The sequence below is a fragment of the Cyprinodon tularosa genome, unplaced genomic scaffold (assembly GCF_016077235.1).
Source record: "Cyprinodon tularosa strain WSP-4 unplaced genomic scaffold, ASM1607723v1 ctg177, whole genome shotgun sequence".
Taxonomy (NCBI): Eukaryota; Metazoa; Chordata; class Actinopteri; order Cyprinodontiformes; family Cyprinodontidae; genus Cyprinodon; species Cyprinodon tularosa.
Window position 1 is genome coordinate 159,014 of NW_024038589.1, and position 576,716 is coordinate 735,729.

A 576,716-nucleotide genomic window follows, 5' to 3' on the forward strand; every position below is an offset into this window, starting at 1 on the left:
AATGTTTGGCCTTGAGGCACATATTGACCAGTGCAATGTTGTTACTAACATTCCTGCAGACCGACAGAAATCTTCACTCCTCTCTCCAATGAAGAGCCCCCAAGAAGTGAAGAGAGTGAATTCTGCAAAATGCTATTCGAAAACAATGGAACTAATAAAACTCGAAAATATAAAATATTTAAAAAAAACAGACAAACTCGTGAACATAACAAACATTAAAAGAAATGAAAAGAATTTGAATTCTAAACTCTGTTACATACAATTAAAAATATAAAAAACACATTCTAAGAAAAGAGAATCTTTACTCTCAAAATCTTTTTTTAATAAAACAGTTTTTCAAAATGCTTTTTCTAGATTTTTTTTTTATTATTGACCAAATTAGGTCATTTTTTTGTGGTTTTGTTAAAAGATGTAGCATGGATATTTGTCATTTGGCAGATAGAAGAAAAAGAAGCTGTGACTTTATTATTAATAGTTGCATCCTTGCAACATAAAATACTATATACTTTGATCTCTATGAAACTATTTTAGACAATAAAGCAAACTGTGCCCTTGCGATGATGCTTGCTAGTTTAAGCTCACACTTGGTCCATTATATAATGTACATAGTATTAACTTATTTTTCCCTACACAATTAATAAAGGAACTCTAATCTTCTTCCATAGATGTTTGGTTCTTAAAAAAAGTAACTGATGATGAGTTATGAATGAATATAAACCCTTTTTTCTTCATTCTGCTTTGAGGAACACAGAGAGAACACAGCCTGGCTCCCTTGCATTGATTAGATGTTGCATCTTGACAACAAATGTGATCACACTGCCTAATCAAGACAAGTGGTTCACTGTGATGATGACAAACAGTGTTAAAAGACCTCGGGGGTCTGAATTGAAATGGAGGCATGTCCATGGTGGCAGTTGAAAGCGACAAAATCGATGTGATTTTCCCAGCTAAAGCCTTAGCTGCTGCACAGATGCATATTTACTGAATAATACAGAGCAATTTTTTGGTAAGCAGTAATATCAGCATCCTTGCCAGGGAAGCTTTAATGTTTGCAGACAAGTACTTTAAAATATGGTTTTAAACTCAAATCTATATCTATAATCTAATCTCTATCAAATGCATCCCCAAAGAGTTTTTTTTTCCACTGATATAAACTTATCCAAACACATAGTGAAGAACTATTTTAGTCATACTTAAGATTTTTGATATGCAGGCATGGATGGTTACCATGGCGGCAGACGCACATGAGTAGCCATTGAAATAAAATAGAAAATATAGACTAAGTTTTCTATTTTCCATTTGCTGTTATGGAAAAAGCCATGTCCGTAATTAATAAAAATGCTGTAGTACTACTTTCTTTCATCCGAAAGGTATTTACAGTGAGGTGTCTCTTAATATTCATCATCTTCTATATATGTAGCTTTTATTTTCTTCTCTTATTTATTCAAAAATTTATTAAAATACTTTTTTTTTTTTTTTATTATTCTCATTTTATTTTTTGTGCCATTATTTTGAATTTAATTTGACACCAAGCTAATTAATGAGCATTTTAATCAACTCAGGATTATTTTTACGTCAATTGACATAATAATCTACATTCGTCTCGCCTTCATTCTCTTGCACTCAGCAGAGTAACCGCATATGTAACGCAGCTTAGCTTTCATTATCAGTTAACTGTAAAGACTGCCTCTTCAACGCACAGGCAGTTCCCTATTTTCAACTTCATTAACTATAGGGAGTGCATAATTTGGCTTGTAATTTAACGCTTCTGCTAAGGTTTTAGATTATTGTCAAAGGAATTAAAACTACTGCATTAGTGTTGATCGGAAGTCTTATTTTCTCTGCCGATCAGTGAAAGATGCCTGAATAGCACACAATTATTTATTTAATGGCTTGAACTGTTGTGGAACAAACATCCTGGAGGTTTTTAGGTAGGCGAAGGGCTGAGATGCATCCTGAGGAGTTATTCAACAATTTAATATTTTCTTCCTGGATTTATAGTCACTAAGTATCCGTCTTAACATGAAATATCCTGTACGTCCTCGATTAGGTTACTGCTTTCAGCACACTCTCAATACTCCAATTCTTTGCTTTGTCTTCATTGTTTATTTGATTTTTTTAATCAAAATATGCCTTAATTTATATATTTAATCTGGATTAAAGCTCATTTTCTTGGTGTCCTCAGAATCACTCTCTAAGCTCATTAACGGGCACCTTGGCAATGTGTAAAAAGCTTAAAACTATATTGATGTTTTATTGCGGTAGCAAGTTTTGCATAAAAAGTAAAAAAAAAAAAAACAGCTTACAATTTTAGTATATATCTGCAAAGGGAAATGGTATTTAAATGGTATTTGTTCAAACTAACATTAAAGAAAATATTAACACACCTCCAAAGCTCACCTTTACAGAACAGCATTAGTAGGCATCTTGGGGACAAATGATTCCATTACAACCAGTTCGATGAATATGCTATCAGAGAAAAGACACTTTGTTGTGTTAAATACAAGGCAAATATGCTGATGAGAAGTTAGCCCTAAATGATATATACACACCACTGTTTTGTTCAGGAGTAATGCCAGAAACAAAAATTTTCTGAATGGAGCTAGATCGTTCTCAGTTTTCACAAGTACACACATGTGATTCATGCATGCAGGGGACAAGATCACACAAGAACAGTAGATCCAGACATGCACAGAACAAGATTCACCAAAGTATTTCAGGTCCATAAACAATTATAAATTAAATTACAAAGTACCAGTAGTCTTTAAACTTCACTGCATTTGTGTGTGGAGTTTTGAGACTTTCCTGATTATCTTTGATACACAAATGCATTTTTTTAAGCAGAGAATGGTTTGCCACCAATCACAAAGCTCTCTTGTATGAGCCAATCACAAGAAAGTACTCCACGTGGTGAGGACTAACTCCCAGATTCCACATACTCCGCTCCGACCCTCTCCGTTCCAGACCGCTTGCGCAAAGCTAAGCCTAAACAGTGTCCACGGTTCCTCCCATTTTGCTCCGCTCCGAATTCCTTGGAGCTCGAGGAGAGCATACGCTAAATTAGTATTTATTTCATAGTAGAAATACATGTGATTGTCATGGTGGGCTTTAAGGAACTCACCCACATGCGGAGAAACACTCAAAGAACCAAGGATAAAAGTGAACTGGTTTATTTGAAGGTGTACAAAAACAGAGAGTGTGATTATACTGCTGGGTAAAATCAGTTGGACCTCAACGGATTGGTGAACCGGAACCTGAAACTCTGAAGGGGAGACCACAATGATCAGTTCAGGGCCCGTAGGAAATATGGCTGAAACTTGAGATTTGTGCGAATGGGACTCACGTTTGGGGGGGTTCTTGGTTCTCCCTTGGATCCAGTTTGTGGTGTTTAATCCAGAGATGGGAGGGGTAGAAGGTCCAGGCTTATCCAGTGGATCAGGAAGGCTTCCTACTGGAGAACAAAGACAAAGGCAAAGCTCAGACTGAGAGAGACAAGGCATAAATTAGACTCAGCTAATCTCAGTTTCCAATACTGGCAAACACTCTGGCATCAAGGTAGTGACAGCCCGCTGCTCAAATACTTCTCTGGGGATGACCCAACCAGCCACAGGTGTGAGAGGAGGCCCAGACGAGGAGAGGCACCATCTAGTGGTGGAAAGGGAGAACAAAAGAAAACACAAAAGAACCCACACAAACTAGAATCCTAACAGCGATAATGAACACTTTTTAGAAACTTGAAAAAAGAGTTTGCAGTAAACCTACTTTGTGAAACAGAACTCACAGTGGCTTCAGCTCATTCTGCATTCACAAGCAGCCATAAACAAAGGTCTCAGGGCAATCATTTTGCTCTTAGGCACAGCTGTAATGCACATTAAGGGGCCTGTATTTTGCACTTTGTTGTTTTGTCCATTTCCATAAGATTGAAACATGAATATAAGCTAGAATCGGCTAACAATTTCCATAGTTAAAGCTGAAGTGGGACAGTTTTTCGGTGAAAGAGAAGCAGGTTAAATGGTCTGAGGCATGATACTCTGGATAGATCAGTTTCACTTATTTGTTTGTAGGGAGCTCAGGGTATGCTGTGTTTTAGTTCTGAACTTAAACTTTGAAAGCAGTTCTACTTAAGAAATCATTGAGGTAAAGGTTAGTCGCTACATCACCTTGGATAAACCTGAATCTCCCTTCTGAAGAAAGGCATCCCCAAAACCTGATGCCACCATCCCCATGCTTCACTGTCAGGATAGTGTGTACATTTCAATGTCAAGTTTTTTTTTATTTATTTTAGCCATACAATTCACATTTTTTCTTAAAAAGGACCCCAACAGCATTCCTTTAGTAATCACTTTGCTTTTTTCTTATTTTTCATAAAGTCCAGATATAGGACAGCTAAAGAATCTCAGCAGATCCTTTAGAATCCTGTTGGGAAGATTTGCTTATTTTAGGATGAATCCTCTTATTGCAAATAACTTTCCACTTCTTTATTTTACTTTTACTCATTATGAGATTTAATGAAAACAAGTGGTTGCCCTGGATCTGATTAATGGGTGGAAGAGAAAAGGGGTAAAAACACAAATGCACACTGTTTCTGTAGATGATACACATTCTAAGCTAATCATCGTGAGTTGCCCTATGGAAGAGGACCCTGTCAAACTCTCAGAGCTGTTTTAGTAATAAAACATGATCAGGCTTTGGAGGTATTAATACTTTTGTGTGTGTCTTCATCAGTATTCCATCAGGGGAGTAGTGTGGATCAAACAGATGAGGTTTTATAAGTGTTTATTACTTTTTATAAGTATTTATTGGACTAATAAAAATATGACCTCATGCATGGGTTTGAAATGTTTACAACTCTTCAAATGGTTAAAAACGTGTCCAAACCAAGAACTAAAGCAAATGTATATGTATTTATGCAGCAAATAGGTGGAAACAATTACCCATCTCCACTACTGAGTGATGGGGCTATTCATAGAGGATCTTATTTAATACATTATGTGCTATATAAACAAATCAACAGTCTTGATTTATTTAATGGGATCAGCCATTATGTGAGCAAATAACCCGCATCCAGTCCTCAGGTGGCTGGTGGCTGTGAGCAGAGTAATCCATCGTCCCCAAGACGCTAATTCCATCAAGCGGCCCTGACCCCAACCTGAATGTATGCTCACCGGTGTCACTAAGATTGATCGGGAGAAAATGAGATGTAACAGCACAATGGGGAGGGAAGGGAGGTGTAAGCGTAGGGGGATGGTGGGGTGGGGGGTCTCTGCGTGGTTTGAGCTCAGGTTGTTGGTCCCCTCCCTCCGAGCAGGCTGCTCATGTCTGCTCATTATCAAGGGTGGCTGGCTTTCATCATTCAACCTATCTCTACATGATGGGGTTATTAATCTGCATGGTTAAACTGGCACCCTACTTTTCTGTTGTCTGTCCTCATTATAAAAGCAAAGGTGTGACACTGTAGCCATGTTTGAATTTTTGGTTTCAAAATAATGTCAATGAACATATAAAATCAATAAAGGCATTCCCTGATAAAGATTGTGGAGCACCTTAAAATTTATATTTCTCCCTTTTTTCATTACTATAAGCTCCTATTAGAGGTGAGAGAAAAATCCAAATTTAATTTGGACTAAAATAATTTGGGATGCACAGTGGTGTAGTTTGTAGAACTGTTGCCTTTCAGCAAAAAGTTTTGGGGTTCGATTCCGTGAATCGCGGCTTCCTCCTGCAGTCCAAAAGCTTGACTGTTAGGTTAATTAGCTTCTCGAAATTAAGTGTGTGCATCGTTATGTGTCTCATTATGACACAAAACTGATTCACTTGTTATGCGAATTGCGACCTGTCGAGGGTGTACCTCGCCTTATGCTTCTAGACTGCTGGAGATAGGCACCTCACTGTGACCCTGATGGTAGACTTCATGGCACAATACATAATAAGTTTCCCAAGACCTTTGGGGTTCTTCTTCATTAGATACTTTTCCCATATTTTAATGAACAATTTCTCTGAATCAGATTTCTCTTAATTGTAATGTATCCATAAAACAGAACAGAATTGATATACAGTTACAAAATCATTGGTACCCCTTGTTTAATGAAAGTAAAAACCTGCTATAAAATCTGGATGAGTTTTAAAACTTTTTAAAAATTACATACTGGAGATGCTAAGAGATAAATAAATATTCATCTCTCTGTGTAGACAGAGGACATCCAGTTAATCTGCCATTATGTCCTGGCAAGCTGCTACTTTTATCTAAGGTGTCCCCAGAGAGCCGCTTTGCTAGATGATTGATGTTGTCCTAAAACAGCTCTGGCCATGGTGGAGCATTAAAACGATGGTTGATTTACAGCATTACCTGCTAGACATGCCCATCTTAAGTTCTTAAACCTAATTTTCAAAATTGGATCCATCCTCTGAGTTTTTTTTTTGCTGTAAATACTTTTGTAGTAAGCTGTTCTAAAGAGTTTGACTGGGCTTAAGCGATGCTGTGGCCGACAGAAACACGGTTACTGCTAAGGAAAGAAATCTGTCTTTAGCATTCCAAAAAAAAGAGAAAATTAAAAACAATCCTCTGCACTTTGTTTCCACTGGACGTTTTGCTTCCCAGTAGACTATCATCGCAGCCCTAGCTCCTGTACAGGAGAGCGGAGGACCTCGCCTATTCAGCTAGGCCAACACAGTTATTTTGTTTTTTGTCTGCACCAACAAAACCAAGTCAAATTCCTTGTAAGTGCAAACCTATTTATCAATACACTTGATTCTGATTCTGATTCCCTTAATGACCCCCCTTTGAGACATTTAGACGGGTATGGGGCATTGCAGTCTAACAAAAGAAACCAAAGCCATTCCAAATGGGTGGACCCCTCCCTCCGTTTCAGTTTGCATGTTTTCAAAACAAAAACAAGGATTTGATGGGTTACTGTATTAAATCTCGAACTGAACGCTATTCTTGACACTTGAATTGAAAAAGCTGGATGGGAAGCAAAACGTCTTCAAACTTGGAAAAAAAAAACCAGTGGATTGCTTTTAATTTCTCTTTTTATTTTGGGAATGACTATGACCTGGCTGACTAGGAATCTTCACCATCATCTGTCTTTGGCAGTTTTCCAGTCAGATGAGAGCTAATGGCGGGCTGTAAAGATGCCGGTGCCTGTCGTTTTCCAGGCGGTATACTGTACTCTGTTTATCTACAATGCTGTGTTAAATTGCCCATAGTAATGGAGGTACCTTTTATGTGCGACACAGAGCTGGCGTCCTCACAAGGCCGGCTCCATATGTAAATACTCTCTGTATGTATAGTTTTAAAGCTTGAGGCATTTCTCATCCTACACAGAGAATATTATTTTACTGATTTTAGGTTTATAAAGAAAAATAGAAAACAATTTAAACTAGACAGGTTGATGTTCTTTGATAGGGCAGAAGACTTTCTAAATGGCTAATTGGTTTCCCTGAGGAGACGCACTTAAACAGAAAACATGGAGTCTAGCTCAATTAACAATTAGAGAAACATATATTTCTTTCCTTCCTACCTACCTTCTGTACTTTTATTCAATTTAAAGGCCTTTTCCACATTATGAAAAGTTTTTGTAAACATTTAAATTCTATTATACTAAAAATTTAATCACATTGCTTTCTTTACAGACAAAATAACATCAGGCATTTCTCTTTAGAGAGTTTAGAAATACAACTTTAGGCTCTATTATTGGAAATCTGCCCAGGAGGCCTTTTCATTTAATTTGCTTCCTGTTTGTTCTGAGCTGTGCTCCACAGACACGATCCTTTATAAAAGCTGATGATATAAATTCAAACTGCACCTCAGCATCTGCAGAGAGAGAAAGAGGATGATAAGATGGACCCCGGGAATCATGTCATTAATCATCTTGCAGGTTGCATCTTAAATAAAGCATTTCTCCTAAAGTGCGAGAAGCTGATATCTAATTTTGTGATGCTTCATATATCATCTAATGTGGCCACGCTGTAAGAAAGCTAGAGGATAGCCAAGGCAATAATGACTGAGACATGGCTTGGTGCTTATTTGTTCATTTTTTTCTAAAGTATGGTTGGATTTCTTCTAATTTGGGAAAGAATGTACTTGTCAAATCAATAGTCTTATTTTAAGAGTCGTATTGTAAAATGGTGACCTTTAAAATAAATGCCTACAATTGGTCATCTCAACCAAATGATAAGGACTTGATTCTTCTTTAATAAAATTACAGGCAACCAATTCGTCACTGCGGTCTGCCGGTTAATGTAGTCTCAGTATGAATGCTCCTCTCTTGATTTATTGAAGAGCATAATGAAAAACAAGGACCAGAATAAAGCTGCTGATCATTCTGAAACCCTATTAAGACATGGCTGTCCTCAAAACAAGCATTTTGTCAGAATTGGCTGATAGGTGGTAACAGTGATAGTTGGGAGGTTTCGATGACACCATGAACTTTCTGATTATAGACTTTTCAAATTGAATCTCCTACTGTAGCTCCTGTTCCTAGCTCCCAATTCTTCATATTTTAAAGGGGGCAACAGTAAGAGCACTATTGCACTAGGAGAGGAACTCCGGAATACTGTACTGAAGCTGAACACCCTTTGCCCTTCTAGACTTCATTGTGGGACAGAATGCAGATCGATGATTCTTGTCAAATTAGGACTAGATTCTGAAAATACAAAAAAGAATTACAAAGCTACTGAAAGATAGTGAACAGCAAGAGCTATCAAGTTTAAAAACCCAAAACATATGAGGCCCTGACCCCAAGTACTCATTTGTCTGAGTATTTGGGAAGAAATAATGTACTTTTTTTTTTTTTTTTTTTTTTTTTAAATGTGCAGATTTTGGAGATTGTAGGCAAACTTAAACGGCTGAGATGGTGGACAAGAATATTGTAAGCTCCCTTTGCTAAATAATGTATTGAGAGAAAGCATCCTGCTTCCACTTTTTCTCTATTCAAACACCTATTTTCATGGTGACTGATGATGCACTTCTGCTTTGGCTTAAAAGTCCTGACCCTGATTTGGGCCTTGCTGCAAGTACGTCAATGTTGTGCCAGTTCAAACCCCAAGGTTGAATAAAAAGTGAACTAGCTCACGTTCATGGTTCACTTAAAAATAAATGAACTAAGTTCTCAGATCTATAAATGAACTACTTCAAGTTCATTTGGTAAATTAAGCCACAATACTACACAGAACCTCATATTTCACCTTTTGAATGTGTGATCATAATATATGGAATGAAATGGAAAATACTTGATGCGTTTCAGTTATACAGGATGTGCAGTGAAGCCTTTATTTAGCCAGATTACACAGAGCTTCAGAACCATACAGGAACATTCAGGTTCTGCTGAAAAGATCTGTATCAGAAATGATTTCTTACATTCCTTATTCAGTAACAGATATTTCCCTAGATAGCTCGGATGCTTTAACTCGATGTGTCGCTTTGAATTTGAAGTGGACGTGGCAGACATACGGACTGGTTTGCTAAGTCCCGGTGGGCACAGTTTGCACAAATATATGAGTTTTTTTTCTATCCAAGTTAGTGTATAAAACTCTGCTAAGTGCTCTGCAAAACTGGCATCAGAAATACCAGCAGATGAGTCTGAATCATGCATACCAGCACTAGCAGTAGACATGCTAGTCTTATATTCTGTTTCTATGAGTGCCGTAAAAACTGACATTATCCAGTGAAGTGTCGTTATCAATTGAATGCGAATGTGAGCTTTGTGTGTTGCTGATTGTTCTCAGAGTGAACGTCGATCTTGTTCATGTTCATTACTTCAAAACTGGTCAGTTCAGTTTACTGTTAACTACAAATATTAATATATTTTGTAAAAAGCATTAATTGAACGCATTCATGCACAACACTGAGGAAGGTGATAGAGCGTAACAATGCTTTTCACCAGTCAAGGTTGGTGGGGAAGCTGCTAACCAACCTGAAACTTTTGTGGAGGTTTGTACTCCAGCAGAAAAAGTACCTCAAAAGTAGTGCAACCATGTTATCGTATTGCATCTGTAAACTTGTCTCTCCTTTAGTCTTTGATTCTCGTTCCTGCAGGTAATCCTTAGCTTTTGAAGATACTCCTGTATTCTCCATGATGAACACAAGCTCATCTCATATGTTCCCTGAATCCCTTCTTAAATCCATAAGACCTTGTTTAGATTGCCATGCTTTGCAGAACCAATAGAAATGTTTTTTTAAATCCAGTTTTCAAATAGAGAGAGGGACATTGTATTTCCAGGTCATTTTAACCTTGTGAGCTACACTGAGTTTTTGTTTGCCAGGATAATCACCGACTCACATGTCACACAATACAGCTACGGCTAAACCCCTGTTTGGCTCTTAAGTGCTCTCCTTGCTGTCTCCCACTGGCATTTCTGTCATTATTGACAGACCTCAATCGTCTTCCATAAAAACTCACCAGGCTTGTTGTCTTTCCAGTGTTGTTTTGTTTCAAAGACAGAGACAACTGAGACACTTAAAAGTGGCTCTGCGTGCCAGAAAGACCAAGCTGCTTGTTCTGAACAATTTGTCCTCTTGACTTTATTTTCAAACTTAGTTGTGGTCTGTTGGGAATTCATGTGTCAGAAGCGAGTAACTATGCAGTTAGTCTCAGAAGCCTGAAGAATATTTTCTTCCCTCTGGCTTTGCTTGTAGATGGGTAGTATCCTCACAGGTGGATTTTCTAGGAACTTTAGGTACGCCGCACCGTTTGATTGAGAAATATGGGGGCTGGGAGTCATTTTTACATCCAGAGAGAGTTCACTTGGAGTTTATTGGCTGTTTTCATAAACTATCTAAGAACTGCTGTCATGGCCACATTTATTTTAATGTCCCTGTTATGCGTTTGATGCTACAACTCTGCTGTTGGTTAATGAGAAGGGGACCCATTTGAACAGTAGGAGGTGGCTGCTAAATTAAAGCTTTTGAGTCTTTACAAAACGCTGAAGCACCAGATAGCTTTATCAGTCCTTGTTTGGTGAATATGAACAGATATTCCCTAGTTTTCTCACTATTGTTCATATCTTAACCAGACTGAAGACATTAAATACGACATAAGGGGTTTGAACATGCACAGGAAAGAAAGCTGCACACAGTCACAGACTGGCAGCGTTTCTGTATATCTAGTGGAGCGTGCTAACCTACTGTTTTTACTCCTTTTTTTCTGTTTCATTGCACAAAATAGCTGCTGCTATCATCAAGGTCCTTAGGTTTTGTTTTGAAACTCCTTAGAGTAGGGTCCCCATAATCCCTTGATGATTTTGTATCACATGGTCTGGGAAATGCTTTTTTTTACGTGAATAAAATGAACTCATATACTATCCAGACAACCCATCAATCAATGCAATATATAGACTGAAAATGTAGATAAAGCTAAACAAAAAACAAAGATAATAGACATTTTAAGATACATTTTACTAGATAGGAAAGTATTAAACCTTCCAGTGTTTTTCAATGTATGTTTTAGCATTTTGAAACATTAATTTATTATTTAACTAATGGAATAAACATAATATATTTTGAGCTTGAAAGTTTTGCAGACTGGAAACTAAACATCACTTCTTCAACAACTTGTGAGCTTTTTTTAAAGCACTTTTTTTTTAAAGCAGTCTTGTTTTTCTGCATCTGCATCAGATTTATCCTCCGATCTTCATGTTCCTACTGGTGTCTCTACACGCTGCCATTGCGCTCTTTGTTCCTCTTCCTTTGGGTGTGTGCCGGTGTGTGAGTGTGTGTGTGTGTGGATGGGAATGCATTCCAAGAGAGCATTTTGAGGATGGGTTGGATCTCTCGGTCTACTCCCCCACCCCATCTTCCTTTTTGTGATGAGAGCTTTTCGTGTGTATCTGTCAGAAGCAATGTTTGATATTCTTTAGTGTAGAGCTGGTATTGCGCGAGGATGTATATATCTGTGTGTGTATTTTTGTAAATGTTATGCAAATGAAGAGAGAATGACAGGAGTGTGAGAGTTTGGTGTGTGAGGGAGTACAGAGTACAGCGTCTTTTGCATGTTTGTTGCATACCTCTGTAGGTGTATGCTGTGCAGAACCTCCCCTCTTATGAGCAACTCCAGGGACTCACATGTTCATTATTCTTCCTAAAAGAACCATTAAAATTTCATCAGTGCAATGCAATCTGTAGCAGGGCGGGGGGTAGGAGTGTGCTCGCCACTGTATCTGTGCAGGAGAAAGGGAGAGAGGGAGAGAGAGAGACACTCAGCAGTGTGAGGGGAGGGCAATTGCATCCTCCACTCATTCACCGCTGCCTGCCTTCATGCCTCTCTCCTCCTCCGCCTTTCCTTCTTCTTCATATTCCTCTGTGGTGGCTCGATCCCCTCGCTGAGCACTCGCCGATTCCTCAGATTATGACTTTTTTTAACGATGTGAGCCACTAGCATCCCTCCCTTCCCTAAACTCGTTCTGCTCCTGCCTCTCCTTGTTTTGCTTCTCACACATCGCTGGAGGAGACTCTCCTCACCATCCACGATGATGTGGAGCTAACTACCAGGTGGAAAGTGTTAACAAGGAGCTTTTTTTTCTGATTCCTGTCGGGAACTGAAAGGTTGGAACGTACTGACATTGAGTTGGATTCAGAGTGGAATATTGTTTTAACATAAATTATCCTTTTAAAGACGTCTATGGGAGTTGAAGGTGAGGACCATCGTTTTTAAGCTTCTAACTTGTTGCTGACCCCAAATTGTGCAACATTTTTTAAACTTTTATCTGCTGATTTTGCTTTATTATTGTTTGTGTTTATTTGATCTTGCAAGTTTAAAACCTCATTAAATCTGCTCTTTTTGCTGAAATTATCAGAAAGTTAGAAAAAAGCATACGGTAGGTAAACTGGGGCTTTCCTCCACACCCGCTCCACTCTCCCATTCCTGTCTGTTGGGTTCAGGATAAAATATAATACTAGATTTAAAGAATTAGGTAATTTGAAAAAAAAAAACAGGAAAAGTCTTTTCTCCCTTTTTTCTGTTTTACTGATTCATATAAACAGTTTTATGTTGAAAATTTCCATCTAGATATAAGCTGTGTTCACATAGGAAATTGCATCCATCCATCCATCCAACCATCTGTCCGTCCATCCATCTATCCATCCATCCGTCCATCCATCCATCCATCCATCCATCCATCCAACCATCCGTCCAACCGTCAGTCCATCCATCCAACCATCCGTCCGTCCAACCATCAGTCCGTCCATCCATCCATCCATACGTCCATCCATCCATTCATCCATCCAACCATCTATCCATCCAACCGTCCGTCCGTTCATCCCTCCATCCATCCAACCATCAATCCAACCATTCATCCATCCGTCCATTCATCCATCCAACCATCTATCCATCCAACCGTCCATCCATCCATCCAACTGTCCGTCCGTCCGTCCGTCCATCCATCCATCCATCCATCCATCCATCCATCCATCCATCCATCCATCCATCCATCCATCCATCCATCCATCCATCCATCCATCCATCCCATTGTATCTAGTTTTTGACTTTCCTTAATCTAACCTGGTCCATATTTCCAAAAGCCATGTGTTTATTTAGTAAAGTAAAGTTTTTCAGTCCAGGTTGGATTATTTAAAGCACTTCCTGCTTTTATCCAAAGATGACCTGTCACTCGGATGCATTCAAAAACCTCTAAAACAAACCCTTTATTTCACCACCCGAAAAAGTCCTTCGAAGCGGAAGCTAACTTTAGCATCACCAGTAGTTAACTCTAGGAAAATCACTGTATTCTTAAAGCGTCCCTGTTTCCTCACTCTGTTTAGGTTTCTACTTGGTATCCCAAACAACCTGCCAGATTTATTTAGGCCTTTTTTATATTGTCTTTCATTTTCCCCACAATCTGGAAGTACGGGTAAGGTAAACTCTGAGGGGATAGCTTTCTACTTTCCTACTTGTGCACAATTTAATGCTTCATTTTTTTCAATCACCACTGTGGCCCCTGTTACAACAATAACAGCAGAGCACTGATCTTTGCTGTATTTTGTGCATAAAGAGAGCGCTGATGCATTAAATGCTAGGTTTACTATTGACTAAAGTTGCATATTAATGACAATGAACTGCAACAAAATCTTTCAAGATAGAAATATTTAACCATCATGGATGTGAGTTTCAGCCATATTTAATTCCTATGACAGGTGTGGTCCTGTAGCTCTACATCTTGATTTGTAATTCCAACTTACCGTTAAATTTCTTAGAAGTCAAAATTTTTTTTCGAGTATAAATAAAATGCACCTGTTGGCTGACTAAGTCTAGCATGGATACGTTTTCCTCCTTTACTGTCACTACTTGTGGGTAGTAACACTGTTTTTGGTTCCTATTTTAAATTATGTTAGAGGATATGTGGTAATGATAAAATAGGCTAAAGATTTGGGAGAATATAAGGCCTGAAAAATGCTAAACATACTCCTAAACATTTGTAGCAATTTTTTTTTCCTACTGTTGAACTTTTCCTCTCAGTCACTAACTTATTCAGCATCTATTTGAAGTTTATTCGAAACTGAACAAAAAAGACATAGAAACCCATATTTAAAGATATTACTTTTGTTGAGGTTTTAGCACAAAACAGCGTGTAAGCCTTTGAAAAGTAGGACCTCTCTATAATTTTCCTTAACAATCTTACAAAAATGGTCCGTAAATGGGGGAATGGCTGAACTTACTGTAGTATGAATCGCTTTCGAGTGTCCTGACTGGAAAAGACGCTATAAATAAAAAGGCCAAAAACCTGAAAGAGTGGCAGAGGAGCACTTTCTTCAAAATAACAGGACGATTGAATTCTACTTCATTTTTTTTAACTTCAAATTAAGTTTGAAACACTGTCTGATATAATTACAAGTATGTACAGAATAATATGGATTAAATTTGCTTACAAATTCACATGCATACAGCAAAGCTTCAAAGGACACATCTCCAATAACAATATGTATTCTGCCATTTTAATAAACGGCGAATTGTCTCATTAGACTTCGACTATCTGTCTGTTGCTTTATATTGCCAGCGTAGGCTTCCTCTCTCAGGTAGATCTGATGGTGCTAATTGGGTTTCCCAGTCAGCCGTTGTTTTCTGAGCCACAGATGAAATACTTGAGGACGAAATTAGAGTGTGGGGTTTAAGCTGAAAGCTGTTAGCGTGTGTGTCTGGACTTGAGTGCAAGGACTTGTGTCTAGAACCTCTTTGCATGTGTGTGAGTGTATGTGTTAGTAGCAGGCCCATCTGTGGAGGTCTTGTGATGGGTGGTGAGTGATGGAGGGTGTGAGGTGTGTGTGAAGGAGAGGGAGGGAGGGTGGCGGGTGGAGGCAGAGTAACTGGTCCCCCATCTTCCCCCCTAACTGAGTGTGCAAAGGGGAGAGAAGAGAGGTGGTACGGCAGTACATCACTGGCTCTGCTAATGGAATGCCGCGGACTTGAAGGGTCCTCACTAGTAATTCTTTCAGCTCTCCCACCACATCTTCTTCAAGGGATAGTGTTTTTATACAGGCAGGGCACTGGAGTTATACGTCGAGATAAAAATAAAAACCAATAGTGCGTTTTTTTTTAGCCCTTCCTTCTTGCAGCTATAGTCAGATTCCTGTTACTTGTATGAACACATGCCAAGATTCTATAAAGTTCCCAGAAATTTCTCCTAGATATGAGTGTTTGGATGCATCGTTGTTTATCCAGGGTGTCTCTATGTAAGTTTGTGATAGAATAGCAAACTGTCCAGGGTGTAACCCCATATGTTGCCTTACCTTGCAAATAAGATAAATTGTTGTGACAGTTGTGAATGCATAAACTCCCAAAGATACTTCTTATCAGAAATGCAGTGATGTGTAACAAAAGACATCACCAGAAGTGGCCGGCTGGAGCAAAACAATGATGGCTATATGCCGGTTCTGGCTCCATTTCCCTCTAAATAAGCAAACGGAGGCAATTTGAGCTTTTTTGGATGGGAGAGATACTTGCACCACCCTCCTGACGACATTTGGTAAGTGTTTAATTCATCAGTTAATGTGATATGGCAAGCTGCTACTGCTGCTGTGATTGGCTAAAGGCACACCATGGAGACAGGTGCCAATTGGTGCGTTACTGTCACTACCTGTGGGTAGTTACACTGTTTATGGTATCTATTTTAAATTATGTGAGAAGATATGTGGTAATGAAAAAATAGGCTCAAAATTTGGGAGAAAGTAAGGCCTGAAAAATGCTAAACATACTCCTAAACATTTGTAGCAATTTTTTGTGTCCTACTGTTGAACTTTTCCTCTCAGTCACTAACTTATTCTGCCTCTATTTGAAGTTTATTCGAAACTGAACAAAAAAGACATAGAAACCCATATTTAAAGATATTACTTTTGTTGAGGTTTTAGCACAAAACAGCGTGTAAGCCTTTGAAAAGTAGGACCTCTCTATAATTTTCCTTAACAATCTTACAAAAATGGTCCGTAAATGGGGGAATGGCTGAACTTACTGTAGTATGAATCGCTTTCGAGTGTCCTGACTGGAAAAGACGCTATAAATAAAAAGGCCAAAAACCTGAAAGAGTGGCAGAGGAGCACTTTCTTCAAAATAACAGGACGATTGAATTCTACTTCATTTTTTTTAACTTCAAATTAAGTTTGAAACACTGTCTGATATAATTACAAGTATGTACAGAATAATATGGATTAAATTTGCTTACAAATTCACATGCATACAGCAAAGCTTCAAAGGACACATCTCCAATAACAATATGTATTCTGCCATTTTAATAAACGGCGAATTGTCTCATTAGACTTCGACTATCTGTCTGTTGCTTTATATTGCCAGCGTAGGCTTCCTCTCTCAGGTAGATCTGATGGTGCTAATTGGGTTTCCCAGTCAGCCGTTGTTTTCTGAGCCACAGATGAAATACTTGAGGACGAAATTAGAGTGTGGGGTTTAAGCTGAAAGCTGTTAGCGTGTGTGTCTGGACTTGAGTGCAAGGACTTGTGTCTAGAACCTCTTTGCATGTGTGTGAGTGTATGTGTTAGTAGCAGGCCCATCTGTGGAGGTCTTGTGATGGGTGGTGAGTGATGGAGGGTGTGAGGTGTGTGTGAAGGAGAGGGAGGGAGGGTGGCGGGTGGAGGCAGAGTAACTGGTCCCCCATCTTCCCCCCTAACTGAGTGTGCAAAGGGGAGAGAAGAGAGGTGGTACGGCAGTACATCACTGGCTCTGCTAATGGAATGCCGCGGACTTGAAGGGTCCTCACTAGTAATTCTTTCAGCTCTCCCACCACATCTTCTTCAAGGGATAGTGTTTTTATACAGGCAGGGCACTGGAGTTATACGTCGAGATAAAAATAAAAACCAATAGTGCGTTTTTTTTTAGCCCTTCCTTCTTGCAGCTATAGTCAGATTCCTGTTACTTGTATGAACACATGCCAAGATTCTATAAAGTTCCCAGAAATTTCTCCTAGATATGAGTGTTTGGATGCATCGTTGTTTATCCAGGGTGTCTCTATGTAAGTTTGTGATAGAATAGCAAACTGTCCAGGGTGTAACCCCATATGTTGCCTTACCTTGCAAATAAGATAAATTGTTGTGACAGTTGTGAATGCATAAACTCCCAAAGATACTTCTTATCAGAAATGCAGTGATGTGTAACAAAAGACATCACCAGAAGTGGCCGGCTGGAGCAAAACAATGATGGCTATATGCCGGTTCTGGCTCCATTTCCCTCTAAATAAGCAAACGGAGGCAATTTGAGCTTTTTTGGATGGGAGAGATACTTGCACCACCCTCCTGACGACATTTGGTAAGTGTTTAATTCATCAGTTAATGTGATATGGCAAGCTGCTACTGCTGCTGTGATTGGCTAAAGGCACACCATGGAGACAGGTGCCAATTGGTGCGTTACTGTCACTACCTGTGGGTAGTTACACTGTTTATGGTATCTATTTTAAATTATGTGAGAAGATATGTGGTAATGAAAAAATAGGCTCAAAATTTGGGAGAAAGTAAGGCCTGAAAAATGCTAAACATACTCCTAAACATTTGTAGCAATTTTTTGTGTCCTACTGTTGAACTTTTCCTCTCAGTCACTAACTTATTCTGCCTCTATTTGAAGTTTATTCGAAACTGAACAAAAAAGACATAGAAACCCATATTTAAAGATATTACTTTTGTTGAGGTTTTAGCACAAAACAGCGTGTAAGCCTTTGAAAAGTAGGACCTCTCTATAATTTTCTTTAACAATCTTACAAAAATGGTCCGTAAATGGGGGAATGGCTGAACTTACTGTAGTGAAGGATGCCATTTGTGCTTTTGTGGATGGGAAAGATACTTGCACCATCCTCCCGATGATATTTGGTAAGTGTTTAATTCATCAGTTAATGTGATTATGGCAAGCTGCTACTGCTGCTGTGATTGGCTAAAGGCACACCATGGAGGCGGGTGCCAATTGGTGCGTTATCCAATCAGCTCCAACAGTTGTACTGAATGTGCCCTCCCTTTTTGCAAACACTTTCCACATGAGCCTTTCTAGATGGATACTGTGAGTATTTCAAATTGAACTACGCCCATCAATCTGGCTTATTCCTGCTTACCTCTCGCCCAATGACAATGTGGATGGAGGGTCTGTACTACATTTTTCATAAGATTCCTACAGTATAAATTCCTTTTAGTGAGATGCAAGGTAAAGTGCCAGAGTGAGTTTTAGTGCCGGAGTTCTTTTAAGCTATATATGAAGAATAATACCCTCCTTCTGTACAATTTTTTGATATAAAAATGTTTGGCTGTACTTGTAGAGGACAAAATGATTCGGCTGATGGTTTGTCGATTAGATATTTTCCATACCTTCTAGCGCAGGAATGCCCAAGGTCGGTCCTCAAGGTCCGCTATGCTGCAGGTTTTAAAGGTTTCCCTGCTCTAGCACAGCTGGTTTACATGGATAGCTGATTAACAGGCTTTTTCTGAACTGCATTAATCAGAATCAGGTGTGCAAAGGCAGGGAAACCTATAAAAACCTGCAGGATAGCAGCCCTTGAGAACCGACTTTGGGTATGCCTGTTCTAGAGTATCCTTTAATGCTATTCTGACATGCTTCAAAGAAGAAAAAAAAAACTTTTTGCATTCCATTTTTTATACAAATAAAATGTGAGTTGTCTTTTGTAGTATAGAAATGTATACTCATTGCAGATAGATTCATGCCTAGCATAGCAAAAGATCCAATTTGGTGTATATATATAGATATATATATATATATATCTATATATATATATATATATATATATATATATATAGAGAGAGAGAGAGAGAGAGAGAGAGAGAGAGAGAGAGAGAGAGAGAGAGAGAGAGAGAGAGAGAGAGAGAGAGAGAGAGAGAGAGAGAGAGAGAGAGAGAGAGAGAGAGAGAGAGAGAGAGAGAGAGAGAGAGAGAGAGAGAGAGAGAGAGAGAGAGAGAGAGAGAGAGAGAGAGAGAGAGAGAGAGAGAGAGAGAGAGAGAGAGAGATATGCCTGCAGGAGCCATAAGGTACTTCTGAGGATGGACTTAATCTCGTTCATCAGTTGTTGGGTTTGGAGTTCATGATTAACATGACCAGCATCATTATGATATCCACTCATGTGGTTGATTAAGTTGAAATATATAAGTAAACAAACTTGACTGTTCTCTCATTTAGACAAACTCCATTTCAATTTGTACAAAATAATGTATTTTCTTTTTCTTCTAGAATGCTCCCAAATATCTGATGTATCTCGTTATTTTCTGCATCTCTCTTGGTGCCATCAGCAGACCCCTCTACTGATAGCCGTGTTTGATGAGCTTTATTTTTCTAAACCGTTCTCTCCACTTACAGCGAGTTCACACTGTGCAGCTGCTGATGAGCTGTCGACTTCAACACCCTCCACCCTGGCGTGAATTTAAAAAAAGAGCATGCGTTCGGCAATCAGTGGTTGTAGTGTTGCTGTGCTGATATTTCTTCCATCTAATGGGGCCTCTATATGTGTTTTAGTAGGTCTCTGGTGGCTCACTTAGAAGCATGGTGTTCTGCTGGGAGGAGGGGGAGGGGTATATATATCTGAGTTTGCATGTTTGCTCTCTTCCAATGCTAAGTGTGTCTTAAAAATGTTGAACAAAGGGATTTGAATTACATCAGTTTGCTGAAAAATGTTGAAATGTGTTTATTCTGGTTAGCTTTGCGATCTTGGTGTGAGATTTAATCTGGTTCACTTGTAGTTTTCTTAATAGAGGATAAGGCAAACAGTGAATTGGGTCTGATTGCCTTACAGTCTAAATTAAATTACTCCAGAAAAAGGATCAAACACTTGTTTTCTATTCCAGCTTAATAAATGTAAGTTCAGCCAGTCCATATCCGGTTCAGGGAACAAGTACGACAGGTCGGTGCAATTAATGGAACTTATTGATGAAGTCGTTTATTACAAGTATTCATTGAACTCCACATGATATATTTTAGGTTCAAATCGCTGTTCATTTTTATAACAATGGTTTCCTGAACAGCTACCAGACAGAAGGATATAATTACAGAGATAATCTAACTTCTTAAAATCTTACATCCTCCAACAAACATGAAAATAATACGTATTTAAATTATTGTTGGAAAGTACTCAACAAACTTAAGTTTTAAAGTAAACTAATGTCCAAACATGAGATTGTTTTGGAAAAGGCTCACACTGGTTTTATTAAAAAAGGTATGAGTTAGAAGAAGGGCGGTGAACATCAATAGGTTCTCATTATGTGGATGTGTAGATATGTTTAGATTTACATAAACATATTTCATTGCTAACTTTTTGCAGCAGTAAAGAATCAGGAATATTACTAGTGTTATGGACTATAAAAGTGAAATAAGTGTAAAGGGGTATAAATAAGTTTTACTTCCTTAGAACGCTTTTCAGACACAAGCAATAATTATACATTTAACAGTTATATATATGATTCTATATAATATCTGCATTTAGAATTTTTTGTTATATAAATAAAATGTAAAATTCTCAGAATTTTAATAGATTAAGACAGTATGTTTTGTGTTAATGTGTGGAGATTTTAGTCTATTGTCAGTGAGCCTCAGGTCAGCTGTGGCTACGATTTAGCTTACCACCATTAGGGTGTGTGAATGGGTTAACGACTGAATGTAGCATTAAGCATTCTGATCAAGCACAGGCCATTTCCATTTTACTGAAGAGTGTGTCGATTTACCATGCAGTCAGTGACCATCAGACTAAGGCTACGTTCACACCGCAGCCTGAAGTGACCCAAATCAAATTTTTTTTTGCCCATATGCGACCTGGATCTGATCTTTTCATGACAGTCTGAACAACAGAGATCCGTTTTTTTTCCAATCCAACCCAGGCCATTTGGCTATGTGGTCCTGAATCCAATACGAATCTGATCTTTTCAAATGTGACCTGTGTGTGAATGGCCAGGTCGGATTCATCTGACCTGAACATTATTAATACCCGACAAAGGTCACTATTATGTGTCTTGCTACGCAGAAGCGGCAAGAAAAACAAGAACCATGGCAGATGATGATGCGGAGAGCAGTATTTTTGTTTAACCTTATTGAAAAGATTGTGTTTTTATGGTTGGAAAAGACCGCTACATACGCGCCGGCACTACCATCCATGTTTACTTCCGGAAAAAAAGAGCACGCTGGCCTGTGACGTCATTGCGTCCTCTACTGTGCAAGCGGGAGACTTGCGTTGTATGACTGCTGTTCAAACAGGAGATCACATAGAAGTCACATATATTTGGAAATATGAACCGCAACATAAAAAAAATAGGATTTCGCAATAAAAATGGGAATTGAGCATCAAGGCCTGCAATGTGAACATAGCCTATGGTTCTGTTGAGGTCTAATGAAAGTCCAGTTTGCTTTGAAAAACAGCTTGAAGTCTTCTACATTTTTGTGTCTGATGACTTTCATTGTATTCTTGACAAAAGTCTATAGATTCTTAATGGGGTTTGTGGTTAGTCTGCTGGCCAATCAAGAACAACATCGTCATTTAATCAGCTCCTCACTGACTGTAGAAACTTCCCCCTTGACTTTAAGCCAAATGTAAACTGTGCCTCTAGTCCTCTTCTCATGGCTGCTAAAATGTTTTTTTATTCTTGTGTTCCTGTTTCTCCTGTACATTTTCCTTTCACACAACTTTCCTTTAATTTACCTCTCTGTGAACAGCTTCTTTAGCTGTGACCTTTTATAGATTACTCTCTACTGGATGCAAGGCAGCAGTCTTCCTATTTATTGCACATGCTAAAAGATAACTATAGCATTTATTTTACCCTTATTTTACCCAGATTTTCAGAGTAACTGGATTTCAGGAGTGTATATATATAATTGCCAACTGATTTCATTTCTTGTGCTTTAGGTTGTAATATCTAAATGTTCTTCTGTCTGAGATTAATCTGTTAGAGGGCAAATTCCCTTTGCCAGAGCTCTATATACATACACATGTAGTGTGCAAACATAGCGGTATGTTTTATTGAGCAGGTTGAGGCGTGTCCCTCTGCCTCACAACGCCGTGGACCTCTTTAAAAGTGTGGAGAATCTGAGGCTGTTTCCCACCGCGGGTTGTATATCACTCAGGCAATTACAACCCTCACGGATCTATTGGTAATAAAAGCGAGGTTTATGAAGCGTGAGCATGCCAGGCTGGGGGGAAAAAAACTCTAACTGATGAGTGGTATTTGGGTTTGCAAGGCGAGGTGACGGTGGAGAGCTCAGTTGTTTCGTTTGTGGCGTATTTCACCTTGCTGTCCTCCGACACATCTAGCTCTGACCCCCTGACCTCTGTTTGGTCCGTCCCTGCTGAATGTGACTTTTAGCCGTGCGCATTTACCAACCTCCCTTTGAGACTCGTTGGATGACGTATATAATTGAGATTTCAAACCCTCGTATCTTCATCTGCCCTTTCTTTTTTTACGTTCAGCTTTTAAAACCTAATGAAAAATAAAGATAACCTTCTCCCCCTCCAACCCTCCGATCCTCAATCCTGCCCCTCCAGTGATCCGCCATAGCTTTAATGAGATTTGATGTTAATCCCGACACAATAACACAAGATTACAGCGTGTGCTCTGCTACAATACTCCATGAAAGCATAGCAAATGATGTAGAATGGATTTGGCTCATACAGAGCAGACTTGGCTGGGCGAAAGCACATTAATGTAATCCATGTGTAATTGTGCAGAAATGCAACATGTATGTAGATGAGTAGAGCCCTTGGAAGGCTGTTTCTTCCCTAACGTTGTTGTCACGCAAGCTCAGTTTAAAGAAACTCCAATCGAATTCCATGAATAGTTCATATACTGTTACCTTTCTCTCTTTTCTTGTCATAAATTGATTCTTAAGGGAAAAAAGCGAATAAAAACAACTGTCTTTAGGTAAAATCATGGTTCATTGGATCTAAGACTGTGTTTAAAGGAATCTCTGCTCAGTGTAAAATGTTATGTTTCTGATTTAGATAAAATATGAACATTTTAGCTTTTGACTTTGAAAAGTTGCACCTACATTTACCATTCTTTAATAATCTTAAATTACTTTCATTTCTTTTTTTTTACCAAATTACATGTTTTTATCATGTCTACCTCTCTGTCACCTTATCTTCTCTCCTGCGGTTCAGCCTAAATGCTTCCAAAATAAGTGGTTTAAAAGTGATGTGATCCGTCAAATAGAAGCACAGTCAGCATTGGTTAAATTTGGCAATAAATGAAAATATATGGTAATAAACAAATTATAGTATACAGTAAGTCAGTTTCCGTCAGAGAATTTTCTATATCCAGAACCACATGGTATTCTTAGGGGAATAGGCACAGAATAGCCTCTCAACTTATCACAGCTTAACTAAGAAAAGTTGGTAGTGGTGTTAACCTCTTTGAAGGTTAAAGTTTATGTTTAATAAAGTACAGCTAGATTTACCATCTGTCTCCTAGTCCTTATTTCAAATTGGTAAAAATATACTGATCAATAATTATCGACATTGACTGATATCAAAGGCTTATAATGTGATAAATGTTTAGCCATATTGCACCCCATTTGCTTAGATTGTATCTCCTACCTCCTATTCCTAGCTCTTAATTATTTTCCTTTCAGAGGTCAATGGTAAGGACAGTATCCAGGAAAGGTAAAGAGGTCAAGTTCTTTGCCTTCAGAAAATGAATATAAAAAATGCTTTCCATTTTAAAACTGAAAAGATCTGAAGGCGTGTACATGTCCTTATGTCTTGCGAACAAATTACCTATATCTTGCTCTTTTTAAGCCTTTAACAGTTACTAATAGGAAAATCTATGATTGTATAACATCCCTATAACCACATGGGTATTTATTGGTTAGGAAATATAGTCATTTTGGCTCAGTCAAGAAGTCTGCCTCACATATGCCTGCCTGACATCTTCAAAAAACACTTCTAAAAACTGAGCAAAGTCAGAGACCTCTCATGGCCCAAAAAATAATTTTCAGGACTTTGATATTAGCAGTTAAAGAGGTCGCAGCTCTGCGCAGATCACAGGGAAGTTAAGGTATGCTGCTTCCTGGAGATAACTTTCTGATTTCGATATTCTCTGACTTCTTGTTTTAACAGGTAAAGGAAGGGCTGTGGCTCAGACAGCAGAACTCTTATGGATTATTTAAAGATGCATAAATACCATGATGTGCCTGATTATGATGAATTATTAGCAGTAAGAACTAAAAGAGTTGATTTTACATGGTATGAGCCCTTTAAACTCTTTGAGGTGGAGATGTCTTTATGTCGATGTCACGCAAAGGATTGTGGGAAACTGCTTAAGCCCTATTCAGCTGATGAGAACATCATGAGGTCCCTATGCTAAATGAACAATTAATTAAATTTTCTTCCTTATTTGCCCGATTCAGATTTAGATGATGCTATCAACTCAGTGAACAGAAAACTACTTCCTGTATACATCAAAATAAAGGTCTAAAACATTATTACAACACCTTCAGAGTTGGAGGATCATTAAAAGCCACATTGACGCATTTGGATGTCAAAATCAGTGTTAACCAACAATTTTGCTTTACATCCAAAAGCAACCGTTTGTCCAATGGAGACATTTGTCAAGACATTTCATACCAAAATGAGGCCTTCCAAATTTTTTAAACTTTTGTTTTTTGATGTTCTCTGCTCAGAACCAGCAAAGGAATGATATTAAAATGCTGCCCAGTTATTTGTTTGCGCACAGTGAATGTGATTCAGAGAAGCAAAAAGAACCAGATGGTACCACCAGGCAATCATTGGCCCAGGTTTAGCACCTTGGAGAGGGGGAGGGGGGGATTCTCTAATGACAAATGGAAATCATGGTCATGTTTTGCAAATATCAAACCTTGAATTCATCCTTGCACATATTTACACCATCAGTCTTTTGTTGCAAAACAGTTTCATACAGATTGTATTACAGTAATTTGGTCTTGATTCATTTTGACGGACCGTATGGTGGAGATTATTAGGCAACCATTGTTTTCTATTTTTTGTTCATAGTTTTCTTCAGGTAATAAACAGCTAAGAAGGCTAATTAAAGAAAATAAAGGTATAGTATATGACTGTATTTGGCACAATATGGTTTAGCTGTAAAAAAAAAAAGCAAAAAAAAGTCCCATTTTATTGCATTTACGTGTAGCTATTTTTAACTCTCTCCAAGAGCTAATGCATCAAAAATAAAGGCAGGTTGCACGGTTTAACTACCATTTCGGTATTTTTCTAAGGGTATTACTGTGATACACAGGATCAATTTTCTATGCAGGAAACAAGCTACTTGAATAAGAGTCTTGAGTAAACCTTTGTAAAAATCAGTTGCAGACTTTAGATGAATTTAACTGTAGATTCCTTTAGTTCGTATATAATTTGTTGGTATTTTCTTATAGATATTTCTTCATATGTTTCTGCATTTTGCAGATGTGTTTATTTAAAGTGATTTATGAAGTAGACACAATGTTACAGTTCTCATCAACATGACAATAAGTTCGCTAGAGGAAAATCCCCAGTCAGAATCAGTGGTGACAGCAAAGAGAGATAGAGGGAAGTACAGAAAGACTAGTAGAGGGGTAGAGAACCATGGGTAAGAGTAAGAATAGGAGATGCTCTTTGAAGAGGTGGGTCTTTAAAGGTTTTCCTGAAGATAGACAGGGACGCTGCTGTTCTTGTATTCCACCATCATGGAATAACCCATGAAACATGGATTGTCTTAAGCGTGGTGTAGGCACTGCTAAAGGAGAATCCATTGATGATCAGAGTGACCAAATTGTGACATAAACCTTTGAAAGAGGGTTCAAGTAGACGTGAGCCTTACCCTTAAGCACTTTGTTGGCTAGAATCAGGGACTTGAATTTGATGCACGCAGCCAGGGTTAATAAGTGAAGCCGCCCCATTCTGGATCATTTGTAACGGTTTTATCGTACAGGCTGGGAGACCAGTCAGGACTGCGTTACATAAGTCAAGGAAGGAGATAACCATAGACTGCACCAGGAGCTGGGTAGCATGTTGGGCTAGTTATGGCCAAATCTTTATTATATTTAGTTGTATAAAGCGAAAATAGACGGAGGTAACATGATCTTTAAAGGTCAGCTGGTCAAAAATCATGACACCTAAGTTTCATGCTGCTTTTGATGGAGTCAGAGACAGAGATCCAGTTTGGATCTTAGTAGCCTAATTATAAATATGTATTCTGGGATTTTTATTTAGAACCCAAGTATTTCATTCATTAGTCTTTGTAATCACTTTGTAATACTTTGATGGACTGGCGACCTGTCCAGGTTGTACACCGCCTCTAGCCCGTAGACAGTTGGAGATAGGCACCAGCAACCCTCGCAACCCCACTTAGGATTAAGCATGTGAGAAGATGGAAGGATGGAAGGATGGATGGATGGATGGATGGATGGATGGATGGATAGTCTTTGTAATAACAATCACATAAAGTGAGAGACCATACTGACTGCTGCAGCTAACTGTTGGTCATTGCCTTGTGACCTGCTCTGTGGGTGTGGATTTATAGTTGCTCCTTGGCTTGTTTAAACTGAGGGCTGTTTTTTCCCCCCAATACTAAGTAGTAAATACTCAGTACCTCAGTCAGGTGGTCTCCAGAGTCCTTAGTCAGATGTAAACAGTTTGTTTCAGCCTTTATTTGTTGAAGTTTAAACTCTTTAAAGAGGAGACTCTTTCAAGAATGAAACAACAAAATTAAAATATTTATCAAACTGGCAATGTATTACTGATTAAATCTGGTGTTGTTTCATTCTCATTTGGGTTTTCCTATATTGAAAGAGATTTGAAACTGTTTTCTAATTGCATGTCAAAGTCCAGTCGACAATGAATTGCTTTCTCTAACTTCGTATTCACAATTAATTTTTCTTTGTATTTTCTTCTGCTTTTCGTCTCCTCTCTACATAACTTTGAACAATAGAACAGAATAGAAAATCCCTTTATCGTCCCACAATGTGTAATTTGTGGTGTTACAGCAGCAAAAAGATTATAGTAGTTACACAAATTTGGACCTTAAAAAAGTGAATAGAAATAACAGAATAAGTGACAGAGTTAAGAAAATCAATAAAATACTGTAATGTATAGTGTTTTTACGATATAAGTACAGCGTTATTACAAAAGATTTATGCTTACGTCTCCTAAAAGCATTTTCCTCTCCACTCCTAATTAGTTTAGGTATTAGTTTGTCCTGTTGTCTGTGGTTCATTGATCTGATTGGTTTGTATTGGTTGATGTTCTTCCATTATAGACATGGGACATCTCAGTTGGCTGTGTGGGACAAACCATCTGTCCAGTCAGCTATTCAGATATCTCTCTTGACTCTTTTTCTATCATTCTCTCATGCACACACACCATGTTATCTCTGAAAACAATAAACAGCAAAATGCCAGGAATATGTCAAACGCGGGCAAGTGTGTTGAACAAAACAAGTGTCGCAAAGCTGACACCACAACATGCATTCCTCAGGCTAATGAGCTGCTGCTTCTCATGTCAGTTTTCACTTTCACTATAGTGATTACCCCGTTGTGACAAGTCAGGATACCTTCAACCACACACACACACATTAACACATGAACATACTTTCCTTCCGCTGCTCTCAGTCTCCAGTTACAGCGACAATGGCAAAAGAAGGCACTTCTAATTTCGGTGCAGATTGTAACCTAAATGCCAATTAAAGATTTTACAGGCTGCAGGTTGTAAAACAGTCCCAACACAGTCAGTCTGCAGGATGTAAAATCTGGGGGAAAAGAAAACATTTTTTAGGAGCTTTTGTTGTCTGCCTGCTGTCGTCTCTTGGCAGTTTAGCTCCTGGGTCTCTCACAGTTTCTCATCTACTTTCTCTGTCTTCCAATTTTCTCCCTCTGTTCTTCTTTCATTTCACAGCTTTAGTATCGAACAGAAACCAGTAACAAGATTAAAGCTCAAGTCTCTGTATGATAAATATGCAGAACGTTGATAAGAGTAGAATTACTGCTGTTTGGCTGCAAACCATAACACCATATAGATTGTTGGTTGAAAAAGAAACTTCAATATACAATAAGCAACAGTGCAAAGATTCTAAATATAATACTTATTCAGAGCGGGGATGTGCAGAATACTTGAAATCCTCGAATTCCTCACATCTATCATGCATTTATCCTCCTTGAGGACTGCACACACACCCACATGCATGCCATACATACATATGGCCTCTGCAGGCTTGTTTATGTTAATACAACACTGCACATTTTGCACATCATTAATATTTACTGTAGCATCTGGTTTCTTTGTTCCTCCACATGTTTTTGATATTTCTGCTATACAGCAAATATGCCTTAGTAGACTTTTTGCATTATTTTACAGTGATTCTTCTTTCCTATCAGAATTAGTTGCTTATTTTAGGACTAAAACAATTAATCGGATTAATAGATTATTTAAATAATCGACGACTAATTTAGTAATCGATAAATCATTGATTGGAGTATAGAGACTCCAAAATATACCTTTACCTGACAGAGCAACCCACTTGGCAGTAACTATGTAAAAGAGTATACATTAATATTTTGCATTTAAGTAAAAAAAAAAAAACATTTTCGCCTGTCAGACTGCTCTATCCAGAAAACTTTTAGCTTCGCCTTGTTTCATTTCCTTGAAAGTCTTCTTTATAGAACCTTTTCCTATCTTACCATTCATCGATTAATTGAAAAAATGATCAACTTATAAATCCAGAGCAAAATAATCGTTAGTTGAAGCCCTTCTTTTTTACCTTATCCAATCCTCATCATTTCTTTCAACGGAAATGTATTGACCTTTATTTCATTAAAACATCTTTGCACTATGACGTATATGATTAATTTATCTATAGTTCATTCCAACACTAGAAAAGTTGGTCTAGAACAGTACTCATGAATCAAGGTTCTGTATCCAATTAATTCAATGGTCACTGTTTTATTTAAAGCCACAAAAACAGCAAGTAGTACCTACATTTTAGGTGCACTGGTGTGACACAGACTGAACACCAGGTGGTGCTAGATAAACACCAAAATGTTTATTTAGTAAGTTGTTGGAGCTATTAAAAATTGAGTGTTTTCCTCTTATGGCAAACCATTTTGTCCAATAATTACTTGCTTTCTGGGACTCATTGAAGTCTGACAAAAATGTTTTTAGCACCACCTGGTGTTAATGCTGGTGCCTATTATACCATTTCCGTTTTTTGCGTTGATATGCATGACTGTGTGCATTAATGCATTCTGTGTTGGATATAGCCTTAGCAACATTAGCGCTTTGCCATTGTTAGCTTGCCATCATTTCCCTTATCTTACACAAGGGATCTTCAACGTTTTCCAGGCCAAGGACCCCCGAACCGATGGCGAGATGGAGTGGGGACCCCCTAATTATATATATTGTATGAAACTGTGTTATATCAACCTGGTCCTATAGTCCTATTTCATATGGAGTAATGTAAGATAACAAAAGTAATTTCTCCCTGGGATTATTAAAGTATTTCTGATTCTGATTCCTCGTAAATGGGACAGGTGATGTAAATGAAAAGGTGCCCAGCTTGAAGGGGCAAGACATCTTAAAGACATCTTCTGTCTCCATTTATCTGTTAACTACAGTGTGTTGAATTCATTTTAATGTGTGTATAAAGACATTTCAATTAGTGGAAAAAAAATTGCAGAGGGAATATTAAAAAAAAGTCTAATGACCAAAACTTTCGCGACCCACATGCAGTACCTCTGTGGACCCCCTAGGGGTCACTGACTCCCTGTTGAAGACTTCCATCTAGCACAATCGATACAAAGTAGAAAATGTGATTTCATGTTTGCACCATTTCATCAGGAGTAGAACAACCAAATTGTTTCATTTCCGCTCGCCGTATGAAATTCAGGAGCTTGATGCAGAGACATGTGTAAACTTTGATTTTAATGATTTGAATTTCTTGCAACACTTTTTAATATTAGTGCAGCCACTAATATCAAAAAGTCAGATTGTAAAACACTAGAAACCACTTAAATTTGTATTGGTTTAAGCTCATGACTAAATATTTGTGTTAATGTTCAGATATGAATATGCAATTTAAACTTTGCCACATTCTCTCAAGCAATGTTAGAAGCCATTTATAAATCTATTGCAGAGGTATTTAGAGTTGTTAATAATCTAAATAGAGTGTTATTTTTGGTTTGATTTGCTTTAAGGCTGAAAAAAATACCAACTGAAGACCAATAAGACATTATTGTGTTTTAATTGGAGTGCAGGCCATTCTTAATGTTTGACCTCTGGCTCGCTGAGGTGATAATTTACGATGTATGTTCTCCCACCCTCTTCAGCTCTCCCAGAGGAAATCAGCCTGGATCTATAGCTATCATTTACATCTCCTCGAATTAAAGCAACACTGTGTAGTTATGGCCCCAGGCCTCATGAATCAAACTTTATTGACCATTCGAAGAGTTACGGACACCCGTTGAATGCAAAGTGGCGGTGAAAAGGCTACAGGGTGGGGGGGAAATGTGTTCAAGCCGTAGAGATTGAAGGCGGGATAACCGAGCAGCCTGTGATGAAACTGCTGCAGCTGTTACTCATAAATATTTACGTTCTGCTCCCAGTGAGATTCTTTACAACCAAGGGGGATTGGAGCACACATTGATATTCCCTTAAACAATAAATATAGGAATCCATTTGCCAAAGAAACCAAGCTTTATGCCTTTTATGATGAATTCAGGAGGTGTTTTGTAGCTTCGGGTTCTTTTCATTCACAGCAAATACCTGATGTAAATCCGCTTTTTTTCTTTTGCATCTCCTTAAGCATCGATGCTGCCCTTCGATAAGGGAGAGCGAAATAAATTAAGATGTTCCGAGGTTTAAAAACGTGCAATTTACCCTTAATGTGATGCCAAATAGAGTGATTAGAGTTTTTTTTTGGAGTGAAAGAGGCTACATACTGCTAACCTGTTTGAATTCACTGCTCGTCAACAGGCTGAAACAGTGCTACATAATTTTTCCCATGCTAGAAAGGGACAATTTGGATGGTCTGATGTATTTTAGGTAAAAAAAGACTTATATTATTATATTATATAAATATCCAATCTAATAAATGGAATAAAATGAGCTATTAGAAATTTCTACTCCATACTTTCACATAACACAACGTATCCCCAAATAGGACAGGTGTCTACATTTTTGCAGCCCCCTTTGTAGAATAATTAATAAACGCGAGTGATGTAAATAAAAATATAGGGTGACCAGACGTCCTCTTTTTCCCTGACATGTTCTACTTTTCATAACTCAAAAAATGTCCGGGGGTAATTTCAAAATCGTCTGGGATTTTGGTTGGCTGCAGCTCAGCAGAACCGAGGCATCAGCACCGCGGTGAAGTTGGTTCGAAGTTGGATTTTGGATATTTAAGCTACGCGGAGTCAGCGGGATCTAGCAAACAGTTGACCTGACTGGGGGACTGCGATGTCGGCTAACGTCTCTCAGCTCCCACACGCAGTGGTGCAGTTAAGGCCCGTCAACAAATCTTTGAACCTAGCACTCTTGAGAAAGAAAAATTGTTAAATTCCTTATCTTATGACCAGCTAAGCCGAAAATAATATAAAATCATGCCAATAAATAACATATATAAGGCACATTTGCTTTTATGCAATTTTAAGCTATTTTCAATTTTTAGGATATTTTTAATGACAAAAGTTGGGAATTTTCTTCAATAGCTTCATGGTCATGTGACCCTACGACTCAAATTCTTTGTGAAATTGATTTACTACATTAGCCTGATGAGGCACACTCATTTTTATTCAATTTTAAGACTTTATTCATTTAAAAAGATTTTTTATAATGAAAAAATGTGATATTTGTTCAATACCTTCCTGGTCATGTGACCCACCAACTCAAATTCTTTGTGAAATTGTTTTACTACATTAGCCTGATGAGACACACTCATTTTTAGTCAATTTTACAAATAAAAAAAAATAATTGATATTTCCCCATAAAAAAAAAACATGTCCTCCTTTTCAGAAACCCAAATCTGGTCACCCTAATGAATATGAATACTACATTTTAGCAACTGAAGAATTGATGTTGCTTTCAAGACTAAAAACACATTTGTTTAATATTGCCTTTGACTGTTCTAGTTAAACAGTTCAACTGAAACATCATTAGTTCATCATCATTAGTTGCTTTTCTTTTCTTTAGTCCAACTGTTTTTAATGTTTTTTGTTTCTGCATTTTTTTATTTCTCAATTTTTTCCTACTTGCTTTGATTCTGTTTTATTTTCCTATATTTTAATCATGTAAAGCACTTTGCATTGTCTTTGTACTGAATTGTGCTATACAAATTTGCCTTGCCTTGCCTTGCCTTCCACCAAAAAGGAGCATAGTGATTACTAATTTTGTTTAAATTAAGTAAAATGTATAAAAAACGTCATTATTCATAACTAAGTTTCCCGTATTTAATTTTATTTACAATAGAAAAGAGGGAAAAAAAATTATCACGCTAACAGGAGCTTACTGCTAATTAGCCCTGTCCGTCAGGTGTGTCACCTGCAAATTCACAGCTGTGGTTGCTACCATAGTTTGTTGGCATTTAGCTAATGATAGTGTTTATTTAACTGCGGTTTAACTGTATTTGATAATTAGTTAGATAAGATGTGTAATATTTACTTTTTTGATAAAGTGACAAACCGAGTGGCGAGTGTTTAGCTGTTGTTTAATAGCAAATGGATAGCTGAATTAGCTAGCTGCCATGTTGGTTGGTTTAAAGTACTTTAAAGTGGCAATATTTTGGGAGGATATTTTAAGATTTGACTTGACTTGAAATAAGCAACTATTTTAAATTGTGGGCAAAAATATACACATATATGTAGATTATTTTACTCTTTTTTTGGATACAAGATGTTGACTGAGGTGTTACTACCTTTGAGGGTTATGTGTCTGGAAAGCATGAAGACAAACCTTACAATTAAACATGCCTCATTTAGAGATAATAATTAATACAACAGATTTGTTAACAAATGATAATGAAGTAAAAAAAAAAACTATTTAGTGTCAATTTAGAGACTGCAGTATTGAAATGTGATCCATTGCTTGTTGGTTTGATTATTGTCCTAATCTCCTGATCTATTGGCTAAAATGATGATCAGAACCACTGGGAGTAAAAGATTGTGATTAAAAAAGGAAAAAAAGGATAACAGGCTTTCTGTTGAATAAAATGCTCTTATTAGCATTTAATGTATCATAATATTCATCTCCATTTTTTATTACAATGAACACCAAGGAACAATGCTTCTGCACAGGGAATAAATTAAAGCTGCAACAAATAGAATGCAACATAACCAGCAATAAACTGCTTATAATCATAATACATTTGGTTGCATGAGAATAACTGGTAATAATCTTTGTTTTTATGAATATTTTGCAAGTTAACCTTAGAAATGTCAAATATATGTATACATGTACACATATTTTATAACTCTCTCTGCATGCCTGTTTTTAATATGTCAGCCTGCTGACCCTCTGGCCTGCATACGAGGTATTCTTCTCCTGACTTAATAGCCAATACCCGCCAGCCGTTTCTCGTGCTGCAAGCAGAATTGTGCCAAGCTTCCCCCCCACACGAGATGCCATTGTTTTCTTGTAATATTCAGCAGCAAAAAAGGGAAAATTAGAGCTCATACATTATGCATGAGTTTAGAAAGCCCCCCCATGCAATTCTTCAGCTGAGGGAAAAAGAGGAAGACTAAAAGGAACACAGCTGTGCTTTTAGGCAAGTTTAAAATTTCCAAGATTAATGCTTATACCAGATTTTTTTGCTGTTAGAAGTTGCTTTTATTTCCTTCATCACCTATGGTAACACATATTCCCTGTGCATTGCGTGATGTTGTTAATGGCTTTAATGTAATCGCATGGAGCTGCTTGAAAGGAGACTGCTTCTACAACCTAGCGCCATCTGAAAGATCTCTGGCCCTAACTCTTTTCCAGACCAAACAGTTGTGAATTTGCAGCACTTGACGTAAGTGGCCTTCAGTCAGTGACAGGGTTACTGTGATTTAAGACATGCTGGAGTAGTGGGGGGATGTAGTGGTTCAGAAAACACGGAGAGATCAGGTTGGTGTTGCTGGTGGTGAAACGAATCAAAGACTGCTTGTTTCCAAGACGTTATTCTAATGGAGTATTTGGGCATTTGACTCGCCAACCTAATGAATAGAGGCCCTTCATTGGAGCTAAAAAAAAGGCAGATTTTGGTGACAGCACAACCATTTACCTTGACACAGGGCACCGGTCTCTTATTTATTCAACAGATAGATAACTCGACATTTCATAGGCTTTCATTGCTATGACTTTTCATTGAGTTACATATATGACTTTGTAATCATTTTCATATATGATCATGTCAGTAATTGTTTCGTTCTCAGTTTGGTTTTTAAATTGTTACAGGAAGCGTTGATTTTTGAGTTTTGAATGACTACTTCATGTTGTTAGATAGGTTCTATCCCACACAGAAAAATATTGGTTGAATAGACATAGAAAAAGCGACATGATCTACGTCCAAATGACGTCTACATTTGGTTGAAAAGTGAAAATTGATAAGCTGTATTTTCAGATTGTTGAAAATACATTGAAAAATGGGTTTTCAAGGTCTATTTTATCGTCTTTTATTGGACTAAAGTGGGAGAAAATCAGACCGACCAAACACAGCCTAATTTTCATAAGTATTTCTGGACTAAATTAAGACCAGATTCAGCCTAAAAACGAATGTCTAACTGACGTCTGCTGTTTGACCTCCATGATTTCTATTGCTATCAATAATCAGGCTTGGTTCAGTTAGTTAAATTGACCTCAGATTTCTAAAAAAAATGGTTTTAATTAAAGGATCAGATTTTTTCTCTTCTACAAACAAATAAAACCTACTTAAATACTTTCAAACCTATTTGTCTGCATGTGATTTGTTTGAAATCTGTCTTTCTGACCTTCTTTGTCTTAAAAAAATTATGCATTTTTTTCTACTCAACTCTATATTGCATATGATTCCATGTTTGCCCAGATCGTTTCATGTAAAGCCTCTTCCTGGTAAATAATCCCTCGGTGTGGCCTTTACAGAGGAGCAATCCACCCATCTTGCTGTAATCCTTCAGTACCCCAACCCGCTCTGACCCAACTATGATTCAGTTTTCTTGTTAACATAGATATTTAGAGAAAGAGACGATATGAATCCAAAACTGCAAAAAAAAAAGAAAACTAAAAGCATCCTGTTGAAGCGTCTTCCTTCTCTCTCTGAGCTCCATGGCAACATTCGCTTTGATATGCAGATCCTCTTGCCATTTGTACAGTGCAGCTTCAAGGGGGAATATTGACTTTTTGGAGAGGCAGATATTTTTGCCTTAATTGGGAGCCTAAAAACTGTGCCGCTTTTTTATTTTTATTTTGTGTGTGTGTGTTGCATCTAATTGTGGTCTCACCTCTTCATTTTACAGATGTAGGGGGGGTACTGCTCTTGGAGGATGGACGCTGTACTATGAGACAAGGAGCTGCAGAGAGTATCTACACAACTGCTGTTCAGAATAACCATGGCACCGTGTCGGTAATCTTCACCTGCTCAGTTTTAGTCCAGCTCCTCCAGTGTTTTTAGCAGAGACATTTCTTCTTCTCCCGTCATAAACAACCCCCAGCAATGGATCGCCTGTGTCCAGGTGAAGGCGTGAGCTGGACACAGGCCCTGGTCGGCAAACTGTAGCCCTCCTGGATTTTATTCAGCAACTGTCCCCGTAATCTTACTGTGGAGTTATTCTGCATTTTGGACCAGGAATGGATGTACCAGAGTCCAACAAGCATGGCAAGAAGTCCACATGTCAAAAACTCGAAGACCAGAAAAAGGTAGGAGAGCACTAAGCTGGTCATTCTTTATGCTTATTCAGTTTGTACGTTTGTGGAGCTAAGAGAGGGGATCTTTCTGCTGGGTGATTTTGATCCCATCTCTCATCTTCTCAGCTCCCAGGAGCTTCTATGTACTTCATCTCCAATGATAGCTATTTCTAGAGATAAGACAAGAAGAGTTGGAGTTTCTGCTCCCCCCTCCAGAGCCTCCAGTCTTTCATCTGAGCCTATGTGGCTTGGTGGGCAGATCTAGCTCTAACTCTTCTCCTGGGTTTAAACATTTATCTCTCTTTGAGATGCTTTTTACGGTTTCACTTCTGCTGTTTGTAGTAATGTTTGCTAGTGATACGCTGCTGAGTTTGGAGGAGCAATGGTTTAGCGAGGCGTACTTTGAATATTGTTTGGTTTTCTGTGGTGTTGATGGGTAAATGAATGGGGAGGAGTCGCCCATCCTGTTTAATTCACTCCTTTTAAAGCTGCCTTAAGGAGAGCCTCAGTCTGCTGAGTATTAAGGAAGGGTTTGGCCATATTAGGGCTCAAACATCCAGACACTAACTGTTTGAAACACTTAAAGGCTTTCAGACGTTTTAAATCTTATTGTGCAAATCAGATGAATTTTAACCAAATATGTTTCCTAAAGGTAACGCTTTTCTGATCTGTGTCAGCAAGTTGCTGTTGTCCTTAGAATAAGGAAGCTGGCTGATTTAGTCGATGTTTCATTTACTTATTAGATTAGACATTTGTTTCAGATGCCAACTTCTGTGAGAGAGTAGTAAACTTCTTTTAGGTCAGCGCTTTAGGTATTTACCAGATGAATGGTTGGGAGGACTGGTGATGTGTTCAGATCTAGCTTCTCCCGTCTGGAGATGTGCTGCAGGAGGCTGTGGAGGGATTTATTTATTTATTTATTATCCACTCTTGATATTATTTGCATTAAATGTTTATTTAATCTAATTTCTGCTGAAAAGTAGTCAATCGAGCTGTTGTACACCTGCAAGAATACACAGTGGTTAGTAGGGCTGGGCAATTCATTGCTTTTTCTATATAATCACAATAAAAAATGCAATTTCTTTAACCACAGAGGCACTCAATTTTAGTCACAATGGAGTGGTGGTAATACGATTAAAGTGGGCCTGCTGTCACACTGAAGGGAATAGGGGTTGCAGCTAGCACATAGATCTATGCATTTTAGAGTTTTTCTTGCAAATGTTATAGCAAAGACCTGCAACTCTGGATTCTGGATAACAGGCTTTCAAGGTCAAGAAAAAACTGAAAACCTGGAGTAAAACATCGACATGCTTGTGCTGGGTGTAAAGGAAAATCACAGTAAAATCGCAATAGCGATATTGGTTGAAAATAATCTAAATTTTGATTTTTGTTAAAATCGTTTAGCCCTATTGTTATGGCACGAAGAGTCCTTTTTTCAGTGTATTTTTGGGAATGGAGCCTTTAGGCTCAAGGTTGTTTCAAATTGCCTGTAACTGGTTTCGATGTATTTAGCTGTATATCAATCCCTCCCTGCTCTTAATTTAAGTTTTAAGTAGTTATTGAAAACCTTTGAGAAGACATAAATTGGCAAATATTGTATCTGTACTCCCTTGCAAAACATAAAAAATGCTGTTTGAATAAAAACCAACAAGCTCCTCCTTGTTGATAAAGACTTAATTTCATTTAAAAAGGGTCTTTTGCTTTATAAACAAAACAGAAACTCTTCCATATAATTTCAAATGAATTGAACCATTTAAACCAGGGGTCTTCAATGTTTTCCAGGCCAAGGACCCAAAACTGAAGGCGAGATGGAGCGGGGACCCCCTAATTGTATATATTGTAAGAAATTGTGTTCTATCAAACTGGTCCTATAGTCACTCTATTACAGATGGAGTCATGTAACTAAAGTAATTTCTCCCTGGGATTATTAAAGTATTTCTGATTCTAATTCCTGGTTGATGGTACAGGTGTTGTGAATGAAACGGTGCCCAGCTTGAAAGAGCTCTTGTGTGTCGCTGAATGTGTGCATTGATGACTGAAAGACATCTTCTGCCTCTATTTATCTGTTTACTGCAGTGTGTTGAATTCATGTTAATGTGGATTTAAAGACATTTCAATTAGTAGAAAAAAATTGCAGGGGGGATTATAAAAAAGTATAGTCAACCAAGACTTTAGTGACCCCCATGCACTTTCTCTGTGGACCCCTACGGATCACGGACCTCCGCTTTAAAAAAGAGTGATTCGATAAAGATGATGTTGATAAAGGAGCAAAGCATAATTTCTAGTTTTTGTGGACGCTTGCCGCCTCTGGCGACAAGTTGAAATGACAGCAGTGTTTTGCTCCAGCATGGGAAATAGCAAGGGATTTATTTGTTCATGTGGGGTAAGAAAGTTGTACATAATCAATTTGAACAAAGTATCTTATCTTTTCAACAAAGAGAGCAGATCTGAGTTCCCTCCCTGTTAAAAGCCTCCCCTATACTTTCTCTCATCTTATTCCGCTCCAGTTGGGACCTTTTCGTAGCACTCAACAGAAGTTTCATTTTATCTGTCTGTGATGGGATTTAATAGGAACTTGTGACTAATCTCCCGTAGTAGTAGAGACTGAACAGTGTAACCAGGTGAATGAGAGCGCAGCGAGACTCACCTCGAATCACTGGAATGAGCTGAATAGCAGAGCCTATAGAGAAAAGCTCATTTTATGTGTCTGGTGATTGTAAGAGCATGAATGGAAAAGAAAAAAAAAGTCAGCGTAAAAATTATGCACTGCACCTTTAGGTAATGACTGAGCTTTCGCTTTAGATTAGTTGGTGGGTCTCTTCTGATTGTATATTAATTGCACTGTGAGCCCCTGTACTACTGAAATGGATATTATATAGATAGAAGGTAGATTTCATGGCTTAAATAAGAAAACCACTGGAAGATTAATGTCAGCTTTCTGAAGGACACACCTCCATTGCAAACTTCGGTTTAGGCATTCTGGGAAAAAATAAGTCAGGTAATTCGCAGTCTGTCATACAGCTGAATCTAAAACAGATGTAATGATTTGTTCTAGTTTGTCTGCCTAAACTACAGAGAGTCAATCCAGTGCAAAATGGGTAATTTGCCATAAATTTCCTCAATGCCGGACTGTTTTTACTGAAGTGTGGGTGTTGTGTGTGTGTGTGTGTGCTCTTTATCAGTAAAACCTTTCTGATTTACTGCTTCGTGCAGCACAGAGCAGAGCCTGTTTTCCATTTGTTTCCCTCTGAGCCAGGACCAGAACAAGCAGCCAAATTGAAATCCTACGTTTGTAAGGATTTACCAAAATGGAAGCTTTTGATGTATTCGGCCTGTTTTCATAATGCATGTATGTTATTGGAGTGCTGCTTTTATTATGTTTCTATCAGATGAGTATAACCTTAAACAACACACTGAGGTTTCCAATAAACTTTAGTCTGGACTATATGTTTGCATGATTTAAGTTCACTTAGGGCAAACATATTTCCAAAGAGTATTATAACAAAGGTGTTTCTGTGTATTCATGCTTAGCTTGATACATACTGAAATCAATGCACACATATCTGAATACCCACAGGACAAGCAACACATAAACCTAAAGAGAAACTTCCCCTTCCTCCACATCTGACCTGATTCCTCTAATAAGGTGCTTTTGATAAGCGTAATGACTTTCGTTGAGAGGCCCAGGAAACGTCTAAGCCCAGCAAATGTGCAGTAATACATCAGCTCTGACATTTGTAGCACTATTAGGATCTCATAAAACACATGATGGTCCTTTAGTGTTCTTTTCTCCTGTTAGACCTCACTGCCTTATGGGATTTTTCATTTATTCTTTAAAGCGACACAGAAACGTCTTGTTGCCTGTGATGACCAGTGGTATTTCCTACTCTGGTGCTTAAAATCGGATTTCTGTTTAATTTTTCTCCATTTTGAATCACTTTTTAGCTTTTATTTACCCCGTGGAAAGATACATTTCAAAATATATTTACTGATATCAAGTCTGTTCAATAAAATTACTTTTTTATGTGTCTGAATAAACATCAGTGTCAGTTGCATTGATAAAATGTGCTAATATTAATCCCCTCAATACATTTTTTTTATTTAGCCTATCAGAATCCTTATTGTCAGAGATTAATATCAACTGAGCTTTTATATTCTGCTTCTTTTAAAGACGAAAACAGCAAACTGCTTTTAATTAGTTTTCGTCTATATTTTTCTTGCACTGTTAACTCACCTGTCAAAGCTGCAGTTTTTTTTTCAGAGGCAGATATTTAGTCCCAACAGGAGCTCCAAATTGTATCACTTTTTTATGAGTTGTTTAAGAAAAGCAATCCGCCCCCTTTAGATAATTCTGTAACTATTATGAAATAATGCATTTAGGCATGCAGCTTGTGCAGTGGTTAGCGCACACAACCTTTATACGGAGGCCTTATGACCAATTTATGCTTCTAACACATAGCCGCTGCAACCGTCAAATCTGTCTCGAGGCAAAACTGATTCACAACCACAACCGAGCGACATTTGATGTGTGCGGTTGCAGTCTAATCTGCCCTTTAGTCCTGGAAGCGGTCAACCTGGGTTCAAATCTGACCTGTGGTCCTTTGCCGCATGTTTCTCCCCCTGTCTCATACCCCCTTTCCTGTCAGTCTACTTTAAAAAAACACAAGCCACTATTGCTGTAGAAAACAAAAAACTAAAAGAAATAATGCATGCATTAAATTGTTCATTTGTTATGAAATATAATTATTTTTTCCCAACTCTGCAGAAAAACAATTACCTTCTAAGCGAAGCCACCTCTACTGGTCTAGGTGCTCCCCATATCATAACATCACAGTTTCACGCTACAGGTGAAGGCTGAACAAAATGTGAGACCTCTCACTTCCAAAAAACAGATTATCTAAAAAAAAAGAACCGCTGCTATCCCTGTGCAGATTAGCAGCTAACTCACATTCACCATCCCTGATCTGAGAAGGTTGGTATCATTAAAGTGCAGGCGCAGCACAGTCAAGGTAGGTGCTTCCTAGAGGGTTATAAATGTCCTACATAAGACGGTGATGGCTGCTGGTTTTAACAGGACAGGGAGGGGCTGCTGCTCAGAGAGCAGAAGGAATTAAGCCGTAACTAAGCGGCCTATGACTTTGTGCTTGATTTTCATAAATAACATTTTAACACTCAAAGTTGAATTTGGATTATCTTTAAAATGTCATGATCTAGATACTTGGAATTGGAATAGAATGTCTTTTATATCTAGGGCAGAAACAATTAATCGGATTAACCGCCAATAATCGATTACTGAAATAATCGTCAACTAATTTAATAACTGATTAATCATTTACTGGAGTATAGAGACTGTAAGACATGCCTTTAGCTGACAGAGCAACCCCTTAGAGAAGCAATTATATCAAAATTGTAAAAAAATAAATAAATATTTAGCATTTAAAATAAAAAAATAACAACTTTTTTGTCTGTCAATATGCTCTATCCAGGACTCCTCAAGTGTAAAAGTTTTAGTTTCACCTGGTTTAAGTTCATATAATATCTTCTTTAAGGGACCTTTTACTATCCAATTATCAATCAATTACTCAAAAAAGTTATTGAAAGATTAATCGATTTAAGAAATAATCATTAGTTGCTGCCCTACTTATATCAAAACTCAAACTGACTCCTAACAAGTGATATAAGAAGAAAAGGAGAATTCTACTAGTGCTTACTTAGGAAGAGATGCATAGGAAGACTATTTATCTTCTTATTTTTTATTATTCAAGCTAATGAACAAATCAGCGCTATTTAAAGCCAGATAAAATTATCTATCTTTCTAATTCCAAATCAATAAATATGCTATTTTGACCGTATTTTAACAATAAATACTATATTTATACTTTAAGAATAAACTGGAGCAAAAAGGCATTAATGTTAAAGTTTTTTTGTTGTCATTTTTGACATTGCTGCCATTATACATTAGTAGTGTAATATTGACGTACCATCTGTGTTGCCAGTGTCATACTTTGTTTTGCTTATTACAGGAATTTGTTTTCACCAAGAATTTCAAGGACACAAACACATAGATGTGAACCGAAGTGCTGGGTGGTGTGGATAGGACGGACAATCAGGAATTACTGAGTTGTTTTCAGCCTATTACTACGACTCCCAACTGTAAACACTGCAGATTACAACTTGATTATTATGACTATAAAATCATTTCACAGCTGGACCGGAACGTTTAAGGGGCAGCTGGTGCTAGTAAAAAAAGCATCTGTCAATAAAACTGAGAGGGCTACTCCAGCATCTGATGGAGTCTGTTTTCTTTTTCTATACAGGTGCTGGTCATAAAATTAGAATATCATGAAAAAGTAGATTGATTTCAGTAATTCCATTTAAAAAGTGAAACTTGTATATTATATTCATACATTACATACAAACTCATATATTTCAGATGTTTATTTTGTTTAATTTTGATGATTACAAATGACAACAAATGAAAATCTCAAATTCATCATATCAGAAAATTAGAATATTACTGAAGACCAATAAAAACAAAGGATTTATAGAAATGTTGGCCAACTGAAAAGTATGAACATGAAAAGTATGAGCATGTACAGCACTCAGTATTTAGTTGGGCCTCCTTTGGCCTGTATTACTGCAGCAATGCGGCGTGGCATGGAGTCGATCAGTCTGTGGCACTGCTCAGGTGTTATGATAGCCCAGGTTGCTCTAATAGTGGCTTTTAGCACTTCTGAATTGTTGGGTCTGGTGTATTGCATCTTCTTCTTCACAATACCCCATAGATTCTCTATGGGGTTAAGGTCAGGAGAGTTTGCTGGCCAATTAAGAACAGGGATACCATGGCCCTTCAACCAGGTACTGGTAGCTTTGGCACTGTGTGCAGGTGCCAAGTCCTGTTGGAAAATGAAATCTGTATCTCCAAAAAGTTGGTCAGCTGCAGGAAGCATGAAGTGCTCTAAAACTTCCTGGTATGTGGCTGCGTTGACCCTGGACCTCAGAAAACACAATGGACCAACACCAGCAGATGACATGGCACCCCAAACCATCACTGACTGTGGAAACTTTACACTGGACTTCAAGCAACGTGGATGAAGTGCCTCTCTTCTTTTCCTCCAGACTCTGGGACCTTGATTTCCAAAGGAAATGCAAAATTTACTTTCATCAGAGAACATGACTTTGGACCACTCACCAGCAGTCCAGTCCTGTTTCTCTTTAGACGCTTCTGACGCTGTCTGTGGTTCAAAAGTGGCTTGACACAAGGAATGCGACAGCAGAAACCCATGTCTTTCATACGTCTGTGTGTGGTGGTTCTTGAAGCACTCACTCCAGCTGCAGTCCACTCTTTGTGAATCTCCCCCACATTTTTGAATGGGTTTTGTTTCACAATCCTCTCCAGGGTGCGGTTATCTCTCTTGCTTGTACACTTTTTTCGACCACATCTTTTCCTTCCCTTCGCCTCTCTATTAATGTGCTTGGACACTGAGCTCTGTGAACTGCCAGCCTCTTTAACGATGACCTTTTGTGTCTTGCCCTCCTTGTGCAAGGTGTCGATGGTCGTCTTTTGGACAACTGTCAAGTCAGCAGTCTTCCCCATGATTGTGTAGCCTATAGAACTAGACTGAAAGACCATTTAAAGGCTTTTGCAGGTGGTTTGAGTTAATTAGCTGATTAGAGTGTGGCACCAGGGGCCATCAATTTTGAACCTTTTCACAATATTCAAATTTTCTGATATGATGAATTTGAGATTTTCATTTGTTGTCATTTGTAATCATCAAAATTAAACAAAATAAACATCTGAAATATATGAGTTTGTATGTAATGTATGAATATAATATACAAGTTTCACTTTTTAAATGGAATTACTGAAATCAATCTACTTTTTCATGATATTCTAATTTTATGACCAGCACCTGTAATTTGTTGCTCAGATTTTATTTTAAACACATTTATCTTTTGTCAATGCAAAAACAAAACATGGGATTCGTGTAAATGTGTCTGTTGGTGATTTATACATTAACCCGTTAACTATCCTTGGGATGTTTCTGGTGTCTTAAAATTTGCAGGCAACTTTCCACTATTACAACCATTTAATGGGCTGGTTAGATTCTCCCAAGGGTCCAAGAACAAGAAAAGAATAAATGATACATTCATTTATTCTTTTTTGGGTGTTTCAAATTAATTTTTGGGGATTTTGTTGTGGCTTGTTAGCAGGTTAAATGAATTAAACAGGAAAAACCAATAATCAAGTGTAAATCTATATGAAATGGAAACATGCTAGTGGATTCCTGTGGCTAACAGATCCCCTGTAGTAGCACTGTAAAAAATGGTCAGTCACAATTTAGCATAAATTACGTATATCAGCCTAAAGCAGCAGAAAGGCTTTGTACCCCCACTGCTTTCTCTCTCACCCCAGGTAACTTTTCATCACTCTTTAATACAGTTCTTTCATTTTCCCTTGCCTGCTTTCCTTCTTTATTATTCTCAGCTGTGCTCATAATTTCCTAGTTTTTCAACAAAAACTAAATGTGAGTGCAATGAAGACTAATAATATACAAAGGGCAAATATTATCTTTGTTTATTAACTCTGTTTCTTTTATATTTAATCTTTCATTATGTGATTGGAGACTTGGTTTACATGTTAAAGTCGTAGGGAAATCATTTTTAAATGTCAAATCATTCTGGCTTAAACATGTATATAAATGTACTCTTTATCAGACGATATTGTCCCAAAGGTTTGAAAATTTCTATTTAAAAAATATCCTGTCTTAAAATCTGTGGGGAGTTTTTTTTTTTCTTCGTTATCTTATGCAGGCCAGTTAGTTATGCGTCAGCTTGTACATCTAAATTCAGCCAATCATATATAAACGGTCATCTGTCAATCAAGTTTTTTCAGTCATAGCATCTTGATTCATATGTTGCAACTAATATACGCAACGGATGAAATAAGAAATAAGAATAATTTACTTTCCCATTGAGTTCCTTCCCAGAGTTCACGGGGCCTTCTACACCAAACCAAGCTTCTGCCGCCCTGGCGTCCTCTTCCACAACATCTTTGTCCCCGCTTTCCTCCTCTAAATAAAAATGTATGATGGAGGAGACTCATCCATGACCTCTGACACAAAACTCTCCTCCTCTTGCATGTTTCCTTTGTCCATAGCGTTCCTTGACAGTGTCGTTTCTATGTTACCAATTTAGTGCTACTTGGTCCCAATGTAATATCTCACTTGCGCTAAATAGCTAAGTGGTTAGTAGGATGCTTCCGAGAAACCGGCTCAATTAAACTTGCTTGTGAACCTTCCGCCACAACAATCCCGCACCTTGATGAGCGACCAATCACATTCCCTTTATTCACTGGTGTAAAATCGGCCACCACTCGGGAGAATTCGGAACTGCAATGGTTGGAACGGCTGTTTCCCTACGACTTTAAAAGCTGATAGATATGGAAAAAAGCAGAAACAGAAATTTACATGGAAATTGCCTAACATGCATGCAATATTCACCCTTAAAGAAGCTATGATTCTAGCTGAAATATTATTCTCAGGTAAGGACTGATGACCCAGTTTATCCTGTTGGTGAACTTGGCTAGGTGACTAGCACACTGCCGAGGAAAATAAGGGCTTTTTACTTTATCCTAACTGGCTAGGTATTTACCACAATCAGCAATACTAGTTCTAACAAAAAACATATAATATCAAATCAATTCTAACAGTTAGATTTCATGACTTCTACTTCAATTCAGACCAATACTGTTGGAGTTGTCGTCAACATATGACCTTGTCAGCTTCCTTCTCAATCTTGAGGTGTAACTTTTTGCCGCATAATCTGTCTGTGTTATACTAATGAGGGTTTATATTCTGTGCCTTGGAAGTGAGAATGTTTTTGTTAGGACACAATTTATGAAACAACTTAATTAAAGTTAGTTTGATCACAACAAGATGTGCTTTGGCTCTTTAAAAGTCTCTTCGAGCTAATGCTGCACATAGAGTGAGTCCGAATGTCTGTCCTGATTACTAGAGAGTTCTCCTCACAATGCATCATGGGATATGTTGGCCTCCTGTCGCCTACTGTCTCTACCCGACAGCGGCAACAAATAACAAAGATGGTGCAGGCAACGTGCAGGGAGGCGGAGTCACGTGACCAACGAGGAGCAAAAACAGTGATTATTTGTCCAAACGTTCAGTTAACTGAGTTCACTTTAAAGTTCACTATATAGTCTCTCTCTATATAGTGATTAAGGGATTTAGAGGTTAGGGTGGATGTTTACACACAGCCTAATAGTAGAAATATCATCTCATCAGAAAGGAGCTTCCATTAAACACTTTGACTCTGTAATCGGATGAAATTAGACCCCTAACCTAGTTGAAAATAAATAATATTTGAAAAGAGCAGCTGTTGATTAATTAGAAAGCAACAGATATTTTATCTTAATAGAGAAAAGAAAAAAAAATTAAAAAGAAGTAAGATTAACATGATAAAAATGTTGTATTTGAGTAACACCTCCTGCTCCACCTTTCTGTTGTTTTAAACTGCGTTATGTCCTCATTACTCAGCTTTGGGTTCTTCTGTCCATTTAAACCAAGAATCCAATTATTTCAAAATACTGGAACTAAAACTCATCCTGTTTTAATGATGAGGAGAGTGAGAGACCTCATTCCATCCTTTTTCTGCATTACCAACAAGTAGCTGCATATCTATCCAATGGATTCCTGCTAAAACCTTTATATTATATTCATTTTTGTAGCCAGACAGTGGTTTTCTGTCATTATCCATAAATATAGAAGCACATCTCTTTTTAGAGGGGATAAAAGTAAAAGCTTTTGTCAGTTTAATAAAAAAAGAATAACTTTTTTTCTTTGCAGACTAATGGGGAAAAAATTATTTCAATTTATTTAGCCAGACCTTTAAAAAATCCTTTTATTTTCTGCCTCTAAAATGTGATGACATGTGTCTTTTAAGACGAGCTTCCCAGTCACTTCTGTCTTTCCATTTGCTTCATCTGGCTGTGCGCTTTAGAATGACTCACCTTCTTATGTCCCAATCATAGCTGAGTAAAGAATTCAACACCCCACAGGTTTTAGAAATGGAGTTTGTTGCATATGATTGTAGCATAATAAAAGGTGATATGGCAGCTGCTGAAACTTTGTCCTATTCAATGTGTCTTGGAGTGTTTTATTCAAATGGGCTACATACTGAGAGAACATTTTTAAAAGCATAGGATTTATATAAAATTTTAGGAATGCATTTAGCTTTAAAAATGGTTCCAAATATGCCTCTTTGTGTTTTTTATTTTTTTAACACAGTGGTTGGAAAATGTTTTATACGTCTGCAGGCTAATTAAGTAATAATTACCCCCAAAAGCCTCATCTGATTGCAGATGACAGCGTGCTGCCATTTGTAGCTTTCTAAAAGCTCTGTGAATATTGATGTTAGTTCAACTGGTTGTGGTTGTTCCTGACGTATGATTTTTATTCTCTATTTGCAGCACCTGTCCTTTTGTTACCGAGTCAAACGGGTTTAGCGAAACATTAGTAATTTAATTTTATGCGTGAGAAATGAATGGATTTGCAAGCACACAACATTTTTTCTTGTCCTGCCAGTTTCCTTTTTTTATGGTTATCAGACCAGCCAGTTTGTAAAGTAATGAATTATTTCAGGATGCCTGGAAGGAGATTTTCTTAAATTATTCTCATAAATATGGCCTGTTTTGGGGTATTTTAGAATAGGATTGAAATATAGAAAAAAGAAATAGAAAAACAGAGAAACAGCAGCTGTAGTTGGTTTCTTAGCCATTATGATGTTGTTTTACAATCCAACATGTATAAGGATTACGGATGTTGCTCCTCTAGCCTGTCGGTAAAATTAACTTTTTCAGAACGACAAAATATTATTTTCTAAGCAAGAAACAAATATAGTAGGCATCATTCAGCAACAGATGGGGGATGGGGAGCGCTTTAATACTCTATGCACCCTGAGAAAACTTGGCTCACTGTTACACCTCATTAAAAATAAAACCTGTTACGGTTTCCTTTTCAAGTTTCAAGCTCTTTTGCAAAACGGGAACTCTCTAAAAAGATTAAGTAAGGAAAACATCAGTAAAAATCACATCGTTTCACTGAATGCTATGAACTAGTTAGGTTTAAAATGTGGTGTTCATACATGATTTTGCAACATATTGTCACTCATGGTCAAATACTGATGCGTCACATAGGGGGAACCCTCTCTTCATATATTGATGCCCAGGGTGTGGATAGTGTATCATGTGACCTGTGACTAATGTTAAAAACTATTTCATCCTAGAGAGTTATTGTTTGGGGCTTTGGAAGTGTTTTATAACATTTATCCTAGTGCTTCTTTCATGGATATATTTCACAGCTGACGAGATCAGCTGTAAGATCTAAACAGGAGCTGACTAAGCATCCACATTTGAGGAGGTAGAAGTGAGACAGTGTTGGATGCTGATTTGATCTAATCATCTAATACAGATTTTTATTTTATTTTATTAAAATAATCCCTCAAATATTGCATAAAGTTTGGAGTTGAGTTCACTGTGATCCTGTCCTGAATGTGGCAGATAGAACTTTTATTAAAATGAAATCAGTGCTGCACCTGATTAAAGATCTCTTTGACTGATGAAATTAGAGTCAGGTCAGAGTTTTTGTACAAAGTCAACCTCAATTTACCTTCCATTGCATCTGGATTCTTGTTCCTTCAGAACATTTGTTCTCACACTATGACGCCAACATGTCTGTGTTGAAGACAGTTTAAGATTGAAGAGAACAATGTAAAAGCTGACAGGCTTACAGTAAGTGCATTCTTTTATATTACCACTAGCTGACTTTTGACTCGCATCCTCTCTGTTTTTACCTTTCACATGTGGTAATAGGATTATCTTAACAGGACTCTGGGTACAATAGATGTGACTGACATGGATGCTATTATGTGAATTAACGAGGCATCCTGCAAATCATGCAGCATCGCTTGAAAGGTGCATTAAACTGCAAAAACAGGTTCCTCAGTCATGCATGTGAAAAAATGATTAGCTCACTGCTGACCATGTTGACTTGTTACCAGTGTTGCTGTCAACATTGTTTCATATTTTTCATGTCTAATATTTGGACTATGGGGAAATGTCTCTGTTGCTGTTGAATCTAAGCTAGTGCAGAAATATTAACACCAAAAGATGTCAGTCAGTTTCATTTGAATCCTGCCCAAATTAGTTGGATTTCCTGATAAAACTGCAGAGAAAAATTTGTCCATCTTTTAATTGGCAGAAGGCAAGGCAAGGCAAGGCAAATGTATTTGTATAGCACATTTCACTACAAAGACAATACAAAGTGCTTTACATGATTAAAATATAGGAAAATAAAACAGAATCAAAGCAGGTAGGAAAAAAAATAAAATACCGTATTTTCACGACCTCAGTTATGTGTCACATTTCTGTATTTAACACACACATAAGGTGCACCGGACTATAGGGCGCGTTTTTTATATACAAGTAAATGTCCTCTACTAGCCTACCTTTAAATACCTCTACTGCGTATTTAAAAATACAGCGGGGGCAAAACTGAGTATGATTGTGCTTTATTCATGTATTTATTACAAAGTATTAATCAAACCTGGGAGCTGGCCGTGAGACAGACACATCGCAGATGACACAGCGCTGTGATCACTCCTAAATTAACTTAAAATCCTGAAACCTGCCGACGGAATTTGTTCGCTTTTTTTACCGGTATCCTGGTGCCTGCAGTTAAAATTATTTAGATGAAAAACACCTGCCAGCAGCCGCGGTGAACCTGGAGGCTGCCCAGCCTAGAGGCTGCTGATGAAGGGATTTCTAATGTCGGTGCACCGCTGGTATGTGGGGGTCTGAGCGCCTCCGACAGAAATAGATAATCTGGATGAACTGACTGCAATTATTAAGTTTTCAGGTGGACTTTCTCACTTAAAAACATATTAAAACTACTTTATTCCCACTGATCACAGCAAATATAGCTGCAAGATTTAGATTATTTAGATGAAAAAACACCTGCCAGCCACCGCGCTGAAGAGGAGGAGACCCGCCCAGAGGCTGCTGTTGAATTAAGTTTTCAGGTAGAAAAATAGAGCGGGAGCAAAACTGAGTATGATTGTGCTTTATTAATGTATTTATTACAAAGTATTAATCAAACCCATCAAAGTCATCATCCTCTGTTTCTGAATTAAACAGCTGCGCTAAATCAGACATGACAGTTTCCCATTCTTCGCTGTCAGAGTCACTTTCCGTGCAGCGCAGCTCCTCAGAAATAATGCCTGCTTTTGCGAAAGCTTGAACAACAGAGCCAGCAGACATGTTAGTCCAAGCATCTACAATCCATCCGCAAACGGTGGCGTAACTTGCCCGGCGCTGCCTTCCACTTATCCTGAAACTGTGGTCTCCGTCTGTCATCCATCGCTCTGCAGCTCGCAGCCTTACTTTGAACGGCCGGTTCACACCGATGTCGAGCGGTTGAAGTTCCTTTGTCAGACCCCCCAGGATAACGGCGAGCACAGCATCCATTTGATTCACCTTTTTTTTTCACATCAGCTGTGAGATGGGCACGCAGCGATGGTGATGCGTGGAAAAAAACACCTGTTCTCCTCACATACACCTGCCTCAGCCACGCTTTCATCATCTCCTCATCCATCCAGCCCTTTTCATTTGCGTTAATATCATATGTCATCAGAGCGCTGTGTCTGTCTCGCTGTCAGCTCCCAGATCTGCTTCTCTGATTGGTTGATGCGGCACGTCCAGCAGCAAAACTTCAATTTTTCCATCTCGAGCAGCAGCAGCGCGTTGGCAGATGCTTAAACGCTCCTGCTGCTCAAAACGCGCTGCGGGACCTTTTGCTGCGCCTATACGCGCGTCAACCATTGACGTTGCATGTAAACTCGCTGCTTCTGCTGCACCTGCTGGGTCCGGTTCACACCGATGTCGAGCGGTTGAACAGCGAGCACAGCAAATTTGTTTCCCCATGTTTTTGACATCAGCTGTGAGATGGGCACGCATGGAGTTACATATTAACAGCGATGGTGATGAGTGGAAAAAAAACAGCTGGTCTCCTTACATTCAGCCACTCTTTCATCATCTCCTCAATGAGGTGGTCTCAAAAGTAGCAGTTACAACACACATAGGGCGCACCGCACCATAGGGCGCACCGCACATTTTGAGGGAAAAAAAAGACGTTTAAGTGCGCCTTATAGTCGTGAAAATACGGTAAAAGGAAAAAATGCAGAAACAAAAAACAGTTGGACTAAATAAAATAAAATAAAAGAAGTATAATTTTACTTTAAGCAATATATTTAATGGTGGGGGAAAAAACTCTTAACTGCAAACATTGTTATAATTCATTATTGTTATGTATAATCCACTGGCATTGCCTAATCAGCAATAGTTAATTAGATACAAACATGACATTTTTCTCCTAGTCCACAGACTAAACATAAATAGGAGACTGGTTTGGTTACACAGGAGAACATAGGAGATGACCAAAGATTGGTGATGATCTATAGAAGAAAAATACATTTCCAACTATAAATAATAATTAATTGACAGAAGTAGTCGACAGGGCACCTGTAAATTGTTTAAAAACAGATAGTGCTACTTGTTTAATAAACGTATGTTTAAATGAGAGAATATGGCAGGTTTAAGCCTAAAATGGAGGACAAATTAGGGCCATCAACAAAATTTAAAGAAGTCTGATGACTGAAGACACAGAAAATGTTTATATTTTTTTCTTATTTCAACGATGCACTCTCCTATTTTTACTTACCTGTTTGGATATAATAGAAACCAAACAGAGACACTGTAATGTGTTAGAATTCAGTGACAGTTAGATGGAAAATGTGGATGTTTGGTTTTTACTTTCCCAAGATGGTTCCTGTGGTCAGTCCTTCCTATTTTTTTTTACATCTCAGTTGTGCCATAGCAAGAGCCTCCAAGGTCATAACAAACAAGACCCACTGACGACCACATAATAAGCATATCCTCCGCAACATGGCCGACCGATCACAGAGACCAGACTTTGGCCTTGGATAAAAACATCCTCTGAGCCTCTTCAGATAAACATACAGTTTGGAAGAAAACTGTTTTTTTCATCTCATTCTGGTTGTATTTAAAAGACCATTAGCGGTCATCCTTTTTATACAAAACTGTGGACTGAGTGTTTGTGTTGGTTTGTAGAAAAGCACCAAAGCAAACATTCAGTCAAAACATATTTATTTTACATCAAACATTAAAAAACAAATGAAAACGATTCTCAAATTTAAAAACAGATTCAGGCTAAAGTAATCCATCTTACTCCAGTTATTTTCTGTAGAGTTGTATGTAGTCTGCAAAGATGCAAAATCTGCTCCCATTTGTTGTATTTTTATTTAAGGCAGCAATAAAACCTGAGAGACTCATTATATTTTTATTAATTTAAAGGATTGTGGCCTAAAGCTGATAAAAAAAAAAACATAGTTCATTCATTTTAGACAATTGAAATAAAAGGTTGTTACAAAAAACTACCTGCACAGCCAGAAACCTTCTTAATCTGAGCTTTAACTGTTGTTTTGTATTGACAAATAACAAAAAACTTGGACCTTAATCCAAGCATGTGGAATATCTGATAGCATTTATTTTGTGGCGATCAGATAAGCAGAATATTTTTCTCACAAGCTGCATGATATCTATGGAATTGAATGTCAGCTTGTTTAAATGAGTTTTGGTTGGAACGGTTTGGGTCATTTTGTGTTTTTAGGTTCATCTCAGCGGGTAATAAGGAAACAAAGATCTGAGGTGATGTAAAATTAGCTTAGAATGTAATGGAAAACCTCTTCCAGTGTGCAATTTTCTGGCCCCGTCAAGGTTTTTCAACCTGCTTATTTAGAAAGCAGAAAGCAGTTACCGATGGACAATTTGAAACCCTCCTGCTTTAGCTTGTGGTTTTTGTACATGCCATAGTTTTTCTGACCTATGCTATAGATGAATCCCTGCATTTGAGTTGAACATATCCAATACTTTGAGAAAAGTCATATATCAGCTTTTGTTCCTACTTGAAATGTGAAAAAAACAATTTTGCTAAATATTTTAAAATTGCCTTGAGATCTTTATTTTGAAAAAAAAAAGCAAAATAATAGTCGATAACAACAGCTGCAAAGTATTGCTTTTCCACGCCGCTTCTCAATGATTTATTTACACTTTGTCACATTCAGCTTGCTGTTGAAGCTGCGTTAAATATCCAAGGGGTCCGGATAAAAGTGTAGGCCTTTAGGAATGCAATATATTATATAATCCACACAATAGATTGTTTAATCATCCACCAGAAGGCAAGACAAATTTATTTGAATAGCACAATTCAGTACAAAGACAATTCTAAGTGTTTTACATAAATCAAACAATAAGGAGGAGAAAAAATACAGAATAAGGAGAATTAAAGCACGATAAAAGCAAGTAAAAATGAAAAAAATGGCAAAAGCAGGTAGTGAAAAAAAATAAGAAGAAACAGAATCAAAGTTTACATGATTTTAAAACTGATAGATTAGCTTGGTAGACGATTGTTACAATGATTTAAAATTTTAATACTCGTATACGGCTTGTTTTAGCTTAAGTAACTCTGATTTACTGACCAAGTAAACCAATCTCAAACCGATCCATCAGTCCTTTGTTCCTAGATCTAACCAACCATAGAGGAAACCACGCAATATAAACCAATCAGAAGCAACATGAGGCAGTTTTTGGCGTCTATAACTATCTTTCAAACACAACAGCGCTGACATTTAAAACAATACTTAATACAGTACCAGATGTTCTCCTGCATCCTGGAAGACGGATGGGAGGTAACTATGTTCACTGCTGATTTTCTGTTTCTCATTGATTTTCCTAGTTAATATACACTCACCGGCCACTTTATTAGGTACACCTGTCTAACTGCTCGTTAACACTTAATTTCTAAGCAGCTAATCACCTGGCGGCAACTCAGTGCATTTAGGCATATAGACATGGCCAAGACAATCTCCTGCAGTTCAAACTGAGCATCAGTATGGGGAAGAAAGGTGATTTGAGTGACTTTGAACGTGACATGATTGTTGGTGCCAGAAGGGCTGGTCTGAGTATTTCAGAAACTGCTGATCGACTGGGATTTTCACGCACAACCATCTCTAGGGTTTACAGAGAATGGTCCAAAAAAGAAAAAACATCCAGTGAGCGGCAGTTCTGTGGGCGGAAATGCCTTGTTGATGCCAGAGGCCAGAGGAGAATGGCCAGACTGGTTCGAGCTGGTAGATGGGCAACAGTGACTCAAATAACCACCCGTTACAACCAAGGTGGGCAGAAGAGCATCTCTGAACGCACAGTACGTCGAACTTTGAGGCAGATGGGCTACAGCAGCGCAAGACCACACCGGGTGCCACTCCTTTCAGCTAAGAACAGGAAACTGAGGCTACAATTTGCACAAATCATCGAAATTGGACAATAGAAGATTGGAAAAACGTTGCCTGGTCTGATGAGTCTCGATTTCCACTGCAACATTCGGATGGTAGGGTCAGAATTTGGCGTCTACAACATGAAAGCACGGATCCATCCTGCCTTGTATCAACGGTTCAGGCTGGTGGTGGTGGTGTCATGGTGTGGGGAATATTTTCTTGGCACTCTTTGGGCCCCTTGGTACCAATTGAGCATCGTTGCAACGCCACAGCCTACCTGAGTATTGTTGCTGACCATGTCCATCCCTTTATGACCACAATGTACCCAACTTCTGATGGCTACTTTCAGCAGGATAATGCGCCATGTCATAAAGCTGGAATCATCTCAGACTGGTTTCTTGAACATGACAATGAGTTCACTGTAGTCAAATGGCCTCCACAGTCGCCAGATCTCAATCCAATAGAGTATCTTTGGGATGTGGTGGAACGGGAGATTCGCATCATGGATGTGCAGCCGACAAATCTGCTGCAACTGTGTGATGCCATCATGTCAATATGGACCAAACTCCCTGAGGAATGCTTCCAGCACCTTGTTGAATCTATGCCACGAAGAATTGAGGCAGTTCTGTAGGCAAAAGGGGGTCCAACCCGTTGCTAGCAGGGGGTACCTAATAAAGTGGCCGGTGAGTGTATATACTTTAAGGCAGCTATAAGTCTACCATTGTCCTGCATTTGTTTTGCAGAGCTGTGTCACATCTTCTCTCGCCCAGGTCACACTTGAGACTCTAGCCGTAGTCTCACTGTGTGTCATTTACAGACATACTAATATCAATTCAGACCCCCCCAAGCAATGTTTTTTTTTTTTTTACAGTGTACAAGCTATCAACATGCCTTCAAAATGACCTGGCTTTTTTTTTTTTTTTTTTTAGCATGGCTTTTATTTAGCACGGGCAAAAACTGAAATTGACTGGTTAGAAATAAAAAGAGGAAAATCACAGAATACAGAAAATGTCCAGGACACTCAGGACGTGAATGAGGAAGGATCAGATTGTGGCTCGGGTAGAGATGAGGAAACTGTCACTGTAAGCTGCACATCTATTAGCTGCACAGCTTTCAGCAGGTGTGCTCCAACCTGACATAATGTAAACTCTAAATTGTAGGCTAACAGACTAGATAGCCTAACCTATGAAATATTTTGGCTGCTGTCCAGTCCTGTAATAACGGCTCCCTGTGGGTACAGTGAGCTGCAGGTAGTGCTGCCTGCTGGACAACAGGAATAAGGAAGATCTGAACCCACCAAACTGATCCAAAACCTGCACTGTGCTGTTTTCCACAGTTGGATATAAATGTTCATGATTGGATATCTATTTTTTTAAATATGAGAAGATATAGCCTGCTGCCTCTGTCATTACGGCATCAACATGGGCAACAAACAAAACATTAGAGATGTCCCCACCTAAAATATGTTAATGTGTTGTAATTTGACATGAAATCTCTAATCTCTCGTTAAAAGGGAGTTTTTCCTCTCCACTGTCGCTACAAGCGACTTTGAGTCATTAAGTCGATGCAATCAACTGGTTTTCCTCTGATAGAAAACTCTGAATCAGTTTGACTGTATGATCTGGTTGAATTGCCTATGGAAAGTACAATGAGATGACATGTTAACTGGTGCTATATAAATAAACTGAATTGAATTGAAATAAATGTGTTTTGTATTTATGCTGACAGATCATGGCATTAAAGTTTCACTCTTGTCATTTTGTTATACGTAACAGCTTTGTAAAACATAATTCAAATCTTATTGTTTTAGAAGAAAAGTATGCTTTTAAATTGTAAAATGCACAATAAAGTAATTACAATGCATTAAAAAACTAATTGAATTTAAAAAAAAGTTATACCTTTACTTTATATGGATGAATAAATATAGAATGAACCAAATCAGTGCATTTTCAGGGGGTTTCCAGTCTTGCAGAGTTCGTTTTTTGGGGTCACTGGCTGAAATCGTTATGGACGCTTGTTTTAGCAACCTTCACTGTGTTTAATAAGCACCTGTTCAAAATCTAAAACACTTAAGTTGCTCAAGCTGAAGTAGATTTATACTGAACAGAAAACTATTAAAAACACCCAGATTTATGATTTCTTTTTATATCTCATTGAAAAAACAAAACAAAACAAAAAATAGCAAAATGATTAAAAGGATTTTAATACAGGCTAATAAAAGCTGCTGTTTTTTGTTTATTCTAAGCTGTGATCTGGTCCCTTTGATATCATGGCCATGATGCCAAAGGAAAACTAATGAGTAAGTCGGAAGTGTTAATTAGAGGAGATTTTTTAATTTAGCCTTTGCACTGTGTTGGCTAAGTCTCATCATTATTACTTCCTTGTTTGGAGACAGCCGGTAAAATGGGCCCACAGGCTCGACTTTAAAAGCACTTAATCAGGCTGACCTCTGTCACTTTCACTATCCTTCACATGATGAACTCCTGCTGGTAACTTTTCTGACCTTGTTTTGTTTGCATGTGCTCCATGTTTGTTTTAATTCCTTCACTATTTACTCAGTAACACGCAATAAGGATTGGAAGCACTTTTTATGCTATAACTAGACAATCTGCTTCCTGTTTGAGCTGAAATTTATGTATATATGTATATATATATATATATATATATATATGTGTGTGTGTCTGTGTGTTTTCTGCAGAAGAAGAAAAAGAAGCTCATGCATTTGCATTTTGCGTTCTGTCTTTCTTTCTGGAGAGGTGGTATAGGTTAGAATATACTAGAACAGCCATGTCTGATTAAAATCCATAATATTGCACTTCCCTGTTGTGTCCTTGTCACCTTTTCCTGTCTCAGTTGGTTTTATTTTTTTAAGACAATAGCCTCATAATTTCTCCTACAAAAAATCTATTAGTCACAGATCTAGCGTTTTGGAAAGAGTAGAAAAGAGAAGCTCCTTGTTGCAGAAGAGGTGGCTCTAGTTAGATGGACACACTGTCCCCACAGTAAATCATCATGGTGGCAGTTTTACACTTTTTTGAGTAGGGGGGGATGATTTAGAGATATATTGGGCTAAATAAAAGAACATTTAGGAAGAAAACCTGTTGATGTGGAGAACTTTAGATTAAGACGCAGACAAGTCATTGGCGTCTGGTGTAGTTTTCCACATTGGGGGGGTGTGCTATAACTTTTTAGAAAAACAAAACAAATGTATACGAAGGTATCACACCAGTATATTTATATGAATGCAGACAACAAAAAAAGAAAAATTTTGCTTTAAATCAGTCATACCTGTCTTAATCTAAGCTGGATCACACAACGCCTTTTATAAAAGGAGGCACGGAAAGCAGAATAAAGCTAAATAAATTATAAGCTAAATAATTATATAAACTGGTCAATCAGCAGTACTGTATAACAGACAACTGTGATGTCAGCGCTGTGGTGGGGAGATGGTGTTGCTTTCAGCTCTGGGCACAGGAGAGCTGAAAGATATTTTAGATCAGCTACCTAATTGGCTTTCCATTGCTCTCTCACCTATTATAATATCCTCATTCCTGAGCCTATAATAAAATTTTCAATAGAATTTTATTTTTACTTTTATTACAACTAATTGCTTGTATATTAATGTACATCTGACGTGTAAAAGACTCCTAATTCTGTTTACCAGAGGGAGTAAAAATGACCAGGACGTAATAAAATAAGCAGGTGTAGAACTTGGTTCCTCCTAATAATCAGATGTAATGATGAGAGGTAAGACAGCAGCTGTTCTACTGTACAACAGGGTGTGCTATTTAGCTGCTTTTGAATCCGCTCTTCTAATTGTGAGAGTTTAGTGAAAGTGTGAAATGAGCTAGGTGTTGCTGGCCTTCTGCGCAGTAGTACCAAACTGTCACTTTAATTTGACCCCTTTGCTCTGACCTTGTTGGTAAATCAGGTACTCCTGCACAGCAAGGTTGTTTTTTTTTTCCACTTGAAAACTGGCCTGATTGTTTCCATTACAGCGCCCCTGTCTCATTTTATCATATCAGTACTGGCTTTACTGCAGAGCTATGATCTGACTGGCTGTGCTCCACAGCTTATAGGTCATCCAAAGTGTTTCCACTCAGTTTTAACGTGAGCTTTTATAAAATATAGAACAAAATTAGAATCACATATGATGTCAGTAAATCCCACCTGTGCAAAACGGCGGCAATGATTCTGTCATCGGGTTTGCACTATGACAATGTCGTAGTTCTTTGTCACACATTCCCTGGGGTTAGATGTTTGCTTCTAGAGCATATGTGCAGGAGACAGAATATGACCCACTTAGCAGTATGCACTCCTGCGGTGTATTGCAAACCTGCATCAGCCTCCAGAGTGAGTATTTCTCACCTGCTGTCAGAAAGGTGACAGACACATGCCATCACAGATGTTATTGCCAAACAACCTGTGGCGCCACATTTATTGTGTGTATTTTTTCAACAGAAGAACATTGTTGTTCAAATTATAGTAGTCATAATCATAATTAAATCAGAATGCCATTACAGATCAGTGCAATCAGAAAATACAACAATAGATAATAGTCAAGTTAATGAACAGAGCATGTGTAATCAGTTGGCTTTCTGTTGTAATTAAAGATTTAAGTACTTATTATATTCATTTAGAGCTCCTTGTTTATACTGTTGATCTAAGCTAAAATCAAGGCTGTTGATTTAGTCTGTTTTTCTAATATTGGCTTTTGAACATGTTCACAGGTGGAATTTCACATAAAGTTTGTCTTTATGCTGACGATTAGTGCTTTTATTTTGAAACCTCATATTTGCTCTCTGTAGTCAAAGGCTTCAGTTATTTTACAGCTTATGGACATTTACATCGATTGAATAGTTTTTAAGTTAAAAAATGTAAAAACACCACAAAATTAGTTCCGAACTAGTTTTCTTTCCATCTTTTCATAGTGATTTATAATTTTGTTTAATTAATCTTTTATCCTTAAAGCCATGAGCATTATATCTCCATTCCTACATTTTACGCCTTAATACTGGGAATTATATAGATAATAGTTGTTCTTGCATGACATTAAACATGTAGAAGCTGTATTAGTTTGCAAGCATGCTGGTGATTTCAGATCTCAAATGAATCGTTACTGCAGATTCAAAAAACTTCAAGCTGGTTATTTAGGAGTTAATTCTCAAAAGAAGACCCTTTTCATTCCAGTTTCTTTTTGATATCCTTTAGAAATCAACCATGGGAAGTTCTCGATAGCTTACACTGTAGACCAGTAGCAGGAAAAGATTTATTTTACAGTTGGTTTCACCAGCTAAATTCTGAATGAATTATTTACTAGAAAAACATGATTTTCTCCTCTTCACCATTGACTTGTTCAATCGTTTCAGGGTTTTTTTCCCACTAGTCTTCAGATATTAATACATTTCAGCACATAAGCAGAATAATGGCATGTTAGTTGGTCAGCTGAGCCTCTGGAGAAATGCATACAGATTATTTGCAATATAGCCACCATTGTCAGGACTGTTTATGAGGAAAAGGAATTGGCAGTTTTCAGATGAGAGATTTGAAAAAAGAAAAAAACACAAAGAGAAACTCTTTGAGTCCTGATAAAGTGGAGGGGTTGGAGTCTATAGAAGAATCTGTGAGCTTGAGTCTGTCACACCTCGGAGAACAATTGCAGCTAAACATCGATGAAGCAAACTAAAACAACTTGCCGTAGATGGAAGAGTTGAAGCTGAGCGGCTTCACTACGCCAAATACCGTCAGTGTGATAACCAGAGGAAATACTGAGAGCAGATCAATTATGATCTGAGTCAATTATTCATCTATGCAGAAGTGACTAAAGAATTCATGCTTATTACTCAAGAAGAAGTAGAAATCCTACAGCTTTAAAATACTTTTATAGAAGTTAGAGTATCAACTTAAGCTTTATATTTAAGTAAAAGTGCAAAAGTATAATTTTTAAAAGTACTTAAAGTATATAAGTAAAAGAAATACACAAAAAATGTTAAGGACAGATATTTTTTTAAACCTTATAATGGTTACTTCATTAGTAAATGAACAATTTTCTACAATTCAGAATGATAACTTCCTTACACTTAATTTTCTTAGTTTTTTTAACTAATGGCAACAGTGTCAGATGTAACTTTGCATCATCTTGAAACACTATTATTTTGGTATGTGGTGAACAACAAGTTGGTGCAGTTTGTGTCCAACCACACACACAAAAAAATGCCTGGATAAAACAAATTGTTTTGATGTTTATTTTTTTATTTATTTATTTTATTTTAATACCAACAGTCCATAATGAAAATGAGCTTAAATTAAACAAAACTGGCAAGTTTTAAAATGTAAGGAGCAGAAATGAGACATAATTGCAACAACAGAAGTAAAAATTGGCTAAAAAAAAATTACATCAGTAAAGTATTAATAGCCGAAATTTCTACTAAAGTGTTTGTACCTTGTTTCTTCACACCTCTGCATCCAATCAAGGCAAGCAAAGGAAAGCAGCAGAGATTGATGCCAGTTAGTAAATCAAAAGTTATGAAAATAAATAAAATCAGCATCAGTTTAAAATAGTTTGAAACTTAAGGCTTTATTTTGGTTTTATTCTTTAATTGCAGATGCCTTGTACTTAAAGCTAAATGTTGCTTAACTTATGTAAATATAGAAGTTTCCGCATTCTGTAATATATTCAAATGGGCATATGTGTGAAGGCCCTTTATCATCTTCGCAGTGTCCTGCAGGAGAGGCCAGATGAGGGGCCAGGCTGTGAACTGGCAGGGTACCTCATTACTGTTCTCCTCCAGGTGTCCGCTATGTCATCTGGGTGTTGGCAGAAACAGAGAGAGCCCCTTGACATCTGTAAGGACAAACACGAGAAAGAGAAAGTTATTTAACACCTGGAAATAGTTTGATTTAGTCTAAAGTTTGTAAGTTTCTACTCTGGTGATCTACGGTCAATAGTTTGTTATTGAGGCATAAGATTTAGTAATATTTCCAGTCAATGTAAAATACTTTTTATTTGTGGTCATCTCTGGATTTTTTCCAAGCTAATTATTATCACAATCTAAAATATTTACACTAATTCATCCTTAGGCTGGCATATTAGTAAATAGTAGAATAGGAGGTGCAAAGAAACTGTTATATATATTGATTATTTCAAATCTGGAGTGGCTTATACTTCTTGTTACTTTTTGTTGCCAAAAACGATCCCATTCTTGGTCTCATAAACCAATCACTGTGTATTATCTAGTCTGAGCTGTGAGTATCATTACACAGCAAACATGCTGCCAAAGCCTTGTCAGTTCAAAAGTCTTTCTTACCAATGAAATACAGTGACAGGGCATATTTACCATGAAATGATGGTATAACTGATGATATAATTCCTGAAAGCTGTGGTGGACCAAGATTTCTTCTAAAAAGACTTTCTGAGAAAATTAGCTTGTTTTATTAAAGGGATATTGTGTGGGAACTCTGTGGGTATTTCACTCAGTCGAACACCAAACCCTATCGAATCACTGCCGTAACATCTACAAGGCAGATATAAACTTGTCATCCGAAGTGCTGGCATTTACTGTTACAACAAGCGGTGTTCACCGTGGCTCTGAAATTTATACCCCAACACATGCAGGATTTCAACAGGATGGTAGGCCGTTTAAACACGACACCAATAGCAAAGCAGACAGTGGTACTTACTCATTAGACAGTTGGTAAAAAATACACTCATATAATATGTTTCAAAGCGCAATAAAGATCTTAGAAGAACAATGTATTTGAGTATTTTATTTTTTACAATATGACTTGGAATTATGGGTAACTCAGAGTGTAGATTAAACCATAATCGTTACGTAGAACGTGTTAGCGACCAAAAAGAGCTTACAGGCGTATTGCTGTGTCGTTATGCCATTGGCTGGATCTACTGTCTTCTTATGGTAACAAGCAACATTGTCTAATCACACCGAAGTTAGCTTTACTCTTATGAAGGCGCTATGGTTCAATCACTTGCTGAGCAGAAACATGTACCTTCTGCTTTCCTTTTAAAATCTCTCTCCTTCAACCTGGATGAGGCTTGTTGGATGTTCACCCTCTTTTTTTCTCTGGTTTTGTTGTCTTTTAAGTCTTTTTCGCTTTATTAGGGATGTTGAAACCATTTCCTGTGCTGCTGCCTATGCATGGTCCTGCATTTTGCTGCAGTAGTGCAAACCTTTAGGTGTTGTGATTGCATCTCCAAATGATCTTCACCAATGCCTCTAAATCGCACTGAACTGCCAGCAAGGGGGAACATGTTATTCTGCATGTTAGTACTATTTATCCCTAGCCAGCTTCTGTATTCTCAAGATGGCAGACTGTCATGGAGCTTGGCAAACAAGGGACCAGCCTTATGTATAAACTAATATAAAAAAAAATCTCTTATGAAAATTTATCTAAGGTAATAATACACCAATAATAACACATTATGTAAATGTAGTAATTGATTTCAGGCAGCAGAAAAGAGAAATTATTATACAAAGTCCTTTTTAGATTATAAAAATGTCACTTTCTCCAATTCTAACGGATTTTTTTAGGCATCATCTTTTTTTCTATTCCATCCCTAAAAGAATATATTTATAACATCCATCTTACAAGAAGTAAAAACCAATCACAATCAGGTCTGACTGGATGAAGGGAAGAGCCAATTATTTAAGGAGATTAAACCTTCTAGAGGTTTTGAAAAAGAAACCAGCAAAGTGATTTCTTATTTCCTAATCTTGTTCTGGAAGTATATTGCCTGAGTACAAGTCCTGTTTTGAACAGGAAAAGATTAGGCAATAATATCTTTCCTAACATTCTTGAAGGTCAGCGCTCTCGACTGAGAAGATCATGGAGTAAACTGAACCAATCGGCCGGTCACAGAAGAAAAGAGGGCTGGAAATTCAGTGGACACAGGTTAAAAGCAGGGAAAATGATCACATTATAATAACAGTACTTCCTTCTGATCCCTTAATGGTAAAGAGGTTCTAATCCCCGCTCCAGAAGATCCAAGTGTTTCCACCTCAGATGTCTTGACCACACACACCTACAGTACACACATTCTGTTTCAATCACATGTACCTGCAGAAAATGATCCTCCATCTGTGCTCTTTCTTTTCTTCCCCGTTCAACCGTTTTATGTCCTTTGAATTTCTGCACATCACAGATAATTGAGGAAATCTGGAGCTTAATTACATGTAAAGGAAACAGAGATGTGCTGTGGAACAGCGTGTTCAGCCAATTAAAACAGACACTATTATTCAGATTCATCTTCCTTTATTGAACTTAGAACCAATGGAGCGTTCTGGATCATGAGAATTTACTCTGAGTTAACATTTAAAGTACCTTTCACATACTTTGGTGAATATAGTTAATGTGTTAGGGTTCTGCCATGGTGACCCAGCAGTGAAGTTTAAAGAAGAAACAGATCTTTGGCTGCCGTGAGTTTCTTGAACTTGTGCTGCTTGTGAAGCGACCTGCTTGCTGTACTGTGGAGAATCATGAATATTTTAGAAAACGCAAGATGGAATAATTTTTCCTTGAATTGGAATTGAGGTTTTTCAGAGTTGAATTTTTTTTGACTGTGTGTGGGATTTTGTATTTTTCTTTTTTTTTTATAAAAAAACCCAAAAATTTGAAAAGCAGCAAATGGTGATACACTGACCAATGTATGGACACAAATGGGAATAAGAAGCCCCCATTCAAAGAGAATATTGAAGTTTGACGAGTAATCTCCCCCCCCCAAAAAAAAAAAAAAAAATATATATATATATATATATATATATATATATATATATATATATATGGAATTTTTCTTGACAAAATAAAAATGTAAGAAGGTAAAAGCCCCAGAATGTTAATTTTGAATGGTACAGCCCCTTTAGGGAATCATATCACTTTGAGATTGTTTCATTATGATGTAAAAACAGCCAGGCCTTATGTGAGCAGCAGATGCAGGAGGCTGAAAACAGTCTGGGCTGTTTTTTTTTTTATTTCTATTGATCACAGGCTTTCCCAAATCTGCACACATCCTTTTTTTGCTTCTGTTTACTTCTTTTATCCCTCTTGTATTACTCAGCCTTTATACATAAACAGTATTGCAAACATAATAAACACGTTTTGTGCAGATTTTTTGTTTTCACGTTTTCTTACATAGTTATTTTTTTTTTTTTTGTTAACACATATATTAAAAAAGAAAACAATGAGAGCATTGGGGTGGCTCAGAGGTACAGTAGAGCATGCTACTCAGCCTTTGACCTTTTCAGGTTAGAATCCTGACCTTTGCTACATGTCTTTGCAATTTGTCTTCACTCTACAGTACTTCTTGTCCGTCAAAAAGGTCCATATTGCCAAAAACAGTATAAAAAATAGATATAACTAATGTTGCGCCAATGCCATTTTTTGGCCCCGATACTGACACCCAATACCTGGCTGTGCAGTTTTGGTAAATACTGATACACACCTGTTTGAAATTGATGTGTGTGTATATATATGAAGAACTGCATACTACTTGGATGTAAAATAATTACCATCATGGCTTTGTCAAACTGCTGTCTACCTCTATGAAGCAGGAAAAAGACTAATACAAAGTGAATCCAGTAGAACTATTTATTGCCTACCTGGAATGGATGACAATAGTTTAATTAACTTTTTGCTCTCAAAATGGAATCGATGCCTTATTTGTTTGTACTTGCTGATACTGATACCACCATTTTAGTGCTGGATCGGGGCCCCTCCAAATATTCGGTGCAGCACTAGATATAACATGCATTAATTTTTACATACTTTGTATACTTAGCAGCATTTGCAGCCTCAAGTAACAAGTTTTGCACCCCTATCTTTACAAAATTAGGGTCAGAGTTAACGTTCTTCTGCAGGTAGGGCTGCTTTCCTCTTTCTCTCTATTCTGACTTGTCTCTTGGTTCCTTCCAGTGAAAATCATCCCCACAGCACGACGCTACCACTACCATGTGGAGGGGTTTTAACTCCATAATAAGGAATGAATGGTTTCCTTTAAACATGACCCCTAACATTCATGCAATGTATTTAATAAAGCAGTGGCTTTCATCAACAAGAATATCAACAAAAGCATCTTTATTTATTTTAAATAAATCAGCAAATTTATTGGATGGACTAAATTTTCCTAAAACAATTGTTATTGTACAGTATATACACATATAAATATATGTGTCTTCTGATGTAAGACATATCAATGCTTTTTAAATTAAAGGCATAGTGAATGGTCTTTCCATTTAAAGTTGTGTCAGAAATTCCCCTACCTTTGTAAGGGGTTTAGCCAACGCTGGTGTGCATAAATCAGAATATGCATATTCTGATTTCTGGTGTCTGTATCCAGGTAGCTTCGATTTCTGTCCTTCATTGTAGCTCCACTGATCTCACGATATTAGAGTTTATAAGAAGAAGAGGAAGGCCTCAGAAGAAAGATAAAATCAGAATGTAATTGGGAGATTCTTTCAAATATTGGTGGAGGAGCAGTGAGATGGTCTTGCTTATGCTAGACTTTCATTTAAGCGAGTCTCTTCTGCTCTACCTTTGTTCAGTTATGATTCTGCATCATATTGATATGGAATTAAGGTCAGAGTTAATATTCTTCTGCAGGTATTGATATGGACATACATTGATGCATATTAATAGTATATTAGTTTTTTTTTATCATGAATTATATATGAGACCTCTAGATGACTTGCAAAGATACTTAAGAGCATTATTTCATATTTTTGATCTTTAATGTCTACCCTACTGGCCTGCCTGCTGCAGAGATGATTTTCCCTCTGTGTGGTTCTCCTCTCTCTACAGAAGAACACTGATAGACTGACAGTTGAGTTTTTGACCACCTTCTAGACTTAGGCTTGCTTTTTTCACCACTTTTTGAGAGGTATAGTCCCGGTCGTGCCAATCTTCTTTGAATTCATGAATGATTGAGGTTATTAGGACCTTCCAATCAGTTTTTTTCCTGTAAACATCTTTGTGTCTAAAGACAATTTCTTTAAATGTATGTTTTCTAGGGCTGCAACTAATTATTATTTTGCAAATTGATTAATCTATCTATTATTTTCTCGATTAATCGATAAATAATCAGATAGCAAAAGGTTCCTTGAAGAACACTTTTTGCGAAGTAAAACCAGGTGAAACAAAAGCTTTTCCACTTGAGGAGTCTGAATAGATCATATCGAGTGACGAAAAAATATTTTTATCTTAAATGCTAAATATTTACATATTTTTTTTTTACCATCTTGGTAATAATTACTCCTCTAAGGTGGTTTCTCTGTCATCAAAAGATATGTTTTAGTCTCTCTATACTCCAGTCAATTAAGGATTATTCAATTAGGATACTAAATTAGTTGACAATTATTTCAGTAATGGATTAATAACAATAAAATTGTTTCAGCACTGATGCTTTCCAAACTGAATTTACCACAGATGGAAACAGAATGCACTCATTTTGAAATGTATTGCAAAAACTTGTGTGAGGGATTATTTAAAAAAAAAGTATGTTTTACTCTGACATGGATTCTTTTATAAATAATATTGAAATTGTAGTCATTTTACTAACAAACATGGTACAGAGTTAGATTTTTCTCTAAAACTTTAAATAAATACTGTTCTTTTTTTCAGTGCTTCTGCGATTATTTAAATGGCATCTTCTTTATAAGAAGGAAACACCTTCCAACAAGTTAGACAAGGAAAAATAAATAAATATCAGACAGTCTGTTGATAGCTGCAGGGTTTGGTTGCCAACAGAATTATTTTTATGACAAGTTCTGGCATGCAACAGTTTTGTCTTTCTGTGAGAGACTGATGTGGGGAGGGAGGAAAGTTGACATTTGTCAACACGAGGATATGGCTCTGTGATTTGGCACCTTGTCAACAGCCTGGAAGGCTCAGGAGAAGAGAACTGGTGAGAGACACCATGTTACCCGAGCAGTAGGGGCTCTGAGTATTTTTCCCCAAGCGGAAGCAAAATGTTCTTTTTTCCATTGATTTCTAATTCAACTATCCATCATTTTGTGTTTGGTGTATCTTTTCTAACTTTTCCTAGGGGGAAGGCTTGCCTTCCAGCAGGACAACTAACCCAGTCATTGTGCACAAGTTTATGGAGGTAATGTCACAAAATGCCAATAAACAAAAGTTGTAGGAATACCTGACAGGGTGCTGTACAGGTTGATCAAAGAAATAAATTCCTAAATATTCAATAAAAGATTCAAATATTTGTAAAACTTTCAGGGGAAACCATATTTTCATATCAACATATCTACTGGTACTAAAGCAGAAATCACTCAGAGTAGGGTTATTGATTGCTAAATCATGAGAGGGGGAAATAGATCTTTGTTGAACAAACCATGTCAAACATCTTTTATTTAACATATGAGACACAACATGTCCAATAGGTTAGACTTAACCAACTGTCCTTTGTCAAACCTTAACCCAAGAACAAGCTTTAAGGCACCTTTCTAAGCTATAAATCCTACTTTACTAAAGTACATGAGCTCATTATGTCAGAATCTGAAGTGTTCTATAGGATATCCTGAAATAAGATACTGTTTCGGCTACATTTATCTGGGGTAAAGGAGAGAAGTTGAAACGGTTGCTTGTTTAATGAGCTGTAAAACCAATAGTTAATATAGAGTTTGGTTGTTTGTGCTGAGATTATTGAGAATGCCAATACGGAAAAGACATCAAAGTTGTCACTGTCTTTAGTCTGCCAAAGGAATTTCATCTTTTTCATGTGACTTCATATTATTCTCCAATGTAAGGCAGTGTCTTCATTTATCCATCTATAACGGCTGTTCTGTCCACTAAAATCCACCTTCTAGTCTTCCACCTACCGTCTGCTGTCTAATTGGACGCCTTCAGTGATTCCTGTATAGTTTCCCTCCATAACTCCTAAATGTCATTTTATATAACGGAGGGATACCTGCCTTACTATGGTGTCAATCAAAACCACAGTGAAGCTTAAAGGGCATGAAAAGCTCTTTCTAGTTCACATCTGAATAACTGTTTGGTGCTATCACAGATTTTTTCAGTGGTGGCAGCATGACATAGATAGGGATTCACGTCTAATATAGGTCATAAAAACATATATTTGACTCAGACCACAGCTATAAAGAAGACTTGGACACTAGTTCTGGAGCCTGTTATCCACAGCTCACAGCTACGGTCTGTAGGAATACATGTGTTCTCCTCTTTAAAGTGTGTGTTTAGCTTATTAGCTAGAAACGTTGGCAGACCATGAGCTATTAATGGTCCTTAACAGCCACATCATTAGCTGTAATATCATAGCTTTCAGTGACTTTAGGACAAGAACAAAATAATGTATTAATTATGTTCTCATTTAAACGAGCATCATTGTAAAGACTCTTATTTTAAAGTGGTAGCACTTTTTTATTGTACTGTATCTATTACGTCTTATTTAAAATCACTGATTTGATGTATTATTTAAGTATTTTTAAAGAGAGCAGGTGCATATTTAATTTTACAACAGGTAAGAACAGTTTTTACTTGCAATCAGTAAAAGTGACTCATTCAAATTTGCCCAAAGGATTCAACAGTTTTTAATGTTGAATTCACAGCAGTGGTCCTAAAATCCAGTCCCTGAGGTTCAGTAACCTTCAAATGTAGATGCATCTCCACCTTAGAACTCCTGACTCACACATTAGCTCATCATCACAGTCCTGTAGAGCTTGACTGCAGGCTTGTGAGACATAGCCAATTAATTGAAGTGTGTAGAGCAAGGGATCTAGGAAGATCCAGGACTCCCACCCTTGAGGATTTGAGTTTTAAAGGAACTTTTGTTTACTATTTCTGTCATTAAAAACTCAACATTTGACTACAGTATAGCCCCATTTACACTACCCTTCTGAAACCATGCTGAGAATGGTCTGAGCATGATAACTGAGATAACTGTTGAATGTAAATGGCGCGAAGCTGAACAGGACTGTGCCAGACAGAACCGAAAATCTGGTACTAGTTCAACAGTAGGGCTCGGCACGGTTCAGTTGTGGCTCAGTTCTCTGATAACAGCGCATGAGCAGACCACGTCATCTCCTATTCACAGTCAGCTGACTCATTTTGCAGGTTTTCTGCCCTGTCAGGCTTTGCAATTCACAGATCTCTTCACCTGTTCACAACACAAACCCCTTCTCAGCCTATTAACAATAAATTGCTTCAAAAGAGCGTGGTGCGACCTGGGATGGTGGTAAAACCAAGGCTCTCATTGAATTTTGGGCCGAGGACGCTATCCAGGCACTTAACTTCCTGAACATTATGGGCGCCACCATTTTTGTTTGCGTAAATCCTGCCTTGAGAGCTGAAGTATCATAAACCGCCACTAGGAGGTGACGAACCGTACTAGCGCGATGTGCAAATGGTCGTAAGAACCAAGCTTGGCACGGTTAGCTTATCCGAGCTCGGTCCAAACTCTGCATGGATCGGTGTCAGATGTATAGTGTAAATGGGGCATAGAATAATAAAAAAAAACAAATGTGTACATTTTTTCTTATGTTCTGACATGGAATGACTGGAATAGCCTATGAAGAAGCTAAATAGGAAGCAGCTGGTTTCACCTTCAGCCACTTGGTTTATGAATATGGGTATCTGGGTATACGTGTGTTTGAGTAGGAATGTTAGAAAATCTGTCACCTTGAGGTGGGAAGCTGTTAGGATAGTGAGAAGGTTAAAAACTTTAAAACACTTGGAACCTAAGGGCAGCACAGGGTAAGTAGCCTTGGCAACAACAGGCTGCAGCAACCCCAGGCAGTCAGACACAACACAGTCAGTCCAACACATCAGTAAAGACCAACAACCAGAAACCCTTCCACATATTGTTGTACCAACACATCTCTACATCATAAAATATCCATGATTGAATGCTTAGATCTATGAATATCTAAAGATTGTGAAAACTACTTTCAGCTTTTTTTTTAGTTTTGTTGGAGGTAAACAGGAGTGAAAGTAAACCCTGAAATGTACCCAGTCCTGAAAAAAACTGCTGCATTAAAAAATCGCTCAGGTCTCTGCGTTCAAGGTTCAACCCTGGTGGTGCTTTCCGCCTGCTCCTGGATCACTCCGCATCATCAGTGTGCTCAGCTTTTCTGGGCTCATTAGGCTACATGTTTTTTGCTTGTAATAACTGTACAGTATGTAACTGTATGTAACCAGTCAACTTTTATCTCATGTTCAGGATTTTACTCCTTCTTTCTCAACAGAGGTGATGAAGAAACCTTTAATTTCTTTCCAAGCCAATCTCTTTACTACATCCAGAATGAATTTTTTTATTTCACGGTATATTTTTTTGATAAATACTCGCATAGACCTTCTTCAACTAGTTGTCTCTCATAGTTCCCACATTTCTATAGAAACTGGATGCCATTTTCATCTTTTTTGTTTGAATATTTTTTTCTGAATTTTTCAGAATTGTCATCTTAATGTCTTTGAAATGTAATTCAGTTTATTAATTTTGCACCAATTCACAAAACAAGCCATCTCAAGGCATTTTATAGAGACAATTAACCAGATACAGTCAGATTGGCTCAAATATTTCTAAGGAGAACCAGCTGATTGCATCAACTCATTGACTTGAAAGCAATCCTCACACCAAGCAGGCTTGTAGCAACAATGTGAGAGGAACTGGTATTTTTTCATATCTTTCTCTCTGTGCTTTTTTGTTTTGAATTAATCATCAAAATGTAGAAGCTAAAGGCTTAAAATCAAGATTACAGAAGTTGAACCCAGCTGTTGTATGTAAATGTGTCTATATCCACATATCTAATATTTTCAAATGTTTGCAAAGCTTGAGAAATCAATATATATTTAAATTTTCATATTAGGGCGATGGTGGCTTTGGATTTAGTGGTTAATTCTCGCCTCTCAGTCCTTTTAGCCTTGAACAAAACACTTCGCCCGCCTCGTCAGCTGCCAAAGGTAGCTGTGGCCATGAAGTAGCTCCACCTAAGAAAACTCTGGCTAAACCGTTGGGTTTCTTAAGACCCTCATTTCTGTGTGAGCCAGATGTTTATCCAGTGTTGAAGGATTGTAGACGTTCATAGTCATTAAAGGGGAATTCAGCCTGCAATTAGCGCAAATTTGAATCCATTTGTCATAGTGACACTTTTAAAGACTGCTGTTCCACTGTCGTTTGGCACTATCTCACAGATAAAGTTACCCCCCAGATGGAGGGATAATTAATTTTACAGTATCTCAGCTCTGCTCCCTCCAGCCTATAAATCTATATATTGACTTCTCTCAAAATGAGTTTTTCCTTTTCAGCTTTCTCACACCCGGAAAAGAATATTAGATAAGAGTTATAATTATTATTCAAATTTGACTTCATTATTTTCCATCTGTAATCAATTTTAGAGTAGCTTTCTTTCTTCTCTCCCTTGAGCTCTGAAGGATGAGTAGGTGGAACCAAGCAAACAGTGAAATACAAGATGACTCGTTTTTTTTGTTTTGGTTATCTGGCTGGAGAGAAAATGAACTATCGCCTGCTTATTCAATCATTACATAAGTATTTATTAATATGCATAACATATAGAGGCAAAGTTGTTTGCAACAGTTTTTTTCTGTATTTTTATTGAAAAAAGGCTTTTAATTACTCATAGTAATTACCCAAAGATTTGCATCACTGCGGTAAAACTGACGTCCAGCAAAAAAAATAAGGAAAAAATGTCTACTTTTCTTCAAATTAGTTAATTCATCTCCATCTCCAGTAATAATGATTATATATAGAGTAACTCTGGATTTTAGCATGCGGCTCTCTGTCATAGAACTCTATGGCATCTTTCTTCTCTACCTCTAGGAAACTTTTCTCTTGCTTTCCTGTATGATCCTTCTCCAGTGCACTACATTCTGTTGTACTGTCCATCCTTACGCAATCTTAAAATCTTCCACTTTCAATACATTTTCAACTCAGTTTCACCGTGCTGCTTATACTCTGCAGGAACTCAGCATTGCTTTTCTTACTACAGTGATGGTTCACCCGCATCCCTCATTCCCTCCTTTTACTGATAATGATGCATAACACTGGAAACTAAGTAGTTTATTAAAAAGTTTTGCATTCCCCTGATGATTGCTTTGTTGAGTTAAATAGCGAAGAAGAACAATTCTGTCATACTCAAATACGATTATGCACTGCTAATATCTTTACAACTTTTCTCTAGTATATTTCAGTGTTGATACTCCCAGAGGTTTGCTGTCAGTCCCATGAGAATTAAGAAAAATCCCACTTCTCACTCAGTCTTCCACTTGTTCCTCATGATGAATTATTTCTTGGATTTCTGTAACATGTTGGACAAGTTGGAGAGTTGCCGGGGGGGTTTGAAGAGAATTGATCAACTGCGCTGGATTAAAAATGCATGATGATGCCGGCTCACTCAGTTTCAAACTCATCCATTAGATGATACGCCTACTGTGCTCCCTGAGGATTACTGACCTTGCAGAGCGACAATAGTGATGAGTTTTCTGGTGTAGCATATAAAAGAGCTGCTAACTTTCTGTCTGGACTATTATCAGCTGCAGTGCTTGAATAGGCCTTCTATAGGATGAGAAGCTTTACATACATGCATCAATTTGTTTATTAGGCTTTAACGGTGTTGTTCTGCATATAATTGGTTGCAGGTGTATTTTTGTATGTGAAATATCAAGTTAACATACCCAGCAGTAGGGGTTTTAAAGCTCAATGTTTTCTTTTTTTCATGAGTTTGTTTTTAAATCGTTTTGTTGAAAAGCAATGCCTGACTTTCCTTTGTCGTTGTCATAGAATTTTTATTTATCACTTCTGTCAGATTGAAGTTACAGTATTTCTTTTCCTGTTCAATAAAAAAATTTTCATTTCTGTTTTTTTTTAATGCTTTTAGTGAATCAGAGTATCTAGAACAGTGATAGAGCAGATAAAAGTAATAATAGATGCCTGTTTTTATTTAAATGTTTCTGACAGACAGAAATGTATCTCTAAAGAAAATATTGAGCAAGAATGAAGATCAGCTGCACCAGATGGTCACACAGTTTGTGATCCATATTCAGTCTTTGCTCACAGTGTATCCATTATCAGGATGAGGAAGCACAGACATGAAAAAAACAGATAAAAAAACATAAAACATAAGTTTAGTGTCGGAAGGTCTGACAAACCATGTATGTTTCTGCTGTCGCTATTAGCATTGTGTTTGTGGCCCATTTTTACCGGAACATTTGAAGCCTACATGGCTGATGTTACTAGGACAAAAAGCTGTTTAGTGGCCCTGCTCTACTTTATCCCAAATCACTAGATGTGAACCAAACATCCCGTCCTTCGTCTTGTTGTTTTACCTCGACACCAGCTACTGGGGAATTTCTCCCAGGTACCCCAAATTAACTACCAGCGTGAAAGATCACAGGTCACACATGAGAGGATGTGACGGCTGCTTGTTGGAAGGAAAGGTTAATGTCACGCCTGTAAGGCGATTAAAATTCATGATGGAGAGGAATGCAATGATAAAGCAGGTGGGTGGAGAATGTGTTTGATCGCAGGGGACGTGGGTGATTTCAGGTGTATTATAGTTCCATTGCTGTCTCAAAATTTCAACTATTTCAAGGGCTTTTGACGGTGCAGCTGTGGCATAGTAGTTGTCTTGCAATCCTAAAGCTGTGGCTTTAATTCCAGCTCTTCTCTTTCAAAGTTTAATATACCCTTGGGCAAGGCACTTGATCCATTGCCTAAACATCTGTTCATGACAGTGCATGGGGGAGTGTTGGCTTAGTAGTTACAGCAGTGCGCTTGTGCTCTGAGAAGGTTGCAAGTACCCAGTTTGATCCCCACAGCCTGCACTCTGGGTTCCTGAGCAAGACCCTTAACCCCACACTGCTCCCCGGGCGCCACACAATAGCAGCCCACTGCTCCCCAGGGGAATGGGTTAAATGCATGAATTTTAATTTAACGCCAACCTTTAAATTTTGCTAGACATGAAAATAATAAATCTAATAGGTATTGACCCCTTAGGTAGAATAAACAAAACCGAACTAATAAAAACTGAGACTTTATTTTATTTGATCAGAGTCCGTTTTTTTTAGGACCGCCTATTAAAAGAGAAATTTTCCTTTGTAAAAAAAAAAAGCTAGAGCTGAGTCAGCTTGGATAAAAGTTGTTTGGACTTTGACTGTGGCATTCTGACAATTGGTAATACTTTAATTTCAATGATCCTATGTAAGCTCTACATTTATGGTCATTGTCCGACTGTAAGGTGTATTTCTGCTGCAATCACAAAACATTTGCATCTTTAAATAGTTTCCCGAGCACAAGCTTCGTTCTTTTTTTTTTTTTACAAATGCGATTTTGCAAATGTTCATAAAGGCCGCATTATAGGGAGACTAAATTTCACCCTAAAGAACCTCTAAAGGCAAGGATTGCACTGCATTAAGTTAGGTATATAAGATAAACATTTTTATAATTAAAAATACGGTTTTATTTTCTCTTTCATTTCTGAAAAATGTTTACATTGCAACAGTTGGAAAGGGAAAAGCCATTGGGAAGAATTTATATGGTGTTAATATGGATGGATGGAAAATGATCATGGAAAGAGCAAGAAAAATCGAGTGGGACGTCATTATTAGCCTTCTTCAGGTCAAATTGATATTGTTTTAAGTGAGAATTGAAATAAATGTTAGACGCTTTAATATGAAAAACCAATAATAAGCAGATTCTCAGAGATCTGTAAAACAGGAACTTATGGACTAATGGCTGTGGCTCATTTTACCTTTTGCTAATTTGCAGGACTCCTTTCTACCCAACGAGCCTTTTCTTCTATCTTTTTCTTTTCAAATAGCTTTGCTGTAAAACAAGCTTGGTACTAAAGTACTTGCATTTTTTCATACCACACAACATTTTGGTTTAATTGAACCTCTTCACTCATTAAGCAAAGCAAAAGATCTATGTTAACCTCAAAATGTAAAACATTAGACCCGTTACTCACTCTAGCATCTGTATCCTGAATTACAAAAGACAGGTTTTATTTTTATTTTATCCAGAGACACAATTATGTTCCCCTATTTCCTGAAGTCAAGGCAATAATAACTGGGGATACATTTTTTTTCATGTGTAGCAATTTTATCATGTGTAGGTTCGAATGCAACCTCATTGGACATTTTTTAACCATGAAAGACCTGTTTAAGGTTATATCACAGCATCTTAAAATTTATGTTAGGATACCTTGACTGGGCATCTTTAAAGCCTTCATTTAGCTTTGTTTCAGTAGGTTTCATGCTTCCAATGATAATGGCGTTTTTTGCGTAATGACATTCTTACGTAATTTACATTATTATGCTGTTTAAGGTACTTGTATACACTAAATGATAATATTCACCAAATTGTATTCCTGTTATATGAATATCTTGCTATTTCATTTGTTTTGACTGCGACCAGGCTAAAGTGTTGCTCTTAAAAAGACATTATCTCAGTTCATTCATTAACAAGTCAGAAACCGTATTTTGAAATTGGTCAAGGTTAGTCTGGATATAAATTCACTCAAATCATTAAAATAAAACTGCTTTTAGTGTACTGTATAATTATGTTTCTTTTTCTGATATTGTTTCTTGTTTACCTTGAACTGTCAATTATGACAAATAGAGTAAAAATCTGTAAGCTGTCAAATCATTCTTCAACAAAGAAAAACGCAGCTGCAATATCTCAGACTGAAGCTATAGTTATGCATAAAAATGACATTTAAATTAAATTGCTGGAATCCTGTGTTCATTAGACACATAATTAGATCTCAGATATGTATAAAAATCAATAGGTACATATACATCTGATCTAGAGTACCTGTCTGTGACGCTAGCAAGCAACAGAAAACTGGGAAGTGATTCAGTGCAGTGATGTGACTGTTGAAGGCTGTCATTTTGACAAAAAGCCATGTGCATCACCTTTAAGCAGCATAAAGGTGAACTGCTCTGACATTCAGGTTTGTGTATTTATCATTCAGGCTCTACAGATATTTATATATATCCAAAAACAAAGCAAGTCAGGATCTAGATGCTGCCTGTAGGTTTGTGTAATCATGTGATGAATGCATCACTTTCATACAGAACAAAAATGTGTTTTTACTGCATATTAATTTCACACCAACCATGCAATACTGGTTGATAATAATAAAAAACATGCGACCCAACTCTGTTTTTCTTTTGTTCTTTCGGTCATCTGTTTGTTTCTGGTGTTGCAGAAACAGTTTACAGGCTTTGCAGGCTATTATCTATGTAATACATGTCCTTCTTTTTTGATGGGTCATTTCTTTAAACCCACAACCAGAAACACTTTGAAAAACAAAATGAAAAGCACTTAGTTCATAATTAGTGCCATCCGGTGTTCATTTTTATTACAGGTGATGTATTTGATATCATTATCGGTTATTTTTTTACCTGTAAATGGTTTAAACATTAACATCTGTAGCAAAAAAACACAATAGAAGAGAGATTATTTATCTTTTAAAGCACACATTTAATTACTGTTTTCTTTATTTTTTTTTATCAACAATTACATGATTTGTTTGAATCCTTCTCCCCCCCAATGTTTACTTTCCATCCACATTATTTTCTGTTTATTTCTTGCATCTGTCCCTTCCTCTCCATCTAATGGGAAAGTATCAAGGGTCCCCTTTGGGTCTCTGCTCTTTGATCAGATATGAGTCCTTGAAAGCCTCTCTGCATGGTTATATTTGTCCGGAGTTGAGACACTGAAATGACGAGTTGCATATTTTTATTCTTTCTCTCCCTGCTGTAAGTGTCTCATCACAACAGCAACAAACACTCCTGTGGATTCAGCTCTTCTTTTCTGCACACTTCATCTTTCATTCTCTCCGCTCCTTCATTTAAAACTCCATGAAGTTGGTTCTTTTTCTCTTTAAAACCCACTGAATGGTGCTTTCTGTGCCACTGGTAGAAGTCTGATCCGCCGAGGTTTTACACATGTTTTCAATGTTCACTCTTCTGATATTTTAGAATGCTTCATGTTTTCCTTTTTAAACATTCAGATGTCAGTCCAAACCAGACATGTGTTATAAGATAGTGCATGTTTGTACGCCTTGTAATTTTTATTTCAATCACTCTGAGGCTCTCAGTCTATGGATTCCTTCCAAGGTTAGAGAAGTGAAACGATCATCAAAGGTTCTGCCAAAGGTCTCAGCACATGTGGACATAACTCACACATGAAGATATAAATAACAAGGGCAATATGATTTCAGTGGTGATTCTGATGTTATTGAGAAGCATGAAAAGTGCATATATAAAAAATATATAAAAAAGTACATTAATTCACAGGTAATCTAATACGAAAGAAATATAGTATAAATAAAATGACTTTTAAAAAAATGAATTTATAACATCAAATTCTTATGCTGGACAATCATATGTTATTTTTATATAAAAATATATAAAATAATCAGTATTGAGTCAAGTGGCTGTGAGCCAATCAAATTAGGCTGCATTGATCAGGTGACATGTCAGTGCATTTGGCATAGCTGTGTCTTAAAGTTCAAATAGAAAGGAGTGCGTCTAGAGCAGTTTTATTTCATGTGTGATGGTAGATTATTCTTTCTTTTCTCTATGTGGCTGGTCTAAATCGCGCTAAAATGCTCCAACTAATAAAAATCAAGAGAATTTTACAGTATGCTGGGCGCCTCTAGAGCAGTCACGTGACGAAACACAGCTGTGACGTCATTGTACTGGCTTTTGATCAGGAAAAAGAATGTTTAATTATCTGAAGGACACGGTTTTGTGTCAAATTTCCATCGGGAAAGTAAGTAGATTAGACAAAAATCAACCTGACAATCTGTGGCTTCCAAGCCGATGCAGCAAACTACTGTATGTTCGTATCACATCATGGCAGATTCTTTTATCATCAATCCTGCTCTCACAGCATTATTTGGATTCAATACACCAAAGTTGCAAGGGCTTGTTTTCTCTGATGTATACCTTTAAAGCATTGTTTATAATTTTTAGGTTTTAATAAAACAACAAACCCTATCTCCAGATGGATTTCCATGTCGTTATGGTCCTGGCTCCAGAACAACAAGGACCTCGATGGATGAACAGTCAGTTACCGCAAGCGGAGACCCAGAGTTCACCACCGGCCCGGAGCCATGAGCCGAACTAAGTATAAAACCACTTTCAAAGGGCAATGTTTTCCAACCGACAGCAGAAAGGATCCGAAGCTTAGACCACTAGCGGCGGTTTGGATTGCCAATGGACCGCCTTCCATGTCCAGGGACAGCAGCAGAGCACAGCCTGCTATCCAGAACCACCAGCACCGCACACAGACCTCCAACACTAACCGCCAGCCTTCACACCCGGCCATAGCAGCACGGTGCCTACCGAACCCAACCCAGCCACCATAGAACCAATCCAAATCCTGTGATCCCCTCTTCAAATAAAAAGTTAGACTCTGGTTTCAACTAATGAAAACACTGGAGCATCTGACTAATGTTCTGAAAGATAATGAACTTCCACCGGCTCTGCGTAAGATCAGAGAACATTTAGCAGCAGAGATTAAACCGGCAAGCATTAACAAAACCACCAAGACTTTGATTGCTTTGTTTTCCTCCTCGTTAAACGATAAAAACTCCATCACAAAGGTGAATAAATATTGACTTGCTATGTAAAATGACTTCCTGACTAAACCTACGTCACGGCACCCTACAGCTCCTCATTGGGTCACGTGACCGAATGAGGAATTTAGGGTCGTCTGCCATCTTAGTGAATTATTTTATGCTATAAACAACAAAATGCTGGACATTTGATCACTTGTGATGTATTTAATTTTGTACATACTGTCAAATGATAAACTGTTAGTATGTGAACTTTAAGCCTCTTTCCCACTGAAAATATTAACAATTGGCAAAAATGTACCTCATTTATGGCTGAATTGCAGAGTTTTGTCTTTGTGTGTTCTGACTAAAAGATATTTTTCTCTGTAATGCAATGCTTTTTCAGAAATTGAATTGCTTTAAATTGTAGGTATGTGCTGCACTTTGGACTTTTAAGCAGAAAATATAAAAGCTTAGAAGTTACAGTTCAGAAAGTTTTCTGATCTGTGAAATTAATTGGTGTCGGAAGTCGATACTAATAAGAGACTAGGATGGGCCACTTCCCTAACCTCCCCTAACCACAACATAGGTTCTTTTATATTTAATTTTAAGAGGACCAAGCAATGTAAAAATGTCATACAGTTAATGTGATTAGCAAATTTGTCAATGAAGGAAAGACTTCAGGTTTTACATAAAATGCAATTTACAGGTTGTAATTTTAAAGTGACAAAATGTTTCGAAGGTTCAAGGAGCAGGTATTGATCTTTACTTTCTGCTAGCCACTTTAAATCAGCTCTCACTTTTGTTTAAAGGGAAAACCGAGATGCTGCAGCTGAATTTAAATTTCACTTTGATTTATTATTAACTCAACCCCTTTACAGAAATGCTTTTCTGTGCCATTCAACACAAGATACCAATTAAAGCCCATTTTTCTATAATGTTTGAAAAGTATTTGCAGATGTTTGGTCGTTGTAAAGAGGTTTGGCACTGCTGGATAACTCTAACCATACTGACAGGATTTTAATTCTTCTTTTATTTATTAGCACTCATCAAATGATTTAAGCAATTGTTTCATGTTTAGTGTAATCAGATCCCATGCTTTGGGTTTTCAGAATTCCTAATTTATTGTTTACTAAGCAATAAAAGCTTTTTCCAAACTTCAGTTTCCTGTAACTGAAATAGCAGTGTGATCTAATTTTGCTGAAGCAGAGCACCATTGTTTCATTTGTATTCAGGCTCGTATTATGTGAAACATTTGTGTCCTGAAATGACCTAATCTTTTTGATCTTAAATTACACACTGTTACATCTGTTTGGCATTAATCTAATGGCACAACCACAGTAATTGTCAGCTTTATTACTAATTTGTTCTCCCTGTGTGGGGTGTAGAGGGAGGAACTGACACCCCTATTTTCTTTTCATTTCACATGCATGAGTTGTTCTAGTTTAATGCCTCTTTTTTTTGGTAAAAAGATATTACTAGGTCAGTTTGAATCAATGAACCAGAGGAGCGTTCCAGCTCAGTGGTATCCCATCTGTGTCACACCGTGGGTGACTTCTTTCTCAAGGTGGGTCCTGTGACAGCTCCCAGATTGGCCGTGCCAGCCGCCAAATGGCGCTCCTTGCGTCATGTGAGGTGGCGGTCTGTCACTTCGCCCAAGGAAAATGTTTTCAAGGCGTGAAAGTGGAAAAAGAGCAGGTTGGTGTTCAGTGAAACCCTGATGTTCTGTTTAAACATTAGGTTCATATGGAGCATGTTTAGTGTTTGTCAGTCTTTTAATTATTTGAAGCTCATATGATTTACTATAGTTTTGATACTTCTGTAAAACACAACTAAAGAAAAAAGTTTGAGTCTTTTGATATAGGGAAATACCTTCATGTCCTCGTATGGGAGGAGAATTATTGCCTCCTTTAATAGGCCATTAATTGCACTTTCTTTGGCCACACCTTCAATCAAGACAACACTTAACTAGAACCTGTCTGTCAGGATGAAGAACACCAAAAGGTCCCCAAAATCTAATCTAATCATCATTCCTAGATCCACAGAAACGCAGTAAACATGTCTAAATCTTTGGAACCCCAGCAAACTACAGTTAAAGATTTATTTTTAAATGGTGAAACATTGGAAAAAAGATTAACTTTAGAGTGGCCAGCTGACCAAAACTATCCCAAGAGTTTAGCAACAATTTCAACGGATCCTGAGAACTGCACCTCACCTGCCTCAGTTAAGGTCAACGTCTATGCCTCTACTTTTAGAAACCGATTAGACAAAAATAGCCTCCATGGCAAAGGTTCACTTCACATTTAGGTGCAAAGCCTCACTATTGGTGATGCTTGACGATTGATTGACACTTGTTGCATAGCTATGGTCAGGCAGAAGAATGCAAGTCCACCTCGGCTCTTTACACATGCTCATTAGAAGATGTATAAGCAAACTGCTGCTTCCACACACCCAGAAACATAAACAAACAGTCCAAGAAGGAAGATGGCAGCATGCAATGTAAGCTGAGATGTCACTGGTCACGAAGACCAAAGGAGTGGAATCTTCGGGCATTGGGCCTAATGTGGACATCCAGGCCAAACCACAACAGGCAACCCTGCAACCCCCCCAATCCCAAATAATTACCAGCCATCCAAAAACCAGAGAAAATAACTTAATTGGTATGCTGTTTGATTTTTTCCCCAGTGGCATGGAGCTGCTATAAATTACACATACTGAATGGCTTCTTCATACCAGGCAGCTCCTAATAAAATGGCTCTTTTCACAATTTTCTGCCTTTTTTTTCTTCAAAGTTGCAGTGAAAGTCTCTCAGCTTTGACATATTAAGTATGGGTTGTTTTCCATTGTAATAAAAGTGCTGAAACAACAAGAGAACAAAGAAAAATCTAAGTAGAGCCAAAGCGGAGTGGGGAAACCTTAGGTCTGGCAAATTAGATGTAACACAAGGACCCGATCGTTGACGAGGAGAGGGAGGTCATGAACCAGAGCTTTGGCAAAACCTCCACCCACTGTATGTAACCCCTCCGCTACTCCTTCCTAAAACACTAAGAAGTTAAAGAAACCCAGATAAATATGCTCTGGTCTTTCTTCAGCCTGTCAGCAGCCATCCGTCTCTCTTATGGCTCCTTAATAGCATCTGACCGCAGCACCCAGAGGAGGAGCAGCAGCGGTGCAACCACAGGATCACAGAGGGTGGATTGGAAAACTCCTTTTTTTCCCTCCTTCTCTTTTTTTTTAAACTAACATAGAAAAATATTCTTAGGAAGAATTCAGCTTTCAGTCTGAAGATGGTCTAAAACCATCATCGTTGCACCCTCTGACCTTAGACAGAGCCTCAGAATTATTACAGTACCTTGCCATAGTATTCTCACCCATTATATTATTTTACATTTGAGGAACAGCAGCCTCAGCAGAAACACCAAGACTTCCCTCTCCCTAGATCCTCCTATTTCCACTGGCCTGAGGAGTCCCGAGACCAGCCCGGAGTCATAGTACTGTACCTCCAGCATTTCTTTGGCCTTCCTTACAGTGGGATGTGCACTCAAAAAAGATGCCTGGGCCTCAACTGACTCCTGTTAATGCAGAGGAGCAGAGGCTCTACTTGGAGGCCCAAGTTTCTCAAACCTCTCTCTGATGGAGGACCAGACCACTCCCCCTCATTTAATCTGCTTGTAGCTGGTTAAAACCGAATAGAGTTTGCAAGGTTCATTAAAAGAAAGAAAAATGGAATCAATCATGCCACATCTTTTACTCTAGTACCAATAAAATCCATCCATCCACCCATTTTCAGTCACGCTTATCCTGACTGGGCTCACGAGGGTTGCTGGTGCCTATCTCCAATTGTCAATGGGAGAGAGGCAGGGTAAACCCTGGAAAGGCCATTCACGCACACACTCACACCTAAGGAGAATTTAGAGAAGCCAATTAACCTAACAGTCATGTTTTTGGACTGTGGAAGGAAGCCGGAGTACCTGGAGAGAACCCACACATGCAGAGGGAGAAAATGCAAACTCCATGCAGAAAGACTCCAGGGCGGGAATCAAACCCGGAACCTTCTTGCTCCAAGGCAGCAGCAGTACCCACTGCTCCAGTTTGCAGCCCCGACTGCAGGAAAAATGAATCCAAATACTCCTCGTTCATACATCCAAGTCCTCTATGCTGTTCATGTTTGATTCACTACTTATGTTGGATCTTAGATTTTTAGAGGTAAAAAGGGCAGCTTGCTTATTTTAGCTATAGTTCGAGGAGATGTAAAGTATTAGGAGGCTGAAACTTGTCAGCTCTGCAGTCTTTGACAAACATGTAGCTCTGCATCAGAAGCTTGTATCGTACAGCCATCCTCTGAAGGGTGTGCTGGCCATCTACAGTTCAAGCTCATTGTTTCTGCACCACTGGAGCCCATTTAGAGACCGAGTGATAAAATGCTCCATGTCTTGGTAAATAAAGACAAAGGAGGATTTATCCAGGTCGCAGTTTCCCTCACTTCGTCAAAGGAGGAGTGCTGAACAGGCAGGTGACCTTTTCTCTCTGTAGCCCTGTCTGCAGCTCCACATCCCTTCCTTTATGATTTCTTTTTTTTTTTTGGTTCCTTTTTTCTTCTCATGACCCTTCATTTTTTCCTCATCGCCCCAGCCTACTCATCCTCCTACCTCTTCCTCTAACAATCCTCCTACTACCTTTCTTTTAAGATGCCCTTCATCTAACAAAAGCATGCAGAAATGTTAACAAAATTAAGCCACCCGTGATCAAAAGACTTAGAAATCTTCAGCTAAATGTTCACCACAGCATATTTTTCCCACTTTTAAGCCAGCTGGTTAACAAGCAGAGAGGGGTTGTTGTGTCATACTTGTCACTGTGGATGAAAGCAGCTGCTTATGGTCCTGTAATCTAAATGTAAAATGATGGTAATCTTTAGTTCTTCAGGAAAAAGGCTTCTCTCCGCCCAGTATCTGTCTGGCCGCACTACCGGCAGCCCTGCAGTCTTCTATCAAGGTTAGAGTAATCATTACAGGAGCATCCTCCTGCCTGTCCTCCCCTCACCATTACAGACAGAACACTGCCATCTGTTGATGGGTGTGTTGATTACACTCCAGGGGTGTTAGCAGGTAAACCTCAGCTGGTGCTGAGGCTCAGAAAGGATAATAAACTGTGTTCAGGGGAGTTTATTTCTACAATACCTGTATGCATCTAAAAGAAGGCAAGACAAATAACAGCAATCTTTAAATACATATAAAAGTTTCTACCAAAAAACTTTACTTCAAATCTATCAAGGTTTTTTTTATCATTTAAAAAGATTAAAATTTTTATTTCTTTCACCTGGATTTGTCATGGAGCAAAAAAGTAAATAAATGTACAGTTTCTTTAAATACTAACCTTTTAAGAGTTATTTATTTATTTTGATCATTTTCAAAATAATTAAATCAACAGTTTGGGATGAGATAGTTGAAACCAGAGTCACCTAAAATATAACCACAACTTTATTAATTTAATTTAAATTTTCACATCAGAAAAACATGGACTTTATAATTTAGGTTATTTATGAGGAAGAAAAACTTAAGTTAAGTATTTTTCCCATCTGTGGTTCTAACACTGTAAACAGTGGTAGAATGGACTAATCTTCCAAACCAATAAATTAACCAAGATGGGAACTTTGATGGAGATCCTATAACACCTAAAAGTAGCTGCGTTTCCAATAACCGTCAAACTGCACAAATTTTTAATCACGAAAATAAACTAACTAAATGGAAACACTGCTATTTGGGGGAAAAAAATCCAGTTTTTCAACAAAACATTTTTACAGTCCAATGACGTAGTGGAGCCTTTCGACCACTACAGATGCACACGTAAAGGTATAATGGAGGATTATCGCAAATTTTTGAAAAGACCCGCCCCCTCCACTTTAGAAAACAACCCTGTACCCTCTCCAGAGAGGGTTAAACGTGTGCGAGAGCATGCATGAGCTCATTTCTACTTCTGCAAGCTCTGTTTTAAAGTTGCTGTTTGCATCACTCATACAAGCTTACTTTCCAAAAGATCACCACAATGACTGACAATTACGAGAACCACTTATTTTGATGATCCTCTCGGAAAAAGAACATCCTCCACTATACCTTCAACTGGGGATTTTATTGCAGTTTTTGATGTTAACTAACCGTAACACTTCCATTCATTGCATGGACAACACATCTTTTAGTTTTTATCCCCCGTTCTTTCACTTTGATCTCAACTTCCTCCCTTTGCCAGTCAATTGACCATGTTCCATAATCATAGTTGTTTTATTACAAAAATGGCAATTTTGCTGATTTCTAAGATTTCAAAGCCATAGATATTAGGACTTTTTGAGAGAGTCCTATCATGCTTTGCTCTGGCAATAGTTTGATCTGCCGCCGTATTGTTAGAACCCATGGAGACACATTTTGAAGATTTCTAACAGCTCTGCATCTTATCTCCTGAAAATGAATAAATACGAATAAAAATAAAAAAATAAAACCTTTCCTTTGGCTCTACAGTGGTCTCTGCTGCTCCTCAACCGTAATCTAGCAGTTAAATGAAATCTAGCTGTAAACTGTTAATAACTGTCTTAATTAGAAGTAACTGGCAGAACGGATTGATCTGTGGATCTCTGATAAAAGGAGTTGTTCCACTGAACTACAAATTCAGCGTCACACACCGGGGGTTTATTAATGGTTCACAGCACCGCTGCCTCATGAGCTGATAGATGTGCGCTTCATATCACGCGTTCATCAAACAGAAAGCTCTGCTCCTTTCATCTTATTGGATTTTTTTTTATTTCCAGTGTCCTGGGTGCAAATGATGTTGTGATGGAGGGTTCGCTCAATATTTTTCCATAATTGGTCCTTTATTTCAGCCTAAAAGCAGATGTTTTCCATTCTGTAGAAATAGGATTTAGTTGAAGGGGGAACAGGAGGGGATATAGCTTCACGTTTGACCAGTTTGTTACAGTTCTGCTTTACCTCTAGTATCTTCAGAATCACTAGCATGATAGCTTCAATTCATTGCTTTATCTTTGTTGTGGTGTGATCTTGTATCAAAATACAGCTAGAAGTTGAAAGCCCATTCAAATAGTGAAAGAGAAGGTAAACTAGAAACCAGAGAAGTCCCTCAGCTTTGTATTGTCATTACAATGCCACAAGTACAGAGCAACGAAATAAACTGTGCTTTCAACCCATCCCGTTTTGGGAGCAGTGGACTGGCATTGTGCAGCACCCGGGGAGCAGTATGGTGTTAAGGGTCTTTGCTCAGGGAGCCAGAGTGAAGGTTATGGGAGTGGGGTTCGAACTCAGAACCTCATACCCGGTTTACAAGAAGGGAAAACGCAGATATTTCCCTGTAGTTTGGCCTCTCGCTTACACCAAAAGCCTGTTTTTATCACAGAAAACGATTATTTCTAAAACCTCCAGCCAAAGTGGAGATTTCTGATAACACCGGTTATGTGCTGCCGTGTCAACAGGGATAAGTGACATTTTAGCTTCTTAAACGTCACATTATGCGCCAGAAAATCCTTAATGTCATGTGAGCGCCTGATGTTTACAGTTTCTTTGGGTTAAGAATGGGGTCAACATATTTAGATTGGTGAGATTCCCAGTTGACATTGTCTTGGGCTTTACTTGCTTTGTAGTCTAACGCTACACGAGGGAGTAACTCTTCTTCGCTGTCTGTCCATACAAACGAACCTCACGCCATGTTGCTCATGTTAGTCATTGGTGTTGATTCTGAGGATTTTGTTTTGCTTGCGTGGCTTTATTCCTTTCCCTACACAGCCACCCATAGGTTTGGCATAGTTTTTATGGCTATGTGTAAATATGGCCTCAGGATTTCCAGCTCTTTGCTCTAACCACTATGCTGCCACTCCCCAAAGCAGGCATTAGCATGACGGGTCTTGCCACACTGGCAGCTCATTGGGATACAGTACGAACTCAGGCTTCCTGTTTGCTGGACGGGTGACTTACCACCTGAACTAGCCAAAAGGTTGGTTGTATCCAGATAGCGGTTCGGCTCATGCTAGCATCCACAGATGTTGTTCGGTCCATCTCTGCCTATAAGGCTTAGTCTGATTTCTTTTTGTGTCCGACGGTGAAATATCCTCATTCTGTCTAGAAACCTACCTCCCTCTAACAGAAACAGTCGAAGTGCTTTAGTCAAAGTACCTGACTCATTACTTTTTGATCTTAGAAAGTTTCTGGGAAGGAGCTTTGGTGAAATCGTTTTTCATTCACGGGTAACTAACATTAAAGAGCTCTGACATCAGACAAATGTTCTGATTCTGGGCTGATAATGGCCTGTGAGCAGCTTCCTCCAGTTCAACGTCCCTTGTGGTTTGTTCTGGACGGCGCTCAGGCCACATTGAGGTCGGCCTACTGGGTGTATCAGTTTGGTCAGCGCTGAGTCGATCAGTCTCACACCTCGTTATGGAGCGGTCCTCCGAACACACACATCGCTCCCCGCTGAGCTGCCCATCCGGTTGCACTCCCGACTCCACCGCAGTGCAGAGAGTCAGGACATTTTTTCCTGCCAGGGTTGGAGCAATAATGCTCTGGAGGGCCTGACTTTTATTATTCTACTCATGTTCTTAAAAGTCGTCGGTCTTCAGCAGTGTCAGCAGAAGGATACAACTCTGCCTTTGAATCCAGTAGCCATTCGTGTGAAGCCATCAGTGGATTTTAGGCCCCTTACTGCCCATGGATATCAGTGTGATGTGTTTATACAAACCCAGGATACTCCTTCCTTCCCTGGCTTCTGACCTACAGTTGCTCACTTCATTCCCATCTATTTTCAGCCAATTCCAGCTTTGTCTAACCTTAAAGTAGGTGAAGCAGAAAGTACTTGTACTTTGGTTTTTATACCTCAGAAGTTGGATATAAGAATAAGATCCAACCCAGCTGATCCATCTACCACCAAGTATTGCTCTAGATTTCATGTATTCAAAGAGTAAAACATGTTCTTAAATTAAGTATAGCATATTGTAGCCATATAGACAATTTTTTTTCTTTTTTTATTGAATTTCTTCTCTGATTTATTAAGTACAGGATAGATCATTTTTGATCAAAAGACTTCTTATCTTTACCTGATTTTAAAGATTGTCTTTGTCAAATATAAACAACACTTATACCCCGAGGCAGGGGTTTGCAACCTTTACCATCTAACAAGTCCAACAAACTAAAAATCTTTTAGACCTGAAAATGTTACCTAATCATATTTTATTTAGACTTCAAGGAATGATGGATACAAATTCCCATAAGGGGTCACAAACTTAGCATCCCATGGACCTAAGAAAAAAAAAAACTCTTCTACAGACTGCTGACCCCCTAAAAACTCACTCAGATTTATAGTGACACTTCATTATAGTGTGTGGATTTTTCTTATTGGACATTTAATTGTTTTATTGTACATTTTATTATTTAATGTCACATTTAATTTAATATTTGAATCAATATGAATAAATATACACAAAATTAATGGTATATTTTTTTGCAGGGGACATTCATATATATAACTAAATGAATGAATAAATAAAAAGGAATTTATTTCAGACAATTTGAAAAAAATTATGTACCGTGTAACATTAACCAAATCAAACATCAATTTCCAAACTAACTAAAAATGTATAATAATAATAATTAAATAATTGTATTTAAAGCACTTTTTAAAACACCATACTAAGGACACCATACTAACCAAATAACTAAGAAAGGGGAACAACACAAATAATCAGAATTAAAAAGAGAGCAGAATACAGCAGGAGAACAGGTGGACTGAATGATGACATTTATTGGCAGGTTTGAACAGGTGAGTTTTGAGATGTGAGTTTAAAGATACATTTTTGTCCCTCCATAAACTTTAGGTCATCATCTAGCTAGCCACCCCAGGGGTCCGGCCCTGGGAGATGTTATATTTGTAGAATTAGTCATAGTTATCAACCATAAGGTGTTAAATGTTTGATATAGAAATAAATGTAATGATATTAATCCATAAAACAGTCACACTTATAATCATTATCTATTGATAATCAAAGAGCCTCTTGCTGTTTTAGAGAAACTACACCTAAATTCTTACAGATTTGTAAATATAATGCATTGCATTCTAGTTTCTTGGTGTTAAACTTGTGCTGCAGGAGCTTTGTGGACCGAAAGTTTGCACCTTTTTTAAAACCGTAACTAACAGCTCAACCAAACCAAAGCCTTTTAGCTTTTTACTTAATTATAAATCACTTTAGTAGTTCATTTATTATTTAAACCTTAAGGCCCTTATAGCCAACACCCTTCAGGAAGATGATACCTGCCAAACTATCTGTTCATCTCCATGTTTTTTTTTTTCTCTTCTTTTGTTTTTCTTTCCCAAATGTGGCCCAACGTTCTCTGCAGGAAAACATGTCTGACCCTCAGGGTGTTTCTTGTCCTCACAAGTTACCCTCCCTGCTGCTTTCTAAGGCAGTTAAGCCTCCTACAAAAACATTCTGCCTTGAAGACCCTTTTGTCCCCTCATCCCTGGTCCTTCAGTCCTCACCTCTGTTCCACTCTATCTACTAATTTATGATCTAATCTTAACCTGAGGCGCACATTCAGGTGTGTGAAAGACTCTTTGTTCGCACTCTATGGAGCCATTGTCCTCCTATAAGTGCACATAGTTCACCCGTTCTCTTCCCCGGCTCAGTCTTCGATCTGTATTCCAATCTCAGAGCTGCTTAAAGGAAGGAGGACCTGAGATTCACCTCTCACAAATCTCCACAAATCTTCTGCTCATTTCACCAGCAGATGGTTTGGCTCTTATTCCACAGAACCATTCTGCTTCTGTTCGCGCCAGCAGCTCGGAAGGAAATCCTGTCCTGAGGTTTGCTTCACAGTAGACGTTCACCCATCAATTACACACCATTGTAAATCCGATCAGCGCAGAGCGGTGCCAAACAAGAACGCCATTAATCAAGAGGGGAGTTGGAAGCAAAGCTCCTGCTACTGTGGGTTTTTTTTTTCTTCTCCTTGCATAATTGCTACCTTTTTGGTATTGTGAATCAAGGTCAATCTGTCATTTTGCTGAACACATGCATTAGACGGCTGAAACATGGAATTAGGAGGCATGGCCCGCTGTCACGGCTCTGCGGAGATGAAAAACACAAATAATTGATGGTGTTTTTGTTGTTTCGATCCTGACAGTGACTCATTTCGGTCACGTTCTCTGATAAAAGCAGCTGCCTTTAGGCGTGTGTCTGCAGTGCCTCGCAAAGGTACTCATATCCCGTGAATTTTTTCACATTTCGTCACATTCTAGACCACAAAACCACATGTGTTTTATGGGATTTTAGATGATAGCAACATAAGGGGAGCAAGAAGTGTGTTAAACAAAGAGGCAGCCAGGTTGTACATTTATGCAGAAATCTAAAACTGAGGTGGGAGAATCTGTGAACCAGACAGCAATCCGTCATACTCTCTGCTAGAGATAAACCCATCCATCGATTGGCCATTATTTTTGGCAGATTTTAGTTGCTTTTTTTTTGTGCTTTTTTCTTGCATTGGTGTCGTTTCCATTATTTTTTTTCTATGATTTGTTGATTAATTTTATTTTTCTTTTAACTGAGACTTGTCTAGCATAATTTATCTTTCTGTTAGTTTTAATTTTGTAAATAGAGGAAGAAAATATAAGGAGATCAGTTAGACTGATGTAAAGATAATCAGTATTAGCATCGGCCTTAAGAAACCTGTATTGGTTGATCTGTACTCTGCAGTATGGCCTCGATAGTGGAGTATAAATGAGATGTTGTTGTTAAAAGATATAATAAGAAGGCTTGTTTCCTCTAGTTAGATGTGATCAACTAGATGTTACCATGAACGTCCCGTTTAATAATTACACAGATGCGGCTGCCTAAGTATATGGAGTTAAAGGCAGGTCATTTCTGAGGAAAACCAGTCAGGGGCTGCAAAAGACTTGCATCTGGGTGGATGTAAAAGTTCATCTTATGATGGGTCACCAGCCTTGAACATCCAGAGTTACAACGTAATCTTCTAAACCAGAGGTCTGCTACCTGTACCTCTGGAGCCACAAGTGCACAAACCTTCAGCAGAGGCTCTTATTAACTTCAGAATCAAACACTGAAGGTTTTAAATATTGTTTATTTATATAACTGTTCTTAATTTGTTAATTAGAATACATTTAAAGGTATCTGTAATGTTTTTATTAGTGGAGGTGCACCGATGCAGTTTTTTGGCCGATCATCAATCTTTAAAAAGCTTGAAATGCCGAATTAAATTTTGACCGATTCTGATTTTTATCATCAAGGTTTTTATATGACAATACACCTTCAATATTTTGATCTTATTTTGTTGGAAAAATGAATGCTGGACCATTTCTAACTGCATGATATACAGCGCTCTCCTGTTAAAACAAAAAATGTTTATAACATGGACAGTTGCCTTTGTAGAGGTAGATGAGAATAGTGAATTAGTTTGGTTTCACATTTAAGAATCTGCCAATCAGCGATCTGCAAGGCAATCAAACCTTTTTTTTTTTATTAAATCTCTTTTTCTGGTCATTAGTTTGAAAAGGATAACCTTTCCTTGACCACTTTCTGCAAATATGAACAACCTGTAAAACTAAATGAGAACAAAATGTATCCATCGTTACATTTGCAAAAAAATATTTTTGTCTTCAAAGCTAAAAACAGTATGAAACAGTAGCTCTTTAAATATAGAGACAATTTTTCTTGTATAACTTTAAAACAAAAATAATGGCTATTCATTTGCCAAACTTACGGCTCTATCTAAGATTTATTTAGCTTGACTGAATAAAAATGGCTCTTTGGATTTACAGTTTCACACCCCAGCTTTAGACAAAAGCATTTGTAAGAGCGGCCAAGTCAAAGTCCAGATCTAAAACCAAATTAAAAAATTTTCAAAGGTTTTAGAAATATTAGTCACAACAAAGAAACCACAAAATCATGTTTTTTTTTTTCAAGTTTACAATCATATTTTACTTTGTTTTTCTATCAGTTAAAAATGCCATTAAAATACATGTATAGATGTTTCTCTAAGATGATAAAAAGAAGGAAAGCCGTTTAGGGTTTCTATAGTTGGACCAGCCACAGTATGCTTGCCTGGTTGCCCTCCGGCTGCTTGTGGCTCATGTTTGCACGTTCAGCCTGTGCGGTCGAAGCTTTGAGAAGCTACATGCCACCAACGTGCTGATCTTTATCAGCTCCATGTCGAAATGAGAAACGAGCAGCGCTCAGCCTGTTTGAACTGATGAGATAACATAGTGACTACACCACAAACACACGTCGCCCCAGTCTGGTTTGCTTGGAATGAACATAGTGAAAAATGATGAGCTTGGCTCCATCGAAAAGCCTGTTTGTGTTTGATCACAATCACGTTTGTTTTTTTTGTGCCATTTAGCACTATTCAGTGCTTGAACTTTGGGATAGCTAATTGGATTGGCAGCAGAATGAGAGGAAAGAATCGCATGGGGGAGCACAGAACAAAAGACAAAGATAGCTGGAAAATTAAACCGGAGAATCAGAGTTAATAATCTCCAGAGTGAAGGGATGAGCGCTCTGAACTGCAAGTCAATTAAGGGAGGAGTGTAGGAATAATGCCATCGGTAGATAAACCTTATACTATTTACACATTGTGTTTGTGTGCTTTAGGGAAGGGGCTGGCATTGGTCAAAGCCGCCTGTTAGATCAACTCTCTCACCTCAAACAAAACGCTCATAAAGCAGCGATCCATGTTGGTGAAACCCAGAGCCCTGCAGAACAGCCGATTATCTCCGCACCCACACTTGTTACTCACTGATAAGTAAGCAGGATGTCGTTATTGGCATCCTGAAACGCATTTCTAGGATCCTTTGATTAATTTAGTAATATAAGAGACAATAGGTCTTATCTATGACTGCGGGAATCAAAGTTTTCTGTAGGAGAACTAACTGATGAATGCATAGCAGCAATCATGAGCTACGTGTATTCAACCTGCGGCTCTTTGGAAACTCTGCAAATCCTCTTAATAGAGGTTTTGAATATAGTATATTAAAATGTAGCATTCTTACAAACTTTAGCAGATATTTAAAGAACATTTAACCTACATTTTTACTACCAATTCACTTTAAAGAATCAGAAATGTGGGTTTAAATCTATATTTCTTGTTATTAGCTTGGAAACTGTTTAATTTTATTTACATAAAATGATATCCTATAGAACAAAGTTCTAAACTTTCTAAAAAAAAAATTATTTTAAAAACTAAACATGCAAATTAAATGTTTGCTGTTTAAAATGGTAACAGATTTCCTACTGCAGATATTTAAAAACGAGAAAAAGTTGTGTCTTATTTAAAGCTCTAAACAATGTTTTATTTATCTGTGCTCGGGGTAAAATTGCTCTTTGAATTACAAATATTACAGACCTTCAGTGCAGCTTTATCCTCCTCCTGTCTGAGGGTTCTGCTGAACCAGTCAGTTTTCACTGTGTAAGTAAACATCAACAACAAAATTAGTTTATTGTTGTTAGAATATGGATTTCAGCAGTATAGTAGAGAGAATAAAGATTTCTTTATTTGGAATTTATAGATGACATTTTTGTGGATCAGTTTGTATTTGGAATGATTCAAACATTCATCTTTAAGAAAATAAAACAATATTTCTATGGATTTTTACGCTGCGATATCTGCATTACTTTCCCAGTAGGACATCAATAACACTTTTGATCAAAATATGTCTTTTATCATCAAATGGAGCCCATATTCCTTCACAAAAGCCCTTTATCAAAGCCATGAAATACATAGAAAAATCTTCCTTTCTTATCCAAAATTCTTGAGAAAGTAGTTGCCAAACAAGTTTGCGATCACTTCCACCATAATGAACTTTTTGAAGAGTTTCAGTCTGGCTTTAGAGCTCATCATAGCACTGAAACAGCTCTGGTGAAAGTCACTAATGATATTCTCATGGCCTCAGATAATGGACTTGTATCTGTGCTCGTCCTGTTGGATCTTAGTGCTGCATTTGATACAGTTGACCATAATATTCTTTTAGAAAGACTTGAATATTTTGTTGGAATTAAAGGAACAGCACTAGACTGGTTTAAATCTTATCTATCTGATCGAATTCAGTTTGTTCATGTTAATGATAGATCTTCAACACGCTCAAAGGTTACCTGTGGAGTACCACAAGGATCAGTGCTAGGACCAATTCTCTTTACTTTATACATGCTCCCAATTGGTAGAATTATTAGACAGCATGGGATTAATTTCCACTGTTATGCTGATGATACCCAGCTATATCTGTCTATAAATCCAGATGAAGCTAACCCATTACATAGATTACAGACATGTCTTGAAGACATAAAAACCTGGATGACTCTCAACTTTCTGCTTCTGAATGCAGACAAAACAGAAGTTATAGTCTTTGGACCAGAGTCTCTGAAAAAGAAACTGATTAGCCAGTCACTTCATTTGGATGGGATTAAACTGATTTCAGATAATAAAGTAAAAAATCTTGGTGTTATTTTTGATCAGGACCTGTCATTTAAATCCCATATCAAAGAGGTTTCTAGAATTTCCTTCTTTCATCTGAGGAACATTGCAAAAATTAGAAATATCCTGTCCAGGGGTGATGCTGAGAAACTAGTCCATGCATTTGTTACTTCAAGGCTGGACTATTGTAATTCTTTACTATCAGGAAGTCCACAAACTGTAGTTAAAAGCCTTCAGCTGATCCAAAATGCTGCAGCCAGAGTTCTAATGAAAATAAAAAAGAGAGATCATATCTCTCCTATCCTGGCTTCTCTTCATTGGCTTCCTGTTAAATCAAGAATAGAATTTAAAATCCTCCTTCTCACATATAAAGCCTTAAATGGCCAAGCTCCATCTTATATCAGAGATCTGATTGTTCCTTATGTTCCTAACAGAGCACTTCGCTCTCAATCTGCAGGTTTACTAGTGGTTCCTAGAATTTCTAAAAGTAGAATGGGAGGCAGATCTTTTAGTTATCAGGCTCCTCTCCTGTGGAACCAACTACCAGTTTTAGTCCGTGAGGCAGACACCCTGTCTACTTTTAAGGCTAGGCTTAAAACTTTCATTTTTGATAAAGCTTATAGTTAGGGTGGCTCAGGTTATCCTGAGCTATCTCTATAGTTATGCTGCTATAGGCTTAGACTTTTGGAGGACATAGGGACCCCCATTTCATCATTCTGCTTCATTCTCTCTCTGTTCTCCTATTCTGCAGAATCTGTTAGTTCAATCTCTAACCTTCTGCTCTCTCTGCTTTTCCTCAGAGTAGCTTTGCCTCGTCTGTTCCTGTTTGGCTGTGACGTCATCCTGGAAAAAAAACATCAGCTGTGCTGCTTCTATCAACACCCTTGTTAATAGATGTTGGAGATCGGCCTGTTTTCCAGTGTGGTCCTGTTTCTCTGACCGTGACTGAGTGGATGTGCTCTCTTCGTCCTCTGGCATGGGAGCTGCCTTGGAGCTCGTCTGCCTGGCTGTGTGTTTCCTGGACGGGGCCGCCTTTTACAGCTGCTTTTTGTATCTCTGCTTCTGTCTCCTTGAACCCCAGTCGGCCTCGGCAGATGGCCGCTCACACTGAGCCTGGTTCTGCTGGAGGTTTCTTCCTGTTAAAAGGGAGTTTTTCCTCTCCACTGTCGCTACAAGCATGCTTAGTGTGAGGGATTGTATTTGAGTCAATGAGTCAATGCAATCAACTGGTTTTCCTTAGATAGAAAACTTTGTATCAATTTGACTGTATGATCTGGTTGAACTGTAAAGTGCCTTGAGATGACATGTGTTGTGAATTTGGCGCTATATAAATAAACTGAATTGAATTGAATTGAATTGAATTGAAAAGAGTAACAGGAAACTTCTATCGTGTAAAACGGTTTTTAGATTGTAGCACTCTGATTTAATTGGACAATAGGTTGACAAATAAACCAGATCATCATTGATATAAAAATGATTTGATATTTTATCTTGTAACGCAAGCAATAATCTAAAAAATTGATGTTAATGTTGTTACCACAAAATAAAATGGTACTTAAAGCCAAAATCCAACTAAATCTTGCAAATGCTTAAAAACAAAAACAAAATGTTGCATGAATGCTTACAACTTTAAAGTTCCCAACAGTCCTGAGGACATTAAACCTAACTTCTACCATGAAATTCCTTCTCCTGTTTGAAACCAAAGGTCCAGCTCCAGTCCTGCTCCTTTTAATCTCACCTTTAAGTTTTGGCCTGTAACATAAATTCAGTTTTGACACATTTTCTTCACCTGCCTGAAGTCAATTTGCTTGGCCGTTCCTCCTCACCAATCAAAGTTATTGAATTGTTCTGGTGCCATGAACGCAACTCTGGCAGCAGGAGAGGAGAGGAAAGTCAGGGGTGAAGCAATCTGAAAGCCATTCTCTGAGAGGCAGACCCGCTAATTGAAGCAGCACACCAGGTGCTACTTGTAATTAGTGAAATCAATAGTGATAGCAAAGGTCAGAATAAAAAAAGGTTTTAGAATCATGTCACTATGTGGCTCCAGGGGAGATTAAAGGCTCAACCTTGATGGCAGAAGTGTCACAAGCTTCATGTGAAGTGCTGGTCCAGACTTACTGTAGAACAGTTCATCTGCACTGTAATCGTTTCAGTGGAGTCATTTTATCAACCAATGAGAACCGACTATCGGACCATAACCGTATAGGTTGGGGAAATAATTGGAGATTGAAGGACTGTGGGTGCGACAGATACTGAGCTCAGTTCAGCTTCTCCTGCAGAGTGGGACCTGGGATAAGGAGACAGTCCAGCTAAGCTGCTTTTGACCTCGTTTAGTGAGATTTCTTTAAAGAAATTCAGAATTTTTACAGAGAAATGCATTAGTTATGTTAGTGTTATCAATCAGCCTCCCTCTGTTTTTTTTTCCATTAGTGCACAAAGCTTCATCGTTTCTTTATTTAATGTTAAATCTTTGTTTCTTTGTTGGCGATAAAAGTTAAATTACAGGTTTTTAAGCTTGTGAGTTTTTCTTCTTTATAATTTCACCACATATCTCAGTCACAACATCTAGTTTTAACTGTTAGAATAGGAAAACAAAGAACCATTAAAGTAAGAGGCCATCATTTATCACAGCAGGTTAAATGGGTGGATTTTAATTCATATCTCTTCAAAGCAACGATGATGTGAAAAAGCTAAAAAAAAAAACATGTTAATTAGTTCATAATCATGGAATGCATAAAATTATTGAAATAGAATCTAGTCATGATGGTATTTTTTTAATATATCAATGAAATGGAAGAACACAAATCCCAGACATCAGCAAGTCATAACAGGACTAGTTTCTACTGCAGTCAGTTTCTACTGCATCAATTTAATGAAATAGTTTCACTGCAGCAGTCAATAGTGCACAGATTAAAGTATTAAACACTGAAAGGATCTGCTTTATCTAACAGATCCTCTGCAGGGTTCAGAGTGCATATTGCCAACAGGAATCTTTACTTTTATTTATCCACCTTGATAAAAACTAAACACGAATGAAGACATGATTTTTGAATAAGCATAAAACATAATCTAAAAGATGATCTGTTGTTTTTAAAAGCATAATTTCCAGTTAGCTTCTGCTTCCACTTTACCCTCTGACTCTGTACATGAACTGCTAGATAACCACATTTCAGACATAATTCATTAATTTTTTTCCAATTAAAGTGATGTTTGAATTTCTTTTCCTTTTTTTAATGAAATTGTCTGATTAAAATTGATTTAAGTTGTATCTGTCTTATAATTAATGATCCAGAATGTGCCTTTATTTTGAAGTTAAGAAAGTCTTGTTTGAGCTCTGGTGGAAGACGCAATCAAGCGGTTATGGAGGATTTCTGCTAGCTCAAGGATAAGGACATTTACGTTTATGGAAAAATCATTTTAAAGACTTTTTGGATAATTCCCGTTTTTCTTGCAATATGCAGCCAATGAGGTATTTTATTTATTTGTGTATATTGTAACTATTATTTCATATGCACTGCAAGTTATTTGTAACATTATTGTGTATGTTTGTCAACATTATTTAGTTTTCACTGTGGATTTGGAGAAACCAAGAGTGTCATGATCAGTTTTATGAATCTGACCCACATGCAGAGAAACCACTCAGAGAACATGGGAAAATGTTAACAGTTTTATTGAGGTGGCATACAGGTGTTGGATCTGGTGCTCAGTGAGCTGGTGAACTGGACCTGGAAGTTCAGAGGTCAGTTCAGGGACTAGTAGGAATCTTGGATGTTATTAGATAATGCTGAAATGGGACTCATGTTTGAGGGGGCCTTGTAAGTCCTTGAATCCAGTCTATGTGGGGAAATCCAGAGAATAGTGCATACGTTGGAGGACGGATAGGCAAACAAGCATTGAACCCGGAGGAGTAATGGAGCGGACTGTCCCTCGGATTTCCGGTGGGAACTTGAACGGATCATGTGGAGGTTTTCCCCTGCTCAGTATGAACTCGGTATTTCCTTCCAGGAGGAGAAGGTCCAGGTATCCAGTAAAATAGGAAGTCTTCCCAAAACTGGCAAACACTCTGGCGTTGAGGTAGTGACAGTCCACTGCTCAAATACTCCTCCAGATAATGGTCCAATGAGCCGCAGGTGTGGAGGGAGGGCCAACGAAGACAGGGCACCTCCTGGTGGTGGAGAAAAGAAAACACAAAAACAGACCACACAAAATATATTCCTAACAAAGAGCAACTCCGAATAAACTCGTAAAGCCACTTGAGCCACTTGAGTCTGCTTGTTCTTGAAGGGAATTATAGGCAGTTTCTGCATCATATTAAGTCCTGTCCCAACTGTCTACAGTCGGAACTGATTTTGGCAAAATTTCCCAATATCCTCCGATAAAAAACTATAAAAACTTACACTTGCTTATTTCTGTATCCATGCAGTAGAGAAAAAAGGGCAATTTGGGCAAGCTGCTCCTGAGGAACTACAGGCCCCTTTTAGACATCCCTTTCATCAGTAAGATTACCGTATTTCTCAGATAATAAGCTGCAACTTTTTTCCTGTGCTTTGAACCATGTGTCTTATAAGAAGGTGCAACTTTTCTATGGATTTTTACTAACCATCATAGGGGGAAGTCAAGGTTGTAAATTAAAGAATGAGGAGCTATTTTTTATTTAACGCAAAAACGTGCTAGCAGCCGGCATGATGGAGAAATAAATGTCCCGAATTCACACATTTTGATAATTATTTGCCCCATTAAAGCTGCCGAAACAATCACAAGACTGGGTTCAACTCCTGCAGAGCTGAAATAAACAGACGATGAAGCCCCATCTTTCAGTTGGAGCTCTTACTGCTGCGAGCCAACATGCTAACAGGAGTTAGCATTTTTCTTTGTCCCTACTTCAGGGGCTATATGTACAGCTCCCCCTACAGGTTAGGTGAGAGACAGTTCAGTAGATATCAGCGGCTTATAGCCTGGTGCGGCTTATATATGTACATTTCCAGTTTTTTATTTAAACTTAGTGGGGTCTGCTTATAGCGGGGTGCATTCTACAGTTCAGTTATGTCAATAGATAACTTTACATCAGAGGTAAAATAAAAAATCACTCGTGGCGTTCCCCTTGGTTTAAGCTTAGGGCCCCTCCCATTCAGTATCTACGTCCTCTCTCTAACTGATTATTCCCTCTAACTGATATGATAATAAACAACAAGTTACTGTAACTATACAGATCAAAAATGCCAGTTGAGTGTGTGGTCTGTATAGCCAGTTGCATCAATTCCCTTGTGTATATTTTTTCTGAAATCGTCCCATGCCTTCTGTAACATTAGATGGAGAAAAACCAAACACCACACTGCTTTTTACCTGACTAACTTATGGGTACCTGTATCTTTATTTTGCATCATTCCAAAGTCCGGCCCATAATAAAACATATAAACAGGCAAACATTTTCTCACTTTTGGAAATGTTAAGATTCCTCCCCAAGCGCAAGCTAAGTGTACGTCAAGTGTGAACAATATTTTAGACATAAGGACCTAAACTTTGGTACTTGTTTTAGGTTTCAGCCAGACCAATTTCTTGCTTTATATCCACCGATGATCAAGCCACGGGGTTGCAGCCATACAGCCCTACCACGAACGCCCATATAGAGCCTTTAAAATTACCACAACCTCTCTGCTTGCCCCACATAGGATTTAAATTTAGTGCAAATGGGGAAGTTTTTAAGTGTGAGAAAGATTAAGACAAACCCAAACAAGAGCATTCTAGGGAAACTGCCAACTGTATTTTTTAGTTGGATTTTCCCACTGCATACTGCCAAAAATGTTCTTTCACTTATTCTGCATATTTACTCTTTATTTTTCTGTGAATCAAAGAATTTAACTGTTATTTAAATAGAGTTTTGCTGTTTTATTTAATAAAAAGGCAGAACCCCTCTGTGCCCATCAGTCTTAATACACTATTAAAAATAATTACTCAGAAGATTGCTGTTACATAACTGTGAGAAAACTGCAGTAGTCATGCGGTGACATGTTTCAAAAAGTAGGACGCTCCAGTGTGGAGTTGGCAGCTTTGAACATTATTCCCACACTTGTTAAAATTTATTCCAACTCTAGTAGAGTGTTCTCTTGCATAAGCCAAACAACAATCTGCTTTCACACAAATAGGAGGAAAGAAGTAGTTTTGATTCATTTTTTAAAAGGCAGTTTTTCTCTGTTCATATTTACTGAAGGAGTCTCGTCATGATTTTGTCGACTGATTTTCGTCCTTTTATTTTAGATGATAACAATCCAAGCAGTTGATGCTGGAAGTGGGCAAGCACAGCTGTAATGTAACACGAGCTATTGACAGTCTACAATATGTACATATAAAGCTGCCCTAGATTAGAAAAATCTGGTGAAATAAGCTTGGCAAGAAAATCCAATAATCTGAAATGTGCATCAATAACATTGCATCTCATTACCTTTAAAAGTAACCAACTGTTATTTAATTTTGACCTTAACCCAGCTGCTCTTTGAGGCCCCAGAGGTTTAGCAGAGAAAATGCATGAAGACCAAGGAGCCCAGCAGGTGTGTAAGGAATAAAGTTGTGGGGAATTTAAAGTAGGGAAAGGCTGTAAAACTTAGAACCCCTCACATCAGGGCTCTTTTTCTGAAAATAGCTCAACTCTAAACCTACCACAGCATGACCATCAACCTAAATGGCCAAGCTGAGGATAAAGTGTCATGTAGAGAAGCAGTAAAGAAGCCCATGGTGTTTCTAGAGGAGCTCTACAAATATCTGCAATGTTCTTTCCTGATCTGGGTTGTTAAACATAACAACAAAAAGAAATAAGCAGGAGTTTGCAGCATTGGGAATGCTGTAAACTTTCAACTCTTTGGCGAACATGCATAATGGGGAGTGTTGACCTAGTGATTAGAGCAGTGCGCTTGTGCTTTTAGAAGCTTGCAAGTACCTGGTTTGATCTCCACAGCCTTCATTCTGGGTCCCTGAGCAAGACCCTTAACCCCACGCTGCTCCCCAGGTGCCGCACAATGGCAGCCCACTGCTTCCTCAAGGGGATGGGTTAAATGCAAAGGTAAATTTCTCCAATGTGAGATCAATAAAGTTCATCTAAAGTCCATCGCTAATATTAGCTGACATTATAAAGTCAGCACATCTTTCCCAATTCCAACACATATCACTGATACGTGGTCCGCATTAGCTTGCTATCTCTACTTCCTGTTTAGTACAACCTAGCGTAATGTAAATGTATGACTACATTGTGTTTTGCATGGCCTCATTATTTTACACAAATGAATTCATATTTGGTTCTTTTTCATGTTACATTTTCAAATTTTGCTCAAAATTTGCACCACATTTGAATGGAAACATGGCTTGTGTTAGCATGAAACATGGTAGAGGCAAAATTAAGCTGCCAGAAACCTTCTATTCGTGAGGGAAAGCTGCTCAGACTTAAGGAAAAAGTGGATGACGATAACCAAAGTCAAGCTGAATTCAGATTAAGTGTAGAACTTCACTAAATTTACATCCATTGCTAGAATAGAAACGGTTTTGATTAAAGCATATTAATCTGTTACAACAGCCTCCTCAAAATCCAGCCCTAAATACAAATGATGTGATGACACCTGTCGATCAATCCAGGAAGCTTGTCAGCAACTGACATTTAAGCAATAGCAATTTAACTCAAAGAGAAACACTCCTTCTGTAAAGAAGCAGCAATTTTTTTTTTACCTCCTGTGGCATTGTCGGGGCTTAGCATCCTTAACACATTGCAAGGGTATAAGGATTTCATCAAAAACAAATTTACCAGATGTAAGAAATTCAGACACAAGTTACGCCAAATGTTTATTTTATTTCCAAAGCAAAGAAGGAGTCAATGAAAATCTAAACAATAGTCAACAACACTGATCGGCTGGAACTATGGGTGTCCTTTATTGTTACAGTTATATTGTAAGCTTATGTTTATTTTGGAAAAAGCAGGCCTAAATTAATTAGTTATGAACACACTTGGTATAAACTGCACACATTACAATATACTGGCATGGGCATTTGGAACTGTATAATGCATGAGACTCAACCTCGATACACTAAAGCATTGGTTCCTAAACTTTATTTAACTGAACGCCCCTTTGGTTCACAAGAACCATCCATCAGATCTGCCAACAATGCAAAATGCCTCAGGTAAAGTTATGCTTCACTTTGTGGAAGTTAGTTGTATTGGTTGGTTCTTTGCTTACACTGGCTTGCATTTTGTCGTAAGTGGAGCTTGCTACATTAAGGCTCATGTAATTTCAGAACCTGTGACTGTCTGTTGTGGTGTGTTTTCTCACTTAAAAAGTATTTTTACTACTAGTAAAAGTGAATAAAGCCAAGCTGCTCTCAATCTAGCAAATGCAGAACAGAGCAGATAAAAAACCAGAGTATCCAGAGTGTTGAATCATTAAAGCATCTTGACTAGTGTTTACCTAGCATCCAAGTTTCAGCGGTTAAGCGGTTTTGACACCCAGAACGCACTTGGTGTGAACGCCTCTATAAGCTGTACTTTACACATAAAATGAAATCAGTCCACGCAACCAAACAATAAAAAGGGATGAATGCTAGCAATGTTGCCAAATTAGTGGTTTTGTCACTAAATTTAGTGACTTTTCAAACCCCTCTAGTGCCTTTATTGCAGAAAAGTGGCTAGCACCATATCTACCGACTTTTTCAGTGTTTATGGAGACTATGTCGATAATACATTACAGCACAGAACTCTGTCCTCCCGAGCGAGGAGCGCGTGGATCTGCCAGCCTGCCTCCTGCTCTCTCCCTCTCACTCTCCGCTGTTGTCATGCAGGGCAGGCATACACTGCAGCAGATTGTAAATTAAATGCATATGAGCAAAGCTGATGATAATTACACCCTACATTGCAAATTGGAACCATAAAGATATTTTTTAACTGACCCAGTTGTCTTTTTAAAAATACAATGACTGGCTTTTCACTCCACATTCACAAATTTTCACTTTCTGCTCCTCATATCTCTGTGTGTCTCTGCAATTCTTTCTTCTTCATTGTGAGGGGGGGGTTTGCAGTTAATGTTAATTGTGCATTACCGCCACCAACTGGTATGTAGTGTGGAATTAAAAGGCCGAATTTCATGTATTTTTTTTTACTTGTTTTTATAAAAGTCTGCAAACTCTTAAAATCCTCACAAGTTTATCTTTGAAGCCATCCTTAAATATATTTGACAGACAGCCCCAAAAAACAAAACAAAACAACAACAGAAAATACAAGCAATCAGAGGGATTGAAAATCACCTGCTGGAGAGTTTCATAAGGCAGCAGAAAGACTCACAGCCAACAATTTGAAGAATGATTGAGCCGAAGCTGTGAAAACAAGGTATTGAATGGATTTGTTGTGTGACAGTGTGGGAAAATGGAAGGGTCAGGATATGACAGCTTGAATTGCCCAAATACCCTTAAGTGATACTTTCTACCATCCTTCTGTAGGTGCTGTGCTGAAGAGGCTGACCTCACACATGGCATACAGCAGGATAACCTTGTGTTAGTGACACCATACAACACCAAAGACTCGGCCATGTGCAGCATTACCATGTCATCCTGCTAGGGAATGGACTAAGCAGCAGAGATGGCAAAAGTACTCACTTTCCGTACTTGAGTAAAAGTACAGATACTTGTGTTAAAAAATACTCTGGTAAAAGTGGAAGTACTGATTAAACTTCTTTACTTAAGTAAAAGTAACAAAGTACAGGCTTGTAAATTTACTTAAAGTATAAAAGTAAAAGTAGAAACCACTTTTTTCATGCCGTTGCCTACATTTTAAATGGATGTCTGCCAATAGGACTAGATCTCCTTTGTGTTCATTTTCAATCATCTCGTCGTCCATGCTACTATGCTAACGCCACCGCCACCAAGCTGCAATGATTTGCCGTGAATGAATACCGCCGAATCTGTCGATTCATCTTGTAGTGGTGCGTCAAATGCAACGTAGATTCCCATTCAATTAGATTGAATTTGGAATTTGTGAGAAAACGGCTCGCCACCTCCCGTCTCACGTCAGAGGAGGTGTAAGCAGATGACTTGCAAAAAGGTGGTAAGAACCAGCGGACAACAAAATTCCAGTTAAAAAGCGTGTAGCGGTTTATTTACTGGTGCAACGGTGAAGACAAAAAAAAAACAAAACAAACAAAATACTTTCAAATAAAGAAAACAAAACCGGCCATTGCAGGCAATACAAAACACTGACAGCCTCACAGCAAGCTGACTTTAAATATAGTCTCTCTAAGCAGACCTTCAAAAGCAGTTTCTCCAACCAGTCTCTCCAAGCAGCCCTCCCAAGCCATTGTGAGTGTGCCCGTTAAATAGACCCACCAATAACCAGCTAATTGAGACAGCCCAACTAAACAGGCAAATCGCCAATAAAGCACAGTTAGCATTGTAGAAAAATAAATACAGGCAAATATCATTCATACAAAAACATACATATTTATGAAATAATTTAACCATACTAACATTACCATTTCACCTACTTGTTACCATGCAAGTAGGTGAAATTAACACCCCTGCCCCCTCTTTTCCAATGCCCTGGGACAATGGATAAGAGACTGGCTCCGATGCGGTACGTGTTTTCACACGGACCAGTATGGTGACGGACTAAGGGAAGAGAATGTGTAATTTGACTGGAAAGTTTTATTGCAGACTACGGAATGTATATTAAAGCTGTCGCAGTGGGTACCTTCAGAGTTTGCTACGCTGGTGAGTAAGTAAAGTGTTGAATGAAAGGCGACGTTGTAATTTCGGAACTAGTGTAAATTACCGGGTGAATTGTTTGGAACTGCCGCCGCCATGACGGCCGGTCTGTGGTGCATGCTGGGAAATGTAGTGAAGGATGTGAGGCTGTGTGTGATAGACGGGGGCTACACTTTGGGAACAGAGGGGGAAACTGCTCCGTTTTCACAGTATTGATGACGTGAAAAATAATAACGGTAACTCCATTGAAATGATTCAAAACTAAAGTAACGAGCCAATTTTTTATAATGTAAGGAGTAGAAAGTACAGATATTTGTGTAAAAATGTAAGGAGAAGTAAAAAGTCGCCATAAAAATAAGTAGTAAAGTAAAGTAAAAATATCAGAAAAATCTACTTGAGTACAGTAACGAAGTATTTGTACTTCGTTACTTCCCATCTCTGCTAAGCAGGGATGAGAAATGGAGACACGGGCCTGCTCTGGGATAAGATTTACTGCTAGAGGCCCCTTGTTCCCCTAATGCAGCATGAGGTTGGAGGCAGCAGCGTGCCGGGATCCATTTCTGCTCTCCAACTCTCAACTTTGTCTGCTGCGCTGCCAAACCAAAGCCTTTTAACTCATGCCCTGTCCTAACAACAAGGCCTGTTTAGCTGGTGGTGGTTTTCCCAGTAAGGCTCCATGCTTCTTCTAGCTGCCAAAAATGGTTGCTTGGCAAATCCCTAAGGCCTAATTTTATATGACACAGCAAATTATTTGATCACCCTTATTTGCTTGAGTGTATTTGTTTTCTACATCAATTATTTCCAACTAACCGATCTCGTTCCAAATGTTTTGGTAATTTCCTAGAAGATGAAGTAGTTTTGCCTTTTTTCTTGTGTGCAAAACCTTTGGAAACATTACATTTGGCTGAAAGTTTCTACAAAATCCTATTAATACCATTTAATCTCAATTCTATATGGTATATGTTGCCTGACTCTCTGGGTTTGCCAAGCTAATAATGTATATTGCAAATATTAAATCTACCGGAAAGCTTAAAGGGTATAGCACAGCTATTAACATAAGAATCTTTATTAGGGTTTGTTTAATCAAATGGTTTTGTTCCCCAGGCAACATCTATAAGTTGTCCACATAATTTGTACAAACAACAATATGGTATAAATGTGGTTTAGTTTGGGTTTAGTTTGGGTTTTCCTCTGATGACAGTTCCCCAGAGAAAACACACTAAGCAGCTAGTATGTTGAAGTCTGGTTAGCACTTCCGTATCGTATATGCCCTGTATTTGAGCAACTCTTCCTTTCTTATCACATGTCTCGTCAAAAAGATAAGACAATAAAGCAATATTCATACGCACCATATGCCATAATGCGCTCTTTTTGTTAGTCAATTTAATGATGACTTCCAAGTCATACATTTTAATAGTAATACTCATTAAAGTAGGAGTTATGAGTCAGAAAGTTGGATGGTACCTGACTTGCACATTCAGACTGATAGTACCTGCGTGAACAGTGGTTACAGTTTCCTAATTTGACTGGTTGTAGCAATACTTCATTATGTGTGCAGCATTGAGTCCACTGTTAGGTACTGCTTGCGTTTAGCAGGTAATATTTTCAATGCTATGGCTGTAACAGTGGGCATCGTGGCCAAAGAGAATACTAGAGATTAGAAGCTGAAAACACATTAACCTCACTGATTATGTCACTCTATCGTATACCATCCTTCTTTCCATCCATCCATCCATCCATCCATCCATCCATCCATCCATCCATCCATCCATCCTCTCCTGCCTAATCCATCAGGGTCGCAGTGGGGCTGGTGCCTATCTCCAGCAGTCGATAAGCGAAAGGCAGGGTATACCCTGGTCAGGTCACCAATCCATTGCACAATTTAGGGATGTCAGTTAACCTAACAGTCATATTTTTGGACTGTGTTAGGAAGCAAAAGCACCAAGAGAGAACATGCAAGCATGAGGTAAACAGGCATACTTCATGCAGAAAGACCCTATGGAAAAGTGCTACAACGTGCGCCACTGTACAGCCCATAATCAAACCCCAGCTTTTTCCAGCAAATTTCAGTATAATGATAATGTAACACTCCATTTTTAGATAGTTTCTCGTTCTTTGCCATAAATGAGCTTAGTTAACAGTTTAGTTTTGCCAGCCAGTTGTACCTTAATGAGACAACAGACTGTCCAGCTGATGCCACCCGATCTATCATTTTTTTTGGTTTCCGTCTTTAATGTCGCTCTACATCGTTGCTCTCCTGTGAACTGGCTCATCCTTTCCCCATTGACATTCTGGTACTTTTGTCAGTGCCAAGACCTTTTGGTCGTTTGCATGTTTTTCTCCTTTCAAGAGCGGCAGATATAATAATAGTGTTCGGTTTCCTCTTTCAGATAAATCAGCTGTGGATTAGTTCTTCTGATGGATGTCCTCTTTTTTCCTTCTGAGCACTCAAACCTTTATTTGAGCATATTTCTGTACAGCCAGCAAATTTTGTTTACCCATATCATTATTATGATGTTTTCCCTCTTATTTTTCCTCCCAGGCCCGAGCACACTCTTTTTATGGTTACTATAAAAGGTCGAAGTTTGCTTTGAAGATTTCTTGGTGCTTCTTAACCAAAGCCACAGCAGATGTGCTGCTTTTGTTCTTCATTACCAATTGGTAGCTCCCAGGGACTGCAAGCTGCTCGGACATTTCAGAAACACGATGCATGAGCGAAAGCTTACTCTACTGATAACATAAATGGAGAAGATTCTGTTTCTAGCAAAACTTTCTTTTAGCTGCAATTTTTGAACAAAGACATCATTAATTTGTTAGTTTTATTACAGATAATACAAACATTGAAATATTGAGTCTTACATGCAGATCCAAATATATGTCTCCATTATGTGCTTGACAAAGTTCAGGTTTAGGCTTAGGGTTCTGAGCCCTTTCACTTGTTTACCACATAATAACCAGCACCGCTTAGAAACCCATTCAGTGCCGCAGAATCCTGCTTTTCCTCAACCAACAAAGGAAGTTCTCCTCAGACCACACAAGCCTGTGTCAGGGAGTTCTATCAGTGCCTGTTTTCATGCATCTCCTGGAAAAAAACAATTCGCCCTGCACGTATGAGAAGCGTGGGCCTCTGTGGTATGATTTCACCAAAGACAGCACATTTAATCAGACATCATTGGTAAACCATAAAAGCTGGCTGGAATGAAAGTCTGAGAATGTCTTTATGTCATTAAGCTGTTCGGGTGGCGAGTGGGTGAAGAAATGTACATCAAATCTGTCTGAACTGACTGGGAAAAAACAAGCTAAAACCTACAGGATCTATGGCTGGAGAATGAAAAAGGTTTGATCTCTGTCTAGGGAACTATGTTTTATTGGTTTGGTTCTATATTTTGAATCATCACCCTTTAGAACATCCAATATTCCACCGGTTTTAAGTCGATTTTTGTTTAGAATACTATTTCATTGAGTTGATCATCTAACCACGGCATCCTCCATCATTCTACAGAGGGGCAATGTGGTGATTTTATTATGTTTCTCACTAAAAATAATAAATTGATCCAAATCTACTGTTTTATTTATACATTTTTTAGAGTAAAATACTAAAAGTTGAAATTTAATTTAAAGAAGATAAAGCTGAAATGGAAGGTATTTGTAGTGATGAAAGTAAAACGGTTAAAAACAAGAAACGTTAGAGTGCTGTGTTCTGTTCATAATAAGGTTAGCGTATCTTAAAACGGGCGCAGACACCAAGTAGATTCTCTAAGAAGGTGCAAAGGGATATTGTCTTTTTGCAATCCAGCAGACAGTGTCTGCAAAATAGTTTCTTCATGTGGGCCTTCATCAATATGCAGACCATTTTCTAACGACTAATTTGCGCAATTCATGGTTGATGATGAGCTGAAGGGTGAATTTTACCACATGCAAAGCTTTTTTTCCAAATCCGAAACTATGACTACAGCAATTTTTGCTTCTTTTTTAGTAGTTCTTAAAATCAGGTGCAAACCAACATGCAGGCCATCGTTGCCACATGAGTAATGGCGATGGAGAGATTTTATGTGCATGTGAACATATTTGGGCCTTCAGATATAATGTATAATAAGGATAAACGGAGGAAATAAATTATTGCGACAGGATGGCAGGCATATAAAATTTATAAAATTAAACCAAAAAGAAAAAGTATGACTGAACTAAAATGTTGAAGCGTGTTTATAAAAGAAATTCAATATCAAAAGAGCTTGCAAAGAGATAAAAGTTTGCATCCCGTCGCAACTGGGATTTTTCTCTACCTCGATTTAATAAAAGATAGCTTTCTTCTTTCATATTTGATTTTTTTTATATGTAATGTTATTTCCATTTTTTTTATCACCTTCGTAACACAAGTGCTCTAGAAATATTATCCATTATTATATTTTGAAATCATATTTCATCATTATCTCCAACTTCATGTCTTAGAACCTCTTTCTTTCTTTTACAAACATTTTCAAATCGTTATTTTCTCATTTGGATGGGAGGAGACAAAATAGTTTACATGTTTTAACATTTTGGCAGTGATCTTTGTAGATCACCTGCAATACGCCCACTGTAGGGATAGAAAAAAAAATTGGATCTGTAATTTAGTGCCACTTATTTTGTATCTTTAAGATCAGACCTAACAGGTGTCCAGCAAAAAGTTACACAAGACTTTGCTGCTTTCCATTGAGATTTTTTTAACTTCACTGATGACAGTTTTTTTCCTAGTCGTTCTCTTAATTTTGACTTTTATCCTAAAATTGGAAATAAACATAACATATCCTCTGCTCAGTCTGTTTTTCACCAAGTTTTTATATTATTTAGAATTTTTTTAGTATTGTATGATCAAAAGGTCTTTGTCTTCTACTCATCCTAAACATTTTATGGTTGCTATGAAGACTCAGGATGCTAGGCTTAGTCTGACTTTCTCCGATTGGGGAGTCTTAAAGTTCCTAAATTAAAAAAGGTATTTGGCTTGTTGTACTGGATGGTAAGTGAGTTGATTATTGATTTTTTTATTCTTGCTTTCTAATGTAAAAATGAAAAAGTTTTTTTTTTTTTTTTTTTTTTTTTTTACATTATAATCCTAACTTAAAAGAGATATTTTCCTGCTTTATCTTCACTAGTTTGTGCACAAAATACTTTGTTTTCAGCAGTTTATGGTCTGCTCCATGTAGTACGTAATCTCATGCTGTATTGATTAGATTTTAACAGGAAAAACTCCATAGTAAAGGTAACATGTTTTAAAGCTGCTGAGACATGTTGGATTTATTTATCAGGTTTAGTTATTGTTAGTTAGTTCCCTGAAATAAACTCTACTCTGGGGTGGTCCATCTGGTCAGTTTTATCCTTCAGTATATGTTAAGTTTTCCTGCTGCCACTTGATAATTGAAAGCAGCCCTAAAACAATTCTTTACTAATCTTTTTTCTAATGGCTGGTTTAAAAACATTATTTAATTACAAGTATAATGATCAATATCATATCATTCTCGTTAAAAAGGTGAAATTTACTAGATTAAACTTGAAACAAATTAAAAAGTGAAAGACCCTGAGTTTAGAGTATCTAAAATGCATGCAGAGGATTCTTTCACCTTTGGCTTACATTGCTAACTCTAGTTAGGCTGTTTGCTGAGTATATTCATAGAAAGAAAGACAGATCCAACAGCTGATATCAGCAATCAGGATTTGCACCTCTGGGCGTCATTTTGATGTGTTTATAGGCAGTTGATAGAACACATTTACACCTGAAATCTTAAGCCAAATAAAGCCCGTTTCTCTGGGTGTTTTGACGTTACTATAGCAATCCTTTTACTGTCTTTAAAAAAAATAAATAATAAAAAAAACTTGTGGGGCCTGACTCAGAGGTTAGAGGTTGAGGAGAAGCAGTCGGAACCTACCTTCCGCAGGTGCTCTTGATCCACCTTTGCTCCAGGAAGCACAGGAAGAATCTATCATATGGAAACAAAACGAATCTCAAAATGTCGGAGATGTAATTCTGATAAACCATTTATTGCCCAGCATTTTGTCTGATGTCCTCCTCTCTAGCATCCTGAGAGTCAGGCGTCGTTCACAAATCAAATCAACACATGAAAATGTATGAAGTCAGAATTCTATCAAAAGGATAAATACTTAAGAAATACTCATACGAGCCATTTAATTTAAAACACACGCATGCCAACTACACACTGTGCGCATTTTGAACATTTTATAAAGGCAGATACAATACAATGTACGGCCTCCAGTATAGCACCAGCATGAGTGCATGATCTCTGTCTGTTTGGTATCCATCATTGCTAACACATTGTACATATCGGTTATACAGTAGTTTAATCTACGCTCTGGATTACCCCTATTTCCAAGTCGTAGTGTAAAGCATAAAATACTCAAATACATTGTTCTTTTAAGATCTTTATTGCTGTTTGAAACATATATGAGTGTATTTTTACCAACCGTCTAATGAACTACACACAGTTATTAACATCGTAATTAAAGAACCACTGTCTGCTTTGCCATTGGTGTCGTTTTTAAACGGCTCACCATCATGTTGAAATCTGCCATGTGTTGGGGTATAAATAAGGTCCGGTCAGTCAACATCAGGTGTGTTTAAGAGGAATTTTTCACACCATTACATCTGCAAAGAGACATCCTAATCCACAATTGCATAGGGAGCCTATCAGGTGTCAGTGATGGGGCCCCTAAGAGGTTGGAGGCCCCTAAGCAACTGCTGTCTCTGCTTACAGATATTTACGCCATTGGTGTGGACACATTTCTGTATGTGCCAACCTTTGACTCGTAGAGGTTGGAATTATCAACCTAAAGAAAAGTAGGCCATCTTTGATTGGTTACTTTACAGGAAATCCCGCCACTTCAAACAGTACAGTACAAATGCATTTGTCTAGGATTGCCTTCAATTGTTCTAGTTAAACAGTTAAACTAAAACATCATTAGTACAACTTTTTTATTTTCTTTAGTCCAACTGTTTGTAATATTCTATTTTGTTTCTGCATTTTTTTTTCATACTTTCTTTGATTCTGTTTTATTTTCCTATATTTTAATCATGTAAAGCACTTTGCATTGTCTTTGTACTGAATTGTGCTATACAAATAAATTTGCCTTGCCTTCTTCCTTGCTGCAGCTGGTAAAGTTAGCAAAGTATCTTCAGGATAATAGGTTCTCTCTTCGTTAAAACTGGTTTAATTCATTATTTAAGTCATTATTTAATAACTTAATTTAACCCTGTCGTAAATGTGTTCTGACAGGAGTGGCCATATGCTCTAAAATTAAACATAATCTTAAATTTAGAAAGTCGTATGAGCTAAACTAACATTAGCCTCACTGCTTATATTGAGGAAAGTGAGGGTTGAATGAACCTCAGTTTATATTTCTAATCATGTTGCAGCTATTAAGCTTTTTTCTCTGTTATGTCAAACATTGTGTTAATAAAGTTGTCAGTTAATGACAGACGGCTGCTGGATTTGAAGTCAGAATTAAACTCTTCAGAAGATTATTATCTTGATGATGCTTTGCTAACACTACTACCCACAACCAGGAAGGAAACAATATTGTTTTAAGTGATGGGATTTACTCACAAGTAGCCAAATACACTTTGATTCCACCCTCAAAGTGGCACAAAATGTCAAAATTGTGCAAAAGCAGATCTACATGCAAGTAGGAGTAAATCTACAGGCACCTAAAAAGCAAGAGAGCATGGAGAAGGAAGAATCTGCAACCTTTAAATCAGGGGTGTCAAACTGGTTCCAGAAAGGGACGTGTGGCTGCAGGTTTTCTTTCCAACAAAGCAATAGCACACCAGACTCCAGTCATTTCATCAAGTCATCATGTTCAGATTGGACTCACTTGATGAGATGACTAGAGTCTGGTGTGCTATTGCTTGGTTGGAAAGAAAACCTGCAGCCACACGGCCCTTTCTGGAACCAGTTTGACACCCCTGCTTTAAATGATCAAAATGTGCATGCAGGGGAGTTTATGTGCATATGCTTTAAAAAAATTGCTTGTTTGGATAATTATTATGTTTGTTTACTTTTGTCCGAGTTCTTACAAATAGAAATGATGGCCCAAAATCCGTCACTTTACCTCTTAGCTGTGTTTCATTATCAGTGTGCATTCTGATTCTTGCAGACTGAACTGCAAGATTCACGTTCCTGACATCAGAAAGGAGCGCAGCATGATTAGCCCTCACTTTCCTTCTCTCCATTAAAAGTTGAGAGTTCTTGACATGTTCTCCAGATTAGACAGCCAATATTTTCCGATCATCACATAATTCAATTCATTTATATTTACAATGTGAATTCTGATCTGACTTCCAGTGGTATTTGAGCCAAACCTTGAAACAATAGATTTAGACTAACCAAACAACATACCTCGAGTTGTTTACACCTTTAAACCTGAAACTTGGCTGAGCTCCTGCTCTTATCTTAAAGGAAATAGTTAAACCCTGATTGTTGTGTCAAATTGCAGTAAGAGTTCACAAGACAAGGTTGGTTGCAAACTCCAGAGGTTATATAAGATGCAAGACTCGTCTAACAAGGTTTTGGTAAAGCTGTCAAGGTTTACTGTCGAATCATTGTGAAACAAAGCTGCAGTCTTCTCCATCTTTTGTTCTGACGCAGCAGCTCTTCCTGTCGATACTCCCAGTTTCTGTGGCTCCACCTGGGTGTTTTTCAGGTTTTGTTTTATGTCGGTTCAAACAGATTGCCCTCGGAAAGCTTCATTTCTGAAGCACATTTCCAATGTCTGCTGCCCGCCAGTGCACCATTTGACTTTTTTTCCTTGCATAAACCAGACTTGAGGCTGCCAAAATGCCAGGAAACATTTATACTCCATAAAGCACCCTGATTTCACATTTCTTTAAATATGCACATATGAAAGACTTTGTGTTTACTAGAGATTGTATTCTTAGCAGACACTTGCCAGCCTGCTGCTGAGGAAACTAGGAATGAATTATTCAGGCAGTGTGTGCAGTAGTTACCCAAAATCTATTCTCGGAGCATGTTGCGCTCAGCAGCCAGTTAAGGGGATGAAAGAAATCTCTTTTTTTAGAGTTTTATAACTTTAATCTATTTAAGGAATGTTGAATAAGCGTGTAGAACTCAAAAAAAGGCAGTTTGTTAGTTTCACAGCTTTTAAAGCAGCTGGCATCAAGCCTCTTTAACAGTGGCGGTTCTATAAGAAATTTAGAAGGGAGCCAGGGGGGACCAGTGTCCCACATAAAATAAGATAAACACGGCAAGAGGGCATAATTTAGTATCTTAACTGAGCCACAGAGCCCTGATCTAATAGATTAAAATGGTGATCCTTTTGCTGCGACTGAAGCTTAAAGCTAACTGAAACTTCAAAATAATAGTAAAAGGAAAATATTAAATGATTCCAATATGGTCTCTTCTGTTATCATAGGAAATTGATTTAGTGTTACACTCCAATGAATGATCCGAAAACAAATGAAACATTTCTTTAATTAAGTTTATTTGCGCCTAAATTAAACAGGTAATTATAATTAACTCCCAAAGAAAAAAGTATTTTTGCTCTTGAAAATAAGATAATTTAATATTATTCGCTTGAAAGAGTTTTTTCCTATGTATATTTGAATTTTTGCAGCGTAATTTTTTTTTATATTTGGGACAGAACCACTTCTATGGGGGCCCTGTATAGAACCACCCATCCTCCTTCAACTGTTCATCTCTGAAAATATAAGAAACCAGCTCTATATGTTGTCTTTATGTGAAGGTGGTTTATGAGAGGAAGTTTCTAGCCTGACGTAGTCCGACTCAATTCTAGTCAGAATGAGTCTGATACTGCTCCATAGAGCTGTGATTATGGGGCATGTTTTGAACGAACCAGGGAAAAAAATGCCTCTGCACTCAATTGGATAGACCTACAACCAATAAGAGCAACGGAGTGCGTGACGTATGTTAAGCGACGCATAGATGTTGTCAACAAAAATCAAAGCGTGCAGTTGCACGCCTAGAATAAGAAGATGAGCCTTGATCGCGTTTCTCTGTTCCTCTTTTTAAATTAATTTGCTGTTGATATCTTCTAGAACAGACCTAATAGCAGAATCTACTCACCTCAACTCTCCGGCGGCAGCCATTGTTGTTGTCACCCAAGCGCGCTTTGGTCACATGGTTGATTACGTTACTGTTGATCATCTGTCCATCATCGTATAAAGCCCGCCCTGACAATTGATTGGCCCGCCAGATACTGTGCTAGCATACTCGCGCTACTATTGAGCAATGCCAGACCGAACTTCCCGACCTCAAACGTTGTGGGCGGGACTAAGTTCGGAATGAAGTTTTCTCATCTCTTCACCTTGTTTTACCTTTTATCACTTTACAAACAAGAACCTCTGCATGTTTTATAGGATTTATATATTGAACAAAAATAAAGAAATCCCAATGGAGTGAGTTTTTAAAACATACTGTACATAGAGTTTAAAAAAATGTAAATAAATAAAAAATATACACCCTCCAAGAATTAAACTTTCACTTTTAACACCTTTTATTTTCAATGGTATTTTTTTTTTATTTTTGCTTTTCTTTTTTACAGATGTTATATTATCCAAAACAAGTAAAGAGAATGTGATCTGTAAAATAAAAATTTTATTAAAACATAAAATTAGTTTCAAAAAAAAAAAAAAAAAAAAAAAAGGCATGAAAGAAATCTAAGGAAAACAGCAGATTTACCCTCCAAACATTTTTGGGGTTAAAAAAAATTTTGGATTGGATTATTATTATTTTAGTTTTTTTCAAATTTCCATTGACAAAATATATTCTTCTCTGGTAAAAAATAAAAATAAAAAATTGCACCAAATTCAGTCCACAGCGCCGAAATATAAGTAAAAAGGAATCAAGAGCTTTGTAAATACTGCAAATACAGCAGAAACTCCTTTGCAAACATAAACATCTAAAGACGGAGGTTTTTTAGTGTTTGTTAAGGGTAAAATGCAACAGACGCATTACAGCGTGTAAAGGCAGTAAAGCCTCACAGTGCTTTCTACATGTAGTTTACACATGTAACAACGTTCCATTTTAAACAGTGACAAGTGTACATACAGTACCCTTCACCTAATTTAGGCTGAGATTAGAGTTTATATGCTCCTGTTTGGCAAGATAGGAACATGAAAAAATCTGGTGTCAAAGTTCCTCTCACAACGCATCATCACCAGAAGTAAAACCCAGGTGCACCTTCTATTTGGTTCTTCTACAGAATATTATGAAAAACCTAAAGTTCTTCATTTTTGCACATTCAAATAGGAAATATACTTTTAAATCAGATAGCTAAGACACTGACTTTTAGCTCATCATAACATAGGATGTTACTGGTAATTGCATAAGTTTACCGTATATTATCTTTATGATGACGCAAAAGTTCTTCTCTGCTCAGAAAGCCGTTGCTGTGGAGCATGTTGCATTGTCTGGTACAAATTTCTGTTTTCATAAATTTGTGCCGTAAACGCATCTGGTGTTTTTACATCTTTGAATTAAGTCTGAACATTTCACTCAGTTTGGATGCACAGATTTTAATGATTCTCAGTGAATCTGGGTTTTGACTAGGCCTTTCAAACACAGAATGTGTTTTGATCTAAACCTTGCAGCTGTAGCTCTGGATTTGTATATTTATAAACTACTTGCTTATTTTCCTTATATATGTTAAGAACCTGACAAAGTCTGAAAGAAGTACAATAGATATACATATAGAGTAACACTGACTGTTAGAAAACGAAAGTTTCTCATTTTCTTTTGTACCTCGATTTCTGTTCTCTTTTCAGCCTCTCTTTTCTAGTTTCGATCAGAAGCTGAAATGTGTTTTGTCAAATGATCCTTGTGATAGAGCTTTGCAGTAAGGTCAGCTTTTTCCAACCATGATATTTGAAACGCAATGACAGAAAAAGCAACAAAAGAAACACTCAGACTTTGCTGCCATATAGAGTCAAAGAGGGGGAGCAACAGCAATCATTCCCCTCTTAAGAAAGTTCTTACGCAAAACAAAGCACGTCTGCTTTACTCCGTGTCGGTTTCTTCCAAAACATGGGAGCTGAAATCAGCTAATCCGCCTCTCTTTTTTCCTTTCCATCATGAGTGTTTTGCTCAGTAATTGTTTACATCTGCAACTTTCCAAAAAAGCTGTTGCTGAGGGGGGAAAAGTCCTCCAAAACTGTCTCGAGTCCCCTCTGGCCTCTGGATCCGCTGGCAGTGGATAAGAGAGGCTGTCCAAGCTGGAGCCAAGCTGTTCTGCAGCTACACCACTTCTCTTGCTGGAAATGAAATGGATTCATCAAGGTCACTTTTCATTTCTATTTTTTACACTATTAATATTTATATGCTGCAAAGCAGGGACCTGATCTGACCCTGCTTTATGCCCTCCCCCATTAAATCCTACCTGTGCTACTTTTATGTCAGCCGGTAATGCTGTTGGTTGTTTATCAGCCCGTTTCAGCTGTAAATATCCAGAAAGCATGCTTGCTGGAACATGTAGAAGGTGGGAGCTTTTGCTTTTGACTTAGGATGACATGGGTGATTTATTAGCCGCTGATGAAAGTGGGAAAAAGAGCTCTGTTAGAGCCAGATACAGAATGTTCCTCTGAAAATGACAAAACATCACATATGATTGCATCTGAGTAGAAGTTATCTTCTCTGATACTTTGCTCATAGCAGCTTTTTCTTAACTCAAACTTGATTCAGCCTGTAATTTTTTTTCTGTTGTGTTTTTTTCCATGTCAGATTTCAATAGTAGAAGGAAACCTTTACCTGCTTTTATAAGGTTTTACAAATCTTTAAATAATGATGTGTATCTAATAGAGTCCCCTTTAGCTGGATACCCCAAAATGAAATCCAGTGCAACCAACTCCCTTTAAAATTCATGTGAATATTAGCATCATGAAGAACAAGTCGGATAGATCAGGGAGATGTGGGGAAATAAAGCAGGGTTAGGTTTTAAGTAGGGCTGTGAGATTAAATAGTTTTAATGATTAATCAAATTTTCTGTTTATGCATTATACATATATTTCTGGACTAAATATGACTCAGTTTATCCTTCCAGGGGGGTAGAAGGTCCAGGCTTATCCAGTGAATCAGGAAGGCTTCCTGCCAGAGAACAAAAGACAAAGCAAGCTTAGACTCAGAGAGACAAGACTAAGGTTAGACTCTACTAATCTCAGTTTGGCTAGAGTACCCAATACTGGCAAACACTCTGGCATTGAGGTAGTGACAGCCCGCTGCTCAAATACTCCTCTGTTGATTAACCAACAAGCCGCAGGTGTGCAAGGAGGCCTAAACGAGGACAGGGCACCATCTAGTGGTGGAAAAAGAAAACACAAAAAACAACCCACACAAACTTGAATCCTAACAGTGCAGATAGGTGATTATTTGTAACTGTTATTTGCACACTTTGACCTTAATCTGATAGATCCCAGTGTGTAGAGCCTTATTTAAGGATGAAAAGAATGACTTTGATACAATGACATCATGAGCAGAAACAGAACAAAAGAAAGTACACAAGGTGCCTCCTGACAAAAACAGAAAGTGGGCATTTATCCAAGTCACAAGTTCAACTACAAAACACCCTGTGGGATGGCCCTACCTTATGGAAATGACTGTTGTTTTTCTTTGTCTGACAGTAACTAGTGGAAGCAGACAGCTTTTGTTCTGGCCTCAGCCATTATCGGCATGTTAGCTGAGAAACTACTAGGCTATTGCTGAGTTCAGTTTTAGTTTTGATCAATCATTTTGATGCTATCTGGGTTTAAATCTGTCTGTATTGCCTTTAGTTACTCATTTTGTCACATTTGCCCGGTAGGACTTAGAATCAGACATTTGAATGATTGACATTGCTCAGAACATTTTTCTTCAAACTGACAGCTGTCACTTTCTACAGGACTCTCTGTACCAGGGTTCAGGATGGATCTGTCTCTGTCCTGTTATCTCTATCTGTCCTCAGGGAATACATTTTATGCCATCCTGATTCCAGGATATTTAAAGCTTTTTTTCCCTGTTTTTTTTTTTTTTTTTTTTTAAAGAGAACAAAAGTAGTCTGCTCACTGCAGCCAGTTAAAAACATAGGAGTAATTTAGGGGGGGAAAGAAATATGGAGGACTGCCAGTTCTATCTGTTTCAGTCAAAATCACCCTTTTCCCGCCAATTTTATTTTTTTCTTTTAGATTAGGTTTGCTTTATTGGTAATACATTACACATAAATGGACTGGAAAAGCATTTAAATGAGGGATAGTTTAGCAAAACCACAGGAGAGTTTGCTTTTCTTCACCTCAGCCTGTTTCCTCTGCTGTCATCTGTTTGACCTCCGTTTGTGACAAAGTGAAACTGCAGCCTTTGGTCTGATATAGACAGGATTTAGCTTAAAGCTGGGGTTTTAAGCAGTGTCTTTGACATAAGGGGGGAAAAAAAATGAGGTGTCACTTCTTAGGATAAGTCAAATACTACTTTTGAACTGTTCACCCTGAACTTTTTACCTGTTTCCAAAGTACATGACCCTGACTTTAACCAGGACAAAAGAATTCTTGCTGCTTTTCTCATCTTTACATTTTAGGTTCAACTTACTCCCTGAAATCTCTTTCACAAGTGTCTTGTCAGAAGTCCTGCTCCTGTAATCCAAACAAGAGAGATCGATAAGGCGGTTAAAGCCTTTCATCTGCACTTGGATTCCCTTAAGTTCATGAACTTGGGAAGCAGAGAGTTAATGGGTTCAAAAGCAGAGTGAATCCTCTAGCACCCCCTCTTTACAGAGTTTGATAGGTATTTAGGATTGTTTCATGCAGCCTAGTGGATGAATAACTAACTTGTAACATCCTCATGCATATTGGTATTGCACACAAATGCAATAGGATCTTTTATTATTAAATGCTACAATACTTTGCATTAAAGTAAATACTTATAAATATCAGCATTTTATTTGCGTGTAACTTTCTTTGTAAACTAAGTGCAGGTATGGAGTGAATTTTGTCCCATAATTGTTGCAAGCAAAGAGCACATTTTGTAAATGGAAATAAAAACAATAAAACTATCCAAAAATTACATTTGAAGAGTATTTCTGTTTTCTTTTTTCTACATATGCTTTCGATATATTTTTTTTTAGATATCTCTTTTTTAGATTGAGTTTTAAAAATTGCATTCTTTTCAAATTGAGTTTTAGTGATAACATTGTCTTCACTGCAAGCCCAATAAAAATCGTTTTTAAAATGCAGAAGACCAATAAAAAAGGTTGTTGTAAAAGTCCATTTAGACATGAGAAATAGGCCTGTGAGAATCAATTTGAAAAGAATGCAATTTTTAAAACTCAATCTCTTAAATAGACTTTTGACAAATTAACAAATATTAAAATAAAAAAAATCAGTAAAATAAAATCTGAAAAAAAAATGTGAAAAACAACAAAAGATAAATTCCAAAAAAAAAAGAAAATGAAAAACAATCCATTGGTGTTTCTATTTTTATAAAAGCTCAAACTCAACACTATTCCTGATATTTTGAATTGAAAAAGCTTCCTGGATGGGAAGCGAAATGCCTTCAAACTGGGAAACAAAGTCCAGTGGATTGTTTTTAATTTTCTTTTTGTGGCATGACTATGAGCTGGATGACTGAGAATCTTCACCAACAAAAGAGAAAAAAAAAAAATTAACAAATATATCCTAGAAAAAAAGCAAAGTCACTCTCAAGACTTTTTTAAGATTGCATGTCTCTATTAATAAAATTTCCTTATACATAACACGTTTTTTGCTTGCAACAGTAATGGATCAATATTTACTCCATATGCATTGGTACTCCAGCAATATTTGACCTTCTTATTTGAAGAAGTAAAGTAAACAAATCATTAGCAATATTGGATATGAAATCATTTTATGAGCTCTGATTATGTTACACTCTTGAGACACTGGCCAACATTCTGGCAACTGCCTGCAACACAGCTGGTCCACTCTTTTAGGGATGTACAGATCCACATTTCTTTACTTCTTATTACATTCTGATTCGGATACCTTCAGATCCCGATACCTTTCCAGTACCAGAGTACTGTTTGCTTTAATGTTATCATCTTTACTATCTTTTCTATTTCAAGAGGTTATCATAAACTCATCTCTACAACCAATTATGATATGTATAAATTCATACATGCATATCCCAAAAAGTGACTTGAGATTAGCATAAGTGAATGAAATGATAAAAACTGTATGATAAAAACAGCATTAAAACAGTAGGGCTGAAACAATGAATCAGATTAATCATGATTAATCTATTATTGAAACAATCGTCAACTAATTTAGAAATCAATAAATGGTTAACTGGAGTATAGAGACTATAAAACAGGCCTTTAGCTGACAGAGCGACTCACTTAGAGGCGAAATTATTTCAAAATTGTAAAGAAAATGTATAGATATTTTTCATTAAACGTAAAAAAAAAATGCTTTCGTCTGTCAGTGTGCTATATCTAGAATTCTATAAGTGGAAGACTTTTAGTTTTACCTGGTTTGATTTTGCAAAACATCTTTGTTACTGTAAGGAACCTTTGGCTATCTGATTATTAATTGATTAACCGAAAAAATAATCAAGGGATTTATGAATTTGCAAAATAATCCTTACTTGCAGCCCTAAACATTAAACTGAACAAGTTCAACCCTAAAAACACAACCGAAAGATAGATATATACATACTTACTTACCAAATCTCCCATTTTCTTCCATATCAGGATGCATAACACTGTGTTGGTCCTCAACACATCCAAAACACAAGACATCATTACTGATATTAGAACTCAGGCAGCAAAGCATGCTCCCACAGTTTACTAAGGACCAATCTATTAAAAAGATGGACAGCTGCAAGTATCTTGGCACCATCATTGATGCAAACTGAAATTTTTTTAACAAGAACTGTGAGGCAGTAGGTTAGAGGGGAGATCAGATGCGCTTGTATCTCCTCAACCGTTCTGTCGGATGGCACTATTGAGTCATTGTTATCCTTTTCTTTGGTTTCTTGGTTTGGTTATCCGTCACTATAGGAAGAAAACTAATTTGACCAAATCATCAATTAGCCTGGAAGAATATGCTGGTGAAGATTCTCAGTCATCCAGGTCATAGTCATTCGGAAAAAGTAAAAAAAAACAATCCCCTGAACTTTGTTTCCAAGGTTTAAAGATGTTTCGCTTCCCATCCAGGAAGCTTTCTCAATTCAAAATGTCTGGATTCACATTGAGTTTGAGGCTTTATATAGTGGACCAAAACAAGGCCTTGTATTGCTTGGAAACATTCAAATTGACCTTATGAGGGTTGGTCGTTAAAGGGGGGATTGTTCACCTGGCTAAAGTGTGGAGGTACTCTGTTCCCCTGTGATTGGGTGGGGGTTGTGATGATACCTGGAAGGAATCAACTCAATAACTGAATTGTAAGTTTTCTGAAGCTGGAATCAGCTTCCATGATCTCAGAGGTGGTGGACTCCTGTTTTGTCTTGATCCATCTTACATTTAAGATATTTTTGTGCTTGGATTGCTAAATTCTTATCGTCTGTGAAATACATTTACTGTTCACATTTAAAATAAAAGCAAACTTGAACCTTGATATCTGTACTCTTGGTGCCACTGCTTATGTCTTTGGTAGCATTCTCGACAAGAATGTCTACTTGCATAACAAATTATTCATGTACCCAATGATCCTTTTAACTTGTACCAGGGGCCAATTATGAAAAATACACCAAATGTAAGAACCTTCTCTTTAGATCAACCGTAAATCATATCAACAGAGTGTATAGAAGTCACAGCTGGGGCAGGTTGGTCTCTATTCACAATTGAAAGAGAATAAACAGAAGGGAAAGCAGTGAAGACTGAAGCCTGAAGGGACATTCTTTGTAGTCTTGTTCTCCTTCACTATGGTCTTAATTAATTCTTGTAACATCCTCATAAACAAACTGCAACTGGCATTAGTTGTATTTCCCCTCCTGCCAACCACTTGTTGCCTTTCACCGTGCCTCCGGCTGTGTTCATGTCAGAGCTGTTGGGTCTTTACTTAGTCTGAAGCCTAACTGCATCCTTCCCAGTGTAATATTGAGCTCATTACAGTGAAAGGGGAACTTTCTCTCTCAATCAAAGCATGAAAGCACGGTGCGTTGCAGATGAGCCTGCCTGTACCCTGGCTCAGTGACATGTTTTGCGTGATTCAATGTTTGTTACAGACACTCGGAGATTAGACAGAGCTGATGTCTCCCCAAAGGCCTGCTCCTTGTTTGGAGATAGACACTCTTACATGCATTCACACATCCAGACACGCATCCTTTATCCTTTGTCATGTTTCACAATCCTGCAAAAGTAGGTTATGCTTGTCACTTTGCTTCTCACTGCCTGCTTAGATGGATTAATTCAGCTTCCTCCCTTTCAATTGTGGTTTTTGTCTGTGTGACGGTTAAGAATAAAGGTGCAGTCGTTTTTCAGAGCCACCCGTAACACCCAGCCACACAGTGCCATATGTACTGGCATGCTGGGACAGGGGATTAAGAGATGAATTAAGCCGAGGTACGGCCATATCCTCTCCAGTATCACACAGGCACTCACTGCGACGGAGCCTGGCCTCCACATATGGCCATGTCTCTCCTAGCCAGGCCACACACATACACACTTAGTCCCACAAAGGCACACACTTTTCCACTCTGCGTTTTGTCCGTGGGGTGTCTTCTGGCCATAATATTAAGAGCCATCTCCTTGTAAAGCTCTGCAGGGGATTATCTTTCTGAAATGTACAGCACTGACATTTGTTACCATGTGTTGCTGTTTTTGATCAGTACAGCTGGGATTTTGCAAACACAGGCCAGTTGGATAAGAATGTGGGTTTAATAAAAGGCAAGTCATATGGACTCAAAGTACGACCAAAAGAGTTGAATCAATTTGCAAAGCATCAAGTCTATTTCTTCTTACTTTCCCTCTGATTCCTGCACTGTGCATGGAATCCAGGGCGCAAGCTTTTCACATTTCCTTCTTACTGCTGCTCCGAAAATCTTTTATTCATGCAGAGTTTGAAATTGTTGCTCAATTGTATATTAATCAAAGATCTCAACGAGAACGATGGAATAATAGCAATCTCCACACGAGCCAATCTCTGCTGCTTAGCTGGTAACTTATTTTATTTTCTTTAATTTTCACACTCTTTATCATCCCAAATCATCGTAAGATGCAGAAAAAATGTCCGTATATCTAAAGATGTATATCTGGAGCTGCCGCTGAGATCCAGAGTAGAAACAACAGAGCCATGTTTGCCTTGTAGGGGAAACTGCGAGCATGTGGAAGAGAGTGGTTCTATGTAGTTTTTATGTCTGGAAACCACAATGTTTACTAAAATATTACCACTACGTATTGCAGCATCTTGATGTGGTGATGCTTGCTTCTTTCAGAGACAGGGATGCTTACCAGAGTTGATGAGTCGCTACATAGGGCTAAATAAAGAGAAATGGCTCAGAACTTGGTTAAAACAGGTTTAGTTGAAGTCTTACGGAAGTCATATTTAAATTTTAAATCATTCTGGCTTAAACATGTATATAAATCTACTCTTTATCAGACCATATTGTCCCAAAAGTTAGAAAATTAAAAAAATAATATTTTTTTTCCTTTATTTTATGCAGGCCAGTTAGTTATACGTCAACTTGTACACATAAATACGGCCAATCATATATCAACGGTCATCTGTCAATTTTTTTCAGTCATAGCATCTTATTCATTGTCGCAGCTAATATACGCAACGGTTGAAATAAGAAATAAGAATCATTTTCTTTCCCATTGAGTTCCGTCCCAGTGTTCACGGGGATGGACGTCTGTGTCTTCAGCAGGCGTAGAGCTAACAGAACTGGCAGCGTTGCGAGGCAAGGGCTCAAACATGTACGGCTGTAAGCCTTCTACACCAAACCAAGCTTTTGCCGCCCTGGCGTCCTCTTCCACAACATCTTAGTCCCCGCTTTCCTCCTCTAAATAAGAAATGTATGATGGAGGAGACTCATCCACGACCTCCGACACAAAACTATCCTCCTCTTGCATGTTTCCGCTGTCCATAGCATTTCTTGACAGTGTTGTTTCTAAGTCACCAATTTAGTGCTACTTGGTCCCAATGGAATTTCCCATTGGCAACCTACTAGCACTAAGTTGCTAACTGGTTAGCAAGATGCTTCCGAGAAACCGGCCACAATCAAATTTGTTTGTAAACCTTCCGCCACAACTCTGGTTGGAGTTGATTCAAACTTTGAATCAAGTCAATTACAGGGCTCATTATTTTTTACTGAATAGATAAAACATTCTATAACAGCAACAGTAATATTCATTGTTTTTAATTAGTTATTTAAGCTATTCAAACAAACATTAAAACGTATATGTCACCACTGCTTCTTCTCCTTGAGCTGGTTACTAAAACAAACAAACAAACAAACAAACAAACTCATTTTGCAATCCATTTTACCAGGCATGCTTTTCAAACATGGACTTACCATGTTGGCTCTAATGCTCATCGTCTGGTTCAATGTGGTACGGCTGCAGAATTTAGGCTACAACTAGACACTGACATAAGCATCGCTAATTTATGTGCTGCCTCAACATTAGTTGGATTTAAATAAGTTAAGGCTCAGGACTTTAGAGTGAATAAAAAATGCTATTAATTGCATTAGTTTTTGTAACACATTAAAATCTATTTAATAATTGATTGAAATCAACCCATTAAACTCCCCTCTCTAGTGGAAACATATTTAAAGATTCTTTCCATCCCATCAAATTGTTTGTGAACTTGATTAAAGGAAAGGAAGAAATCAATTCTAGAGAGCAATGCTTGTGGCAAAGTACTCTAAGAGGAATTGCAGCTGAATTAAAAATGCATGCGACATTGCTTTAGGTTTTTGGACAAATGGTAAACCAGGGATTACTGGTTTTTATTCTGGGCCACATGGCTCACTGTTAATGCAGAAAATGCATATGGGGCATCAAGTGTACTTGACATTGTTTGCATATCAAGTCAAATGACTTTGGGTACCTGAGGGGGTTAAACTTGATTTTACTGAGTGTTTTAGCTCAGAAGGTGCCCTTCAAGTCAGAACCACCAACTTAAATCTTATATTGTTTTCTTCCTACTTTAATATCGAGCATGTGTCTGGCTAACACATGGAACCCTAAGAAAAACACTAAAGATTGTGTTTGTAAAGTGACAAATGTTGAACACTCAGGGGTGTGAATACTTCTGCGAGGTACTCTATGTCCTTTTCTAAGATTTACCTTTTATCCTCCCATTGATTAATCATAACTTTGGATAGCTGGGAATCTTTAAATTCACTCCTTCAATCAGAATTACCTCGATGAGTTGGAAATAGTAAGAACCTTGTGTTTATTTAAATATTTATATGTAAATGTGTTTCCCTCCACATATAAATTGTTTCCATTAAATCCATATCTGTAAGTTGATATTCTTTTGGAACAATTGTCAGACTTTGAGTGTTCATACCATCACATGTTGACCCACATTATATCACAGTGTTAGATCTGTGTGTGAACATGTGTAGCAGGTGGGTAGTACTCTAAGCTAAAGTAATATGCCTGCAGGAGAGGGGATATAGAGAAAGTGACAGATGGTGATACGTTGATGGGGGAAGGATTGTGTGTCACTAGGGTAGTGGGGGATGCATGTATCTGTGTTGTTCAGTTGCATGAAATGTAAGTTTTTTTTTTTTTTTTTTTTTTATCTGGCGGATCTGTGTCATATTGTATGTGCATCTAAAGGCTCATGTAGAGTGGATGAGCAGAAAGGAATGGCAACCCTCAAGTAAGTCTGACGCCGCTGGGTTAATCCAAACCTGTGAGTTTCTCCTGTTTACCAGGAGGAAGTTCTTTTTTCGTCCATTTTTGCTCCTTTTTTTGGTGTCTGGGACTTAAGTGAAAAACTTTGAAATAAAGATCATGAAGTGGTTTTCATCTGTGCGGACGAGGCTGGCGGGGGGAAGCCGCAGTGCCCCTGTAAGCCCTGCTGCCAGCCCTAACCTCCCCTCCAAGGCAGACCAGCATGCCAAACAGGTAAACCTGCAGCATATACATTGTTTTATTCCTACTGCTGATTTGTTGATTACTTTCTGACAATCTTGGGGAAGTTTATATTTTCTGTCAGGGATTGTTTGTAGTTAGGAGCCGTGTCTGCACATGATATTCAAATCATTTTTATGTGCACCGTTCAGATACAGCCTGCAATAAATTACTGTCATATAGAATTCATGAGAGAATGCATGAATGTGTTTGTTTTTGTTGGATTTTCTGCCTCCTTTTTTTTTGTTTAAAGTTGGTGTCATTTGGTTCCCATACATGACTTTTTTGTTTTCATACATTATACATCTTATTGAATTAAACTGTACATAAAGTAAAAAAATAAAAACCAATAGGAAGTGATAATAAATAATAAAATGACCTCCATGTTTTTAGATCAGCTGAAATATTTTTTAGAAAATGCGCTTTAACTTGATCGAAAAGCTGATCCGTTACTGTGTAAGACCGCAGAAGTAGCATTAATCCATCGCAGCGGCCCCATGCTGAACTGATCCTGCAAATACCGCTGGATTATGCAGTTGATCCTCTTCTAATACCAAGGCTATTAATTTTATTTGTTGTGGAATAATGACGAGTTTAATTTGGGGGGAAAAAAGGTGCAGAGGTGAATAGGTTTTCAAAACTTTTATGAAATATTTTAAAACAGTTTTGTTGTACCTTCATCTCTAATGTACTGCATAATTCAAACAAATATATTAAAGTCAAAACAGTACAGTTAAAAACATTAGCTACCTGACTGTAGTCATTCATATCCTAAAACTAAACACTTTAAAGCACCTTTTGACTCCATGCTGTTAATCAGTCTTAATCAGTTCACTTATACCATCAATCATATTGAATAGGATTTAACTGAAGCCTGTTCTTTCATGTTTTTTTCTATCTCTAAATCACACACAGCTGAGAGCTTTATTCAGACAGGCATGAAGAATTAAAAGTGTTTTCTGGACAAAAAACAATGACAGTGGATCAGTTTGGGTCCATTGCTGTACAGTGGTGTCAAAAGTACACATTTGTTACTTAAGTAGAAGTATAGATACTGAAGTTTAAAAGTTGAAGTATCAACTTGACATCTTTACTCAAGTAAAAGTGAAAAAGTTTGTGCTACTTAAAACTACTTAAAGTATAAAAGTATAAAGTAACCTTTAAAAAAGAACAACCAGATCCCACTATATGAATTGAAAGCTCAATTATTTTGAAAAATTCTTTGAGATAGGGCCAAGGATGCGGGAGGTCTTGTTGGTCTCCGTCTCCCGATACGCTCTCGCCTGTGTCCGACCTTTCAGACATTTCAACATCTTTTTCTGAATCCCACATTGTAGCATGGCATAGACAATTCACGTTTGCAGTTTGAAGAACACCTGCCTGTTTCTAATGATTTTCTTTAGCTAACCAATGAGTGTTTGCGTTATATGACTCATCAAATTACACTAGTTTTCACTAGATGTGGATCGAGCCAATGATCTGCATTGGATGGAGCACATGACGTGAAATAAATATTTATAAACATTCAAACAAAGCCAAGAGTAACAAGTGTAAACAAATGCCATATGTTGCCACCCCTAAAAAATTCCTGCCCCCCTCTTGCCACCCCATAAATATTTTTCTAGATCCGCCCTGCTTAGCTGGTTGTCCGTAGTGTACAACGCCATTGCATCACTTCTTTTATCAGCGAAGCCATCTCTCCTTCCTGACAGCTGAGGCTGAGTTAGGGGTGTGGCGGAGGAGGGCTGACTTCAACCCTTCTGGTCCTTTTGCAAAACACGAGATGGAAAATAGGCACCTTAATCCCCCCTTGAATGGTTTTCTGAAAGCTGCTCCTGTTAGCAGAGAGGTTACAAAAGCTTTGTAAATGTTTTCACAGCAGGTATCTTTGGCTGAAAATCAAAACTCTTATTAGAAACCAAAAAAAACATTAAGTTAAGATCCTATAGACCAAACCCTTTTGATAAAATATCAGTAACAAACATTAAAACCATTCTTAGTATATTTACACTTTCAATAACTAAACATTGACAATGCATGTTGTTATTATTGGTAACAGAACCATATATGCTTTGAGAGTGTTGCTCAGTCTCAGCATCAACTCCAGAGTAGTTGATAGGTACTGATGTTGACGCTTATTGAAGGATGTTTTTTTTTTAGGAACAGAAGAATGTCACCTCGTCTGTTTTGGTTTCACCATCTGTGGCTCCAAAGAGAACATAACAGCTGAAAATACCAATTGGACTTTAATAACTTTAACTGCTACATGTGCCTTTTCATCACAATGTGGGTTTTGTGGTCAGCTGCCCTCACATGCTCTACAAATGTTCAGACAATGTACTAGAATCATTACTTTCTCATCTTATATTCAGACAAAATTTCAGGCTCCTGAGTCAGAATCTGTTCCAGCCTAATAACAGATAATAGTTGCAGAGTAAGGCTGAATCACACAGTATGTACAGCAGGAATGTCTTAGACCAAGTCTCGTTGATTGATGAGAAGGTCTCCCCCCAATCATCCTGTCTCTGACTTTAGTTTTTTTTTTAATACAGATGGTGAAAGATAAAACAAATAGAGGAGCACTACACGAAACACTGTAATTGCCAATTCCCTAAAGAGCGCTGCACTGAGATTATACAGGATGTGGTTAGGCAGGAAAAAGGTAAAACAGATCAACTATAATATGAAAGACAATATGAGAAAAAATTGTTTTCGTTAGGCTCAAAGAAAGGTAATAAGATATCACAGAGTTATTTGTTGAAAGGCACAGAGAACATATGGAAGACACCCACAGAGAAAAAGAACTGCTGCTTTGCAGTTAAAAATTAAACCCAACTTAAACAGTCAAAGAGATCCCCAGCAAAGAGAGGGAAGAGAGAAACAAACACTCGACCTTGACTTCCCCTTTGATTTCTCTATCAGGTCACTGGCAGATAAGAAAGGAAGTGTTCCTAACAGCTGGGAGCTGTGGGAGGGGGAGGCTTTTGTTTTATCAGTGCATGAAGCTCTCAGCATTTTCCAGTCGTAGGACTACATCAATCTTCCTCGCTTCAAAAATTTTATCCATCACCTTATAATTTCTTAAAGATGAATTGGGAAAGGCTGATAAAGTGAAATGAAGATGATAAACGCTTCCTTGATTGTCCAAATATGTGTTAATTGAGTGATTTAAAAGCACTTTCCAAGAGTCTAGAGAATGCTTTGTAGGATAAACCAGAAACACAAAGTTGACAGGATTTTAGTTTAACAACAATTATGGAAGCTAATTAGACATTCAATACAAATTTAAAAGGAAACATCATTAGCATATATCCAATCTTTAGCTCATCTGATCTCATATTATCCATTTAATGTACTTTAAAATTACTTAAATCATATTTAGATGTAGGTTAAAGACAGGCACCTGCTATAGGAATTATATTGAACCAAAACAATAATGGACCAAGAATTAAGCCTTAGGGGAACTATGAGATTAGAAAAAGGTTTTGCAGTAAACTACTTCATAGTTTTAAGAGGGAAACCTTGATTGTGTAAACCGAAAGAAAAAACAGTCAAACACAGAGCCAGAAACACTAGGCTGGTGTAAAAGCATGTTGGGTAAAGAATCTCTGGTCTGAGGTATAATCTGCCACATCAACTTTAAGAGGCAGAAAACTTTTCCTAGTTTGGTAGCTACAAATAAATGTATATATATCTATCATAGGAAGTGGGGAAAGGTAGTGTGTGTTTGCTTATTTCTCCCAATCCCATAGAGTATCAGACATTCCCAAGACTATTCCGTGCGGCTGGTGTTACCATTCCCCACTTTGACGAAATGGAGTTGAATAAGAGTTTCCAACATCGTTTCAACTATCTGAAAATTACGGCTTTTCACCTTTCACTTTTCAATCAAATTTAGATGTCTTTGGCATGTGAAAAGTGTCTTTTCAACCAAATTTTGCTCAGTGGGAAAGGTTTTCTCCATCATCTTGTCATTTTAAGGTTTCCCTCCAATGAGGTACTGTATCTTATTTTGTCTGGTGCATCAGACTTGAATTTAAAAGATTTTCAGATTTTCTGTGACTAACTCCACCTTTTTTTTTATAAGGATGTAACATTCGTGTCCGTCGGCGTTTATGATGTATGTGAAACGTTGCTCTTGCAAATATGTGATGTCGAATTTAAGATTAAGGGTGGAACTAACCAAGAATGTGTCCGTTGAACCTTCATACACTGGAGTTTGTTGTGTATTGATGTTAGTTACAGTTGCTCAGACTGGAACTATTCATACTGCTTTTAAGTCTCTACAGACTTTTGTAGCTAAGCCAGGAAGTACCCCTATTGACATCTATCTAATGTGTGGACCCTCAACAAGGCTGATATACTTTATGTAGCCAAATCTTGCACTTTATGGACAATCTTATGTTTAATCGTGACATTTCTTAAAGCACATCTAAACTCAGTTGTTTCAATTAGAATGATACAGTTTTTCCCTAAAGCCTCATTGGGCCAATGTTTTGCTGTTTTTTAACCACATAAGGAGAAGAAGAAAAGGAATTAAAAAGTAGGAGTGATGGGATTTTTCATTAGAACATCACTGCAGGTTTTGAATCTATGTTATAAAGGTCTTGGCTATCTGCACAAACCCCTACTGGACCTCAGAGATGAAGCTATTTACATTACATGGGTTCTGGAGTCAAGTGAACAGTAGAGTGCACTTGGAGATATAAAACAAACATTACCCTTCATCCTATTTCTTACTAATAACATTTTTCATTAAAAGCTCTATTCATGAGTTCCCTCAAGTGGTCAAACATCCATTCAAAGGACATGCCCAAGACCCCCTGCTGAATCGACTGTCTCTATACTGCAGCCCGGGGGAGGTAAATCGTTATCAGTGCAGACAGTGTTTGCACAGCATGGCCTCTGATCTTATGACATTGTTGATGGTATCTCCGCTATGTAACTTTCACAGTGATGCTAAGTGCTTAGAGTGTAGACGAGGGAGTCACAGCAGCCCCTGGAAAAGAAACTGTAGAGGCCTTGGCTCCACCATATAACATAGTCCATACTTTCTTTCTTACAGTCTTCATACAACATAGTAACATGAAGCCATGACACATCTTAGCCATTTCAGACCCATTAGGTTTTTTTTTGTTAATGCATCTAGCAACTTTTTAGACAGTATAACAATGGAGCAAGCTTTTAGCCTCACAAGAGTAGCTGCTCTCTCTTTTTTAAGTGACAAGAAGAATGGTGTGAGTAGGCCCCTTAATTTGTTATCTTGGAAGGTGTTGTAAAGATATCTGTCATTGCTTTGGATGAGCCATTCAACATTTCACTCTTTGTCTCACTCGTAGCAGTATCTTTTCCCATACAGTGCCACACACGCCTTTTTCTCTTGGATAGATTGTGTTTATTTCACATAGCATATCTATAGTTATTCTCTGCTTTATCATTATTCACTTTTAGCATGGCTTTTTGACAAGATTGGAAGCCAAAGGGTGAAGAAATATCTTTAGAAAGAGTCAGAGAAAAGAATACCAAGCCTTGTCTGGGTTGAGCTTTCTCATTTATTCATTTACAGCGGACATTATCTAAACTGGCGCTCCAGTACCTTGGCTAGAAAGAGCAGCTGAACGCAGCAACGTCTAAGCAAAATCATATACGACTTTGACAGCCCATCATTATAAGATACTTAAAGCTGAGCATCCCAATTGTGGCCATAAAAATAAAACACATCAAAGAAAGCATAATCCGCTTGTCTGACATATTTGCTGAGGTAAACAGAAGTGCGTTGTCTATCGTTGTGGAATATTTAAAGTTGTTTCTATGCAATATGCACTTTTTGATCACTGGTACTGTATTTAAAGGCTGGTCAAAGATTTTGGATGTAAATGTATTTGATACTCAAAACAGGAGTTTTTTCTTATCCAAATGGAATTTCATGTCTGCCCTAACTTTACCCTTTCAGATAAAATTTAACATAACCAAAAAAAAAAAAAACATGTAATCTTAGAGTGATCCATGTTTAACATGTTGGTTTTGATGTGTTTTTATTCTCTATTAACTTAACAAAATTGTAGTTTCTTATACATAAAAACTCCTACTTCCAAAATTATAGATATTTTTCACGTATGAAGGCTGCCATTTTTTTTCTACCATTACAATGCTTGCTAGGTTGATGGGATGGTAATGGTCTACCTATACCCCATTCACACCAGCCTTTTGAAACCCATGTCGACAATTGTCCGAGCACGGTAACCGAGACAACACTTTGAGTTTAAATGGAACGAAACTGAACTGGACCGTGCCAGACACAACTAAACTGCGCTAAACTAGTACTAGTTTAACAGTAGGGCTTAGCACGGTTCATCTGAGGCTTGGTTCTCTGATAAGAAGGAGCGAGTGAGCAGACCGCGTCATCTCCTCTTTATAGTCAGCTGACTGATTTCGCAGGTTTGGCAAGCGCGATGAATCTCAGCATCTGGCGTTGCTTCCTGCATTGGTAAGCTCTGATTAGACTGTTGTTTGTCTCATCCACTTCCCAAAACCCAACTTTGTCGGGTAAAGGATCCCTTCTTTGCTCGACAATCCACAAACAATGAAATATTACTAATATAAACAGACATAAGTTCCTGAATGTTATGGGTATTGCCATTTTTGCTTGCGTAATTGGCTCCTTAATAGCTGTAGCATCTTGGACTGCCAATAGGAGGCCAGAAACCGTGCTAGGGTGATGTGAAAATCATAACAACCAAGCTCGGCACTCTTAACTGATTCAAGCTTGGTTGGGACTCGGCACGGATCGGTTTCAGAGGACTAGTTTAGATGGGGCAAAAGGAATACCCTAAATTTAGTATGGTTTGGGTTTTTTTATTTGTATTTTATTAGTGAATCTAGACGATGCCTCTGTTGCACCCTTAAAAAGAACTAAGAAAAGCACATAGTTTTTCCCTTTTGTGCAACTTTATTAAACTAAATCCACGGTTCAAGCATACAGCATATATAGTTTTTTTCCTCCTTTTTAACATATACACAGATCATGAACTTTCTTCTTCCCATCATGCATCGTGTCCTCTTAAAGGGGTATTATAATCACAGAAATGTATGAAATACAAATAAAAAAATAAAAGAAAGTAGTTTGAGCACATATTTTGTCATAAACCAAATGAATTTAACTAACTCAATAATGAATCAAATAAATGCTTGCCCAATATGATAATTTTAACTAATTTTAACTTTATTATGTTCTACACTATTCTATTTCTAGGGCTCTACACCCTCCCCTACTAAAATAATAAAATGTTTTCAAAACATTTTTACACTTTAGAACTTAAAGTATATATCCTTACCACTAGCTTCTAACATTGAACTCATCCAGGTACCATTTAGTTACATGTCGCTCCTCAAAAAACAATAACAAATACTACACATTAAATGACTACAAATGCATGTATACAAGATAAGCACATTTACTTATATTCCTTTTTCGGTGTATTAACTTAAATAATTGGTACATTGGTAGGCCTCCCAAGTCCATTAAGTCATATATGGCTAAATCTACCATTCCACCTTATTAAATGTATCCACATTAAACATACACTGACTGTAGTACGACTTCTTACAGACTGCTTTTGTGTTGTCTTCAGAAACACTTTCTTCCTTCTGTTCATACATCTTAACGTTTAAGTGTAGCTGTAGTCACTAGAAATACACTTCTGCAAACTGACTCTTACTTGTAACTGAATGTTTTGTACCAAACAAATAACAGAATTTTTTTTTTAATTAACTTTAGTTGTAACTGGAACTATATAGGGTTAAAAATACAACTCCTATTTCTTCAAAGATATGAAAGTAGGTTTCCCTAACTCATCATAAAGATGGATTTTGGTTGACGTGTTCTTGAGGAACGTCGCTCCTGTTCCACCTCCTGATTATCCTCAGGAGAGGCACTGAGTTCAAACGCTTGATCTTCAGTATCCCTGTCCGGATTTTGACTTGGGTCTTGGTTCTGCATGTCTCCTTCCTCATCTCTCTCGTCCACTTGATTCCTAACGTCAGCAGAATCGTTCTCTTCCTGAAACTGGCTTTGTCTTTGTACAAGGCTCCTAGTTTGGGTTTCTTCTACAGGTTGGCTTGATCTGGACTGAAAGACTGGGGCTTTTGGGTTGAGACTAGTAGTCCGGCTTTGATCGGCAATCCACACAGAATACTCATCCTCACTACAACTTTCAGAATCCTCGTGAACTTGGTCTCTGGTTTGGCGTGTTTGTCTGTTTACTTGTCTCTTTTGGTTGTGTTTTTCCTTTGGTTCTTTAATGTCTTGTCCGTCAATAAGATAAGGACAGGGTAGTAAGACATTCCTATGAAGGATTCTCTCCCTCCCTTCACCATCCAATGGTGTCACCACATAAACTGGACTGTCTTGCCCTCTTCTTTCTTTTATAACATGCGTTTTGTTTTCCCAGTAAGCACGTATTTTTCCAGGTCCTCCTCTTTCAGATAGGTTTTGGACAAGAACGTGGTCTCCAGGTTGAAGTTCTGAGCTCCAGGCTTTTCTATTGTAATACTTTTGTCCTCTCTTACTTGCTTTTCTCATGTTTGCTTGTGCAATGCTGTAAGCTTCTTGCATTGACCTTTGCCATTTGTCTGCATAGTCTTGATGAGACTGTGACTGATTTTGCTCTTTTGGAAACAATAAGTCTATAGGTAGGATTGGTTCTTTCCCAAATAACAGAAAGAAAGGTGAAAAACCAGTTGATTCATGCACTGTAGAGTTATATGCATGTACTACTTTGTTCAAGTAGTCTTTCCAGTTAGGTTTCTGTGTTTCTTCCAGTGTTCTGAGCATGCTTAACAAAGTTCTGTTAAAACGTTCAGCTGGGTTAGACTGAGGATGATAAGGTGTTGTCCTTGAATGTTGTATCCCACTGTAACTTTGCAACTTTCTGAACAACTCATTCTCGAATTCCCTTCCCTGATCATGATGGATTCGAGCAGGGTATCCGAATCGTAGAATAAAGTCGTCAAAGATTTTGCGTGCAGCTGTCTTTCCAGATTTGTTAGGTGTTGCATAAGCCTGTGCAAACTTAGTAAAATGATCTACTATTACAAGAATATACTCTACTCCACCCTTACTTCTCTCTAGATGCAGATAATCGATTGAAATTAGTTCAAAAGGTGCAGAGGTTGTAATAGTTTGTAGTGGGGTTTTAGTTTTTCGGTTGGGTTTCTTTTGTTTTAAACAGCGGCAGACTCTTGTTACATAATGTTCAACTTCTTCTCGCATTTTTGGCCAAAAGAACCTTTCTCTGGCCAATGAGATCATTCTGTCCGCACCCAAATGACCCATTTCTTCATGGAGTTGCTGATAAATCAGTGCTTTGAGTTTAGCAGGAACTACAAGTTGATTTCTGGTTTTTGTCTTTCGTCGTAAAACTCCATCTTTGTCCAAGTAAAGATGAGGCCATTCTCTCAAAAGTCGTTTTACTTCAGTTGGCTCTTTCACTTTGTCCCTGTATTTAACTTTCTCATTTTTCTGCTTTAATTTGATTACTCTTTGAATTACTTGATCTTCTTGTTGAGCAATTTGAATGTCTCTGATTGCTATTGGCTCAACTGGAGATGTACATGGAACAGTTAGTTGTGACAGTACATCCACATTGCATGTAACAGCTGAAATCCAGTCAGTATCACCACCTTGATCTGCTCTGAGTCCTTGTTGCAGTGCTGTTATGTCATCAGCTTTACATTCCTCTGTGCATGCTGACATTATTTTGTCCATTTCCGCAGGTTTGCGAGATAGAAAATCAGCATCTCGGTTGACTTTACCAGGTCTGTACTTCAGAGTAAAACGGAAATCAGCTAATTCTGAGACCCAGCGATGTCCTACGGCATTCAGTTTAGCACTTTTCATCACATATGTCAAGGGGTTGTTGTCACTGTACACTGTGAAGTGTGGAGCATGGAAAAGGTAATCTCGAAACCGCTCAGTGACAGCCCACTTCAGAGCTAAAAACTCAAGCTTCCCTGAATGAAGTTTGTAGTTTTTCTCAGCTGGAGTGAGTGTACGTGAACCATAGCCTATTACTCTTAATGCTCCATCCTGCCTTTGATAAAGGACAGCCCCAAGACCTTCCTCTGACGCATCCACCTGCAACACAAACGGTTTTTCAAGGTCTGGATAGGCCATTACTGGTGGATCTGATAAAGCGTCTACAAGTCTTTCAAGTGCCTCCTGCTGTAATGTTGTCCATTCCACTGACTGGGATGGTGGCAACTGTGAAGAACCTTTCTTTGAGGATTTGTTCTTCATCTTTGGATATGACAACAGATCATACAGTGGTTTTGCTATCCTTGAGAAGTCGGCTATGAATAATCTATAGTAGCCTAAAAAACCTAGAAGGGATCTTACTTCCCTGACTGTTTTAGGACATGACTTTTTCAAAGATTGTACAGCTTCTACTTCTTTTGGATTCATCCGGTATCCATCTTTTGAAACGACACGGCCAACATAACACACCTCTCTTTTAAAAAAATCACATTTGTTTGCTCTGAGTTTGATTCCACATTCTTTTTGTCTTTGTAAAACTTTTCTCACATTTTCCACATGCTGGTCAAAATCTTTGCTAAAAACTAAAACATCATCGAGGTAGGGCACACATATCTCATCCCTGAGATCTCCAAGACAACCCTCCATATACCTCTGAAAGGCAGCTGGGGCATTTTATAGACCGAAGGGTATCCTCAGCCATTCATAAAGTCCCCATGGTGAGATGAAGGCAGTGCATGCTCGGCTCTCTGGACTAACAAAGCCTTGGTGGTAAGCTTTTCCTTGGTCTAGTACTGTAAACCAGGAATTTCCACCCAGATTTTCCAAAATTTCCTGAACTCTTGGAATGGGGTGTCTGTCGGGGTGTGTCTTTTCATTTAATTGTCTATAGTCCACACAAAGTCGGATGGTAGAGTCTTTTTTCCTCACAATTACGATTGGTGATGAGTAAGATGAAGTTGACTCCTGTATCCACCCCTTACTGAGTAGATCTTGAATGTGCTTTTTCACTTCCTGATACAAATGACGAGGGATTGAATTATATGTTTTTGTCACTGGAATGCTGTCTTTGAGATGTATTTTCATCTGCAGATCAGGTATGCATCCTGTATCCCACTCATTTTGTGCAAAAACCTCACTTTCCTCTCTTAGCATTTTTCTCACTATTTCTTGCTGTTCTGCTGTTAAGTGTGAAACATCCACTGGTGGATCCCATGTTTGTTTCTCAGTTTTTCCTTCATTTTCTGGTGTCATTTTCATGTCTTTGGTGTGCACATGTCCAATTTCATTTTGTGGCCTTTTTGTGATTTCTTTTACATCTTGTATGTTATCCACTGGAAATAGTGAACCAATTATTGTCCTGTTTTGTAGTCTGATATTGTTGTCTGTGTTGTTTTCGACTACAACTGAAATTGTGGCTCCCTCATTAGCTGGTATGTGCATTAGCTGCTGCTGTATTTGTAATCCTTCTGGCCATGGTGTGCTTTCATTTGGTTCCAAAACTGCATATTGTCCCTTTAGCACATTTTTCTTGAATTTTCCACAGATTACTTTGAACATTTGACGTTTTGGGATAATAACATCTTGTCTCCCTAGCCTTACTGTTTGATTCTCCGACATAGATTTCTCTTTACTTAACACTGAGAACACTGCTTTTGCTTTTTTGTGTCCTACATCTAATGCTGACCCAAGGCTGTGCAAAAACTTGTTGGGGAGAGTCCTATCTGTTGATATGTTGGACTTTGCAAGTTCTTCTATGACATTGAAACCCACTATTGGCTTGGCGATTGGCTGAGAGCTTACAAGAAATGGTACTAACAGTTCACTGTCTCTGTTTTCTGTAAGGCTAAACTCAACTCCTACCCAACCCTCATAAGGTATCTCAGTCCCATTTGCTGCAGAAAGATCTAACATACCTTCCTCAAGAAGTTCACTCACTGATCGAACGTCGGCGTCTGGTAGATGGTCTTTTTTCCAATTTAGATCCACAATTGACACTTGTGATCCGGTGTCCCAAAGAGCTGTGACTGGAACTCCTCCAATGTTGCACTGGACAAGGTTTCTGCGTCCTATTAGTTTTGCTGTCTTCTCCTGTTTTTTTGACAAAGACACGTCATTTTGTGGAACAACACTGTCAATAACATTTGCAATGTGTACCTCAATTTTATTGACATTAACTGTTGAGTCTTTCTTTTTCCGACAACCAACAGCCCAATGTTCACTGCTTCCCCATTTAAAACAGTGTGTACATTTCCCTTCTGGGTTTGACTGTTCACATTGACGACATTTTCTGGGGCTCTTTCTGGTAGCACTTGAGTAATATGGTTTACTTCTTATGTTTTTGTCTTCAGTTTTCACTTTTGCCTGAGTCAAATTAGCAACTTGTGTTGAAAGATTTTGGATAGCCTCACAAATAACCTTGTTATTAGCTTCCAGCTTTTCCACAATTGGGTTTGGCTTTTCTGTCTGGTTTTTGCTTTTCTTTGAGCTTCCAGTATTTTCATTTTTGCAGTTATCCTCTTCCTGAACTGAAGCCACTTTGATGCTCTTTTGTCTGGTTGAAAGTTTATTCCTTCTTTCGAGTTCAACACTGTAGGCAGCGCTCATTTTCTCAAGCAGCACTTCATCACTAACAGTAGCGTCCTGCAGGTACTGTTTAATGTCCACTCTTACAGCATCATCTTGTAATCCAGTCAGAATAGTTTGCAAAAACTGTGTCTGCACGAGCTCAGGATTGTATTTAAGTCCAGCTTTGGCTCTATTAGAAGCAGTCAACACTTTTTGTCTAAGGTCCATGGTGCGTATAAGAAACTGAACAGGAGTTTCTCTGGGATCTTGTACTGCACGTGTCAAAGCATGATAGAGTTCTGTTGCATCTTTCTCTATGAAGTGTGTCCTAAGCACTTGCCTAAGAGAGCTCAAGGATAATTCTGACCTACTCTCTAGATAACTTTTTAATTTCACATCAGGTGCAATGGCTTGGATCACTGCTTCAACAATCTCTCCCTCATCGTATCCTTTTTTTAGTCCTCTTTCCATTTGTCTTTCAAGACTAGTGAAGTTTAGTTTATCTTTTTGTCCCACATCACCAATTTGTCCAATAATCCGAAAATCCTTTCTGTATATTGGATGCAAATTTACTTGGTCTTTGACTTGTGATGACTCTCTTTCAGAACTTGGAGAGCTGCTTGATATATGCGGTGGTAGAACTAAAGGTGTAGTACCGATTTCTACCAGCAGAGGTTGCTCAGCGACCACTTGTTGCTCAGCAGTGGTGCGCTCCGCCGCAGCAGCCGGCACGGCACTCATAGCAGCTTTCTTACTGATGTCTTCTATCAAATCATTAGTGGTCAATAACACGGAGAATCCATTGTCCTCTAAAGACGTGACATCCTCACTTTCCAAGTGAATAAGTATTTTTCTTCTTATTAACCGACATGATTTCACCTCTTCACTCAGCTGCAAGCCTAGCGCTTCACCTAGGGCATTTAGCTCATCCAGTGACAGAGTAACCAGCTTTGTCTCAATATCGGCAAAAAGAGATTCCCACTCACTGTCCATGATAATCCGTGTATCATTCGTTCTTTCTATTTTCAATTGCCAATCAAAAAACAAAAAATAAAAAATTGACTGGTTATTTTGTTATTTGTTTTTTATGGTTAAACCAAAAACGAAAAAAGGATTTGTTTTTCATATATCAATTCTAAGCTCAGATCAAGAATACGAAATGGAAAAACGGACAGCAACGCAGAATTTGTTTTTAATATTTAATCGGTACAGTTTACGTGACCCGGAAATAGCTCTTTGCGCAGCAGTTGGGGTAATGAAGTGGCTACCATGGCGACGCTAGAACCATACACTATGTTGATCGAGAAGCTGTTTGTTGTTGCTAGTTAAAAGTACAGTGCACAGAAAAGTTTCAAGAAAAAAGTTATACCTGGAAAATCCTGCAAATTTTCTCCGTTGTCATGTCCTCCTCAAGAGTCACACGCTTGGATCCTCGAAATAAAACGTAACTGTCCATGGCTGATGGGTCCGACTGCCTTATCTGGTGCAGTTTGATCGAACGTGGTGGGAGTAAGCCAATTGTTTTTTTAGCTAACGCTCCACCAAACTTCCGGGTCATGTAAACTGTACCGATTAAATATTAAAATCAAATTCTGCGTTGCTGTCCGTTTTTCCATTTCGTATTCTTGATCTGAGCTTAGAATTGAAATATGAAAAACCAATCCTTTTTTCGTTTTTGGTTTAACGATAAAAAACAAAAAACAAAATAACCAGTCAATTTTTGATTTTTTGTTTTTTGATTGACAATTGAAAATAGAAAGAACGAATGATACACGGATTCATGATGCCTTGTTTTTTTCTTTTAAGGATTCACAGCTTGGAAACACTCATGTCCGTTTCTTCATTGGTTGTTGTCTTTATTTTTAGCTGTAGATGTTGTCGGGCTAGCTACATAGCCACTTAGCATAGCCACTAGCACGTCCGTGTTGCTCCGCCAAAAAGTAGTTCCTCTTCAAACAAAAAAATTACTTCTCATTTGTTTCAGAAGAAAAAATGATGCTGAACCGGGCGGAAACACCAAAATTTATGTTGCACCCTTAAAAAGAACTAAGAAAAGCACATAGTTTTTCCCTTTTGTGCAACTTTATTAAACTAAATCCACGGTTCAAGCATACAGCATATATAGTTTTTTTCCTCCTTTTTAACATATACACAGATCATGAACTTTCTTCTTCCCATCATGCATCGTGTCCTCTTAAAGGGGTATTATAATCACAGAAATGTATGAAATACAAATAAAAATAATAAAAGAAAGTAGTTTGAGCACATATTTTGTCATAAACCAAATGAATTTAACTAACTCAATAATGAATCAAATAAATGCTTGCCCAATATGATAATTTTAACTAATTTTAACTTTATTATGTTCTACACTATTCTATTTCTAGGGCTCTACACCTCACTGTATTGATGACTCTCCGTTATACATGAGATATCTGAAGAAAACAAATGTGATCAAATTATGATCTACTGTTTACCCTGTAGATAGAACTAGCACCACTAGCGGAAGCTAACATGTCACCGAAATCACATTGAAATGCAATGAACAATGGTTTAAAGTGACAGTGACGCATCTTGCTGTCGTAACACATCAGCTGCTTGTAGCATCCCAAGTAGCAAAAACTATTTTCAGGGAGATTATCATTGAACCCCCCTTCACGAATGAGCACCTTGATATGCACCATTCAAACCTTGGTTTAAAGCATCGCAGGGCAGTCTAAAGCCCACTGTTCTCATTAAGAAAGAAAAAAACTAAAAAAACAAACGGTCAGTTCAGGTGTTTTATAAAATATGTGAATCAGGAAATTGTCTATATACCAAACTGAACGATTATTGTTCTCTACTTCAAAAAACCCTTTCGATTTTAAAATGGAACATTTTTCTTATTTAAAAAGTCAATGTATAACATGGATGCATATAAACCTCATTTTATTTCAGTGCTAAATGCTGTTTAAAGTAACACATCATTATTAAAAATGTCTCCGCACCTTTACTGGTTGTTGATTTTCTTTTTTTGGACCCCGCTGATTTTACCCCTGATATAGAGGAAGGTCATTTGGTCATATTTAGCCCAAAAAGTTAGTAATTGAAGTTTTCTATCCAAAACTATAATGCTCCCTCCACCATACACAACTGTGGGTGCAGTTTAATCGGTTAGGAATAATTTTTTTATACCTAAGAGTTGAAGAAGTTCATGCAACCCTGTTTTTTTCTCTTTGTTTCATTCAGACATGGCAATTAATTTTTCCCATCAAAGAGCATTTTCCAATGTTTGGGAGAATTCCAACTTCAGGACCAAACCACGATAACACACATTTACTTTAAGCCCACGTTTACACGCTTTGCGATCATGCAGGAGGTAATGAGATTTATGGCTGAGTGAGTTCTCCTTTGAAATTGTTGCCACGTTGTCCTTTAACTGCCCGCAATACGATAACAGACGGAGAACATCAGCTGCCTGTCAGAGAGGGTGAAACGCAGCCAAACTTTGCTCAAATGACGAGAGGAGATTTGCCTCGACTCCTTCCAGTTATTCATGATTCCTCTTCTTAGAAAGGAAGAAAATAAGCATTCTTTGTAATATATTGGAAATGAAAAATGAGTGTGGATAAAATTGCTGTAGAATTATTAATATTATTTTTTATTTATTGCAGCTGATTCTGCTCAAGAGACACAAACACTAGAATACAAAAGAAATATGTGTGTGTCCAGTGAAGCATGTTAGGTTTTATTTCCATCAGTTAAAAAAACTGTAGCATAAATGAATTGAAGTCTGTCTTTTTCCCTTCATAAGAAATTTCCATTATGATAAGATGCACACTGATTCTAAATCATCCAGCTGAGACTAATCCATTTACTCTGTCCTCATCACTAAGACAGACTATTACTACAGCGGGCCCCAATCTTGGCTAATAAGGAGAAGAAGAGTTGTTTTGATATTTTTACAAATGTAATAAGCTGCATTATTTTCCTGAAAGATTGAGTTAAAGTATCTTTCTTTGGCAATTTAAACCCTGATCAACATCAGGCACAATGTCTAAATTTTCCCTTGTATGGTTCGGATTCCATGTCTGCCTCTTCAACAATAGAGAGGAGAGTTTCTTATTTCTGAAATAAGAAAAACAACTTTAATTTTCAGGGTTCTGCATGGTGTATCTTCACCCTACAATACTGAATTGATAAAGACAGGCATACCAGATCTACTGGTTTAGTTCTGCAAGCAGAGGTGTCTAAAGTAATCACATTCTTTAGTGAAGTAGAAGTACAGTTACCAGGGTAAAAAACAAAAGGTACAGTAAAAGTCAAATGAAGTCTTGAATTAAAATAACTTGAAAACCTTCCTTAAAAGACAATTTTGTGCACAGAAAATAGGTTAATATTCCTCTTTTGCTTCATAGTCCTTCATAAACATCTGAATAACTTGCGAGCTTTGATATACACAACATAAACTTAATCAACATATTAATTAACAACAAAATAAAGGGGGAACATCTTCTATCACAGAATCTGATCCGTAATCTGAAACATATAAAACTGCAAAACTCTGTCAGAGTTTTTCTATAAACATTAACTCTCCAATAGGACGGACTTTCTTCACACTCTTGATTTTCCCTGTGTTGTTGCAGCTGCTAAATCATGCCATTTTCAATTTGTATTAAAGCATCAAGCCAGTTTGGAGAGTAAGTAATGAGTAGAAAATATAGATATGGAGTATGTGAAAGTAAAAACTCCTCTTTTGCTGAGTTTTACTGCATAAGGATCAATGGTCTATTTTTATCTTAGAAAATTATTGTCAGTTACTACAATGAGAGTATATTGTATTTCATCATAGGGGTATTGTTAAAAAGCCTGGATTTATGTTGTGACTGGATAATGATCTTTTAAACTATAACATAAAGCAGCAGTATTTTAGTTAGGAGTCTCAAGACAACAATACATAGCCCCAGTGACATTGAAGATCCACAAAACTTTTAAGTAGATGGCTGATACTGTATCCCCCCCTACCACCCGCTATTTTCTCCTTTCTCGCTCGAAGGCTATTATTTTCACTCCCTTCTTTCTTGTATTACTAGTTAGTTGAAAACTAACCCCAGCAGAAGGACCCTCCTGGCAGGTCGGCGTTGATTTAAAGTACATTATGACAACATAACTTGGATGTGCAGATTTGTCTTCGGCCCCACAGGATTGGCCCCTGCCTTTAAGCCCCAGAGCATCAACTATCGCTTTTCTGCTCCACCTCTGTCAGCTGCTAACAGAGACCCAGGAGAGTTGTCTATTGTTTTTTTTGTTTTTTTAAAACGTTCCTCCCGAACTGCTGCAGCACTGACAGTTATGTTTTATCATCGGGGCTTGTGCCTCGCCTGTAACTTCTGGAAGAGTCCCAGGTGGTGTACATTTTCAGCTTATGTCTGGGAATTTCTTCTTCAGCCCACAGTTCCAGAGAGACACATTATTCTGTAATACAGCTTTAACTACATGTGGGATTAAACGGACATGACTGTCAGCTATTGTTCCTATAGCTTATATTTCCTTTTAAAACCTTATCAGGATACAACCACCATATTTAATTGATTTTAATAGGATTTTTGCTTGCTGACCAACAGGAAGTTGTCAAGACTCAGAACAGAGGACCCAGAATTCAGGAAAGAAAGACAAGGGAATAACTTAAAGCGTTTATTTAAACAAGGGGAGTCTGCAGAAGCAGGAATGTCTAAAGAAGAGAAACACGGGTTAGTGACCAAGACACGCGAGAGTCACTAACCTGGTTTTACAGTTCAGGCTGTACCCAGAGAACAAGGATGATTACAGCCGGGCGGTTGACAAGACGCAGAGGACCCTACCAGAGGGTTCCAGATATGGAAGCCTAGAAGGCAGCAGAACTGGCAAGATTTGAGATCCTAGCAGACAAAAAAAGGCAGGATAATCCATAAGTTTTTTTTTTTTTAGTAAAATGTGAAAAGGTGTAGAGGAGTACTTTCTTGAAAGATACTTTAAAATTTTCCAACCAACTTACCAAAATAAAATTAGTGGAAAGGGTGTAATCCGTGCTAATTGGATGGCTTGCAAAATTGGTACTGGATTAGCCAAACAGAGGAAAATGAGAGGAAAACCAGAAAAAATCTTAAGAGCAAATTCCCGCTAGGACAAAGAGAAGATTCTTTGATATTGTGAATGTACTCTGTGACCTTCATCCCTCCCACTGCCGTTTAACCACAGCCATTTGTCCGTACGTCAGACTTAAAGAGATTATTATTACCATAATGACTAGGTGTACACAGACTCATTCTTGCAAATATTCAGGAGCCTATCAGTTGATGCTGGAGGCCAAGACCATCCCTTATTCTCCCCCCTACCTCCTCCCTCATCAGGGATGTTAGGTCCATTCTGCCGTGGCTGTGTTTAGAGGCTCCAGAGGGTATTAGTTCTAAGTGGAGAGATGGTTTCCCACTATCCCCACAGCGAACACTCAGTCAAACACCGCATGACCAAAAGCTAAAGTGGGCATGGAAGGAGTAAGTCTAAGAGCTGGAAGAAACAACAACTAGCTGAAAACCCCAGAAGAGGAATAAATATACTTTCTTTTATTTAATTACAGCTGGTTTGTCAGTTTGAAACATCCACTGGTCCACAGTTTGCTCCACAAATCTGAACTTAATGACAAACTGGATTATGCAGTGTGTAATTATTTATTCCCCACTGTTTAATACTGACTGACAGGTACTGAGTTTATCCAGTATTCTCATACCGTCGCAGCTCGTTTTTCATTAAGACCCTGTTGTTTGGTAATTGCTCTAAATTCTTAGCATATTTTTTTTCAACTCTTTTCATCCTTTTCTTAAGGGGACCAATATTACTCTCTGAATAAAGGCAGCAAAATGTTTTCTTTTTCCTCAGATTATCATGTTTGTTCAGCATTTTTACCCATGCCCAATTTTGTGACCTGCATACTAAATAAGTAATAAAGTTTTATTACCGTTTGCTCTAATCCTGTTTAAAGGAGAAATACGCAATGATCCGACATTTTTTATTCCTCAATAGGTCTGTGAGAGACAGTTTAGATGCGTTTAATTTCTGTTTTTTAGCATTAGCAGCTAGCCGGTCACAGAGTTCTTACCTAGAAATCTTTCAACTCTTTCTTTAACAAAGAAAACTTGTTCAAATAAGCTCTCCTCATGCCAGAATGATCCATTTAAGTTGAAAACTTTTAAATAGACTTTTCGTTTAGCACCAGTGACTCTTAAATTATCTCTTAAACATACTCTTAAATTTATCGTCATTACATTGTCACAAGTACAAAGCAACGGAATTAACTCTCTGCATTTAACCCATCTCTTTAGGGAGAAATGGGCTGCCATTGTGCGGCACCAGGGGAGCAGTGTGGGGTTGAGGCTGATTTCTATTTCAAAACTAGGTCGTCTGCGTAGGTGTCGCAGTAAACGCAGAGATGTCCCCGCCCCCTGCTGCACCTCTCCAAAATTGTAGGTGAATGCAGACAGTCCTGCAGACAGTAGGCCTCTGATTGGTCAAATCTACATCCGCTCATGCATATTTCCTGTTTGGTACCTCGCCGGCTTGTTTTGTTTGTATGACCGCCATTGCGGAAAATGACTCGTGAAGTTGCACCAGCTAGAACAGCGAGCTCCGCGAGAACACTGGGACTCTTTTCCCACCTGGATCCCAGCTGTTTCTCCCTCATTTCCCTCCGTTGTTGGACAATATAACCAGCCCTTTAAAGATCTTTGCTAAGAGACCCAGAGTGGCAGTCTGTGGGAGTGGGGCTTGAACACAGAACCTCAGGAATCCAAGCTCTATGCCCCGACAACTAGGCCGCCACTCCTTGGTCATGGCATTCCCACAATCATTAGTGAAACTAATATATTTACTCACTTTTTTTTTTCTTCTTCCATGTACATTAAATGCTGTCATAAAGTCCCTTTAAAAGAGGATAGGCAGTTCTTTCTTTTTTATCTTATAATTCTAGCAAGTCAAACCTTTAGCTTTTTCTACACTTCTTTGTTGACAAAGCTAATTCTTTTCTTAATACACAATACGGATCTAGAATGAATAAATTGTTTTAGATCAAACCTTTAACTTTTTCTACACGTCTTTGTTGACAAAGCTAATTCTTTTCTTAATACACAATACGGATCTAGAATGAATAAATTGTTTTAGATCAGATACCTTTATATAAGGGGCTCTTTTTTCATCAGTATTTATGGAGAGAAACAGTATTGCCCTGTGTTCATTCACCTTTCAATGAGCTTCATTTTTCTTCGACAACGTTAAAATTCCAGGCTGCTATTTATGCCGAAGACAGATTGCATTGATTTTGACAAGGATCGGTGGCACAATGTTTACTCTGCGTTTACTCTGGTCTATAACACGTACTGAATAAAACATGGAGAGATAGGAGCTCTACACTTCTATAAGAGCTTTTCCCTTGCAGCAATCATTTCAATCTTTCCAAACACCTTTTTACAAATCACTGAAAAATAAACCCCGACCTTATCATGACTCAGCACCAAAGTACTTTAGTATTTGCTAAGAAATGCAGTTTTTTTTCCCTCCAAAAAATAAGAGAACTTCCTCATCTGATGTGCTTCACTTTTCGGTTATTTATTGCTCCTTTTTTATTATTTTGTCCCTTTGTTTTCAAGCCTTTCTGTACTTATAAGTGAAGCTTAGAGTTTATTCTTTTATTTATCTCTTAAATAATGTCATGGCCATACTTCACTAGGCTATACTAGGGATGGTTTGATTTGGTTGTGTTTTCTGTCAATGTGACACAGAAGTTGTCTCTCTTAAATCAAGGAGAAAAACGTTATTCTTTGCTTTTTAAAACATTATATCTTTGTGGTGTAGTTAGTTCATTTCATCAGTAAATGTAACTCTTTTACCAATGCATATGATGCAGTCTTAAGCACTATTTTACTGAATTCAAAGAAAAGATATTAACTTAAACTTCCTTCCCTAATCATGTATATTTAAATGTATACTGTATCTTAAACCCAATTTACACTACCCTTTTGAAACCGAATCGAGGTCGGTCCGAGCACAGTAACCAAGATAACTGTTGAGTGACTATAGCATGCAAAACTGAACTGGACCATGCCAGACACAACCGAACTGCTCTAACTTGGTACTAGCTCATCAGTAGGGCTCGGCGCGGTTCAGTTCTGTTTCGGTTCTCAGATAACAAAGAGCGCATTAGCAGATCGCGTCATCTCCTTACAGTCAGCCTCCGTAATCATGATATTTAAGACATTAATAAAAATACTAGCTTCTCTAACGTGCCGCACGATTTCCAGTGATGATTCTGCTTAGCAGTGTGATAAGCCTCAACGTCTGTCGTTGTTTCTTGTGTCTGTAAGCCCTGGTTAGACTATCGTCTGTTGTATCCACTTTCCAAAAGCCGATTCACAAGAGACTGCCTTCTTCTCCTGACTCTCTGCAAACAATGAAATATGCCAATTATAACCAAGCTTCCTGAATGTTACGGGTGCCGCCATGTTGATTCGCTTGTTTACCTCTATAGAGCAGTAGTACTGTAGATCGTCACTAGGAGGCGAGGAACCATGGTAGCGTGGTATGTAAATGGTCGTAAGGAACCGAGCTTGGCACCGTAACTGATCCAAGCTCAGTCCGAAACTCGGTACGATTGGTTTTCAGAGGGTAGTGTAAATGTGTCCTTAATCAACAAAGGCAGGTAGGGAAATGAATAGACCCACTACCCGATTCGTCCCGGAAGCACAATCAGTCCTGTGCATGCGTGAACAGATATACATCCGGGTGTCCATAAATAAAGTAATTATGGTACTAAAACTACTTATTTCTATCCTTAACTCACTAAAGAATGCTAATACACATCTTTAAAAATGTTTTACATTTTCTTCGTTAAACTGCTTCTCTGACGTCATCATCGGACATGCTCAGAGCAGTCCGGCAAAATATGATTAAACCATGTTTATCTGCATATTAGTTGTTTCTTTCTTTAGATTAAGCACTATATAGCATAAGGTTAAAACGAAATGAAAACATAAAAGACTAGAATTATGTTTAAATCCAAGGCTAAAAAAGTTAGCCACCGGAAGTGTTGTAGGATCCTATTTCTGGTGTAGATCGGGCAGAGATGAGTGATGAAACTGAAGTGATTTTAAGGCATTTATTGTCTCAAGAAATACATTACACATTTTATTTTAGTACGTTTACCATTTTTGGGGAGGGAAAATATCATTTAGGTCTTTTTAACAAAATAAAATCGAGGATGACCTGAATGTATATCTGGATGTGCATGCACAAATAAGCTGATGGCGCATGCGCAGAACTGATCGTGCTTCCAGGACGGATCGGGTAGTGACAGACTTGTCTTGTTCCTCCTGAAACTGTTCAAGCATAGAGCTGAAATGTTAAACCAATGCTAAATACAGGTGCTGGTCATAAAATTAGAATATCATGAAAAAGTAGATTGATTTCAGTAATTCCATTTAAAAAGTGAAACTTGTATATTATATTCATACATTACATACAAACTCATATATTTCAGATGTTTATTTTGTTTAATTTTGATAATTACAAATGACAACAAATGAAAATCTCAAATTCATCATATCAGAAAATTAGAATATTACTGAAGACCAATAAAAACAAAGGATTTATAGAAATGTTGGCCAACTGAAAAGTATGAACATGAAAAGTATGAGCATGTACAGCACTCAGTATTTAGTTGGGCCTCCTTTGGCCTGTATTACTGCAGCAATGCGGCGTGGCATGAAGTCGATCAGTCTGTGGCACTGCTCAGGTGTTATGATAGCCCAGGTTGCTCTAATAGTGGCTTTTAGCTCTTCTGAATTGTTGGGTCTGGTGTATTGCATCTTCTTCTTCACAATACCCCATAGATTTTCTATGGGGTTAAGGTCAGGAGAGTTTGCTGGCCAATTAAGAACAGGGATACCATGGTCCTTCAACCAGGTACTGGTAGCTTTGGCACTGTGTGCAGGTGCCAAGTCCTGTTGGAAAATGAAATCTGCATCTCCAAAAAGTTGGTCAGCTGCAGGAAGCATGAAGTGCTCTAAAACTTCCTGGTATGTGGCTGCGTTGACCCTGGACCTCAGAAAACACAATGGACCAACACCAGCAGATGACATGGCACCCCAAACCATCACTGACTGTGGAAACTTTACACTGGACTTCAAGCAACGTGGATGAAGTGCCTCTCTTCTTTTCCTCCAGACTCTGGGACCTTGATTTCCAAAGGAAATGCAAAATTTACTTTCATCAGAGAACATGACTTTGGACCACTCACCAGCAGTCCAGTCCTGTTTCTCTTTAGCCCAGGCAAGACGCTTCTGACGCTGTCTGTGGTTCAAGAGTGGCTTGACACAAGGAATGCGACAGCAGAAACCCATGTCTTTCATACGTCTGTGTGTGGTGGTTCTTGAAGCACTCACTCCAGCTGCAGTCCACTCTTTGTGAATCTCCCCCACATTTTTGAATGGGTTTTGTTTCACAATCCTCTCCAGGGTGCGGTTATCTCTCTTGCTTGTACACTTTTTTCGACCACATCTTTTCCTTCCCTTCGCCTCTCTATTAATGTGCTTGGACACTGAGCTCTGTGAACAGCCAGCCTCTTTAGCGATGACCTTTTGTGTCTTGCCCTCCTTGTGCAAGGTGTCGATGGTCGTCTTTTGGACAACTGTCAAGTCAGCAGTCTTCCCCATGATTGTGTAGCCTATAGAACTAGACTGAAAGACCATTTAAAGGCTTTTGCAGGTGGTTTGAGTTAATTTGCTGATTAGAGTGTGGCACCAGGGGCCATCAATTTTGAACCTTTTCACAATATTCTAATTTTCTGATATGATGAATTTGAGATTTTCATTTGTTGTCATTTGTAATCATCAAAATTAAACAAAATAAACATCTGAAATATATGAGTTTGTATGTAATGTATGAATATAATATACAAGTTTCACTTTTTAAATGGAATTACTGAAATCAATCTACTTTTTCATGATATTCTAATTTTATGACCAGCACCTGTAGTTTACTTTCTCTTTTGATGTGACTTAGTTCAGCTTGTAAAATATTTCAAATGATATTTAGGGATGACATTTCGATAAAACACAGAAAACACACCCTTTATAAAAGCCTTAATCTGTGTAATAAAACAGATCTTTTTCACAGATGAAACCCCTTCCTTCTACACTACTGACTTCCTCCATTTCTCCTTCATTGAGTCCCTGTGCCACACTTGTACAGTGCTGAACTTCATTTGGACACACTGCTCTCTCTCAGCTCTGACATTGTTTGTTTGGGTGGAAAAATGAACCTCAGCACCAAAGCACTGGATCATCAGGCGCTAGCAGACACCAATTAGTTCCACTAGTGTTTCACTAGTGTTTGTCACAAGGTAAAGTTTGACTTTTCCTCACTGACAACCATAATAACTCAACATGGCTACTAAAAGTAGAAGTTTACAGCTTCCTGATTGATTATTGATTTACTTACTTATTTATAGTTTTAATGCAGTGAAGCAGTGACTCAGCAGTAACCGTCACATGTGGAAATTCCTGTCCTTCAGTGTCCTGCCTTTACCTAATAAGTATAAAAAGACAGGTCTGAGTGGAAAGTAAGAGCTGCAGGGATCTGGCTGCCTTTCATCCCCAGTTTCTGCTTCAGGCCACTCTCACACGTCCAAACTGCTCTACTTTTTGCTTTCTAAGAACATTTTAGGAAATTCTCCAGAAATGTGGAGATCAAAGTTATACCCAACACCCTCCCTGGGATTTCCTGCAACTTGAAAACAAAGAAAAAACAGAGATGTCTGGTGTGCTTGCTTGGTTTATTGCAGGTTTCATTCTTTATCCCAACAAACATCTGAGAAGAGGGTAAACCTCAGTGCTGACCTCTTTCTATGTAGTCTGTAACAAATGACTGAGGGTCATAAACCAGCAATGTTGGAAGACAGACTGGTCACTAGATTCTAAGCATTCCCAGACTAATGGGACTCATTTTACTTTTTTGATCAAATTATATCACCTTTTTTATTTGATTTCTAAAAGGTTAGTTGGAAGTTGTGAACTTTAACTCCGTGACAACCATTGCTGTCAAAATAAATTGTACATCATCTTATCAAAGTAGCCTTGCCTATTAAACATTTTCCTATCCTGTCACATCACCATCAAACTCTGAGGAAAAAAGTTGTTTCTTTTAATTCTGTTAGATTTTTGGGTCCATTTTAAGTCATGATTATGATTTCAATTGTCTTGCAATTTGTTCTGTATCCTTACTTTTGTCCAGAGAGTTTAACCTCTGTCCTTTCTTTAATGTCTTTTACATATTTACCTTTTGACCTATAGTAGCTGCAAAAAAACAACAACAATGTCTTAGGCATGATTCTGCCACCAACGTGTTTCACTTTGGTTATATTCATATAGAGTATTCTATACATTAGCTAGAATGTATATGAATTTAGGCTCATGCATTGCATAATTTCTTCTTACTACTTCATATCATTTCTGCATAGGTCTATCCAATAGAATCGCAATTTTCCACGTTACAGGATATGAATATTTTTGGACAAATATATAAGAAGAGAAAATAGAAGATCTGTTCTCTTAATCTTTGCTTGCAAAACTATTCATTCATGTAAACAAAAGCCATCCGTGCTGCTGCAGTGCTGTTCCACCCACTAAAAGTAAGATAGCAAGCAAACCTGTAGAGCCTGAAAGTCCTGAACATTCAGCATAGTCATTGCCTTGCTGCTTATGTATCATTCCGTTTAATGAGTCCTTTTTACTAATAAAAATAGACAGTCTAGTTAAAAAACAGTCTTGATCTGCCCAGAACTTCATTACCTAGAATTATTGATAAGTACCGTAACTTGTACAGGGTTTCCGCGGGTCATTAAAAATCATTAAATGTCATAAAATTCTTTTTGTTAATTAAGTCCTTAATTGGCATTAAATTCATAAAATGTGTTTATTGTGGCATTTAAAATTCTTTCTTTAAAAAAAAAAAATTGTTGATAAAAACAATTTTGCCAAACATATTATATCACGATATATTTGTGTGGAACTGCTTTCGGTTGATCGCAAAGCCGTACGTTCAGAAAAAGCTAGAGAATGGGGGGAAAATGTCAATTTCAACTAAAGTGGCTGGAAAACGAGGAATTTGAGACATGGCTGCAGCCTGTCGACGGGTTACCTGTTGGTGACATTAAAACAGCATTAAAAAGCATTAAGTTAGAGTTATTCATTCCTATATAAACCCTGTTGTAATTCATTTGAAAACGACTTATTTGCTAAATGTTATGTAAATCTAATTTGATATAAAATAACCATTGCTAAGATACATTATGTAAGGGTGAAATTATAACCCTGTTAGCTCTAACAGGCATTTTCATGCCAGAGCTACATTCCATTACCAGGAACTTGTAGGTCAGTGCTATGGTTCACTGGTAAGAGGCTGCTGTGTTATAACAGAACTGCAAGTGTGATGTCGAGACTCTCTACTCTGCTACACACACACTCCTTCAAACACTCTCTTCTAACTTCCAGTTAGACCAAATGCAGTGTTAAAGGAGTAGAGGGCATATATCTGTCCACTCTGCCTTTTATAGCTCTGTGCTCTTGTGCCCACACACTGATGATGAAGTGACACCCAAAGAGAAGCATTTCCTTCTCTGACTGTTCTTTGGAGGCCTTGGCAGACATGATCTGTCTCCTCAGACATGAAGCAGAGAGATGAAAAAACTTAATTGGCAAATGTGCTTGTGGTGGTGAGGGGGAGCCGTAGAAGGTGTCTGACTGGATGGCCATTAGCCTCTCCTGTAGCCTTAGTTTGGCTTTTTTCAGAGCATTTTAACTTATTTTCAGAATCTGGAAAATTCCAGAGTTTGTTAACTTGTTCATTACTTTAGACACGCTGTGTTTTCCTAGATGTAGGTATTATGTTTATAATGATGACTGTGTAGTTGTACAATCACTAAGAAACATAAGCTAATTAAATATCTTTGCTGTTTAGGTACCAGGCACATCTAAAGTGGCTTTTTTTATTTGCTAAGCCTCACTTAAGGTGACATTCTGCATTGATATCCCAACTTAAAATCATGTTGGTTTGGTTCATGGCATGTATGGCCTGGCATAGGTGCCAAAATCAAGAGTATAAAGGATGTGCATGTCATGTGACTGCTGGGTATTTACGCTGCCCTGCTTTTTTACGGTATAAAACCAACTCCAACTCTTTTCATCATTCCCGTAAACATTTAGATCGGTCAGAAAACAGCCCTATATTGCAGAAATTTATTTTGTTGGAGTGCTGGTTTCCGGCTATCTTGTTTTCACTGATTTAAAACTGCCATCCGTCTGACATCTCCGACTTCATTTGTACAATTTGGGCAATTGCCAATATTACCTTTCAAAAAAGCACTGCAAATTCTGCTTCTTGTACTTTGTCGCTTGCTCTGTGTCTTCATGGCAGCTGCCCATCATCATAGTATAGTGTAATTCAGGTTTAAAGGGTCTAAGTACTGTTATTTTTTAACTAAAGCAGAATAAAGACAGAATAAAGGACATTTTGGAGGGACCATGTCTCTTGGCTAGCCATGCAATCCCCCATATTTGCTTGAGAAGTAGTTTAGAACTCTGAGACTGTGAACCCAGCCCCAGATAAAAAGAAGATGATGAATACATGTACAATTTAATGTTAATGAGTATAAAATGTCTTGTTTACAGGTATGTCACTGAAATGTCAATGTGTTTTGATCCACAAAATGACAAAATCACATGGCTACATCTGGTTTGTCTTACACTTGTTTGTTTAATTCACCCTTTCTGATGTAGTAGCAGTTTACCAGAATCCATGCTTGCTGTAAGTTGAGTTGCCATACTTTATTGTAGCTTCCTGTGAATCATTACTTATATTTGTTTTCCTTCAGGTGGGTTACGAGGCTGTGCATGTGCTTGTGTGTGTGTGTGTTTTTTTGATAAAGAATGAAAACTGGACTAGAATCTGTTAACGTCCGTAGAGCTGCCTTTGCTAATCACAACCTGACGATAGATTTCCGCGAGTTCACTGAACAATCTGATAGGTCACTCCTTGAAAGAAGAAAAAAAATTACCCCAACAACATAAAAACACAAACAAGCTCTAAAGTCTGAGCCAAACCAAAAGATCTGGCAACTTCTGTTTCTACAGTTTCTGTGTGTCCTGAGGCATGGAGCCAATAAGGGAAGTAGGAAGGAATTAGAAGTTGTTGGCAGCTCTGCAACTTACTCTTTGCTTCTCATTTCTCCCACTGCCACAAGAAAAGGAAAGTATGGGGGCAAAGGATGTTTGATTTACAATGTTGTACCAGTGAGAGAGCTTGACCTTCACAAAAAAGAGGCCCTGCAATTCCATAAAGATAAACAAAGAAATTGATTTAAGGATAAAACTGTAAGAAATTGAATACCAATTAGTTTTGCTGCTGCATACCTCATTTTTTGCCCCCATTGCCTCCTCACTGCTGCCGCTTCATTGCAACCCCACCGCAGAGTTCAGACAACGATTTAATGCCACTAAAATTGCTTGCTTGAGACTAATTACTGGCCTCCAGTAGCTAATTTAAGAGAAACATTGTCATTTTGGGTTTTCCTACACAAGCAACAAAGTCATTATTGTGAGGCATGTAGAAGACATTCAGAAGCGTGCTTGGACAGTCTGAGAGCAAACAGCAGCTGTGTTTTTGGAATAGAGCTGAATGCAAAGAAAATGACTTGCTTTTATAAACCAAAGCTACGCATGACTTAATCAAGCTAATAAGCTATTTCCAAGACCTTCTGGGAATACATCTAAGACATGTTTGAGATTATTTTATTCTTTTTTAAGCAGCGGAATATGAGTTCTGATTATAGTGCAACTCATCAAAGTGTCCCGTGAATCAAGGAAATGTTAGAATTAACAATTAGTAACGGTCTATCTTATCCAAACCAAAAATCTGGATAGCATCGTTGGCCCAATGTGGAACAACGTTTTTCGGTCTTTGATGGGGTTGTGAGTGAAACCACTTAAAACTCACTTTTCCAATCAGAACTGCTTTTATTCCTGCTGGTTAGGATTTAAAAATGTTGTAAATATTCCTCACAGATATTACTATTAAATGAGTTGTTCTAACAAATCAATCATGTGACTGAACTGAGAGTAAATAACTTTGATAACTGGTTTGTTCCCTGCTCTGTTTAGATCGGGTGTTTGCAACCTGCTCATTCTGTGACTCAAAGAGAGGAGATTGTCAGTCCATCTTTCCTGGTTAGTCATTCACCTGCCTTTTCACTTGAGGGAAACTTCGACATTCATGCAGTTCAAATGAGGATCGGTTTCCTTCTTGCTAACACTGGTTAAAGATTTGCAAACCATGCATGGCCACTGCCAACACTGTGCTAGCTGATAGATCATTCTGCAGTTGCAGTCCTCTGATTCAAGTTCTGATTGGGGACACAAAGTAGTTTACCTATAAAATCAAACATTGAATCTCCAAAATAAGATTAACGCAATTTATTTATGTTTGAGCCAAAGATCTGAAACAAGTTGAATCAGGTAATAACTCAGATGGCCCATTTTGTGTTTGAAGTTATACAGCTTTGTGAAAAAAGAGGCTAATTAACCTGCAGACATATACAGCTGAGTGAAACCAGTTCCATGAAAAGCATAAATCTAAAAGCTGACAGTAAATCTCTGAGACTGTCAGCAGCTGCCTATTAACAACACAACAAACTCTCTGAAAGACTTATTAAGCATCTAGATGGAGCTTTCAAACAGTTGCTGTAACAAGCCATAAATCTATCCTTACTCAACAGTGAACAGTACACCAGAACACAAGCAGAACCACTGAATGTTGGACGGTACAAAGACAAATCCTCTGCAATTAGGACTGACAGCAAAAACAACTGCAGTTAAGTAAAATTAAATGTTATCTACTTAGAACTAAGACTACTGATACAAGACATTTGGCTTTAGGTTGTAATTCTTCACATTGCTTAGCGCAGTTCAAATATTTAGATGTTTTCTTCAGAAGTGATGTAAGGATGGGGCAGGTGTGGTAGCACAGGGAGTCTTATCTTTTACCGAAAGAATGAGATCTCAGATACAAGCTTTTGAGAGGAGCTTACATTGAAAGTAGTCGAGAGACGTGATTCAAGGATCTCTTTGGTACCTCCATGTTCAGATTTTTTTCTGTGTCCACTCAGAAGATCAGAGAAGTTATTGAAAGATTTATCTCTCATGACACTTGAACAACTTTGGATCATCCACAATAACTGAGACCTGTACTTTCTGAGAAAAACAATGAAGTTTTCCTCCTGCAATAGATTTTTTAATTCCTTAGGTTTATCATTCAACCATCCAACCTCTCTTTTTCTGTCATTATTGTGATAGAAATGACCTGCACTTCATGCTTACACTTTTTACACACCAATTGCTTTGTGCCATGTTGTTGTTCTGCAACCTTGCTCACATTGTGTATTTCTATTTTTACACTTGTGTTCCTTGAATATAGTGATATAATTTGACTAAGTGGAAGTTAGAGGTAATAGAGATATATACTCCATTCCCTCTGACCAAAAAAACCATTTAAACTTAGAAACAATCCACTTTTAGTGTGTCTACTTTGGTCAAAAGACTCGGCAAGTGACCCATGTTAAAATCTCCTCGGACCTGGTCGGCATGCTGTGGGAACACCAGAGCAGGGTTGACCCGCTAAATTACGTGATACCATTTAACGCAACGTCTGGACGTCAACAAACTGCATCAGTCGCCGAAACTACTCTGTTTACATTCAATAAACATGGCATAGCACTGATTTGGACAGCTAAAAGAGCAAAACAATAAAGCACACTTACTATGCCCTGGCTTCCTTAAATATTGCTCCCCATTGTTTACTTTCCTGATTTCTGTCGCACTGGTAACATTATCAAACCAGCGTGATGGTGTCACGAGACAAAAAAGATCTGGTGAGACTGAGACCATGCAGCTTGCCAGCAAGGGGTTAAACACAGCTTTTTTGCCAATGGGAAGGGAGCCAAATGCTGATTATTAGCGGATCGACCCATGTTTGAAAAACATGTGTTAACCCGATATTGTAATTGGGAAAGAGGCTGTCTGCCAATGACAAGCAAACATTTAAGGTCTTATACATTTTTTTTATCTAGTCACATAGTAAAGGTCATAAACTGCCAACTAATGCTGCTGTTTTCACAAAACCCAGATTCAATGGACGAAAAGAGAAGCAGTCATGAATTTTGAGGCATCTGGCTGTTTCAACCTGCAACAAGTCAAAAAACATGCTAGGTCAACAGGTTTGTGTCCGAGGAGAGCAACTCCTTCTGCCAACACCTGCCTATCACGCACAAACAAGGTCATGGGCCTGGAGTTCATCCCCACCTCTGCCATGATAGAGCAGTATTAGGGGTCACATTATGACCCTGCGTCTTCTTCCTCTCACTTGTGTTCTTTGATAGTGTGTTGACAAGTTCATACTGTTGAATGGGAATTAAAATAGTGAGACGTTCAGTGAGTTCAGTCAGCTCCACCTGATGTTTACAATGTGCATGTTATAGTACAGTTTAGTGGCCCTTTTCACGTTAGCTTACACATTTTTGTGTTTACTGTATATATATACAAGCTAACAGTCTCATATTTATAGTAGCAGATTCCCATCTGGTTCTGCTGGCAGGATGCCACCTTCCGGAGGTATGGCTGAAGGCAGAATGTCAGCTTTTTTACTCTCCTCTTCTTTAATCAGGCGCTGTTCTCAGACGACATAAAAGCAACCATTATATGAGCCTCAATGCTGAGGGCCAGACAACACAACCTCAGGCCAGCCACAGATGATACCAGTGTGTGTTAGTCAGATGAGAAAACAACACGCTTTCTTGATTTACAGCTGGTTTAAGACTAAAAATGCCAACACTCTATATTGATATTAACAAGGATTTAGCTATTTAGTCAAAATAGATTCTCAATCATTTGGCTAGAGTTAAAAATGTAGAAACACTGTTGTAGTTTACTCTATGAACTGTGGTTTATGTAAAGCTTAGGTGTCTTTATTGCATTAGATCCACTCTGAGGTTCTACTTGTATGTCTGGTAAAAAATAGCATCAAATCAAAATGGAACCTGAATGTCATGATTCTGCCCTTTGTGGACATCGTTTAAGGTCCTTTTTGAGTTTTCATATTCAATTTGATTTATGTCATTCTGTGTTTTGTTGATCGTTGGTTTCTTTTTCTATTTGTGTTATATTTAAACAGTGTTTTAATTTTAACAGTTACCATCTATTGCCCCCTGTTTCTCCTTTCCTCTATCTCCCTTCTAGTTGCTGCTATCCACACCTGCTCCCTATCAGCTGATTAGCCCATTCTTTGTTCTGTCTCCCATATATACATCTCCTCTGTAGTTCATCATTTCTGGATCTGCTTCATTACTTTGCTCCTCATATGTGTTTAATCACTAGCCTCTCCTGGTTTTGGTTTCTGTTTTATTGTTCCCGAATTTGTTCTTCTATTGCCAACTGCAATTAAGTTTAATCTGCAAGAACACATCTCTGTCTCCTCATCTCCGCATTTAGGTCCTCAACTAACTTCCAGCAGACCTGACACTGGAACTACACAGATGATGAGATCCTTGAACTATATTGAATAGGAATGATGTTACAAAAATAAACATGTTTTCTCTTGGTTACCTCTGGTAGCTATGTAACACTGCCGGCAAAAAAGGATGTCAAGATCAGCTTCCTCCATATTTTGATTTTACTTGTACTATATACTGTCCCAACTCAGCTTGTCCTGAGAAACAACTCATAAATTACTTCAGATAGTCTGGTCCTGTAATCAGGACAAATCCTTACCTTGCATCTTTAGATATTTTCTGTCAAGGTAAGAGACCAAGAACTAGCTTTAGGTACAATACCCATCTTTTCTAGATTGGGAACTTGTTGGCATCACCCAGAACAAGCTCCAACAACTTCCTGTGCAGAGGCATCAGCAGGTTTCCCTTTTTGTCTTGAAAGGAGTGCGACTCAAACTCAGATGAGACTGGATAGATTGTTGGATTACATGTGGATTGAAGTTGCAAAGGGAGCTGAGGATTTAACAGTATTTTATCCACAGTTTTCTTCTTGATCATCCCTATGATCTATGATGATGTAAGTGTAGAATAATTTTTGAGAAAAGTACTGTTGGGTTGGTCTTGATTGGTTCTGATTGTTTTAGATGTTTCGCTGCTTCAACACACCTGATTCACATAACTGCAGTTCAGAAATCCTTTTAATCTCCTATTAATTAATATCATGAGTGTGGAAGCTTAGGGAGGACATGCAGAACAATGTGCCTCAAATTATTATCTAACTGATTCGTTACTCTATCAGTTCAGTTAAGATCAGCCTAAAACAGTCGGTGTTTTGTTACTCACAGCATCTGTTGCTCCATTCAAACTGCTGCTGCTGCTTGACATTATCTTGTTTTTATGTTTTTAACCACTAATTTCAATCATTTATGTATTTGAAGAAAATGTTTACGTATTCTGTTGAGATCTTGCTTTCGGCTTTGATAGAGACACTTTTTCCTCTCTTGGTTTGTCTGGTTTTATTTAATTTTTCCTGGTTTTCTATTTGTTATGGAAAGCCTGCTGTTATGATGCAGTTGAGTTTGTGGTTGGTATCTCTTGTCTTTCATAATTCTGAAAAAGGATGGGGCCATCACTCTGGAATAGGAAACACCTTCATTGGTTTTGGAGACTACCGCAGCTTTGACGTAACGTGACCGAAAGCAATTGGTGTAGAACGTAGTCTGACTCCTACTTGCCTTGTTGCTGAAATGTTGCAGTGCTGTCAGTCAAACACAGTCCCAGTATGTTCACATGTGCAACATAATAGAGGAACTGAACTGTTCTTCTACGTCTCTCCCACACACCCTTGGTCTCACTCCGAATTTAGTGCGTCTCTACGACCCCCCTGCTGTTTGTTTTAAGAGGGAAAAGACATATGCAGCATTTTTTTATCATTTCCAGCTGTGAAATCCAAGCCTCTGAGAGGACTCAGGCTTTCACGGGTGGATGAAACTTTGAATTTCAGCTTAGCTGTTGGATGACTGGAGCAAATCACAGGGGGAACGGATGTCATGGTTATAGACAGATATGATTTATACCTACGAACTCAGATACATAGTCATTTTGGGTTTGTTGTCTTCTTTCTCACATGTATAGAATAGGTCCTATATTTCCAATAAAAAGTAATAAATACTATAAATACCAGGCATCAGGTATTGTACAGAGGTAAACACCCATTAGTTTTTGATTGGTAGAATTCATTTCTTTACATTACTGGTGTTTTCGCAGTGGAGCAGATGCTAGATAAAGTTTTTTGTTTTTTTTTTATTTACCTCCTATGCAGGTTTAAATTTTTGTATTTAGTTGCTAAATTAGGCAGATTTGTATGTTAAACTAGTTGCTAGAGAGCATTAAAGTGTGTTTGATTAGGTTTTTTAAAATTAGAATCAATATTTGATTTCCCTCCAACTTCATGAGAAATGACTAAAGAGTCCTTATAAAACAAGACGTTACTCATTTAAAAAATAACCAGATTTTTTTAGAGTTGACTTTTTAAACTGATTATGGTACTCAGAATAAAATATAATGTTTACTCACTTTGGGTTTGTGCAGTATCTATGTGATTTGTATAATGTTCACTCCTCTAACAAGAGGAGGGAAATTAAAAACTACGCTAATGATCTCTGCGCAACTTGACTTAAATTTAAGTGTAAACTCAGACCCAGGCGATGGTGATGATGATATTACAGGAACGGTTCACTAAACTGTAATAATAATATAGCTGGAGAGAAAAAGCAAAAGTATGAGGGAGCTGGAAAGTAAAGTCTTCAAGTGTGCAAGTTCAAAAAGCTGAATGGGATGAATGGGTTTCCACCTTTGGGGGGCACGGAGGATAAAATGAGCCACTTGCAGTAAAAAGTTGAGAAGAAAGAAGAGGAAATTTACACAGGCCACGCTGGAGTTCAAATGTATTAGAGCCGGAGGAACAGGAAGAGCTTGAATTGTCCTAGTCGGCGTGCTGGGGAAATCCTGCTGCTAGGGTCCATCCACATACCTCCTTTGATTCATTGTAAGAGCTTTTAGCTGGCTGCAGTCAGGCAAAGTTCCACTTAATGTCTTGTTTATTACTACAGTCATGAAGCGGGGCATTTTTTAAATTCCACCTTCCCACAAAAGTGCTGACTCCCTCGTCTGAAGCCTCAAAGACTTTGTTCATTGAAACATTTTAAAAAGACATAAAAACGGACAGAAAAGAGCAGGCTTGGTTGCTGCAATAGGAGTCAGTGAGCATTATTGACATGTTTTAAATTAAAAGTTGCTTTATATATAGGCTAAGTAGCAGTTTTATCATGCTGATGTTTCAAATGAGATTATACATATTTTAATTGATTGCATTAAAAGTAATAAGGCAATAATTAATCATACTTTTAATAAAAGTTGCAACACACCTAATTTAAGATAAATCAGGCAGTGGGGCCCTTCTAGGGTCCACACCATGACTGCCTGGGTTCTTTCTTTGAGTTGAAATATTTTCAAACACCTCTGAGTAGAACCAGTTTCCTTGTCTCTGCTAAATGTAAACAACCAACAGCATAATACCGCTACCATCGTGTTTCACTCTGGAAATCTAGACGTCTTATTCTGCTGGTTGATTGTGAGTGCAGCAATATGTGGTGGAGGGGCAACAGTGAGATATTTTATGCTCTTCAGAGGAGGAAAAAAATATATCCAGTAACTTTGCTGCTTTCTTAGATAATATATATTTTTTTATTTATTTATTATTTCTTCACTTGTGGCTTCCAGGTGGAGTGAGGAGTGAAATCATATTTCTATTGGTCTCTATGACCATTAGCACCAACATTTTCCTGGTCAGGAGTGAAATGAAGAGAATATCATCTGTAAAATGCAATAAAAAAAGGAATGCAATTTGTAAAACTCAATATAAAAAAATATTAAAAAAATATATAAAATCTGTCAATAAAATAAAGTTGGCAAATAATCTTGAGAATTCTTTTTTTATTTAATTCTTAATCAGTTTAATTTCTTTTTTTCCCCCTTTACAAAACATGTTATTTGCTTGCAACTATAATGAAATAAAATTAATTCCACTCTTTAATTGAAGGACTTTAAATTGTTGGAATGGAATTAAAAAATGTGGTTGTAAAAATCAAAAAGTTGATGATTATTACTTCAATACATGGTGCTTAGCTTAGAACTGAAGTCATTTAAGAAATGAACATTTAAATCTTTTAAGTGAGCAGAATTTTTCCACAATTCTTGAGTGTTTTCCGTTGTTTGTTTTTCGCCTGCATGGATGTGTGGCCCCTGAAAGTGAGTACACACTCCTAAGCACTAAACTGCAGCTTGATGTAGTCTAATGATGCATGGCTTCGATCTCCATGTGTTCGTTCTTTATGTTGAGGCACATTTCTGTTGTGCGTGTGGCTGCTTGTTTAGTTTTCCACACCGCCTGATGTGTGGCTGGCTGATAACATTATAGCAGAACCAGGTGCTTCGCCCCCTGGGAGACAGCAGAGTGTTGGTGAGAGTGTTTGTACGCATGGCTGGGATGGTATTTAGGGTTCGACCCTCCTTATCTTAGGCACCCCAACGTGTTTGTTTTCACAGTCAGCGTACAGCGTCGGGGCTGACGTCATATGACCCCCGGGTCCTATCTTTTATATGAACACATCCATCAGTCAGAGCTGCTTTCCAAACAACACACCCTTTTAACTGCAACAGATAATAAACACATGGCAGGACAAACACTACTGCTGCTATTCCAGCTGAATTTACATCAAACAACACGTCTGAATAAAAAAGCCATTGGATTTACTAACAGGTTTTTCAGTAAACCACACAAAAAAACATACATGAATAAATATAATTGATAAATTCAAACTTAGGAAATTTTTTATGAAGAAATGAAACATGTAATTGTAATTCTTGTAATTCTGATCAAAATTGTTTTTATTATGTTTCGAAAAGCAAGCATCAGGTTTCTTGTACCTGATACATCACATTGCAAAAGTTTTTACACCTCTAGAACTGTTTCTAAATGTGTCCATCGAAAGTGCAAAATTTTATACAAAACATAAAATTTTATTTTAAATTGAAAAAGCTTCCTGGATGGGAAGCGAAACATTTTCAAACTTGGAAATAAAGTCCAGCGGATTGTTTTTTAACTTTTTTGGAATAAATATAGATTACCTATTAGATTATTCCAAAACATTATGTTTTTTTAAATAATGTGGCAAGCATTTCTCTTTAGAGCCATTTATTTTTGAAATTCAGCGCAAACATTTTTCTGAAGAGCTCAACGACTTCAATGGTTTAAGTTGTTTGTATTTGGTAGACAATATTAGGATCTGTCCAGGGACAGCAGATGAAAAATAGCCTTTTGGCTAATTCTGGTGCATTTGCAGGAATGCTTAGTAATGCACAATGTCCCTGTCAATTAAATAAATAAATCTAAATTGCAGTGATCATGAATACCAAGGCTGAATCTGAATGTCCGCTTTACCACTTACTGTAGTGGTCCGCGAGTTCATTGCAAGGTGTACATGAAAATATTAGTTATATAGGTAAATAGTAAAATAGGGCTCTGATCAGTTTTGCTTTGTGAGGTCCAAATTGAAAAATTGAATAAGCTTTTATCAACCAAAAAGTAAGTTTTTCTTATATGTTTGAGTTCACCAAAACAAGGCAGAGGAACATCCAGGAAGTAAAGAAGAGCCCTGTATCTGCTGTTTTTCATACTGAGCTGTTGAAGCTCATCAAAGCAGCTCAGGTGTCTTGATGAAAACAAAGTAAAGATCATTAAGTCAGTCAGACTATAATTTTTGTCCCATATTTTGTTCCCAATTCATCAAGTTTAAATGTATTTATAAGGGGGTTATTCAGAGGAGCTCCAGTTTTATAAATACAGGTTTTTATACTGTATTTATTTCGTATTTATTTCGATTCCTCAATAACTTCCAGGCAACATACTTACCGTATGTTGTTTTTTTAGTGGAGATGGAAAGAATAAAATACATAAAAATTAAATGCTCAGGTTAAGAGATTTAGTAAAATAGTTTTTGTTTTATAATCAGTTATTGTACATTCTTTTGGACAATTATCAATACTTTTGACTGAGAAGGGTACTGATGGTAAGACATACACAAGTCTAAAAAGGTTGGGAAACACTGGCCTATGGCGAAAACGGGCCACTATGACAACAAATCCCAATGATGCTTTACGAGGAGAGCTCTGGGGGAGCTGCAGAGAACCAAAGCTCAGGCAGGAGAATCTGCTAAAAGTTTAATGAATGATGGCCTTTATAGATATATCTAACATATACAAGAAAAGGGTTTGCTCAGATAAGAACATTAGTGAACCTTTTAGCTCAGAAAGAAAACTATTAGACAGCCATCATTCATCATTGACAGTAGGGTATGCTTTATTTTCAGCAGAGGAAATTGGGCAGAGATGATTGGTAGCTGGATGAAGTAAAATACAGGCAGGAATCTATGAATAGATGCAATTTGGATGGAAGTTCATCTTCCAGGATCTTAAATGTCCAACCAGAACCACAATGATATTAAGTTCTAACCACTCTCATTTGTTAGTATAACCCAATCAAAGCCCTGACTTAGATCTAATTGAGTTCAAAGATAGTCTATCCAGTCAGATAGTGCTTTGCATACCCTGTAATGCTTGCAGCTGTAATAGTTCTGAATGTTATTTTGCTTAGTATTACCATTGCCTAATGTAGAAAACACTCATGTGTAATTAGTGAGCAATAATTATCCACCCAGAAGCTCATAAGCAATAATGTGATGCAAGAAGACAGAAGAAAATTATTTGAACTATGGCGATAAATGATACTCTCATACTTCTGTAAGGAGTGCATCCATATGGTTTTGATTAATTCTTCTATTTTCTCTTCAGTTTAATTCAGTTTTTAATTTGCATTGTGCTAGTTTACAACAAATGTCTCCTAAAGGCAGTTTGTAGCATTCATTCCAGTCTAAATATACACAAGTTAAATCCTTTCGCTTTTTCCAGTTCAGTTCATTCAAGCGGAAATCTATCCAATGTAGACAACACTTTAAACATACACATAAATCATATAGATAAAAATGACAGTAAATGAAATGTCAATGTATGTAAATCACTCATCTTGAACAAGCACATGGGCAGTGGAGAGAGTTGATTCCAGCTCAATCTGAAAAACATACACAGAAAAAGACAAAGGAACTTTATTAGTACAACTACTTTATTCTTTGGCACTCAGCGCTGGGCAGGAAACATTAACGCTGAATTTTGCATAATTTTAAGAACAGGGATGTTTCCCCCCAGGCCTGAAACTGGTGGTGAAGTGGAGATAGATGAAGTATGTTCAGTCCATAGACTGCTGGTTGGAGAGACGATGTGCTTGAGCTCTATTGGTCTATATGTTTTCTAGTTTTATTGGTTTGATTCCTATTTTGTTGTGTTTTCTGGATATATTTGAGTTGTTATGCTTTTCTTTGTTGCCCCCTGTTGCCCTCTTGTGTTGGTCTCCTTTTCCCTTGCTCCTTTCTAGAAGCCTCTGTTCACACCTGCTCCCAATCAGCTCGTTAGTCCTGTCTTTGTTCAGTCAGCCATAAATACTCTCCCTGTGCAGTTCCTCAGTGTTGGTTACTTGTCCATGTTTTCACTGATGACTCCATGGTTCTGGTTTGTTTGGATTTTTGTGTTTGGTTTTTTTGGATTCCTGCCTCTATTACCTGTTGAGAACTCCATTAAAACTAAAAGAACTCCCCTCTGCCTAACCGCCTCTGCATTTGGGTGCTAAAAAACCTCAACCAAACCCTAACAGTGTGAGCTGATACTAGTGCTTCCCTCAGCGACCTGGAAAGATGGAAGTCCTGCTCGGATAAACGCAGGTTGCGTGAACCTGTCCATGTTGAGCAAGCATGAAGCGAAAGTGGAGAGGAAAAACTCCCCTTTGAGAAGAAACAGGCTCAACATGGCTGTCTTCTAGCAGGGGAACGCAGTAAGAGTAAGAGTCCAGGAGGAATGACACTCTGATAGGGACGAGGTTGAAGAAGCACCATGGAAAAGCTTTAGCTTCAATGGTGGAGAAGGGGATGGAGGTGGGTTTAATCAGGCTCATCTGAATCAAGTCAGAAATAGCGCAACCACTCCCTGCACTTTGGCTGAGTAGCAGACTGAGTTGGGGATTTAAAGACCTTTTAAGATGAAATGTGGATGCTGATTGGGCTTGGAGGTGTGTTTCAAAGCTGATTGGCCTGTCAGAGGCGGATGATGGTGAGTAATTCAGTTACTTCAGTTGAACTTCCGCCTAGGCTTCTTTTAACAGGGAGAAATGTTTTAGCAAAACCAGCCAGATGACTGGAGGCTTTAGTGGGTAGGAAATAAACAATGATAAGATTAGTAACAAATTGGTGTTAAGCGGAAGATACAAAGAAAATATTTCCTGACATTGTAATCATTGTCGGAAACGTTTTACATGAGTCAGAAACCTGTTGAGTGACATGTTTTGTACATTCACTAACAGTATCTCCTGCATGCCTGTTTTTTTTTTTTTTTCCACCAATCTTCAAATCAGTTTTAAAGATTTCTTTAATTTGAGGATATCAGTTATTCTTAGAGTTGAGTTGAGAGGGTCTACCTGGTCTGGGTGCCATGCTGATGAAGACAAAAATCTGGTTTGTGCTAAAAAGTAGGATAGAGCATCAGTGCTTTAATAGTTGCATCATTGTTTAACTTTAGCAGCTGAAACTCACTCTGCAGCAGCGTCCCCAGAGAGATGGAAAATCTGAGTGACACCAAATGCCACTGCTAGTTCTTAGGACAGCTTTTCTCCCTGCTTAGTAGGACAAAGAGCTTCAGTGTTAGACAGTTTTGTTTTTTATCAGGGTAAAACTTATAAGCAATTATTGCACTCAACAGCATCTTTATTAGGTACACCTGCTCATTCTTTATAAATATAGAGAGGAAACCAGGAAGTGACCATTAGTCAGTGCATTTAAGCATCTCCTCCCACCCATGGACATGGACAATACACGCACCTTAGTTTAGTTTTGTCTTCAATTTAATGTTTCACTTTCAGTGCCATATTCAATAACTCAGTGCAATATATATTTAATGATGTTACTTCTTCAATAACCCAGTGCAATATATATGTATATATATGCTCTTACCCTGTATATAGATAGCTCTTACTTATAGAAAACATATTTATTGTGCATGAATAAGGTCTTAGCTCTGTTACACTGGTAGCCAAGTAATCGACATTTCGTTGTCAAGACTCGCCTTGTGTTTTTTGTGCAATGACAATAAAGGAAGTCTAAGTCTCTAGATGTAAGGAAGTCTTTATGCTGAATTTCAAGCATCAGAAGGGAGAAGAAACAAGCTGTTATCTGGTTTTAATTTCCTCAAATCCAGCATTTTATTTTGGTGGTTTAAAGAATAATACCCATATGAGGACCAAGATAAAACCTATTCTGTCACTGAATTTGCCTTAAATTGGCTAAACATAAGTGTAGTTACATTTATTATTTGATGGAAATATTTGAAAGACCTAAAAGTGCTGAGTAGTTAAGCCTAAAATAGGTTTTGTTTCCTTTTAACAACATTATTTCCTTGTTTTTCTCCAAATATTTTAACCATGACATAGTTGACACTGGAACTATTTTTAGAGAGGTCCTTTTCCCTAATAGTCAAACATTAATTCACTGACCTCCTTGGTTTGGTTTGCAGGAATAAAGGGTATTTACTTTGGAACCTTTGCTACTGTTAAATGAGGATCTTGCACAAATGTATTACAGCAGAAGTTCTGTTACCTGCAGGTTTTCTCTGAGTTCTGTCCAGCACAAAGACATTTCCTCTTAAACCATGTAAAGTATAAGGTTTTCTTAGCAAGCTTTCTTTGCTGGATTGCTTCAGTTCAGCTCACCAGAACCTTATAAGACACAGGTGTCCTAATGGGTCCAGGGTGTCAGGGGAAGCAGGCTTCTGTTGCTGCAGCTTAGCCCTCAGCAGGAGCTGGAGCCCAGGCTGGATCGGTGCCAGTCTTTCACATGGTGTTCTGTTGTTTTAGACCTGTCATGATAGCCCCTGGTGCCTGATTAAAAACATGTTGAACTTGCTGGTTCTATTCTGGGTGGAGGAGGGCAAAGCCCAGCAAAAACATTCAACCTGTATGAAGCAGAAGAGGCAGCCAGATTGAATATAATGAGTCCATTCTTAACAGGTTCCCTGGAGGAACTTTACATCCTAAACTTTGATGGTGCTGTTTGTATAGGTAAAATTATGTAGACTTTCTGCAGTAAGCGAATGATCTAAAGCCCGGGTTTGTTAAAGAATAGTTCCAGTGTTGCAATGTTTGAGGAAACATTGAGAGCCTGTGTATTGTTTTCCTTTATTTTCCTACTGATTTTATTGGACAATCCCGCCTCTAAAAGTTCCGGTTTGCCCTGACTCCACACTGCGCCCCTCTGATTCCAGAACTTCCCTCATCCTCTCTAACCTGAACCAGATGCAAACTTTTCTACATAAATCTTTACTTACAAGGAATTTATTTAAAAACAAGACCCATTTCCTATTTATATGACACCCACTGCAATATGAACAGTACAGTATATGGTCCATATGTCCCAATGCTGCCTACTGCTGTATGCCTGATTCTTGTTCTCTAAGCTACAATAACCTTCCTACTGTAAATGTTGCACCCTTTTGATAAAAACACCTCTCCTAAACTGTGAATTTATCAAAAACGTAGCCAGATAAAAACAAAACAAAAAACAGAACAAGAACTGGAACCAACAAATCTTTATTAAATATAATGCTAATTATCCAGGTGTTCAATGAATTTGTCTAGTTGTCCATTCGTTCATCCATCCCTGTTAGATCCAAGGTATCCTATCTCCTAGGGAAACCAGGTGGCGGGGGCCTAAAGTGTAAACCAACACATCTAACTGATTTTATTCCGACTCATGTCACATCTACTCTCCTTATTCAGATGATAACCAATATTTTAGGGCCAGCTAAGCAATCTATAGGCTGCTTATTTCAATTGATTGCTTTGTGGATCTCGTTCTCTCCATCAGGAACTCATGAGAATACATGAGAATCATAAAGGTTTTCCTGTATACTTTGCAATCAAACAAGTGAATAGCATGTTGAACATGACTTTTGTAGAAAGTGTGTCTGCAGGATCGTGTCCCAAGTGAAGAACTCTACTTTATTCTCTAGTAGCATTTACAGTGAAAGTTATGTAACATCAGCTGGAAACTAGGAATTTTCTCCACCTCTGCAAAGTTATTGAGTGTCTATCATCAATTTCTTCTGCCTCACCTCCTTCAGAACCTGTAGAGAGGCCAGGGCCGGCATTGGTCCCAATAGACATGTACTCCCATAGCGAAGTGCTGTAACAATCGCAGTTCGGTTCTTGAGTTCAGCCTTTTCCATCCTAAAGAAAAAAATATTTTTCAATTAGAGCTGCTTTAAAGGCACACTATGCAACATTTTTCAGTTAATTAATGTGTTCCATAACGTTATGGATGACTAAATGAGTCATTTCAGGTTGAACAAAGGTATTCTCGGCCGCCCTGGTGGTCTGTGGGGGAAATACTGCACTTGCAACTGCAGGAGCACCGACCCGCACCCACAGGCTCAGAAGTCTCGTGAGAGTCAGTCTTGCTTTACGGCGAGAACTGCTACACGCCCCCAGTTAAAAGCATTCTCGTTGCTAGCACAGTGGCAATCTTTGTGCAGTTATGCTACGTTCACGCAGCGGAAGCAGCAAAATCGCGTCTGCTGCTTCATTTTTGCTGCTTGTACCAGTTAGTTCTGATGCACGGCTGAAGCAGCTTTGCTGCTCTGGCTGCGCGGTGCAAAAGTGTGTCTGACGCGCGTTGGGAGGAGCTTCACTATCCTTTCTCTGCCTTGCAGCTATATTTGCTGTGATCAGTGGGAATAAAGTAGTTTTAATATGTGTTTAAGTGAGAAAATACACCTGAAAACCTAATCAGTGCAGTCAGTTCATTCAGATTATTATCCTGCCTTCAATATTTTTTCTGTCGGAGCCGCTCAGACCCCCACATACCAGCGGGGCGCCGACAGTATGGATCCCTTCATCAGCAGCGGTTCACCGCGGCAGCTGGTAGGTGTTTTTCATCTAAATAATCCAAACTGCATATTCTGCCGGCAGATTTCTGCATTTTAAGTTAATTTAGGCGTCAATAAACTGTTTAAGAGGAGTGATCATCAGCGCTGTGTCTCTCTCCCTGCGTTAAACGCACCCGACGCGCTGCTTCAGCTGCTCAGACGCGCTGCGCCTGGTGCTCAAAACGCGCCGCGGGACCTTTTGCTGCGCCTTGACGCGCGTCAACCATTGACTTTGCATGTAAACTCGCTGCTTCTGTCGCGCCAGCTACGTCCAGTGTAAACGCAGCGTTAGTCATTCACTGCTAAGCTCAAAACAACCGCGCCTGGCTTGACGGAGAAACCAGGAGAACAGCTGTGCATATTTACGACAGTGCACTTTTACTTTCGCCCTCTGGAGGGAGCCTCACTGGAAAATCAACACCGGTTGCATAGTGTACCTTTAAGCAGCCCTGTATTTGCTTCAAGCACGCCTGCACCCAGCTAAACAAAGACCAACCCGAGTGGTTGCCACTCCCCGACAGACAGGTGTTAAACAACATTCTGCGACCCATCATATGTTGTGATTCAAGTGTGTGCTTTTACGGATTGTCCTTGTACTATAATGACTGACAAAATAACATGGTCACAGAATGTTTGGCTTAGGTTTACACTGAAGAAAGGAAGAGCTTAAACAAGAAGTTTACATTATTTTAAACTTCGGAAACTGTTTTTAAAGCACTGAGTGGTTTTTTTACATCTGAAATTTGCAAATTTTCTATGAAACAAAAATAATTTTCGGAATCAAATTTTTTTTAACCTATTTTTCTCCAATTACGTTCTGCCAACCTGTACAGACTTCGCTCATGACGCATCACAGGTGTTTCACCCAGGTTATCTAGGTGACTTCTGTGGCTAGAATTTAGTTTGGAGGGATTTTAATGCATGCAACATTTTTTTTGTTTTTTCTGTACATGGAACTTAAAACTTTGTATGCATTTTCTCGCACTAATACAACAATCCTGCAGTGATGGGCAGTAGCGCCGCTACATGTAGCGAAGCTATTAGTTTAACTACATTTTTCAGTAGCTTGACCGTAGCGTCGCTGCTTTATTTATGAAGTAACTTTCCTGTAGCGACGTTATTGTTTTGATCAAGTAGCGACGCAGCGTCCACAAACGCTACAAAGTCCAGGGCATAACTAAGAAATGAAACCAGGTTTTCTATTCTGAAACAACAATCAGCCACAAGCTACTGTAAATAGCAGTTTCAGCTGGTGTAGTAGCACAGGCACACTCAGTAGGGTTAAACAAGCGCACCCTTTCCGAGCCTGTGATTCTATTGGCTGGAATGGTTGCTAGGCGACGATCCAACTGCAATCTGAGAGAGCAAAAAAAAAATCCGCAAGCAGAGCCTACGGGTTTGCGAGTGTATGAGACTCGTGCAGAGCGCGGATTGTGCGTGAAGAGAAGGAGGCAAGCGAGAGGAGAAAATATCTGTGCAAGAAGCATTAAATCTGAGAGAAGAAACAAAGAGAGAAGAGAAAATATTTGAGAGAGAGCCCATGTTTTGAGTGTGAGCATTATAAGTTTTGAGTGCAAGAAGATGAAATTCTTTTCTCAAATTGAAATGATGTGCTCTTGCATTATGGCAGGATAATTCTCCCATATGTGCCACTAAGATAGTCTAATTAGAGAGCAGTAGTGAAACTTCGATATTGTATTTTCATGGCCTACTTTACCTGACAGGATGTTTACATAAATCTGTTTTTAGGCTTTGCACAGATAAGATTTTTTTATTTATGGAGGAACAGCTCTACCGTATATAAAATAAATACATAAATAAATAAATGCTCAATAAATAAATAAATAAGCATTCAATTAATTGCCCCCAAAAACACAATGAATAAATATGTAGGTAGAAATAAAATTATATGGTGAGACATAAATATATCACTTAATTAGCTTCTTTATTTTTTCACCTTTTTTGTAAACAGTTTCAGTTTGTTACTTGAATCGACTGTTTAATTGAGGTCTGAAGAAGTTTTCTCTAAGGGAGACCCTAAAGAAATAAGATGCCTTTTGTAGGGTTTTGTTTTCCCTAGAGATGTCCATTGAATGCAAACTCATACCCATGTCTCGATGTGTAGAACACTACACAGTACCTTTAATTTGGTTCTAATAACATCAGATTGTTTACTAGTTTGTCTATTAGTAATTACTTCAGTTTTTATTTTAATGTGCTGATCATAAAGCAATGTTTACACTGTGATATGTTATTGGCTGATCTTTAATAAATGTTTTAACTAGTGTGTCAGACTCATTTTGAATTGATATTAGGTTGGTACAACGTTAAGTAGCTTCTGATGTAGTTAAGCTACTTTTAACACATTAGTGTAACTTAGCTTGCTATAATTCTTTAGGTGGTAGCTTTGGTGTAGTGAAGCTTAATTTATTGTTGAGTAGCTGATAGCTTAGCTCACTACAATGGACAAGTAGCTTGCCCAACACTGCAATCCTGTACATAGATGGTTGTGGTTGTAGAATGAAAAATTAAAAGAAAAAATCAGAAAGCATTAATATTTCTGCAAAGTAGGCCTACTCAAGAAACTCTTGACAAATTCTTCTTAATATTAGTATTATTTGATTTATTCCTTAATCATATTTTTAGACTAAAGTTTGTACAAACACTTACAGCTGAGTCTCCGTAATCAGTTTTTCCGGATGGTGGCTGTTGTACCTTCCAGAGGAGTTCACGCCCCTTCGCTCTGCTCTCTCGTGGTGCATTTCTGACAGGAGGGAAGGGGAGGGAGCCGTGGCTGCATGTGGGAGGAGAAGGAGGAGGGAGTGAGCAGGAGGAAGGAGAAGCCCTCTCAGTTTCTGGGAGTTCTCCTTACTGAAGGCCACAGAATGAGCGCAGTTGCTTTCCTCTCAGTCTGAGAGGCAGCTGCAGGTTCTCTTTTGCTTTGGCTCAGATTTTTCTGCCAGGCTTTAGAGGAGGACCCAGCAGATTTGCCTTCCTTTTTTTTGGAGTTTTCTTTGAACTTTTTCTCCCACCACACTGCTGTTGCCTGGGAAGTACAATGCCTGTAGTTGGAGTGGCTTCCAAGTTAAGGCAACCCTCCACAGTGGGCACCAAGTCGGTGCACACTGCCCTCCCTATCCCCAGTGCTGTCAGAGCAGCCGCCTCGCAGGGCTTCATGGCCCGGCAGCAGGAACTCAGGGCAAAAGACGGAGCCCCGGCGCTCAACTGCCAGCTTTCAGTCAGGTCGGACTACCAGCAGGAAAAGATGCCGGCAGGAAAGTCCAAAGCAGAAACCGAGGAGAGCAAGATCTGCAAGGTTAGTGAAGATGAACACTTGTTGCACATCAGTTTGATGTCAAGGCAGCGCAGGTGTCAGACTTGTAGGACAAACCGTCTGTGATCTTGTCAGGCTGTCTGCTCCCTCTGGACTGGAGCAGGTGTCTGTCCTCCTCTGAAGCAAACCTCTACACAGCAATGAGTCATTTCTGCTGTGCTGGGATGTTTGTCGTATCATCAACTAAGAGGGGAAAGTATATGACTAATGGATAACTGGCTGTGTCTGTGACTCATCTATTTGCCCATTTTGCTTTGTTTTAGGGATAGAGTGGAATTAAAAGATTTTAATATCCAGGAACCTTTTCAGATGTAGAGAACATCTCTCTCTGTTTTTTATCGAACATGCCTGTATATGTTTCAAATACAGTTCACTGCAGATCTATCATTCCTGAAGCATGTTTTGACTCCATTGAATCTGTTCTTAAAATGGCCCAAGCCTTCCCTTTTCCAGTTTTTTTCTGGTTCACTTTCTAAGGCTGCAGCAGAGGAGTGGAGGGAGGAGATTTCAAACCTCCGCGCCAAATGCTTTCATCAGCTCAGCAGCCATCCCACTTTCAGAGCTGTCAGAGCGCAAGCTGATACTTTCCTGTTTGGTTAGCTAATCTCTGCTCCTTCCTCCACCTGTCCACAGCCGTCAGCTCTTTGTGTTTATACCAAAATAAACCGGAAAGAAAAAAAACATTTTGTTTTTCAAATCTGGATTGTGTTTTGGGCATTGGAACAAAGGTGCAGATTTTTCTCCTGGCCCGAGGGAAACACAACTACGAGTCCATGCTACCGCTGTTAAATCCTCCCAGCATGTCTGTGACCGAGTCCACCTCGCCTGCAGGGTTACTGCAGCCTGAGCTTAGAGGTCATGGGAGTCCATCATTAACATGTCGCTAAACCAACAGTATGATCACGACTTTTAATTTAAAACTCAATTTTGTGAAATAAATTTAAATATTTTTGTTTTTAACTGGTCCCACTAGATGCTCCTATTTACCAGACGAAGAGTTAAAGATTGAGCAAATACTCAGAGCGCTTTAAGGCTAACAGCTAGTCATATTAGTGTGCCGATTGAAAAGAATTGTAATAACAAACATCTTTAACCAGATACTATATTAATCTGAATATTGAAAATTCAAAAGGCTGCTAAGCTTGTAAAGTCATCTCAGCCTAACAGTTTTGCGTATTAAACTAATAATAATCAGTTTAGCATTTCCTGGCATTATTGATTGATTAAGTTCTTTTTCTTTTTAGGCCCATGATTTTTTATTTATTGCACATTTTTCATTTATTGCACATTTAACTGCATAAAAATATTTGAAAAACAAAATGTGACTTATTGATTCATTGATTGAAAGAAATTGGTCTATATTTTCAAATATAGCATCAAATTCAAATCTCTCTCATCGAATTTAATGAATACAGGAAAGAACTTATGTTATGTTCTTATATACTCTATCGTTAGCCCATCATCCTCATTAACGCAGTTTTAAACAGTGTGCAAACCTATCATTTGTTTGTTTTGTTTTTTTCCCAATACCGGTACCTAATATTCCTTGCTGTTTAAATTTCCATTGAATGAGCATTGGCTTAATTACCTTTGAAATGAAATCAGTTACCGTGGGCAGGAGAAAATCTCCAACCTGCCCCAGCCTGTCAGTGTGGTTAAGGAATGGGTGGTATGGAGGAGTAATTAGTCTGTCTAATTGTGTTCTGTATCCTTTAAGAACCTATGAACTCTCCTGTCTTTCAGAGGATGGACTGAATGTATTTCATCACTTGTTGAAATTCACCAACCCTCCTTGTTTGGTTTAAATATCACTCAGGATCAAGTGTAGGACTGTCTTTGTGTGTGTGTGTGTGTATAGGGGTGCAAAATCTGAGTCCCTGCTTGTTTGTTCACATGCAACCCCCACCTCTGCATATACAATAGTGCCAGCAAGTGGTGGCTTGTTTGCCAAAGGTTCAGTTCATCCTTACTTTAGTCGTATTTTCCAGGGTTGAAGCTCCCCACCAACATTTCTGAATGCTGCGCTGGAAATTTCCACCTTTTTGCTGAGTAAATATGGGATTTGACCCGTAGCAGAGACGTGCCTTAGAATGACTTAAGACTAGAGTTCTTTAATCGGTTTTATTATAACCGGGGATAAACGATTCACCAGCAGAGTCACGTGGCAACACATGCAACTCTGAAGCAGGATGACAAAATATGACTGCTGAAATTTTTAAACTTTCCCTGGAGAAGAACAGTTTATTTTTGTATGTGTAAAGACGAAAGTTGTAGGGAATCTTTTCAGGGGAGTGGCGGCCTAACGGTAAGGGCATAGAGCTTGGAATCCTCAGGTTCTTAGTTTGAGGCCCACTCCCACAGACTGCCACTCTGGATCCCTGAGCAAGACCCTTAACCCCACTCTCCTCCCTGGGCACCACATGATGGCAACCCAAGGGGATGGGTTAAATGCAGAGAGTGATTTTCATTGCTCTGTACTTGTGACAGTGTAATGACAATAAAAGCTGGAGGAAAAGTCTTTTGAACAGTGTTTAATAGCGACTTGCAACCACAAGGAGACTTGGAGAAATATCTGACAATGTCTAATGTCACAGTTCATTGTTAATGACATAAACAATGAACAGAACCGCCCTTGTCATCTTAAATAGTAATACCTCCTCAACGACCGACCCTTAACAATCATAGACAGGTTTCAGGTATTACAGGAGACAATCCCCCCTTTAACGACCGACCTTCAGAATCATAGACAGGTTTCAGATATTACGGGCTAACAATGGAACCAAACGACCCACTAATCGGTTCCCATTTGCATGTTTCCAAGCAATGCCAAGCCTTGTCTATATATAGACTCAAACTCACTGCGAATCCAGACATTTGAAAGCTTCCTGGAGGTGGTGAAATGTCTTCAAATCTTGGAAACCAAGTCCAGTGGATTTTTTTGAACTTTTACAGAAAAAATAGTAATTTTGTATGCAAAATTTGACTGATAAATGATCTGAGAACACAGAAATTAGTAAGGTGAGCTAGCATCAAGGATGCTACATACCCTAAGAGAACCAGTTGTTATCAAGGTTGAAAGAATAAGAAAATTGTTGCAGTTTTTGCATTGCTTTTAGATTCCAGGTAAGTATTGATCATAATTAAGCCACTAAACAAGCCTTCCGTGTCTTTGATGGTACTGTGCAACAGCTTCTTTCATCAAAGGCTTACAGTACTCTTAATCTCCTCATGATTTAAAACTGTCAAATTTTCTCGTTTGCTATCCTTGATGCAAATGAGGAAAAAGGTGAGACATTGGATTCCTGCTGTTGTTGCTTACGCTGACAATTCACATCATTCACTGCTAGTGGCACAGAAGGATAACAGGCAATGAAGAAGCTTTCATGGGTCTAGACACTTTGATGGTATTGGATTGTATATCATGAGTTTTGAGGTTTTCTCCAAATTAAGGTCTCTTATCAAATATTTGATGTGTAGATTAACTAAATGAAGTTATTTGGAAGTCATATTTTAACTTTTCTCATTCACAACCCATTATATTTGTTTACTTTTACTTCAAATAGTCAGCTTTCTGCTGTTAATCCATTTTCTTCCCCAAGTGAACAAAATTATACTCCATAGGGTAAACATGGCCCTTATCTAAAAGCATTTTCAAGCAAGTCATGACTGTTGTAGCGGCTACTTTTGTGGCTCTTTGATGTTTAAGAAATGTTTTCCTGCAAAGGACGCAAGTATTCACCAAAGAGGGAGACGGGTGCCAGACACACTCGCTCACTTGATGAACAAAAAACATCCTGTTGATCCTGTGTGTACAGGTGCTGGTCATAAAATTAGAATATCATGAAAAAGTAGATTGATTTCAGTAATTCCATTTAAAAAGTGAAACTTGTATATTATATTCATACATTACATACAAACTCATATATTTCAGATGTTTATTTTGTTTAATTTTGATGATTACAAATGACAACAAATGAAAATCTCAAATTCATCATATCAGAAAATTAGAATATTGTGAAAAGGTTCAAAATTGATGGCCCCTGGTGCCACACTCTAATCAGCTAATTAACTCAAACCACCTGCAAAAGCCTTTAAATGGTCTTTCAGTCTAGTTCTATAGGCTACACAATCATGGGGAAGACTGCTGACTTGACAGTTGTCCAAAAGACGACCATCGACACCTTGCACAAGGAGGGCAAGACACAAAAGGTCATCGCTAAAGAGGCTGGCTGTTCACAGAGCTCAGTGTCCAAGCACATTAATAGAGAGGCGAAGGGAAGGAAAAGATGTGGTCGAAAAAAGTGTACAAGCAAGAGAGATAACCGCACCCTGGAGAGGATTGTGAAACAAAACCCCTTCAAAAATGTGGTGGAGATTCACAAAGAGTGGACTGCAGCTGGAGTGAGTGCTTCAAGAACCACCACACACAGACGTATGAAAGACATGGGTTTCTGCTGTCGCATTCCTTGTGTCAAGCCACTCTTGAACCACAGACAGCGTCAGAAGCCTCTTGCCTGGGCTAAAGAGAAACAGGACTGGACTGCTGGTGAGTGGTCCAAAGTCATGTTCTCTGATGAAAGTAAATTTTGCATTTCCTTTGGAAATCAAGGTCCCAGAGTCTGGAGGAAAAGAAGAGAGGCACTTCATCCATGTTGCTTGAAGTCCAGTGTAAAGTTTCCACAGTCAGTGATGGTTTGGGGTGCCATGTCATCTGCTGGTGTTGGTCCATTGTGTTTTCTGAGGTCCAGGGTCAACGCAGCCACATACCAGGAAGTTTTAGAGCACTTCATGCTTCCTGCAGCTGACCAACTTTTTGGAGATGCAGATTTCATTTTCCAACAGGACTTGGCACCTGCACACAGTGCCAAAGCTACCAGTACCTGGTTGAAGGACCATGGTATCCCTGTTCTTAATTGGCCAGCAAACTCTCCTGACCTTAACCCCATAGAAAATCTATGGGGTATTGTGAAGAAGAAGATGCAATACACCAGACCCAACAATTCAGAAGAGCTAAAAGCCACTATTAGAGCAACCTGGGCTATCATAACACCTGAGCAGTGCCACAGACTGATCGACTCCATGCCACGCCGCATTGCTGCAGTAATACAGGCCAAAGGAGGCCCAACTAAATACTGAGTGCTGTACATGCTCATACTTTTCATGTTCATACTTTTCAGTTGGCCAACATTTCTATAAATCCTTTGTTTTTATTGGTCTTCAGTAATATTCTAATTTTCTGATATGATGAATTTGAGATTTTCATTTGTTGTCATTTGTAATCATCAAAATTAAACAAAATAAACATCTGAAATATATGAGTTTGTATGTAATGTATGAATATAATATACAAGTTTCACTTTTTAAATGGAATTACTGAAATCAATCTACTTTTTCATGATATTCTAATTTTATGACCAGCACCTGTATGTTTGTGTTTGTGCAGAGGATGCTCTAATTACTGCAGAAAACAATCCGGACCTCTTGTTGTGTATTTTCTCATTTGGTGCATTTCCTGCTCCTGTCCAGATAGACCTCTGCACTACTAAATGAGCATGTTTAAACTAAGTGCAGTTGGGTGAAGTGTCACTGGTCCAGTGACTTGAATGGGTAGAATGTAAACAATAGTGGTTCTTTTTCTGGGTGGCCCTTACTGTGTGTGCTTACTCTCTTCATATTTCTGTCTCTCTGTTTGCACGGTTTTCACCTCTATATCTACTGTTTTATGGGTTCCAACATTCTTTTGATATCTTTAAATGCAAACTTTCCCATGCACATACGCCAGTATCACAGTGTTTACCCCGATGTTCCATTTCCAAACATGCAATTTTCACTCCAGCTTAACAGGTGGTCTTATTTTGCCTGTGTCTTCTTGAAAGTTATGAAAAAGGCAAGTTTGAGGGCAGATATGGGTACTGACAGTGAGTCTGACCTGCAAATTGAACCAAATTGTGCTGATTGGACTCTCCTGGTTTAGTGGCTGGGCAGAACAAATACAAGGCATGACTTGGTGACTCCACACTGACTATCTCTGTTTGAGGTGATTTCATACCAATAACTGGAAGCAACCTGTTATCCATCTTGATTCTGAGAAACAAATTGGCCACTATTAGCATTCTATGAGAGAATTGTTCATTTAATGGTGTCAAGGCATGGATCAGTAGATGATTTTCACAAAATCATGGTAAAACATGGTGGTGGGACCATCAGGCTGTGGAGATACTTAATGTTGGGGATTCATCATCCTTTTGCTGTCATAAATCTGTTTGCGTTAAGTTAAGTGAGAAGCAACAAGTTGGGGAGGGGCAGCACTGCATTTGACTCCATGCCGCCAAATGTTAAGTGGTGGGAACACAATGATGGAAACGTATGACACTGGTGAAACAACAGAGAGGTCAGATGGAGTCAAGGATGGCCAGCTTGTTGCAGCAGGAGGAAATGGATTAATCCAGATCAGTTTAAGAGGATGTCTGAGCACGTTCTGGCCATGGGGGGTGGGGGGGGGGTGCTTACTTCCATATCTGGAAGGAAAGCTGTCACTAGAGGAAAGTGTGAATTCTAATAAGCTAATGGATATATTTACAGCTGAACCATTCACAAAGCCTTGAGCCATTGGTTTTTCTTTACTCTATGCTGAAATTAAAATATCTACAAGTACATGAATTGTATTGATCCATTCTATTGTATTCAAAGTACATTGTAGTTTACAAAAACACTTTCCAGGCACAAAACAACCCCAGAAAGCTACACACAGATGCTGCAAGACAAACCTCTTTCCCAACCACAATGTGTGTAGCATTAGCTTGTGTCTATTAAAGGCCAAATAACTTGGTTCGACTACCTCAAAATGAGTTGGATAAGAGAGGATGCTGTCGGAAGAGAAAGGTACATTTACGTAGTTTAGTTAAACCCTAAAGATAAAAAACGGACTAGTAGGGCATCAATAGTAAGCTTTGTTCATTGACTTCTGTCAGGATAATCCTATTCTTGAGACAATGCTGTCAGAGTTGACTAACCTTTGGAAGTTAATGCTGTGATAAATTTGTACATGATACCGGCCTGGATTTTTGTTTTAAAGACTACAAATATTGTCTGAAGTGATTGCTAACACCTTGGCAATGGAGTGCACCTCGTATCCTTCTCTAGGATGCTTGTTTGTTAGTTCTCAGACATCTGCTCTGATTTTCCAGATCCTCTCTGGACAACAGTTTATTCCTGCAGCTGTGACATTATTGCAGTTGTAGGTCAACAAGTCTATGGTATGTTCAGCCAATCAGAGCAAATTTGATAACAGAATACCCCCTGGCTCACTTCCTCTGACCCATCATGGAATGAGTTTTGTTCTAAAACATCATTTTAAGCATAAGATTATCAAATTAAACCAAGAAACCCAACAAAAAATATCTAAATACCTTAACATAAGCCCTAGCCACCACAGATTTGATTTACTTAGATTTGTTTGCATTAGTTCCTCTCTAGTGAGATTTCCTAATGACCAGTGGGCAAAAATTGGGAAAGTATCTGAGACAGAATAAGCTGTTCCATTGTTTCCTTTCCCTACATCTTTCAGGCTTCTTGTCTGACACACACTATATCATTGCCTCGTGTCCCACAGGGAGTCTGCAGTTGGCCGCAGTGTTTAAATCTTAGAGTAAGAACACACAGAGGGGCCGGTGTTTACAGTACAGCCACCCGGGTTAAAAATACTCTACTCTGGAAGTTCAGGCACACTTCAAGACAAATTAGACTCATTGTAAAATGAGTTCCAATACAGCTTTTCAGCAGCAAGAAAACTACAATGAATTGTATTTTTCTGGTTGAATGAAATTCTAAGTAAAATACCCTTCACTGGTGGAAGCATGTAGGAACAAAACCAGAGCTTTACTAATTAACTGGTTATGTTTTTATAACATTTCAGTTTTGCACTAAAGCTGAAAAATGGAATGCATCAGTCAAGTGGAGGTATTTCAATGGGAATTAATCACTTCCTCACATCTTTGTTGTTACAGATGTTGGAGAAATCATCCTCCAAATGAAAAAAAGCTATTCAAATGTTAAAACTATTTAGGCGTTTTAGGAGTCTGACCTAATAAAAGATACCTTCCAGATCTGATGCTTAAATAGTAAAGGAAGACGCATGCTAAACAAACATGTATTATGCGTTTAGAAAATGGGATGTACAGCAACAACACCGAGGTGGTTTCTTAACAAATTGGCATTCTCTGGACAGAAGAGTGTGTTGTGGTAAATACTAAGGCTGCAACTAACAATTATTTTGCAAATACATTCATCTGACGATTTAATTTTTTGATAAATCGATCAATAATCAGATAATCAAAGGTTCCTTTAAGGAGGCTTTTTATTAAATTAAACCAGGTGAAATTAAAACGTTTTCACTTGAGGACTTCTGGATAGAGCATGTTGACAGACGAAAAAGATATTTTTTTTTTACCTTAAATGCAAAATATTTACATATATTTTTGGTATAATTGCTACTCAAGGTGTGTTGCTCTGTCAGCTAAAGGCATGTTTTAGAGGCTCTGCACTCCCGTTAATGATTAATTGTTTACTATAGTAATCGATTATTTCAATAATCGACTAATCATGACTAATCCAATAACTTGTCTCAGCCCTAGTAACCTCAGGTAAGTTCTGACTTTCCCCATGAGTCTAAATTCTTCTGAATTATACCTAAAGCCGGGCATACACTGTGCGATTTTCGGGGCGATTTTCCAGTCGTGCGAGAATCTTTAGAACGGGCCGACTTTCAGTCTGATCGTACGTCATGAGTCGTGTAGTGTACAGGGGGTTACGAGGGGGGATCAGCCTCTCACAACCACCTACTGATCAGGAATCGTGACCGTCATGGGCAAATCGCTCAGTGCGTAAACAAGCATTCTTCTGTAAACACAGCAGCATGGCAGGGGTGCAATGCGTAAAATTGAGTTCTTTCTTTAAAATTGACAGACCATAGTAGCCACATTAGCTCAGCCATGTCCTTTTTCCAAATATGTTGTCACCTTTCATTTTTAGGGCCTTTAGCACAAAATTGCGCAAATTGCCAAGGCAGCGCGTTTCACTACACTGAGCTTCATAATCCCCTTCTATTTGTTTGGCTTTAGGATAGACGAGTCATAGCAGCTCTATCTCACTGCGGAGCTGAGTCCCACGTGGTTTTTAGTCGTACAGTGTGAGCAGGTAGATCGCATGAGACCGTTGTGCTGCACATACATCGTGCAGTGTGAACTCACTGTACAGTGCGAGCCGTAGCTGCGTGCAACGACTGAAAAAATCCGGTCTGTGAAAATATTGTCTGACATATAGCGGTCTGTTGTGTTGGGGACCGCTGCTCTAGAAGAGCAGCAGTTCTTCTTTAAAATCCACTGCTGATTAGAGAGCTACTTATCTGATCTGTAAGCATAGTCCATCCACTTATCAGGCAAAGCTTATTCAAGGATATGAAAGGCAAATTGATGTTCTAACTCACATTCAATTTGCCTGTATAAAAGTTTCCTCTCGCACCTCCATCACTGAATGGAGCAGTGTATAATGTCTGATCAGCCGTACATCCAATCTCCATTACTTTGGATATCCTAGAATTGCTCTCTTGTTTGACACGAAGCTTCTGACTTGACCTGGACAGAGTTGTCCGTTTTTCTGCTTTATATCTGTGAGTTCAGAGGTGCTAATGCCAATTATGACCTCGTCAGACTTGACTTAGAACCACTCCATGCAGATTCCTCTGAGGTAATAAAATGAGCAGAATCCCAACTGAACAAAAACTGACTAGATCTAGACGCTTACATTGAGCTTTTGCACCTTAAACTTCCATATCGTCACAAGCAAAATGTCTCTGTGAAGTTAGCCAAAACTGGTCAATCTATCTCCCATTAACCCTTTAACAACTCATGGAGGGTCAGGATCTGGTCCATTTCACATTCCACAGTCAACAGTCATTTGTTGAGATTTTGTTTCTTGAACTTTTTAAACATTATTTTGCTGTAATCCAATCAATCTCATCTTTAAGAAACTTCTGTTGCAAGTGTTTGACTCAGCAAATATTGCATCTGAAGTACGGATCATCAATCAAAAGAAACAGAAATAATCAGCAACAGTAGGCTAGATTTATTGCAATGATTTCTTTAATCCTTTTAAGAGTCATGCCTGGTTCTTCTTCCCAGTAACCAGATGCTGACTCTACAGTGGATCTTTACCAGTACTGACTTAAAATGTAAAGTGTTTATTTTCGTCTTGTTTTTTTTGGAACCATAACTTATATACTAAGAACTCTAAGCTCCACCGTACTTGATGCCTACAGGTTGTTACCTTGCAGTGAGTCAGTAAAGACATGCACACACACCCACAGAGGCTGTTTGGAGTGTGGGGTGATTGTGATCCATCTTTTCCTCCAGCTCAGTTTTTTTCCCATTTGTCTCTGTTCAGGTGTCAGTTTGTCAGTGGGTTCTGTTTTCTTTTGATTCTCCTTCTGTGACTTCTTTTCCAGCAGTTCTGTTTTCCACTCAGTTTTCTGTCACTGTCTCTTTGCTCTTACCCATTCCCAGCATTCCTCTGTTAGTCTCCTTTTTTTTTTTTTTTCCTTTGACTGGAACTTTTTTCTTATTCCGTCCACCTTTCAATACACTTACTGGTATTTTCCTTTGACCTTTTAACTTCTTTCCTCTCCTCGTATTCCTCTCTTTTTTTCCTGCTCACCTTTTTTTCCATTCATCTTTTTTTTTGTCTGAAGAAATATTTAACGACAAAGGCTGATGGGAAGATTTGGAACACACCTGGTGCTGTCCTGTTTTTTCCAGCTGTCGCAGATAACCTTTTCTTTTCAAAAGAATGGATCACTTTCCCATCTTTCCTACTGATCAGTCGACCCCCTTTTTCCAAACCGCACAGTGTCTCTGCTGCACATCAAACGAGGAGTAACGCAGCTGTAAGTGAAGCATCCAGCCATGTATGGAGTGGGAACAAACATGTTAATACATCACGCAACACACGCTAACGACAGCCAGACCTGTGTCTGGGTCGCCGTTAGGAATGTAGAGACTGATGTTTTGGGTCGGCTGAGTTGTCTCTGTTGTATTGACTCATGACTTACTCAGGAGCAAGTTGCTTCAATGTCCTATTGGAAGCAAGAGGTAACCTGTGGGTCAACAATGACTAAAGACTGTCCCCCCTTAATACTGTAAAATTATTATTATCAAAAACCAAAGGTCTTTTTAACTAAATGGCATCCCTACCTGGATTTAAAGTAAAGGAATTACTATTTGATTTTTAGAATACTTTTTTTCCGGGGGTGTCAGAAAGTGAGATGTTTTCTGAGTTTGAGCTGTAAAAGACGGTGGTGCAAGCAAGATGTAAAGTAGAGAGCTCATCTGAAGAGCCCAAATGGAACAGAATTATGAGTTAATACAGCGAACCAATAGCTAAGGTAGAGCAATCTAGAGAGAAAGTTAGAGAGACAAGATTGGGATGGTGTGCAGAAGAGGAATGGTGGATACAGTGGATAAAGGGTGATGAAAATGCATCTTTCAGGTAGGAGGAAATGAAGATACCACCAAGAAAGTTTGTTTATGACTTGAATGAGAATCTACAGATGGTTAAAGTGAGAGGGGAGCATTATGGGGTAAATGGTAAAAGGTCTGTACTTATATACACTCTACATTCAGTCATTCACCCATTCACGCACACACTGATGGTGGCAAGCTACATTGTAGCCACAGCTGCCCTGGGTCTCACTGACAGAAGGGCTGCCATACACTGGCGCCACCGGGCCCTCTGACCACCATCAGTAGACAATGCAGGTAAAGTGTCTTGCCCAAGGACACAACGACAGTGAATGTCCGAGCCAATCCTTCGATTTCAGGGCAAACTCCTACATCCAACGCAACTGTCGCCAGGTAGGGCAGTGGTTCCCAACGCTAGTCATCAGGGACCCCAGCCCTGCTAGTTTTAGATATGTCTCTGTTCCAGCACACCTGATTGAAATTACTGCTCTTCTTCTGCAATCAGGTGATGCAGAAACCTTTAATAATTCATTATTTTGTTAATAATCGATTTTTTTCTGGTGTGATGCAACAAAGAAACAGCTGAAACATGCAGGACAGGAGTCCCTGAGGAACAGGGTTGGGTGAGCTCAGGTGTTTACCGTAACAGTTAGATGATTGATGAGTATTCTACGACTTGTTAGCTGTCTTTCAATCCAAATGTTGTGTAAATTTTAGCACAGCTGTTGAAAAATTAAGACAGTATTAACCTAGCTTGGGTGTTTTGCTTGGCTGTAATAAACAGGAAGTACAGGCAGCACAGACTACAGATTAGTATTGGAGCAAGGTTTTACTGGATGTTCTGCACACAGGAAAATTGTAATTTTTATCATGTCAGCTAGGACATGCCATGTGAAAACAATATGACAGAAGTGAGATTCTGATGCTTGCATTCAGGTAACTCATACATTTGTTTCCGTCTCCTCTATAGCCCGTTTATTCACAAAATCCCCTCAAGAGAGCATGAAAACTTTTCCATTAAGCCCTTATGTTATACTCCAAAGGCATGTCAGAAAACATTGCTGGAAAATGTCTATTCAAAATAATCTCTACCTCTCTCTAAAATCTCTCACATCTCACTTTAACTGTACAAAAATACAAATCTGGCCAACTTCTTATTTCTACCAAATCTGTTGCTCATATTGTTTTACTTTTGAATCCAAATATACAGAGGAATGGTGCCAAGGCACTGATTGTGGCTACCTCCATGCTTAGCTGTTGGTATGAGGTGGTTGATTGCTGATTGGCCAAAGAGTGCTGTGTGTGTTATGGGCAAAAGTCTATGCTTTGGTCTCATCTGTCTAGAGAAAGGCCTTTCTAATGACTTTCCACCTAATTAGTCAGTGTACATTAAGTAAAGTGTACATTATACCAACATTTATCTGCCCCCAGTGTAGTCCGGGGCTAATGGTCTGGCTCAAGGCCACAGAGATGCAGTCTGTGGGGTTTAAACTGGCTATTTCCAGCTTTCTCAGGTGGAATTTGTCTACGTTAGGGATTGCCAAATTTTGTGGTGCTGAAAAATGTAATTGGTTACCATTGGTTGAATGTGGACAGTGTAAGGCCACACATAGCAAGCTGTGAACTTTTGAACTCTGTGAATTGGGCCTGCGAACAACAATGGAAAATATTGCACACTGAACCCTTGTGTCCTTCTATAAGATCATAGCTGATGTGTTTTCATCTATTTATTGTTGTGGCGCACATCTGGAACCACAAAGAGCTATAGACCTCTTCTTACAGGTGTGCACACCCATAATGAATGCACGGCTAAGTAAATTAAGCCCATAAGTAGATAAAAATGACATTGCTGTTAACACCAATAACATTTTATACAAATTATCATTAATAATTGACAAAACTACTTTTTTTTTTTTTTACATCTTAAAAAATAACCTCATTAGCGTGCAAGGAAAGAGAAAACTTTGCCTCTTTAAATGCATTTGTAAGGTATTAAAAAGGACAGCATGAGAAGCTTGTTAATTGCTTATTTTTAACGTCTCACTGTTGTTTATTTCTATTAATAAATTGGGAACACCAACCAGCCCCCAGGCTAAAATTGATGGACAAAAAAAAATTTTTTGTGTTTGGACTTGGTATTGGCTTATACTAGACCAGTTACTCAGACAAGGATACATGTTTCTTAGATTGGTTAAACCTCCAGTTTAGATTCATCACTACCCTCAGCCAACATCTGTCTTTGTAGTTCTTTCTACTTTTACTTAAAAAAACTCTTTCTCTTATGTGTTTTTTTGTTTTGAAGCAATTTACGTGGAGTCAGCAGCTAACAGTTAGCTTGTGGCATTATTTTCACAGTTTAGACTTAGAGGGTTACTGTATTACATGCAGTGGCAGCTTGTCAATACAAGACGCTCAGATCCACTCTCCATCAAAACAACTAAGGCAAAAAGTACAGGCAGTAAACATAAATAACAAAATGTGATTATCTCATTTGTTCACTAATAAAATGGTTCTTTTATTTGATTTTACAGTATTCACATTGCATTTGGGGTTTTGTGATTAGCCTCAAATTCCACATTTTAATGGTGAGTTCCGCAGGCTAAAATACTTTATATGTATGTTGTGAAATTTTTGGCGTCTGGCCTAATGTTGGTCTCTTAGAGAGTGTCCTTGGGATGCGGTGAGCTGCGCCAGAGGCCATCAGTGCTATCTGAGTCATTTTTCATCCTTTAGGCTGATACCTGAAAGTTTTCTAAGTCACATTCTGGGCAGTACTGTACAATACAATACAAGTGAATATGAAGCGATTCCCTTAACTAATCAGTTATGAGTTTACATTTACCTTCAATAAGCATATGATTTAAATATCTAATAACTCTTCTTATTGTTGATTATTTGGTAAAGTAATGTGTCAATAAATGTATAATGGGCAAATATCAGCCTGATGAATCCTGCAAACAGCCTTGGCTTATAGTTGTCCATATATGCGGATCATTGATGTCAGTTGGTGTATTTGTGAATAAATGGTCTGCGCTTCTCTATCCTCTCTTCAGTGGTCTCTCATCTTCAACTAGAGGGACATTTCACAAAGAATCTGACTCCTCATGTACACTGGAGTTTAGTTTCTTTACTGGCTAGTGTTGTTAATCCCACATAAATAATAATAATAATTGATAATAATAACAGAACTTTATTGAACTCACATTGGAAAACAGAGTCCCAGAGTGCAGAATGTGGGGATCAAAGGCCAACACTCCCACTTTTAAAAAAAAAATTCCTGAAGGCTTGAATTGGACTTTAACAGCTTTGTTTTTTGTTGTTGTTTCTTTTTAGAGGGTTTTCCTTTAAAGAATGTTTGATTTTCCAGCTGTTTGGTCTTAGTTGTTGTGACAGTGAGCTGAAATTGATTTGCAACAAAACAAGAAAATCATCACCAATTTGAGTCATCCATGAAACACAGTATAGGGCAAAAAAGTTAATTGGAAAGAAAAAAACATAACCTGTGGTTTATTTTTTTTTAACAGTTAGGATGATGCAATTAGCCTTTAGGGGGATTTTTTTATTCCACCCTAAATCTTACCCTAAATGAGTAAGCATTGGTTTTAAAAAGTTGTGATCTGAAGTGCTGATAGTGCTACCATTTTATGTTCCACTTCTCTTTAATGTCAGACTCAACAGCAGGCTGGAAATGACATGACAATAAGTTGTGACTTATAACATGATCCATGTGTTGACAGGCCAATGCCAGAACCTTTTCTACTAAAATGAACTAAACATTTTATAAAGCTTATTACAAAAAAATAAATAGGGTTTAAAAAATTTATCTAATGCTTTAGATAGAATCTTTGTTAAAAAAAAAAAGAACATAGATGCATATGTTTTTGTTTCTTTATTTGAAATGACATCCTTATAAAAAAGAGTAGTTTTCAATAATAAGTCTAATAGGGTTCAGTATTTATATTTGCATTATGAAGCGTTTCCTTTTAGGTTGGTCAATAATCTGAAATCAGTCAGAGATGTGCATGAACGCATTCACTAAATACTTTCATATTTTTGTGAACGGTGAATTAAACAGATCAGTTTTGAAGTGATGAACGTGATCATGTTTGATAACGACACTTGTCACTGGATAAAGTCAGGTTTTATGATACTTATTATGGCAAACGGCATGATAGACCAGCATGTCTACTGCTAGTACTAGTCTGTAGGATTCAGACTCATCTACTTGTATTTCTGACGGCAGTTTTGCAGAGCGCTTGGCAGATTTTTATAAAGTAACAAAGGAAGACTCTGAAAGAATGAAATGTTCTTGTGCAAACTTACCAGGACTTGACAAAGAAGTCTGTCAGCCACGTCCACTTAGAATTAGCATCCAAGCTATCTTGGGGAATATTGTAAGAAATATTTATTTATACATATCTTTTGAGCAGAACCTGAATGTACCTGTATGTTTCTGAAGTTCTGTCTAATTTGGCTAAATAAAGGCTTTACTGCACATCCAGTATGCCTTGACTAAATCTGGTACTTTTCATTTCTTTCTATACATTATAATTACACATTTAAAGGGTGAAATTTGAGGTTTTATTGTGTAGGATTGTGGTTTAATTTACCAAATGTAGTTAAGTTAAACATAATTTATAGGTTTTTGATCTTAGTTGAGCTGAACTGTGAGGTAGTTATTTTAACTAAACTTGCACAACATTAGTAAAAGTTGCCTACTGTGTTGTAATACCGATGTAGCTGTTCATATAATTTTAAGGTATATAAAATCTCTTGAATGGTTTTTCGTCCTGCCTGACTCTAAATCATATTCCTGAACCCATTGATCTGACTGCTTGTTATGGAAGAGCTCTGTTTTGAGCTCCTGATTGGTTTTACCTCTTACCTCATCTCCTACCCCAGCTTCACTGACTGCCTTTCGTGTCTGCTCCATCCCTCATTTTGAAACCATGCTCTGTTATAGTGTTTGGGATCCATTAATCCATCCAGACAGCCTCTGTCTTATTTTCAAACGCTGCACCTCAGTTCAACCCTACCATGTTTGACTTCCTGTCTGCTGCATTGTGTAATCAAAACTGACGTTTTGCTGCATTGTCCCTTAAAAAAGTAGACTCTTTCTTCTTTCTGGGAAACAGAGGAAGACTCCTTGTCTTGCTACAGCGCCACAAAGCCAACGGGAATTCCCACATGGCTTTTAACTGGAGGAGGGAGTAAAATGCCCAGATGACAGAGTCTGTGTTAATCCTGGGTTCTGCCAAGCCCAGCCAAGCTAAGGAGGAAGCAGGTATTAGCAAATAGTGTTTGAGATGAAGTTGCTTAGATTATCTCATGACAAAAAGAGAGTGTTGCAACAAAGGCTTATTGGAAAATCTTCCACTTTTATCTCCACAACCACTCCTTGAAATCCTGTCCATAAATAAATAGAAGAAATGGGATAGACAGGTTTCCCCCTGCACAGAGAGCAAGTCCCTTTCAAATAGTCTTTAAGATTATATCTAAATGCAGTATTAGGACCTCTTTTCATACCTATTTTTTGCTCAAGGGTACACTCTAGAAATTGACTTGCAAGTATGTGTGTTTATATGAATGTAGCGTTAGCAAAATAACAGTTTGCCATGGTTTGTTTACCATTGTTTTCCTGTCAGGTAAATAGTTACACAAGCATTAACACTGTCAGAATTCATGCAGCTGAATCCTTGATTGCTTGAGGGGGCCAAAATCAGGCTGTGTAGAGGGTGCAAACTTGTGTTCTGGTTTTACCAAAGAGCCGTATCACTAAAAGAAAAGACATTTTCAACACTCCAGAACTTTTCAGATGGTTTTTAATAAAGCCAACCACCAACGTACACGTTGTGACATTAAAAAGTCTGATTTTTGGATGACGACTCCTATTAAATTTTGTGCCACGGAAGCAGTCTGAGTTCTTGCTTTAGTATACTAGGACATCTATTAATTAATTTTTGGATCCAACAAAGAAACTCTGTAATTGTGACGGGCTAAAAAGGCTAAAATGGTTAAAAGTTCTTAGATCCCAGACTTCAGACCTTCAAAAGTCTGGGATGTTAACATAAAGTTATGATGGTTGAATGGAAATGTGTGTGCCTGTGGAAGCGGAAGAATAGCAGCTCTTACAGCAGAAACCTGCAGTATAAGATTAACATTACCTTGTAGTTTCAGTCTGGCTTTAGGCCATATCTTATGCAAAATAATCAAAGCTGGAGAGGAAGTGGAAATGGGGTGGGGGTCTGAAAATATATAGCTTGATTAGGAGCTTTTTGTTCTGTAGACAAGGTTCTTTATGCCGAGAGCAATGAACTTAAACAAGGAACCTATAGTTTTATCTAAAGAAAAAAAGACATTGTGGAAATAATTCAATATTATTTGCATGGTTTTTAATTTCAGAGTAAATATTTTTTTGTAATTCAGATCATTATATCCCAAATTTAGTGTGTTTCAATATATCATAACACCATTAAAAAAGGTATATTCATTTCTGCGCTTTCAACCCCTAGTTGGGCCTCATTTAGCCTTTATTACTGCATCAGTGAAGTGTGGCACGGACCCCATCGTCTGTGGTTCCCCAAAGCTGTGATTGAAGTCAAGATTGCTCTAATATCAGCTTTCAGTTCATCTGCATTGTTGGTTCTGGTGTCTGATCCTTTCCTGACAATTCTCCATAGGTTCTCAATGGGTAAGGCTGGATTGCCGGCCAGTTATTATCACTGACACTATGGTCATTGAATCAACTTTTGGTACATGTAGCAGTATGGAATTGTAACAGGGACATTTAATCAGCATCCCCATAAATCTCTGCAGCAGAAGGAAGCAGGAAGTATTGTTTCCAGGGAGAGGGCTACTTTGACTGTAGATCTAGGAAAATTCAGCGGACCAGAACCAGCACACCAAATTACCACTGACTGAAAACTTTCCAAAAGACGTCTAGCATCACTTCTATGCCTCTTTAGTCTTCCTCCAGACTTGTGAATACAATCTGCAAAAGAAATGGGAGCTTAACATTTTGGAGTTTATTACATGGATTGATGTTCCAGCATTACTAAAATCATCTTAAGAACTGGATTTGGATAAATTATCACTATATAAATTGCAGTGAAACCTTCTGTTGTCTGTAGCAAGGTTTTATATTCAATCTTGACCAAATATTTGACCAATCTTCTCATTAAAACTATTCTGTTTCATTCCATAAAATGGCCAAATCATCATGAACTTCCTTTTGCAATAACTATGGTCAATGTCCATCAGTTTGCCTAATCAAATTCTTGTCTCTCTGGACTTGGATGCTGGAAGAGCATCTACTAGTTTCTGATCAGCTTAAGCCATGGTGGCTAATAGGCTGTCCTTAACCTTTTAACTGGCCTAAAATCTCAAATTAAATGTTCTGTAACACTTTGGAGGGTCTAGCCTACCCTGTAAAACTGTTAACGGCCACCTAGTCTTTCTTGTGTTAATAGGAGAAAAACCCTAAAAACTGCATTTTCCATGAGAGTGAGTTTGAGTCCAATAGTTTAAAAGTAGGCAAGATTTGAAATTAAAGGAAAAAGATGCTTTAAACTAGTTTCAATGTGTCAGAGATATTTTTGTGAAGGGTCACAGCTAGTGAGACAGTAAGACTTTGCTTTAAAGCTAAAACCAAACAAATGTAACTAAGCATCATAATGATACTACAGTATTTACGCATTTATAATTTTGCATCGTGTGTATTAATACAGCCTTTAAATGAGTTTGTTTATGATGATAGATTGTAACTTTGTACCATGTATTTTTATGGAGATTAATTTTAAGATTCACATAGATCTGCTTTTTCAGAGTGGGCATAATTATAAGAAAAGGAAGAACTGTAACCTGCCCAGATTTAAAGTTTTACTTAATCTGTGACAGAACCTTCCCAGATTTCCCCCAAAATGTAATATCTGAAAATGTCGTATCTCTGCAGTTATGTGTGACATTTTTTTATACCAATATCTTTGTCTTCGCCATGACTTCTTTATAGTTAGTTAAAAAGTGAGGTAGGGTGGTCTCAGATCTCCTGAGGTTGGGAGTGATGTGCACTAATATGTCCAGAAATCTAAAATTACCCAGCATATTTGTTTAAAACTGTCATTCATTAAAGCCTCTTTATGCAAAAGCAAAGACTGTATTTGTTTCATAAGGAGCTAGATAAACTAAACGCTGTGGTTACCGAATATTTTCAACCAATTACTATCAACATATCCACTGTGTTTACATCTGTGCGAAAATTATATTTGCATTTGCAAAGTAAATAATTTTAGGTGTATTTTACGTCTGTAGGAATATGGAACATGTGCAGAGTTACGTGTGAGGAGCCTTATTTTCCCAGGTCTCCGTTTGAGAGTAGCACTTGGCGCTGGGATCTCAGGCTGTAACTCTTTAATCGTGGAGTTGTTTACTCTTTAAATCAGCACAATTCAGGCTGTTTTGGGAGGACTCCTCGGGCCTCGGCTGAGCAGCATGTGGACGTTTTTATAGCTCGCTCTGCTCAACACCATCTTGATAACAGATTTTATGGCCAAATACTTCAAATGTGTTTGTTTTTATATTATCTTCGGATTATGTAATCAAATGTCAACAAAAGCACAACTGGTAAAATCCAAGAGGTGAGAAGTTGGATTTTTCTGGTAAAGTTGGAATGGTAAAAGTGTGTGTGACACTTTTGTGTTAGATATTTTACGTGGGTAATAAACTTCAGGTGGTTTTGTTTTTTTTTGGCACTTTAGTGGAAGTATAAGAAGTCCTACACTCATGCTCATCGTAGAGCAGCCTTGTTTACATGCTGCCTAGCACAAGTTTTTCTAATATAAATATGAAAAAAATTGCAATCAAACCCTGAAAAAGTCTGGTGTGTATACATGTTCAGCCTTCTGATTCAGTAACTTATAACACAACTTTCCGCATCTCAAGGCCAACATTTTAACTCTAGATCATCCAGAATGGATATAGAGTGTTTGCAATCATAATTCCCCAAATTATTACACTTTTCCAAATATAGTTTAGGTTCTAGACTTGGACTGGGTCAATCTCTATCATCAGTATGCCTTGATCACTCATTCGCATCATTCATTGGAGCTCTGGGTGTTTTGCTGCTTCAAACTAAATCTCTGCCACATCTTTAGTTTTTCAAACAAGATTTCCCTTTCTTTCCAGCAGAAAACCTTTGTAGAATGATGCAACAACTATACCCATGGGGATATAGTGTGTGCACAGCAGATGGATACTGATAGACTTCCACAAATGCAGTTGTTCTTTCAGTGGGACCAAAAGTCTCCCATAAAAATCTCTGCCCCAAACCTTTCTCTCGCAACCTTGCATGTAACACCAACAGTTATGTTGACAGAATATCTTACCTGAGCCGTGCATTTCTGCAGGTCCTGCAGAGCTTATGAACTTTTTGGGTAAACACTCTCCAGTCTGGGTGATCTCTGTAGATTAGCAGTTGTCCCTCAATCTGTCTGCACTGACATGATGGACTGAATAGTGCTCTGGTGAGATATGTGATGCTGGTAACACTGATATATTACCTAACCCTGCTATCCCCTGTGCCATTTTGGTAAACTGGAAGCGTTCCTTTGGTTGATGGAAGGAAATTTGATCATTTTCTTAGAAATACAGCTTCTTCTGTTAAGCTTTGTATGCCATTTGTTATGATTTCATCATCCATCAGTGATTCTTGACATTTTAATGATTCAAACAGAGAAGGACACTTTATCCTTTATATTGTGTCACTTTGTCAACATGGAGTCAGTGTATTAGGAGGTAGGGGGAACATTAGGAGGTGATTATGGGTACATTTTCCACCACTGTCCTTCTAGCTGCCAAGCCCGACCAACCAAGCTAAGACAAGGTTTGGCTTATTTAGTGGCTGAACTCAGTCTGTCTTCAGCATTAAACACTTCACCTAATAGTTTGGGGTGGAGAATTAGCCGCACTGGGCACAAATATGTTTGCCTTGGAAGTGGGTGCTGAGCTCTAATGCACTGCCATTCACGTCAAGTGGTACCAGCATGTTATAATCACTGGAGAACTTGGACTCTTTGCTTGAGGAATTATATCTGTGGCTTTTTCAACACGAGGCAGAAGTGGTCGGCCTTGGAGCGTTGTACCAACTAGAGGTCAGGAGGGGTGTAATTAAGGAAATCTGTGTAAATATTTGAACATATTTATTGGTGCTTGGTGACATAAGTAATTATGCACTTCTTGCCTTTAAGACTGAACAGGCTTCCCAGTAAGACCTAACTGGAAAAAATTAATGCAGGCTCCAACAGCAAAGCTAAATGCAAATTTCCTTGTATCAATCGAGGCGCTGATAAGACCCACTTTAAAAGTAGAAATCCATTCTTTGGACATGAACCTCTAGTCAACTCTGATGATTTGTTTTCCCCATTTATTGTGTTTTTGATTGCTCTGTTGCTGACTGCATGATATTCCACTCTGAAATGACTTCATTCCCCAGTAACATTGATCAGACTCTACAGAAAGTTATTTTTTACGGGACATCTGTAAGTCCCTGTGCTTCCCTTCAATAATAAAATCCTCTGCCATGTAAACCAGAAATGATTTATTGACACAAAACCTTCTCTAAGATGGTTTAAAAAAAAGCTGATTTATATCAGTAAGTCTACTAAGAAAACTGACCAGCTTTGGACTCCATAAAACACAGAGCACCAGAACCAGAAGACATGGCTTCAAATTTATAAAAATTAACTGAGGAACTTTACACTGGAGCTTAAGCAATATGGATTCACTGCATATCCAATCCTCTATCACAGCGGTCCCCAACCACCGGGCCGCGGACCGGTACCGGTCCGTGGGTCATTTGATACCGGGCCGCACAGAAAAAAAAAAAAATATATATATATATATATATATATATGTATACTGTATATATATATATATACATATATATGTATACTGTATATATATATATATATATAATTTATCGACGATCAGAGTCTGAGTGATGTTTTATTTTGAAAAATATAAAAAATTGCGGTGTTCACTCCCAATTACATCAGGTGCATCTGTGCCTCTTGACACAGGTTAAGGCTCATCCTATCTATAACATCCTATCTTTGTGAAGCGGGATTTTCTGCGGTTACAGCGACCAAAACAAAGCAACGGAGCATACTAAACATCAGGAGCGCACTTCATATGTCATTTTCTCCGATTACGCCTAGATGGGACCGGCTTGTTGTTTTATTTTTAGCTCAAAATATGCTATTTATATTGTCAGTATACATCTGTTATTGGTTGCTTTTGAATCAGCTCAATCGATTCCCAATCTATCCAAATTTGCTTTAATTCACTATCATATCAAGGCTATTTTCAGTAAGGATACTTACCTTTTCAGTAATATCCTCAGAGTAAAGGTTCTAAGATCGTTTAGCTTATTTAGCCCTGCCTTTTTTTTTTTCTTTGTGGATGGTTCCAGTGTCACTGAATGATCGCATAAGCCCTAATATACCCATAACATGGCATTTTTGTTACAAACATATTTTTATTATTCTTATATACTTATTTTTTTTTTCATGAGAACCTGAAATATGAGTTTTCATTGGCTACAAGCTATAACTATTTAAGCCATTGAGTTGACTTACTGTAAAAAATAAAAAATGCATTTCTCACTTATGTATAAATGAATTGAGATGCACCTGTAAATACTACTTATATCATAAGTTATTTTGAAAGCTATGTTATTTTTTATTTCTTGTATTGTGAATTGGTAAAGAACATTTCTATCCTATGTTTTTATTCACCACTCCATTATCTTTACTCTTAAATCCTTGCCGGGTTGTAGGGGGGCTGGTCAACAAGGGATGGGATTGTAAAGGTTACAGTTTGTCAAAGGTCAACAAAGAATTGCCAAATAATCAAGCATGCATGTAGCAGGAAGCCATTGTACCCGGAGAGAACCCCGTTTGAACCATGTTTACTAAAACTCCATCTTGCCAGAGATGTAAAAACCGAACTCTCGATTTCTCTAAACATCTGAAGCTGAGAATACTCAGAGGGCCGGATCTATCAAAGGTTTGCGTGTATTAAAACGTGAGCTATTTCACTGCGCACGCTAAAAAATGTACAAACTGATCTATCAACAGCGTGCTAAAAGCATTTGGTCTTTAAAACATGCTAAATAGCGCCTCTGATCCATTTAGTACTTTTTCTGCAATGAATATGCAATATGGGGCGTTTACACGCTAAAGTGCGTCTTGTGGGAGGAGAACATGTAAATATATTAATTTAGCACTCGCAAAGTGATTTATCAAACTTGAATGCAATTTTGCTAACGGTATCTGACTCTATATTTAACACGTTTCAAAAGAAGGTGCAAATGGTCTGTATGCGTAATTGCGCACACATGGCAGCGGTTATTGTCGCAAGAAGGAGACATGGAAATAAAACAAGGAGACGCAGAGAACGCATTTTTTCACTCCGTGTGAATATTTTTGCAATGAACGAGGAAACGATCATCAAAACATATCGTTTATCCAGCATTGCCATTTTGGAGCTGTTGGGGGAACTCCGAATGGATTTGGAGCCAGCCACAAGGAGGACCCACGCAATACCAGATATCACAAAACTCCTTGCAACATTGCACTTTTTTGCATCTGGGTCATTCCAGCGTACGGTTGCAGCGTGAGCTGGGATCTCCCAATCTCGTTTTTTCAGAAGTGCTGTCCGACGGGGTCGGGGTTCTCCGCCTGTGGAGCAACGTGCCAAATGCTGCGGGGATCTCATCCACAGTCACAGGCCAATACAAAACACCTGTTTTTTTTTTTGTTTTTTTTTTACTGCAGCACATACCACCTTAGGGAATAAAGGTTGCCAATTTATAAATATATATATATATATATATATATATATATATATACTTATTTATTTTTTTTGTTGGGGGTCACTGTAAGATTTAAATTTCTTAATGCACTAGTTTGTACAGACTACAAACTACTTTGCCGCAAACCACAAAACGCGCAAAACCATCATTTAAATAGGGCGTCTCCAACAGTTTTGCACCTTCCACCAGTTACGCAATCACTCTTGTTAAATCACCCGCAAACCATGGTTCAGCCCCTCGCGCAAAATTCCAGTTTGCGAGCGCAAATTACTGCACGCAAAATTGGATCTTGATAAATCCGGCCCAGAGTATTATAAAAAAAAAAGCTCAGAGGTGGTCGCCAGGGTCAGCTGACAGGGGACCGTTTACAGCGGTCAGCTGCTGAGTGCCTGGGGCCCATGTGTTCTGCCCCCTATAAACACTGCTTATCTTGCTGGTTTTCCACAACACTGACTGCTGCTCCCTCATCCTTAGCATTCTTCAGTTAATGAAGAAGCATCGCTCCAAGTCTTGTTGCCTCCAACTTTGAAAGACAGAACATAACTTTTCCCCTGCAACCGCCTGCAACTAAAACCTTTATTTGTGTTTTTATTAGATTAGGAAATAAAGGGAGGGAGCTAGTATCTTTGGAATCCATAACTACTTGAACCTGTTGGCCTCAATATCAGAGGCGTAGCCAGAAAATTTTAATAAGGGTGGCCAGGCAATAACCAATGTACACTGGGGGGTGTCCGAAAGTGGATAGGCCCCAGAATCTCAGGGACAAAATACACTGTTCCAACAGGAAAATGAACAACCACAACATCCCTTTTTTCTAAATAAACTATAACTATACTTTCCTACAACTTTCGCTAACAAATAGACACACATTTTTAACTTTCTAGATAAAAGGTATAGTGGATAAAATTCTTTCAGGTTTGAGTTTGAGCTTTTATCAATTATCATTCTAAATAAAATTTATATTTACAAGTACTAAAATCTACATGAATTGACTATTTAATTAGTTTTTATTAAAATAGTTATTTATCTATGATTTCACTGAAGGCCCCTGGATTTGCAAAAATACATCATTTTCTCCTTACCAAACAACCCAAGTTCTGAAAAGAGCAGGAATTCTGTATTTATCATCTTTAATGATAGTATATTGAGCTGCATAATTAACCACAGATTTTTTTGTTACCAAGTAACATAACATATGGAAAAATTAAATGTTAATTAAATTTAAATGTTTTGAATATTCCACCTAAGAGTATTTCTGCTCCCACCATATGTATTAGAGGGGAAAAAATAGTAAGGGTGGCCACATAGGTAAACAATGATTGGCTAAGGGTGGCCATGGCCACCCCTGGCCACCAATCTAGCTCCGCCCCTGCTCAACATGTTGTCATTTTCCAAAATGCCATTTTTGAAACATTAAAACTTATAATTAATTTTAAAAAATTACCCATCTTTTGTTATTTTTTCACACATGGAGGTCAGCTTTTTTTTCACCCGTGCAATGCCTGATGAGTCGATGAATCACTTACTGTAGGTCACACCGGACCGGAACCTACAGGCTAAAGACAGAAAGGCTGACATTGTTTTTTATGGTATTAAGTCTCATTGGATGATGTCACACTGCATCACTGCCTCAGCGTTTTCATTAGCTGTTATGCTTGAGATATCTGTCGAAGGAAACAACTGATCAGGGTTATTGCACAGGGTGTTTAGATGGGTATTTATATAGATGGATATGCATATTTATATATATATGGTTATTGCACTGGGTGTCAAATATAGAGAAACAGGTTATTGCACAGGGTATTACATATAGAGAAACAGTTTATTGCACAGGGTATTACATATAGAGAAACAGGTTATTGCACAGGGTATTACATATAGAGAAACAGGTTATTGCACAGGGTATTACTTATAGAGAAACAGGTTATTGCACAGGGTATTACTTATAGAGAAACAGGTTATTGCACAGGGTATTAAATATAGAGAAACAGTTTATTGCACAGGGTATTACATATAGAGAAAAAGGTTATTGCACAGGGTATTAAATGGTAATTGCACATTATACATTATAGGTAGTTCTACAGTAATATGTTGAATAAGTTTAAGAATGAACTCTATTCATAAGCCTTATCATTTTTAGAGCAGAATGGAAAGAATAATTTTATTTGAACTTGAAATATTGATTTCACAATGGAGAATTTGACCCATCCCTTTGGGGAGCAGTGGGCTGCCATTGTGTGGCACTCAGGGAGCATTGTTGGGTTAAAGGTCTTGCTCAGGAACCCAGAGTGCAGGTTGTGGGGATTGAACCTGGCCAACACAAATACCCACAGAAGAGATTAGAAATTGCTTTTTATTGCTTCCCAATGTTTTTGTTTTGGTTTGTTTTTCTTTTCTTAAAAAAAATGATTGTATGACATGTTTAAATGCTTTCCAAACTGACTGTCAGCAGGTCTGCAGGAAGCGTTTATTAGCTAAATCTGTCCACGAGACCATTTAACTCCAAAACCGCTTCCTTTCTTCTTTCCTTCAAAACAAGATTCTCACACATAGATACAACATAGCGTCAATCTAATGACCCTAACGTTCATTCCTTAGGATCATTATGTCACCAGATACAGGCACCTGACAAAACACACTTTGTTCTAACTTGAAACACATCACTTTATAACATTAAATAAGAGCTGTCTATACCCGTATAACAGACCTGCGTTGAATTATAATGAGAAGACATCTGTTCCTGAACACAAAAAGTGAATAACTGGGAAAAACAATCTATAGTTTGGTGTTTCTTTTATTTTCTTTGAGTAGCTGGAGCTGTTTAAAACTGTAGCATCAAGCAGTAACTAAATGCAGACCACAGCTCTGCAGTGCAGTGGAGTTAATTTAGCCGCAGTCATAATTTCTTTAGTGGTCAGTCTTTATAGTGGGAATGTGGAGAGGACTGAACTTTATGCTTGGATTGCAAAGCAATCCAATCAGTTTTAGCTCTACTCAAGTATGGACTGATTTTATACAGTTTCTTTTTTTTTTGCAGTTGATCCAGTTATTTTTTATGATTAGGCTTCTTGGAGAGTTTTGTGTTCTAATTTTGGTGTAACAACAATTTAGACAAAAGTCAGAAATGTGTTCTTCGAAACCATTTTAACATATATAACACAACCTTTGTTTTGGACATCATACAATCTCATGTCACTCATTGACGAATGCTTTTCTGCACAGCTCTCTACTTCCTTGATTGCTGTTTGGAGATATTTGAACGCAGAGGGAGGTCACATGGTACAGAAATAGGAAGATGTTGTCAATTTTTGTAGTTAAATCTGAAAGCTGCCTTAGATTTCCTGGTAACACTCCAAAACCCCCATGTTTAAGAGCTCATTTTGCAGTTTTTCATGTAAATTGATACTTATTGCTAAAGGATTACAAAAATAAACACTTTTTTTTTAAACAGCTCCATCTCATTGGAGAGTAATACCGTCCTATTCCAAACCAACACGCTTTCTCTGGCAAAATCAGTCCAGTGTTGAGAAGCCTCAGAAATTCTCATGTCCTGCTGCTGAAAGCAAATTAGCAAGACTTCAGTTGCCTTCATCTGCTACCAACTCCACTAAACAATAAAAATCTGTTGGCAATGCAGAGGTAATAATGTGCACACATCAATATCACCCTGTAGCTAAACTTTACTGTGCATATGTGTGTCTAGAAGTTGATGATTTGCTTCACTGGCTTTTTTCCACCCCGATATAAGAGTTTGAATCTGCTTTGTTGCTTTGAATAGGAGGCCCATCCCAGCAGGAAGCAAAAGAAACAACTTGTTATGATGACCCTGTCTAGCCAGTCAGTATCTGTCTTGTGTAACAAACTCTCAACTCGCTCAATGATGCACCGTTTTATATAACCATTTGCTTTATATTTGGGGTTATATCTTTTCTGGAAGGCAAACCTGCGTCTCAGGCTCATGTGGTTTGCAATCTCTTAACAGACTGTTGACGAACTGCTATTTATTTCTCAGCAGTTCAGCCAAATAGTTGAATTTGGGTCTCATCTGAATCAGGAGACCTTCGTTCACCTTCTTATGGTTTTATTTCAACAATACTGCCACTCTTGCGTAAAGTTCAGATTTCTGCTGCTCCAGAGATACGATGGACCTCTTGGCTGATCCTCTGACTTATGTTTCCTTTAGTTTAGACCGATGGAAATGTTTCGGATGGTTTCCAGTTGTCATAATTCTTCCAGTTTTAGATGATGGATTGAACAGAGCTCTTTGAGATATTAGAGACTTGAGATCCTAGAAGCTAACCCCCACTTAAAAATGAGATTATACATTCATATATTTAGCAATTATTGCTATTTTCTAAAGCATATTTTGCTTCATTTCCCTTACATCTTATATCCAGACAACAAAGGACAATCTAAGCTGAAGTTTAGTGGAAGATCTATGAGCATTGTGCTGTCACTAGTTGTGCATCCTATTGTGAACACTGTTTGTTCTATTTGACAGTGAGACGTCTAGTGTTTGCTTGAAGTCGCACTGCTTTGCCACCTGGGTTTACAAGCTGCCAGTCTCAACCCAAAAGTCAAAGAAAATACTTTTTTTGTTGCTTTTCCAACAAAATCTAGAAATGTAGATGACAAACTTGCACAACTCATGCACAATTTGGATGTGTCTGCAGGTAAAATACTGCCATATACCTTTGCTGTGCTCGTTCAGGGGCACAAGAGATGAAAAAAGATACCCTACAAGGACAAGCAGAACGTTTGGAGGTATGCAGGCGCTAACAGGTGAAATAAGACATTCCACAAAGACAACCACGTTGCTTGGATTTATTGCAGGTGCGTCTGTGTGAGCAAGCAGAAAAGAATAAGATCTACCTCAGAGAGAGGTTGAAGTTAGTGTTAGCTGAGCATACTGGCAGCAAAGGAGACGCATGAAACCTTAAAAGGCAAGCATCAAATTTGAGGTTTTCATGTGTTTGAATGTGTGATGGTGAGCATGTATGAAAGTGTGGGTTCCTGATGTTGAAATATACCTCAAAGGTTGTTTGTCTGAGGTCTCCCAACAGTGATCAGCTCTGGTTGCTCAGAATCTAGACAACAACTGAGCCATCTGTATCTGTCAGGGGTCTGCCGCCCTGCATCACCACACAACTGTGGATTTGCTGTCATGCTTTCTAATGGACTGTATTTAAAGACCTTCCATTCTGTTATTTTCAAAACAAAACATCAGAAAATAAAACTCAGGAATTAGATTTAATGCTTCCTACGTCATAAAGAAATTCGAATCCCCATTGAGAACCTTTTAAAAACTGGGAAACGCAAAACAACAGATAGGAACTTCAAAAATTAAGTAACATTTATAGATCACTCAAGCTTTTAAATCAGTCAGAAAACTCTTTATTCTTGACTTCTTTTGTTTGAATAAAACAGACTTAATGCTCACCTGTCACTGAAAAAGACTGGATATAAGGTGTTAAATGTTTCTGTTGATGGAGCAGACCATCGAAATCCACTTTAACATGACAAAAATGAGGAGCAAAGAAAGCAGCGGTGGTTTTGACCTAACGATGATGTTGTCTGCAGACGTAGGCTAGGTAAACATATTCATTTATAATAAATTTTGAAACTTTAGAGTCTTGGAATTAAAAATATGGGTGAAAAAATCCCTAAACTGTTTTTTATGTTTTTTTTTTTTACATGGAGTAACAGCATGATGTCCCTCCCCCACCTGTTGATATGCACTGCTAAAAAAACAGTACATGTTGCTGTGTGGAAACATTTATATTAAAAAGCAACAGAAAATAAATGCATATTTCAGATACATTTTAGAACTGTAACAGGAACCATTTTACTACTAATTTTTTAAAGTAAACCATTTAAACTAGGTTTAGCATTTCTGATACTAATCTTTTCTCTTTGAGGCCGTGTTGTTTTTTTGTATCATAGTTTTAACATCTTTGGTGTCTGATACAATTAATATTAATAATAAATGACCCTCCATCATATTGCAGTTCACCTTCACAGCTGATATTTTTGATAACGATCAAAATAAACATTCACTTAGGTGACCGAATCAGAAAGAAAGAAACAGGTGAGACAACTAGAATGCTTTTAAAGGACAATGCAGGACAAATGCACTGGAAAATAACCTCTGAGAATCACCTCTAGCTGGGAATCACCTCCCAGTTATAATAATATCCACACTCTTTGTTGCTGCTTTTTCCTTAAACATTTCTTTAAACATCGTTCCATCATATTTAGTATTAAAATCCTTTTCCTGTCCTGTTTTAGGAGATTTTTGCTCAGGTTAGTCATGGTATGATTCTTCGTGATTAGGAAAAGCGCCTATGAATATTTTTTAAACCTTTTTTGTTCTAATTTTACCCAGTTAAATGTTAGACATTGTTTTAATTTGTGGAACAGCTTGACAAATTAAAATACAGCACTTTCCTGCATAAATCAGGACATCTGATCATCCTATATCAGGGGCCATTTTGCCCGGAGTCCAGCAAAGTAAAAGCATTTAGAGCCACAAAATTTTTACATGGACTTTTTTTTTTAGATATCTGACATGGAAGATGTGTTTCAATGTGAAACAACTATAAGTTTATTTTTTATTTTTAGCTCTAAACCCCATTGAATATCCCTTCTCCCATTGAATAATTGGGGGAAAAAAGATTTTTTCAAATTGAAAGTTCTTAATAAACTCTCATAAATGTTATATGCATAAAGTTTGATAATTGACTTGCATCATTTTCAATACATTAGTGATTTGTGTATAATCTTTTATAGATTCTCTGCTCATTATGAGAGTCTGTGTAAGTCAGGGTTTTCAAGAACTGAAATATCAGACTGAAGATGCAGGGGTCTCAAAAACTCATGTATGAAATCGTATACATCTGGCTTTAAAGGGTTAAAATAATAAAAACATGAAAGTTTCATATAGCACTGGCACTGATTTTAGTGTCTTTTTTTGTTGCATAGAATATATATATATTTTTTTTAATTCTAATTTACATCCGGCTCTGGAGCTGCAGGTTGCAGACCCTTCCTTACATGCAGTAGAATTAAATGCGCTTGCTTAGGCTTACTTACGGAAGCCTAAAAGGATCCTAATCAGGTATTTTTAACTGTTAAAGTCAATATTTCTGACAACACATCAGTTCAGAACTTCTTTTCTTCTGATTGTATACAAACAAATAAAAGACTTCTGGCTACCGTTCCACCCAGCTTCCACACGGTAGCAGTTTCACGCTTTTTAGGCCCTCATATCGGCTTAATCTCTGTTCCCAGTTTATCCCTGTTAATGCTGGAAGCTCTCCCACCTGGTGAATTAACACAGCATTCAAGTCTCCCAAATCCTTTTGGATTTCCTTTCCAAATGTTTTCAACTTACTTTGATGTCATCAGTCCATACAATTGACTTTGGCATTAGAAAGTTTTAAGGCGAAAAAAAAAAAACATAACCCTCTATCTCTGATTTTAAGAGGATGTTTTCATTCTAAATAGTGTGGAAAGGATTAAAGACATATTTAATAAGTCCTCTGACCATGTTTGCTGCAAATTACCATCCGTCATCTCACAATACCCTTCTGGGCCTCCAATTCAAGGCTTAACCACATTCCCAGTATGCACTTTCACAGTTAAGCGCTCGATAGCACTTAGATCAAACCCAGGAGGGATTGCCTTGGCCAGCAGGACTTCCTGTGTTGCAACTTTGGAGTATGCAGAAGCTTATTTCTCACAAAACAAAAGAGGAGGAGGAGGAGGAAGAAGGAGAGGCCCCAAGGAGAAGAAAGAGTAGACACTGGGAAAGTTCATGAGAATAGAAATTATTTTAATAGAGAGAGAAAATAGCATTAGAACAAGAAACAGTCACGAATCAAAAGAAGTCTGAATGTTGACATAATTTTGAAATTATGTGGACTAAATAAATATTATTATTGTGGTTGTTTGATGTAAAGCCTTTCACACAGGATAGCTGGAAACTCTTAGCAGCACAACAGGCCAGATAGTCATATTTTCAGTTCGTTTGAAGCCTTGATTTGCCGTTACCATTGTAGTCTGGACGGTCATAATATGAGATAAACGAGCAATGTTAAAGTAATCTTACCTCGAATGAGCAAGACATCGATTTTTATACTTAATTAGAGATTTGCGACCGTAAGACAAAGAAATAATGATTTTAAATTTTGCAAGACTTCAGATTTTTACTCTAGGGGGTAAGGGGCCACCTCTAACCAATCACTGGCCGCTCCTATGGCCATCCCTATCAGGACATTTGTTTTTCCATGTGGATGTTGTTCACCAGCTCTGGAAAAAGCAGTCCTTTAAACCACAGGATGGCAGCAGTGATACCATTATGTAGAACGTTCTACTTTGATATTTGATATATTAACAGAAATGCCACTAATATATATTAACACTATTAAAAACATTATTTACTGGCACTGATTTTAGTGTCTGTTAGTTTTTGACCACCCTTCAGTTCACAGTGTCATGATGGGTTGCAAAAGTTAGCCCACATGCAGAAACAACTCAGAGACCAAGGGCAAAAGATAAAGGGGAGATCACAATGATCAGTTCAGGGACCGTAGGAAAAAACAGACTGAAGCTTGTAATTTGCAGGAGGGGCACTGACATTTAGGGGGTTCTTGGTTACTCTTTGGATCCAGTTTGTGGGGGTTATATCCAGAGATGAAAGAACTCGTTGGCGGGCACACAGGCAGACTAACGTTGGACCCAGAGGAGCAATGGAGCGGACTGTCACCGGGTTTTCCTGAAGTGAACTTGAACGGATCATGTGGATCAGTGTGACTCAGTCTATCCCTCCAGGGGGGTAGAAAGTCCGGGCTTATCCAGTGAATCAGGAAGGCTTCCCAATGATGGCAAACACTTTGGCGTCGAGGTGGTGACAGCCCGCTGCTTAAGTACTCCTCTGGTAATGACCCAACGAGCCGCAGGTGTGCAGAGAGGCCAAACGAGGACAGGGTCTTACTGTTTATTAACTATTAGCATCATTAGTTTGCACAAGATTACCGGCAAACTAACTTTGTGAGCATACCCGAGTGACAGTAGATCCTTTCCATAATATGTTCAAACTATCAAGATCCAAAAGTTCAAAAATACCATTTTGACTGTAATTAATTTAGCTTTCCTGTTGCCCCCTTTATATCCCGATCCCTTAGGGATTTAAAAGCAGGTTCCAACTTTTTTAGATAATCACACTTTGATCATTTTATGTATTTAGTATTAGGACACCACCTTTTTAAAGGTGATGTTGCACTAACTCTTCATAAAAATCATGGAAGTTTGACTGGTTACTGCTGGTTACTGCTCAGCGGCCATCAAACTATTTTTTTTTATAGCATCTCCCAGCACATCTCTGCACCTTCATCACTTTGTTTTTATATTTTAAATTTACTTTACTACAGCTGTCTCTCTGGTAAACAGAGGAAGAATCGATTTCTAAATAAGTGATCTGCTTTGCAATTGGAATCTATGAGGCAACTGATGACAATTTCACCAAAGTTTTAAGTGAAAATGATAATTAATAATTGCGTTTTGTGAAGTTAAGTTCCACAAATAACTAAAGATGCTTAAGTTTGTGATCCTCTATGTTTTACATCTCATCTAATTTCCTGTTTGGCTCGGATTGAAATAGGGAATCACAGCACAGACTGATTTGCCTCAGGAAGGAAATCTTATCAGACGGATATCAAGTGAGGATGTTCTGTAGAATCATTTGGACACAACAAACCCCAGGAAGAGACTTCAGTTCTTCTCCTGGGCTACTTTGTTGATAGGCCTTACTAATCCACTGACACACTTACAAGATTGCTATCTAGCTCTGGATTCAATTAGCCGGGTTTGGCTGGGAGGAGATAAACAGCCTTTGTTCAAACTTTGATATCCTAATGAAAGCGGATCGAAGGCATATGTTCGACTTTGCTTTAGTCTAAAGACAAGAGATAGGGGGTGCTTGTAAGTGACATGGGAGGGGGGATTTGTCTCAGAGCATTTGGGGTAATGTAACATGATGTAGCCGTTAATGATGGTTAACAAACCGACTTACCCTTGTTTTTGTTTGGTTCAATATGCACAGAGAAAAAGAAAAGGAGATTAGAGCTGTCATGTCATGTTGTACTTTCTTTTACTGGACTGGTTTTGTAAATTTGTAGAGCAGAGTTTATTTGCTCAAAGATGTCCAGACCTCGTTCTTTTATTATCTGAATCCTTTAGCAATAATAACAAACCCAAAGAGCTCTGATGCATTTCTTGATAGATAACTGAAAATCTAATAAAATAAGTCGATGGAGGAACCAGAAGTACACATTAAAGATGTAAAGAGTATAATTAAGAACTTTTGTGAATAATATTGTATATATATATTTTTTAATAATATTTGTAATTTTTTAAAGCTTTCATCTCAAATTTGGAGGGATGAGTTTCAGCGTTTTCTCTTCTGTCAGATGTTTGCTTAAACAAAATGGTATCAAATTGGTTTTAAAAAGATAAAATATGACAAAGAAACGAAGCCTTTATATTTATGTTCTGCCTTCAATTGGTTTATTTAGTAAAAACAAACACGCCTTTTATTTTTCTATTTCTACCCTTTAGGTATCACATGAATATTGATAGATATTGTTTATTTATTGCTTTCAACACATCTCTTTTGGAAAGAAAACCAATATCTAATATCTAGGCTAAAAAATCGAGAGTTTTTTTTTGTCATAGCTTTTCTCTTCAAGTCTGAAACTTTAACCGTTTGGTTAGGTTATAGTTTATTTTTGACCAGGATCCAACTCCCTGCCTGAACTCAACTCAGTCCGCCACATGTCCAATATTCTTTCTATTTTACTGCTTTTTAAAACCAGAATGAAATTGGCGTTTCTCCAACAGTACAATGGTTTTTATATCTTCAGAAAGAGCCTCGTAGTAAAACCAAGAGGGATCGGATGCTGCGGTTTATTGTCCATCTGTTTCATGCAGTCTGCTAGCTGTCACTGAAGGGTATAGCTTAGGGCCGCTAACTTTCACATGGAAAATAAGCAGTGGTATGTTTTATAGTACCGTATATTATAAGTTGGATGATCAAGAAAGAAATCTGTCACACGCATCAATTTAAACATCTTCATTGGAGATAAACAGTTTATTGTAAAACATTATCATTAGCTATGTTTATTTGCACAACATTTCACTATAGGTTTGAAATCTGCTTAAAAAAACAGTTGGATTGGACATTAAGTAATCAGAATAAAACGGCAAAGTGGACTACATCTGTGTCATCTGATTACAGTTAAAGCAATTAGACACTCGAGACAAAAAATAATTCCCGTTCACACAGCGTGCAGATACGAATTCAAGCCAGCATCCTTGCAACCGTTTGCATCTTGGTTAACAGATGTTTATTGGCATTAACTACCATTCTTAGTCAGAGTTTAGTATAATTTTTATCCACTTCTTCAGAATATCGCAACAGACACATTTTTATTCCAAACGGCTGTTTATTCTCATTGCTTATGTCCATATGAATATAGCTTATGAGAAATGTACTTTCCCAAAAAATATCTCAATATTTGATAGAACCTGTTTATTTTAAAACACCTACTGACTTTAGCATCTACAGTAGAACACCATTATTGAATTGATCAATTGGTAGATCAAGTAATACTGATGGAATTCAATACGTATTAATTTTCCAAGCAGTAAGGTAAGATTTAGTTCTGTCAACAATATGAGGAACAAAAATAAAATTTCTAACAAAATTTCTAACTCAAATTTTCAAATGTTTTCTTGTGGAAAATGGGTTATTTTATATGTATATATATATATATATATAGATAGATAGATAGATAGATAGATAGATAGATAGATATATATATATATAAAATTATATTAGAACTGTAAATATACAGTCATATATTTATATATATTTTTTATGTATTTTATTGTTTTTCAAGGTTGCACTTTAAAAATGAAATTGTCTAGAGCTGTTTTAAATGAAATTTCTTTTTGTTTACATTCGTGTATAAAAAAAATGACAAGATAAATCTGTCTAAGTCTAAATGGGGCATGGCATAAATGTTAGAATGTAGAATTTTTATTAAAGACAATAAAGTCCTGGATAATTTTTTTTTTTTTTTTTTTGCACCAATAATCTTCCCTCTAAATATCCTATATCCTAAATCCAGCTAACTGAAAAGTACAGGGCGGCGGGGTTTACTTCAATGGAAGATATGAAAAAGTCACACTGTACTAAATAAAACGCTGTTCAGCAGCGTTCATAATTACAAAGTTAAGAAACTCCATTTTAATTAGCTTTTACCTAACAGAACTGGAAGACTATTCGTCTAAATTTAAATTTCAGCAAAGGAGAAACGGATTATGGCCCTTATGAGTGCAGAAGAGGAAATGATCAAGAAAGTGTGCAAGAGAGGAAGCAATGAATTCTTTATCCTGCCTCTTATCTCCTACCAGAGGCAAGGAGAGATGTGAGAAAGCGAGGAAAGCTCAGCTACCTACTGAGAATAACAAGCAGGTGAGGTATCCTCATCTGCAGGGAAATGGAGAAGGGATGATGTTGAATCAACTATTAAGTGTCTGTGTCCCGTAAAGTAGATCCCGTTACAGTGTTTTACTCAGAGGTCCTTCAGTTGCAAGGAAATTGATTTTTCTTCTCCATTATTTAGCAAAGTGGTAAATTAATGTGAAATCTTGGTCTTCTACGTATGAAGAGAAGATGCTCATTGTTGTTTGGGGTGATGAAGAGGGATTGATTCATTCATCAAACTGTCAGTTCAATGACTTTGCATCGTGCTGTAGGGAAGATGGACATATGCAGAGATCTAAATACAGGCTAATCCTGGTAGAAACCTGGTGGAGGCTGTAAAACCTCCACTCAGATGGATGTTCACTGTCTGGACAGACGATGTCATCAACAAAAGAATAATAGGCTTCAAATTTATAGCAGTTGTATATTTTGTGTGCAAGAAGCTGTCGACTCTTATCACAGAGGAGTACACCCCTCCCATCTCCACTTCCTCTCTCCTTCCTTATCTCCCCCTCAGTTTTAGCATTACTTGATCATTTTCCCCGACCCCTTCAAATTTCACCCCCCATTCATCTTCTGCTTGGATTACATCTGTATTTCCCCCCCACTTTTATTCCCTCGTTTTACTGCTCCTACTCATCTTTCCACGGCCCAGTCAGCTCTTCCCAAGTGTCCCCATCCATAAGCCACAGATATACCTCAGGAGGAGAAGTTTAGGCTGGTCTATGAGATGGATAAAAATGATGAGATAATCAGGTTCCTTCCCTGGATGATAGCACATTCTGTCCTTAAGTGTTTTTATTAAAAACTCCGGCACACCTTAATTATCGCTTTAAATTCATCAACCTGTTCCACATCCACCTTTCTTCCTGTGTGAATAAATTCTGTCCAACTGGAATGAAAAGCACATTATTATGGTTAAGTTTGACCCCCAGCAGCATAAAGCCAAATAGCTGAATAAGAAGTAACACAAGATATCCCAGGGTGTGTTTCTGATTTACCTCTTCAATATAATATGGCCACCCTGGAGACCAGGCAAGCATGTTTTCTAGAAGAAGTCAGAAAATAATTTCACTCATGAACAGATTCTCAATGAGACCCTGGACTCTCTCTGACGCAGCTGTAGAATTGTCACATACACATACAGAATGGTGTATGCCATTTCCTACAGGCTATATTCCAAAATGCTTTTCAGTATGGAGCCCGGGGATCTGAAGGGAGTCAAACTGCTGGCCCTGTATATCAGCGAGCAGTTCAGATTTCGAAAAACGAGAAGCTTCTTTCCCACAAGACTCGGCCTCTTCAGTTTGTTTTAGTGGCCGAGATTAAACGGCAGCCCTGATAAAAGGCGTAGATATCACCCAACACTTGTTATAATGGGGTCACGCAGAGCAAGGTTGTTCCTACATCAATGTAAGAAGGAGGAACAATTCAGTGATTAGACTCTGAAGAATGATTAGTTGATATTTTCTTCTCTTCTGGTGATTAAAGTCACTTTGTGTCATATTGTACAAATATTTAGTGTCTCTAAGACATCCTATATATGCATCTATGAACATAAAGGTTTGTATCTAGGCTATATTGGTTTACCTCTGGACTTTGACTGGACCATTCTAGCATGAGAATGTAAATTAATCTTTCTGTTTCAATTCTGGATTTGTGTTTTGAGCCACTCATTGAGCTGGAGGTGCAAATTCAGTCCATAATTTAACTCAATCTATCGTCCCACCAGTTCTGTCCAGCTTCTCTGTCAGATCCATCTTTTACCAAGGGGGTTGTGTGTTCAGGATGATGTGTAGGGGTTGTTTTTGTGGAAAGTATTACTAAAACCACACATTGTCCTAAACATCTCAATGCAACATGGTGGAGGTGGTATCATTGAGAGTATATTAGGAATAGAATGGGAATTGGATTTAAATGAAAGGAAAATGCAGCAATAAAGGCTTGGGACGGTTTATATGTTGGCTGAAGAACAGGGATCTGTGAAATTTGTTGAAGTTTTGTTTTTCCTTTTTCCATAAAGCAGGGAGAGAGATAAGCTGTGCTTACCTGGGCCATCTGCCCCTCATTGTTTTTTTTTCCTCAAAGATCAGTTTTTTGTCCTCCTGAACTCTTATTATCAGTAAGGTATTTTTAAATGTTTTATTGATTGTTTTTGCACAAGTGTACCCCGCCTACTATATACACGATTTGCGACTCTAAATTTGACTTTGTCCCTATGAGATTACAGATTTTATTTAGTATTTTACCCCAAAGCGGATGCGTTTTACTTTATAACCGTGTCTCTCTTCCTGTCAGACCTATTAAATTGCTACTAAATTGCGGCGTAGTCTGACTAAAATAGACCGGAAGTCTATCTCAGTCTGAGCCACGCAATCCGCCTTACAATGATGTCGGGCATGTTCATCCCCATTGCCTTTCAGTAAGCGCTGAACGCCATGACCTTATATCTTAAACTAGAACACTAGAACACGTCCTTGTACGACAGGATTTTCTGTCGGATTGGGAGCAAAATCGGATTTCGGTGTGTTAAGGTATTTATTGACATTAGCAAAAAAATATATTTTTCAGAGGGACTTATTCAACATCTTATTTCTAATAAAGTGAAATTAAAGTTTGAAATAAACCTAATTAAAATTTCGGCCATTTAAGTGAAGGAATGTTCAAGCAGATACAAATTCTAACTAAAAACTTGTACAAGCTGCATTACATACAGAAAAGTTTTCTATAACTAACCTCAGATGTTACTGTAATGGTTTTCTTGAAAAGTGTAGCTAGAGAGGAACATCTTATGAAAGCATAACAGAGCTTCTAAGGCACTTAACCCTAACAGCCATAATGTGTGTGTCCTGTCACTTATAATTCAGTGGAAGAGGCTTCAGGAAGTTTAGGAGCAGAGCCCCTAATTGAATCATTTCTTTGGTAAAAACAGTCAAAGATATCAGAATCTTATATAAACACATAATGGTGTTTACTGCAACCAGTCTGACAAAACAAAAGAAGCATTACAACTGGATCCAAAGCTTTCTTCATTACTTATAAAGAGACTAAGTTTTTTAAAAAGAACTATTTCCCCCTGTTCCTTGTCTCCATCTGCCTTTCAGTGCCATCCATCATCCATAAAAGCTGCTCTTTTAACTAAAATATTCTTGGCAACGGTATATAAAAAGAACTTGCTCCAATGGGCACATAATGGAGATGAAAACCTGCTTAAATGAAAGTGCATGGATTTTTCCTCTTCTTCTAAAAAGGGTGGACAAACCCCCTAATTATCACTACAACCCACAATGTTCCACAAGGCTTTGAGGCTGTATGACACTGAGACAACTTTCCTTGCAATGAGACCAAATAATAGAAAAAAAACAGTGAGTCACTTTCACCAATAAAAACTGCTATCCTGAAGAAAGCTTTGTAAACGATATGATCCTCTCAAATAGAGGGTTTTCAATGAGCAGGCCCGCTGAAACATTAGACCGCTAGCCACTTGGTTTTTGTGTTATGTGTCAGTAATTCCTCTCTCCCCCACAGGGAGAAAGTGATATTTTGCTGCCACTGGGGGAATTGCCCCCATCACCGGCAACCTCAGCTCACCCTAATATCTCGAGGGTTTTCCAGGGAGGGATGCGGTGGGGGGTAGGGCAGGGCACTGGGGGATTATACAGATAGATTATGAAGTGAATTATATTAAACCTGACAGAGTTTTCTCCAAAATCTGTCTTGGGGACAAAGACAGCACATGCAATATGGTGTGAGAAAGTGGTTCTTTTGTAATTTCCAGAATGGCAGTTCAGATTGAAGTAAGATCGGATTCACACTAGAAGTGTTAAGATTGGTTTTACCCTCAGGCCCCCATTGTCCAGGTGTCTGCTCACTGAGACAAACGCCAGACCCCAACCCATGTAATTGGATGGGGTTAGGCTATGAATGGAGTCTCCCATAGGAATTGAAATTAGGATGATAAATACTAACACTTACGCTGATGATACTCAGCTCTCTGTCTACAATGGCTAAAATGTAGTCTGCTAAGAAGAAAAAAAATCATCCTTGGATGACTGCCAACTATTTATTGCTAAAGCAATGAAAAAAAAAAGAAAAAACTCATGATTTTGGCTTTAAAAGCCTTTATTTTTTCCAGCGTTTTTAATTGTTATTACACTGTCACAAGTACAGCGCAAACGAAATTCACTCTCCTTCTTAGGGAGCAGTGGGCCGCCATTGTGCTGTACCTGGGGAGCAGTGTGGGGTTAAGGGTCTTTTGGTCAGGGACCCAGAGTGGCAGTCTGTTGGAGTGGGTTTCAGACTCACAACCTCCAGATTCCAAGCCCTATGCCCTAACCACTGGGCCACCACTCCACTTTAGCACTCACTACCTAACTTATGCCATAAACCCAATAGGCAGGCTTTTGTACTCTACTTCTAGAGTGAATTATTTTAATGTTACAAAAAAGATTTCCTACTAACTAAAATATCCTTTAAAGGAACATTTTCATTGTAAAAACTAAATCAGGGGAAAAAATGGGCAAAACATATATAGTCAAATTGCTTTTTGAAGTTTTGTTTCTCTGTCAAAAGGCCAAACAGTCTTCAACCATTGTTAATATTACATCTGTCATTGCTTAATCTGAATGAATTAAAGCTGCATGGATACTGCAGTTGTTTGCACTGTTGACATTCAGGTGCTCCTTCTAGTTAGCATGTTCTCCCTATGGGTGTGAGGGTTCCCCTCAGTATTCTAGCTTCGTCAAGACATGGTTGTTTGGTTAACTATCGTATAAATTTTCTACTTGGAGTGTGGGGGATTGATAACCTGTCCAGTGACATTAGCTGTCAGTGAAGTGTGTTACATTTGGTTTCTTCCACTCCTGAATAGTTGACCCCAATGACCTCTGAGTCTCCATGTACACATTAACTGTCAATCAACTAAAAGTGCCATCGCTTTGGAAGTAAAGGTGCAGATTTACAGACACTAACATAAGTAGAAGGAACCAAGACTCTATTATGAAAATCTTTTACTTTGTTTAAAAGAAGTGTTTTTGTCTTGTTGGATAAATAAATGGCCTCTCCAATGCAGTCATAAATAACTGCAACACCCATGCAAACACTGACAGAGTGCAAAAGGCAGCAAATGGATTATTTGGCCTGAGACTTGCTCAAACAAACTTAACGACAGAAGGATCAATCAAAGCATTCTGCAAATTAATCTCCAGGAAATATTTTACCCCACCATTTCCTTTTAGCAAAACAAAAGAAACAATTGCATGTAGGCCGCGATCAATAATTGTCACCCATGAAAAGAGATGACAAGCACTGACAGTAGTTTTAATGGCAGAATCAGACTGAAGAAATAACATTTGATTGTGGCGTTTGTTGACCAAGCATATGAGCATTTAAATAGGCATAAAAAGAAATTGTTTTTTGTCGTTTCGTTCATTTTTACTCAATTTTTTACAGTACAACAACTATCTTGTTCCACGGGAGGTCAGCTTATACCTGCCAAACTGACAAAATAGGTTACATCAAACTGACATTTTAGTAAATTGGTAAAAGAGCAAAACAGCTCACAACAGAAAGGCTAAAATAAAATATTTTCAACTCTTCTTACCATGAAGGAGATGAGAAATCATCCTTAATCCTTCTAATGGGCACATATCCAAAGACTAAAGCATTTCAAATGTTTTAGTGCTTCAATGCAGACAAGAGAGGCAGCTGTCAGTTTTCTAAGGATTAAACTTCCTGACCATCATTCTGACACTGTGAAGGTCTGGGTTAGAGGTTTGACAGAAAACCTGTCAAAGAAAGCTCCCTTGAACTGCCCAAGCATGCAGTTTTTAGGGGTTAACCTTTGCTCCAGGCCATTTGTCAAACAAACTAGAGGTGGATCGTTTCTGGGAATGAACCGGTGCCTCAGAGGGCTTTGAAAGAATGCGTCAACCAGCATGTTGGAAGGTTGCGCAACACCGAAGCACATCAAAAGATTATATGGTCAATTACTCCTCCAAAGCTCTAAAGACAGATGTAAAATGAGAACACTGGTCAATGCAATAGGGGTTCTGCAAAGAGTTTAAAAGTTACAGTCAGCCAGCATCCCTCTGTGTCGGATACAAGATCAGACAGACACATTAATAAAACAAGACGCAGTGAGAACAGGAGATGCAGAGATTCTTATATCTCTCTGGTGTCTGAGAGCAAAAATGATCTAAAAACATCTAAGGAAAGAGCTGAATAAACCCTTGAATCAATTATTTGCAGAGCAGGGATAGACTGAAGAGGCTCAGTGGTGGTTTTAATTATAACTAACTGAAAACTGTTTTAACAGAAAGTAAAAGGCTCTCTGTTATACTTAATGTATAATTTACCGTGATCTTGTTGACTATTACTGAAACGTTTTTAAATATCTCGAAAAAGCTGACTTTAGGTTGGAACATGGTGTTTTTGAGTAAGAGCTGTGTCAGCAAAGGATTAAAACTCTTAATTTGCATAATTTTAAAATGCTTATATCACTCTTCTGGATTTGAAATAAATCCTTAAATGATCTTTGTTTAAGAGGTAGAACCTCTACACATGTCAGCACCTGTGTTCTCCTCAGCGCCTGAAATGATAGATATTTTCTGAACATTTCAGGTTCTTAGTGCTTTAGCATTTCTTTCCAGCTGAATAAAGAGATGCCGCCTCAGGGATGTGCTGCTCATTTCCTTCTGCATTACATTTGTTTGCTTACCCAAACCCTTTTAATTACCTCTTTTTTTTTAGGTTTAACCACTGAAAGCAGGTATATTTCCTCAAGCAGAAAAGTTTTGCTCTACAAAATTCCTTTTTTTTACCCACATGGGATTTAAAACTGCCTAGTCTCCTTACAGGACCTGAGGCCATGTGATAACCCTCTTCGTCGGGGCAAAAAAAACAGCAGCTTTTGATCTAATTATTAAAATTTAGTCAAAGTTTCACATACATTAATCAGTGTCAGAATACACATTAACACAATCCAATCATATACTTTGATCATGAGATTCCTGTTCGATGTTTGATTTATGTTAGTCCATTGGAAAGGATTCAGGAAAGTAGTGCACCTTTTCTGTACAGCCTGAGAGTTTTTGTGTTTAATGGAGGCTATTTAAGAAATGTTTTTTTATAGAACCGGGTCGCACTTTTGTTTAAGGCTCTAATTAAGATTTCTATATCACCTTATGACCGAGCTGGTCCAACCTTTACCTTGAAGAAAATCCTTTGTTTCTGTTCCAAATACTGTTAACATATTCTGCTCAAATATATAGTCATGAAATAGAAAGAGGACGCATTAGTTTCCAAAATGGCTCTTGCTCGATTTCATTGTCCTGTGCTGATCCACTCTCCATCCTCCCATCAGTGATTTTCAACTCACTATGACCCAGCCATTTTATTAGGCCGGTCCCAGTGACTCCAGGTCTAGACGCAGGGCAAACAGACTGGAAAAACGCTCGCTGTCTCGTCCCAGACACATCTCCCCACATCAATCTCCATCCTGAAAAAGCAGAAAAGTTTCCCCCGTCGGCTTTTTCTGACCCGTTTTCCCTTCTTTTCCCCTTCCTTTGAGCACCTATCGTCCTTCCCTGCTTTAAAAGGAGAGAAGGGTCAATTGCAGAGCTGTCCGTCACTCTCGTTGACTTTAGCGGTTTGTTGTCTCTACCTTTGACCCTGTTGGTGAACTGAAACTGGTGTCATTCTAAATCTATTAAGACTAGGACATTAATAAAGTTGTCAGGCGCTGGGTTAGTGTAATTTGATCACACGGTCTCTTGCCTCTAGGTCTGCAGATCTCTTTTTCTCCCCGTTTGAAAATCTTGAATGAAAAGAGACGCTGATAGGCGTCTAACTTAAACGGAGCAGCAGCAAAGGGGACGGGTGCTGTTAACACTCACATTAAAAGCAGCTTTCAGATATGCTCTGATGAAGCCTCTAAAGTTTTCAAGCGAGATGTAATCTTTAAAAAGGGCTCCTTCGCCACACTTTGAACGCAAAGTCTAAAAAAAAATTCCCCTCCCGACAGGAGAGGGCTGTGAAAGTGGGGAGATCAAACACGCCTCTGTCCCTTCACTGATCTTGACAAGTCTGTGTTGAGACAGCCCTTTTTCTTCCAGGGTACAAAACCCAGTCTCACACGCTTAGCTGCATGCGCTTAAAGTTGCATGGGAACAGAGCGGCCGGGCTTGTCTCTGCTTCACTTTGACTGGTGAGCGCGAAATGTCCTGACATGATGAGCTGCATCAAGTTGCTGCTAATGCTCAGTCAAAATATAGAACATGTTCCTTTAGATCCTACAGGTTTATGTCCTCTAAGTTAACTTTTAGAAGCATATTCTCTTGCGTCTCAAATCCTGTTCCCACTGAGGTTTGGTTAACTTTGCTTTTAAATGTGGTGAAATTTAATAAAGCTATTAGTCATCACAGCTAGCTTGTATTATAGTCAAAGAATCCTAAATTGTGATCGGCTGACGGCTGCCACAAACAGAAAATGGTAGCCATTACAAAAGCTACTGGCAATCACATAAAAACGATTCATTTTCTATTCCATCTCTTGCAGAGGCTAAATTAAGGAGACCTTTGAGCAATATACAGTACTTACAAAAGATCCAAAATAGACAAATTTCTCATAACTGGCTATAATTCCAACCGCAAGATGGCAGTATAATAATTCCTCACTATACCTTTGTAAAATCTCAGACATCTAGATAATGGTTACCATAAAACAGGCTTAAAACAAAGTATTTTGTTATGTATTGGCTAAACCCATAACCCATACACAAAAAATACACACAACTCAGGGGGGAAATTAGTGCATCTTTGAAGGATGGATCTCTGCTCTGCTTAAAATCAGTGCTCCAGTGCTACAGATTACTTTTGCGTGAGCAGACAGAATTGACAAAGACTGCTGGATGGATGTCGAAATGTCTTCAAAAAAACTGAGCAAAATTCCAGCGCCTCCCTAAATTTGTAATCCATCACTAGCGATCAAAAGGTCATGTATATATTGGCAAAAGAACTTTCCGCCCACATTGTCGCAGAGTGTACGTTTTTATAAAAAGGACTTTAATAGACTGTGTTAAAGTAATGCGCAGACGAATGCAACAGCGTTGCTGAAAGGAGAAAAGTAGATTACTTCTCTACCTCTGCTTTTATGACACACTGTTACTGCCAACACAATCCCTATTTTCATCCAACTTAAACTGGAATTTTAAGCGACCTTTTAAAAATGGAATAAAAGGAATTGCGAATTTAAGAGGTTTCCATTTTGGCTTATCCAAGCAACGCAAAGCGTAATGCCATACGTCTTTGTCGACATTATGTTGTCACGCATGGCTGTAATAAAGAGGAAGTTAAGGCTTCATGTAGTGCATACCGATGACTATATATCGTTAGTGGAGGAAGGTTTTAATGCATGCATTGCTCTCAGGCAAGTTGTTCTAACAATAACGATCAGCTAGTTACGGTGATGATGATTTCGGCCATGTTTACGCGCACTATAGAAACATCCGGGAAGACGCCGACTACAGAAACAGCTGATCAGTCATGTGAGGCAAAAGTTTGCTACATAAGAATAAAACTGAAAAAAAAAGTGTTTCTATCTACCGTTTTGCGCATTAACCCCTTTTTCGTAAAAGAAAAACGTCAGGCGAGCTTAAAAACCTTTTTGCAGATTTGAGGGAAGTTTTATTTTCTTCCAATTTTGCTGTTTCCATCAAGCATTTCTAAATACACATTAGAGAAAGCTCAGGTAAAAGCTTAAAAGCACCGACCAAATTTCTTTGGCGTAAATCCTTACGTCTGAGTACTAGTTCAAATCATCCATTTTCGTGAAGCACAACTAAAATAAACAAACATTGATTTAAATATTTTCCATTTAAAGATCATTATTTTCCTGATATTCCTGTTTTGGTCTTAAAGACACATTCAAACTCCTCTTTATCCTAGCCCTTTTCCCTCCTAGCTATTGAGATGATAGGGAAAGAAGAAAACTGCGTCTTAAAGCCACAAAGGAGGGAACCCCTCCTATTGCTTCATGCCACCAGCTATTAATGGATAAAACCTGTCAGCAAAACCGGATAGGAAATCCTAAGTTCAGCGCGGGTGGAAGTGTGTTCTCTGGCTTTGTCCAGTCTCCATGTGTCTGTCAAGAAAAGGGCTATTTCCCACTTGGCAGAGGTTGTTTCTTTGAGAAAAATTAAAAGAAGGAAATCCTGACAGGCACAGACCCTGGATGAAGCAGCTGGATAAAGAAAGGGAGGGGGTTTAGGAAAAAAAGCTTAACCATGGGTTAAAAAAAACATATATTCAGTTTTATTGGGGGGGAAAAAATTCTTTCATTACAAACATAAGGTGCTTTTATACTTTTCAATCCAATAGTTTAGGCCTAATAGTTAAGAAAAGCTTATTATTGTCCATTTAAAGTCTCTTCATGTCAAAGCATTCTCTAAAAGGAAACAAAACAAAGGTCAATGGTGAAACACTGAGCAGCAATAAAATCTCTTTATCTCTGAAAGACGAAGACCATTCCTGCAGCGATGGCTGAGAACTCCTCCGTGACTCAGCAGCAGTAACCTGTGATTCAGGGCACGGTCACAGAGCGCTGGCCCCAGATGTTTTACACATCAACTCTTCCCTTCCAGTAAATTTCAGAGCTGGTAGATGCAACCTGCTAAGCTGACGACACCCATTATTTATCCTGTGTCCTTTCGCTGTGACCCTAGAGATTGTACAAAATGCTTTGGTTCTTTATCATCAGGCTTTTTAAGGAGAGGATGATTAGTTATTGCATTAGAAGAGCACCATTCATTGTAAGAAATCCTAAAATTGTAGAAATGAGGTGATTACGGTATCTTATCAGGATGATTTGATACATGGAGAGACCAGAACTTTCAAAAGAGACTTTATTTTCTCTCCGGACTAGAAGCAGCTTGGATCTGTTAACCCTGAAACCCAATCAGATGAATGTGCTAATGGAACTCAAACTACTAACGTTCTCATTGACAGTACCATACAGGAAAAAGTAAATGATGATGTGAATAATGCTTCTGATGACTCCATTAATGAGTCATTTCGGGTTGGATCTGCTGCTGTACTGCTCCGTGGTTTATGACTAATGTTCCTGAACATGGATTGTCCAGGTTCAGCTTGAAGTAGTGGAGCCATGCTGACCGCTCTGAGATTAATGACTCGATTACAACATTCAGTCAATTAATGATCAAGATAGTTTTTCTTTTCCGACCCGCAGATGCTTTTACATTAAGGTTGCGTTCTGTCTCAGAAGTCACAATCTCTCTAGTTTGTCTTAAATCATCCCACTACTGATTACTTTCTCTGGTTACACCTGGTTAGAAACTCTTGAGTTAAGTTTTAATTTCCATTTGGATGGTTTCAGATTACTAATAGTAACCTCAATGGGATCTAAAAGATCATGCTGGACCATAATTTAGAAATCTTAATCTGTAAAAAGTTTGAAGTAGGTGACAGTATAAATTGGAATTTTTATAAATCAAGAAAATACGTTCTTTAAATATAAAGTCAGATTATGCCATGAGTGCACATGTGTCACAAATACTCATTGAAAACATGTACATTTAAAATACTCTCCACTTCCATTTTTCATGTTTTATGCTTACAGATTTAATGCCATAAAGCTCCTAATACATTGCACACATGATTTCATGCTTCTTATATGTGCCTGTAGATTCTCTTCTACAGAAATGTAAAAAAATTTATGCAAGCCCATGTCAGCTTTTATGGACTGAGTGATTGGCTGCTTTCCAGAAAATCCCGCTTCTTGGGACAGTACTGTTTTCCTCCTGGATGCGGCAACTAAAGTTAGCGAAGCATCTTGAAACTAATTGATTAAATGTAGTTATAAATAGTTATGTGAAGTCAGTATTAAATTACTTTGTTTAACACAGACATGAATCTGTTCTTACAGCAATAATAAGTTTAGAATTATGATTAATCTAAAAGTTAGAACTGTCTATGAGCTAAGCTACTTTAGCTTCTGTGTTTAATAGGGGAATGAACTTGAAGAACAACATTACAAGACCTTTGGGGGGTTCATTTTAGGTATCATTGACCTTTATTTTTTACAGTAGACAGACTCGATATGATTGGAGAGAGAAGGGAGACATGTAGCATGGGTCGACAGGCTGGGACCCGAACCGGGGTTGAGCAACCCCTGCGGCACCGCAACGTCAAAAAAAAAAAAAAAACGGTACGTTCTCATATAGCTGGATGTCCTGAAAATTAACTAATCACACACAGTTGGTTCCAACCTCAAAGTGACAAACATTGACACAAGCAAAAAGGAACAGGTCTACGCTTGAGTAGGAGAGAATTAACAGGCTAACAAAAAGAAGCCATCGGCAAAGAGAGCATAACCTCATGGTTTTAATCTGCATCCACAGAACGTTCACAATTCACTCAGAGCATAGTTTAGTTAGTCTATTAAAAAATAAAGCTCATATTAGCATCACACGTTAGCCATTTTGGCAAACTTCTGACTTGATATTGACTAGATGTAACACATACTAGAATATCCATCAATATAGTTAGTACATCATGCTATGACTAAAAGAAAACCAGCCAACTAAACCAGTCAGTCTGAGGGTAAATGACCCCACCGAACAGAAAAGACATTGAAAAGACGACATGATTTACATCCAAACTACATTTGGTTGAAAAGTGAAAAGCTTTAATTTTTTGTCTTTTCAATGTCCATTACCAGAATAAAGTGGGACAAAATCAGACCGTCCGAACAATTATTTCTGAAGCAATTCAACACTATGACAGACTGATGAATTTGGCCTAAAAACCGTCTGATTGATGTTTGGGGGTACCATTTAGTATTTAATGGGATATTATTTGAATATAGATCCTGTACAGTAAAGTTGCTACAATAACCTTTTTTAGCTCCCCTCACTATCCTGTGCAGGGCATTATGTCAGCCGTATTGCTGCTGGAGTATCAATAATACACTATATTGCCAAAAGTATTTGCTCACCTGCCTTGACTCACATATGAGCTTAAGTGACATCCCGTTCCTAATCCATAGGGTTCAATATGACGTCGGTCCACCCTTTGCAGCTAGAACAGCTTCAACTCTTCTGGGAAGGCTGTCCACAAGGTTTAGGAGTGTGTTTATGGGAATTTTTGACCATTCTTCCAGAAGCGCATTTGTGAGGTCGCACACTGATGTTGGACGAGAAGGCCTGGCTCTCAGTCTCCGCTCTAATTCATCCCAAAGGTGTTCTATCGGGTTGAGGTCAGGACTCTGTGCAGGCCAGTCAAGTTCATCCACACCAGACTCTGTCATCCATGTCTTTATGGACCTTGCTTTGTGCACTGGTGCACAGTCATGTTGGAAGAGGAAGGGGCCAGCTCCAAACTGTTCCCACAAAGTTGGGAGCATGGAATTGTCCAAAATGTCTTGGTATGCTGAAGCATTCAGAGTTCCTTTCACTGGAACTAAGGGGCCAAGCCCAGCTCCTGAAAAACAACCTCACACCATAATCCCCCCTCCACCAAACTTTACACTTGGCACAATGCAGTCAGACAAGTACCGTTCTCCTGGCAACCGCCAAACCCAGACCCGTCCATCAGATTGCCAGATGGAGAAGCGCGATTCGTCACTCCAGAGAACGCGTCTCCACTGCTCTAGAGTCCAGTGGCGGCGTGCTTTACACCACCGCATCCGACGCTTTGCATTGCACTTGGTGATGTATGGCTTGGATGCAGCTGCTCGACCATGGAAACCCATTCCATGAAGCTCTCTGCGCACTGTTCTTGAGCTAATCTGAAGGCCACATGAAGTTTGGAGGTCTGTAGTGATTGACTCTGCAGAAAGTTGGCGACCTCTTCGCACTATGCGCGTCAGCATCCGCTGACCCCGCTCCGTCAGTTTACGTGGCCTACCACTTCGTGGCTGAGTTGCTGTCGTTCCCAAACACTTCCATTTTCTTATAATACAGCTGACAGTTGACTGTGGAATATTTAGGAGCGAGGAAATTTCACGACTGGATTTGTTGCACAGGTGGCATCCTATCACAGTTCCACGCTGGAATTCACTGAGCTCCTGAGAGCGACCCATTCTTTCACAAATGTTTGTAAAAACAGTCTGCATGCCTAGGTGCTTGAATTTATACACCTGTGGCCATGGAAGTGATTGGAACACCTGATTCCAATAATTTGGATGGGTGAGCAAATACTTTTGGCAATATAGTGTACTTCCTGATGCCGATCATGCCCTTCTTTTAATTATTGCTGAGCACCATGAGTTGTTTGCCCCTCACACAGACATCATTCCCATGAATGAATCCAACTCAGTGGTGTTACCCTCAAACTTAATTAGAAGCTTTTTTTCTCTTTCCTAACTTGCTTGAAATAAATGCCACATGTTGGGTAGAACTCGCATGAAAAACCCTCTGTGCGTGTTTTTCTGTCAGCCCTCATACACCAGTTGTAACTAATCCGAGAGAAAATGAAGCTCCAGGAAATCATTGATCCCTTTGCTCAGCAGCACATGATTAAGACATTTGAAAATGAATTGACTAACCTGTACGGGAATTTATATTCCATGGTTGCCTCTCTGCTTTCATTACGTTTCACAAACTGAATCACAGCCCCCAGGAGAACACAGAGATGTTGAATTAGTTCTGTTTTTGTTGCTCTTCACCGTTTCCTCCTTTGACTTGTGACTTAATGGATATTAAATCTAATCTTATATGGCAGCCTCATCAAGCATAGATAATGTGGAATCCTGCACACCTTACATGTCCCATTTGATCCAACAGATATGTTCCCTTTAAGGATAGGCTGGAGAATCAGGTTTATACCCTCTGGCTTTTGGGAACCCTAGGAAATATGCCTCATTACTAACCAAAGAGTCAAAGCCAGTGGGCTTTTAAAGTGGCCAGCAGTTCTGTTTTTTTACTCCAAACCATAATTCACAGATGATTCTTGAGTGACTCATTAAGTTCAGTCGTGCGACCCTCAGCTTCTTCACAGCATCCAGCAACTCCACAGGAGAGGGGATGTTTGGACTCTGCTGCTGGATGAGGAAGGTGTCAGTTGGTGTTTTGGGGCCCTCTGCTGGACAGTCCTTAAAACAAACTAAGTGTGACGAGATGGAGAAAGTGACTTTAGGGAGATGAAGCTTTAATAGGCTTTGTTTAACCATAGCAACACATAAAGAAATAAATGCACCTTATTTTCCCTGTTTTCCTTACCTCACAGCCAAATTACCTCATTTATATTTAGGATGACAGACCAAAACAAGTGGACCTTTCTATCCACAGAGATAAGCTGAACGTTAGTGGGAATAACAACCAAGGTGGTAATAATAACTGGAAACAAAAAGGTGCTCTGATTAAATGATATCAAAGCTTAACTCTGGGACCTTAGATTAAAGGTTATTCAAGGGTAAGAAGGGTCCAGTCAAAGTCTCGACCTAAATCCACAGAGGAATTTTTGGCAAGTTGATGCTCAACTTTCAATCTGATTGAGGTTCAGCTAGTTTTACAGATAAGAGTGGGCACAGATGTCCCTTTCTGGATGTGCAAACCTAGTAAAGAATAGTAAAAGAGGCTTAAAGACAACACCAAACTACTTTAAGTAAGAATATAAGTCAAAAGTTCCTTCTATTTCAGATCTTTCTGCCACAGTTAAAATACAGTTTCTACTAAACAATCCTGCATTACCTCTGTTGTCGCTTGCTCATATTTTCATGCAGCAGACCTTCATGTGTTTCGCGCTTAGGATGGTTTGCTAAATGTCCAGCCGTAGTGGCTCTATCTCGGCCTCATCCTCTGAAGGCTAGTTAATAAAAGCGAGGCCGGGTTCTGGCAGCCTGATTGTCCCCAAATCATAAAGCCATTTATCCTGCAATCTACATTCATTTGTTTCTTAACAAACAGATGGCTGTCAGGACTCAAACCAAACAGATGCGTGTTGTGTGCTGCATCTAAATTAACTCATAAATGGGGCTCTGTACTGAAATGAGCCCCCTGATTTGTTCAGGACGAGCTTAATGCCCTTGATGAACCGCATGTTGGTGGAGAGTTACTATCATGACCTTTCTGCAGAACATGGTACCAAGTCTCTCGTTTCACTATCTGAAAACAGGGAGAAATCCCTTTTTATTACCCTTCAAGATTCGCTGTGGATCAAAACTCTGCTTGGTCAGATCTCATTAAATCCTTTTCAATGTTTTCTACCCTACTCCCCTAATCTTACTCATCTTGGTTTAATGAACAGTAATCCAGTCAGATGTATTGAGGAAGTGTGACTAATCTTTGTGGACCAGCGGTGAGTCACGCAGGCGAACATCATGCCCAGATGAGTTAGCCGTCGTCCAATTCTGTTCAGAGCAGAAACCCTCCGGGGGTGGAAACCATTTGACAGATATAATACCCTGCCTGTCATCGGCTTCTGTGCATCCATAACCAGTCATTCATTCTAGACGCCACGCTGCAGCAGAGATACAAAATGACAATTCAGCTTGTTTTACTCTGATTTATTTGTGTACCTTTTGAGTGGGCGGCTTTAGAGAGGTCTCAGGTGTTTGCCGGAAGCCTCCCAGTGCTCGCTGGGGCCTTCTGGATGCCTCCAAATCGGAACATTTGACACAAACCCCTCAATTATAGCTGTAAAACACCAGAGTGAGGTTGGCCAGTGATCTAAGCTGCTCATCTCGCGATCTAGTATCCAAACAGGTAATTAACAAAGGCCTCTCTGCATGCTTCCTTTCTGTGGTAACACAACGTCTGTGGAGTACCTGCTGCCTGCTTATAATAGCCGGCTGGAGCTGCATGTTATCTTCTCAGCTGGTCAGAGCCAAATTGGATCAGGGATGATAAGCTGAGGCCCTTGACTCTTGTTTGCATAAGGATGAAGGGGCACTGAATCAAAGGGAGGAAGCGGATAAAACATCAGCACTGATCAGGCGTAAGATTATGACCACTGACAGCCAAAGTGAAAATCTAGGCAAAATCTCCTGCTGCTGATTAAAGTAGCTTATTATTCGTTTAAAAGCATTTTCTGAGAAAGTTTTGGTGTCCATAAACTCAGTGCCAGGCTGGAGAGACATAAGAAATGTCATCAGAAAAGCATTTTTTGCTGCCAATCAATCTGGGGAGGGTAACTGTACAATGACGTCTTTAAGGAATTTGAAACCTATCATCAACAGCAAAAACTATTATTTGTTGATGTTTAAGGCAGCTGCCAATCTTCTCAGGAGTGGATTTGCCAGCACATTTCATTAAAGTATACTAATGAAATGATTACCAAGTATAGCTTATTTTAATACGTTTACCCTGAAGAAAACCTCTTCTCTCCAACGGTGACAGTATGGCTTATGTATGTTAATACGACTAGAGATGATTAGTTGAAGTTTGCTGTTCAAAAACCAACTAGATCGCATCAGTTGTCAAGCGTGGTGGAGAAGAAGTGATGATCTGGGCCAAATTTAAAGCTACAGGAACTGGAGAATATCCATGATTGAGCCATAAACTCTATACTAAACTGTAAATAATAAAAAAAAACTGTAAGGTTGGCAGTGTGTTGATGAAGGTTTGGCCCAAACTGGTTGCAAAAAAATCCTCTTAAAATCACACAGAGATCAATACCAAGACGCAGAGTAAGGGGACTTAGAAATGTATTATGATTCAAACTTAGTTTGTATATTGTCAAGATTACATTGTGGGTTGGTGAACCATGTGCAGATAACTTCTAGGCAATGCAGCAGGGTCCAAGGCAGGACATCGGGGAATAAATGCAGGGAACAAAAGCAAGGAATTCACACAGACCAAACACAACTGATTCACACAGACTGTTACAAATGCTGGGTGACTGCAGGCTTAAAGGGAACTAAACCAGGTGCAGATAATAGGGGATAATGAGTGCTAACAGGGTAAGGGGTTACTAATTAACTTAAGTCAAGGCAGGGGACAAAATAATAAGGGAGAAACACAGAATTGACTCTACAGAGGAATAACTAATGTGAAACATGAAAACATAAAATAATCAAGAACTAAATTAGAACTATATTAGATATCTTGGAACTAAAAAAAAAAACTTCACAGAATGTGACAGTGTGAACAGACAACTGAAAAAATCAACAAAATAACATTAATAAATAAACTGCTGAGAGTTAATATAAAATAGGAAACCTAATGTAATGCACAAATACCAAATAAATGAACAAGATAGGACTAAAATATATGAAAGGCTACAAGTGACAAACCTATAACAAATATATACGATATTAGAACACAATTAAAACCTGCAGAAACCCCCCAAACCGTATTCTTCTCAGGGTATCACACACTTTCATCCCAATGCTGCGTGTCTCGTCATCACGAGGCCACCAGCAGGTTCTGTAACAGCTTTTCCCCCGCTGCCATCAGACAGCTTAACTATTGGAATAAAAAAAATACTAAATCAAGCCACAAATGGAGAACGCATCACACATAACATCATTCCAAATAGAACTCAACTCAAAAATGTTATTCTACTGTATTTTTGCCCAATTTGTTTTTGTACTGCTCGGAACTTCCACATCAGTGCATTTTGCACCATGTTTTTCTCCCACACCATTTATATTTGATCATTCCTGCACTTTACGAAATGGAAATGTTCCTTTGCACAGCTAACCTGCTGCTTATTTATTATCTGACAGCTTTGTATGCTTTTGTATACACTCTGTGATTACAAAATGACAATAACGTTGTCAAAGTCTAACTTAATGATGAATATTTCCTTTTAAATGCTGCAATTTAAAACCACACCCACTGTGCTACTAGCTCTAGTATTGTTCCATGAACCGACTGTCAAAGGGCAATAGTCAAACTAAAGTGTGTAACTGCGCTTTTATCACAAATGTGTGCAAACTAGGTCGATATTCTACTTGATAATGCAAAATTTTGCAATTGCAGTAGAAATAACAAATACAATACAACTTACTTTTTTCACACGATAACTTTGAAAACAACATGACAGCAGCAAATGTAAACACATGTGATATATCCATATTTCAGCCACGCCTCTAGTGGGCGTTGTCATCTTCCAACTACTTCCTGTATTCTTCTTCGTCATTTTGCAAGGCAGTACGGCCCAGCTGCAGATCACATGACTCATGTGATGTGTAAAATGTATTTCCATTGCCGTTTTGCGGAAAATATATAATATTTTCGATACAACCGAAAAACCACCCCACTGAAGCCTTAAAGGGGAACTCTGTTTTTTTTTTTACATTGGCCCCTTGATTTTACGTTATTACATCATGTTTGTGCCTTCAGGTCATTGGCCATAGGAAGACATTACTTGGATATAACTGGAATAATAATAACGAAATATCTTCAGAACAGCTCCAAATGACGCAAAACTTATATAGGTGAGTAGAACATGATGTAATAACGTAAAATCAAGGGCCAAATGTAAAAAAAAAACCAACGTTCCCCTTTAAGGACTTTTTTTTTCAAAAAAACTTTAGTTTTATCGAAATTGCAGTGTTTCCATTTCGCTATTTTTTCTCGTAATTACAATTTGGCAATTTTGATGGTTAATGGAACATAGCTACTTTCTTAACATCCATTATTTTATTTCTTAATCAAACTGACAAAAATACAGAATAATGAGACCTCCTACAGTGTTCTTCCTGGCAGGGTAGATAGAAACTAATAAGTTTAATGGTTAAAAGTGACCTGTTTGAGAAAAGGGTGCTGCTGTTTGTACTTTTACCCATTGACAAATTCTTCATCTGTATTCCCATCTGCCTCCAACTGTCTGTTCCTAAATTGTGTTTGTACTCATCTGTCTGCGACATGTTTACGTCCTGTCATTTCAGTTCATTTTCTTTGTTTTGTTAAAGTGTTCTCAACCTCTGCGCTCTCTGTCCACACGGTGCGGCAGCAGATCAGTGCAGAGTGACGCACAAGCTCTCATCCAACATGGATTGTGTGTTTAAACCTCTCCCACTGAAGCAATTATGTGATTTTGTTCTTAAGCTTTCTTCCGATTGGACAGCGCATGTTGGCAGATCCTGGTATGAGAAATCAATCTATCAGCTTTTAGGAGCGTGTCCTTCCCTCCTGTTATCTCTTAACTGTATGTTATTGTCATTTGGTCAGCAACAGCCTGACAGAAAAGAAAAATTAGTCTCCGCTTCAGCATCAGCTGCTCTTGTGGTCATAGGGAAACATAATGGATGAACACATTCTGGCAAGGAGGGGCTGAATGAATGTGTAAGTGGTTTGTGTGGAAGCTTTTGCTTAAAAATGCAGTTGGATCTCGAAACAGACATGCATGGCAAATCAAGTTTTCATGGAAAAGGCTTGCTGACATTCAGTGAAGCCTAAGGAAATGTTGCATCTGTCTCGGTTCAGTCATTTCATATTTTCTGGAGCTGCATCTTTTATTTTATCTCTACAGTACAAACCAATCATTTACCTTCTTTGCAGGCTGAAAAGTTTAGTATTTATTTCATTTAATTGTTGATTTATAAAGTTTTTTCGATTGTTCTATCGGTCTGTAAAATACAAGCGGTCTGCTCCGTCAGCCCCAGATCTCCTTTAACAACACTCAAGCATAGCTTTGACTGACAGCTGGCACAACAACAAAGAACCTCCTTTCTAACACCATATGTGCCGTTCCTGCCTCCCTATAGTTCTGGAAAATTTTACCACTGAATTTAAACATAAGTAGTTTTCAAATCTGCTGCCATTAGGGAGTTGGAACTCCCTCATACAGTTGGTAAATCGCAACAAAAAAAGTGTTTTTTCGTAAAAAAAAGTGTTTTTGAGTTACGGTCTCCAGGTGAACTAATAGATATCTAACAGACAAGATGCCATCTATGAATGGTTTCTATTCTGTAGCCAAAAACTAAGACTTTTGTTCAATTTGAAAATTTCTGTTTTAACTTTTTTTTGTTTAAGCTTTCGTACCATAAACCTTGTTTTTCAAGCAATGTCGATTTGGAAGTGTTAAAGTAACCAAATCAGTGAAGCAGAAATGTTTATCAGCCTCCCATCACAAGCTCTATACCAAAAGTTCTGGGTTATTTTATGGTCATTTTATGGTGTTACTTTCATGAACTTTTGCTTTAGTTCGGCAGACAAAAGAGGCAAGTGAGGAAAAGCAACCATAAAAAGATCCTGGTCATATCATTTTGATAATAAAGTCTTTTAAGGAGGTGAAACTTTTCTTTCTTTGTCTTTTTCTGTGTCCAATTTGCAATTATAGCAATGAGAATCCCAGTGAGTCCTGGTGCTAGCCCAACAGATTTGCTTTAGCAAGTGGATAATCATGGCTGTTGGTTCCACTTGCTAATTGGACGTGTTCTCAACATTTTCCGCTTTATCCGGGACTGGATCGCAGGGGCAGCAGTCTCATCAGAGACTCCCAGACTTCCCTCTCCCCAGACACCTCCTTCAGCTCTGCTACGGGAATCCCAAGACACTGCAGGCCTCTGTCCAGGGTCCTTACCCTGGGTCTCCTCCCAGTGGGATGTTTCTGGGTCGGAGTGAGCCATCCAGTTAGCATCCGGAAAAGATGTCCGAGCTACATCAGCTGACCTCGTGATATGGGGAAGAAGCAGGTCCATTCCAGGGCTCTCCCAATTGCCCGGGCTTTTCACGATATCTTTAACCAACCTGTGGAAAAAGCTCATTTTAGCTGCTTATGAAGGGTAATTGTGTATGAAATATCTTTAAAAGTGGCTTTGTAAAAAAAAAATACACCATATGCAATAGACATGGATTGGCAGAAAGGGAGAAGAGATCCTGGATACAAGCAGCTGACAACTTACAAGAGTGGGTTTGAGGGTTTCAAAGGTGTCTAGATGTGGCCATTGGAAAATGCACTTCTAGGGCGGACCTAAAATCAAAGTATAGGGAGCAGTTTGACTAGTGTCGCTGTTAAGAGGGATGTCTCTTCTGAACTCAAATCTCTGAATCCGTAAAGTTGCAAAAACAGAAAGTTTAACAAATTAAAACATGTATAGAAATGTTCTTCTCTAACAACTTTGCACCCATGTTGGCTTTTATGCTCACATCCACACACCTCTATGAGTCAAATTAACCTTTGTGGCCTTCCTGTTTGCTGCCGGCCTCAATAAGACAGAAACATGGCCATCGGCTCCACACTTTTTCCATCCTTCCAGTACTTCTGCTTTCGTGTAGCAGGCAAAGAGGTAAAAGCTCCGCAGGGAAAGCTCCATCACGTTGTGGTCCCATTGATTCTCCTGGCTCGTCGCTCATTTGGTTAATGCAGCTCTGTGTTGTCTTTAATTACATTTAGTACCCATATGGGAGCAGCCCTGTTGCCAAGTTAACGTTTTCAAGCCAGCTCAACCACTGAAGCCTCGTCTCTCCTGGCTGTTCTCATTCAAACAGCATCAAACAGCTAAATGTCATCTCAGCCATCATATTAATGCTCCAACTCTTTAAACAGAGTTAAACTCCTAATGTATCAGCCCGCATTGGAAGGGTGCCCTGATTAAAGAGCCCATGCATTAGCAATCATTCACCAGAAGCCCATTGGTGAGTACAGCTGCCTGAATTGACTCCTGCATCTCTTTTCTGCCTGTTCTCCCCTTACTCAAGCATCTCTTCCCCTTTTTACCTGGCTCCCTCAAGAGGCCGAGCAGTGCCACTGCAGACTTCTGCCAATAATACCTGCGTAGCTGTAGTCACTGCATTGTGATCAGAACGGTTGGAAGCAGTTTATTTGCTCTGAGGAAAGAGCCGGCTGTCTGTCAGCGTTTGGGATCCCTGGCACTGAGGGGACAGTTCTGCAGAGCAGGTAGAGTCAAAGAGGAGAGGTACTACATGCTGCATCAGTGAGGATAACACCAGCAGAGAGAGGGAATGGACTTCTGCTGATTGATTCTGGCTGCCGAAGGGAAGAAAAGAAGGATGGAAGAGGAGCGAGACTGGCAAAGGAGAGGGAGAGTCAGAATTTCTACTTGTGTATGACCAGCTGCTGGTGATATCTTTACAGATTGTGTTTGTGAGTATGTTTGTGCGCGATGTTAGTATTCCCAGTCAGCATCTCTGAAAGGTGCTGCAACTGCTGATGTTTCGCCTGAGTCACAGTGCCAGCTTCTGCTTCCCAAAGCGATCTGGATCCTGACAGGATAGGTTAATGAGTGCAGAGGGAGGCTGACACACTCAACTCTCAGTGCCCGTCGGAGGGGGGCATGACGCGGGTGCCTCAGTAAGGAAAGTGAAGGGGACAGGCAGCAGGAGGTGACAGGTTGTAAAGGTCTCAGCTCAGGTTTGATCTGCAGGCTTGTGCTTGTTTCAAAGGTTGGGAAAAGGAGGCATCTCTACCTCTTTTGATTTCTGCTAAACTTAAGCTTTTTTTTTTTCTTTTGTTGCTTGTGGAGAAGTGGGTGAAAATGATAAGAACTACTGTAGAACTGAAAAAGTTGCAGAAGAATTGTTTGTTGTCTGGTATCTTGCCCTTCTATCCTTTAAGGTTTGATAGAACAGAACCTTTCCAACCATCAGAGTTTAAGAGAAACAGCATATTTGAAGTAAAAGCTGTTTCAGGGTGAGACGACAATAAGGCTATAAGGCATTGCTCAGCACTGCAGAGGGAGCTGTCGCAAACTTCTCGCTCTCACAAGGCACTGCTGCAAAGGAAAGGTGAACAGGAGCCGTATTATTGACTAAAGTTCGCAGCAAGTTAGTTATAACCTAACATGTTAGACATGCAGTTCATTGAGTCCTTTTTCCAATGGCTGTAGTTATAGTTCCATTTAACATCATTTTTAATTATAGTAAGAAAATGATATAGAGCATTCAATGTCATTCTTAGTCATTCAATATTTGCCTGAGAAGTGGAGGTGATGTCACACTGTGTGAGAGGGAGGAGGGTAGGAAATAGAGTTTAATGTTTTATTTCAACTCATCCAGCACAGGATATATTGAACATAAAGCATTAAAACTTCAATATGTTACAGAAAAGTAAAGCGTTACTTGATTACTCTCACTTTTCCATTTAAGCTTATTTTCTTAGAATTTAACTCTCCAGAAACTGCTCAGAGCTGGCCTAACGATCGCTGCATCCCTAGTTTGTATGATTCTTCAAACAAATCTCCCAGTTTATTTCCCGGCTTGTGAATAAAAACATGACTCCCACCTGTTAATTCTTTCTTTTTCACGCCTACACTTTACTACTTCTAATCATTAAGGAATTCCCTAAAAGAAACCACATCAGGTTAAAACCCCTGCAAGAGGGCGAATTTCGGAATAAGTCAACTTCCTGCCTCCAAGAAAACAAAAAGAGCAGGATAGGGGTGTTTTCAATTGAGAACAGCGTGTGTGGTTTATGAGGGGGAAAAGATTATTGCATCATGAGAAGTGGTTAGTTTTTATGTGGTATTTTCTCTTAAAATCTCAACCATTTGGGATGGTGTGGCTGCAAAAATGTCTAATTTCTCACGAGGCATAGAAGACATTTATCCTCAGATTTCTTGTAAAATACATATTTTTTGGCCACCCAATCAAATATAGGTAAAAAGAGAAAATGTTAAAGAAATATATATTGAAATATGTGCATTAACTACTACGACTAAAGAGACTCATGCATAGTAGAATAAAGGTTGGTGCAATTGGACCAAAAGTCAACTTATAATCCAAAAGTTGCAGTTTCCTTTTTAGTTTTCTTCTATCAATAAGCCTCAGAGGAATTCACTTAAGTTTAATTCATCTTCCAATCTGCCAATCAGTTTATTAATGTTTGCAAGAAAGACAGGGTAAATGTGGCTATAATAGATGGTGACCAGATCTCTGAAATCAAATCTGGGGACATTTCCAGCTCATACATAAAAACATACATCTCTACAAGATGAAATTAGGAAACTGGGACAGTAATACTTTGATTTATTTTTACATAATTATTTATATAAAAACAACAAAAATCAAATTTAAAATTCAGGAATGCCCCTCCACACTGTTGATATATCCTAAAACTAATAAAATTAGTAAATCGATATTGTTATTGATAGAAAACTAGAACTGTGTCTCTGGGATTGGGGAATAAGGTGAGGGGTGGGAGTGGAGGGATCAAAGGTGGTTGCCAGGGCTTTCCAGTTTTGTGGGACCTAAAGAGATCTGCCGCCCCCTAAGGGGAGACTGACAGGATTAAAAACAAAACCAGCAAAGTAAATACAAACATTTATCCAACGTTTAGCCTATGCCTGAGGCTGTCTGTGGAGGCAAAGTCCCCGACATCTTCAATAAAGTGCAACAAATCCTCATTCTGTTCACATCTACATACCTATGAGAATTAGGCTTTTCTGGATTAACATGGATCAATAACAAGCAGCGGTCGAGCCTGCAGGTAAAGGATGATATACGTTTAATGCTATCAACTGACGGCCTCTTCATCCCAAAGAAGCAGATTCATTTCTCCCACTAATGAGCTCTATGTAGGGCTTCACTACTTCCTGAACCTTAGCATTATTATTATTATTATTGGTATTATTATTAATATTATCTCACCTGATTAAATGCAAAAAATGCAACTTACCACAATAGTTGGAGTTACAGTCAAAAACAATGTAAATGAAGATTAAACAGGTGGTTATCTCTTACTCATTCTCAGATCATGCAGATCTTGTCTCATTCAGTTTTCCTGTTACTGCCTCCTATTTTTCATCAGGATCTTTCATATATCTGAGTAGTAGAAAAGCAGACCTAAGCTGGGAGCTCTGTGCTCATAGTACACAACCATGAATCAGCAAAACAACTGAGATAGACTGAAACCTTATGATGCAACAGCTGTTAAACGTTTCCCCCCAAAGAGTGTTTGGGAGAAAAATAGACCCAAAGCATCTCAGGTCATATTGATCACAGATCATGTTTATCTTTGTCTAACAGGACTGAATTCTCTAATGTTTCTAATAGTTTTCATGGAGTTGTAGTTTTAGTTCAGTTTCCTGACAATGAAAGTTGGAGAATAATATTCAAGTTTTTGTTTTAAACTCCCTATCTATCTATGGCTGGTAGCCAAATAGTGACCTCATCCAGTCTAATAGTCGGTGGTTTAATGAACTTAATATCTGCCTCACATCATTGGAACCCCAAGGAAACAGAAAGTTATAATTTTCTAACAGCCCCTATGAATTAAGAAAAAAAAAAGCTTTATTAAATAAACTTAAACCTAAGTACATCTCATCGAAATGGTTAAGTTTGGATTATTTTTTCTCTTACAAATAATTAAACAAATTAAAGGCTTCGTCTCTCCTTTTAAGTTCTATTTCGCTGCTATGAAAAATGACTTTATTTAGGGCTTTATACATCTTTTCCATGAAATGCGAATGTCTTAAAGGCTGTGCTTGCTCAGTCATGTCTGAACTAAATTTGCAGTCTGGACAGGTTATCCTATCAACATGTATATAACATCTGAGTGTTTAGAGGAATCATTTCCTCATCCCCTGCAAGACGGATCAGAAACGACACGGCTCTCTGTGCCGTCTGGAGAATCAAAGCTTGATCAAATATTTGTGTTTGAGTTGTAAGGAGGTACAGGATGCCTGTTTGGACAGCATTGCCTGGCGAAGCATTAAAAACGTCTGAGTTAGAGAGAGAAAGCAGGATGCAGCTGGTGCCCAGATCGGGATAAAATGTGGTGCATTGATACCTGTAAGGATAATGGAGGATTGAGTACTAAATCCAAAAAACTGTTGATATTTCCTTTTATTGTAGGTCGTAGCTTTATGTTGGAGTAAAATAATTTATGACTCAAGGATATTTGCTCACATCAAGCTCTTTCTAGAAGTTTATCTGCACTGCGAGGACATTTAGAGATGCATTTTAACAGTTTTCTTTGCAAGAGGACATACAATGCAAAAAAAGAAACTGCTATTTAAAATAAAAGCTGATTTAAATAAATGTTTAAATTTATTTGGGATAGCATGTACACCTGGGATTATTTGGTTTATTGTGAGTTACAGATTTTTTTTGGCACCATCAACAAGCTTCTGACATAATTCTGGTTGGATTATCCTTATCAGCATGAGCAGCGGTTTCAGATGCTTAATGATAACCTCTTTATTCATTCTAAAACCAGCTTTGAGCTTTGCTTTGGCATCACCGTCCTCCTGGAACATGCATTTGGAGCCTACAATCTATCCATTGCAGATGAAATTTATTTGGTTAGAATTTTTTTTTCAAAATGAGCACGAATGAGTTAGATTAAACCTTACAGCTGCTCACATTGACAAACCAGATGAGCAGAGAACAGGTTTTACTGTTTGATTACACAAAGATTGAGCTTTTTTCACCAAATTGTAAAAAAAAGAATGTTTGGAGGAGGCAAGCTGAGGCTTTGAAGCTCAAGAACAGTGTTTTAACCCTCAGGCATGGAGGTGTTAACATCATACTAAGGGCTTCGGGCTTTGCCTAAACGGGACAACACTTATTATCACCTAGACAGTCAATAATTGAGCACAATTGAATGTTTTATCAGACAAAAATAAGAACAAAACACATTTAAATTTGTTTAGTGTTTATAATTTTAACCCAATTTTGATTGATTGATTGATTCCTAAGAGAATCTTGAAGCGGATAGTAGATGTATGTACACTTCTGATTTCCTTACATTTCACCTCTACTAATAATTATACACTAGGATTTACTGATTGGCTGTAAATGATTAAAGTGGCCTCTATGGTCTAACTTATGTCCTGAACTTCCTTTGAGTGTTTTATTATCCCTACCATACTGATGTCATGTTGTGTCTTGTTGTTGCAGATCTACACTGACTGGGCCAATCACTACCTGGCCAAGTCTGGGTGTCCACGCCTCATCAAAGACCTGAGCCAGGATGTCACCGATGGAGTCTTGCTGGCTCAGATCATCCAGATCATAGGTAGGCGAATGTTGATAATAAACATGTAACATAACCACTATGTTATTTTTTACCTTTTGTATAAAGCACTTTAAAGTGTACCAATGATATACTGTCTGGTAGAACAGTTATGTCTTTGATAAAATTATTTCAAAACTCCACTGGTTAAGAAATGATGATGTAAATTAACATGCTGGGTTATTTTGGTGTGGAAACATTTTTGAATAAAAAGGGGCGTGTGCATCGGCGCGCGCGGCTCGACAGGTGAGGAAGACGCTCACTGACAGGACTGTGCGGCAGGAGTTTTTGTCTGGAAGTCCGTTAAAAACACTTTGAAAAATAAAGGAATAAAGATGAAATACAGACAGAGTTTGTCCCAGCGCCACAGAAACCCGTAGATCTTGTAGAGAGCAGATCAGAGTTTGCACCCAGAGGACGCCGCCCGGTGCAAGGAGACGCCGCCCAGGGGAAAGAAAGACGCACCGGTGAGATCTGGACCTTATTTTTTTCTTTTGGGGGATTTTTGGTGGTACCACTCTTTTTCTAATCTTTTTTTGGGGGGGGTTTACCGTTTGGATTTTTCGTTTTGGAAAGGACTTTGGACTGAAACGGTTCCAGGATTTTACTTTGAGTTCGGAGCGTATGGAACTCCTGTTTGGACATTATTATAAGAAATAAAAAGAGACGGACAGTTTTGGACTTTTAGTTATTAGGGATGATTTTGTTTGGTTTTTGCGGATATAAATTGAGACTTTGAGTTTACTTATAAATTGTTTGTGAAGGTTTTTTGGGTTATTTATCATTTATACTGAAATAGTATTGAATTAAACATTGGATTCTTGGTAAAAGTGCGATTTATTATTATTATTATTATTATTTTAAATAAATTTTTGTTTGCTAAAAATTTTAATACTTTGCCTGATTTTCCTGTGACAAAAACCCCCTTGAGTTTTTGTGAGTTCTGCTTTAATCTAGCTGAATTTTACAAACAGCTGATTCAAATGAGGTCACAATATCTGGTTTTACTGTCTGAGGATGGAGCGACCACCCACTCTCTGTTTCACATGCAGTTTGGTCTCCACTGTAGCTGGCTGGTGCAACAGTCTGATATCAGGGCCAAAACGCAGCAGTTGTCCTTTGTTTTTGGGTGCTCTAGGGGCTGCAGCAGCAGAGATCTATGTCCCTGACAGCCCTCCTATTAATGCATGTTTCCCCGGTTGCAGCTCCTGCTTGCCTTTTTCCTTCTGCTTCTCTTCTCCCCCCTCCTTTCCTTTGTCTGGAACTTGTCTGCATCTCTTATTCTTTTGCCTACTCTCAGTTTTTATTCTCTGTCCCCATTTTTTTTGTTTAACTTACTCACAAAGCCTTTTTTATTCTGTTCTCTGGAACAACTTACTGCAAAGTCTCACTGTGATGGTATTACCACTAGAAAAGAAGAGTTAAAGAGATTACAGTTACAGAGCTGTAATCTTATTACTGTTATTTGTCTTAGTGAAACCCTGTTACAGCCTTTTTTATCTGATCTCTCATTAAAGGGACTACACTGGTAAAGCCTTCAGCCTATGGATAGAAAGGGAAGACCTGTACAGTTAGTTGTTACAGCAGCGCTGTGGGAGGTAGTAAAACTTCATGGTTTCTCATAAATGTGTCGCTATTCTCATCAAAAACAAATTTGCATGATTGAGATGAGCATGAAAGGCATTACAGATAAAGTTTGTGGTATACAGACGTTTGTTCATCATGGTTACACACTGTATCCGTCCACCGTTTCTGGGTTTCCCAATAACTAAAGGCCAATTTATGCTTCTGACATATAGCCTCTGCTACAGTCAAATCCCCTCTCTGTGCGTGACCACGGCCCCCGCGCATAGATTCTGCAACCGTCTTTGCACACCTCAAAAAAATCCTGATTATGTGTCGGACGGTCGCAAACCTGCGACAAAAAGCAGCTGTGATTGGTCCTTGGTATGCCTTTCCGGCTGTCTGTGGGGTCGTCCTGCTCGATTCGATGCAGGGGGTGCGACGAAAGGTTAATTGAGGAGGTTCTCTCCCTTAACAAAACCAGTTCCTTTTCGATGTCTATCAACTCTAGATCCATCTCCGTGACCGTGATATCTTGCAGGCCGCGCCATTGTTGTTTTGTAAGATAAACACTCCCGCCAGCGCCGCCAAAGTTCTCGGGACCATCCGCCAAAGTTCTTGTGGGTTCTGGAATGGGCTCCCCTTAACGCTTTGGTGGGAAACTGCTGTGCATCCCTAGAAATTCCAGACCGACGGTACAGAAGCATACCCGCAAAACTGTTTTCGCAACCACAAGCGACATTTGATGCGTGCGGTCACAGAAGTATGATCTGCCCTTTAGCCCTAAAGGCCTTGTTCTCTAGTTTACAGCTTCTATCACGGCAGTAGAGAGTCCTGGTTCTAGTTCACACACTTAACTCCTTTTGGTTTCACACACTCACGAGATTGAACTCGGTAGTGAAAGGCTATAGTTGCTAACAAACTACAGGTGCTAATAAAATATTAGCTTTATCTTTGTGTTAAAGATATACCATGTCTTCCAAAATAACAATGGTGACCTAATGACGAACTTGGTACTGATAGCTAAAGTTGCTAATTATCTACAGGTCCTAATACAGTCTTAGCATCATCTTTGTGTTGAAGACAATGGTGGCCTAATGGTTAACAGTAAACTTCTTACTATAGCTAATGTTGGTAATAAGCTACAGGCACTAATACAAAATTTGCTTAATTTTTTTGTTGGAGACATAATTCCGACACAATGACAATTAGGCTAAGGGCTAATAGTGGAACCAAGTTTCGTTTAGCAGTTTCGCAAACGTAAGTTGTAGCATTTAGTTTTACGCAAAATGAGAGGTTGATATTTAGGCAAGATTTTTTCATAGTGGGCTGCTTACACGGTTTTTTGGACTAAAAGAAACAAAAAAAGCCACATTTCCTTCCAAATGTCATGCAAATTTCGACTTTAAATATGTCAAAAATAAGAAAATGCAAATTAACAGTGTTTTAATTCACTGGAGCAAAGTAACCAGGCGATGCAAATAGGAAACAGAGTTGGATGGATGGATGTCAGCGAGTATTATTGATGTCACATGCCAATTGAATATATAGAGAGAGATTTGTGAGTCAAAGGGCAGGACTGCAGAGGAAACAGCGGATCAGTGAGGTAAACATTCGCTACATCAGGACTTATTGACAAATTTGCTTCCATCTCTTCTTATGACCATTTAGTTTTTTTCAAAAAAGTGAAAAACCACCTCGAGCTGCGTAAAAACTATTAACAAGTTGATTAGAAATTTTCTGTTCCAAGCTCTTCTAATGTGATACTTCAAAATGTTTATAAAAACCATTGACGAAAATACAATCTGTTTGTTGGATATTAATCAGAATATATATCTTGTTGGCATTATTTAATTTAAGACAAATTTCTAACCCCATTTTTTTTCCTGTTTTACATTGTATCTCTGAGGCGTGTTGGGATAGAATGGAAAGAATCGAAATCTAGAAAAGTAATTTTTCCTTAACATAAGTGTATTTGTTCTTGGATTGAGGAGGTAAAAGACACATTTTGCCAAAGAAAAAGACAATTTACATTTAAAATAGGAAAACATTGTCTTATTTCAAGTGCATATTATCTAATTATCATATTTTAAGAGTAAAAATACTCATGCCATTGGCAAACTCATTTGCCCACTCAAATTAAGGGTAAATAGGCTTAATTTAAGACATTTTTACTTATCTGTAGATCGTTTTTCCAGTATAACGCCCTCGCCTGGCAAGTAGCTTACTCTTAAGATCTATTTTATTCAACGAAAAGCCTTCTTGGGCTTCTGGAACACAAGGGCCATGTGACATAATGATTGAATGAATGGGAATGTGTGAATTCCCCCATCAGGTTGTTTTTTGGGGTTTTATTTGGTAAGTTTAACCCACAAGCTGACTATTGGTTTGGTTTAGATGAAACAACTTTGTCATACGTGGAGTGTGCCTGTGGCTGCATCATAGACAGTCACAAAAACTTTGTGTTTTCCAGTTTGAATGAGCTGCGAAAGTCCACAAAGTGATAAATAACGTGTAACTAGACTGTCCTCACAGCGGTGGCTCTTACATAATCTTTTTCTCAGCATCTTTTGGGAGACTTTCTCCCACTCATTGTTTTTTTTTTTTTTATGCTCCAGATTTTTTCCTTTTCTATTTGTCACTCTCACCTTTGAAACTTTTCTTTTTTAGGACTTCCTTCTTCATTGTTTATCAGACCCACAAGCATATTTTCCTGTCTATTATGCATGAGGCTTTTCTTTCTCATGTCGCCTGTCTCACTTTTTCTCAAATTCTCTCTCTCTCTCTCTAATGCTGGATTGAAACTTTACCCTCCCTGCTCACCCGACACAGACAATGAGGCCAAGCAGGCCTGTCAGTAACTCTGTGCAGCAGCTGAAGAATTAGGCAGCTTTTTCTCTGCTCCACACCTCAGCACGCACACCTCCACACACGCTCTGTTTTGTAAACCTCACTAGCGGTTCTCGCTGGACTTGTTGGTCTGAACTCAGAAGGTAACGGATGTGAGAATGCGGCGCCTCAGGATGAACTCTCACGTCTCCGTTCTGTTTCTCTCGCAGCCAATGAGAAGGTGGAGGACATCAATGGCAGCCCCAGGAGCCAGTCGCAAATGGTGAGTCTCAAACTTCTTAATCTTTAAGCAGACCTTTATGTTGAGGAAATTTGTTGATGAGGATCATATCACAGATATTGTTGGCCAAAGCAGACAGCATACAGGTGAGGGATGCTGCCTTTAACAGCATCCCTCCATTCAACATCAGCAAATGTTTTACTTTTCTATTATTTATCATTTTAACAATAAAATATAATTTTCCTTATTTTTAATTATTGTAATTCAAGTCATGATCAATTTATATGATATGCTTAGATCCAAACCCATTGTAGTTCTCTCTAGATGTTCCGGGTCGTCGTCTAGCAGGAAGATGAACCTCTTCCAGGATTTATTCATTCATCTTCTATTAAACTCTGACCAACTATCCCAAACATGTTGAAAAAAAAGGAAGCTCTCTATAGGAAGTTGCCACTTTTGCTGCGAGTCGAGGGAAAAGATAAATTCTGGTCTTATCTGAGCCTTCCACATTTTCGAGTCTACATATGGAATATCTTTTTCTTCTTGCTGTGTTCTTGGGTCTTGATGAAGCTCACAATTCTCTAATTTTCTTCATAGAACAGCTGCATTTATACTCAGATTAAATTACAGAGATGGAATCTATTTAATGTCAGGATTCTGACGGCAGCTGGCTGTACTGGACTTATCGACGAATTTGAGTGAATGTGAGCTAAATATGTATGAAGGAAGACTATTATGGTGAATATTAGCAACAACAAAAAATAACAGACATCAACCACATCTATTAATGATGCTCTTATCTGTGTTTGCATTTTTCTCACTATCACAATCTAATGCATGAAAGATTGTTTGTGCTTTTGCTTAACAATGTAAAGCCAGTAATTAAACATTACCATATAAGAAATTATTACACAAATAACTTTTCTTTTACTCGGTCAAGATACAGTGAAAAATTGTGAATTTTCTCATCAACATTTAGCCATAAAAGAAAGACACTAAGGTGGTGAACCAAGGCAAAGGGTCAACAAAAGGATTTCAAATAAAACATTTAAAAAAATATTTATTCATACGGAGCATCGATTCATAACACATCTTATCTCAAGGCACTTTACAGAGACAATACAGTCAGATTGGTTAAAAATGTATATCAAAGAAAATCAGTTGATTGCATCCAGACATTGATTTTCAGGGAAATTTTCCTCCTCGATGTGACAATTTTCACTTTCTGAAGTGCAAGCCCCAATATCTATAAACATTGATATTAATGGCAGCAGCGCAGCTGATATTTCATTCCATAATGAAGTTGCAGTGAAACAGAAATCAACCAGATGAAGCTGCTTTGACAAGATAAAGCAGGAAGAACAAAAAGTTAGGCGTGAAGCTAAACAAAAACTGTTGAATGCGAGAATAGAGGTACACTGAAGCAGAATAATGAAAAATGGTCACTATGTCCTCCAGCAGCCGAAGCATATAGCAGCATAAATATAGAAAATGGCTCAGAATAACCTAAATGTTTTGGAGGAAATTTCATGAAAGGCTGTTTGCCAATGAGAAAACACTCAGGTCAAGAGATTCATCTGTGTAGGTTTTAACCTTCAGGTAATTAGCATAACCTTGCAATCAAACAGTTCAGTGTGCAATTAACATCTGAGTCCTGCTAATGATCTGTCTACTGAGTGTAAAGCAGAGACACATGTAAAAGCTAGAGGACACTGCTCTGATGCCCTGTCTAAAATGTTCAATTGTAGATCTATTGTATTTTGCTTTTTAGCTTTTCCTGCTGAAAGATTAACCTCATCCCCAGTTTGCAGCCTCTAATAGGCTTTCTAGCTGTATTACTTAAACATGTAGCTCCATCCGGCTTCCTTGTCCCTGAAAGGAAAGCAATCCTACTGTATGATGTTGCCACCATGTTTTTTGCTTCCAATTTTACTTCAGTAATTAAAAGCCTTAATCCGTTGATGTACAAACCTGGAGAGGGCAATAGAAAAGGTGAAAAATATGAATCTGATCAAAGCACCGGAGCCCATGTTGCACTGCTCAGCGAATTGGTGGTGAGAGGTTTAACCGCATCCTTTAAAGTCAACAACCCAATTCCTGAGAGTCTTTACACCACTTTATAAAAGGAATGTCTTCCATGCATATGGCTGAGTGACGGTGTCTCATTTCTTCTCTTTTACTGAGGCGACGAGCTTCGTAACCACCGGCTGTCGTCATTGTGAGATAATTACCCCACACTTTAACTAGAGTTGAGTAATTGTTTATACAGAGTTGGTTTGCTCTGGCATCGGCCCTCCTTCCATTAAAGTGACTAAAGCTCTTTTAACTACTTCCGCTGGCTCCCTCAACAGGACAGCGTGGCAGCGTGTGTCTCCCAGGCGTCAGGTCCTGGTTGGTATTCAAGTATTCACTTTTAAATAAGGTAGCATGAAAAGCTGGGAAAAAATGAGCATCTCTCCATATTGTCCCGTCACTGGAATGTTTCTGAATGTATTTTACGACTGATTTCACACGGTTAGCAGTTTTCAGCTGTTTCCTTTTTTTTTTTTCCTTCAGCTGTAGCAACTTTGCACTCTGGTAGAGTTTCCCTTACTTGTTTGGGTCCTTTACATTCACATTGAGGTGGTGCTGATTGGAAACAAGCTGAATCCAGAGGAGGCGAACTGCTGCAGCTCTGTTACGCCAGCGCCCTGAGTATGCGATTGTGTGCATCTGTGTGCAGTGTGGTCTTTGTCTCATTCACTTGCTAAGCCTATTGATCCAGCACCTGCTCTGAGCTTGAAGGGTCCAGCCAGCTTGGGATAATAAACTTTGGGCAAGCATGGTTGCTTTTAGTGTGGGAGCAGAGAAAAGGAAACACCTGATATAGCCTCATCTATTCACATATGTATGTAATTATTGTGGCATGATATTTTAGCATCGTGATGCAGAAACAAATAGTTGACCAAACACAGAAATTACATTTTTTTTTGGGATAAGCATGTTAACAAGTAGTTATTTTTTTTAACTTAAATTAAGGCTCACTTTCCTCACTATAAATGATCCATTCCAGAGTGAACAGCTGAGAAAATGAAAAATGCAGAGCTGTGGTGTTAAAAGCTTACATGCAACCATTTCACAAAAACACAAAGCTGGATGAATTTTATTGATACTTTATGATATACAGACACAAAGTGGAACATAAGTGGGATGAAAAAGTTTTAAATACGGAAACCCATCACAACCAACTGCCTTTAGAAATTTTAACACGACCCCACTTGAGTGTAATTTAATATCTATATGAATCCAGCTGTTCTGTGGACCCAAATTTTTGTCTAAAGCTGGATCCTCTTCAAGCACACTGCAAAAGAAGTACAGCAATGACAAAAATATGTAAAAAAAAAAATGGAAAGAGTTTCTGTTTTTGTCAGGAAATATTTGAATGGTATTAAAGCAACACTTTAGCAGAGAAAAGTAAGGAGAACACCAAACTAATTTCATCAGGTTGAGGTATCTAGCTTTTCATTGAATGTTGATTGAGGCACGTAAAGAGCCTTATTTCCCTTTGGCATAGTGACTGTTGTTTCAGTAGGCCAATGCTAGCCATGATACGTGCTAGCATTAGATGCTAAAGACTGTTTTAAATGTTATGTAGGATTAGTTTGTCAAGTTTTGGTTGTGGTTTGAGGACCCAACTGCAGAGGCAGAGAGGCTGAGGAGATTTTTTACAGTTTAATTGATGAAAACAGTTAACGAAGGCAGGAATCCAAAAATCCAACTTCATTGAGACATCAGGGGAAACCGAACTCGAGGAGCCAGAGAGACAAGTTAGGAAGAAAACAGCATTGAGAAACCAGCAACGACAAGAAACCAACAAGGAGTGACAGCAGAGGGAGAGTATATATATATATATATATATATATATATATATATATATATATATATATATATATATATATATATATATATATATATATATATATGACTGAGACAAAGGCAGGGCTAACGAGCAGATAAGGAACAGGTGTAAGAGGAGACAATGATGGAGCCAAGGGGAAAGGAACACACACACACAAACACGAGGGCAACAGCGGACAACAAAGAAATAACCTGAGAACTAAAATATATCGAGAAAGTACAACAAAATAGAAATTAAACCAATAAAACTAGAAAATATGGAGCAAAGTAAAGCATAACAGAACCAAAACTATGACAGTTTGTCATTGTAATGAAGTTACAATAAATATTTGTTTCTTTTTTCAGTGATAACTTTCTAATACAGTTAGCATAAATGATTAGTGCACATGTTAGTACTAATCCTAATCTGTAAAATCTTTACATTACTAGAAATCAGATTATCTATAATTTTGGGATTATTAGACTTCCACACATGCACATGTAGTGGGAAAAAGTATTCAACTATTGGCCCCAGTTAAATAAACGGAGATCGATGGATTTCACTCATTCGGCACTTTATTTTATCTTTGCATAGAGAAAACAGTTCATCATATGGCCCTTATGGCACGGTAATCTGCCCTGTTCTGATCTAGACAGAGTTTTTCTCCCTTACTTTTACTGAGGAAAAAGCTGTGAAGGTTGTGTCAGAGTCTAAACAAATTACACACACTTGGGTTAAACAATAGCAATTCTTGAGAAAGAATTTGGCTTGTTTTGGAATAAGTATTCCTTGTATGCAAAACACTTCTCAGACATTTTGTGGCCTTGCAGGTGAGTATTTTTCACTGGATAAATAGCATAACTAAATATATGAAACAAGAGAAATCTAAATTTTCCGACCACACATCTCTTGTTTCCGGCACTAAAAAGCATTGCAAACTGATCCAGACTAGTTTATAACATTGAAAAAAAACAAAAGGGAAAAAAGACACCAACATAAGAGGTACAAATGCTGAGTATTTACTGACAGTCCTGTGTTGAAGGGGAAAAAAACATAGCTTCAGTACATTATAAACTTCTCACATAAAAAAACAAACAAGTAGGGAGTTCTGGAAAGCTGCCATTAGTAACCTAGCACCATGAGTCCTACGGCTGCGGTATCACAGTAGCAACAGCTGGGATTGGGAGCTTTTCTGTAGTTGGGGTCTTGAGGTTGGTCTGCATGTACAAGCATATAACGGGTCACTGGGGGTGTTCTACATGATTTGGAGCCAACTTGAACAGCTGCTGGAAGCTGTTGAGCTTAAACCAACACAGTGTCAACAGTCTCTCCAAGTCTTTTAAATAATCAACCTTAGAATGCGCCGTTTGTGGCTGATAGGATTAAGATAACCCATGATAGCCCATGAGAGGGAAAACTAGTAAAACTTTACCCCCTTATACAGTTTGCAGCTGGCTTAACAATGGCTCTCTTATTACTCTTACTCTGCTGAATGAATAAAATCTATCAATAAAATCGTACAAAGTAACAATAACTAAATACATTCTTGTGTACATTCATGCTATTTAATTAACCAAAAAGTAAAAAATAAGCATAGATATATACACTGATAAACATAAGCACTGATTTTAGACTGAAGAGTGTAGCTGAAGTAAACATTCATACAAGATGATGTAACTATAGAAGCATCACCTGAAAAATGCACTTTTTCTCTCTTGTGTCAGGAAAACAACCGGGGAATTAGAAATAAAGTACCTGAGGAATTAGTTAAGACTGTTTCTTAAAGGTGCTACATTCTATAATCCCTGAAAATATGCTGTTGTTTGCATTTTTAGGTTTCCTCTAAAAATGGCAGTTGTTCATATTTCTATATAAGTGTTTTTAATGTATGTTTGTATACTATGTGTGTTTCTGATATTAATGTGGAGGCATGAAGACAAGAAAGACGGAATTCAGTCGAAGGAGCACAAGGATAAAAGTAAAGGGTAAAGCCTTTTCTCTGCAAGTAACCCAAGTAGTTGTTAAATATTCTACAATACGGGGATGCGTTTTTGTCGTCAAAGCTTCTTATTTACATGTTAAGTCTATGAGGGAAGGCGTCGAGAGGTTCAGTGGAGCCTCCGAGCATCTGAAGATATGCATCCGGGCATTCTGGTGTCCGGGCGTCGGATCATCCGAGCATTCTACACGAGTTCAGAAATCTGAGCTTTGGCAGCTGAATGCCAGAGCATCAACCAATCACAGAAGCTGATGTCGCTTCTGCAGAATAAATGGGTTGAACTCCAAAGGTTAAAAAAAAACTCTTAAAACCCACCCTAAACCCTCAAACCCTTAACCCTTAATACCCACCGGGTCGCCGGCGACCTGGCGGGTTTTAAGAGGTTAAAATAAAACCTGCCTTTTCTCAAGAATGTCTTTATTACTGCTGTTCAAAAAAGACTTATCATTTCTGAGGATAAAAAAAAGATCATAATCCTGACGAACTGACTGAGTAGAGGATGTTTTGAGGTTGACTTTCTCGCTTAAAAAACGTGTTAACACTACTTTTTCAACCCATCAAATGAAATAAAGCGGAGCTGCTCTCTAGCTTGAAGCTATAGAACAGAGCAGATAAACAATCAGAGCATTGAGGCGTCAAAGCATTTTGACCTGCTTTTGTTTTTGAGTTTTTGACGCCCAGATCACGTTCAGTGTGAACGCACCATTATAGGTACTTGTAGGGACCACTCAACTGTAGCGACCGAGGAAAAGTTATTTTATTTTTTGGGATTGGTGTTAGGTTCAAGTCTAATGTGTGAACTTAGTCATGGTATATTTTGGTAACGGTAAGGGTCTGGGTTTAACCAGACGAATGGAAGTCAGTGAAAAGCTCCCATAAAACTTGAGAGAAACACAACTGGAGAGAGAGGTTTGCTATTTACTATGAACTTTGTTGTTGTTGGTTGTGGTAACTGTGATTTTGCCACTCAAATTTCTTTCATTTGGTTAAGTTACACTGCTTAGTGATGCTCTTTAGGCTCCCTCACTACTATAGCTAACTCTCCAAGCATGAATAACTCCAGTGTTTTCAGACCTCAGCTTAATCACATTGCTTTCTGCTCACTATAGTCCAGATATTCATGCCACCGTTTGTTGGATTGGTTGATCTGTAGGGCTGACAAACCAAAGATAGAAATGATAGAAAGTTAGCAACTCCAAAGTAAAAAAGAAAACAAAAAGAAACCTTATAAAATAAACACTTTTACATCTCTATTTCTTTTTTTTTTATATATATATATATATATATATATATATATATATATATATATATATATATATATATATATATATATATATATATATATATATATATATATAAATTAGCAGTGGTATATAAAGATAATTAAATATGCAACAGCATAGATCCTGTCTGTTTTCTTTTAGCTTGCTTTTTTTATGCTTTTGCATTAGTTCTCATGGCTGTTGGCCAGAAAACAGGGTAAACCATGGACAGTTTGCCTGTCCATCACAGCATGACATACAGTTACACAGGACAAAATCCTCTCTAAATGTCTAATCCTGAGGAAAATATAGAATAATAGATGCATTTTTGGATCTGTAGTCAATTTCTCCTTTTAAGTCTCATTCTTCTGACACTGTAGTTTCATGGACAACAGACAGAATTACAATAGATGCACATTCTGAGTTTTGAACAGGCAAAATAGCCCTTTTTTCTTCCCCTTTACAAGTATTGTGCTTAAACACAAGCACACTCAAATCATAGACAGAAACATCTCAAGAGGCTCACTCAGCAGAAAATATTAAGCCTCACAAGACTAAATCTCCTCATTATAGACAGACATCATTAGCAAGCCACAGAGCTTTTCCTCGCTGTACAGATGACGGTGCAGTTTCACGTTCTGGGTTTATGTATGCGTGTCTCTTTTTAGCTATCTCAGCAAAGAATGACAGGAAAATAACACTTAGGTATTTTCTACAGAGTAGAAATGTTACGGCTGTCAGCAGACGGTGGTGCAGCAGGGAAATCAACTCTGTCTTATTGGTGATAATAGTAACAATTGCCTGTTTAAAAGAAAAAAAAAGGTACATCACATCCTTTTAATCGTCTTATTTCAGGACTCTATATGTTTGACATGTTATATTTGACCCAGGATAAAGTATTTTATATTAATTTATAGTTCTTGTCGAAAGGCATATTCTTATACTGCCTTAAAATCCCCCCATACGCAGTAAACACTTAATAAATCTATGTAAATGTTAAAATATGTGTGGTAATTTATGCAGAGAAGGATAAACTGCACATGCATGGTTTATCACACACACATTTAGTTGACAGTGTTGCATGGTATGCACCAGGGTTTCCTGGTCCCAGTTTGTATCATACCTTAGTTTCAGAGTCCTCGTCTGTTGATAACCTTGGTTCTTAGATTTTGAACAAATTGTGGTTTTGCGTATCAGTTTGGTACATACATTGGTTTGAGTATCCTTATGTTATGATTTGGTACATGCCTTGGTTTTAGCGGCTTGTTTTTTTTTATGCAAGTTTGTGGGATCCAATTTTTTTATTGTTTTGTATAATATTTTATCTTCCTTGCTTTTGGTATCCTGTTTTCATTTTCTTTATTCACTGTGGGGGTTCGTGATTCTTATATACTTTGGTTTTAAGGTTTGGCCCAAACATTGGGTAAACCAGGTAAATGCCTGGTTTACGACAAACCTTGGTTTTTGCATCAAGATTTAGTACATACCTTGGTTCTTTAGTGCTGGTTTGTACATACCTTGGTTTTTTAGGGGGATCTTGAATTGGTGCATATCTTGGTTTTTTTGAGTACTTGTTTTTTCGTCCAAGTTTAGTACATACCCTGGTTTTTATGTACCCATTGTCTGTTGATTTCTGGTTTGGTTCATACCTTGTTTGTTTTTTTAGTCCTGGTTTGTTACATAGCTTATTTTTCCGGGTTTCGTACATACCCTGGTCTTTATATACCCATTGTCTGTTGAGTTCTGGTTTGGTAGTTACCTTGTTTGTTTTTTTTTAGTCCTGGTTTGGTAATACCTTATTTTGTTATTTTAGTCCTGGTTTGGTAATACCTTGTTTTGATTTTTTAAAGTCGTGGTTTGGTAATACCTTGTTTTTTTATTTAAGTCCACCTTTAGTACATACCCTGGTCTTTATATACCCTTGGTCTGTTGAGTTCTGGTTTGGTACGTACCTTGTTTCTTTTTTATAGTCCTGGTTTGGTAATAACTTATTTTGTTATTTTAGTACTGGCTTGGTAATACCTTGTTTTGTTTTTTAGTCCTGGTTTGGTAAAAGCTTGTTTTGTTATTTAATTCCACATTTAGTACATACCCTGGTTTTTTGTATATAACCTTGGTCTGTTGAATTCTGGTTTGTACGTACCTTGTTTTGTTATTTTTTTGTTCACTTTTGGTACATACCTTGTTTGTTTTTTAAGTCCTGGTTTGGTAGTACCTTGTTTTTTTTTTAGCCCAGGTTTAGTGCATACCCTTGGTCTTTTGTATTCTGGTTCGGTACATACCTTGTTTTTTTGTTGCGTTTTTTTTTTGTCCTGGTTTGATACGTATGTTGTTATTTATTTGTTTTTTTTAAGAGGGGGGGGTTTAAGTCTAGGTTTATACGCTGTTTTTTAGTATATACCCTTGCTCTTTTGAGATGCGGTTTGGTACATACATTTGTTTGTGTTTTGGTGCTTTAGTGTGGAATGCTATACTGAATTTGTCTTTTAACAGCAGCTCTCAATAAATATGAATAAAACCACGAACGCATTATTTTTTGATGAGAATGATCACCACCTTTCAATTAAAGGTACATTATCTAATTCCATGCATCACATCACAAAATCTGTACTGTAAGGCTTCACTACAAACAGAACATCCTATATAAGAGCAATCTAACAAAGGATGTAGGTTTGTTTACATTTTGTTAATTTTGTTCTGTATTCTATGCAAAAAAACAACAAAAAGGAAATCAAGCCTGGAGAGTTCAAAGACTGCCAACATAATGTATTCAATCTTCATTTATTCTAAGGAATAACACTAAAGTACCAAACAGTAAGAGTGATGAGTCTGCCAAATAGCTGGTATCTAAATCTTTCACTTACAGTGAATGTGAACTCATGACCTCATCCAGTCAGCAAAACGGATTCCTACAACATTATTTAAGGCAAAATGTTCTGGATTTCTGGCCTCCAAATCCACATTGGAATGGATGTGCTCTCATTTGAGACCCATCTGAGTTTAAGGGTTTTTTGGAAAGCATTAAAGGCCACCAGCCTCATCTGGGCGCCATATGTAAATGGCCTTTACAGCAGCCAGATGAGAGACAGAAGCAGCAGGAGCCAAGCCTCTTCTCATGCACCATCAGCATGCAGCTTACTGTTGATTCTGCTTTTAATTGATCACGTTCCTGATTAGAAGCCTCCTCCCTCTGCTTCCTGTCAGGCTAAAGCAGCTGACTATTCCTTGGGTTGCTGGATTGATTGCCTTGTTTGACTTTAGGCATAACCTTTTGGAATGGTTCCATTTTATAGGTTTATGTAGTTGAAACAAAAAAGACAGATAATCAGTTTTAACTGGTCTAACTTCTTTAGCTCTTATGGTTTTCTTTTTGCAGGTCTTCTTTCCTCCACTTTGGGCACATTTGCTTCTTGGACACATGTTGACGGTTCTCAAATGTTTCCTGCCTGGACTTAGTGCCCAGGGACTCATTACAGGCTCACTTGTTGCCCAAGTGGAAGCTTTTAATCGCTTATTCTAAGAGAATGACAAGGACAGATGCTGAGTTAAGAGAGATAAACGTTGGCTTGTTAAATGGGCACAGTGACAGACTGTTAACCCTTCAACCTGCCTTGTTTATATAGCCAGTAAATCCAGCTGCAGTAGCTTCAACAAGGACACACTGAGAGTTGGACCCCAGCAAACCCAGCCTGCATGGCATCGTTTTTAGCTACCCGCAGCACAACATGAATTTAATTTATCTCCAAGTTTTACGGTTATTCCTCTTTTTGGAAGGATGTAGTCTTAAAAAAGTAACATTTATTTCTAAATCCTTCTATCATCTGGGATTAGGTCTTTATGAGGCCATTTGTTGTCTAATCGAACAAAGCTCTGAGGTCGGAAATGGAACAGCTGCTTTACACTCAGATTAAATTACGCACAGGTGGACTCTGTTTATTAATTGATTAAAGGCAACTGGTTGCACAGGGTTTTATTTGAGGGTTTCCGGATTTCAATTATTATATTATTATTACATACCATGCATCTTGTTTCTGTTACAAATAACAATAATAGAGGACAGGAATTAAAGGTACAGTAGCTCCAGTTTCTGCGTACTGCTGCAGAGAAGGCTGCATCTGATGCACAAGTAAAGGAATATCTGGAATGTTCTGCAGCTCTGTTTGATCCTGACACTGAAGGCCATGGAGGGCTTAAACTGAGGAGGCAACTGAGGTAATGTCCCATTCTGCTGTGGCTTAGAAACCTGCATGGGCAAATGTTTGTTTTGAAAAACGTCTACACATTGTAATCAGACATTGGTTGCAAGCCAAACAAATACTAAAACTAGTCTTTTCATTTCTTACTGTCCCCCTGAAGACCTCCCTGTATTTACTCTAGATCAGGGGTCTCAAACCGGTTCCAGAAAGGGCTGTGTGACTGCAGGTTTTCTTTCCAACCAAGCAATGGCACACCATGTAATGATCTTGGTTCTGTTCAGTTTTCAGTTTCAAGTTCATCCTGGTTTTTCATTGTTTTCTAGCTTTATTGGTGTGTTCTCGATTCATTTAAGTTTCTTAGGTTTTTCTTTGTCTGTCCTCTGCCCCCTTGTGTTTTCTTTTCCCTTGGCTTCCTCATCAGCTCTAGTCACACCTGCTCCTTATCAGCTCATTAGTCCTACCTTTGTTCAGTCAACCATAAATACACTCCCTCTGCATTCCCTATTGGCTGGTTCCTTCTGTCAGGATTTGTTTGGAGGTTTTTATGAGGAACCAAATGCAGAGGCTGACAGGCAGGGGTGAGTTCTTTAAATGTTTAACGAAATATCAGGCAGCAAAAACAGGTACCCAAAAATCCAACATAAAAATAAAACACAAACCAGAACCATGGAGACATCAGGGGAAAACCATCAAGGAGCCAGGGTGCGAAAAAGTAAGATGAGGAACCAGCAAAGAGGAAATGCAGAGGGAGTGCATTTCCTCTTTTTAAGATCTGATTTCAAAGAATGATTTGAGCAGGTAGAATCACAAAAACAAGGTTAATGTTATTTTCTGTAATTGAAATCTGTGCTGTTTGCTAACGTGCGTAGCATTAACTGAGATTGAGTTTGACTGGAACAGGTTTTTAGGGATTCTGAGAAGCTTTCTTGTCAGTTTTTACATAAAGGTATACTAGAGGATTTTTGCAAATTTTTTAAAAGCCACCCTCTCCACTTAAAAAAAAAAAATGCACATGCACAACCCTGTACCCGCTCCCGAGAGGGAACGTTTATTAAACGCGTGCAAGAGCATGCACAAGGTAATTTCTCCTCGTGCACACTCAGTTTAAAAGTTGCTGTTTGTATAACTCATAGAAGCTTACTTTCCCAAAAGAAGACTTCCACTATGCCAGACTCCGTAAGCACATAATCATATGACCAGAATGATTAAAAATTAGGAGGACCACTTATTTTGAAGATCCACCCACAAAAAGAACATCCTTCACTATACTGTTAAAGGGGCTGTACCTGATTCTGCACAGTTTTAAACAATGAGTGAGGAGAACAATTTAGTTTGAACTTAAAGCCCCGCCCCTAACCGCCTCTCCTGGTAAAACTTTTCTTCCAGTCTGCGTGCAGGTGACAACGCACCCATCTCGTAGTCATGCACAGCTTTTCAGGGGAAACCCTGTTTTTTTACTGTTTTGGTAAAAGCAAATGGGTGTTTTACTGTGTGCGCCCTTTTTCCACCATGCTTCTCTGTTTACAAGATGTGCCGGGCATGAGCTGTGAGAAAACACCCATGTTTGTGGCTGTTTGGAGACTTTAAGCTCTACAGAATGAGCTCCATTGGCAGAAAAAAAAAAAAATATTTGCCTACAACTTGTTTGCCTTCAGTGAATCGCTGGGTTTTTAAAGTTAGAAAAGCCTTCTGGCGGAAAATTTTCTCTTCCTGTTATAGAAATCAGGGCTATAAAGGTATTTTAGTCAGCTGACTGGCAGTGCTCAATAGCCAAAACATTGTGCACAATGATTTAATAAGCATATGAGTGAGAAATGGAATAGCCTTGAACCCTTTACTGTGTGAAGCTTCATTTGCAATCACAACCCAAGACTTTTATTGCCTTTTTTTTTTGACTTTTTCATTGTAAACGCTTATGATGGATTAATTAAAAGTGTAACTGAAGAGCGACATGGATATCATGAAGTCATAATGGAGAAATAGGGAATAAACATCAGTTTTTACAGTTCATTGCATCACGCAGCCTTTTTTTCTTACTGCATCGTCTTTATCATCAGAAGTGATTACGAGTTCTGACTCAGACTGTGGAAAGTCCGTTAAAGAGATAAAACCCTTCGATGGCTGAGGTGCTACGCATGAAGCGTCTCTGTTTGCCACTTTTCCACGCTCAGTTTTACGTCCACACCCAGCCGGTCTGTGCAGCAGATGTCACACTGAGAGCAGTCAACATACAAGGGCCTCGTTCTGTATATACAATGACTGCTACTGGAGTTAAATCATTTTAGTTTAAAAATTCTTGCATGAAATGTAAGTTTTATGGTATATACAGTCATCTCATGTATGCAGCTACAAACACAAGCAATGTCTTTATTAGGAAAGAATCACTTTGAGGAAATCAGATGTAGAATCTAGCAGCTATGAGGGATTAGACACAGGAGAGGCTGTTATGGACTGTCATCGTGATCGATAATATATGACACAAGACCAGAAGGAAAAGAAAAGGATCTTTGGGCTAAACGTTGACGTGATGAGCGATGACGCCCGGATTATGAGACGGAATCTGTTAGCCGACCTCACCCTCTGCCCATCAGTCGCTTTAAACCCCCGTGCCATTCGATCCGCTTTGATTCAGCGGCTGTCAGAATCTGTCTGCTTTTGGAGGCATCGGCTGCGGTGCGGGGTGAAAGAGGAATCGGTGGACTGTTTAGGACAAGCACACGCGTCAGCTCTGCACCCGAGGAGAGTTGATGGCGAGGTCATGGAGGATGAGAGAGGGGTGCTGTCAGAGAGGAAGAAGGAAAACTAAATAGCTTTAAATGGTTTCTGAGTAGAAATCACTGAAAGTTCCCTTCAGGGGTAAAAAAAAATATGATTACTATGTGGTATTTTTTTATATTATTATTATTTAAGCTGTTCCTGGCGTCAGACATCAGATTCCTTTTCTTTTGTTTTTACATTTTAACCCTTTAAAACCAAGTTTGATACGTTTCTTAAAGCCTCTATATCATCAGTGTGATGTTTTTTTCTTAATTCTGACTTATACAATCCCATAATAAACAGAACATTTATAAGAAAGTGAATGAAAATACCTATTGTATCACAAATGATAAGATAATGTACCTTACATTAATCTCTTTTTTTATTATTCAAAATGTTGATTGACCACTATAATTTCAGAAAATTAGGAAATCTTTCTGATATTTATTTCTAAGTTTAGGCTTTAAAGAATAACATTATTATATATGTGGTGTTAAGTCCACCAACTTTGCATCTGTGGAAACATCATATGAATCTGCACGTTGCTCAGCTGTAGATTAGAGGTTATTTGGGACATGAAGAGATGATTCATTGACTTTCACAAGCTGTTGGTTATATTGGTATATATGTGTACCAATATGGTGTATATTGGTCAACCTTGAAGTGTATTTTATTTTAATAGTAAAGCACATGTATTCTAGTAAGAAGTTGTTTTACCCGTAATCCTGGGCTCATTCTTCACCCCTTATTCCCCAGAATGTTAGCAATGAAGCCAGCCCTGTAATCTGAGAAACTATCTGCTTAAAATCTAATTGCTGTTAATTCTGAACACCTGTTTTATTGTCATTTACTATACTGAGAAGTTAATTAATGTCATGTAAAACCAGGGATTGCTCCAGGCAAAGAACTGGGAATGAACGCTCCTTCTGGAGGTCGCTTTCTTAACCAGACTGAATGGTTTTACCCGTTCTTCCTCCCTAAACACCTCAACAGAAGGCAGATTAGGGGAGAACAGATAGAAGTCTTTGAGTATGCTTTGATATACACCAATTTATTGAGGGGTTTTATGTTTGTATCACTGTGAATCTCCATTCGAAACTAATGAAGTCCACTGTTTAAACTATGGGAATCAAAGGAAACGAGGCTAAATACAACAAAACATACAAAACAAGTTTCCTTTTCTTTCACTTTCATGGTTATGCGCTGCATTTTATTTGTATCGTCTTTGCCATAAATTCCAATGAAATTCAGTATAGATCATAACTTGATTTAATTCCAGCTTTGTGTCTTATGATGTGCTCTCTACATGTTTAAAATGTGATCCTGTTTGACAGAAAGGATGGATCGTCCCTTACATCCTTCCATGCACTTACTAAAAGGCAGAATTTCATTTTAAGGTAGAGATTTCTGCAGGAAAAGCTCATATTTTGTATTTGTGGTTGGTATTGATTTTTATTTGCTAAGGGGGGCTGCTTCAGATGGTTCAGCGGTTTGTCAGTGCAGGATTTACTTTACCTGACTCATCGCTAGCCTTTGATTTCTACCTCAAGCTAAATAAAAGTTGACAAAAGTTGCTGTACAAAGGCAATAAGCTCTTTGCTGTTATACTTTCCACATGAAAAAAAGCTCTTTTATGATAGTCCTAGGATTCACTGATGACTCAGGCTCCAGTCGTCAGGAAAAGATTTATGCTCCACTGGCATTTTTAAAAACTGATTCATGAATGCTGACAGTAAATATGAAAATAATCTCTTAATTCAGAATAAAACACCCCAGGACTTTCTCACTCAATAGTTGCACTCATAAAACATCGAGTCAGACGTGATCTTGAAAGGGTGAATTATGGATTTAAGGTGGCACGTATTTTCCAGCGACTATGTAGCATTTTTGAGAACAACCCTTCAATTATTCAGGACCATTCTGTGGTTTTCCAGTCCTGTCTTCCAGAAGCTTGTTTTCCCCTCCATATTTAGCGGTAATTTAGGTGTTGGCCCATTTGTTTTTGACAGCTGCATCTTAGGGATAACCCACTGCAGTTCCATTTATCTTACATATGTCACTCGATATCTTTAGGGAGGCCCGACAGACCGCAGCCCTGTTTTTTTCTTCTAACACAAGGATGGACGAGATGGTATTTAGCACTAAGCACGCAGATGGATCTGGTGCCTCATTTTGTAGTTCGGCGAATTTTACTGAAGTGGAAAGAGAGAGCAAAGGGTTGAAATACCATTTGAACACAAATCCATATTTATGAGAAGGTTATATGATATGATAATGATTGGTATAGACCAATATTTATCCATATGATTTAAAGTTGGCTAAATCACACATCTCCAGAAGCCTTTTTTATGATAGGAAACATGCCCCCAAGCACAGAAGTATGTCCAATTATACCCTAAAGGCACTCTGAGAGCAGTTTCCCTGGATATTGAAAGCAATCATTAGACATAAATAGGTTACCTGAGCAGGCTATTACTGCATTTGCACATCCAACTGTTAGCCGTTATTCAAATGCATAAATTTATTGACCATGTGATGTATAAAACATCATATAATTTTATTTTTATCTATATATTTGAAGGAAATTGTGGAAGCTTGCAGGCCTGAGAACACCAGGATGTACAAGAGGGACTGCATCGGCATCTGCCATTGTTATGATGCTATTGTTTGTATTTTCTTCACAGTAGAGTTCAGTGTCAGCAGATTTTGATCCACAGCATTTAAGCCAGTGTTTTTTTTGTATTCTCAATTCTTTTTTTTTTTCTTCACATGTCTCAATCCTGCCTTGCCCTTACTTGGGATGTAACTTCAAATCTAACTCACAAGGAAAATGCTTGTTTCATGAGAATATGGCGGGATAAATTAAAAGGGTATTCTGGGAAAATGAAAAATAACATTTGCTGATTAAAGTAGGAAGTTCCCTGTCGTTGGAGGATCTCTACAACAAGCACAAAGACAAAGGCGGATTTAGAGTACATCCAATTATAGCTTCAGGTTCGTTATTTAAAAGAAAAAACTGCTTTGCCTTCACTTTTTCAACAGTTCAACAGTACGAACACTATCCAGCGTATTAAAGGAGATCCAGACTCAATTTGCTCTTCATTTCCTGGATATATAAATACATAATGAAAGAAAATTTGGACTACAGTCTTTTAAAATGAACTACAAAAAAATAAAATGATTTCCTCCTGGAAACCACTGGTGAACTTCTGCTTTGATTTTGCGTATTATCTGACCTGGGATCAAGTCATTGGGAGTGTTTAAGTTCAGAGTCTGCATGGATGCGGTTGAAGGATGTCGAAGAATGTCTCACTTTGACTCTATTGTCCGTAATGTATCCTTTCACAGGTTTTTGATGAACCATTTAGTTTACAGGTGCTGGTCATAAAATTAGAATATCATGAAAAAGTAGATTGATTTCAGTAATTCCATTTAAAAAGTGAAACTTGTATATTATATTCATACATTACATACAAACTCATATATTTCAGATGTTTATTTTGTTTAAATTTGATGATTACAAATGACAACAAATGAAAATCTCAAATTCATCATATCAGAAAATTAGAATATTGTGAAAAGGTTCAAAATTGATGGCCCCTGGTGCCACACTCTAATCAGCTAATTAACTCAAACCACCTGCAAAAGCCTTTAAATGGTCTTTCAGTCTAGTTCTATAGGCTACACAATCATGGGAAAGACTGCTGACTTGACAGTTGTCCAAAAGACGACCATCGACACCTTGCACAAGGAGGGCAAGACACAAAAGGTCATCGCTAAAGAGGCTGGCTGTTCACAGAGCTCAGTGTCCAAGCAGATTAATAGAGAGGCGAAGGGAAGGAAAAGATGTGGTCGAAAAAAGTGTACAAGCAAGAGAGATAACCGCACCCTGGAGAGGATTGTGAAACAAAACCCCTTCAAAAATGTGGGGGAGATTCACAAAGAGTGGACTGCAGCTGGAGTGAGTGCTTCAAGAACCACCACACACAGACGTATGAAAGACATGGGTTTCTGCTGTCGCATTCCTTGTGTCAAGCCACTCTTGAACCACAGACAGCGTCAGAAGCGTCTTGCCTGGGCTAAAGAGAAACAGGACTGGACTGCTGGTGAGTGGTCCAAAGTCATGTTCTCTGATGAAAGTAAATTTTGCATTTCCTTTGGAAATCAAGGTCCCAGAGTCTGGAGGAAAAGAAGAGAGGCACTTCATCCACGTTGCTTGAAGTCCAGTGTAAAGTTTCCACAGTCAGTGATGGTTTGGGGTGCCATGTCATCTGCTGGTGTTGGTCCATTGTGTTTTCTGAGGTCCAGGGTCAACGCAGCCACATACCAGGAAGTTTTAGAGCACTTCATGCTTCCTGCAGCTGACCAACTTTTTGGAGATGCAGATTTCATTTTCCAACAGGACTTGGCACCTGCACACAGTGCCAAAGCTACCAGTACCTGGTTGAAGGACCATGGTATCCCTGTTCTTAATTGGCCAGCAAACTCTCCTGACCTTAACCCCATAGAAAATCTATGGGGTATTGTGAAGAAGAAGATGCAATACACCAGACCCAACAATTCAGAAGAGCTAAAAGCCACTATTAGAGCAACCTGGGCTATCATAACACCTGAGCAGTGCCACAGACTGTTCGACTCCATGCCACGCCGCATTGCTGCAGTAATACAGGCCAAAGGAGGCCCAACTAAATACTGAGTGCTGTACATGCTCATACTTTTCATGTTCATACTTTTCAGTTGGCCAACATTTCTATAAATCCTTTGTTTTTATTGGTCTTCAGTAATATTCTAATTTTCTGATATGATGAATTTGAGATTTTCATTTGTTGTCATTTGTAATCATCAAAATTAAACAAAATAAACATCTGAAATATATGAGTTTGTATGTAATGTATGAATATAATATACAAGTTTCACTTTTTAAATGGAATTACTGAAATCAATCTACTTTTTCATGATATTCTAATTTTATGACCAGCACCTGTATTTCTTTTCGTAGGAACCGCCTCCGTCACCTATAAGGTAGAGTGATAGCGGCTAAAAAGATGCTAATTGATATTATGGTCTAACGTGCAGTAGCTCCAGGATGTTTTAAAATTGTTTAACAAGTCTACCAAAACACATGCATAGTTTTTCTAGCTTAAAAACCTTGGATTATTTGCTCCCCCGTATCGTACCGGAACTACTTGTGCTCCATTACGTTACCGACCGCTTCATGGCAGGAGGCTTGGTGACAGTAGGGACACTGTTCCATCTCAGCTGTAGAGCGGTTCGTGTCCAAAAACCTTAACTGTCCCTTTACTTTTGAGGATTAATTAAATATTAAGGTTAGATCTTGACTTGTTTTTATTTTTATTTTTATTTAAAAAGATGAGCTGCAGTTGTTGTTAATCTCCTTATTTATCTCCAGTAGAATTTATTAAAATGAACTTGTTTTGAAGCTCAGGAGATTTACAGAATAACAATAAGGGAACGCCGAGGCGAATTGGTGCTGAGAACCACCAAACTTTTTTTTTCAAATTAATTAGAATATTAATAAACAAGTGGATATTTGAGCATGTTGCACTCCATTTTGGGACAACCTTGGGATAATGTGTGAGTATTCGAAACTGCTTAGGATATAAAGCAACTCAACACTATTTCTGACACTTGAATTGAAAAAGCTTCCTGGATGGGGAGCGGAACGTCTGCAAACTTAAAAACAAAGTCAAGTGGTTTGTTTTTTTTACTTTTTTGGAATAGATATTTGAGCCTAACAAACCTATATTCTCACCTAAAACATCTTAAACATTTCCTAGAAAGCATACTATTTAAGTTTTTATTAACAATTTTTCCACCATCGTCAGCTTGACCTATCACACTGAATTATGGGAAATATTGGGCCAGGAAGGATACTCCTGATAGGCCTATATATCCTTCAGATCGTTCAAATAGAGAATGTTTTTGTACACTATGACATAATCAGTCTCCAAATATGAATATAACCCTTGAATTGGGACATTTTTCACAGCAAGCACAAAAACTACTTCCTGTTTTTCTTCAAAATAAGACACTCAAATGTAGACTCAAGCTATCAAACTTGATACACTCACCTTTATATAAGGGCTTCATAATTATATCCGATATTTACGCCACCAGATTACAAATGCTAAAAGGAAAAACTTCTTTCTGATGAGAAAAATCATTTATTAAAAGTTTTTATCCCTCAGCAACCTCATTTTAAAAATGTCACTGCACTTAATAAAGTTTTTCCAAAACCTCCTTAATTGAGCCAAAAGTGATGAGAGGGTTTCTTTATACATCTAGCATCTCTCCGAAATTTTCCAAGACAAATTCTGTTCCTCAGACCCTGACATGTGCGCTCTCCCCAGGTTCCAGTTACTGACATGCGTGGATCTGTTTGATGCCAGCCGGCGTTGGAAAACTAAACGATGTTGGTTTCTGCTGGAGCTGTAACAGGAGGCCACAAAGCCCACCCGCCCACTGAACTAAGCAGTTAAACACCAGCAGAACATTCATGACCTAACCGTTAATCGACGCCTTCAAACGATATTTCATCATTATAGCGTTAATGCTGCTTGAAAACAAACAGCGGTTTTCTGTAGAGACCTCAGAATTTTCCCGTTGACGTCTCTATAGACCTCGGTGGGAGAAGATGCATGTTTGTTCGGTGATGTAGGTTGTCATTAAGTGCCTGACAGCTTTGGCTAAAGCGGTTTATTGTGTGTTTATGAGTTCAGCCCTTCATGTTTGTCCTAATCTGCTATTAAATCAACCTTTAAACACTCACACATAGCTGCGGAGGAGACATGAAGTGCTTCCGCTCTTTGTGCTTAGTTAAATAAGCATTAATTGAGTTGTCTCTTTATAAAAAAGGCCTATTATCACGTATCATAGGGTCACTATTTAATTTCGCCCACAGATTTAGCATCAGACTCCATGCTCTTCCTGAATCTAATTAAACCTGGAGTAACGAGCGGCCCTGAACGCTGCTCAGCACATGTCTTTCCACATACAAACTTCAGAGCGAGTGTGTGGGATAATCAAACAAGAAAACACCAGGACACACATGTGTCAGGCTGGGCGAGCGGCATGCGGGCAGAGACTGAGGAAGCCCACATTTAAAGATATTTGGTGCCTGACGGGAGGAGAAAATGTGTGCTGGGTGATTTGAAGTGGAAAGAGGTGATTCTGGAAGGCAGATGGAGAAAGTCTGTTTGAATTGATTCGTCATTGTTTGCTTGTCAAAGCCAGCAGTTTAAGTTGTAAAAAATTTGTTTTTTTCATTAAGTCGCTTTGTTGTTTTTATTATTCTCACTTTATCGGTATTAAGTTTTGTACCCAGGTGGCTAGCTTTTCCCTAAAATTATCATTAGAAATCAGATTTTTATTCTACAGTTCAGGTAACAATGAGGCCTGGATCTATTTTACAAAATGTAACTAAAAAACTTTTAGCTCTTTTAGCTAGCTGACAAAATAAAGCTGTAATAACTAATTAAGTCAGTTAGCATGGCGGCGCTCCAAGGCAGCGGCAAAGAACAGCTCTCAAAATTTCACGAAATATGCCGCTTAAAACGATACAAACTAGACATCAAACTCACATCTATGATCGCCAACGTCTGCTGGAGCTACGGTCCCGAAATTTTTAAAATTCAGACATTTTAAAAAGCTGCGGAGTGCTACAGACGGATGTAAACAAAACAGCGGAACAAAACAGCCTGAGGAAGAGATGTGCGAGACAGATAAAGCAAGGCTGCAGAGGCTAACGGCAAAACCAAGGAGAAATCCCCACAGACTGCTGCTTCCATCAATCCTGCTCTCCAACGTTCCTTCATTGGAAAACAAAATGGATAATCTCAGACTCGAACTCTCTTCAAAAAAGGAGATATGTGACTGCTGCGCCATCATTCTGATGGAGTCTTGCTGCATCCAGAAATGGCGGACAATGCACACCTGGAGGAGAAGAACACTCGCATGCGGATGCTGTTCCGTGGCTCATCCCACAGCACCTGATGGGCAATCTGAAAAAAAACTGGGCTTCTATACACACCTCAGCAATTGGATGCTAGACTTTTCACCAACAGACCTCAGTCAGGTCGGGTCGGACAGAACACCTCTGATGTCATCATCCTAAGCACAGGCTCCCCTGCTGTTCACCCTGAAAACACATGACCAAGTCCCTATGAAGTTTACAGACGACACCACGGTGATGCGTCTCATCAGTGATGACAACGACCAGGACTACAGAGAAGAGTTGGAGCAGCTGGTGCAAAGATAACAGCCTGATCCTGAACGTAGAGAAGACAAAGGAGATCATCTTGGACTTCAGGAAGAAACGGCCTAACCACGCTCCACTGCTCATCAACAGCTCAGCTGTAGAGGTGGTCTACACCAAATTCCTGGCGGTGCACATCACAGACACCCTCACCTGGACTGTAAACACCACCTCGCTGGTCAAAAGGGCACAAAAGCGCATGTACTTCTTGCAGAGGATGAGGAGAGCCCACCTGCCCCCACCCATCCTCACCACCTTCTACAGAAGCACCATAGAGAGCGTTCTGACTACTGTCTCACTGTGGGATGTGGAGGCTGCAGCGCCTCAGACTGGAAGAAGAGTGGTGAGAACAGCAGATAAGATCATCGGGGCTCCTCTTTCCTCCATTAAAGACATCTCATCCCAGCGCTGAGTGTCCTGAGCCCGTAACATCATAAATGACCCCTCAACCCCCCACCATGGACTGTTCTCCCTGCTGCCCTCTGGGAAGAGGCTTCGAAGCATCCGATGCAGGTCCAGCTGGTTCCAGAACAGCTTCTTCCCCACTGCCATTAGACTGCTGAATGTTGTGTAAAATCGGTTAAAAAAAACCTGAATGTTGGAACTGTAACTATACAGTCATGTGTTTACATCCCTTTTTTCACCACTGTGTTTTATTTCATCACAATGTTTTTTTTTATCACTGCTTGGCTGCTTAGGATGCACTTTAAAAAATTAAAGTCTAGAGAGCTGTACTTAATAAAATTTCTTTTTGTATACACTTGTGTACAAAATGAAAAAATAAAATCTGTCTAAGTCTAAATCACTTTTAGTTTGCTCCAACTGTTTTACAATTTGTTGTCATTACTTTTTGGCAGCTCTTAATCCATTGCTTGTCTTTATCTTTTTTTTATATATATGTCCTTTTTATAACTGACAGATCGTTAGGACAATATGTGAGAGGCAGGCGGTTAGCGAGCAGTTATGATTCATTGTCTTGCTTTAACTGGACTCAATGTAATTATTAAAGATAGATTTGGGCATCAAGCAAGTAACACAAAGCAGTGAAGGAGTGAGTGGGAGATTTGAATAGAGGAGTTGAAGATCATGATTCATCATTGCCTTGTGGGCGCCTCGCTGAGCTGCCCAGCCTGCTCCGTGTTGTGTCTCTGACGCCGTGACCTTCAACCTCGTCATAAAAGACCTCCTGTGGGTTGATGCTCGCTGCTGGTCGCAATGCTAATGAAGCCGCCTGCTAGTCGCTGTCAGCCCAGGCAAAAAGAAAAGACCCAAATATCAGTGACGCTATAGAACTGATTGTAGGCCACAGAAAGCAGACTGACTCTCACTTTGTGTAGATATCTGTGTGCATTTCTACCACTACCTGGTATCATGCGTTGCTGATCAGCACGTGGTTGTGTAGGTGGTAACACACTGCGGTCACTGTGTCATGCCGTCGGGTCCCAAGGTCATGCGGGGGTCTGCAGTAAGCATACAATGATGTTCTTTATGGGTAATATTGCTGATCTGCCCCTTCCTCTGAGCCCCGTGCCTCAAAACATTTCGTCTCAATGAATGTTAAGTGTCATCAGATTCTCACTGCGTCCGTCCTTCGTGCTGACTGTCTGCCATCTTCTCTCCAGATCGAAAATGTGGACGCTTGTCTCAGTTTCCTGGACGCCAGAGGAGTGAATGTCCAAGGGCTCTCAGCAGAAGGTAAGAAACTATTGAAGATTTAAAGCTGGGGAGGCAACGGGTGTTTTTAGTTGTATTCAATTCCTTCATCCACTCCTTTGTTTTTATTTAGTTGGCCATGCCTTCCACACATGTTCACTGCAGAAGTAAATTTCCTGTTATACATACAACATATTAAACATAATGACTACAATACATGTGTTTATGGTGTCAATTAGATAAGGTATATTTAAGATCGCAAAAGGAAATTTGGGCCTATTTACACGTGATGGATTAAGTGAAAGTTATTAAGACTGTCATAAGATGGTGAAGAGTAGGGCTACAACAACAGAGACACCAGCTTCATCAAGTTGAAAAACAGACTTTTCAGACCAGTGCTTAAAAGAAATCTCACTTGATATCTTGATGTCTTGATAATAACTGCTTAAGGATTTCTGTAAAAAAAATTATAAAATGATTAACAAACTGAAATAGACTTATCGGTTGATGCCTGAAAAGAAGCTCGTAATCTGATGCCGTTGTTTCGCAGCTAATGATTAGCAAGGTGAGGGATTCCCAACATTTTTATTGTTTACTTCAAATGCCGCCATCTCTTTGTCTACAAAGTAGCCAAAAAGCACCAACACACTTAATTTTAAAGTATTAAAAACTTTTTTTGATGCTTCTGAAAGCAGATTTTATGAGCTGGCCCATGGGTGGGCAGCAGGGACCAAGACCCTGTAGGACCGCCCCTGTTATCCCCCATCTACTGAAGACATAATATTAAATCTGTTTTGTATGATTGCAATCTCACTAATTTATTTTCATTTTTCTTTTTCTTTGTGCCCTCATGAAAAAAAAAAAACTGACCCCATCCTGGTTCCCCTGGTCAAATTGGAACTGCCACTGAGCTCGTCCGTCAAAAATCTTTTAATAGTAAACAATCGGGCTCCTAAAGAAAATCTTGTCCTTTTTTATCCTAAATAAGGTGGCAGATTTACAGCACTCACCTTCCCTTTTAAAGCCCACTATTATAGCTCAGATTTCTATCAGGAAATCACACTTTAACAGCAAATGTAATTCATTTTTAATTGTTTTAATGTCATGGGACCTCATGTTACACTATTCTTTTTCACACCAATATATATCAGCATCGTAGCTGAATTTTTGTTCTGCTTTATCCTCTCATTGGCAGTTGTTGCAACCTTACCTTAGACTTAAACAACTAAAGCCATCAGATGCGTGTTCTACACACTCCTTCAATTGGATTTGAATCACTTTGCTGTCATCTAGTGAGCAGAGTTGTGCCCAATTATGCCTAATTTGACCAATTTCCTCATAAGTTAAAATTAAAAATCTCTTTTCAGCTGTGAGCATACTCAAACAATAAAGGGTTTGAAGTTATCATGACAGATATTAGGGTACTTTATCTAAATTAGCTAATGTTAGTCCAAGCCTTGCCTTGCCCAATCAGAGTTGGGTAATAAACAGCTACATTTATACACGTAAATTTTGAAAAGAATTTTACTTTTAGAAGTACTTTACTTTTATTGTTAATTTCATTTGAGTACAAAGAGAATAAATATCACTACTCTTACTTTGGCAAAATTTCTTGCTACTCCATCTATTATGAGTAACTTCAATTCATGAAACAAGTGTCTAAAGCGAATAAGCACCATGGAGAGACACACTTTCTTTTTTTGTACTCTAGCTTATTTTTTATTATTTTTTTAGGCTTATTGGCTTAATGTTATTTCCATCTGCTGAGTCTGCCTTGTCATTTGGAGGCTGACCTAATCTACAGTAAAATATATAATATAATTTACCCCATTCTAATACACTGTAACTATTGATTTTATAGATTTTTGAACTCAAAAGAGTTTCCATTACGACTACATTTATCATTGTAATTCTTATTACCTTTATTTTTCTTTAAGTTAATATAATTTTGTAAAACATAACATCAGTTGTTATGATCATAAGGAATAAGTACGGGTCCTTCTTGAAATATTAGCATATAAAGTTCAATATTTTCCATAATTTAATGATAAAACTTGAACATTCATATATTTTAGATTCATCGCATACTAACTGAAATATTTCAGGTCTTTTATTGTCTTAATACGGATGATTTTTGCATACAGCTGATGAATAGTTGTTGCAGTATTCTTACATCAGCAACCATTTAATGCAAAGGTATATTTTTCCAATATAATTACATATTTATGATATTTTACGGTATTAGTTCCAGCTTGTCAAACTTGAACTCAACTTGAATGTCTTCTTATGCCTCTCGGGTCTACCAGTAGACAATGCAAAGTTAAGGAGTTAACATCCTTTAGTAAATGCAAAACTATTCAGGTACCCAAGGGGATGTTTTCAGCTTTTAAAAAAGACCTGTGTCCATTTTCTTCTTTATACAACAAGGCATGAATGTAGTGACCTCTTAAACAGTGGAAATAGTCTGACACACTGACCAGCAGCTCTACATTCTTTGACCCCCACCCCCACCAGCTCTAAAAACAGCAAAGTGACTCGCTAAATCTGGAATTTCAAAGTGGGTCTCTAGATATATGGGCTATTGGGTTACGCTGCTCATTGCTGCTGCTAATGCATTTCATTAGTGCCTTCACTCCCTCGTTCTCTCTTACCGACTCTGCTCTGTTTGTGGTATATCCCTGCCCGTACTCACATGTCTAATTGAATCTGCTGGGGCTTTCCAGGCATATGCATCCTTTATGGCTGGTGTTTTTTTTGTTTTTTGTTTTTTTACAAGGCGCAGGAATTAAATAAAGCAGAGCGTTTGATGTGCAGACAGGAACCCAGAACCTACTTATAGCTATAACTTCTTTGGAAAGCCTGGCTGCGCTTCTCCCGTGGGAGGCTGTAAAGCAAGGTTCCGGCAAAAAGTCGTCCGCTGAAGCATGTTTTGGTTCCCCAACAGCCGTTTCCACTAAGGGAGCTTAAAGGCTATAATAAAAATCAAATCAAAGCAGCGTAAGATTCTTTGTCGTTTGGTTTACTGAGCTTGTGACTAAAGAGGGCAAGACATTAGAGCCTATGCAAGGCACTTATAAAACTACCTAAAATTAATCTGTGCAGCTCAAGGTGACATGAATACTTTTGACATTTTGACCCTGTTTTTTATTTCCATTTTTATTATTCTGCACTTTTACCATATATCGGATGACTTGACATGAAATTTTCCAGCTTTATTGCCGTTCTACCCGCGCATAAGGAATACCTTACCAACTCACTCTGACACATTGCACACATAATAATAATAAAAAAGAAAAATCAAAGTAAGGTAATAAAATGTTTTTACTACCTGAATGTGATAATTATGTGCAGGAGTCATCCACTCCTAGCCTTCAACACAGGTGTAACCCCCGCCCAAATTCCAGTTATTGCTCTTCATAATGAGGAAATTCAAGGATCTTAACTGTGGGTCGTTAATCTTTTTGAGTGCGTGTCGTCTCGGCAGCTAAGATCTTAACAGAACAGGCTCTTAACAGTTTGTTAACTTGTGGACAGCCTATAGTTTGACCTGCTCACCACTGTGAAATCTCCGCTGCTTGATCTCACTGGGTGTGTCGGATTTCATTTGCAACCTTAAACACATTTTTACGTCTTTGTAACCATCATCCAGTTCCAAAGATGTAAGAGTAAAGGGAAGAATCAACTATACAGTCACTTAATAGCTTTACCTTGTTAGAACTGCCTTATAGTCACCAAAATGTCAGAACATTTATCTAAAGGTTATTGATGTCATAAAATCTTCCATTTGCTGCGACTTTTTTTAGATGCAAATCTTTAACGATAATATTTTGTTCCACCACAACCCAAAAATAGCTTATTAGGTTAAACTATGGTTAACATAAAGAATACTAGCATATAGTGAACTCTCTGTTAACAAATAACCATCCCCTGCAGCATTAAGCAGTCATACCAATTAGGTATGTCCTCTATGCTTTTATGTTGTTTTATGCTATATTCTTGCTAAATTGCTTCCATCTGGATATTGCAGCTAGAATAAAGCAGCATCAGAGCAGGATAAGGTTTTTCAATTTTACACTGAGTGTGCACATTTTAATCTCAGTTGCCCAAATCTTACTAACTGCAGTTTTTCCGTTTGTGATTTTTCAGTGCCTGAAATTTATTTGCTTAAAATTTTGATTTGTTGTCCATTTATAAATGATGTTAGACATCCAATGGTTGCTGCTTTCCTATTATCTCAAACCAATATCCTTTTTCTCTTTTTGTTTGTTTGTTGGTTTTGTTTTATAGAAATAGCTCTTATTTGGTATTTTGTTCTTTCGCATCTTCCTTGTTTGAGATCGAATTTAAAAATCCTTGTTTCTAAAACATCAGCCCTTCTTGTACCACCTTATCTTCCCCGTTCTCAGTAAGTAATCTTTACCACTTCTAGAGGTCTTATGGTGAATTCCCACCATTGTGAATTTTTCAACAGAGTGAAAGATTTACATGCTATCCCTGTGTCAATCAAGATTTGTGTAATTCTGCTGAGGTAAACGGTGCTTTTGGGGCGAACACAGCAATGTAAGAGTCCTGCGTCCCCTACGATGTACGAAAGACGAAATTCGAGAAAACCAATCAGGGACTAGGTGTGGCTGAGAAGTACTGTGAAGGAATGCAGCAGGTATAAGGTTATTTCAACCGAAATATGAAAAATTAGATTTTAAGAAGTTTGTGGCTTTTACAAAAGATGTTTTAAAAACCAGGTTAGCCATGGTGAGGGAAACAAGCAAGCAGAAGATTCTGGCCTTTATTTGAATTGCTGTGGCTGGCCAACCAATTGCTGAAAAATTGTGAATCGAGCAAAGCCTTCTAGGGTGGTTGATCAGTGGCATTCATATGGGGTTGGTGGATTGGAGGGGCAGGGGCAGGTGGTCTCCCTATTTTTTGGCCCAGTTGTTTAAAAAAAACGCATGCTACAGCTCGCCATTGGGAGCCAAAACGTGTGCAAAGTGCCCCTATGGGAGCTTATTATAGATAACCAATAATAAAAGGTACATATACTGTGTCCTCACCACTGTAGAGGGCACTTTAGCACTAAAGTCAAATGCTTAAGTGCCCTCTACAGTAGAGGTGTCAAGTAACGAAGTACAAATACTTCATTACTGTACTTAAGTACACTTTTTAGGTATCTATACTTTACTCCATTACTTATTTTTCTTCCTACTTCTACTCATTACATTTTCCCACAAGTATCTGTACTCGGACACAGGCGAGAGCGTATCAGGAGACGGAGACCAACAAGACCTCCCTCATCCTTGGCCCTATCTCAAAGAATTTTTCAAAATAGTCGAAAAATTGAGCTTTCAATTCTTATAGTGGAATTTGGCTGTTTTTTTTTTTTAAAGGTTACTTTATACTTTTATTCTTCAGTAGTTTTTTGGAGCACATACTTTTTACTTTTACTTGAATAAAGAGGTCAAGTTGATATTTCAACTTTTACCCGAATGTTTTAAACTGCAGTTTCTATACTTCTACATACGTAACAAAAGTGTTTACTTTTGACACCACTGCTCTACAATGGTGAGGAAACACTACATGTGTCCTTTCTTTTTTCTTTTAAGAAACTTCAGTTACACAGCATTTTCTATTACTAATGAAACGACCACCAATAAACTTTCTTGTTTTCATAAAATTTCCCCCAATCAGTTATACTGTGCCACACATTAAAAAGCAACAATTTTTTTAATAAACTAGCTGGTTCTGTTTACCCCCCTTATATTGATATTCCATGCAGTAACTTAATAGTCTAACTATTTTACAATGGTATAAAGAAAAACGCTAATGAAATCTAGGCTGTATGAGAGTTTTCTTCAGTATTTTCTCTTGTTAATGGTTATTTACTGAATATTCACATAGACATATTTGGGCTAAAGAAGAGATAAATGTTGGTATAATTTATAGTCTTATTTCAACCCAAGTGTTTTACACATCGAGGCTGACACTGCAGTTTGGTCAAATTAAGAAATCCCCTCCTGCCAACTTTCACTGAGTAAAAATATCACATGTACTGCAGAGCATGAGCACATGAGCAGCGTCTCTCTGCTTGCACATTTTTTTTTTTCAACACTTATCAAAGAGAGTTATTTATCAGTTTCCAAAAGTTTCTATCACCAGCAGCTCAGATCTGTAACAGTGTCTTTCTCTATTGCACAGGGAAAAAAAGCCTCTGTTTAGTGTCTCTTAAAGCCCCAATAGGAATTATGGCCTCTGGCTGTTATAAAAGGGAAAACAATCGCAAGAGATTAATCTAACTTTCACGGTCCCAAGCCAGAGATGGATTAGTATGTGTCCCACATGCAGTTTAAACAAGAAACTAAAGGCCCTGCGTCAGAAGTTGACATTTTTGCCCAGCCTCTCTTACTGTGGACTAGATCTACTGTAAAAAGGGCAGTTTTTAAATGAGTGCTTCGGCCAAAGTTTTGCTTAAAAAGATAGATTTTTCAATTCAGTATGAAGTCTTATATGAATATCGATTCATTTAAATAAAAATTTATTTTTAAAAATGCAAGCTCCACTTCCGTTTAGCTGCTATTACTTTAGACATTTGCTATATGATGTAAATACGATAACAATATCAGTATGCTGCAAATACAGTTAGGTAAATTCATTTAAAAGGGTTTCTATTACCAGCAGACCAAATCAGACACAAGTGCCCACTTAAAATGCATTTAAAATCTTGAGCAACAAATTTTTATCTATTCTTCAAATTTAATCAATGGCCACAGTTGTTATTTTTCAAATATGGTATATTTGTGAGTGTATAAAATACAAAAATAAGAGTTACACCAGGAGAAGCCACAAAAATTGAAATTTCTCAATTTATTTTCAACACACCTATTTCTTCACTGAATATCATTGGCTACAGAGTGGCATGTGGCTCTTTGGATCCACTACAAAGGCTAAAAATGATGTAAAAGTAATAACAGTAAAAGTCATAGAAGCTTTAGTGGTTTTTATAAAAAAAAAAAATCTGATTTGGATTTTAACAACAAAATTAGATTAAAAGAACCAGAAATATGTTTTTAGAGCTATTTTTTCCTTGCAATTAGCTTGGAAATTATGTTTTATAAATTGTTCTTTTTTGTCATTTTAAAATATTCTATAGAAGAAAAATAATACACTTCATATTTTGCAATCATTTTATGTTTTTCCTTATTTCCAAAGCTATAAAGTGCAGATAAACTCTTGGTTGTTTAAGACGGCAGCAGATTTTTCTATTGCAGATGTTGGAGAAAAATAATAGATTGTGTTTTATTAAAATGTCAAATAAAATTTTGCGGCTGGAAACAACTTTTACTTTGCCGGACTCATAGTAAAGTGGCTCTTAGGAAAGCAGAGAATGCAGACCCCTGCGCTAGCGTAACATTAAGTAATGCCCAACGGGAAAAATGATACATGGTTTTCAAAAAAAGTTTTAAAGAATAAAAACATAGAGGACATTAAAAAAAATTCTTTGAATATATTTTGCTACAGATGATGTGTTGGATTAAGGTTTTGTCAGCAATAGTTTTCTTCTGTCTACCTTTTAAAAACAAACAATATTTTTGGAATGAAAAGCATAACTGCACATATGATTTTTGCTCTACCAGAATAAAAGGCAGCTAAACACAAATGCTTGCCAGTTTGCAGATATTTTTCTTTTAAACAATTTTCCAATTGGATCTTGGCAGCTACGTCTTGGTCTTTCACATATAGCACGCCGGAAAAAATACCCGCTCAACAATAATTTACTGAATAATGAAAATAATTTTTCCTGAGTAGTGGAGTCATCTTCAGCAGATAATGCTTGTGGGTAATGGTTCATTTACAGTTCATCCCTATGTTAGCTGCACAACAGCTGCTCTCTAGCTCTCCGTCCCCAAGAGGCCTTTTTTAAAAAATCAGCACATGCTGATTCCATGCTGTTTGAAAGACACAATACAGAGGACGGAAAATATTTATCCTAACTGTCACAAGACACCACTTCAGTCGTGGAATAATGAAAAACAAACTCCTGCACTGCTTTCACTTGCAGATTGGGCTTAATTTAATGAACGTGCTTTGACTCTACTCAGCTGTAAACCTCTTTGCCCCGCAGCAGTACATAGATGCAAGGCCAGCTTGTTAAATGTCACAGCTACTCACCCCTTCTATCCACTTTGTTCTTCCAGAGATCAGAAATGGCAACCTAAAGAGCATCCTTGGCCTCTTCTTCATCCTTTCACGCTACAAGCAGCAGCAGCAGCAACAGCAGCAGTACTATCAGTCATTGGTGGAGCTCAGCCAGCAGCCCAGCAGTACCGCACCATCCACCAGCAGCCTCAAAACACAAGATATGCAGTCCAGGTTGGTTCTTCTCTTCATTCTCCAGGTGATACCAAAGAGGTTTGAATTGGAAATTGCTTGTTCACTTCCATCCCAGGCCTAACTGTAGAGGAAAATCACAGTTAGTGAGGATTTAAATAGATGGAAGACCTTTTTTCACACAAATTACTGCAGATTAAAAATCATACGAATGGCATAAAGTAAAATCCTGGACCTATAATAACAAAACGAGACAAGCTTTTAGCAAAAAACATGAAAAATCCCAAGAATTTCCATTTTCTCAGTGAGCTGTTTTTAGAGTTGAACAAAAATGTTCTTAATTCAGCAATTCATTCAGGTTTACACAACGATGCACACTATGGCTAAAAAACTCACTACTCTGCAGGATACTGCCCATGAGAAAACTTAATATGTATTCTTGTATGTACTAGTGTAAATTTGCTTGGAAACTGCATTTGTCTTAGCACGGTGTAGGTTGGGTAATAAGGTTTTGAATTTTATTCATTGCCTTTCATTGCATCTTTGTTCAGTATCTGTCTGCATGTATAAGGAAAGAACTGTGTCTGGAAATAAAGGTAATTTCTCTACAGACATACATTAAGGTTTTGAATGTCTTTCTGGTTTTTTAAGAGTTCTCCCCACAGCTTGTAGCTCAACAAGCTTAGAAAGCTGATATGAACATTTACTGCTCAAGAGCTGCAACACTTTAAAAAGAAAAAAACAAACTTATGTATAATGAACCCTTAAAGTCCCTCCCTCACTTATAGCTGCACATTGCTGATCACCTTGTTGAAAGAAAGCTCCTACTCTACACTTCCTCCAAGTATTTCTTATCACAAATCATGGCCATTAATGGGCTGGAGACCAATGGTGAGGCTGATTCAAAATAGCAGCTGGGAAGCTTCAAAACACGTAGGCATGTCTGTCATCCAGCTCCACCCTAATATCTCGCCTGTCTATACTTACATTCTATTTCTATTCAAGTTTATTTTGCATTTAGATAAGAAATTTTAAAGACATAAATGTATCTATCTTTGATTGATGATATGACACCACAAATGGCTTACAACATACTTGCTGATGCCTTGAGCATATTTCTTGTCTAATACCATCTGAACTAACAGATGACGGGGGGGAATTTGTTGGAAAGATCTAAACATAAATTCTAGCTTTACCCTTGAGGGAAAAAAACAAAACATGCCTTTTTTTAGTCACCAATGTGTTTTCATTTAGAATATAGTACCTCGCATTGTTTGGTTAGTCATACATAAAAGAGTCTGATAGAAGTAGTCATACCATTAATGCATTTATAGAATGGTTTGTTTTATTTTCTTTTAAAAAACATTTAAAATTTCTCACATTGGGAAAATACCCACCAAGCAAAAATTGGTTGAAAAGATTAAATGATTTAGGTCCAAATAACCTCTACATTTAATTATTGTTATGATTTTCTTAAGAGATCTGACCCACATGCAGTAAACCACTTAAAGAACCAGGGTAAAATGAATGGGGGTTGGATTCAGGAAACTCTGTGTACTGGTGAACCGGAACTTGTGGAGGTTGATCCCCTGCTCAGTGTGAGACTCAAACAATCCTTCCAGGGGTAGAAGGCCAAAACATCCAGCTCATAGGACTTCCTGCCGAAAGGCAAAGACAAAAAACTCAGTTAGGCTCAGTGAAACAAAGACTCAATTAGACTAAGCTAATCTCAGCTTGGCTAGAGTACCCAAAACTGGCAAACACTCTGGCGTCGAGGTAGTGACAGTCCATCGCTCAAATAGTTGTCAGTAATGAGCCAACCAGCCGCAGGTGTGCGGGAAGACCAACGAGAACAGGGCACCACCTGTTGGTGGAGGGAGAGAAAAACACAAAAATACAACCCACACAAACTGGATTCAAATGGACCTACTAGATTTAGCTTAAAAAACAACTTCTTAATGTTTGGTGTTTGCGGGATAAGCTTTAGTTACTAAAATTAGGGCTACAGATTTCTGATTTCTTCCAATGTGTTCTGCCCATTTACACATTTTTATAAAATGTTAGAGAATGGAAAACAACCCAATCCTTTCAAACCACCTCCTCCTTTCAGTCTCTGTTTGGTCCAAACCCACATATTCAGATTGTGATATTGTGTTTTAGAATGCAAAAGCTTTTGGTATAAACTCTACTCTTGAGCTTTCAAGGTAATTTAGAACCAGCGAGATTTTAATCTGAACATTGCAATGTTTATTTCAAACATGTTAACTGCTTTGCCTCTTCAGAAATGAGCAAAATTCAGCTTTATTTCAGCCTTTTTAGATTCTCCTATAAGTATATTTTAAATGTAAAGCAAAATAAAATTATTAGTTCTCGTGACATATTGCCGACTGTTACCGAGCCTACTTTTAATTTTTATGCAGGTGTCTGCAACCTGCGGCTCCAAAGCTGGGTGTGGCTTTTTAGACCCTGTATAATGGCTTTTAATAGAAGTAAAAAAAAAAAAATATATATATATATATATATATATATATATATATATATGAAGAACTAATATACTTTAATTGCAAACACCAGTTTTAGGAGCTTTAGTGTTTTTTATAAAGAATATTTGAACTGAATCTTTAAAATAGAATGACATGAAAGGAATCTGAAATACGTTTTTAGAGCCATTTTTCTTTTAAATAGCTTTGAAATTACGTGTTTTATCATTATTTTAAAAGCTAAAAATACCAATAAACTTTCAGCTGTTTAAGATGGGGAAAGATTGCCTACGACACATATTTGATAATATGTTTTCTTTGATTAAAAAGTCATGTTATATTTTGCGGCTCTAAATGACTTGTACATAGTCTGACTCAGTGGAAAATCGCTCTTTGGATATGAAAGGTTGCACACACCCAGTCTAGTAGATACATTATAACAAAAACACTAGATATCTTTTCTATGTTAAGCTGTCTTCTTTGCATGCATACAGCCCCCCCCCCCGATTTAGCCAATCAATAACTCTGTGTGTGATGTAGACACCATTTCCTGTCTATTAGCTACTAGTGAAGTGTCATGAAATACAAGAAAATAAAAATTGGAACAATTAATCCGTGAACATTGAAGGTTTTAAAGATCATGTTACCCGCTAACATGCTCTTTCAGTTGAAAGGTCAAAGAGCCATTTGCTCCTAAAGATTCACAGATTATCAGCTGAGTTGATAGCAGACAGACACGATTGTCCGCTTGACATTTGCTTCGACCTCCAGAACGATTAGTCCGGGGGGGCTGGAGAGACAAAGAAGGGAAAGAGAATATGTGGAAACGAAGCAGCGTGCTGCACAAACACCTCGACTGAATCAATCTATTCCACTTTATTCAGCAAATACATCATTTCGAAACAACGCTAATGAGGCATCCGCTCAACTTTCCCACCATCTAAACTGTGCACCATGTGCATGTGTGTGAAAAGCGTCTCCAGCTGTTCCCCTGATAACCTCTGACACTAAAACGCATGCCACTGACCCCAGCTTTCCAACCCCTCTACCCTAAACAGATGGAAGCTGACGAGATCCTATTGCTGACCCACCTCTGCTTATAAACAGAGGGCAACTGAACTTATGGAGAGGATTTTACGCATGCAGAGAGCATGGTCCTGCCAAAGGAACAGCGGAGGAACAGAATCTGCTCAGGGGAATGCTGCTTATGTGTGGCATGGCAGACCTTCCTTTAGATGCTCCGCTCTGTCTATTTACATCACACAAGGCCAAACCTCTTTCCTTTTACTGCCTCCGTACTGCTGAGCTGACTTTCTGCCAAAAAGCTCTACTGTAAGGTTGAACTGTTGAACCAACAAAAACAGCTGCAAAGATCTCTGATTCAGACTATCGAGCGCAGAAGCCTCAGACACTGCTGATAGAGCAGTGAAGGGTATGAATAATATTTGACTGGAACTAATCTGAGACTCTAAAACAACCCCACAGAGTATTAGTGTGGCTTTATGGGCTTGAAAGGGTTTTGTAGGAAAATACAAATGTTTCTGAAAGTCAAAACAACGAACAAAGCCCAATGGGCATCGCTTGGATTAAAATGGGTGGTTGGGTTATGCAGGCATATGAGGTGTTCTAGTCTTACCTCGGAACCCGAATAGATATTCCTGTATCACTATATATATAATTTTTTTTTTTTTTAGGAAAACGTGTAGCTCTAAATGTGTATTCCAACAGGAAGGAGTGCAACCTCATAGTGATCTACTTTAAAGCACTTTGGAGTCCCCTGACTAAATTTATTAGTAATTCAAGTACAAGCCATTTACCAATTTTACCATATTTTCCTTTAAATTAAAGTATGGTGTCCAGCTCCCATTGTTTGGCAACATACGATTTGTAGAGAAAAACATCTCCTCCAGACCAGTGGCGGAGAGGTGGCTAAGGGATTTTCAGAGGTGGCCACATTAGCATGGTACCTGACCAGTGGCGGTTCCAAATAATTCAGTACCAAAACCATTTTATGTTGATTCTATACTGATGGAAATAAAAGGATAGGAAAATTAAATCTATATTTTCCAGACAGACCAGATTTTCATTAGGTTCCCTGCAGATAAAGCTTTGCGCATATTTATGCATTAGTGCCATTTTGAATTAATTTATGGTTCTAGATCATATATGGTAGGTAGCAGGTGACTGCAGAGGCATACTCTCCCCTTGTCATGATGCTTTTAAGTGATCTGACCCACATGCAGAAAACCACTCAGAGAACCAAGGGAAAGTTAAACAGGTTTATTGAGGAGAATCACAGGAAGTTGAATCTGGAACTCAGAGAGCTGATGAACCGGAACTAGAAGTGAGAAGAGAAGGCTTAAAATATCAAAGTAGGAAATTCCACATTATGGAATAACTGTTGCCACTATGAGGCTTAACGGAGAACTGCTTTAGAGGTGGCCAGGGGGCCATGACCTCCCCTCTAGATCCACCCCAGCTCCAGACCCAGTATCCTGTTCCACACCTGGATCGAACGTATCGTTGGCAGGAATCTCGAGAAAATGTCTGAGCAAGGAATTCAGCCATACACTGCAAGAATTAAATATTAAACATTTCTTTAAATAAGTGTATTTACCCTTAATTTGAGAAACTAAATGAAATGATTTCCCAATGGTTCTAGAGTATTTTTACTCATAATTAGATATTGTGCAATTGAAATAAGAAAATGCAATTGTTTTTTCTTACTTTAAGTGTAAATTTTCTTGTTCCATTGGCACTATCACCCGTACCTGCTTAATTCAAGAAAAAAATCCCCCTTATTTCAAGAAAAACACGACTTTGATTTCAATCATTTGAAATATATGGTTCCAGTATGTTTGACCAAGGATACATATAAATGTTGAAGGACAACAAGGACTAAAACTGAAAATCGTTGGTTCATGAAAAGGCTTTTTAATCTTGAGTCTATGTTTAAGACCCCAATTTTAAATCTGGAAAGGAAATTAATTCTTGGTTTGATGTCTTGACAGAGATGAAAATTATAATATCAGACTGAATTTCTGCAATAATTACAGATTCTTTTAAACACTGCATGTATTTTAACTATTATTTTAAACTCTAATCAGCTCCTTGAATAATTTATTGTTTAGATCAAACTTATTTTAAGAATTTCATCTTATCAAATGATCACTTCTGCAGATTCATAGATCCAGATATGGAGTCACATTTGCCATACTTATCATGTACAGTTGTAGTATGGCAAGCTTTCTATAGACAGCACCTGCTGGCCTCAGTGGTGTCTCCGGGGCAGAGGATGAGATATTTGTGTATTTAAGTGTGTGTCAAAGGGGAACACCCTATTGGACAGCCTGGAGCCACAGGAAGCTTCAGAGCTTTAGAGGACTGGGGGGACCAGGCCTAGCAGCGCACAGCACACCCTCCGTCGTTAATTCATTATGTCTCGGGGTGAACGGGTTGACCCCCTGGTACGGCGATCCTCACGCCTACCAACTGCTGTTTCTCGTGACAAGAAGAAGAGTTTGGCACATGGGAGGGCTAACATCTTGGTGAAGACTGAGCCTTCTCATAGGTAGTTACGGCTTGAGCTGTTTGCATGTGTGTCAGAGCATCCAGAGTTTGGATTTTTGGAAATCACTGAGCAAAATTTGGACACTGGATTAATCATTGGCATCATGAACTGGTAAATGGTTGTTTTGTTGTTTTATCTAACTGTTATTTCTTCCTACATTAAACTTGCATTAAACTTTTTCATGCTCAACTTTCAGAGCTTTAATCAAAATTGTTACATATTGCCCACACCATTAAAGACAAATATAAAAAAAATACTCAAAACAAAAAGTCTTGTGTCTTTTCAACTCCTTTAATGACATTATGTGCAAATTAAACTCTAAATTCGGTGTAAATTGTTGTTACTCCTTCAACCCAGAACTAATGTCCTTTTTATTGTCTTCTACCTGGTATATCCCAGATAAGCCCTCATTCTAATAGTTTAGATCTAGAAGATGCTATTTGATTAAGAAAATGCCAATAGGGTAACTTTGCCTTGATTAGCATAATAATGATTTCATGTGCTTGGCCAGCATTCATTTGGTTGCCATAACATTAACAGTAAGATAGAACATAATTATCCTCTTACTCATTTATTCATTAAAGCATTTCTTGCTACTCCATGCCATCTTGCAGGTTGCAAAGATTTCCTGTAACTCTTTAGTTCCAGTATCATGTGAGCTGTGATATGTCAGTCTAGAACGGAGGTTTTCAACAGGAGGGGGTTGCAGACCCCATTTTTAACACAGCTGAATCAAATGAATGGCTCGTTACGATGCCTCTAATGGGCTGAATGAGGGGATTGAGCCTTTCAATTCAGGTGTGTTAGAGAAGAGATGCATTTAAAAGTTACAGGATGGTAGCTCTTGAGGGCTGGACTTGAGCACCCCTGCCCTTGGGGGTTCATAGAGATACTGCATGGGGATTGCAAAAGTTTTGGTTGATTAGACTTTTGTTTTATATTCCCCCCTGCAATTTTTTCCACTAATTAAAATGTCTTTAAATACACATTAACATGAATTTAACACTGTAGTAAACAGATAAATGGAGGCAGAAGATGTCTTTCAGTCAACAATGCACACATTCAGCTACAGACAGGAGCTCTTTCAAGCTGGGCACCGTTTCATTCACAACACCTGTCCCATCAATGAGGAATCAGAATCAGAAATACTTTTATAATCCCAGGGAGAAATTACTGTTGTTACATGACTCCATCTGTAATAGATTGACTATAGGACCAGTTTGATATAACACAATTTCATACAATATGTATAATTAGGGATCCCTGCTCCATCTCGCCATCAGTTTGGGGGTCCTTGGCTCAGAAAACTTTGAAGACCTCTGGTCTAAAGGGAAGTTCCAGTCTGAAAGAGTTTTGCCAAATTTAAGTGCAAGGGGTTGGTTGTAGAAGAGCGGTGGAAGCTTGCAGCCATTGAAGCACCAGACATGTCTTAGTTTGCTTAGTTGAAAAGGCAAAAGCGTAGGTTAGTGAAGAGTTCTTCAAGTCCAGGAGAATGGGACTTGCTTGCATACACATAAAACAGGACCCGTAACCTGGATACATAATTTCCCAATGTACCAAATTTTTTTTTTTCCAACTTCATACCTCACACTCCAACACATCTATGCCTGTTTCAGTCAAACTGCAATTTTTATGTATTTAGCAGATGCCTTTACCTAAAGCGACTTACAAAGTAGGCATTAGCATGAAGGGTATTGCCTTTAGTCCCATACTGGCAGCTTGCCACCCCGGGATTTGAACCCAGGGCCTCCTGTATTTAAAAATGAAATACCATTAATCAGCCAGCATATTTAATAGACAATGACTTTCAGGACCATTTCTGGTTGAATTTGGGTGTGTAGACCTTTTGGAGGTACGTAGATTTTTAGTAAAAATCCTACGCAATCCTTTATAAGTTAGAATCTAGAATTTTTTGTTGAACGCAAAGCATGTCAGGTGCCCTAACTGAGAGGAAGTACTTCTGACAAATACTGTCTTAGACACTCTGCTCTTCTATTGACCTTAAAACCAGATATAGATCAGTGGTGGAGGGAGCACTTTGAGGTTCTGCTCATCATACGTGACATATATTTCATCAGGGAAGCAGAGGTCAAGGAGTCATGGGGGCAGCTATCATTGCCACTAAGGTCATTTGGGATAGTAAAACAACTACCCTTAAAACATTTGCCTCATTTCGTAAAGGTTCTAAGATTTGTAGATGTGTCAAAGTTGGCATACTCAGAACTTTTTATAAGTGTGGGGCAAATTTCTTGAGATATTTCAGAGTGGGATGGAGAATTTTGTCTTTAACAAAACTGCCCAAAATCCGTTTTCCAACTATTGGACAATACAGCGTATTCTTCTTTGATGCACTCAATGAAAGACGGCATGAGGCTCATTTTCAAAAGAATTTAGTTCAGCTTGCCGCTTTTCACTCACTTTGTTGTTTACAGGATGTCATTAACGTTACTCAAAAAAACAGTTCTGCATGTTGCCAAAGTGATTCCTGTCAAACACGAAGAAGGCGGCCTGCCTAAAACATGCAGAATTACAGTAATTCCCATCTCTCTGAGTGACTAACTGTGACTGGCGCTCTGGGCATTTCCTTCACCCCTTCCTTCTGTGCTGTGTGTTTTGGGGTTTTCTTCAAAGGATGCCACCGCAAAGCTGTTTGTGAAAGTTTTTCTGGCTCTTTTATAAATGGATTTAGGGATGTTATTGGCTTAGTCATACGCTTGCAGTTAACCAACATGTGTGAGCTATCATGTGAAAAATCAAAGAAATATTCCCTGGCATGCTAACAGTATTCACCACGTGCTTCATGTTTTCCTTTCACCTGGCTCTGCTTCTCTCTCTGCCTCTATCCAAAGGGTTGCACTAGTTCAGGTTATTACATTTAGATAGGGATTAAGAGAACTCCTGCTTTCACTCCTCATCTGACCGTGCTTAACAGTATATTTATCTTTTTCTCTGGTCTATTCACAGTCTTACAGCACGATATGCAAGTCCTCCAGGCCACAGTGGAATAGGATCACCACAGAAGAAAAACACAAGGTAAAACTCTTCTCTCTACTTACTCGAACATCATTTCTCTCTCGCTGAAAAGGTGTTTTTTCTAGTTTGCACCTGTGCTCTTCATGTTTTCATGATACTCCTTATTATAACCAGCTAGAGGTCAAAGGTTGTTAGGGTCAGATATGCAACACCTGACAGAGATTAAGCGTTTTGCCAGAAGATTCTTCAGCAGGAAGTTTCAGCTTTGATTTATTCCTCCCTCCCTACATACATCCAAAAGCTAGCAGCAAATAAACAACATTTAATTGAAAATTAAGTCATATTAAAAAAGATAAAAGATTTACAGAAAAATATGCCTGTTATGTTTTCCAGTTGGCTGAATTCATGAATGAATTTCATTTTCTTTTGAACCAGGCAAGTCCAACGCTTGCTTAAGGTTGCCCCCTATTGGCTGACATGAATACAGTCTTTTATGGGGCAGCTGAGCCTCAGTAAGGCAAACACGTTGAATGTTCACCACAAATCTAAAACTCTGGACCCCAAGCTGCACATTTAGCAGATGGATTGGTTTATGGATCTGTCTGCCAGATAAGGGAATCAGATTTGGTTTAATTCACTAATATTGAAAAGGGAAAAGCTCATAAAAATTCAGTTAGGCTGCACATTTCCAATCAAATGTTTTTTCTTCTTCATTGGATCTTTGTGGCTAAACTGATCACAAAAAGTAACAACATTTTACCAGAACGAAGACCAGAATATACATTTTAGCTTTACAATGCAACATGATGTTGAGAGATTCGTTATGGGTTATCAAAAAACATCCAAAGAAACACTGTGGAGATGTTAAAAGTTGATCAAATATAAACATTTAACATATAAATTGGCACTGCATGAATGTGAAAGGACTTTTTAGGACTTTGTCTAGTCACCTCTGAGCCATCATGGAGGACTTGGATCAACAAATCTGACAGGTTCTCATTCACAAAAGGACATTAACAGATTCAGTATTTTTAATTTGTAATATTCTCATTTAATATTAACTTTTTTTTTTTTACTTTTTTGTGTCACCTTTTTTCAAAATTTTGCTTTCAAATTCTTTTTAAGGATTTCAAAATGTTCTTTTTAATTTTTGTTTTACATATTTTAGGTTTTCTATTTTTGATTTCCGTTTTATAGATCGAGTTTGACGACTTGCATGCTTTTAAAATTGCGTTTCCCAGATTACATTCTCTTCAATTTGACACACTTCTATTGGTCCAAAAACTCTCAAAATCTCTTTTTATTAAAACCTTTTTTTTTAAGTTTAATTTTTGGATTCCCCTCTTTTGAGATACCCATTTATAATTGTGTTTTTTTTTTTTTTTTTTTTTTTTTTTTGCTTGCAACAACAATGGATTCATATTTACTTCTTATCACTGTACGTAAGAAAAGGTTAGTTCATGCCGTAGGTTTGCCTCCATCGCATGGATTCCCAGATGGGGTTTATTGATACTTTGATATCAGTAAAAAAAAAAGCAGTCAAAGATGATGCTGCTGTTTGTCCTGCAGCTTTAATCCTTTCTTTGATCGTCACTTGTCACACTATAGTCCTGCTCACCGTTACCTGCTGTAATCCATCCCCCATAATCCAGCCTTTGCTTTGCGGTAAATGATTTCTGTCATATGATAGTTTTGTTTGGGCCGTAAAGTTTATCATGAAAGCAACAGGGGGTGATGTTTGACAGTTTGTTGGTCATCTGCAGGCATCAATCCGGCGCCATTGCAGCTGTGTGGCCAACACATGTTCCAGTCTTAAAGACAAAATGATTTTATTTTTTTTTTTGTCAGATAATCTGGTTTGTGTCTTGGACTCACTACCAAATCTTCTGTATGTAACTGATGACTGACAGGCTTCAGTCTTTCCACCCACTGAGCTGAAATTCTATTAGCGTTTTCCCTCCAGGCCTTTTTTTGCTGATGCTTCATCAGGCCTGTAGTTTGGAAGATGAAAGCGTCTTCTGATGAAAGGAGTTTTCTTTGCCTTCCATCTGAATTGCCTCGCTTTGTCTCTCCTATATTCCAATTTTATTTCTTTTTTTTCCCCCTTCGTCTCTGTAAAACAAATTATCCTCCATCATTGCATTTGTTTTCTCCTTTCCTCTGTTGCTTCTTTTTGTCTATTTTCTTTTGATTTCATCATCGTCTAGCCTTTCTCTTTTTCATAGATTGAAAGATTTCCAACAGCTGACAAAGTTGCTGACATTCAGTGATCTTAAACGCTTTAGCTGTTCAGAACTTGTCCATATGTTTCATGCTCTTCTGGCTGCAGCCCTCTGCATTTAGGTAGGCTTAGCACATGACCCAAGGGTTGCTAATTCATACAGCTAAACGGTTGATTGACTTGTCTTCTGCATGTTGGTGGCATTCTTTTCCTGCATCTAAGGAATATTGTAGTTTTGTGCTCAGCATGTTAATTATATCTGGGATAGAAAGTAGCAAACCTACCACCATCCATAATAACTTTTGCTTTAGGGTGATACAGGAATAATTGTTACACCTCACAAAACATTGTAGATATTTGCCTAAAAGTTGAAACATTTGGTCTCATCTGACCAGTGCGCCTCCATCCTCATGCTTGTTTAATATTTCAGTGATCCAACAACTTAACGATTTTGATAACAGCTTATTAATAGTTTGATAGCTTATTAATGCTTTAATAAACGCTTATAAACCGTTTAGTAATAGCTTATAAAAAGCTTAATAGCGGCTAATTTGTCAGAATTTGTAGAGTTGGTAGACAGAGCCAGTATGCAGAGGTGAGGGCAGAGATTGGTTCTCCCTGATTTATTGAAGGTGGTGGCAACAGACACATAAATCAAATAGCAATAAAGCAGGAAACACAGGAACTAGAATAGAGAATAACTAAGGAGGTTTTTACAGGATGAAATGGAGACAAACCAGCAATGAGCAACTGCAGAGAAAAAGTACATATACTAGGGGAGAAAAAATGGAGTAGTTCACTAACTGGGAGCAGGTGTGGACAGAAGGAGCTAGAAGGGAACTGAGGGGAAAGAAGAGTGGAACCAGGAAGCAATGCAGAGTAAGCAGCAAATACAACAGGGCTTCAATATAATCAGAAAGAACTGGGATGGCACAAAAAGGAAATGAGACTACTGACTAAGAAACAAAGAGCAACCAAGTTAAAACTAGACAACAGGGAAAAGACGGGACAAGATTAGATACCCATAAAGCCAGGGAGTAACTTAATATAAAAATAACCACATTAATAAATGACACAAAACTAGAAAGAAAAGACTAAACATAACCAACAAACACCAAATATGAGTAAAACTAGGAAGCAAAAAAAAAAAAAAAACAAGTGAAATCTAATTGAAAACCAGGAACTAACTGAATTTTAAGAGTCACACAAAATAAAACCCTAAACAAAAACAAAAACAAAAAAATTTCCAAAACCATGCAGACCGCCTCAAAGCAATAGTCAACAAAGGATAAAAATTGAAAAGACAGAATAACGTAAACCAACAAAAGGCAAAATTATAAATGACACAAAAGAAAAATTTGTAGAATTACTTCTATAAATATAAAGCAATTATATTAATGTTTAAATTTATTTTAATGACATTTACGTTTTTAATTCACCAATTATTGCATTTTACAATTTAATTGCATTTTTAAGATTTGAATGATGTATTAGATAAATAATAGATTAATATTGCATCTATGTATTATAGATAATTTACCTTAGGGATCACATCATAATTATTGCATTTAAGTAGCATATATAAACCTTTGGCTGCAGTGTATTTTATTCATGTGTAACAGAGTAAAGGGGGCCTGGATTGTTTACAGTAACCTGACAAACTGGGGGATCTTTCTGGTAAATGGGAAGCTGCAAATTAAAGTAAAAAGAGCAGGTGGTTACAACTCCAATCAGCAAGGATTTTAAATTTAGATATGAAATAATAATTTCCTCATTTCCTGGTCAGAACAGACAAGGACATGTCTGATTGTGGGAAATACACGAAATTTGAAAAACAAAACGTCTTTTTCACAAAAAAGCCAATCATGCATGTCGTAGAGCAAACCAACTACAGCTGCTAAATCGGTCAAAAAGCAGTGAAGACATTTATCTTCTGCTGTTGTGATGGTTGGTTAGCTGTGTCCTAACGTGAAAAAATTAGAGTGCATCATATCGGTTTTCTGTTCAGGGGTCTGCAGCGTTCTCCACCTACATCTCCTCCCCAGCTGCGATACAGACGCGGGTGACATTTGCAGCATAATGAATCGATTATCTCACAGAGCCATCAGCACATCTTTCCAACATAAACTCACCAGGAATGGAAAATGTTTTTTTCAGTTTTCTAGAGAATGTTATGAAAAAATCAGGCCGTGAAAAAGGAAGAATAGCCGAGTCCATCTTCTCTGTGCTGCATAATTACCTGACCTGTCATAGAATAACCTTTGGTGGTCCCTGGTGAGGCTGCCAATTCATTAAATTAATGCAGTAAAGCATCTGATGAAGTCTATATGCTGAATCAAGCTGTCATACAACACCGGCAGCTTTTTAATTTGATTATTTGTGAAATTCTCCCCTGGGAGGAATAAAGTTCTCCAGCTGCAGTGAGGCAAACCAAGGTGGGAGGCTGCTAGATTTAAATCTAGTTCAAATTAAATGGATTTTAGGCAGTGAAGTTAACCCATAGTATGTTTACTTTTTCTTTTTGGTCACAACAATTTTATGTAGTTTCTGTATCTTATTTTTGTTTTCTCTAATCTTTCTTTATCTGAAGCCCAACATAATTCAGGTGGAGGAATCTGTCTAAAGACAGTTATTAGTCCTGTACTCCTAAAACATGTCCTTTTTGTAAAAAGGACATGTTTTAAACATGTTTTAATGAAAGCTTTAATAGAGCCAGCAGGCATCATGAAGAAAAGGCTGTGTTCGCATTAAGGTTTCCTGAAGTTAAGTGAATTCTCAACTTTTTGTTTCTTTACACAAGAGAAAAACAAACACTTTAGCTTAGCAGTGGCAGCATCATGATGTGGGGGATTCTCAGCCTGCTGATTTTTCCATCCCAACATTCCCAGATTTAGTTTGAAATAATTTTCATTCAAGCCATAACTTTATTCCCAATGGGATTTTTTTCAAAAATGTTTTTTGTTTTACTTTTCCAAATGTTATGATTTAAATCATTTATAGCCTTTTCAATAATCAGAGAAAAAACGACTTTAGAGTTATAGCAGTCAGTTCCTTCTTATCATAAAAGAACATATATTTTTTTTATGTTTCCATATGTGTTTTGATTGTTTAAACGTCGATAAATCACAGAAGGTTTTGTGTCTCTGCAATGTTCATTGTAGAAGCTATGTAAATGTAAATTTTTGGGTGTTTTTTGATATAACGTAATATTTCGAGGCCTAGCTTCACTCTCTCTGCAATAACAAAAACTTGCTATTTTAATAACTTAAATTCAGCATGCCTTTTGAACAAAAGTACCAAATTTCAAGGCAATGGGTCAAAGCTATTGGAGGAGTTCGATCAAATTTAGAGGCTTTAAATGAGTTACATTTATAGGCCTCTTTTCCATTACCCTAATCTTAAGCCGATTAGATTCTAATCTGAATTCCAGCTGGACTAATAGAAAAGAGCTAAAACACATCTGACAAGGGATTTCAATACATTTGTAGGCAGAAGCTGTACTGTGCTTGTTTATAGATGTTTGAGATCAGCCTGTTTTCCAGTGTATTCCTGTTTCTCTGACTGTGACTGGCTGGATGTGCTCTCTTCACCCTCTGACATGTGAGCTGGCTCGGAGCTCGTCTGCCTGGCTGTGTGTTTCCTGGACGGGGCCGCCTTTTACAGCTGCTTTTTGTATCTCTGCTTCTGTCTCCTTGAACCCCAGTCGGCCTCAGCAGATGGCCGCTCACACTGAGCCTGGTTCTGCTGGAGGTTTCTTCCTGGTAAAAGGGAGTTTTTTCTCTCCACTGTTGTTACAAGCATGCTTATTGTGAGGGATTGTATTTGAGTCAATGCAATCAACTGGTTTTCCTTAGATAGAAAACTTTGAATCAATTTGACTGTATGATCTGGTGAACTGTAAATTACCTTGAAATGATGTGTTGGGAATTGGCGCTATATAAATAAAATTAATTGAATTGAATATTAGTATTTTTTTTGTAAAACACCAAACCTTGTGCAAATCAGTGATTATATTTCTTTTACCACAACAGACTGGAGCGGCTCTCCCTCAAGCTCCGCTGTTGTATTGAGCACATCCTGTTATCTAAACTCTGTGTTTTAACGCCTCTTTCTCCCCGACTAAAAAAACAACCCTTCCTCTGATACATCGATCTGTGATTTCTCTTTATCATCTTTGGTTGTTATGTCTCTTCCTCCTTAAACCTTTGCATATTTTTTCATATTTTAAACACAAACCTCATCGTGTTTTATGGGGAATCTTTTTTTATGAGACAAAATGAGGAGAATAACTTTGAAGCAGAAGAACATTTACGTGGGGCTTCCTGTTCAGTGAGTTGCTTATAATATTATGGTCCAATAAAGGGAAACCAGATTTCGTTTCCTGGTGTTAGATGTTACTTAAGCTTTGGTTTCCATGGTTTCTTCTTTACTTTAACAGTGAACCGCTTCTTTCTTCTGTGGTTGTCCAGGTTACCAGGGCCGTCCAGAGTACCCGCTGCAGGCGGCGGGGCATCCAGAAGCCCAGGCTCATCCAACCTCAACCGCCGGAGTCAGAGCTTCAACAGCATCGACAAGAGCAAGCCTCTCCAGTATGCAAGCGGCAACGATAGAGGTGAGGAATGTTGGAGACGACGCTTCAACAAACACAAAGAGAAAATAAAGAAAAAGATTTTCTTTTCAGATTTTAAAATGTGTGGTCTTTATAGTTTGGATCAATGTTACAAACAAATTCTACTGGACTTGGCAATTTTATTTTATTTTTTTATAAAGCATATCCTGATTGAACGGTTTGTCAGAGAAAGCCTCAAATTTCAGTTTTCCATATACATAATAGTAAAAATAAATAACTAAATAGATTTTTAAAAAGCCTCTATGTTTCTTTTTTATATATATAAAAATTAAACAAATAAATAGATAAAAGATATTAAGAGTAAATAATAGTAAATAATAATTAACTTAATAGATAGAAAAATAAAACATCTTCTCTGTGTCCCTTTTTATTGAATAATAATAAAAATGCATGACTAAATAGAAGAAAAAATAAACCTCTGTCTTTTTTTGATGAATAATAATTAAAATGAATAATAAAATACATGCTAAAAAAGATAAGAAATAAAGTCTTCTCTCTGCGTCTTTTTATATATTATAAAAATAATAATATAAAAATAATAAAAAATGAATAAACTAAATAACAAATTTGAAATTTGGATCTTTATATCACATTACCTCAGTAGACCTCTAAACAGCTTTAAGCATGGTGAAGGAGGGGTGATAATATGGGCTTGCTTCGTAGTTCTATGATCTTGGTACATTGTAGGCAATAATTCTGTAACATCTGACACCAACCATTCAGCATGGTGGTGGAGGGGTCATGATGTGGGCTTTTATCTATTTATTTATTTATTTATATAGATCCACTGGACCAGGCTGTTAGAACCATGAACCTCTGTATGCCAAAGTATTCCTCTATGTGGAAATGTTAAATATTAAATGTTGAAAAAGTCAGCATTGAATCCAGGGGAAAAGTACTGATGAAGAAAAAATAGGTTGTTCTTTGACTGGAGCTCAGCCTCACAATGTGTTAGAAACGAAAAAAGAACGAAGTGCGAAAAAATTAAAAATATACCTGAGGCAATATCCTAAGGTGAGTTGGTAAAATTCCAAACATTTAAATGTGATACCGGTGATCAGACAGAATTTCTTTATCGTTATTATTTTTGTAATAATAGGTATAAATATAATGGAATTGAATGCCATTTTATATGCTTTAATAAATAACTTCAAACAAATCATGATTTAATATCCCTTAGATCTTATAGCTGGTCTAATTTCCTTCTTCCCATAACTGCATCTTAGAGACACATCATTTGCATTTTCCATCTTCACCACATGAGGGCACTGCTGCCACAAGTCAGCCCCGATCCCAGGTATTCCTCATCTACAGATTTAACAAATCTGCTGAATTCTCTCCAGTTCTGATTATGACATTAGAATAATGCGGCAGAAACACCTCAGAGACCAGTGTCTCACTAAAGCACCCGCCCTGTCAAAAATAAGTCACCTTATGAAGAGGGGTGTCACTCTTTTTGGAAAAGCTCTTTCCACCTGTGAGAGTTAATATTAGTATGTAATAAAAAAAAGTATTTATTCTTATATTTTGCCCTCTTTTAAAAGTTTTACCATATAAAAGGGTGAAAGACGTGATGAAAAGCAGCAGATTGATATTTCTACTGCTTTCTCAGAGAACAGTGGTGTCAACCTGTAACACTAACTTTCCGATTGTAAGGAAAAAGACTGAAGAGGAAAAGCTTCACTCTGGGGAGATGAAACTAGCTTGGTTGAAAAGAAAAAGAGAAAAGTACCAACAAAGGAAAGGAAAGGAAATCAATTGCTGGAAAATGTCAGCAACACAGCTCTGAGCTTCAGGGCAAAACGGTCCACAGAGGAGCAGATACAGGAAGCCTGAGCTAAGAGCTGTTTCACTCACATCCCTCAGAAGATTTCACTCTGTTCAGTTCTTTGTTTTTTGGTTTTACATATTTCTCCCCATCAAATCAGACATCCATGTGGTTTTGCATCATTGTTTTTTTTTTGTTGTTATTTCCTCCCTTCCCTTCTAATTCCTTTATTTTTAACCAATATTCCTCCTTTAGATCCTCCTTCAACGTGATCCACATTCTAAAAAACGTTGTTTTTATCTCTGTTTAAATGTTTCTTTGCTACTTTGACCCATTCAGTTTAAAGGTAAAGGGAATAAGATTTTTTTTATTGCTCTAACAGCAGATTTCTCTAAGCCGTTTCCCTGGCCCACAGCATCACAGATGTTGCGTCCTTTGTGTTGCAACCAGTCCAGCTAGTGTTTGTTGCTGAAACATTCGATCTTTGCTCCAGCAGACATCAGCTTGTGGTTCCAGATAAGTTTCAAAGTAGCATGTTTTTATTTTAAGGTCTCTTTAATGTCTTATTGTAATTATGTTTAAAGAATTGATATTTATGAATCTAATAAACCACTATATCATGTTTGAATTGATTGATATTTGCCTTTAGACACACAAATAAACAATAAATGACAGTATATGTCCTTGTAACATAAATTAAAGTCTGAAAAAGGGTCTATTTGCCCACCCTCCAAAACCAACTTAAATTGGACAAGAAATCAGTGCAATATTGGATTATTAAACAAGGGGAAACTGTTGGATCCTTCTAACAGAAACATTATTTACCATCTGGCTGCCTAATGTCTATATAATGTGGAGACAGAACCCCAGATGGCAGTCGATCAGTTGTTGCTTTTTAACTGGGTCTATGGACGGTTTCTCTCAATGATGTTTAGAAAGTCTAACATCAAGAAAAAGAGGCATTTTATTTATCAGCTGGGGCAAAAAAAAAAGAAGAAAAACATCACCAAGGGATGCGGTTGCTATGACAACTTTAAATGGAAGTTAAAGTGAGGTGGTCCTGTGTGGTAGCCTCCAGGGTGGGGATGGAGGATCTCTAAAGGTGGGGTTAATTGAGTGGACTCAGACACTTCATCTCCTTAATGCTTCTAATCTCCTTCATTAACATGTAGAAACCACCTGAAGGGAATAATAAAAATATAGACGCCTTGTTTGTTTACTTCTCACATGTTGCTGCTTAAAGTAGGCTAGTTGTAGAGATCTTTATATTGCATTTATTTTAAACGATTTACTAAACCCATTTTTGCCAAACTTTGTAAAAAGATAAGGAAAAGACCCTTGAAATTCCCCCATCTTATGTTTCAGAAGCTGTTAAAAAGCAGATTTTTATTCTGTTTTGATAAAACAGCAGGACCCTCGCCATACAAGCTCTCAGGTGTGTGCACTAAAGCAGAAGGAGACACAGCCGGCGTTTAAGCCTCGGTTATTTTAATCCCTAACAGTCTGAGCGCTGCGTGACGCTCAGGCTTTTTAAGTTCCGCTTTCAGGATTCAGAAAACAGTTTGTGTCTCAGGCCCAACAAGCTGAATCAAAGCCTTCTCCTCCCATTCCTGTCTGCCTGAAGTGGCATTACAGAGCAGACTGGTGGTGACTCAGAACTAGCTGAGCCCTGCTCACTGGGCTGACTGACAGCCAGACAGACACTCAGCCTATTGGTGCATAACTTCATGGTGTCACCCTGTCGTCTCTCTCCTCCACTCTTCCTCTCCCTCAGTATGTTTAGACAACCTTATTTCCTAGGCTGTGGATGCTGATTGTCTATTGGCTTCATCAGGAAAGGTTATTTTTCTTCAACCGAAACAAAATAATTTAGCTCATGTGTGTTTCTTAAATCCTGTGTTGTTATGTTTTTAGATTAGTTTTTGAGTCCCTCTGTGTTTGATTGGAGGGTTTGCTGCTTTTCTATTATCCTGATAGGGAGCAACAGGTGTTTTCTGACACGAAATGTAGTCTAATAGGTCTGGTTAGAGATTTATGAGCTGATTTCATTAAAAAAAATACCACCTAGTGTTTAATTTTAGTTTAAAGTTTAGCTGTGTATAAAGATACAACCCTCTTGTTAATCCATCCATACATCCATCCCTTATATAAAGCAGGGATCATGTATTGTGGGATTTCTTTCTAAGATACATTTAAGGAACTTTCATAACATTTGGAATATTTTATAATCGCAAAATCTGTTTTTCGTCTTGCCAAACTTTGTCTTCCTTAAGGTATATATGTTCTGGATCTTTCCACATTTCTTTGCAAATTTAGCCACAAACTTATGTTCATTTGATTTATACACGGTACATCAAAGTTACACATATTCCACAACCTTTGACACTAAATATGTATCATAAATATTTCTTTCTCTGCACTATAAAGCTGAGGAATAGCTTTTTGAACAGGAGGATAAAAGGATGCTGACTTTAATCCCCTTTGAAGAAATTAACGCAACCTTTCTCCTTTGGAATTACTTTCTGTAGGGTATTTTTTTACTCTTTGAATGCTTTCATTTTTAGCTGAATTTGTATAAAACCAGAAAGTGAAAGAATATTCTGAAGTAAGCTTTGCTTCCCCATCTTAAGAAGAGATGACTTTCTTCAGTACTAAAGTATTGATAATGTAGGTAAATGCAGTAGTCATCTGCAAACCTGATATTATCTCTATCTTTAATCTATACATGAGTTTTATTTAGCACAACTTTCAATGCATCTTTAATGATAAACAATTGATTTCAAGCAACAAATAATTTTCCTTGCAGACATTGGGCATTGTCCCTACACGATCCGTCCCGGAAGCACAACCCGTCCTGCACATGCGCAAACGGATATACATCCGGGTGTCCATAAATAATGTTGCTTACTTATTTCTATCCTTAACTCACTAAAAGATGATAATACACATCGTTAGAAAATGTTTTATGACATTTGTGACACAATTTGATGCTTTTTACATTTTCTTTATTAAACTGCTTCTCTGACATCATCGGACATGTTCAGAGCAGTCTGGCAAAATATGATTAAACCACGTTTATCTGCATTTTAGTTGTTTCTTTCTTTAGATTACTCACTATATACCATAAGGTTGAAACGAAACGAAAACATAAAACTCAAAAAGACTAGATTTATTTTTAAATCCAAAGCCGAAAAAAAGTAGCCACCGGAAGAAGCGAAGTTGCCCATTTCTGGTGCAAATTATAAAGGATTTTAAGGCATTTATTTTCTCAGGAAATAAATTATTTACCTTTAACACATTATATTTTAGTACGTTTACTATTTTTGGGGAGGAAAAAACATTATGTAGGTCTTTTTAACAAAATAAAATTGAGAGCGAGCCGGATGTCTTGCACAATCAGCTCATTTGCGCATGTGCAGAACAGATTGTGCAATGATACTGCCACCTGTGGCCAACGCACAGAACTGCAGTACTCTACTGCTCTTCACTTGACGTGGAGTGTCCGAGTTGAGCTGGTTACCATCTTGAATAAAACGCTTACATTGTTTGCAAGGTCCGACCCGTTCAAAATGGATTTCCACATCCGCTGAAAATCGCTGGAACTTCCGACCTTAAGAAAATTTTGGAAAATAGGCTACAGCCTTATAGATGCATCGGTGCTGAAAAATTAAGGCATCAATCTGCTCATCATATAAATTTTGATTTGTAAAATAAAATAAAATGTCTTTTTAAGTTGTAATCTAAAATTATATTTCTCTTTTTATTCAGAATCGGTGAGGGGCCTCCCTGTACCCAGTGGGATGAATGGGAGTGGGATGGGTGGAATGGTTCCCACCAGTCTCAGTGGGCAGCAGCTGGCCTCTGCCATCCCCTCACCCACCTCTGGGAAGTCCTGGCGCAGCAAGTCAATGAACCTCAAGCACAGCGCCACTTCCTCCATGCTGGCAAGCCCCACCCATTCACCTTCCACCACCCCTTCACCCCAGGCCCTGGAAGGTTTTCACGAGGCCTCCAAAGTTGGGTTAGGAGCTGCACCTCCACAGAGGTCAATGTTGGAGAAGTTCCGACTCATTAACCCTCGATCAGCCTCAAGAGCGTCACCATCCATGGCGGAAATGACGCTGCAGGAGGAGGATGACCTTTCGGAGTACGGGGACGATGGACAGACCCCGACAGGGTCATTGTGCAGCAGTGGCAGTAGCAGTGCTACCGCCAAACAGAGCTCAACAAAGACGCCAGCGTCATCCGTTTCTGCACCTAGCAAAACCTCTTCTTCATCCTCATCAAAAACCTCTGCCAGTGGCAGCAGGTCCTTGGCCCCATGCAAAGACAAGGAGGATAAAAACAAGTCTGTGAAATCTTCAAAAGACAGCTCTCCACCAAAAGAGGAGCGTGAGAATTCAGCCGACTCCACTAAGAAATCCTCCAAAATAGCCAGCCTCATCCCAAAGGGAGGAAAGTCATCGTCAGGAAAGAAAGATGGCGGCACTTCCTCTGCTGCCAGCGGCATCCCAAAACCAGGGCTTAAAGCTCCGTCCACAACATCAGGCAAACCTCAGAGTCAGTCCCAGAACCAAGCTGCCTTAAACAGCAGCGGCAACATGAGGACAGGTGAAGGAGAGCGAGCCAAGCTGACCAAAGGAGGACAAGGTGGGAGTTTTTACATACAGCGCTCCTCTGGCGGTACGGAGGGGAAACGGACTAGTATGACCTCGTCTACCAGTACCTCAGCCCTATCTGGAACCAGTGGGATGCTTGTAGGAGGAGGAGGTGGGGCACCGGGAGGAAACGGAGTGGTTCTACTTCCACAGCAGCAGCAACACAACCACCCCAATACGGCCACGGTGGCGCCCTTCATGTACAGGTGAGCTGTGAAAAGGTTCAAAACCGATGCCTCTTTGAAATCTATAGGCCTACAGACCTTTACACTCAAATACACACACCCTGTGAAGTCTTGGAGTTTTCCCAGAGATCAGCTGCCTCTCCCCACCATGCATCATGCTCTCGCCTCCACATCTCTTCACAGTCATTACAGAACAAATTAGCATCCTCTGCTCTCTGCTTGCCAAAGCCTATTATTTGGCTGTCTGTTTTTCATCCTTAATGTGAAATTCAAGACATCGGCAGTGTTTAGAAATCCTTTCAGTGTCTCTTTATTCCGACAAGGTTGATTTGACATGTTCAGTTTGGATTTGTCACCCTGATGGTACAGTGATCAGGAACAGAAAACTATTAATGCAAGGGCAACACTATGCATTCCCTTTGAATTATAGATATTTTCACTCACCATCATTGATTTAGTTAAAACTCAAGCCCTAAACTTAGTTAGAAACAATTAAGTGGATAAACCTCTAAAGTCTTCTCCAGTCTACTAAAAACTAAAAAGAGATTTTTAGTTTTTAGTAGTGCACAGAAAAACAGAGCTAACAGATGAGCACGTAGGACGGCCTTACCTACACGTATTCCCAGAATGATGGACAATTAGGAGGACCACTTATTTAGATGATCCACCCGGAAATAAAAGATCTTCCCCCCTACTTTTAATGTTCTTCATCATTAAAGGTAGGATACAAAGTGGGTTAATAACAGAAATAGAGCTTTCATTGTTTTACAGCAAAGACTGGATGGTTAATATTGACAAAAGGCACAAAAAAAAAAATTTATTAGAATGTTCTGCCAAATCTGAGAACGTGTCATAGCAACTGTCTCAGCAAGCACAAAACCAAAATTCTCTGAGAGGAGCTTAAAAAATCGTGTTTTGGTTTTGATCGACAAACCTTCACTGTTTTAAGCAATGACACTTAGATATGTAGCCATGCATTGCTTTAGAGGGGCTCTCTGAGTGGGCTAAACATTTTCCACCTCCAATAAGTTATAAAAAAGTAACATGAATAAGCACCTTTAAAGGTATTGTAGAGGATTATTTAAAAGACCCGCCCTCTCCACTTGAAAAAAAGGGTGTGAGAGCATACAGCCTCAAACGCTTAGGGAAGCAGTTGCAGGATCTGTTCTTTGACTGGGTGCTGTTCGTCAACCACTGAAATGCGCTCACTTGACAAAGATTCTTCATTTTCGTCGCTATGGCAATCCGTTTCCGTGTGTATGTCTGCCATCCAATCTCCTGGAGTGACATCTAGAACTGACAAAGGAATGCTTATCTTTTAAAAAAGCTTTATTTTCAATCATTAGTATCTGATTGTCTCAAGACTCTAGGAGGTAATGACAGGAGATCGCTTGCAATTAAGCCTTCCGTCCTGTCTTTAAACACAGTGATGTATATAATGGGGAAATTGGTCACGTTGTCTAGTCTCTATATCAGTGTCCACCTGCAGGCCTCAACAGAGGCTCCCAGCATGCTTTCGGGTGGTGGGAGGGTTCTCCCTGCTCAACTTTTCCATCATTTTCCTCTCTATTAATCTTGTAAGGGTTTTAGCATATTATCATCCAAGTGTAATAAACACTTTAGCACATCATAAATCCTGTTTAATCAGATGAAAACAATCTGCATCATAGTCTTTCCACTCATATAGATCTTAGTATTTTTTTAAATCGGTGATTGACTTTTAGCTTGAGCTGTGGGTGTGGCTACATTATGTATTTGGTATTCATTTTTATTATACATCAGCATTGTTCAAATAAGCTTTGGTAGAGGATATCTATGCAGCTAAAGGTGGAAGCTGGCAGTGAGGGGAAATAATTCACATGAGCTGAAGTCAGTCTCACAAATGGAAGCCTGCTGTTATCTGCGGTTCTGCAGGTGGTGGCGGGCAGCCGTGTGTATGTGAGGGAGGGACGCTGTTGGCCTTTGCTTAGATCTGTGCGTCTGCTTGTTTCAGCTTTCCTCTTCCCATATTTGCCCCTGTTGCTCTGCATATACTTTAGATTTCTAGTGTAAAGGAGGGAAATCTTTAAAAGCATTCTATGCATGTGTTTCCACAAAGCCATTTTCACCAATTAAAACCCAACATGGTGTTAAAAAAAGTTTATTTTTATATAATAGACAAGCTTACAGGGTGTCTTCTCTTTTCCTTGCAGATTTTAATGTTAGCAAGAGTGCTGCCACATGATTATAAATCCAATAGTTTGGGTCAGCAGATACCCGACTGTTTAAAAACTGAACTGGGTCTGATGACAGACACTGGTAGAACTCTATAAGAAAAATCTCAATGAAGTTATTTAAATTTTACTGGGGAAAATAGCCTATGACTGCATAATGAAATCAAAGTGGAGCAGGTAACAGTTATTTCTGCTCATGTAAGTAAATGCCTGGATTTTCCTTCTTATTATTCTTCCCGCCTGCAGGACGTTCTCAGAAAACGATTGCACCACGGTGGCCCCAGCCGACCCCTGTCTCAGCCCCACCAAGGGAGAGCTGGTCTACAGCAAGACAGCCAAACAGTGCCTGGAGGAGATATCAGGTACGACACACACACAGGCGCGCTGCAGGCTCTGTGTAGCTCATCGCCTTCTCTCCGCTGTGTGGGTGTGTAAATGAACACTTATATATGGGTTGTATTAGGAATTTTACCCCTGCTGATATGCATCTATATTGATTCCAAATTGACCATAAAACTGCTACAGTTCTGATCTGCATGTTTATGGGCTGAATTATTTAACAAGAAATAAAACTGTGTAATATGTATAATATTGTTTCGTTTAAAAGCTGTTTTTATCTTTCAAAGCAAAGCTTTGGTAGCACCAGATGTGTTATTATGGAGCAGATTTTGTTCCATAATTGATGAAAAAGGTTTTGAGAATAACTGTTTTCTCTGATTTTTACAATTGTTTCAAACTTGTTTTTTCTAATGTAATTTTCATTTTTTTTAATTTTCTTTTTTGCAGGTTTTATTGTTTTTATTTCTGTTTTTCTTTCACATTTATTTTTGCAGGTTTAATATTTTCAAAATCATTAAAAACAGTCAAATATAAAATGAAATTATTTGAAAAAAATGGAAAATCGATTTGAAAAAATGTTATTAAAAAAATAACAAATATTTTTTATTTTGCAATAAATCTAAGAGAACAGCACAGTTGCTCTCAAAACCTTTTTATTTTATCTATTAAAGCATTTATCAGTGTTTTATTTTTATTTTTTTATATCTTTTACAAGACATGTTCCTTTTTTGCTGCAATAATGGAACAAAATTGACTTTATATTTCAGCTTATCAGTGTTTACATTCTACAACATGCTGGTGGTGTTTACCTGAGGGATTTGAATGTTTTTTCCCGTTTAATGAACGGAAGGGAAAAGGTCAGGATATATATTGCCACGGCAACAAACAGCATCACCAGAAGTAGATTGCTAGCTTCCTTTCTAAGCCTCTGTGGAATGATTAAGATTGGATATGATGTTATAACTAGTAAAACATACAATATTAGAACTTTTGATTATATGTTAATGAAATGTCAGAGATAAAAGAGTGAAAATGAAGCGATATACTCAACAGGGCGTCACCGTTTTATCCTTCTGATCACATTTTCTAGGCTAGATCATGCAGTGTTTATGATTCTGATGTGTTGTAAGGCATTTTGAAGTGTCTTGAGAGAAAGGTGAGCAGCTCATCCAGAGACTGACGTCATCTTCTCTCTGTCCAAAACAGGCCATCTGATTCTGGCCTGATTGCTTTGCATGATTTGGTTGCGTTAAAATAATTGGTTATGTTTGCTCCTTTACCGTTTCAGTTCAAACAAAGTTCTCTACTATTACATCATATAAGAAGGGATGCTACTGATTGAAAGAGTCTGTCTCTGTTGAGTTTTTGCAACCTAATTGTGGAGCTGTTGTTCTAAGGAGTTTTCCTTCCAGTGAACTGGAGGATGGGCATGAGAGACGTTCTGTTTAAGGAGAAGTCATTTGCCTAAATTCTTAATAAAGACACAAATGGAGCAAAGTGGGCCCAACAGAGAAATAGTAATATTCCATTTTTAAACAGAATAAACTGTCATGAATGAAAATAGAAACATACATTTAGATTGGATAGTTGTTTTTTGTTGTTGTTGTTTTTTTACTGAAATTGGTTTTGTTGCAAAGCAGATGAAATATTGAAGACAAAAGGCTGCTTCTAAATTCTTTAGGTTCACCTTAAATCTTTGGGGTAATTTGGTTTCACTTTAGGAAAGGATTCCCAAACATGTTAGAACTGGGTTTAAAATGGCTGTGCTGCCAGGTGTAGCGGTGTGTCCACAGAGATGATAGTGATGATAGCGATGTTTATAGAGAATATTATTCTAGGACATTCTACTGACGCATTGTGTCTATAAAAGGCGTTCTGATGTCATGTGTTGCTACATGTATTAACCTAAATTAAAAAAAATCAAATACACAATCAAACTGGTTTTGGTGACGGGAATCACTTTTACATCAGAGGTATGGAAAGCCCAAGTAAAAAAATAATAGATTATATTCAGAAACAGATGACAACGTGAGAGAAAAACAGTCAGTTTAAAGAAACACTACCCGTGTTTTGGCAATACTATATATTTTTTTTTTCTTTTCATAAAAAACCCAAATGGGGTATAATTTATGGAGAGCTGTTTTATTCAAAATGAATGAAATAAAGAGAATACAGTTATAAATAAAGTATTAATTATTCCAAATAATCAATACATTTACTGATTAAACAAAACAACATATTTAAAATACATTTTTAGCTTATTTTTCCATTTCTTTATTAACTTAAATACATATTCTTTTTGTAATTTAAGCTGTTAAGACCTCTCTGTGTCTGTGCCAAAAAAACATATGAAATAAAAAAATACATAAAATTAAAAAGGATACATTTCTAAATAAATACATTTTAAAATAACCAAGTATGATTATATATATATATATATATATATATATATATATATATATATATATATAGTATTAAAAATAAAATATCTTGAAAGTAACTTTTTAGAAAAACAAATAACAACTTAAAAATAAGCTAAGAAATATATTTTTATTATATAATTTGTGTATTTCATATATACATTTTATTCATTTGATGGAATATTTATTAAATTATTTAAATTCCAATGAAATGGCTCTTTATACAGATTTGCTTTAGGTAATATGGGTATACAGTAAGTTTACAGGAATATCTGCAAATTTTTAACATAATAGAACCAGCCAACAAACCAGCACTGAAAAACAAAAGGGTTGCTCAGAGGATGTCTATTGTTTATCTTTCTTTTTTCTCAGGTTCAAATGAGCTGCAGCTGCTTTCCTTTAGTATTATTTACATCTTAAGTTGACTTTGCTCCTGTAACGTGCTCATAGTAAAGGTGGCTTATCACATCTTTGAGGAAAATTGGGGTTTTACATTTTAGAGCAGCAGCTTGTTTGATTTCAGTCAGAAATGCTTTCATTGGAACCAAATTCCAAACTCATCATAGAAGAGGAACTAGAGCTCAGCCTGGATGAAAAATCAAAGAAACCAGTCCAAGATTGGAAAGGAAGATTGTCAAGCTGAAAAACAGGAGAAGTCTACAAAGCAAAGTTTTGCAAAAACAACAGCGTGTGATTATAGGTTAAGGGATGTCGAGTGGGCAGCAACATTCCAGCCTTTTTGCTTCGATCGTGGCTTTTCCAAAGCCCGTCATTTGCAGGATAAAATTAGACAAAACGGTGCTGACCATCCTCTTTGTTTCAGCGCCATTATATACACTTGCTTTTTGTAGTCACAGGTTTCAGAGTCGATTCTCATCCTTCGCTTTCTGGCTCTTCCTCTGTGGAGGAGCGGGAACACGTCTCTGACAGGGCAGTTTAAGATTCGGCATACCACAGATACCACATGACAAGCCTGCTCATCCTGCAGACACATGTGGAGGCCACGGCAGGGGTGTCAACCCTTCAGACAACGAAGCATCACCACTTTATAAAACATGTTATTTGTTCTCAGATCAGGACACAGAGCTCTAAATATTAATATTGCTTGAAATGTATCTCATTTGACTCATCAAACCACTGTGTTTTACTTTGTCAATGACCGAGGTAACATTTTATTCTATATATCAAATAAATCAAGTCAAATCAATCACTTATAAAGCCTACAAAATCTAGCTAGAAAAAAATAAATCTATCTATTCAAACCCCCCATCCCCCCCAAACACACCTTTTTATTCCTAAACATGGTGGTGGCAGCATCATGCTGTTGGATGTTTATATGGTTTATGGTTTCTTTTATAGACCAGATAGGATATTTGATGAAAAACTGAGGAAAAACTTTTTAGGATGCTAAACAAACAGCCAGAGCTTTGATTAAAAGGTTTGTATCAGATATATCAAGCTAAGGTTTCTTGGGACACATCTATCCTCAAATTGTAGAGATGTGTATAAGTAATGGCCTACAAATTGATTAGAAGGTGCTGCTGATGTGCCACAAAACTCTGTGGCACAACTTTTTTTCTCTTACCTGATTGATTTTACCTGAATTGAAGTTGACAAATTGAAAGGGAGCGGCAGCCTAGTGGTTAAAGCACATACTCCCAAAGAATGCCACTCTGGTTCCCTGAGCAAGACCCTTAACTCAACTCTGCTCCTTGGGTGCCACACAATGGCAGCCCACTGCTTCCTCAAGGGGATGGGTTAAAGGCAGAGAGTTAATTTCCCTATTGTATGACAATAAATGAGCTTAGATCTTTGCGGCTTGAATGCATACATCTATTGTCCATCTATGCATTTCCTACAGATATCATTGATTGTACTAAACCTTCTCACGTTGAGTCTTTGGGAAGAAGGGTGTAGCTGTACGTCTGGTAATGTATGTGTTCCTACTAGAAGTATGTTGGTACGGCCCTTACAGTTCATATCAAACACATCTACCAAACAAATATACCTTTTCTTTTATTACCTAAACATGTGCAAAATGTTTATGTTTGTATATGGAATCTAATCTGCAATTCCATGTTTTGTAGCTTTTGAAAGTTAAACCAAAAATTGAACCCATACAAGTCCCAGTGCTCACTAATAACTGTATAAATGCAGAGTTAATCTTTTTCTTTATTATGAAAAAAGTGATTCGTATTCATTATGTGGTAGAAGAAAACAAAAATTAGATTTACTTGTTCTTACTTTTAATAAATAGCAGCCAACTTTAGCTTATAGTCAACAAACTGTGGCAGACTTCAGATGTTGCAAGTCCAAACCAATGAAATCCTTAGAGCTCCCATTGGTTAGAATCTACTTATATTTGGTATTGTTGACCTTACTCATAAAATGTTAATCAAATTCGACTCAATAAATTAAAGCTGATACTATTTATACAAAACAAGTAAAGAGCAACTGATGAATAGCTAAAAGTTGATAAAATAACCTTAATAGTATAAAAAAGGACGTAGTTATTTTTTATTTATTTGCTACTGGTATTTATTTTAATATTCACTAAGCCCAGTCATACTTCATAAAGTCTACTTAAACCTCAACTAATTCCTCTGATTGTCATAATTTCTGTTATTATTTTTCATGTTTTGTGATTAACAGTCTTTGCTAGTGGCCTTCAGTCAAAAGCAATAAAAGATTGCGTTGAAATTGGCTTTAAAAGGAAAGGATGGGGCTGATATGCAGTGATTGATGAGAATATGTTGGCTCATTGTTGGTCGGTGATAAGCTGCAGGGCTCACTTTTTCTACGCCCCCAAGATGGGGTTTAATTAAGTCAGCTGGGTAGATTGGTGCAGCAGGAGCTGCAAGCTTACAGGTGCACTGTTCAAATAGCTGGCTGAGGAAGCGAGGGAGGATAGCTGAGGGAAAGAAGTGAGCAGAAGAAGAGAATGAAAAGGGGATTAAGAGAAAGAATGCTGATAAACACTGAGTGGGGCTGAGCGGGAGAGGAGGAGGGAAAGCTGCGGGCTGCATGCTGGAATGTGCGTGAGTCTGACTTCACCAGCCATTTATTCTCCGCTGTGGAGAGAGAACAGTCAGTGTGTCAGGGAGGAAGCGGCAGAGCTGTGGAAGTGAGCTGCTGATTAAAGGAGAGACAGAAGGTGGACGGGGGGGAAGATAAGAGTGCATGACGAGAGACTGTCATTAAACAGAGGGAGAGATAAAGAGAGAGAAGACACAGGAGGAGCAGAGAGACTGAGCCACGGGAGATGTAGCGGCTTGTGCGTCCACGCCCCTGACCGTGGTGAGGCAGGAGAGTGAAGGCAGAGAGACGGCGTGCGGATGGAGTGGAAGGATGGAGGGATTTGGTCTGAATCATAGTCTGACCATGAGGATGGGCTGCTTCAGGGATGGATCAGGATTTCACCTGCACGCCTCAGAGAGTGGCTTTCTCTCCACTCTTTGCCCTATGCTCGCTTTCCCTCCTGCCCACTGAATCCTGGACCTCAGTGGGGAGGCGTGGGACCTATCCGTTTGCCTCCTCTGTTCTCCGGTTCCTCCCTCCCTCCATCTGCTTTCTCAGTGAAGGTGCAGCCAAGATGTGAAGTAGAGAGGGACACACAGGTGGACCCACTTGCACGTACCATACCTATTCCAGAGCCACCGGCGGTGAAGGCGTAGGCTGCAGTGAGGATGAAGAGAGGGGCAGAGTTCTCTGTGTATCAGGGGGGCAGCCCAGCCCGGCGGCCTCCCCAGCCTCTCCCCGACAACCTCAACCTGCGGATCAAGCAGCGCTCGCTCACCAACTTGACCCTGCTGAGCGACGGCGAGCAGCGGGTCTACTCCTTTGAACTTACAGAGACACCGTCTCGTCTCTCGCAACCTCTGAGCTCTTCACCTTACTCGTCATCTTCCCAGCGGGCAGGAGGCAGTCTGCAGGGCAGCCCCAGGAAGGAGGGGAGCAGCAGGAGCGCAGGTGTCCGGGGCATCAGAGCTCGTTCCCTGTCACTCTCCCTCACGAAGGTCCTCTCACAGTCAGAACATTCCCTCATCCCGGTCCCTTGGCGTTGCACAGGGGCAGGTGGGCGTCCTCAACGGGCGTCGTACAGTGGCCACCCGAGGTTTGAGCCACGGAGGAGGTCTAGGGAGGGGTCAGGAGCAGATGGAGAAAGCAGGAACGGATGTTCCAGCACTGAAACGGCATCAGGAAGGGGAGGCGGGAAGCAGGTTGGCAAGGAGAAAGACGGTGGGTACTGGGCAGAGGAGGAGGCTTCAGAGGGAGGTCCTCGAGAGGGAACGGCTCAGTTGGATAAGGAGGTGATCCTCACCATGCTGGGGGACTTGGAGCAGGTCCTGCACACCTCACCCCAGCCTCACCCGCGTAAGTTCCCCCCTCATCTCCTCAGGAATTCATCCTTAAACCAAATGCAGGAGGTTTGAAATATGTTCATGGTAACTCAAAGTTCTTAAAGACGCCTCCTTCAGAACATCAGATCAGAAAAGACTGTTTTAATCTTCGTGGAAGAAACAGACTTTCTCAGAGGAGGCTGGTTGTATTTTAAGATACTATTTAAACCTTTTTTTAAAGAGGCTTTAGAATAGGACACCATCCAGTTACTAAATCACCATCAAAAATGGATGATAAACAATCCAATCTATTTTAAAACCTGCAATCACCAACAGATTAACCATAACCTCACTGTAACCCTGTTTTATTTAAGTCCCTTTATTGCCCTTTTGCTGTGTTTTTATTGACAAGGTAGATAAATATGAGCTTCATCTGTAGGATCGAGATGATTGTTGCCGACTTTTTTTTTGGCAGGATGAGGAATGATGCAGCATTAAAACCAAAAATACCCCCAGGTCAAAATAGTGGGAACCTGATGCCTCCTCTCCAGAAAAAGCTCAGCCTCACCCTCACAGCCTGTGAATCACACACAGCCACTGCGATCAATACCTCATTATTACTTTGCATGTGCACCCACTTCCATGCATGTCTGCCTAACAGTTTATTTTGATGCATACAGACTTAAATATAGGAGATAGCTGCATGACTTCTGGACGTCTGGAAAAGCTTATTGCATTTTATCACATTGGCTTATTGGAGAACTCAGTCATTCACACTATACAGTTTCTGCTTATAGCAGGTTGATAATAGTTCCAGTATTATTTTTTATTGTAAATGTATGTAATGTAATTTGAAAAAAACGTGCATACTTTGTTTTCCACATTTTATCACATGAAAACTACATAGTTTCTGTTTTTTAATTGGGAAATTGTAGATCTTTTCAACACAGAACATAAAAAACTGGAATGGAAGAAAGTTAATATGTTTTATTTAGTTTTTTCCCCGCTGGTTGATTATTTTAAAAAACAGAAATCTGGAAAGTGTGAAAAATGTGTTTGTCACGATTCCCTTGGATGATTTAAATCATGAAAAGTTGTGAATAACAGGAAATCTCTGTGCAGTTTTCTCTTCAGTGATTTGCTGAATTATCAATCATATTTGATTGGTCATCAAGTAATGCCATGTCTGATAAATGCAAATTTAAAGATGCATGGATTACCAAGCGTGGTAATCAAAAGGATATGGAAAAAAAAAATTACATTTCTTTTTTTTGTCATTATAGATTATTTTTAAGCCTTCATGATGCTATTAGAAATAAACCATTTTGCAAAACATTTGCTGAAGACCTTTAAAGCCATAGCAAAGCCAACACATCCACGAATTATGGATATGAATGTCAACTTTGGGTATTATTGATAAGAATATAGGCTATATATTCATTACTATTTTGTTTATTGATTTTAATCAAACAACTCCTGCGTTCTTTAGTCTTATTGGATTTGCAGGTACGGTTCCATGCACAAAGTTTCACAATCGGTTTAAAATGCTTTTGGACTCAAAAACAAAAAAAATCAGATGTTAATCGTTACAGGGACATTTATAGATTGAATAAACAGCTGATCGCCTAAACATGCCGGTTCATTCATTTAGGGTGCACAACTGCACTAGCTTAGCCTGCATCATTCAGAATAACTGGATACTGATGAGCATTTACAGCTGATCCTCTTGATAAAAGAAAAAAACTTTAAGAAAAATGGAGGCTTATCAATTAATTGTTAGTCGGACGATAAGATCAAACAACTCTAGATTACTTCATTAATTGATAGCAAGTGTTTCTGGTTAGAATGGCTCAGTCAAAGTCTAGAGATAAATCTATTAGAGGATCTGTACTGATTTTCATTGATTGAATATCATATCTGACTAACATTGAGTTGTTTTCCACAGAAAACGATGTAAAAAAAAAATCGATATGAAGATGTGCAAAAGACACATCTCGAAAGGTAGTAATTCAGTAGGGTATTCACAGAATGGGATTCTTTAAATGCACACCACACTCCCCAGATTTTTTTTTCTTTTTAACGCCCAAAAATATTCTACAATTTTTTTTAAATCATGTTTTTTTTGTGTGTGTGTGTGTGTGTTTGTTAGGAACAGCGTTGTCCAAGTCCAGGCCTTAAGAGCTACTTATCTCCATTTTTAGACTCCATCACACCTGAATCAAATGAAAGTATCACCACCGAGCCTCTGCAGAGCTGAACAACAAGCTGGAGGGAAAATTTGACCATTTGTTTAAGTGCATTGGGGTAGCGTTACCGCTAAGAGTTGCAGAGTAGTCGCTCTTCAGGAATGGACTCAGGCAACGTGGTCTGGAACAAACAGTCCCGATGAAATGCAGCACAACAAGCCTGATATTTAGGAGAAATATTTCTCTTTCTTAAGCATGCATCCTCTAGTCTGTGCATTTTTTAAGAGATTTTCCTAAGGAAGAGATTTAGACAATCCAGCTGTCGTATAATCCAGGTGAGACCCCTGCTGCTGTGCAAATAATTGCTCATAAATGCACAGGCACGCCTTTGGCTGCTCTCCAATACTGCATGAAGTGTCCACTCATGGCGGAGAATCCTGGGTCTGATCTCTTCGTGTCACTTTGTAATGGGATTGTAATTGGATATTTCTCAGAGGTGCCTCAGCGAGTTCAGGGATGGGTTGATGGATAGACATAAGGATGAGGAAGCAGAGAAATGACAAAGGAAGAGTAGTTCCGCTTCAGGTGTGGTGCCAGTGGACATTTTTTTAAATCTTCTATTGTGTTTGATTCTAAAAGGACTAAATTCAGGACACAAAAGTCTGCCCACTCTGTATTATATGCCTTTTTATGCACTGATTCTTGTTAGGCAGCCTTAGAATAGACATAAGCTTTGGAGTCAGAGATGAGAACAATAAAGATAAACTATGACCTCAATTACTTAAAATGGCTCTGCACTTTGTTGGAGCAAAATTGAGGTCAGTGTCTGGGTTGAAGGTAGTTGATCCTTTACTAGAGACTGCTGTATGTCTTGAGGTCCTGTACAGTCATGACAGACCATAATAATCCTTTAATTGCCTGCATTGTAGCTGTATATCTAATCCTTAAGGCACCCATATTTAAGTTATTTGCTGTTTAAAGAATTTGTATTCTTCCTTTAAGCTGGCAGGAATTTTAAAATCAATGCATCCGGACAAGCAAACAAAGCGCTGTCACAGAGAATACCTCAAAGCTTGGAGGGTTTTTTTCAGTGTTTTGGCAGAATGACTGAATTTGTGGAATAGGAAAGAAAGTTCTATCCTCCTCAATTTATTCACATTGATCGTGTGCTGCATTGTTATTATAAGGTCCATATCTTAAGGGCCACTATTGCAAGAAAGACATTAATTTATCCAAGTTGCTTGAAAGATTGCAGATTTGAAAGCAAGTAAACCCTGCAGTAAACCCAAGACAGATAGGTTCTCCACACAGCTCGCAGAATATTTATCAGTTTAAGTGCCCAAAGTAAGCAGTCAAAATTAAATGAAGCTGCAAGTGTTGAAAGGCCCTGGTAGAGGCTTGCAGTGGTTTTGGTCATGGGTTTCAGTTATTGTGATATCTGTACAGTCTACAGGCATCATAACTGAATGATAAGGCTGCTTAGCCCAGGGCAAACCAATATCAGGTTAGGTATGTGATTCTTTCAAGAATATACTGCAGATTAAGGAGTGTTACCTTAAAGGATGGGTAAATTGTTATCCTCTTTTAGCTGAATTCGGGCATTTTATGAGTGCTGCAAAAAGAGAATTATCTCATACAAGATTGGGCATGTTTCAAGACAAACAGATGCTCAAAGCTGAAAATGAGAGAAGTATTCCTGTTGCTGTGCTTAATTCAGCGTCCCTGTTTTTTCCTTAAGGTCTCATTCTCTTCCTATCACAACCTAAATGGACCACAGGCCTATCTTGACATGTCTAGAAAATACAGTAGCTGACAACGAGTCCACCAGTCATGTGGAAAATTGTCTCACACTTTTGCATCACTATTTGCATGAGTTGATGGTCTAACAACAGTGGTGGATGAAGTACTCAACTGTAGTACTTGCGAAAAAGTATTGATATTCATAGTCAAATTTTACTCAACCACAAGTAAAAGTTACTGGGTCAAAAATCTAAAGTTAAAGTACCGAAGTACTCGCTTTTGAAAATACCTAAGTATTCAAAAATATTTGCATCTAAATGTGCTTAACTATCGAAAAATACATGTAATTTGTTTTGTATCAGTGTAAGAGTAATTTTAAAGAGCCTTGTAACTTTTAGAAACCAGCTGATATACACTACATGTAACAAACCTCAGTATAAAAGCACCACAAAAAAGGACAGCTATTTTGATTGATATTTTTTTTTGGTTTGAAAAAACGAACCAAAAAATGAAACAGGAGTGTCTTTATTCTCCTCCTAACACTTTAACTGTAGGATGGAGGTTTAAGGTTGAATCTGTCACCACAATGAAACTGCAACTCTGGCTACGTTCACACTGCAGGCCTTGATGCTCAATTCCGATTTTTTTGTGAAATCCGATTTTTTTTTTTTGCTGTGTGCTCTATGTTTACGGAAGTAAACATTGATGGTAATACCGGTGTGCATCTAGAGGTCTTTTCCAACGATAAAAACTCAATCTTTTCACATGGTTAAACATAAATACTGCTCTCTGCATCATCATCTGCCATGGTTGTTGTTTTTGTTGCAGTGCATTCATAAAAATACTAGCTTCCCTACCTTGCCACACAATTTCCAGTAATGATTCTGCTTAATTAGACTATCGTTTGTCTTATCTAATTCCCAAAAGCCGTCTCTCTGAAGTAAATTCACAAAAGGCTGCCTTCTTCTCTCTGACTCTCCGCAAACTTCCTGATTGTTACGATCGCCTCCATGTTGATTTGCTTGTTTACCTCTAGAGAGCAGTAGTACCGTAGATCGTCAGTAGGAGGCGAGGAACTGTGCTAGCATGGTGTGTAAACGTTCATAAGGAACCAAGCTTTGCACGGTTAACTGATCCAAGCACGGCACGGATCAGTTTTCAGAGGGTAGTGTAAATGGGGCTATTGTCTAATTGAACCTGACACTTTTTTGTCTCTGCCACATGACTCTCCTTTGATTTTAGTAACAGGAAGTGAATCCAAAAAGCCAGATTTGCAAGTGGTTTCATAACCAGTGAAAAGTGATCCACTGACAATGGGCAATAAGTGGGGGAGGGGGGAACCTAAAGAGAAAACTCTGTTTAGCCAACACTCTCATTCATAAGAAGGGATATTAAAATCGCTTGTACAGCTTGGAGGATACCAATAAGGCCATTATAGCTTAGAAGTACATTTAACCTCGAAAGCAGAGTGACTGCCATCCGCTCCGTGTCTCATCCCTCTTGTTAATTACCCGTTCTGTTTCAGCAGCCTGCAGACACAGTCTATCTTAACAAGTTAACAGGGAGGCTTAATTGGATGAGACAAGCAGATATTTTGGTGTGCCCCCTCTGCTTTCTGTTCTGAAATATGGCCTAAAGGGTGTTATTAGCATCTCTCCGTCAGAACGCTTCTAATAACTCTGTTCAACAAGTGGTTTTTATGTAGATTAGTGCAAACTGGGCAATGTGATGTGCAGTTTTAGTTGGGAAGTCAGAGGGTTTCCCAACCCTCAACATTGAGACTCTGGGAGAGGTTACCTTTACAATCCAGAGTGTCCTGAACTGATTGACAGATTTATGGTGACATTTCTGCTTCAGCCTGGAGGGAAACCCAAAGATAAAATAGAAAAAGTTAAAGTGCAGGTAGTGCATCCTGACAGGATGTTTACCATATAGATTCAGAGCTGTCAGCAAGAGACTTGCTGCCACAGCAATTGGTCACTCCCCCCTTCTGAGATGAGTGGTGACAAAACGTCATCACCGCCGTTCGTATTGCCATCCTAGAATACGAAGGAGAGCTGTATCTTTGAGTGTGTGGGTGCTGATCTAAGCATCTGAGTAAATCAAACAAAAATCATGTCTCAGCAGGAGAGGATCCTGAGACGAGGCGTATGAGGACGGTAAAGAACATCGCTGACCTGCGGCAGAACCTGGAGGAGACCATGTCCAGTCTGCGGGGGACACAGATCAGCCACAGGTAGGCAGACAGATGGCATTGCCTAAATGAAGTTCCATCAAAGTAAAATTTTGAAGAACTGGGTGACAATCTGCCTCTACAAGCAATCTGAGCTAGTATTTACCTCTTTAAGTGAATCCTTAACTCTACTGTACCTCTACTGTACCTTTACTATACCCTCACCAAGATTTAACTCTAACTTCCTTTATTCATATTTTAGATTCTTTCGTAAATAAACATTTCTTGACTCGGGAGAGATTTGTAAACAGCGACTAATAACTGCTGCTAAATGTTTCTCTGTACTGTGATATTTACACACCTCTCCTTTGGTTAAAAGCTGAGTTTTTAGGATTTTTTAACAAATGCATCTAGTAGCTGCAGCTGGCTACTTAAACACATTGATCTTTTTGTAAATGGAAAGTTTCAGAGAAAACTGCCTCAAAATGAAGGAAGTGATCATTTGTATCAGAGATAATCAAACAAAGGAACTAATATAGGTCCTTAATGACAAAATAGATGTTTAGGTCGTTATAACATCAGGCTTGTCTTCAGTCATGACCGACAAGAGATTTTCAAGTTGCACTTGGGCAAAAAGAAAACAAAAGGCTATCTTTTCATCACTCTGTGATTTCTATCTTAGTTCCAACAGGCATCCATGTCTTTGGGCTTCATGTTTGATAAAACTTGGATTCTCCTTTCTCGCCACTTGATACTCTGCCTCTCAACACCTGATATAATCTAACTAGCTCTCTAGAAACCTGTGAGCCATTGGCCCAATGGAGAATCTAAGAACACAAGGTGAATAGAAAATGATAACCATCAGTATTTGTCAGCTCCTGGAGCAATGGTTCACTCCCCCGTCTCGCTCCTCTCCTCCCTCAGTCTATTATTTTATGTGTTTTGCCCCATTTAGAGAGGAAGATGGTGGCCAGGCTGCCGACAGCCATGACAGATGGTAGTCTGTGGCTGTGTGTGTGCATGAATCTGTGTTTGCTTTCCACTCGGAGTCTCGGCCAGGGAAAGATCAATATAGCGCCATTGTATTACCACTGTTTCAAAAGACATGAGGATTGGAGTGTGAGGTGTATGAGGGGGAGAGACTTCTCATTTATGAGCATTGATGGCACCGGGACAGTTAGTATGAAGTATTTGATGCACACATCATCAGAACTTATTATTAGCAGTTTGAGCCTCCATGATCCGAGATTTAATTTAAAAAGTAATCCAGTGCACCCCTATCTTGGACATGTTTATTTGCTCAGCGTAAAGTGAGCTTCAGACTCTGCATGCCAATTTGGCCCTGTGAAGAGGCTGGTCAGGCCATGATAATCTCTGCTCTGGATAAAAGAGTGCTGTCATCAGCATGATGGTTTGGGTAATGAACCTTTGTCATTATCCCTTGTCCAGTATTTTCCCTTAATACCATTTCATATCCCAGTAAACCAGCTGCAAGGAGTGTAGTCTTCTTAGTTTTGATTAAAGACACTAGACAAAAAAGACATAAATGACTGATGACTATGTCAACATTTTCTCCATTGTTTCATTGTTTCATTTATCCATCTATCTGCAAATATAACCTTTATTTAACCAAGTAGATCTCATTGAGTTTACAAATGTATTGATCTTAGGAAAATTCCTTTATCCATCCATTCATCTGCCCATGAAATGGTCCATCCATATATTTACATCTTGTTTAGTGCTGCATATGCTACTGCGTATATCTAGCAGCACTATTGGCCGAAATAGGGTTCATCCTATAATGGTCCGCTAATACTTTTAGAGTTCCAAGAGCATACAACAGATGCAATAGCAAAACAGAAGAAAGCGCCAGCATTAGACTCTGGCATATCACATCAATAAGGTGAAGACCTCACACATGGCTGCTTGGTTAGCAGAGCAACAGCAAAAATATGGCATATGAAATCCTCCTGCACCGAAGGTCTGTTGCCTTGCGGCTAAACAGTTCAATATGTGGGATGCAGAAATGTCTGCTCACTGCTATATGACCATGCTGACACCAAGTGTTGTTAGTAAAAGCCTCCTTCATTGTCTCAGTTTTCTAAATGTCATCACTAAGAAGAATTGAAGCAGGTTTTCTACTAATTTCTATGAAAGAAACAAAGTCATCCTCAGAGTATTCTGAGTGGCAGGTCAAAATAATTAGCCATGAGTTACTTCTTTTTTTCCGATGTTATTTTATATCTGTTGCTGTTTAATAGAACATGGTTCTGTTCTGCATTCTACAATCCCAACTCTTTGACCTAGGTTTTATTTGCACCCGATGTCATATTTAGCCATCAAACTGATACTGAACTACAAAACTCGATGATTTTATTGTTGACTCTACGAATAAGAGAATCCCTTTTAATTTACCAAGGTCTAAATGCAGAGAATACTATGCCAAAGAGATAGCTGATTTAAGGGCTTTATATGCATGGGCATTCTGCACTCTTTGGTGGTCGTCGCATACTAAAGGCACAAGCGAGGCAGGTTTAAAACTGACATCCATGCAAAGATCCATGTTTACGACCGCATACACTTAGTTGATGTCACACAATAAACTGCCTGGCGAGAAACGGTGTTCACAATAGACGGTTTTGTATCTGACACCAAGCAGATAGGTTGAGAATTGGCGCCACCTTGTGGACAAAATGGAGATAAAATTTGAAGAGTGTCTTCCGGAGGAAGTTAGAAACGCAATGCCTGAAACACTCGTGTTTAGTCTCCATCCCGTCATAGCTAAAGCTCCTTTAAATGTGATCAATCTTGGAGGACTCAAATTGTATATCTGTTTCAAATTGCAGTTTCTCAGAGCTGTTCATCTTTTAAAAAGTTTGTGCATTCCTCAGAGGCTCACTATATTGAAGGATACACATTAGTTAAAGCACTCCAGTCGAGGTTGTATGAACTACATGGAAAGGGCAAGTGGCAGACATGAAGTCATTTTTAGTTAAGGATTTCTGGCGGTTAAGTCTAAAAAATCTTTCTCAAAGATTATTTAGGATGTAGTTAGTTTTGAATTCACATTACATTAAGGGTCTGATCTTATAAGATTTCAAATATAGGTTAAATTGCACTAGTTATTTGTTTTGCGAGTTGACGAAGTCAACGTTTTGCAGGGGATTTCTGTACAAATGTTAAGATGTAAATTGGTTTGCTTCCAACCTTTAAAAGAAGCAAACATTTTGAGAGTTGCTGTAAAGAAAGATGAGGTTATAAGCCATGTAGTAGGAGATCTATTTGTACTTGTTTTCTGGGACCAAGTTACAGGGCCAACAGTCCCTGCAGAAACTCCAGACTTTTCTCTCACAAGATATCTACCCCAGCTCTCCTCTGAGGGAAACCAAGAGGTATAGTCCCCCCATTGGGTCTCGGGTCAGCCCCTGGGCCTCCTCCATGTTGGTGTCGAGGAGAAGCGACTCTGCTTTTAGCCTCTCCTAGATCACAAAATTCCTCACCGTATCTCTTAGGGAATTCCCAACCACCTTGCAGAGGAGGCAAATTTCAGCCATGTGTGGATCTTGACTGGTAATCTGAGAGCTTTGTCTTTTGGTTGAGCTCTCTATTCACCTGAAATGACCGGTGAAGCCTCTGCACAATAGCAGCAGCCACTCCAATCCATCTGTCGATTTCCTGCTCCATTCTCCCCTCACTGGTTAACAGGATCCCAAGATACCTGAACTCCTCCACTTGAAGCAGGAACTCTTTTCAAACCTTAAGGAGAAAAGCCACCGTTTTACAGTCTAGAACCATGGCGTCAGACTTGAAGGAGCTGATCTTCATCCTACCATGAACTACACCAGCTAATGCTGTCTGTCTTAGCACAAGGGAAGCAGCAGGACGAACAGTTCCCCAAACCAGACTCCCTCCAGCCCTTTGGCTGCACCTAGAAATCCTCTCTATAGAAGTTATGAACAGGACTGGTTATAGAGGCCATAGTATGGTGATTAGAATATAAGGCACACATGGATAAAGTGGTTTGCCTATAAGCTGTAGTGCTGTAGATAAGTAGATATATTCTTTGGATAGACTGTTGTTTATTTTTTTCAATAGACATCTTTTCATATTCTACACTTTTAGATAGATTTCAAAGGATAAAAACTGAGGTGTAGCATTTTTTTTTTAACTGGGAGTGTAGCTTTATTACAATAAGTGATGCAGACAATAAAAAATATGGATGAACAAGAAGCTGTGTTTCAGTAGTTCTGCTGCATGATATTCTGAGCATATTAGCTTTACTTGGGTGGGTTTGTTTATTTTGTATTTACATTTGTGTGAGGCAGGTATATATTTTAAATTGAAGAGATGGCTGTCTGTCCACTGTGAATACACGTATGAAATTTATTCATCTGAATATTGCCTTCCACACAAAACGACGTCCAATAACTGTATCCCTGAAATGCAGGTTAGCTTGAAACGATCGAATTACACGTGCTTGGTGGTAATAATGGGTCAGAGCCAGAGGCGCTTTTCAACACTTCACAATGTTCTTGTCAGAATTGGCATTCTGAGAGGTAAAGTGGTATGATTCAATGTGATGAAGGTAATCAGAACCACCTCTGGAGAAGATGGGTTTTCAGCCTGTAATGGAAGATGGAATGTGACTCGACTGTTCTGACAGCTGCATGGGTGCATATATGGGAACTAGACTTTTTGGCCTCTTGCAAAAGCTGACCATTTAACCTGATGTGTTCATATGCTCTGCAGAGCAGCGCATTGCACTAAAGACTATTCCTAATGTTGGAGTTTAGAGGTGCCACCGTGGCTAATATTTAACTAGAAATTTGCTCAAACAATGCATACGAATTGAATTAACCTGTCCGAGACCCGGCTGTTCAATTGGGAGCTCATTAGCAGCAGTAGGAGACAGTGTACTTATATTTAGCATTGCTCAGGAATAAGCTGCACCCCTGCTGTCGAGAGGAGTTCTTCTCCAACTGAGCTCATTGCAAAGCACAAAATAATCCCCCCTGAGTTTATCTTTTTACTTATAGCTCTGTGTTATACCTACTACTTCACTGAAACCGAGATAGGCAGCGAGGTAGCAGCTCCCTGGAAAATATGTTTTTTTATTTGGAGAGAGTTAAAGTTCTATACCAATATTTATCAGTAATTTGATGAAAGTTTAAATAATTTTCATTCATACAGAAATATTTCAATGTCCAATCATAAGACATTGAAGAGGTAGAGACATCTGTTAGATTTTGGGAGAACAAACAAACCTTAGGGAGAAAGCAGCACTTGTCAAATGAGACCAATGACCTCTTGATTTTATTGAATCTCTATTGCAACCAACTGGCCCACCTTCCGCATGATGGTAGTATTTCTATACTTTCAATATTAGAATTGTTGTTTTAACTTATAACGTTTTTCAGCAGAATAAACTCATTTGAGTGGAGGAAACTATGTTACCTACCTGAACCCATCTAACTGGGCCTGGAAGGGATCCAGTGGACATGCATGAAGCATTTGCATCCCAAATGGAGGCAGGCAAAAACAAAACCATAGCAGAACTTCGTCAGTTCTTGTTCTCAGTTGCAAATAATCCATCTTTTCCAACAAATGAACATAAGCAGTTTAGTTACGCCATTGTGCTTTCTGCTTATACTACCTAACCTGCTTATACTATACTACCTAACATCCATTTCTTGTAGATCCCCTATAGGTTGGTCTGGCAGTTGGTTATTATAGATTTTTCCCACCCATGTTAAAAATGTCCCTTTTCTGCCCATTTGGTTGCACGTGATTGGCTTAAACAAACATTTTGAATATGTGTTGGCATCTCCAGAATTTACTGGAACAAAAATGTTTGACCATCTTTGTAATTAAAAACAATGGCTATGTCAGCAAGCACTAATGCCTGGTTCTATCAAGTGACTAAAACAGACAAAAAAGTAACATAGATTGCCTAAAAACTGATTTTGTCAGTATAACGCCATAGCTACTGATAATTATTACATAGATATGAGCTCTATGGAGTCCCTTTGCACCAAAACTGCTCCTGTCTGCTCTTTATCTCCTCTATTTCACATTGCTTAGACAGATATAGTAATTTTCCCACATTTCCAACAAAACTCCTGTCTTTTTGTGCTTTTCCTCATCTAATTTATCATTCTGATCTTTCTCTTGGTTGCTACTGATTTAGATGCTTCATTCTCAACAGTAAACTGGCAAATTGATTGCTAGAACTCTGCAGTCACCTCAAATTGATTGTTAGACACAATATCAAGGTTTTGCCTGGGTCATCAGTCTCAGAAGGTGTTGATAGAGATTAGTCATGAACATGGCTGGCATTACTGCCCTTCTCATGTTGGCACCTGGCTTTAGAGTGTGGGGTGCAGCGTCCTGTCCTTTCCACACACACTCTCACACACAGAGCAGTTCTCACACCTCTATCTGCAAACTGTGAGACATTGCTTTAGGATAGCATTCGTTTTGCCACATAATGATGACCAGTCTGCAGAAACAGGCATTCAAAAGGCTTCTCCTCCCACTCATGAAGATAAATCTGCTTCTAAAATGTTTTCTCCTCAAACGCTACTCAAGAAATGACAATAAATGTACAAATGCAAAGTCACTATGAAAGAATGTTGTTAGTTTGCAGCCACTTAGTTCTCCTATAGGTGGTTTTTCAAAGAGAAAGATCCAAAATCCCAATCTGAGCCCCAAACCTTTTCTGTTTCTCCAAGCACATCTTTTGTGTAGTCCAACAGGCTGCAGTTTGAATCAATGTTTGTGACTGGATTAGAAAATAGGAGGGTTTTTTTCATAAAAATGCAAATTAGTGCAGCTGTATGGGTTCGTATCGGGTCTTTTTGTGTGACAGCATGTAGTTCACTCTTTTTCCCAGCAGAGTGAGCTCCAGCAAGGTACCACAACTGACAGGCTTGACTTTCTATGTAGAGACTCATGGACATAGGAAAAGGTTGCCTCAGTGTTTATAATAGATACATTTCGGGGGGGTTTTTGGATCCTGTGTAGAGAAATGATGCAATAAAAAAATATATATAATTTTTTAAACAAATTATCAGCTCTACTGAGTGTAATAATCACATTGAATATATGAAATTCTTCATTTTTATCCTTTTTTTCTTAGTATTTATATCAGCTGTACATGTCTTACTATAAAACAAGTATTTTTTTAAGCACAATTAAATGTAATTTTTAAAATAAATATCTTTAATCATGTTAATTCCTTTGAAATTTGTCATAAGTTTATGTATTGTTTTATTCGTATCATCATCTCTTTGCAGTACATTGGAAACAACCTTTGACACGACGGTGACGACTGAGGTGAACGGGCGGAGTCTCCCCGCCCTTGCTGCTCGTTCCTCCCCCATGGCCTGGCGCCTTGGCCAAACCCAGACCCCACGTCTCCAGGCAGGAGAAGCCCCCTCAATGCCAAGCGGGTATTCTGCGCCCAGATCCAGCACAGCGGGCGCTACCGCCAACACAGGCCGTTACAGCGGGCACTCTGACCCCTCCAGGTTTGTAACGTTGATACGAAAAAACTCAATTTACATAAAAGCCCCTTTTATAAAAAGTACTTTATTAAAACATTTTATTAACCTTTAAACAAAGACTAACCATTAAATTTAAACATTTCAGATATTAATGCTAGGTAGCTAGTTATCTTCATATCCGCCATGTTGGATTGGTACCAATGTTTTCCACTTGTTTTAGGATGCTGTCAATCACTCACCAAGTTTTAACACTAAAGAATAATGAGAAAAACTAAATATACTCATAATAGCGTAAGCTTAAAATCAATGGTCCTACATCTCTACTTGGGCACATCTGTCCCATGGATACTCTTCCATAAGTCCGGCTCATTTCGATAAAACTCATGCTGCTATGATCTTTTGGAAGCCCCTTCCAGGCTACAACTGGTCTCCTGAGATCTTTTGCCATAGATGTGTTAGCCTGATGCTATGAGTTTGCTTTTCCTCAAATGGAGAAGAAAAAGGGAACAAAATCCAATTGGGAATCTGTGACAAAACTTCAAAAACTGATACTGTGCTCCCTAAATTAAGGGATCTGGTGGTCGGAGCATCATGCTGTAGAAAGACCTTTCTTGGGCAAAATCTGAAAGTCTGATCAGATTTCAATGATGTACGGACTTCAATACAGGACGGCCATTAAACAAAGCTTATCAAGGACCTCAAAAGAACTGAGACCGTAGGAGAGATCTTCTCTTTCAGGAGAAAAACAGGACAAAAATTACAAGGTTTGAATACAGTCTGATCATATGGTTTTTGCCTTTATCTTTTTTTTTTTTTTTTTTTTTTTTTTAAGAAAGTTTATGTTCAGAATTATTTTTAACCCGTTTGGCAAAGCATGAACAGTTTTTTAAACAACAGGGAAGAAACCTTTCAATCTGTAGACTCGGAACGCTGTTAGCTACGCATTTTAGAGCTAAAAATGTTGGTTTTTAAAGAAGTATTTTCAGAAATTCATCATTTAAGAGCTAAAAATGTTGGTTTTAAAGAAGTACTTTCTGAAATTCATCATATAAGAGCCAGAGATGGGGACTCGAGTTTGTGACTCGTACTCGAGTCGCACTTAAGTCGCATATTTAATTACTTCAGACTCGACTTAGACTTGCATTTAAAGGACTTCAGACTCGACTGAGACTCGTGATTTCCGACTTGTGAACAATATTTTATTCCAGTGTAAAAACACTTATTCAAGTGTTTTTTGTTTTACTAACTTGACTGATCGCCGCTCGCCTTACCCGCACACAGAAGAAAACTCAAAGACCCAAACCGTGAAGCACTCAAGTTCAAGCGTTTTATTTATACAAAAAGCCACAGCAAAAGTGGCATAATAAAACAGTCATTTTCTTTTCCTGATAAAACCTAAAATTCAAGAGTTTTCCTTAAAAATCAGAGGCTGGAAGTTTGGCTCCGCTTGTTATGCTGCTTCTGGTGCGAGTGATCGGCCTGGAGCACCCACTGGCTGATCCACAGACTCTAGGGCGCTCCAGCACTGTTCCACTCCCTGGCGTGCCAAACCCCTTACCAGACCGATCCAGCTAAAAAGAGAAGCAAGGAGAACGCCAGCATCCACGCGCCAAAACCCCGTCGGAATATATATTCCTGTTTATGCTTTAAGCGAGGGGGAGCGCTACTTACAGGCGAGGTTCCTCCTCTGCCCTAATACTTCTTACTGGGCCATCAGTGCGCCCTCCTGGCGCACGGATCCCACCTGCATCTCCCCTGGCAGCGCGTCCGTCTCTTTCACCTGCAGATTCCGTTCTCCTTCTCCTTTCCTTCAGACTCCTTTTATGTCGGCTTTAATCAGCCCTTGCTCACACCTGAGCGCAGCAATTACGCAGCGTAATTAATGCACTCCGCCTCCTCAGACAACTACTTCAGTCCAGTGCGCATGGATTGTCACAAGGGAAAAACAAACCAAAACAAGCAACCCAACATGCAGGAAAAATTCAAAAGTCTAAAATAAAGGAAAACAATCGTATAAAAAAGAAACATCAAAACATGCAAAGCTCAAGAAGAAAATACAAAGAAAAACAAATCATATCTTCCTCTCCAAACATGCAAAGCATAAAACTAACATTTAAATGAAAGAAAACCATAAATCATATTTTTCCCTGTGCAACACACTGACGCAACAGTACGTGGACGGCAGGATTGTGATTGTTTTTTTTCCCACAGTCCTCATTTTCAATAAAAGAGCAGACATTTACTGCTAAAACTAGAAAAAGTTGTAACCACAAATGTCAGGAAATACTGTAAGAAAATGCAAAATTTATCTGGAAAAAAATTTTGCGTGTGCTTTTTTTAATTGTATTTTTCATTTAGCAGTTCAAGATAATGATAATTCCATAGATATAATAGCGACCTTTAAGCTATACCGCCTCAGTGACGGAGATGAAAACACAAGGAGAAACAAGCAAGCACGAAAATTATTGCACTTTTTTAAATGAATCAAGTGATTAGAATTTTTTGTGCGATTAATTGATTATTGCGACAGGCCTTCTCAAGACTTGAGACTTGACTTGGACTTGAGCTCTCAAGACTTGAGACTTGACTTGGACTTGCAAAAAATGACTTGTGAACATGTCTGATAAGAGCTAAAAATGTTGGTTTTAAAGAAGTACTTTCTGAAATTCATCATATAAGAGCTAAAAATGTTGGTTTTAAAGAATTATTTTCTGAAATTCATCATATAAGAGCTAAAATGTTGATTTTAAAGAAGTACTTTCTGAAATACATCATTACTTTTCTCATTATAGATCCTTCTACTTCCTCTTAAACTACTTCCAAGGTCTATTTGACGAGTGACATGAGTCATTTCCATTCAGAGTTTGTTCAAAAGTGCTCAGAAATGAATGTTTCGCTGGCTTTTCACGCAGCAAACCAAGGCCTCATTCTTCTCTCTCTACATCAGGACAAATAGGCTGCTGTCATCCACCAAGGCTGTCTTTGGCTTTTCTTGCCTTGAATAGGAAGAGTTAGATAATGCATTTACGCAGACTGTTGGCTCTTAATAAAATAATAGATTACCTCAATAAGAAAGGAGAGAAGCTTCGTCAAAAGCATCAAAATGCCTCTCTGGCTGGTGACCTTCATTAATTACTATGGTAACGAATGATGTAAAAACCTCTTCCTCACTTCCATATCAGTACAAACTCACATATTTCTACCATATGCTTAAAAGTTACCAAACATTAAATATAAGCTGGAGAAATCTGAGCAATTTTACACATTTTACAAATTACTTAATCCAATTTTGAACAGAATAGTGATTAATATCCAGGTAGAATTATGCCTCTGCGTAGTTGATGGGCGTTAAATTTACATTTACTGAATTATTATTGAGGTTTCCTGTACATTTTAAAGTTGAAACTGCAGTTTGATGCTGTGTTTATTGGAGAAAAACAAATTAAAATCAAATAAAAAAATTAATGTATGAAAGACAAAAGCAATTGTTTTAGATATACATTTTCAGTTTTTAACTTCTTTTTCCGTTCTCAGATACCTAACCGACAGTGGCCTCCACCTGTATGCTAGGAATACAGGTCGATCCTCAGATGTGGCTTCACCCCGAGAGAACACGCAAAGAGGAAGCAAAGAGATGCAGGGAGACATTGACAGGTAAGGACAGAATCAATCAGCGTTGCTGTGATGGATGGTGTCTGTTTCGAAAGCAAAATTATTTGATCCACTAAACACAAAACAGAAGTGTGATGATTAAAATGTGTCCTAATAATCATGATATGCATTCATATTCCTCACATGTGTTTCTGAGAAACTGAATCAAAGTTTATTCCTTGTTAAGACTGCGCTGTGATGTGCTCTTAATGATGTTTGAACATTACAAAATAACAAATAAAGGAATTACACAGAAGGGGATCAAACTAGTTTGGTGATCATTGGCCATGATCAGAGGTTTCAGGAAAATTTAGAGAGATATATATGAGTTTGCAGTTAAAATAAGTGAGCATACATCCAGGAGAAAACGACTGGGAAGGACTACTGTATTAATGTTAAAATACTGGAGTAAAAAAACTGAGAAGGAGTCATGCTTTAATTCTGTGATGCCTTTCCTTTCACTGCAGGCTGTTTTTATGCAAAGCATTGAGGAGTAACGAGATGGCGAAGTAGCTTAATAAAGACAGATATTTCCTCTGGTATTAAAAGCGGAACCAAAAGGGAAACCTAAGCTGCTGTAGCACTGTTTCCCCTGTTGCCATGAAAACGCTTTACTGAGCTCTAAACATGAGGGAATTAAAATGTGAAATAATCATGGTACTTAATGTTTCTGTGTTTTGTACAGTGCATCTGTATAAGGATAAATTAAGTTGTATTATATGGCTTTTGCTACCATGGCTGAAGTTTATTTGCCACACTTATGGATCACCTGACCAACTGAGGATGAAAGCTCAAAACTTCCGGGGACTCAGTCAATTTGATGGTGTAAAAACTAGAAAATCAAGCTTTCTGCTGGGTAAAGTCATGTGAAATCATGACAGTAAATCTTCATCAGCGCAGACAGAGCATCTGCATAGGTTAGAATGTGATTAGAAGATTCTCAATTCACAAGAACGTGAGTATGGACTCATGTTCTCACCGATTATGTTATTAAGAAGAACACAGGAAGTATGGACTTGGTGAGAACGGGAGCACGCAAAGCAAAGCTGTGTCAAGTGGAACAGAAACGTACTCATGACATCAACATTCAAAGCAAGTCTGGAGCAGCATTTCACCTCCTGATATTAATAGTCTCTAAATAATAATAAATTATTACTTTTTTTCATTTAGAGGGGAAATAATGATTAACACAGTCGAATAAACACAAATAAACGTTTCGCCAAATGAAACAACAAATCGCCATCAGAGCCAGCAGTACTTTCCACACGGCTATGCCGAGGGACGGCTGCTGCAGACGGGCTGACGTTAGCCCTTGCTGCAGTTAGCATCAGAGCTCGCTGGTTGCCACAGTCCTCTCAGCATCTGAACTTTTTTTTAAATTACGCACTAAACCAGTAAATGGGCAATATAGAATAATGTTATCGCCTTAAATGTTGTTAAAATGTACTTTTACAGAGTAACAGCAACAGAAAAGAGAACTTTTACTACTCTGAGCTCTGTGAGCGCTGCACTAGAAATTGCTTTTGTTCAAGCGGCATTTTGTTCAATCTCAGTGTTCTTGTGAATTAGAACAGTACTGGGACTGAGTCTGATGACATTTATATTTTAAATATATATCATGACCACTACATTATTTAAATCATGGCTTTCCAAACCATCTTTTATTACATTAATACATAATCGTTTTTCTATTTATTTCATGGTACAGAAGGTGATGCCGCTGAAGAAGTGTTGGTTTAAAGCTGTCAAGAAAGATTGTAGTGACTGACATTAACAGAGGCTGTAAGAAATCGACTGACGTTGTGGTATTTCCCACTGTCACAGCTCCTAGCTGAACCAAGGCAGAGCAGGAGGTGGAAATAGAGACTAGTGTCAAAATCAGATTACATCAGAAAACATTTAGACGGCTTTTATTCTTTTGCCTTCAATTAGAGCAGATTTGTTAGAACCCTTCAGCAAACCTGACAGCATGTTTCTGCTGCATGACGATGTAATTAAAACGGACTGGTGATTGATGCCTGTGACTTTATATTTACCAACCCGCTATAATCCTGTTGTTGGAGCTTCTGGTCGTTTCTATAAAGTGTGCATCATTTATATAAAAAAAAGGTTTTAAATCTTTATGCATTATTTTGTTATACTGCATGGGTTAACTGTCACAAAAACAGGAAGATTTAAGATTTGAGTTTTACAAGCGCTGCATGCTTTTAAGCTCTTGTGACAAAAAAAGCTCAGAACTCATAAGAAGAAGAAAAGGCAAACAGAGTGAAGTCAAAAGGTATCACACTGTGGAATAAACTTAGATTTTAAAGCAAAATGTTTTTCCTCTTCCATGTAAGTCGCTGAGAATAAGCAATGAGTTTCTCTGAATATGCTGACTTTTAGATTGATAACCACATCTTTTCAAATAAGATCCTATTTTACTGTATATGTGAAATACTTTCAAATACTTTCTAGAATGGTTAGGCAATCATTTTACTTTTTACTTGGGGACAGCCAAACAAAAGCGTCCCGAATAGGGGTATCAAATTTGAATTTTTTTCACTCTTTTATTTATCTCTCCCCTCAGACGTTACAAAAGGAGTTCTCTAACAGTTCAGTCTCTGTCTGACTCTGGGAAAAAAAAAATTTAAAATCCCCCAAAAAATGTAATTCCTTTAGTCAGATCATTGGAAATTTATGTTTGGGTTATGTTGAATCTAAAAGTGATAAATAAGATTGTCCATACGGTGGTATGTGGATGTGCATATAAATGTGTGTAATCCAAAACTCTGTGTGAGTCTGTGTTTGTGAGTGTAGATCAAGTCTTACAGCATATGGGAGGCTAATAATAAACAGGCTGCACCTGCAAACTCCAGCCTCTGCCAAACTGAGTGAGAAAATTCACGAACGAGGATTGAATCTCACTTTCCTGTGACTGTATGAAAACTTAACATATCGTTTTTCTTTTTTTTTATCGCTACTCTTTAAATTGCTCCTAATTTCCCTTCAAAATTGCTTTCTTCACTGCATCCTTTTACCATTTTTAATACACTAAAGCAGGGCGTATTATTAAGACTTATTCATTCTGCAAAGGTTGCTGTTAAATCATGTTTTTCTGTGTAATAGTTATGGAGTGAATTTTGTTCTATTGTTGCAAACAAATGCATTTTCTAAATGGAATATTTGGAGAAAAAAAAAACAGTCCGGAAATTAATCTTTGAAAAACAGAATTTCTTATGCATTTTCTATATTTCCCAATTTTCTTTTTCATTTCTCTTTTTTGGATTGACTTTAGCAAATTGCATTCTTTTTAAATAGTGATTTACGGATCACCTTCTCTTCACTTTCAGAGCTTTCTTCTCTCAAAGAGAATTCAAAAAATGAAAAAATCTATCAAATCTTTCTAAACATTAAATCAAAATGTTTTGATTCTTTTTTATAAAATCTAATAACACAGCAAAGTTATTCTGTCAATAAAAATCTTTTTTTGATAAAACATATTTCAAAGTTTAATTTCTGGATGTTTTTTTTTTTTATTATTTCCATTTACAGAACATATTCTCTGTTTGTATCCTCAGCATGTGTATCTGAATAGTTTGTTAAACCTTTTCACTTCTCTCTACTTTAAAAAAAGTACTTTGCATTTCCTTACCTGTCTCTGTGTTATTGCAAATATTGATTACTGGCTTCCCTTTGGTTTCCTAGGCAGCAGTATCCCCATAAGCTCAGAGTTTGAACTATGAAAACCTTGTTTTTCTTTGTTGCTTCCTTTCCCTTTTTCTCAGAAAACTATAAATGGAGATAAAAATACCCAATGCTTCCCCCAGCATTGCTGTGACGAGTGATTGTCAGAGGCTGAGCTGACACGTCTCACTGACATACACCAGAGCTCAGGGGGGAAATTCATAAGCAATTGCTCGGCAGATTTCACACCTCAGCCTGGCTATACCTCTGCAGGACAAGACCTGCCTCTCATGACTATTTTATTTGATGAAAAAAAGCCTGATTTTCCCAAAGCCTCTAGCTGGAGGTGAAATGAGAATCGGATAAGTCCCAAGTTCAAACAATCTGTTTACCCCCTTACCTTCTGACAATTTTTACTACCATAAAGAAGGAAGCTGGAAATCCAGTTTAAAAAAGTACAAGAGAAGCATTTAGTTTCATTTTTAGAGAGAAATCCTGACTGACAGTCATATTTTCTTCAATTTTACTGTTTTAATTATAAATGAGGTGGGACAAAATATGTAAAACAATCTAAAACATACACTCTGATCATATCAGATGCAAATGATTTAGTATATCTGTCTAGTTTGCGGTAAAAAAAAAGTAATTTATTTTAATTTATGTAGGAAATACTTGTATTGTTTGCACTTGTAAGTACTGAACAATTGGAGAAGTGTAGCTAGATGCAGAATAGATATACAGTTTGGAACAAATCGTTTTTCCACCAAGCATAAAGTGACTCTTTGCTCAACAGAAATGACTAAATACTGGTTTTTAAAATTAAATTGTTTAAAAATTAAAGCTCTCATTAAATGATCTCAGTGTGATATTGTAGCAGCATAGAATTCATTTTCCTCCCTTTCCAATTCTTCAGGCCCACTTGGACTGAGCTTTTCAGAAGCATAAAGTATGAGCTGATCTGTGTACATAAACCAACCCCCAGGAGGCTCATTATGCTTCATGCTTTTTCACAGTCTGTACTCTAACAGCTTCATTCTAAACCAACTAAAAATCCCAGCAGAATTGGATCTAAATGACTCATCATGTCACAACAGAAATGCACAAATCAACAGTTTTACAGCTCTGACATTTTAGTGCAGGGATCACTCGTGAGAGGCAGGGATTTAATCGGTAACTTTCTGTTTAGTCACAAATTCTTTGGGATTTGCAACAAGTCAAGCTTTGCCATAACGGGAAGTAAAAATGTCAAGCTGGAATATAAATATCAAATAATTTCTATTTCCATTTCAGGTCATATCCTTTCAAGAGACTCATTCTGGTTTATTGCCTTCAGCTCATAAGATCACATGATGGATTTACAGACAGGATTTAATCTTTGCATTATTTTCTGGGGACAATAAAAAAAATCTGTCCTATATTTTTGTCTAATGGGATGAAATTAAAATGTTGAAGTGATATTACATTTTTATCTTATCAGACTCAATAAAATCTAAGAAAATATTTTAATTGTGCCTAGATTATATTGCAAAAATTCTGCCTTTTCTTATATTCACGAACTGAACTTAGTAAGTTATACCTATGATTTTCTTTTTTCAAATAACTTCAATAAATGTTTGCAATTAACTATTTCTAAGATTTTTAAAGGGAACAAAATAATTGAAATCCTAATTTTTTGAGGGATTTCACAAATGGGTTTAATAAATCTGAAGCTATATTTCACAACATCCTTTAAATTTTTTTTATTTAATTTTATTTAAATTTCAGTCAGTCATTTAATAAGATTTCTTTTAAGCAAGTGATTTTAAATAATTAATTCAGACAAAATACTAAATAGTGAGATACCCTTTAGATTAGCACTGATGAATAGTTCAAATACAGATGCTATTTTCAGCTGTAGGTAACTAATAGCAGATTTTCTATAACAGATTAACTACATTATTAGCTTAGCTTGTTTTTTGTGGTTGTTAACTTGACACTATATCCGAAGCTTGTACATACACTATATTGCCAAAAGTATTTGCTCACCCATACAAATTATTGGAATCAGGTGTTCCAATCACTTCCATGGCCACAGGTGTATAAATTCAAGCACCTAGGCATGCAGACTGTTTTTACAAACATTTGTGAAAGAATGGGTCGCTCTCAGGAGCTCAGTGAATTTCAGCGTGGAACTGTGATAGGATGCCACCTGTGCAACAAATCCAGTCGTGAAATTTCCTCGCTCCTAAATATTCCACAGTCAACTGTCAGCTGTATTATAAGAAAATGGAAGTGTTTGGGAACGACAGCAACTCAGCCACGAAGTGGTAGGCCACGTAAACTGACGGAGCGGGGTCAGCGGATGCTGACGCGCATAGTGCGAAGAGGTCGCCAACTTTCTGCAGAGTCAATCACTACAGACCTCCAAACTTCATGTGGCCTTCAGATTAGCTCAAGAACAGTGCGCAGAGGGCTTCATGGAATGGGTTTCCATGGTCGAGCAGCTGCATCCAAGCCATACATCACCAAGTGCAATGCAAAGCGTCGGATGCGGTGGTGTAAAGCACGCCGCCACTGGACTCTAGAGCAGTGGAGACGCGTTCTCTGGAGTGACGAATCGCGCTTCTCCATCTGGCAATCTGATGGACGGGTCTGGGTTTGGCGGTTGCCAGGAGAACGGTACTTGTCTGACTGCATTGTGCCAAGTGTAAAGTTTGGTGGAGGGGGGATTATGGTGTGGGGTTGCTTTTCAGGAGCTGGGCTTGGCCCCTTAGTTCCAGTGAAAGGAACTCTGAATGCTTCAGCATACCAAGACATTTTGGACAATTCCATGCTCCCAACTTTGTGGGAACAGTTTGGAGCTGGCCCCTTCCTCTTCCAACATGACTGTGCACCAGTGCACAAAGCAAGGTCCATAAAGACATGGATGACAGAGTCTGGTGTGGATGAACTTGACTGGCCTGCACAGAGTCCTGACCTCAACCCGATAGAACACCTTTGGGATGAATTAGAGCGGAGACTGAGAGCCAGGCCTTCTCGTCCAACATCAGTGTGCGACCTCACAAATGCGCTTCTGGAAGAATGGTCAAAAATTCCCATAAACACACTCCTAAACCTTGTGGACAGCCTTCCCAGAAGAGTTGAAGCTGTTCTAGCTGCAAAGGGTGGACCGACGTCATATTGAACCCTATGGATTAGGAACGGGATGTCACTTAAGCTCATATGTGAGTCAAGGCAGGTGAGCAAATACTTTTGGCAATATAGTGTATTTGTGATGATTGTGCCTATGTTGGCTTAAACTTATACAGAAAAAAAACATGTAAGACCAAGATTAAAGATTAAAACTGTTTGCAGCTTCTTGAATGCTGCAGGACAAATCTGAGTTCAACCCACAATCTGGGCCTCAAAAATAATAACTTAAGATTTGTAATTTGGCACTTTTGAATAAAATGATTTCCATTCTTATCTAAAACTGGCTAACATTAGATCACCCTTTACATTTCTTGAGAAATATCATTGCCTTAAATCTTGTTCCTCCCCTGTTCGACTGTGTCGACAAGTACAAATAACCACCCTGACTGAGCAAACATCAGCTCTGAGAACACCCTATCTGGTGATGGTCAGGTCCCTCAGAAGGTTAGCAAGTTTGAAAACAATAGAGATCTAAGCTTTGAGCTAAAAGCCCTTTGCATCTCTAAAAATATCTCCTGCCATGCAACATAGATGAGCATGTGCCCCTGGCTTCGCTGTCAAGAAAAGCAGCCTATGGAGAATGTTCTGACACCAACAGGCTCTCATTTCTCAGCAGAGACATGAATAAGTAACAGGCCTTTGCTTTTAGCATCACACTGTCTCGAGAGTGTGCCACCATCTCTCCGCCTCTGTTGACTGGACTGTGGCAGCTGCCTCTGCACTCTTTTTTTTTTATTGTTTGTGATATAAGGCTTTGGGGGATTGGGGGCGGCTGTGTTGAAATGTGTGCTACGGTTGCGTTGTCCGTTCTCAACAAAAGGAGTGTTCTTGGCGCGCTAGAAGCAGGACTCAGGCTGTCACTCTGCGGCGCAGTGACAGTGGCGGTGACGCTGCACTGCTTGTCAAGTGCTGCTGTAAGCGGTGAGGAGATTTGGAGGGAAAGAGGGTCTCACTGTTACCGACAAAGCCAGTCATTATCAAAGTTTGTGTGTCATTCATCTCTGCCGTCGGCGCCGCTCAGGAAGGATATATCTTCTAAAGCGCTGCACCTGAAAGTACAGCAACTCCACGCTTCTGCTATCTACACTTTCTGAAGTTTTCTTTCGCAGTCGCTCTACATTCCTCAGACTTTTGTCTTTTTCTAGCTCTCAAACTTTTTAAAATCCACTCAGGCATACGAACTAAACTCGGCAAACTTCTGCTAATTTGAAGATGTTCAATCACCGTCTCAGTTTCTGTGTGTTTCCATGCAAATATGCAAGTGTTCAAGGTGCATGAATTGAGTTGACTGCAGTCTGCTTTACAGGTCTATTCAAAAACTGAGACTTAAAAGGAAACCTTTAGCAAATGTATTCTGGATTTTGCTTAATTTTACATGAATTTATGTTCCTTTTTATTTCATAAAGAGAAACTTTTGTTTACGTAACATCAATGTAGCATTTCTTCCTACAGGGTTTCCGCGGGTCATTAAAAATCATTAAAAGTCATTAAATTATTATTATTATTTTTAATTAAGGCCTTAATTGGGATTAAAATTCATTAAATGTGATAATCGTGGTATTAAAAAGAAGCTTGAGGTGGAGAAAGGGGGTAGAGAATGGGGGAAAATGCAAATTTGAACCAAAGTGGCGGCAAAACGAGGAACTCGGGACATGGCTGCAGCCTGTCCATGGTGAAGATGAAGGATTTTGCTGTGTATGTGTATATATATATATATATATATATATAAGTCATGGGTACTTGTTGATGGCATTTAGATTATTTCTAAGAGCATTAAAAGAGCATTAAATAAGAGTTACTCATTCATGTTTACAACTAGCTAACAGCTAGTTGTAAACAGAAGCAAGGCTGCCAATGCTGCGGCGTGGTATAGATGTGCCCCCCGCATAGCCAAAGACATGGGCTGTCCGAATGTCCACCCTAATTTCTATATGGGGCACTATATAGTGCTCTATTGTAAATGAGTGTCCAAAAGTCTACTGGATGAAAAAGTAGTGAACTTGAAATTTCCCACAATGCACCTTAAAAAGAAATGATCATCCATGGTCACTAGACGAGCAAATATATATCACTGAATGCTTTGCGTGGAGAGCTCTCTGCCAAAGCATGGGATTTGCTGTCACAGCGGCCCGCTGTCATGACTAATAACAAAGATGCCATTCACCATGCAGTGGAGGTGGAGTTACATGAATAACGTGTTGCGAAAGGTAGTGATCATCTCTCTGAAGGGTCAGTTAACCGAGTTCACTATATAGTCCCCGTTCTATATAGTGATTCAGGGATCTATGGGTTGGGGCAGATGTTCGGACACAGCCAAGGTGACCCGTTTGTACTTATTGTTTTCCTTAATACATAGGGGAGAAAAATCTGAAAAAAATCGGAACTCAAACAAAAAATTTGATATTTTACATTTATGCCATATCGCCCCTACCTGGAATATAATCTCATAAACCTGTCAGAAAACTGTTCGCATGTGGAATACCTCTTACGTCGACCGGCATGCTGTCAATAGTTCCAGTTTAGAGACCTAAACAGCCTGAATACTTTGACATGGATTAGTTCTTGATGTGCTTAACTGAACCCACAAGGACGGGTCCCAAGGTGACGAAGCAAAAGGAATACCATTGATGGAGATGACACGTACTGTATATGGCCAAGTTTTCAGCATACAGCTCCTTTAAGCCTGAGAAGCCTGACATGTTTTGCATAAAAAACAGATTAAGATAAATTGATCCAGTGCTAGACTCCCTTTTATGACAAGACATTTATTTTTCTGTCTTTCAAGACTACAAACCTTTATAATCTTTCACATTAACATGTGCTCAGATTGGCAATTGGTATTTCTTGCATGTTTTATACATTTTGTTCATCCAAATTGCCTGGCTCTATGTGTTAAATGTGGACTGATTCTATGCCAGACCTTAAACATCTACATTCAAGTAAAGCACTAATTAAATTTTTTATCTCTCTACCAGACTAAATTAGATATTAGAATACTTATTGTGTAATGCTGAGCTAATATAATGTTTGCTATAATAGTTTTAAAGATATTGTGCAAATAACTCCAAGGTGACTTTGCAAGGTTTTTGTTAAAAGTGCCAGTAGGCAAGTCTCAAGACGTACTAACCTTGCATAGTTTATTGTGCAATTAACCACAGAATCTAAAACAATAATGGCTTTCTAAGGTGTATTTAAAACTTAGCTACCTTAATCAGAATGATATCTTGAGCACTTATATTTTCAGCAACTCAGGTGTCTGTCCTATTTTAGTGACCAGAAATATTCCAAAAAAAAAAAAAGCCAAATCTGTGTTTTGTGGAAGTGTTGAAATTATCTTGCTAACTTGTTTCTGGAATCTGATTGTGGTGCTTGCAGCAACAGGTGGGGAAGGGGTAGCATTTAGTCATTCTATGCTACATCGAGCTTTTGGAGAAAACTGAGTTAGTCAGTCTCGGTCCAATGCCTCTGTTTAAAACAAAAGACCTAGAAAAGGTACCAGGAAAGGTATGAAGAATTTTTTTTTTTTTTTTTTTATTATTTTTTGTTCTTCCTCCATTTGGTAAAGACTTTGCTTCCTTAGTTTTTGATTTGTAAAATGTCTCATAAACAAAGCACAAAGCACTTCAGTTAATTCTTCATCCACATGTAATTCCAATTATTGCTGCTATACCACCTTTAGCTTAACACAGGGATTAAAGTATTTCAGCCCCTGGCCGGATTTCTAACTCGCAGCGCCCGTGTGTAAAAGAAAATCAATCGAAAATAAATTGACGGTAAATAAATTTAAAAAAGACAATCGAAATCCCTCTTGCGTTTGTCAGCCAATCATAGCAAAGGAGCGCTCTTAAACGAATAGCATTAGCCAATCAGAAGAAGAAGGGGCGGACCTTAGGAATGCATGTACCTCCCCCTCTCGTTTCTTGCTCAAGTAGCCAGATAGATTGTGCTATAGTACTGAAGTTCTACATGGAAAGTCACCTAAATAAATAAATGAAACTTTGTGTTTGGAGAGAAGGACGACAGAGAGAACGGAAAATAAATTGCGCTGGGCATGGCTGAGGGAGACAGGGCAAGATGGCAAGCCATATAAAACTTCAATGATCACTAACCTTTAATATACTTTTTTTTTTATTCATAAGAGCACAATATATATAAATTCTTTAATTAATGAAAAAATATTCAGTAGTCCTTTGCTTTTTTTGGCCAACGTCATCCATCCGTTCATTTCCTTCCATTTAATCCTTGTCAGGGTCGCAGTGGGGCCGGTGTCTATCTCCGGCAGGCTACAGGCGTAAGACGGGTAACACCCTGGACAGATGGACAGTCTGTCGCAGGGCAACACAGAGACACACAACTATGTACACACATACACTCACACCTAAGGACAATTTAGAAAAGCTAATTAAACTAACAGTAATGTTTTTGGACTGTGGGAGGAAGCCGGAGTACCCAGAGAGAACCCACGCATGCCTAGGAAGAACATTCAAATTCCATGCAGAGATACTCCGGGCCAGGAATCAAACCCAGAATCTTCATGTTGGAAGATAACAACCACCTTGCAGCCTCTTTCCAACATCAAAATATCAAAAACTCAGTTTGTAAAATATATATAATATATGCAGCAAAAGTTATTGGTATTTGAGCGAAGATCCTTTTAACTGAGATTGTCATTTCACGGTCTTAACTGCATTTCCAACCAATTTATTTCACCACTTTTGTTGGCAAAAACATAATTGCTGACTAACTTTTCATGTTAGTGTTTGCTGAAAAACATTTTACCATGAGCCTCTTCAATCAGGGACAGTCTTGGTTGTATTTTTCTCTCTGGCTTGTGAGCTCTGATATGAGCTGTTTCCTTGTCCGTTTGCCAGCGGTATGACGTAGAACTGAACACACTCTACTGGGACACATCAAGCCTTCTGCAAACCTCAACACTGCCAAGCAACTTTTGTCATTTTTGACTGCATTGCAGCAGGGAGCCTGGACATCTTGACCGGCTCAGTCGGGCATTGCTGACATCTCACTGTCTGTCAATGCTTGACGACAGACACATTTCCAGCTTTTCCCTCCAAGGTCACTTTCTTTTCTTTAATCGACTTGGATTGAAATGAGTTGACTTACACAGTCTTTAATGTACATGTCTAATTGTCCTTGAGAACGTGAGCTTTTTAGAGACAGGATGGAATAGTCAGTCCTAGGTCTTTTCTATCCTCGATATATGACAATTTGGGCTGCTCAACGAGTAAATGAACTTACTTTCTAACATGCTTATAAAGCGTGATTTAGAAAAGTTCAACAAAAACTTTGTTTATGTAGCTATTTCATGTATATATAAACATGTACTTATGTTCGTCAAAAAATGCATCAAACAGCAGCACAAATGCTATAAACAATAGAGAGTTTGTGGTTTTTAACATGGCAGAGCTCTGTAATCAATTTAGCCTTGCCTTAACTGGTTGCTAGCACTGGAACTAGCAGAGATTTTGTTTATAAGCAGTTTCTTATCATGTGATGACCCAATCTACTATTGGCAACAAAATTAATTGTAGATAAAACCCAAAAGATATTGACATACTGTGCTAACATTCTCAACTGGCATCTTAAAGCTTTCACTCGTTTGGTTTCCTTCCCATTTCTTATCTTTACAGTTAAGATGGCTTGAACACTACTTTTTCAGATATATAAATTTATTCAGGATAATTAAATTTTTTTTTGTGTCTTTCTGAAATCTGAGTCATTCAGCAGAGAAATCAAACTCAGATTCACTGATTTAAGTTTCAAATCAGGTCAACCTTCTTTTATGGCAGCTTTAGCTAAACAAGCGTAGCGTACATGAGCATAGTGTTAAATGACTGTTTATAATATTTAGAAATTTCAGTAAAAAAAAAAAAACACAGGCTAATGTGGCATAGTTTGCAGCCAGTGCTCTGTTTCACATTAACATGTTTTGCATAGTGAATTAAGTGGTTAAATCATCAACAAAATGCTAATTAGTGAATCTGTGGATGCCTGCCACAAAAAACAAAAAAAAATTACTAAACTGAAAATTGATACATTTTCTAAGAAAATTATCTCCAATTTAAAATCATGATGTTATGTTTAGATTTTTTGAAATACATTTTTAAATCAATTTATGTGAATTTTAAATTTCATGAATACAGATGCAGTCTAGACATTCAAAGTCAGTTTACTTTAGTTTACCTTAACAAACATATATACGTTTTTACAGGTTGGAGATATATATCTATATCCACAGCCAGTGGTTTATAGTAATTTTCTATAATCTAATCATATAGGCTACAGTAGAAAATGTGAATTTTGACTTAAGATTTGAGACGTGAGACAAAAATAAACAGCTACCTCTTAGCAGGAAGTTGTTTTTTATATTTAACATCTTTTTTTTGTATGTTAATGAGTATTTCTTTCAGAAAATATAAAACTAAGGGTTTAGATTCTGTTTCTTTTAATAGATTATTGGCTTTCACAACCAAAAGTTATGTTTTGTTACATTGATCTATGTGAGTTATCTGCAGAACCAGGAGAAATAAGCTGCCATATAGAAATAAACCAAGACGAACAAATGAATATGCAACAACACATGGACTGACATCTCTTAGCATCTCATAACTCTTGATTATGTATGAGATGTGTTTCATTTTAAGCCATTTTCCATTTTCTTACTGAGTCCTTACTCCTCTTTCATTTGGCTTCCTTCTGCATTGTCATCCTCCTTTAATTAACCCTGTGTAACCTGCTGCTGACAACATGTCTGATCGGCTCTCCAAGGACTTCTTAGGCCCATCCTGGTCAGGAGGGGAGGGGACGGGGAAGCGAACAGAAGGGAGGGAGAGCTGGCAGTCGCAGAAGGTAGAAGTGGAACACTGAGGAGTCCTTTCTTCCTTTCTTTCGCGTTTCCATCTCCTCTTTCGACATCCAGTCGAGCCGCAGCAGCTTCTAGGTTCTCTGTGAAGTGAAGCTCTGCCTTAAACCTGATGAAAGCTCAATTTTTCAATGAAAATACAACAGGAAGCAACCATTCTTTAAGAGGTAAGTTGAGAGAAAACTTGAACCTTCCTATGAGATCTTTCAGACAATATTAAGTCAGATTGTGGGAATTTGTTCCCGTCGTGAGGCTCTTTGTGTCTCACTTGGGGAATAGGAACTTTTGATCGATTTCAAATCAAAGGGAATTTAATGTTATGTTGTTTCTTCCAAACTATTGCAGTAATGTAGTTACTTTAACTTTTCTAGTGGACATCTATGTGTTCATATAAATGTTTTAGACTACCAGCTATGAGCTACACTGCTTGTTCTTTAGGATAGATGGACAGAGAGGATTGAATAGATTGTTCACTTGTTGGTTGATTATCTGTTTGGATCAGTGGAAACTGGTTAGTTGGATCCTCAGCTGGATGTTCAGTTGTCTCTTAGTTGTTTGGAAAAGGGAATACATTTAGTAAACGAGGCAGATATTGAGTAAAACATTGTATTTGGTCTTATAATGCCAAAGAGGATTTTTTTACATTATGAAATTTACATAAGTATTTTTTTTGTTTGTTCTTCTTGACAATCTTACACTTCTAAACTTTTGTTAATTTCCCTGAGTACCTGCTTATTGAGGAAATAATTAATATTTTTATAAGGTAATTCCAGGTATTATCCTTTCTTATATAATTTCATTTTTAGCGCTGTTTAAAGATGGCGTTGAATATTGCATGAGTTCATTCCTGCATGGCTGAGCAGAACCACAGCACCATGTTCATATGTAGCTGGTCAAAACCAATAGGAAAATATTGAGAAATAACAAAGAAACCCTTTCCTTTAGAAAGCTGTTATAAAGCATCCTTTGTGTTTAAAAATGTGCTGCAGCGTGGATGCAAAGAAGTATTTATAATTTTTCACATAGAGATTTCTGTAACCTGAATTAGGAGTTTTTAATGACATCAACTAGTATTGTGCTTTAACACAGCTCATAAGTGCATAAAGCAATGTACTTAAGGATATTAGAATTTAAGACATCACAGCAGGGTGTTAGTTTACTGAGTAATCATGAAGGAACCTCATCAACAACATGACTTGTTTCCACTAATTTGTGCATTTCCTCTCCTTCAGAATGAAAAATAAAATCCAATTTATTGCCATCCTGAGGGATTTTTGCCCTCATGGTTAATTGAGGAAGTTATGACAGAAATGCCAGAACTGCCTACGTCATCCGTAGGGTTACAGAGTTTATGTGCCATTTTGCGAACGCCATCCAATCACCAACCCTAGCCCCCTATTCCCTTACAGGACATGCAGTGACGTGAAAGCGTAAAGGTCTCAAAGGAGAGGCTTGTTTAGCCTTTATTTGTTAGAAAAATAATAGCGGATCCTGGGAGGCTGCCTGATGATTTTTTTACATTTTACAGTTAGGACGGTCTTTTTATAGACTGAGGTTGTTTAGTATCCCCGTCGTCTATGGCTTACAAGGCAAAACTACTGGAGAAACAGAATCACTAACGATGCAAAATTACCTTAAGGAGTCTGGTAAGCTGTTGCACACCTTAAGAACACCTTGTTATTTTATTCCTGTTGCATGACTGCATATCTGGTGTTTGCATAGGAGGACGTGATACCATAAAAGAAGAACTTTGCATTTAACTCACTTTCATCAGCCTAAGACCTACTGCCATACATTTCTTGTTTTTCTTCAGCGATTTCTTTTTTTTCACCTGTCCAAACATAACAATGCACACATGACACTACTACCAAAGTGGTACACTATTCCTTCCAGCTGCTTCACTCACCATGTAATGGTGAAAGCTCGGAAGCATAACTAGCAGCTTGACTTTCACCTGCTATATGATTAATTTGGATTATTATTATTTGACTCATGCAGACTGAAATCGGATTTCCAGATGATGATCCTTCAGAAAGATTGATGTGCTGGTCTTAGTGTACATCTATACCATATATTTTTTAGTATCAGCACACCAAACAAGATAGGAAACACAATAATATTGTATAATAGCTAGTGATAATTAAATGATGTATACTGTTCTACCCTAGCAACACAATAAAACATTAGACAATAAAACTGTCATGGTTGGGTGGAGCTTTTTGAGGACCTAAATGCAGAGACCAGGAGGCAGAGGTGAGTCTTGCAGGTTTAATGAAGCAGAAACCCAAAAATCCAAAATAACAAATAGAGAAAGTCAGGATTAAGGGGACATCAGGGAAAAGACACATGTGGAGCCAGGGCAAGACGAGGAACCAGCACTGAGGAACTTCACAGGGAGAGTAAATATGGGAACAAGACAAGGAACAGGTGTGGATGGAAGCATCTAGAAGGAAGCCGAGGAGAAAGGAAACAAACACAAGGGGGCAACAGAGAGTAACTCAAAAATATAACCAAAAACAACTAGAATAACACAAAATGGAAATTAACCCAATAAACTAGAAAACACAGAAAGACAAGAATAAAAAATTATAACTGAAAACTCAAAAAGAAAACTTAAACAGAACCAAAAAGTTCAGAGTCATGAGTTCACTTGTTCAAAGCTACAGAATCACAAACGATGTTACAGGTCAAGTTTGTACACAGAAAAAAATGACTTTTTGATTGTCACATGGCAGACAACAATCCAAACAACAAACTAGAGTTTTTAAATGTATCACCTTTTATTGATTAATAAGGTAAAATGAGTGGAATGTAAATCTAATATGCCGTAAGTCAAAACGCTCCACACCAAAGCAATGCAGGGTGTTTCCCCTATAATCTGATGTTTTTTGTTTTTGCAAAAAAAGTCCAAAAACAAATAGCACCAGTTTCATCCATCCATCCATCCATCCATCCATCCATCCATCCATCCATCCATCCATCCATCCATCCATCCATCCATCCATCCATCCATCCATCCATCCATCCGTTTTATTACCATTACCAATCTGGTCTTGGATTTGTTTGTTGATCCATTTTGGTACCAGCATAAATTATTGCAGTATTTAAAAAAGGAACTTTAGCATTCAGCTTAACTTAGTGTGTTAATTAAGCAATAGATCACACAGAAGCTGCTCTAATCATCTCCTCTACATTTCAAACTGATTCACTAGATGGAAGATTTCCGCATTTCTTTTCATTACAAGCCACAGTCGGAAAAAAGAGCTAACTTCAGCTGCCAGGGACAATATTCTCATGTATAGATGGGAAGTGGAAGTCATTGAGCTACTCCAGAGCCATCTGCCTCTACATCACATAATGTAATATGGTGATAGACCTCAGAGCAGCCCTTGTTTCAGAGCTATTTCACTATTCCCCTTTTTGTGGTACCCAAATGAATATACTGCACTTCAATGGATCCGGATCAATTTGCATCAAATTGAAGGGAAATACGTAGTTATGTGTTAAAAGCCTGATCTATTCCTGTGCGAGATCAGCTGAAATGAAACCTAATGTCTGCATTTAGTTCTGAAGTAATATGTGTTCCTCAAAACATCTGATTCTGATGGATTTCATCTATGAATTAAAAACTTTCAAGCTTTCTACACCAACACTTTACACTCCATGATGCATACAGAGGGATTTTATATGCCTCTGCAAAGCACTTGTCTTAGAGGGCAGCCAAGTCTCTTTGTTTAGAGCATTACAACTGACTCTGACTCACTCGTTGTCACGCAAAGGAGGGAGTGTCCCAGTGGATGCAACAGAGTGCTCCGACACTCCCCTGTCGCTACAGAGGTTTCTGATGTAAGCACCTCTGAGCAAAGGAAATGACTTTAAATCAGATCAAAGAAGTGACACCACTTCAAGAAAAGAGACATCCACACAGCATCAACCGCTGATGCAAAACTAGACACTAGCATAATTAAAGCATCTGCATACAGATACATGCGTAAGAACTGCTTTTTTAACATGATGAGGAGCTCTTTAAAACTGTAGTTATGCCATTTTTTTATATAAAGGCTTTGAATTGAAAGGAAAGGAAATTGTTAATGGAAAAAAAAAAGCTGAAACAGCTTATTCTGTGCCTCGTTTAGCTGTAAAGTAAAAAATGAATTTTCCCTGCAACAGTGGACATCTTGGTTGCTAGGTGGCTCTAGGTGTCAGATGCATATAAATGTTGTCTGTGATTGGCTTTCTTATTGCTTATCTTCAAGCAACTCTTTCCTAATTTTTCTGCATTTATCTCAAGCGTATCTTCATACCTCTTTTTATGACCTATTTGGAAATAACTCTTTTGTCTTTATCTCATTTTTAACTTTCCTTTCTCTTTGATTCGTAGAATGAAATTATATTTGAATTATAAAAATCATGAGATGACCACTTTGTCAAAACGTAGAACTGCTAATCAGCCATAAAAACAAATTTTAATCAAAGTTAGAACAGAGAGAACTGCTGGCCCAGCGTGAGAATATTGTGCCATCCGAGTGATGTTTTAATTTTGTCTCCATATAGTCCTCTGACAGGGCAGAGTTGATTCCATCACTATGGAAGAAGTCGCAGAGGAAGGGTTTTGTTGGTAAATGCGATTCATCCAAATGCAATGAAGGCTTTCTAGTTGTTGCATTGACATACAGTACCTCTGTAAAGGTATATGGAGGACTGGAAACATGCCTCACAGAGTGGCAGACTTGCGTTGTTGGTCATATTTTTTCCAAAGTGGACGACGGAGTGTTTCATCTATTGAGGGATGAGACTTCTCAGTATCTCTAAGAAAGCTTATACTTTGGGGTTGGCTCTCATCCAGGTCATTGGAGCCTGCTTCCCTCCATGTTGTTTAGACTAATTTCTACTCCAGTACACCTGATGTAAATAACTGCATTACCTTATTTAAGATGTGTGATAGCAGGGTAACATGAGGAGCAAGAGACACTGAGGACGAGAACTGAGAAGGACTTCTTCAAGTTGTTGCAAAGATCTTAGATTCCGGAGATTCCAGAGCAGTTTGGCCTCCATCCTGGCCATAGAGCAGTGGACCAAATCTTCGGCCTCGCAGAATCACTGAGGTGGTCAATAGACTTTGGTTATCTGTTCAGCATGTGAATTATGTGTTTGGGAAACACTTACCACCATGAAGCATGATGGGGGGATTCATACATTGAATAAGCAAAAGCATAGGCTTTGCAGAAATGTGGGTGTGACCCAAAAGGTGATTGGAGGTAACTATCTCAATTTGTGGTATTGAGTAACCTCATTTTATATATAATCATAGAGAAGAGAGTGTCTGACTTGTCTTGGAAACCCCCCAGGTTTAATCTTTGTTTGAATTATGTGGCTCTATTTGTAGTTGACAAATGGTTTGAGAATCAAAGTTGGGCTATTATTCTACATCAGAAAATTAAAGACTGACCCTAATAGGTGAAAGGAAAGTTGTTCTTTTGTTGTCTTGCTTTAGGATAAATGGTATGACGGAAATGGACAGAGTGAGTTGGGGTCTCATCCGTAACCTGTAGAAAAATTAGACCTATAAATCTCTGTGTTTCTTGATAAAAACCGCCAAAGACTTTAATTTTTATGATTATCTGACCCAACTGTGAGGAGACCCCGGGATAGACTGAGAACCCCTCAGAGGAACTGCAACCATTTCATCCTAGAGACGCTTCAGAGGTCATTTTTTCCAGGGTTGTCTAGGTTTCCCTCACAGACCTTTGAAAAACTGCTGTTAGCTTTTCTAAGCACTGGTGATAAAATAGAACATTATTTCAAAAATAACCCTCTAGCTCTATTCTGGCTTTGTGCTTAGCTACAAGTGCGATCAGATTTATCATGCATATTTAAGAGGGTCTCTTGCAGTCAAAAGTAGTCACACAAAGGCAAAACCAGATGCAGAAGAGACATGAGTGCTTGGCATGGAAACCGAGTCCTTCCTACAAAGACTGCATTTTGTGGATGTCTTAAAGGCGCTTGTTTGTCACTCTGTGTAAAAGAGAGCACAAAATGAGCAGAGAAAACCCAGTAAGCTTCTCTATGAGCTTGTTCATCAAAGCCGATGAGAGAAAATCTTTTTGAAGTTTAAAAACCATATTGTATGAGTTTTAAGAGCACAAATTAAACGGCATAATAAGGATCTGCTTGTTTGATCCATCTGCTCCTCGTTTAGGAGTCTTTTATTTGTCTGCCTTCCCAACCAAATAAATTATTGCAATAATAATACAAATCTACTTAGTCAGGAAAAAGACTTTTTCACTGCATTCAAAGCAAATATTAGTTATTATAGAGATATGGGGGAAGCAGATGGCTTCCATGCTGGAATGCTTGTAAAGCAAAGTTCACTAATTTGTGTAGTGAGTCGGGTGTTTCTGCTGTTCAGCTTAAATAATAACGTTACAGCTTAGTAAACCTTGTTTCTCCTCTTCATGTCTTGTAGTTGGGATGACAGCAGCTCAGTGAGCAGCGGCCTCAGCGACACATTGGACAACTTCAGCACCGATGATCTGAACACCCCGACGTACTCCGCTGCCAGCTCGTCGCGCAAAAGCAAGGGAGCACAGGTGGGAAAGGAAAAAAAGTCAGGAACAAAACCGAGCTTTAAAGCTGCAGTTTCTCTCAGAAACCCTTGGACATTTTCACATTTTGTCACATTATTCATTTAAACATACTTGAATAGGATTTATTGGGTTAGATTAACACAATGGCATATAATTGCAATGTGAAATAAAAAGATATATCTTTTCTTTAAAAAGCAACTCCCACATCATGATGCTGCCTCAAACAGCTTATATGGTAGGAATGGTGGGTTTGGAGTGTTAACCTTAAAACATTCTTATAAATCACATGCACATGCATACTATTTTAATTTAGTTGGAGCACTGATGTTTTAAGTGGCATGGATGTCCATTCTCCTGAGCACATTTCAAGGCAAATGCAAATCAAAGACCCACCCGTCATTCTCCTGTGTTTTTGTATTCTTTTGTTCGTGTATGGCAAGGGTAACCAATTAAAAATACGAATAAAGAAAATCAACAACCAGGTAAAGGTCTGGAGACATTTTATAATTATAATCCGTAACTTTATACTGCATTTAACACTGAAATAAAATTCAGGTGATTATAAATCCATGTTATATATTGAACTTTTAAATAAAAGATATAAAAAATAGAACTTTTTTCCATTTTAAAATCTAAATTGTTTTTGAAGTAGAGGACAGCAATCTTTCAGTTTGTTATAAAGACAATTTCCTGACTCACTTTTTTTTATAAAACACCTGAAGTGACCGTCTTTGTTTTCTTTCTTTTTTATGGCTTAATGAGAGAATTGTGATTTAGGCTGCCCTGCAAGGCTTTAAATCTGAGTTTGATTGGCGACAAAGCTATTCTATCAAGGTGCTCATTTTGAGCCTGGATCAATATTTATTTTTGATTATGGCCGTGGTGGAGAATCCTGCTTCACAGCAGCAGGTTGAGCCAAACATACTGAAAATGTGCAAGGTCATCTTTTAGCACACCATTTCTCTTTTCTTTCTCTAGTTCACTGAGCTTTTTCCAGCAATCCACACTGTTTCTGCTCTTTTTCTACTAGTCTTCTACTTCTTTCCCATTGATCCTGACTGACACAGCTCATTGGCTAATTTGTATCCCGTGCAGCCTGGTGGCAGATGCTCCGTATGGCTTTAGACACTGTCGTCGGACAACATGCAGTAATTAATAAATGTTTTAAACCAGGTTGGGTCCGAATTAGCCAGCAGGTGGGTCCGGATCCGGACCCTGGTCCGCTAATCTCTGACCTCTTGTGTATGGGTTATGTGACTGCCCATCTGAATCACAATGATGTTCTAGTGTGATTAAAAAAGCCAAACATATAATCCATACACAATAAAAAATGATGGGTAGGTCTTTGATCTGTATCAGATTTGACAGATCTGACTGACTGTGATCAGGAGGACGAGCCTCCATGTTGCTGAAAACTCAGCTTTCCAACTACAGTTTTAGTTACGTCTTCAGTAAAGGGGCCTTACTAGTTACGTCCTGAGAAAGTGTTTAGAGAAACTGATCATGTTGCTTCTGAATCCTGGTTTGGTGTTCCATGACCTGGATAACTGAGAATTTACAAAGGCATGTTTAGAATGTAGGTTTTTCCACACAAACCACATTGGACAATCCTCCACCTGACCCGTGAATTGCTGCAGCTCCTCTAGAGGTGCCATGATGATCTTGGCTGCTCCTCACATGAATTGTCTATCAATACTATTGTAGCAGGTCACTGGATGGTATATGGGAATATAGAGGCTAAAAAGAGATGCATACTATATGTTTTATAAACAAACAAAAATAAAAAAAGTGCAGAAGGTATGAAGGCCTTTGGAAGGCCAAAAGAAAATAAACAGCCTCTCTAACATCTTTGTTTCGGCCTGAAGTGAAGGCCGACCGTTGCGTCAGCTTTGGAGTCACAGCTGACAATAGGAGCTGTAAGAGCTGCATTCAGCTCTCCTCTGAGGGCCTTGGCTATATTCTGCCAAGCATCCTTTGCTCCTTATGAAATACTCAACAGACTGGCTTCTTAAGAGACGCTGGCGTTGCTAGGGATACTGACCATCTGTTAAGGTATGGGTTGCTTGTCACTGCTCTGTGTGTTTGTGTGGAGGCGTTTGTAAGCGTCCCAAAAGTGGAGAGCTGTACGTAGGAGATTCCAAAGAAAGCTGCGACTTCACACGCACACCCTGTTGCTAGAAAAGGCGCTCGCCTGTCCTCCTGATGACTCAGATTGTGTTTAAATGTGATTAATATTTATTTAAAAAAAAAACAGATTTAGGTTTCCAAGATAACTTTACATGTATCTCCTGCATAGTGCAAAGATGAGCATCTTGCTAAAAAGATGAATTAATCTGTGATTTATTTAATCCCTACCCCTAAACCCTTCCTCCATAGTCCCAGAAAGAAAGCAGGTCCAAGCATGCCCAGCCGGAGGTGAGCAGCAGTTGGGTTGGCGCCGAAGACTTGAAAAAAGTGGACGAGGAGTTGGACCCGAGCATGGACCCTAACGGTAGCCCCTCCCGCTGGAAGCCTTCCTCATCCGCCTGTTCCCCCCAAAGCCAGGGTCAGTATGAGGACACCGGCCAGAAGGCAGCTGGGCTTGCCCAGATGTCCCAGACGGGCTCATGGCGGAGGGGCATGACAGCCCAGGTGGGGATCACACCACCCAGGACCAAGGGGAGTTCTGCTGCACTCAAATCACCAGGTGGGAGATGCAACCGTGACTGCATTTATAAACAAACTCTGCACATAAAGCAAAATTCTTTCTTGGTTGAAACCATTTGAACCATTTTTTACAATTTCTAACAGTGCAAGTCCATCTTTCTGAAATCAGAAGAAGCATATATCTGTTTTTTATGTGTTTTATATTCAACCTGCCCAACTCTGATACCTCTAAAAAAAATGCAGGAATGTTAAATCTGTAGTTTTGATTGTCTATTTTGCAGGTAAAACTGACGATGCCAAGGCCTCAGAAAAGGGCAAGGTCCCTTCCAAAAGCCCCACAGGGATACAGCGCTCACCATCAGATGCTGGGAGAAGTAGTGGGGATGAAGGCAAGAAACCTCCCTCTGGTATTGCTCGCCCACCTGCCACCAGTTCATTTGGATACAAAAAGATCCCTGGTCCTGCTGGCACGCTAATTACCTCTAGCGGCGCAGCCCTCACGGGTGGCTCAGCCACCCTGGGCAAGGCCCCAAAGTCTTCATCTGGCCTCGGCAAAGGCACAAGCATCGGCGGGGGCCGTAAAACCAGCCTAGACGGCTCGCAGCCCCAGGATGACGGGGTCCTCCTCAGCTGCAGCAGCTCCAAAGTCACCCTGCAGTACCGCTCCCTCCCAAGGCCGGCCAAATCCTCTAGTGGGGCGGCAGCAGGGCGCTGCGGGCACCGCTCCAGCTCCAGCAGCATTGAATCAAATGTCAGCGGGAAGTCCGCAGGCGGAGCAGCAACACAAGCGGGTGCCAAACGGAGGGAGGGAAAGGTTAGCTCGGACCGCTCCAGTCCCATCACCATCAACCAGACGGATAAAGAAAAAGTGGGGGTGTCTGAACAAGACCAGGCAGGCCTGTCCACCTCTCCCAAATCCAGCCCTACCTCTGGTTCAGCAGGCCAGACAGGCCTCAGGCAGCCAGGATCTAAATACCCAGACATCGCTTCGCCTACCTTCCGCAGGTCAGACACAGAATACATCCCTTCTGCTCTTATTTGTATTGATCTATTGGCTTGTTGGGTTTTGCGTGAATCAACCATTTCACCTCACTGCTTTTTATACATACTTTTTTTCTAGCTTTATAGAGCTATAGGTATCCATCATCATGCTCAGGTGTCTTTAAGATTCCATCAGATGTTTTAAGAACTTCCATTTTAGAGCTTTACTATATAGTCATTTCGATGACAGAAACATGATTTGAAGCCTATTTTCCCAGGGTTGTCAGAGACAACCGCCAAGATGCTCCTGCTTAACCATGATTTGAAATCCTTCTGTCATCTCTATTTTATCTGCATGCACAAACCATATCAACCACCCAATAAATCCTTTTTAAGGGTTTCAAAGAACATTAGATCAAATTGACAACTTAGGCATGTTGTCACATAGATTGCTCCCTAGTGTAGTTCCTAGGACTGAAGGTCCCTACAGCCTACCGTCATATGGGTGAACAAGCCAAAGCTACAGTGTGGAAGGAGTGAGTTTGGACGTGTCTTGTCTGTGTGGATGCGTTTTAGAAGCTGCTTTGTTGCTTTGAATACATTTTTACTAGATCATGTGGGATTTTATGCCATTGATCAACACAATGAAAATGTATGTTGTAATGTTGAAAAAATGTTATCTGTGCTGTAGCTTTAGATGCAGAATGTTGGGAGACTTACCCAAGAAGTTTATAATGTAACGGGTGTGGGGAAAGGAATGCACAGCAGACCTTTTTTAGATTCTCATAATCAAATGTTTCATAATGTCATCCATCTTTTTTCTTCCACTTCATAATCATGTACTTTGTGCTGATTGTCTGCATAAAATCTTAAGTATTTTGTAGTTGAATCAAATGTAAAAAGAATTCTCTCTGGTCAGGTCCTTTCAATGTCCTTAGTGTCGTTCTACTTTTCTACTCCACCTATAACAATCCTTTACATTCCAGTGCGGACTTGCAGTCGCTCCTTCTTGATCTCTGGGCCGTTCTAAACACTCCACCCACTCTTTACCCCCAGATTGTTTGGCACAAAAGCCAGCAGCAAGGCAAGTTCTCCGGGTACGCCCGACTCTGGCAAGTGCCCGTCAATCCTGGGCAGCCCCCACGGCACGCTGGCCAGACAGCCCAGCTTGGACTCGCCTTCTTCTGGCACTGGAAGCTTGTGCAGCACTGGTGGCCTAAGCGGTGGCAGCAGCCCGCTGTATGGTAAAACCCCTGACCTTTGCACTGACTCCCTGGCTTCAAGCCCGGCCTCTGGCCTTTCCCTTCCCTCCAACGCTCGTCCCTGGCCTGCCTGTAGCTCATCAGCTGGCAGCAAGGACACCCTGAGTTGCCAGAGTATGACAAGTCTGCACACCAGCTCTGAGTCCATTGACATGCCGCTGGGCCATCATGGGCCAAAGGTTACCCGTACTGGCAGTATCAAGTCCACCCTGTCCGAGGGGTGAGTAAGAAGGAATACGATTGGGAAGAATCGTATTTATTGTTTCATTTGACAACTGAGACAAACAGGCAAAGCCTTCTTACCTTAAAATGAACTTAGTTAAATATTATAATGAGGAATATTAGGGACAACAAAACAAGGTCATCCAGTACTTACATTTTCTGCTCTAGTTTTGCAAAATGCAACAATAATTCAATATATTAAGTACTTACTTTAAAACTATTGCTTAGAAAATAAATCCCAGATAATTTAGCTAATTTCAGACATACTCATTAGAAGTCTGTATCAGTGTGTTCATCGTTTTGTCTACATAGTGCATGGACTACATTGCAGAACACAGTCTCAGAGCACACATTTATATTACCTCACTAGAACAGATGGATGTCTCACAAATGAAACAATCAATTCAACACCTTACGTGTTTTTGGTTATGTAGTTCTACATAAATGCATAATATCTTGACGTTCTCTTACGTCAAGTACGTCTGTCTAAACATTCGGCTTCTCTTTCGTGTGTCGCGAAAACCAAATTATTTCAGTGTTCATCTGATCGGCCCTCCTCTGTTTCAACAGCATGCCCCTTGACAGAAACACGCTCCCCAAAAAGGGACTGAGGTACAGCGCATCCGCGTTCGTAGCTTTATTTGTTGTCTGTCTGCACTTGCATGCACCAGTGCATGTCTATATTTTACATGCTATTGTATGTTTTTCATGCTTCAGTGTTGAGCAGTTACTTCTAATTGGTGTTTAATTGCTTAAAAGAATATTGGCCTGTATGATTTGGGAAGTTTACATTTCATATACAGACCCCTCTATGCTTACAAGTCAATGTTATGAAACGTCACCTTGGATTGTGTATTCATCTTCCATTACGTCCTACTGTCACTTATGAATTCCATACCAAGAAAGATAGGCCACAACCAGGTAGTATCAGTCCACTATTTTTCGGTTAAGAACTATGGCTATGGATTTAAAGCCAGTAGCTTTACCTGCTCCAGTGAGCCCTGAATGTCAAGGCCAGAAGAATCCAACAGAACAACATCATCTGCAAATAGCTGACACCCCGAACTTCCAAACCAGACATCTCCCTCTCCAAATCTATACAGTACTTTAAAGACCCTGTCCAATGATTAGAGACAATGGGCTGCCCTAGTAGAGTCCAGATACTCAGGAGACCTCATGTAGTCCAACGAACAAACTCCCATAAAACCCCTCATCAACTCTGCCAGGATGAAGATGTAGCCCAATGTCTCAAAGTCAATTTGAAAGCCAAACTTCTTTCTTCAGAGTCTAAGGTTGAATAATCGTTTGGTGTTTCCGTTCAACACCTTTGTGTACATATTTTAAATGTTTTTATGGCTTTTTAATGTTGATCGGTTCTTATCTTATATTCGCTTGTAAATTTTGGGGGAAAATTGCCTTTTTTTTGTTACCCAATATATGTGGATAAAATTTGGGCGACACAAAAGCACTGATAATCAGGTTTGGATCGGATCAACTCAGGTGACATATCAACCAGATTTAATCATCGATAGATGTTCTTTCGGATTGCCTTATCTTTTTAACACTTTTTAACCACTGCTAAGTTTTGCTTGGCAAAGGCAAACATCTTTTTTATACCCACTTATTCATAGCCTATGTCATTTTACTCCAAAAAGGGTTCAATGTCCTTTCCTCTTATGGCAAAATTTCCCTAGTTTGTCAGTTTATTGGGTGCTTTGTTATGCACTCTGCCCTTTACCTCGCCCCAAAGGCCTTCAACGATAGAGCCATAGAAGAAAGTGGACTTTGTTTGTGATGATCCAAGCTTTTTTTAATGACATAGCTCCCAAACAATTGCTTGGGTTAGGGTTTGGTGCATTTCTACCATCCACATCAATGTGGAAAAAGGTGAAGTTGCCAATTAGGAAAATGTCTAAAGGGGGATTCCACCTGTTGCTTAAAGACTATAGTATTTAAACAGTTTAAACCTGGACTACACCATTTGAAACTCATTGTAAAAGCTTTATAACGATGTTTGGGATTGGTGAAAGCTTTATTTGATTTGTAAAAGTACAAAAAAAGACATAAACATGTCTTTTTTTCCCGGTTTTTGGACACCTTAAAACTGCTCCAAAACAAAAGTATATAGGTCCATCAAACCTGGATTAGATTATTCTGCAAAAATAGTATAATCTTTAACATACAATTTTGGATTTGTGAAACGTTTGTCTGATTGCCCTTTTAGCCATTTTCAGAATCGGATATGGAATTGGAATCCTTCAGCTCTTTTTTTTTTTTTTTACTACAGATGGTTGTTTAGTCCTTTTTCAGCTTTTTTTGAAACCAGTCCATCTGCTTTACTCTTAAATGATAGCTTGGATGGTTAATATGAACTGGACTTGGGGGGCAGCTGCTGTGATGCTATTTATTGAAGAATGAAGATTAGTCAACACCTACTGTGGTAGAAAAGTATTTTACAAGTTCCTGAGAGAAATCGGGCTAAAAAGATGGTTCTGGATCATTCATCTAAAGTTATCATCAATGTATAAATATAGTAAAAATCTTTGGTAAAATGTATTTTAAAAGAAATGTTTTAGGGGTGCTAATAAATGGGGTACCTTTTTATGGATTTACTCAAATTAAAGGTATTTTATAAAATAACTGGTTAAAATATATCAGTTTATTTCATGTTTTTTATAGCTAGCTTTAGTATTTAAACAAGTGTTTTTAAAATCACCCTAATCTAAAAATGGCTCTCATTTGCGGCTGTTTGAAGTTTTTTTAAGTTATTCTTCAGAGCAGATTAATTAAATTACAATTTTAAAACTATTTTCTTGTTTACGCTGTCAGTGGTATATTTGCCCATTTAGAGCCTGAAAGGATCTCATATACTACACCTCTATCTGCCTTCTTATTTATGCTCTTCAGCTCAAAAAGTGGTGACTTTTCCTCCTTTTCTGTTCCAATGAAAATATCCAGTCATATTTCAGACACTGCGAAAAGCTCTTATATTCCCCAGCTTTTGTTAAGCTTCCCTGTTTCACCTAGATTATAGAACAAAACACACTGGTCCTGTTAATGTGCATTTTCTTTATATTAAGAGCCAAATAGCTGGAACACCTCCGTCTCTGAGAATTTAAGGGCAAATAATGCAGTCGCACTTGACCAAGCACAGCATATAGCATGAATATTAAAGGATGTACAGCTAAATGATGAAAACAGGGGTCAGATGTGACAAGCGTGTTAATAGTGCTGAGGAGGAATGAGTGCAAACACAATTATCATTCCCACTGGATTAAATATGGCCGATTGTCATGTGTGCAATAAGGAGGCTTTCTGTTGGGTGATGGAGATGGAGAAAGAGAGGTTGGATAGTTGCGTGTGTGTTTTATTCATTAGCATACCAAGCCTTGGACAACTGGAGTAAGTTTTCCTGTTAATCCGTAAATGATTGAATGAACTGATGGAGCAAAGGTTTGCAGCGAAAATGGATTTGCTCTTTTTTATCGGCGAGTGATGCAAATTTGAATACTTTTTGAGAAATGTTGTATATATTTAGAGCTTTAAAGCCCCAGCAGAAAGCTTGATACTTCTGCGTTCGTTTTAAACCCTGGCTCCCGCATCAATTGTCTCCATCTAGTAAAAGTTATGCCGATATTGACTCTTGTTTTATCCCGGGTGGAACTTCTTTTTCTTTCCTTCTTTTGCTTTCTCTCTCCCACTGGGCAAACATCATGGATGGTCCGCCATTTCATTCGAAAACACCACAGTGAATGATCCCCTATCATCCTTGCTGATTTATGCTCCATTTTCAGCGACAACAATTCTTTACTTGGACGTAGAGATGAGCAAACATGCGCCCTTTGGTGTGTGCACAGAGGCTAGTGCATCCTAAAGATAAAACCGCCAGACAGAATATGAGCAGAGTGGTATATGCTGTTCAGTGTATATTGGAGAAACCAAACAACCTCTCCACAGGCTCATGGCCCAACACAGAAGAGCAGCCTCCTCTGGACAAGACTCGGCAGTACATCTACACCTTGTGGACAAAGGACATTCTTTTGAGGGCCAGAATGTTCACATTTTGGATAAAGAAAATATGTGGTTTGAGAGGGGCGTGATGGAAGCCATCTATGTTAAGAGAGAAAAAACAACTTTAAACAGAGGTGGTGGACTCAGATTTTAGCTTCCAAAAACTTACAATTCAGTCATAGAGAGGATCCCTTCCAGATATCACCACAACCCCCACCCCATCACAGAGGAACAAAGTACCTCCTCGCCTTTAACGACCGACCCTTCACAATCATAGACTGGTTCCAGGTATTACAGGAGACAATCCCCCCTTTAACGACAATCCCTCCTTAAACGACCGACCTTCAGAATCATAGACAGGTTTCAGATATTACAGGCTAACAATGGAACCAAACGACCCACTTATCGGTTTTCATTTGCATGTTTCCAAGCAATACAAGGCCTTGTCTATATAAAGCCTCAAACTCACTGTGAATTTGAATTGAGAAACTTTCTGGACGGGAAGCGAAATGTCTTCAAACCTTGGAAACCAAGTCCAGTGGATTGTTTTTTAAACTTTTACGGAATAATTATGAACTCCTAATTCAAAGCTACCAAAACACTTTCATTTAAAATGGGATTTTATTAAACTTTGGAAGAACACCTATTTATAAAAGCCAAATAAGTTATACATAGCCCCTTCAATGTTACACAGAAATCATGGTTTGGTATTTACCTTGTCTTTAAAGTCCAAGCTGGTTCCTTGCCACAGTTTTAAAAGAAAATCATTGTGTCATGGTTTGGTCCTTACCCTGGTCTTTTGGTTACAGCTTTAAAATTAATTTCATTCCTTTTCTCTATCATCCTTTAGTTCCGCCCTCGATCTCATCCTCTCATCCTTTCATGGACTTTGAATCCCCTACTCATGTTAAAAGTCACCATTTCACAGATTTTCCTTTAACATTTTGGACAATTTGATCCTTACTTTGCTCCTTTAACTGAATTCAGGTTCATTTTTATTATGTTCACAAGAATTTGTGTAGCAAGTGGCAATCTGTACTTACAAATGATGATACAAGGGGCAATTTGACCCCAAGATATTGCATGTCTGCTTCTATAAAGAATGCTTGGATGCTATGGTTAAGCCTCGGTCTGAATTGTGGTGAGGGTGTTGCTTCGCTTGTTTTGTTTTCTTTGCATTTGGGGATTAACATTTTAAAGCAAATAGCTTTAACATAGAGACTGCTGGCAACTGCTAATGCAGTGTTGGTTTAAACATCTTGGATTCTTTATCACAGCTGTCCTTGAGACCTAACTTTGATTTAAGTAGAGAAAAAAACATGTCAGACTTGAGAAAGATGACAACAGTCTATAGTGATATATACTTTGTTTTGTTTTTTTAAGTTTCTCCCATATCTGGTGAGTGAAAAAAAAAGATTCAACTTTATTTTTTGTGCATGTTGCTAACACTCATATAGATGATTACAAATCTTATTGCTGCATGTTTTTTTTTGTTTTTTTTAACCATCTGCCCTTATGCATCTGCTTTCTAGCTGCACTGCTGCCAGAATTAACTGCTTAAGCCTCTGGAAATCCCTTCCTGCCTAAAGATCCTGGTATTTTCTCTTTTTGGTTTTCAGGTACCCACCTTCATCTAGGCAAACATCCCATGAAGACGGAAAGGAGTGGCTGAGGTCGCATTCAACAGGAGGCCTTCAGGACAACGGGAGCCAGTCAGCGCTTTCTCCTCCAGGAGCTGCTTGCGTCAACACTGGAAAATACCACTACTCCAACCTCCGTTAGTCTTCAAAATTACCTAATTACAATCTTAAACTGAGAATATATTTTTTTGGTTAACCTAGCACATAGATTCTCATTTAGGGTCATGACCCCTCGATCAACCAGTGTGGAGCCTTGAATCCACAACAGAAATTAGACTAAACAATAAAAACTTAAACTGATGCTGTTTGTAATATTATTACATCCATGGTTAGTTTATTTTTTTAGTAAAGTTTGTATTCAGTTTGGGTCATGAGTTGATACTGCTACCATTTTGTGGGTAAGAACTTGAAAAGTTTGGGAACATTTCACCTAGAAGACTAACTTTGTTTTCCACTGTAAAACTATTTAAAGCGCTTTCTTTTATGTTTCTACAAATATAAGGAAGGTCCTATGGACTTCAAACTATATTTTTGATTCCATATTACACCCAAAATAATCCAGTGTAGACTTTATCATTATTTCCACTCATATTTAAAGCATGATAGTTGAAAACAGTCTGGATTCACTTAGAAACAACAAAAAGAATCTTATTTTGATGGAAAGCAGTTTTAACCATTATTAGCAGCAGTGTGTCATTATTTCCTTTTTTTAGACCAAAAAAGTGTTTCGAGCCAGCGTTAATGTAGCGAACTCACCCAGGACCCGTCTTTATATGTACTGGGTGGTTCATCATAAAATATTCGCTATTTTATATGTACAGAACCCTTAAAAATGAATATTAAAGCAATAAAAAAGGTTTTTTTTTTTTTTTTTGCATCTAATTCCTTTGCAGTGAGCCCAACCAACATCAACCAGTATAACCTGCCACCAGGCAACAGCAACAGCAGTAGCATGAGCCGCTCAAACAGCATCCCTGCTCAGGACTCCTTTGACCTGTACGGTGAGGGTCACCCACTAGGGGGCAGCGCCATCTCCCTGGAGGATCGACCCCGGGCCATCAGCCGCTCCGGCTCCTTCCGAGACAGCACTGATGAAGGTAATTAGAAATACTTACTGCAGCTGATTAAAAGTTATCTGACTAAATGAAGTGAAGAAGGTCTTATCAGTCCTTAAAATATGTCTGAAATTAAATCAGGATGATTTTTCTTTGTAAGTTTAGCTTCATTGCTTGAATGATGAGAATTATCTACCCTGTGTGTCTTGCAGTTCACGGCTCATCCTTGTCTCTGGTCTCCAGCACATCATCACTTTATTCTGCGGTGAGTCGACGCATTGGATTGGTTTGGTATCGATCTTTTATAAATCACATAAAACATTTATAAAATACAATTCGATGGCTGTAATGTTTGCTTATTGTAAAGCAAAACGATATTCAGCTGATATCATATCTCTATGCCCTTATAGGTCATTTTTTTTATTTCTTAATTTTAAATTGGAAAATTCTTGAGCCCCAGCTGCCAAAGTAGCCTCAGTACATAAGACTGGAATACTGCTATGGTTTTTAAAAGCACTGATCTCGCCTCAGTCGCCCCAATCAGACTGCAGATTAGTCATGAGCAGAACTGATTACCATATTCTTCTGCCTCATTACTGCAGCTTTAAAGTAGCAAGGTCTTAGTTTGCTAAGGTTTTTTTGAAATGGTCAAACGAATTGATTCGTTTCATAATAAACAGAATGCATTTCCCATTTAGTTTTCTGAGAGATTTTCTCTCCTTCACGGTCTGGGATGGTATTTTCTTCCCTAGATATCTTGATTCCAATTAGTTTTTAAAGTTATCTTCCATTCTTACCATTTAATAGCTTCTTCTGATGCTTATTCTAATTTGTCACATGGAATGTGAAACACATTTCTGGGAGGCGGTAAATAAATGCGTCTCTGCGACTGTCTTGCAGACTGAGGAGAAAGCTCACTCTGAGGTAAGACTGAGGGACGGCATAAGCATTTCTCTGTCTGCATGCTTCCTTTATGCCACCTAGTCCTTGAAATCACTTGTGTTGCTTTGCATTTGTCATCAGAGCTCCACCTTAGAAAACTCTATTACACCCCTGTATAAGTTCTGATAATGAAAAACCTTGCAGATGTGATGTTGTTGGTTTGAATTGCTGATAATAACCTCACCAATGAACAGAGAAGTTGGTAAATCCTGACGGGTTTCCAACTTGTGAACGGATTTCCAACAGAAGGCAGCAGTGTAAAGATTTTACCCAACTACAGATTTTCTCTGGTTTTATTTTTTCTTTAAATGTTTCAGCGTAATATATTGAGTATAAAAGGGAGAAAAAGATGAAATTTCTTTTAAAATGAATTCATTCATTGAAGGGAAAAAGGTTGAAAAAAAAACTCCAAGCCAACCTAAATCTGTAGGAGGGCAGATACCTTTTAACTGCACTGGAATGAGCTTATTTTAGCTGCATGCTAGTTTCATATAAAGCCCAAACCCAGCATGTTGATCCCTCTTTCAGGTCTGCAGTGGCTGTTTGCTCGTGTTTGAATGTCTTGCATGTTCTACCGTCCCGATCTTGTAGGCAAATATTGCCGAATGCAAAAGACCTTGGGCTGAACCGCCCCACAAAAGCTCATTTGAGCTCCAGCTTTTTTAAGCTTGACAACACAACAGTTTAACTCTATGTTGCATTGCTTTTTATGGTCTTTAAGTGAGTTCTTTAAAAGTATATAACGTTTTCTTCTTTATTATTACAAAAATAACACAACTTGCATCCACCACACTCTGATTTTCAGTCTTTCTATTTTCTATTTTTATTTATTTGTTTTAAGTTTGGGTCCAAGAGTAGCAGCAAATGCAGTCTGAGATAAAGGGGGTTTAGATAGTAGGAAATCAGTAGAAACGACAAAGTTGTTATTTCCACTAAAACTACCAAAACAATTCTGATTAATTTAAAAATGCATTTTGAATTTAGAAAGAAAAAAGATCCAGATGAGTAAAAGTCAGAAAAGCTACCTAAAAAGCAACAACACCATGAAAAGTATTCAAACCTCCTGAGTTACGCATGTTTTTGCTTCTACTTAAAATCCAAATTAAACATAAAGGATGCTTTTAATGTGAAAAAAATAAAAATATATAAATATAACTCAAGGGGCTTATATCTTCCTTTTTCATGAAATAACATGACAAAAAAAGTCAGATCTTTGCTTTGCATTAAAGCAAATTGAGTTACACTTGTATCTTTTGACTGATCATCCTTTACATGCTTTACAGTGGAAACCAGATACGTACATAATTGTATTTAGTCTAAAGATACATTTTCCTTTTTTTTCTCACTGCCTGATCAGACTGACCTTTATTTGTTCAGATCTGCTAGGATTACCAAAGCTGGTTCTGTCTCATAAATGGCAGAATAATGAGGTAGAATTAGCTAATATTTCCTTTTAGTTTCTAGACAACTTTAAGCAGTTCCATAAATCCACGGGTTTAATCATTACTCCAAAGAAAATAAAAAGTCAGATTACAGTTTGTAAATGCATTCACTTACACAGACCTTCATCTTCCTGATAAATCTGAACTTAAAGCATTTTGGTATGATTGCCATCATTACATAAAAGTTGATGCTACCGAGCTTCAGGAGACCAACTCTGAGGCACGGCGGTGGCTGCATCATTTGGTGGGAATATTTACACCAGATTAGACTGGTGCACTTCACAACATAGAGGAAATCATAAAGAATTAAAAAAGATTGTGGAATTATTGAAGCAAGATCTAAACATGCGCCATGAAGAGATTATTTTTAAATTGTTTTAATCGCTGTTGAGGTTTAGTTTCATATACTTTGGTAAACTATATTTATCTATATTTTAGAAAGCAGCAAACTGAAATAGCTGAACTTTTTTTTTTATGTAGCAACACTTTAAATACTTAACTTATTATTAGGATCACAAATGAGTTTTCAACTGTTATCATAAAGCCAAATTGCTAAGAAAGCATAAACCTGTTTTATTTAAAGGGGCATAGTCGTGTTTTATTCGATTTTTTAAAATTGATTTTTAAATGCCAGTGGCTCATTTGGGTTACATACAACGTTTTTCTAAGAGATTCCTGCCATATTATTAGTAATTTTTATGTTTTATGCTTTTTTTGTGGAGGATTTTAGTTGTGGTGGCTAAGTTAAAGGTATAGTGGAGGATATTATTTGTTTACATAAGGCCGTCCTACGTGCTTGCCCCCATTTTCACTTACCGGTGGTGACTCTGACATAGAGGAAGAATTGCTAATCGTCTTTTGGAAAGTAAGCTTGTATGAGCGATGCAAGCACCAAGTTTTAAACAGAGCGTGCACGAGGAAAAATGGGCTCGTGCACGCTCTCACACCTTTAATAGGCATTCCCTCTCAGTACCGGGTACAGAGTTATGCATGTGCATTTCAAATATTCACAAAAATCCTCCACTATACCTTTAATTGAAGTTGATTAGTGATAGCAATGCTGTTCTTAGTCTCTACAGTCTAAGTACAAACAATATTATAGATTGATTAAATGATTGATTCTAAATCCTGCATCTCTGTTTTTGTTTTGTATGTTTGGAAGAGGAATCTTCTTTCTCCTTGGTGGGGGAGGATTCACTAGAACTTAGATTTGCTGTAGATTGATTTATTTAGTTCATATTGCTTGGTCTATATGACCTTATTTTAACACGATCTATTTTTGTGTAGGTATATAACCTGACTATGCCCCTCTAAAAAAGTTCAGTTCTAATTATAGCAAATTATAGTAAAAAGCTAGTTAAAGAAAACCACAGTTATTTGAAGCTAATTTGATCAGATAATAAAAAAATGTTTATGAAAATGTTTTCTTATTATTCTGACTTTTTTCCAGAGGGAATCCTTTAAGTCATCCTAAGTGAGCTAAAACATAAAAGGTTTGGTTGTTTTGTGTCACACAGTGAGAATAAAAAAAGGTATTTACCTTTTCATGCAGTGTATGTAAATATCTGGTTAGAACTGTACGTGATACTTTCTGGAAACATTCTCAGGTATTTGCAGGTGCTATTGAAATCTGAAATCCATGCCTCTTTTGCTTCGCTGCTCGTTCTGCTTACGCCTACCTGGGTGTGATTTGTTTAGTGGCGTCTCTTCGCCCAATCCATTTCTGTTTGATGTAAGCAAGCAACATAGTGTTAATTTTGACTCTTTTCTTTTCAATCAAGGGCCAAACAGTCCAAAATTCCACGGTAATCCCCCCTCACTTTACGTTTCTACATTGTTTTTGACACACTTTATTGTGTAGCTGCTGTTTTTTCTTCCCCCATTGATGTTATCAACATGAGCATTGCAAGTTTGATCTGTTTACACGGGATGATATTCACCTCTGCCATCTTTTCCCAAACCAGCAAATCAGGAAGCTGCGGCGGGAGCTGGACGCCTCTCAGGAGAAGGTGGCGACCCTCACGTCTCAGCTGACTGCCAACGTGAGTTTTTTTTTAAAGGATGCCGTTAAACAGGCGGCTCATTTCCATAAGAACCTCCTGCTGGAGCACAGCTAGTGTCAAATGTGGATGCATTAGAAATCTGGCCTGTGTCTGTTTTTGTTCCTAAAATGGGATATGTATTTGTTTTAAACCTTCTGTGCAGATTAACTCAGAACACACATTTTTTTTTTCATTAAAAAGACTCATAGAAATACCTGAGGGTGGAAATGGAAATAAAACATTTATTTTGTTTTGAAATCGTGGCAACAAGATCCCTGATCCACCAAACAAACTAAGCTGCAGCCAAAATACAGAGGTGGCATATTATTTAAGTATAATATTTGTGGAAATATTATACTTAAATGGAGTAATTATTTGGTAGACAACTTTTTACTTCTATGCCTTACATCGTTTTGGAACTATCTCTACTTTCTACTACTGAAATAAAAAAAATAGAATCAGCTATTTTTGTTTCATTTAAGCTTAATTTCGTAATGGCCTCTTGGTGTATATATATATATATATATATATATATATATATATATATATATATATATATATATATATATATATATATATATATATATATATATATATATATATATATATATATATATATATATATATATATATATATATATATATATATAGTTTTTCAATATGGTAGACATTAAGAAAATTAAGGACGTTATGATCCAGAATTGTATTACTTTTATACTTTTATCAGTTTTAAAACTGGTAGTTTTAGACTTTTACTTGAGTAAAAAGCTTAAGTTGATATTCTAACTTCTATCAAAGTGTTTTTAAATCAGGATTTTACTTCTACTTGATAATAAATATTAATACTTTTGACACCTCTGAATATTTATGATTCTCCTGTAGCATCAGCTGTGTGTTTAGGCGCTGAAACAGATTTTTCAGTCTGAAGCAATTCTGGAAACATAACAGTGAAGGACACTAAACGCTTTTCTCTACACTGATAATATCTTTGCCATTTGATTTTATGCATTTTTAACCATTGCTGTTGGGTTTTTTTTTTTTTAGAAGAAAGTGCTTCATTATAAAAGGAAAGATGCCTAACGATGAAATTAACATGAAAGTAATGAAGGCTTCGATTAGCTGATGTATAAGTTAAGAAGTTTTCTAGGGGAGATTGGTTAAACAGTAAGAATGGCTGCAAAGTGTGGGTTAAAAATTATAAATATGATCAGGAGAGTGGCAGCCTAGTGATTAGGGCATAGGGCTTGAAATCCTGAGGTTGTGAGTTTGAAACCCACTCCCACAGACTGCCACTCTGGCTCTCTGAGCAAGACCCTTAACCTTAACGGCAGCCCACTGCTCCCCTAAAGGATGGTGGCATAAATATTTAATCTAATTCAAACTGGTTGGTTTCTGGGCAAATACGAGGCTTTTATGTTTACCATGAAAATGTTCAATAATGTTCTATAAGCTTAATGTTAGTCTGTTTTGTTTTGACCAACGCTGTTTAAATATGTGCCTTTGATTGATGTGCAGCTGTGGCACTTCAAAAGCTCACACAAGACCTGCTGCTGCCCTCGATGAAAAGCCAAACGTCTTTTGGTGAAACGTTTCCTCTTTTAACGATAGGTTCAAGAGAGGCAGAGATTTTTTTTTTCATCGTGTTTGAGCTTAAAACTGCCAGTTAGATGTAGGAACCCTGACCTTAAACCTTTTCACTAATGTGTGGACTGCTCCCTACAGCTGGATCTCTCAGAAACCTTTTAGTTTTGTTTAGGTTCTTTAATTCTTATATGAGGTGTGGCTTAATATTCTAATAATATTTTCCCAGAATTCAGCCTATTTATTCGCCATCATTTGAACAGACATGTGCAAAGGGTGTTATTTGCATAGACACCTTATAAATGTTTCCTCTCTTATGCAAATATTTCACACAAACAAATGTGGTATTTTCAGAGCTGTCTGGGTCTCCAACAGAGCATCTAGTGTCTCATGTAAAGTATTTTCATCTTCAAACTGGTGTCTGCTGTACAATATGAAATTTAAATGTCATCTCAGTTTGAGTGTGATTTGTTCTTAAAGCCTTTTTGACATTATCAGATAGATTTAAAGATCATCTTCTGGCATTAAAACGTTGAAGGATTTTCCCAGTCTTGGTGAGGTTGGATCTTCCTTTAACTGCAGTTGAACAAAAATAACCTGGATCTACTTTTGTAAGGAAAGGGAGATGTTCACCTCTATATTTCCGAAGGTTTTTTTTTTAAACCTCTCCAAATGAGGTTGGTCCTTGAGGTAGGCCAAAAGGAAGTTAGCTCCGGGAATTGTTGTACCATGACAAGTTGCCACCAGTTCAGTAGGTTCAGCTGACACATTTCCAGGCTCTTAACTATTTCTGTTATCTGTTCGTAGCATCGTATCAAAGTTGAAACAATAAGGGGGAAAAAAGGGACTTAGGAGTTCGAGGCCATGGAAGATCACAGAATAGAGCGTAAAGAGAAAGAAATGGTACAAAAGTGAGAGCTGGTATTTAAAGGCCTTCATACATTTTTTTCGGGCTACAGATTATTCTGCAATTCTGTGGGTAGAGAGCTTCATGGTAAAGATTTCCCATAGCCAAGTAGCTGCATCCAAAACTTTGATCACCAGATCCAACGCAAAACCTAGAATGGTGATTGGTATGCCATTGCTAGACCTTAGGGCACTCAAGAATTGGCCATTTCCTCTGTTTTTGTTAGTTGGCAGTACTTGCCTAACAGCAATGTGCCATGTGTTTTGTTTCTTGGAGGAAGGATTATAATGTGGGGATACTTACTAGTCAAGCTTCGACATCTGAAGACAATTAGACGATCAAATGCTCTTTATTTTGTAGGGACAGTTGAGGGATGGCCTCATCATGAATATTGTAGATTTTGGTGTGAACTGACCTGACTGGACAGCACAGAACCCTGACCTCAACATTAAAGAGGACCTTTGGGAGTGTGATCTCTCCCTATGTTGTCTTCTGGCCCCGCAAAGGCTGTTCTAAACCTTAGTAACAGCAAATGCAGAGAAGTTGGGAAAACCATTGTGCTGGCAGAAAATGACACAGAAGTAATGTTTAAGCCTTGTCTTACGATAAAGTAGACTGTAATTAGTCCTTTAGATATTTCTCGGCACTTAACTGTTTATTGCTTTGTTAAGAGTAGGTTTTGATTTCTTTATTTTAAAAGTTGATTCTTAATTAGTGACATAATCACACCCTTAAATGGTGCATCTAAGGCACCTCTTTATCTCAATACTTCACTAGAACACGTTAGAGCAGGGGTACTCGTCAGTCCTCTAGTGCCACTGTGCTGCAGCTCTTGCTTGCATTCCTGCTCCAACACACCTGAAACCAAAGGTCAAATTACAGTCTTGGCATGTTGTTAAGTTTAGCAGTGGCTTGGCCATTAACAATTATTTTATTTCAGGTGTGTCAAAGAAGGGATGCATGCAAAACTGCAGGACAGTGGGACTTGAGGCCTGACATTGCCTACCTGTGCCCTAGAGTTTAGTATATCTTCCTCTTGTCTTCATCAAAGGCATTGACTTTAACTTCAAGAAGTGCAGAGATCAGTTCAGGTTTAGGCTGGAGGAGTAGGCAGGGGCGTTGCTAGGCACAAAGCTTTACTGGGGCACTGGCCCCCTAGTGCATATGCCCCTCCTTCCATACATAAATACAGACAAGCACACTGCCCAACCCTGATACATTCCTACCAAAATTACCAGTTGAGATATTAATGAGTATAAGAGCATATTTGTTTTAACAAACATGAACATTTTCAACATTGCAGCTATAAAAAATAAGACATCAACAACTTTGACAAATAAAAAGTTTCCTTCTACACATTCTAAAGTAATCATTAATTCCTAGGTTACAGAGTTTTAGTTCGGGGGAAAGTTTAACTCATCCTGAACTAAGTTTACTTTTATTTTTTGAGCATTAAAGTGTACCTCCTATTTATCATTTTTGCAAAGTGGTCAATCACTTCACTGTGACTCAGCTTAGAAAGTTCTTCCTTTTCAACTGATAAAATAGCAAGATGATGGAGCCTGTCTTGTCCCATTGTGCACCTCGGCCAAGTGTGGAGCCTTCTCAACACACTGAATGACCTTTCACAACTCCAGCTGTAGACTGGGATGGTGAGGAAGATCTGGATGACCTACGTTAGTGTGGGGAATACCATGGGCGTAGGTTTGCATAGGGACCATAGGGACATGTCCCTACCAAAGTTTTGAACCGGCCTAATTGTCCCTACCAATAATTGGATGTGAGGAACATGTTTATAATTTACAGCAGTAGTTATTGCAGCAGTGGCTTCTGTTCCTCTCGCAGCTCCTCTGCCTGGTCTCTCCTGTCCCTTTCATGTAGCAGCGCATGGAACTGTGCTGCGCTGTTTAACGCCCCTCTCATTGGTTGTTCTGCCTTAAGTTCCGCCTTCTCTCTCTCTGATTGGCTGTTTTCTAGTCCGCGTGTGCTTGGAGCACAACATTGAAAATGTATTCACACTAGAATGCCGCGGTTACTACAATTAATATTAGGCTACAAAACTAGTCCCAAAAAAAAAAAAAAAAAAAAAATGAATATCATGTACACTAAAAAACAAAAATCTTTTTTTTCTTTTATAAAACGAAATATTCTGAGTCAGCCAGGAGTTCTGAAGACTGCTGGAAAAATGGGCAAATTAAGGCTGTAAGCCATGGCAGGATAATTCTCCCATACACAGCCAACTAAAAAAGAAAATGTGAGGGTTTCCATTTTACCGATATTAAGTTGATATTACTGTTTTCATTTTTTTGTTTTTATTTTTACAATTTTGATATAATAACTGATCTAAGTGGGTTGCTCTGTGGGGAAAGGCACATTTTACATTTATATTACTGTATGTTTTAAAGTCTCTATACTCCAGTTAATGATGAATCACTTACTAAATTAGTTGACGATTATTGAAATAATCAATTAATATGATTCATTTTTTTCAGCCCCAGATAAAATACATGAAATGGGCTACACAGAGTAACTACAGTCCAGATGTTCAACTTTTATAGTGAAGTTAATATTTTAATGAATGTATTATTTTGCTTGATACAGAGAGAGAAAAGTAGGTACAAATATTAGAGTGGGGTTTAACTCTGCACAATTCTATATCTTCAAAAGAAAATACTGTATTTACCTTCTCTCTTAGGCGTTCAAATGAAACCGTTTTCAAAGTGGAAAACAGTCCTAATTCCACATTCATCAGAGCCGGTGATACTTCAAACATTGATAAACAGCATCTAATGAGTCTAGAGCTTATAACATTTTTATTAATGGAGCAAAATGTTGCTTTTCTCTTTTAACAATGAATTCCTCTTATAAGTACAGATACTCACATCAAGCATAAAAAAGGGCATGCATATTGCATAGCACCGATTACACCAGACCAATAGTGTCCCCACCAAAGTTCAAATCAAACCTACGCCCTTGGGGAATACAGTATGATGTTATCAAGCAAGTTGAAAACACACTGCATATCCTTGATAACAAGGCTTTCTTTTTTAACCAGGAAAAGCTCAAACCATTTTGAATTAAATGAACGTTTTTTTACTCCAAATTTGTGCTGGGGTTAGTGGGACAACTTCACTTGTTTAGGACCATCATGCTTTCCCCCTAAGTCACTAATGTCCCCTTCTTGTTTGTGGAAGCTGGTTGTTGCATCCTCATCTCCTTCATGGTCCTGTGTCTCTCCTGTCCTTCACCTGTCTCTCCTGTCTCTCTCCTGTCTCTTGCCTGTCAGTCTCGCCTCCTCCCCCCTTTCCTACTCCAGCACCTGCATTCTCATTCTCTACAGCAAACATAAAAAAACGAAAATTTATAATTATGTAAATATCTATCATATTACTTATAACGTTCCTAATGTAACTTGTTACATTAAATCACTAATTCATTACGGGACCTTACCTCCCTCTCTCTCATCTTGTTTTACTGCTTCCCTGTCTCTGCTTCGTGTGAGGAATTTCCTGATATCCATCTACAAACCAATGCAGTAATTTTCAGTTAGTAGCCTATAAATCATGTGGTTTCACTGGGAAAATAATACAATTGACAGGTAAGAAACATTACCAGAACTAAAAATGCGTCGCGGCCGCACAGTGTCCCATCCAAAACAGCTGAGAGCAGCGTGTTAATTTACCTGCAGTTCATGCAGTGACATGCGCTGACGTGGGGGAAGCTAATTCATCCTCAATTTGGAGTTACCAACACACTTGCTGCGCATTTGAGTAGAAATATACGTCTCCTCCCGTTGGAATTATCTAAATTGATGCATTAAAAAAAATTTAATACTGTTGCAAATATTCATGAGATTTATACTGGGGCACAGCTCATTTATACTGGGGCACGTGCCCCAGTAAATGGGGTCTGGCGACGCCGATGGGAGTAGGGTAAGCTGCGCGTTTCTGCAAGGCTGATTAGTACCTCCTTCAGTGGAGACAGGTGGTCTGTAAGGGTGAGGAGTCAGAGCTCACAGGTGGATTTGGAAGAGGAAGCAATTGGTAATAGGAGGAATGAGAGGAGTTGGCATTTCGAAAGGTCGAGACCCTCACGGATTCAGTGCTGGAAGCTGAGTCGACTTGGCATTGTTGGGTTTTCCTCTTCGCTTGTTTATTTTTAGACTTACAGTACTTTAGAGCCATAGATGGGGGTGTTCTTGTTTTCCTTTGACAGTTCATGCAGACAGAAGCGATACTGATCAAATGTGTGCAAGCGAGTGAATTTCTGTGATAGTCTGACATCCTCTGATCTGTCCAGGCATGCAGCCCATCTTTCTGTGACAAACACCGGGCTTGACAGGTGTCTCAGGGTGTCTGGCTAAGGATGACAGGAAGAGCAGGCATTGCATACGTACAACCTCTCACAGACACACAAATCATGGCAGGATAAATGTTCCTGTCATACACATACAGCTGTACCAGGTTGCATCCTTAAACACAGCTCATCAAATTATGAGGCATGACGAATCCCTGAGCGACGCGGTCCTGACAGACAGATTCAGCAGGACAGATGGTCCGATTTTCCCTAACCTGCTGCCAACCTTAACATGTTGCTGCTGCATCCTCTGGTGACTGATTGAGTCATGGAGAAAAGCCCTTCTTTGATTGGTTTGTAGAGTACAGCCTTCATACTATCATAGAGATCTATTTTTCCAAAATCTTGAGCTCATGGGCAGATTTTTATTATTTCTTTTTTTTTGACACATCGTGTTTCAGAGTATTCGCACAATTGTCACATTAGATTTACAAATATTAATAAAATAGTCAATTATTTGTCCTTTTTAAGGTGAGGTTTGATTACAATTACACTTTGACTATACCATGGCCATTTCTCGATTCACAAGAACGCGAGTATGGACTCTCATCAAGTATGTTCTTGAGAAGAACACTGCAGGGTATGGACTTGGGGAGAACGGGAGCATAAGGCAAAAATATGGGTCAACTGGAACAGAAGGGTACTAGTGACGTCACCACAGGCTCATGTTAACCTTGTGTTATTTTCATTTAGTGGGGGAATAATAATTAACAGTCAGATAAACACAAATCAAATAAAAATTTGACATATAGTGACGCTTTAAAGTATACTATTCTCGTCTCAAATGATCTTAAAATGTACTTGTATTAAACAACAGCAACAGAGAAGAGACCTTTTAACTTAATACTTTGAGCTCTGTGAGCGCTCCATTGAAAGCTGCCGCAGTGCATGCTGGGACAGCCTTCAGTCTTTAGAACGGACAAGTCTGCTCTGATGCATACTCGGTAAAGAGGAAGGGGTGAGAACAACATCCGGGGACTTTGTCCATTCTCGGTCTTGTGTTGTTGTGAATTGGAACAGTGCTAGGACTGAGGCTGATGATGTTTCACAAGCACATTAGAACGAACAAGTACACATATTGAGAAATGGCCCATTGTAACAGTTTTAGGCTTTGATTTAAAGAGTTCAATTGTAGCTATGGCTTCATCCAAATGATTCTTGTAATGTTTTAATGAGCTAATTTCTAAAAGCAAAATAGTTTCATTTGATTTTAGTAAAATGTATTATTTTCTTTCCAATAGGCACAAACCTGTATTTGATTAAACTCTTGACAAAATATGTTTATGAAGGAGATGATGTGATATGATTAGGCAGAGATGTTACCCTTTTCATCATTAGTTTCCTTTTTTAAATTTAATTTATTTTGAAACAAAGTCAAAGCATTTTGATGCAGATGGCGTGTCTTTGTGTTTGCAGGCTCACCTTGTGGCAGCCTTTGAGAAGAGCCTCAGCAACATGACCTGCCGCCTACAGAGCCTCACCATGACTGCCGAGCAAAAGGTACGAGAAGCACAACAAACTGCCTTAGAGGAAGCAGAAACTGGTAGGAAATACAGGCTACAAGAGCTAAACAATAATTTCACTATATCAGCATCAATGCCTTTAGCTCACAGGGCTAACAGGACCTCCTTTTAATCCTCTGGATGTTAAAGCAGACTGATGGGAGGCCTTTGACAAATAACGCTGTTCTAACTTTTAATTAAACAGCATCGCTATCTGCAGCTCTCAGTCGGCTGTGGTGGAAGACAAAGGAGGAGGTTCCTTCTCCCATTCAATGTTAACTTATTTTATCCCTCAGAGCGAGGCGCTGGTCCAAGATCTAATGGGAAAACTTTTCCAGCTCCCTTTTCGTTTCATTAAAAGTATGGTCAAAGCCAAACTTAGAAAACTTCATCACAACAGAGTAGCTTATGTTTTATGTGATGATTTACAAAAAAAAAAGTCTGGTTATTGTCTTGCCATTTTTTGTTTTTTTTTCTCTTCAGGTTACAAAGATGCATAGTTAGTGTTTCTTTGATGCTAAAATGAGAACCTCCTGTTCTTGTCCTCTTTTTTCCTGTTCCAGGAGTCCGAGTTAGCAGAGTTGAGAGAAACCATAGAGATGCTGAAGACCCAGAACACAGACGCTCAAACTGCGATCCAGGTGGCGCTGAACGGACCGGACCACCTGCATAAAGGTAATGAAGCCAACAGCTTCCTGAACCATGACTGTTGTAGGTGTTCTTCTGCTGCATGAAGCTTTAAGCATGACTGTGAAAAGTGTTTTCCTTCCTGCTGAATGTTTCTTATTTGAACAGTTTAAGATAATTTATCATGTGATAAGTTTAGACAAAAATAATAGTGTTCATACAAACAGGGTTTTCTGTAAAAGAAAACAATTTCTCCCTTGGTGAGTAATGAGTGGATTTTTTCCTACCACACAAAAGACCATTAGACCTGTAAAGAAAGAAATACAACATGTAGAGCCTGTGTGGCAGAATCAATAACCTAAAAGAACTCAAAAGATAACTAATCACTACCCAAACTTAAAAAACATAAGAGCAAATCAGGAGATCTGCAGTCAGTCTATGGAGTGAATTGTGTTCCATTATTATTACAAGAAAAGAACACTTTTTGTAAATAGAAATTTTACAAAAATATTATCCAGAAATGAAATTCTGAAAAAGTTCTTAATAAAAAAAGGTTTTAAAAATACATTCTCTGCTTTCATTTTTTAACGTTTTCTCAGATGTTATCTTTTCAAATAATTGGGATATTTTTTTTCTTTCAAAGATCATATTCCAATTTTTAAAAACCTTTTTTCATATTTTATTTTATTCTGTTTTAAATTGAGTTTTGTAACTTGCATTATTTTCATACTGCATTTTAAAGATCACCTTGTTTTTCCTTCTACGAGTGGGCTTTCCCCTAAAGAACTAAGCAAATGCTAGCAAATGCTAGCATCAACATTTTTATTGGTCGATGTGTGCATCAAAATCAAGTATTTGTATTAAGAATGTGATCTTTTAACAAAATCAGAAAAGAATAAAATGCGGAAAACTCGATCTGAAAAGGAGAAATAAAAAGATAACCTAAAAATATAAAAATCTGTTTTAAAAAATATGAGAAAATCAAAAAGGGTTAGAAGAAAACATAAATATATATATATTTGAGGAAAAAAGCAAAGTTTTTCCTGATTACAAATTTTTAAACGTGTTATTTCAGAATTATTATTATTATTATTATTTTTTTTTTTTTTTTTAATTTTTTATTTACAATAGATGTTATTTTGCTTACAATAATGATGAAGCAAAATTCACTCCATGTATGTCCATATCTGAATGGTTTTTAAAAATAAAAGCATGGAATAGCCTTTATTTTTTGTGGGACATTATGACGTCACCTTAAACTGACCCTTAATGCTGGAAAACCTGCATGTATGATTTAAACTGTTGAGTAAATAAGCTTCATTAATTATCTTTTCACATTGAAGCAGGATTGTGTGGGATTCTTTTCCCTCAGATTCAAAAACCTTCTGTTATCTTGATTGAATATTAACAATTAGTTTGATCTGAAACATTTAGGTGAAACAAAGAAACTTTAAGTAATCCTCTTTACACTGGAAAAAGATAAGTAATTAGATAAGTAATTTTTTCTTAAAATAAGTGCATTTGTTCTTGGATTGAGGAAGTAAAACAGACATTTTGCCAATAGAACAAGACAATTTACATTTGAAATAAGAAAACACAATTGCATTGCCTTTATTCAAGTGCATATTATCCAGTTATCTTATTTTAAGAGTAAAAATACTCATTCCATTGGCAAACTATCTCATTTACACAAAATAAGGGTAAATAAACTTAATTAAGAGAGACATTTTTTACTCATTTCTAGATTGTTTTTCCAGTGTAAGAGGAGAAATACTTTTCCCAACCATGGTATATTCTGCAGCCTCAGTCAGCAGCAACAGTAACGCTGCCTGATGACCTTTATATGCACCAGTCTGACTGTATATCGCTACAGACTCTTAAAAACGGCAGAAGCTGTCACGTCAGCTCATCGGCTTAGCCTTTTTCCGTACTGAGGAACATTTTGTCTGTCTCCATCAGACCTTCGGATTAGACGGCAGCACTCGTCAGAAAGCATGTCCAGCATCAACAGCGCTGCCAGTCATGCCAGCATGGGCAGCTTGGGCAAGGATGCCGAGGATAAAAAGAAAAAGAAGAAGAGCTGGGTAAGTGGAGAAAAGAAAGACATTACCATGAGAATTACAGTCGGGGTTTAGGACGGCTTCTTCTACTGGAAGTACAGTCACAGAAAGTACTCAGAGTTCCAGGAGCTTGAAGAATCAACTTATTTTCCATATGATGTCATAAATCGTTCCGGTCTTTATGGTCAGATTTAGGATTAAAGCAGTTTATTAATGCCGCCTCAGCACTTCCTGTCTTAGGTCTTGCCTTTGACGTAGCCGTCGCAAAGATTTTCTCTCTTTGGTTGCAGTTTATACGTTATGCAGTTTTTCTAAACTACTGAAAGTTTGCAACCTACCCAGGCTCTCTGGCTGCAGAACAGGCCCATGTCATCACACCTCCACCACCATGCTTGTGTTTTCCACCTTTTGATAATCTTTTTTGGAATGACCTTTTAACCTTTGTGGTTTAATGGACCACAATTCCTTCTTTCTTTTTATTGCTGATGTCTTTCCCTCTTGCAGTTACAGTAGCAGCCATTCAAAATGACCCTTCCCAGTCAAACGACAGCCGAATGGCAGCCAACTTCCCTCTAACTTCCAGCCACTGGAGTGACCCCCTCTTGCATAATTTTTTACTCTTTCACTGAATTACAGGGTCTGACCAGGATATGGCGCTTCTCTTTAGATCTTAATGTCCACAAATCATGACAGAAAGAATAGTTTAGTAAAAAGATTGATGTTTAAAAAGGAATTAAGTGGGAGCAGCCAAGGAGCAGCCAAGGGCCCATCAAGGAAAGTGGGGAAGTTTTGAATTGCTACTACTATAAGTTTTTGCACCCAGATCTCCCTTTTGTATAAAGATCACTTAATAATTAAATACTATTAAGATATGATAAAATATCATTTAGATATCCAGCATTTGGCTGATAACTTTGCTCTCACATTCCATAGGAGAGTCAATGTTGTACAGTATTTTCCAGAAGCATAACAATGGCTGTTGAAATGTCATTCTTATATATCTACGGCTGCAAAAGGATGAATGCAAATCCCCTTAATGGCAGGAGGCATATGTAGTGAATTTTATTGCATTTTTTTAAATTGAAAATTGAAAAAAAAAAGAAGGAAATTCAGAAATTAAACTTGAAATAAGTTTTTAATGTTGTTAATGTCTTGATTTTTTCAAATTTATTTTTGCAAATATCTTCTTCAATGTTTTGAAACCTTATAAGTACAAAGTTTATATTTTAAAAATTTTTGTTTTTCAATTTTTTTTTTCAAGATTAAGTTTAACACATTGCATTCATTCAATTTGCATTTTAAAGATCCTATTCTCTCTACTTCAAGCCCAAAAATAAACACTTAAAGACGTTGCAGACCAATAGAAATGGGTATTTGCTCTTCACTTCAGCGGAAAGCCCGCCCCCAGAAGTGAAGAGAATGTGATCTGTACAACCCAAATTGAAAAGAATGCAATTTTTAAACCTCGCACTGAAAGAGAAATTTGAAAAATGAAATAAAATTTGAAAGACACAACTATTAAAAAAATAAATAATTTTCAAAAGTAAAATCTGTGAGAACAGCTGGTTTTCTCAAAACTTGTTTTTGATTAAGAATTTTTTTCAATATTTAATTTCTGGACTACATTTTTTCTTAATTTTTATTTACAAAACATGTTCTTCCTTTGCAACAATAATGGAACAAAATTCACTCCATACAGGTAACACCAAAATATCCTTTGGGACTAAAACCTGAGCTTTGAATCAAACGTCTCTTTTTCATAATTTTCACCCAGTCCTTGCTGGAATACTGACTGTGGTTTGTCCTCTGCTCTGCTCCTTCATTATCTTAAAACCTCTGATGATTCCAGAGATAATTGACATTGTCTGTTCTCAGTGGCTGTTTTCAGTCTGGCCTCAGTTTTCCACTTCAATAAACTCTTTCAGATTATTCCTTTAAATCTGTGTTGAGAAGAACCTGCTGAAGCTCTGGTGAGGACTTTAAGGGCTTTATATACATTTCTCCTTAGGGTTCCTGTAAGTTATGCAGCACAAAGATTTTCATCGCTGCAGACATCAGGAACCACATTTTCCTTCTGCTTGAAAATGTGTTTTAAAAGTCAGTAGTTTTCATTGGTTTCTGGGTAAGGTCCTTACTAGGAGCAGGAGGTTTTTAGATCAAGTCCATCACCAAGACCAGGAAGAATTTAACAAGTTTAAGGTCATGACTTTCCCCCCCATATTGTCAAGGACTGAAGGATCTGCTTGTATTTCCTGATCAGATATTGTTGCACAACATATGGTCTAGTGAGGTCCATGTCTTTGGGGGTCAGGGATCCTGTAGGATTAGATAAGTGGCCATAAATTTTTGTACATATTTAATTTTTCTGATCTGAATTTGTCCTCTAGATTGATTCCTCCATCTAAACAGAGCCGGTTCCGGTTGGTTTGCTCTTCTGTAGCAGATCTGTTTGCATACCAGTCAAATATAACTTTATTAATCGTAGTTTCTGTCATTTCTCCTCGCTCCTCCATTTGTAATAACTCTACTTTCTCAGCCACACTGTGTAGAACAGAGATCTGAGCTGTTGTCGGTGTGAACATGTGTGTGTGTCTACGTTCCTTAACATTGGGTGTGTTCTGCATCTTCAGGTGGCTGATTCCATCCCAGCTCAGGTCAGTGGTCTCCAGAGTGTCTTGTGTTTCTTCGCCCCGCCTTCTTCCATACTCTTCTGTTTTTTTTTTAAACGTCAGCATGGATTCAATAAACTTCCTCCCTTTGACCATTCATTTTTTTATTTTTTTAATACCTCGTTTGTTTTGATTGCCTGTTCTGCCCTAATTTCTAGCCCCCCCCCCCATTCTCATTTCTACTTACAGTCTTGTTTTCTGCCTCTTTGCCTCAAAAAGAGCCTGGCCATTGCTTGGAAACAGCACGGAGTGACCCCCTGACCCTCCTAAGTAATGATGCTGTCTGAAACCTGGAGAGAAATAACATGCACTCTCTGTTTCATGCATTGCAGTTGCGCAGCTCCTTCAAGCAGGCGTTCAGCAAGAAGAAAACCAAATCCCAGTCGGCCCACGACGAGATGGAGGAGATGACCGACTCAGTACCTTCCTCGCCCAAACTGCAGCATGACAACAGACAGGGTAGCGTTGCCACGCTGCGCTCCTCCCCCTCCACCACCGAGTGAGTTTGACATCATCAACAACACAAAGATACACTCTTGGGTTTTTGTTTTTTCTCTTTGTGAATTTTTTATTTTTTTTTCCTTTTCTTTTTTTTAACATACATCCTTAAATTAACACCTCACTCATTCCCTCAACAATGTTCTCTCTCTCTCTATCTATCTCCTATCACTTGCTCTGAAATGTTCTCTGTCCGCTGTAGCGATTGCAATTGCGACAGCAAGTCCTCCACACTATGGACGGCAAAGAAAAAGCATAACGGTCATGTGGTCTACAAACACAGATCTCGGTAACAGGCTCTGAGGGGCATGCTCCATGGGAGTGTGTGTGCACTGGATTGTATTGGTGTGACTTTCTCTTTTCATGTCAGCGCCTTTAAATCCAAAGTGTCTGGGCACATTTTCACAATTTGTGATTTAAAAGCAACACTTGTTGTGTGTTTTATGTGATAGACAACACAAAGCAGTGCATAGTTATGAAATGGAAGATTAATTAGACAATTTATGGGGAAACATCACCTCCGTCATCAAAGAACAGATCTAATGAATTCAGTTTCACTCAATACAAATATACTTTATTAATACAAAAGGGAAATATGGATATTTCAAGTTGCGAATAAGTTTATTATTAAATTATTTTTTGTAAAAAAAAAAAAAAATCCCATGCTTTCGACATCTCATTGTCCCATCTTCTGTGTTGGAAATGCATTAATCAAAGAAGCAGCCATGATGCCCATTGTAACTCTGGAGGAACTGCAGACATCTTCTGCTCAGGTGGTCTGGTTAGAGGAGGCCATATTGAAACTTTTAGGCCATAATTCAAATATATAACCGAGCAATTCTCTCTGAATTAACAAAAACTCATAAGGTGGAGGTTTTTATTTCTTTAAAGCAATCCACAACAGGTTTAACGTGTTGACCTAAATATGTTGTAATTACTTCAAAAACTAGAAAAGCTCTCAGAGAGTGCAGCGCTCCGCAAAGAAGCTAATTTGGCCCCCTGTTGTGATTTGCGCCTATAGCTAAAACTTGCACAGAATCTGGATCATTAATTAATTTTAATAAATTGTTCTTCTGAGTGAAGAACCTCTGGTACAAAATGTCCATAAAATCAGTTCATAAGTTTTCAGTTCCTACAACAACATTTTTGTGTTCAGTAAAATACCTCTGGACTTTTTCAGCTTTGGAATCAGTTTTTGAAGGATTAGACATGTGATTTTCATTGAAACGTGAGCAGGAAGAGGCTCTACTATCATTCATTTTTAAGAAGGATGTATTCGCCGTTTTACCAACAGGCTGTTTGTTTCCACTCTCCCACCAGCTTTCTGTCGCTCTTACTACGTCACAGTCAGTAGCGCTCATTGGTCAGAACGTTGGCAGGTTGATGAGAACAACGGGTTGTTCTCATCAACAATCTTCCGATGTCTCATTCATTGGGGCCAGACTAAATTACACATTTAATCTCACATTTAGTCTGGTTTATCAGGTAAACAAAAATGTGCTTTATTTTCTTTTGCACTCGTGGGAAATTATCCATTTTATTTTTAAATACTGAAAAATCTTTTCTGTAAAGATTTTAAAAAATAGGTTAGTTTTCCTGCTAAAATACAATAACTTTTTAAATTTCATCTGCTAAAAACTTGATTCCATCTCATATTATTATGTTCTAATATGTGGTTGTCTATCACAGTAAATTCCCCTGAATTTAGAACATTTCAAGGAGTATAAATACTTTTAAAAAGCAATGTAGGTTGAATAAAGGGAAAAAGATATGGCCGGTCAGCATGCAGCTGCTGCTGTGAGGCAGCTGGTGGGTTTACTTCAGTTTAACACGTCGGGCGTAGTTTTCCTCTGTCGTGCAGGAGGTTTGGAGACATGAATGCATGTTTTTGACTTAAGAAGGAAAAAAGACAGCTTTCTTTCAATCCAACCAGTTTTGTAGGGAGAAGATTCACTGGAGTGATTCTCTGTTTCAAATCCTCCACTTCCTCACTGACGATCATTATCACGCATCTCCCTTCTAAAGTGAAGCTTCCCTGTTTCCTTTCAGCATATTCTCTCCAGGCTGTGTGTGCTGTGTGCGTGTTTAGTTCAACCCTAGAGGTGACACAACCCCCCCCCCCCACTCCTCTTCCCTGTGTGTAATCACTGTTCCAGGCTGTGCGAATGCACCGAAGCCGAGGCTGAAATCATCCTGCAGCTGAAGAACGAGCTCAGAGAGAAGGAGCTCAAGCTGACAGACATCCGCCTGGAGGCGCTCAGCTCTGCTCACCACCTGGACCAGATCCGAGAGGCCATGAACCGCATGCAGGTGAGACTGGAACCAGCCAATCTAACCAGGGTTGACAAATATGTCAGTCACAGCTGCTGTTTGTTTCCTTCATTCATGAAAAAAAAGACATTTATTTATCAAATATTAAAAAGTAGACCTATGGGAAAAAAATCTGTTATAGGAACAACATATGTAATAATTGGTAGTGAGTGTTTTGACCTTAATGTGGAGGAATTGTGAAGATTTTTGGAGCAGGAATAGCCACATTAGCACTATCATGCTTGACGTCAGGAAGGTTGTTATCTTGCAGAAATTTTTCATCACCTTTAATGCCAGATGTTAGCTGGTAAAAATGGGCCCAACACATCAAATACACACAGTTAATTAAGGATGTTCCTATTTGGTATATTCCTATTGGAAATACCTTCTACAGTACTCATAATGATGCCAAACAATACAAAAATATTTTAGATGTTTTTATCACATAAAATAAACCAAGTAAACATAATGAAGTCATTTTTTAAAAATATTGTTTTTTTTAGGTATTTTTGTTGACTTTGATTTATCATTTGGCAACACTGTACGGTAGTGGAGATGATTATAAACAAGGGATTTTGGTTAATTTTTGTAAAGACCTTTATTTAACAACCCAGGTTATTTTGTAAACAGTCCAGAGTAACAAGAAGTGTTGACAATGGAGTTTATTTAAAACTTAAAAATAAAAGATATTTTTCAACATTTTGAGTATCTTCATGATGCTCTGTATATCTTACTGCATCTGTGAACTGATGTTCCAGTGTAGACATATGTAGTATGAAAAGGACTCACATAATGCCTTATTATAACAGACCCTAGTGGGTCAGTGCATGCGATCAATACTATACAATGGTAATCTCAATGGTACAGTGTTAACATATGGCAAATATAGCACATTACACCTTAGCAGAGTGAACTTATTTCATTTATTGATGAGTATTTATTTTTTCCCATCCAAAAACACCATAAAATTACTTGTTTTCATGATTTTTGAGATCTCAAAATATGACTACACCCTGTAAATACATCTGCATAAAAGGACATTGACATTCCATCAAATGGTACAAATATAAACCGTGCTATTAGTTCTCTTATGGTTGTCTTTCAGTGCACTAGATCTTAAAAGTGGACGTATTTTGTTATCAAATGGCAGCATTGTACCATACATGGATAAAACATAGAAACTCCTCCATCTCGTCGTGGGCAGACTGGGATTTGGTTTTCTCCGTGCTGAACGCCTGCTTAAAGGAGCTGTCCAACTGCAATGTATGAAACAGAGAGCGTGTGTTACTTTTCCCCATGTTTTAGACAGCATCATTATCGGAGGGGGGGTCAGGAGGTCACTCCTTGCTGTTTCCAAGCAATGGCCAGGCTCTGTTTGAGGCAAAGAAGCACAAAGCAAGACTGTAAATTAAATCTGTACCTGCTAGAAATTAGGGCACAACAGACAATCGAAACAAACAAGGCAAAGTATTTATTTGATTTTTTTCCCCCTCACTATAAAATATTCATTTAAGATTTTCCATCACTCAAATAACCAGTAATGCCTCACTTTGTAGATCCTGATTATCTAGTTTCTAGCACCTCTAGTCTGCTCTTAGATCTGGGGATCATCTGATATTCTTTATCTGAGGTTTAACTTCAGTACAAAAGAGGGTTTTTAGAGAACAAAGACCCTCCGGGTTTATAATCTCTTAGCTGCTAGCTGTTGGAGCTGCTGTCACACAAGGCTTTGGTTTAATGCTGCTTCCCTTTGATATTTAATTTTTATGTATTATTTCTACATCTTCACAGAATGAGATCGAGGCGCTGAAAGCAGAGAACGATCGCCTCAAGTCGAGCGGGAACGCCACACCCACGATGACTCCTGTCAAGATGGCCCGGCCGCCCTCAGAGGCCTCCAGCACCTCCTCATCCTCGTCACGGCAGTCGCTCGGACTGTCGCTCAATAACCTCAACATCACCGACTCCATCATGTCTGGTGAGTTGATTGTCAGACCCATCAGTCCAGGGTGCCAAACAGCATCAAAGCTCAAATTAAAGGGTTGTCAGCTTTAGACTGGAGACTGTTTGAATTTGCTCTCCTCAAATCCTCTCGAACCTTTTATTTTGTCACGTTTCAACTAACAGACTGAATCTTTTGCGCTTGCTAATGAAACAATGATCAAGAGAAAACCAAAACTGGACTACATGCAACACTCTGAACACAACATCATCACAGGAAAGCATGGTGGGGGCAGCATCATGATCTGGGGCACTTTCTTTTAAAAGATGGACGGGGCTAAACAGAAGATATAAGGATGAAGCACACCTTGAATTATGAAGATTAAACACAAATGGACGCCACTTTTTCAACTCACAATAATGTGCTACTTCATGTTTGTCGTTCCATACAAATAACATATATTAATGGCACACAGTTGACTTATATACCTGTCCAAAAACATTCGATCTTGATCAAATTAGGTTATATAAACAAAGCATCCGTCCTGATATTGTTTAAATAGCCCTTCTCATGCCTAAGTAGAATTCCAGCTCAGGGTGCAATGTGCAGACATAAATGTGGCGCCATCTGTTGGCAGTAATGTGGATTCTGTCAGAAAGCCTGATGTTAAAAAGAGAGGCAGCTACCTTACAGATCCTAACTGTCCTGCTATAGCTTTAGCTTTGGCTTCCACTTATGTTCACACTGTAATGTGTAATGTACACGTAATGTGTAATGTGCAATCAAATGCTTTTTTCTATTTCTTACACAGCTTTGCCTGGAGGTGCTGCTACTTCTGTGTTTACCTACGTAATAATTGCAAAAACAATGGGAGGACCTTAATGTAGTAAAAAACTGATCAAAGAAAAGGCATAATATCACAAATTATACGCCAGCAGGAGGCAGTAAGATTATAGAAAAAGCTTTTCGTTCAACTAGATTGAGTTTTAGGCGTATAAATAAATAAAAAGTCATTTAACATGACTTTCCACCTTTAAAGTCTACGGTTGTGAATTTGACATAATGGAAAAACACTGTAAATACATACCAGAAAACTGTAGGGATCAGTAGATCAGGACCCTTTCACATAAATATACCAACACTGTGTAAGAAAAAGTAATTAGGTCTGTCTAACTTGTTCTGTAATTAACAGAAATAGCCACTGTTAACTGTTTCTTAAACAAGCAAACAGCAATGAAATAAAAGGAGCACCCAGGCAGTACGCCCTTTGAATACCAAGTACTGCTTTTATTCCACCAACAGAGGGAAATAAATTAAGTTAGTTGCAGTTGTTGGCGTATAAAGATGGAGGCAAACTGAAAAATGTGTTCAAAAAAAGCATAAAATGTAGTCCTTGTTGCCCAAAAGGTCTACTACCTTCCATACAAGCCTCACGCTGGAAGAAAATAGAATAGGACAATAGAGGGACATTTAGTACGCTAACAGTCAGAACCTGAAGAAGATATTTAGAAATGACTAACTTACAGTACACTTGCAGTACATTTTTTAAATTATTTTATAAACCTGAGAGACAAACATCAGTCAAAGGTATTTTTATATGATCACCAAAACGTTTCAGCAGCTTTAATGGGTTCAGCTCTTTTCAACAGGTTTTCTACAAGAAGGGGATCTTTAACCGTTTTTCTGAGGCACATTTGTAAGGTCAGACATGATGTTGGACATGAAGGCCCCACTTGGCTCATCCTGAAAATATTCTATCAAGTTGGAGTCAGAGATCTCTGCAGATCCTCCATTTCATAGTGTAGTTTCTGATGTGAATGCTTAAACATGCTGGAACAGGAAGGAACATGAACTTGTCCAAAAGGATTTTGTATAATGAAAACCGTGTTTGTGTCTGCAAAATTAGAAGGCTGGTTTAAAGTGCATAACATTAGACTTGATAATGTCACGACTCAGAACAGAGGACCCAGTATTCAGGAAATTAATTGAAAAAGTGGAATTGTAATGGAATGGAATGGAATAAAAAAAAAAAGTTTCTTTAAAACCGGCAGATCAGAGTAGAAGTTGCTAGGGCATCTGAAGCAGGAAACTTTGGAGAGAGGAAACAATGTGACCACGTAAAACTCACGGAGGAAGATTATGAACATGAGTCACTAAACTGGTTTAAAAGTTCAGTCCGTAGCCAGACAATGTGGTAGGATCCAGCCTATGGGCTGCACGCAAGATGCGGCGGGTGCCGCCCAGAGTGTCCCAAAGAAGTCAGAAGCAAAGTCAGGTAAACAGATCAAAACAGGACTAGGGAGGCTCAGAGGTTCAGAAATCAGAAACCAGGTTAGGCAACCAGATCAGAACAGGAACAGACAGGCTGAGGTGACCAGGTGTCCGGAGCCAGGTAAGGCAAAAAGATAAAAACAGGAATAGGCAGGCTCAGAGATCCAGGAGTCTGAGGCCAGGTCAGGCAAACAGACCAGAACAGAAACAGGTAGGCTCAGAGGTCCCGGAATCCAAAGGCAGGTTAGGGCAAAGAGATCAGAACAGGAACAGGCATAACCAGAGGTACAGGAGTCCGAAGCCAGGTCTGGCAAACAGATCAGAACAGAAACAGGCAGGCTCAGAGGTCCAGGAGTACAAAGACAGGTCAGGCAAACGGATCAGGACAGGAACAGGCAGGCTCAGTGGTTAAGACGCAGACCGGGAAATCAGAAACCCTAAGATACGCTAAAAACACTCTCACCACAGGCTGGAGAGAAATAAACTTGCCCTGATGGCTGGTAGCAGGCAGCTTAAATAGAGGCAGGAGCAGGCGGATGAGTTGAGCTTTAATGAGAAACCAGGCAAAGTTAGACAGGTGAATGAAATGAATAATGTAGCTGCTCTGCATTCTAAAGAGCATGAACACTAAAACTACAGGAACTTTAGCAAAAATGACTGAAGATATCTAATGTAACATTTTGAGTCTATCTGACTGTAGGTGCCAATAACCTACCTTTGTTTCAGACTTGGCCAATATGGCATCCACACCTCCGCTTTCTCTGTAAGTTGTCGATGTGTTATTTGTTAATGGAAGGTCTCCCTTTCAGATATCCTACTGGACGATGGCTACGAGGGAAACCTCCGCAAGGAAAGTCGCAGTGTGAGGATCATGGTTAGCATCAGCAATGCACCAAAAAGCACCAAGGTTTGACCAGCTGGGATCCCAGTAATATATTCTTACACCTCCTGACTCTTACAGTAACAGTTCTGCTTATTCTTCAGGGTCCACAAAGCCATGAGTACCTGATTGGCTCTATAGGCGTCAGCGGTAAGACCAAGTGGGATGTCCTGGATGGGGTCATTCGACGTCTCTTTAAGGTGAGCAGATCCTCACCTTGAGGCAATGAAACATTGCTTTCAAGCACAGTTGTTTTTTTTGTTTTTTAAATACTCCAGTTGTGTGTAAGGTTCTGCCCAGTTTGCAGTAACATTTAATAAAGTACAGTTATGCCTCCTTGGCTGCCGCCCTCCTGTAGGAGTATGTGTTCCGGGTCGATCCTGGGATCAGCCTGGGTCTTAGCTCTGACAGCATTGTGGGCTACAGGATGGGGGATGTGATTCGCTGCCACGCGTCTGAAGTGCCTGAGCTGTTGCCCTGTGGATACCTGGTGGGCGACAACAACCTAATCAAGGTCAACCTCAAAGGTATGCTGCATATTTTACTCATTAGCATTTGGCTTTCTTGCTAAAAGTCAGCTTTTATCATGATGTTTTCCAGAAACAAAACAGAAAGAAATGTAAAACACATTTCTGATGTGGGTAATTTGTTTTTTTCCCTCTGTTCTCATCCTAGGTGTGAAGGAGAACAGCATAGACAGCCTTGTGTTTGACACTCTCATTCCAAAGCCTATAATCCAGAGGTACCTCAACCTGTTGATGGAGCATCGGCGGATCATCCTCTCAGGACCCAGCGGCACAGGAAAATCCTTCCTGGCTGCCAAGCTGGCTGAGTACATCATTACGCAGATGGGCCAGGAGGTGACAGAGCACAACGTGGCCAGCTTTAATGTGGACCAGAACTCAAGCAAGGTAAAGAGCTTTACTCTTTCATCGAACATATTTTCATTGTAAAATGGCTGCTGCACATACTGGCCAACTACTGGAATTAAAGGAGAATGAATGAAGTATTTTCTCTTTCTTTCTTTGTATCCACTTTTAAATGTTCCCTTTTACTTGCTTTTGTATTTTTTCCATATTTTTTTCTTTCACCTTCCTTCCTTCCTTCCTTCCTTCCTTCCTTCCTTCCTTCCTTCCTTCCTTCCTTCCTTCCTTCCTTCCTTCCTTCCTTCCTTCCTTCCTTCCTTCCTTCCTTCCTTCCTTCCTTCCTTCCTTCCTTCCTATTTACTTATATATCTAAAGTTACCATATGTTATTGAGTTTGGAAGTTCTGTGGACTGAATAAAACAAACCTTTTGTCCACTTTCAGAGGTTTTAGTTTTTCCTTTCACTTCCACCTCACACTTCTTTGCTATTTGGTGCTGCTCACATAAAATCCCTCCAGAAATATTTTTTCAGAGTTTTTAGTGTATCTCATAGAAACTTTATTGATCAAAAGTTGGACTTCCTCTTCCACAGGACCTCCGTCGGTACCTGTCCAACCTAGCAGAGCGGTGTAACTCTGAGCGGACAGACGCAGAGCTGCCCACTGTGGTCATCCTGGACAACCTCCACCACATCGGCTCTCTCAGCGACATATTCAACGGCTTCCTCAACTGCAAGTACCATAAATGGTGAGGAAGAAAGTGAAACACCTTGAAGGGACAAGCTGGACTGGTGGCAACAGCCTCAGCCAAGTCGACTCAGATCAGATCAGTTTCCTTTATACCGCCTGATGTGAGAAATCCACCTCTAAGGGCAGCAGCCCAGTATAAGTCTGACAAGCTAAATGTGAATAAAATAAGAGCATAAGAAAATGTGAATGTGTATATTTGTATCAGTGAAGCTCTAGCTTGAAATAGCCATGTTTTTTTCCTCCCCCTGTTCAGCCCTTATGTCATCGGGACCATGAGCCAAGGGGTCTCCTCCTCTCCAAACCTGGAGCTTCATCACAACTTCAGGTTTGAAGCCTTCATGTGTTTAATCCAGCTTGTCTGACTCCTTTCTCTGCGAACACAATAGTAAATGACAGAACAAGCTGCAAAAGAGTGTGTGATCCAAACTCCAAAATCAACAGAAGCAACAGAAAATTTCTAATATCACAAAAATAAGATAATTAAAATATTAGAAACAGCAGCAAACTCTCTACTAGAGGGAGCCAAACAAACGACAAACCATATTGAAACAGATTTTCCATACAAACAGGAAATATTTGCCTGATAAACCAGACTAAATGTAAGATTAAATGTATAATTTAGCCTGGCCCCGATGAATGAGACATTGGAAGATTATTGATGGGAACAAACCGTTGTTTTTCAAACCATGTCTGTGCCTATTGGCCAACGCTCTGACCAATGAGCGCAACTGACTGTGACGTACTGTAAGCACGAAACAGCAAATACGTCCTTCTTAAAAATGAATGAGCGTAGAGCCTCTTCCTGCTCAGGTTTCAATGAAAACCCTAAGTGTCATCCTTCCAAAACTGATTCCAAAGCCGAGTCAAACGAGAACTGTTCAATAGTTGTTGCCATCTTCCTTGTGCTTTCTGCAGTGTCGCGCAGCTTTGTCATCACGCCCTCAAAACCCTGCCCGCTTTGCATCAAAAAATTCAAAACCCATCTCTGCATTGTGATTGGTTCGCCAGTTCTAGGGCCTGGGGCATCAATCGAGGCTAGACCAATCGCAGGCAAAAATAATTTTGGCCACTGGCGGGTGGGGCTGGTTTACTAGGCTAAGGAAATCCAGCATTTCAATAAGCTTTTTTTAAATGTTTTTTGACGTATTGCATCAGAAAAACTTGAAGGAAACAATAAATATGAACAAAATGTTTTTGCCCTCTATTGAGGTGGTTGTTCCTATTGTGTGCTTAAACACAGCTGGAAGCAACATCCTCATTACTAACTGACATTTTAATGTAATAATAACTTACTAAATAGCAGTACATCCATTAAGACGTTCCTGCGGGATGACCTTATGTGGACGACGATGTATTATGAGGCTTTGCAGTCGCTCAGTGAATTCCCTTCAAACCAAATGGAAAAACCAAGTCATTTAATCTGTAGTCATTGTCTTATCTAAAGAAGTAGATAAAAGAAACGTGATGGCATTTGAACTATTAAAATGAAAAACTGTAAATGATAAAAAAATGAGCAGATATTAATAAGGGTGCGTCTGTCGTTCTGTAGGTGGGTTCTGTGCACCAACCACACGGAGCCAGTCAAAGGTTTCCTGGGTCGCTTCCTGCGACGGAAGCTCATTGAGACGGAGCTAGATAAGAACACGCGCAGCAACGACCTGATCAAAATCATCGACTGGATCCCCAAAACCTGGCAGCACCTCAACGGCTTCCTGGAGGCGCACAGCTCCTCTGATGTCACCATAGGTCAGTCCAGATAAAACAAGAACACGCCGTTTGGGTTTATGGTTTCTTCTCTGTTTGATGGGTGCTGCTCTGCACACCGCAGGGCCTCGTCTCTTCCTGTCTTGTCCCATGGATGTAGAAGGTTCTCGGGTTTGGTTCACTGACTTGTGGAACTACTCCCTGGTACCATACCTGCTAGAGGCTGTCAGAGAAGGATTACAGGTACACAATGATACTTTGAATATGCTGGATCAATCACAACATGTTCAGCTCCATTTATTACAAATGTACCGACCCTTAACAATCTACAAAAAGGACTCTTTGCCTTTTATGTAGTCTTATTTGCACGTTTCTAAGGAAGGCATTCAGTGTTAAATAATTTCATGCGTGCATCTCTTTTCCACTCTGGGCCTTTAGCTGTATGGGAAGCGAGCAGTGTGGGAGGATCCGTCCAAGTGGGTGAATGACACATATCCGTGGAACGCCGCTGCTCTGCAACAGGAAGGCCAGTCGCTGCTCCAGCTGAGGCCAGAGGATGTGGGATATGACGGCTACAGCTCGTCCAAGGAGGGGACGTCGTCCAAGCAGGTGTCTCAGAGCGACACAGAGGGAGACCCGCTGGTGAGGACCGTTCTCACCTCATGTATTAACAACAGTAGCAAATCTAGTAGGAAGACGAGAGTATTAACAGCCAGCGCTTTAAGTAAATTAAAACATGGCTAAAAGAAGGCAAGTAAGTGGAAAGAGAATTCATGATTACTGCAGCCCAAGAGGAATTAAAGGGTAGCCATACAAAACCGGCTGGCTTGATTTAACAAGAGAGCCTGGGTGTGTATGTGCTCGCAGTTATTATGCGGTGGAGCCAAAACCCATTTCAGGAACACTGGAAGCAATTCACCAGATGCGGCAGTGCTTCTGCATTATTTAGATCATTAGCTCTGCAGCAGGGAGGAAAAGTTTGGCTGGTTTATAGAGGTAATTGATTGCAGAGTTCACAAAGTGCACAACAAACAGTGATGGAGTTTATGAGGTGGCGAATTTTTGCCCTCATATGTGAGGAAAAATCTAATTAGTAGCAGTATTTTTTAATGTAAATACTGTAAAGCATAGTTTTTAATTTAGAAAATCTGTTTTCATTGGTTTATATTACTTTATTTAACACAAAACGAGTACAAGTGAAACTTGACGACTTATTAGGGCATAATATAAGTGACAGCCATGTTGGATTTTGAAGATCAGGTTTGGTGACTTTAAAAATGTCTCCATTTATTGGTTTCTAAGCTTGAAAACAAATTAGAAAACTAGCAAATACAGTCACCATCTGTACAGTCTGTCATCGGCGCCCTGATGGCGCTAATAAACGTAGCAGTTTCTGTCAGGGATCACTCTGACAGGTATTGTTAAGAGGCTGCGCTGTTTCTAAATTTTCTCTGGTGGACGTGAATAAATAGACAAGGCTACTGTAGAAGCTCCACTGCTTAAAGGAAGATTTGACCAAAACATTTCGTACTCAAATTGAAACATATCACAGAATGAAAAGGATCAGTTGCAGCTGCATCAGTTTGGTCTATGGAAGGCCAAAAGTGCCACAATCTCGATGTATTAAAAAGTGGAAACATTTATATATTTATATTTTACAATGTGATAGTATAAATGTTTCATGTGATATATGCATTAAACAAATAAAAATTGTTTTATCTGAAAATTTATAAATAATTATTGTTTTCTATTTGAAATAATACATAAAATACTATTCATTGCCATATACCAAAGGTATCAGGAATTTATTGTATCCCTTACTTTAATAATTCTGGCTACTGAGAAGACATTTATAGTGATTTAAATTCTTAAAGGTGATCTGCAGCTGACTTTTATTCTGTCCTTTGATAAAGAAAGTCAAAGTGGTTCAATAAATGTGTATATTTTAAGGCACAATTTATTTAAAGATTGATCAATAGAGATTTTAGTTAACACGCTTTCATAAATATTAGAGATGCACCGATCGGATACTTGGATCTGATATTGACTAACAGAACAGATATTGGTTACTTAATATCTGATATCGGAGATCCAATCCTCTGCACTTTGCATGGAACTGTTATTTCTTTCTTTTTGCTGCTTATTTGTAAGTAAATATTATAAAGCACATTTATATCTTTGTTAAGTTGCTACCTTTTTTAACAGTTGTTTAAAGTCTTCACACACGGAAAGATGTAATTAATTAATTTAACAGTTGAATCATTTCGTTATCAGATAGTGGCCAATATTCTCAGTCCAGATATCCAGGTATAGGATTGGATCAGAAAAAAGGGATCGGTGCATCTCTAATATATTATATGCTGTAAACTGGCAATTGGGCATCCTGGTTAATTAACTATTCATGTATTTATTTACTGATTGATATCCACAGATGAACATGCTGCTGCGGCTGCAGGAAGCGGCAAACTACTCCAGCACCCAGAGCTGTGACAGCGACAGCACCAGTCACCATGACGACCAGCTGGACTCCTCCTTGGAGTCGGCTCTATGAGCCCATGACACATGATGGCAGACCTGGATCCCTCTCCACCTCTAAACCCTGGAGAACCTTTGAACCCCAAAGACTAACAAACCCCGACCACCTTCTCACCCCTCCCCCACAATACGTCAACCTTCCCTTCCTGCGAGAGCAAGTGTGCAACCTGTTCAGATTGCTAGTCCATCACAGAACCCGCACTCTAGAGATATATAATATATGGAAAGTTTTAATACCCAAAATGTTCGCTCAAATTGAAAGAAAAGGCCTATATTTTGATGGTGCAATATAAACCAGAATGTTTTTTTTTATGTTTTCAGAACCTTACTTTAATCCAAAAGCACTGTCCTCCTCTTTTTTTTGGACATTTTATAAAACAGTTCTTATGCGTTCCTGAAGTGAAATATCAGTAGCTCTGGTGTGTTTTTTTTCTAAGACACATTTCCTTTGGTTTACTTATAGAGGAAAATGTCCAAAGTGTTACGAAAATAACTAAAAAAACTGGATTTTTCTTTTTACCCAGTTAAATCCACGTATGTTTACATTATTAGGGCTGTTTCTTTGTTACAGAGGTGCTTCTTACAGACACGCACATACATACACACAGAGGAAGCAGAGAGGAAATCATCTTTTGATCAAAGCATTGTTTCCATTCAGTCTCTTGGTTGATCACTGTCAAACATGCCAGAGTCTCTTTTTCTTTAATGTTTAAGGAGATCTTTGGTTTAAAAGGGAGGCATAAAGGGCAGGTGCAGTGATTCCTGGGACTTCAAACACCTGATAACGTCTGGTGATTTGCACAAAAATACTTTATATATTTTATTCTCCTATTATTTTTGGCACCATATGGGAGAATTCTGGGGCTTTACAATTCAAATAGGATCAGAATTTGCCTACATTATATATAATAATAATAATAATTAATATTTATTAAAGACCAGGAGCTGGCCCAGGGATGTATGGAGAATAATTTTATTTTATTTTTTGGGGTCCACTTCCTGTTAAACTCAGTTCCCAGTAGCCACCACAGCAGATCTAATGTCTATTTTATATTTTCAACCTTTAAATCCTTTTTAGTTCCCTATTGCATAGAATATATTCATTACCAGGAGGCTAACTAGGTGATATTAGTAGGACGGTTACTGCCTGCAAATCCTATCTTATAAAATATATTTTTAAAACAGCATAACATGAACAAAAGGGATGATGGATCCTCGGTTAGTTTTTCCACACTGTGAAGTTCCAAGTTCTAAGCAGCCACATTTCTTTTTTTTTCTTATCCAAGGCATAGGGTATTAGCCTTGTTTCAGTCAGCTGACTGTCCGTGTGCAGGAGTAGCTTGGGCAGGGTGCAGCACCAGCTCATTAAAAAGACATTAACTCATAAGAACAGGTTTTTATTTTAACATTTTAGAGGATTTAGGACCATTAACATTTATTAACAGCTCATCATTCAGCTCTGGGTTAGAGGCAAAGTTGACTTTGGTTACTTTTTTAAATGTTATCAATTCAATTCAATTCAGTTTATTTATATAGCGCCAAATTCACAACACATGTCATCTCAAGGCACTTTACAGTTCAACCAGATCAAATTGATACAAAGTTTTCTATCTAAGGAAAACCAGTTGATTGCATTGACTCATTGACTCAAATACAATCCCCCAAACTAAGCATGCTTGTAGCGACAGTGGAGAGGAAAAACTCCCTTTTAACAGGAAGAAACCTCCAGCAGAACCAGGCTCAGTGTGAGCGGCCATCTGCCGAGGCCGACTGGGGTTCAAGGAGACAGAAGCAGAGATACAAAAAGCAGCTGTAAAAGGCGGCCCCGTCCAGGAAACACACAGCCAGGCAGACGAGCTCCGAGGCAGCTCCCATGCCAGAGGACGAAGAGAGCACATCCACTCAGTCACGGTCAGAGAAACAGGACCACACTGGAAAACAGGCCGATCTCCAACATCTATTAACAAGGGTGTTGATAGAAGCAGCACAGCTGATATTTTTTTCCAGGATGACGTCACAGCCAAACAGGAACAGACGAGGCAAAGCTACTCTGAGGAAAAGCAGAGAGAGCAGAAGGTTAGAGATTGAACTAACAGATTCTGCAGAATAGGAGAACAGAGAGAGAATGAAGCAGAATGATGAAATGGGGGTCCCTATGTCCTCCAAAAGTCTAAGCCTATAGCAGCATAACTATAGAGATAGCTCAGGATAACCTGAGCCACCCTAACTATAAGCTTTATCAAAAATGAAAGTTTTAAGCCTAGACTTAAAAGTAGACAGGGTGTCTGCCTCACGGACTAAAACTGGTAGTTGGTTCCACAGGAGAGGAGCCTGATAACTAAAAGATCTGCCTCCCATTCTACTTTTAGAAATTCTAGGAACCACTAGTAAACCTGCAGATTGAGAGCGAAGTGCTCTGTTAGGAACATAAGGAACAATCAGATCTCTGATATAAGATGGAGCTTGGCCATTTAAGGCTTTATATGTGAGAAGGAGGATTTTAAATTCTATTCTTGATTTAACAGGAAGCCAATGAAGAGAAGCCAGGATAGGCGAGATATGATCTCTCTTTTTAATTTTCATTAGAACTCTGGCTGCAGCATTTTGGATCAGCTGAAGGCTTTTAACTACAGTTTGTGGACTTCCTGATAGTAAAGAATTACAATAGTCCAGCCTTGAAGTAACAAATGCATGGACTAGTTTCTCAGCATCACCCCTGGACAGGATATTTCTAATTTTTGCAATGTTCCTCAGATGAAAGAAGGAAATTCTAGAAACCTCTTTGATGTGGGATTTAAATGACAGGTCCTGATCAAAAACAACACCAAGATTTTTTACTTTATTATCTGAAATCAGTTTAATCCCATCCAAATGAAGTGACTGGCTAATCAGTTTCTTTTTCAGAGACTCTGGTCCAAAGACTATAACTTCTGTTTTGTCTGCATTCAGAAGCAGAAAGTTAAGAGTCATCCAGGTTTTTATGTCTTCAAGACATGCCTGTAATCTATGTAATGGGTTAGCTTCATCTGGATTTATAGACAGATATAGCTGGGTATCATCAGCATAACAGTGGAAATTAATCCCATGCTGTCTAATAATTCTACCAATTGGGAGCATGTATAAAGTAAAGAGAATTGGTCCTAGCACTGATCCCTGTGGTACTCCACAGGTAACCTTTGAGCGTGTTGAAGATCTATCATTAACATGAACAAACTGAATTCGATCAGATAGATAAGATTTAAACCAGTCTAGTGCTGTTCCTTTAATTCCAACAAAATATTCAAGTCTTTCTAAAAGAATATTATGGTCAACTGTATCAAATGCAGCACTAAGATCCAACAGGACGAGCACAGATACAAGTCCATTATCTGAGGCCATGAGAATATCATTAGTGACTTTCACCAGAGCTGTTTCAGTGCTATGATGAGCTCTAAAGCCAGACTGAAACTCTTCAAAAAGTTCATTATGGTGGAAGTGATCGCAAACTTGTTTGGCAACTACTTTCTCAAGAATTTTGGATAAGAAAGGAAGATTGGATATAGGTCTATAATTGACCAAGTCATCTGGGTCAAGAGACGGTTTCTTAAGCAGAGGTTTAATTACAGCAACCTTAAAAGCTTTAGGTACATATCCCTGTAACAGAGATAGATTAATCACATCTAAAATGGAGGAGGAGATCAAAGGGAATACCTCCTTAAATAACCTGGTTGGAACTGGATCTAACATACAAGTTGAAGGCTTAGATGAAGACAATAATTTTGCTAATTCAGAGAGTTCAACTGGATCAAAGCAGTCTAAACCCAGTTCAGATTCCATGACTACCTCAGGTACAATCGCGGATAGAGGAGTGCTTATGATCTTATTTTTAATAAGATCAATCTTATTTATAAAGAATCCCATAAAGTCATTGCTGCTAAGAGCAGGTGGAATGGACGGTTCAACAGAGCTATGGCTCTGGGTGAGTTTGGCAACTGTATTAAAAAGAAATCTAGGATTATTCTTATTCTCCTCTATTAATGAGGAGAAGTATGCTGCTCTTGCTTTACAAAGGGTCCTCTTATACAGCAGTAAACCATTTTTCCAGACTAGGAAGGACTCTCGCAGGCCTGTGGAGCGATATTTTCTCTCCAGTTTCCTAGCATTTTGCTTCAAAGTACGCAGCTCTGCATTAAACCAAGGAGCAAGCTTTCTATTTTTAACGGTTTTCATTTTCAAAGGAGCTGCGTTGTCTAAGGCAATACGCAGAGAACTAGCAACCCCATCAACAAAATCATCAACCTGTGAAGGCGAATAAGCTAAACTTTTGCACTCTGCAGCACTGCTCAGTGACACAGAGGAGAGAGAAAGTGAAGCAGATTCTTTAAAATTTATAACTGCACTATCTGATAAAGATCTACTAAAATTGAACCTTCTTTTGGGGGAGGAGAACTCTGTTAAAGTAATCCTGAAGGTTATTAGAAAGTGGTCAGAGAGGACAGGGTTGTGAGGAAATACTGTTATTTCTTCACATTCTATGCCGTATGTCAGCACAAGATCCAAAGTATGAAGATGAGAATGCGTGGGACTATTCACATTTTGAACAAAGCCAATAGTGTCTAAGATAGCATTAAAGGCTGCTCTTAAGCTATCGCCTTCAATGTCAGCATGGATGTTAAAATCTCCCACTATGATGACCCTGTCAGTATTTAATACCAAATCAGAAAGGAACTCTGAAAACTCATCTAAAAATTCAGAGTAAGGACCTGGTGGACGATACAAAGTTACAAAAAGAAGAGGTTTTCTTGCCTTGAAATTTGGATCAGGGAAATTAAGGGTTAAATGTTCAAAAGAGTTGTAGGTATTAACTGTTTTGGGAGTAATCAGTAAGTCAGACTGGAAGATTGTTGCTACTCCTCCTCCTCGCCCAGAACTTCTGGGGATGTGAAAATTTAAATAGCTTGAAGGAGTTGCCTCATTTATGCTCACATAATCCTCTTGCTGCAGCCAGGTTTCTGTAAGGCAAAACAAGTCAATGTGATTATCACAAATCAAGTCATTAACTAGTAGACTTTTAGAGGAAAGCGATCTTATGTTAAACAGACCGCATTTAATTGTTTTAACTTTTTCCCCAATTTGAGTTATTTTGATTTTAATTAGATTATCATGATTTACTCCTTTGGGAATCTTTGCTAATTTATTAGATTTTGGTCGTGGGCAAGACACTGTCTGGATGGAGTAAAGAGTGGGTAACAGTAGAGAAGCTGCAGAGATGTGTGTTAAACTACAACTCTGCTTCCTGGTCTGCACCCTGGGTGGTCAGGGTTTTGGAGGACTAATAAATGTGGCCAGATTCCTAGAAAGAAGAGCTGCACCATCCAAAGTGGGATGGATGCCGTCTCTCCGAATCAGACCAGGCTTTCCCCAAAAGGATTGCCAATTATTAATGTAGCCCACGTTGTTTTCAGGGCACCACCTAGACAACCAGCGGTTGAATGACGACATGCGGCTAAACATGTCATCACTGGTCAGATCAGGGAGGGGACCAGAGAAAATTACGGAGTCCGACATTTTTTTGGCAAACTTACACACCGAAGCAACACTAATTTTAGTGACCTCCGATCGGCGTAACCGGGTGTCATTACCACCAGCGTGAATAACAATCTTACTGTATTTAACCTTATCCTTAGCCAGTAGTTTCAGGTAGGATTTGATGTCGCCCGTTCTGGCCCCCGGCAAACATTTGACTATGGTCCCTGGTGTCTCTAATGCCACGTTTCTGACTATGGAGCTGCCAATCACCAGAGTGGGCTTCTCAGTGGGTGTGTCACTGAGTGGGGAAAACCGGTTAGAAACGTGAACGGGTTGGTGGTGACCAGTGGGCAGAGATCCACGACTACGCTTTCTGCGTACAGTTACCCAATCGCCTGGCTGCTCAGGCACTTTTGGAGGACAGCTACGTGGGGGGCCTACTTCAACAGCCTGAAGCCTGGATTCTAACTCTGACACCCTCGCCTCCAAAGCTACAAAAATACTACACTTATTACACATCCCATTATCACTAAAGGAGGCAGAGGAATAACTGAACATCTGACACAGAGAGCAGGAGAGAGGAGAGGAAGAAGGAAGAGTTGGAAAAGAGTCAAGGGAGGGAGAGAGAGAAGCCATAGCAATGCTAAGCTAGCGCTAGCCTAGGCTAGCTACTCCTTGCTATCAGAAATAAAACCGTGTGAAACTGACAAGTGCTCAGTAGAAAAGTGCAGCAGAAGGTGCTATGTTTTAAAGTAGTCAGTTAGAGTTACTTAGATACAGAGATATCACAGAGAAAATAACTTAACTTCAGATGGAGATCCTCTGAACAGCTGCACACTCAGTTAATCCAAACAGGAAGTGAACAGGTCCAAACAGGAAGCAGGAAGCAAAAACCAACCAAATTATCAATGTTTTATTAAAAACTATTGATCTCAATTTTGAATACAATATTTGCACCTAGCAGTTTTCGGTACTCCAGGCCAGTAGGGGGACCCTACAGAGCCCCATTCCCTCTTTATACCTCGGACCAGCTCTAAACTTAATCAGCCAACATTTCTTTAAACCTCGTGGTGCTGGGTCCGCTGGCCTGAAACCTTTCAGTGTCAGCCACTGCCAAGCTGTTCCAAATGCCAACAACAAGCACAATGAAAGTGTTTTAGCTGCATGTCCCCCGGCCATCCTGCTGGAAGAGTGCCAATAGTTTCCCTTTGATCCGACTGCCAAGTGTCCACACCTCAAAACAAAGCCCACCATGGTTGTCCACTCAAAGTCCCTCACCTTCCAAACACAACCTGAGTGGGTCTTCAGCTTTAATCAACAGCGGTGAATGTCTACTGACTCTAGAAAACAAAATGAAGAGTACTTAATGGAATAACCCAACCTCTCCATTAAGATAATTCTGCCTGTGAAATACCTGCTTTCATCTTTGTCTGAAAACCAATTAGAACTGTTGTCTTATTACAGTTTAATTAGATCAGCCAAGAGCAGTAAAAGGGAACAATAATATTGGTGCTTTCGAACTGCCTTAAATGTTCAAAGTTTCTTAAAGCATCTTTTACTCCATCTGAGAAAACGGTATATTTAATGTCACCTCATGCTACCCTGCTTCCCCCTTTCGTCAAAGATGCTGCTTGAACAAGAAGCAGCTATTACTGCTTGCGGCTCCATCTTCTTCCTCTGAAGCACCATTGCTTCTATCTGATAGTAAGAAACGAAGAGACGCTGTATTCTAGTTCAAAATCAGAACTATATTGAATAAAGAAACAAAAAAAAGGGGGGGGGGGTATGTTTTAGTTGTTTTGCACCCAGTTGAGCTGGGTTAACTTGAATTAAAAGGAGCACAACCAAACTGTTTTTGTTTGTTTGTTTTTTAGCTTGATGAGCATGTTTTTGAAGCTTTAAAAAAAAAAAAAAGTGGGTGAGGGGCGCTTTGAGGAGGGATCTTCACCTTGATGAACGCGCGTACTGGATGGAAGAAGCCATTTTGAATTTTGATTGTCCTCTTTTCGTTTAACTGGGTCGGTTTTGCACACTTTAAGGATCGGGTGGGCTGTAAATACTTATAAAATTCTTGCACATTGAATCAAAGACGCATTTTGGCCGGTTGGTGTTACAAAATGCAAAACCCGCTGACGATATTGCCGTACTATGAAAAACAGAGATAAAAAGATGCAAAAACTCAACCCGCTGTCAGAAACACGTCTGTGTCTTGTGGTGATTTGATGTTTTGCCTATGCAGGAGGCATTAGCTGTATAGTAATAAAACTGTTTGAACTCACTAAACTGAAAAAAATGTAGGCACCTGTCCAATACTCCTTATTCTACCATGAAATACTCTTAATCCCCGCTGTCTTTAGAAATGCACGCAGTTTCTTAAAGGGATTGTTTGGGATTTTTAAAGTGAGGTTCTGTTAAAGAATTACAAGCGGTTAATTATTACCTCCAGTAGATAACTCTCTTGTCATCTTTATTTGGTGTAAATCCAGACTAGTTGGTCCAAGTGGCTAAAGTTAATGGCTAGTCTGAGAAAAGCAAAGGCCAAAAAAAAAGTCTTACCTTCTCAAAACAACTCCAGTCTCACGGAACGTCATTGTGTCACTTTGTATCTTTTGGGTTTAAGCTGTTTTTCTCCCAAGATGTCTCGTCTATGCCATACTAGCGAACTTTGATGCCTTATTTGACGACAAGAATCTGTAAGTCTAATACATTACAAAGAATTTTGTGAGAAAACAGAATTGGCGAAAAGGCAAAAGGTCCCGCAGCCGTTTTGGGAACGATGGGAAGGTAATTTACCTGGAGACACCCACAGGGATCGTTGTGTGTAAAAACTTAGTGTAGGCAAAGTGAATTTGTTGTTTTTTTGTCAAAGGGACTAATTGAGAGTGTAAAAACCCAATAAGCAGCTTCCACATTGACCAAAAGCAGTAGTTTTACTTCCAGAGACCTGGTTTGGGAGTTGTCACATTTTGGAGACTAAGAACGTCATTCTCTTGCCATTTTTAGTATACAGACAAAGTCCTTTGGTCTTGCTGTGTTTTTAAACCCCTAAAGTGGAAATTTTTCTTCCATTCTTAGCACTTGTTTCACACAGGAAGATTGTTGGTTGCGCACTGCTGCCAACCTGCGATTCCATTATAAAGAGTCAGATTCTTGGGCAAATAACCACCCACTGCTAACATGACGATGGTTTCAAGTTTAAAACACAACAGTCATTTAAACTTCAGTTTATTTCAGTTAAGATTGTACAGATCATTGGCCATTAGCTTCAGCTAGTGGAAACCATTGACCTGGGTGTATACCAAATAAAGTTAACCAGCGCGGCTAAGATATTAAGTACCTAGAACTTCTCTTTGAATCCTGTACAATCCCTTTAAAAACCACTTCCTCTCTGGTGACTTTAGCCCTAACTCACCACAACCTTAGGTTGCATAGCTGTCTGAGGCACAGAAGTTGACCCGACACCGTACTGTACATCTAACAGGTGCTAATGGTCAGTAAGAAGCCCACCAGAGACCAACAAGTCTTGTTGTCATAACCTCAGGCAAACCTCTACAATCCTACCTGTACTCAGCTTCACACGTGTCTCTGCAGCCCAGCCTGTGATGGTTGCTAACCAGATGGTGTAGTTGCATGCCAAGGGTGAAATGACTGTGTTTACAGGTTGCTGTCTACCTAGACCTACACCCATGTATCAGAACCTATGTATGCTCCTGTTATAGGCCATTAGCTCCCAAGATAACAGCACTTTGACACCATTAACACCATTGTGTTGACAAGCAACTGGTCATTTTTTTCCACTTTACACTTTAGAGTTGCATCTCAGCTGGAGACCATAGCATTTACTCTGGTTTGACAGAATGTTTTGTTTCTTTCCGGGTGAAGCATTTGTCCTTAAATGTTTTATATTTTGTACATTTGTATGTAACATATCATGTAAATATGCAGAGACGGTGATTTAACTCATCTGGAGGATTTTGTAGTCTTTGTAAAGCCCTAATAAATGGTATTTGGTGTCACTCAAGCAATTTGTTTGAGTTATCTGTTTTTTTTATTTTAGATGAATCTGAACTAGAGTTAAAAGCAAAACTAGTATTTGCACACAAAAAAAACTCTTCTTATAGAGTTAACATGTTACACACAGCCTTAAGTCTATACATGCATACCCTCCAATACATGGTTACATTTCCATCGGTGAGTTACACTCAGCTTTACCTCTCGGTTTCCGTCAACAAGATCCTTGTGTGATTCTAGTTGGATATTTTGTCAATTTTTTATTTGGTGTGTAATCCAATAGCTGGGTTATACTGTAGGAAGCTTGATGTTCTCCATATCCATGCCAGTTCTGGTCAGTCTAAATGATTCATTGGATTAATACAGCTAAACCAGTGGCAGAGATTAAATCCTCAGCATAATGCTGCCACCACCATACTTGACAGTTGGTGTACTGCTTTATATTTTGAAACCACTATATCAGCCTCAATGAATATTCTGTATTATTTTTGTTAAAAGCTCCTTTTTTAGGGGGTTTATAACCTCTTTCTCCAGAAAGCATTTTATTGTGCAAGACAATAAGGATTTCAAATAAATCCATAAATGACATTTATACCCATGATAAATGTACATAAACTATTTGATATGGAGAATTATAGATTGGGATATCAGGGAATATAAAAAAAAAACTGACTTTTAGGTAAGATGCATTCAGTGATTTCTGTCTGCCATCTAGTGTTCAAATTTTACAGACACATCCCTGAGAGGAAATAAATATGTTCTTTAGAAGAGACGACAAATTCAGGGAGTGTTATCACAGATCCTTCCTCCCAGCAGCTGGAAGACCTTATAACCACGTGTTCCCAATAACCTCTAAGTTGTTCCATTCATACTGATTTTGCACAGTTTCTATCTTATCCATTATCTATCCATTACTTTAAAAATGTCCATAGCTGTATATTGGTTATTTATTGTCCAGGTGCACAGTTTTATATTGATAAAACATTTTACAGTGCAGTATTTTATTGTTTATCTTTTAACTCTTCACTAGTATGTTATTCATATATTATTCTATTCTATTATAATAATATATTATAATTGTATATATAAGATCAATTGGATTTCATTAAACATCAAATACACGCTTGGAAATTGGATTACAGTCTATACCAGTTGGTGGCGGTAGAGGGAACATTGTTTATGTCAACCTCCAACGAATCCATAAGAAGAAGAAGAAGAAGAAGAAGCTCCTAGAAACCGTCCATTGCAAAGATGGGTCCCAGCGCGACTCCTGTCAGTCCGTCAGCTGACAACATGTTTAGATCCAACGGGCTTCCCGTCAACCTACCGAAACACTCCTACTGGATGGATTTCTGGGCCTTTGTGCTTTTCGACGTCGCTTTATTCCTCTTTGTATATTTCATCGTCCCTTAAAGGGGTAAGTAGGAGGGAGCGCAGAAGTTTCTAGCTAACTGGGTGGCTACGGAAGTTAAAATGTTGATTTGGATTTAATGTGAAGCAGTTACTGGTAATAGAAAAAAAAGTTTTGTTTTATCACGCTGGTGTGTTTTTGCTTTAAAATCCTCTTTTCCAGTTAAATCCGTCTCCGGTTTTGACGTAGAGCAACAAACGGCCATTAGTTACAAGCAGCAAGTCACGGATCACTATGATGCGTTTCAGTGTTTTCTGGAAATCAGCGATACATCCGCCATCAGTTCATTATTAAACCATCTATCAGGCTATAAAGAGATTTAATCTGATTTAAACTGTATAAAGATACACGATATATTCCAAAGCTGGGACGTTATCACAGCTTCCTGGACGCTGCCTCTGCATTTTCATCAGTTTTAGATTCGGACTTTTACTATTTTGATAGTGTTATTTATCAATGTTTGGGATCATTGTTTTATTTAACACCTAATTTGTTCAAAGCTTCATATCATACAGATGGCGTCCCACTTAACCCAAAGAACAGAGCTAATGGTGCCCTCGCCAGACATATTGTTTGTCTACTACAGTGTCATTATAGCACTGAACTGCTTTCATTGCATTACATAGTATCTAATTGTATTGTTTTTTTTCCTACAAAAGTAATGCCCTAACCTTCAAAAAAAAAAAAAAAAAAACAGATAATAATTTCTCCCCCACCCTGCTTGGACAGTGGATCTATGTTTTTTACTGATAGGATCTGTCTTGTTTTTCCCAAACACTACCTGCCTTTGCTGTTGTCTCAAATATGAAGCAGACATTTCAGATAATTAGATAAAACTTTGCAAACCTCAGCTGTTCCACCATGTTCTTAAAAAAAAAAATGCTTTCCTGACTAACAGAGGTCATATTTGATTCAGTCCTGGACCATCACTGATAAACCAATCACAATGAGAAGATTTCATCAGTGCCAAACATAATGTTTTTTTTTTCGTTCTTTATACAGTGCTGCCTAACAACGAATATAATCTCAAAGCTTTTTTGTATGAAACAAAAGATCAAGTTTTTGTACAGGAATATTTTTGAATTTTAGTAGATTTTATATCTAATATAGATCAAATCACTCTAATCTGTTGTATCCAATGGTTTAATCAGTCTGAGGAAGCAGAACCGGTTGTTTCAAAGTCATATAAATGCTGAAAGTGCTGATGGAATTCTTTATTATTTTGTTTCTCCTGATCATAGAAGACTGAAGGTTCTCTGTTTAGGTATCGGCGACGTATTAAAATGATTTCAGTTAAAGTACAAAAGCTGTAAGATGCTTCTGTGATGGAAACTGTATTTTCTACAGAGGCTGAGCAAAGGAACGTAGTAAAGAAAAGTTTCTCTTTTTTATCCTTGTCAAAAATACGAAAGTTTCTAATGTGTTACAGTATCAATTTTGCATCTTTTGCTTTTATTTTGACTTTATCTTGAAGTTTAAAAAAGATCCTGCCAAAGGGTCACATTACATTTTTAAAGTAGATGTTTTTAAAAAGCACCAGAATGATCAATAATCAGCTTAAAGAAAACATGAACTTATTACTCCCCATATTTATTGGGCAGTAACTAGAAATGCAAGTTATTGATTAATGAATTATCTAAAGCAAATTGATCTCATGATCAACTAATGATTAATTACCAAGCTGCCATTTTCTTAAAAATGTTGTATCTAGCATACAGGGCTTTTAGTAGAAGGGGTTTAGCTACTTTATGAAAAATCAGAACTTGTGTCCATAAGGTGCTGGAAATGGCAAAAGCCTTTTCTTTCTACTTGCTAATTGCTAGCATGTCTTTTTCAATCATCTCATCCTGTCTTTCCAAGCAGCATAGAAGTTATGCTGCTCCTCCATTCAGCACATTTAACGGACTATATTTAGATGATAACTGAAGGATTCTATCCTATTTTTTTATATTTACAATTAGAACCACTTTAATTTCATTCTGTATCCTTGTCACTATTAAGTAATCCCAAACTGGACTCCTGATCGATTCATGTTTCTGCACTAGCATTACTTATCTTGCAACCTCTGACACTATAATGGCAATAACTTGTGCAATGTATATTGTGCAATTAATATTTGATACCCTGTGATATACTGTCTATACTGTATATATCCCATGCACCTTTTTCTCCCTTTGGCACCTTCTTCTTCTCCTTTGACTATTAGAGCTGATGCAATCAGTACATTTCTCCACTGTGAGATCAATAAATTCAATCAATCATCAATACTATTAAGGTTCCACTTAAGAATCCTCAGTGCTGCCCTCTACTGGACAGTCGTAACTTGACACTGAAAGAAATTCCGTCTAAAGGCTGATTTATACTCAGAAACCAGGCCGTCTGCGTGTGTCGCAGTGAACGCAAATGTTCCCCCGCCCCTTCCGCAGACACTCTGGTGCACCTCCCTGAAATTGTAGGTGACCGTAGACAGGCGGACTCTGATTGGTCAAATCTACATCCGCTCTACACTATGCTGTCTGGTACCTTACCAACTTGTTTTGTTTGTATGACCCCCAGTGTGCAAAATGACCATTTTCCACCTGGATCACCGCTCTTCCCCCCCCTCATGTCCCTCCGTTGACGCACATATTTGCTCCCACTTTCACATTTCTAATTCTAATTCTAATCTGATAAATTATTAACAGTTAACTGTAAATCGATTATATGTTTCCATCTTAAGCAGTAGCATCCTTTTCCCAAATCAGTGATGGAATCTTAACTCCCTAATATTAATATATACCATATGCTCCACATTCATGGAAAGATCTGCTCATATAGATGTGATGAAGTAATACAAAAAATTTTTTAAACGTTCCAATTTGTCTTTGCTGATGCCAAACAGCTTTTAATGGAGGTGGGACACTAAACACATCATTGACTGACTTTCTTGTTCCAGGATGGACCCCTTGGACTGGCTGCTAAGGATGTGGAGTGCTGCTCTTACCACGCTGTGAGAAGGCTAACCCAGCTTTGACTGAATTGAACCATGCGGCAGCTGCCCACAGCTCGCTCCAAAGGTGCTAACATTTCATGGGAAATGCATCCTGACTTCATATCAGACTTCAGCCAGAAGCTGCACACTAACTATTCAAGCGGATTCCTTTTGTCGAAGCCATGGAGAGGAAAATTGAAGTATTTATGTGCTACTGGGAACTAAAAACCCCTTGAATGACTACAATCTCCAAGACTCTGAAAAAACATGTTTGCAAATGATTTTTAGATGTCTCTGTCATCTCTATAAATGTTAACTAATAATGTCTTTTTTTTATCTGGGAAGAACAGATGAGCTACAGGAAGTATGTGGTTTGTCGCAGTAAGCCATAAGCTAAACTGTTGTTGAGACCAATGTCAACAGGAGCAAAGAAACACGAAACATTAGAAACAGTGTGTTGATGTGGGGGAAACTCCATGCTTATACTCCATACTTTACTTCTTCTATCCAAGACTTTTAATCCAAAATATGTTAAAATGGAATAAAATCTATAAAATAAATGTATTTGCAGTATTTGTAATGAAACACCTGATAAATGTTGCTTTTTACTTTTCTTTAATAGCATTATGAACCAATTAGGTAGTTAAATAGCCAGGTCTGATAGTGTACATGTAATATTTAGCTCAATAGGGATGTACTTTTATTTACACAAAAGAGTGTTGCCTAGTAGTGATAGTTGCTAACCAGCTTGCTTCCAGCAGAGCCTAAAAATAAAGGAAATAATTTTTTTTTTTTTTTACTGTAATCATTTTTTTTTTAGTCCTTTGTTCGCTTTAAAGTCGATAACAGCTCAAAATTTGATTTTGATCGCTAAAATTTTACTCACTAAAATGGGGCTTTTATTTTGAAGTACAGTGGCTTACTGTTTCCGGTGCGGAGAGCCGTTTAATGGAATGCTAAGCTACTGAGGTTTGCCGAGTTTTCTAGAGTGAAACTATGGAAAAGCCTTTCCAGATAGAAAACAGCGGTTTGTAAAATATTTTCCTTTGCTGTGTTGACATCGAACTTACAGAAAGAGCTAAAAGTTAGCCATTTCACTCCGGTCTTTGGACCACAATATAGATTTAAATAGTACATTATCAACAGTTTGCTGATTAAGCACATATTTTAAAAGCAAAACTCTGTTATTTTAATTTAGCTAATGTTGATCTGTTTTCACCCGGGCTGAAAGGAAACTAGAATGTGAGAAAAAGGAAGAGCTACAGTTTATGGCAAGCCATTTTAACAAAAATTCGCATGTACCGCCTTTATATTCAAGATATCTAAAATTGTTATATGACTAGACGTTTTAGCGATTTTAGATATCTCTAATTATATTTTGACTAGTCAAAATGTGGCATGATCTTTTTAATGGGCTTCCAGGAGGATGATTCCTAAAAAGTTTCTTACTGTCAGTTTAATCCAAGGGAGGAAAAGTGACACTTAAATGACAAATCCGGTGTTGTAATTTGAGATATCTTGAAAGGAATTTTGGCTAGGCAAAATGTAATTCAAGATATCTTGAATCATTATTCTTCCTAATCAGAATGTAAATACAGATATCTTAAATTACCATTCCGGATAGTCAAAATGTGGTTTTGTCTAGTCAAAATGTATCTTAAGATATTTGGAACGTAATTGTGGACGGTCAGGGGAAACCGAATTAATGTTAAAAAGGCTTGCCATAAACCATAGAAGTCCTGTATTTACTTTATACGTCTTGACGTCATAAATCCCTCTGCTCTTACCAGGGTGGTGTGACATCAATCTGAAAGCAGGTGGAGGAAAGAGGAAAATGAAGCAGAAAAGCTGCCTGTGGCTGAAACAAGTCAAAATTCCTACACTATTTGCTTAATTTCACTGTTTTTCACCTCTGGATAATTATGAGGGAATCAAAGTAGGGAGATATAGATTTATTTCCATATAAAATTAAAATCCATTGGACCAGGCCAAGTTTCTTTGTGCTTTTGTCCTTTGCTGTAGATCATCTCCTTTAAGATTTTTTGGTGTGTTTTTTGTTTTTCTTTTGAATGGTCTTATTTTCTTTCCATGATTATCCGGAAGCCATATCTGTCTCTTCTCTCTCTTTCCAAAGGATCCTCTTTAGACTAGACCAAGGGTTACCTAAGGTTTTAGGCATCCATGTTATACATTTAATTTTTAAATAATAAAAAATAAATAAATAAATAGAAAATTTTTCCATTTTAAAATCTAAAGTGTAGACAATTTCCTGATTGACATATTTTACATAACACAACTGATTGTTTTTTATGTCTTAATGAGAACAGTGGGCTTTAGGCTGCCCTGCAAGGTTTTTAAACCTGGGTTTAAATGGTGACAAAGCCATTCTAAAGCACATATCAAGGTGCTCATTTGTGCGTCATATTAACAGGCAAAGCGGCGCAAGTGAATTTAGACAATGTTGTCATGCGGTAATTTATAAATGTTTTAAATCAGGTTGGATCCGGATTAGCAGCAGGTGGGTCCGGATCTGGACCGCAGTCCGCTTATCCGTGACCTCTGGACTAGAGTAATGGTTGTTAATAAAACTCCTAGCAAATTGATATATTCTGAAATATTTATCCACGCTAATTAGGCCCTAGAAACCATGCAACATTGAAGGCCAATTAACTCCACTTTCTTTCCTTGTCTTTTCGATGCATTAACTTTCTTGCCTGATCAACGTGTTTCTTGGTTAATTTCACCCTGGATTTACACTTCAGCTTTGATCTTTTCTAGATAACCACCTTATTTTCACGATACTCTCTTAAAGGTATAGTGGAGGATGTTCTTTTTCCGGGTAGTTCATCTAAATAAGTGCTCCTCCTAATTGTCAATCATTCTGGTGATATGTTTTTGTGTAAGGCCACCCTACGTGCTCGTCCCCATTTCCACTTACCAGTGGTGAGTTCGACATAGTGGAAAAATTGTAAATCCTGGAAAGTAAGCTTGTATGAGCGATGCAGAAAGCAACCTTTAAATAGAGGATGCACGAGGAGAAATGGACTTGCACATAAACTCAAATATGTGAGGCTTGAACTCAAAACCTCAGGATTCCAAGCTCTATACCCTTACCACTAGGCCACCACTCCCCTATATATCTATAGATTTATATTATATATTGTATGTTTTATATTGTAAAATGCTGTAGATTCTGTATATATGTCTAATTTGTCTGCAGCATCAAGACCAAGTCAAATTCCTTGTAAGTGCAAACATCCTTGGCAATAAACTCGATTCTGATAAATGTTTGGACTTTAGACAAAGTTCAATTCTAGGTCTTCTCTTTGTACCTTAACCTTGCATATAAATTCTTAACTATCATGACTGGCGATCATTTCTCTGCTTTGGAACAGATGTTTTTCTGCCGCTGTCATCCCTCCGGCTGCTGATCCCTCCCCTCAGGCTGCTCTCTGCAGCCATGTGGCAAGTGGCGCAGCGCAGAGACGTCCTCGGCTACGGAGTGCTCTGCGACTTTGTGACGCTGGTGACGGACACGGTCCCAGATCTGCTCGATGCAAAGCAACGAGGCAAATTACTGCTTCGACTGCGAGCCAAAGTGAGTCAGTGGATGCAAATGTGTAGAAATCTGAGCCAGATTGGAAGGAGTCATGGACGTGCTTCTGTGTTCCCTCAGGTTATTCTGGAGTTGTGTAGAAATGCGGAAACAGCCGACGCATTGCACGTCCAACCTCAGCTTGAACGAATTCGACCACAGGGATCCTCAGGAGTAAGTCACTGGGGGAAGTAAACCCTGATAAGATTAGCTAATTTACTCGTCCTTGTGTTCTTTTCTGCAGAGTGGAGATGCAGAGGTGGATGCAGAGGAGGCTATATTTGTCGAACTTATCCAAACACTATTAAACGATCCAGCAGAGAGGGAGCACTTCTACCAGGCGAGGAACACTTCATGATTTAACATGCCGGCTGGTTTTTAGTGCATCTAAGAGCTGATTGGATCAAAACAAAAAGAAACTCATCGATTGATATGCAGGGATACAAGAAGAGTTGGTTTCTTGGTTCAGAACATTGACGGCCAAGCAGAGAGGAACTGGAGCAGGATAAGAGGGATAACAGTAACTAACTCTGCCTGCCCAGAGGAACTTTCTACAGAAACAAGGAGAACAAAAAACAAATAAAGAAATTCTACAAATCAAACAAAAGCTAAAACTCCACCAATGGCTCCTTCCAGAAAGACACAAAGCAAACAATTTAATCATGGGGGCACTTTCTGATAAAGCTAAAAGAGTTTTATCAGAAATCGCAATCTAATCGATTACAATAAAAAAAAAGGATTCTGAGTCAATTTGAACTACATAGCAGAAATATCTATGTTTGTAACTCTATTCAAAAAAGAGACACGGCTAAACTAAAATCACTGGACTCAGAGGACTTTCTATTGACAGAGAAGCAAAAAGAGTAAAAAAAAAAGCTAATGGCAGCTATCAGAAACATAAAGCTAAACACAAGACATTGGCTCTGTTGGAAGTCCTGGGCTGCATCCTCCAAGGACGCGGTCTACCTAGACTGGATCCTTCGAAGTCCTTGAAAATTAGGAGACCAGAAGTGTTTTGGCTGTGAATTCGAACGGTCTACCCTTTGGCAGATTTTCCCGCCATAGGCTATGTTGCCTGGCAACCGCGATAGTTGACGCACAATGCAGGAAAAAAATGAAAACCGAAGTTTTAAAAACTGTTTGTTTATTTCTTTCTTTTTTATTCAGTGGAATAAAGATTCCAACCAGCGGTAGCAGGAACAAATCAAATCAAATGTAATGATAGAAACCTTAGTCAGTTAAATAACCTGCTGCTGTCATTCTGCACATCTCTGGTGTTGCTGCTATTTTCAAATATCCATTACTGTAAAAATGTCCATAGCTGCATATTGGTTATTTATTCTCCAGTTTTATATTGTCAAAACACTTTCTATTATTTTATTGTTTATATTTTAACTCTTCCCTATTATGTTATTCTTATACATTTTTCTAAGGTCCACATTTGTGTGACCTTTTTCAATAATCTTTCTGCTGCTGTAAATTTGCCCATTGTGGGACAATAAAGGGATTTTCTATTCTATAAAAGAGGTAGAAAGATAAGTAAATCTAAACAATGTATGTATAAAAATATATCTGCAAAATCTCTAATATTCCACAAAAAAAAAGTTCTTTGTTAAGCATATTGTGCAAAACAGCAATAAAAAAATTAAACTATCAGATTTATAGTCCCCACCCTGCAGATCTATTAGAATCTGTCCTTAAATTCCAGCCAAACCCATTTACACAGTAACAGATTAAAACCTTTAGATAAACTAAACATTACCGCCACATATCTGACTCAATAACTATTAAACAACCATTTTTCCTTCATTTCAGACGGAACTATTCACATACTTGTACTATATAAAACTGAACTTCCAATTTTCACCACTGTTCGGCGCCAAGTAACCTTTCCTCTGATCACGGAGCAAATCACGGCTTGCTTCGTCTCGCAATGAATCCTGGGATATCCAAGGATACCGAGGATACATCAGACCCGTCCTTCAAATCGGGCAAAAAGAAGGACGCATTTTAAGGCCGCATAATGAGGACTCTTGGAATCCGACCAGACCTCGGCGCCGCGCTATGACGTAATCCTCCTTTTAATCTGGCCTTCTAAGGATGCGTCCCAGGATTTCAAACAGAGCCATTGTGTCAGTGGTACTTTCTTTGAGACATACTAATGTTTGAACTAGAGACATGGCTAAACAGAGGCTCTGATCTAGAAGTTTACTGAATGTCGCAGAAACACTCAGCTGAATCCATTCATTTCTGTCCTTCCAGGAGGTTTTTCCAGCAGAATTTGATCTCAGCTATGATGCAGACATGCAGCTTCTGGTGTGGGAATTTCTTTCTAAATTAGAAAGACTCCTAGCAGTACCAGACCTGGGTCAGGTAAGGGCCGCCCTCACAGCAGCTGATGATTTATTTTTATTTATAAGATTAAAAAAAAGGAATCCATTTAGTTAAAACATAAAAAAAGAAACAACCATCAGGCTGCTGCCACCTCGTTCTGAAAGGGAAGGACACTTTCTCTACTAAACAGGCCGCCTCCTGGCTGACGTCCGGACCCTCTATACTGAAGGACTGCATGCAGACACTCTCCAACCCAGATGACCTGAGGGTTCTCCTGCAGCACCACAGAAGCCTCCAGGCGCTCGGCATCCCAGGTAGACATGTTATTTTTTCAATAGGTGTCAACATAGGTTCTTAAATCTTATTTCTTTCTGGTGAACTTATTGGTTAGAAATCAACTGAATCTTCCTCTCTAGGCCACATTATTGGTTTTACTGTAAATACTATAAATCTTTTTATAATAGTTGCATTCAAAGTCACAATTTGACCTTTAACCCTCTAAATATGAACACAGGATTTAAACTTACAGAATTTGATATGGCAGATTTTTAAATTAAAAACAATCATTAATTTGTTATTATTTATATCAAGAGTTTTAGTCTCTACTTTCTTTTACAGTTTTATACTCCAAAATGTATCATTTTATAGTTTTTTAAGGGGTGAAAATATGGAGTTTATTTGGCCGGTGTGATATCTTGTCATGCTTGATCAAATCTTGAATAAAAAATGGTCCAGATTTGATCCCATGTCGTCAGCTTTTTTTATCGGTTTTTAACAAACTGATGCTGTTCAGATCTGGGGAGTTCCTTTCTCTTTCTTCTACCAACTGGAAAATATACTTAAACTCACTTCCTTCTGATATAGAGGAAGCTCTGCACTTATAAGATCCAGGAAAAAAACTGCTCTTTCATCTCTGAATAGGTGTCTAATGGCTGAAGGCTTTTCTTTGGTGCTAATGCAGCGCCACCTCTCTTTCAAAGAAATCATTCTGCTAATTTAATTGATTTTAGCCATAAAAATATTTTATTTGAGTTGAATCTAATACATGATGTTAAATTGTTATGCATTTGATCATCTTGGTGTTAAATTAATTCAATATAATTATGCTTTTGGAAAGAAAACTGCTACTTTCATGAGTGCATACCATCATGTTTATGTTTTTAGATCCTTGTTAGGCCATAAAGTAAATAAAAAGAGCACTGGATGATCGATGTATGATATAAATGTTTGTCTTAGTGCCAAATCAGCAGTTTTTCTGTGCTCTGTGCAGGTTCAACGGTTGAGATATCCACCCAGGTCTTTGCCTGCTCCGTGTGTCCGTTTTCCCACATGCAGGAGGCGTATTTGCTGCAGCACATGGAGCGCAGTCACCCTGAGCAGAAAGACAAACTTCATTCGGCTGCAAAGAAGCCCCCGTCTCCCAAATTCCCTCAACCCTTCCCCATCCACGACAGACCGGACCCCCATACATGCCCGGACTGCGGCAAGACATTCACAAGAACGTCGGATGTGACCCGTCATCGGCGCACCCACACAGGTGAGCGGCCGTACGCCTGTGAGGAATGCACTAAGGCCTTTAAGAACTCCTGGGATCTGGTGAGACATCAACGCATCCACATCGGAGAGCGTCCCTTCCTCTGCTCCCAGTGCGGCAAACGCTTCACCCAGATGGGGTTACTCAAATTACATTTCGAACGGACCGCATGGAGCCAGACGTGCAGCCCTCCTCTGGACTTAACAACAGAGGTGGTGGTTGCCGACGAGACCGTGGACAAAGAAGGCGGGGAGTACAAGTGCCAGATATGTGGCGAGATGTTCGGCAGCATCCTGAAGCGAATGAAGCACAGGCAGAGACACGTGGCGAGGCGCCAGTACCGATGCCCCCACTGCGAGAAGACCTACACCCGAGCGTCGGACCTGAAGAGGCACCAGATGAAACACGAGGGTGCGCGCCCGTTCGCCTGCGAGTGCGGGAAGAGCTTCACCCACATGTGGCTTTTGAACAAGCACCGACGGATTCACGGCAGGGAGCGGCCGTTCCTCTGCGGAGAATGCGGCAAGACTTTCAGAGACCTCCAGATCATCAAAAGACACCAACTCACTCATGGCGGTAGGCGGCCGTTCCGCTGCTCGGCCTGCGAAAAGACCTTTACCCAGCTGGCTAGCCTTATACGCCACGAGAGAAACCACTCAGGTGAGAGGCCGTTTATCTGCACCACCTGTGAGAAAACGTTCCTCACCAATGGAGAGCTGGCGAGACACCAGCGAAGCCACAGCAGCCTTCGACCCTTCAGCTGCCATCAGTGCCCGAAGAGCTTTAAATCAAAGCGCGCCCAAATAGAGCACCTCCACAGCCACACAGGCGAGCGGCCATTTTCATGCCTCCGCTGTGGGAAGAGGTTCTCCAAGTCAAACTCGCTCCTACGCCACAATCTTATTCACACCGGCGAGCGACCTCATCGGTGTCAGCATTGTAGCAAAGCCTTCATCACCTCTGGTGAGCTGCTCCTCCACCAGCGTACCCACACGGGAGAAAGGCCGTACCCATGCTCCCACTGTGAGAAGAGGTTCAGGTGCTCCTCCGACCTCAACATGCACATCCGAACACACACCGGAGACAAGCCACATCGCTGCCTCGTCTGTGAGAGACGCTTCTCCACGCCGTCAAAGCTGAAGAAACACATGCAGACGCATGCGGAAAAGTCCGCGGACGTTCAGTCTCTCAGTCCTTGACTGAATTTTTTTAACTTTGTGAAGCCAAATTTGATTAAATCAACGGTTCTGTTCATTCTGTATTGATTAAAAATATTTAAAACCTTGTTTTGGGTCAAATTTAATTATATTTATGGACTACAGATGTAGCATAGGACAAGTGAATTATTTATTAAATAAATAATTTTAAGAAACGTCTTCCATTTATTTTTCTTAGCAGTTCTGCTAAACAATCATTTGATTTACCTTTACAGTTAAGTTATTTAGAAACTGAGCTGTGTTACTTTAAGCTTCAGACGGATTGTATAGGATCCCAGTTTTCATCTGTTGGATCCAGTCTGTAAATATAGCTTTGTAGCTTACAGCATAAACTAAATTATGCTTTATGGTAGTGTTGTTTTTTTTCTTTGCCCCAACAAAACAAACATGGGTCCTTTTACTAAATCTGTTATAGAACCACTGATTGTTTGCTAAAATCCATTAATTTCCAAAGTGTCCAAACCTTTTAGATCTGCTGGTTCTTGTTGATTGTATGGAGAGCCAGTGGAAAAGTCTGAATTAGTATAGGGTTCCCTGACTTTATACACCACCCACTATCTAAATGATGTATCCTGCTTATTTGGTGTTCGGTCACCAATTTAGACCTATTTGTTAAAATATTTGTAAAGCAGAAGGTGGGAGATATTTCAGGAAAATTCCACTTAAAAGTTAGCATTTGTTTTATGCTGCTAATTTCACAAACATCTGCAAAAACAGAAAGTTCTGTCTCACTTTTATACCACCAATTTAGGAACATATGAGTGGAGAAAATATAGAAGCTATTAAAGACAGCTCTGTTAATTTGATTGTTTACTAGAATGGAATATAATAGAATAAAGCATCGCTTTATTGTCCCACAATGAAGAAATTCTGGTGTTTAAAGCAGCAAAAAGATTATAGAAAAAATTCTCCACAAATGTGGACCTTAGAATAATGCATAAGAATAACATACTAATGAAGAGTTGAAAGATAATAAAACACCGTAAAGGATTTAATCAATATAAAACTGTGCCCCTGGAGAATAAATAACCAATATAAAGCTATGGACATTTTTACAGTAATGGATATTTGAAAATAGTGGAAACATCAGAGATGTGCAAAATGATCCAGCCTGTTATTTAACTGACTAAGATAGAAACTGTGACAACCAGCATGAATGGAACAACTTGTTGAAGTTGTTGGGAACAGTGGTGGTTTTAAAGTCTTGCAGCTGCTGGGAGGAAGGATCTGTGCTAACGCTCCTTGGTGCATTTAGGGTGCAGCAGTCTGTCACTGAAGGAGCTCTCCAGTTCTGAACAGCTTCATGCATAGGGTTGGAGACATTATCCAACAGAGAAGTTAATTGAGTTAGGGTCCTTTTGTTTCCCACCTCCTGCCCGGACTCCAGAGGGCATCCAATCACAGATCCTGCTCAGCTTATCCAGCTGCTTTCTCTCAGCCACAGATACAAAGCCACTGCTCCAACAGACAGCTCAATAGAAGATGGATGCTGCCACAACAGAGTCATAGGTCTTTAGTAGTGCCCCCTGCACTCCAACAGAGCCCAGTCCCCTCAGCAGGAAGAGTCTGATCTGACCTTTCTTAAACAGATCCACGTCATGGAGCGCCAGCGAGGAGCAGACGGCCTGTATCACCAGCTCCCTTTATCGTTTACTATTGTAAACAATAAAATTGCCTAGACAGATAAAATGCTCAGATGCAAAAGTATTTTTTTAAGTGACAATTTGAAGTTAAGTTACAAAATATATTTAAAAAGAATATAAAATATAAGCAGGAATGCAGTAATCTATAGTGTTTTATTTATCAAGTAAATGTTTTTTGTAGAATTTGGGTTTTCTTATATATTTATTACACAAGACATAAATTACTCCATTTTCGGTGTCACGTTATTTTCTTATTTTCTAGTGTTCAGTATGCTGTTCACTTCCACCACGTGTTTATTACACTTTTTTTTTACACCAGGGGGAGCGTTTAGCATTTTGAAAATTTTAAATTTCCCTCCAAGTTTCCCGCCGGACCGCTTCACTTGGAGGGACTTCCGGCCTCAGTTCGTATATCCCGTGTCGGTTTCCGGGTGGTGGTTACACTTTCAGCCGAGCCAGCCGTCGTTATAATCAACCTTGTAAACAAAAAGTTGCCTAACGGGTTGACTTCAACGACACGTGAACGAAAAAGACATGCATATCAAAACCGGTGAGTTTGTACAACAGTTTAATACACGACGTCGTGTGCGTTAACTTTCAGAAGTGTTTTTTTTTAAGTTATCTTGCCGCGGAGTTAGCATCAGAGGCTAGCGATACCGAAGGCAGCCTGGTCACCGCTTTGAATGGAGGCTGGAGGAGGGGAGGGGGTTACGAAACTTTGACTTCGCTTAGCGCGGCTACTAGCCCTTAAACCCTAAATTAGGTCATTAAATATTGTAACATCTGTATGTGTTTCTGTATCGCAATATATAGCCAACATTTCTTAAGTTTAATTTCAACACTAGCTTATTAACCGAGGTTAGACTTTACTAATGAGTTAGCTAACGCCGGTGCTAGCTAACAGCGTTAGCTAAAGTTAGCTTAGCAGCTTATGGCTCACAACGTGTCGCTGTTTATCGAGCTTAATCCTCTAAAGGAAGCAAGTTGTGACTGTTTCTAGAAGAAACTAGAACTTGGGTTTCGTTTTTCTCGAAATTTCTATTACGTGTCGGACGGGAGGAGGAGGGAGGGGGGGTGAGTTGTATAAACTGTGGCGCCGGTTGGTGTGGTTCACCTAGCAGGCTTTCATAATAGTACTTCTCAGTTAATTAACCACGTTTTCAAGTTAAGCTAATAACTGTTTGTGTCTCATTTACAACGAAAATCACTACCAAATGACGTCAGCGTATTTTTGAGTCACGTGGGATGAACGTGGCTGTTAAGCAGTTAAGATGTTTCTCTCCTAGTAAACATTTTATACAACGATTCATCTTTTTCCCCCTACATTAGTTTAGATGGAGATGGACAATTTGGGACTTAAATAACGGGTTAAATTTTCCAAAGCTTAATTTTATGTGAGGTTTGTTGCCTTATGACTTATAAAAGGTAGTTTTACTTAAGATTAAGGACTGTAGGTTGACATTATAACTAGTTAAAGTCAGTTTAATCAACCCACTCTTTATGTAACCAGGTTACCACCTCCCCCAACTTACATTAAAAACGTTGGTCGTTACCACTGTTGACATGATACAAAAGTTTCATGTTAATTCCTTTATTTTCCCACAATGGGGAATTTCAATCTGAGGGAGCAATGGGCTCTCATTGTGTGGCGCCCAGGGAGCAGTGTGGGATTAAGGGGCTTCTCAGAGCACAAATGCACTGCTCTAACCAAGTCTGAAGTTTGCATAAAAAAAAAACAGTTTCATAGAACAGCTAAAATAAGAGATAACTGCATAGGCTACAGAAAATGTGATCTATAGCCTACGTCTGTTTTGGTTGCGGATCTGCTGTGCTGCATTAAGAAATCACTTGGCATATTTATCCATGGTTCCTTGGATCAGAGTGTTGTCCAACACAGAGTTCACTTCTTTTGAATGATGTCAAAGTTTTTGAAACAAACGTGCAGGAGACCGGTCTTTAAAATGGAAACTGCATTCCTCATCTCAGCTCTGGGAGGAACAACAGGCACTACATCTTCATCCTCCTCGCTGCGTGCAGCACTGGTACCCGCACCAAAGCGCTCTTGTACCTCTGAGATGATGTCCTCGTCCGTTACGGGCTCTGACACCAGAGTGCTGTCACTTTCGATCCACTTATTAATTATTTTTGCACATGTTTCCATTCATAAAATGGCTAAAAATGAACACTAAGTGGGTTTCTTGACTACCATAAACAAATTATTTAAACAGCATTTCTTTATAGGAATGGTTGGGTCCCAAGCCTTTTGCTCGCTATAAGCGGTTGATTAATATATCCGTGACGACTATAAGATGATTCCACTGTAATGGCAAAAATATGCAAAAAAATCCTTGGTTTTTAGTGATGATAGTAATGATAGCATATGAAATTAGGATTGTATCCAGATACAGTGTTTGATTATTGATACAACATTAATCCTATCTGAATTGCATGGTGTTTGAGAGTGCGACTGAATAATCAATTAATTATTGAAATAATTATCAATTAATTAATGAATGAAACTTTTGGAAGACCAAACGATAGGATGCTGTTTGACCATTTTCAAGTTTTATAAGCAACTAAAGTGCTTTTTTCTTCTTTCTTTCCTTTTTTCATCACCAGAAAACCTTCTGTAATTTCTGTGTAGCACCCAAAGAAAAGCAAATACTTCTTTTAGTTTTCCTTACCTTTAAACATCAAGTGATACCTTGAAACATAAAGTGTTTTTAATTCCTTTGGTATGCTAACTTTTAAGTTTTTTTATTTTTATTTTATTTATTGCTATAAGTGGTTCAGTTTAATTCTTCTCCGGGGAAGGTGTTTCTTCTGCATAAGGTAAACAGGCAGAAAATGGAGCTCTGCGAGTTTCAACTAGACTTTTACTGTAAAGTTTCTTGAAAACATTTAACCCCCGCCACCCACAGGCATTTGCGTTTTTTTTCTCCTCTGGATTTCCATTTCCACATAGAAATGGCCTCCGGTCTATTTTTCTTTGCTGCACATTTTTAGCCAATTGATAACTAAAATCATTTTATTAAACAGTGTTGAATTACTTGTAGATAAAAATGTGTTTTGTATTTCCTTGATCAGATTTGAGAAGCTTTGTGATGTTTGGCAGGTGCTTAAATAATTTTATTGAATGCCTTTAGATCTGAATGGTGAATCCTATGGGCTTTGTTTAAAGACCTTAAAGTGTAAATTTTTTTGGTGAATTCAATTGGCTTTTATCTGAAGTTATTGAATCAATTCAACCTTGTTTGATTTCAGGTACATGGGAAGCAAGCAACACTGTGTGTGAGTCAGAAACTCTGTGTGAGCAAGCAGTCCTCGTGTCAGCCACCAAGTCCGAACCCCAGATCCGTAACCGTCGCCTGTCTCCTGGTTCTGGCAACTGCGGTGGAGGCGGAGGGGGCTGCATCTCGGGAAGCGCCCAGAATCCACGACAGCGTCCGCCTCAGGAGGACGCCAACGGCCACCGTCACAGCCCCAGCTTCCGCAGGGAGAAGGAGCGTAAAAACCAGCCGCACAAAGGCCGCCCCATCAGGAGGGAGAGTCAGAAGGGTACTGCTCGACCCGGCGAGAGGCCACAAAGGGTTAACCAGAAGGAGAAGTGGGTGGAGGACAGTTTGTCGCTGCTCAAGCCCCCACCTGCTTTCCCTGTGCAGGACAGCCCTGCCAAGCTGCAGCCTGCTGTCAGCTACGCTTCCAAGGTGAAGTCGGGAGCAACAGGCGGAACGCTGGAGGAGGACCGGCCCGCCATCGGCGACCTGCTGCAGAACCAGTGGGGTTTAAGTTTTCTAAGTGAAGTTAAGGCAATCACAGAGAGCCCCCTCCCTCTTCCTGCTACTAACCCTCTAATAGGCACAGATGACAAACACCTACAGCATGACGGCGCCCTCACAGTTCAGCCGCCAAAGGAAAACCCTGTCCCAGTCTTTGATGCAATCAGATGTGCAGAGGTAGAGGAGGCCAGCGGGGACCTCCTGCTTAGCTGTCGCCACCTAGTGGAGGCTTTGAACTATCACAATAGAGGTGGGTGGTGTAAGAACTATGTGAATGGTGGAGTTGCAAAACAGGAATGGTTCGGTAACTTTTCTTTTTTTTCTTCCCTTTTCTCTAGAATGGAATACTATCTGTAACAGACAGAAGAAAGGTGAGCAGTACGATTTTATTTCTGTATTTTTAAACGGGCAAATTGATTTAATGAGCCCAGCACTGGTCTTTATTCTTTGTGAGAGCTAATCACACAATTTGTAGAGAAAAAAGTTTGTTATTCAAGTTTTTTCGACTTATTTAGGTCTTTTTATTTAAAAAACTTAATTTAAAGATTGATCTCTTTTGGGTTTGGTATAAGAGCGTTGTTTTTCCTTATTTATTTACAGTTAAAATCAACCTGTAAAATCAATGAAAACACATTCACATGTCATAAACTGGTCAGAATGGATTTAGATGGATTCCATTTCTGCTGTTTTCCCTTTTATTACATCTAAAGCTCTGCAGATTTCTTTCCAAAATTAATCTTTTTTTTTTCCATCCAGATCCAAAAAGAGTGGTTTGGTATAAGGAGACCCAGGAGCGCCCGGCTTAGCAGCGCGACTGACGTGGAGCATCAAAAGCAAACAGAAAAACACACCTTCACGCGTTTATTACTGACGAAACATGGACGAATTTGAGTCCCGTTCACAAGCTGCACTCAGGATGATGCCTTGTTGATGTCTTCACACAAAGCCACACTGAGACACTTTGGACTAACTCCTTTGAGATCTTACCGCAATGAACTGTTTTTTTTTTTTTTTTTTTTTACGCCTTACAGACAGCCTGCCTTAAATAATCAACTCATTCCCATTTTAGCTTCTTCCTGTAAAGCTGGTCTTTCTCTCCACTTTTCCTTTTAATAATCTCTAAGGAGTCTAATTTAAAAAAGTTTTTTTTTTTTTCTTTACTGAAAGCTGCGGTTTTATTAAACGTCGTCCTCTGCAGAGCGAGTGGTCAATCAAGCACTTTGTTTAAAACTGACCAGTCGTCGTGCACGAGAAGCCCTCGGTGAATTTTGTATTTCCCTGTTTTCAATTCTAAACCAGAAGAATGTCCTGTACCTACTTGAGTTTTATTGTTGATGAATGCAGGGCGCTATCAGTATCCTGTCTTCAGTTTACAGAGGGGTGTAGTCAAAGGCACGGTAGAGTTCACCTTTGACCCTACGGATCTTAATGCTGTTTTGTTTTTTTTGGGTGAATGTTTGAATCCATAAGGGATGTCGCCATGTTACGTGTGGCAAGTTTTTGAAAATTATTTGAATTAAAGCAAAAATTACACTGGAGATAAAGGAGGGATAGAAGAAAGTATTGCTTAATAAAAAGAAATAAACTTTGAAAGTTGGAGTTTTTTTATTTAAGCAGATTTTCAGGATTCAATTTAAGGTTTACAAAAATATAGAACATTTGTCCTTTTGAAGCAGAGTAAACAAAATAGTTCTTCCAGAATCATCCACTCAGTCTCTCCAGGTCACCTCCACCTCATCGGTTCTGTACCTGCAGCAGCCATCAACACAAACATCAGGTGGATATTTGGCCAACAGAAATAAAGTCTGACCATCAACCGCTGAGGTTACCTCTGAGTGATCCAGGAGTCCTCCAGCTCCGTGACCTGACCCGTCCGGAACATCTCCCAGCCCGCCTGAGCGATCATCGCTCCGTTGTCTATGCAGAACCTGGGAAACAGGAGGATGTTTAAAGGAGGAGACTTTCCCGCTTCTATATGCTTATGCTGGAATATAAGCCAACAGCTCCAGACAGTGTGGTTCATATCTGCTTTTGGTTACATATAAGCAAGCTAACTGAAACCATGTTGGGAATATGATGAAGGAAATGACGAATGCCATGTCTGTGTTAAATTTACCGCTCATCTGTGGCAAACAGCTTGGCTCCTCTCTCCTTGCACATCACCCCCATCATCTCCTGCAGACGTAGGTTACCTGTGGAGTTATGATGGAAATTTGAATAAGGCATTCAGAAAAATCTCAATACAAACCTGTCCAGTAGGAACAAGTATAGCAATCAAATGTATTAAATAAAAAAAGGAACATGGTGTTTAAATTGACTATCAACAGAATATTTTCTTTCAATAACTCTTGATTTACTGATAAATGTGACAAGCATTTTAAAATGAAAATGTTGGCGGCCTACATAGTAAACTAGGCACTTAACTAGGCTTTAACCCTGAAATCCCACATCCTCCATCGCTGCCCTGCTGTGCTCTATGCCAGTGTTCCTAACTCTGGTCCTCAAGGCACACTGCATGTTTTGGATGTTTCTGAGGTTCAGCAAACCTGATTCAGATGATTGCAGTTCAGCAAAGCCTGATAATCTGCTATCAATTGATAACAGGTGTGTGAAAGCTGGGAAACATCTCAAACATACAGAGCAGTGTGCCTTGAGGACCAGGATTTAAAAACTAATCTAGGCTGCCTGCACAAAGCAAAGCCTACAGCAGTGGTCTCCAACCCTGGTCCTCAAGATCTACTGTCCCACAGATTTTAGATGCATCCCTGCTTAAACACAGCTGAATCAAATGATTACCTTTTCAAGCCATTCATTTGATTCAGCTGTGTTGAAGCAGGGATGCATCTAAAATCTGTGGGGCAGTAGATCTTGAGGACCAGGGTTGGAGACCACTGGCCTACAGCCTCCACTGTTCCTCCCATCATGCTTTCCTCTGAGCATGTGCTAGATTATTAAATTTATAGCAGCAAAACATGCAGAAATAAACGTTTAATTTAATTTGACATATTAAAAATATCCCCACCAGCATATGTGCAGTTTCTGCCCAAATATTTTCTTTTTGTAACAGGGATAAGTAGGATTGTACATTGTTTATATGAGCTATGTTTGTTCTCATCCATCCACCTGCAATAAGAAGTGCTTTTTAAAGTTGTCAGAGGCGCTTTTGGGCGTTTTGACTGGATTGGATGAAACTTTTAAGCCTCTTGGTATAAAATAAATATTTTGATGGAGATGAGAAATCTGCTTCCTGGTATGTTGAAATACTGGTAGCTTCCATCCAATAATGTAATTAAACAGCCTTAGTTTTGGAGAATTTCTAAGAATTATGCTCTAATTTGTAGTTACCAATCCATTGTTACTGACGGAGTCTGTGAAATCTGGGGGTAAGACCTCAGTCTAACTCTAATTCTGTTCGCTTTTAGTCAAACTTCAAAGAAATTAAAGTGGAATATATAGATGTTTAGCAGAAAACTGTGTACTTACAGCCAACCCCCCCAACAATGAGGACCTCCTGGGAGCCACAGTGCGCCATGGCCCTCTCTGTGGTCTCCACCAGCATGGCGAACACAGTCTCCTGCAGAGTTAGAGGGAGGTGCTGCAGGTCACCGTCTGATATAAAAGGAAATATCCTCATATTTGATCACTAACAGACTGAGTAAGGAGCGACACCAGCCGGTCAGAATACCTGCAGGGAGAAGCACAGGTCCTCTGCTGTGCACTGACCGGAGGCCAGCATTTTATGAGCAGCTTCCTGTCAGCAGAAAACAGATATTAGACTCGTGAGACCAAACAGCTGCAAACAGGCTTCCTGCTATCAACTTAATTAAGAAATATGGAGCAGCCGTAAGGCGAAAGAAAGGTTTCAGGGACAAAATTTGTTTTAATTTTCATGTAATTTTGTTCTTCTCGATTATCACTCAGCTTATCCGACTCTTAGTTTGCTGTTCTTACAGTAGTTAGTTTCAATAAATTAATGCATTTATCAGGTCTGGATAGCTGGAAGAACTTCTTTCCTTCCTTCTACCCTTCATTCCTTTCCTCACATCCTCCTTCCTATCTCTGAAAGCTGTATTTTATGGGACAGAGCAACACAAAGTTGAGCCTCATACCGAGCTGTGCTGAGCAATAGAAAAACAAAAGCTCCGTAGAAGCTTGAATTTCCACAAGCTTTCCTCGTCCAAAACTCTATCCGCCAGCATTCATATTAACACATCTAGATAAGTCTGTAATCATTATCAACCTTGTTTATTCTAATCAACCCTCAACAGCTTCTTATTTTGTGCTGAAAAACAGCATGACCACAGCATGATACTGCCACCATCATGCTCCATTATTGGGAAGTTGCGTTTCCATTGTTGATTTTCCAATTTAATGTCGTCTCAAATGATCAGAGGATCTGTTTCCATGGTTTCTGTGGGAAAATGTTAACAGGATTGTTTTTCTTTGGGCATTTTTTCTTTCAGACAATCTTGATTAAATACATAATAAATAATATTCTTTTCTAATAGTCTTTTAAACAGTTTACTTTAGTCACTATTAGCCCGTTGGTTCCTTCTTTGATCGGATCACTTTGTTCAGGCATTCAGATCAGATTGGCTGATTGATTAGTATGGAGTTAATTTGTTCCATTATTGTTGCAAATAAGACATTTTGTAAATTGAAATTAGAAAAATAAATAAATATTAAGCAATCCAAAAATGACACACAAAAAAAAAAACTTTCCTTTTTTTTCCCTAAACAATTGTTTCAAATAATCTGTTTTTCCAAATCATTTTATTTTACATTTGAATCTTTTCAAATTTGTTTTCCAAAACATTTTGTTTTACAGATTGTTTCATTTCAAAGTTGTTTTAGTTCATTCTTTTCAAAATGTCATTTAAGATTTTATCATTTCAAATCATTTTTATTCTTTTACTGTACTGATATATTTTCTAATTTTTAGTTTTTCAAATTAAGTTTTATGGATTGCGTTTCCACAGATCCTGATCTCTTCACTTCTGTTCTAGAATGTTGTTGCTTACATTTATGCAGACTAATAAAAATATGTTTCCACTGTGGAGGAAAGCTCACAAACTGCATTTGCAATACAATCACAATTTAACAAAACACTATTTTTAAATCACAGAGACACACATTTTTAATAACACTGTGTTTAACAACAGTGTGGCACTAAATTTCATGCTCCAGCTCTTTTGGTTGGTGGTAAAATGCTTGAAGTAGCATACATAAAGGTGGAGAGAGTTGCAGCCAGCATGCAGATTCATGCATGGGAGTAAAAGTAAAGACTTTTTCAGGTAAACATTACAGTAAAGTCCTGCAACAATGAAGTCTGGGTGAGCAAGCTCTCAAAAACTGAAAGCCTGGAGGTGAAACATCCGCAAGCTTAAAGGTTAGTGAAGTAAAAATCTCCATTTTAGTTCAAAATAATCGCAATTGTGATTTTTTGGCAAAATTTATCAGCCCCAATTTGATCAATAAGATAAATTTAGAAAAGAACACAATTCGTAAATAAATCAATCTGAAAAAATAAGAGAAAATGTAAACATTTAAAAACATAAAATCTGTATGAAAATGTTTAAAAACCAAATTTTAACATATATATAATTTTTTTAAACTTTAATCTGTACAAAATATTTAAAAAATATATGGAATAAATTAACTAATAAAATGTAAAACGTATAAAAAAAAATGAAGAAAAAAAAGTTCAAAAAATTATCTTGGACAAATAATTTTTTCTTCAAAGTTTTTTTGAACTGGATTGTTCTTTGCTTTAAACAAGAATTTCTATTGATATAAAAACCTCCATATTCATCTTTCATCTTTTCATTTTTATTTTCCATATTCATACATTGGTCTGGTCTGAGCCTTCAAAGGTTTGGATCCTGTTTTTTTTCTCTTCATTATTAATTTAATTGGTTTTTCTGAAGCCAATCAACTTGATTTAAGCTACCATAGTAAAGCCAGAGAAACTTAAAAAGAAAAAAAGAAAAAGGGGAGACACCTGATGTGAGAAAATGTGAGAACCATCTGAAATGCCCCAGAGACGAGCAACTAACCTCAATAAAGGACAGAATCCCTGAAAAAGAAACATCCATTCCCTTTACTGTGTACGGCAGCTGCACATATCGAGTTCCTCTGGAAGAAAAATTACAGAATCGTTTCCAGGCGGTTCACGGTGTGACAAACCGTCTAGATGCGTTTCTACTCACTTTTTGGCCATCTGCTCGATGTTGTACCCTGGGCTGGGATCATTGGAAATCTACAAGGGGATCCACCGTGGAGCGTTAGCATGAATGACTAGGAAAATCAGCCCAGCTGATGTCAACCAAAACCAACCTTGATAACTCTGGCAAACCGGTCCAAACAGTTGCCCACTGCGATGTCAATTGTCTCCCCGAATATCCTGTACTGCCGCTCCAAGTAGGCGATAACCTGCAACCAAAAAGCGAATCCTTCGAGACTCTCCAGGTCTATAAAAGCACTGAAATAAAATTCCAGACGTGCAGCTAGGAACCAGCAAAGAGAGACACTCACCTGGGTGTTCCCGCCGCTGACATACAGCACGGTGGGGTTGTTGGCTTTGGTGATGAGCCGGCCCATCTCGATGTGGCCGATGCAGTGGTTGACTCCCAGGAGGGGCTTCCCCCACAGCTGAGCGACTGTCCGAGCTACGAGGGCCACCGTTACCAAAGGGGCTCCCATACCTGGGCCTGAGGAATAGGGAAAGGAGGGGGAGGGGCTTATCAATAGGCTGATTTACCATTCAGATGCTGAGTACAAATTCAGGGGCTGCGTCCTCCGAAGGCCGATTACGTCATAGAGAGCCGCCAAGGTCTGTTCGGATTGCGAGACTCCTCGTCATGCAGCCGACACATGCAGCCTTCTTTTTCAAAGGACGGGTCCGGTGTATCCTAAGTAGCTTTTGGTATCCCATGATTCACTGCGAGTCAAGCAAGCCGGCTGATCCGTGCTCAGAGGAAAAAGGAAAATGGCGCCAAACAGTGGTGAATATTGTAAGTGCAGGTTAATATAATACAACTATGTGAATAGTTCCGTCTGAAATGAATGAAAATAGTTGTTTTAATGGTTACTGAGTCAGATATGTGGCGGTAATGTTTGGTTTATCTAAGGGTTTTATCTGTTACTGTGCAAATGTGTTTGGTTTTCATTTAAGCTCAGATTCCAACATAGCAGTGTGGGGACTATAAATCTGATACAGTACTGCTGCTGTAGCTCCTTTAAAATGTTTAATAAATAAGTAAATAAAAAGAAACAGCAGTGAGAAGTTTGGTATTCATTCTTTTCCTGCTTTGTGTGTCAACTCTCAAGGTTGCTAGGCGACAGAACGTGCAGGCGGCGAAAGCTGCGGAAGGCTAGACCTGTTTGATTCCACAGATGAAGCTCTTCCAGTCTCCTCATTTTCACAGACCTAAAAGGATCCGGTCGCGGTAAACCGGGTTGTTGAGGATGCAGCCTCTATAAAACTTTCACCAGTTTTTTTCATCCCCTCCTTAAATTGTTGCATAAATATCCATCAAAATCAAAACGACGACAAATGTTTAACGTTTCTAAATCACCATCTTCTTTGAGTGACTCTCTGGTTTTTATGACCTTTAGTGTACGCCACGCAGTCGATGTCTGCAGGCTTCAGGCCAGCTTGCTCCAGCGCCTCCTTCAGGACAGTCAGTATTACTGCACGATGATGCCTGGCTGTGTCACTCGGCATGAAACCTGGAAAGAATTAAGTACTGTCTGATTTTCTTTTTTTAACCTCCAAATGTGGACAAGGGAAGGAAAGGAGATTAAGTCGGCTCACCTTGGCCTGGCGGTGTAATGTAGGTCCGCCTCGGGTTGGACAGCACTTCACCATCCCTTATGATGCCGATGCCAATTTTGTTGGCACTTCCTTCAAATCCAATAACAACAGTCATGGCAGCTAAAGACAGAGAACAGGGACTAAAACAGCTGTAACTGGAAAATATTGCACTGTAAGCATAAACCCCATGGATGCCTTTTAATGCAAAGTCTCTGTTTTATTGTTGAACAATAAACAGTGTTTTTTTAAACGCATGTAAGACCTTCAATGTTTTCTGTGTTCTCCTATGACCTCCTGGATGAATTATGGGTGCAGAGTAAGGGCTCTTAGGGCTAATAACTAATAAAACCATTTATAAGAATTGGAAGGAAAAGTAGGGATATTAGGTTTTTAAGCCCTACAGCCTCCATTGATTCATTTAATTGCTTTTAATTGAGATTAAACTGAATTATTCAGTAATTTTATTTAATTTTCCTTCCCCTTTGTTTGCATAATCTTTTAATTCTCCTTGATAAAAAGTAATTTAAACTCTGCAATTTCATATTTCACGTTATTTATTTTTTTCTTTTGTCTGAAACATTTTGTGTCAGTAAATGTTAAGCAGTTAAAAAACAAAACAAAAAAAACGGATGAGGGTATACATATTATCACGAGAACCCAATTTTGACACGTTTAACTTGTTAAAATTAAACAAAGAATAGGGAAAAACTAACATATATTGACACCATGATGGAAACAATATAAATCAAAATAAAGTTAAATCTATCCAATTTATGCTAGCTGTAGACTTCACAGAAACACACCGACTTCCTTGGTCAAAGCGGCAGCACCTCGTCTGTCTTCTGAAAATTATTTTCTCATTAAAAGTAAAAGAAGAAAAGATTTTCCGAGTTATTCGGTTTCTTTTCGTCTCCCTTAGACCACATTTATCCTCACTAGAGCTCCATCCTGGCTTCTGCAGCCGAGCTGCTCCACAGACAGCTGGAAGGACCCAAACATTAGGAGCCGGGAAATTTGCCTTATCAAAAAAAACCCTCACATCGCAGAGGCATCTTCTTCTTTTCTATTATGGCGGATCGCAAGCAAGTTTAAGCTGCATAGCGCCACCTACTGTACATGAGTGTACAGTACATTACTTTACATCAAATTCTATTTTTTTATTTTCCTTCTCTCATGAATGATTCAATCTAATACGGATTTTTGTACCTTATACAATCCTCTTCTATGGAAAAGGATTAGGGCCACTGAAAAAATAAAAAAGGTTAACTGATTTTTACATTTTTATTTCAGTATAATATGCCAAAAGTCAGAATTCTGACTGAATTCTGACAGCTAGCAAACATGTTAGCATCAATATGTAGCCATGTCTTTTTTTAAGACTAAACCAGCTCTCTTGTTTTTTTCACCTTCAACTCTTCCATTAATGAAATGACATCACTAGGGACCCCTCGAGCACGTAAAAAGTCACCTAAATCCTTTATTTTCCACCAATGTGTTACTGGCCCTCCCAAACAACTCACATCTTTGTTCTTTAAGGAGACTGCTCCCAGATCTCCTCCTTCATGGTGCCCATCTACATTAAAGGAATAGTACACCCAAAACATGATTAGCCTTCATTTTCTACTCACCCCCATGCTGAACAACACTCTGGAGTACTTTTTTGATATCTCAAATGCATCTGGAGATCTGGGAGGCTTCTTGCTGTCTGCTGACATTCAAATAATGGAGGTCTACGGTGCCCACTCAGCACATTTGGAATACATTGGACGAGCAGTATGGAGGAATATTGACACGTTTTTTGTGGACTTTTATGGACCTTTCTGTCTCGGGCACCATAGACCTCCATTATTTGAATGTCAGCAGACAGCAAGAAGCTTCCCAGATCTCCAGATGCATTTGAGATATCAAAAAAAAGTACTCCAGAGTGTTGTTCAGCATGGGGGTGAGTAGAAAATGAAGGCTAATCATGTTTTGGGTGTACTATTCCTTTAAGATCCAAAATTCAGAGATTAAAGTCAGAATTCTGAGGAAAAAAAGTCAGAATAATGTTTTAAAAAATCTGAATTATGAGAAAAAAGTCAAATTTCTGAGAAAAAAAGTCAGAATTCTGAAATTAAAGTCAGAATTCTGAGAAAACAGTCAGAATTTTGAGAAAAAATAAAATCAGAATTATGAGGAAAAAAAGTCAGAATTCTGAGATTGAAGTCAGAATTCTAAGGAAACAAAAAAAGAAGTCTGTGAAAAAAAGTCAGAAGTCTGACTCAAACTTAAACTGAAATAATATTTAAAAAAATAGTTAACTTGTTTTATTTTTTTTCAGTGGCCCAAATCCTCTTCCCTGCTCTTCGTTTCTTCTTTCCACCTCTTTTAACATTCGGAGCTGGGAAATTTGCCTCATCAAAAATCCTGTCAGATCATGGAGTCATTTTAGAAAATAAATTTAAATACTATGAATCAGTAGGTTAAATGTATTGGTTGTATTTAATTGTGTGGGGTGAACGTGTTTAATTTTTGTGTAGATTTTCAGGCATATGTGAAGGCAGCTATGAAGTGCAGGCAGCACATGTTCATATTTTTTTGTTTCCGGTTCTCTCTCGTTTGGGGGGAGTGACTGAAGTCTGCTGCTCGTCCGGGCTCTGCATCCTGTGAAGAAAGTACGAGTAAGATTATATTTGCATATCCTTTACCCAAAACGCGCCAAAGTGAGAAGATTTCTTTGATATATTTGCATTTGTTTAGCTCGATGAGAAGCTTGTTTTGCTCGCTGATCGACATGTTGTCATTCATTAGCACAGGCCGCCTTTGTTAGATCCTCAGCACATGTTGGTACTCGCAGAAACCTGCCTAGCGGATCACTTTTCGTTTTGTTTATTACAGCCTTACCTTTAATAGAGGATATTTGATGTTGGTTTGCAGCAGAGTGAAAATACAGATTACTATGACTGTTTATGGTATCCGTGTTTTTTCAATCTGCAGAATAGTGCAGCAGGTTCATTAGAGAAATGAGCATGCGCACACAGTTCATAACTATTAGAAACATCTACTGTAGGAACATCCCATCATCATGGTGCTGTTTCCTAATTGGTTTCTGAATTTATTGCCACATTTTAGTAAAACAGCAAATTTGTATTTTTCTTTGTATTTAATGAAATTTAATATAGTTGTAATTTGAGGTCAGATTTAAGGAATTAAAAGTGCAGATTCCATTATCAGTTTCCCATTTACCAACATTGCTCAACATGTAAATCTTTTAGTTAAATGCACATCCAAGTCTTTTTGATGCTTTTGTGTGCTGCATTCACTGATTGGAAAATTAATTGATTGACTTTATTGATCTCACAGTGGAGAAATTTACTTGTTGCATCAAAGAAGGAGAAGGTGACAAAGGAAGAAAAAGGAGCAGGGGCTTCTGGATAGTGGTGGTTCTAAAGAACAAAATAAAAAATAAGAAACAGGAAAATAATGCATTGTTTAGTTTATTGAGAAAGCTGCAAAGCCAAGATTGCAAATATCTGATCTAACAGACAAATGTGATCCTATCCTAGTAGTTAATTGGATTAATGGATTATTGAAATTACCATCAAGTAATTTAGTAAATTTTAACTTAAGTATAGAGAGCTTAAAATGTCTTTAGCAAACCTCTTAGAGCAGTGATTGTACCAACATTGTAAAATATATATATAAAAGTTAGCATTTCAGATGAAAAAAATGTTTTTGTCTCAGTATTTTCTATCCAGAACTCCTCAAGTGGATGAATTTTAGTTTCAGCTGGTTTAATGTAATAAAAAAATCTTCTTTAAGGAACCTTTGGCTATCTGATTGTTAATCGAAAAAAAATAATCGACAGATTATTCGATTTGCAAAATAATCATTTGTTGCAGCCCTACTGTCATTTCTAAATGTTACATTACACTCTGCAAAAAATTAAAATCTAAATTAATTTGAAAATCAATTATTTTTCTTTAATTGAGCAGGTGAGACACTTTGCCAATGGAATAAGACAATTTACAATTAAAAATAGAAAAAATAACAGTTCTCTTATTCAAAGTACATAATTTCTAATTATATTATTTAAGATTAAAAATACTACTTACTCAAATTAAGGGTAAATAACTTCATTTTAACAAATGTTTTTACTCATTTTTGATTTTTTTTTTTAAACTGATATGGTATTACACTGTAAAAAAACAATCTAAAAGGATGGCCGATTTTGGTCCTTAATATAAGATAATGAAATAAGTTTATTGTTTTAAACATAAATCAACTTATTCCATCTGCAAATGTCTTGCCTTCATGCACAAATCAAGGTAACTTAGTTATTTAAAAAAATATTAAAAATGGACCCTTGTCTAAAACCCCCATTTGGAAGTTGGACAAATCTGAAGATTGAAATGTAGTAATTGCCACCTAATGCAGTGATTTCACTCTGATGGAAACAGAGCATCATTACTTTAGTGGTGAAACATATTCTTGCTTTTTTTAAAGCTACAGTGTGTAATAATTACAGGCATATAAATTCAGAAATTTAATATATTATACATAACTATGTTATTTATCATCACCTATGAGCTCAGCCTTTTAACCATAACATTTGCGTTGCCTTAGAATTCGTTATTTATAATTACATAGGAGCGGGTCTCGCAGCCATGGAGGCTGACATCTTTGCGCTACGGCAGCGCAGAGGCAACAAACTAGCGATTGCGAGATCTCCCATGACGCTCGAAAATAACTACGGCAAGTTGAGAGAGATGAACTGAGACGGTACTGAACAGTAGATGGCAGTATTATGCCTGAGAAGCGTTTAGTCTACCTGAAACCAAAGAAGAAGAAGAAGCAGGTATACTGCGCCTCGGTAACAAGAAAGGTAAACAAGGCGGCAGGCGTGAGTGACTTTGCAAACTGTTTGGCACTGTGTGGCCAAACATCAGACGAATGGAGGATCATGTCTACTCTGTATCACAACGAAAAGCGGCGGACACCGAACCCCCGTCATCTAAGAAGCGGAAACACGACGAGAATAAACGCAAGAGTGACAAGAAATGACAAAAAACACGGATCAACATTGGCACGGCATTTACACAATGGAAGTCACTGATGGAGGAAAAAGGTTTTCAAAGTGACGCTCAAGTTGCCAGTTTTCTCTTGGACAGGTAATTAATCCTACACACACAATTGTCTAATATCACTGCAGTTTTTGGAGTACAGGATGCTCAGACCTGTCTAAAACAATAACATGCTGCGTGATGATGCTGTTACTCTCCAGTATACTTATTCAGCAACGTCCCTGACGTTTCACAGGTAATGATTCAGTAATTTTCTGTAAAATGATTTTCTGGATATATACCTCGGTTACTTCTCTCCGGCTCCTTTGGAGATCTTCAAGCCTTTCCTCCTCTGCTCTCACCCCGCTGGCTCCCCTCTCTCGCCTGGCCCCAGCTGCACGCTCACCCCGGCCTCTCTGCCCTCTTCCTTTCCCTCTTCCTTGCCTTGTAACCCCCGTGCCACAAACAAGACTTGGACTCTGTAAACGGGGAATATATATTCTTCCAGCGAACACAATCTCGCTGTTAAACTAATGACTACAATTACTTCGTCTGTTTATATCACCATGCAAAGCAGCTCACCAAAACGTCACAACGACGTAGAAAAAATAACGGGTATATTTATTATCTTAAGTCTACATGAAATCTATACCCTACACAGACTAATGAAATACTATCTGTAAAATTATCTATGTAAACAAACCTCATCACTTGAGAAGGTAGGTGATGCGGACGTCGTGGAAGACATTTTGTCCCGTAACGCTCGCCGTACTGTTGGGGGGGAGAAGCGGTGGGGGGGAGACGTTCATGTTGCTGCAGTCTGACCGCTAGATGTCGCTGAAAATTACACACTGTAGCTTTAAAGCTGCTTTTAAATGCCTCTAATATTGTCTTTTTTTTTTCCCAGCGGCGAGGGTGCTGCTGTGTGTGCGTGCTGTGTGTGTGCGAGGCGTGCTTGCTTACAGAGCCAGCTCCAATATGAAGAGAGGAAAGAACACAGAGGAGGCGGCTGCAGAGGGGGAGAATGATACCGGATCAGGTATGAAAACACTAGAATATTTTTTTCCTGTAAAGATTTCTTTAAAACAGCAAAAAAAAAAAAAGTGAACCAACATCTTTTTCATTTGGTGATCTCCCTTCAGCTTCTACAAAGAAGGCCAAGAAAACAAAGGAACCCGAGGCTCCAATTTTGTACGATGACCCCCCTGATAAAACGACAAGCAAAGACGGACGCAGCGCCAACATGAAGATCACCTCCTGGAACGTGGATGGACTCAGGGCGTGGGTGAAAAAGAATGGCCTGAATGTGAGTCTCCGGTAAAAATCAGCCGCTCGATTGGCGCCTCGGTTCCAAACTAAAAAGCTGTTTGTGTTTCCCAGTGGGTGCGTGAGGAGAACCCAGACGTCCTGTGCCTCCAGGAAACCAAGTGCTCAGAGAAAGCCCTTCCTGCTGAGATCACGTCTATGCCAGAGTACCCCCACAAGTACTGGGCTGTGTCCGATGACAAGGAGGGATACAGTGGGGTAGCCATGCTGTGCAAGACTGAACCTCTGAAAGTGACCTATGGAATTGGTGAGAGATGAAATAATGCACAATTTAAAATTCTGGTTTTTACTGGCAATTCAGATTTCTAAAGGTTTCCATTAGACTAAAAAAAAGTCTCTAATTCTCCAGGCAAAGAGGAGCATGGCAGGGAGGGGCGTGTCATTACTGCTGAGTTCCCAAACTTCTATTTGGTGACGGCCTACGTCCCCAACGCCAGCAGAGGCCTCGTCCGCTTAGATTACCGCAAAACCTGGGATGTCGACTTCAGAGCTTACCTCAGCGAGCTAGACATCCAGAAGCCCCTGGTTCTGTGCGGAGATCTCAACGTGGCACACCAGGAGATCGACCTGAAGAACCCGAAGGGCAACAAGAAGAACGCGGGATTCACCCCGGAGGAGCGCGAAGGCTTCAGCCAGCTGCTGGAGGCGGGCTTCGTGGACAGCTTCCGTGAGCTGTACCCCGAGCAGGCCAACGCCTACACCTTCTGGACCTACATGATGAACGCACGATCTAAGAATGTCGGCTGGAGGCTGGACTATTTCCTGCTGTCATCTTCTCTGCTCCCCGGCTTGTGCGACAGCAAGATTCGCAACAAGGTGATGGGCAGCGACCACTGCCCAATCACGCTCCTCGTAGCTGTGTGAATCAGCTGTTACTCTGTCCTCTTAGCCCCGCCCATATCAGCCAGAGTGAGGAAGTCGCTCATTAGTAGAGTTACTTATAGCTTAGTTGATTTCTTTGAAGGTTTCCACAATATAACTACACTGATTTGATTACATTTGCAATATAAATCCAGGTTCTGCACACATGCAACACTAAAACACTCAATTAAGCTAATGTTCATGTTTCTGTAAAAGAAAACTCAACGGTTAAAGCCCATTCTTGTACCCCGTTTTATTTTTTTATGTGAAACTTGCTTACACTCAAATAAAAACTCTTATTTCCAGATTTTTTACTTTAAGTTTTACATTACTGAGCTATTTTTTGTAATAAAGAACTTGTAATAAATAACTGATTAGCATTACTTGCTAGCGTAAGCTAGTAGTAATGAGGAGCATTAGTAGCAATATAAGAAAGAGCTTTTTGTTGGATAGAAAGCAAAATAAGCCATCTTTGGGAAGAATCTCAACTGGGCAGCATTTTACAAATTTTAATTTAGAAATTTAAAGAGTTTAGTAAATTTAAATGCAGTTTTAGATATTAAAGAGTGAGATCTTCAGCAACAAACATTACGACATCATCGGCATGGAGTGTAACATAGATCTTTCATTGCAAAACGACCCAAGTTCTACCTGAAACCAGAGGGAATGAACTGAACATTATCTCAAACATTTCTTAAATATCCCTCTGTAAATACAGAGGTTTGTTTGGAAAACAAAGCAAAAAAATTTCCGTTCTATAAATCAAAAATGGCCGCCATGTCGAAAACAAGAAGAGATCTGCAGCAAGAACCTGTTCATGTTCTGAGTCTGATTAAATTTGGTACACACTGCTTTGACATTTAATTAGTAAACAGGTTTGTTTTGTTTTGATAAAATGATAAGAAAAATGGGACCACAGGTTGTCTTTCTAGAAAAGTATTTAAATTTAGAGCCTCCTGTTATTGGTTAGGTCTTATCAGATGAAGTTTAAACTTGTATTTCTTTGAAAATTTACCACTAATATCCTTTAAATTATATTAATTCTGCCTGAAGTATTGTTGCCTAAATAACTTAAATTTTTACTGCGGATGTATATAGCTTTGCATCATTATCTGTATTTAACTTTTAAACTGCTACCAACGTAGGTACTCAGACCAGAAGTTGGAGTGTAAATGGTAAAGAGTTTCCTCTGCTTTGGGGTACCAAGACCTGGCACTGGTTTGTATCTTTAAATATCTCAGTAAGGTGTAACACATTTGAATATATTTACCATCAATACCAGTAAGTTGTTTTGTATGTTTATAATTTGCAGTCTTAATCACCAATGTTCATGACAGATGTGTCCGCAGATGTGTTTTAAGGTGATAGGACTGCCTGAATCCCTTCCCACATTCTATACACAGATAGGGCTTTTCCCCTGTATGTGTCCGCTGGTGTCTCTTCAGCCGGTTGGCACTCAGGAAGCTCTTGTCGCACTCGGAGCAGGAATATGGCCGTGCCCCCGTGTGGTAGCGGAGATGGATGGTCAGGTAACAGGACTGGGTGAACTTCTTCCCACAGTGAGGACACTGGAATGGCTTGTGTCCCGTGTGGAAACGCTCGTGCTTTAAGAGCTCCGCATGCGAGAAGAAACCCTTGCCGCAGTCGGAGCAAAGGTACGGTCTCTCGCCCGAGTGCGTCAGCTCGTGTCGGATCAAGGTGGCCTTGTACACAAAGCTTTTGTCGCACTGTGAGCAGCGGAAGACGTTTTCCCGCGTGTGGCATCGCTCGTGTTTCTTCATGTTGCGCTCCCTCTTGAAGCTCTTGCCACAGAAGGAGCACATGAAGGGCATTTCCTCGGAGTGGATCTTCATGTGGCTCAGTAAGCCGCCCTTATAGAGGAAGCCCTTACTGCACTGAGCGCACGTGTGCGGCCGTTCTCTTTGATGTGTCCGTTGGTGAGCAGTGAGAGCGGCCCGGTGAGGAAAGCTCTTCCCACAGTTGCACCTGTGATGTTTTTCCTCCCTGTGGGTAAGGAAGTGCCGGTTCAGGTGTCGTTCAGACTCCTCCACCTCCCCAAGATCCATTCCATGGTTCTTAAGATGCTTCACGAATGCCGTCTTCCCGCTGAAGGTCTGACTACACTCTGAGCAGCGGTAGTCCCCATCCTCTAAGTGGACACTCTGGTGTCTGCTTTGCTCTGCTGCCGACTTGAAAAGCTCCCCGCAGATCAGACACGACTTACTTTCAGACGAATGCGTCTGCTTGTGCCTCTCCAGCGACTGTTTAAAGGAGAACTGCCGCCCACACTGAGGGCATGAAAACGGCTGCTCTCCTGTGTGAACGCGCTGGTGGGCTTTGAGTAAGGAGAGGAACCTGAAGACCTTCCCACATTCTGCACAGCTCAAGTGTTCCTGTGGGTCTGCGGCTTCAGTGGTGTGAACCTTGTCAACATGCTGCAGGACCTGCTCTTCCTCTGAGTGCTGGAAGGGGCACTGAGCGCAGGAGAAAGTGACGACTGGGGCGTCTGCTGGACAACCTGCTGGTTTAAAAAACATCCAGTTTAAATATGAAGCTAATTCTAAATGTAAACATAGATCTTAGCATTTAAAATTATTGTCTTAGAATATGAGATTTTCTGAACTATATAAGCTTTTTAATAAACATGCGAAAACAAAACCTAATTTCTATTTTTTGTATTTATATACATTTAAATAGGTTTACTAAATCTCTAAGACTGAATAGAAATAACGTTGGAAGTTAATTAGGCACCAGCTGCTAACTTTAGCATTGTTGGCGGCTAACAGTAACTTGTTGGAAGTCACTCTTCGTATTCCCAATTTTTCATCTTTTCCATACTTAATTGTTGTTGTTTCTTTATATATTTTAATTGATTATTATCGTTGCTTCAATAAAATCAGCAGCGGTATTTTAAACAGACAAGGACTGATTTAGTTTTTCTTGTTAGTTTATGGGCTAAACCAGGAAACTGCAACCTGTGGCTCTTTGGACCTTCTTAACTTTGGCTAAAAATAATTAAAACATTAAGTAGTAGTAATAGTAAGTAACTCCTTTTTAAAAGATATATTAATGCAGTTTTTATGCAAATTATTTCTTTTTTTGTTGATTAACTGCTTTGACTTTGTGCAAGAGAATAATCCTAAAAGTACCGATTTTTGTAAACATTAAAATCCCATGGGAAAAAAATGTATCTTTCCTTTCTTAATTACAAAAAAATTATTGTTTTTCTGTCTTAAAAATAAATAGAATGTTTTTTTTTTTTTTAATGAAAAATTTTCTGGAGGTCTTCTGCAGCTCTAAATGTTTTATTTAGCTGGACTGACGGCATAATAACTCTTTGGATCGTAAAGGTTTCAGTCAACCATTAAGGACGAGTGTCAATAAAAGATAAAAGTTAATTTCTAAAGCATAAATCCCAGTAGAGTAAAACAATAACTGCATAAAAAAAAAAACCAAATACTCTGTATACATTGTTTAAACCTTTTGCTGATGACAAACAAAAACTGCATATTTTAAGTACAAATTACATGAAGAGGTTGTTTTTTAAAAGATTAGTCTCAAAAACAGAGATATATATATTGAGATATAGCAGGAAAAACATGAAACCAATCTTAATTCTTTAAAGTGTTAGTAGGTCCTTGAAGTGACGTCTTACTAAGCAACATGGCAACTCAAAGCTACTTCCACCTCATCCAGGCTAATAAGAAAAATTGCCACTGAAATTTGTTTTACAGAAACATTTCATATTTGTTCTGTTTCAGTTTCATCAGATCTTGTCTTAAACCTCTACTGATTATCTGTTAGTGATAAAAAAAAAAAATCCTTACTTCCATCCCCTTGCTTTGTGACCAATGGCGACCCGTAGGAGTGCTCCGAACTGTAACAAAGAAAACAATGATCACTAGTGATCACTGACCGTTTCCTAAAAACGTGACAGAAAATTGAAGGGTGCCACAGACTGAGGAGAGTCTTGTTACCTAATGACAGGTGAAGGCCTCGGTGCTGAGGGCTTCTCCATGCTCATCTCCTTCCTTTCATTAGTGATCAGGTGCTTCTGTAAGTTCATCTCCTGGACCTTCATGGTGGGTCTACGCTTGCGAACGCTTGTGCGGACCTTCGATGGGTTGATGCAGTTTTCTTCTTCAGAGGAGGAGGGGTCACCACTCTCCTCCAATCTCACAGCGTCCGGATCTGTCGCACTTTTAGTGTCTTGTCTCTCCTCTTGGAGTTTGCCATCAACAGAGGGAGTCTCTAACTGCTTCCTGAGGGCTAGCTTGGAGCTAAATTTCAAGTTGCAGTAGTCGTCATGTTCTGTGTGTGTCTGCCTGTGCTTCACGCCGCCTGTTAGGGACGGTAAAGTCTCTCCCCGGACGGGACGGATAGAAGCACTGCCCTTTCTGTGCGTCCGTCTGTGCCGGTCCAAGGACTGCCTAAAGGAGAAGCAGCGGCCGCAGTCATCGCAGCGGTGGGGGCGTTCCCCCGTGTGGATGACGCTGTGAGCCAGCAGCGAAGAGGCAAATTTAAATTTCTTCTCACAGTGGGGGCAGTCGTGTGGTCCTGTAGCAGCTTTACGTTGAGAGGAGGACGGAAGTTCTGCTGCATCTCTTTCAGACGCCTCTTCGCTCGATTTCTCCTCCAAAAGCACAACCGCGCAAAGTCCGACCGAGTCTTCATTTTCTTCAAAGCAGTTTTCTTCCATCAGCACCTCGACGTTGGAGCTCGTGTCTATTTCAACCACCGAGTAATCAGAAACTGTTACCACCTCTGGGTCCACAATGAGGTCACCTCGCCCAGCAGTTTCTGCCGATCTCCGTGCAGGAAGGGCAGAAAGAGAGGAACAGATGCCGTCACCTATACCAGCAGGTGGAACTACACAGAAAAGAAAAAAAAAACTTACATTTGGCTGCTAGATTTTACAAAAATGTGCTTTAAAGAAGAGACCTACCATGCTGGTCTAAATGTCCAATGTTCTTCTGGTGTTGTAGCAGGTTTTTTAGGTCTTTGGGCTCAGAAACAAACTGCAAACATTCTTCCAACAGAGAACAATCAGCTCCGAGCCAGGAAACAGTCTGAGGAAAATAGATGAGAAAAATTAGACATTTTTTCTATATAAAACAAAACACCCCCCCCAAAAAAAAAAAAAAAAAAAACTGTGTGTAGACAGCTGCATGAATTATTTAAATTGTAAAGGTTCTCTATTGTTAAATAGTCTAATAGTTTGTATATCATGTGGAAAATAAAACACCCCCAGGAAATTTGCTGACAATTAATTTGGACTTTGAAAAGCAAAGTTTAATATTATGTCATTTCAAAACTATTTGTAGCATAAGCGTCTATAATGATACACATTATGATGTATCTTTCACCTGCTCAAGGTCAGGAACCGGCAACAGCTGAGAAAGTCGGCAGAGAAACTCTGCAAACAGTGTCTGCAAGTCACTGTCGTACTGAGGACCGTAGTTCTCAGGGAAGATCCCCTTTAAAAAAAAACAAACCTTAAAATGCTTTTCCTGAGTTCAGGCTTTTTTTTTTCAATCATTTGCTTTAGTAACTAAATCAATCTTCAATTGATGCATCGTCTTTCTTGCACACATATACATCGTCTGCAAGGAAACGCTAATAATAAAGGGTCAAGGGGTTTGTTACATTACAGTAACAAAAAAGTGATTTTAGAATAGATTCTCACCATGAAAAAGTCCTTTCTTTCTTCAGGATCCTCAAGAAGAACCTGAATCAACTCGACAAAGTTGGTTTTTACCAAGTCATCTGGTTCGCTTACCTGCATTGTGAGGAATAGAAGTTTTTAACTACAGCAATCCTGAATTACAGAGAAATAGAAACATTAATATTTACCTCAGTGGGATGATTTGATGTCATCTTGTCCAAGTAAGACAGGATCATCTCATTTGGCTGCTCATTTCGACACAACTCAATTATAAACTGTTGTGGAGAAAATAATAAATCCTTTCTTTTATAACAACAAAGCTCACCTACATTGTAGCATCAAAGGTTTAAGCTACCTACTCACCCGAACTCTTAATCCTAAAGTCAGATGAGTCCTATGTCTGCACATCAGCAGCTCAGGGACCATGTCCACTACAAGCGACACAAAGTCTGACACCTTCCAGTAGTTCATAACTTCCTGTTTCCTCAACACTTGCCACATGGAGGCCGCCATGAGCTGCAGAGGAGGCACCAGGAGGCGTAGCGACGCCAGAGGCAACGAATCATCTAAAAAAGAAAAAGGATTATAGTTTTAACAAGAAGCAAAACAAGATAAATATTTCAGGTAATGTCAGAGAAAGATTACGGTTAAAAAGAGAGGTAGAACGATCCACCTTCAATCAATATTATTGGCCCATATCTGTGTTTTTATTTTTTCGGCCCTTCCTTCACTTGTTTTGGTAATAAAGGTTTCTCTTTAGAATAAACGGTGAATTGTGTAACATTAGTCATTTTATTCTGTAAATGAAGGAAGAAAAAAAAAAAAAATCAGCAACGGATATCTGGGATCGGTTAGAGTGATATCAAAATATATTATGCCAGCGGAAAACCCCCCCCCCGCATCAGTCGATCTCTGGTTATTATGACTTTATTTTCGTAATGTTGCAACTTTATTCTTGTAATTTTATGACTTTATTCTCGTGATTTTATGACATTATTCTCTTAATGTTGTGGCTATATTCTCGTTATTCTCGTAATTTTATGATTTTCGTAATGTTGCAACTTTATTCTTGTATTCTTTGTATTCTTTATTCTTGTATTTTTATGACTTTATTCTTGTAATGTGACTTTATTCTCATAAATTTACGACTTTATTCTCTTAATTTTATGACTTTATTCTCTTAATGTTGCAACTTTGTTCTCATAATTTTATGACTTTATTCTTTTAATGTTGTGACTTTATTTTCATAATTTTATTACTTTATTGTCATAATTTTATGACATTATTCTCATAATATTATGACTTTATTCTTGAAATAAAAAATATTTAAAAATCTCTAGCTTGTGTCCAATACTCCGTCGTACCTCAACACATTTCTTCATAATGGTCTTCAATTATGAGCCTAAAATGTATTTGCATTCGTTTTTTTCATTATGGTATTGTCACATTTATTATGCATGTATTATTTATTCAAGTACATATTTATTTCACATTGTCTGATTTATTTTTTTAAATGTTATTTTATTTTAAGCACTCTAGAATTCCATATTATGGAAATATGGGTACACCTTGCAATATAAGCATTATCTGTGTTATGAAGCTTCTGCAATATCAAGAATATAATAATGTATTTGCTGTCAGTAGAAGTAACTGATAAACACAAAGGCCCAGAAAACAGATAATGATCTACTGACAAATTATTAACAATCTTTAGAAATGTTTCATTCCAACAGATAAATAATGCACTATAACTATGGTTAACTACTACAAAAACATATCAAGAATGTAGACAATCCTTCATGTTTGGACAGGGATGTTAAAAACGTTTACTTGTAGCAAACAGTTTTGAACGTCCCCCATTGGTGCGTGTTCAAGAGCAGCAGTGTTAATAAACGTGGCTTGCAGCAACCACGCCGTGTTTATAAGCAACTCTTTGCACAATTAAAGAAACAAAACTCTGCATTTATTAATTGGCCCCATAATAACGTTTCAATCACGTTATGACCCCAACAAAGCACCATATCAAAATGATAACAACAAGCTAATGAAATAAGCTAACGTTTACCCTTTCTGTAACTGACTGAAAGTTTTCCATCAAATATGTTTCATTCACATTCGTCTCGTCCTCTAAAGAACTAACCTTTTGCGGCGTCCGTGAAAACGTCCGAGTCCATTTATTTTCTTCGGGGGTTGAAAACTTTCAGTAGCGTTGATAACCCTTCCAGCTAGCTGGCTAACTGATACTTATAATGTTTTTCACAGCTGCAAGTAAAACAGCTCTTAATGTGACGTCCTGCTGTTAAAGACCACAACATAGAGTCACACGAAAACAATTAATAAAAATGTATACAAAAAAACAGACATATTATCATCTTAGTAATTTGTTTATCTTCTCGTTGTTTAATTGTGGTTAGCAAATAACGTCAAAGTGCATTACCGCCACCTACTGGAAGGAGGCAAGAACCGAGAATTCTCTGGTTGTTGGTTCGCTCTGATATTTTTGCTGCCACCTGCTGGACATTTATTGAACAAAAAAAACCTCAACTCAATTAAATATTTTTCTTACAATGATGAAATGAAAGAGTTTGGATTTTATTAATTTTCTTTCATAGCATCATGTCCTTTAAAATAATCAACATTTATACCAGTAAAGTTTAAAGTCCAGAAGATCAATTATGAGATCTAACTTGTATTTATCTGATTTTTGCAATTTATCCTTAACAATATTAGAGTTTACATTTTTATAAAGTTAGAAAATACCATAACTATTGTTATGAATGCCATAAGAAAAAACAACATGTGCAATTATTCATTTTTAGAATTAATAATATTACGCAAAAAAACAGTGATATTTCCAGCTTTTAAATGTAAAAGTATGAACTATCGAATTTAAAATAATATTATTAGAATCAAAGCAAATTGCAAAGTTCCAGTCATGACTTTGAAATAGAAAATTATACTGTACATGTCCAAGTCCTGATTTTAAAATAGAAACTTATAATTAGCCTAGATAAGTGAAAGTCAGCATTTTAAATGTGAAAGCGATACCAAATTTTAAAACCACGTACATTTTAAAACCAAGCTGTAAGGTTGAAAGTTTTAGTGTTAAGTAAAGTGGCAAAAATCAATTAATAAAGCAAACACGGCCCATCACTAAACAATATATCACATATTTTATTATGTACATTAAAAATCCCTATTTAAAGAATAAGTCATAAAATGAATCATAAATGCATCCTTATGAAGTTAAAAACTGCAATTTCATCATGTTATGTTTATTTAATAATTGCATAAGTTTTACTTTGACTGTGTGACTGTTTTGATCATAACTTATCATCAATCAAAATGTTAAAGCTGGTAGCCATCTACACTTGTGTAAATGTTACATAAGTGTAGATGGCTAATAATTATAACATTGATAAAATAAACTATTAGTTTCAAAATTGAATAATTGATCAGTTTAGAACCCTGAACTGCACTAATCACTATCATTCTCCTCCACCGCTTTCATCTTTCAGGGTATTGGAACAGCTTTTTTCCCTAAAGAATTGCCTTATATCAATCTAAGATTAAAATGAAAGATATACCACAGCAACGACTCATTTAGAGTGGGAGTAATAAAGACTATTTTCTCAAACATGTTATTTTATTATGTCAATTTAAAACTGTAGTATTTTAGGCTCAGAATTTCGACATTTCTAACATATTTCAAACATTTAGTTTTTATGTCGTAACTTTGTTTGTGGTGAGTTAAATTACACAGTCTGGTTTTAGTATTACATCTATTGTGACTAATATGTCTAACTATGGAGACAGATTATTGTTTAGTGAAACACTAAGACTCTCTAAGAGTCACTGGATCTCAGTTTTCCCAGAAAAGAAAACCCAGGGAGCTGCAAAATTTCTTTCTAACATCTAAAATGACGATAACAGTGTATATATTGTTTTTCTTTTCTTCACTTCTATGATTTGTATATAAACAATTGTGCTATATTGCTTATGAAATCATTGAAGTGCAGAGAAAATTATTGTTTTGTTTATTGGCAAAGATGATAAAACAACGTTGATATGCAGCACGAAAAAGAATAATAATTTTGCAAGCTGAAAGTAATATTAAAGTTACAACAAATTCCCACATGTCAGTAGCCCACTTAGGTCTGTCCAGCCCAGTCTTTGTACAGACCGTACCCACTGCCACCAGCAGAGGTAAGAGCTGATGGACAATGTTGAAGTTAGTTGATTTGAGGGGGGCTTCGAAGGGGCTTCTGCTTCAGCCACCCCAAAATAGAAGAACAGAATTCACACTAAGTTAAAAAAAGTCAATGAATCTGATCATTTTAAACAAAAAAGTTCATAAAAATAATAAAAAAAAGTCGACTAAACAGGTTTGTTTTACAGTGAAATTCAGACCCATATTTAGTTTATGATAATATACCTTAATCTTGAGTATAAAACTCTTTAATTACAGTTAAAGTCCAAAACATGTCTTATTTTAAATGATAGTTTTCTGCTTTTCTAGCAGGGAGCTGATTTGCTGGTAGTAAGACCTAATGAGGCCCCATGTCTGCTCTCAGCCCGGATTATCTCTGCCTGCTTGGGTCAGATTATTATCACCAGCTCTACTTAATGGAGTCCCCTCAGAGCAGCTCTGCTCTGGATCGACTTATTTTTAACAACACTGTGCTGAGAAGGCTTCCAGTAGATGTCTCAGACCAGCCGGGCTCCAGGACCGTCCCAGGAGCATGTTACTCCCAGATCGCCTCCCTTCAGCCCCTCCTCCGGCCCAGATTGGTGGCTCTGTCTCAGCCGGCTTTGTCTCTGCTGGGCCTGAATGTGCAAGACGTCCTGGATGACCCTCTGGCCCCGGAGTATTTGAGCGGCTCCAGGCTGCTGCTGGGCTCCCAGGCAGCTGCACACTGCTACTGCGGGCACCAGTTTGGGTTCTTCGCGGGTCAGCTGGGCGATGGGGCGGTCATGTACCTAGGGGAGGTGGAGTCGGATACCTGCGGACGTTGGGAGATACAAGTGAAAGGTGCAGGGGTCACACCTTACTCCAGGTATTTTCTTCTGTTGTTTCATAAAAGGGAGAGAAATAAAAAAATGGGGTTAAAGGTCACCCTAGAGAAATGTCTAAGTCTTACATAAATATGAGCTGATTAAGAGCTTATGGTACACCCAGGTGCTGGCTTCACCTCCGGTTACTATTAATTTATTTTCCATAAAAATCTTTTCCTGATTAGGCGTCATACAAGTTAAACAACTTACACAAATGTTTAAGTTTAGGACTTAATAATTTAAAATTTGCCAAACTTTGAATTCTAGCTCATTGTAACTAGAAATAATTAATTTCCCAACTTATGCACAAGTAGTGGTGATTTGGAAAAGGCAGTGAAAACTTACATTTCTTACTTAAAAATCATATTTTTATAGCTAATTTCCTGTAGCGGGGGAGTTTGTCATCTAGATTTTTTCCTAACTTTTTTTGTTTTGTTTGTTTTTTGTTTAAGGGAAAATAATTGTCAAAGTTTCAAACGTCCAAGAAGTAATTGTTCTGTTCTCTCACCACTAGGCCACAGCATGGCGGCTCCAGTCCCTGATCACTGCTGCCTTAACTATAGGTCTGCTTCAGACTTAAAAATCATTTAATAAAAGGCTTTATTGTCATTGTAAAGAACATACAATGTTATTTCATTAACACCATTTATTTAGCCTTAATTATATTGATAAAATAAAAAATCAATAAGATAAAGTGAACTGAACGTTCACCTCTTTAAGCAACCAAAAAAGTTAAAGGTATAAATACTCACCAGATAAAGTTAAAGATTACAAATATCTTTGTTTACTAATCTGACTTAGATTATTATCTCTATATTTGCCTCTTAGTTTTCCAGGTTTACACAACTGAAAATATTTTTTAAACTCAAGAAAGGGAAGCCACCTTTTTTTTTTTACTGTGTATAGGGTTGCCATCTAGTAGTATCCTTTATTTTATGCCACTACTTTAAGTAAAGAAGCATCCAAGTTTGTCCAAACTAAGCTTAAAATCCTTGATTAGCAATGGACAGTTTATTGTAAAACATTGCTGCATATCAGCAATATTGAGCTGGATTGTTGCAAGATCTGAATTTTCAGTCTCACAACAAATAAAGCACAGATAACGTAGAAAACTAGTAAACTACACAAATAAATCGGACTACTGCCAGTTTAGAGTAATATAGCAAATGACGAGAATTATGTGATAAAGTGCCCTATATTGCACTGTATAATCTACCAGATGGCACTAACACCTAATAGTTGTCAGTTTATGAGAACTGTGTAATAAAGGACTATTATATTCAAAAAAGGCCCTTATTTTAGAAATGTGTGTTTGTTTTTTGTTTTCCTCTTAGCTTGGTTTACTCTTAAAATAGCCACTTATATTTACTGATATACAGAATATTGAAAGAATTATCATTAAATCCACATGTCATGATATTATGTATCATATTGATCTCAGAGGATGGTCAGGCTATAAAGGAAATCCAGAGCCATGGATGGTACAATCTGCATCATTGTGAACATTTGCTGAGAGTCACAATTTTGCAATTTTCCTCATCCCCACTCACACTGTTCAGGGATTTGCTTTTTTCCAATCACGTCTGTATTTTTTAAAGTGTTTTTTTTTTCATAAGTGGTGTATCGGGTGTAAACATGGGTGACAGGAAGCAGTGTGGGTGAGGGGAGTCCATCACTAGGCAACAGTGACGGCAGCTGATGTGCAGCTGAGGAGGTCCTTCTTAGAAGCACAAGGAGAGTTTAGCTGGCTAATAGTTCCCGCAATTAATGTTGTTAATTTACTGTTAGATTCAGTGTTGATGTGAGTATGACAGACATTTGTATTGGACATTCACGAAAATATGGGACAAAACGCGTCCCCTATCCTTCAATATGAGACGCAATGTTTTCCTGCCAAACAAAGGATGATTCCGTATTTTAAGGGATGGGTTATAGCATGACTATGTCTCTGAACTGGCATGGTGTAGCCTCAGGGTCCCCCATAGCAGCTGACATAATTCTATTTGTGAAGCAGTGTTGGAAAAAACAATGCTTGTTTCTTTTAAAACTAATCTGAAAAATGTTAAATGCCTCTGTGCCCAGCTCTCTGAAGGCACACTTTGTGGAACCATCTTTTGCTGCAAGTATTTTGAGTCGTGACCTAATCTGCTCATCGACACACTGATGTTTTTGCTCATTGCTCTGTGGAAATGAGCTCAGCCTCACAGAACTGATGGAGCCCATTGGTCAATGTCAAAGGTTTAACTGTATTATCTCTACTCATCTTTTAGATTTGTGCTAAAATCTGATGGTTCTCCCTTTGCATATTTTAGGACTCCCCCAGTAATGAGTCATCTAGGAAAAAAAGTTTCTCAGTCTACATGTAAAAACTTATTAGGTCTTACCAACAAAGACTTAGTTAAAATTACAGGCAGATATTTGAGTTTCACAAAGCTACGTCACCTAAAAACAACTTCAAACATAGAAAGCAAAATATATTGATTTCTCTGAGCTTTACCAATTCACTTTGACCCACAATAAATCATGGGAAATGGAGGACCACAAACTTTAAATTTTCCATTAGGATGCAGCCTGTTGGGATGTCTACCCAGTAATATCACACTTTCTGTTGGCCAAAACAAAGTTGAAGATGTTTTTAACTTAAATATATAACTTAAATATCTTTTTAACTTAAATATCTGTCTCATTAATAAACAGTTCACTGAATTTAAAAGATGAGTTCAATACTGAGACCTAAGTTCTGATAAATGTATTCCTGAGAACTGAGGATGTACATCGCACCATCCACAGCTAGTCTCATCTAATCTGTGGATTTCAGTCTCTTTGGCTACTTATCTGATTAATGCTCTGCTTCCCGTTTGCACAGCTTATATAGATGAACTTATCTTGGTAGGTTTGCCGTTGTGTCATACTCTGCCTATTAGTAGTTAATAGACTTCTGCTTCATTTTTTAGTCTTCATGATTCTGTCTGTAGTCATCCAGGAAATTACTCCAGTAAAACTAAAAAAAAAATTGGTAGAAAGGCTTCTTGAGTACTGAGTAACTGTAACATCACATTTAATGTTTATAAATCATGCTGGCAAACAGACTTTATGTGCAAGTTCTGTCATTTTAAAGACACAAATGCCTAAAGAATACACATAAAGGTCATGAATATATACGAAAATATTTGTGCAGAAGAAATACTTTGACTATTTTGATTTTTTAGCATAAAACTAAACCAACCCTTGCAATAAGAACTGTATATATGTTAGGAAAGCATAACGAACTTCCACTGATGATATCTACAATTTACTGTATGTTTAATTGATTTTAGAATAGTTAAAATTATTCACAGTGGACAGAGTTGTCAGAGATTTTACTCAAGTAGGAGTGGCAATACTTAACAAGAATTTACTCAAATAAAAGTAAGTATGGCTCTACTCTGGAAAATGCTTTTTTTTTTTTTTCAAATTGTTACTGAAGTAAATGTAACTGAGTAAAAAAGCTAACTACTACCCACCTCTGCTAATATCTTTGTCTATTTTGCTCCCTCCAGAGAAGGTGATGGCAGAAAGGTGCTTCGCTCCAGCATCAGAGAGTTCCTCTGCAGTGAAGCCATGGCCGCCCTTGGGATCCCCACCACCCGAGCTGCCTCACTTGTCACCTCTGACCTTTACGTCAGTAGAGATCCTTTAAACAATGGTCAACGGATTGAGGAGCGCTGCTCAGTGGTTATGCGTCTCAATCCTACTTTCATCAGGTTTTGTAACTTCTCTGTGGACATGACCAGCAGTTTTGGCTCAACAGAAAGTTTTAACATGAGTTCTCTGTGTTGCTTCTCTCATTTTTCAACCAACAGGTTCGGCTCCTTTGAGATCTTCCAGAGCCGAGATGACTTCTCTGGCCTAGAGGGTCCAAGCGCGGGCCGACATGACATCCGTGCCCAGCTGCTGGATTATGTGATGAAAGTTTCTATCCACAAATTCAGCAGGCTCACCATGACAGGAAGGAAAGAAATCTGTCGTTTTTCAGAGAGGTGAGAGCTCGCAGTGTTTCCCTCCCAGGTCAGGTCTACTTTATGACACTGTCTCTGATTTGTTCACTGCCAGGTGATGATGCGGACAGCAAAGCTGGTGGCCCAGTGGCAATGCGTGGGCTTTTGCCATGGGGTCCTCAACACAGACAATATGAGCATCCTGGGACTAACTATGGACTATGGCCCCTTTGCTTTCATGGACAGGTAATACAAGATTTTTTGTAATATAAAGATAGAGACACTTCACTTTGATTGTATTATTCATGCTTTACAATTCAACTAAAAGCCAAAATTATCAAAGGAAAAAATCTGGATGCACAACTGTTCACACCTTTAAGCGAAGGTGTGGAGCCCTAATGTCTAATATAGATCTGACAGCAAAAATAGTCCATCTAAATAAGTCTTAAGTCTAACAGAAGAGTCTTTTTAATCTTGTTTTTAGATGAATATACTAAACCAGAGTAGATTCTATTAGATTATAATCTTCTTTTTAGATAATTATACATAAAACAAGTTCAATAATATGCCAGTGTAGTAAGACAATTGCACTTGGTGAGACTTCTTGAAGTGCAGCTGATCAAAAAGACTTTTTGGTGACTTCAAAAGTTATAAGACTTGGTCAGATGGAAACTTTTTGCAGTCTTGTTAGTATTGAGGTCAAAAATAGAAGTTTGATTTTATGTGACTGTGAAACTTTCTTCCACAAGGCTGCAGTAGATTTCAATCCATGCCTGGATGTTTGAATGACAGAAAATTATGCTACCAGTACAAGGAATGAATGTTTGCAGCGTCTAACGTCTGCATCCCTGAAAAGTTTCTGTAAAGCGATCGCTTTCTTGATTTTGCCACGCTAATAGGCTGCAGAAACTGATCTTAAAATAAGGAAAATTCCTCAAAATAAGTTTATTTGTCCTTAATTTGAGCAAGTGCAATTAGTATTTGTTTACCTTAGAATAAGATAATTGGATATTATGCATTAAAAAAAAAGATATTAGGGTTTTTCTTTTTTTCTTATTTTAAACACAAATCTAATTATCATACTTTCTTATATTATTACTTTTGCAGTGAAGTAATAATGTGAGTTTTTGGAGCTTTAGCCATCTCCTGACTGATTCCTTTATTAAAATTAGGCAATTTTGATCAGTTGTGTTATCTCTGAACAATAATTTAACTAGAGGAAGAAATTTCTACTTGGACAGTTGACTTTTTAAGCCATCAGTTATTCTATCAGCACTAGCAGATTTGAACCATGGGAAGAACAAATGGTGGAACCAAACAAGTGGTGCATATACAGTACACATTAAAAAAAAATTATAAACATGTTTCCCTCCAATACATTTCTAAAAAAAACCCCACAAAAAAATGTCCTCAAATGTGGAAAAACTTGAGATTTTAACTGAGATTATACATCCACTGATGTCTCTTTGACAGATTTGATCCAGACTTTGTCTGCAATGCCTCTGACAAAAGGAGGCGCTATTCGTACCAAGCCCAGCCCTCTGTGTGCCGATGGAACCTGGCCCGTCTGGCTGAAGCGTTGGGCCCTGAGCTGAAGGCTGCAGATGCCGGAGAGGTTCTTGATGATTTCATGCCAACTTATGAAGCTTTTTACTTATCCGGCATGAGAAAAAAGTTGGGTCTTGTGAGAAAAGAAGAAGCAGAGGACAGAGAGCTTATATCGGAGCTTTTCCGGGTCATGCATAACACTGGTAATAAAAAAAAAAGGAAATGCTTGACATTTAATTTTTTTTAAGTTTTTTTTAAATATATTTTTTGGATCCAGGGGCAGATTTCACAAACACTTTTCGCCTGCTGAGTCGTGTCCCATGGCCTGAGGAAGGAGATGATGAGAAGATTACTGTGCAGCCAATGGTGGACCTCATTGTAGAACAGTGTGCGTCCATCGAGGAGTTAAAGGTGGCTAATCAGCCCACAATGGATGACCGGTGAGAAGTGTATGGTGGATGAATTTAGCTGTACTCATACAACTGCCATAAAATCATATCAAAATGTGCACCAGCCCCACCATATGCTCTCATTGAATGTTTTTTTATGTTTGATTTCTTTAAATCAATGATCTGATCTCTTGTTTCCTCTAATGCCAGCATTTTGGGAGACAGTGTTACCAAGATAATATGTAAGTTAAAGTTATAATAGAGGTTACTGTAAAAAACACCAGTTAGCAGAACACTATGACCATTTAGAGATGACTGGTTATTTGGATCGGCTCAAACCATCTCCAAAATTGCCTCTTGATTTAACGTGTAGTTAAGTCCCTACCTGGACAGGTCAGAGCTGTTGGTTATAATGTCACGTATGCTGGTGAAGATTCTTAGTCATCCAGGTCATAGTCATTCCAAAAAAGTAAAAAAAAAACAATCCATTGGGCTTTGTTTCCAAGTTTGAAGATGTTTCGCTTCCATCCAGGAAGCTTTTTTATTTAAAAGAATTAGTGTTGAGTATGATGCTTTATAGACTGGAACAAAACAAAACCTTTTTTAGCTTAGAAAACATGCAAATTGAGCAGGAAGAACGGGTCCAAACGACTTCCCATTTTGAATTGGAAAAAGCTTCCAGGATGGGAAGTGAAACATCTTCAAACTCAGAAATAAAGTCCAGTGGATTGCTTTTTAACTTTTTTGGAAAGTCATAATGTAATGCGTAAACAGACCTGTGTTAAGGACTTCTACGTCTTTATATTTTTTCCAATTAAAACAATTTTATCATTGCTGTGTTATCAATTTGCAGTGAACTGGCGATGATTCTATCCATGGCCCAGACCAACCCAGTCATGTTTGGGATGGTAGCAGACAGGCCAAACAGCTGGAGCTAATGGGCCGACTAAAAGAGCTCCTTGAGACGGATCAAGATGAGCTGAGAGAAAAACAGCGGGACGACTGGAGCCGCTGGATCTGCAGGTACAGGTGAGGAAAAAAACGACCATAGGAATTCTTGATAGGAAGTAAATAATTTCATAAGCTGGAAGATCAGAAATATATAAAAAGTTTTTATTAAAATTCTTTTTCATTTTTCTGGCTCAGCTTTTTTCATCTGAAACACAGATGTTGGTGTCAAATAAGTTTACTGTTTACATCCGCACCCTATTCTGTTTTAAATATCGCCTGATAGCTTACATCGGGTTAAGAAATTTAGTTTTGGTTCCCTGTTCTTCTTTTAAATCCAGGGGAACTTCTTGGGGCGAATTTTCTGTAAGCTGTACCCAGTCAGAGATAGGAACGTCCAGATTTGACAGCTAAAAAGCTAATATTGGATTATATCAGCTTGTGTATGGTTGTTTACGTAACCCATAACCCATTGGTTAATAAAACATACCAATTGTTGTTCTCTAATTTTCTCTGTTCCACCATACAAAATAACCAATACAAGTATGTAGGATTTGTGCTGATATCCTACGGTTCAATATCTGTATCGTATTGAAAATTAACAAGTTGTATTGGTGTCTTTCTAGTCAAAGATTCCTACTGCAGGAAAGCACCTCCCAGTGTAGCAGTGCAGTACATCTCTAAATCTCTAAATATACTAGATGAAAAAAAACACACACATATATATATATAAATCTGTGTGTGTGTGTCACTGTTCTGGTTCTGTTATGTTTTCTTTTGAGTATTTAGTTTTACTTTGCTCCATGTTTTCTAGTTTTAGTGGTTTTATTCTTATTTTGTTGTGTTCTCTGGTTATTTTACAGTTTTGAGGTTTTTATTTGTTGCCCTCTGCTGCCCTCTTGTGTTCTCCTTTTTCCCTAGCTCCTTTCCTGTCTGCTCTGTTCACACCTGCTCCCAATCTGCTCGTTAGTCCTCTCTTTGTTTCAGTCTCCCATAAATACACTCATTATGCAGTTCCTCAGTGCTAGTTCCTCGTCTAACTTCCTCCAACTCTGTCTCACTAAGTCTTCCTCCTCGCGATAGTTTCTCCCAGATGTAAGATTTATGACACTTTTTTTTTTGTTAAAAAAAGCACAAAATCTAGACTCTGTTTAGACTGGAGCAGTTGCGTCAATTCAGCAGCAAATAAATTAACTATTTATCCTATCTGAAATAGCTGCAGAATTAATATAGATATCACAATATCACGATATACATAGCACGATATATCGAGATAATATCGGTATTGCTTTGATAAGTGCAACTGGGATGATGTTAATAACCAATGTCTACTTTTTCCTTGTAGCTGTTGTTTTTGTTTCAGAAGGGTGAAGGGATTGTTTACATGGTATTTGTTTGGTCATGTGACTGATTGTGATGCTGCTCAGGATTGTGGGTGTTTCACTGAAGCAGAGAAGTGATGTCAGCACTGTGGTTGACCTCTCACAGTATAAAATAGAGAGGAAAACATATGATCTATGATATCGGTAAATAGTGGTTATTATAACGGCAGATTTTTATATCCATGCAGAAGAAAGAAATTAAACATAATGGCTACATGTTGAATACATACCTCCGCTTTTGGCATCATGTTACTAAAACTTAACTGAATTGTCCTTTTATTTGCTCCTGGTACAACAGGAGGCGTTTAGCCCGAGAGTCTGACTGCACAAGTGACAAGCACCTAGTTAAACAAGAAAGGCTCAGAGTGATGAGCAGCAGCAATCCTCGGGTGGTGCTTCGCAACTATATTGCACAGAACGCCATTCAAGCTGCAGAAAAAGGAGACTTCTCTGAGGTAAGACCAATGCAAGAGGAAAAAAAAAATCAAACAAGATAAGCAGAACTAGTGAGATGAGGTAACTAGCTACTATTTTAAGCAAAACAAGATACTAACTATGTTTATTTTCTGCAATCTGCACATTCAAAATTCTTAGAGGAACAATCACTAAAAAAGCCATCCATAACTCTTCGATAAAAACTAATTTGACTTAAACACTTCTTTAGTTTGTTATGTTACAGACTCAAACATTGGTTATTTTTAGTCATTAAGTGAAATCTAAAAGGAATTGATTGCAATTGAATTATTAAAATCTATCAGATCAAAGTCTGACCCCAATATTTTCAAAAAACAATTATCTTTTCTCCAGCTGCTGTTCCATAACAGAAACAGCATCCTTTAAATATTAATTCATTCATAATTAATAAGGGGTGTTCATAGACAAAAATTAAATCAAACATGGAAAGAATTGTTGGTACTCCTTATTTAATAAAAGAAAGACCCACAATAGCCACAAAAATAACTTGAATCTGACAAAATTAATGATAAACTAAATAATATGAAAATGATCAAATAATAGTCAGATATGCTTTTCAAACAGACTTCGAAGGAATGATTTTAAACATAAACTAATAAAAAAGGCCTGGGCAAAAAATATTGATGAGACTGCAAATAATGTGACACAAGCAACATGTTAAATCAAGGGGTGTCCGCTAGTTAGCATCACAGGTAGGTTTTTACAATATAGTAATCAGTCAGTGGGCCTAAATATAGGGCTACAAGGTAGCTTTGTGGTACATGGTGTGTATTGCACTCTACATGGACCAGAGGACGCAAAGGAAAGAGTTGTTCAAGGACATCAGAAAGAAAAGTAGAGCCTGTCATATTAAAGGTAAAGGCTATAAGACTATATCCAAGCAGCTTGATGTTACTGTGACTACTGTCGCACATATAATTCAGACATTTAAGATCCATTGGACTGTATCCAACCTCCCTGGATGTGGCCACAGGAGTAAAATAAATAATAGATCAAAGAGACAGATAATACAAATGATGAGAAAAGAGTCCAAAAAAAAAAAAAAAACTTTTAAAGAGATAAAGGTTGAACTTAAAGCTCAAAGAGGATCACTCTCAGATAGCACCATCTATTATTGTTAAAGTGGACTTGATGGGAGAGGACCAAGGAGGACATCACTGCTAAAAAAAAAAAAAAACTATAAAAAAGCCAGACTGCAAATGCCAAACTAAATTTGACAAGCCACAAAGCTGTCCAATGCACAGATAAAACAAATATGGAACTTTTTGTCAAAACACAAAAGAACACTGTCTCTACTATAAAATATGGAGGAGGCTCTGTTATGCTCTGGGCTGCTTTGCTTTTTTTTTGCTGTGTCTTTAATATATGCATGGTACAGTGAAATCTAAAAATTAACAAGGGATTTCTAGAGAGAAATGTGCTGCCCGGTGTCAGAAAGCTTGATTCATGGGTCTTTAGCAGGATAATTACCCAAAACACACAACTAGGAAAACATTGGACTCTTCTGAAGTGGCATTCTATGAACTCTGACCTAAATCCTACTGAACATCTTTGGAAGAAGCTGAAAAAGGCTGTGTGGAAAATGCAGCCTGTTGAAACCTGAAAGAATTATAGCAGTTTGATCAAGAGGAGTGGACTAAAATACATGCTGAGAGGAGCAGAAGCCTCATTGACAGTTAAAGGAATCATTCGATAACAGTGATTGCTTCAAACTGTTGGGCAACAATATAAGTTAAGAGTACCATCACTTTTTTCCTTTCATTTAATTTAATAAAAAACAATAATTTTGTTAATGCATGGTTACAAACAAAATCTGACTTTCATTTGTTAATTTCATATATTTAAAATTTGTATTGATATTTCCAGGTATTTCTGTGACCATTGTGGGTACCAACAAGAGTGCCACACTTAGTTCATAAACTGACCAATAAGAGGGTTGGTTACATCTGAGAAGCTGTTTAAATGGTTCAATGGTTTTCAATGCACTCAGGAAGCAGAAGGGTAACAGAAAAGATACATGGAAAAGATAATAAGAAAATCTAACTGCAAAAAAGGATTTGAAAATGTAAGGTGAAAAAGAAAACAGAAATGGAGTAAGGAATAACCTTTTTAAATGTAAGATTAGGAAAGGTATTTATAATTAGAATTATGAATTGAAGTTTTTAAATCTCTTTGTATAAATAGGATTTGCACATTTTCAAATATTTTACTTATTTGCTAATGGATTGATACATATAATTTACAATTCCTAACGCACTAAAATATATTATTAGAAATCATTTTTATCAATTAGATTTCTTATTGTGTGATTTATTTGTTATATTTGAAATGACTGTTTATTTTTTCATTAATTCTCCTTTTCCTCCATAACTTATCGAAGGAAATAGAGCTTGGCTGCCTTTTTCAGGTCCCAGTTATGCATCTCTCTTGCATCTTGTCTGATAGGTCAACAGAGTTCTGAAAATTTTGGAGAAGCCGTACCTGGATCCTGAACCTTTGTCTGGACAAGATGCAGCATGTGGTGAACAGGAGGATCAGGAGAGGTGGTTTCCTGATAAATACGACGCTAAGCCTCCAGCCTGGGCTTCAAAGATTTGCATCACTTGATCCACATAGAGCCTCCCCAGACTGAAGGAGAGTCTGTTTTCACTGCTGGACTACATTTCCCATAACTAATCTCTAAATCTTAAACATAACATAGATGTGAGGGAAAGGTTTGTACCAGTCACACTGTCAGACTCTCCTCTGTTGCATGAAGGGGAAGCGGCTATTTTATGGTGTGTTCAGCCCTTCATTCTTGCAGAATTAGTTTGATCATTTTGGAGATTTGAGTAAAATTACATCATCAAAGTTAATTTTAGAAAAGAAGTGAAATCCTAAATATAACAGTCCTCGAAATTATTGGCACCCATGATGTTGATTTTTAAAAACCCTTTAATTATTACAGTAGCTGAATTTTCAATTGAAAAACACAGAAAAAGAGATATTTTAAAAGATTTTCTTGACAATCCTGATGAAAAGATGAGAGTAGCCGGGTTTCCATCCAACTGAAGTTGATATAATAAGAGACCTTTTCAAAGACCTAAAGAAAAGGAAATGCAAATTTGCTATATTTTCTGTTTGCTTAAACAAGCGACTTGAAGCGTAATATTATGTTCTAGACCACCGTAAGTGGTCTATAATATTGCATCCTATTTTCCTGAATTTTTTTCGGGTCGCAAGTTCCCACGCTGTTCAGCCGATGTGACATCAAGCATGTCAATAATAAAAGGGTCCACTTAGCAAATGATCAGCATATTATGGTTAAAATGGATTTTGTCACCATTGACGACTCAAAGTAAGGTAATCAAAAAACTTAGGCTACGTTCACACTGCAGCCTGAAGTGACCCAATTCCGAATTTTTTGCCCATATGTGACCTGTATCAGATCTTTTTATGACAGTCTGAACGACACAGATCGGATTTTTTCAAATGCGACCCAGGCCACTTGGATATGTGGTCCTGAATCCGATACGTATCTGATCTTTTCAAATGCGACCTGTGTCTGTACGGCCAGGTCGCATTCATTCGACCTACACGTCATTGATACTTGACAAATGTTACTAAACGTTACTAATCTGCGTCCTACTAAGCGGAGTCCTAATTCATATTTGGAAAGATAGCTCGATTCAGATCAAACTCGAAGGGTCTTACCGGAACCTGGCTCTCTTTCTTTTTGATCTTCTTAAAAAGATTTCGTTCATAATGTGCCTGCTCCTGTTGGAGAAGAACTTAAAGAACGCATTATACGCTGCGGTATTACGAGTCATGTTTACTTCCGCAAACACTGAGGACGCTTGCTACATGTGACGTCATCGCGTCCTCGAGTGCGCATGCGGGACACTTCGGTTGAACGCTTTCAGTTCACACAGTAGATCACATACAAGTCGCATATACTTGGAAGTGTGAACGGACACGCAAAAAAATCCGATTTCACAAAAAAATCGGAATTGAGCATTAAGGCCTGCAGTGTGAACGTAGCCTTATAGAGTCCAAGCATGAGCAGAAGAGTGCTGCAGTGCTGTATTTTGGCCACAAGTGATAGTATTAGATAACTCTGTAATACCTCTTTAATGACAGAATTTTAAAAACCTAATTTCATAGACTGCATAGAATCAGGTGGAATTATATCTCAACCAATCATTAACTAACTAACTCCCGTGTGCAACATAATAATCCAAAACTGAGAATGACGGCTCAGATGACCAGTCACACAATGACCTGTCTGAGCCTGAAGGTTTGGGAACACACCAGAAAACTACAAGCAGATAAACTACCTTTAAAATACTTTAGCTGTGGAGTTAATATTGTGTTTCTACAAATGATAAAGCAATTAAAATGCTCTCCAAGTGTTTTCAATAAAAACAGCTGTAATGCTCACCTGTATGAATTTATTTTGTCTGGTTTGTGAACCACTATATATATATTTAAGACTTGAAGTGTTACCAGCAGTGCAAATGAAATTGTTTCCAAAATATCATATAGTTAAATGTGTGTAACTTTTTAAGGAGTGGTAGTTTTTATTCTGGCCATTAGAAGTTGCCCAATGAGAAAATATGAAAGAATGGACAACATATAGATGCTTTCTGTTTCTTTTGTACATGTACAGTCAATATGGAGTTTACATCCCTTTGTGTTGAGTGTGCGTGTCCTGCTTGCAGCTCAGGTTCACAAAGATAGCAGCTTAACATGCTTTCTGCTTGTGTACGCCTTGTTTTTCCCACCCTGTTATCTCATTTTTAGCCAATGAAGAGGCTCACCCAGGGAGCCAATCAGATAAGAGCCCTTTCACTAAGGTTTACAATAGGTTGTTATAAAAGGAACTGTTATCTTATCTAAGGTTTTCTTTCTTCAAGTTGCACTTTAGAGGACCAGGAGAACTTTGGAAATTATAGGTGCTATAAATTGTAAAGCTATATGTTAAAAGTTCAAAAGCCTGTGTTTTTTTTAAACAAGATTCCCATTTTTTATTTTAATATTTCAGAGACTACACTCTTTAATGTTATATTCAATTACTTTAAAACCATAATTTTCTATTTATTTTGATGAAATTTGACCAGCATAAGGTATAGCTAAGTAGGGAAACAGTTTCTGTAACAAAGAGAAACCTGATTTTAATGATAGTTGGGTAAATATAGCTGTAATTAGCTTCTGCCTCAGGGTCAGTCTTACCCATATTCCCCTGTGTTTACAGTGCAAAGGCATACAGGCATGCATTTATCTTAAACATTTTTTCTGGTCATGTGACTGTGTCAGCCTCAGCAGGAAATGATGGGGGTGATGACACACTTTGAAAACATAGCCTCAAAACAGAAAGTACTGCTGCATTTAACAGCTGCGTTGTCCAGAGGATGAACAGACATGTCTACTGTAAATGAACAACTCTTGGAGGTTTTGGAGGATCTGCTTGATGAGGAACTGGGGACTTTTCAGTGGCATCTTTACAGCAAAACCGTTGAAGGATTTACTCATATCCCAAAGTCTCAAGCTAAAGGCTTGGACAGGAAGGACACTGTGACTCTTGTGGTGACAACATATGGTTATGACGGTGCTGTGACCATAACCATAAAGATACTGGAGAAAATGAGACAGAAGCTTTTAGTTGATAAACTAAAAGAATATCACAGCAACGGTAAGGTAGAGGTTTAGTTGATTTGTTTACCAAAAAAAGCGATGGTTAGTAAAATCTGTACACTTTTGTTTTTGATCAGGTCAAATAAATAAGACAGACAAAGGTAAGACTATAAAAATATACAATTCTAATAATTTATGTTCATCTATGTTTTTACTGAAGTGTGAAATGTTTCCTTGAACAGAGAGTGACCTTGTTACCATCCAAGGGAGACTGAAATCTAAATTAAAGGAAAAGTGCCAGAACATTTATGAGGGAAATGCGGAAGAAGGAGATAACATCTACTTGAAAAGAATCTACACCGAGCTCCATGTGATTACAGGAGCCTGGGGAAGCCTAAGTGATGAACGTGAGGTCAGACAGCAGAAGTCCAAGCAAACATCGGTGGAGGAAACAATTAACGTTCAAGATCTTTTTAAGCCTAGGCCCAATCAAGAAAAGCGCATCAGAACTGTTCTTACCCAGGGTATCCCTGGAATGGGTAAGACTGTCTGTGCCCAGAAGTTCACACTGAGCTGGGCGGAAGGAGAGGAACACCAGGACATAACCTTTCTCTTTCCACTTCCTTTCCGGGAATTGAATTCAATCATTGGCGAAAGGGACTATACATTAATGCAGCTGCTCCACCACTTTTTCCCTGACATTAAACCCATTCAGAAGCTATCAGAATGTAAAGTACTATTCATTTTTGATGGCCTTGACGAGAGCCTTCTGCCCTTAGATTTCAAACACAACAAGGTTTTGAGAGACGAGACGGAGTCGGCCCTGCTTGATGTGCTGATCACCAACCTCATTGCAGGGGATCTGCTCGGGAATGCGCTCATCTGGATAACCTCCAGGCCTGCGGCGGCCAACAAAATTCCCCGAAAGTACATTGACCAGTGGACTGAGATGAAAGGATTCACTGAAAACCAGTGGCAGGAATACTTTAAGAAGCGCGTGAGGGATGATGCACTGTCGCTTAGGATGATCAACCACGTGAAATCATCGAAAAGCCTGTATGTTATGTGTCAAATACCTATTTTCTGCTGGATCACCGTCAAGTTGATGAAGAAAATGCTGCAAGACAAGGCAACAGACAGAATGCCTAACACCCTAACTGAGATGTATGCATATCTTCTTCTCTGCCAGACTGACCGGATGAGAGAAAGGCATTACACCATGAGGAGTGATAATGTCTATTTGAAGCTTGCAGAATTAGCCTTCCAACAGCTCGAAAAAGGCAGACTTATCTTCTATGAGGCTGATCTGAAAGAATGCCGCATGGATGTGAACGAGGCAACCATGCATTCAGGAGTCTGCACAGAGATCTTCCAGATGGAGGAGGGCAAGAGGCATAAGGTTTTCAGCTTTGTGCACTTGACTATCCAGGAGTTTCTGGCGGCTGTGTTTGCCCATTATTCATACATGCAAAACAAGGACAATGTCCTTCTGGGAAGGCTTGGAAGATTTCCCTCAAAACTCTTGAAAAAGTCTGTTTTTGGCTTCCATAAATGTGCCATTGAAAAAGCTTTGAGTAGTAAGACCGGCCAATGGGATCTCTTCCTTCGCTTTCTTCTGGGCCTCTCGTTGAAGTCAAACCAGGAGCTTCTTTACAGAATACTGCCTTTGGAAGTAGAAGGAGAGGAGGATGTGGCAAACACTATACAGTTTATCAAAGACATTATCAGTGCAGAACCTGAAATGAATCTTAACTTGTTCCATTGTCTGGGGGAGCTCAGGGAGGAATCTCTTGTTCAGGAAATCCAGAGCTTTGTGAGTACTGGAAAGATTGCAAGCAAACAGTTATCTCCTGCTCAATGGTCAGCTCTCACTTTTGAGCTAATGACATCCGAGGCTCTGGAGAAAGAGTTTGACCTAAAGAAATACATAAGATCAGAGGAGGGGGTAGAGAAGCTGCTTCCTGTTATAACCTCCTCCACTCATGCCCTGTAAGTATAGCTAACCTAAGTTGATTGAAACAGCTCTCCTATCCAGAATCAACCAGCATTTTGATGAATTGAAAGTCCTTATCTTGCCTTTAGTTAACAAACCTTAACCTCATGTAACTATTGCATTGTGTTTCCCTCTAAGCCTAGATGGTTGCAAGCTTACTGAAAACTGCTGCCAATTGCTGGCCTCCGCGCTGAGCTCAACATCCTCTCAACTGACAGATTTAGATTTGAGCAAGAACAGTCTGAGGGATTCAGGAGTGAGACTGCTTTCTGATGGCCTAAGGAGTCCTCATTGCAAGCTGAAGAGTTTAAGGTGTTTCCATTTGATGCTTTATAATACCTCTCTCTCTAAAGCAGCAATGTTGGAAGATTGATTTTTGTTGGGGTTTAAATATATGTCAAGCCAAATCAGAACAAGAATATTAGTATATTTTTACTTAAGTTTAATTGAGCAAAAAGAGACTTCCTGCTGGCAAGGATAGTTCATTCTCTCAGGAAGTCTTCATTGGTTCGCATAAAATTTCTTCTGACAGAAAAGGGTAAAAGTATGTAATGAGAGCAAACAAGTGCTGCAATAACAGATTAATATTTTTTGTTCCTTCAACTCTGGTAGAGAGAACAAATGTTGCTCTTCTTGCTGAATATGCTTTTCCCTTTACTTTATTCTTGTAAGCAGGTTGTTGAAGCAGTTTTGAATTGAAACAGTTCTCTCCACTTCCTTGTTTTTTTAGACTACATAAATGCAAAGTTGAGGGTGGCTGCTGTGAGGCTTTGGCAAATGCTCTTACAACAGAGTCGACACAGCTGAGAGTGCTGGACCTGAGTGCTAATGACCTTAAGGAAGAAGGAGTGATAGCCCTGAGTCTGGGACTGGGCAGCCGTCATTGCAAAGTGGAAACACTTAGGTTACGTCTGCTTTTTTCTGACAGTTAAATTATTGCTTTGAAAACAGTGCTGTGAGGAGAAAAAGCTTCAGAACCTTTCATATTTTTTGAGTGATGTTTCTAAAGGGTTAGTCACAAAACTCTTGATGTGGGTAAATAATAGTTCATTCAAACCGAAGGTAAAACCCTATTAATGATTATTTGTGAACTTATTATAAATGTAATTTGCTTACTGAACAGGGTTCTTAATCTTTTACGTAAAGCCTGGACTCTTTGATTGGCTGTTAAAATCCAGTTGCCTTCACCAATTTAGTGATTTGGGCTATGGCTATCAGAAGAGCAAAAAAATCATCATCCAAAGAAATTGTCTCTATTCATTCAAAGGTTACTAATACTACTTGAATCTTTTTTGAAGTTTAAAGACTTTGACCAAGCACAGAAATGCTTGAAGAATGTGGCAATGATGTATAGTAGGCTCACTTTTGTATTGAAACTTTTTTGAGAAGTTGCATGACACACAATTTATAAAAAAAACTGCATTTTTTTATCACCCTAAACAGCAAAATGGGAACAAAAGGACAAATATTCTCTTTCAGTATGGTGCACTATCAATAGTCAATTAAAGGATGAACTTATAAGACTATTCAGTAACTGAATCATGAAATCAAAGTAGGTCAATAACCGAGACATTAGTCCAAAACACTGAATCAAGAAAACTCCAGATTGTTTCCAGAGGCAGAAAGCAAAACTGTTTAAAAGGCTCCCAGTGAATCAACTAACTTGAATCCAACTAAAAATCAATAGAAATAACTGAGGTTCAAATTGTGTCCCATTAAAGTCCTTTGATTTTAACTTTCTGTGATAACCAGGGGGTCACAATTATGAGTGTATTTAGCTACAGGACACTCCTCATTGTTGATTTAACATAGAAATGCTTTGAGTTCCATTACTGTATGTATACATGTATGTGTGGATTCATTAAGTTGTTGCTGAAACATTTTGTTCGTCTTTTGTAGTTTGGATCAGTGCAAACTGGGAGAGAACGACTGTGTGGCTTTAGCTTCAGTCTTCAGCTCACATGCTTCTCAGCTGAAATTTCTTGATTTGAGTAATAACGGCTTAAAGGATGCTGGTGTATATCAGCTTTCAGCTGGACTGAAAGATCCAAACTGCAAACTGGAGATTCTCAGGTAAGTCTGCCTTCTGCAGTTTGATGGTTTTGCACAGCATTACAATTATATATCAATAATACCAAATTTATAACCTACTCAACTTCATAAATGCCGTTAACTTTTCATTTTACCTCATTCCCAGTTACAAGACGGTCTGTCAGTAAAGTAAAACATTAACTTGCGACTAGTTGCATAAGTTAAACCTTAGAAAAAATAATGAAACATTTTTTATTATCTTAACAGAACAGAATATTCGGATGGACAAACACACTTTCATTGAAATATATATTTAACATGATTACAAAAAATATGACAATTATCAAGAATATATGCTGGTGAAGATTCTCAGTCATCCAGGTCATAGTCATTCCATAAAAGTTTAAAAAACAATCCACTGGACTTTTTTCCAAGGTTTAAAAACGTTTTGCTTCCCCTCCAGGAAGCTTTCTCAATTCAAAATGTCTGGAACCAAATAAACCGCTCGCCAGTTTCAATTTGCATGTTTCCAAGCAACACAAGGCCTTGTCTATATAAAGCCTCAAACTCAATGCAAATCCAGACATTTTGAATTGAGAAAGCTTCCTGGAGGGGAAGCGAAACGTCTTCAAACCTTGGAAACAAAGTCCAGTGTATTGTTTTTTTTTTTTTACTTTTACGGAATATCAACAATATACTTAATGAAAGTAGCACTACTTTCTACTCTTTATGTTAATCTATTCTAGTAGTTTAAGTAGTTTAACATAAAGAATAGTGGAAGTACTCTTACACCTTGTTCGTCTGGATGTGCGAAGGGGACATGGTGCAGTATTTATCGTCAGTCAGAAAAATTAGAAGTGGCGGCCGGCCACTTCTATTTTTGCTACTTGCTGCTCCAACTCCATGCCAATCTATACCAGAGCGAATCATTTAGATAGGAATTCAGTTGATGGAAAGCAAAGTGGATCCGGTCAAGTTTATGAATATGAGCATTGATTAAAAAAACAAAACAAACAAAAGATTTAAATTCACTAACCAAATGTAGATCCAAAGAAAAAGAGTTACAGTGATTAGATAAGAGCAGCCACACCAGACACTGTTAGTATTGGCAAAAAACAAAGAAAACACTTAGCTGGTTAATTATTCTATTTAAGCATAGAGGTACAGAACTGCTATGCGATGAAGCAATCCTGATGATCTAAGTCAGAGGTCTTCAACAGGGGGTCCGTGACCCCTAGGGGTCCACGGAGGTACTGCATGGGGGTCGCGAAAGTTTTGGTTGATTAGACTTTTTTTATATTCCCCACTGCAATTTTTTCCACTAATTGAAATGTCTTTAAATGCACATTAACATGAATTCAACAGACTGAAGTATACAGATAAATGGAGGCAGAAGATGTCTTTCAGTCATCAATGCACACATTCAGAGACACACAGGAGCTCTTTCAAGCTGGACACCGTTTCATTTACAACACCTGACCCATCAACCAGGAATCAGAATCAGAAATACTTTAATAATCCCAGGGTAAAATTACTTAGAGTGACTATAGGACAGGGGCGTTGCTAGGCACAAAGCTTTACTGGGGCACTGGCCCCCTACCGCATATGCCCCTCCTGCCATACACAAATACAGACAAGCACACTGCCCCACCCTGATAAATTCCTACCAAAATTACCAGTTGAGATATTAATGAGTGTAAGAGCATATTTGTTTTAACAGACATGAACATTTTCAACATTGCAGCTATAAAAAATAAGACATCAACAACTTTGACAAATAAAAAGTTTCCTTATACACATTCTGAAGTAATCATTAATTCCTAGGTTTCAGAGTTTTAGTTCGGGGGAAAGTTTAACTCATCCTGAACTAAGTTTTTATTTTATTTTTTGATCATTAAAGTGTTCCTCCTATTTTTTTATTTTTGCAAAGCGGTCAATCACTAGACTGTGACTCAGCTTAGAAAGTTCTTCCTTTTCAACTGATAAAATAGCAGGATGATGGAGGCTGTCTTGTCCCATTGTGCACCTCATCCAAGTGTGGATCCTTCTCAACACACTGAATGACCTTTCACAACTCCAGCTGTAGACTGGGATGGTGAGGAAGATCTGGATGACCTGCGTTAGTGTTGGGAACATGGTGTTATCAAGCAAGTTGAAAACACACTGCATATCCTTCATGACAAGGCTTTCTTTTTCAACCATAAAAAGCTCAAACCATTTTGAATTAAATGAACGTTTTTTTTACTCCAACTTTGTCCTGGGGTTAGTGGGACAACTTCACTTGTTTAGGACCATCATGCTTTCCCCCTAAGTCACTAATGTCCCCTTCTTGTTTGTGGACGCTGGTTGTTGCTCCCTCATCACCTTCATGGTCCTGTCTCTCCTGTCCTTCACCTGTCTCTCCTGTCTCTCTCCTGTCTCTTGCCTGTCAGTCTCGTCTCATCCTCCCTTTCCTACTCCAGCACCTTCATTCTCATTCTCTACAGCAAACATTAAAAAAACGTAAATCTATAATTATGTAAATATCTATCATATTGCTTATAACGTTCCTAATGTAACTAGTTAGCTTAAATCACTAATTCATAACGGGACCTTACCTCCCTCTCTCTCATCTTGTTTTACTGCTTCCCTGTCTCTGCTTCGTGTGAGGAATTTCCTGATATCCATCTACAAACCAATGCAGTAATTTTCAGTTAGTAGCCTATAAATCATGTGGTTTCACTGGGAAAATAATGAAATTGACGGGTAAGAAACGTTACCAGAACTAAAAATGCGTTGCGGCCGCACAGTGTCCCATCCAAAACAGCTGAGAGCAGCGCGTTAATTTACCTGCAGTTCATTCAGTGACATGCGCTGACGTGGGGGCGCTAATTCATCCTCAACTTGGAGTAAACAACACACTTGCTACGCATTTGAGTAGAAATGTACGTCTCCTCCCGTTGGAATTATCTAAATTGATGCATTAAAAAAATTTATCACTGTTGCAAATATTCATGAGATTTATACTGGGGCACGTGCCCCAGTAAATGGGGTCTGGCGACGCCGATGCTATAGGAACAGTTTGATATAACACAATTTCATACAATATATATAATTAGGGGGTCCCCGCTCCATCTTGCCATCAGTTTGGGGGTCCTTGGCCTGGAAAACATTGAAGACCCCTGATCTAAGTCCTACTGTGCAGAATTTCTCTACTCTGAAAATGTGGGTCCCTGGCAAAAGACGCTGTGCAGTTGCTTCAACATCCAATAGAACTAATGGGCTATGCATATACTTCCACTGATGATCACTTGTTACCTTCAAGGAGAGAAATCACATAGATAGCAGATTTTATGTGAGACTAAAAAAAAATGAATAAAACACAGTGGAGAAAGTGCTACAACAGGGGAATTAATGCAAAACTAGGACTTATATGATCATGGTTAAGTTTTGTTTGTCCAAGGAAGATTCATTCTGAGCTCAATAAAAAAATCAAAATATCCTCAAAGTATGTAGTGCTTCCACACATTTTAATTTATCAGACTTAATGCTGGCAGTTGGAGTAAATAACTTCTAAATTAGATCAGACATAAATGTCTGCATTTTCCCTATACTTTAAATGCTTTTGCTGTAAATAACTGCATGTAAAATAATTTTTTGCTCTGTTCTTTTGTCTAAAACAATGTTTTGCCTGTTTCTTTGCTCCGTATGCACCTCTCAGATGTACAGGCGTGCTCCCCTCTTTGAAGGTTGTACAGCTGGTCTGAGTGCACTGAGTAGGAGGTTTAAACCTATCATACATTTTAAGAAAGCTGCAGCACAGACAAGTTCCAATTAGTATGCATGTTAATTGGACAATAAATAAAAAAGCTGCTATTTCAACAAAATTACTGCTATTTAAAGAAAACAAATGCACATTTGCAGTTTTTTTTTAACAGTTATTTCACTATACAGTAAGCTAATTTAAAAACTCATATAAGCTTGAAATAATTCTTTTTTATCTATAATGTAGGCTCTTACCTTACTGTTCAGATATTAAACGTTGGATATGTAGTTTATTTTATTTTCATTTATTTATTTATTTTTTATCAGACTCAGCTGGTGTGGTCTAACACAGAAATCCTGCAGCCACATAAGCCCAATCCTCAGCACAGATTGCAGCACAATCAGAGAGCTGGACCTTGGTGGCAACAACCTACAAGGTCAAGGCTTCAGCCTACTGTGCTCTGGTCTCAAAAGTCAGAACTGTAAACTGGAAACATTAAGGTAAGTTTTGGCAGCATTAGTGGAATCATTGATTATTATGCTGATTTATGTTTTCTCAGTTGGGATGAAATATTGCTTGTTGAGGCAACATACTTAGGGTGCGGTTTCTGATGCGTCCCCTGTCTGAACCTTGCAGATTGCATGACTGTGGTCTCCAGAAGTGCGGTGCTGAAATTGCTTCAGTCCTCTCCACCAGCAGCTCACAGCTGAAGGAGCTTGATCTGTGTGGAAATGACCTTGAGGACCAGGGAGTGGAGTTGCTCTCTAATGGAATAGCAAATCCAAACTGTGCACTAGAAACCTTAAGGTAAGCAGCTTTCCTGTCCTATATTATAATGCTTTAACAAATCAACTGAAGCAAATTAAGTTATTAAGGTAAATCTTAACTCTGACATGAAAATTGATTAAGTGTGACTTGATGATGCAGGCTCTCATTTTGCGGAGTCACAGTAAAAGGCTGCACACATCTGGCTTCAGCACTGAGCTCCAACCCTTTGCACCTCAGAAAGCTGGACCTTAGCTACAATTTTCTGCAGGAATCTGGAGTCAATCTGATCTCAGATCAGCGGGATAATCCACTTTGTAAGCTAGAGGATCTAAGGTAAACCAAATGCACAATTTGCTGAGTATATTAAGTCCGACTCCATATATGTAACCTCTGACATGTAAGAAATCTCAGTTTCATGTAGTTGTTCAAATGGTCTTCTTATGAGTTTTAATTGTGCAATATGAAGAAATATTTCAAGTTTCTTTAATGTTCTTTTTTGTATTTATTTCCCTCCTACAGGGTGGATCACAGTGAGGAATGTTATCTGAAATCGATGCTGAAAAATTGTAAGTTTTCCATTATTATTATCTCTATTCATTATGTTAGATTTTTATTGTGGCCATATAGACTCCTAAAAATGATTATGGAAATAAAAAACTGATCAGTTCCATTTACTGTTGCATACAAAGTGTAAAGGTCTATAACACTGTGCTATTGGCATCTTAAAGACATATTAATATCCCCTGATATATTCTTCTGTTACATTTTAATATTGTTTTCAGCTTAAAATGCCAGTGTTTGCAGGTTTTGTCCTGACTGACGGCAATAACATGAATGCAACTTTATTCAACATTAATATCAAGCATAAATATGCAAAGTTTGCAAGGGTCTGCAACCTTTACAATCCAAAGAGCCATTTTTGACTTCAGTACAACTAAGAAAAGGTGTCTAGAGCCACAAACATTACATGTAATATTGCCCGCTCGAAATCTGACTTTTTTAAAGAAAAAACTGTTTGATTTCAGATTTTAGTTAAAAATCAAAAAAAGAATTCATTTTCAATGGGTTGCTCTTAAAAATAATTTCTTTTATATTTGTAGTCGACTTATTTTGGAAATTCAATGCAATTGGTCAACAGAGAAAATGTTAAAACCTTCATATGTTTGTCTTTTTATATTTGAAAAGATTATTTTGTACTTTATCTATTAATTGATTGATTAAGGGCTATTAAAGAATGTCTAAAGAGCCACACGTGGCTCTGGAGCCACAGGTTGCAGACCCCTGCCTTAGACTAATGACGTTAAAACCAGACCTTTGGGGCGATGATCTTCAGACAAATTGACAATCAGGATTTGCGCATTCTTGAATGAAAGACAGATTTCTGATCAGTCAGGGAGGATCAGTCTTCATAAGATCATTTTGCCTTTAAAGCAGCGAGGAATTAATGAAGCTGACTGTGGAAGCAGGGTGATGTTACACTGTGCAATGCTATCCAGTAGGATTGTGATGGTTCTATTATATGTCCAGGAAATATCTAGTGTAGCCCTGTCAGTTTGGTACAAACATCTACACAATAAACACCTGTTTTTATACACAAGCAGAATTATTATACACAGAACTAAATGTTAAATGTAATACATTGTAAATAACTTATTTTTTTTATCATTAAGCTAAAATGGAGACAAATGTTGGACTAAGACAAACATTGATGTCAATGTACTGCCACTTAAAGTACATATCTCACTCAGCACTTAACTGAATTACTCTCCCGAAACAACGTCAAGGCCAATGAAATCATCACTGACACTGGTAGGGAAATCAGTTGACCTCCAAATGACTACCTGTAGCCTCCAATCAGCCCCAAATGTTATCTAAATACCCGTTGGAGTAATCTCTTTGGATGAGATCCTGTTATTGCATGTTGCATTTACGTATAGCTGGAGCACTGGTTGGTATAAATGTCAAAAGAAGCTAAAACTGATTTTATTTTGATTCAATTTTGGCCTTTTCAAGGAATTATTGTAGAGACAACTCACAAACTAGCTTTTCAGACCGCTTTTCAACTGTGAATATTTGCATCATCGCTAAAAAGCTCTTCACTAATACTTCATCATCACAGCGACTACTAAAATATTGTACTGCTGCAATGATATATGTTAAAAATAAACAAAAAAAACACTCTCTCACAAAGAAACTTTGATTGTTGGTTGCTTAAGTCTCACTTATTGGCTGTTGGGTACATAGTAGTAACAGGTTGGGACCCCGTAAGCAATGGGAACTTATTGTGGACAAGGATTCAGCAATGAGTCAGGTTATTGATTGGAGTTTTGTAAATGGAAATTTGAAAAAGGAAGGCCATCCATGAATGAAACTTGAAAAATCTTCTTAATAAAAAAAAAAGTTACATTTTTACTAATAACTTCTTAGTTATTAGTAAATAACTTAATAACTGCTGTTTTCTTAGATTTTGTATTTTCTCTAAACATTTTGTTTTATTAATTTTTCATATGTATTTTTCAAATATCTTTTTCAAGTTGCATTCTCCACACTTTTTAAAAAGATTTTATTAATCAATTCATCGTTTATTTTTTATTTTTCACACATTTTATATTTTTCTTTTTTTCAAATGTGCATTTTTTTTCAGATGGAGTTATAATAATTTTTTTTAAAGTTGCATTGTCAGATTTTGCACATTTTCCTCACTTCTGGAGGCGGGCTTTACTCTAGCATGAGGAGCAAAGTCACAATTCTATTGGTCTGCATGGACTTGAGCAACAACACTTTTATTGGTCAATGTGCGAGCAAGTGTTTGTATTGGTTTAAAGTAAAGAGCTTGTTATCTTTTAAATGCAGTTTAAAAAGAATGAAATTTACACATCTTAATCTAAAAAATAGAAATAAAACAATCCGTAAAAAAAATTACAAACAAGATTTAAAAATTTAAAATAGTTGAAGATACTTAACATTAAAATAACTAAATTATGTAAAATACATTTGAGTAAAAACTGTACACTTACTCTCAAGAACCTGTTTTTCAAATGTTTTTCAAAGTTTCAAATGTGGATCACATTTCAAACTTCAGTTTTTTCTCATTTCCATTTACAAAACATGTTCTTTGCTTGTGAAAATAATAGAACAAAATCCATTCCACAGAAACAGGTCCAATGAATGCCTTTCCTGTCAGATATTTTCCATTAATGATGACACAGTGTAAATAATTAAAATGCAGAGAGTGAATTCTACTGCTCTGTACTGATAGTGTATAGTGTAATAACAATAAAAGCTGAAGAAAAGAAAAATCATCGACTTGAAACAATCCCTTACACCAAGCATGCTCTTAGCGACAGTGGAGAGGAAAAGCTCACTTTTAACAGGAAGAAACCTTCAGCAGAACCAGAGACCGACTGCGGCTCAAGGAGATTGAAGCAGACATAATAGGTGGAACTAAAGGCTGATTTATACTCAGAAACCAGGTTGTCTGTGTGTGTCGCAGTGAACGCAAATATGTCCCTCAACCCCCTTTCCGCAGACACTCTCCAAAATTGTTGTTGTCCACAGACAGGAGGCCTCTGATTGGTAAAATCTACATCCGCTCTACAATATCCGTATTTCCTGTTTGGTACCTTACCGGCTTGTTTTGTTTATAAGACCGCCATTGTGGAAAAAGAACCAGCTAGAGGAATAATGTGTGGGAGAACACTGGGACCCCTTTTTCCACCTGGATCCCCGCTCTTTTTCGCCCTTATGTCCCTCCGTTGTGGAACAAACTTGCCCACTTCAGCCGTATCTAGACCCACAGCTAGTTTGTGATTGTCCCTCCTGCGTTGTGGCGTGGAATAACATAGCGCAGGCCACGCTTCAATATTGGGCATAAATCAAAAATATCTGCGACAAGCTCACTGTGTCACACTACTGCAGGATGATAACCAGCACTTCATGAGGGGGAACAAAAGGTGGCTCTGATCCCTCCTACTGGATGGGCCATGGAGTTCACCTGGGGGGTGTTCATGGGTTGGTAACTCCCTCGATAGAGTTGTTTCGGTCACATGCCTCTTTGAAGTGTGAGTCAGGCGAGGGCGGATCTTTTTATTGTTCCTAAAAGTGCTCTGTAAGTAGCTGAAAGGTAATGAGACCACCGCTTCTGTTGAGAGAAGGTTTTTCCAGGTTAACAAAGACGACTTCCTTAACTGCTCTTTGACCAAAACCACTCGGACGAGACGGTAAATGACCCAGCAGAACCCCCTAACAACCCATGAACACCCCCAGGTGTCCTCCTTGGCCAATCTAGTAGGAAGGATCAGAGCCACCTTTGTTCCCTCTATTTGTTAGGCCTACAGCATATTAATCTCAGTGCTTCCTACCAATAGTTAGAACTGAAGAAGCTGCTTGGATTAGGGGGGAAAACTGCACTTCCAGTTGCCTAAACTGAACTTTTCAAACTCGACCATTATCTGGATGACTGAGAATCTTCACCTACAATCTGTAAAATAATTCTGATAATGATAATCCAAACCGATCAGCAGTTTATGGAAACCAAGTTCAAATCACACAAAGTTCCTATCCAATGCTAATTCCAATGCTTGTTTTAAACTAACCCTTACTGTAGTTATAACATTTAAAATTAATATTTTAAATGAATGTTACCAGAGCAGTTAAACATTTAGAGAATTAATTTTAGTCAGGGTATGTTTGTTTTATTTCTGTCCTCCAAATTAAATGCCGTTATTATACTTTTTTCATCCCTGATAAAAATATAATTCAAAGATTTTTATTCTCGTTGGCTATGTCTATGAAAAACCCAAACAAGGAGTTACATCCCTGGTAGTTCTTAACTTCCTTTGCTAAGACTTAGAACAAGCCCAGCATCAGGGATCCCACTGTAAACACCAGAATTTCAACATTACATAATGCCCTCATTACCATTATGATTGATGGATAAACAAGAACTTTCTTTTTTCACAGACACCTGCACCCTGACCTTTGACTCCAACACGGCAGCCACGTCTCTCTTTCTGCACGATGGGGGCAAACAGGTGACATGGGTTAGGGAGTCACAGCCGTACCCACAGCACCCTGAACGGTTTGAAAGCATCTCCCAGGTCCTGTGTCACCAAGGCCTCACTGGGCGCCATTACTGGGAAGTGGAGTGGCGAGGGCGCTGGGTGGACATTGCGGTCGCCATGAGGGGAATCAGCCGCAGGGCGAGTAGTTATTTGTCTGGGTTCGGCAAAACTGATAAGTCCTGGTGTCTATTTTGCTCTGAGGATCATTACAGCGTTGAACATGACAGCAGGGGGTCGGAAATATCTGCACCTGCGTCTCCCTCTCACAAGGTTGCAGTCTTTCTGGATTGGCCTGGAGGGACCTTGTCTTTTTATAGTGTTTCTGCTGGGAGCCTCAAACATCTTCACACCTTCTACAATAACTTCACTGAGCCGCTCTACGCTGGGTTTGGTATGGAAGAGGATGACTGCTCAGTCATTCTTTGCTCTAATGCTGATATATAGGAACTTATTTCTCCATCTGAGTATGTGGTATGAATAAAAGGTAACAGCTAAAAAGATCCATTGTCACCACAAAGCAGACGTTTTTGTTTTAACTTTAGTTTTCCTCTCCCTTGGCATAAACTACAGCCCTGCAAATAAACTTCAGAAGCCAAAAGCGAACACAAGAAATCAAATTTCAAAGCATATTGTTATCCTGACCCTCCTTCTGTTAAAATGATTCATGGAAATGCAGGTCATTCTTCACAGAGCATTTCCAGAGACTTTTGTTTGGGTTTATTTTAGCCAATCACGGTCATGTTCAAGGCATTTCCCTTTTCCCCTTTTTGTTCTGATAAGTATAGTTTCTTACACAGATGACTCTAGGAGCCTGGAATGTTTATGTCTACACCGCCCACTCATCTAAGCAATGACCTACAGAAAAAACTGAACATTGAGATGAAAAGAAAGTATAAGAAGATATTAAAAACCAAGAAATGCTTAAATGTTTTAGGACCATACATTTTCCATCATTTAAACCACTAATACTGTTCTCAGATTTAGATCTATCACCTCCTACAGTTCTGTTAAGAGTCTATTAAGTGTTTATCCAAATAAAAAGCTGTTTTTCTAACCTCTATCCTGTCTGCATTAAGTTAGAGGCAACTGAGCCTTTCACTTTCTCTGAATGGATGGAGTCAAATGCAGTGATAGGCTGTAATTATGTGGTTATACTGAAATGGAAACCAGTGTGTTATAATGACGCACAACTTCTTGTGCATTTTATTTTGTTTTATCTCCATAATCTGAATAAGAGGAGATATTTGTTGGGAAAAAATTTGCCTGTAAAGTTTATTTCATAGATTTAACATTTCTTGGTCTCTAGTGTAGCTGTTGAAATTAGCATCTATTTTTGTCTGTTGTCTTTTAATTCATAGATGATAATCAGTATCAATATATTTTCATTGATTTTGAGACAATCCAATATTAGAAGACTGAACGGTTTCTATCCAACATTTTGCCTGAATTTCCACTTTTAATCCATCGGCTTGAACGGGTTTCATTTAGCATAAATGAATAAAACAGCATTTGAGAGCTGGTTTTGTTCTAAACATGTGATTTTTTTATATTCAGATGAATCAATGACTTAAGGCTGCATAAGTTGACTATCAGATGATTCTTATTGTGCAGATCTATGCAATAGATATAGATCAATCGACTATGTTGTCCCTGATCTCTTCACTCCAGCTTATGCTTTACTTTCTGAATGAAAAAAATAACCGCTCCCTAGCATGCTGCCTTGCCATCACATCTTCCTGAAGAATCTTCTGACAGAAAAAGTGAAATTAGACATTTTTCTTTTAATTGTGAAGGAATTCTGACACAACCAATCAAAACAACCAGAGTTTATTACATTATATATCCAGGGACGGAGTTGCTGTTAGACAAAACTAGCCGGTTGCAGAGTCTCACAAGTTCTTGAGGGCCCAAAAAAAGGTCCTCATACATGCATAGTTAATACAGTAATAATTATTATTTAGATTATTATTGCAGACACATGCTCTTAAAGCTACCAAACGTGACTAGCTTCTTGACTGCTAACAGCCACCTACAATGATAAGTAGGCCTTTTTCTTTCATTTCATTTCTTTGTGCAATTGAAGACTGGAAATGTTATGGTTCATTTTGAAGCACCAGAAGCTTTGAATGTTTTTTTTTTTGTTTTTTTTTTTTTACAGTAGATGAGAATTAAATAATTTAAGAAATTTTGTTGATGTTTTTATGTATTGAATTTCCAGGAAAACGTCAAGCTTTTGGGGTTCTTTAGTCAGTACACATGAATCTCTTCTTTGATAGATTTGTTGAGGCAAAAAAGATTTAAGGAACAAAAGGGAGAAAATATAAAGACTATAACAAAAAGGGGTTAAAAAAAAGCATGAAGAGGGAGAAAACAAGAAAAAGACAAGAAGATAAAAAAGAAAAAGATGAGAGTTAAATGAGTGTAATAGTAGAAGAAAAAGAGAAGGAAAAAAGGGATGGAAAAACAAAGATTGAGCAAAAGGGAGAGAAAAAGAAGAAGAAAGGAAAGGGGAAAAAAAATAAACTAATAAATCATGTGCATTCTGTTAAAATGACTATATATATATACAATGTTGTTATGAATTTTCTTCTTGTTTAAAGGGCCCCATGCCTGCCTTTACCTTGGTCCCCATATTTCTTAAACCCACCACTGCCTCAACCACTAACAATGTGAATAAATAATAATAAAAAAAACTAACAAATAATTTGAGATCACCCGGCTAATACACTGTTAGAATTTCCTCCTGCTCTACATTTATTTCTCATACCCAAGAAGCTAAAATGGATTTATAATAATCACATGCTCTTCCAGCATGAGATTCAAATCCTCTGCATGAAGTTTGGATATTCTCTCTCATTTCGTTGGGTTACCCTCTATTAGGTGAGGTGAGCTCAGTCCTTGCTTCCCAAACCTTTATTAGAGGCTCTTGACTAAAGAATAAATTATTAACATCTAAGGCATTAAGTGAACCTTTGGGGCATTAAAGAAAGTGATGAGTCAAGTCAGAAAGTCGGAGGAAAAGGGGAAGTGAAAGTGTCATAAGGAAACTGCTCAGGGCGAAACTTATCCTGCATGATTTGCAGAGTCACTATGATCATTTAAGGATCGAGAAATATTATTATCCTAAAGCTGTTATATCTGCTAATCCAATCTGTTTTATTAAAAACATGAATCTAAAAGCCCACTTTTAAATATCACCTTTTCTCTTCCTTCTTTTATAGAGGAAATGGCTGTCCCAGTGCTATTTACTGAGGAAGCGAACAAAGTTGTTCTCTTTTATTATATCTTAAGACAGTAAAACATAATGGAATTAAAATGATCTATATCTGTAACATGGACACAATAATTAAAACTTTGAATACGTAGTTTTTGCTCAAAGTGTAGGAGACTGACACTTTAATGGTGCAGCCAGTTTGGCAACTTTCACAGCTAAAGGCCAGTTGTAAGGAAGAAAAGCCAAACAACACACAGACCTATGGGTGCTCACAGTTCACACATACACACTCAAGCAAAAGCAAAGGAGGGATTTCAGATAAAAAGTCCTGGTTGTCAAGAAAAACTGTCGAATTCCTAGCATTGATCCAGGCTTTCTGAACGACTCTCATAGAAACCCCTGTGACTGATAACTTTCACATGTTTACTTAAAGGAGAAGGGAAGAAACTAACTGGGGGTGTTTCCAGGCAGTAAAACTGACATTCCCTTGTTAAAAGTATGTGTGCCCCATTTTTGGGGGCGGAGGATATGTTTTCTTTCAGCCCAGCTGTCAGAGCCAATGTCTGTCTGCTGCTGCTTTTTACCACTAATTATGACCTGAGGAAAAAAAAAAAAGAAAGGAGTGCGTTCATGGAAACCGGGAAGGAGGTGTGGCAGTTTAGTCAGTTGTATAAAAGGGCTGCATCTGTTGTGCTGTTTGAGCTGGGGTGCAAGGTTCAACCAACATGCAGGTACGTATTATACTAGGAACCGCTGTGATGTTTGATTGGAGCCATTTACAAATGCTTCAACCCAGTCTCATGGGAAAATGTACCCTCACTACGTTGGTCCACACTGCAAAACGTAGTGGAGGTACATTAATGGCCATTTTTTTATGGTACTGTTACGTTTCTTCTGCTTATACGCTTTCTATTGTTTTACGTCCTAGTCACGTGACTTTCAAGATTCCAGCTGGGAGAAGAAAACAATATATATATATGGCCGACATTCGCTCATTTTTTTTGTGTGGAAAGATTAATAACTTGAGTTTGTTTTTGCATTAAAATTAGTTTTGATTACATTTCTAGTGAGAAATGTATAGTTTGTTGCCAGAATATTTACTCAGGGAATGTACATATTCACTTGCTTGTTCGTTTCTTGCAAAGATTTTTCAAGATAATGTGAAACTGAAACGTTTTGGTATAAACATGGCTGAGATTTCTCTAACTTTTAGTGGGAAAATCAATAATTTCAATCAGTTTCTGCATTTAAATGGGTTTTGATTACATTTATAGCGAGAAGTGTAGGGTTTATTTACATAATATTTACTTAGTGAACATACATAATCACCCGCTTGCTAGTTTTTGCTACGGTTTTTCGGATCTCGTCAGGATTATGTGAAATTGCAACGTTTTGGCTGCTACCCATTGCCTAGCATTTAGCTGCCGCCCCGATTCAACATTGAATTCTTTGTGATTTAACTCCATCTGACGGATCAAACCCTCGCCACTGCGTGCGTTGCGTCTGAGGATGATTTTCAGATCAATGCATTACGTCGTGGCATACGGGAGAAACTAATTAAACTAGTTAAAAAAAGGATAATGGGTTAAGATCGGATGTGTTTTATTTGGAAATCTACCGGATCCTTTGTGCATTTAACTTCCTGTTTGGTGCGATCTCATTGATGGGTTTTGACCAGATTTTGACCAAAGAGGAACTCAAAAAAAAACAACAAAACAATTTAAATACACAGCCAGCATATCTGGAATCAATGACAGAGAGCGACTGGGACCAGAAGTATATTAATTTCTCCCCACTGATTTCCGTTTAAAATGTTTTCGCTCCCACCGGGCTCTAGGGAAGGGGCGGGCATACCGCCACCTACTGTTCATGAGTATGTAGCAACATTGTTTTATATCTATTAAATTCTATTTTTAATTTTGTATTCTGAAGATAAATAAATAATGCTTTCCTTAATCTATAAATATCTTTTATATTTCCTTTATTTCCCAATAATCCTTTAAGACTTTATTCTTGGCCTGTCCTCTTTTCAATTTCTTCCTTTCAGGTCCAGATGTTTTAAAGTTCATCAATACGTGTTCTACATTTTCTATCTCTCCACATCCTTCACATTTATCATTATTTTTCCTCCCTATTACGGTAAGTATAAATTGTCATTTAAATAAGTATGACCTACTCTTAATCTGATCATTATTATTTCTTCCCTTCGGTTTCTCTCATTAATATTTCTATTTAATACTGACTTTTGTACTTTATATAACTTTCTTCCTTTTTATCTTCATTCCACCTTTTTTGCCATTTTTCAATTTCTTTCCTCTTAATAAATGATTTTCCTTCCCCTTTCCCTAAAGGAATTGTAATTGTTATTTGTCTACTTTTCATTCCACCTAACTTTCCATTAATTAGCTTGAAAACAGCACTTTGTAGGCACCCAGTTTCTCTAACAATGGCCCTTTTTGGGTTACCCTCCATGCATTGGGTGTCAGTTCAGTGGCAGTTCCAGAACATTTTCTTAGGGTTGACCAGGCAGTACAATAATGTGCATGTGGCCAAAAAGTAATAGGGATCAAATTCGGTTCAGAGTCAAGCTATTGGGATCAGGCATCAGGTTCAATTTGCACATTTTCTTAGCCAAAACAAGGATTTGTTGGGCTACTGTAATTTTGAATTGAAAAACGTCCTGAATGGGAAGTCTTCAAACTTGAAAAACAAAGTCCAAAGTTTTTTTTTTTTTTTGGAATGATTATGACCTGGATGTCTAAGAATCTTCACCAGCTTATCAGGGAAATGAATGCCCACAATGTCTATATTCTCCAAAAGAGAATAACAGAACAGACCTTCATGAGGCCCTTGTTAAAGCTATGCACATATTTATGCATCTATGCTCTTCAAATAACTTTCTGGTTCGATGCAACATTTACATTAAATGGGTTGAGAGGTTGTTCTTTACCAGTAAATACATAAAAGATTCCCAGATGACTGCCGATACAAACTCTCCCCTATAAAACCTAAAACTAATTCTTATAAGAGAGTAAAATCTGTATTAGTCTTCATTAAATGTAGCATATTGTCGTAAATAATCGATTGCTTTATTTTTGGTGTAAGCTTTTGGTCAATATGCTAACCTTAAAAGGTCAAAGTGGGAAAATGTACCCCCACTACGGGTAGTAGTGGGGTAGTAGTAGACAAATTAGCAATTAGAGGAGGCAATAACAATTACAATTCCTTTAGGGAAAGGGGAAGGAAAATCATTTATTAAGAGGAAAGAAATTGAAAAATGGCAAAAAAGGTGGAATGAAGATAAAAAAGGAAGAAGGTTATATAAAGTACAAAAGTCAGTATTAAATAGAAATATTAATGAGAGAAACCGAAGGGAAGAAATAATAATGATCAGATTAAGAGTAGGTCATACTTATTTAAATGACAATTTATACTTAATAGGGAGGAAAAATAATGATAAATGTGAAGGATGTGTAAAATGTAGAACACCTATTGATGAACTGTAAAACATCTGGACCTGAAAGGAAGAAATTGAAAAGAGTTGAAAGGACAGGCCAAGAATAGAGTCTTAAAGGATTATTGGGAAATAAAGGAAATATAAAAGATATTTATAGATTAAGGAAAGCATTATTTATTTATCTTCAGAATACAAAATTAAAAAATAGAATTTAATAGATGTAAAACAATGTTGCTACACACTCATGAACAGTAGGTGGCGGTATGCCCGCCCCTTCCCTAGAGCCCGGTGGGAGCGAAAACATTTTGAATGGAAATCAGTGGGGAGAAATGAATAAACCTTTGGTCCCAGTCGCTCTCTGTCATTGATTCCAGATATGCTGGTTGGGTATTCAAATTGTTTTTGTTTGTTTTTTTAGTTCCTCTTTGGTCAAAATCTGGTCAAAACCCATCAATGAGATCGCACCAAACAGGAAGTTAAATGCACAAAGGATCCGGTAGATTTCCAAATAAAACACATCCGATCTTAACCCATGATCCTTTTTTTAACTAGTTTAATTAGTTTCTCCCGTATGCCACGACGTAAAGCATTGATCTGAAAATCATCCTCAGACGCAACGCACGCAGTGGCGACGGTTTGATCCGTCAGATGGAGTTAAATCACAAAGAATTCAATGTTGAATGGGGGCGGCAGCTAAATGCTAGGCAATGGGTAGCAGCCAAAACGTTGCAATTTCACATAATCCTGACGAGATCCGAAAAACGTAGCAAAAACTAGCAAGCGGGTGATTATGTATGTTCACTAAGTAAATATTATGTAAATAAACCCTACACTTCTCGCTATAAATGTAATCAAAACCCATTTAAATGCAGAAACTGATTGAAATTATTGATTTTCCCACTAAAAGTTAGAGAAATCTCAGCCATGTTTATACCAAAATGTTACAGTTTCACATTATCTTGAAAAATCTTTGCAAGAAACGAACAAGCAAGTGAATATGTACATTCCCTGAGTAAATATTCTGGCAACAAACTATACATTTCTCACTAGAAATGTAATCAAAACTCATTTTAATGCAAAAACAAACTCAAGTCATTAATCTTTCCACAAAAAAATGAGCGAATGTCGGCCATATATATTTTTTTTCTTCTTTCCTCGATTGCTGGAATCTTGAAAGTCACGTGACTAGGACGTAAAACAATAGAAAGCGTATAGGCAGAAAAAATGTAACAGTACCACAAAAAAATGGCCATTAATGTACCTCCACTACGTTTTGCAGTGTGGACCAACGTAGTGAGGGTACATTTTCCCATGAGACTGGGTTGAATGCTTACACATGGTCCAGCTTTAGAAACCAATTCCAAGTTCTTCTGTTTCTTTAAGATAATAAGATGTTTAACAGCTTCTAATTTTATTCTGCAGGTCAAAATGAGGAGTCTGCCTTGCTGTGGCGTGCTCATATTCACACTTCTGATGAGCTGTTCAGTCCAAGCCGAGGTAACTATGACTCAGGTTTGTCTGCCGGGAAGAAGTCTACTTAAATCAAGTCATGTAATTGAAATACTTTTGTTTTTATGTTCTTAGCAAAAGAAGAAAGCTGCTAAATCTCAAGGTAAACATCTGCCAATAATGACTGCTAAATTTGGGGTACTAAATGTAAAAATGTGGTTAAAATAATACATGCACATTTTTTTTTATTTACAGCAGTTTCTGTACATTCAGTGTTGTTTTCTCATTTTCAATGGCAAATGATAACTATAGATGTTAAATCTCTAAATATTTAATACAGATTTCATCTATGGATACATGAAATCTGTTTATACATCCTATATAGATGTTATACTTATACCTGAATCTTAGATTTAGATCTAAATATTAAATCAATATCTAAATGTTAATCTAAATACAAATGTATGTTTTCAATCTCAAATACATATCTTAAACCTTTAATCTAAAAAAATATATAAATTAAATCTAATTTTAAATATAAATCTATGTCTTTTATCTTAAGTCTCATAGTTAATTATATAATCCTTTGCATGACATGATGCATAGGCATTACCTCTTGGAAAATAATAAAAAAATTTCTGTGTACTGTGTGTGACACACTTCTATGTGTTTATACTTGCGTAATAAGAGATTAAGCGGATCGTTTCATTTGCGTAAAGTGTTTTTTTAATTTTAGTTCTTTTTCGGAAGGCTGTTGTTCCAGATTTGACGGGAAACAACCATGTAATTACGATTCAGGCGTTCCTTTCCTACGTACAATAGAGCTCTTAGTGTTGAACTCATGTAAGGAGGAGGAGCTAGGGACAAAAGCTGGCTTAATTCGATACAGCCAACATCTCAGGAATGCAAACAAGAGGGTTTAGCTTAGTCTTTTTGATGTTTTTAAAACTGTATTTTTAAATGTATATTTCCACATATTTCATATCATGTGTGTATATATATATATATATATGTTTTTATACATATAAAATTTGGAACCAAAGTCCAGTGAATGTTTTTTTTTTTTTTTTACTTTTTGGGAATATAAAATACTATTTAGATATAAATAATATTTATCTATATATAGGATTCAGAAATATATTCCACATAAGCAGCATTTATTTATTTAGTATTTACAATAATAGATATGGATTTATATTACATTTGCCATTTAATGTGAGTGAGAAAAGTAGTTGAAGCACAGACAGTGCACTAAATAACAAAAATGTCATGGGGATGATACATTTTTACATCTGCTACCCCATAGATAACTATAACAAAGAATTGAAATGTATTATTGTGGGCACCTTATCTTTAATTTTGCTGACTTTAGGTACAGACTGCTCACAGATTAAGACTCGTTCTCCAAGGGCCACCAGTGGAGTTTATCAAATCAAGCCTGCAGGATTTAAAAGCAGCTTCAAGGTTACTGATCAAAGCTTTTTCTAATTATCACTTAACTGAGTGGATGCCTAAGACTGTCTTTATAAATGCCTTATTAATAAATGTAAGTTTTTTTTTTAAATCAATATGGTTCTGGTTAAACTAAGAACTATGTTTTTGGCTTTGTGCTTTTTTCAAATATTTTTAAATATAGACACAGTTTAAATGTAGACATAAAGGCAGGACTGTGTTTAAACCAGAGATGAACCTCATTTAGTGGAACCTGCTTAGGATGATTAAATACATCTGCAGAACTACAAGGAAACCACATGTTGGTCTGAAATGAACCAGGCATTAAAAAATAAGAAGTGTTATTAAAATATTTTTCAAAAAATATTATTTTATAATATTTTTTAATTGTAAAAAAAAATAGCATTTTAATTGTGGCGTAGAACTTGAAAGCCTCTTTATTTGTGTATTTGCTGTTCAGGTGTACTGTGAGATGAATTCAGATGGAGGCTGGACGGTGTTTCAGAGGCGAACTGGAGGCTCTGTTTCCTTCAATAAAAAATGGGCCGCATATAAGAATGGATTTGGAAACCAAACAGGTATGTAGACTAAATCTTGTCTTTGAGGAACTTTTTCCCCTGTTGTGAAATGACTAGAAACCAAATGTAGAAATAAATCCAAGGTACATAAATGTTGCAGAGGAAAAAAATAAATAATAATGAAATAAAATGCATGGGTCTCTGTGCTGAATCCTCAGGTGATCACTGGCTGGGTCTCAAGAAGGTCTTTGCACTGACAAAGAAAAAATCAAATAACTGGATCTTGAGAGTGGATCTGTGGGATCATGAAGGCGGCACTGCTGTTGCTGAATACAAGGACTTCAGACTGGGAAATGAAAAAACAGCTTTTAAACTCCATGTTGGGAAATACAGTGGAAATGCAGGTATGTGAGCATTTTTAGTGTTTAGTAGATTTTTTCTTTCCCACTGAACTACCAGTAGATCTATTCTGTCTAGTATGGTTTTATCAATATCCATGCATTCTTGGATGAAATTATCAAACATCTTTAAACTTCCAGTACAGGAACCCCTCCAGCTGCAGCTTAAACTGTACAGCGAAATCGCAGGGTTTAAAAGTTCACAGCTCAGGATGTATGTTCTTACACTGTGCAGCCCGACATTCTGATGGAGCTACTCGGACTCGTCTATCCGGAAGCCAAACCAGTAGAAGAGGATTATGAAGCTCACTAGAGTGAAACGAGCTGCCTTGGCAATTTGTGCAATTTTGTGCTGAAAGCCCTAAAAAGAAAAGCCGACAACGTATTTGGACAAAGACATGGCTGAGCAAACCTGGCTACTAGGATCTATCAATTTTGCATAAAGAACTCCATTTCACCAGCACCCCCGCCATGCTTCTGTGTTTTCGTCCGAGGAAGAAGTAGAGTCCTTGTTTGCACATGCCCACTTAGGGATTTGCCCATGACGACCAATTGACTTTCAAATATGTTTGATTTTCTCCCGACCTCATGATTCCTGATTGGGAGGTGGTCGTGAGAGGCTGATAGCCCCTCCTTACCCCCTGCACACTACAACGACACCAACTGAAAAATTCTTGCATGACTGGAAAATTGGCCTGAAAAGGGCAAAAAATCGCACGTGTTTGCCCGGCTTAACTCACCATTTCAAATTCAAAGAAATCAATTAACCTAGTGGTCATGTTTTTAGATAGAAGGAGAAAGCAGGAGTACCCAAAGGGGAGCCTTAAATCTACTAAGACCTCCATGTTAATGGAGCTAAGCTACCAAGAAGTAATTCTGTTTCATCATGCCCTATCAATAAGGTTAACTTATCTTTTTTTCCCCAGCGTTTCATTGTTATTACACTCTCACAAGTGCAGCGCACCGAAATTCACTCTCTGCATTTAACCCATCCCCTTGGAAAGCAGTGGGCTGCCATTTGCGGCATCTAGGGAGCAGTGTGAGGTTAAGGGTCTTGCTCAGGGACCCTGAGTGGCAGTCTGTGGGAGTGAGTTTCGAAATCACAGCCTCAGGATTCCAAGCCGTATGCTCTAACAACTGAAGTTAAAATTAAAGCTCCACTTATTAGTTGAGATTGGCTTTCCATCAGATGGAAGATTGTAAAAGAAACATTTATACCATAACCAACGAATGTCTAGTTTTTCTTGCTGGGCTAAACAAATGCTGTTAAGTAGTTTAACAAACAATAAGTGAACTTTCTGGAATGCCCCTAAGGGGAGGCTAGCCTAGACTATTATTATTATTAACTGGGGCGCACGTTAACTCATGAATAACATCACATTATATTTTTCCATTGGTTATATGCTAGCCACAGACCAGGCTCTGGACACCTTATGACCAATACCAAAAGACGTTGTCAGAATGGCACAAAGGAGGAAGACAGAGAAAGCATTTTCAAATTTATAGAGGGAGGTTATCAGCAGGACTTGCAACAGACCTCTCTTGTAGGATGCATTGTTACTAATTACTGTGGTGCTTCAAAGTGATGTTGAGAAAATAAGCTTCCTATCCTTATTTTTGTGCAATTTTTAAAACTTTAATTTTGACAAACTTCTGTCTACCCAAAAGGTGACGCCGTCCGTGGGGCCTATGAGGGCATCGACCAAAATGGCTTCGGCTTCAGCACCATCGACCGCGACAATGACGGCTGCTCCCCGTGCATCTTCGGTGACATCGCTGAATCAAAGTGTTCCCTCTCAGAGGGAGGTGGTTGGTGGTACAGCAGGTGTGGCTCTGCCAGTCTGAACGGTGATTGGCATCCTTCTGGAAATCACATTGGCTGGGCCTCAGGTCTGCACTGGCTCACCTGGAAAGGGCCCGCCCCTTATTCAGCCAAAGCCACGAGGATGATGATAAAGTGTATGTGAGATAGAAGCAAAGACCATGCAAAGTTCAAACCAGGGGCTTACATACATTGCACAAAAGACAACTTTTTCTCTCCTAACATCTCAAGTTGAAACTAAACTTTTCCTGTTTTAGATCAGTTTTTTTGTAAGATCATTTGTTTTGTTAAATAATGGAGTACGACTTAGAACAGTTTAAGATCTGTTTAAAATCAGAAGCCACTTCTACAAATTGACTTTTTTGTCTTTTTGAGCAGTACAACTGGTCTCCCAAACGGTCAATAACCTTATTATTTTCTGTTTTGAAGACTGATTTGTGCTGAAGCTTTAACTTCCTGGCAATTTCCTTCAGATGTTGCCTGATTATGCTCACAAAATTTTCCTCTCTCTATTTATGACACTCTCAATTTTGTGAAGTCAAACAGTCATTTCTGTTGGTAAATACCACAACAACATGACACATCCACCATTATATTTCTAATTGAGTTCAGTGCTTTTTGGCTTGGAAGGTTCCCCATTTTTCCTACTTATGTAACAATGACAACAATCATAACTAAGGAGTTGACTCAAAAAAAGTAAGGTCAATGTAACAGTCATATCATCATCATCTGTACGTCTCTAAACTGCTTACAGGCTTTGCAATGAAAAAAAAAGTTAAAAAATCTGGCTTCCGCTGTACATTCTCGGTACATCCTGTACTTCTGGGTTTCAAGATGAGTAAATGTTTTCTAAACATTCTCCCTTATAGTGCCTCCACTTTCAATGTATTTACCACATGCATTGTAAATCCCTATTTCTACTTTAGCTGTTACTGTTATTTCAAACAGACTGTAAAATCATATGTTTGTGTAGACATTCTGTCACCATCGTTTTGTCTGTCATGCATGTTTAAAAATAAAAGCTTTTCAAAGTTTTTGTGATTATATGTGTAAATTGTTAACTGGCAATATTACTTTGTTTACACATTTTTATGTTTTAATGGGTTCAAATCCTGGCAAGTTTTTTTTTAATTTTTTTAGTAAAGATGACTCTTTTTCCAATGCATGCACTGATTTTTCCGATTGTAAAGTTCTAGCTAATATGCAGAGCTATTAAAATTCCTTTTGCATCCCCACAGTTTTCTTTGGCTTTTTTCTTTGTGTTTGTAGGAGTGTTGGAAATAAGTCAGTAGAGGGAAAAAAAACAGCCATAGAAACTTGTCTTCTTTTGAAACCTGGTAGCTTGTTGTGTCTTTGTTGGTGACAGCTGAGGTCAAGACTTTGTAATAAGGGGTAGTGAGTCATTTACATCTCTGTGGAGAAACTCTGGACCACACCCCTCTGCGGAATTGCGAAGTTCGACCATGCCATCACAATGGTGGAATGTCGGTGGGAGTTGGTTTTTTTTCTGAACTGATCTGTTCATTTTACACTAGTTCTAGGATGATGCACACTTTCCAAATAGTTAAAATTATTTTCTTCTCTGTTGACAGAATTTTAGCCTCTCCTTATTGAGACTTTTTCGGTAAATGTGAGACGGGCCTTTATAATATTTTTCATCAGTCTTGACATTAGAGCTCTACCACTGATGCAATATTTAACTTGTTTCAGTGTTTTTTTGTTGATGTTTTGGAACCCATCGGGTGACTTGTTGAACCTTGTAGTAATATAGCCATCCATCCATCCTTTTTCACTCGCTTAGTCTTTGTCAGGGTCGCGGTGGGGCCAGTGCCCATCCCTGGCAGTCTATGGGCGAGATGCGGGTTTACACCCTGGACAGGTCGCCAATATGTCGCAGGGCAATAAAGAGACACACAAAGACACACAATCATTATCACACACACTCACACCTAAGGACAATTTAGAGAAGCCAATCAAACTAACAGTAATGTATTTGGGCTGTGGGAGAAAGCCCAAGTACCCGGAAAGAACCATCACATGCACAAGGAGAACATGCAAACACCATGCAGGAAGACCACGGGCCGGGAATTTAACTCATAACCTTCTTGCTGCAATTGAAACAGGGCTACCACCATGCAGCCCTATAGTAATATAATTGGCTTTATTCTATGAATCATATGCAAGCTAATAATAATCACAAAAAGTCATTGGTACCAATATTAGATGTTTTTATTATATTATTTTATTTTTTGTGGCTCGTTTTTCTGACATTAGGCTGACAGGAAAGGGGGTATGAGAGAGGGGGGGAGAAATGCGGCAAAAGACCACAGGTCGGATTCAAACCCAAGTTGAGGACCAAGCGACACCTGCACGGCCATATTATTTTGTTTGTTTTGAAGTACAAATGATAATTTATGGCACAAAGTGATCATTTAAAATCTGCTCTTACTGCATTTTCACCTCAATTTTAACCATCAAGACAATCAATCAAATTGATACAATTTAGTGGTACTTTGCTGATACAACTTTTGTAGGCCATGTCATTGTTGACCTGTCATCCCTTGTATGCCAAAGGTATTCAAAATTTTGGCTTGGAATCCAAAGTCGGACAACTGTGTTTAAGGAAAATCAATTTTATGTGAATTTAGTGAAAGGAAAGCTTTTAGAACACAATCATCTCTTACTAAACCTCAGTACATGCGGTTAAACTGTCTATTTTAGTGTGATAAAGACAGACGCGTCTTAGTTGAGGAGCATATTGCAAAGCTTCACATCACAACGTTGATTAACAGACATAATCTGAAAACCCTACTAAAATCTTGACAAGTCCCTGATTGTCTAGTGGTCAGGATTCAGCGCTCTCACCGCTGCGGCCCGGGTTCGATTCCCGGTCAGGGAATTTGCGTTGGTTCACCAACTGGTGGATTGATGTCGAGCTTTGGTACTTTACACTAACATGACTGGTGTTTCAGCCCTACTCTGTGGGAAAGCATCTTACTGAATCTTTAACTGCAGTTGGTATTATACTACCTCCGCACTTAGTTGAATGCATATCTCTAATCTTGTTGAAAGTTGGTTTTCATAAACTAAAGGTGTATTTCTGTAACAACAAAAAACATAATGCAACCGATGTGTTGATTTGGTCAGACTTTTCGTCCTGACCATCTGGCTAGGTAAACTCTTCCTGGTGAATGAGATTACAACCTGTGCATACCACTCGATCACATCTTCCAAGCCCAACTGAGATTTTTCAAGATCTTGCCCAATTTTATGTCTAAGGCGTTTTGTTGTTTAATGTGACAACTTGTGTACTACGACCTGCCAACCCTCAGTGTAACGGGAGATCTTTTCAATTCCTTCTTTTCCATATTAAAGTTGTCTTTTATTGATCTACGGTAGGTTTTCACAAGTCACACAATGTGTAATAATGTGTGGAGAGCTGTAGGTCTTTTCTATGTCTCTTCTACACTACTTTTTTGGGTAGACAGTCAATTAAATTGATACAATTAAGTGGTATTTTGCTGATTATTTACAAAGAGAATATAAATGAAAATGCATCTTGATCACTATGAAACAAATTTTCATTTCTATTCTCTTTGTAAATAAAATATTTGACAATACTGTTTAGTATCAACTCAGCTTAAAAAAAAAAAAAAAAAAAAAAAAACTCCACACATAATAACATCAAATTGCATCAGCTTAACTTCCCAACCAGAACTCCAAAGCTGCTTCCATCTTGTTGGAATCAATGGGACATAACCCCATTTTATATCCGCCCAATCCGACTTCCCATTACAAGTCTTCCTAATCGTGAGGTACTCCTCACGATTAGGAGGCACTCCTTATGACTGAGAAAAGGTTTATTTTTGTTATGGACTTAACATCTAGGTCCCTTGTTTCCATGGGTTATCAAACACATTTGCAAAAACCCGCCACAAATATGGATTTATGAAGGAAAAATAGTTATTCATCATCACCTTCTAAAGATCCACCTGCAAGATGAGGATTAGCTTTTACAATGATTGCATGCTGTATGCATTAAAGGTAGTAAGACCAATACAGAAGACACAGTTAGAGTTGGATAATGTAATAGCTTATGTCCATCCATCCATCCATCCATCCATCCATCCATCCATCCATCCATCCATCCATCCATCCATCCATCCATCCATCCATCCATCTTATTCCGCTTATCCCGGGTCGGGTCGGGGGGGTAGCAGCTTCAGTAGGGAGGCCCAGACGTCCCTCTCCCCAGCCACTTCGGCCAGCTCCTCCGGAAATAGGCGCTCGCAGGCCAGCTGTGAAACATAGCCCCTCCAGTGTGTCCTGGGTCTCCCCCTGGGCCTCCTCCCGGTGGGACATGCCTGGGACACTTCACCAGGAAAAGACGTCCAGGAGGCATCCTAATCAGACGCCAGAGCCACCTCAAGTGGCTCCTCTCGATGTGGAGGAGCAGCGGCTCTACTCTGAGTCCTCTCCGGATGACCGAGCTCCTCACCCTATCTCTAACGGAGAGCCCAGATATACTACGGAGAAAACTCATTTCAGCAACTTGTGTCCTGGACCCAAAGCTCATGACCATAGATGAGGGTAGGAATGTAGATCGACCGGTAAATCGAGAGCTTTGCTGTTGGCTCAGCTCTTTCTTCACCACCACAGACCAGTATAGCGCATGCTTCACAGCAGACGCCGCACCAATCTGCCTGTCGATCTCCCGCTCCATCTTCCCCTCATTCGTGAACAAGACCCCCAAGATACTTAAACTCCTCCATTAGGGGCAGTACATCCTCCCAAACCTGGAGAAGGCACTCTACCCTTTTAAGGCTCAGGACCATGGTCTCGGATTTAGAGGCACTGCTCCTCATCCCGGCCACTTCATACTCGGCTGTGAACCGCTCAAGAGAGCTGTAGATCACGCCCTGATGAAGCCAACAGAACCACATCATCTGCAAATAACAGAGATGCAATCCTAAGGCCACCAAGACAGATCCCCTTAACACCTTGACTGCGCCTAGAAATTCTGTCCATAAAAGTTATGAACAGAATCGGTGACAAAGGACAACCTTGGCGGAGTCCAACCCTCACCAGAAACGAGTCCGACTTACTGCCAGCAATGCGGACCAGGCTCTGACACCGGTCATACAGAGACCTAACAGCCCCTATTAAAGGGCATGTACTCCTTACTCCCGGAGTACCCCCCACTGGACCCCCCGAGGGACACGTTTGAATGCCTACTCCAGATCCAGAAAACACATGTAGACTGGTTGGGCAAACTCCCATGCACCCTCCAGAATCCTGCTGAGGGTGTAGAGCTGATCCAGTGTTCCACGGCCAGGGCGAAAACCACACTGCTCCTTCTGAATCCGAGATTTGACTATCCGACAGACCTTCCTTTCCAGAACCCCGGAATAGACATTACCAGGGAGGCTTAAGAGTGTGATTCCTCTGTAGTTGGAACACATCCTCCGGTCCCCTTTTTTATATACAGGGACCACAACCCCAATCTGCCAGTCCAAAGGAACTGCCCCTGATGTCCACCAATGTTGCAGAGCCACGTTAACAAACACAGCCCCACAACATCCAGAGCCCCAAGGTACTCAGGGCGAATTTCATCCACCCCTGAAGCCTTGCCACCGAAGAGTGGCTTCCTTGAGTGACTTCGGCAACAGAGATGGGAGGACCCAAGCTGGAGCCCCCAGGCTCTGCTTCCTCAATGGAAGACTTGTTGGTGGGATTAAGGAGGTCTTTGAAGTACTCCGCCCACTGACATACGAATCCCGAGTCGAGGTCAGCAGCCCACCACCCCCACTGTAAATAGTGTTGGTACTGCAGTGCTTCCCCCTCCTGAGATGCCAAATTGTGGACCAGAATCTCTTCGAAGCTGTACGGAAGTCTTTCTCTCTCCATGGTCTCTCCGAACTCTCCCCACGCCCGAGTTTTTGCCTCAGCGACCAGCTGAGCCACCTGCCGCTTTGACTGCCGGTACATATTAGCTGCTTCTGGAGTCCCACAGGTCAATAAAGCCCGAAAGGACTCCTTCTTCAGCTTGACAGCTTCCCTCACTTCTGGTGTTCAAGGATTGCTACCGCGACATGGACTGACAACCTTGCAGCCACAGCTCTGACTAGCCATCTCAACAATAGAGGCACAGAACATGGTCCACTCAGACTCAATGTCCCCCACCTCCCTCGGAACGTGTTCAAAGCTCTGTCGGTGATGGGAGTTAAAGCTCCTTCTCACGGGGGACTCTGCCAGACATTCCCAGCAAACCCTCACAATACGTTTGGGCCTACCAGGTCTGACCAACGTCCTCCCCCACCATTGGAGCCAACTCACTGCCAGGTAGTGGTCGGTAGAGAGCTCCGCCCCTCTCTTCACCCGAGTGTCCAACACATGCGGCCGCAGGTCAGATGAAACAACAACAAAGTCGATCATTGAACTACGACCTAGGGTGTCCTTGTCCTAAGAGCAAGTATGAACAACCTTATACTTGAACATGGTGTTCATTAAGGACAATCCATGATGAGCATAGAAGTCCAACAACATAACACCGCTCAAGTTCAGGTCAGGTGGGCCATTCCTTCCAACCACGCCTCGCCAGTACTCACTGTCATTGCCCACGTGAGCGTTGAAGTCCCCCAGAAGAACAATGGGGGCCCCCAGGAGGGGCACTCTCCAGTACCCCCTCTAAAGACTCCAAAAAGGGTGGGTAATCTGAACTGCTGTTTGGCGCATAAGCGCAAACAATAGTCAGAACCTGTCCCCCCACACGAATGCGGAGGGAGGCAACCCTCTCGTTCACTGGGTTGAACCCCAATGTACAGGCACCAAGATCAGGGGCAACAAGAATGCCCACTCCTGCTCGGCGCCTCTCACCAGGGGCAACCCCAGAGTGGAAGAATGTCCACCCCCTCTCAAGGAGACTGGTTCCAGAGCCATGCGTCTAGGTAAGTCCAACTATCTGTAGTTGGAACCTTTCAACGTCGTGCACTAACTCAGACTCCTTCCCCACCAGAGAGGTGACATTCCATGTCCCAAGAGACAGCTTCTTCAGCCGAGGGTCAGAACGCCAGGGTCCCCGCCCTTGACTGCCACCCATCACACACTGCACCCGACCCCTTTGGCCCGTCCTACAGGTGGTGAGCCCATTGGAAGGGGGACCCATGTTTCCTCTTCGGGCTGTGCCCGGCCGGGCTCCATGGGTAAAAGCCCGGCCACCAGGCCCTCGCCAGCGTGCCCCACCTCCAGGCCTGGCTACAGAGTGGGGCCCCGGTGACCCGCGTCCAGGCGTAGGAACACTAGGTCCATTTATGTTACTCATCATAAGGGGTCTTTGGGCTGCTCTTTGTCTGGTCCCTCACCTAGGACCTGTCTGCCTTGGGTGACCATACTATGGGGCATAAAGCCCCCAGACAGCATAGCTCCTAAGATCATTAGGACACTCAAACCCCTCCACCATGATAAGGTGACAGCACAGGGAAGGGCTAATGTATTATATAAAATTTCAAAATGTCATATTGTTGAGAAAATTGTTGAACCTCTTAGCTTTTGAAACAGTATTAAGTTTGTTACTCATGTGTGGGACAGTTTTGGGCTTTACATTGATTGGGTATACAGAATCAGCTAATAAGGGTTTCCAGCTGCAGAGCTGGAATGATAACAAACTGCCTCAAAAAAAGTAATGGTAAGAAAGGTTCTGATCCAGAGGGAAGATACAGGTCGGTAAAGGTATCTATTGTGGGTACTAAGAGTGGTGGAAGAAGTAGTCTGCTGCAGTATTGGAGTAAAAGCGTTGATGTTCATAGTCAAGTCTTACTCTACTGCGAGTAAAACATACCCGGTCAGTCATCTACTCAAGTATAGAAGAAGTGATCAAAAGTACATGCCTTCAAAAGTACTTAAGTATTGAAAAGTACCACTTAAATTGTTTAACATCCGTATATTTGTGTATAATTTTCAGAGTAAATTTACGAAACCTTTTAACTTTTTTAACACCTGATATTGAGACATAGAACCACAGCTTCAAATTCTACATCACCTGTACAGAACTGGAGAATAAAATAAGAACAAAGAAGGAAAGCTTTTTGATTTTTTGTTAAAATATGCCAAAAAGAAAACAGAAGGGTGTTAAATCGCAAATTTTCACTGTGGAATAGAGGTTTAATCTTTTATTCATGACCAGGGGTGATGTTAGGGTAGCCGTATGTCCAGCTTTAAGTCGGACACTCCGGAGTTTAATTGCAGCCGGATGCGTCTTTGTCGTCCTTTATGAGTCACAAGTCTTGAATAGCACATTTATTTCCATTTTTGTGGGGCTGCAGCACAATATCCAATCATAGACTGTAAAAAATGCATTGACTATCTTCTCTAACAGATGACTGGCTAAGAGTGGTGCCATGTCAGATATATATCAGCTTGTCATTAGTTAGACATGTAGAACAAGGATCAGAGTGTCCCTGTCTAATTTCAAGGCTAGGCTTAAAACTTTCCATTTTAATAAAGCTGATAGTTATCTGTATAGTAATGCTGCTATTGGCTTAGACTGCAGGAGGACATAGGGACCCTTTTTAGTCATTCTGCTTCATTATATCTCTATTCTCCCATTCTTTTGTATTTCTTATTTTAATCTCTAATGTTATGGTCATGATGATGTTTTTTCTCATCGTAGTAGCTTAATCTTGTCTGTTCCTTTTTGGCTGTGACACCTTGGAGAGAAATATCAGCTGTGCTGCTCCCATGAACACCCTTGTTTATAGACGTCAGTTGACAGTTGCCTTTTGTATCTCTGCTTCTTTCTGTATGTAATATAATGTAAACCTGTTTTCCTAAGACAACAAAAATTCCACTTTAATGAGACATTTATATAAAAATATTACCTTATTTGCTCAATAGCTTCCAAGTATAGTGATCAATTGACTCAAAATCAATATTGAATCATAGCACTCCATCATCTTCAAAAGTTACGCCCTTTATTTTTTCATTTTAAATTTCTAATATTTTTTTGTTAATTTTTATGTGGAAATATTAGCATTTTTGCTCAATAGCTTCCAGGTAATGTGATCAATTGACTCAAAATCAATATTGAATCATAGCACTCCATCGTCTACAAAAGTTACGCCCTTTATTTTTACATTTTAAGTTTTTAATATTTTTTTTATTAATTTTTATAATGAAATATTAGCATTTTTGCTCAATAGCTTCCAGGTAATGTGATCAATTGACTCAAAATCAATATTGAATCATAGCACTCCATCATCTTCAAAAGTTACGCCCTTTATTTTTTCATTTTAAGTTTTTAATATTTTTTAAATAATTTTTATAATGAAATATTAGCATTTTTGCTCAATAGCTTCCAGGTAATGTGATCAATTGACTCAAAATTAATATTGAATCCTAGCACTCCATTGTCTACAAAAGTTACGCCCTTTATTTTTTCATTTTAAGTTTTTAATATTTTTTTATTAATTTTTATGTGGAAATATTAGCATTTTTGCTCAATAGCTTCCAGGTAATGTGATCAATTGACTCAAAATCAATATTGAATCATAGCACTCCATCATCTTCAAAAGTTACGCCCTTTATTTTTACATTTTAAATTTCTAATATTTTTTAAATAATTTTTATAATGAAATATTAGCATTTTTGCTCAATAGCTTCCAGGTAATGTGATCAATTGACTCAAAATCAATATTGAATCATAGCACTCCATCATCTTCAAAAGTTACGCCCTTTATTTTTTCATTTTAAGTTTCTAATATTTTTTAAATAATTTTTATAATGAAATATTAGCATTTTTGCTCAATAGCTTCCAGGTAATGTGATCAATTGACTCAAAATCAATATTGAATCATAGCACTCCATTGTCTACAAAAGTTACGCCCTTTATTTTTTCATTTTAAATTTCTAATATTTTTTTATTAATTTTTATGTGGAAATATTAGCATTTTTGCTCAATAGCTTCCAGGTAATGTGATCAATTGACTCAAAATCAATATTGAATCATAGCACTCCATCATCTTCAAAAGTTACGCCCTTTATTTTTACATTTTAAATTTCTAATATTTTTTAAATAATTTTTATAATGAAATATTAGCATTTTTGCTCAATAGCTTCCAGGTAATGTGATCAATTGACTCAAAATCAATATTGAATCATAGCACTCCATCATCTTCAAAAGTTACGCCCTTTTTTTTTTTTACATTTTAAGTTTTTAATATTTTTTTATTAATTTTTATAATGAAATATTAGCATTTTTGCTCAATAGCTTCCAGGTATCTATGTGTAGATATTGGCAGTTTTGCTGAATATGTTCCAGTTTTTGTGATGGATTGACACAAAATGTATGAGAAATCATGGTACTAGACTGGTTTAATGAGATACAGCATTTAGTTTAAATATGAAATCTCTAAACGTGTATAATGTTTTTGTAAATACAACAAATATAAATATTCTAGGTTGCCAGCTTCTGGGCTTCAAAATGTAAGCCTACAGTTTTATTTTGAAAACAGGAAGTTGGTACACAATGTAGCCGTTTTCACTCGCCGTGTTTTTACTGTAAAGTCTCTAATAAGGGTGCACTGGAAGTGTTGGAGCGGCTTCCTCCGATCGCAGTGTACCCGGAGAAAAGGAGAGGTTTTCCCGTGGGGGAGAAGAGAATTAACCGGAGGAAGAAGCGGTTTGAATGTCTGTCGAATAGCCAACGTAAAACTAACTTCACCGCGGTAGAAGTTTATTCATCACACGGTATGTATGCTCATTAGTGCTCACATTTGTACTTGTAAGTATATAGGTTTTAAACCTGTGTTTTCTTATCTTTTGAATTAAATAACATTAGAGTTTTAAGCTTATAAGCAATTGGGAACACAAGAATTGTTTAACTTATTTACCTGCGTTTGGAGCTAACTTTTTTTTTTTTAGGTCAAAATGAAGGCTTTACTCAACTACCTTGTGGTCATACTGGTCTTTCCGTTGTGCTTCTCAGGCCACGCTATGGTAAGAAAAAGTAATTCGATATTATAGTGATACCGAAGGTAACAAACAAATTTGCCTGATTTTTTGTTTGTTTGTTTGTTACTGTTGTGAAAAAAAAGAGAAAGAAACCAAGGTAAATGACTCCATATGCAAAGCCTTAAAGTAAGAACAAGCAAAGAACTATTTGAGTTAGTTTCGGCATTTTGGGTAGAAACCTGTCTGCATGTTAATCATATGGGTAACATTCCCCTGCTCTATTGTGCAGAAGGCTCAGTTTAGATGATCCAACAGGCCTTCTGAGAAGCTAAGATCTGGATTCTTGGCGAGGTCACTCCAGATCTTTGGAGCCGGAATAGAGATATTTTTCTTTCTCTTACCTGACTAAAATCCTGGTTTTGAAATGAAATCTTCCTAGAATATTATATGGCCACTTTATTTTAATTTTAGCTATGGTGTGGCTGATAATAGAATCCTGGCTTAAAAGTTCAAGTTTGTTTTTATTAGAGCCAAATATATTCTCTCTGAGGAATTTTGATGATTCTCTTCCAGTTTAGATGTTTTCCATAGCAGGAGAATAATGCTTTCATGCGCCTTACTGCTTTGTTCAGGTAAAAAATTAAAGAAATAATGACAACATGCAACAAACTCTCAGTCCTTAAAAGACATTTCCTGCAGCTCTAGCAGTGCTGTCATGGACCTCCCTGACCATCCCCTGTGACATTTGATTACTAAATGTGTAAAACTTCGACTATATTAACAGTAATTGCAATAATATTGCCCTTTGGCAGGGTGCAGGCCTACCAATAGCCTGAACAAAATCAATTAAATCAAAGATGTGGCGTAACATGACAATGAAAGTGATCCCAGTGGGAAATTTGTCCTCTGCATTTGTCCCTAACTATAGGGACAAATGCAGGGGCAATGATAGACATGTCATTCCAGAGACACAATTCCCCTTCTCTTTTTTTTAACAACTCGACTACTGCATATATATCTATATATAGATATATAAATATATGTGCACAAACAAAAGCTCTTAGTTAAAAAAAATCAGATTCAACTGAGTTGAAGGTTTTATGACTCAAAATGTATATCTTGAGCAAGCTTATCAAGCCTATCAACTTATTAAAGTTTTATTTTGCTTTTTTCCTCCCTTTTTGGTTGTTTAGAATAGATATAAAGACTAATCAAGCATTTTTTTTTACATGTTTTTGTAGTGGAAATGCCAAAAGATGGTTCTTAGTAAGCAAAACTACATTTATTAGATCTGCTCTACTCCAGTTCTTAGATCCTGTAATTATAGAAGATGAAATGCAATGCTGAGTGATGCCTTTTGTGCTCTTTTAACAGAAAAGAACTTTACCAGAAGGTAAGTAATGTTTTGTTTTGCTGTGTTTTTAGTAGAAAGTCAAATGAATGTGTCTTTAATTTCATTTCCACCCCCACCCTTTGAAAAGACTGTACAGAGATTCAGAAGCAGTCACCTCTAGCATCCAGTGGAGTTTATGTAATCCAGCCAGCTGGGGGCAGCACTCGCTTTAAGGTACTAAATCTGACATATCATGGCGGTTGAGGAGTCCGTCAGGGAGAAGATCTCAGGTGCCATAAATTCTCCACGTTCCCCTGACTTCTTGTTCAGGTGTACTGCGAGCTGCGTTCAGACGGTGGCTGGGTGGTGCTTCAGAGACGAACTGAAGGAGTTTTGTCCTTTCACAGGGGATGGAGAGATTACAAATACGGCTTTGGATCTATGGATGGTAGGTATATGTTCCACATGTTTAAGATAAAGTTTGTTTATTGATGGAGTTTGGAATGTTTAAGATTATAATCTCTCGCTGGGCTGATTCCTTAGATGACCACTGGCTCGGTTTGGAGAAGGTCCATCTTCTGACCAAGGAAAAATACAAAAAGTGGACTGTGAGGGTGGATCTGTGGGACCATGAAGGTGGCACTGCTTATGCTGAGTACAACAACTTTAAAATTGGAAGTGATGCAACGGCTTATAGACTTCAGGTTGGGAGATACAGCGGAACTGCAGGTAACTTTAATTATGCTTTAGTTTGTTTAGTAAATTATAAAACATGAGATAATTTTAAACAAAGTTTAAAGCCATATCAAAGATTATTCAAGGCATTCTTATTTTTTAAATGCAGCATAGATGTATATATTATTATTTCTGACAAAGACAGGAAAGTTTTTTTGTTTAAGCTAAAGTCCTCAATAGTTCTTCTCTCTTTAAAGGTGACGCCATCCGTGGGGCCTATGCAGGCATCGACCAAAATGGCTTTGGCTTCAGCACCATCGACCGGGACAATGACGGCTGCTCCCCGTGCATCTTCGGTGACATCGCTGAACTAGAGTGTGCCTTTTCAGAGGGTGGAGCTTGGTGGTACAGCAGCTGTGGCTCTGCCAGTCTGAACGGTGACTGGCATCCCTTTGGAGATCACATTGGTTGGGCCTCAGGTCTGCACTGGCTCACCTGGAAAGGACCCGCCCCTTATTCATTGAAGGCTACCCGGATGATGTTCAAAACGGAGTAATCCCTCCTGTCAGTTGCACTTTGGCAACACATCCATCCAAATTTTTCAAGTCATGAAATCAAAATAAAGGCTGGGATCTATATGTGTTGCTTCTTATTTGAGCTGTAGAAATGAACACTTATCATTCTGGGGTGAATATTCAAACTGAAAAGCTACTCTGAGGAAAACACTTTAATAAATAATAGAATAGAATCAATTAATCCCATATATAGGACCTGTCTGAATAAAATAAGTATATAATATAATTCTTTAAACTAAAGAAAGAAAAAAAAAAAGAACAAATAAAAAACTAAGTGACTGATGCCTATCAGGTCTGAAGCTTTGCTTATTCTGCTATTTTAATGGAGAAAACAGGAAACATAGCTTAATAGTCTTAAGGAGAAACTTGCAAAGAGAAATTATATTTAACAAAAAATATTTAATCAACTGCTACGCAAAAGAAAGTACTTTAGGTAACAACATTTCAAGCAAATAATGTACCAAATGTGCCAAATATCAAACTTAGTCGTGATCGTGTAATGCTCATAGACTGCATAGACTGCTTCAATGTTTCAGGGCCTGAATAACAATATCTAAATAGTAAATACAAAAATACAGTTTTTGAAACAATTAATATAAATTTAGAGGCAGGACCTTAAACAGGCTTTTAATGACAGATTAAGGCTGCAAAGAGCAATGGGGGAAAAAAAGTCTGAAATACTGCTCTAAAGCAGCTGTTATATTTTCCATTTTTTTGACTGAACAGCTGACAATAGTCAAAACCCTAAGTTGAAAACTGTCTTTCTTATCTATTTAGGCTACATTGGTAATATTGAAATGCAAAGAGATCTGAAAAATGAAAGTGTAACAAAGGAAGCAAAAAAAAAAAATCTTATATTTTAAAAACAAGATATTTCATACGACACTGTCTAACCGTAGCTTATAAAGGTCATTGTTATCCCGTGTTTAATCATCTAAAGTCATTTATTCTTCCCACCGGGACTGAGTCAAGTGATATCTTAACAGATTAGACAGTCCGAGGGTTAAATAAGTCCGAACAGATGACTGGGTCACCCTAAACTTTAAAGCACTTAAGATTGCATTGCAGTTTTTGTCGCTTTATATATTTATATATATATATATATATATATATATATATATATATATATATATATATATATCTATATATATATATATATATATATATATATATATATATATATATATATATATATATATATATATGATGCTGGAGCTGTAGTGCATATGTCAAAAAAAACAAAGTTCAAAAAGGTCAAGAAGTCAGAACCAAAATGTTTTCCTGATATATCATCCAGAGCTGCATTCAGAGGTGAGTCTTTGTTTTAGTGGATTCAAGCTGCTTTTGGCCACCAGTCAGATAGCAGAAATGTGTCAAAAAGCTACAGTAAGGGAGAGATTATTTTAATAAAATGTTTGATGCGTCAGAAAGCAGTATTAAGAAGGTCTTAAATGTTTGTAGGATAATATTAATAAACAAAGTGCAGCATAAAACCTCAGTAGCACAGGAAGTTGAGGGAGAAAAATGTAAAAAAAAAAGGTTAGGGAGCAGGATTATAAAACCAAACAGCAAATAAAACCTAACAAAAAATAAAACAAGAAAATCCACAAAATATTTTGAGCTGTCACCTGAAAAATTTAAATGGAAACCGCTCTTTTTAAATGTACAGTAAGGATGGAGAGATTTGGTATGATCAGAGAAGTAGCCAAAAAATTCAGAAGGAGCTTTAGAAATCTGTTCTCAAATCTTTTTCTGTTTCAACTGAGAAATCTTTTCTAATATTTCTGTATCTTCACATTAAATAAAGAGATAGCAGCTAAGATACCAAAATAATGTGCTTTTTAATTAGAAATAATTTTATTTGGCTATTTTAGTTCAATTGCACATAATGTATGGCACTAAATGAGTGGAAATAGGAAATAACAGACTAAATATAACTGATTTTCTTTTGTAGACGTCTGTTATATTTCCATATTCTATAACATTATCTGTCTTGGAAACATGAGAAATCCTGTAACCTAAATGCAGCTGTAATAAAAACATATTTATCACACTTTTGAGCATAATCTGACATGAGGTGGCTGAAGGTCATTGCTAATCACAAATGACTTCTAGGAAAAAAACAAAAACATGAGTTATCATAAAAAAAGGAGGAGGGTTGCAGGGTTTAAAGGCTACTGCTTTTGTTCAGGGTTAAGAGATTCAAGCTTCAGCCAACAAAACGGTATGAATATGATGTATATGATTTAATATTAAGAATTAAATCTGTTGTTTTTCGCTTCCTTTTGATGACAAGTGTCCTTCTCTTATATTCAGGTAAAAAATGAAGAGTTTTCTTGGCTTCTTTGGACTCACAGTGGTGCTTCTGTTGAGCAGCTCCATTCAGGCTTGGGTAAAGATTCGATTTCCTCTTACAGTAAAATACTTCAGACCTGAACAATTTGAAGTGTAATGTAAGATCTGCTTTTTGTGCACACAGAAAACAGCTTTTCCAGAAGGCAAGCAGCTTTATTTCCTTTGTTATAAATATTGTTATGCATTAAAATGTCTATATATTAAATAAATTTAAAGATTCAGGTTAAGATTGAGTTTCTATTTTATCTTTCCTTCCTCTGTAAATATTTGGGGGAAAAGACTGTACAGAGATAAAGACTAAATTCCCAGGTGTGACCAGCGGAGTGCTTAAAATCCATCCTAAGGGGACCCAAACCAGCCTTACGGTATGAACATAGCTGGTGACAGCTCTCTTTTAATCCATCTAACATTGCTTTAAGCTTAGCTTGCAACCTGCACAGAGCAGCAGCGTAGCCAGAAAATTTTTACAAGGGTGGCCAGGCAATAACCAATGTTCCCTGAGGGGTGGCACCAGAACCTTAGGGAAAATCTACACCGTTCCAACAGGAAAATGAATGAGCACAACGTCCATATTCACTAAATAAAGACTAACTATACTTTCCTGCAGCCTTTCCTAACAAATAGACGCATATATTTCAACATTTCCATTGTCATTACTTACCTACTTTTATCAATAATCATTATGCATAAAATTTATATTTACATGTACTAATATCTACATAAATTGATTATTTAATACATTTTTTCTAAAGAAGACTCATGACTTGCAGAGACATATCATTTTCTCTTTACCACATATAACACAAAATCTAGTTCTGAAAAGAGCATGAATTCTGAACTTATCATCTTTAATATTAGTACATTGGTGTGCATAATTAACTACAGTGTTTTTGTGTGAAGTATTGTTAATTTATGAAAAGTTAAAATGTTTTGAATATTCCACTTGAGAGTATTACTGCTGCCAACATCTGTATTAGAGGGAAAAGGTGGTAGGGGTGGCCACAGGGGTGGACAATGATTGGCTAAGGGGCCCCCCATCTAGCTCCGCCCCTGAACCCCTAAGGGTTCATTTGCAAATGAACCCCTAAGGGTTCATTTGCAAAAACAGATAACTCAGTTTTTATAAAAAAAAAATAAAAAGATATATATATATATATATATATATATATATATATATATATATATATATATATATATATATATATATATATATATATATATATATATATATATATATATATATATATATATATATATATATACTTTTTACTAGCAGCGCCATACAGAGTAAATCACATGCCTAAGCTCTTTTTTTTTTTTTTTAATGGCTTTTATCTGTTTTTGCAAATGAAATATTCATATGTGAATCTAGAAAAGCACTCTGAAAGTGCAGACCTTGGCTAAGCAGCAAATTTTGCCCCAAATTGCAACTTACACCTGTAGCTAAAAAATGCTGTTTTGCTTTGTTTCTTGGACGACCTGCTCAGGTGTACTGTGAAATCCACGGAGATGAAGGCTGGATCGTGATCCAGAGACGAACTGGAGGGAAGGAGAATTTTGAGAGAGGATGGGCTGATTATAAAACAGGATTTGGAAACCTAGATGGTAAATAAACTGACTCATTATGTTGTTCTGTGAGAAGTTTTTAATGATCATGTAATCCCTAAAAGATAAAATCAAAAAAGCAACAAATCAAATGAATTCTGAGTAGTGGAGTTCAGTTAAAAGGAAATCAAGCAGTTCCATCTGGTATCCTGTCTGTTTATCCAAAAAGAGATCTTCATGTTTTTCTTTATGTGCTTCTCTGATCCCTCAGAGGATCATTGGCTCGGTCTGGAAAGCATCCATCTTCTTACCAAGGATCCATCTAAAAAGTGGACTTTGAGGGTGGACCTGCTGGACCATAACGATCAACATGCTTTTGCAGAGTACCGTAACTTTAAACTTGGAGATGAGAGAACAGCTTATCAGCTGCGTGTTGGCAAATACAGTGGAGATGCAGGTAAAGTCAATCCTTTTTTTAAACAACACTGTGCATTTTGTTGATTTTAAAACTAGAGAATATTTAGCTTAACATCTGTTGCAGAAATATATCTTATGGTGAGTAATTCCTTACAAATTAGAAAGGCTACAGCTTACCCTCTATTAAACCTAAATTATAGCATATTGAAATGCTTTTATTAAAGGTAATCAAGACAGTATCCATAAAAAATAACCAACACTATAATTGACTGTTAGGGCAGCTTGCAGGTTTTACCCTCCTCCTCTGTAACCAGGGCCCCATTCTTTGTTGTTAGGGAAGCCTCCTAGTGAACTCTCTATCAGCTGATCAGGATAGTCTTATATTAGGCTTACAGCACATGTCCAGTAATAAAAACTTTTGCAAAATACATTTTATATCTTTAAATATAGAACTGTATATATAAAAACGTACATAAAGATTTGCGCCTTATTATTTGATACTTGATTAACAGTTTTTGTCTCTTTGCAAAGGTGATGCCCTGCGTGACCAAAACGGTTCAGGCTTCAGCACCTACGACCGTGACAATGACTACTGCCGCCCATGCATCTATGGTGACATTGCTTTTGACGAGTGCACAGAGAGACATGGCAGTGGCTGGTGGTACAGTGGCTGTGGCTCTGCAGCCCTCAATGGGGATTGGCACTCTTCTGACGACCCCATCGGCTGGAGCTCAGGCATTCACTGGCTCACCTGGAAAGGCAAACCTTATTCCGCAAAGGCCTCCAGAATGATGATCAAGTCTGATTGATTCCTGCGGGTTAGATTTTACATCTCTGCTTAGTTTGGGCAATACTATAATTTGTATTTGTTTTAAAAACGAACATATCATAGTAACAAAGCAAACAAAGCAAAATGGCTAAAATAAATAGTTTGAGGAGTTGTTTTTGATGTGTTGTGGCATATGTTGATAAAAAATTATGTATTAAATGGAAATGATCCAAATGAACACAAGCAATGGAAAGAATAAAACAGAATACCAATAAAAAAAACACCAAAACATTTAGGGAGTTAGCTTTCAAGATCACAATTAAAATGTTCTGAAAAAGCTCTCCTGTCATGAATGAAGTAATGAAGTAAAAAATGAACTTTAACTCATATAGGTTTAGCACACAGAGTGAAATCTTTCAATTAGCACTGGTGGGACACAATTAAATATTTGATTAATTACATGATCTGTGATTAATCAATCAGAATTAATTGCATTTTAATCGAAAAACCATATATCTACAAAATACACCAGCCTTTTTCATTGTAAAACCTCAATTATTGAATAAATCAGTCTAACCAAATCTAAACCACATCATAACCAAAGATATATTTATATATTTAATCAAACTATCTAGGTTATTCAATCATAGAAAAGTTACGATATTTTGGCTTTTTTCTTTTAGAAACCACTGATATTTTATGCAATTTATTTGAAAATCTACTTCTGTAGAAGGATGAACAGTAGATGAACATTAATTATAGGACAGTTCCTTCCACTAAATATGGTACAAAAAAATCATATAGCAACAAGTCATATAAAAGTTCATTTTTTTATACTGACAGAACTATGACACTGTGATCTGCATAAAGCATTGCTTATCAAGTGCTATTCACAGTTCAGTCTTTAGTGCAATGAAACATTTAACATTGAGGAATAAATCAAATTAGTATTAGTCATTTATGAGTCAAATAATGCAGCCACATTCTTAAACTGAAAAAGTATTTCTGGAAATGCTTTTTCATTTTCGAATTTTACATTTTAAATTGAATTTTGGTATGTATTTGCTGGGGTACATTTTGAAAAATAAATCTCAAATACTAAGAAAAGTTCGAAAAGTTCAATGGCGCAATCGTATGGTCTGTGTGGATACTAATTTTATTTATGAGTCAAACAATGCAGCCACATTCTTCAAATGAAAAAGCATTTCTGGAAATACTTTTTCATTTGAAATATGGCAACGATTTGCTTCCATATAGTTCAGCCAGTTACTAGCACAAATAATCCATGTTCTGGGTCCAAGCTCTAACTGCCAGCAGATATGATTTATTGTGGTGACCACAGAGGCATTTCCTCCGTATATTAGATGTCCATTTCCCGATTTGAGGTATTCGAAATGACCCATATGTCATGATGGGTTCACTAAAGGAGACCCAGTTATGCAGAACACCACTGACGGACACAAGGATGAAAAGTTTAACAGTTTATTTAAGGACAACACACAGAATGTACTGATTCTGGTTCGGGCCTGGATTCTGGTTCACCGGAGTCTGCGTGAGAGACAGCACAGTTAGGGACTGCAGACAGGGTTTGATTTCCAAAGGTTCCCTGATTGTACCTTGAGGGTTCTTGAGGTTTACTTTGGGAGAGTCACTGTTGGTTCTGGAGAAGAGTTTATCAGCAGAGTCCGTTTGCTGCTTCAGTGTCTCACGTCTTAGCTTGAACAGACCTTGGTTTAGATTTCCCAGCTCAAGTCCAGAGCTGCTTGGGGGTTCTCTGTGAATCTTCAGGGTTTGGCTCAGAGGGTCGGCTCGGCAGGTTAGCTCTCCCAGAGCTTTCACAGAGGAGGCACGGGTTTCCTGGAAAACAGAGACAGTAGAGGTACTGCCATCCGCGACCTCGTCGACGGGAGTCCACAATGCGGCGCACTGTGAAGGCCGGATGGCCATGGACCTCCAGGGCGGGTGGTGGGGAGTCGGACGGCGGGCACAGAGGGCTCGAAGAAACAGGTTTAATCTGGGAGACGTGGAATATAGGGTGGATTCGGAGGGACTGAGGTAGTTGGAGACGAACAGCTGAGGGGTTGATGACTCGAGAGATTCTGAAAGGTCCAATGAATCTCGGGGAGAGTTTTCGAGACATGTCTCGGGTGGAGAGCCACACCTCCTGGCCCTCAGAGTACTCGGGGGCGGGACGTCTCTTGGCGTCGGCGAAACGTTTAACGGATGCAGATGACTGGTTGAGTGTAGCGATGGTCTCCCTCCAAATCCTTTGACAGCGACGGATGTGTTGATTGACGGACAGCACCGATATCTCTCTCTCATCTGCGGGGAAAAGAGGTGGTTGATATCCGAGACTGACCTGGAATGGGGATTGTCCAGTGGATGCAGAACGGAGAGAGTTGTGGGCATATTCAATCCATGGGAGGAATTGACTCCAATCCACGGGGTTATTAGACGTGAGGCAACGGAGGGTGGATTCCAACTGTTGGTTCATGCGTTCGGTCTGACCATTCGATTGGGGGTGGTAACCTGAGGTGAGAGAGGGTTTGCAGCCGAGAGCAGAACAGAAAGCCTTCCATACCTGAGAGATGAATCGGGGACCTCTGTCCGAGAGGATTTCTTGGGGGATGCCATGAAGCCGGAAAACATGTTTTATGAGAAGCTGGGCTGTCTGGAAGGCCGTGGGAAGTTTTCTGAGGGGAACTAGATGGCAGGACTTCGAGAAACGGTCAACAATGGTTAGTATGGTGGACATACCTCGAGAGACAGGGAGACTGGTGACGAAATCAATGGCGATATGAGACCATGGACGCGAGGGAACAGGAAGTGGTTGAAGCAGGCCAGTAGGAGGTTGGTGTGAGGCTTTGTTACGGGCACATGTGAGGCAAGCCAACACATACTCCTTTACGTCCCTGTGGAGAGTGGGCCACCAGAAGCGTCTGGAGATGAGAGCAACTGTTCTACTCACTCCTGGATGAGCGCAGAATTTGGCGGCATGCATCCACTGGATAAGACGGGACCTGACAGAAGATGGGACATATGTACGGTTAGATGGACCGTTACCTGGATCGGGTTCAGTGGTCAGGGCTGAGTTGATGAGGTCAGTTATCTCCCAGTTGACCACTCCTACTGTACATGAAGCCGGAAGGACTGGTTCAGGTGTCTCAGGATGATCGACGGAGTAGAGACGAGAGAGAGAATCGGGCTTCACGTTCTTGGATCCGGGTCTGTAGGAAATGATTAGGTTGAAGCGGGAGAAGAAGATTGACCACCTGGATTGGCGAGGATTAGCCTGTTTAGTTGACTGGATGTAAGCCAGGTTTTTGTGGTCTGTCCACACAAGAACCGGGTGCTCAGCTCCCTCCAGCCAATGCCTCCATTCTTCCAACGCCAGCTTGATAGCCAGGAGCTCTCGGTCACCCACATCATAGTTCTGTTCAGCGGAAGAAAGCCTACGGGAGAAGAAAGCACATGGGTGTATCTTTTGGTCTGAGTCGAGCCTCTGGGAAACAACGGCTCCAACACCGGAATCTGAAGCATCCACCTCTAGGATAAACTGCTTTGCGGGGTCAGGTTGAATAAGGACAGGAGCTCTGGAAAACAAGGATTTTAACCTTTCGAATGCTGTTTGAGCCTCGGGAGTCCACTGAAAGGTTCGTTTTACAGAAGTCAGGGAGGTTAATGGAAGGGCGGTTTGACTGTAGTTTCTTATAAATCGACGATAGAAGTTTGCGAATCCTAAAAACCTCTGCAGTTGTTTTCGGTTCTCTGGAACTGGCCAGTCTAAGACTGCTTTGATTTTGTCCTCTGAAGGTTTTACCTGGCCGCCCTCGAGCACAAACCCCAAAAAAGTGACTGAAGGTTGATGAAATTCGCACTTCTCGGGTTTCACGAACAGCTTATTTACCAGTAGTCTCTGTAAGACAAGACGAACATGTTTCTTGTGTTCATGGAGGTCCTTGGAATAAATGAGAATGTCATCAATGTACACAAAAACAAACACGTTGAGGAAATCTCTGAGAACATCATTTACTAGGGCCTGGAAGCAGGCTGGAGCGTTAGTTAAACCAAAGGGCATTACTAGGTATTCGAATTGGCCCAAGGGTGTTTTAAAGGCAGTTTTCCATTCATCGCCCTCTCGTATCCTAAGGAGATGATAGGCGTTTCTTAAATCCAGCTTGGAAAACACTGTTGCACCCTGTACTGGTTCAAAAGCAGAGGCGAGAAGAGGCAGTGGGTATTTGTTTTTAATTGTGATCTGGTTCAAACCTCGATAATCAATACAAGGTCTCAGGGAACCATCCTTCTTGCCCACGAAGAAGAAACCGGCGCCCAATGGAGAGGATGAAGGGTGAATTATTCCAGCAGCTAAAGACTCGTTGATGTATTTTTCCATAGTTTCTCTTTCTGGCTTGGAAATGTTATACAATCTGCTGCTAGGAAGAGGAGCACCAGGTAAAAGTTCAATGGCGCAATCGTATGGTCTGTGTGGAGGTAGGGACGTCGCACTGACCTTACTGAAGACAGGGGCTAAGTCATGGTACTCAGAGGGAACTGAAGAAAGGTCAGGAGAGTCCATCTCCCCCCCACCTCTAGGAGACCCCACCATAGGGGCAGCAGAACGAAGGCATGTTTCGTGGCACGTAGTGGACCATGATTCCAGGTGACGTTTAGTCCAGTTAATGTGAGGGTTATGCTTCTCCAACCACTCGAGCCCGAGAACCAGCGGGGAACATGCAGAGGGAAAAACAAAGAATGTTATTGTCTCTCGGTGGTTACCTGACAGAAGTAGCTCGAGAGGCTGGGTTTGGTGGGTAACTCGATGGAGTCTTTTTCCGTCTATAGCGGACACACTGAGAGGCTGAGAGAGAGGAACGGTTTTAATTTGGAGTTGCTGGACGAGGTTAGAGTCGATTAGATTACGTTCACAGCCTGAGTCGATGAAAGCAGAGAAAGAGAGGCTTTGATTATCACAGAAAAGCGTGGCAGGCAGCAACAATCGAGGAGATTTCATTGTGTTTATTTGGCCCGCCAGACTCCTCAGATCCTCTGGCGGGCCCCGGCTTTTGATTTTGCCGGGCAGGAGGCGATGAAGTGTCCACTCTCACCACAGTAGATACATAGTTTACTTAGAAAACGCCTCTGTCTCTCCTCAGGAGTGAGCCTGGTGTGTCCCACCTGCATAGGTTCGACATCCCTTTCGCCCGAATGAGAGGCCTGAACAGGCAATGGTAGAGACTGGGGCTTAGACCTCTGAGTGGGCATCTGCTCTGTAGAGGGAGAACAAACAGTCACGTTATGTGAGGCAGAAGAAAAAGTACTCTGAAAAAGTACTCTGCTTCCTAGAACTGTTTCTGGCTCGAATTCTATTGTCAAGTCTGATGGAGAGGCGAATTAAATCTTCGAGGGTGGCAGGTTCGTCGAGGGTAGCGAGTTCATCTTTGATCTGTTCGTTTAATGCCATGAAAAAGGCTCCTTTCAGGGCGCTTTGGTTCCATCCGGAAGCTGCCGCCTTAACCCGGAAGTTAATTGAAAATTCAGCCACCGAAGAATTTCCCTGTTTAAGGTTGAAGAGAGCTCTAGAATCAATTGTTTGGTCAGTTTCCTGGTTGAAGACCTGGGTAAATTCAGCAATGAAGTCAGAAAAATAGCAATTTAAACTGTCGTCAGCGGCAAATCTTGCCTGAGCCCATTCCAAGGCTCTTCCTGTTAACTGAGAGAGAATGAATGTTATCTTCTTGTGATCCGTGGAAAAACTACAAGGGGAATTCTGAAAGATCAACCGGCACTCAAATAAAAATCCTTTGCAATCTTTCATGTTACCGGAGAATTTCTCTGGGAGACTAGGACGGAACTCTGATGACGTCACAGCCTGTGACCTCGGAGGAGGGACTGGACCCGGAAATGATTGTGGAGCAGCATTAGCGCTATTCAGAAAATTAGCACAACTCTGTAGCATTTGATTATGAGTTCCAACTAGATGGTATAACTCACGGAGCGTTTGGGTTTGTCCCTGTAGTTGAGCATCCTGCTCCTCCAAACGACGGGTGAGGTGATCTGCTGGGCCTTGAGTTTGGCCGCAGTGTTCTGTCATGATGGGTTCACTAAAGGAGACCCAGTTATGCAGAACACCACTAACGGACACAAGGATGAAAAGTTTAACAGTTTATTTAAGCACAACACACAGAATGTACTGATTCTGGTTCGGGCCTGGATTCTGGTTCACCGGAGTCTGCGTGAGAGACAGCACAGTTAGGGACTGCAGACAGGGTTTGATTTCCAAAGGTTCACTGATTGTACCTTGAGGGTTCTTGAGGTTTACTTTGGGAGAGTCACTGTTGGTTCTGGAGAAGAGTTTATCAGCAGAGTCCGTTTGCTGCTTCAGCGTCTCACGTCTTAGCTTGAACAGACCTTGGTTTAGATTTCCCAGCTCAAGTCCAGAGCTGCTTGGGGGTTCTCTGTGAATCTTCAGGGTTTGGCTCAGAGGGTCGGCTCGGCAGGTTAGCTCTCCCAGAGCTTTCACAGAGGATCCACGGCGGACTCTGCTGGAGAAAGATGGGATTTCTCCAGCTCCCAACACCATAGTTTTTGAGTTTGAGTATCCCCTGTGGACCAGGGGCTGTGTCTGAACATTCACCCTAACCTCTCAATAGACCAGGGGCTGTGTCTGAACATTCACCCTAACCTCTCAATAGCTATATAGAGCAGGAACTATATAGTGGACATTATAGTGAACTCAGTTAACTGACTGTTCGAGCAGATGATCACTACTTTCACTCGGTCATCTTTGTTCTCTCATGCCGCCATAACAACACCCATGATGCTTTGCGAGGAGTGCTCTTGCAAAGCATTCTGGGATATATCTGCTCGTCTAGTGACCATGGATGATTACTACTTTTCAAGGTGCACTGTGGGGGATTTTGAGTCCACTACTTTTTCATGCACAGGACATTCTCATAAAATGATGTAACCACTATATAGAGCACTATCTAGGGCAGGGGTCACCAACCTTTTTAAGGCTGAGGGCTACTTCATGGGTACTGAGTCATTGGAACTGCTACCAGTACTGACCAACGAACCAGAGGGGTCAGCGTTCATTTAAACTACATACATAATAAACACATTTTTATTAGTTCTTCTAATTTGTAATTTCTTTAAGATGTTGCCATTTTGAAATCTCTATAACGCTTAAATGACTTATATGATTACTATTATGAAATGCTCCATAAATGTTTAAAAAAGGAAAGAGCAACAGAATAATATAAAATTTCAAACTCAGCCTACTGTTTTCAGAAGATGCTGAGGGCAGCGCAATTGGTCCCGGGGGGCCCTTTGGTGCCCAGTGGCTAGCTATTACTGGAAATCACCAGCAGCAGCTGCATCACGCTGGCCAGCCTCTTTGGGTTTTTCCCCTACTGTTAGTGGCTGCTGGAAAATGATGTTAGCATTTTTCTGGTATGCGTTACAAGCTTCAAACACTAGGAAAAATAAAAGCGAGCATACTTTGTTGGCATAGCTCGACATTTTTAGTTAATTTAGGCATTAATAAGCTGTTTCAGTGAAGTGATCATAGGATCACGTTTCTTTGTATGTGAAACAAAAATATTCTCCTTACCTTATATGTAAACCTAGTAGAGTTTTACCCTGTTATTGCTGCTCAGGTGCATCAAGATGCCCTGCTCCTGATTCTCGAGACTTGCTGCAGGACCTGTTGATACGCCTTGATGCATACCAACCATAGAATTTGCATTTAAATTGTCTGCTTTAGCTGCTTAAATTGCATTTGGTGTGAACGTAGCTTTAGCATTTTGGAGCAGCAGACTCGCAGGCATGATCCCGAACAACGCCTAGGGGGAAGGGTGGGGAATATTTTTATCCATTAAAGCTTATTGAATGAATACTGAAAATATGACAAAATAAAGGAAATTAAAATTCAACGAAGAAAAATTCTAACTATTGCCATATATCTTTACTATTTACCTGGTAGTTCAATATTCAGTCCACAGCCTCTAAGTAGATTTCCCATACAGATGACGCACTTTGCCTTTAAGGACCTGCCTGACAGTTATTAAGATGTTAAACCAGTGAGCACGAGGGCCATCTAGTGCTTGGATAATGTCAAGATTTTTAGCCGTAAAACTGATTATCAAAATGTGGGTGCAACTGGATTTACTGATGGTTCTTAAAAAGTCTTGACAAAATATAAGTATTGGCTAGATTTAAAACTAGACCATACCTTTCTAGTTTTCATAACACCAATTTCATGTTGACGCAACAAAAGCATATAAAAATTGTCACTTGTAAACCATGCCACATTTCTTTATCTTACTCTCTATTCTTATTAGTGAGTAATTATCAGTGTTTTTTAAATTTTTTTTTATAAATTTCTTATAAAATTTAATAAAAACCTTAGTTTCTTGCAGAAAAACTCTCAAAGGTGCATAGTCACGTTATTAGAAAAATGTCTATGTCCGAAAATCACTGTGGTTGCATACAAGATTACCGTGTCCTGCTGGTAATTAATTTCTTATGCATACAAAGAGTAAACAAGAAAATAGCTTACTACATTCTAGCCAGGTGGAACCTCCCATGGAGGTATGGAAATAATGAAACAAAATGCAAGATAAAATTAAATGAAATTTGATTCCAAGATGGAGAAGACTCAAATTGGGGACATCATATCACAACTTTTTAATTTACAATGCTACAGCAATATTGCACCTTTGAGAGCAACCATTACAGATATTGTCCCTATAAGATATAGGCATTAATCATAGATAGATTTTTAACGCTTTTGTAAGTGTTTAATGTTACTATAAAGGTTTGATCAAGTGATTTTACTGAAACAAAGAACAATTGTCGACAACAACAGGTATCAGAACAACATTTATTATCAAGAAATGGTTTATAGAAGCTTTAATGTTTATATAAGCATGCAAATATCGGTGATTTTAAGTCCAGGTCAGCATAACCTGATATTAGTATCAGGCTTATATCGGACCGGTATCCAATACCAGTGTTGGATTGGGAAACATAACCATGTTTTATAATGATAGATTAATTGTGTCTTTTTTGTATCCACATATAACTTAACTAACCCCTTTAACATATTGAACAAACTGGCAGGAGGCTTACATACACATGGACAACATGGCTGCTACCCCTCATTTAATGAAAAACATCCCCACTTCGGTCACTATGCATCTGAAAATACTAGTAAAATTTATCTTTTTTTAGATAAATAAATGAAAGCATTTCTTTTCAACCAAGCTTTAAAACAGTTTCTTTAAAAACAGGCTTAAATTGAAAGGAAAATAGATTTTGACATGGTTTTTCTGAGGATATTTTGACACCCATACATGGATTTGGTTTAGACAACCAAACAAGAGAGAGATATTATAGAAAAGCATCCAAATGTTGTTTCTTAAAAACCTGATCAATGTCTTGAATCACAGAGACTTTTGACAATTGTTCCTTTAAGTATATTTTCGGCATAAAATGAACTGAGTGATCTTGATACCTTTGTGCCATGATAAAGTATATCTGCCTTCTACAACACGCCATTGTTTGGGTTGTGTGGCTTTGTCCTAGAATGTTGCTTTGCGGCTACTGGGTTGTTATCAAGCTGCTCTTATCGTCCCTGACGGCAAACTGTGACATAAATAAGTGGGAAGTGGAGTATAGTTTAGCTAGGATTTTTTTTAAAAGCGCCTCTGCTCTTCTGAGCTTGGTTTTAAAAGTTTCCCAGGAAACAGGTTCGTATTCGAAGACAGAAAAATGTTGACCATTGATATGTCTATGTGTTATTGCTTCTTTTTAAATTCAAATTTATTTTAATTAGGACATAATGAGGAGTCTGCTTTTCTGTAGTGGATTCATACTGAGTCTTCAGTTGAGCGGTTCAGTCCAAACACAGGTAAATATTTTGCCACTTTTTTTGTAAATCATACTTTGCTGTTAACACTATTAATTCTTAAAGACCATATTTAACATAAAACTGTTTTTGTTTAAACTCCTAAAAAAGCTGAAATGGCGTTTTCCTGAAGGTAATTTGCATCTGTTTATTCTTATCAATATAAAGTTTAAAGATTTTACTTAATATAATATTTTTTTTGTTTTACTTTTTGCTGCAACTCTTGGGTGGGAAAGACTGCACACAGATTAGGATCCAGAAGCCACTTTCACCTTGTGGAGTTTATGAAATTCAGCCTGCAGGAACCAATGCTAGGATCAAGGTACCAAACCGCCTCATTTGCTATTCTTAAACAAAACCATGAATCTATTAAAAATAATTCTCAATCCAATTGCCGGCAAAAAAGTTATGTATAACTTAATCTAGAGAAAAATTTCAGCTATTTTCAAAGCTTAAACAAAATTTCCTTTCTATAAAATACCAAAGATATATGATTATTTTCTTATATTTGCTATCAAAATACAAAATCCACCTTCTGGGAATTTGGTTATTCAAGGTTCTCCTCAAATTAGTTCTGTTTATCATGTAGGATAATGATAATAGGTTTCTGTATGTAGTATCTTGCAAAATAATACTTAACCCATAAAAATGTTAAAACATTCATTAATGTATTTTACTGGAATCCTTTGAGAAAACACAGGGTGCAGAACAAATCTGAGATGAGAGAAAACTGATGGAAGGATTTAAAAAATGTTTTTTTTTTTTTTTCTGCTGAAGGGTTCATCTTTGTTTTAAGGTTTTGTGCATGAATGCAAAACTCCGTAATGGTCAGTGGTCTTTTCCTGCTACAGGTTTTTTTTATTAGACTTTAAATTGACCAAAGATGAGGCTCTTTGTAACTTTCCTTCAAAAAATCCTTTTCCTCTTGGCAGACTTTTCTGGAGACTAATGTTTTACCTCCCAAGCTTGCCCCTTTTGCAGTGACACCCATGTGTTGCAATGTAGTTCTTTCAGTTGCCCCTCAGTGTTTTAGGATCAAAGGGTTCTTTGCAAACCCATGCACCGTTTCATCCATTTTCCATTATTTTTACTCAGTCTGTTACAGAACACCCAATTTAATCAGACTTAGTGATTTGGTTGTAATGTGATAAATGCTTTTGCAAACCATACTGCCAAAATGTTAATTTTGTATTTTAAACACTAAAAAAAAATTGTTTCTACCTTTAGAACAAAAAAACAAAAACAAAGCAGTCTTTTCCAGTCTTTATTTCTGAACCTCCTTTTCAGGTTTATTGTGAGATGCGTCCGGCTGATGGCTGGATAGTTATCCAAAGACGAAGCGGGAGAGCAGTGTCTTTCAATAAAGGGTGGGCTAAATATAGATTTGGGTTTGGATCTTTGAAATGTAAGTGATTTTTTTCCCCTTAACATTTTGCTTGAAGTATTTTTGTGTAAGGAAGTTCCATCTATTTGTATCTGACTGATTTTAATGTCAACTGAGTGGGTACTCATGCTACTAGCTTATATTTAAAGACATTGTGGAGAAAATTTGATGTTTGCATGTTCCTCTGATCCCACAGTCGACCACTGGCTCGGTCTAGAGAACATCCATCTTCTGACTAAGGACATGACAAAAAGGTGGACTTTGAGAGTGGAATTGTGGGACCATGAGGGTGAATTTGCTTTTGCAGAGTACAGTGACTTTAAACTAGGAGATGAGAGAACAGCTTATCAACTGCATGTTGGGACATACAGCGGAAATGCAGGTAACCTTCCATATTGTCTTAACTAATGTTTTAACTTACGGTTAACGAAAGGCTACTTTCTTTTGCAAAAGTTACGCCATTAATTTGGGTTTTCATAAACTATTTCTCACTTTACATTTCTTAACAGCTGATTAACAGTTTTTGTCTCTTTGCAAAGGCGACGCTCTGCATGACCAAAACGGCTCAGGCTTCAGCACCTACGACCGTGACAATGACAACTGCTACCCATGCATTTATGGTGACATTGCTTTTAATAAGTGCACCACCAAGCACGGAAGTGGCTGGTGGTACAGTGGCTGCGGCTCTGCAGCCCTTAATGGGGAGTGGCGCTCTTCTGCGGACTCCGTCGGCTGGAGCTCAGGCCTTCACTGGCTCACCTGGAAAGGGAAACCTTATTCGGCAAAGGCCACCAGAATGATGATTATGTCTGATTGATTTCCTCTGAATGTTGCAGTTTAAATCCATGTTTCCAAGCTGCAATTTCTGAAAATGGAAAATAAATAGACAAGCAAGTTTTTAATGCATTGTTTTATTGATTAATAACATAGTGGGATGTTAAGAAAAATCTACATTGAGTGCTAAACAAGCAGAGTTATAAAGAATGAAATGTTATTTTGGCGTCCGTAAAGGATTGTGGTAACCTGATACATAAAAATAAAAGAAAATCCCCTAAACTTCCAAGTCTGATGGAGAGTCATCCAGTGGCTGATGTGTGTAAACTATGTGAAGCTGCCAGAGGTGCATATATGTGTTTTAATAAGCTTGGTGCTGTTGTTTATTTCTAAGATATAGAAATGAGATGAACCGCTGACTGCTAGTCTAGAATTTAGCTTAGCATTTTTTTAAGCCTGAATATATTACAGCAGATATGGGTTACTTTAAAATATTGAAATATATATATATAAAAAAAAAAAAAAAAAAAAAAAAAAATATATATATATATATATATATATATATATATATATATATATATATATATATATATATATATATATATATATATATATATATATATATATATATATATATATATATATATATATATATATATATATATGTACACACACACACACCTTCTGATCTATTTCACTTTTTTTTTTTTACTAATTATTTAAAAACAATAAGGTGATAGCTTCAGTGGTATTGAGATAGGATCCCAGTCTGCTAAATGTTTTTATTTTTTTCAAAACACAGAAATAAATGAAAAAAAACTTTACATTTTACAGCTGAATTTATCAGTTTTTCTTGAGTTCTAATTCAGATTTGATTGAAAACTGTAATTTTAACTTAAATTAAGTAAAAAATACTAAATACATTTCTAAATGATGAATACATTCACCTAATAAGACATAGCATTTTAATTAAACTATCAACTATAGAAATTTCACTTCATGCAGCTATCTTAATATATTTGAACCGCTTGCCCTGCTTTTTTATTTTATGCTTTTCTCTGCCCCCATGAAAATACGCTGGCCCCCTCCTGGCCCCCTGGTACATTTGATCTAGAACTATATATATATATATATATATATATATATATATATATATATATATATATATATATATATATATATATTCCCTGATTGTTTCTTTTTCATTAAAGGCAAATTTTGTGTCAAAACATAAGGTACACCCATGGAAGTTTAACAGATTACACATGCAAAAAAGCTGAATGTGACACCCAAGCAAGGAGATTGGTATATTTATGCAATATTTATTCCTAATATTTATAGAGGTGCAAAATAGGAGATACAAACATTTGCTGTTTTATTTGAGGACAAATGTATGCTTTTTCCTCTTATTTTTTCTTCATACTTTGTGGCAAGGCCCCCTTACAACCTTGAGAATGAAGCAGGTTTTTTTTCCCCAACACTGGGTCAGCCTGACTTCCTATGGCCTTTTTCCTAAACTGCTAGACAAGATGTCAGCCGCCACCACCTTTTATGTAAACTGTGGAGGTTCACAATGGTAATTTATATATCCTTTGCTTTAATGTCCAGATGTTAGCACAATAAGCAATCATATGCTATTATTAGGACTGATCTTTATCATTCATGAAAAAGGCTCGTTACACCCTAAAAATACCTCGGCTGTTCTGCATAATAGTAAATAATATGTATACATATTTAAAAATCATACAGTTTTTTCCTACACATTGTAGTCATCTAATCATCTTCATTAGTTATGTCAAGGTTAAGGTAAGACAATGGGAGACACAAAGAGATCTCAATAACATTCAGTAATAGCCTATATTGATCATAAAAATTCTAACTTCTCAAGGGCAGAAAAGGGTTCATATCCTCTGGAAATATTATTAAAATGGACTGTAGACAAAAAAAAAAAAAAAGAAAAATTCACATGGTTAAAAACTGAACTATAATATGGAGTAAAACCTCTCAAGTTTTTTCATGATAGTTGGTATTGTGTGGATAAAAACTACCCAGAGAAAAGTGTCACAGATCTCCCATAGCAACTTAACCTTCATGGTCCTCTGCTAGCAGAACTCCCCCACTCAACGGCTCTGAAGATAAGCACCCACCTGGTATATACTTAGTGCTTTGACAAATGTTTTTCTTTGCTTATCATTGCTGCTTTTATTTCGAGGTCAAAATGATCCTCAGCGCCGTAAAACTTTACTATGACTCTGCTTCACTTGCATTAATTAACTGTTATTCAGGGAGGGATTGCTGCAAAAAATCATTGGCCTTTTTTCTGAAATATTTATTAAAATCCAGAAGAGAAAAAGAAGATGCCTTTTTTTTGCTGGTAAAAGTAGTTTTAAACACAGTCAGGTGCTATTCTGACTGAAAACCCATGAAGAGAAGGAGAGGCCATTTTAACTAAAGCAAAATAACCTAAGTAAGATTGGAAGTGCTCTTAGGAGGCATTTTAAAAGTCTGCTGTGTTCTGATGAAAATCAAAAGTAAGGTTTTAACCATAATCGATATATCAAATTTGACAATGAAATCGCAGCATTATCCATTGGTGTGCTTTTGGAGGGAATGGTGCACTGTAAAACATCTGCACCATTCTGAACATCCTCAAGAGTCCAAATCAGATGCCTACTCTGCTCAGTTAGTTAAAATGGTGTTCATATTTATTTAAAATTTTTTAAATCTAATTTGGTGTTTTTTTATCCCATGTTATATATTTTTATCTTTGCTATCGGGCAGGTTAATCCATCCATCCATCCATCCATCCATCAATCCATCCATCCATCCATCCATCCATTGGGCAAAGCTAAAAAGCCATTTTAGCAATGCTGCCAGCAAATGTAACTATGTCTCCACATCTGTCAGGGTAAGTGGGCCAATATTCCAATATGTTATTTGCATCATACACTTTAATAAACATTTCCATGAATTTCTAATAAAATGTGTATGGACTTATGGATTTCTTTGAAATCACCAAGAATAGGCAAGTGGAGCCACCAGGTGCAGGATTAAACTGCAAAACTAAAGGAATAAACGGGTTATTTAAAGTTCTGCATGATATGAACAAAACATATAAGTAGTGAGTGAAAATAAACTCTTAAAGTAAAATTGAAGAAATATTTTCTTTTTACAGCACACACATAAAACTGCATCAAATTGGAAATTCCTGTTAGTGACAAATGTTGCAATCATAGATTGTAATGCATGTTGAAATATCAGAAAAGTTGTTATTGGAGAAAGTTTTATTACGATTTATATTAACCCTTTAAAGCCTGGACTATGAAATAATTGACATAATTCCGTTTTTTTTTTTTTTTTTTATTAGTTGTCATTGAACCCTCTGACAAATTACATCAAAAAAGAATTGTTGTATAGGTTAAATTAGATCATTTATTTACATCAAACTTGATACATAAGGCATTTCTCTATAATGTTTTAAACGTTTTCTTTTCACTACATGCGTCTTATTGTGTAAGTCAGAGTTGTCAACAACAAATATGATACAATTGGCTTTAAAGGGTTTATACTATTTTTTTCATACCCTGTATCATATTTTAATCAATTTCTTAACAAGCAGTGTTAAAAATATTTTAAAAAATATTTTAATTTTATTCGAAAAAATGGGACAGATAACCGAACTTCCCACATAGATGGACTGTCTCTCTTACTTAAAAATAATATTTGAGTGATAAGAGCCTCATCTTAAACATGCTGTTCAATATTTTGGTTATTTTAACAACTTATCTCAGAACATGATAAATAGCTAAACTGGTTTTGAGTGAGAATGCATAAACAATCCTAATCTTCTTGTCTCTACCGTAATCAAACACATCATGTGTTCCTGATGACATGGAAACAACAGTGGCAGATCTATGGATCTGTAAAACATCTAAGCAGGGTGACAATGCTGGATCTCATTGAAAAATGTAAGTTAATAGTTGATTTTCTAAATAGAAAAAAAAAAAAAAAAATGAACCAAAAATAAAACTGGTAAAACATTTTATTGCATCAAAATCTCTCCCAAGAAACACATTACATTTCAGGACTGATTCCTGTCATTTTAGGGATGAAAATAGTTGTTCTGGGCATCAAAATATCTCATAAAGAGATTCAAAACTGCTATTTCTGCCCAGCACTGGAATTTATATCGAAAGCAAACAAACATGTACCTGATAGTACTTTTTATGTTTCTCCATTTTACAGTTCTTATCAACATGACAATAAGTTCTCTAGAGGAAAATCCCAAGTCAGAATCAGTGGTGACAGCAAAGAGATAGAGGGAAGTTTAGAAAGAGTAGTAGAGAGCCATGGGTAAGAGTTAGGATAGGAGATGCTCTTTGGAGAGGTGGGTCTTTAAGGGAATTCCTGAAGATAGACAGGGACGCTGCTGTTCTTGTTGTGCTTGGTAGGTTATTTCACCATGTTGGAAAAACCCATGAAACATGGATTGTCTTAAGCGTGGTGTAGAGACTGCTAGAGGAGAATCCATTGATGATGGGAGTGACCAAGTTGTGACATAAGCTTTTGCAAGAGGGTTCAAGTAGACGGGAGCCGTACCCTTAAGGACTTTGCAGGCTAGAATCAGGGACTTGAATTTGATGCACGCAGCCACGGTTAACCAGTGAAGCTCAATGAACAGAGGGGTCACACGAGACTTTATGGGCTAATTGAACACTAGACGTGCCGCCCTATTCTGGATCATTTGTAACGGTTTTATCGTACAGGCTGGGAGACCAGTCAGGTTACAATAGTCAAGGCGGGAGATAACGACTGACTGCACCATTTTGCATCATTTTATTAAGACACTAAGGGCCGGATTTATCAAGATCCAATTTTGCGTGCAGTAATTTGCGCTCGCAAACTGGAATTTTGCGCGAGGGGCTGAACCATGGTTTGCGGGTGATTTAACAAGAGTGATTGCGTAACTGGTGGAAGGTGCAAAACTGTTGGAGACGCCCTATTTAAATGATGGTTTTGCGCGTTTTGTGGTTTGCGGCAAAGTAGTTTGTAGTCTTTACAAACTAGTGCATTAAGAAATTAAAATCTTACAGTGACCCCCAACAAAAAAAATAAATAAGTATATATATATATATATATATATATATATTTATAAATTGGCAACCTTTATTCCCTAAGGTGGTAGGCTATGTGCTGCAGTAAAAAAACAAAAAAAAACAAAAAAAAAACAAAAAAAAAACAGGTGTTTTGTATTGGCCTGTGACTGTGGATGAGATCCCCGCAGCATTTGGCACGTTGCTCCACAGGCGCAGGGGGAGAACCCCGACCCCGTCGGACAGCACTTCTGAAAAAACGAGATTGGGAGATCCCAGCTCTCGCTGCAACCGTACGCTGGAATGACCCAGATGCAAAAAAGTGCAATGTTGCAAGGAGTTTTGTGATATCTGGTATTGCGTGGGTCCTCCTTGTGGCTGGCTCCAAATCCATTCGGAGTTCCCCCAACAGCTGCAAAATGGCAATGCTGGAGAAACGATATGTTTTGATGATCGTTTCCTCGTTCATTGCAAAAATATTCACACGGAGTGAAAAAATGCGTTCTCTGCGTCTCCTTGCTTCATTTCCATGCCTCCTTCTTGCAACAATAACCGCTGCCATGTGTGCGCAATTACGCATACAGACCATTTGCACCTTCTTTTGAAACGTTTTAAATATAGAGTCAGATACCGTTAGCAAAATTGCTTTCAAGTTTGATAAATCACTTTGCGAGTGCTAAATTAATATATTTACATGTTCTCCTCCCACAAGACGCACTTTAGCGTGTAAACGCCCCATATTGCATATTCATTGCAGAAAAAGTACTAAATGGATCAGAGGCGCTATTTAGCACGTTTTAAAGACCAAATGCTTTTAGCACGCTGTTGATAGATCAGTTTGTACATTTTTTAGCGTGCGCAGTGAAATAGCTCACGTTTTTATACACGCAAACCTTTGATAGATCCGGCCCTAACTCACAAAGCACTGTGTGTGAGCATCTCATTTAAATCATAACATACATGCAAACTGTTTTTTTTTTTTTTATCTCTACAGATTCAGCAGGGTAAAGCTGCAGGTTTAAACTATTCCACAAAAGGAGCCACAGGATGAAAGATCCTCAGATATCTTGGCAATTCTTACAAAATACAGCAAAAAATAATATTTTTGATTGTTGGCAAGAAAGTATGAAAATGGGTTCTGGGTCCTTTTCTTCAGCAGAAATTCTGATTAACCTTTCTGTGTCTCAAAGACAACAGTGCGGACTCTGACTGAATGTTGATCCTTCATTACGGAGTTTCAGTCTTCAGCAGCTCTGTCTTGTTCAGGTCTGTCTTGGAATGTTGTTTTTGGTGCTTCTGGGCAGTAAACATGCTACACTTAAAGAAGACCTCTGTTGACCCTCCACCCACTCAGTCTCTTCTTTCAGGTGCTGTTAAAGAGTCCAGAACTGAGAAGGAGGTGTGGTTGTTTTTCCAGGGTTTAAGCAGAGCTTCTACTTTTACGCAGTTTGAGCTGGGAAGCAAACTTCATCCGACATGCAGGTATGTGTCTAAAGGACAATGGTGACATTTAATGTTTATATATATTTTGCTGTTTTAGAAGTAAAATTAGGAGCTAATTTTGACATGTGTTTCTTTTTTCTTTAAACTGTCACTAAGTGAACTGCTTTCATTTTTACTTCAGGTAATAAAGAGTCTGTTGGGCAGCTGGGGGCTCATGCTGATGCTTCAGTTTTGCTGCTTAATCCAGGCTGAGGTAAATATAAATTTTTTGAATATTTATGCATAAAAATGCACAATGGCATACACTGTGAAAAGGTGTTTGCTTCTTAAGCAAATACTTGATTTTTTTGTTGTTGTTGTTGCCACAATTAATAGGTAAATATAAAAAAAAAAAACGAAAAAAAAAAAAAAAAAACAGAAATAGTTTTCAAACTTCTGTCTAAAAGAACTGGGTGTGCTATTTTATGAATTAACTAAATTTTACGAGAATAGTCTCATAGCCACACCCCAGTCTCACAGGCTTGTAGAACCAAGGTAGGGATAGGAAGAATATACCTGAAAAACAAACAAACAAAAAAAGCAAACTAAAACATGTCCCATTCTAAATAAATAATAGAACAGACAAAAAGAGGATACATTTATATTTGTCGGTCGGGGAATTATTATGAATTGTAGCTTTAGGGATCCACAAGGTAACACTTTACAAAAAATGTAGTTAACTAGTAGAGAGCTAACTGGGAAATAACAGGTAGTTAACCAGTATGTGATGGGAAACACCAACATCAACTGCTTAGTTATCTTGGAAACACACAGTAACTAATCAGGAACTAAGAAAAGAAACTGTAACCTGAAGATGGAAGACATCAATTAAATGTTTTTTATGACTTTATAGACTTTGTGGAGTCATGCCAACCATTTACTGAGGAACTAATAATTACTGAATCACTACAAGACAATTAATTTATGAATTTTGTGAAATAGGTATATTAAGTAAAATGAAGCTACACATTTGTTTGTGATCAGCTGCTCTGTGTTTCCCAGGTAACTAAGCAGTCCCATGATCAGGCTGGGCTTGGTGTTCCCTGTTACCCATTAGTTCCTGGTTAGTTCCCAGGATGTTCGATGAAGTTTATTAAAAAATGTGTTCCTCATTTTGAGTTCTAGAAAATTACAGTTAATCGATATCCAGAAAAGGAGAGAGCATGGAATTAGGAAAAGTGTTCCAGGGAGCTGCAGGACTACCGAAATTATGCAAAGATTGCACTGATGAATCTTGTAGGAGTTCAACCAGAAGGGGAATCTGAAGAACTCCAGACCTCATCTGGTATCTGGAATAGAGTATGATCTATGGGTTGAAAAAAAAATCCCTTCTGGCAACAGAGAAAGTACTCCCCCCCCCCCCCCCCCCCCCCAAAAAAAAAACAAACAAAAAAAACAAAAGTGGACATTCCTTTCACAGTGCATTCTGATAAAACTGTTAGGGTAGCACAACACCTGGGGATATTGATAATTGAAAATGCCTTTAATTTAGCATAAAATCCTAAGGCTTGAGACCTTAAGCTCAGGTATCTTTCAGGAGAACAGTAGGGAAAAACTGCTAAGTACTTCAACAAGTCCAGCTTTGCATGACAAAAACAGACAAACACCAAACGATGTTAAACTGATTAGGATTCTTTGATAAGTTTTTCAATAGTTAATGCTCCAAAGCCTCCTTGTGTAGTTGGATTTCAACAATCCTGTACAAAGAGCAGGAATGACACAACTATTGGGATTGAATAGTAGCTACTGGAGGTAGCACAGCCAGTCTACTCTAATGGAGCTAGGTTGGTTGGGAGAGTTTTTATTTATTTTTTAAATATAAAACTAAATGAGTATGAATTATCTTCATTTGATCTGATATTAAAATTGTTTTTATCTGGAATAATATATTCGGACAGAAGGCTAAAACAGATTTCGTCTATCAGGCATCATTCGTTTAATAGAAAACTTCATTTCTCTTGCCAAATGGACTGTTTAACACTTTTTTTTTGTCCACTGCTTTTGAAAACAGGAAGCAGCTTTTCCTGAAGGTACATTATTCATTCTTTGTGATTATTGATAAGAAAATTAGAAAATTAGAAATTATCTTAATATTGTGTAAATACCTCTTCCTTTTTTAAAAGACTGCACGCAAATTAAGAAAAACTCTTCACAAGAACCCAGTGGAGTTTATGAGATCCAGCCTGCGGGAGTCGATACACACTTTAAGGTACCAAAACTAAAAACCTTTTTTGATTTGTCACTTTAACTGACAGGTTATTGACATATTTGATCTCTATATATAAGACTTTAAATGTAATACTATAAATTTTGTATTTATATGAATTGAACCAAGTCTTACCAAGTGTAACTTTTTCCCTGTGAGGTATTATCTCCATTAATTTTTACATTTATACAGTGGTATCAAATTACAAAATCCCCGGGGGAAAAAAAAGACTAGTTTATTTATCTGAAATCTTCTTTGTGTATTTAAATAAGCAGTGTCGTGGAAAATATATCCCCTAAAGCTTTGAAGTTAGAACCAAAACCTTCATGGCATGTTATTGGTATTTCCCCCTTAGGGAACTCATATTAACAGTCAGCTATGACTCATCCTTTCTGGAAAGATCTTTAGGATTTATGCACCAGTTCAAGTCAAATTTCTAATATGCAATAGTCCCTAAGTTTACTTTTATAAATGACCTACATAAGTGAGTTAGGTATTTTGTCAAATGTATTGTTTTTTTCTTTTTTTCTGTAAACATTTTGCAGATATATCTATGATATATCACCAGATGGAAGATTAGGAACTTTTACATTTCTTTCTTTCGGGAATTAATACAGCAAATTCAACTATTTTCCTCCCTGTAATGATGCTTGTGAAACTCTTACTGAATATCTTCATACCTACATTTAAATTGCAAGTCGAATATGAAATTGAATTGTTTCCAGGGGTGTTTAAGGTTTCATTATCCTCTTATGAATATCTGTTTTGATAAGGCAAACTTCATTATGATATTTTGTCATATATAAACCTATTTTAGATTCGCTTTCAACTCTTTTAATCCGAACAGAAAACAGACAAATTTTCATTCAGACTAATACAGTTAAACAGACTAATTCTGTTCTGAAGGATTTACCTTTGAGAAAGTTATGCTTTTTTTTAAATAATACATTTTTTTTTATAGTTTAGAAAATTAAATGCCAATTATTTTTCTTGGGTTTTAGACCAGTCAGTATGAATCTTGAATCTTTTTTAAATATTTTCTTCAGTACAAGCACTGACAAACTAGCTCACAGTTTTGAATACAGTACATCAGTGTGTCATCTGTATGAAGGGACATCCTCTGCTAAACCTGATTTTGATGTTTTAAACCTTACCAAAAAGTTTTTGATAGTATTTTGAGGGTATATTAATCCCTTTATGTTTGTAAAACTGAGACCCACTTGCATTAATTTGGCTTTCTGTTTGGTACCAATGATTTTCTAGCCCATTCAGTCTTTGGATAAATGTTTTAACATCATAATTGCATGTTCCAAAAAGGCTTAGAAAACATGCATATTGAGTCCAGTGGATTTTTTTTTTTTTTACTTTTTTGGAATGACTATGACCTGGATGACAGAATCTTCACCAGCATAAGTGCAAGTTCAACAAGATACATTTATCATTGTTTTAATGTATTTTTAAATTTTAAAACTATTACCATTTTAATACTATTTTAATAATAATAGATGTTGGAGATCGGCCAGTTTTTCCAGTGTAGTCCTGTTTCTCTGGCTGTTACTGGCTGGATGTGCTCTCTTCATCCTCTGACATGGGAGCCGGCTCAGAGCTCGTCTGCCTGGCTGTGTGTTTCCTGGGCGGGCCGCCTTTTACAGTTGCTTTTGTATCCCTCCTTCTGTCTCCTTTAACTCCAGTCGGCCTCGGCAGATGGCCGCTCACACTGAGCCTGGTTCTGCTGGAGGTTACTTCCTGTTAAAAGGGAGTTTTTCCTCTCCACTGTCACTACAAGCATGCTTAGTGTGAGGGATTGCATTCGAGTCAATGAGTCAATGCAATCAACTGGTTTTCCTTAGATAGAAAACTTTGAATTAATTTGACTGGATGATCTGGTGAACTGTAAAGTGCCTTGACATGACATGTGTTGTGAATTGGCGCTATAGAAATAAACTGAATTGAATTGAATACCAAATATTCCACATTATGCTGGAAGAAAAGTTTTCATTTTAATTTTCATAATTTGAAAACATCCTTTGCTTTTTAAGCAAACGTTGATAATGTGTATACCTGCCTATACTTTTTTCTTCTTTTAAAAGCACTAAATAATTAGTGCAGAACAATAAATAGAATGCAATTAGAATTCAAGTCTGATGTGTCGATTTTCTGAACGCTCTACTCAGGTGTACTGTGAGATGGGGCAGAATGAAGGGTGGATAGTTATTCAAAGACGGACAGGAGGACAAGAGTCTTTTCACAGAGAATGGGAAGAATACAAACGTGGTTTTGGATCCCTGGCAAGTAAGCAAGCAGTCTTTATTATATCAAATTTTAACTGTATTGTTGTCAAAAAACAAAAATTAGCGGTGCAATTTCCCTTTTAAAATTTTGAATGTAACGTTTAAAGCAGTTGCATTAATCTTAACTTCATCCATTATTTATTGAAGTAAATAAAACTCATAACTTTTATGTATCCTGTTAACTTTCTAGATGACCATTGGCTTGGACTGGAGAAAGTCCATCTTTTGACCAAGAACAAAACTAAAAAGTGGACTTTGAAGGTGGACCTGTGGGACCATGAAGGTGGCATGGCTTTTGCTGAATACAATAACTTTACTCTTGGAGATGAGCAAAAAGCTTATAAACTGGAGGTTGGAAGATATAGTGGAAATGCAGGTACTTCAGCGTGTTTCTTAGCTGTCTATTAAAATAGAAAAAAAAAATGTGTGCTGTCTTAAGCACATTCTTTGCAGCAAATTAATTTTGAATCCAGAATTTCCAAAAAAGGCTTTTGGATCATTACTGCTGACACAGCATTGATGTTTAATTGATCTTACAAACAGCAAAATGTCTCTTTTAAAAGGTGACGCTATCCGTGGTTCCAAGCCCCGCATGGACCAGAATGGCTTTGGCTTTAGTACCATCGACAGCGACCATGACGGCTGCTCCCCTTGCATCTTCGATGACATTGCAGAAGAAGAATGTGCCGCATCAGAGGGGGGAGGTTGGTGGTACAGTCGATGTGGCTCTGCAGCTCTAAACGGTGACTGGCATCCTTCTGGGGACCACATCTATTGGGTTTCTGGCCTTCACTGGCACACCTGGAAACCAGTTCCTTATTCAGCAAAGGCAACCAGAATGATGATAAAACCCGAGTGATTCCATATGCCCGTCCCATTTTACCCCTTTGCATATTTAGATTACGGATTAATTTTGTGATCAGATATTCTCTTGTGTTTAGCACATTGTGAGACAGGAAAAATAAAACCTTTTGTGCTTTTAAGTGGTTTTCTTGTCATCGACAAGTGAGAAATACTCCATTCAGCATTTTACTTTTGATTTCGTACTTTACAAATAATTAAAGGTTTTAAAAAAGGGTAACGGTTTTGAATACTGTATAATGTTATGTCATCTGCATAAAGGAAAATCTTGAAAGGAATAATAGGTCTTTATCTCACACAAAAAAGTCCTTGGTGAATTGTTTTTCTTTCAAGGTCAAAGCCAGTTTAGCATTTATTTACAGAATTAATGTATATAAATAACAACACAATTGATTGATTTTTTAATTGTGTTATTTTGGAGGGCAATAAATGGAGCACATATGAGCAACCAGTGTCTAACATAGAACGTCAGATATGACATTTTTTAAAAACTTGTATAAGATGGAGGTTACGTTTCTTTGAAAGTCCTGAAAAGAGAAAAAAATAAAACCATTAGACAGGTAGGAGGCTTAAGGCTAGTATTTATTTTTCTATTTGGGCACTTCTAAAACAGTTTTAAGAAGAATGTACCTCCATAATTTAGTTTGCCATAATTTTCTTAGGCAAAAATCCTCCATCTTTAACTAAAGTTGCAATGTCAGGGATGCCAGCTGATAAACAGTGTGGATGGATAATTTTCAAACAAGGACAGGAAAAGCCTCAAGAATTTTCTTTAATGCTGAAACAAAAATGTTGGCGTCAAAGTTAATACTTTGTTGTCCTGGACTTATGAGGTTACCAGGGAGATTGATGGAGGTAATATTTACCAGGAAGAAACCAAACAGTTGCTGTTAAGTAATGAATCTTAATTATTAAAGTAAGTAAACCTTTTTTATTTGATTTTAAAATTAGTGCTCCATTACTCTTTAGATTTATTTCCTTTTCTGTAAGCCTTTGCAATGTGTCTTCCTATAGGGATAAATGAACTAATGAAGAAAACGCTACAGAACCTAAACAAAAAAGACAGAGCAAGAAAAAAATTTTATTCTGTCATTTTTAATGGCAAGTCCAGGTTGAGACGATTTTAACCACCGATGAAAACACTGACTGCATACCCTTTCCATGCAAATCTAGTAAAGAAAAGTCCAACTTTTTGTTGCCATGAGGTAGAAGTACTATAGGTGCAATCATTCATCATTAGCTCCATTAGTTTTGTATTTTCCCAATGCTAATCTTTAGGATCTTGTATAATTTCCATGTAGAGGACATACGTAAGATAAAAGAACATCAAGCATATTCTTGATTATGTCAGACTGTGGATGGAGTTTGTGTGGAAGGTGATGGGCCAGTACCATATCCCAAGCATCTACTAGTTTGACGTTTACTCCTTTAAAAATTTCTCTTAGAGCCTTATCGCGTTGTAGGGAAAACCAGTCGCTGTTAGTCAAAGCCTCATAGAGGGTCATCTCTTTGGGGTTTGCAGTCCTGAGGAAGACCAACGTACCTGGAGCTCTAGTCAAGAGTCTCACCACTGCTTCCCGAATGTTCAGCAGACGTCTAACGTAAACCTCAATAGGGAAAGTGCTGAAGTGAGCCCAAATGCCAATAACTACAACAGTGTTTTCACCCCCAGGGAGGCGATCCAGCTCATTGGCAATGTATTGTAACTGACTAACAAGCGAGCTGCCAAAACGGATGGGAGGACCGTGGCTGCGGAAGGTCACCAAAATGTTGTTCACATAATCCAAAGCCAATAAAGGGCCACTTTGCTTTGAACTTTGCAGGCCAAACTCCTTGAGATCTAGAAGAGATAGAACATTAGACTGCAAAATGAATCATTACCTACTGTGAGAGCTTTTTTGGGGGGGCATATATACCTGGCAAAGACCGCATTAGGTACTCATACCACTGCCTTACAGTGGAATCCCCATAGATGTGAATGCTTTTGCCTTTAAGACACAAGCTGATTGCTGTGGAGTTAAACTGATGAACTCTGGTGCCATCTAGTGCTTGCCATGCACCTTGATAATAATAACCAGAGGGTCTCATCTCAACAGTGCTTCGGTTTTCATCTGAAAGGTGACAAAAAGTAAAAAAGGAGTAAACATTTTTCTATCCTGCCAGGTTATTCCCTATATATAAATCTATTTTTTCAGCATTACTTTGAGCAAATTCCTCTTTTTCAACTTTATATTTAATATTCCCGTAAAGAAAAGTCTTGAAAATGACAGAATTTTAACACAATAGCTGAAGGAGTAACATATTCTCAATTTAAAAACACTTTTTTTTTTTTTTTACGAGAGTATAAAAAGGGATTCTTACATTTTGAATCAGGAGAAGAAGAAAAGACACTTCAACTGTTATTGTTGACTGTTTTACTTTCATATATAGTTTACCTTTTAGTTTTGGCAAAACAGTGATGTAAGCAGGTCCTGAAGCTGGAACGGGGACTTTCATATTGACACCACTAAAACAAAGCAATATAAGCAAACAATAAAATGTGTAATCATTTATGTAAGAAATCTTTGCATCTCATTGACATTTTTAATGCATTTTAGATTTTGTTTACATTTCTGTTTTGTTTACATCTGTCTGTCCCTCAGCTCTTTGTTTACAGTTTTTTTTTTCTTTTGCAATCTTTTTCTTTGTATTTGCTATGGCCTGACAAATGCACTGCCTAAAGTGTACATTAATAACCAGATAAACCATGACCCAAATAAATGTTCATTTTCACTGAATATTTCATCATCTTGCCTGGTTCTGTGTACATTCAGGCAGTTTGTTTCATTTTTTTTTATTTGAAGAAAAGAAAAACACAAGTATTTTTGTTTGTTAAACCATAACGAGAAAACTGGTAAAAGTTATACGATTTCTCCTTTTTCTAAACGAAAATGAGAAAAACATCCTCAAGGATTAATTTTTTTTTTTTTTTTAAGTGACCTGAGAGCCCATTGTGTAGAGAGGCAGAAGTCCATAATAGTGAATATTATGAATTTATTTGATATATTCAGACAAGCTTAATTCTGACTTTGTTTTGTATCTGCACTAAAAACCCATAAACATATGAAGGTCAGAGAGATCAGTGTTTACCATGCTGACAATCATGACTACTTGCTTCATTAAAAGAAAATCAAGAATGAGCGCTCATTACCGTTCATTATCGGTCCAATTGCTCATTTTAGTAAATAAATAAAATCAAAACAAAAATACTGGTGTTTTTGTATATGTAATGGTTGATTAAGCAAAAATAAAAAAACAGCCTGAATGAACACTGACCTCTTTATTGTCTAAACAGCTAGGTTAGGAAAAAAGTTTTATTTGCGAGAAAAGAGAATTTTCCTCCAATGACATGGTCGTTGTTCTTGGAGATAAAATTCAGGATTAGTTTCAAACCTTTTGTTCAATGTCAGGAATCTTCACATCAAGCTAAATCTTTCATTAAGAAGCAGCTTTGAGTTTGTATGGTGGCGCATTTAGACTTTTTTTGCATCTGATTTTTAAGCTCAACAAAATGATCAGAACATTTACCTTTGAAAGAGCTTCTCCTCCATTGGGTTTATGTTTTGTCTGAATCGTCCTTTGGAGTGGGTGATCCTGTTGTCGCAGCCTAAAATCTTTGGCTTATAGCAAAACCACGGCTCCCCTGTCTTAATGTCAGTGTAGTTACACAGTTTTTGTTGGTTTGAATTAAGACAGACATTGCAGGTGGTAGTTTCACTTATTGAGCCCAACTTGAAATGACTTTGAAAATAGATTCTGTCAGGCTGCTCCTGGGTCAGTTTATGCAGCACCGTGACTGCCTCGCTGGGGTGAACCAGCGTCACCTAAAGGAAAACAGAACAAAACATTTTTACACAAACCAAACCTCCGCAAGAATGATTTTAGTATCTATAAAAGACAAATCGAGGCTGCCTAGGGTTTAGGCCATAGAGCTTGGAGTCCAGAGGTTCTGAGTTCAGGCCCCACTGGGTCCCTAAGCAAGACCCTTAACCCCACACTGCTCCCCGGGCGCCGCACAGTGGCAGCCCACTGCTCATTTTGTTGCTCTGTACTTGCTGCAGTGTAATGACAATAAAAGCTGGGAAAAGATAATGCAGCGACCCTTCAAAATATTCAATCTTTTCTGTTAGTCGACGCTCTTCATGGTTAAATGGTGCAGTAATAAAACTAAACAGAGTTGATAACAGAAGATATGGCAAGACAATCAAAGTATTTGAGTGTTGCATAAATCCTGAACAGTCCAGGGGTGGCTAATCAATAGTGTTAAAAAATTTTAAGGTTTATGTTGTATTTTATATTAAATGAAGTAAACAAGAAATTTTTTTTCTTCCTAATTTCAATCTGCTACTAAAACTTTATGTAATAGGGCTTGGTCGTCATGACGTAAGCACTTCGCGTCGCCGCCATGTTGAATGCGTCTTTTACCGCGGCTCAGACTATTGCCTATGACTACCACGTACTGTACTCCCTCTCAGCCGTGTTTTAATTTGATTAATTTCACCTTAACTTGATTTCAACCATGGTAAACCGTTGCTGTATTGCGGGCTGTAACAGCTCAACACATGATCGCCATGGGAAAAACATAGAAAATGGGTTAACTTTCAACTACTTTCCTGCCTGGAGGCGTAACCATGGAGACCAAGTGTCCGAGATAAAGAGTCGTCGGCTAGCTTGGATCGCAGCTGTAAGACGACCGAACATAACTTTCCACAGTATTCTAATGTCATTGAGAGTGTGTTCCCTGCATTTTCATTCTGGTAAGTTAAAGATGCACGGTTTCATTTTATAGCCTACATTGTTTATTTCCTTCAAAGTTGGGATCTTTTACAGGAAAATAAAAAGGGCAGCGGGAAAATGCTCAAATACGCGAGAAACCCGGAGGGTTGGCAGTTAACGTTACTAACTACACCTTTTAAACACATAGCAGCTAGTTAAAAGTAGATTAAATGCGTGAGTGGTTGTTAGCACTAGCGGTTAGCAGTTGCTAAACTAGCAGGTTCCAGAGCCCGTCTGATCACAGCTTACCTTTGTACGGATTACTGTGTTCCCACTGTTTGCTGGCTTTATGATGTGCAGCTCCTGAACCCATCCATTCATGAACTGCACATGAGACTCCAAGGACTTGTAGCTTCGAAACTGTTTTGAAGTATAGGCGCTCACTCATCGGTGCTCCACTCATTGCTGGAACTTCATATGGATCCAAATGATTAATAATGCTGATTTTGTCAACATACCGGTCCCTGGCTTCTCTATTTAATGTGTCCCGGTAAATTCCAGTTCCTTTTCGGGATTTTAACATCTTTTTTCTCTCTACTTCTGTCTCTTCTTTCAACAACAACGTTGTGTCAGAGCTATGTTTACGTTTGCGTAGCAGTCAGTATGGCTGCGACGTCCCACAATGCAACGTGGATCCCGAGCCCTTATACAGGTGCTGGTCATAAAATTAGAATATCATGAAAAAGTAGATTGATTTCAGTAATTCCATTTAAAAAGTGAAACTTGTATATTATATTCATACATTACATACAAACTCATATATTTCAGATGTTTATTTTGTTTAATTTTGATGATTACAAATGACAACAAATGAAAATCTCAAATTCATCATATCAGAAAATTAGAATATTGTGAAAAGGTTCAAAATTGATGGCCCCTGGTGCCACACTCTAATCAGCTAATTAACTCAAACCACCTGCAAAAGCCTTTAAATGGTCTTTCAGTCTAGTTCTATAGGCTACACAATCATGGGAAAGACTGCTGACTTGACAGTTGTCCAAAAGACGACCATCGACACCTTGCACAAGGAGGGCAAGACACAAAAGGTCATAGCTAAAGAGGCTGGCTGTTCACAGAGCTCAGTGTCCAAGCAGATTAATAGAGAGGCGAAGGGAAGGAAAAGATGTGGTCGAAAAAAGTGTACAAGCAAGAGAGATAACCGCACCCTGGAGAGGATTGTGAAACAAAACCCCTTCAAAAATGTGGGGGAGATTCACAAAGAGTGGACTGCAGCTGGAGTGAGTGCTTCAAGAACCACCACACACAGACGTATGAAAGACATGGGTTTCTGCTGTCGCATTCCTTGTGTCAAGCCACTCTTGAACCACAGACAGCGTCAGAAGCGTCTTGCCTGGGCTAAAGAGAAACAGGACTGGACTGCTGGTGAGTGGTCCAAAGTCATGTTCTCTGATGAAAGTAAATTTTGCATTTCCTTTGGAAATCAAGGTCCCAGAGTCTGGAGGAAAAGAAGAGAGGCACTTCATCCACGTTGCTTGAAGTCCAGTGTAAAGTTTCCACAGTCAGTGATGGTTTGGGGTGCCATGTCATCTGCTGGTGTTGGTCCATTGTGTTTTCTGAGGTCCAGGGTCAACGCAGCCACATACCAGGAAGTTTTAGAGCACTTCATGCTTCCTGCAGCTGACCAACTTTTTGGAGATGCAGATTTCATTTTCCAACAGGACTTGGCACCTGCACACAGTGCCAAAGCTACCAGTACCTGGTTGAAGGACCATGGTATCCCTGTTCTTAATTGGCCAGCAAACTCTCCTGACCTTAACCCCATAGAAAATCTATGGGGTATTGTGAAGAAGAAGATGCAATACACCAGACCCAACAATTCAGAAGAGCTAAAAGCCACTATTAGAGCAACCTGGGCTATCATAACACCTGAGCAGTGCCACAGACTGATCGACTCCATGCCACGCCGCATTGCTGCAGTAATACAGGCCAAAGGAGGCCCAACTAAATACTGAGTGCTGTACATGCTCATACTTTTCATGTTCATACTTTTCAGTTGGCCAACATTTCTATAAATCCTTTGTTTTTATTGGTCTTCAGTAATATTCTAATTTTCTGATATGATGAATTTGAGATTTTCATTTGTTGTCATTTGTAATCATCAAAATTAAACAAAATAAACATCTGAAATATATGAGTTTGTATGTAATGTATGAATATAATATACAAGTTTCACTTTTTAAATGGAATTACTGAAATCAATCTACTTTTTCATAATATTCTAATTTTATGACCAGCACCTGTAGCTTCAGTCTGTAACATTGAGAAGAGAGCAGACTTCGACTGAAAATTTGAAGAAAAACAGGTTTCACGCCACTCCCCCACCCTCTCTGCTTCACTCATGCCCCACCTCCAAGCTCCACCCCTCTCACAGCATCTGCGCGGCTACCGCATGCAACCAGAAGCGTCCAAGCAGCATACGCGGCATGGAGTGTGAACCGGTAAGAGCGATAACACTCACCTCCAAGCAGCTAGATATAAGATGCTGGTTATACTGAAGTTTGCTGTGTAAGCAGTTGTCGGCAGGGGCAGTAAGGGCAGTTTCTCTTTTGCTGGTGGCTGTCGCTCCGCCATGACTTCCACGCGCGTCCTCCTGACTGCGGCAGCCGGGCGGCAGCGGCAGGTTAAGCGGTGAGAGGGGGGGGGGGGGGTTTCGCGGGATTCAGCGTGTGTGAGCTGTGATTGACACTCCATCAGACGCTACTCTGGCTGTGATTGGTTGTTTTGACTCGTCCCGAAATATTCTTTCCAGATTGAAATACAGGCAGTATGCGGGACCAATTGAAGCAGTTTTTTTCACAGGTTACATATCACATGTACTGCTGTCTGGGCATAGGGACAGTTTTAGCCAATATGACAAAAAAGTGATTTTTAAAAACTTACAGACTGCAGCTTTAATGATGTATTATACAACATCATATCCCTAGTTTTAGACAGTCTTTTTTTAGTGTTTTTTTTTTTGTTTTATACAAAATTAATCAGAGTGTCTTTGTTTAGGTTATAACGATATAAATGTAAACATGATTTAAGAAAGCATTTTGGAAGTTTTTAGATACTTTAATTACTCAATCAGCAATTAGAACTAAATGATCCATAACTGTCCCAGCCAAAAACTTTTATACATTTAGTCTAAAAGCAATACTCTTTACATATTTGTCGAAGATTGAGCTGCAACCACGTTAATTTGCTAATTGGTCATGTTGGCTTGGCCATTAACACACCGTTACATTAAAACATTAAAAAAAGAAGTTCCTTCCACTTTTTTTGTCACTCTGGGGAGTTTTTGGTTACTTGAATTGAGAAAAACATAACAGATAAAATACAACTCATAAGAATACAACAATTGGCTCCTAATAAAAACTGATGTTGGCAGCATCTGAATCTCTTTTCAATGCTAATGATGCTATGATGTTAATTTCATCATAGTTTAAAATCTACATTAAAACAGAGTTAGTGGCACTTTGAGTAAAGACACTGGAGTAAGTTTTAGATTTATGCAAAATAAATTTTTATCCTAGTTAAAACGAAATATTTATAATTCTGAGTGTATAGGAACTCTTTAATTTAATACAAACATTCAATAAATGTCATTACGTAAAAGCTATCAGACCTGGATGTTTCTGAAAAAAAGTTTTATAGTTTTCCCAATTACTGCTAAAGTTTAAAACTCTTGTAGAGAATTGCATTAGCACCCTCTTGTGTCATACCAAGTTTGTACTTCCTCTATGAAAATGTAGACTTATGCATGTTTAAGCCAATGTGTTTTCAGTTACCCTTGACTGTAGGAATTAAGAGAAGAATAATTATCTGTTTTGCACCGATACCAGTATCAGGTGGGGCCCTGATCCAGCACTAAAATGGAGGTATCGGCGAGTACCAATAAATAGGGCACCGATGCCAATTTGAGAGCCAAAAGTTAATTTAACTATTGTCACCCATTCCAGGTAGGCAATAAAAAGTTCTACTGGATTCGCTTTGTATTAGTCTTTTTCCTGCTTCACAAAGGAAGGCAGCAGCTTGACAAAGCCATGATGGCAATTATTTTACATCCAAGTAGTATGCAGTTCTTCATATAAACACACATCAATTTCAAACAGATGGTATCGGTATGGGACAATACTGCAGAGCCAGTTATCGGGTATTGCTATCGGGGCCAAAAAATGGCATTGGCGCAACACTACTAATTATATAAAGGTTTGTATTACCTCAACTTGTGCACTTCCTTCCCAAAGTAAAGGGAATATAGCGGAGTAGAAACCGTTGAGATGATCCACCACATGCCCTGCCACCCCTGCATGAAGAGTCGAGTTGTGCAGCCGAGCAAATAGAACATCTCCTCCGGACCTCTTGGTATGACCATGAAAGTCACAGATTCTTATCAAAACCCTTAGCTGATCCCCCACTTGCCAATTCCCACCCTTGCTCCGTGGGAGGATGGTGAAGGTGCTATGATCAGGATCACTTGTGTCATTCAGGGAAAAGTTTGATTTCAATGTTGGGGTTTCAGGCCAGTACATAGCATCTTTTAGGCCATCTAGGATATAGTCCTCCTTGGGTGAAAGTGAATTGAATGAACAGATGTTGAATAGCTTGGGAAGCTCAGTGGAAAGCTTTGGATTAACTGTAGCACTCATTTTATTCTAAAAGGAGAGAAAGTTTTAGTTTCAGTAAAACAAAAATAACAACTCTCATAGACTTCACAGTTGTTTTCCTTTTTTATATATAGACATCCCTAAATAGCATTTATCTTCCATTTGAAATCTTATTTCACCAACAGTGTGAAGGTTAGGTCCCTGACACAGAGGTTGTGGGGGGCTTAATCTCCATAGTTTGGCATAAAGTGAGAGATTGTCGGTGCTGAAAGGGTGCTACCTTGAAAACTGACATTTAGTATTATCAATAGTGACAGTGCTCACCTTTGTTAAATCAACAGACATGAAATCAATGGTTCTATTATGGAGCAAGATGATTAAGACGCTAAAAACCATGAACAAGATGACGGAGCCATACTTCAGAGGGGCGAGAACTTTACACAACTTTCCTCTCATCATCAATGATGACCGTCTCCGTGGCTGAAATTAACAAAAAGGAGAAAAAGCAAGAGTTTACTTCTAGTCAAACCTTAATTGACAATGTATAATTGCAGAAGACATCCTAATTGCATCATCACCCTCCATGTTAATCCTACCATTACTTATAACGGAGACAACAAGATTCTCAGTCTGTTGCTTAAAGTAAGGGATTACCCATATAAATAAATAAAAATGCCTGAAATATATATTAATTTATGACAGCCTATTATATTTTTTTTCTGCATTTTTGTTTAGATTTTATTAGCTAAACTTTTTTTTACTGAAGGACCCCCCAACCCCCCCCCCCCCCCCAGCTTTTTACTTTTTAAATCATTAACTAAGGTCAGAGACAGAGGCAGAAGCCTGTTTCTGTTAACTCTGAGGCCTCTGATGTTAAGTGTAAATATTTGAGGTTCATTGGGGGATTACATTATTTCGCATTTCAGAAGGTAATGTTTATATAAGTCCATGACGCAGAGGGAAATTTTTTTTAGCTTTTGTTATTTTGGTGAATATGGCTTAGAGGTGATACAATCTATATCAATATTACACAAGATCTATAAATATAGCATTGTAAGAACAGAAATATGAGGGTCTGAAAAGTATGTTAATTTCTATGAAGTCAGTAATTGCTTTGACTTTCCCCATAAATTATTGCATAATTAAGACATAATATGGAGATGATTAGTCTGTGGTTCAGATGAATATGCAGCAAACAGTAAATATTATCTTTGGAATTTCCTAATCCTTTTTTGACATGAATGCATCATCTATTGTAAAGTTGTTTTTTTTACGATTATTTGGAGAAGTTTGATTTAGAAATTTATGTTGGTTTTATTATAATTTCATTTATTAGTAACAATAAAAAAAAGAAATTACACTCAGCTCTGTCTGATTAAATCATTTTAAACATTAAATCAAGTGTTATAAGCCAATATTTACTTTGTACTTGAACCCTAATTTAACCAAGTAAGTTTTCTTGCATTACTGGTTCTGCTTCAACTTGAGTAAAAATGTTAAAACAGTGCTTGTTTACAAAGGTAAATTATTGGGGTACTATACTGGTGGCTCATTACCAGGTATTTGTCAAATTTGATGGAATGTTGAAAAGTTAATCATATTTATTTAGCTGTGTTTGAGGCATGTTGCAAGACAGGTGCTATTGAGAACTAAAGTTGGAGAACCCTTATCTAGAGAACACCGATTGCAATGAGACTGCACAAAAATCAGCAATATAAAAAAAAAAAAAAGAATCTGTCAACATTTAAAATTTGAATACAAACACTCTTACCTCAGGAGTTATTTAGTTGAAAATAGATCAAGACTCTGTCGTCCTGCAGTTAACTCGATTCACCCCTACTTTACTTTCACAAAATAAATGCAAGGGTAGTAAAAACAGAGCACCACAGCTTGTTTTCCTCTTACAGCGAGTACCTTGATCCAGTCTTTATAAAACATGCTTTTGATCTCGCCATATATTCCAGAGAGGCGGTGAATTAAGAAATCAGTTCACCTCATCGAATGAGGACCATTTAGAAAATGGTTCTTTTTTCACTCTGGACTGATGAGTTGGCAAACAGATTACAGCAAAAGAAAACAAACCTAACCTCTGCCCCCATTTATTACCTCATAGAGAGTGCAAAAAAAGTTTCTAAATACTCAATATGGGAGTTCAAGGATGCCTAAAATGTAATATTTCTTAATTGAAATTCTGTCTGTGTCAAATGTTAGGAGAGGACTACTAAACAATTGAAAGAAAACTCAGTTACTCACTAACTGACAGAATACTTTTACAGTTTTACAATCACAGTTTTTTGGGCCATGCAGTGAACCAGGCTGGGGTGATGCCTGACCCAGTGAAAGTAACTGCTGTGTCTAAGTGGCTCCTTCCATCTGTGAGAGATTTGAGGGCTTTTTTTAGGGTTTGCAGGCTATTACAGAGCCTATTTCATTCAGACTTGCAAAAATAGCTCTCCTGATAAATTCTTTATTAATGGGTATCTCCAAAACTGATAAAAGATCTACTGATTGGAGACTGGGATGTCTAGTAGAATTCACCAATTGAAAGAGGCCTTAATCAAGCTTGAATTTTGGCTTATGCTGATTACACAAAGCACTTAAGTTTGTACACATATTCTAGGCTCAGTGGGCTTTGTATAGTACTTGCACAAACTCAGCATAGCAAGGAGCAGGTTATTGCTTATGCAAGTTGTAGCCTACATCCAGCTGAGAAGAATGACTCAAACTAGAGTTCATTCATACTTGAGTTATTAGCACTCCAATCGACCATCATGAAAAGTTAAATAGTATTGAGGGGAAGTAGAAGATTTTTCGGGTTTAAGAAAAATACTGGGATCATTATGAGAATTTGAGATATAGATATTAGCATCCAATAGATGGTATTAGTGCAACTATATATATATATATATATATATATATATATATATATATATATATATTTATTAACAATGCAAGCTACCATTAAAACCTAAAGAAGAAGAAAATAAGAAGAAGAACAAGACCCACAAAGAAGTCTGAGTGGAGAAAACAGGAGGCAGTTGGAGAACAAACTGCTGGATATCGCGGTTGTGAAGTGAGCAAAAAATCTGAAGAGATAAGAAAAGCTAAATTGGAGCTTAGAATAACTTATGCTGAAGTTGCAAAAGGAATCCCATCCCTGTCAGAAAGACCCAGTCCAACATTTAAGCAAATGACAAGTTCAAAACCTCTGGAGCAGTGTCCCAAAATTCATTGATTCATTGATTCATTGATTGTAAGAAAGAAAGATTTTGTTCTTTTCATGGTAGAAGTGATCAATTGTAGTGCTCAGACAACAAAGAAAACCGATAATCGTGAAAGCTACAGAAAAGTATGTTGAAGATAGAGATTGTCAGGGTTAGGTTGGAGGACCCAAATGCAGAGGCAGAGAGGCTGAGGTGAGTTCTTGCAGTTTAACTGGTGAAAACAGTAAACAACTTAAAATGTAAAACAAACCAGAACCATGGAGACATCAGGGGAAAAATATCAGCAAGGCGACGAGGAACCAGCAAAGAGTTGACAGCAGAGGGAGAACATATATGGCTGACTGGACAAAGGCAGGGCTAACGAGCTGATAAGGAGCAGGTGTGAGTGGAGAGCAGTCTAGGAAGGTGCTAGGGAAAAGGAGACCAACACAAGAGGGCAACAAATAAAAACCAAAGTACTCATATGTCCAGAAAATACAACAAAATGTGAATTAAACCAATAAAACTAGAAAACATGGAGCAAAGTAAAGCATAACAGAACCAAGACCATGACAGAGATTTAAACTGGGAAATGGTTGAAAGCATGATGATGGGAAAACCAATAGGACCATCAGAAATTGGCAGAGTGATGATAACTTAAAGATAAATTAGAAATTATGAAGTCGAATTTGATTTAGTATTAATTATGTTGGGTTTAGTGAAACAGTTGAAAAAAAATATAATAATATATATATATATATATATATATATATATATATATATATATATATATATATATATATATATATATATATATATATTATATATTTTTTTTTTTCCCTCAGGGTGAGTCTTGTTTCCTGGTTTAACTCCTTATCACACCGATTTGGTCTGTATTTAAACATGAGATTCATCTTCTAAACCTTTCCTTGGACAAAATTCAGAAACAAAAAGTTTGTCATATCACCTCTCTAATTTATTTCAGCCCTCCCTAGATACAAATTAAAAAATAATGCTGACTTGTTTTTTTTTTTGTGTGTTTTGTATTTTTTTGATTTATTAATTTATCTTTCATTATAATTATGTTATATTCGACATGTATAATTATAGATATCTTTGGATTTAGATTATTTTTCTTTCTTTCTGAAGTGCATTGCATAAACTAAACATCTGTTTACCCCGCAACTTGAAAGAAAAGAAAAAAAAATATTAAGAAAAGTGTTGACTATATGTTTTTTTTATACCGTATTGTTTGAGTTTGTCATTGTTACTTTTTCAAATAAAGTTATAAAAAAACCTCCTTATCACTTGGTGGCGGTAATGCAATTTTAACTAGTTTGCCAACTGCCATAAACCACTACCAGAAGAAGAAGAAGAAGAAGAAGAAGGAGCAGAAGAAGAAGAACCGGGAGGAACCAATGATGCTGTAGGCTTTGCTTAGCATCGTAGGGCGTCTGGAACGGAGCGGTGTAGAGAACAGCTTGTAGTGTTCAAGTGCCGGTTTGGGATTGGGTTCTGGGTAGGAACATGGAACAGAACGTGGCTTAGTTTATTGTAAAACCGGATGTTTTGGACCTTTAGCTCGACGGTCTTTATTCAGATATCACTTATAAACCTCTGTTTCCAATTACCGTAATTACTTCCACCCGGAATCTGCAGCATACAGTATTTACCGTAAGTTCATGTTTTATTGATCATCCAGCAGCAAATTAAAATGGACATAAAATAAAATGAATAAACTAAGCTATAAATGATTAAATATGCTGTAATGTTAATAATTACTTACCAAGTACAGGATATTAATGCAGTGATTTTGTGGATTTAACAAACTTGGGGGAAAAAAAGCTGAAACAAAACAGAGAAGATGTATCTTCAAGTGGAGAAAATCTATCAGATCATCATCCTCAACCTTTCTGAGATCAGCATCTTAAGGTTATTACAATTAATAACTCATTTTTAAATACTGTTGATAAAATAAAAATATTACATGTTACACTTGATATTCAAAGAACATAAATCAATGAATTAATCAACGGTTCATTAGTGATCTGTTTCTATGCTTCTTTTCTTTATTTCTGTTCCTTTAAACCCCCCAGAGCTAAATGTTTAGAATCAGCATAGAAACAATGGAAGAGAAGACTCTGTGGGACCAATAGATGTGTTAAATATTCCCATTTTACTTCTGTCAGCATGTAGAACTTGACTGGCTGCAGAAATGATGAACAATGTGTTGATCTAATTTAAATATTTGGGTTTTATTTTAGCTTATATAACTTTCTGACTTATGATTTCTGCTTCAGAGAGACTCTGAGCCTGTGTTTCCATCCAGCTCCTACCCCAAATGATTCCCATACCTCTGCTTTTCTCACAGGTGGAACAAGGAGGACATTTAACTCATGATTAACCTGGTAAGTTAACAGCTGCTTTTTCTCAACCATCATTCCCACCAAGCCACTGGGAACTGCTGATCCAAAGATGAACTTGGACGGCATCATCAGCTGCCTGGTGGAGACAGTTGACTCTAAAAGCATCATTACTGTCAATCCTGGTGAGAAAACACAACATTTACACACTTTCTCACATTTTTTTTTCCAACTCTGCCACTTTTTTTTTTAAATTATTGTTTAAACACTATTAAGGTCCACTTTTCTGTAATGCTGCTGTAACACCACAATTTCCCCATTGTGAGACAATAAAGAGATTTTCTATTTCTATTCTATTTCCAATCAAACTGTAGGATAGCGCCATCTGCTGCTCCATTTTATATAACCAACAATATCACTTCATCAGAAAAAGGAGGTTTTGATGTTTTCATGTTGTCTCTTGTTTTCACAGGAGAGGCCAGCTTGTTGTTCAACAATGCTGGAGATGCTCCTGAGTCTGGAGCTCTGGACCAAGATGAGAAACCACAGGATCTGCCTGGTTGGTTCCAATGAATATAATGTTGGACAGGGTTCCCTCTATGAATTTTAATTCATATCATTCATATCTGAAATAAAACTATAACAGTCAACTAATTCACTTTGGTTAAAATGCAAGACACATTAACCTGACTTTAGGAAATAGTGTCTGAATTCACAAATCACACAGACTATGAGAAGAATAAAGGATTCAAACTGTGTGGTGTTCAGGTCATGCTTCTAGTGCAACAGGAAAAAAGGAGACTTGAATATAAACTAAATGTGAGCAGGGCTTTATGCAATTAGCTCCAATTATGTTAAAGTCTGGGATTAACTTGACATACTGAAACATGGAGAGTGAGCAGAGTGACATGCTAGCTACACCCTAGATAGGGGAAGGATTAGTACCACTCATTTTCAGCTGAGTTTAGAGAGGTTGTGGAGCCCATACGGCAAGAGCTGTATGAGTTCAAGCTTTTATCTTCAATATACTGACCCAGCAAAACCTGATGCTGTAAAGGCAACAAAGCACAATCTCAGTTCTTGGGGCTCACCTGAAAGATTTTCCCATAAAGTAAACCACAAACAAAAACAGAGAGAGAGAGAGAGAAGGTAGAGGGTTTGAAAAAACAGGGCAGAGAGATGGATAATGGGAGGAGCACATTTTAATGTTTGTTAAAAATATCTTTCAGTCACATTGGCCATATTTTGTTTGCCAGATGTTGTAGTATGCGAGAAAATAATCCTGTTCAGAGGAGGGGTTTATTAAAAGTGTGTGGTGAAAAAGGAAACTCCCAGTGAAATAGAAGCAGACGGCTTAATGTCGTCATGCAAATTTGTACTTGTTGGTTGCAATAGAATAATTTTAACTGTTGTGCATGGTGGACCTCGAGATACTTTAAGTATATTCGATATATCACCCACCCCTACTCTCAAATGAATAAGGATAGGAGCACATGAATCTAGGTGCACTATGAATTTTCTTAAATAGAACAATAAAAAATAAATAAACAGTATTATAATTCATGTTTCATCAGGCTGTCCTTTTACAGCAGGATTATTTTTCAAGTTTCTCTTTAAATACTAGTTTGATAATCACTGTTTTGTGAGAAAACACCCAACCCGATGTCTTTATGATTTCAATCAAATTAGACTTTAAAACGGGTAAAACCTTCTCAATAAAACCTGTGGTGAAAAACATAACAGTAACATGGCATCCAAAACCAAGCAATGTTTTAATGATACCCTTTATGATGTCTTAAGTGTGACTGATCAAACTTTAAAACGTCAACAACAAGCTATAGAAAGCTGTAGAAGGTATGTATTTGCTATTCTCGGCTTGACATGTTTCACAGACTACAAAAACACAAAAACAGAACACGTCACTTCGAGATTTTGTGTCATATCTGCAGTTATCTGATTGGTTCTAACTTTAGATCGAGTTCCAACCAAATTATTTAATAATGTATTACCTCTGATTTCCAACTCCATTTTAGATATGATGAATCTCTCCATGTCATCTAAACCTTCAGTTTGTGGAGTGGACTAAATTAAAATTTTGACCTCTACAGAATCGCCTTGTGATACTGAGGAGATGGAAAAATAAAACAGATTCTTTAACATTTAATACTGCATTTTCTGATAATGTTCTGTTTAAGTGAAACCTTTTGGGGGCAGAACACTCCATTAAATTATGTTTGAAGGTTATTTGATCAGAGAGGACATGGTTGTGAAGAAGCATTGTTTTATCTTTACAATCAATGCCGTATGTCAACACAAGATCCAAAGTATGAAAATAAGAATGTGTAGGACTATGCACATTTTGAACAAAATCAATTGAAATAAAGGCTGCTCTTAAGTTTTCTCCTCCAGGGTTGGCACGAGTGTTAAAATAACCTGCTATAACACCCTGGTCAATATTTATCACTAAAACAGAGCAATTGTATATAATTGAAATGGAGATAAAAAGATGCTGAATGGGAGGACAGAAATGGCTTCAACATTTAAATAAAAATTAAACGTAAAGCATAGAAAAGTAGCAATTAAACCCAAGAATTAGGTGTAATCATAGAACATATATCATTTTATTTAAAAATTAGGTCTAAATATCTCCACACATTAAATATGTGTTTCAATGTTTCCTGCAGATGTTAAGCAGACGATTAAAGAAGAAGTTCCTGAAGACCACAAACCTTATGCTATTAAGCCTGACCCAGAGGCCGTCCACATAAAGGAGGAACTGGAGGAAGTCTGCACCAGTCCAGTGGGAGATCAGCTCAGTTTCAAAGAGGAAATTGATGCCACAAAGTTTCCAAAAACTGCTAATCCCCTAAAGAGTGAAGAAAATAAACATTCCTCTGATGTTCAACAGCCTTATCAAGACCACATTAAAGGCAGAGAGATTCCAGAAGAGAATGATGGAGAAGAATCTATAAGGATACAAGATCATCCAGATAGGTCATTTTCCTCAGAGACTGAAGATGTTAATCAGTCCATGTTTGAACCAAAACGCTTATTAGCAACTGGAATGAAAACAAAGGACCTGGACTTTCACTGGAAGAAGGTGACAGCTCCTGATTCACATGGATGCATTGCCAACAGACCTTTTGACACCTCTGACTTTACTCAACAATTAGTTCAAAATCTTCAGAAAGGCATGAGACATTCAGAAATGGGCTCTTCAAGCTCTATGGATAATATTGACATTTTTACAATGAAGAAAAATGTAGGCTCACAAAGAAATGTCCTTAAAAGGCTGAAGACCTGCTGTGAAGACTCTAGTAAAACATTTACTGAAAAAGAAAAATTAAAAATACATAAGAGAATTTACACAGGTGAAAAACCTTTCGGTTGTGACTTATATGGAAAGAAATTTAGCCAGAAAGGACATTTTAACTTACACAAAATGATCCACACTGGAGATAAACCTTTCTGTTGTGACCTATGTGGACAGAGATTTACCGGGAAAGAAAGTTTAAGCAGACACATGATGATCCATGCAGAAGACAAACCTTTCTGTTGTGACCTATGTGGACAGAGATTTACCGGGAAAGAAAGTTTAAGCAGACACATGATGATCCATGCAGAAGACAAACCTTTCAGTTGTGACCTATGTGGACAGAGATTTAGGCACAAAAGAAATATTAACAGGCACATGAGGATCCATGCAGAAGACGAACCTTTCTGTTGTGACTTATGTGGGCAGAAATTTAGGAAGAAAGGAAGTTTCAACACACACATTAGGATCCACACTGGAGACAAACCTTTCTGTTGTGACCTATGTGGAAAGAGATTTAGACATAAAGGAACTTTCAACAGACACATGACAATCCACTCAGAAGACAAACCTTTCTGTTGTGACGTATGTGAGCAGAGATTTGGCCACAAAGGACATTTAAACTCCCACATGATGAGCCACACAGGAGAAAAACCTTTCTGTTGTGACCTATGTGGAAAGAGATTTAGCAAGAAAGGAAATTTAAACCAACATATGATGATACACAAAGACAAACCTTTCTGTTGTGACCTATGTGGGCAACGATTTAGGCAGAAAAGCGGTTTAAAATCCCACATGATGATCCACACAGGGGATAAACCTTTCTGTTGTGACATATGTGGACAGACATTTAGCAAGAAACAGAGTTTAAAATTACACATGATGATCCACACAGGAGATAAACCTTTCTGTTGCGACCTGTGTGGGAAGAGATTTCGGCACAAAGTACGTTTAAACTCACACATGAGGGTCCATGCAGGAGACAAACCTTTCTGTTGTTACTTATGTGGACGTAGATATAGAGAGAAAGGAAGTTTAAACAGACACCTGATGATCCACGCTGGAATCAAACCTTTCTGTTGTGATATATGTGGGAAAAGATTTAGGGAGAAAGGAAGATTAAACTCACACATGATAATCCACACAGGAGACAAACCTTTCCTTTGTGACCTATGCGGAAAAATGTTTGGCTTGAAAGGAAATTTTAAATCACACATGAGGATCCATGCTGAAGAAAAAAAAAACACTAGCTGCTGCACAGATTCAGAGTGAGGACATAACCAGTACTGCTAACATAGCATTAAAGTGAATTGATCAATTTGTATGATATTAATCAAATGGGCATAATATGGCTTATCAGATACTAATATGTTTTGAGTGTTATTTGCAAAGTTGTGTGCTCTCTTTCATCACCTGACTTTGGAACTGGCTTGGAGCTTTGTCTGCGTTACTGTATTTTTCCTGGCCTGGGTCACCTGCGGAGCTTGTTAACAGTTTTATATCTGTTTTGTTTTGTGTATGAGCTTCTGTCTCCTTAAACCAAAGTTGATCACAGCAGAAGGCATCTCACACTGGTCCTGGTTCTGCTTGAAGTTTCTTCCTGTTAAAGGGAGTATTTTCTCTCCACTGTCGCTGCATACATGCTTGGTGTGAAGGATTACTGAAGAGTCCTATACAAGTGCAAGCGAAAAATTGTCGCCACAACTTCATTCAGGAAGAGCAGGTCTTGCAAGTCAATGACTTGATGCATTCAGCTGATTTTCCATGATATAAATCAGGGTTTGGCAATTATTTTTTCCATGAGGCAACATGAGAGACAGAAAATGTTGTGGAGGACCAGACCAAAAGATTTGAACTCAATCATGCATATTAATTGTATTTCTTTATAAAAAGCATTGGTTTGACAATTGTATATGTTAAGATTAAGCAATGAAAAAATCGAGGTTGCCTCACAAAAAATGTAATTTATTCATTCAAATTAACCAAAACATTAAAAAACAAAATGTGAACTTTTTATACCATTTGTTGATCTTGGTTTTGGTTGGTTGCTGCATTCCTGGATGTGTGAAGCTTGGTAAAAAAAAAGCATTGCTGCTTTTGCAGCTAAACTAGCAAAGCTTCCAATGCCCACGGCCTTTCAGCATCATTCAAGTTTCTGTGGTTCTCCGCATGTTTCGTCTGTTGTAGTCCTTAAACGTGGCGATCTGCTCGCCGCAAACTAGATGCACAGCTTTTCCACTGACTTTTGTAAGTAAATAATTAGCTGTCCAATTCTTGTTGAAAACTCTGAATTTGTTATCTAGCTGTGAGGGACCGAGCCAAAAAAAAAAAAAAATCAGAGAAGCACAGGGAAGTCATTGATGAAAAAATGGTAACAAATTTATTTAACAAAAAATAAAGTTCAAACTTCTAACAAGACAGGGCCCATCAAAGAAAACAAATGACAAAAGTCAGCATAATCCAAACCTGACACAGGAAAAGATCTACTCAACTAACACACAAGGGAAACATATATAAACACTGGTTGATTAGACCATTTTAAAACAAGAGGGAAACATATAATACATTTTCCTAAACAAAACTTCAACAAAAGACCAAACTAATGAGCACCATACTAAATCAACAACCTATGAGGAAGAGGACTTAAATATTAAACTTTCCAAATTTTATTATAGAAAACAAAACCAAATAAAGAAACTTAAACCCTTTCTACACCCCTTCTAAAAGTAAGTGGAAGAGTCCAACTAGGCCTCCATGTCAATGAGGAGATCCTTTGCAGCTGGGGCCTCCTTTCCTTCACTGGCTTCACTCACGACAGCTTCCCAGGAACTGGCAACTCAAATGAAAAATATATTGAAGTGCAGAAAACCAAACAAACAAGAAATGACAAAATGAGTCAACTGAATGTGTGCACCCAAATAGTTAACCAATGCCAAATCAAACTAAAAAAATAAACTACAGTACAGTAAAGTATAAGATTTAATGAAAGAATTACCAGATCATTTGTTGTGTTCTTTTTTTTTTCAGGGCAAAATAAAAGCAAAGCAGCCTCAGTCCATTCATTAGATGAATATGTTTATTTTGAAATTTCCAATTAACTTTAGACAGGCCATATGCATTACAATGCCCATACCTCGTGGGCTGCACAGTATCCTGTACAATGCCCAGGTCTGATATAAACTTTTTACCAATCTGACTGTATTGTCTCTGTATTGTGCCTTGAGACAAAATGTGTTATGAATTGGTGCTATATCAATAAACTGAATTAAATAAAAGACTCTTAAACCTTGAACCTTAACTCCCTAGATTTTGATCACACCTGTGTGTAATTCATGCTTTGATTTGTTTTGTTCCTTTTTGTAAATAAAACCTTCCTTTTTCTGACATGCATAGGAAACCCATTCCTCAAGCTTGTGCTCCATCCTCCAGAGCTCCATTTCATGCATCTAACAGTTACAGATAAAATGTTACTAAAGCAGGAAGAGACATACAGCTGTTAACCGCTACATTCATACTGAAGGCATTAAGTCTCAATTCCAATTTTTTTGAGAAATACAATTCTTATGCGTGGTTCCCATTTCAAAATATATGCGACTTTCATGTGATCTCTTGTGTGAACTTCATTCATTCATCTCTCGATGCGCAGTAGAGGATGCAATGACGTCACAAGTGAGCATGCTCTGTGTTTAACAAAGCAAACATGGATGCTAGTGCTGGAGCGCATCTTTCCCAACCTCAGCCTGTGCATTAACCACACAATCTTTTCCAGATGGTTGGAAATAAAGACTGGTCTCTGCGTTATTATGCATTATTATTATTATATTATTATTAATATATATGATTGTTATTTAAGAGTTTTTTTATATTAAAAAATATATATTTTTTCTTGCTGAGTATCTGCCATACTCAGCAAGATCCCAGGTGCAGGTTATGCAAAGAGTTCTCAGAAAAAATCCACCATCTCTTAGCAGGCTGTTAGACTCTGGAGGGAAAGGAATCCATGGAAGATCTTAGTGGCTAATAGAGTACAGAAACATCTGTGCAGAATCCAAACTTAAGACCCCCCAGGTCAGAATGGGAGCCACCTCCCAAGGTGGTGGAGAATTAAATGTGAGTTAATTGTGAATAGTCCCACAGATTCTCATCTTCATACTTCGGACCCTGTGCTGACACATGGCACTGAATGTGCAGAAATAAACAGTATTTCCTCACAACCCTGAAACATCCTGCCTAAAATGGGTCAAAAGTTCAATACTTTCACCCTCGCAGAAGGCCCCTCGCACTAAGCTAAATTCGAGGTTTTCTGCTGGAGGTTTCTTCCTGTTAAAAGGGAGTTTTTCCTCTCCAGTGTCACTATATGCATGCTTGGTGTGAAGGATTGCTGCCAACTCAATGAGTTGAAGCATCACCTGGTTTTCCTTAGAAAACTTTGAACCAGTCTGACTGTATGATCTGGTTGAATTGTCTCTATAAAGTGCCTTGAGATGACATGTTGTGAATTGTTGCTAAATAAATAAAACTGAATTTAATTGAATTTTATACCATCCGCCAATACTTCCTCACACATTCAACAACTTGGCAGCAAAATATAAATGTTTTGGCAGCTCAAGCTCCTGCTTCAGTGATCGGTAAATGTATTTTTTTTTGTTTGCTGTGTCTTACCCATTTTCACACTTTATTTTAGACTTTTCTTCTTTTTTTCAAACCTCAGCTGGACACTGGTGACTTGCTTGGCTCCAGTTTTCATGTAAGATTATACAACCAGCAATGTGGTTTATTTATGGTAAATATACGTTAAAGCAGTATTGTTAGTAAAAAATGGAGCACAAAATTGATCAAATATAAGACAATAGGGTATTATAATTAAACTAGAAAGTCCTTGCATACAATCCGTGAGCTATAATCCATAAAGTAAGAGTATTTGACTTTAAAAATGATTTAAAGGTAGAGCAGAGGATGTTCTTTATCAGTCCAGATCATCAAAATAAGTGGTCCTCCTAATTGTCAATCGTTCTGGTGATAGGTTTTTGTAAGGCCGTCCTCCGTGCTCGTCCCTATTTTCACTTACCTGTGGTGAGTCTGACATAGTGGAAACATTTCAAATCTTCTTTTGGAAAGTAAGCTTGTATCAGCGATGCAAACAGCAACTTTTAAACAGAGCGTGCACGAGGAGAAAATGGGCTAAAGCATGTTCACATGTAAGTTTTCAGGTTTGAGTGCCTTAAAATATGTGCAAATGTGTCTGTACCTGCAGATTGACTCATCAAAGAAGGCCCAAAGATATACAGTATACTGTAGAAGGGCTGAAACTAAACATTATTTTGCTAATCGATTAATTTGTTGATTATCTTTTAGATTAATCGATTAATTATCAGCTAGCCAAAGGTTCCTTAAACATTATTTTTTACAAAATTAAAAGTGAAATTAAAACTTTTCCATTTGAGGAGTTCTGAGAGCATTTTGATGGACGAAATTGTTTTTAATTTTCTTCTTAAATGCAAAATACTTTTATATATTCTTACAGACTCTATTTCTTAGGGTCTCTATAATATATATATATATATATAAATAAATAAATATAGAACTTTATGGACCTCACAATGGCGAAATTCCCTCTCTTCATCCCCTTTGGGGACCAGCGCCCGGGGAGCAATCAAGGGTTAAGAGTCTTGCTCAGAGACCCAGAGTGGTAGTCTGTGGGAGATGCTTTCGAACTTACAACCTTCGGATTCCATGCTAGATACTATCATTTAAATCTTTTTTTTGATGGCTCTTCTTGTGAGTCGTAAAGATGTATATAAAGGTCATCATAAATTGCACATGCTATTATTAAGTATTAAACTATTAAACTAGTATTAAACTTCTTTTTTCATTGGGTGCATTATTATTAGTAGTATATGACTTATCCTTCTCCCAATTAGAGCACCAAAAAGCAGCTACCACGGTTACCCATTTTACAACTTCACGGCCCATCTATCATAAATATCCCTCTGCATTACATGTAAGTAAATAGTTCTTGGTTCTTAAGAAATCTCTATAAGTTTTGTGAAGGTGAGTCTAATCTTTTAAATTTGTTTCTAAATCAGAATATTTTTGCTATAGCTGCTTTTTAAATTTTGTTAAGAAATGAATACTCAGTGTTTAACATCTTGTCCTTTTTGTGTTTCCAAATTATGAAACATAAGTCTACTGGACCTTTTCTATAGGCTACAGTGTTCACATTCCTTTTTTATCCTTTGTTACGGTGACTTACAGCAAAGACGGTGGCTTTTCACACGTGTTGTTTTTACAAGAATAGGGGACCATTGAAATATGTCATTTAACACATGACTTTACCAAGAATGACAAGCAAACTTGTCAAAAATCATTAAAGCCAAGCAAAACCAACTGGTTTGTGGATGTGAAACAGAGACTGTTTTTTTGTTTTTTTGCTTTGTAATTTTTTTAGTGTATGGTCTCCTAGGGGCCAGTGTTACCATACTGTACCTTCCTTATCTGTTGCTACTTTCACTTCTTTTAGGAGCATTGACTCTTAAGAATGAACATGCACCAGATTTTGCGGATTTTTATGAATAATACTAATTTATTTACCCACTGAAATCACTTCAGATTTCAGTGGGTATATAAATCCCCTCATTTCAGTGGGATATTTAAATGACCTTCAGGTTAAGGCAGATCTAAATATAAACCGTATTAAAATCAGCTCTAAATAAGAATATAGTCATGCAGAAGAAAGTTAGTGTGAGGTAGTTTGGTCAAGGATCATTAAGGTGAACAAAAAAACAGCTTTAGCCACCGGTCCCAGATTTCTCTGATGTTTTTTATTTGGCACTTTTCACTCTCACAACCATCTCTATAGCTTCCAAGAGCTCATTGCTTCTATAACCAATTGGCAACAAACCTGAACTTGAGTCGGCAAAGCCACAATTAAACAGGAAGAAAAAAACAAAGTCTAAAAAGAGAAACAAGAATAAAATTATGAATCTAGTTTACAAGCTCATCTACACAATGAAAGAGTCTGTAAAATAAACACTGTGATACCAGATAACTCAAAAAGTTACTTTGAAGAAAAACAAACAAAGCATTACTCCAAAGGAAACCCTCTAAATGGTAGAACCCACCAATGACATCATCTAGCCAATTTAACAGGAAATAATGAGACAAAAAATTGGTGAGTTAAAAGGAAAACAAATACCATGAATATACTTTGAAACAAAATAAACAATTTCAACCAATAATCCAGAAGTAATAGCTTTAAACTGAACATATAAATAGAAGGAAGCTGCAACCTAATGCTTACACAAACAAACCCATGAACAAAGTAAGTGAATTAAAGTTGCAAAATAATGTTTAAATTTAAGCATTACGAATCGATAAAAATAAGGGACAAGTGGTGAACACAACCTGAACCACTTTGTCACAGTTAGACCCTTTCTTCTTTGTTCCCTTTCCATTGTATTCCTTGGGTAACATACATTTAGAGCAAGAATTTAAAGAAAACAAGAGCGATCTAATATTTTTTTTCCTACTCTTGGCCAAAAAATATGACATTTAATTCTATTATTTTGATATGTTGCTTTAAAATAATCCCCAGGACAAATGTTTCATAATAATTTAACGTTATTTAAAGGCACCAATGAAAGATGGATCTTTATGTTCTTTTTGGTCAATAGTGGTTTTAGCCTCTAATTCTAACATTAAAGCCATTTTATGTAATCTTTTTTTATTGTTAATTCATAAAAAGTATGGTTGTATGTTATATCCTGGATGATCTGATGATTGAACTTAGGAAGACTAGCCACTCCTACATAAGGGAAGGTAAGACAAGTTTATTTATCTAACAGATTTAAGTAGCGAGAAAATTTAAGGTGCTATACTGTACATGAGAAACAGAAAAGTACATTGTGGTCACATAGTAGCTGAACAAATAATAAAAGGGAACAGAAGTGTGTGATTAAAATAAGACAATTACATAAAAAAGATAGAATGATTAAATAAAAAAAACCCAAAGCAATCTTTATTTTCACCAGTTTCCCATTAAAGCTCTCCCTGCAAGCTGGAATTCAAAAACCATATAAATGTTTTTTTAGAATGATGATGTTAACGTTTCTTCTCATACTATATATCCTCAGATCTGAGCATTTTTTGTTGTTTTTCGGTATAGTTAGCCTGTGTTATGTTACCAGGCCTGTTTTATTTATTTGTGTTGAGCTGGTATGATGCTTATAGTTTGTTATTTTAATACAGTATGTTGTTTATGTGCTTTATCTTAAAGTCATATGGAAATCATATTTAAATGTCAAATCATTCTGGCATAAACATGTATATAAATGTAGTCTTTATCCGACGATATTGTCCCAAAATTTTGGAAATTTTTTATGTAAAAAAAATCCTGTCTTAAAATCTGTGTTTTTTTCTGTTATCTTGTGCAGGCCAGTTAGTTATGCGTCAGCTTGTACACCTAAATTCGGCCAATCATATATCAACGGTCATCTGTCAATCAAATTTTTTCAGTCATAGCATCTTGCTTCATATGTTGCAGCTAATATACGCAACGGTTGAAATAGGACATTAGAATCATTTCCTTTCTCATTGAGTTCCGTCCCAGTGTCCACAGGGATGGATGTCTGTGTCTTCAGCAGGCGTAGAGCTAACAGAACTGGCAGCGTTGCGAGGCAAGGGGTCAAACATGTACGGTTGTAAGCCTTCTACACCAAACCAAGCTTCTGCCGCCCTGGCGTCCTCTTCCACAACATCTTTGTGCCCGCTTTCGTCCTCTAAATAAAAAATGTATGCCGGAGGAGACTCATCCATGACCTCCAACACTAAACTCTCCTCTTGCATGTTTCAGCTGTCCATAGCGTTCCTTGATAGTGTTGTTTCTAAATCACCAATTTAGCGCTACTTGGTCCCAATGTAATTTCCCATTGGGAACCTACTAGCACTAAGTTGCTAACTGGTTAGCAAGATGCTTCCGACAAACCGGCTACAGTCAAACTTGCTTGCGAACCTTCCGCCACAACAATCCCGCCCCCTGATAATCGACCAATCACATTCACTTTATTCACTCGTGTAAAGTCGTGCACCAATAGCGAGAATTCTTAAAATGCAACAATTGGAACGGCCGTTTCCCTATGACTTTCAAGACATCTTATTGTACCGGATTTTCTATTAAGTGTGACTATATTGTTGAATTCACTTAACCCAATCCTAATTTTGTTAATTATTCACTCCAACCTGTGTACTTTTTGATTTGTTTTACATCAACCTGGAAGAGTTGTCAATCACCAATAGTTACCCTAATAACCAGATAACAAAGTTTTCTATTACTTTGATTTCAAGTTTCAGTTTTGGGAAAGCATACATAGGACAAAACAACATCGATCATGTTTTTAATTATAGGAGGCGGTGGATGGACATTGTGTGGGAGGTAGTGGGCCTGGGTCATCTCCCAGGCATCCAGCCGTCGGACATTGACTTTTTGAAAAATTGTCCTGAGTATCTTGTCACGCTGTAATAAATAGTAATCATCAGTGGTAACTGACTCCTCTAGTGTAATCCTTTTAGGATTAGCAGTCCTAATGATTACCAGGGTACCTGGAGCTCTGGTCAACAACCGCACGACTGCTCTCCTTATACTCAGCAGACGTCGGATGTAGACCTCAACAGGAAAAGAGCTGAAGTGAGCCTAGACACCAATTATTACAACAGTGTTGTTGCCTCCATCCACGCTGTCCAGTTCATTGGCAACTAAGTGTAATTGACTGACAAGCATCAGAGGAGAACGGAGGGGAGGACCATGGGAGCGGCATGTCACTAAGATGTTGTTTGTATAATCCAAGGCCAGAAAGGGTCCTGTTTTTGGAGGTTTTTTCTGGTCAAACTTCTTAAGATCTGAAAGTAACACAGAAAACAAAGCAGATTAGAAAGAAGTGTGAACCGGTTTGAATCTTGGAAAGAAATTTCTACTAGGCTTCTACCTGGTACTTTTGCAATTAAATATTCAAACCACTGTCTGATGGTGGAGTCTCCATACATGTGGACCTCCTTTCCTTTCAGGCACTGAGTTATTGCTTTGGCATTTTTGAACTGATGAACCTTGGTGCCATCTAGAGCCTGCCATGCATCTTTGTAGTAATAACCAGCAGGTCTGGTCCACAAACTTTTTCCTAAGAGGTAAGTGTAAATGTAATGAGTCATTTATAAATCACTTTTTTAGATATCAGTATTTGAAAATGTAAACTTATACTTTACCTGATACATTAGCAGGTACTGTTTCATTGGAAACTGGAAGGAATAAAAATGGCATTTTGTGATTATGTATGAAGAGCATTAACTTTGGCTTAAAAACAGCTGCTCTTTATTAATATATCTTATAGCTGATAATGTTTTTATTAATTGGCATTTAATAGGTTGTATAAAATACCAATTAATAAAAGATGTCTGCAGAAGCCATGTGTCAAATCTGATCACTTTTTCCTATTTTTGTTGGGCAAATCATTAATATATTGTTGCAAACTTACAAATATCACTTACCTTTAAGCTTTGGTAAGATAATGATTTTTGAGGATCCTGCTGACCGAATAGAGGCTTTCATGTTGACACCACTATAACAAAGCACAGGAATTACATAAAACTGTCAAAACTACACCACCGTTCAAAAGTTTGGGGTCACCCAAACATTTATGTGTTTTCCTGAAAAGTCACACTTATTCACCACCATATGTTGTGAAATGAATAGAAAATAGAATCAAGACATTGACAAGGTTAGAAATAATGATTTGTATTTGAAATAAGATTTTTTTTATATCAAACTTTGCTTCCGTCAAAGAATCCTCCATTTGCAGCAATTACAGCATTGCAGACCTTTGGCATTCTAGCTGTTAATTTGTTGAGGTAATCTGGAGAAATTGCACCCCACGCATCCAGAAGCAGCTCCCACAAGTTGGATTGGTTGGTTGGGCACTTCTTGCGTACCATACGGTCAAGCTGCTCCCACAACAGCTCGATGAGGTTCAGATCTGGTGACTGCGCTGGCCACTCCATTACCGATAGAATACCAGCTACCTGCTTCTGCTCTAAATAGTTCTTGCACAATTTAGAGGTGTGTATAGGGTCATTGTCCTGTTGTAGGATGAAATTGGCTCCAATCAAGCGCTGTCCACTCGGTATGGCATGGCGTTGCAAAACGGAGTGATAGCCTTCCTTATTCAGAATCTGTTTTACCCTGTTCAAATCTCCCACCTTACCAGCACCAAAGCAACCCCAGACCATCACATTACCTCCACCATGCTTAACAGATGGCGTCAGGCATTCTTCCAGCATCTTTTCATTTGTTCTGTGTCTCACAAACGTTCTTCTTTGTGATCCAAACACCTCAAACTTGGATTCATCAGTCCACAACACCTTTTTCCAGTCTTCCTCTGTCCAATGTATGTGGTCTTTTGCCCATTTTAATCTTTTTTTTTATTGGCCAGTCTCAGATATGGCTTTTTCTTTGCCACTCTGCCCTGAAGCCCAGAATCCCGCAGCCGCCTCTTCACTGTAGATGTTGACACTGGTGTTTTGCGGGTACTATTAAATAAAATGCCAGTTTGGGACCTGTGAGGCGTCTGTTTCTCAAACTAGACACTCTAATGTACTTATCTTCTTCCTCAGTTGTGCAACGCGGCCTCCCACTTCTTTTTCTACTCTGGTTAGAGCCTGTTTGTGCTGTCCTCTGAAGGGAGTAGTACACACGTTGTAGGAAATCTTCAATTTCTTAGAACAAGAATAGACTGTCCAGTTTCAGATGAAAGTTCTCTTTTTCTGGCCATTTTGAGCGTTTAATTGACCCAACAAATGTGATGCTCCAGAAACTCAATCTGCTTAAAGGAAGGTGTGTTTTGTAGCTTCTGTAACGAGCTAAACTGTTTTCAGATGTATGAGCATGATTGCACAAGGGTTTTCTAATCATCAATTAGCCTTCTGAGCCAATGAGCAAACACATTGTACCATTAGAACACTAGAGTGATAGTTGCTGGAAATGGGCCTCTACAGTATACACCTATGTAGATACTGTACCAAAAACCATACATTTGCAGCTAGAATAGTCATTTACCACATTAGCAATGTATAGAGTGTATTTCTTTAAATTTAAGACTAGTTTAAGGTTATCCTCATTGAAAAGTACAGTGCTTTTCCTTCAAAAATAAGGACATTTCAATGTGACCCCAAACCTTTGAACGGTAGTGTATATGTAATAGAAAATCTAAATTGTGACAAGAATCTCAGACCTCAGTTAATAGACTAAGTAACATATGGTCATTCATTATTTTAGCTTCACCATTGTTTACATTTATCAGTACAATTTTTTTTTTTTTACAGTGTTTGCTCTTTTTTGCATTTTTTAAATTGAAATGTTTATATATATGAAATTAAAGCTGCAGATTCCAGAATGGCTTCTTGTGTGTTTAGAGGGTTATGAGAATCACTGAAAACTTTCAACTTTTTTCCCAAAATCAAGTCCAGAAGCTTGAGTTTTAGTGAGACCAGAAGATAGGTATAAAAGGGATCTGTAGCCATAGATGAAAAAAAAAATAGATATTGACCATGCTGATATTAGCCTGGAATATATAAGCCTGCCCTTATAACCTCAATCCTATTTAAAAGTCACCTTTATGGTACAGCACTCAGCTGCTGTGCCTCCCTTGCAGCCAATTCCATTGACACACTGATTTCAATGGCTTTATTCAGAGTTAATTTGTCCTCAATTTTCTCTGAGCGGCCTCACTGCACAGCCCACAAACCAGCCGGTCACATATTGCATCCTTAAGCGTGTCTTCTGAAAATTCACAGTGCTCTGCTAATTTCCTTAGCGCAGCTACAAACATCGTCACTGTCTCACTCTCCTCCTGATTACATTTATAAAATCTGAAACGTTCAGCAATCATCAATGGCCTGGGTGAGAAATGGTCAGTGTTTTAACAATAACGTACAAAGCTTAGGTTCAAGTTTTATATATATATATATATATATATATATACATATATATATATATATATATATATATATATATATATATAGAGAGAGAGAGAGAGAGAGAGAGAGAGAGAGAGAGAGAGAGAGAGAGAGAGAGAGAGAGAGAACAGATAGATGAGCAAATTGAGGGATTTAGGGGTCAGGGCGGACGTTCGGACACAGCTGTCATGATTTAACTAAGGTCTGACCCAAAAATGCAGAAATCATAACAGAGAGACACAGATAAAAAGTTCAACGGGTTTTATTGAAGAGGTTAAGCTCGGTGAAGAGTCTCTCGGTAGTCTGCTCAGCCGGAACTGGAAGGCGAGGGGAAGACAGACTGTTAGTTCAGGCTCAGTGGGAATTTTGATTCGTTGATCTTGAAGGAGAGGATCTGTTTAATGACTCACGTTTCCAGAGAAGTGAAGGATCCTTGACTCCAATCTGTGTGTTGGTTTTCCAGAGTATGTCTGATTCGGTGGAGGGCGGAACAGGGTTTACCCAGAACTTGGACGGTGTAGATGGACAGAGACACTGATTGCCACTCAGATTTCCTACTGTACTTGAACGGGTCGTGGTGAAGATGATTTCCTTGCTCAGAGAGTAATTTCAACGTCCTCAAAAGGAGACTCTATCCAAACATCCTGTTTGAATCGCTCGCTCAGTTTAAGACTCAGTTGATCCCTCCTGGGAAAGGAGGTCCGAAAAGGTCCAGTTTGCAGGATGACTTCCTGCCGAGAGGCAAAGACAAAAACAAAGTTAAATCTCAGGGAGACAAGAACTCAGTCTTACTCAATGAAAACTCAGCTTGGCTAGAGTACCAAAAACTGGCAAACACTCTGGCGTCGAGGTAGTGGCAACCAGCAGCTTAAGAGCACTCCGATAATGAGGTAACCGTCAGCAGGTGTGTGAGGAGGCGGACCGGAACCAGGCACCTCCTGCTGGTGGAAGGGAGAACAACACAAAAGACAAACCCACAGACTGGAGTCCTGTTAACAGCCACTTTTTGTGCACAAGCTTCTTTTTTCTGGTGTTATTTTCTGTCTGTAGAGCTAGTGGTCATGATGGGTTATGGAAAAAGTTTATACTTCGTCCCATTCCTTTTCAAACAGTTTATTATGGTTTATGTATTCATTGTGTTGTGTTGTATTTACACATCTTATATTGTTTTGTTGTTCGAATAAACTGAACTGAACTGAACTGAATCTAGCCCATATGCAGAACAACTCGGAGGCAGGGAAAAAGTTCAAAGGTTTATTTACAAAGATGTATATTAATGAGTACAGGTCCCAGGTTAGGGGGACTGGTCAGGAATTGGTTCACCGCTGATCTAGAGAGGAGCAGAGCTGCAGAGAGGGGGGAACCTTGTGGGTCCAGCATCAGTGGACAGGCCGAGGGCTGAGGGCTAGCAGAGCTGAGTGCAGGCAGGAGGAGAACTGACAACTTGGCAGAGGCGGTCTGAGTGCCGGCAGGCAGGTTCCTGTTTGAGAACAGAGTGCAGGCAGGAGGAGAGCTGAGAGCTGGGCAGAGGCAGTCTGAGTGCTGGTGGGCAGGTTCCAGGTTGGGAACACAGTGCAGGCAGGAGGAGAGCTGAGAGCTGGGCAGAGGCAGTCTGAGTGCTGGTGGGCAGGTTCCAGGTTGGGAACACAGTGCAGGCAGAAGGAGAGCTGAGAGCTGGGCAGAGGCAGTCTGAGTGCAGGTAGGCTGATTCCTGATGAGCTTTCTCTCTCTCTCTCTAGAGAGAGCTGGGCTGAGACAGTCAGAGTGCAGGCTGGCAGACTCCAGGTTTTGCTCTCTCTCTCTCTCTCTCTCTCTCTCTCTCTCTCTCTCTCTCTCTCTCTCTCTCTCTCTCTCTCTCTCTCTCTCTCTCTCTCTCTCTCTCTCTCTCTCTCTCTCTCTCTCTCTCTCCTGAGAGCTGGGTTGAGACGGTGCAGGGCTTACTGTGTGCTTGAAGGCAGATCACAGACAGTCTCTCTCCTAATTTTCCTAATTTTCCTCTGAGGGCGGGCAGACAGGTGCTGACAGAGGAAGCCCTCCAGAGTTCAACAGAGAGCAGGCAGACAGATCACCGGCAGAGAAACTCTCCAGAGTTTCAGGTTAACAGGCTGGTTCAACCTGTGAGGCAGAGAGGAGAAAACAGGATCAGGTTCAGATCACAAAAAGTCAGAAGACTTAGACAGGCAGGTTGGCTCAGGTTTTGCTAACCGTTACTGGCAAACACTCTGGCGTTGGAGTGTTAGTTTCTTCCTCCTTAAGTAGGCCCAAGGCTGATGAGGAGATGAAAGACAGGTGTTGCAGGTGAGCACAAGCCCTCAGGAAGGGATCCGTGGCGCCCTCTGTTGGGCAGGCCTCTGGATCCCATCAGACAGCAGAAGCCCTCAGGAAGGGATCCTCGGCGCCCTTTGGTGGAAAAACCTCCGGATCCCAACAAAAACACTGTTGCAGTAATCAATTCGACTAAAAATAAACACATGGATTAGTTTTTCTAGATCATGCTGAGACATTTTGTTTTGTTTTATCTAATAAACGTTTGAACTTTCCTACTGACTGTCTCTCCTTGAATACTGGGTCCATCTGTCCTCGTTTCATGACAGAATGATCTGGCCAAAAAAGGACCCATCGGGGGACAGTCAGTAGAAGAAGGTTGTTTTTTCTTTTCGGGTTTGTTTTTTGGCTCTGTTCTGACATGCGGGAGGTTTGTTAATCTGTGTTTTTGTTCTGTGCCTCCCAATGTCAGAAGCCGGTGTTTTTTGTTTAGGTTTTTCTCTATGATCTGTGTCTGGTCTTGACCCCCCCCTACCCGCCATGCTTGGTTTACTTTTTTTTCGTAGTGTTTGGGCTTCTGGAATACGCCCTTGAGGGGGGGGCTCTGTCATGATCTGGCCTGTTTGCTCTCCCTTAATTAGTAATTCCTCTCACCTGCCGTTTTCCCTCCCTGCCTCAATCATAATTCATTCCTCTCACCTGTTTGCTGTGGTTTATATTCAGTTCAGCCTGAGCATTCAGTGCCAGATCATGGCTTGTCTTTCTGTTAGCCTGTTTGTTAGTTTTATTTCCTTGGTTCATGTCCTGGATCCTAGCTGCCAGTGGAAAGAGGGTTTTAGTGTCTGTCTGGTCTCCTGATTGTCCACTGTTCCTCCCCGCGGAGTCCTCTGGGTTTTTGGCTCATTATGGGGGGAGGTTCAGTTTTTATTCAGTAAGCCTGGCTCTAGGGAGGAGACCAGTTTAAAGTCCTGCTTCAAGTTCCGGTTCCACGTCCTGTCTCGGCTACCCTCTTCCACTGAGCCTGCCTGTCTGCACCTGATCCTGTCTGCTCCTGTGCATGACCACCTGGTCATGCTTCTGGTCCCAGTCAGACTCTGAACCCTCCTGGGAGCCTGTGGATGCTTGGAAGTCTGGATCCTGCCAACTGTTTCTGTTCCTGCCTGATCTTGATCCTGCCTGTTCCTGTCTGTTCTGGATCCCTCACCAGGATTGGCTTCCAGCATGACATCTGGGACTGCAGCACTGGGGACATTCGTGGTCTGGACTGTTAAACCAGGTAAGTGACCAACACAGATAATCTCAGTTGATCGTGGTCACTTACCTGTGTTTCTCCCCTAGAGTGTCTGAGATTGGGCGGTGCCCCGCCCCCCTGCCTGCAGTGTCCGCGAGCCACAGCTCCGCTTCTGTTTTGTTTTATTTAATAAACGTTTGAACTTTCCTACTGACTGTCTCTCCTTGAATACTGGGTCAATCTGTCCTCGGTTCATGACAGAGTATTATTAATGTTCTTGTTAATGATTTCAGAGAAGAAAGATTCTCTTGCATTTTTCAGTTTCAAGCTATATCTGTAAAGTCTCTCTTCAAGGATGTTATAGTTAACCTGGAGTTTTGTCTTTCTCCACCTGCGTTCAGCTTTTCGACACTCCCTTTTTTCACTTCTAACTGCTGGAGCACTTCTCCAAGGAGATTTTTTCTTTCCGGAAAATAATTTCACTTTAATTGAAGCAATGTAGGTAATGATGTCTGAGACTTTAGACTGAAAGTTATCTACTAGCTCATCTAATGAGTTGCACCCCAAGGTTGAATTAGCAGAGTAAGCTTGAATAAAAGTTTCTGTGGCATTTTCCTTAAAGGTGCGTTTTCTTATGATGTCCCTTTGGCTAAATGAGTCACTGGAAATGATGCCCTCAAAGGTAACAGAAAAGTGATCAGATAGGGCAACATAGGGCTGGGCGATAATTCAATAACGATATATATCGATCGATAGACGTGTGGCGCAATAGAAAAAAAGAGGGTCGATAAAAGTTCGATAAAAAAGAAACGCAGTTTTCCTTCCTTCTCATTGTAGCCTATCATGTAGGTTTATGCTAGTCACTGCTTCCTGCTGAACGTTGCCACATGATGTAAAATATAGTGGTTGCGCAGACAACGATAATAACATCATGCAGCGTCCGTTAGCGTGTCTAATGATCAATGAAGTTTTACCTGATTGATAACAAAACGGGAAAAAAATCTGATTATGGTGAACAGAGGCTACGTTCCCACTGCAGGCTTTGATTCTCAATTCCGATTTTTTTTGTGAAATCCGATTTTTTTTTGCGTTGCTGTTCATATTTCCAAATAAATGCGACTTGTATGTGTTGGGAGCTGGAGAAGTTCCATCTTTCTCCAGCAGAGTCCGCCATGGATCCTCCTGAGCTGAGCCTTCAACACACCTGAGGCGCATCTCATCATCAGAGGATCCACACTATAAAACCTGCCTTCAGACCTTGCCTCGACGCCTCAGTGTTAAATCCAGTTTGGTTAGCACCTAAGCCTAGAATCTTCTGAGAACCTTTGTTGCCATTGAATCCTGATTGGATTCTAACCCTTTGTCTCTGCTTTCAGGAATCCTGTTTTTCTCCTGTGAAGCTCTGGAAGAGCTTAACCTGCCGAGCCTGCCCTCTGAGCCAAACCTGAAGACTTTTCTCTGGATACCCATGCAGCTCTGGACTAAGAGCTGGAAACTCAAAGCCAAGGTCTGCCCTAACGCTAGAAGTAAGACGCTGAAGCAGTTATCGGACTCTGCTGAACAAAACAATCTATGGACCCAACAGTTCCTCTCCCAAGGCTTTAACCGGACTTCTCAAGGTACAAACCCGAAACTCTCAAAATCAAACTCCACTGATCCAACGCAAACTGAACTGTCTCCTACACAGACTCCAGTGAACCAGCCCCCAGGCCTGAACCAGTACCGGTGTTATTTCCATGTGCTTTGTGAACAATAAACTTGTTAAACTTTTCTTCAGTCTCCGTTGTGTTCTGCATCTTGGGCCTTTCAGTAACCCATCATGACAGTATGTATATAAGTGTATGACTGCATGTCTCACCATGGTTTCGGCAACAGAAAAATTATCTAGGTAATATAAATATTTAGATTAATTGAAATTGAGACATTGAGATTCTGTAGATGGTGTATATGTTTACTTCGGCCAAATCAGGAAGCAGTTAAAGTGGCCTGGAGGAATAAAAAAAGCAGGCAAAAAGTCAAATGGATACCCTACACTTCATTTTTTGGGCTTAAAGAAAGATGCACACAGTGGATGTGGCTGGAATCTTTTCTCCCACAGATAGTCCTGTAGCTCAGAGACCTATGTTCTCACACAGGCTTGGGACTGAGTCCCACGTGCCATTTGTCAGCTGGGTCTTTGCAACATTATCTCTTGCTGCTTTCCCACAAATAAAGAAAGAGTTATCTAGACAGGGGAGAAAAGACTGATCGTATTATCATTTCATAACTGACACTTGTCACTTATAGAAATTTTTACGTTTAAAAACTGAAAGCACTGATATTTAAATAAAGTTGATCAAATAATCATAAAGTGTGATTACCTGTATGGATAAGAGAATGTGTTCATTTTTGTTATCAAAAATATATACTGAAAATGCTAAGCATGAATTCCTTTGTTTATTGGAGATCTTTTAAGGACAGATTCTTTCTGATCATCTGTTTCTAATACAGATGTTTTGAGAATGACAATCCTTTGAGAAAGCATCCAGTTAAGGTTTAGTGTAATTGCTGAAGGATTTCCAGCTATTATATGACAGAAATATCCAGAAGGGATATTGCATCTTTTCCATTTGCACTTACACCTATTGTTTATTTAAAATCTGTGCCTCTGCACGTATAAATCAGTTGATACAATCCCGGGCATCAGCAGAATGACTTCACATAGCTCATGTACATGGGAAAATATTTGGAAGTTATTTCAAGGCTTTTCTTATTACTTTTCCCCAAATGCCAAGTATTTGATTGATCTACAGTTTCTATGGGTTAACCAGGGTGAATGTATCTAAATAAATCTAAAGAAAGACTTTTAGTTTTTAGATAAATTCTTGTAAAAGTGATTACTTTTTCATGTCACTTTAACTTTTTTTTGTGTGGATTCCAGATGACTCTGTCAACAGTGAGGAGACTGGTCCAATGACTTATTTTTAAAATCCTATATTTCTCTCCTGGGAAATAGCAGTTTGTCATTTTCCCCTGTAAAACAGCTCGGCAGTAGGCTACTGTGTGCCACGAATGATGTATTTCGTATCTGTGGTTATGAAAGGTTGGCCATGTGAAAAAACGCTCCCTTCTAAGGTTTCATGAATCACTACAGAGAAAAAAAAAAAAGTACTCTCCTTAGTGTTTTTTCTAGCGTGCCAATATTCACCCACAGTGTACAAACAGTGAGGTTAAGCTTTCTTTCATTCTTTAGATTAATACTGGATGTGAATGTTTGCTATATTTCCCTCCATTTTCTCTTAAATTTAATTAATCGGTATTTTTTCAAACTGTATAACTTTAGTTAGATATTTCAGGTATTCTTTGAAGCTACTCCCTTTAGTTTTCTGGAAATTTGGCTAATTCTTCTTGTCAAAACTGGTGTAGTTTGTAAATAGCTGTGATCACATATCGTTTCAAGCAGACATTTTCTATGAGACTTACTTGAAGGCTTTTTAGGATCTCTGTCTCTTGTAAAAAAGCCAGTTGATGTTTTATCAGTATTTCCTCATAATGTTCAGTTCCTATTGAGCTGTTTAACATCTATTTTGGGAAGTGCACCAGTCTCTCCTGCAACCAATTTCCCCCTGACTGTCATGATTTAAACCATATCTGATGGGGAAACGCAGCTCGTCGTAACACCGGCATGTTTCAGTTGTTTTGATTGTGTGGCGCCTCCTGCTGTCGGTTACTCAGAATGACAATTCTCCATGTATCACGTGACTTTTGGCAGAAACTTACCGCGGAGTGTGAACAATTGTCTCGTACGCAAGGAGAGGCTGTTTTGTATGAGAGCAGAGATCGTTTTGTACTCAACTTTTGTACACAATCTAAAAATGATATTTTCAGTGCAATGTCAGAGTCCGGTTTGTAAAACTAATTTTTGTGTGTGTGTGCAACATTTAAGGACATTTTGGAAAAAAAAGTTTTATTTGAGTGTGACACTAGATGAGAGTTTGTAACACAAGTTTTATTTGTGAACAATACGATTTATTTGAGTGCAACATGTTTATTTGTGAGTGATAAGATTTGTTTGTGTGAAGCATGCTTTATGCATTTGCAACATGCTTTATGTGTGTGCGCATTTTTGCACACAACTTTTTGGCAGAAAAATCACTCCATAGAAAAGTAGGATATGTCCGGGAAAAAGAGGATGTCTGGTCACCCTATTTACACCTAAAGCAGCAGGCGCAGCAAAAATGCGTGTGCTGCTATATTTTTGATGATTGTACAAGTTTAGATCTGATGTGCGGCTGAACCATCTTTGCTGCTCTGGCTACGCAGTGGAAAAAGTGGGTCTGTGTCAGGACTCCTGTCTTTGTGTGTCTGTGTTTGTCTCCCTTCATCCACCAGGAGGTGCCTGGTTCTGGTCCACCTCCTCACACACCTGCTGATGGTTACCTCCTTAAACGGAGTGTTTTTAAGCTGCTGACTGCCACTACCTCGACGCCAGAGTGTTTGCCAGTTTAGGGTACTCTAGCCAAGCTGAGTTTTGCTGAGTCTAACTGAGTTTTTGTCAATCTGAGCATAACTTTGTTTTTGTCTTTTCCCGTTAAACCTTTTCCCTGGTCTCCCTGTTCGGTTTTCTGCATTTGGGTCTGAACTTTCTAAAATCATGACAGTCTGATGCGTGTTGGGCTGAGCTACCCTATCCTCTCTTTGCCTGTAACAATGGCATCTATATTTGCTGTGATCAGTGGATAAAAAGTAGTTTGAATCTCTTTTGAAGTGAGAAAGTTCACCTGAAAAACATTGTCATTGCAGTCAGTTCATCCAGATTACCATCCTGCCTTCAAATATTATTTCTGTCGCAGTTGCTCAGACTCCCGTCCACCGTGGGTTGTCACTAGGAAACACATTCAACAGCTGCCTTATGGCCTTATCGCCCCCTCATGGTTTGCTTCGGTGGCAGGAAGGCCTTCTTTATGTTCGTAATCCAAACTGCTGGCACCAGGATAATAAAAGTGAACATGTTTTGCCGGCAGATTTCAACTTTTTTAGTTATTTTAGGCGTTAATAAACTGTTTTAGAGGAGTGATCATAGTGCTCTGCATCATCAGGGCTGTCCTTCTCCCTGCCAGCTCTGTGCGACTTGCCACTTCAGCTGCTCTGGACGTGCTGCAGACAGCATGCACATTCATGTGTTTTGAATGCTTGGTTTCACGGGGTGGTCTGAAGGGAGAGGCATGGTTGTGTATGTTCAAAAATATAGCTTGCCGGAACCATTTTTCCAAGATCTCCTACAGCACCTTTAATGACTGCTACCCCTTAACACAGAAATTACACCTCAACATGTCTTCCACTTAGCTAACCTCACACACATACTGTATGGCTCATCAGTCAGTTTCTATTTATTTCTATATTCAAAACTTTACTGGTAGGTTTTTTATAAAGCTGATAAAACTACTCAACAAACCTAGCAAACTCCAAGAAACAATTAAATTAGCATGGCGTCTAAAATACTCAAACCTGGCGGGTGTACTGCATATTAATTTTAGGCATTCCAGGTGAGGAAAGCGTCAGACAACTAAAATATTTTTGCTGCGCATTGACTGTCGGTGGTGGGAGCTCAACAGGTACAGTCTGTTAGCTGATGAGGGCTATCTGGCTCTTCCTACAGGCATTCAGTGCAAAGCTTAGCAGCGCATCACCCTATTGGTGGAAACTCTCAGCAAGGTCGTTCATTGGATAACAAAGATTTGAAAAGAGGAGGCAAAATATATTTTTCTTTTTACAAAATTGCACTCTTGGCATTTTTACAGTGGGCTATATTTTTAAACATTTTGCTTCTGTAAAAATTTAAGTTCATCCTTGCTTCACAATCAAGTATTTCCAGTAAATTTTAATGTGCAGAACTCAGCCACATAGCGAGGAGTTTTATCCAAATGCCGCAAAAATGTAGGTTCAAGAAAAAAAAAACTGTGTACCGCAATTTTTTTAAAATTATTCATTTATTATTAGCATATTAATTATTTTTTACCCTAAATGACTGTGAGTTTTATATATTTTTACTGTAATATTCAGTGTTTGTTCCAGTCACTTGATTTACAGTTATTTAATGTATTTAATAAAGTAAAGGACAGTTTTTGGTTTTATGGTCTTTTACTGTTGCTATTTTGTGTACGTGGGAGGGTTGCTAGGTTACAAAAACATTCTAAAGGGGTGGCTTCATTCATGATGACATCACAGATGCATAAGAAGTCAACATTCTAAGGGTGTGGCTTCATTCTTTATGACATCACATTTTGCACCATAGCCACCACTGTAACTGGACATTTTTTCAGAGCTCTCTGAAAAAGTTTCAAGCTGCTTTCGATTGTAGGTAAACAAATTAAACAACAATCAAAGATGGTCAAAAAGTCTAGAAAGACGTGTTCAGCGTCAGCCATCAGAACAGAACAAGAAAGCAACGGCGCCATAACACTACAGAGTTCAGGGTCTAGTGAAGACAGCAGTCCTAAGAACGGAGCTGAACTTGAGATCCAGAGAAAAAGCACCAAGATCTTTGTGAAGGTAGGACCTTACACAAGTTGCCAGAACCAGATTAGGACCATGGCGATTCCAAAAAGGAAAATGACAGAAAATGAGAAAACTGACCCACCTGCGAAGAAAATAAAGACGGAGGAACCAATGGCGCAAGTCCCAACTAAACCTTCCCTCTCATTGGAAACCAGCAAGGAGTCTAGGGACCCCAGTGTGCTACTTTCCAGTACAAAACAAGATTCAAGAGAGAGGAATCTTAAGAGGGAGGCTGAAGACATTATTGAACAACCGATCAATAAAAAGGTGAAGTTTGTTGAATCAGAAAATGAAGCAGATTCTCAAGAAGCGGAGCTTCGAAAAAAATATGTCGAGCTTCATAAACTGGGACAAGGAGCGTTTGGGTCTGTGTTTGCAGGTTATCGTCGGGAGGATAAATTACCTGTGGCAATCAAACACATCCCAAAAAAAATGGTGTTATACAACCGTAACGATGAAAATGATAGAAATCTTCCCCTGGAAGTGGCTGTCATGCTCAAACTGAGAGATGAACCAGTGCGACAACCATCTATGGTGTACCTACTGGACTGGTACAATCTGGATGAGGAGCTAATTCTAGTAATGGAGAGACCTGTGCCTTGTGATAACCTCCTTGACTACCTCTCAAAGCAAAAACCTCCCGTCAATGAGAATGATGCCAAGATCATAATAAAACAGCTGGTGCAAGCAGTCATTTACCTTCACAATGCAAACATCGACCACAAAGACATTAATTGGGGTAATATCCTGATAAGGACAGATTCAGAGGAGCCAAAAGTCTACCTCATAGACTTTGGGATAAGTTCCTTTCTTGACAAAAAAACACTTTCAGATTATAGAAGGATTTATGACCCACCAATCGATTCGTTGAGTCAAGTGAAACGCAAAGCTGAAATCAGAGCCGTATCGCAGCTGGGATCGGTCCTGTACAAGTTACTCCACTATCCGTTTATCTTCAGCATGGGTTATGAATTCAGCCAACTGCTGTCAAGGAATTGCCAGGATTTTCTGACAAAGAGCCTGCTTAGTGGTCCCAACGAATACCCCTCTCTGGAAGATCTGCTGGCTCATCCATGGCTTTCTTAACCTAGACCGCATCCCAACCCTTTACATACAAACACACAGATCCCCCTCTTCTCCACAAAGCCCAGATGTTCCTTTTCTGGAATTTTCTCATAACATGAAGAAAGTTTTTAAGATTGGCCTACAGTTGACATCCTCTCCACATAGCCATTCTGAAAACCGCAGCTATGTGAAAAAAACAGCATCTTCTAAAAGCCGCAGGGCCCCAGATCGTCCTCTACATATCACAGAACATCAGGACCTTCAGATAACTTCTCCATGATACACACCGGGCCCTGGCAACAAGTTTTTTAAACACAACAGTTTCCAGCATCAGATTGGGCCTTCCACTGGAGATTATGGAATATCTGTGATATGTGGCAGAAATAAAAAAAAAAAAAAGTGGGAACAAACAGGAACAGACACTTAAGAGTCATAAACTGTCAGATGCAGCCTGCTACAGAGACAACATCAACCACTAAGTCATATAAACTGGCTTTATTAAACATTAGATCTCTGTCAGGAAAATCTCTTTTAATTAACGACTTTATATTTTTAACAGAAATATGGTTACATGAACTGAATGAAGCACATATTCTGTTGGAGTCATCTCCTCCAAACTCCAAACTTCTCAGTATGGAGAAGAACCACCCGATTCAAAGGATGCCTACCTTCAGCACAGAGAACTTTGATAAGCTTCTACAGAAAATAGCTATCATGGAGCTGAAAATCCACCAACTTGAAGTAAACTATGTTGTATACGCCTGGTATGGTAATGAAACAACGCTGCCTGTGATTCCGAAGGGGGACCACCAGCACAGCAAGTCAGCGAACAAACAGTTCCCAGAGGAAAATGAGAATCCCAGGACCACTCTGGGTGCTAGACCAAAGGATCAACGAACCCCCCACCTAGACACTGAAAACTGGCCGAGACCACAGACAGATGTCCCAAGAAAAGTGAAACAAAAACGGGATGTTCTTGCAACAAATGATAGGAGTAAACCTGCTGGAAATATTGGAATTCCGTTACAAAACAGATTTGCTCCACTCCAAGATGAGACCCAGAAGGATCACAATGACAATCAAAGGTATGTCAACAATCTTCACTCTAAGCTACCAGAGAAAAAACAGGCCACAGGGCCAAGGACCCTGATATTATGCAATGGATCTATAAGTGGGATTAAACATTTCTGTAACAAGAAAAACACAGAGGTGTTGATTTATAACCCTTTGAACTGTGGCCTGGTGTCTAATGTATCAGACATCCTTCCAGACATCATGAAAAAACGCCTGACCTTGGAAAAACTCATCATACAAGCTGAAGCCTTGGGCGACGCAGCCCTGAGAAAATCAGAAATACTGAAAGAGGATTACATTTGTCTGCTGAATTTAGTGATGGTCTTAATGTCAAGGTGTTTCTCAGCGGCCCTCATGTGCCCATTAATTGTGGAGATGAAATGTTTTCCAGAGTTCTGATGTTTAACAAATGGCTGGATGCAACATGCAAACAAACAACTGTAACGTTCATAGACAACTTTAACCTCTTTTGGGAGAGGAGACATCTGTTCAACAGAGATGGTTTCTCTTTAAATAGGTCAGGAGCGAAACGGCTGATATCAAACATTTTCTATTCTGTGAACCATGCACCATCAGCTTTGTTCCAAAATAAAGCTCAACCAGTGCCTAAACAAACGATAAGCCCAGTAAAGCCCGAACAAGCCAAGATAAAGATGGCCAAAAAGATGACACAGAAAGAGCCTACGTCAGAACTACAGGAGGATTCATCCCAGATCTCAGCAGGACAAAAAGAGGACTCCCCTTTAAATTCCAAAGAGAACCAAAAACCTCCATCCCCACAGTCACCATTCCAGACTGCACCCAATTCCCCCTCTTCCCCACAAAGCCCAGATGTCCCTTTTCTGGAATTTTCTCATAACATGAACAAAGTTTTCAAGATTGGCCTACAGTTGACATCCTCTCCACATAGCCATTCTGAAAGCCGCAGCTATGTGAAAAAACCAGCATCTTCTAAACGCAGCAGAGCCCCAGATACTCCCCTACATATCAAGGAAAGTCAGGACCTACAGATAACTTCTCCGTGATACACACCGGGCCCTGGCAACAAGCTTATCAGACATAACAGTTTCCACCATCAGCTTGGGCCTTCCACCAGAGATTATGGAATATCTGTAATAATACGTGACAGAAATAAGAAAAACAAAATGGAAACAAACAGGAACAGACACTTAAGAGTCATAAATAGTCAGATGCAGCCTGCCAAAGAGACAACATCAACCACTAATTCATATAAACTGGCTTTATTAAACATTAGCGAACAGACAGCAAAGGAAAGGTGGAGGAGTGGCAACATTGTTTAATGACTCACTGAAGTGTAAAAAGGTGTTATTGGGAAAATGTGACTCTTTTGAACATTTGGCTCTGCAGGTAAAGAGCCCGGTACGAACTATGTTTCTAAATGTTTACAGGCCTCCTAAGTCCACGTCAATTTTTTTTAATGATTTTAGTGACCTCCTGTCTGTGATATGCGTTGATTATGACTGTTTAATTATTGTGGGAGACTTTAACTTTCATGTTGACAACCCTGAAGACAGAAGTGCAAAAGAACTGTGTGACACACTTAGAAACTTTGGTTTAACTCAACATGTTAAACAACCAACGCACAAACAGGGACATATTTTAGACTTGATCACTAAAGGTCTGAAGATTTCTAAAGTCAGTGTTACTGATGTTGCCCTAGGGCTGGGCGATATAGAAAAAAGGCTTATCGATAAAAAAAAATGCATATTGATCGATATCGATAATTATTGAAAAGATTTGAAACCATATTTTATGTGCAGCTCTGCCTGGACTTTTTATAATATTGCTAAATGACTTAATTTTAATAAAAAACACAAACACAGACTTCCAATTAAATCTTTATTCAACCAACTTTTTTAACCATAACAGAATTGTTTTAAAGAAAAATAACTTAAGAGACCTGAGTTATGTTATTAAATACTGACAAAGAATAAACTAAAGTGACCAGAAAAGTGACCAAAATAAATATAACAAATAAATAAATGCCCCCCCACCGCCGCCGCAGCCCCCTGTTTCCTGCTTTAACCTGAGTTATCACTTTGAAGTTGTTGGCCCCTCAGCATTTTTATCTCAATTGTTAGAACTACGTGGGAAACTGCCCAGAACTGAAAATATATATATATTTTCCTGAAATTCCCGAAGATTCCTCGGAGGAGAGCCGCGCCGGGGATTACACAGCTCGTACTCCTGCGGGTGTGAGCGGCTGAGATGATAAAAAAAAAAAAAAAGTTGGTTGTGTTATCAGACTTCGTTTTCACTGGTTCCCTACACATTTTACAGATGACTGTGGTTTGTTTTTGGTCCGACTTGCCATGACCGAAATACTGCCAGACTGCCGAACTACAAAAACCCTTCTTTGAAACAATTTCCTCCGCCTCTCCTTGCTGCATAGCTTCATGTGCTCTGTGTTGTGGTTTGAGAGGGCGGCGCTTGGTGACGGCATGCCTGGGTCCGCGATTGTGATTGGTTGGGAGGAAGCAGTGACTAGCATAAACCTACATGATAGGCTACAATAAGAAGGAAGGAAAACTAAGTTTCTTTTTTATCGAACTTTTATCGACCCTCTTTTTTTCTATTGCGCCACACGTCTATCGATCGATATATATCGTTATTGAATTATCGCCCAGCCCTATGTTGCCCTATCTGATCACTTTTCTGTTACCTTTGAGGGCATCATTTCCAGTGACTCATTTAGCCAAAGGGACATCATAAGAAAACGCACCTTTAAGGAAAATGCCACAGAAGCTTTTATTCAAGCTTACTCTGCTACTTCAACCTTGGGGTGCAACTCAGTAGATGAGCTAGTAGATAACTTTCAGTCTAAAGTCTCAGACATCATTACCTACATTGCTTCAATTAAAGAAAAAATCTCCTTGCAGAAGTGCTCCAGCAGTTAGAAGTGAAAAAAGGGAGTGTCGAAAAGCTGAATGCAGGTGGAGAAAGACGAAACTCCAGGTTCACTATAACATCCTTGAAGAGAGACTTTACAGATATAGCTTGAAACTGAAAAATGCAAGAGAATCTTTCTTCTCTGAAATCATTAACAAGAACATTAATAATACTCTGTCATGAACCGAGGACAGATTGACCCAGTATTCAAGGAGAGACAGTCAGTAGGAAAGTTCAAATGTTTATTAAATAAAACAAAACAAAAGCGGAGCTGTGGCTCGCGGACACTGCAGGCAGGGGGGCAGGGCACCGCCCAATCTCAGACACTCTAGAGGAGAAACACAGGTAAGTGACCACGATCAACTGATAGAAGATTATCTGTGTTGGTCACTTACCTGGTTTAACAGTCCAGACCACGAAAGTCCCCAGTGCTGCAGTCCCAGAGGTCATGCTGGAAGCCAATCCTGGTGAGGGATCCAGAACAGACAGGAACAGAAACAGGATGGCAGGATCCAGGTAGGGGGGGGTCAAGACCAGACACAGATCATAGAGAAAAACCTAAACAAAAAACACGGGCTTCTGACATTGGGAGGCACAGAACAAAAACACAGATTAACAAACCTCCCGCATGTCAGAACAGAGCCAAAAAACAAACCCGAAAAGAAAAAACAACCTTCTCCTACTGACTGTCCCCCGATGGGTCCTTTTTTGGCCAGATCATTCTGTCATGAAACCAGGACAGATGGACCCAGTATTCAAGGAGAGACAGTCAGTAGGAAAGTTCAAACGTTTATTAAATAAAACAAAACAAAATGTCTCTCAGCATGATCTAGAAAAACTAATCCATGTGTTTATTTTTAGTCGAATTGATTACTGCAACAGTGTTTTTGTTGGGATCCGGAGGTTTGCCCACCAGAGGACGCTGAGGATCCCTTCCTGAGGGCTTCTGCTGTCTGTTGGGATTTAGAGGCCTGCCCACCAGAGGGCGCCAAGGATCCCTTCCTGAGGGCTTGTGCTCACCTGCAACACCTGTCTTTCATCTCCTCATCAGCCTTGGGCCTACTTAAGGAGGAGGAGACTAACACTCCAACTCCAGAGTGTTTGCCAGTAACGGTTAGCTAAACCTGAGCCAACCTGCCTGTCTAAGTCTTCTGACTTTTTGTGATCTGAACCTGATCCTGTTTTCTCCTCTCTGCCTCACAGGTTGAACCAGCCTGTTAACCTGAAACTCTGGAGAGTTTCTCTGCCGGTGATCTGTCTGTCTGCTCTCTGTTGAACTCTGGAGGGCTTCCTCTGTCAGCATCTGCCTGCCCGCCCTCAGAGGAAAATTAGGAGAGAGACTCTGTCTGTGATCTGCCTGCAAGCACACAGTAAGCCCTGCACTCTGACCGTCTCAACCCAGCTCTCAGGAGAGAGAGAGAGAGCAAAACCTGGAGTCTGCCAGCCTGCACTCTGACCGTCTCAACCCAGCTCTCTCTAGAGAGAGAGAGAGAAAGCTGGAATCTGCCTACCTGCACTCAGACTGCCTCTGCCCAGCTCTCAGCTCTCCTCCTGCCTGCACTGTGTTCCCAACCTGGAACCTGCCCACCAGCACTCAGACTGCCTCTGCCTAGCTCTCAGCTCTCCTCCTGCCTGCACTGTGTTCCCAACCTGGAACCTGCCCGCCAGCACTCAGACTGCCTCAGCCCAGCTCTCAGCTCTCCTCCTGCCTGCACTGTGTTCCCAACCTGGAACCTGCCCGCCAGCACTCAGACTGCCTCAGCCTAGCTCTCAGCTCTCCTCCTGCCTGCACTGTGTTCCCAACCAGGAACCTGCCCGCCAGCACTCAGACTGCCTCAGCCTAGCTCTCAGTTCTCCTCCTGCCTGCACTGTGTTCCCAACCTGGAACCTGCCCGCCAGCACTCAGACTGCCTCTGCCCAGCTCTCCTCCTGCCTGCACTGTGTTCCCAACCTGGAACCTGCCCGCCAGCACTCAGACTGCCTCAGCCTAGCTCTCAGCTCTCCTCCTGCCTGCACTGTGTTCCCAACCTGGAACCTGCCCGCCAGCACTCAGACTGCCTCTGCCCAGCCCTTAGCTCTCCTCCTGCCTGCACTGTGTTCCCAACCTGGAACCTGCCCGCCAGCACTCAGACTGCCTCTGCCCAGCTCTCAGCTCTCCTCCTGCCTGCACTGTGTTCCCAACCTGGAACCTGCCCGCCAGCACTCAGACTGCCTCTGCCCAGCCCTCAGCTCTCCTCCTGCCTGCACTGTGTTCCCAACCTGGAACCTGCCCGCCAGCACTCAGCTTGCCTCTGCCCAGCTCTCAGCTCTCCTCCTGCCTGCACTCTGTTCTCAACCAGGAACCTGCCTGCCGGCACTCAGACCGCCTCTGGCAAGTTGTCAGTTCTCCTCCTGCCTGCACTCAGCTCTGCTAGCCCTCAGCCCTCGGCCTGTCAACTGATGCTGGACCCACAAGGTTCCCCCCTCTCTGCAGCTCTGCTCCTCTCTAGATCAGCGGTGAACCAATTCCTGACCAGTCCCCCTAACCTGGGACCTGTACTCATTAATATACATCTTTGTAAATAAACCTTTGAACTTTTTTCCCTGCCTCCGAGTTGTTCTGCATATGGGCTAGATTCCATAACCCATCATGACAGTTTTCACAGGTCTGCCTAAAAAGTGGATCAGACAGCTGTAGCTGATCCAGAACGCTGCTGCCCGTGTCCACACTAAGACTTAGAAAGTAGACTGGCTCCCTGTATCTCAGAGAATAGACTTTAAAATACTTCTGTTAGTTTATAAATCTCTGAATGGCTTAGCACCTAAATACATCACAGACTTGCTATCAGTTTATCAACCCTCCAGACCACTCAGGTCTTCTGGCTCCAGCCTGCTCTGCATACCTAGAACCAGAACTAAACATGGAGAAGCAGCATTTAGTTCCTATGCTCCACTTTTATCTGGAAAAAACTTCCAGAAAACTGTAAAAGTGCAGAAAGCCTGAGTTCCTTTAAATCAAGACTAAAAACACATTTGTTTAGGATTGCCTTCGACTGTTAAACAGTTCAACTAAAACATATTTTTTTAAGTCCAACTGTTTTTAATATTCTTTTTTGTTTCTGAATTTTTTATTTTATTTATTTTATTTTTTTCCTACTTGCTTTGATTCTGTTTTATCTTCCTGTATTTTGATCATTTAAAGCACTTTGCATTGT

General features: G+C 38.4%; 16 protein-coding genes, 2 long non-coding RNA genes and 1 other non-coding gene across 44 annotated transcripts; 14 read left to right on the forward strand and 5 right to left on the reverse strand.

The window, feature by feature from the left end:
- The first annotated feature begins 12,246 nt into the window (after positions 1-12,246).
- Positions 12,247-392,009, forward strand: nav3 (neuron navigator 3). Of its 20 annotated transcripts, XM_038281868.1 has the most exons (42): positions 12,247-12,630; positions 35,877-36,276; positions 240,364-240,481; positions 245,101-245,153; positions 269,100-269,172; positions 277,320-277,494; positions 286,468-286,536; positions 293,167-293,309; positions 298,864-299,959; positions 302,398-302,513; positions 315,301-315,412; positions 322,645-322,878; positions 326,389-326,508; positions 346,689-346,812; positions 349,186-349,495; positions 349,737-350,460; positions 351,493-351,918; positions 352,491-352,532; positions 357,551-357,708; positions 358,465-358,668; positions 358,839-358,891; positions 359,527-359,550; positions 362,792-362,815; positions 362,975-363,052; positions 371,313-371,396; positions 371,962-372,073; positions 373,985-374,109; positions 376,716-376,739; positions 377,087-377,253; positions 377,455-377,541; positions 379,409-379,562; positions 381,354-381,540; positions 384,585-384,682; positions 384,760-384,855; positions 385,014-385,182; positions 385,331-385,566; positions 386,113-386,267; positions 386,523-386,594; positions 387,819-388,015; positions 388,098-388,216; positions 388,412-388,615; positions 390,405-392,009. In XM_038281868.1, exons 2-42 carry the CDS (start codon positions 36,208-36,210, stop codon positions 390,522-390,524), a joined length of 6,951 nt encoding a protein of 2,316 aa, XP_038137796.1. In that variant the 5' UTR covers positions 12,247-12,630; positions 35,877-36,207; the 3' UTR covers positions 390,525-392,009. The 20 variants fall into 20 exon arrangements, with proteins under 20 accessions (XP_038137796.1, XP_038137794.1, XP_038137784.1 ...); XM_038281866.1 differs by lacking the exons at positions 12,247-12,630; positions 35,877-36,276 and adding an exon at positions 127,358-127,486; XM_038281856.1 differs by lacking the exons at positions 12,247-12,630; positions 35,877-36,276 and adding an exon at positions 175,182-175,648.
- LOC119781418 lies at positions 170,980-175,753 on the reverse strand. The gene is made up of 2 exons (XR_005280568.1): positions 175,003-175,753; positions 170,980-171,634 (listed from the first exon to the last, which is right to left on the reverse strand). It is a non-coding gene; the product is annotated as an uncharacterized LOC119781418 (long non-coding RNA).
- Positions 392,010-401,243: 9,234 nt separating the features above from the next.
- Positions 401,244-404,750, forward strand: LOC119781475. The gene is made up of 2 exons (XR_005280571.1): positions 401,244-401,444; positions 404,374-404,750. It is a non-coding gene; the product is annotated as an uncharacterized LOC119781475 (long non-coding RNA).
- Positions 404,751-405,277: 527 nt separating this feature from the next.
- LOC119781476 (zinc finger protein 2 homolog) lies at positions 405,278-413,189 on the forward strand. The gene is made up of 7 exons (XM_038281962.1): positions 405,278-405,436; positions 407,805-408,007; positions 408,086-408,178; positions 408,249-408,344; positions 410,267-410,377; positions 410,529-410,652; positions 411,609-413,189. The coding sequence occupies exons 1-7, from the start codon at positions 405,406-405,408 to the stop codon at positions 413,069-413,071; spliced, it is 2,121 nt and encodes a 706-aa protein (XP_038137890.1). The 5' UTR covers positions 405,278-405,405; the 3' UTR covers positions 413,072-413,189.
- A 1,938-nt stretch (positions 413,190-415,127) lies between these two features.
- si:ch211-214j24.10 (uncharacterized protein LOC558894 homolog) lies at positions 415,128-420,108 on the forward strand. Its single transcript, XM_038281923.1, has 4 exons — positions 415,128-415,282; positions 417,997-418,761; positions 418,850-418,882; positions 419,268-420,108. The coding sequence occupies exons 1-4, from the start codon at positions 415,267-415,269 to the stop codon at positions 419,315-419,317; spliced, it is 864 nt and encodes a 287-aa protein (XP_038137851.1). The 5' UTR covers positions 415,128-415,266; the 3' UTR covers positions 419,318-420,108.
- On the reverse strand, positions 420,098-427,364 carry LOC119781447 (O-sialoglycoprotein endopeptidase). Of its 2 annotated transcripts, none has more exons than XM_038281921.1 (12): positions 427,215-427,364; positions 426,328-426,447; positions 426,123-426,242; positions 425,046-425,221; positions 424,848-424,943; positions 424,721-424,770; positions 424,568-424,646; positions 422,197-422,262; positions 421,995-422,085; positions 420,628-420,703; positions 420,341-420,439; positions 420,098-420,260 (listed from the first exon to the last, which is right to left on the reverse strand). In XM_038281921.1, the coding sequence occupies exons 2-12, from the start codon at positions 426,440-426,442 to the stop codon at positions 420,221-420,223; spliced, it is 1,008 nt and encodes a 335-aa protein (XP_038137849.1). In that variant the 5' UTR covers positions 426,443-426,447; positions 427,215-427,364; the 3' UTR covers positions 420,098-420,220. The 2 variants fall into 2 exon arrangements, with proteins under 2 accessions (XP_038137849.1, XP_038137850.1); XM_038281922.1 differs by having other exon boundaries at positions 427,131-427,291.
- Positions 427,365-428,878: 1,514 nt separating this feature from the next.
- On the forward strand, positions 428,879-433,863 carry apex1 (APEX nuclease (multifunctional DNA repair enzyme) 1). 2 transcript variants are annotated; one of them, XM_038281952.1, is made up of 5 exons: positions 428,879-428,987; positions 432,277-432,408; positions 432,512-432,675; positions 432,750-432,942; positions 433,045-433,863. In XM_038281952.1, the coding sequence occupies exons 2-5, from the start codon at positions 432,348-432,350 to the stop codon at positions 433,557-433,559; spliced, it is 933 nt and encodes a 310-aa protein (XP_038137880.1). In that variant the 5' UTR covers positions 428,879-428,987; positions 432,277-432,347; the 3' UTR covers positions 433,560-433,863. The 2 variants fall into 2 exon arrangements, with proteins under 2 accessions (XP_038137880.1, XP_038137881.1); XM_038281953.1 differs by having other exon boundaries at positions 428,879-428,981.
- Positions 433,864-434,521: 658 nt separating this feature from the next.
- LOC119781411 (zinc finger protein 568-like) lies at positions 434,522-441,620 on the reverse strand. 2 transcript variants are annotated; one of them, XM_038281849.1, is made up of 9 exons: positions 441,362-441,620; positions 439,585-439,787; positions 439,410-439,496; positions 439,243-439,335; positions 438,923-439,033; positions 438,502-438,625; positions 437,534-438,425; positions 437,384-437,433; positions 434,522-436,074 (listed from the first exon to the last, which is right to left on the reverse strand). In XM_038281849.1, the coding sequence occupies exons 1-9, from the start codon at positions 441,393-441,395 to the stop codon at positions 434,885-434,887; spliced, it is 2,784 nt and encodes a 927-aa protein (XP_038137777.1). In that variant the 5' UTR covers positions 441,396-441,620; the 3' UTR covers positions 434,522-434,884. The 2 variants fall into 2 exon arrangements, with proteins under 2 accessions (XP_038137777.1, XP_038137776.1); XM_038281848.1 differs by having other exon boundaries at positions 434,522-436,077.
- A 2,220-nt stretch (positions 441,621-443,840) lies between these two features.
- Positions 443,841-456,170, forward strand: selenoo2 (selenoprotein O2). Its single transcript, XM_038281940.1, is given in 11 exon segments — positions 443,841-444,278; positions 447,816-448,019; positions 448,119-448,219; positions 448,222-448,295; positions 448,369-448,499; positions 449,727-450,004; positions 450,079-450,241; positions 451,044-451,111; positions 451,114-451,219; positions 452,819-452,975; positions 455,440-456,170. Coding segments are annotated over 11 exon segments (1,875 nt in total). The 5' UTR covers positions 443,841-443,847; the 3' UTR covers positions 455,602-456,170.
- Positions 456,171-458,277: 2,107 nt separating this feature from the next.
- LOC119781424 (NACHT, LRR and PYD domains-containing protein 12-like) lies at positions 458,278-472,827 on the forward strand. The gene is made up of 11 exons (XM_038281892.1): positions 458,278-458,665; positions 458,745-458,768; positions 458,850-460,596; positions 460,739-460,912; positions 461,331-461,504; positions 462,500-462,673; positions 466,703-466,876; positions 467,013-467,183; positions 467,304-467,477; positions 467,664-467,710; positions 472,107-472,827. Exons 1-11 carry the CDS (start codon positions 458,395-458,397, stop codon positions 472,649-472,651), a joined length of 3,675 nt encoding a protein of 1,224 aa, XP_038137820.1. The 5' UTR covers positions 458,278-458,394; the 3' UTR covers positions 472,652-472,827.
- Positions 472,828-476,000: 3,173 nt separating this feature from the next.
- On the forward strand, positions 476,001-484,893 carry LOC119781450 (angiopoietin-related protein 5-like). 2 transcript variants are annotated; one of them, XM_038281928.1, is made up of 7 exons: positions 476,001-476,152; positions 480,301-480,375; positions 480,463-480,490; positions 481,700-481,791; positions 482,240-482,357; positions 482,516-482,701; positions 484,364-484,893. In XM_038281928.1, exons 1-7 carry the CDS (start codon positions 476,147-476,149, stop codon positions 484,660-484,662), a joined length of 804 nt encoding a protein of 267 aa, XP_038137856.1. In that variant the 5' UTR covers positions 476,001-476,146; the 3' UTR covers positions 484,663-484,893. The 2 variants fall into 2 exon arrangements, with proteins under 2 accessions (XP_038137856.1, XP_038137855.1); XM_038281927.1 differs by lacking the exon at positions 476,001-476,152 and having other exon boundaries at positions 480,202-480,375.
- A 2,451-nt stretch (positions 484,894-487,344) lies between these two features.
- On the forward strand, positions 487,345-487,416 carry trnae-cuc. Its single transcript has one exon. It is a non-coding gene; the product is annotated as a tRNA-Glu (tRNA).
- A 7,838-nt stretch (positions 487,417-495,254) lies between these two features.
- On the forward strand, positions 495,255-498,108 carry LOC119781451 (microfibril-associated glycoprotein 4-like). Its single transcript, XM_038281929.1, has 7 exons — positions 495,255-495,294; positions 495,435-495,509; positions 496,839-496,857; positions 496,946-497,031; positions 497,128-497,245; positions 497,341-497,526; positions 497,730-498,108. Exons 2-7 carry the CDS (start codon positions 495,441-495,443, stop codon positions 498,026-498,028), a joined length of 777 nt encoding a protein of 258 aa, XP_038137857.1. The 5' UTR covers positions 495,255-495,294; positions 495,435-495,440; the 3' UTR covers positions 498,029-498,108.
- Positions 498,109-500,668: 2,560 nt separating this feature from the next.
- On the forward strand, positions 500,669-503,320 carry LOC119781437 (fibrinogen-like protein 1; the record flags this gene model as incomplete). Its single annotated transcript, XM_038281912.1, has 4 exons — positions 500,669-500,767; positions 501,890-502,007; positions 502,219-502,404; positions 502,896-503,320. Coding segments are annotated over 4 exons (681 nt in total), but the record flags the coding sequence as incomplete, so codon positions are not given.
- A 1,951-nt stretch (positions 503,321-505,271) lies between these two features.
- On the forward strand, positions 505,272-515,279 carry LOC119781438 (fibrinogen-like protein 1). The gene is made up of 5 exons (XM_038281913.1): positions 505,272-505,347; positions 513,283-513,368; positions 514,334-514,451; positions 514,627-514,812; positions 514,970-515,279. The coding sequence occupies exons 1-5, from the start codon at positions 505,272-505,274 to the stop codon at positions 515,245-515,247; spliced, it is 744 nt and encodes a 247-aa protein (XP_038137841.1). The 3' UTR covers positions 515,248-515,279.
- Positions 515,280-521,675: 6,396 nt separating this feature from the next.
- On the forward strand, positions 521,676-527,259 carry LOC119781462 (fibrinogen-like protein 1). The gene is made up of 7 exons (XM_038281942.1): positions 521,676-521,779; positions 521,922-521,993; positions 523,791-523,809; positions 523,903-523,988; positions 526,160-526,277; positions 526,467-526,652; positions 526,840-527,259. Exons 1-7 carry the CDS (start codon positions 521,774-521,776, stop codon positions 527,133-527,135), a joined length of 783 nt encoding a protein of 260 aa, XP_038137870.1. The 5' UTR covers positions 521,676-521,773; the 3' UTR covers positions 527,136-527,259.
- A 953-nt stretch (positions 527,260-528,212) lies between these two features.
- On the reverse strand, positions 528,213-538,591 carry LOC119781461 (NXPE family member 3-like). The gene is made up of 7 exons (XM_038281941.1): positions 538,334-538,591; positions 536,887-537,042; positions 536,176-536,610; positions 530,705-531,000; positions 529,573-529,643; positions 529,054-529,248; positions 528,213-528,977 (listed from the first exon to the last, which is right to left on the reverse strand). Exons 2-7 carry the CDS (start codon positions 537,019-537,021, stop codon positions 528,412-528,414), a joined length of 1,698 nt encoding a protein of 565 aa, XP_038137869.1. The 5' UTR covers positions 537,022-537,042; positions 538,334-538,591; the 3' UTR covers positions 528,213-528,411.
- Positions 538,592-542,140: 3,549 nt separating this feature from the next.
- Positions 542,141-547,794, forward strand: LOC119781410 (gastrula zinc finger protein XlCGF57.1-like). Of its 3 annotated transcripts, none has more exons than XM_038281847.1 (4): positions 542,141-542,313; positions 542,601-542,687; positions 544,813-545,704; positions 545,789-547,794. In XM_038281847.1, exons 1-4 carry the CDS (start codon positions 542,241-542,243, stop codon positions 546,711-546,713), a joined length of 1,977 nt encoding a protein of 658 aa, XP_038137775.1. In that variant the 5' UTR covers positions 542,141-542,240; the 3' UTR covers positions 546,714-547,794. The 3 variants fall into 3 exon arrangements, with proteins under 3 accessions (XP_038137775.1, XP_038137774.1, XP_038137773.1); XM_038281846.1 differs by having other exon boundaries at positions 544,813-545,586; positions 545,671-547,794; XM_038281845.1 differs by having other exon boundaries at positions 544,813-547,794.
- Positions 547,795-554,236: 6,442 nt separating this feature from the next.
- On the reverse strand, positions 554,237-556,066 carry LOC119781463 (NXPE family member 3-like). The gene is made up of 4 exons (XM_038281943.1): positions 555,978-556,066; positions 555,696-555,728; positions 555,422-555,610; positions 554,237-555,335 (listed from the first exon to the last, which is right to left on the reverse strand). Exons 1-4 carry the CDS (start codon positions 556,036-556,038, stop codon positions 555,130-555,132), a joined length of 489 nt encoding a protein of 162 aa, XP_038137871.1. The 5' UTR covers positions 556,039-556,066; the 3' UTR covers positions 554,237-555,129.
- Between the last annotated feature and the right edge of the window lie 20,650 nt (positions 556,067-576,716).

What these genes read in the sequence shown, in the direction of transcription:
- nav3 (XM_038281856.1), top strand. Translation starts at nt 175,391, where the DNA reads ATGCCTGTAGTTGGAGTGGCTTCCAAGTTAAGGCAACCCTCCACAGTG. An exon ending in CCAGGAGCCAGTCGCAAATG is followed by an intron (nt 245,154 to 269,099) that starts GTGAGTCTCAAA and finishes TCTTCTCTCCAG; the next exon opens with ATCGAAAATGTGGACGCTTG. An exon ending in ATGCAGGGAGACATTGACAG is followed by an intron (nt 326,509 to 346,688) that starts GTAAGGACAGAA and finishes CATGTCTTGTAG; the next exon opens with TTGGGATGACAGCAGCTCAG.
- LOC119781476 (XM_038281962.1), top strand. Translation starts at nt 405,406, where the DNA reads ATGGAAAAGCCTTTCCAGATAGAAAACAGCG. An exon ending in AGAGGGAGCACTTCTACCAG is followed by an intron (nt 408,345 to 410,266) that starts GCGAGGAACACT and finishes CTGTCCTTCCAG; the next exon opens with GAGGTTTTTCCAGCAGAATT. An exon ending in CCAGGCGCTCGGCATCCCAG is followed by an intron (nt 410,653 to 411,608) that starts GTAGACATGTTA and finishes TGCTCTGTGCAG; the next exon opens with GTTCAACGGTTGAGATATCC.
- si:ch211-214j24.10 (XM_038281923.1), top strand. An exon ending in TTTGAACTATCACAATAGAG is followed by an intron (nt 418,762 to 418,849) that starts GTGGGTGGTGTA and finishes CCTTTTCTCTAG; the next exon opens with AATGGAATACTATCTGTAAC. An exon ending in CTGTAACAGACAGAAGAAAG is followed by an intron (nt 418,883 to 419,267) that starts GTGAGCAGTACG and finishes TTTTCCATCCAG; the next exon opens with ATCCAAAAAGAGTGGTTTGG.
- LOC119781447 (XM_038281921.1), bottom strand. Translation starts at nt 426,442, where the DNA reads ATGACTGTTGTTATTGGATTTGAAGGAAGTGCCAACAAAATTGGCATC. An exon ending in CATTACACCGCCAGGCCAAG is followed by an intron (nt 426,243 to 426,327) that starts GTGAGCCGACTT and finishes AATTCTTTCCAG; the next exon opens with GTTTCATGCCGAGTGACACA. An exon ending in CTGTTTGCCACAGATGAGCG is followed by an intron (nt 420,440 to 420,627) that starts GTAAATTTAACA and finishes CCTGTTTCCCAG; the next exon opens with GTTCTGCATAGACAACGGAG.
- apex1 (XM_038281952.1), top strand. Translation starts at nt 432,348, where the DNA reads ATGAAGAGAGGAAAGAACACAGAGGAGGCGGCTGCAGAGGGGGAGAAT. An exon ending in TGAAAAAGAATGGCCTGAAT is followed by an intron (nt 432,676 to 432,749) that starts GTGAGTCTCCGG and finishes TGTGTTTCCCAG; the next exon opens with TGGGTGCGTGAGGAGAACCC. An exon ending in GAAAGTGACCTATGGAATTG is followed by an intron (nt 432,943 to 433,044) that starts GTGAGAGATGAA and finishes CTAATTCTCCAG; the next exon opens with GCAAAGAGGAGCATGGCAGG.
- LOC119781411 (XM_038281848.1), bottom strand. Translation starts at nt 441,395, where the DNA reads ATGGACTCGGACGTTTTCACGGACGCCGCAAAAG. An exon ending in CTTTAGGATTAAGAGTTCGG is followed by an intron (nt 439,497 to 439,584) that starts GTGAGTAGGTAG and finishes TCTCCACAACAG; the next exon opens with TTTATAATTGAGTTGTGTCG. An exon ending in AGGCCTTCACCTGTCATTAG is followed by an intron (nt 437,434 to 437,533) that starts GTAACAAGACTC and finishes TCTTTGTTACAG; the next exon opens with TTCGGAGCACTCCTACGGGT.
- LOC119781424 (XM_038281892.1), top strand. Translation starts at nt 458,395, where the DNA reads ATGTCTACTGTAAATGAACAACTCTTGGAGGTTTTGGAGGATCTGCTT. An exon ending in AAAAGAATATCACAGCAACG is followed by an intron (nt 458,666 to 458,744) that starts GTAAGGTAGAGG and finishes GTTTTTGATCAG; the next exon opens with GTCAAATAAATAAGACAGAC. An exon ending in TGTAAACTGGAAACATTAAG is followed by an intron (nt 466,877 to 467,012) that starts GTAAGTTTTGGC and finishes TGAACCTTGCAG; the next exon opens with ATTGCATGACTGTGGTCTCC.
- LOC119781450 (XM_038281927.1), top strand. Translation starts at nt 480,205, where the DNA reads ATGCTTACACATGGTCCAGCTTTAGAAACCAATTCCAAGTTCTTCTGT. An exon ending in GCTGTTCAGTCCAAGCCGAG is followed by an intron (nt 480,376 to 480,462) that starts GTAACTATGACT and finishes TTATGTTCTTAG; the next exon opens with CAAAAGAAGAAAGCTGCTAA. An exon ending in GAAAGCTGCTAAATCTCAAG is followed by an intron (nt 480,491 to 481,699) that starts GTAAACATCTGC and finishes TGCTGACTTTAG; the next exon opens with GTACAGACTGCTCACAGATT.
- LOC119781451 (XM_038281929.1), top strand. Translation starts at nt 495,441, where the DNA reads ATGAAGGCTTTACTCAACTACCTTGTGGTCATACTGGTCTTTCCGTTG. An exon ending in CGGCTTTGGATCTATGGATG is followed by an intron (nt 497,246 to 497,340) that starts GTAGGTATATGT and finishes CTGATTCCTTAG; the next exon opens with ATGACCACTGGCTCGGTTTG. An exon ending in GAGATACAGCGGAACTGCAG is followed by an intron (nt 497,527 to 497,729) that starts GTAACTTTAATT and finishes CTCTCTTTAAAG; the next exon opens with GTGACGCCATCCGTGGGGCC.
- LOC119781438 (XM_038281913.1), top strand. Translation starts at nt 505,272, where the DNA reads ATGTCTCGGGTGGAGAGCCACACCTCCTGGCCCTCAGAGTACTCGGGG. An exon ending in GAACCAATGCTAGGATCAAG is followed by an intron (nt 513,369 to 514,333) that starts GTACCAAACCGC and finishes CCTCCTTTTCAG; the next exon opens with GTTTATTGTGAGATGCGTCC. An exon ending in TGGGTTTGGATCTTTGAAAT is followed by an intron (nt 514,452 to 514,626) that starts GTAAGTGATTTT and finishes CTGATCCCACAG; the next exon opens with TCGACCACTGGCTCGGTCTA.
- LOC119781462 (XM_038281942.1), top strand. An exon ending in GAGTCGATACACACTTTAAG is followed by an intron (nt 523,989 to 526,159) that starts GTACCAAAACTA and finishes CGCTCTACTCAG; the next exon opens with GTGTACTGTGAGATGGGGCA. An exon ending in AAGATATAGTGGAAATGCAG is followed by an intron (nt 526,653 to 526,839) that starts GTACTTCAGCGT and finishes CTCTTTTAAAAG; the next exon opens with GTGACGCTATCCGTGGTTCC.
- LOC119781461 (XM_038281941.1), bottom strand. Translation starts at nt 537,021, where the DNA reads ATGATGAGAGGAAAGTTGTGTAAAGTTCTCGCCCCTCTGAAGTATGGC. An exon ending in AAGGAAGTGCACAAGTTGAG is followed by an intron (nt 531,001 to 536,175) that starts GTAATACAAACC and finishes GTTTTCCTTTAG; the next exon opens with GTGACGCTGGTTCACCCCAG. An exon ending in CCTAATGCGGTCTTTGCCAG is followed by an intron (nt 528,978 to 529,053) that starts GTATATATGCCC and finishes TATCTCTTCTAG; the next exon opens with ATCTCAAGGAGTTTGGCCTG.
- LOC119781410 (XM_038281845.1), top strand. Translation starts at nt 542,241, where the DNA reads ATGAACTTGGACGGCATCATCAGCTGCCTGGTGGAGACAGTTGACTCT. An exon ending in CATCATTACTGTCAATCCTG is followed by an intron (nt 542,314 to 542,600) that starts GTGAGAAAACAC and finishes TTGTTTTCACAG; the next exon opens with GAGAGGCCAGCTTGTTGTTC. An exon ending in GAAACCACAGGATCTGCCTG is followed by an intron (nt 542,688 to 544,812) that starts GTTGGTTCCAAT and finishes TGTTTCCTGCAG; the next exon opens with ATGTTAAGCAGACGATTAAA.
- LOC119781463 (XM_038281943.1), bottom strand. Translation starts at nt 556,038, where the DNA reads ATGAAAGCCTCTATTCGGTCAGCAGGATCCTCAAAAATCATTATCTTA. An exon ending in TATCTTACCAAAGCTTAAAG is followed by an intron (nt 555,729 to 555,977) that starts GTAAGTGATATT and finishes TATTCCTTCCAG; the next exon opens with TTTCCAATGAAACAGTACCT. An exon ending in TTTAATTGCAAAAGTACCAG is followed by an intron (nt 555,336 to 555,421) that starts GTAGAAGCCTAG and finishes TGTTACTTTCAG; the next exon opens with ATCTTAAGAAGTTTGACCAG.